Source organism: Carcharodon carcharias, chromosome 4 (genome assembly GCF_017639515.1).
Source record: "Carcharodon carcharias isolate sCarCar2 chromosome 4, sCarCar2.pri, whole genome shotgun sequence".
Classification (NCBI taxonomy): domain Eukaryota; kingdom Metazoa; phylum Chordata; class Chondrichthyes; order Lamniformes; family Lamnidae; genus Carcharodon; species Carcharodon carcharias.
Genome location: NC_054470.1, coordinates 21,862,880 through 22,439,595, shown reverse-complemented (window position 1 = coordinate 22,439,595; position 576,716 = coordinate 21,862,880). Strand labels below are relative to the sequence as shown.

At 43.6% G+C, this 576,716-nt stretch overlaps 2 protein-coding genes across 2 annotated transcripts in view; one reads left to right on the top strand and one right to left on the bottom strand.

The window, feature by feature from the left end:
• The window catches only part of LOC121276720 (transient receptor potential cation channel subfamily M member 6-like), a 195,206-nt gene extending 5,276 nt beyond the window's left edge, over positions 1-189,930 (top strand). Inside the window, exons 3-38 of the mRNA XM_041185268.1 lie at positions 11,633-11,712; positions 14,968-15,006; positions 18,566-18,746; positions 27,236-27,449; positions 37,380-37,504; positions 44,604-44,775; positions 45,349-45,523; positions 51,722-51,845; positions 56,715-56,787; positions 56,875-56,975; positions 62,376-62,510; positions 65,588-65,641; positions 75,619-75,759; positions 77,518-77,667; positions 81,066-81,346; positions 87,484-87,712; positions 94,013-94,168; positions 95,055-95,189; positions 96,065-96,193; positions 108,853-109,104; positions 111,690-111,864; positions 116,841-116,955; positions 119,102-119,301; positions 120,953-121,085; positions 126,120-127,021; positions 135,961-136,073; positions 142,198-142,330; positions 153,095-153,121; positions 169,976-170,026; positions 172,494-172,559; positions 173,576-173,862; positions 177,924-178,006; positions 180,995-181,200; positions 185,982-186,033; positions 188,142-188,248; positions 189,848-189,930. Of these exons, the coding sequence (XP_041041202.1) occupies positions 11,633-11,712; positions 14,968-15,006; positions 18,566-18,746; positions 27,236-27,449; positions 37,380-37,504; positions 44,604-44,775; positions 45,349-45,523; positions 51,722-51,845; positions 56,715-56,787; positions 56,875-56,975; positions 62,376-62,510; positions 65,588-65,641; positions 75,619-75,759; positions 77,518-77,667; positions 81,066-81,346; positions 87,484-87,712; positions 94,013-94,168; positions 95,055-95,189; positions 96,065-96,193; positions 108,853-109,104; positions 111,690-111,864; positions 116,841-116,955; positions 119,102-119,301; positions 120,953-121,085; positions 126,120-127,021; positions 135,961-136,073; positions 142,198-142,330; positions 153,095-153,121; positions 169,976-170,026; positions 172,494-172,559; positions 173,576-173,862; positions 177,924-178,006; positions 180,995-181,200; positions 185,982-186,033; positions 188,142-188,248; positions 189,848-189,930 (5,679 nt within the window). The remainder of the gene's footprint in view (positions 1-11,632; positions 11,713-14,967; positions 15,007-18,565; positions 18,747-27,235; positions 27,450-37,379; positions 37,505-44,603; positions 44,776-45,348; positions 45,524-51,721; positions 51,846-56,714; positions 56,788-56,874; positions 56,976-62,375; positions 62,511-65,587; positions 65,642-75,618; positions 75,760-77,517; positions 77,668-81,065; positions 81,347-87,483; positions 87,713-94,012; positions 94,169-95,054; positions 95,190-96,064; positions 96,194-108,852; positions 109,105-111,689; positions 111,865-116,840; positions 116,956-119,101; positions 119,302-120,952; positions 121,086-126,119; positions 127,022-135,960; positions 136,074-142,197; positions 142,331-153,094; positions 153,122-169,975; positions 170,027-172,493; positions 172,560-173,575; positions 173,863-177,923; positions 178,007-180,994; positions 181,201-185,981; positions 186,034-188,141; positions 188,249-189,847) is intronic.
• A 29,390-nt stretch (positions 189,931-219,320) lies between these two features.
• On the bottom strand, positions 219,321-467,795 carry rorb (RAR-related orphan receptor B). Its single transcript, XM_041186847.1, has 10 exons — positions 467,562-467,795; positions 321,212-321,297; positions 300,515-300,656; positions 297,998-298,414; positions 245,825-245,946; positions 244,202-244,334; positions 233,483-233,590; positions 222,474-222,584; positions 222,193-222,305; positions 219,321-220,909 (listed from the first exon to the last, which is right to left on the bottom strand). The coding sequence occupies exons 1-10, from the start codon at positions 467,566-467,568 to the stop codon at positions 220,754-220,756; spliced, it is 1,395 nt and encodes a 464-aa protein (XP_041042781.1). The 5' UTR covers positions 467,569-467,795; the 3' UTR covers positions 219,321-220,753.
• Between the last annotated feature and the right edge of the window lie 108,921 nt (positions 467,796-576,716).

Here is a 576,716-nt window from a genome sequence, read left to right as displayed (position 1 = left end):
AGCTTGGACACATAATTCATGTGACATTTCAGTGCAGAGGGAGTGCTGCATTGTTGAAAGGCACTGTCTTTTGGATGAAATGTTAAACCAGGGCTGTTTATGCATTATTCCAAGAGGAGCAGGGTGCTCCCCGAGTGCTCTGGTCAAGATCTTTCTTCAAGTTAATCTATAAAGAAACCGGATTATCTGATCATTCAACTCATTTGCTGTTTGTGGGACCTTGTTATGAAACCATTAGCTGCTGTAACAACTTACAGAGCATCATTTCAAAAATCATTGGTTAAGTAGCACTCCTGTGAATGGGTTAAAGTGCTAAATAATGTAAGTTCTTCCTTCTTTCCTTAACTTTTTCTTTCTGTGTTTGTATTCCAAAGGCTTGTTCCTTATTGTGACACTCCCCTTTCTCACCCTTAAGCTCATAACAAAAACAGCTATTTGTGAATTATTTCTCCTTCAATTCCTGCTAAAAGAATGCAATGTTTATCAATTAGAAATTGTTATCAATAATGAAGGATGAGATTAAGAAAAAAATTGTTTGCTCATAGTGGCACATAGAGCAGAAATAGGAAGTTAGCATAGTTTGAGGCATGGTGCAGGAGGGAGGGCTTCAGATTCTTGGAGCATTGAGACTAGTTCTGGGACAGGAGGCACCTATACAAAAGGGATGGATTATGCCTCAACAGGACTGGCATAAGTATCCTCGCAAGAAGGTTCACTAATATGGTTGATGAGTGTTTAAGCTAAATTGGCAGGGGGATGTGTACCCAGTAAAAAAGAGAAATAAGGTGCATAAAGGAGTGAGATGTTGGATAGTGCTGGAGAAGGACATAGTACCATATTGGTTCAGAGCAGACTAAGATGGACTATGAGGAATGCAAAGAAAGGTTAGAATGCATATATGTAAACACACGAAGTGTGGTGAATAAGGCTGGGGAGCTACAAGAACAAATAGGTGGGTAGCAATATGATGTAGTGATAATACAGAAATGTGGCTTAAAAATGGTGCAGACTGGACGCTTAATATTCAAGGATACAGTGTTCAGAGAAGATAGGCGTAATGATTGTAAGTTAAGCCATTTCTTACTGTTAATGAGAATCATGTGACAATATAGACCAATCAGCCCTAAGCACAGGGAACTGTCGGGGTGGAGCTTTATGGACTTGGTCTTGGAACAAGCATGTAGCCTCATCTGAAGTCTGTTGATAAAGTTCACTGTTTCTTACAAGGAACCTGTCCTGTACCCTCCAAGTTTATTACAACTGGCGATGAGGATAAATAGCATCGATGCAGCACCTCACCTCACGACTGTATTCCGATTTTTAAGGGAAGAAAAGTATACTCACCAACAATGCCTCACTTTAGTAGAATTGACTCGTACAACTCATCCGTCGAGGACTGGAGTCAATACATCGAGTGATTCGGATTCTACTTTGTAGCTAACGAAATAACAGCAGAGGAGAAACAGAAGGCAATTCCCCTAAGTGTCTGTGGGAGCAAAACATATAACCTGATCCATAGCTTGATGGCTCTGACCGCACCAAATTCCAGATCCTTCACTGAGCTAGTAGACATCGTGAAAGGACATTTTCAGCCTAAACCCTCAGTTATTATGCAAAGATTCAAGTTTAACTCTCACGTAAGGGCCCCCTGTGAGTCAATTGCAACATACATCATGAAGTTAAAGCAGTTAACAGAGCACTGTGGCTTTGGTGACTCTTTAAACAACATGTTTCGAGATTGTTTAGTTTGTGGCACAAACAACAATGCCATTCAGCGCCGTTTGCTTGCAGAAGTTGAGATAGACCTGAAGTGCGTCATGGAGATACCGCTAGCAATGGAGAGCGCTGAGAGGGACCTGCAGGCTCTGCAGAGTGTGCAACATGGCGCCGTTCTGTGGCTATGGTGGGAACCCACCACTGGGTGTGGCGCGAAGACCAGGAAGGCTACAGTGAAGCAGGACAAGGTCCCTACCGCTAGAGAAACAAAAGGCAATGCTGGAAGCAGCTCACCAGTAACCTAGAAGTTAAAGTGTTACAGTTGTGGGGAAATCATGCACCCAGATTTAAAGATTTAAAGAGGCAGAAGGCCACTACTGCCAATAAAAAGGGCACATTGTTAAACAGTGCAGAACTCGATCAAGGCAGCCATTCAGACAGCAGGTCAAGTTAAATGAAGTGTACTGTACAGAAGAGCCAGAAGTTACTGAGGCTGATGTTTATTTCCTACACAATCTGAAGGCCAGGTAAACTGAACCAATCATTGTTACACTTCAAATAAATGATAAGCCTCTGCTCATGGAAGGGGACATAGGAGCATCAACCACAGTGGTGGGAGAACACATCTTTAAATATCTCAGAGAAGGTACCCAGTCATTGAGTTTGGAGAAAACTGCTGCTCAGTTAAAGACACATACAGGAGAAGCAATACAGGTGAAAGGCATCACCCCTGTACCTGTATCATACAGACACAGATGGCTCAGCTGCCAATAATTGTTGTAACTGGAGAAGGACCTAGCCTTCTGGGCTGTGATTGGTTGAAGGAAATCAAGCTAAATTGGTCAGAAATTTTTCAGGTTAGGACTGGAGGGATCCCAGAGTTCCTGAAAAAGCATGACCGAGTATTCCAGGATGAGTTGGGGAAAATCAAAGGTCTGCAAGCTAAAATATAGGTGGACCCTGAAGCAACACCCCAGTTTTTTAAGCCAAGAGCTGTGTCTTATGCTATGAGAGAAAAGGTTGATGCGGAATTATGCAATTGGAGAAATTAGTAATAATACAGCCAGTCCAGTTTTCAGAATGGGCAGCACCCATAGTTCCTGTGCTAAAGTCAGACCAAACCATTTGTATCTGCAGGGATTACAAATTAACAGCAACAAGGCTGCAAAATTAGACAAACACCCAATCCCAAAAATTGAAGATCTGTATGCTAAACTTGCAGGAGGAAAATCTTATAATAAACTGAACATGAGCCATGCATATCAGCAGCTCAAGCTGGACAACACATCAAGAAGTTATGTCACTATAAACACGCACAGGGGCCTATACCAGTAACATGCCTACCCTTCAGTGTGACCTCTGCCTGAGCAATTTTCCGGAGAACTATGGAAAGCTTATTATAAGGACTTCCCTGAGTTATTGTGTACCTGGACAACATCCGAATCACAGGATCCACAGAAGCAGGGCATGTGGCAAACCCGGAAGAGGTTCTGAAGAGATTTTTAGAAGCTGGCATTTGTTTAACAAAACAAAAGTACACCTTTCAAGCAAAGGAAGTTGCATATCTGGGTCATCGAGTGGATGCCCAAGGGTTGTAACCATTAGAGGAGAAAGTCAGGGCAGTCAAGGAAGCATCATTTCCTAGTAACGTCACGGAGCTCAAGTCTTTTTTGGGCATGGTAAACTATCATGGTCGATTTTTGCCTAATCTATCTACAGTGTTAGTTACTTTGCATTTATTATTGAAGAAGAACCACAGATGGTCCTGGAAGGCTCAGCAAGAGGAAACTTTCAAGAAGCTTTCACACTCATCATGTCTGCTAGTGCAATATGATCTGTCTAAGGAATTGTTACTCGCTTGTGACGCATCTCCCTATGGAGTGTTATTGTCATCAAAGATGGAGGATGGATCTGAAAGACGGATAGGATATGAATCCAGAACCCTTTCTGTAGCCAAAAAATGTTACTCACAAATTGATAAGAGGGCTTATCTATTGTACTTGGAGTAAAGAGGTTCCAGTAATAGTTACACGGTCGACACTTCACCATGGTGTCAGATCATGAACCACTGTTAGGATTGTTTACTGAAGATAAGGCATTCCCACCGATAGCCTCTGCTAGAATTCAAAGATGGGCTTTAATTTTGTCAGCATTCAAGTACACTTTTATGCACAGTCTGTGTGTGCACGCAACAAATGCAGACAGGCTCAGGCATTTCCCTTTGCCTGAAAGTATTACACATGTTCCAGTACCTCAAGAAATAGTACTTGCATTGAATTTCTCAACAGTCTGCTCAAGACAGATAAAATTGTATGAATCGGGATCCAATTTTAGCAAGAGTCCTTGAACAAGTGTTGCAAGGATAGTCAAATGCACAAGTTCCTGAAGAATTAAAACCGTTCCTTGTTATGCAGATCCAAACTGAGTTGTCAAGATGGTATCTTGTTATGGGGAGCATGAGTCTTTGTTACTGTGCAAGGAAGAGAACCATTATTAGAAGAACTTCATAGTGCGCATCCTGGTGTTTCGAAAATGAAGATGCTCATACGAAATTATATCTGGTGACCAAGTATAGACAATGATATAGAAAAAATAGTGAAACACTGTCTTCAGTGTCAGCAACAGCAGAAGTTGACCATTTCAGCTCCACTGTGTCTGTGGGAGTGGCCTGGTGACCCTGGTTTAGACTACATATAGACGATATAGGTCCATTTCTAGGTACCATGTTTCTTGCGATTATCGACGCACATTCCAAATGGATGGATGTGTTTGAAGTGAGAGCACCTACTTCGTCTACAACCATTGAAAAACTGCTCCAGCGTTTCAGTGTTCATGGTTTACCTGAGGTTACTCAATGGTACTGCTTTCACTAGCACCGGATTCCAATCTAAATGGGATGAACCTAAATGGGATTAAACACACCAGAATAGTACTGTATAATCCCTCATTTAGTGCCTTGGCAGAAAGAGCAGTACAAACCTTTAAAATGGGCGTGAAGAAACTATCAGAGGCAACATTAGAAACACAAATTTCATGATGCCTGTTCAGCTATCACACAACTCCTCATGCGACCACTGGTTTAACACCTTCAGAATTGTTAATGAAGCGCCGACTTCATACAAGATTGAATCTAGTATTCCCCAATTTAGAGGGGAAGGTGGAGAGAAACCAGGGGAGTCGGAAAGTAAATCATGACGTTCACAATAAAGGTTGAGCATTTACTGTGAGAGAGACAATTTTTCTACGAAATTTTGCAACTGGACTGAGATGGGTCCCTGGTACAATCGTCTCTGGAACAGGACCTTTATCTTATCAAGTAGAAGTGGAGAACAGGATTGCTAGAGAACAAATGGATCATCTCAGAAGTCGAGAAACCCTCCAACAACTAGTTAATCCACTGGAATCTAAGTCAAAACTTCGACACCTAAGGTGCCAGATCGATAAAGTACAGACATACCTGATGTCACTGTTGGAGTAAATAATTCTGAACTGCTAGTGTCTAGGGATATCTCCGAAGCTCCAGATCCTGTTCAAATTTATCCAATGGAAGAACCTTCAGTTGTAGAGTTGCGGCATTCTACCTGAATCCAAAAACCTCCTCAAAGACTAAATTTATAATGGCATGAGCTGTATATAATTGCATATAATATGGATTAAGATGTTTTGTAAATAAGAGGGTAAAAGAAAAGTAAAGAGGGAGGAATGTAAGTTAAATTGTAAGTTAAACCATTTCTTACTATTATGGGGATCATATGACTATGTAGACCAATCAGCCTTAAATGCGTGCGGAACCTGAGGGGCAGAGATTTTTAGCCTTGGGGGAGAATCTTCTCCCCGCTGGATGGGCCAGTCAGGAGTGGGTGCGGGTGGGTGTGAAGCCGATCGCCACCCACGATCAGCTGTGCGCCACCATTTTACGTGGGCGGGCCAATTAACGCACGCGAAAAAGCACAGAAATCTCCCTGAGGCAAGGAACTGCCTTGGAAAAAATAAAAAGATGAAATTATTCAGGCATGTCCCCTCCTGTGACAGTGTCACATGAGCTGGGACATGTTTATGAATTTTCGGGAAAATTTATATTTAACTAATGAAACCTTCATGAAACCTCATCCCGCTCCTGGATGAAGTTTCATGAAAAATGCGAAGGCCGCCTGGGCTCTTCACCTGCCCCCCAACCTTAAGGTTGGAGGGGCAGCTTTCTGAATAGGCTTAATTAGTTCATTATTGGCCTTAACAGGCCTTTGACAGTTCGGCAGGTGTGCAGCCGACTCTGCTCCCCGCCAGCCGAATGGAAGATCAGAATGACGCATGGTGTGAAGTCACCACACGTCATTTTATGTGTCGGCGTGCGGGGCTCACCCACTCATGCCGAACAGAAGATTCTGCCCTTGGTCTTGAAATAAACATGTAGCCTCCTCTGAAGTCTGTTACTTAAGTTCACTGTTCCTTACAAGAAACCCATCCTGCACTCTCCAAGTTTATTACAATAGGGCAGGTAGAAAGGGAGGTGTGGTGGCAGTACTGATTAGGGAAGGTATTATATTGTTGGAAAGAGAGGATGTCCTTGAGCGGGCATGGGCAGAATCCATTTGGTTAGCGCTGAGGAGAAAAAGGGTATGATTGAGTTACGTGGGGTATTTTAGCAACTTCTAAATAGTGAGAGAGAAATAGAGGAGCAAATCTGCAGGGAAATTGCAAATATGTGCAAAAACAATTAAGTGGTCATATTGGGCAATTTAATTAGAAAGCGACTAACAAAATGTGGCATGGGCTTATTAGGGACAAAGGGCGGAATTTTACGCCGGCAGGATTTTACGGTCCTACCGCAGTCAGTGGACTTTTGAACAACTTGCCTCATTTTCAGCCCTGTCTCTGCTGCGACGGGGCGATAAAATTCCACCCAAAGAGGGCGATATATACTTAGAGGTGTTGGACAAAGCCAGAATGCCTAATGAGTGCTTTGCATCGGTGTTTACTTAGGAAGATTCTGTTGACAAGATATCAGTAAGACAGAGATGGTAGAGCTAAGTAATGAGTGGGATGCACTGGAAAGGCTGCCTATGCTTGGAGTGGATAAGTCACCTGGTCCAGATGGCTTGCATGCAGGTTACTAAGGGAAGCAGGGGTGAAGGTAGTGGAAAGGCTTGCCTTAATCTGCCAATTTTCCCTAGATACAGGGGAGGTGTTAGAGTAGTGGAGAATGTGGCAAATGGGACACCCTTGTTCAGGCAAGTATATAAGGACATTCCTAGTTATTTCAGGCCATTCAGTTTAACATCAGTTGATAGGTAAGGTTTTAGAAACAATAATAATGGAAAACATTAACAGACACTTGAGAAGTTTGAGTTAATTAAGGAGATCCATCATAGGAACATAGGAACAATGGAGCAGAACTAGGCCATTCAGCCCATTGAGTCTGCTCCACCATTCAATACGATCATGGCTGATCATCCACTTTAATTTCTTTTACCCACACTATCCCCATATCCCTTTATGCCGTGGGTATTTATAAATCTGTCAATCTCTGCTTTAAACCTACTCACAGCTCTCGGGGGTAGAGAACCCTCCGAGTAAAAAAACGCCTCCTAAGTGGCTTCCTCCTTATTTTGAAATTGTGTCCCCTGGTTCTAGACTCCCCAACCAGGAGAAACATCTTGCCTGCGTCGACCCTGTCTATCCCTTTAGGTATTTTGTAGATTTCAATGAGATCACCTCTCATTCTTCAAAACCCTGGAGAATACAGGCCTAGTTTCCCCAATCTCTCTTCACAGGACAGTCCCACCGTCCCGGGAACAAGTCTGGTGAACCTTCATTGCATTCCCTCTTGGGCAATGATACCCTTCCTGATGTAAGGGGACCAAAACTGCACAAAGTACTACAGGTGCAGTCTAACCAACATTCTATGGACAGACACATAGCTTTCTAGAGCATAAATTTGTGAAAGGCAGATCATGCTTGACTAATTTAATTTTTTGATGAAGTAACAGAGAAGGCTGTTGAAGGGGAAATAATAGATATTACCTATATGGATTTTAAGAAAGTGTTTGACAAAGTGCCACATCAAAGGTTGGTTAACAAAATTGAGGCTCATGGCATAGGAGCATCAGTGTCAGCTTGAATAAAAAATTGGCTTCAGGACAGACAGCAGTGAGTTGTGGTAGATGGTTATTTTTCTTACTGGAGGATGGTGGACAGTGGTGTTCTCCAAGGGTCAGTGCTGGGATGACTGGTCTTTTTTGGAAATCACTTGGATTTAGAATATAGAGTAAAATTGAAAAAAATTGCTGATGGTAGCAAACTTGGTGGTGTGACAAACAGTGAGGATAATACCAATCAACTGCGACAGAACATAGATAGGCGAGCAGAATGGACAGTAAAGAGCCATAAATTGAGGTATTGATTACAAAAGTAGGAAAGTTATGCTCTACCTTAATAAAGCTCTGGTTAGGCCACAATTAAAGCATTGTGTTCAGTTGTACAGGGATGAGGGATTTTAGCTACAAGGTTAGGTTGGAGAAGCTCGGATTGTTCTCCTTGAAGCAAAGGAGATTAAGGGGAGATGATAGAGGTAAACAAGATTATAAAATAGGTTTAGATAAGATATTAGAGAAAAGTTGTTCTCATTAGTTGATCGTACAAGGACTAGGGGGCACAGCTTTAAAGGTTTAGACAAGAGATGAAGTGGAGATGATCAATGATTTCAAAAGGAAATTGGATGGGCACTTGTGACAAATACATTTCTGAAAAATGCAGCCTTATAACCATAGAAGGCACCCAACAAACACTTGTAGAATCACAACAATAGCCAGAAGAAATCAACCAGCAACTAATCTCCAGGCAGTTGATGATCCCTTTGAGTAAAGCTGTTGGTGGAGCTAATGTTGTCCTCCCAGCTGCTTAAAACCTATTCAGCTGTTCAAGGTTAAGAGAGGGCATTTGATGAAGTGTTCAGTTCCAAAATTAAACTTCTGGGGCTAAGTCGGTGTTGCACACTGATTGACACCATGATCTGCCTACTCTGCATATTTCTGACAGAGGTTTATTACACATATGCTAATGCCCTCACCAATTTAGCATTCAACACGATGCGCCCTACAATTATGCATGTATGCCACAAACACCATTTTGAGACTCTAAGGGCACTCTTGGCACGTAAAAAGCCCGATTTCTTGTCCAAAATTTAAAACGTCTATTTGACAACTGCATAGAGCAAAAACATAAGGAGTGACATGCAAGATTGAGGGTGTCTTTCCATTTCTGCATCAAGGCTTTTAGAAACGTAGAAACTAGGAGCAGGAATAGGCCATTCAGCCCTTTGAGCCTGCTCCGCCATTCATTATGATCATGGCTGATCATTCAACTCAAGAGCCTGCTCCCGCTTTCTCTCCATACCCTTTGATCCCTTTTGCCCTAAGAGCTATATCTAACTCCTTCTTGAAAACATATAATGTTTTGGTCTCAACTACTTTCTGTGGTAACGAATTCCACAGGCTCACCACTCTCTGGGTGAAGAAATTTCTCCTCACCCCAGTCCTAAATGGTCTACCCCATATCCTCAGACTGTGACCCCTGGTTCTGGGCTCCCCCACCATCGGGAACATCCTTCCTGCATCTACCCTGTCTAGTCCTGTTAGAATTTTATCGGTTTCTGTGAGATCCCCCCATATTCTTCTGAACTCCAGCGAATATAATCCTAATCAACTCAATCTCTCCCCATATGTCAGTCCCGCCATCCCAGGAATCAGTCAGGTAAACCTTCGCTGCACTCCCTTTATAGCAAGTACATCCTTCCTCAGATAAGGAGACCAAAACTGCACACAATATTCCAGGTGTGGTCTCACCAAGGCCCTGTACAATTGCAGCAAGACATCCCTGTTCCTGTACTCGAATCCTCTGGCTATGAAGGCCAAAATACCATTTGCCTTCGTAATCGCCTGCTGCACCTGCATGCTTACCTTCAGTGACTGGTGTACAAGGACACCCAGGTCTCGTTGCACATTTTGATATCATAATAGCATAAAAAAGCAAAGAGTTTGTAAAAAAAAAATGAATGGCAGTGAATCATCAACTCATTTTACACCCTACTTAAATTTCCATTAAAGTCAATGGAACAGGGATCAGGTGAATTGTAAAACAGGCTTCCAACTCATTATCACTCTTTTTATGTTACTGCCAAAGATTAATTTTGCTCCTTCAGATTTGGAGGGGGGGAGACCAGATGGACCAAAGAGCACAAGTTATTAAGTAGAAATGGCAGCAATGCAGATAGGAAAGCCAGCTTAGGACTACCCCCAGAAGCTGAGATCCAGAAGCAATGCCATCCAGAACCTGCATACAAAATCCAACACAGTTTATTCCTGGAATCAATTGAGAGCGAGAGCCCTCTACCAAGTAGGATGATTACAATACAGAATACTACTAACTACAATTGTATAGTATTATTTAATTTATTTTATTAAAACTGTAGTCTACTGTGTTGTGTATGGCCCTTTTTGAACCATGTACAGCAAAGACACCCCGCTGCTCCCCCCCACCCTCCAGAGATCCAAAGTGTATCTTTAGGTTCTCTCAGGAATGTTCTAACAGATGCTACAGAGACCTTGAGCTACAATAGTCATGAGTCTACCAAATCTGGATTCACAATTTTCCAACACAGATCACACTGTAATGTTGAGGAAACACCCAGCAACAGGAGCATTGCAGGAGTGGGCACAGCTGCAGAAAGCGTTTCTCGCAGTGATGCAACATCTGCACTTCCAACCACTTTATTCGTTAGCCACTATAGCTGCTAGTGTAGCATCTTGGGCATAAACCTAGCATTTGCAGAATGGCTGCCCATTCGAGAAACTATAAAATCTTTGTAATAAGACCATGGAGATGACAAGTTGAAAGTTTTTCCCATGTTACAAGTGGATCTGACTTTGCATACCTGTGTCATTCCTCCTTATTCTCTAACTCTTTGAGAACAAAAGGAATGCTCATAAAATGCCTACCCTATCATTATATGGTGCTTAATGAGAAAGTTAAACTCTCCACAATGCCAAGAAAGTGAGAAAAGAAAGAAATAATACCAATTAAAGTCTTCAAAAAAGGCAGTAAATTGAAAAACAAACCAACAACACTTGAACTTACATAGCACCTTTAATATAGTGAAACATCCCAATCCCCCTCACAGAAACATTATGAAACAAAATGTAACACCAAGCCAAATAAGGAGATATTAGGGCATATGACCAAAGGGCATAGAGGTGGGCTTTAAGGAATGTCTTACAGGAGGAAAGACAGATGGAGAGGTTGAGGGAGGGAATTCCTGAGCTTAGGGCTTTGACAGCTAAAGGTACAACTGCCAATGGTGCAATTAAAATTGTGTCTCATGAGGCTAGAACTGGAGGGTTGCAGATACCTCAGGAGGGTTGTATGCTGTCGGAGATTACAAATAGGGAGGGCATCATCATGGAGGCATTTTTAGAATGAGGACGAGAATTTAAAAATTGAGGCTTTGCTTAACTGGGAGCCAGTGTAGGTCAGGGAGCACATGGGTGATTGGGACTTAGTGTGAATTAGGACATGAGCAGCATAATTTTGACCTCAAGTTTATGTAGGGTAGAAAGTGGGAGGCCAGCCAGGAGCAGGTTGAAATTGTCAAGTCTAGAGGTAACAAAGGCATGGATGGAGGCTTCAGCAGTGGATAAACTGAGGCATGGGCAGAGTTAGGTAACAGAGGTGAAAATATGTAGTCTAAGTGATGGCGCAGATATGAGGTTAGAAGTTCATCTGGATATCAAGTATGACACCAAAATTGTGAATAGCCTATGCAAACCACTGTATCCAATTAAATATAACAAAACAACCCAAAAAACCTATCCAAATCCATTGGAATGCACAATAATTAATTTGCACATTTTCTCATTTCTAGACCCAGCAATCCTGGATTGAAGGAGTTTTCTATAAGCGAGAATGTGGAAAGATTATAACCAGTTCAAAAGATTCACACAGGTTAGTAGAGACAACTTTTATCACATTCATAAAGTTTGCAGGGAATCCCCTGAAATCTAGTTAGGCAATAATCATACAGCATCAAACACAACCCATTATTGCAGTTGATTGATAAATAATTATAATTCATATTTTTAATTACTTTGATAAGTAAACTTTTACAGCTATTGGACTTGATGACAGGTGAAGGTATATTTTCTGGAGTCAGCTAAAACCCGGTGGTGAATGCAGAAGAAAGTGTAATGCCCATCAATTTGAAGAAAGGCTGACCTCTTGGAGTATCCTTTAATTGTCCCTAATTAAATTTTCAAGCAAACTATAAGTCTATATTGGGCCTAGGATATGGAGAGATATCCAAAAGGAAGAGGATGTGGAAAACTGTAGGAGTCATGCTGCTTTAAAAATTTAAATAGCTGTGATTACAAGGTAGGCCGTGGGACAGTGGTAGAACTCTTGTCCCTCAGCCCAGAGGGTTATGGGTTTAATTCCCACTTCGGAAACTTCAGCACATAATCCAAGCTGATGTTCCAGTGTGAGAGTGCTGCACTGTTGCAGATGCTGTCTATTAATTGAGACTCTAAACTGAGGCAATGGAAAAGATTTCTCAGCATTATTTTGTAAAAGAACAGAAGTTCCCTTGGTGTCCTGGACAATATTTAGCCCTCAATCATCATCACCAAAACGAGTCATCTGGTCCTAATCTCATTCTAGTTTGAGAACCTTGCTGAGTGTAAATTTGTTGTTACATTTCTTAGACTACAACAGTGAATATGCTTCAAAATGTTGGCGTAGCTGCTTTATGGAACAAAATTGTCTATGTTGCGACATAAGACCAAGATGGCTCAGAGACTTCCAAAAGACTTTGTTGCCAAAGTTACCAGTTTTCAGTGATTCATCATCAGCGGCCAAAAACAAGAGTATCTATTATGTCATATAGGCAACATGGATGAAATGCATGTGAATTTTAATATGCACAACAAACAAATTGTGCAGTGGAAAGGTTCAAAAACAGTCCTAGTGAAAACCACAAGAGACGAGAAGACAAGATTAATGGTGGTACTAGCCTGCATACTGACGGAATGAAGTGAAAGTCAATGGTAATTTTCAAATGTAAAACTATGTTGAAAATTAAGTTCTTGGCAAGAGTTTATGTCCATGTCTATGACAACAGTTAGATAGATGAGGACGGAATAAATTTATGGATTGATGATGTATAGAATAGGGGTCCCAGTGGCCTTTGTAAAGAAAACAGCTTGTTAATGAAGGTCATATTCAGATCCCATATAACTGATGAGATCAAGTGGCGCCTGTGAAGGGAAAAACACCCACATTGCAGTTATACTCGGCTCTGACATCCATAGCTCAATGTTTGGATTTGTGCCTCAATAGCCATTCAAGGATCACGTTTGCACCAAATGGAGTAGGTAGATGGTTCAGGGAGAAAAAACTTTCACAAAGAGTGAAACTATGCAAGCTGGCTCGCTTGATGTTTTGTCTTGTTTCACCATCAAATCGTGGGATGCTATCAGTACACAAACTGTCATCAGATCATTCAAAACCTGCAAAATATCCAATCCAATGAATGCGGAGGAAGATGATTTGTTGTAGAGATATGATTCTGAAAGTGAAAATACGACATCTGATCCTGAGTGGGGTCCTTATGATGATGTCATGGCCTAAGCGACTCAGAATGAATCTGGTGAACTCTTTTGCACTGGATGTCAAAGACAATGAATTTGATGGGGTTTAAAACACTTTCATTATGGTTAAAGGTACCTTTGTACAATTAATTTATTCATTAAACCATGACATTAATTTAATATGAATTACTGATGTTCTGCTTTTTCTTCACTTTTTAACATGGCAAACACCCACACCTACACAAAGTGGTTCACATTTTGTACTTACCAAATAAATCAACCCCCATTTTTGGAGGCTTCAAAGGTCGACTTATATGCCAACATCTACTGTATATAAGTGCAAGTTCTTTCTTTTCTACATGAGGACACAATTTGTTTCAGTCTTTTTTAAAGGTCCAATTCTTTCCTATGCATTTTTCAACCTTTCTGAAGGCTGAAATGGCAAAAGAAGTGGCTGGTAAAAGCCTGGGAGAAGGAAAAATAAATGTGAAGGCAGGAAGTGGTGCATGTTGGCAATTGTCAGAGCAACAAGTCATCCAAGTTCTCAATCAATTGACAGTGAAGTGGAAATGCTGCCAAGAGAGGTGGGTGTGAAGAGGGCTATTCTGCTTGATATTCCAAGGTACATTGTTACATTGCTGTGCTTGGCAAATGGTGGCATAACATGATGAGAGAGGAGGTGACCTTGACTGCCTCGTTATCATGGCACGGGCTGGCTGCAAGTGCCCTGGCAACTGCTGGCACAGATCTCACATGGCTCTGTACAAAGCTGCAGCCTATGGAACCTGGTTTTCACAATCATTGCCAGGTAGATGTGTGGCCTGCAGATACAGGAGAAGTGATTTTCCTGGGTTCTTAAAGACCACAGAAAATCATAACATCTTTCATTTAAATGAAATCATGGCTCCTTTCCATTAGACCACCTTTGGCCAGTTTAAAATGTCTGCTGGAAAATATTTCAGATGCTAAAGTGATGCAGGTTTGGGCAAATAAATCTGAACCAGATTTCCCTAACCCCTGGCCCCTTGTACCTGTTCTACTCCTGTGCCTTAGGAACTGAAAATAAATTCCACTAACATATTTAGCACACAGTTCAGTCTCCTGTGGGCCCCAAGTTTGTATTCAGTCCAGCCTGGTAGGATGAAATACTTTTTCTTCTGCTAATAGTAATGGGTTATCCACCATCCAGTTCAAATTGGCACTGGATCCACAGCACAAAAGAACTTCCACTCCATAGTACAATAGCAATCAGAGAGCCTACAAGGATGGTTAGTGTGGAAAATGGAAATGTAGTAGTGAGGGAACGATTGCTATTCTGAGGTTGGTGTGAAATTCTGTTTGGCTTTGTTTGGAACTGTTTGTCTCTATTTGGCTCTGCCAGAGATGTTTGGCTCTGCCATAGATGCACTGTGCAAAACAGTATTTTACCTAATTTAGGTGGTTCTGAGAGCGTTATTGGGAAGGTGTTTTATTCTGGAACGTTGAACACAGATTCACCAATGGAAGAAGCAGAAAGCCAATTTACAACTACCACTGATTTTTAATAGTTTGTGGATAGATTGGGCAGTGCACAAAAATGTTAAACATTAACTAATCAAATTCTTATTTATGACAGGTGCCTTCCAGGATGTCAGATTTGCCAGAACCTGGTGAGGTAAGGCAACTTTATAATTTTATTATTTATTAAAAAAAAATGAAGTCTGAAAGACAGATGAAGAGCTCAGAAATCTGCTAACGTCTTGCTTTCCTATAAGCCTGGGAGAGTGGAAATGCTGTTCTGCTGCTGGTATTGTTCCTTATTCTGATAGAACATCCAGGGTAAGGATGAGGTTACCTACCTCAAATAGTCTTAGTTGCTCCCCATCCCATTATGGCCATACCTTAGATGCCTGCTTGGGGGGTAGTAGGAGCGTAAGTTGTTGCAAACTGCTGGGTGTGGGGGACGGGCAAAGTGGACACCATGGCTTCAAATAACTCTTTATAAGTTGGTTAAAATTTCCAGGAAGCAATTTTCTGAAGTTATCCAGGTCATTACTTTGTTCCAGAGATTCTGATAAGAAATCCCAATTCTTCTACAATGACCTGCATTCTGGCTTCTTGCTAATGTTCAAATTGGTGGATGGAAAGGAGGCAAAATCCAATGGAGGAAGCCCTTCCACTGGATTCAACTCCTTGTGATATCAGGGATCTTCGATCGGGCAGTGTTATGATCCTGTTAAAGACCATTAAAGAAGAAATCCAAATACCTAGCAATTAACTGACAGAACTACGCCACAAGCTTTAACAAGAACAAACTTTAGTGTATATATAAGAAGAAATTAAACAAAGTAAGCACCACTAACTTAACACTATAGCTTATAAAGACTAACGCTTTAACTACAGTTCTACTTTTAACTGTCCCCTCTACCACACCGCAAGAGTCCCTTTATACATAAAGCAAACCTTGAAAATTCATTCACTCCTTCTCTGGGACCAAAGAAAAATTCATATCACAGCTCTGTGAAATTTATTTTACTTCTCCTTAGTATCCCAGCTATTCTCCAAGGTATAAGGTTTCATATGCATCCTTCCAATAACTTTTGGCTAAGTAACCCTTCAATTTTTTTTATTGACCTCATGAATCTGTAAAATGGATGATAGCAAATCGGTAAGTTGTTTTATATCTTTCCCGATTTTTATATCCACTGACTTCTGGCCATGCCTCAACTTCCTCCTGACCTTGGGTCTTCTTGGCTTGTTTAATCCCTTTATTGCACCTCAGGAACAAAAAAAATTCAAGGCCAAACTGTTTTATTTATGTTACTTGATTTTATAGTTAAACTGTTTAATGAGGCAAGCTTATTGTTTTATGCTACAGTATAACCTGTATTAGATAATATTATGATATTCAGCATGCACTCTACTCACAGAAAGCAGTTTGATTAAATAGGAAGGGTGGGTTCCCTTAATTTTAAACTCAGCAACTTGGGGGAGTGGTGTCTTCAACATCTTCTGATTTTCATTGTCACCAGGGCAGTTCCAGTGTATAAACATAGAACATAATTGAAGCAAAGTCTTATAATTATCGAATTATTGTAGCTGTGATGTGACACATCACAAATATCATCATGGAGTGCTGAGATGTGGATTCAGGCTTGCATTTTCTATACAGGCCTAAGTTACTGATGTTAACTAGGTGGGCGTGCTTAGAAGCAAAGACCAGGTCCTTTCCAAAGAATCAGAAGGAAAATTGGGGGCAGCCTTGGGTAATGGTGGGTATCTAAAGTTCTGGGCAGATGTGGCGGAATTGTATGAAAGGTACAGCTGAACTGGTGTTTGCGCTTATTTCCCACTGCCCCCATGAACTCTGGCAAAGTTCAGTGTTGGAGGGCACTACGGGGCGTAATTGTCACTGTGATTACAGCCTGTGAAATTATAAGGCCTGAGATTTTTGATGGGGATCGTCTTTAGTAGCTGTAGGTAGCGATTTCCACATCTCTCCTGACAGAGTACTGAATGAAGAGGTGAGCCTGTATTCTGCTGTAGTCACTTTGATGCAGGGGGAGAATGCAGGTGGACAGGAATGCACAAATACACTCACAAAAGGACACCTGTTTGAAGAGAAGGTAATGAAAGAATATGTTCTTTTCAGAGTACTCCTTCATCTCTCTGCTCAATCAAAATCCCATTTATTGGCTGATTTTATTCTTTTCTCTAAAGAGAAATGAATAAAGTTCAGATATCCAGGTTTTACTGCAAAATTTAGTCTATCCCAAACACACAAATTGCCCTGCTGAACACAATAAATTTTAATATAACATAAAAACATAAACTGCTGGAAAAACTCAGCAGATCTGGCAGCATCTTTGGAGAGAGAGAAACAGAGTTAACGTTTCGAGTCCATATGACTCTTCTTCAGAGCTTTCAGCTCTGTTTCTCTCTCCACAGATGCTGCCAGACCTGCTGAGTTTTTCCAGCATTTTATGTTTTTATTTCAGATTTCCAGCATCTGCAGTATTTTGCTTTCATGATACATTTTAAATTGGACTGATTCACCACTTGAATTTTTTCACCTATTCCGTACTTAAAAAGGATAAGGTACTTTGGCTAAGTATCTGAAGGTACTCTGTTGTAGTATAGGCGTCTGGCACATATAGGGTTAACATGGGACTGAGTACAATACCACCCACACAGTGATGTAAGAGTTCACATGACCTGTACCTAGGAGTAAGTCTAGTGTTGGAGACAGCTGTGTGCTAAGCATGGAGACAGCTCCTAGCTTGAACCCTGTACATAGTTCTTTTGGTTAATAAACACATACAGTTAACTTACTTAATACTATGACAACTTGATTAAGACCAACCAGACAGTATCCTACACTCTACAACAACTGTAACCTTTCCTGCCTGAAAATTTATTGCTTGGAAGCACAGGTTGTCCGGAAATGTTTTGAGCATGTCCAAGCAACATTTTACTACAGTACTCTGAGAGCAGAAACACAGAAGGTACAATATTTGGATAAGTAAAACAATCATGTTCCTACTTTTTTATCACTGGTTCATATTTCAGGTAAATATATGTAACTAGGTTTGTTACGTTTGACATGTATTTATGCATTCTAACGTTATTCTATAATCGAGAAATTTGAGTACTGCTGAAAAAAGACATTTTATCGAAGCTTTTTGTTTTGCACTCATCAGGACAATGTCCCCTGACATTAGTATTTTTGCAAAAACAGAAGTACCTGGAAAAACTCAGCAGGTCTGGCAGCATCGGCGGAGAAGAAAAGAGTTGACGTTTCGAGTCTTCGTGACCCTTCAACAGAACTGAACTTCAACCAGTTCTGTTGAAGGGTCACGAGGACTCGAAATGTCAACTCTTTTCTTCTCTGCTGATGCTGCCAGACCTGCTGAGTTTTTCCAGGTAATTCTGTTTTTGTTTTGGATTTCCAGCATCCGCAGTTTTTTATTTTTATCTTAGTATTTTTGCGATTGTCCTGATGAGTGTAAGACGAAAAGCTTCGACAAAATGTCTTTTTTCAGCCGAACTCCAGAAAATTCCAAAATCCAGAAATGACTTGGTCCCAAGCATTCTGGACTGGAGAGGTTACAGTGTATTTTATGCAATAGCTACTATGAGCAGACTTAGGGAACATCTAGTGTCTCTGAAGTTGCAACATTCGAAATAAAACTACAGTTTTAACATTGATTTTAATCCTTGTACTTTGAACACAGATGTTGCTGTGGTCGGCTGGTTGGAGATCACCCTGGCTTAGATAGCAAGTTACCAGTCTATTTATCAGCTCATGACGATGGGCAGGAGGAGTGGTGTGTTCACAAACACACCATAGCAAGTCCAACTGATGCCTTTGGTACCGTAGACTTCCAAGATGGTGCTTATTCCTACCGTGCTAAGGTTGGTTGTATTTCACAGGTAGTAGATACAGGGGACAGGGAATCAGTCAAGCTGCTAACGTCTCTCCTTCACATTTAATGTTCCCAGGCAATTGTCTATAACTATGACAATCAGTTGTCCTGATTTAAATTAACCCTACATGGAACAGGCAGGGAGGCAGTTAAAATTAGGGCAGTCAGTTACCCCCTCCAACCCTGCTGCCTCCCCACCATATCCCCATGTTAACCTACTCTTTTGTTCAGGCAAGTGAGACACCCACAGGAGGGATGCAGGGTGCTTTTTTACATATGCAAATCTTGGGTCAGGTCCTAACTGCAATTTTAGCTGGAGGCTTAATCTGGCAAGCAATGACAGCTTCCCCATTGATCCAAACCTGTCAGGAGCTGGACTTTGGGTTAGGAGAGGCCAATGCAGTCAAGGTTTAAAGTTTAATTTCATATTTTCTTGTGGGCCAGAAGGAGCAGGAATGCTCCTCCAGTCCTCATGAAAAGTACTTTTTTAGTGCTGTGCTTTTATTACAGATGTTTTTCAATATTGCTGAACCTTTTATTAATGGTGTGATAAGTTTAATAATTTAGTTCTTCCAGTGCAGAGTTTTGTGTGACAGAAGCATATATTGGGATTCTGGTGCAGAGGTTAATGTAAGGATCTCCAATTTCCATCCATATGTAAAATATGCAATATAATGGCATCACATATTACCCTGCATCCTTCTTCAACACACACAGCTAGTCTTAGTGGATGATACTGGTACTGAAAGCAGCACCCATGTGAGGGACAGTGTACAGGCAAGGAAGAGTAAGTGGGAGGTAGAAGGGAGGAGCAGGAACCTCTGCCAGTTGGGAAGAGAAAAGGTTCCTGTGGATGTTGTGGCTCCCTAAATTCCTGTGAAATTTGCTACTGGAAAGGCTTTTTTTCAATTGCAATAAAAACAAAAAATGCTAGAAATACTCAGCAGGTCAGGCAGCATCTGTGGAGAGAAACAGAGTTAACATTTCAGGTAATCAGAACTTAACTGCTTTTATCTTTTTCAAATGTCCTTTTTTGTTGGCTCTATTGAAGTATTGTAAATCTTTCAATACTGGGTGACTTATAGGGAAATATTAGTGGCAGTTGGCTCAGCAAGGCCTACAAGGACAGAAAAGAAACAGTGGCCAGAATTTTCCTGAGTCACTTAGGACAAGTTCAGAGATGGGGTAGGTATCAAATGGGAGCAGATGGCATTTGGCTCCAAGTCCGACATCGTTATGTCGCTTCCGGATTTTACCAATGACATAAACAATGAAGGGTGGCCTTCTCACATTGATCTGACAGGACACCGATTAACATAGTTGAAAGGCCAATTCACTGCAAATTTAGCATTCTACTGATGCTGCACAGCATCATGAGGCTTCAACGAGGCAGCAAAGAAGCCATAGTGCTGGCATTCTCAGGAAGCTACCAAGAGAGCCAGTGCATGGTGGCTGAAAGGATAGCTCACAGAGGGCACTGCCGGATGCTGGCATAAGGGGTGAGAAGATGCCAGCACTGAGGGAGTGGGCTGCCAGGGCCACATGGGGCAGTGGCACTTGCTCAAAGGAAACAACTCAGGGAAAGTTTGTGGGGGAGGAGCGATTGTTACCTGGATAGAAGGCCTAGAAATAATAGAAAAGCTACCTGCAATGGGCCTCATTCATCCAGAACTCAGGGCCCATAGCAGGTAGCTTTTCTATTATTAGGAGGACTGGTCGTTCAGAAGGAGGGTGGTGCAGATACTGGCAAGGCCACCTCAGTACCAGCAAGAGGGCCACCCTGATGTGGCATACCACAGAGTGACATGCCATCAGCCACCTGCTCGCAGAAGAGCCTATCCTGAGGAGACAGTGTACCCTCAGAAGTTGAACTATTTCAAGATACCCAAGCGGCAAGCTCAGTGAAGATTGCAGCTGACCAGGGAGGCTGTCACTGATCTCTATGCTTTGCTGCAGAACAAACTGATTCCCATGGTGGACACCCAGTGCCAGTGGTGCTACAGATCACTGTGGCTGTGAACTTCTATACCTCTTCCTCCTTCCAGGGATCCACTGGGAAATGTGTGGGATCTCCCACGTAACTGCCCATTGGTGTATCATGGAGGTGACCAATGTAATGTTCAAGAGGGCTAGCTACTACATGTGCCACAGGATTGATCCGGACAATCAGTCAGAGAAGCCCATTGGGTTTGGGGCCATTGCTGGATTTCCCCAGGTGCAGGGTGTCATCGGCTGCACACATGAGGCCATCAAGGCTCTCATGAAACAGCCAATGATCTCCATAAACAGGAAGGACTTCCATTCTATCAATGTCCAACTGGTATGTGACAACCAAAAAGGGATCCTTCAGGTGAGCGCCAAACTCCCAGGAATCATCCACAATACCTAAATACTTTGACAGACCCAAGTGCCACAGCTTTTCTGCCTATTTCACCTCCTCCCACATGCCTGCAGGGACAAGGGCTACTCAATAAAGACATGGCCGCTCATGTCTGCGAGGAACTCACGCACAGATGTGGAGGAAAGATACAATGCCTGTCATGAGTCAGCCCAAAGAACCAAAGCAAGCCTTTGACCTTTTGACGATGTGATTCAGGTTCTTCAACCGACCTGGTGGAGCCTTCAGTATGCCCCAGCAAAGGTCTCTTCTACTGTGGTGGTCTCCTCTACACTGCACAACCTGGCACTGCAGAGTAGGGAGCCGTTGAATAATAAGGACACCGCTGACGGTGAGGCTGTGGGGGAGCCAGTTGATCAGGTGATGAATGATGAGGGACCCTTTCATACACAGTCATGGCACAAGGGAGGGTCAGGATGCCTTAACACCTAGTTCGCCATGTTTGCTGTGACCCTTTGGCCTTTTCAGAAAGATTCCGGTAAAGCCTTCCCTTTAATGAGACCTGCTGTTGCCTCCTTCACTGCACTCCATCGCCTGGCAGGGCACAATGGCAAGGCCAAGGAGCTGAATGGATGCGTCTTAATCCATCACCTCAAGCCCATTAAGGAAGCAAAGGTGTAGATGATATGTCACATGGCATCAATAATTAGAATGAGAAGCAGCAACAGCAAATTAAAGATTTATTGAGCTATGCAACAGAAATGAGACTTTACATCTACATAATCTGAATACATGTGAATGATGATGGAGGCAGTCTGCTGACTTTGCTGTCTGTGTGGCTTAGGATGATCTTGGCGCACATTCTTTGACTACCTGAAGCCTGGAGGGCGCTGGCATGCTGAGGGTCTCCTTGCACAGGCGTAGGACCCTCCTCTGTTGTTATGGCTCCTGGAGGCTCTGGGGTCACTGGGAGAGTGGTTGAGGAGCGACTGGGCACAGCAGGTTCACTAATGCCCTTTGGAGAAGGAGATCTGCCCTCCTTACCTGGTCTGTTCTATATGTGACTCCAGATCCGCTGCAATGTGGTTGACTCTTAATTGCCCTCTGAAATGGCCTAGCAAGCCACTCAGTTGTATCAAAACCGCTAAAAACAAGTCAGTAAGGAATGACCACCCAGCACTGACCTAAGCATCGAAAAAGACAATGGCACACCCAGCCCCATTAACCTTGCAAAGTCCTTCTTACTGGGGGAGAGCTGTCCCACAGACTTTTCCTTTTATCCTTTCATGAAATGTGGGCATCGCTGGCTAGGCCACCATTTATTGCCCATCCCTAATTGCCCTTGAGAAGGTGGCAATGACCTGCTTTCTTGAACTGTTGCAGGTGACCTAGTGTAGGTACACCTGCAGTGCTGTTCCATTATTGTTCCAAAATTGTGAGCTAGTGACAGTGAAGGAATGGCAATATAGTTCCAAATCCGGATGATGTGTGACTTGGAGAGCAGCTAGCAGGTGGTAGTGTTCCCATGCATCTACTGCCCTTATCCTTCTCATTGGTAGACGCCACGCGTTTGGAAGGTCTGTTGAAGGAACCTTGTTAAGTTACTACAGTACATCTTGTAGATGATACACACTGTGCCACTGTGCATCGGTGGTGGAGGGAACGAATGTTTAAGATGGTGGATGGGGTGACAAACATGTGGGCTGTTTTGTTCTGGATGGTGTCAAGCGTCTTGAGTGTTGTTGGAGCTGCACTCATCCGGGCAAGTGGAGTATTACATCACACTCCTGACTTCTGCCTTGTACATGGTGGACAGGCTTTGGGGGTGTCAGGAGTTGAGTTACACATCACAGAATTGCTAGCTTCTGACCTACTCTTGTAGCCACAGTATCTATATGGCTAGTTCAGTTTCTGGTCAATGGTAGCCCCCAGGATGTTGATAGTGAGGGACTCAGCAATGGTTTTGCTATTGAATGTCAAGGGGGGATGTTTGGATTCTCTCTTGTTGGGGATGGTCAATGCCTGGCACTTGTGTGGCACGAATGTTACTTGCCACTTATCAGCTGAAGTCCAAACATTGTTGCATATGGACACAGACCTGCTTGAATATGTAATGAGTCATGAATGATACTGAACATCCCCACTTCTGACCTTATGATGAAGCAGCTGAAGATGTTTGGCCTCGGATACTATTCTGAGGAACTCCTGCAGTGATGTCCTGGCACTGAGGTGATTGACCTCCAATATTCACAATGATCTTCCTTTGTGCAACATATGAATCCCCCCAGAATCCCATTACCTGGAATTTTCCAACCCCATTGGCGTTGGGTGCCCATGGCGGGTGGAGGGGACAATATGGTGGGGAGGCCAAAAATTGGTTTCATGTTTGCAATTGTCTGCTCCACCTGTCAATGGTGGGCCATGATTCCCGCAACAAGACATTGGGAATGTCATTTTAATACATGTGCATATAATTATAATCTCTGTCCGCCGGAATCATCCCCTGCGCTGGATCATCTGGGCATGTCCCCGTGATTGCACGCCAATTTGTTTCACAACTGACCATAAGCGACAGGCACCTGGCTAGCTGCACTTTGCTCAGGACATTGAGGTTTGTTGCCTACCTGGCTTTGGGCAGCACTCACTGTCATCAGTGCCAGGCTTCACAGGCAGCTCATGGGTAGGTCTTTACCTACCAGACCGGCCATAAGACGGGGGTGGCTTTTCAACCGCTGCAGGGCTAGGGCTTGTTTGGGGAAGGGGAGAAGAGACCTCAGGCAAGGGAAGAGGCTGCAGGGTGAGGGGTGTACTGGGGAAGGGGGTTATCCCAGTGTGTGTGTGGGGGCACCTGTTTATCTGTGCAAGTGGCCTCAAGACGGTGAGCGCTGAGGAGGCAGATGGAGATGTGAGGGTGTGTGAGAGAGAGTGAATGGTGATGGCCCTTGAGCTGGCAGTGAGTGAGATATCAGTGAATGTGTGATGGGCTTGTGAGTGTGAGTTTAGAGTGATGGGGTGGTTGCCTTTCCCATCTGCACTGGATGGCCGACCTCTTCTGTGCAGCGTTGGCATTGGCCACCACTGCCACTGCTTCCCCAGCCAAAGTGGTGAGATTGCTGGACCTCCTGCAGCCAGAACGGGGCTGGAGGACATCATGGTGGGCCTCCAAAAGGCATTCCAGTGATAGGTTACAACTCTTCTTGTCTTTTGGGGCCATGTTTTCACTGGCTGCAAGCACTGAGAACTGTGTGGGCAGCTACAGTTTAGATATAGCACCCAGAGTGAGGAAACAGTGTGGTAATGGCATGGCGGCTGCTTCAGAGGTCGCCCGCAAGTAAGATGGTGTGTTTCCTGTGGCTGCATAGTTAATGAGATGGGAAGTGGATTGGTACAGTGTGAAAAGCCGCCATTGTGGACGGCGGGTAAAATGTCCTTTCTCCCGCCCTCTACTGCACTTAGTGCAAATCTGGTATGATTTTCTTGGGCTCCTTGATGCCACACTCAGTGAAATGCTGCGTTGCTGTCAAGGGCAGTCACTCTAACCTCGCCCCTTGAGTTCAGCTCTTTTGTCCATATTTGCACCAAGGCTGTAATGATGTCAGGAGCTGAGTGGCCCTGGCAGAACCTAAAGCAATGAGCAGGTTATTGCTGTATAATTGCTGCTTGACAGCACTGTCAGCAACACCTTCCATCACTTTGCTTTTGATGGAGAGCTGACTGATTGTGCGATAACTGGTTGGGTTGGATTTGTCCTGCTCTTTCTGGACACAATTCTAGTGTTCTAGTTGCACTGAAACAGCTTGGCTAGGGGCACGGCTAGCTCTGGAGCACAAGTCTTCAGTACTTTTGTCAGAATGTTATCAGAGCGCATAGCTTTTGCAGTATCCACTGCCTTCAGTCATTTCTTGATACCATGTGGAGTGAATCAGATTGGCTGAAAACTGGCATCTATGTTGCTAGGGACCTCAGAAGGACACTGAGATTGATCACTCACTTGGCGCTTCTGGCTAAAGATTGTTGTAAATGCTTCAGCCTTAATTTTTGCACTAACGAGCTGGGCTCCCTCATCTTTGAGGATGGGGCTATATGTGGAGCCGTCTTATCTGGTTAGTTGTTTAATTCACCACCGTTCGTGACTGGATGTGGCAGGACTGCAGAGCTTAGATCTGATCCGTTGGTTGTGGGATCGCTTAGTTCTGCCTATCTATCTCATGCTGCCTCTGCTGTTTGGCATGTAAGTAGTCCGGTGTTCTAACTTCAGCAGGTTGACACCTCATTTTTAGGTATGCCTGGTGCTGCTCCTGCTATGTTCTCCTGCAATCTTCGTTGAACCAGGGTTGAACCCCCTGGCTTGACGCTAAGGGTAGAGTGGGGGATATGCCAGGCCATTATGTTACTGATTGTGTTTAAATACAATTCTGCTGCTGCTGATGTCCACAGTGCCTCATGGACGCCCAGCCTTTTCTCTGCAAACAAAAGGAATATGTTCAAGCCTTGCATCTTTTTTGAATTACCTGGGAGCTTGGTGAGCCTACAGTTCCCCGTTACTTTCTCCATAGCAATGCCTGGCTAATCAGGGTCAATTTTTTTTTTCAAACAACATCTTTTCTCCTGTAGTTTAATTAGTGATCATTTGAAATTTGGCATTCTTGCATTTGTCCTGATGAGGGCAAGATTAAAAGCTTTGGCAAGTTGTCTCTTTTCAGCAATATTCAAACACTGTACGATCAAGTGACTATTCATCAAATTCTGTAAACTGAGAGATTAGTTTGTATTATAATGATTTGATGTGTAAAGTCCTTGAATGATACCAGTATGACAAGGTTTTCAATTGTAAGTTACATCTGGAAGGTATGCAGTGCATGTACACTTATTTATAAGATGCCACGGAAAGAGCTGTGGAGTTGTTGGAACAACAACATAGAGGAACAGGAAAATCTAGAACGGATGGATGGACCAGGCATTGTGACATAAATATTTGAGCCACTTACTTGTTATATGCTACTTAATTTCATTTTCCATCAATTTCCAAATGTTGAGGCTGAAGACTGATTTCTGATGCCTGGGGCATTACTGTCTTTGGAGAGTATCCCCTGAAATAACAAAGATAGGAAATCTTTCTTACATCCACCTCCTGCAGCAGCAGTTCCAACTTGTCAGCCAGCAAACACGGATTGGGTGCTCCAGTACTCTTACTTAACGAAAAGATTTGCTTTTCCTATTTCTGTTGGGTTTTACTATTTCTTTCCCTTTTGCAACCTTTAGAAAAGCTGCCAGCAATCCAGAACTCTTTAAGGAAAGCATAGTATTTTTTGTCCCCAAATATGCGGCCTTTAAGCAGCACCTTTAAGTGGGGGCTTGCTGTAAAATTTTCCAAGTAGTTTCTGCCAAAAATGCAATGGGACATATCGTACCCTTGGCTTTATTAATAGGGGCATAGAGTACACGAGCAAGGAGGTTATGCTGACTTTATATAAGACCTCAGCTGGAGTATTATGTACAGTTTTGGGTGCCACATTATAGGAAGGATGTGAACACATTGGAGAGGGTGCAAAAGAGGTTTACAAGAATGGTTTCAGGGATGAGAAACTTCAGTTAAGAAGATAGATTGGAGAGGTTGGGACTGTTCTGCTTGGAGAGAAGAAGGCCAAGAGGAGATTTGATAGAGAAGTTCAAAATCATGAGGGGTCTGGACAGAATAGATAAGGAGAAGCTGTACCCGCTCGTAAAAGGATCAAGAATGAGAGGGCACAGATTTAAAGTGATGTGCAAAAGGAACAAATGCGATGTGAGAAAAAACTTTTTCACACAACGTGTGGTTCGGATCTGGAATGCACTGCTGGAAGGGTGATGGAGGTAGATTCAGTCGAGGCAATCAAGAGGGCATTGGATGATTATTTGAATAGAAACAATGTGCAGGGATACAGGGAAAAGGCAGGGTAATGGCACCAGGTCATAAAGCTCATTTGGAAGGTCAGTACAGACATGACGGGCCGAATGGCCTCCTTCTGTGCGTTAAAATTCTGTGATTCTTTGATTATAATCAGCCCTATAATGTAAAGATGTTAGGTAATAATTGGTAACATTTTCCAAACAACAAATTCACAGTGCTTTATTTTGTATTCACTGTGAATTCTCTTCAGTATATTAGAGTCTCATATGACACTGAACTGCACCAGTTGCTTCATTTGATGTTGAAGGAATGGCTGATGGAACTCCCAAAGCTACTCATATCTGTCCATGGAGGTAGCCAGAACTTTGAACTTCCTCCAAAAGTTAAACAAATCTTTGGGAAAGGACTTATCAAAGCAGCTGAGACTACCGGGGCCTGGATAGTGACTGAGGGCATCAACACAGGTAAGTTGAATTTTATTTGTTACAGTTGATGTTCAGATGTTGGAAAGCCAGAACAACTTAATTATTTTACAAATGTGTATTTCTGTAAATACTGTGTTGGTGTGTATTAAGGTAACTATTTTTAATATATCCATGTTACCCCAAAACTTTGCAAGATAATTATTTTGACTCATTTCCACAGTCATAGTGACAGAGGAAGCCTTGGCCAGTTGCATGATTGCATAGAGGTAAATGACTGTGGAAGACATGGACTTATTCAACATGCAGTAGAAGAGGAGTGGTGGCGAGGCAGAACTCTGATAAAAATGGTCCTATATTGACTGAAATAACAGGATGGATTAGGTGGCCAGAGGGGCCTTCTCTCCTGTTTCTAGTCTCAGGCTCTTACAATGGGTGTCCTCTACCCTTTAGTTTGACCCTCTAATATAGACTTCGGCCCTTTTTTGTTTCCCATTTTGGGCCGGAATGTTGGGCATCACTTGGACAGAACATTCTTGTTCATGGGGTGTGGGCATCGCTGGCAAGGCCAGCATTCATTGCCCATCCCTAATTGCCCTTGAGAAGGTGGTGTGAAGCTGCCGTCTTGATCTGCCGCAGTCTATGTGATGTAGGTACAACCATAGTGCTGTTATGCAGAGAGTTCCTGGATTTTGACCCAGTGACTGTGAAGGAACGGTGATATAGTTGCAAGTCAGGATGGTGTGTGGCATGGCAGGGAATTTATAGGTGGTGGTGTTCCCATGTGTCTTCTGCCCTCATTCTTGTGCCAGCTACTGGGGACCTCTGACATCCAGAAACAATGACATCATCAAGCAGCCTCAGCAGCCAATCAGGTTAAATAATTCTCCCAGACAGCAAACCAGGATGTAAAAAGCACTAATCATCAATCACTTTTTCATCATTTTACAGAGAATGAAATAAAGATTGGGACATACACATAGGATTAAAGTAGAAAATGGAATATCTTAAACAAACTTTTTTCAATTTTAATATTCTTTGGAATGTTTATCAAGGCTACTGACCAGGTGCTGGAAAGTGGGATTAAAAATCAGCAGCTAGTTTCCTTTTTTTTTGGCCGGTGCAGACACAATGAGCTGAATGGCCTCTTTCTGCGCCATAACTTTTCTATGGTTCTAAATGCAGAGAGTAACCCTCCAGATTTCTAAAGTCAGTTTTTCAGGGTCAGAGAGGTGGTTTAGTAATAATTTTGGTTTAGCACAATATTAAAACCTCAGTTACACCTCTCAACAAAGCTTAACATTTCCAATGGATTTTACGGTGAGAATAGTGTGCATAGAAGTTAAAGTTTCTACTCTGATCTACATTGCATTTGTGCTTGGGGATCTTCACTATGGCAGCCCAGGTATCTGCCTGAATCAGGCAGGAACTTAACTGATGTATTCAAATTAGAGTCCCATGATAGGAGTTGCACCCCAACTCCATTTGCTGTGGCAAAAGTAACAGATAGTGCTGGACCTGCCCAGTATTATTGATTGTACAGTCACGAAACAACAGTTGGAAGTGCTATTTAAAGGGACACTCACCTGCAAGCGCTCAGATCATTGGGTGAAATTTAATGAGTGTGACGAGGGTCTCGCCCACTGGTTGGAGAACTGTGTCACTTCTCTCTGGGAGGCTTGATCCAGTTACTTGGTAACCAGGCACTTACCTGCATAGCCTTTGGCCTCCCATCCAATTAAGGCCCTAGTAAGAAGGAATTCCGACACCCGAGAGCTGTCGGCCAATTAGAGAAAGCAAGGGTGAAGAGTGGCTTTCAGCGCTCCCCCTCCCCTTCCCTTCCCTTCCCTTTGCTGGATCCCTCAATCGGGCACAGAGTGCTTTTCAATTAGGGATGTCCCGCTTACCCAACCCCCTTAGACACCTGGTAGGCCGCTGGAAAACTGACAGGGTTTGCTTGGTGCCCTCTCTGGAAGGCTCATGCCATGCCCGTCAGTGATTGAATACCAATGGTTACTTAGGGGCCTCGATTGGCCTCTGGGTGATAAGGTTGCCCTGCACCCTTCCTACCCTGGGCTTGCTCAGGTGGAGTTGGGAAGGCAGCCACCTTTGCGCCACACCACCCGCCCACCTCCACCTCCAAACTTGCTTTGGCTGTGTCGTTAATTTTCCACCAATTGATAGTGTGTGCAATTTTCCTGATTGGACTTCTTCACAAGTTTTTCCACTGAAATTCACTTATTACAAGTATCCTTTGACTTCAAAACCTTCAAGAGGCTTAGTGTCAAGATGTCTGTCATCCTGGCTACTCCACTTTACTGATTGAAAGGAGAACAGCAGCATCTGAGTGGGGCAATAAATTGGGGTTCTGAGGAAACCCACATGGGGAGGGTTGCTTTACAGTGATCTTACTCACAGGGTCCGTGGACCCGGAGTAACTTACTTCCGCAAGGGGTGGTGAATCAGGAGGCTGCACTTCTCCAGAAAAACTGTCACAGGGTTATAGGGCGGGATCTTCCCTGCCCTATAGAGGTGAGTTTGGAGGCTGGACCGAGAGCCTCCCATCTCAAAGGGGTCTTGCCAGAGTCAGGGTCAATGTGGTATTGGCAAGTAGCCAAACAGACGGATTGGGGGGTAAGTTGCCGATGCCCCCGGGGTCTTCCCAATGTTGGGACAGCCCGGGCCCACTGCCCCCTTGTTGGAGTTTACCGAGAATGGCCTTCGGGCCTCCAGTCGCTCGGCCTATGAATGAGCCTCTGAAGCACAAAGGCTGTAGCCCTGGCCACAGCCCTTCGTGTGTTTTCCGTTCTTGTGAATATTATTCAGGTTTCCGAAGGTGCCTTCCTTTGGAAGTATCCTCATAATGACCTACCTGCCTCTGCTGCATCCATCTGGGGCTGCCGTCCATCCCAGTGCGATGGGACCTCCCATTGCATCTCCCGCCTTGGAAATGTGCCTGGCCAAATTCCAGAAGATTCCATCAGTCAGCACAACTCGGACATCTGCAGGGCCGGGGCGCAGACATGATTCAAAGGGCACAATTTCCCATCCATATTGTGCATTCTGAGAGTGGGAAGCAGTAAGTTGCAAGGAAGGGATGTTGATCAACTGCAAGAAATTGACTCCAATCTGAAATGTGACTATGGTTAGCAGAGGTGAAAATGCTTAGCAGTTGCTATAGGTAAATGTAGAACACAGTTAGAGCCTGTTGTGAGGGCAGCAGCAACAGGCATGTGTGAGACTGACTTGATAAGGTGAGATGGTACAGTTCCCCTTTAAATTGGTGAAGAAGCAAGAAAACCAAGAGAGAATTATTTGGAGCCCTGGGGGAAAGTGCAGTGCCTGGGATTAATGCAGAGAAATAGAGAATAGGGGCTTGGATTTTTAACCCCCAGGCAGGTAGGGGGAGTTGGGAAAATTCCCAGCTTGGCCTGCCTGCCTCTGGAGAAAGTGCCCACAAAAGCAGGCTCTTAGTTGCTAGGGGAGTGGACGCAGGCTGGAGTTGGGCTCAGTGACCCAGGAAGAAGTCTGGAGGCAGCCACAAGGACTGTAGGGTTTGGAGGTGGACTGTTTAAAAGGCCCATCTTGGGACTTTGTCCCAATTAAAATAAAAGCACAAAGGCCCTCCATCCCTCACCCCTCACACTGGCTTCATCCTCCAAACACTCCTGATGCCTCACCCATGCCTTCTCATGTTCCCCAGTCACCCCCCAATTGGCTCTTCACGTGCCCAGACTAAGTTCTGCCCTTTCACCCACCCCCCATGTCTCCTCATGCCTCTCTGCCAAACTCTGTCCTTACCCCCATCCACTATGGACCCTCATTCCTCCTGTGCCAAGCTATGCACCTCCATGCCCATTGAGCCACTGTACACTTTCTAGAGCTAATGAACTTATGGCAGCATTTATATGAAAAAAAGCTTTGATAAAACATAATTCACTGATAACTTTCTCCTATATTTGAAAAAAAGTCTGCGTTACAAGCTAAAAAAAAAGTGTCAAACATCCAGGCCCTTTAAAGTCTCAAAAACCACAAACCCTTGAAAACACTTAATATGTGTAAACAAACATTGTGAAATTGACAGCAGAGTTCAGAGAGCCTGAGCTGTCATTCAATGTTTCCTCTGGGGAGCAGCCTTTCTAGTCTTCTAATAGTCCTCTTGGCTCTCCTCATTAAGGACCCGCCCACCATTTTTAAAAGGCCCCCAAGTCAACCCAACTCAATGAAGATCCAGACCAGTGTCATTCCCACACTTCCAACACCAAATTCATATCCAGGATAATGCTGTGGTCAATGACATTGCTTAAGGCTTTCTGCTATTCCAGGCTAACAAAACCAAGTGAATAAATCTCAATCAGAAGATCTTCTGATATTAACAACTTGAGATATATGCAATTTAGTAAAGATTTTATCTGTGATCCCCAAGGCTCTCTGGTATGCAGCTGCATTGCCTATGGTCAAAAGCTTCAATAGTGTCAATGTGAAACAACTTTCAGAATCTTCTGTTATTAATGGTAAACAGATAAGATCATTAATCTTATGGCACTGAGCAGCATGCAGGGGATCATGGACCTAGCACTTAATGCCATGCCCACCTCCTGCCACTGTGCTTGGCTAGGACCTTTAGGTGGCCTTCTTTCAAAATTGGATCCCTCTCTCTCCCGCTCTCTCTCTGTCTCTCATTGTGACTTGTGCCAGCAGTACTTCTATTTTTGATTTAGAAAATCTTGGAATTATGCACCATAATTTACCATAATAAACTTGAACCATCAGTTTACAATGTCTCACCCCCTCCTTATCTCTGTACCCTAATCCAGCTCTACAACCGTCCATGATATGTGTGTCCCTCCAAATCTGTGTAACCCCTATATTTGTCGCACTGCCATTGATGCCCGGGCTTTCAGCTGTCTAGGTCCTAAATTAGAGAATCATGGAATGGCTTCTGCACAGAAGGAGGCAACTCGACCTGCAAGAGCAATTTAGGTGGTCCCACTCCCTGGCCCTTTCCCATAATCCTGCAATTTTTTAAACTTCAGGTGTTTATTCAATTGCCACAACTGAATCTGCTTTCACCACACTCTCAGGCAGTGGATTTCAGATTGTAACCATTCGCTGCATAATTTTTTTTTCTCATGTTACCTTAGGTTCTTTTGTCAATCATCTTAAACCTCTGCCCTCTGGTTCTTGACTGTTCCACCAAAAGAAACAATTTCTCCCTATTTGCCCTGTCTCGATTCCTCATGATTTTGAACATCTCTATCAAATCACGTCTCAGCCTTCTCTCCAAGGAAAACCCAGCTTCTCCAATCTATCCACTAACTGAAGTCCCTTATTCCTGGAATAATTTTCATAAACCTTTTCTGCACCCTCTCTAAAGCCTTCACATCTTTCCTGAATTGTGGTGCCCAGAATAAGACACAATAATCCAGTTGACGCTGAACCATTTTTTTTAATATAAAGGTTCACCATGACTTCCTTGCTTTTGTACTCTGTGCCTCTATTTATAAAGCCTAGTATCTTGTATGCCTTATCATCCACTTGCTCAGCCAGCCCTGCCACCTTCAATGATCCTCCCGGGTCTCTCTGTTCCCGCACCCCTATAGAATCTTATCTTTTATTTTATATTACCTCTCATTCTTTCTACAAAATGTATAATTTTATATTTCTCTGCATTAAATTTCATCTGCCACATGTCCACCCATTCCACCAGCATTTCTATGTCCTCTTGAAGTCAATCACTATCCTTCTCACAGTTTAGAATATTTCTAAGCTTTGTGTCTTCTGCAAATATCAAAATTATGTCCTCTCCACGCAAGCCCAAGTAATGAATCTAAAAGAAAAGTAGTGGTCCTAGTACTGACCCCTGGGGAACACCACTGTATGCCTTCCTCCAATCCAAAACACAACCAATCCCCCACAACCATTTACTACTAATCTCTGTTTCCTGTAACCCATCCAAATTGTATCCATGCTGCCATTGTCCCTCTTATTCCAATGCCCTCAACTTTGTTGACAAACCCATCATGTGGCACTTTATCCGTTGCCTTTTGAATGTCCATGCAGCCCACATCTACCGCATTACCCTCATCAATCCTCTCTTGTCCATTATCAAAAAACTCCAACCAAATTGGTTAAACACGATTTGCTGGCTGGTTTTCGTTATTTCTTCTACAGCTGTACAAGTGACTGTTAATTTGTTGTGGATTATCATTTCTAAAAGCTTTCTAACCTCCAAGGTTAAGCTGACTGGCAGTAGTTGCTGGCTTTATCCTTACACATTTATTTGAACAAGGTTGTAACACCAATTCTCCAGTTGTCTGGCACATCTGCTCTATCAAAGGAGGGTTGGAAAATTACGGCCAGTGCCTCCACAATATCCATCCCTACTTCTCTCAACATCCTTGGATACATCCCATCCGATCACAGTGACTTGTCAACTTTAAGTACAGTGCACCATTCTAATACCTCCTTTTTATAAAATAAATTTTTGGCCCATTAGCATCTCAATTACCTCCATCTTCCCTATATCTTTGGCAGTATTTCCTTCCTTGAAAAGACAGATGCAAAGTACTCATTTAGTATCTTAACCATGCTCTCCTCCTCCATACATCGATCACCTTTTTGGTCTCTAATCAGTTCCACCTCTCCTCATATTACCTTTTTATTATTTGCTATTTATTTGCCTGTAGATGAACTTTGAATTCCGCTTTACGTTTATTCCCAGCCTCTTCTCGTGCTCTCTCTTTGCCTCTCATTTCCTTTTTCACTGCCCTTCTGAACTTTACACAGCCAGCCTGGTTCTCACTTGTATTATTAATCCAACGTCTGTCATATGCAACCTTTTACTGCTTCCTTTTACTTCCTATCTTTTTCGTCATCCAGGGAGCTCTGGCTTTGATTGTCCTATCATCTCATCACTAAAGGCACCTCATTGTTCTGTTACAGTTTTGCCTGCCAATCTTTCAATCCAATTTACTTGTGACAGATCTGTTCTCAACCCACTGAAATTGGCCCTCCTCCAAGTATTTTTACCCTAGAATGCTCCTTGCCCTTTTCCATGGCTAAACTAAACCTTATTGATCACTGTTCCCTCAATGTTTCCCTACTGAGACTTGACCTATTTCATTCCACAGAACCAGATCCAGCAATGCCTCCTTCCTTGGTTAGTTGGAAATATACTGATCAAGAAAATTCTCCTTAACATGCTTTAGAAACTCTTTTCCCTCTCTGCCCCTTATACTGTTGCTATCCCAGTTTATATTAGAATAATTAAAGTCCCCATTATCACTTGTTTTTCCATAGCTCTGTAATTTCCCTGCAAATTTGCTACACTACATCTAGTTGGTACCTATAGAACACACCCAGTAGTACAATAGTACCTCTAATGCTTCTTAACTCTAACAGACAGATCATGTCCTTGACTGCTCCAGGACATCCTCGCTCTCCACCGCTGTAATATTCTCCTTATTCGGTACTGTCTTCCTTCTTTCCTTCCTTCCTTCCTTCTTTTCTTTCCTTTCCTTTCCTTTTCTTTCCTTCTCTATCTTCCCTGAACACCTTGTATCTAGCATTATTTAGTACCCAATTCTGCCCCTTTTGACCCAGGTCTCCATCATTGCCAAAATGTAATTTCCATGTGGCTATCTGTATCTGCTGCATAACCAATCTTATCTACCATTTACTGTACAGTTCCATCCATTCACCACAAACCTGAATTAGATCTTACTTTATTTATTTTTAGTCTGACCCCACTTAATATCTTACTATTTCTTACTCTAGTGCTTTCTCTCTCTCTCTCTCTCTCAATCCTTTGTGCACCTTGTTTATTCTTCCTAATGCAGTATCCCAGTTCCCATCTCATTGCCAAGTTAGTTTAAACCTCTGCTAACAGCAATGGGGAGTGCATAGGTCCCAGTTCTGTTGAGCTGCAACCTATACAGGTTCCTCCCCAACATCCCCCACCCCCAATTTCCTTTCCAGAACTGTTCCCAGCATCTCAGGAATCTTAAATCCTTCCCCCTCCATTATTTCCTTAGCCACACATTCATCTGCTCTATCATTGTATTTCCATAATCACAAGCATATGGCACTGGGAATGATCAGAAGATTATGACCTTTAAGGCCTTGATTGCTGGTCTTCCTTGCTCCCTAAAATGTGCCTTAAGGACCTCACCCCTCCGTCTTTGCTACCAGTATGGGCTGAATCTTCCCCCCCGTCAGGGGGGTTATGCGGGGGTGGGCGGGAGCAAGTGTAATCCTGATTGGTGCCCCCGATCAGGTCCGCAATGCCATTTTACGTGGGCGGGCCAATTAAGGCTCGCCCAGCGTGACGCTCACCTGTAAGCGCTGAGCACTCCTTCTGCGGGTGGTAGGGGGGGATTCCCTGAGCCAGGGCCTGGGCTCTTTTGCACACATGCACGCGAAAGAGCGCAGAAATCTCCCTGAGGCACAAAGGTGCCTCAGGCAGATCAGTTTAAGGCTTTAAAATTTAAATAAAGGAAAAAATAACTTTCAAAACATGTCCCCTCATATGCCAGTGTCACATGAGCTGGGACATGTCAATGAATTTTTAAAATAATTTTTATTGAATTTTAAAACACTTCATGAACCCTCATCCCGCCCGTGCTTGGGCTCTTTGCCTGCTTGCAAACCTTAAGGTTGGATGGGCAGCTCATTTTACTGTTTTAATTAGTTTTTAACAGGCCTTAATAGGCCTTTGACAGTTTGGCTGGGGCACAGCCGACTTGGCTGCATGCCTGCCGAACTAAAAATCTAAATGACGCGCGGTGACATCGGGACTCCTGCCCAACATCACTGCACATCATTTTACACATCGGCGAGAGGGCCCCGCCCCCGCTCACCAACCAGAAAATTCTTCCCTATGAATCACAATCTCTGGCTGTTCACCCTCTCCCCCCAGAATACACTGTAGCTGTTCAGTAACGTCCTTCTTGACCTTGGTTCAGGAGGCAACATACCATCCTGGATTCATGCCTGCCTGTCTCGCTAACTATAGAATCCCCTTTCACTATTATTTTCCCAATCTTCCTTTTGTACTCCTGCCCTCCCATACTGATGAATTGCCCATGGCGGTGCAGTAGACTTGGCTCTGAATGTATTCCCTAGATGAACCATCACTTGTACTGAATGATATTCGGAACTGAATACTGGTTGGAGAGTGAGATGCACTCGGGGATTCCTGAAGTGCCTGCCTGGTCCTCCTTGAATGTCTCGTGGCTACCCATTCATTCGTTACCTGCACACTCTTAAGCTGTGGAGTGACCACATCTAGAAACGTACTATCCACAGAGCTCTCAGCCTCGTGGAAAGACCATTGGTACTAACTGTTGCACAAGCACCACCAGCTGACAACACATATTGCACATATAGTTTGCCAAGACATGACAAGCTCCTGGAATTCCCACATGGAGCAGGATGCACATTCCACAGGACTTAACCTTTATTTATTAAGTAACTAACCTGAATGGAATTAAACAAAAAAACTTAACTAGTTCATTCATTTAATAAGTAATAGTAAGATACAGATTTTTAGCTCTGAGGTTGACACAACCATGCCTCCCTAGCATAAAGAACAAAAATAAAACTTTAATACTCACTAATCCATCATCTATCTGCTGTCTTGTTGTGTCTCTTTTGGATTTTTTTTTGTTAGTTTTAAAGCTCCCAGGTCTCAGGCTTGGCTTTATCTCCTGCCACTCCTCCTGCTTTCCTGCGGGACACCTTTGACCATGTTTTAGGTCATTTGTCCCAATGTCTCCTATGTGGCTGAGTGCCAACTTTTTGTAATGCTCCAATGCAGCACTGCTGGTAATTTGTTTAACATTAAAAGTTCTATATAAATGCAACTTGTTGTGTGGCCAAACATTTTCATTAGATTTAACAACAACTGTGTTCCTTTACTCTCTCTAGTTATGGGATAATTAACATCAAATGTTGTGTTTTTTAAATTAGGAACTTCCAGACATGTTGGGGATGCGGTAAGAGATCATACTTCCCCGTATTTACGAAAGATCTGCATAATAGGAATTACACCCTGGGGAGTCATAGAAAACCATCGAGATTTGATTGGACAAGATGTAAGTGACCTGTGTCTGATTGATCAACCCATTCTATCTGATAATCAAGTAGTGTTTGTTTTTTTTATTCATTCATGGGATGTGGGCATTGCTGGCAAGGCCAGCATTTATTGCCTATCCGTCATTGCCCTTGAGAAGGTGGTGGTGAGCCGCCACCTTGAGCAGTTGCAGTCTGTGTGGTGTAGGTACACCCATACTGCTGTTTGAAAGGGAGTTCCAAGATTTTGACCCAGTGACAGTGAAGGAAAGGCAATATAGTTCCAAGTCAGGATGGTGTGTGGCTTGGAGGGGAACTTGCAAGTGATGGTGATCCCATGCAACTGCTGCCCTAGTTTTCTCGGTATTAGGGGTCATGGGTTGGAAAGTGCTGCTGAAGGAAATTTGGTGAGTTGCTGAAGTGTATCTTGTAAGTGGTACACTCAGCTGCCACTGTGCATTGACAGTGGAGGGAGTGAATTTTTAAGATGGTAGATGGGCTGCTTTGTCCTGGATGGTGTTGAGCTTCTTGAGTGTTGTTGCAGCTGCACTCATCCAAACAATTGGAGACTATTCCATCACACTCCTGACTTGTGCCTTGTAGATGCTGGAGAGGCTTTGGGGAGTCAGGAGGTGAGTTACTCCCTGCAGAATTCCCAACCTATGACCTGTTCTTTACGTGACTCGTCCAGTTCAGTTTCTGGTCAATGGTAATTCACAAGATGTTGATAGTTGGGGAATTAAACGATAATAATGCCATTGAATGTCAAGGGGAGATGGTTGGATTCTCTCTTGTTAGAGATGGTCATTGTTACTTATTAGTCCAAGCCCGAAAATCTTTTGTGACATAATTCCATTTACCTGTAATTAATATATCTGATATGTTTGTACTGACTGCCTCCAAAAATATGGACCTAAAAATGCATATATATAAAAGTAGAACACTAGAGTGTGTGCTTTTTCAACTAATGCAACTGATACAGTAAATTTCACTGTAATCTAGGCAGTCTATAGAGGACCACCTGTCCAGTTTCCACTTTGGGTGCAATTGGTTATCTGGGTAGAAAGTCTGCCCGAAATTGCACTGGATTTCAGGAGTGTTTTTTTTTCTCAAGTTTCTCCCTAAATGTACTTGCATATCACCGATCTTAAAATCCATCATGAACTTGTGCAATCAGGCAGTGTTTTAGGAAGAAATTTTCAAATTAAAATTTTTGCTAAAAGAGACTTTTTGATATGATTAAAAACATTGGCCAGAATTCCGTTTTTGAAACTAAGTGTGCTGTCAGGGGGGTTCTGCGGCGCATTTCCTGCCGGTTGGAATGGCGGAAAATCGTGCCTGATTTAGTGCTTGGAAGCTCATTAATAATGCACAGGCACGTTTCTCTCTGAATCACCTGGCGGGTCAGGAGCTGATTCGTCTGCCCCAGTGTTACCTGGTGGTGTCAGAGGTCTGGACGCCATATTTAAACCCCAGCTGGCATAGACATCTCTCTCTCTCCAGTCCACCTGTTTCCAGGAGACATGTCGAGATGCCTGGCCACCACAAGAAGGCGGCAGCAAACCACAAGAAGAAGGTTGCACCCCGCTTCTGCTCTGACGCCTTCAAGGCATTGATACAAGGGGTGTATGAGCATAGGGATGTGCTTTATCCCAGGGATGACTGCATAAAGGGTGATGAGCATCAGCTGGGCACTCAGCATACTCTACGGGTGTCCAGCCACTCAGAATCCCCTCTGCTTGTGACCCCATCCACTCCAGCTGCTCAGACTGAGGAGGGTGCATATGCCCCTGAGTAGGAGACGCTTATCAGGCTGGAGCCCTCCAGGCCTCGGGCCACCAGAGGTCATCACAGACATCAGGGAGTAGCAGTCAGCAGACTGCCTCCACCTCTGCTGCATATGTTGGGGCTACACCCAGGCTTAGTGGTAGGGTTAGGAAAGTTAAGAAATATTGATATCACTTTTGGGTCACGGGTGTGCAGCCACTGTATAAATCTTGTATTTTGATTAATACATTTGATGTTTATGTGAATCGCTTGGTCAACAGAAGGCATTGTGATGATGTATATTTGAATCCTCTTATTTCGAGGTTTAGCCATCCTCAATGATAGTCTCCCTTTGTGGAATTCACAATCATACCTCACTGAAGGTAGTGTCTGCACCCTAGTGTGATGTCATGGAGATGTGCTAAAATCTTTACTGAAAGTGTGTGATAAAAGTACTTGGGACCCTTTGTCTTCACAAAATACTATTGTGTGAGGGCAGCTCAGTAGCCTTGAGGCATTGGCGGCAGCTGTCTCTCCTCAGTGGTAGTGCCAAAGGAGGATGATATCCCCAACCATGTCCTCATCTCACTGGCGGCTGTAGTTTCCCGTTGATGTGGCGATGGCTGCATCAAGTTCTTTGATGTAGTGTTCTCACTTTCACTGTGTCAACTTTCACTGTGTCAACAACAAAGTGTCAACTTTGCAGAGTGAGCGCATACAGTGTGCACCACTGACCATCTTAGAGATCATGGTCTGCTGAATCAGGAGGCTCAAATGTGCAAGTCTGAATGCTGAACTTGCTCTCAATATGACTGGTTGGACATCCCTTTTAAAGCAGTGGAATGGCCTTTAGGGCCAGGAGAAATGTATCCCATAGCCTTCACTTTACTCCCCCTGGAATCTGGTGGTAATTAAAATGGCACAGGCACATCTTCCATGTTCTGCTTCCTCATGGCATCATCCTGTGGAAGCTGACCCTCATCACCCTCTTGAGGTTCCTGGGCTTTCTACTCTTCATCCTCTGAGGAGCACTCCTCGATTTCACCCTCTGGCAAGGAGTCACCACTTTGCAGTGCCAGGTTGTGAAGGGCGCAACACACAGCGATGATACAGGAAACCCTATCTGGGGTGTACTGCAGTGTGTCACCTGAGTGGTCCAACAATCGGAAGCACATCTTAAGAATGCCAATGATCTGCTCGCTTAGGGACCGTGTGGAGCTATGAGCTGCGTTGTACCTCTTCTCCGAAGGCTGACGTACGGGTGTCATGAGCCATCGTTTGAATGGGTATCACTTATTCCCAAGCAGCCAACCCTGAAGATGTTCAGTCCCTTCAAATATGTGAGGCACCTGGGAGTGACTCAGAATGTATGAGTCATGGCAACTCCCTGGGTACCTGCCACAAATCTGTATGATGTGCTTCTGATAATTGCACACCAGTTGAACATTGATAGAATGATGGCCTTTATAGTTGTTAAACATTAGGGGTTGTTGCCCTGGAGCCCTTAAGGCCACATTCGTATAGTTTATTGCACCCTGTACTCTTGGGAAGCCTGAGATAGCTGCAAAGCCATTGAATCTCACAGCCTGCTATCTTCATTGACAGCAAACCTCACATAGTGATGTGCCTTCCTGTAGGGGGCATCTGTGACCTCCTTGATGCATCTCTGTGTTATGGACTGCAAGATGCCTCACAGATCCCTTGTGGATCTCTGGAAGAACCTGCAGGCAATGAAATTGAATATGGCGGCCACCTTCAAACCTGCTGGCAGGGGATGGCCTCCCATTCCAGGGGCCGTTAGGTCTTCATGAAGCATGTGGCAGATGTGATCTACCAGAGCTCAGGACAAATGCAGACGTGCGCGGCATTGTCTCTCCTCTGTAAGTAGGTGAGTCTTCTTCGATAGACCCTAGGTATAGCGGGTCTTGTCCGTGGTCTGGATCTATCCCCCTGAACCTCATTTTCTTACTGTCGCTCCCCTGCACCCTGGACCTCAGGTGGGGCCTCCTTTTGAAGCTGTTCTCGGCATTGCCTCTCCCTTCTTCTCCTCCGCCATTGAATTAGAACCCTCAAGAAGGCATAATTGAGTCTTAGATCCATATTGTTTTTTATCCTTCTCTCTGAAATGACAGATTGAATAGATTAATGAATAATGGGTGAACATAGTGAAGTTCACAATCTGAACAAATAACAATTGCAATGGTCTGTAGTGGCTTCTGCGCTACTAGCCCTATCGCTGATGTAGCCTTGTAACTGAGGTGCTAACAGACACATCAAGGTGACCAAGATGCCATCCCTGAGACTGAACATCTGAATCTCACAGTGCTTGTAGAAGGTTTGAATGACTTGAGTGACCTAACCTAGCCCAGTGCTCCAATCTCAGATCTGGCATACTAATTAGCAAGAAGTTGCCCATGATTAATGACTGGATGCCCTTTAGCCCATTAGGAATGCCAATTCTGGAAAGCACAAGACAGTCCTTCATTGGTGGGATGCCAATTTATGCTACACTCGTGCCTCCTTAATGGTTGCCTACATTCCCAAATTTCACATTCCTGGGTGTTAATGAAGAAATGCAGCTACTGATGTTAAGCCAGTGACTCCTACATTTCCCTGTTACACTGCTGAAAAAGGCATGGGTTCCAATGGCTCATTTCTCAAGGAGGTTTTCCTCCTTGCTCTCAGCTCAGAGTCCCGTTTAATCTTGTGGTATCAGCATGTTACAGGGCACCCCCAGAAAGGGCCTCTTTGTCCATCAGTATGCTCCTCCCACACTGCCTCAGACCTCTCCAATTCAGATTTTCTTCTACTTCGATTCCAAACTGTGCCTTTGCTTTGACAGTGCGAAATGGTGGTTCTGAGCTATTACTTCGAGACCAACTTTGACACTCCCTCTCTTACTGTCCATGCCCCAGAAGTTCACCTGGAACCTCACGATGTGCAGGTAGAGCTCTGTCCTGTTATTCTCCAGCCTTCCCCAGTAATACTGGATCTTATTGTTGTTGTGGTCAACATTCCAATTCTCCCCCCGAGCCCATCACTGTTGATGTGCCCATGTCCCATGTGCATCTCATTGCTCCCCACCTAGAGGTTGTGTGCTCGGTCAGATACAGAGGAGACCACACTCCATGAAAGCTTCACATTCCCACCTCCACCCCCTGTAATGTTTTCCCTAAATACAGGTTGCGGATGCCTCCCATAACCATTACCATCCCATCTGCAGCCCAATACAGAAACAGACAAGTCCATGGACACTGACTGAAAATGCCCTGCACACCAAGCTATGCATTATTCCAATTGAGCACAAGGATCTTGCTCCTCCCTGGAGTGGGAGTGCAACGTGCATGCCATGAATAGCCCTGTAGCATGGCCTGCCGCACCCCATGACTGTCTGAACTTTCTGACTCTTGTCTGTGAGATCCACAGAGCCCCACAACTGTTTTTACTCTCTCACTCCGACCTGCTGGCCCCAGACCAAGGACTTTGACTTTGAATGAGTACCCCATTTCCCTCATGCCTGCAGACCACAGTGTCTCCCTTCCCAACCCCCATCCCCTTATGAGTATCCATGTGGACCATCCCTCTTGTGCTGCACTAACAACCCACCTTTCTTATCCCAGAGTCCACGCGCGTCCCCTCTCTTTCATACATATGCTATCCCATTCAACCCCTTTTTTTTTCAGTGTTTCAGTTTCCCATGTTGGGTTGCAGCTTCCCACTCAGTTTCCCCTCTGTCTGCCATCGTTCCCCCTCCTTCTCTGTCCCCTTGCAAGCCTTCCCCTGTGTGCCGTCCCTTCCCCCAATCCCTACCAAAGCTTTCCTGCCCCTTTGTCTCCCCCCACCCCCATGAGCTTGTTATCCTTCCCTCCACCTCCCCGGTCGAAATGCTCACCTCTGAATGTTCAGCCTTGTCTGAGTACTGCTGCGCAGTGGCCTTCTTCTGATTACAAAGGTAGCCACCTGGAGCAGACTCCCAGCAGTGTGGCGTCCCACTGGCATCGCAATGAGACCAGTGCAGCGCTGTGGCAGGTAAGCTATGTATGTTGTGCTCACCTCAAAGTCACGAGCAAAGTGAGGTCCGACCAGTGCATGCCACCCTTTTAGAAACGAGACTCAGCTGCAAAATGTGTATCACAAAAATAAGAATTTTTAATTAGAGGAAGAGAAATTTGTTTGCGTAGCGTTGCTTCTAGCGGCATTATGCAGACTTACCTCAATTCTCTGGATCAGGCATTACGCGGTGCACTGCAACATGCTTGGCTCACCTGACATTCTTCAATGATGTCAAATGAAGAAATGCAGCACGAGCAACACAGGTAGTGACTCGTATGAGGCAGACTGTTCCAGTGAATCAAGGTAAATGCAGCACTACACAATTGAATTTTTTTCTCCCAGGGTGTCTAGTCCACCATTTTAATTGTTTTTACATATGATTTAAAAAGGCAGAACCATTTGCTAATTACTGTGTGTAGTAGTCAGTTTCTTAATAAGTCAAAAAAAATCAAAAAATCTTTTCAAAAGGTGCCTATTATGTAATTAACTTAATTTTAAGAGCCTTCTTGAAGGCCTGCAAACTGATGCAATTAGTGGAAACTCGCCATGATGATTAGTTTGAGGGATTGTGGCCAGTATTATAGGCAGGCCTGCTCCTAGCACAATGTTCTTTAAAGTAGTACAAAGATTGCAGAAACCTGATTTACACTGGATGTAATTTGCATTTAAAATTCCACAATTTTGCGCTGGCTTGGCTGATTGTAGGCAAGCTGCGCTAAAAATAACAATGCCATCTCGCAGAAACCCCAGCCTGTACCTGCAGTATATATCTGCAGTTTCTGTGAAATGTTTTGCACCCAGCTAGTATAGGTATTGTGGAACCATCTGCGCTATGTAGACTCACTCTATTACAAGTTCACACTGACAGCAGTGAAATGATTATTGTGCAAGGGTTGATTTCTAAACCTGAACATTAGTCTTATAAGTGCCCCAGCATCTACCACACTGTATTTTAAGCTTTTGGTTTTGTGAACTGGCAGCTTCACAGACAGCTCTACACTAATTTTGAAAGCTCCCCATGAACATTGGGATGCTAGTGAGAGAAGTTCTCTGCATCTATTTAAACTACTTGCAGCATAGCATTGTTTAATGGTGCGTTCTCTAATTTAATGTTTTGTCAACTAACAGTCAGGTTATCTCTTTATGACAACTTCATAGATATATCAATATAATTCAGCAGCATTGATATGTGTTTAAAAATATTATCTCCGTTTTACAGGTATTTTGGACTGTTTATAGGCTGTAAAATACTGACGTTTTTATAATGTTTTTAAGCAGCTTATGTATATTGTATTTCCTTAGGTAGTATGTCCCTATCAGACACTTGGCAATCCCTTGAGCAAGCTGACCAGTTTAAATAGCAAGCATTCGCACTTCATTCTAGTAGATGATGGGACTGTTGGCAAATATGGGAATGAAATGAAGCTGAGAAGGAAGCTGGAAAAATACATTGCACTTCAGAAAATCCATACTCGTAAGTACAGGCAGACAACCACTGTGCTAGTGTTTTTGGTGAAGGTGATCCCCCGCTTCTCCAGCTGCATGAATAGCACTTGCAGCTAAGGACCTATTTCTTGACCTTTGACCCTGAGGAACATCCAATTTCTGGGTGTAAAGGCAAGACAAGCCCGTTTTGCCAGGCCCCTGCTTACGTTGCCCCAAGATTTTGCAGGCTTTCCTGAGGCAGTGTGGGGGCAGTAGAGAATGGGTGGGTTGTGGCAAACATTCCTGGCCTCACAACTTCATTTTCCCACGGCAACGATCACTGAGGCTACTGCTGCAAGGATTTGCCGTGAAACATGGCAGTAACATAAATGAGTTGAGATGGAGTGTGGCTAGCCTCCTGCACCATTTACATTGTAGAGTTCATTAAGCATTTGCTGCAAGGGTGTCTTATGACACTATGGGCTGCCTCCAGACCTACTCTGACAAGAGTGTCTGCCGAGGTTCCAAAGGTATACAATATTTAAGTCAATGTTTTCTTTCAATGCTAATAGCCTTGTAAGATGTCTTAATGCTATTAAGGTTTTCCTTTTTCCCAATATAGGGATGGGCCAAGGTGTACCTGTAGTGGGATTGGTGATTGAAGGTGGACCCAATGTTATCCTGACGGTATGGGAATATGTAAGGGATGTTCCCCCTGTGCCTGTCGTTGTGTGTGAGGGAACAGGCAGGGCTGCTGATCTCCTGTCTTTTACTCATAAACACACTGCAGATGGTGGGTATGTTCCTTGTTCATATGTTCTTTTATATATTTACATACAGTAAGCTGCAGGATATATGGGGTTTGTATTACAACAACATTGTTGTTTATGCTCTTAATGATTAATATTAGGGCCACTGATTTGCAGTGATTGAATAGGTTAAATCCATTTTTATTAAAATGGTATTCTGAAAATGGTATTCAATAAAATGGTATTGAATTCCATGTGACAGTTCGTTACACCATGAAAATAGTAAGTGGCCTTTATTTTCTATGTAGATATGCTATTTAACATATATGCATTTAATTTTTTGTAATGTTAGTTTTAAAGTTGAGAATGCACAGAAAATTTCCATGCAAGATGTATTAGTTATATATCTGGGATGGGATTTTTGCTTATCTTCCTGTTGCGGTGCTTGAATTATGTGAGTGTTTGTGTTTGTGTGCCTGTGTGTGTAGGGGTGGGGGTGTGAAATGGGGCCAGAAGACACCTTAAGGAAAGGCAAATATCTAGTACAACCTTGGTAATTAGGATGACAGCATGGCTGAAGAAACATGTGTAAAACTTCAGGGTTCTGGACCTGTACCTCCACATTAATAGAAATATCAAACAGGAAGGATTGGCTGTATGGGGTCGGGGTCAAGGATTGATATCCACTTCGAGAAAAGGTTGGCTGTGACAATGATGTGATACCTCCTTGAACCCCAGGACTCCTTTGCAGTGCAGAGTAGGTCTGGAGGCAGCCCATAGTGTCATAAGACACCCTTGCAGCAAATGCTTAATGAACTCTACAATGTAAATGGTGCAGGAGGCTAGCCACACTCCATCTCAACTCATTTATGTTACTGCCATGTTTCACGGCAAATCCTTGCAGCAGTAGCCTCAGTTCAGCCAAGGTAAGTTGCTGCTGCCTCAATCCTTCATTACAGACTCTTTCTATGTGTTGCACTCCTTCATTTAGTACCCTCATGATGTCGCAGGAATCAACGATGAAGATTGAATCTGACAGTGGGGATTGAGATGCCACACTGATCAGCACCTGGCTCTTGGGTCTTTGGATTCAGATCTCTGAAATTTTTCTCTGAAATGAACATGACAATCATTTAGAAGCACTGAGGACCTTCTTGGAGGATTTAGACTTCAACATGAAAGTAAATAATTAAAGTAGGGTGCAACACATAAAGGTTCTTGGAGAGCAACCAAGTACAAAAATCAATCCACTAATTTAGGTTATAAATAGTTAATATGGGTTTTCCTTTTCGAAAATAAATATTACATATGGAGGCTGAGGAGGGTTTGGCAACCAGAGAGAGCCAACAGCTTTTGAAAATAATATTTAAACTTAAAAAATTAAGATGATTAATTTACCTGAGCTAATTAAAAAATGTGAAATGTGTCAAAGAAAGATATAGCAGGGCAAGTTGTCTCTGCATTGCCATGTGACCAGTAATCCAAAAGCAAAATACTGTGAATGTTGGAAACATTCTGCAGGTCTGGCAGCATCTCTACGAACAGAGAAACAGAGCATTTCCAGCATTTTCTGTTTTCATGCCTAGTGACCAGAGCTTGGAACTACGGTATCATGGACTGTCATATTAAGGGGAAAATCCCATTAAAATCTTGTGCAGGTTTCAGCAGATAAGCAATTGACATTGAAAACTTCAAGGGTCCAATTGATATAAGGCTTTTCAATGGGAATATGACAGGGTATAGTGATTTTAATAATGTATAGATGTGGAAAATTATAGAATCCTACAGCACAGAATGAGGCCATTTGACCCATCTTTCCTTTGGAGGTTCTTTGAAAGGACAGTCCAGTTAGTACCACTAACTCTGTTCTTTCCCCATAATTATATTTTCCTTTTCAGGGATATGTAATTAAGACTCACTGGGGATAGTGCACTGCAATATCAAGCCCCACTGCACCCCAGGCAGCAACAACTGTAGAAAAGTTTGATCAACCCACCTAACTGTTTAATTTAGATTAACAGAATATGAGCATCAGGTTTGTAAACTTAATAAGTAAATAACTGCTTCAGGGACCAATTCATATGCACTCAAAATGGCTTTCTTCACCACATCATAATCCCTAGAAATCCCCTCTGACAGTGAAGCATAAATTTCCTGTGGTCAGTTTGCTATGCATGGGCAATGTCCAGTTCATCTGTTTAGCTATCTTCTCAAATGAAATAGAGAATGCTTCAACATCCCTTTCCTCAAATTTTGGAAGAGCTTGCACAAAGATAAACATCTTCCCACTGGGCTCCGATCTGGAAATAAGCCCTGCCACATTTTAAAAAATTCATTCACGGGATCTGAGCTTCGCTGGCTGGGACAGCATTTATTGCCTATCCCTAATTGCCCTTGAGAAGGTGGTGGTGAGCTGCCTTCTTGAACTGCTGCAGCCTATGTGGTGTAGGTACACCCACAGTGCTGTTGGGAAGGTGTTCCAGAATTTTGACCCAGAGACAGTGAAGGAGCGGAGATATATTTTCAAGTCAGGATGGTGAGTGACTTGGAGGGGAACTTCCATCTGTCTGCTGCCCTTGTCCTTTTGGATGGTAGTGGTTGTAAGTTTGAAAGGTGCTGTCTAAGAAGGCTTGGTGAAATTCCTGTAGCGCATCTTGTAGTTGGTACACACTGCTGCTACTGTACATCAATGGTGGAGGGGGTCATCTACTGTTGTCTCTTTTTTAACTGCCAGCATTTTAAGCTGGAACTCTCTGTCTTTCTCTTTTTCTTTTTCCGTTCTTTCCTGGTCAAGTTTATGTTTCTCCATTTCTAATCTCACCATTTCCAACTCCCTTTCTCTCTCTTTCCTTTTCTTTTTCTTTATCTTCCCTTTCTGCCTGTTCCCTTTGGAATGCCCTTTCTCTTCCTTTTTCTTTTTCATCTGCTTCAAGTTCCATTTTTTTTATTTGCTACTGAATTTGAGCCCATTCCAATGAACCACCCCTTGGAGAACTTGATCTCTCAAGTATTCCTTCTAATTTCAAATGCTGTGCATCTCTTTGAATATCTCTGTCTTCCCAGCTTTGGCAGGCAACCCTACTCTTAATTTGCTTGCCAATTCGACTAACCTGGCTTTTGGGATACCTTGTAAAATCGCCAGGGATATCTCTTCCACTTGCAGGAAAGCTTTAGCAGTTTCCAGTGCCATCTTATTATTGACAATACAAACCTGGTGCTTCCTTTTAGCTTTTATCACTTACTAAATCTACACCCAAATCGTTGTTGTCTTTTGTTCCAAAATATCCCAGACCTGAGCCCCCAGACTTTGTCACAGCTCACTAGGGATAGGGCGCTGCAATATCAAGCCCCAATGCCCCCCGAGCCGTGAAAAAATTTGATCCACGCAACTAACTGTTTAATTTAGGTTAACAGAATATGAGCACCAGGTTTGTAAACTTAATAAGTAAATAACTGTTTATTGAACAAATTGTGTTTAATCAGTGGCAAAAGAAAGAAATATGAACTGCTAATTTCTAACTCTATAAACTAAACTTTACCTCTTCTCAAATCCCCATACACACACATACGAGTTACATAAGACACACAACAACATGGGGCAGGTTTTTACACTCGGCATGCGGTCACGCGTCTGAGTGTAAAATGACGCGTGATGATGTCGACCGTGCATCCTGATGTCATCGCACACTCGCGTGATATTTCATTCAGCAGGCACATGCCGGAGTCAGCTGCACACCTGCCGATAATTAACAGGCCCGTAAGGCCATTAACAAGCTAATTAAATTCAAATTTACTCTGTTTGGCAGGCAGGTGAAAAGGCCAAGTGGCCTTTACATTGTTTAGGAAACCTCATCCACGAGCATGAAGCGGTTTCCTAAAGCGAATAAACAATAAATAAAAACTTTATGAGGGAGCATGTTTTATTAAGTTTTTACTGTCTTTATTAATTTTTTAAAAAAGCGTTTCAGTTTCCCCGAGGCAGCTCCGTGACTCAGGGAGATTGAAGTGCTCTTTCGCGCACATGAGTGAACTGTGTACTAGGCCCGTGTCTCCCTCCTCCCTCCAGCGCTCAGCACTGTCACTTGCGATCCACGCAGGGTGGGCCTTAATTGGCCCGCATGCGTGAAATCAAAGAGCGGAGCCGATTGTGGGCACCAACTGCCCCCACCCGCCCTTGCCAAGCACCTCTGCCAAGGGCAAAATCCTGCCCATGGATTTAAAAGGTGGGATAAAACAGTTCAATAGCACCAATTCTGGAGTACAGGATTTGATGGGTTGATTTTGATCGATGTCTTCCAAACTCCTTTCAGTTCTTTGTTGATGGCATGAAGTGGTCTTCCAGCACTTTCAGTCTTTATTTCATTGGTTGAGCACTTGTCTTTCAATGTCTCTAACAGTGATTTTCCCCTTTGCATCTTGACAGGGACTTTCAGAGAGAGAGCAGGTTATAGAGATATGAGGAGAAAAAGCCAGCTAGCTATTATTGTAGAATTACATACACAGCAGAGAAAGGTTTTAGGTCTTTTTCCTTTCAGGCTAGGAGCTATTCTGCTGCATTGCTCTCACACAAACCCTGGTCACCTGGCCGGGAGCCAATTAAAATGTTGTTGCTAGGCAGTCCCCCATTAGACCAGACTCCTCCTCGGCACCATCCTGTCTTTCATGGCACACTCTGTTCCAGGGCAGCAACATTGTATATATCGCTCACACTGTTCCAGTAGACATGTCCTTAAAACTGCAGCCATTGTAATTTTAATCCACAATCCAACAGAAATTTTAAAAAAATGTTCTTTACTGTATCAAATTCCCTTTTGAAAGATACTATTGCCTCTGTTTAGGTGTCAGCTGTGACTCAGTTGGTAGCACTCTCACGTCTGACTCAAAAAGTTCAGGGTTCAAGTCCCACTCTCGAACACAAAATCTAGGCTGCCACCGAGGGCGAGTGGATTGTCATAGGCGCAATCTGTTGGATGAGACATTAAATGAAGGCTCTGTCTGCCTTCTAATATATATGCAAAAAGGCAGTAATTTGAAGAAGAGTAGGGGAGTTATTCCTGCTGTCCTGACCAATTTTCAGCCCACAATATTTATCCCTCAAGCAACGTTACAATGTGCTTCCTACCCTACATTACAACAGTAACCCGACGTCAAAAAGTACTTTGTTGGCTATAAAGTGCTTTTCGACATCCTGAGGTCATGAAAGGCATTGCTGTTGTATATAAATGCAAGATTTTCTTCTTTTAACTATCACCCTTTCAGGCAGTGCATTCCAGATCACAGCGTCTCTCCTTTTTAAAGATAATGGAGGAACTTGCAGCACAGGAATTATTTTCATTGGAACTTGGAAGGAGAAGAGGAGGTTAAATAAAATTTTTGAAAATTATGAATGTTTTTGTTGGAATGAATAGGCAAAGTCATTTCTCCTGATTGTGGAGTAAGTGATGAGGTATCATTAATTTAAAATTATGACTTCAGAGAGCGCGAAGAAAGGTTAGAAGTAATTTCTTTATGCAGCCTGTTGTTGGATGAGGGAATGGGTTGCCACAGGGCTTAGTTGAGGATGAGATTCCTACATTACTAAAAGGCAAAAATTGCATAAATATTTGAGTGTAGAACGATACAGGTCCTTGGACAGTGGGCAGGGAAATGGGATTAGTTTAGGATTGCTCTAGCAAACAGTCAGCAAAGAAATGATGAGCTGAATGGTCTCTTTCTGTGCTCAAGCTTCTTTGGTTGGTTGGTTAGCCAGCTCTGTGCTTTCTGTGTCTGTGTTTGATGTCCTCCGGTTTTATTTGCCTGGCTATCTGGAGATTAAACAATCTTTGCCTGTTTGTCTCTGGACCAAAGGTGATGTAGCGTTTTACGCACTGTACCCAATTGTTTATTATTTTTAATCATTGTAGTTTTTTGTGCACTCCCAGTGGGGAACTTTGGTGGCCGGTCATGCATATCTGGATATAGTGGGCCTACTGCCTTCAATTCTCCATTCACTATAGGCCACACACGGGAGCAGCATACCCCCAATTTCCAGATATGTGTGGCTGGCAGGTGCTAATATCCCTGGGAGCACATGATGACAGGCAACCCTTGTATGTAGATCATAATGTTTTAAGAGTTCAGCCCTGCTTGCATTTAATTAGATTTCTTCTGTAGATAGTTTTAAAGTTTTTTTCCTAAAGTTCAGACCTAATATTCAGTGATCACACAAACAATTAACAGTGACATTCATGGCTTTATTTATCACAGCAAATTGTATCCTGGCTTGGAAGGTGAACTAATATTAATGATTCAGAAGACCTTTAATTTTGGCCAGAAGCAATCGGATCATTTGTTTAAAATTCTTATGGAATGCATGGAGCACAGAGAATCTGTGAGTATGTTCAAGCCAGCAGTGAAAATATGGAAAGTTTTTGCCAAGGCTCGATGAAGGTTAGTAATGCAGACACCTCAATAAGTGGCAGCTTATTTACTTGGTACTTGCAGTAGATCAATTTTGTTAAGCTGAGCCTTCAGTTCATAATTTTTTGAGCATATACATAGAAATTTTGTAATCATTGAGATAAGGTCAATAACAGTGAATGGAATATTTTTCCACCTTGGCATCAATAATCCATTTATTTTGCTGAATCACTTCAGGAAGGAGAGACTGATGTCTCAGGCTGGGGCTGTGGAACCCGTTCTGTTCCACAGGGTGAATTCCACAACGCTGGGGGTAGGGAGTAAATATCATTTCACATATGCAAACTTGTTGATGCATAGATATTTGAAATAATAACCTATAACTGAAGGAACTTCTCTAATGGCTCTAGGAAATTTGTAAAGCTCTATGGTTGACAGAGGTGCACCAATGGCCTGTGCAGTTAGAATGAGTATTTAACTTGCCTGCATCAGGATAAGATGCCTGCCTGTTGTTGGAAGCATTGTCCATATCTACTCCTGGGACAAGTGTATAATCCACCTACTCTTACAAAAGAGTGTTCTCTGACTTGCCCCATGAGCAAGTATGGCTTTACATTTTTTTAACAGTCCTCCAAGTACTGAAATAAAATTGAAATAAAACCATCAGAGGAGTTAGCTAAGTAAATGGTGGGAGACGGTGCCGGTGTGGTAATGTCACTGGAGTAGTAATTGAGAGACCCTGGCTAATGCTCTGGGGACACGAGCTCAAATCCCACTATTTAAAATTTAAATTAAATAGATAAATCTGGAATTTAAAAAGTGAGTCTAATGATGACCATGAAACCATTGTCGATTGTTGTAAAAGCCCACCCAGTTCACTGATGCTCTTTAGGGAAGGAAATCTGCCCTCCTTACCTGGTCTGGCCTACATGTGACTCGACCCACAACAATATAGTTGACTCTTAAATGTCCTCTGAAATGGCCTAGCAAACCACTTAGTCATATCAAGCTGCTACAAAGCCTACAAATAGGAATGAAACTGGACGGATAATCTGGCATCAACCTGGGCACCAGAAATGACACACAGCCCTGTTGACCCTGCAAAATCCTCTTTACTAACATCTGGGGGCTTATGCCAAAATTGAGAGAGCTGCCCCACAGACTAGTCAAGCAATAGCTTGAAATAGTCATACTCATGGAATCATACCTTACAGGCAATGTCTCAGACATCACCATCACCACCCCTGAGGTGGCAGCACAGTGGTGTACAGTCGGGAGGGAGTTGCCCAGGGAATACTCAACTCCTACTCTGGACCCCATGAAGTCTCATGGCATCAGGAAAAACATGGGCAAGGAAACCTCCTGCTGATTACCATGCACCACCTCAGCCGATGAATCAATACTCTTCCATGTTGAAGACAACTTGGAGGAAGCACTGAGGGTGGCAAGGACACAGAATGTACTCTGGGTGGGGGACTTCAATGTCCATCACCAAGAGTGGCTCGGTAGCACCATTGCTGGCTGAGTGCTAAAGGACATAGCTGCTAGACTGGGTCTGTGGTAGGTGGTGAGGAAGCCAACAAGAGGGAGAAACATACTTGATCTTGTCCTCACCAATCTACCTGTCACAGATGCATCTATCCATGACAGTATTGGTAGGAGTGACAACTGCGCATTCCTTGTGGAGACAAAGCCTGGTCTTCACGTTGAGGATACTCTCCACGGTGGCTCTACAACCATACTAAATGGGATATATTTCAAACAGACCTAACAATGCAAAACTGGGCATCCACGAGGCACTGTCAGCCATCAGCAGCAGCAGAATTGTATTGAACCACAATCTGTAACTTCATGGCTTGGCATATGCTTCACTATACTATTATCATCAAGCAGGGTCATCAACTCTGGTTCAATGAAGAGTGCAGGAGGGCATGCCAGGAGCAGCACCAGGCATACCTAAAATGAGATGTCATACGAAGATACAAACATACGAATTAGGAGCAGGAATAGGCCACTCGGCCCTTTGAGCCTGCTCTGCCATTCGATAAGATCATCGCTGAATCTGATTATAACCTCAATTCTACATTCCCACCTACCCCCAATAACCTTTTACCCTCTTGCCTATCAAGGATCTATCTACCTCTGTCTTAAAAATATTCAAAGATTTCGCTTCGACTGCCTTTTGAGGAAGAGGGTTCCAAAGACTTACGACCCTCTGAAAGAATAAAATTTCTCCGCACCTTTGTCTTAAATGGGTGACCCCTTATTTTTAAACAATGTCCTCTGATTCTAGATTCTTCCACAAGAGGAAACACCCTCTCCACATCCACCTTGTCAAGACCCCTCAGGATCTTATATGTTTCAATCAAGTTGCCTCTTACTCTTCTAAACTCCAGTGGATACAAGCTTAGCCTGTCCAGCCTTTTCTCATAAAATAACCTGCCTATTCCAGGTATTAATCTAGTCAACCTTCTCACTAGTGTCCTGTGTAACTGAAGCATAACCTCCCTACTTTTGTATTCAATTCCCCTCACAATAAACAATAGCATTCTATTAGCTTTCCTGAATTCTTGCTGTGCCTGCATACTAACCTTTTGCAATTCATGCACTAGGACACCTAGATCCCTCTACATCCCCTAGCTTTGCAATCTCTCACCATTTAGATAATATGCTTTTTTATTTTTCCTGCCAAAATGGACAATTTCACATTTTCCCACATTATACTCCATTTGCCAGATCTTTGCTGACTCACTTAACTGATCTACATCCCTTTGTAGCCTACTTATGTCCTCTTCACATCTACCTATATTTGTGTCATCAGCAAATTTAACAACCAAATGTTTGGTCCCTTCATCCAAGTATTTTACATAAATTGTAAAAAGTTGAGGCTCCAGCACTAATCCCTGTGGCACACCACTTTTTGCATCTTGCAAACCAAAAAAGAACCCATTTATGCCTAACTTGTTTACTGTTAGCTTGCCAATCTTCTATCCATGCCAATGTGTTACCTCCTACGCAATGAGCTCTTATTTTTTGTAATAACTTTGATGTGGCACTTTATCAAATGCCTTCTGGAAATCTAAATACAGTACATCCACCTGTTCCCCTTTATCCACAGCGTATGTTACTTCAAAGAATTCCGATAAATTGGTTAAACATGATTTCTCTTTCACAAAACCATGTTAATTTTGCCTGATTATCCTGAGTTTTTTCAAGTGCCCTGCTATTAAGTATTTAATAATAACTTCTAGCATTTTCCCTTTAAGGTAACTGGCCTGTAGTTTCCTGCTTTCTGTTTCTCTCCCTTTTTAAATAAAAGAGTTACATTCGCTATTTTCCAATCTAATAGAACCTTCCCCAAATCTAGGGAATTTTGGAAAATTAAAACCAATTCAACAACTATTTCACTAACCATTTCTTTTAAGACCCTTGGATGAAGTCCACAGCACCAACAAATAGCCATTGGGTGGTACAGAACTTGAGTATTGCTGAAAAAAGAGACATGTCTAATCTTTCCATCTTGAACTCATCAGGATATTTCACAAGAATACCAATATAAGTGGAAAACACCAATTTATACTGTATGTGAAGAGACTGCTGATTGGTTGGCAAGTAGAATCTGATTGGTAGAGACGTTGCCATAGAGAATGCGCCAGTGATGGTGACTGATAGTTAACTGCCAAGCATAGTACCGTGCAGATCTACAAGCATTTTACTTAACGACTGTAAAATTGTCTGTGGTTCCCAATCACGTGGAGTTGGCTAGCCCCTGACTTTTAAGCCAGGAGGCAAAGCCAGCAACCCTGCAAAAAATGTTGGCCTTAATTGCACTCCTGAAAGATCTGGCTCAAAATTTGACTATGCCCCCTAGATCTGGACTCCTCATCCAGTGGAAGTAATTTCTCCCAATCCCCCCTATCTGTTCCCCTTAATGTCTTGAAAATTTTGATCAAATCATTGTGTAACCATCTAATTCCAGGGAATACAATCATAGTTTGTTCAATCTCGCTTCACAGCTTAACCTTGGGAGATCAGGTATTGTTCTAGCAAATTTACTCTACACTCCCTCTAACTCCAATATATCCTTCCTAGAACTGCCCTCAGCACTTCAGGTATATTCTAACAAGGGCTGTGTATAACTGAAGAATGACTTCTATCCTTTAGATATAAAGGTTAGCATTCCATTACCCTTTTTAGGTTACTTTTTGTATCTGTTCATGACATTTTAATGATCTGTGTACCTGGACTGGATTTAGAACTAAGCCATTCAGAAGTGACATCTGGAAGCACATTTTTCCACAAAGTATCATGGAAATGTAGAATTCGCCCCTCCAAAATGCAGTGAATTCTTGGTCAATTTAAATTTTCCATGCCAAGATTATTAAGTAAGGTGTCAAGCACCATGTTTCAAAGAAGGGTAAATGGAGTTGAAGTACAAATCAGCCATGGTCTTATTGAATGGCAGAACAGGCCTGGGAGGCTCAGTAATCTAATTTCTATGAGTCAGTCAAGCTGGTTTCTGTACAGCTCACGACTGTGGCTGACTGCTTAGCTGTGATATATCTTTTGTCAAATAATCTGCCAACACTGTCTATGAAACCTCAGACGTGCAGAATGACCACCCAGTTGGTGAAATCATATCCCAAGATGCAGCCCATGTCTTTAAGGGAGAAAGGCAGAAGATTGGTAATAAATGGAGGGAGAAGAAATAGGGGGAATTTAAAATAGCCACAAAATGAGAAAGAAAATAAAGCTGTGGTTCAGAAAAAAACTTGCATGTTAAGCTTGTGCAAGAATGTATGTGGAAGGATGATGGTTCCATATTCTCTTGTGAACGCAGATTACAATTTTTGATGCAGACTCTGAAGAACAGCAGGACATTGACTTGGCAATATTAACGGCTCTCCTCAAAGGTAGACAGCTCCATATTAAGTAATTATACCTTCCTTTACAAGAATCTTACTTCATTTCAGAATATTTAAATTTTTTTCTTTCTAAAGGTACAAACACTTCTGCATCAGATCAGCTAAGTTTGGCACTGGCATGGGACAGAGTGGATATTGCTAAGAAAAACATTTTGGTTTATGGACAACACTGGAAGGTATTCACTATTTTAATAATATACAGTATTAAGAGGGGGTGTTTAGCTCAGTTGGCCATTTGGCTAGCATGTGCTCTAGAGTAAAGCCAACAGCACAGGGTTTGACTCACTAGTCCAGCTGCGGTAGACTTGGTGCCTGCCTCCTTGCCCTTCCTTGTAGTAAAATCACAGCATAAGTTGATTGGCAACCCTCAAATAATTGAGGATGCTATCTGAAGAAGAAGATTCAGTATTAAAATCTGAAAGACACTTTTGACAATCCTTATTTTAAAAACAATGCACTCTGAAATTTGGCTCCTTGTTGTAATGCCAGGAGGCACTGGCAGATTCCCCAGGGAAAAGGCAGAGACTCAGTTGGATAAGTAGCTGACGGGGAAATATTTACTGGGTTATGGGTCAAAGAGCTGGCGAGTGGGACTAATTGGATAGCTCTTTCAAACTGGCAGAGGCACAGCCATGATGAGTGGAATGGCCTCACTCTGTGCTGTAGGATTCTATGATTATCCAAATCTATACATTATTAAAATCCCCAAGCCCTGTAATATTTCCATGATTCTATGATAATCTGGGCACTGAGTAACTGTTGCATTGTTTGGAGGTGCCATCGTTCTTGCTTGCCTCTTCAGGTGGGCATTTAAGGTTCCAAGCACTTTGCAAAGAAAATGAGTTGTCCCGGAAACCATCTTCCTGTGCCACTGTCACCAAAAACAGATTAATTGGTCATTCAACTTAAAATGGGACTGCAGTGTATGTAAAATATTGCTGCGTTCTCCTAGCTAACAACAGTAACCACAATTCAACAATAATTCATTATCAATGAAGCGCTTTGCGACATCCTAAGAGATTTGACATAAAATTAATAAGTAGGCGATGTCAGAAAGCAAGGATTACATTTAATACAGAATTATGTTGAAATACATATCACGAAACTTCATGATAGAGCACTTAGAAGAAAAGCCTGAGCATAAAATGAGTGTAACATTCTATTTAAAGTAGCACACCTGCAAATTCTAAAGTAACAAATTTTGTGTAAAATGCCTTCAATGGTAAGAAAATGTCTTGATACTGCTGAGTACAGCCTGTACTATGCTAATTGCCCAGCTCCTAATCTCTGTGGAAGTCTATAACGTACAGGCAAAAATCATACCATGGATCAGTGGTTTTTGTTTAGTTGTTTCCAAGGTCATACTCACACAATGAATACCTTCTGGGTGAAATCTGAACAGCTAGTCTGTACAATAGATAGTACCTGTTTTTTTTCCCAAAAGAAAATCTTTTGCTGTGTTTATTGATTTCTGCACAGAAAGGAAAATTCAACTTCTACAACCTGTTACCTTTAGCTCTGATGTGACAAATCTCTCTGAGACAAACAGTCGCTGGCGATTTCAGCCAAGATCTGTGAAGTGCTTTTTTCTCTCCTCCCTCCCTTCCTGAGAGGGACCATTAACTACCTAACTGATTAATCCTTATTCCTCGACAACTTATGATGTGAAAATCAAAAGGACTTACAAAATTATGGGGATCCCTGAAATAACTGTGAGTTCAATTTTTCTCCCCACCATTTCCTGCTCCTCTAGAAGGGGTGAACTGGCTCCCCTATATTCAACCTCCTTGGCTGGGCACAACAAAGGTTTCAGTTCCTTTATCACGAGGATGTGCCTTTTCTGAATCCAAATATAGTTAATTATTTAAGCTATAAGCAATAAGGAGCCAATCGGATAAGGTTTTTCTTGAGTCAAAGAAAGAGCAAAATTATTAACCACTAAACCCGAGAAAAAAGTAATATAAAAGCGGCGTCAATTCGACCCTCAGGCAGCCTTCGGACCCCACGCACACATGCACCCACGCACCCACACGTACAGGAGAAAAGGGGAGTTAGAGTCCAATGAAGAGTATATGGTTAAGAGTCCTTTGATTGGCCTTGAGGCATAGATTTTAAACTCTGAATTAGGTTTAGGTTAGCTGGTTTCTTGGATGTGGTCATATGTATAAGATGTTGCAGTTATTATGAAATCTCAGTTCGCTGGTACCGTTGACATCTTGAACCAGGTAATACACTTGTTCCAAAAGAGAGAGAGAGAGACTTTTTCAGCCTGTCACTTCTGCTGAAAACTTTCTTGCAATCTCTCTGCAGTGGCTGCAGCCTGGCCTGTTATACTTCACCCAATGTGTACTTCCAAGGGGTTTTGGGTGGGTTTGTCCGTGGCAACCATTGTCCCAATATCCAGCACTTTGCATTTTAACGTCGCTTCTTTGGACATTGACTAGTTTTGATGAGTCTCTGAATTATAGGAAATGTTAATCTTTTCACGCTTCCCCAAGGGTCACTTGTTTGTTTTTCAACTTCACATTGGAAGATGGCCTTGCATTTTTAACTACTTCTTCTGTCTCATTTCAAATTGCAAAATTTCTAATCAGTTGAAAATTGAAAAGTTATATTTTCAAAATTAAAGGGGCATAACCTTGTGACATACTGAAAGTACTGAATCTGGCTGGATACTTTTCCACAAGTGCCAGAAATCCTTGTTCTTCATATTGAGCTCCATTTTCATCTGTTGGCTATTTGTAGCAAAAAAAAAGATAGAGGAGGGCATAAAGCATTATACTTATGTTTACCTTCTCACTAAAACTTGTGAGGAAAGAAGAATATTCCTTCTAGATAGTGGGTATTAAAAAAGCTATTTGACTATGGAAAGTATCACAGCCAAGCCTGATTCTATCATCACCTTCGGCTACAGAGTGGGCTTTTCAGCAGGAACCACTGAGTAATAAAAGGTGGAAAGTTAAAGCTGTAAATAAAAAGTATGGGTTAATATATAGTGGAGCAGAGTACATATCTGGCCAACCTAAATGCTACAGACCCTTACCCAAGTCTGGGGGAAAAGTCATTTACACGGTTTGGGGTGAGCTGTGCTGCCTGTAGGCTTGGCCAATGCTCGGATCAGAATGACCTATGACCCTCTAATAGGGTATCCCATTCCTGGTCTAAAAAAACATTTGATTTTTGCTCTTCAGCCCCTAAAAGAGTCAACGTGTTGTTCAACTAGCGTAACGAATTCTGATACTTACTCAAGTTTAAATCGAAGTCGCAGTTCAGGAACCAAAGTTCCCCGGGGGGCCTTGGGACTTCTGCGCATGAGTTGGCTAGGAAATGTCTGCACATGCGCAGTCCGTGGTTTTTTTATGATCTTCAGGCCTTCTACGCATCCGCTGGCTGGAAAAGAGCCGCACATACACAGTTCATTTCGTGCATGCACGAAAGAAAAAGAAATAAAGAAGTGAAGCAGTGCAAAAGGCAGCTTAGGTGACCTGAACCAGAGCACCATTCCAGAGAAGGTTCCCAGGGAGCAGGGGACGGGGACTGGGAGAAGATCACCAACAAGAAGGTGGTCCAAACCAGGGAGTGGGACAGAAAGAGGTCCCAGAAGAAAGTCCCATGCAGGGACAGAGACAGGGATCAGAGATAGATCCCACTGAGTCAAGACAAATGACAGGAGCAGAGAAAAAGTCTCCAAGTTAAAGAAAGAGCGTCAGGGAACAGACTTGAAGCAAAAACAGAAACAGAAATACCTGGAAAAACTCAGCAGGTCTGGCAGCATCGGCGGAGAAGAGCACAGTTGACGTTTCGAGTCCTCATGACCCTGAAGCAATGTGTGTTTGAGAGAAACCCTGAAGATCCGAAGTTTGGTGACTCCGTGCTGAGGGCCATAGGGGCAAACGTACCTTTTGAAGCAGTGGTGTTCTGCTTGGCATGGCCATACATCTGAAATTGTGCTTGGAAGGTGAAGCTTGAGTATACTCGCAGATCCAGAGGAAAGGAATCTCAGAAGGTGAGAGTGAGACCCTCGAGATGGATCCTTGTTGAAGCTGCCAGAGTAGGAGCGACATTTGAAGAGAATTCCAAGGTGAGATCTTCAAATGTGGAGATTGGAAACCCTTGTGAGAAAGACAGAGTTTCAGTGAGACCAGTTGACTCATAGTGTGACAAGCATCAGGGTGGGTTGTTGAGAAATCCATAGAATCTGCTTTGGTCACATCTGTAATTTACTTTGGAGTGTTGTGCATCTGACCACAGTTCACCAGTTCATACATCCTGCATTCTTACTCTGAATGTTAGAGAATAAGATAGATATGGTAAATTGTTTTATCTTTCAATTTGTATGTGTCTGTAACAATATAGCTAGGTTTAAGGAATAGTGAATTGTTTCCTTGTGTTTGTATTGCGATCTTTCCAACCTTTTGCCTGGTGTAACATAGTTCATTTTTCTTGTTTAATAAATGTTTTATTCTTTGTGTTAAAAGTTCATCAACAGACTCCTGTGAATTTGTTCAGTAACCCTCCTCCATGGTTTCAAAAGAAAAATTAGGATCTATCAAGCCAGGTTCCCCTCTGGAATCTGATTTTTCCAGCAGTAACATCAACTGGGATCATAATACTAACATGTGTGATGTCTGCTGCCTTAATGATATCCATGCCAGAACTCTAGCTGGCAATAGCTACATTGAAACCTTAAAAGTGTGCAATTGGTGCCAATCCTGAGAAAGCCAAGGAATTTCCTCAGACATGATCCAAATTCCAATACCGGAATTTCCTCTGCAGTTTTACATGAAATGAAATCCTGGCAGAAGAATTCCAGTCCCCAATTAGCAGTGTGACAGAAAAGACCCAAGAAGACAAATTCAGAATTATTTTTCTGAGTTTAGAGGAGCAGGCGTGCTGCTCTACGTTCCACAAGAATACTGTGGGCCTTGTTCAGTCCTGCCACTCCTCTCCACCTCCTCAGTTCTGTCTGGTTGCTGGCTTGCTCGCCTTACTGGCCAGCTCAGAGTTGGTGAGCTGCTGGTGCTATTAGGTCTGTTGACGGCATGGCAATGAGGTCTGGCCCCCAAAATGGCTTAGGCTTCTCATTGGCAGGAATGGGCTGTTGTCCACCTTTTCCTATGTCAGGAGTGAAATTTGCTTCCCTGTGATAACTCGGTTTAAGCATTAATAAAGTACTACAGAGGAGAATAGCTTTTCAATTAAAACCACTAACAGTTGTAACCTGATAGAGAGCAAAAGGAAACCTATGAATATTGGAAACTTGAAACTTGAACAAAAAATTCTGAAAGGCTCAGCAGATTGATCAAGTTAACACTTCAGGTGTGACTTAATTTTCCCTTCCACATCCTTATTGACCTGTTATTCCCTTTAGAACTTTCACTTTTCCTGCTTACACAATTGACAAGCATTTAAAGCACATTGGATTTTATGTATTTGTGCTTGAGCTATATAGTAGCTTTGCTTTGGTATAGCTAGTCGATGGTTTTAATTGAAACACATTAAGGTGCAATTCATGGATTTGGCATTGCATTGAGAGACTCAACTCTTACAACATGTTTTATTTGATTGTGCTGTAGGTGGGATCCTTGGAGCAGGCCATGCTTGATGCTTTGGTAATGGATCGGGTGGATTTTGTGAAACTGCTCATTGAGAACGGTGTGAGCATGCATCGCTTTCTCACCATCTCCAGGCTTGAGGAACTCTACAACACGGTCTGCACACCATTTATATACTTTGGATCCATACATACATGTTACCAAATAGATATAAGCACAGCATAGCTACAACAACATGTTGATAGGGATACCAGAGACTGCTGTACATGCCTGGCTGACTCAGTCAGAAACCTTTGGACTTGACTTGCTCAAGGCAATTCCCAAGTCTTGAAATAAGTATTTTAAAAACTACTCAATTCAGTATTCTAAAACTCTCAACTCCCTCTAGCTAAAGATATTGGGACTGGTAAATCTGTAAAAAAAAACAATTTCTCACTCCTCCTTCACCTCTGATTTTTTTTCTCTCTCAATTTCTTCTCTATCCATGTATTTCTCACTTTTCCCTCACACTCCTGTCTCTCCTCCAAGTTTGCTTCTCCCCTCCCTCACTTTTGTCTCCCTCATCCCTCTCATTTCTCTTCCCTATCACTTTTCACTTTCCATTTTTCTTCTCTTAACTTTTCCTAGTTTTTGCCTCTTCAACCTCCTTTTCATTATACTCCCTACAGTGGGATAGATGAACAGAAATTTACTCCAATTAAACATTCGGAAGGCCCTGCTACAAATTCTGTTCCCTAGCTACCAAGTCCATCTCTCTGTGAGAAATGGATGTTTTTTTAAATATTTTTGGAGAACATTGTGTTATTCTGTAAAGAGGATGTGTATGTGTATGTGTATGATGTAATTAAGTTGGGCAGAGATTAATAGGAGACAGGTTGTTTGGTGGGTGTAAAACACAAGAAGGTTAGAGGTGTTAGGTTTGAGGTACAAGTGAATAGGTTAAATCTAACAGTTGCTTTTTTAGATAAGTGGAGAGTTTGCTTGAATATCAAAGGGGAGTCAGAGGTACCAACAGACATGCTTGCATCTTGCTGGAGTTTCATAGGTAAATAGAAGTGGGGATATTATATTTTATTGACCCGAAAGCAAAGACAATATTAAAACATGAAAGATCTTTGGAAGGATTTGAGTTTTGCAGAGGTATGAAAACAACGGAATGAAAAGGAAAAGGGTATTTCAGGGCTGTTGAGTTGGAGGTGTGAGATATAGCAGCTGGAGCTATGGCTGACAGAGGATGCAGTTTGAATCAATCATCCATTCAAGCACTTTTATTCTGAAGTTTGAATTTTCACATCAGAGTGGAAGAGAGTTACAGGTCATGTTGTGTGCCTTTATTGAAGCTACAACAGTATGCCTTGGATAATATTACTGGATTTTAAAAATTTAAACATCTATAAGGGAGTGTTGCCTGGAAGGTATTTACTTGTGGGTCTGACTACGTAGAGAGTCTTTTTGGGGAAATGTTTTGTAAGACCAAGTTTAACTGTGCGTCTTTAATCTTATGTGCTTAAGTTTTCTTTTATTCTTGTTAGTAAAACTTTTACCTTTAATTTTTAAAATCCCAATAGTATTACTGGGCTTCTTATTGCTGAGATCAGTACGCACCCTTCTCATTTTCAGAATTCAAAAAGAAGGGTATGGCCCATAAGCCAAGTTTCCCTCTGGGATTTGGTTTGCGCAACAATTAACACCGGCTGTGGTCATAACACCCTCTTCCTGACAATTGTCTGAGGCTGAACCAGACTGTCCGTAATCTTAGTGTTATATTTGACCCTCAGGTAATCTTCTGATCACATATCCTTCCCATCACTAAGACTACCTAATTCCCCTTTAGCCACATTTCTTGCCTCAGTTCATCTGATGCTGAAGCACTCATCCATGTCTTTATTACCTCTAGACTTGACATTCCAGTGCACTCCCAGTCAGCCTCCCACACTTATCCCTCCACCAACTTGAGATCATCCAAAATTCTGCTGGTCCTAACTCAAAGCAAGTTCACCCGTCACTCCTGTGCTTTCTGGTTAAGCAAGGCCTGGATTTTAAAATTCCCATCTTTCTAAGCTTCACTTCTCCTCATCTCTGTAACTCACCCCCCCTCCCCCACAGCCTCACAATCTTCTGAGACATCTATGCTCATCTAATTCTCATGAGCATCCCATTTTGATCAGTCCAACATTGGTAGTCATGTCTTCAAATTCCAGGTTCTAAGCTTGGGAATTGTCTTCCTAAGCTTTCTGCCTCTCCATCTTCCTTTTCTTGATTCGTTAAACTTATCTCTTTTGACCAAGCCTTTGGTGTTTTGACTTAATATCTTCTTATGTGGCTTAGTGTCAAATTTTGCTTTATGTAACACTTCTGCCATGTACCTTGGGAAGTTTCACTATATCAAAGGCACTACCTAAAAACAGGTTGTTGTGTTTGTTAACAAAATAAGACCAGTTTTTGGCTCTATCTCTGCAAGGTTTTCAAGAATGGGAGACATTTGCTGAATCAGCTGCCCTGTCCCCAATTTTTAAAATTCATTCTCGGATGTGTGGCAATTCTGTTAATGCCACATTTATTTCCAGTCCACAGCTTCTCTGATAATATAATGGTGGATCTTCTTCTAAACTGCTGTGGTGGTCATGTGGATACTGCCCAAATAATGGTGTTAGGCAAGGAATTCTGTGAATTTAACCCAGTGACAATGAAGGAATGGCAATATGGGCTAAAATTCATCTTGGGCAGTAGTCAATATAAAATAAATTTGGTGGAGTGTAAAATTACCTGCCAATTCACTATTGTGCATTTTGTAGACCACTCAAGAGAATTTTCAACCCCTCTGTGCCCAAGTTGGGATGTGTTATGACTTGGATGTTCCCATTATCTTACTGCTCTTGCCCTTGGTGATAAAGATCACAGAGCTGGGAGGAGTGATCTTAAAAAGTTTGCTGAGTTGCTAAAGTGTATCTTGTAGACAGTATGTATGAACACCATATTGTGACATAGAGACCAGTGGCAGCAGTGCTGATCAGGTGAACTGGTCAGTTCTGATTAGTGTCTAGCTGTTGTTGGGGGCTGTGCCCATCCGAGTGAATGTTCGTATTCCATCATACTCCCCTAAGTTGAACCTTGTAGATGCTGGAGAAACTTTCATCCTGAGACTGCACTGAGGTGATAGTTAATCTTTAATATTATTTTTTATCTGCACATTAATTGAAAATGTATTGACTTATGCATGATTTACTCTACAGAAACAAGGTCCAACTAACCTCCTGTTGCACCACCTGGTTCGAGACATGAAGCAGGTAAAGTGACAATGCAGTACAAGTAGTGTGTGTAAACTGCTGCCAAACTGATTCTCAATTCTATTGAGATCTACAATTCGAGTTTGGATGGCATGCTTATATGTCCTTAAGGTGTGTGATCATATAAACCCTCTCAGCAATTCCTATCCTTAGTAGTCAGCATTTTCCTCCAGGAATTGCCTTCCTTCCTCCTTTACTGTGAGACAACTAGCTGCATAGGAGCATAGCAACAAGTGTGGGCTACTCAGCTCCTTGGGCCTGTTCCGCTATTCAATTAGATTATGGCTGATCTGTACCTTAACTCCATCTACCTGCCTTGGTTTTGTAACCATTAAAACCCTTCTCCAATAAAAAAAATTCATCAATCGTAGTTTTGGAATTTTCAATTCAGCTAGCCTCAACAACTTTTCGGGGAATGAGTTTCAGATTTTCATTGTCCTTTGCTTGAAGACGTTATTTTCAGACGTCGTCCCTGAATGACCCAGCTCTAATTTAAGATTCTTCTTCTGGACTTCCCACCAGAGGAAATAGTTTCTCTTCACCTACCATATCAAATCCTTTAATCATCTTAAGTATCTAAGTTAGGTAACTTGGTCAGTGAGTTGTGTATGCAGCTGGTTTTAGGCTTCCCACATTGTGCTATATGAGTTTTTGAGGGCTGTTACTTCTAGTTTCTTTCACCTTGATTTTCCTAATTCCTCTGCACATGTGATCATTTGGATGTGTGCAAAATGCAATTAATTTATATTCATCTGGAAACCTCTGCCTTTGGACTGAATAACTGAGACATGTCTATTTTCCATGAAAAGATGGTAAACATATGCACTTTTTTTGGATTAATTGTAAATTCTGGATAGAAGGCTTGGGCTCGTCACAAAGTTGTGTCAAGTTACTTTAATGAAAGTTTTACAAAGTGAAGACAGATCTTTGAGCTGCATTCCATATCAAAGGGAAGATCCTAAAGCAATACGAGGGGAATAAAGATTTGAAAGACAGCATTAATTAGCTTATCTGGCTGGCACCAACAGTGTTATTCCTGCTTAAGAACATAAAGACATGTGAAATAGAAGCAGGCATGGGCAATTTAGCTCCTTCAAACCTGCTGTGCCATTTAGTAAGATCATGGCCGATCTCCAGCTCAGCTAGACATTCCTGCATTATCACCATATCCTTTTATTCCCTTAGTATCCAAAAATTTATAGGTCTCTGACTTGAAAATATTCAACGACTGACTATCAGCTCCCTGGGTTAGAGAATTCCAAAGATACACAGCCCTTTTGAGTGAAGAAATGTCAGTTCTTCTCAGTGTTAAATGACCAATCTCTTATTCTAAGATTGGAATCCCTCGTTCTGGACTCTACATCCAGGGGAAACGATTTCTCAGCATCTACCCTGCCAAGCCCTTTAAGAACATTATGAGTTTCAATGAGATCACCTTTTATTCTTCTTGGGAATATAGGCCTTTTCTGCACAATCTTTCCTCAGGACAATCCCCTCGTCCCAGGAATCAGTTTATTGAACCTTCATTGCACTCTGTCCAAGGGACTTAAAGATCTAATATTCTTCCTAAAGGAGACCAAAACTGTAAACAGTGCTCCAGATTTGGTCTCAAAATGACCCTATCCAGTTACAGTAAGACACTTTACGCTTGTACCCCAACCGTCTTACAATAAAGGCTAACATATCATTTGCCTTCCTAATTGTTTGCTGTACCCGCATGTTAATTTTCTGTGATTCTTTGATTCAGGACACTCTGACCCTTCTGAATACCAACATTTTCCAGTCTCTCAGCATTGTAAAATACTTTGCTTCTTTATTTTTCCTACTGAAGTGGAAAACATCACATTTCTCCACGTTACAATCCATCTCCTCCTTTTTGCCTACTCACTTAATCAGCCTAAACTATTTTGCAGTCTCTGTGCAGCCTCTTCAACAGCTTAATTTCCCACCTAACTTTGTATTGTCAGCAGACTTGGATACATTACACTCGGTCCCATTATTTAAGTCATTGATATAGATTGTAAACAGCTGAGGCCCAATCACTGATCCATGCTGTACCCCACTAATTGGGCAGAATTTTACGGCCCCATTTCCATAGGGATGGGGTCATAAAATGTGGCGAGCCATTATAAACCCCATTGAATTCAGCGGGAATGTAAAATCCCGCTGTTGTAAAATTCTGCCCATTATCTCCTGTGAGCCCAAAAATCCCCTGTCTTTTTCTACTCTGTTTTCTGTCCATTAATCAATCCTCAACCCATAGATTTATGTCTCCAGCTAGTTTACTGTCATATCCTATTCTCTCTCTCTATCAATTTTTGGTGATCTTTGCTAAATTTTAAACTGCCCCTAATCCCCAGGTTTACTGCTCTTTCGGACTACATTATAAGCCTCCTCCTTTAATCTAAAGCTATATTTAACATTTTTTGGCCACAGTGTGCAGGTAGAGCGTCTCAAACCCAGCTATCCAAAGGCCTGAATCTTTCCTGCGTCAAGTGGGCTTGGCTGGAGCGGGCAGGGACAGTTAGGAACTCGACTGCTGCCTGCGGCCGGGTCCACACCGACATTTCATGCGGGCAGGCCAATTAAGGGCCGCCCAGCATAATGCATGTCTCTGGCATCAGCGTGAAGGGATGGGCAGGGCCAGGGGCTCAGTGTCCACCGGGTCCAATGGCGACCTGGTGGCCGATTCAAAAACAGCGCAGTCAGGCATCCGTGCGAAGGCTGCCACTGACTTTGCCGTACCGTAACGATGCAGAACGTCATTGCAGAACAGGGCAGGCAGGTCAGTGGGGCAGTCAGCCCCGAGGTTTTCTGATAACTGTCTCGCTGCCCTCCTGGAGGAGGTGGCAGCACGCCGGGATATACTTGACCCGAAGGACGGGAGGAGGAGGCCCCCACACCTCACCAAAAGTGCCTGGGAAGAGGTGGCATCCAGGGTGAGCTCCTGTGATGTGGTGAGGCACACATGGGTGCAGTGCCGCAAGCGCTTCAATGACCTCCTGCGATTGGGAAGGGTGAGTATCGTGTTGGCATGGGTGACTTAGCACAGCAGGGAGGAGCGGTCCACCCCTTCCCCCCCAACCCCCCTGCCCCCCGCCATGGATCTCAGAGGCCTTAGAGTGTGAGTAGCAAATGTCAATGAGGCAGCATCTGGGCAAGGGGGTGAGCCCTGGCTGCTTGGAATGAGTGTCTTGTGGCTCTATGGTCACGAATCGGCTGAGCCCTGCGAGATATCCCTCATGTGGGGGTGGCCAGGCTGCAAGGGTAATGCAGGTACAGGGTGGACTAATCAAAGCTCCTCTCTCCTTTCAGGAGAAGACAACCCACAATAATGTAGAGAGGTTGTGGACTGGCAGAGAGCAGCCCCACCTTCTAATCTTGAGTAAATATGAGCAGGAGGCACTGGAGCTGGAGAGGCGCCATGTGCCTAGGTCAACTGGCCGCGGTGAGGTTGGGGTGCCACAGGGAGGTAAGAGTGCAGCGTTCGAACGTCAGAATGTCTGTAATAGCAAAAATTCCACTGTTGATAATGGAAAGACGAGGGCACCATGTTCCGGGTGTCAGGCTTGTACAGTAACAGTGTAACGACTTCAACTAATGACATATCCTTGTTCTTCATTTCAGACTCACCAGAAGACTGTTGGGGTCAGGAGCCTGAAGGACTGCCACTCACCCCAGAGGACACAGAGAATATAAACACACCAGTGTCACACCCTCTTAGCCAGGCAGGCACCAGAGCAGATACCAGCACCTCGGTGGGATTTAGATCATCGGCTAGTATCACGGTGCACAGCGGTGAGGCTACTTCACACTCACTTGAGGTGCAGGCAGAGGCAGAAGGTGCCCAGGGCGCCGGCAGTTGGAGGAATGCTGGAGACCAGGAACATGCTCAGCCGGTGGCTGATGATGTGCCTCTGGAGTCCCTGAAGCAGCAGATGCTGAATGTCCAGCAGGATGTACTGGAGGATCTGGCAGAGATACATGAGGGAATGCATGCCGTGGTCTCCGTTTTGGAGGAGTCCTTGCGGAGCATGAACAATGTAATCTCCCTCATGGCCAAGCGCACTGCCTCCTCCATGGAGAGAGTGGTGACTCTCATGGAGATGCTCCTCTAGGGACTCAATCAGGGCCTCCTGGGGATGTGCTCGGACCTGCAAGCCCCCACACCGGCATTGACCTCAGCTGGTCAGTGTCAGTGTGGGAGATGGATTGGGCACCTAGAATCCCAGCTAGGTGCCCATCCATCAGTGGTGAGCAGGGAGGTCCAAAGCGACCTGACATTGGCGCATGACCTGCCTGTCGTCTCTGTGGGCTCCTCTCAGGGCGCTCTGGGTGAGGGCAGCAGCTCCTTCGCCCCTCTGCCAGTGACCGTGGCATCCGATGAGGCTGCAGAGACTGGGGAGATGCCAGCCGTGCCATTGACCGCTCCTTCCCAGGCAGGGCCAGCCCAGGCTCCACGGGCCAGAGGATGCCCACCAAGGTCATCAAGGCCAACAGGACAGCAGAGTGAGCAGGCTGTCTCCAATGCTGGTGCCAGCAAAGGGAGAGCGCCTAGACGTAGCACGCGCTAGCGTAAACGTAGAGCACCTTAGGCACAACATGGGCTTATCACTGTTTTTTTTGGCCCCACTTTTAAGTTTTTCATAAGTAGGTGTGAAGGAGAACACCTTTACATATAATTTGATTTATGTATGCCAGGCACCACACCATTAAATGTGTTTTATGTTCAACAAGCCTCTGGGTGCTTCATTAGTTCTGCAGGTGCAGGGTAACCCGTGATGTTATGATTGACTTGTTTGTCATTGAACTTTATTGAAATGGCACATAGTGCATGTTGCTCACCAAGCAAATGTTCCTGTCAGGTATTGAGTATGGAGCCTGCAGCCCTGGCTTGTGGTGGTGGTTCATCTTTGGTAAGCTAGCTGAAGGAGAGTTGGATCAAAGCCACCTGGGTGTCCCTGCCTCCCTGGAGGTTTCCCGAGTCAGCGTCTATCCCCTTAGTGTTCTCCTGAGTGTGCTCACCTTCGGACTCACTACTGGACTCATTTGCTGCCAGAGCAGCTGCGTCAATATCTTCTTCCTTCACTGCATCCCCCCTTCCCAGTGCCAGATTGTGGAGAGTGCAGCCACACAACCACTATCAGTGACACACGATCTGGGGGGTATTGCAGTGCGCACCCTGAATGGTCCAGGCATTGGAAGCGTATCTTGAGAAGACTGATGTCTCCCTACCACTGCCCTTGTGGAGGCATAGGTCCTATTGTACCACTGCTCGGCCTCTGCTTTTGGATGGTGGAGAGGCTTTTGAGCCACCTTTTCAGTTGATAGCCCCTTGTTACCCAGCAGCCAACCATCCAGCCGAGCCGGAGCACTGAAGAGCCCCGGCACCTGGGAGTGTCTGAGGATGTAGGCGTCTTGGGAGCTGCCTGGGTACCTTGCACAGACTTGTAGAATCAGCATCCTGTGATCACACACTATCTGCACGTTCATGGAGTGGAAGCCCTTCCTGTTGACGAAGGCACCGGGCTCACCTGCTGGAGCCTTGATGGCCACATGTGTACAGTCTATAGCACCCTGGACACGGGGGAAGCCAACAATCGCTGCAAAGCCTCTGGCTCGCTCTGCCTGGCTGGCCTTGTCCATGCAGTAGTGAATAAAATTCAATGCATGCCTGAACAAAGCATCTGTAACCTGCTTGACACAAGTGCGGACAGCTGATTGGGAGACTCCTCAAAGGTCACCGACCCCTGGAAGAGCCGGAGGCATAGAAGTTGAAGGCCATTGTGACCTTCAGCACCACTGGCATGGGGTGACCACGCACACAGTTGGAGCTGATCTCAGGGACAAGCATCTGACAGATGGAGGTCATGGTCTCCCTTGAGAGGCGGAGCCTCCTTCAGCACTGCGCCTCAGACACATTGAGGTAGCTGCTTCGTTGCCTGTAAACTCTGGCAGCAGGATAGTGGTGTCTTCTGCGGCCCCTTCCACCTTGGACATCCTGTTGGCCTTGTGCCTTTTGTGCCTGCGCCCGTCTTCCCACAGGTTGCTCCCTTGGAGGCTGAATATGGACTCCTGGCCTCCTCCCCCTTCTGGTCCTGTCTTCCTCTTCAGAGGAGGTGCCTTCAGCGGAGACCACAACCCCCATTCCCAGGGTAAGGGAAGACTGCCCAAGTGTTATGACTCCTCCTGAGTCCTGAACTGAAGCCTGTTATTTCTGTCAAAGCAGCTCTGAAGTGAAATGAAGTTCACACAAGCAAGTAGCAGTCAACTATAATCTAACATACTCACATTAGTGAGCCCATTAACCCCTCTTACCCCGCCCGTGGATGAGGTTTTTGAAAATGTGGCCTATCCGCCTGACCTTTGCACCCATGTGACACCCTGAAAATTGCAAAATCAAAGTCAATTGGTGCCTCAAAGGCCTTATGTGGCCCGTTAATTAATGGCGGGGGGCCTCTGTCCTCATAGCGTGCCCGCCTACCGGAATATCGCGATGGTGCGCAGTGATGTCAGGACGCGCGCCCGACATCATCTTGCGTCATTTTACGTTCCGGCGTGTCGGGCTCGCCCCCGCATGCCGAATGTAAAATTCTGGCCAAAAACCAGAGATGTCTGCAAACCAGACATTTTCAAAAGCTGCCATGCATGAATTTTAATACTTATTAAATGAGTAAAATTATTTACTGGTTTGTTTGGCTAGGTGCTGCTTCAGCGCAGTGGCATGCTGGACTGGTTATTGGATTCATGCACCAGTCTTTTCTTGCACTCTGAGTGGACCCCACCTACCTGACTCAGCCTGGTGTGGCCGACTCGAACTGTCCTGACCTTCCCAACACAAAAACCGGCAAGACCTGAAATGCAGCGTGGTCTCGGTCCCGAGGTTGCCAGTTTTGAGACACTACCTGTACTACTTTTCCAGTGGAGTTTTTATTCCCTATGGAAATGTATACGATTTGCAAATCATCTACTAATTCTTCGAAATGTTTCCCACTACCTATCTATTGTCACACCTTTGAATTCAGTTTCTCCATCTACTTTAGCCAACTTGCCTTCATAATAGCTTAATTTGCTTTGTTTAGGTTTAAGACCCAAATTTCAAACTTAACTAAATCACTCTCGCACCCAAGATAAAATACTAGATTTTTATGATCACTCTTCCCTGGATGCTCCTTTACTGAAAGGTTAGTCATAACCCTGCCTCATTGCACAATACCAGATCCAAAATAGGCTGCTCCCTAGTTGGTTACTATACCTTGGGAAGAATTTTCCAGTCAGTGAGCGGGGGTGGGGCTCACTCGCCAAAGTGTAAAACAACGTGTGGTGATGTCGGGCGGGTGTCCTGACGTCACCGTGCGTCATTTAGATTTTCAGTTCAGCGGGCATGCAGCCGAGTCAGCTGCACGCCCGCCAAACTGTCAAAGGCCTATTACGGTCTGTTAAAAACTAATTAAAATAGTTAAATGAGCTGCCCGTCCAACCTTAAGGTTGGCAGGCAGGTGAAGAGCGGTGCAGATCCGATTGGGGGCGCTGATCGGGTTCGCGCCTGCTCCCACCTGTCCCCGCACAACCCCCTCCCCCGATGGGGGGAAACTTCTGCCCCTACAAAAACTATTTTGAATGCATTTGATGAATTTGTCCTCCACACTATTACAGCAGATTTGATTTTCACAGTCTCTATGAAGATTAAAATATCCCATGATTACCCTTGTTACATGCATCTCTAATTTCCAGAGTTATACTCTGCCCTACTCCACAATTACTATCAGAGGGCCTATAAAATTAACACAACAATGTGTCCTGTTCCTGGTTTCTTTGCTCCACCCTAAATGATTCTACCTCTTGAGTTCCTGAGCTCAAATTCCTTCCTCTCTACTGTCTTGATCCCATCCTCTATTATCAGGCAACCCCTCCTCCTTTTCAAATTTTTCTATCACTCCTAAAAGCCAAACAGTTTAGAGAATCATATTGTGGGGAATGTTAATCTTCATACATAATGAACCAATCAATTGGCAAAGGTGAGGCTTGATTTTCAATCTGTGGAAATTATTTCCACATTCCAACCCCGTGCGGCATCTGCTTTGCTGATGCATGCTATTTTAAAATGAAATCCTCTAAGTGGACCAGAGGAGGTAAACTCAGCACCCAGTTAGTGGTACTGGGTGACTGACTCAGGAGCGCAATGCTCAAAGGCAGATGGCAACCATAACTGGGCTTGCCATTGCCTTGCAGAATAGGAAAGTTAGGGCATCAGAAGGCCGGCAGCCTTACGATGCTGACAGGTGGCCAAACAACCAATGAAAAAGTATTAGACCCACTCAGTCTGAATAAGCCTTTTTTTCAACAATTTTATTTCAGCAGAAACATCTGTTAATGGCTTCCTGCATTGTTCCTGACAGCTGTACACTAACATACAACAGACTTTTCACTTTTCCTGATCAGTGATTTGAAAATTGCCTCCTGGCTTTTCTCAGCCCATTAACAAGCTCGACAAGGAGCTTAGCCTACCAATAATTGGAGGTGAATGGGTTCCCAGCTCTCCGCCCCCTGCTCTCGCTTTGAAAATAGCAGCGTGTTCTAGAGGCGTCGAGAGACTGATGTGCCATCCAGGAGCACTGTTTTCACAGTGCTCTCACATCTGACCTCAGCCTTGTGGGTGTTTGAAAATCACACCTGTGGCCTGGAAGATGAGTTTGTAGAATGCTTCATTGACAGTTTCCTGGAACAATACATTGCGGAACCAATGAGGGATAAAGCTATTTTAGATCTAGTATTGTGCAATGAGGCAAATTGAATTTGTAATCACATAGCTAAGGGTCCACTTGAAAAAAGTGTGATCATAATACAGTGGGATTCCATATTAAGTTTGAAAGTGACCAGTCCCAAACAAGAATCTTAATATTAAACAGAGCCAATTATGTAGGAATAAGTGGAGAACTGGCAAAGATTGTTTGGGTAAATAGATTAAAAGGTATAGTGATAAATGTGCAATGGAAAACATTTAAGAAAAATATTCAAAATGTTCAACAAATATACATTCCGTTAAAAAGCAAAAATTCAGTAAGAAAGATCCGTTCTTGACTTATTAGGGAAGTTAAAGTTAGTATAAGATTAAAAGAAGAGGTTTACAATGTTACAAAGAATGCTAGTAAGCCTGAGGATTGGGAATGTTGTAGAGAACACAAAAAGATGACCAAAAAGTTGATGAAAAGGGAAAAGGTGGAATGTGGGAGTAAATTAGCCAGAATATAAAAAAAAACAGCTTTTAAAATATATATAAAAACTAACAGTAAACAAGGTAAATACTGGTCCCTTTGAGGCAGAGATGGGAGAAATTATCATGGGGAACGATTAAATGGCAGATATTTTGTGTCTTCACAATAGAAGACACAAATTACATGCCAGAAATATAGGGTAATGAAGGGGCTAATAAGAATGAGGAACTTAAGATAACAAATATTAGCAGAGAAAAAGAATTGGAGAAATATAAGTCAATGGAATCAACAAATCCCCATGATCTGCTGCACTGATTCAGTGTTAGGTCTTGGCTATTGGCAGGGAGCATGGGAACTTCCAATTTAAGGAGTCTCCACCCATAGCCCTGGTTTGGTTCAACGGAATGGGCTTTTTAGGGGTAGGTGAAAGCTTTGTCCCCACAAGGCTGTACAGGAGACTTTGCTCTGCTGCCTGGGCTTGATGTATGTGACTGTGATAGAGTTTGTGGCTGTGATAGAGTTTGTGGCTGTGATAGAGTTTATGGCTGTTTCAGCCGATCTCACTTGAATTCTATTGGAATCTGCAGATACGGTTCTGCATTTTGTGCCCTGATATGCCACCTCCGCTTCAGTAATTAACAGTAGAAATTAAACTGAAATGAATCACGTCAATAGTGAATGACAGAATTAAAGAGAATTTTACAGCAGAAATGAAACGATACATATTTTACTGAGAATTCTGATACAAGCTTCTGTTTCTAGAGTAACCTTCCTCCTGGTTACAAGGTTACTTTGATTGACATTGGATTGGTGATGGAATACCTGGTAGGAGGTGCATACAGAAGTATCTATACTCGGAAATCCTTCAGACTCCTGTATAACAGTCTCTATAGGCAGCACAAGGTAAGGAGCAGGATAACTACTCTCAAGTCTTATGGGGGTGGTTCTGTTGCTATATTGGTGGTGTCACATTGGATCATGCATTGCTGTTAAGTTAACATTATCTTAAACAGTTCCTTTCGATAACTGGATCTCTCAGCTCTGCAATAGAAGAAAGCAGAAAAAGCTAACCTTATTAAGATTATTTCTGAAGTCATGATTTATTGACATTTGAACTGACCTCTGCATAGGGGTCTTTCCTGTATGGGCTGCAGCTGCACACCCTTCACTTCCTTGCCCTCGTCAACTGTCCAGACATGCCGTGGCATTCTGTCCTGTGATCCGAATGTGGTGGGGGTCCTCAGTCGAGGGCTAACTACTTGGGAGTCCTCCCCTTTTCCATCAAGGATCTGGAATGGAGGCTGTTGCACGCAGCAGTCCCATACAATCATAGGTTAAGATAGTTCACGGTCTCCCAAGCCACCTGTATTTTCCATGCGTTCCATGTGTGCATAGTTTGTCAGAGGTTGCAGCCCCTTTTCTGTAGTTGAAGGGGCTGTTCCTCAGCTTTTGGTTGTCCTTCATCCCCAGGCTCCTGATCTTTGGCCACCCGGTATGGAAGGGGGCAGGCAGGGAGGAGGACCTCCTTGTTAGCCTGCTCCTGGGTCTAGCCAAGGTGGCCATCAACAGGCCCAGGCAGTGGGCAGCTGAGGTAGTCATCCGGCCCAATTGTTTTCCCCTTTTCTGCAATTACGTTCACGCCCAGGTGTCCCTTGAGTGGGAGCAAGTGGTGTCCAATGGTATCTTGGGACCTTCCGCTACTGGAGGACACTGCAGGGGCTGGAGTGCATCGTTAGTCCCCAAAGTGATGTTTTTATTTAATCAGATAAGTTTCCTTTAACACTTTGCTTTTTGTTACAGTGTCCTTTAAGGGGCTGTTTCTCTGTTAATTAATTAATTTCATTTGATTTACTGTTGATAGAGACACTGAGGGGTGCAAGGGGAGAGGAAGACTGCACAGGAGTCAGACTTTTTGTGGGAGGGTCTGATGTTAAAAGGAAGCTGCTGATGGGGAAGGCAACCCCCACACTTCATGCCTGAGGCCTGAATACGGTTCATTTTCAGGCTTCCTCCGCCGCTGAACCTCTCCTGCCAGTCGGAGGCTGGGTGGGAAATGCCTCTTAAGTGGTCAATAATCGACCACTTAAGGACCTCAATTGATGCAAGGTCAGGCAGCGTTTGAGGCCTCGCCCATCCAAGCATAAAATTGCGGAGAGATCAGCCAGGTGGGAACCGGGTGGGAAAACCATCTGAAAAACTGTATGGTCACCACCCCCCGCCCCCCCAACCCCACACCACCACCACCCACCCACCCCCCACCTACAAAACCGCCAGCGTGGGGAGGTAAAATTCTACCCCTTATATTAGAACTTGTAAAGTTCCCATCTAGTGATTAACTGCACATATCATCTTGTGCCATGTCAGGATATTACTCCACTATTCATTAATACGTTTCCTCTATGTTAGTTAGAAATTACTTCTGTGAAATACAGAGAGATATCCACATGCATACACATACTCACACACAGTCCATATGTACACAATACTGTACACAGATCAGTGTTAGCAAATTACACGTGGAGATAGGAATTAATAGTTTCCTTTTATAATTGGAACTAAAAATATGATAGATAACACAAATTGATTTTCAAGAATATTACCAATATACTTGTAGATATATTACTTAAACATGTGGCTAAGAAAGAAATGTCTCTTCAACAGCGAGTTAGACGTCATGGGGTCACAAGTTTCACTCAAAGCTGGAGCAACAATTCCTTACACCAGAACAGAGAACCAGCTCCCAGGGTGGGAAGTGATGAGCAGAGACTACATTCCCAGTTCGTTAGAACAGCTCAGCCATACAAACGCAAGGTACAGCAATCTTCTTCTAAGTTTATTAATTATTAACATTAACTTTAAATTTACTTTGCAGTATGACATGAAGCATGATGGTGATAAAGATATGAATAAACGGAAATTTTTCCCAATCTTTTAATAAACAGTTTGGTTTGTCAAATTCGGATTATTCAGGACATATGGTCAGTTTGTTGCCTTACAATTGCCAAACTTATATGAAGCATAGCGTGGATAACTGAGAACAATGTTAGATCTGCCAATATGCCAAAATAAAATTCCTGCTCATAACGGCTTCATTAATAATTGGAAAAGGATTTTTAAATGAAATCAAAATTGTGTTTTAGTTGGGAGCATTGTTCTTTGTAAAATTTAAAATATAAATTGTGGATTTGATCATTACCAATTTGAACCATTGCAGTAAGTTTGGTACAAATACCACTTTACCTCATTTTTTTTTCCTAAGTGCAATTTCAACCCATGTTTCTCAATACATCACAAAGCAAATATATTACTGAATTCTGCAACTAGGTGTTTCTAATATTTTTATTAAATAAAATAAACAAGTTAGAGACACAAAGAAATAGAATGTCACATATGCATCGACTTTTTCTCCATTTTGATTTCTTGAACGCATGTAAATTTGTGCCTTGGATTCATGTAATTTAGACTTGGACGTTCTGTGTGGAACTTTAATTGGATAATTGTATATCTGAGTGCTTGGGAAACACTGGGAAAATGTAACTGAACAGCATTGAAGGAAGTTCCTAAATTCAAACCAGGCAAAAGTTAAGGGATTGTGAAGATCAGAACTTGAAGCATTCTTATTTGGAACTTCTATATATTTTATGCTTATCTATGCTCATGTACAATTTTTGGCTCTTCCCCTTATGGAAATGGACATTTGTGAAAAAAATCCTCTTTTTTTCAATCATATACCTTGGTGGTTTTGGTAGGGCATGCATGTGAGTATTTTAGAAACCTAGTCTCTAAGTTTCCTATTACTGATCTGGTGCGGAATGTTGGATGTGTCTAATTTCCTTGAACATTCAGAGGGTGGGACACACAAAGCACAATTTAATGAATGTGTACTTCTAGTGGGTAACTTTGCCATAATTTACTGATAGCTACTCTTGAGTGATGAGGCTCCACACCAGAAATTAGCATTTCTAATACTGGCACCACAGAGTTCCATTTATCAATCTACTTTATGTTAAACTTGCAGATAGTACACACCCAATTTTAAATGGTCTCGAACTTCCACAGGCCAGTGGAAGACTTCTGGCATAAATCAATTGGGGGTGCACTCTGGTCGTGAGGAAATTGGTTGGGATCTAATTATAGGTACCCATGGAAGTTTCATTTTGGGGCAGGTTAAGGCTGAAGCTCTGACTGCCCCAAGCCTGAAGGCCCCTGGCATCAGAGTAGGAAGGGCTGAGGGAGACAAATTCCCATCCCCATATTTCCACAGCATGGCCTCTCTAAGGTCCATTGACTTAGATGCCTGGATCAACTTATTTTATTTGAGTGGTGGAAGTGGAACCCCTGCAGGGTGAGGTGAGGTGAGGGGGTGGGGGGGTGGGGGGGTGGTAGGGTGGGGGGTGGTGTCCAAACCTGGGTCCTGGTCATAGGCTTCCATACTGGAAAGCTGGCAAATTTTAGAAAGGCCAATTGAGCAGCTTATGAGCAGCTGGCCAATGTTGCAATCATAGACATGAGGTGACCTCCTTAAACCCAAGTTGTCCAGTAGATTAGAAATGGAGGTAACCAACTGCCAGAGCAGACCCAAGGACTTTCATTCTCAATGTGTCTGTAGCACATGGAAATCTGTCCCACATTTTGATTGGCTAAAATTTCCCAGGAACCAATCAAAAACACTGTCCTACTAAATCTTTTGGTTCGCTGTCTATCACAATGGCCTCTGCCTGAACAGCCATATAAATGCAGTGGCTACAAGAGCAGGTCAGAGACTGGGAATTCTGCAGCGAGTAACCGCACCTTCTCACTCCCAAAGCCTGTCCACCATCTACAAGGCACAAGCCAGGAGTGTGATGGAATACTCCCCAATTACCTGGATGAGTGCAGTTACAATAACACTCAAAAAGCTCGACATCATCCAGGGCAAATCAGCCCATTGGGTTGGCACTCCATACACCACCTTAAAAATTCACTCCCTCCACTCCCTCCACACACAGTAGCAGCAGCATGTACCATCTACAAGTTGCACTGCAGCAACTAACGAAAGCTCCTTTGACAGCACCTTCCAAACCCACGGCCTCTTCCTAGAAGGCAGCAGAGAGCAGCAGAAGGACAAGAACACCACCACCTGGAAGTTTCCCACCAAGCCACACATCATCCCAACTTGGAACTAGATCACCGTTCCTTCACTGTCGCTGGGTCAAAATCCTGGAACTCCCTCCCTAACAGCACCATGTGTGTACCTACACCGCATGGACTGCAGCGGCTCAAGAAGGCAGCTCACCGCCACCTTCTCAAGGGCAACTAGGGGTGGGCAATAAATGCTGGCCCAGTCAGCGATGCCCACATCCTGTGAAAGAATAAAAAAATCATGAAGATAGCCCCATGAGATCCAGCCTCTTTGATAACTAAATTAATCTGACATATAAACTCTAGAAGAAAGTTTTAATAATTTAAAAATCTCACCTGAGTATTATTATGGTCTTTAGCTCTCTCACTGAAGTTTAGACAGGATTAAAGAATTCCATCTAGCCACTGACAAGGCTATAGCTTGGCTCTGTGACTATGTAAATAAATTGCAGTTAATGCTGGATATATGATATATGCTACCCATTGGTCCAAATCTTCCTGTCTCTGGATCGCCAGAGATGGGACATGCATTTGGGGATGCACATTACGACCTTGCAGAAGTCCTGACACAAGGACATACGTGACGTTTAAACTTTCAATTGACTGATTTCCCTGCTGTCTAGGAACCTCTGCGAATGTCTTCAACCCTGAACCCAGGGTGGAGACTTGGGTCAGATACATGGGACTTATCCTGCATACTTACCTTGGAAATGTTAGACTGTTTAAACTCCACAACCCAACCCTCCAATCTACCCCCCCAACTGACCTGATCTCCGACTCTCTGACCACCTGACTGTCCCCCGACCTTACCTGACTACCTCTGACTACCTGACAACTCTCTTCACCCACTTACCCACTCACTCACTCATGCATTCATGAGCCACAGTCATTCATTAAAAGACTTGAACCTTTAAAAATGTACCTGAAAACAGCAGCTAGTACTGTAAAAAGGGGGTGTGTCCATCCCTTCCCTCCTGACTTTGCTCCACTTGCTGGACATAGATGGCAGGTGTCTGGTAAAATCCAGCCCTTGGTATGCAATGAATTTGCTAATTTTTATTCACTTAAAATGGTAATATTTTTCACAGGAGAAATCGGTTTCACTCTGTAAGTCAAAAAGGAAGCAGAAGGAAGATTTAAATTGTACAGAAGAGCATGATTCTGCAAGTTTTATCTATCCCTACAATGACCTGTTGGTGTGGGCTGTGTTGATGAAACGGCAGAGAATGGCCATGTTCTTCTGGCAGCATGGAGAAGAAGCCATGGCTAAAGCAGTGGTGGCCTGCAAACTATACAGGGCAATGGCTCATGAGGCTAAGCAGAGCAACATGATGGATGACACCTCGGAAGAGCTAAAACAGTACTCCAAGTAGGATTACTCACTACTCACTTTCTACTATTCTCTTCAAGATATTAATATATTGAAATGGCTAACAATGAAGTTGAAAGCAATCTAGAAGCAAGTTATGTTACCCTGTGTGTTCAATGAGAAATGTCTATCATAAGATCGAAAGACCATAAGAAATAGGAACAGGAGTTGGTCATTCGGCCCATCGAGCCTGCTCCACCATTCAATAAGATCATGGCAGACCTGATTGTGGCCTTAGCTCCACTTTGCTGCCTGCCCCCCCCCAATAACCCTTGACTCCCTTGTAATCTGTCTAACTAACCGACTAACTAAAAATCTGTCTAACTCAGCCTTGGATATATTCAATGACCACTGCTGTCTATGGAAGAGAACTTCAAAGACTAATGACCCTATCAGAGAAGAAATTCTTCCTCATCTCTGTCCTAAATGGGAGACCTCCTATTTTAAAATTATGCCCCCAGTTCTAAATTCCCCCAGGAGAGGAAACATCCTGTCAGTATCTAGCCTGTCAAGGCCCCTCAGAATCTTATGTTTCAATAAGGTCACCTCTCATACTTCTAAATTCCAATGAGTATCAGCCCAACCTGTTCAACATTTCCTCACAAGACAACCACTTCATCCCAGGAATCAACATAGTGAACTTTCTCTGAACTGTTTCCAATGCAAGTATATCAAAGTATATGCAAGTATAGATAAGGAGACCAAAGTTGTACTCAGTACTTTATGTGCAGTCTCATCAATGCTTTGTTCAGCTGTAGCAAGACTTCCCTATTTTCATAAAAGTAAAATACTGCGAGTGCTGGAAACCTGAAATAAAAATAGAAAATGCTGGAAAAACTCAGCAGGATCTCTGGAGAGAGAAACAGAGTTAACATCTCAAGTCTGTATGACATCTTTAGAGCTAAAAGGAGATAGAAATGTGATGGATTTTATACTGTTTAAGTGGGGCTGGATCAGGTGGAGCAAAATAGAAGGTCAGGGATAGGTGGGGGCTCCGGAGGGATTTGACAAAGATATCATGGACACAAGACAAAGGGAATGTTAATGGTAGTGTTAAAGACTAAAGAAGGTGCTGATAATGACATAAAGGTAAGATAGCAAAATGTGTTAATAGCAGAACAAGGTTCAGTGCTCTGTGAAAGCAAAATGCCAATGGACTGGACAATTTTGCCCTTAGATTCCATTGTCCTGAGCACCTCTTTGAACTCAACTTTTCCCCTGTTGGGGGAAGGGGGTGTTGGGGAAAAAATAGATAAAAGTGGGGTGAAGATGGAGGAGAGAGTTCATGGTCTGAAGTTGTTGAACTCAATGTTAAGTCCAGAAGGCTGCAGAGTGTCTACTCGGAAGATGAGGTGCTGTTCCGCCAGTTTGTATTGGGCTTCACTGGAACATTGCAGCAGGCCAAGGACAGACACGTGGGCATGAGAGCAAGATGGTGAAATGAAATGGCAAATGACATGAAGATTTGGGTCATGCTTACGGACTGAGCTGGGGTGTTCTACAAAGCATTCATCCAGTCTGCATTTAGTTTCCCTGTTTTTATTCCCCACTTTTATATTCCATTCCCCTTGCAATAAAGGCCAACATTCCATTGCCTTGCTAATCACTTGCTGTACCTGCATACTAACATTTTGTGATTCATGTACAAGGCCATCCAAATCCCTCTGTACTACAGCATTCCTTAGTCTCTCTCTATTTCAATAATATTCTGTTTTTCTTTTCTTCCCACCAAAGTGGACAACCTTATATTTTCCCCCTCAATACTCTATGGTCCAAATTTCTGTCCACTCACTTAACCCCTGCATCCCTTTGCAGACTCTTTGGGTGGAATGTAATACTTGCGGCACTGGGCCATTATTTGCTCCCGATCCGATTTATTGTAGAATTAATTTCACTGAACCATTTTAATATGTCACTTTAAATGTATTCCAGCTGTGCAAATAACTTACTAGATAAAAGAAATGAAGTCTGAATGTAGTGTACAGTCGTTAATGCACATTGGCTTTTCTTTATGAAAAAGGCAACATGATTAAATGATACACTTGTTTTACCAGCTCAAAAGAGACTATTTCTCAAATACACTAGCATGTATTTACTTTTGCATTTTGATCTAAAACTAGTGAACATGGCACAATCAAGCCTTCATATTAGCTACTGGACAAAGTTTTAAGTTATCAGAGAAAATCAGGCACTCAATTGGTTGGCAATAGTGTCCTTGTCATGTTCAGGACAGTTTTCCCACCTCCAAGAACTGCTGACTAATCAAAAGCTGGGAGTTCTCCGGTGCTGGCAGCACCTCTGGGAGTGATGGTCACTACTGGGATTGCAGGAGGCCCAGGCTATAGGATTGTTGTTGGAGCCTGGAGTATAGGTAAGTGAGGTGGGTTTATCAGGGTCAGTTGTGGAGGCCTCAGTGAGGTGGGGAGGGGGTTTTAAGGGCAAGTGGGGTTTCACACAAGGGCAGCTCATTCCCCCAGCAGATCTCTCCATTGGACATAGGGTTCCCAAGTAAAAGAGTCATTGACATACCCTCCAGCGCTTACTTGGCAGGTTGCTCATGGCCCCTGCCTGCCGCTGGTTAAATACCAGCAGTAGCAGCTTGAGGCCCTTAAGTGGCCCTTAAGGGTTTCAGTTGGTTTCTGGGCAGGAAGCTCATCCTCCAGCCTTCCGCCTGTACTTAATGGATGGAGTTGGGAAGGTGACCCCACAGCTTCCTGAAACGCCTGTTTCCCAGACTCCCAGCCCACCTCAGGGAGGGAGAAATAAATTCCATCCTTTGCATCCTCCTCACAACTTGCTTTCCCAACTATCTTTGGTATATAAATATAAATTAATATATATTTGATTATAGTACAGTCGATCCCTTCATCCAAGACATTAATAGGGGTCATAAACACTGATTCCTGGGGCACTCCATGCCCGAGGTGCAGAGCTACATACTCCCATTTGAAATGATTTTTTTTACCCCATTGAATGTTCAAAATTAAGCAGCTGTCAAATTAAGAAGATAAGGGCATAAGTAATAGAAGCTGGAGCACATCAGTTGGCCCTTTGAGCCTTCCCCGCTATTCAACAAAATCATGGCTGATCTCCTACCTGAACTTCATCTTCCTGCACTTTCCCCATAATCTCTTAATTGTCTTAGAACCCAAAAATCTATTGACTTCTGTTTTAAATATACTCAATGTTGAGCATCCACAATTCTCTGGGTTAGAGAATTCCAAAGGTATACAACCCCTATGAGTGAAGAAGTGGCTCCTTTCCTCATTCCTGAATGGTCAAGGCCTTATTCTAAGTTTGTGACCCCGTGTTCTAGGTCCCCCAGCCAGTGGAAACTTTTTCTCAGCATCTAACCTGTCAAGCTCTCAAGAATTTTATATTTTACAACGAGGTCACCTCTCATTCTTCTAAACTTCATGCCTATAGGCCTTGTCTACTCAGTCACTCCTCAAAGGACAATCACTTCATCGCATGAATTGGTCAACTGAACCTTTGTTGTGCTCCCTGTATTGCAAGTACAAGACAAGTCCTTAGACAAGGAGACCAAAACTGCACTCAGTTCTCCAGGTGTGACCTTACCAATACCCTGTATAATTATAGTAAGACTTCTTTTCTTTATTCTCCAATCCCTTTGTAACAAAAGGTAACATACAATTTGCCTTCCCAATTGCTTGCTGAGCCTGAATATTAACTTCCATGTAATTCATGTATATGGACACCTAAGTTCCTCTGAATGCAAACATTTCCCACTCTCTCACTGTTTAAAAAATATTTTGCTTTCTGTTTCAGCTTTTTTCAAAATCTTCCTACCAAAGTGGCTATTATAACATTTCACCACATTGTATTCCATTTTCCATGTCGTTGCCCATTCACCCAAACTGAAGGGATTGTTGCTGCATCCTGACAGGGAGGCCAGAGGAGTTTTCTGTCCTGCCAACAGAAATCCTTCTAAAGTTATGGGGGCTATGATTGCAGTCCCTCTTGGGCTTTAACATGACAAAAGGCCAAGGTGTGTTTAGGAAGTACAGTCTAGCTGTAAGATATGTTAACCATGCTGGGTCCCCCTATTGAACGTTCAGAAAACAGTGGATTTGGCATTCAGCTGTCTGCTGAAATCATTGAACTGAAGAGGCAGCATGAGTTTGCGTGCTGCCTGCATCAACAGAACCAGATGTAGACGAAAACATAAAAACAAAAAAACTGCGGATGCTGGAAATCCAAAACAAAAACAGAATTACCTGGAAAAACTCAGCAGGTCTGGCAGCATCGGCGGAGAAGAAAAGAGTTGACGTTTCGAGTCCTCATGACCCTTCGACAGAACTAGAGTTCTGTCGAAGGGTCATGAGGACTCGAAACGTCAACTCTTTTCTTCTCCGCCGATGCTGCCAGACCTGCTGAGTTTTTCCAGGTAATTCTGTTTTTGTTTCAGATGTAGACGAATCCTGAATTGCAAGCCTGTGTCTGAAAACAAGGGCAATTGAATATTCCCCCCAAAATGTTTTTGCGTTTCAACAATTTTAGACTTGAAAATCCATTTTTGGAAATTTAGCTCCTCGCTCCTCATAGCCTTTCTCTCAATTCAGCTAGAGTTCGTGCAGAGCAAAGTTCATGGAGTTATGGAGGGTGGAAGGGGTGACAAGGAGTAGGCCTTTGACACATTAGGCCATCACTGCAGCACTGAAGAAGCTGGAAAAGCTGGCCTCATTGGGGGGATGCTGGATCTTCCCCTGGAAAGAGGAGGAGGATGTCTCTGTGCCAAGTCGCTGGTTGGAATATTGAAATAATAAAATTACTGCTTTTTCTTTAGCAGTACAGGCCTCAAACCCAGTCTGAATCTCAAGGATGGGCCTAATTCCATTGAGTTCCAGGACTATCTTCAGCGATGCTATGTGGGGTCCCAAAAGCAAATTGGGGTGTGCGAATTCTCAACTTGTGTTTACCTTATATCAGTGGCCTTGTAGAAGCCCTCAGAGGATCCAACCCCACTTGGCCAATTGCTAACTCCACCACATGCTTGGGAGCCAGTAGTGTTTCTAGTTCATGGCCATTGCAGCAGATTTCCAGCAAAGTTACCGTGGGGAGTCACCAGAATAGTCACTGAATTTTGGTTCCCATCTAATTAGTCCTTTTCATTCCTGACTTTCCTCACCTGTGTAGCAATAGCTACAGCCTGATATTTTCCTAAACAATGTTCACCAAGGGAACTAAGGAAAATATTTATATTAATGCTCCATTAACTTTGCAACGCTGCTGCTCAGGCTTCAGCATCAGGATTAGTTTATAGTGTTTTTGAAATAAACAAAGAAAGAGCTTACTTTTTCTCATGCCTTTCATGACCTCAGGACATCTCCACATTATTTAGAGCAAAGAAAATACTTTTTGAAGTCTCTGTTGGAATGTAGGGAACACTGCAGCCCAATTGTGCACAGCAAGGTCTGACAAATAGCACTGAGGTAAAGAACTAGATAAGCTGTTTGAGTCAGGTTGGTTGAACTCTAATTTTCTTTCAATTGTGCTGTGAGACATCTGTGCATCCGAGAGGATAGACGGGAGCTCAGCTGAACCCAAAGGTTGCACTTCTAATAGTGCACCACTCCCTCAGGTAGATTTTTGTTAACCAAGAGTATTAAGGTATATATAGTTAGGTTGCAAATCAGCCATGATTTCATTGACTGGTGCAACAAGCTTGAGAGGCTAAATGGCGTACTCCTGTTCCTATGATCCTATCTTGGTTCTTTGATCTGAACTTTATGTATGGGAAACTCTGATTTCAAAGGCAGAAATAATATCCCTTAAGATTTTTTTGAATCACATTATGTGTAGGAATTCTGCCTTTCCTCACCCACCACCCTGCACCCTCCCACTCCGCCACCATGTATTTGTTGAACATCTTTTGGTAAGTAGTTACGAAGATACATATTGTGAGGCCATAGATATTAAACAACAGTGTCAAGAACAGTCTACTGGCAGGCTCTTATTTTGTTACTTGAGATAACTCACCAGCACAAATTATATTCACAGCTATTTTTAATAGCTCTAAGAAGGCTTTGTGCTGCTTCTTATTCAGGTAAAGGTTTTATAGTTACAACAAAATTATTCATATCCTTCTCTCATGCACGATTGTCTTTGCATCCCAGGGAATTTGGACAACTTGCTGTGGATCTTTTAGACCATGCATTCAAACAGAATGAGAGAATGGCCATGAAACTGCTGACATATGAGCTGAAGAATTGGAGCAACTCCACATGTTTGAAACTGGCAGTGTCATCTGGTCTTCGGTCCTTTGTTTCCCACACGTGCACTCAGATGCTCCTAACTGACATCTGGATGGGACGTCTGAACATGAGGAAGAACTCATGGTTTAAGGTAAAGGGAGACCAGTGAGAACAAGGGAAAGCTATTCATCTCAGATTGTTCTTTCATTCCTAACCTGTTTCAGAACAAAATCTTGTAGGGCCCCTTGTCACCTAGATTGCCAACGTTCACCTTGATGTTAGAATCTGCTGATTCTAATACAGCCTCAAATAGTCTCCTTTAGATTAGGCAGATCCCCTATGTTGGTTTGGCATTGTTATCTTTTAAGTGTGTTTAAGTTACTCTCTTTATAATATGTTGCAGTATTTTGCCTGTTGTAAGTATTAAGCTGTCAGAGTGTTGTTTCCAGGATAATGTATCCAACCTTATTCTGAAAAAAAAACATTTGTTAATTTTCTAACCTTTTGCTTCATCCATGTATTTAATGAACTGTGAAAAATGTCGTCAACATCCTCCTATACAGTATTTAGATTCTTATTTTCTTAAGTACCTTTTGATGTGTTCTATAAGGTTCATTTGGTTTATAAATATGTAAGGGTGACAATTTTTCATGAACATTTTGTGATAAGTTTTTAGTCCTTTGTGAATCTCAGTTTCTTAACTCTGGCTTCAACTAACAAAGGTTCCAGACTCCCAATCCCTATGCTGAAAACTGCAGCAAACAGAGTTCTGCCTTATTATTTCCTTTACTGTGTTGCTTCATTGCTTAGGTGCCTATTTGTTCTTTTAAACATTGGTGAATCATATAATAGTGAACATTGGCCTATGGTGAATCATATAATAGTGTCCTTGGGAGAATCAGCAGCTGAAGTGGAAGAAAGGTTAACAAAAATGCCTGGGGTGTATAATAAATTCCTTAGGCAGCCAGTGAGCTGACTGGAAATAGTACGAGACACCTCCTACTTTCAGGTACTCTCTGAAGGATAGACAAACAACCCTTTGCCATTTTGTATAGCTCAGACTACAAATCAGATTAATTGGAGATAAAATCAAAAGAGAAGAAAATGAAATAAAACGGGCAAATGAACTGATTCGCTTAGCAAATTTACCTCAAAATAATAAAGTAGCTTGAATTTGTCATAGATCTTGGAAGTAACACTGTTAGTATCCATGTTGCAAACTTTAAATATCAAATTATGTATTGACAGAGTGCTCCATTGGCTAGTTCTTCTACCAGCGAGGCTGCAACTCAGTTAAAATAATGAACCCGAAGCAGAATGACAGTTCTTCGTTGCTTTGAGGTCTGAGCTGGAATAAAGCAAGATCAAAAGAGATTGCTCTTCCACCAACAAAAATGTCAATTAAAATATATCAAAATCACAAAAATTGCCAGATGAGTTTTGCTCCTGTAATATTTACTCCCAGATCAGCAGCTCTTTTTAAAAGGGTGGCTGCATTTCTTCACTTCTGATGGACTGGCCAGCAACCACAAGGGCAGACATTGTTGGTACTTTTCACAGAAACCGTCTCATCAGGACACATTTTGTCAGAATTGGTGAAAGGTCATCGGCCTGAAACGTTAACTCTTTCTCCCTCTCTACAAACGCTGCCAGGCCTGCTGAGTATTTCCAGAATTTTTTGCTTTTATTTCAGGTTTCCAGCATCTGCAGTATTTTCCCTTGCCATGAGATCAGCTGGATTTAATCCTTCACTTAAAGGCAACTTCGGCAACATTTTTCTCTTTTTAATTTTTTTTCCTCCTGCCACAATGATTTTCAGAAGCTTTTGTGGTAATTGTTCTTTTAAACCATGAGCACCATTAGTGCTACTAATTCTACCTTTGTAAAAAACTCCTATATCTCAGCTCTATGCAGGACAGATGGGAGGACCAACTCAGTGGTGCCAAGCAGCACTGGTGCTCTGTTCCCACTTGCTGGTACATTCACATTTGTATCCACAGAGATGCTCTGGTAGACAAGTGGTGGATACCGAGGCTTCAGTTAGCAAGGGAGGCTGTGATAGCAAACCCAAAGGTATGTTACTACCTAAATAATGCTGGATGGTATTTGGAAGCATATATTGCTTTCAGTGACACTACATAAAAGATAGCGTGCCACTGTGATCAACAGCCAGTATAACCTGGCTAGCCACACTTGACAATATGCCATCAAACAGAACTGGCAGTGACAACAGGAGCTGTCTTCACGAAATCCAAGCCAGCAGAGCACCAGATGCAGAGCTGTACCTTCTGCTGCAAGGACACCTTGCAACCTAAGGTTGTCAAAACCAGTGATACTAGCAGTCAGTACCTGGCCCCCACCTCCTCCAGTCATGCAGCAGTACTGGCTGATGGAGATAGTGCCATTGAATGCCAAAACAGTGTCACTTTCCTCGCAACCATTTCATACAGCACTAAATCATCTATGGTAGTCATCAAACAGTGGTCTGAGTTCTGGGCTACTGTGTCACTAGCCTCAAGACTTGTGCTTGCACATTGGGTTTCTTTTCACTTCATTTTCACAGTTCAAGAAAGCAGATGACCACCACCTTCACAAGGGCAATTAGTGATGGGCAATAAATGCTGGCCTAGCCAGTGACACTCACATCCTGTAAATGAATTAAAAAAATTTAGCCTATCACTTCTAGCACTCCTCCTATTAAACTTTGGAAGATGCTGCAAATATGTTAAACTTCCCTTTGAGCTTTCCTAAATTTGAACATAAGAACATAAGCAATAGAGCTGGAGTAGGCCACTTGGCCCTTCGAGCCTACTTCGGCATTCAGAGAGTTCAGGGCTGATCTTCTGTCTGAACGCTACCTTCCTGCACTATCCCCATGTCCCTTAATTCCCTTAGTACCCAAAAATCTGTCTTAAATATACTCAACGATTAAGCATCTAAAACACAGTGGAGAATTGCAAGGATTCATATCCCTTTGAGTGAAGAAATTTCTCCTGATCCGAGTCCTAAATGACTGGTCCCTTATTCTGATTCTGTGACTCTATTCTAGATTCCCTAGCCAGGGGAAACATTTGCACCAATTTTTAACCTCTTTATTCTGACAGCAGTCTTTAATTGTCTGCATCCATTTAAACTTTACTTCTACCACAATTTTTTGCTTCCACAACCTACAAATTTGGGGCTATCTGGAGCTAGCAGTAGGGAGGTTTTCTGGAAAATCTTTTGTTAAGTAATTGCAGTGGAATGTGGTCGGGAATTTCCTCAGATTGGCTTCAGTAATTTCATCAGAGATGCAGTGGAAATCCTACTTAAATTAAGTTTCCGCCACACTTCTGGCACAGTCACAGATCAGAAACAGCTCCAAGTAATACCTAGCTTTGTGTTTTTTGATGATGTTCTGTGTAAGCAGAGCTAATTCAGGATTGTCAGAGTGGGTGCTAAGGAGTCCAGTTTGGGAATGGAGGTGTCTGTAAGGAATAAGCAAAATGAGAGCTGTGATTTAAAACAAGAGGATACTTCCAGGGAAATCAGTCAAAGCAGCCATTATGAAGAGAGTGCTGTAAACCTTGTGAGGTAGTCACCAGGTTTAGGGACAGGAGGGAAGTTACCAGTGGAAAGTCAATTAGGGAGTGGTTGTAAAGGGAAACTGTCTCCTCATCTGTCCTAATGCTGAGTGGAGCCTCAGTCCTACCTAACTATGAAGGTAAGGGAGAACTAATTATTTGGTGACAATTTACCTTCTATTAAAATATCAGTATTCCCTATTTCTCTGTTACAAGTATTCTCTTCTTGGTGTCCCAGAGGTTATTTTGTGTACCTGTGAATTAATCTTTATGCTTGTTGACACACAATGGTATTTGAAGACCATTAAAGATATCAGTGCTGTCTAGATATTTCCATAACTGTATTTCTATGATTTTAATTCATAAAAAAGCAAATTTAAAAATCTATGAAGCTTACGTATAATATTCTGGTCAATAGGTTTAACTATATTTATGAACTATTTACAAATGTGGTATCTTTAAAATAAGTGGACCATGGGATTGTTGTAGTGCAAGCAGATTCAGTATAACTTTCAAAAGGTAATTGGATAACTACTTGAAGTGGAAATATTTGTTGGTTTATAGGAAAAGAGCAGGGGAGTGGGGTTAATTAGATAATTCTTCCAAAGAGCTGGTACAGGCACAATGGGCTGTACAGTATCATTCTATGATTCTATGAATTACTAACATTCAACACATTTTCAATGCTGAAATGATAAATTCCTGTATTTAAAGAATTTGTTACAAAAGCCAAATACTGCAGATGTTGGAAATCTGAAATAAAAGCAGAAACTGCTGGAAATACCCCAGTCAGTCAGGCAGCATCTGCAGAAGGAGAAACAGAGTTAACAAGTGAAATTCTCCCTTCTGGCACTAAATCCCGCTGTGGAGGCCAACTGGAAATTCCGCAAAACCTTGTGTCCCCGGCATCATTAATTATGCAGTTGTGGGTTTCCCGACATTTAGCGTGGCAGGGCGGGCTGAATGGTGTGTGCCCCACCGACATATCCAGGCGCCATATTTAAATATTCCCCGGTCATAACAACTTATGTAAATATAATCACTTTCACTTCAATAATGTCTACTGTCCTGTTTCAGCCTGGTCCTTAAAGCTTACCGAATGCACCCCCCCCACCTTTTCTCTCTTCAAACACCCAAATTAATCTGCAGGGGGTCAAGTGAATGTGGCAGGGCCTTTGCGAGCAATGTGCAGCACTCTCCCGTGCCTTCATCCATCAAATTCTCATATCCCGGGTCCTTAGCGCTGCCAAAACTGCCTGCTGGAGTTTCTTTTCAGTTTTCCAGCTGAGATGATCTGCATCTCTGCCTACCCACTGACCCAACTGCCGTGCAGCATCTTGGGGTCTCCAGCATGAGGCTGTGCTTAGCTTCGACCAGACCAGCAATGGTGGTTATGACATTTTTCATGAGCTCTGGCACCGACTCCCCTTCCCAGTCACCCACGCCCTTTCCCCCATTACCATAGGAACCCCCGCCAAACCCCCAGCATTACATTCAACCTCTCCAACATTAGCCCCCAACCTGCTCCTTTTCCCTTTGACAAGTCACCGTACACATTTCCTCCCTCCCGAAAACCCCACCCCCATAACCATTGAACTGCTCACCCACCGAGTCCATGCGTATCTACGTGTCCTCACCAATGAGCCACAACCTCACTTCACACAACACCATCGCACCTCACCCTCTCACCCTACCGGCTTTCTCTGCCCCCTGTAACCCTCACGTCTACCCAGAATTCGCTCCCCTGGAGTCAACAGTTGACTCCTGCAACCCCCTCCCTGTAAACCCCTTCACACCTGGACACCCATTCTCCCCCCACCACACCCTTCACACCTGGACATAACCCCCACCTCTCCCCCTCCGTTCCCTCTGCTGCCTTGGTACACCTCTGTAATACCCTCTCCAGCATCGCCAACCACCAATTCCACCTTCTTGGATGGACTTCCTCATCACCTCTTCAGTCCTCTCCTAACCTTCTTTAACCACCACCCCATCAGACCCTCGCTGCCGAACAGAATACCCTGCTGCCTTCCACCTGCAGCCCAAGGATCCAAACCCATGGCAAAGCCCCTGGAATAAGGTCTGAACCCATGGCGAATTCCCTGGGAGTAGGTTCAAAGGTTGCGTGATGTCCCTGGGAGAAGGACCAAAGGTTGAGCGATGTTGCTGCCTGGAGAATTTCCACCTTCAGGAAACTGCTTGGTGGAGGACCCACTTGGGTGAAGCGCCACCCACCCTGTTACTGCATGTGATGCTCTAGGGTTCCAGGGTCTGGTAGCTGGAGGCCCCCATCTTCTTCTTGGAGGTCTGCGAGCTGCCCCAGGCCTTCATAAGTTATATCCTGACTTCTACGTGCCATGTTGATCTGAACGTGTTCTAGGCGATTGTCTTTTCCCACTGGAGCCAGGGAGAATTGGGCTTGGGGGGAAGATTCCAGTCAGGCCTTCATCTGTATCCAATCAGCAGGATGCAAATCAGTTTCATGCCAACCTCTGGTGAGAATCACAACCCGCCAGTATTGGAAGATCCTGCTGTCATTTCACGTGGTGTGAAACTGATTTTTGGACCTCCCGCCAAATTCTCCCACCCCCTCACCCGCCATTGATCCCGCCAACAGGGGCATGGGAGAATTCCACCCAATGTTTAAGATGAATGACCTTAATTCAGCATTTTCTGTTTTTATTACACTGATTTTGTTCCTGCACATGTAATGTTGATTATGTGGCTGCTTTCAGAGGTTCAGAGTATTATGGATCGCACAGTTAAAAAAGCAAACATTGCTCTGTGTTTAATTGATCTGAAAAATCAGTAACTACCAGTTTTATGGGTACACAGTGCAGGTGTTATGTTCCAGTTGTCTATTTCTAATGTGATTTTTTTGTCATTAGGTCATTTTGAGCATTCTTTTGCCTCCCAGCATTCTGATGCTGGAGTTTAAGAGCAAGGCTGAAATGTCCCACATCCCTCAGTCTCAGGAGTCCCATCAGTTCGCTCGACAGTACAGTATACAAAACTCCAGTGTTGCCAAGGATGATCAATCTTCTGTAAGTATGATGAGTTGCCTTAAAGCACCTGGGCATGGAATTTCTGCTAGTTTGTGTTGGCTTTTGCCCAAAATCTGCAAAACCAGCACAAAATATCAGGAACTTTAAGCACAAATTGATTTGCACAATTCTTCGCACTACTGTAAAAACAAAAAAGTGTTAGAAGCCATCTCTACAAAACTGACATGCCCCATATTTAACAAATCACTGTTGTGAGTTTCTCCTAATTGTGCCTGTTTGCAGGCCTTCAAACAAGATCTTAAAGTTAAACTTTTTTCAATGCAAGGGCATTAAGAGGCATCTTATAAAAGCTTCTAAATATATATAGTTTTTAATTTACACAGAAAGTGACTACTGTGCACCAATGCAGCTAATAGGTAGTAGTGTGTAGTTTTTTAAAGCTGTTTTCAGTTAGCTAAAATTAGGCTATTCAAAGGTAACAGACTAGACACTTAGATTAAAAATGCTTTTTTTTGATAAACCCATTTTCAGTTGTATCAATAAAACTGTCAGATTACCACTCTTAAATATATATATAAAGGAATACTTTAATGCAAGTTTAAAAAAAAATTATGTTGTAAAATGCTGCCCATTACACTGGTTCATTGAAGATCACAGAATCACAATTTATTACGGTGTTGTAGGAGGCTATTCGGCCCATCATGTCTGCACCACCTCTCTGAGCATTTTAACTTAGTGCCAATCTCCTGCCTCTTCCCTGTAAATCACAGGTTGGCTCCAAATAAATTTTATGCCATTTGGAAGATCAGCTATTACCTCCATTTATTTTCACTTTGGACTGTACTGCATACTCCTATTTTTTTATTATCTAGTCAATAGTCTACAACAGTCTTTTCAGCAGTGCTTTCTATTTCTCTAACAATAGATGGAGTTTGACACAGAACAGGGCCCAGAAAAACCAGCCGACAAGATCGTTGACACAAGACAGAAAGGACTGCCTTGGACGAGAAAGGCTTATGAATTTTACAGTGCCCCGATTGTCAAGTTCTGGTTCCATACGGTTTGTCTTACCTCACAGATACTTACCAATTAGAAGATTCTGCTATGCTAATTGAAATGACATGCTGAACTTTCATCAATGATGGGATGAATATCTATAGTGCTGTTGCCTGCTAATTGATTTCAGCGGCCAATTGTCTTCCTGAGTGATCCTGAGAAGAGTTACAAGTTACAAGTTGCATTGTTGCAAGTTACAGAAGCGTACAGTTGTACAGCACAGAAACATCTCGAGGAAAGACTCTCCTATTTTTGAACAACTAAATGCAGAATTTTCTGAATGTGCAATTTTTAGTTTAACAGATGAAATGTTCGCCTTTGGATTTCTGCACTTTAATAAATCCATTATTTCTTCCACAACATTTTGATCTCTAGTTTACCTGATATCGTACTGTGTATAAGCAAGGACTGTACACCAGGAGCAAAGTCCACCTAGAAATTCACAGGATTAGCATTTGTGGAACAAAGATAGATTAATGTGTCCCATGGGACAACTGAACAGAGAGTTCTTCGTCCTCTTGTAACATCAGTGTAGATGGTGGTCAAAACTTTGGTTTGCAACATGTGAACTTTGTACCTTTAGGAAAATGTTGTACTCATGGTGACCAGTAACCCCAGGATACCTTTGAAAGGGTCCTCACAAGAAAATATTTTTTGGCAGAAACTTTCATTAGCTCAGAAACACACAAGATAGAGAAATGAATTGTGGCAAAATGCACCAGCCAATCTCTTTTATCTGAAGTTGGAGTGATAAGAACAACTTGTGACTTTCCCTCTGCCCCAAAACAAGTAAAAGTCTTGGCAAAAAATCTTCTTCTGATAAGATGTTCTTAAAATTCCAGTGCAACACTTCATTTTCCTTCATTTTATCCTTCACAGATAGCATATTTGGGATTCCTGATGCTATTTACCTACATGGTATTGGTGAAAATGGAACCCCTGCCTAGTATACAAGAATGGATTGTCATCATCTACGTTTTCACTACAGCTGTGGAGAAAGCCAGAGAGGTGAACAAGGACCAGAGTATTTTCTTCAAGAAATTTTCTTCTATGAAAAAATCAAGTAACATATTATAAAGCATTAACAGAATCATACTTGTGTTTAAAATATAGTAGTGTAAAACAATTAGAATTGTGAAACCTATCCCAAAGGTCCAGTGAGTAAAGGCATTACCTCCTAGAGAAGAAGATTCTGGATTTGATTTCTAGTCAGACCCGAGTTAGTTAATCTCAACTGAGACATAATTTGGGACACAACGTTTAGCCTCTGCACCCTGGGCTAGAGAGGAAAGAAAATAGCCAAGGTTCTCAATCTTCAGCTTTGCTGGTAAAGCTCCTAGATCAGAATCGCTGCTACCTAACAATTTCTGCTAGAAAGTACAGGTGGATGTTGGGTGATGATAAAATTAGACCATCATAGTCTCCATGATTGAAGAGCCATCTGGATGTGGAAATGCATTTGTAACTCTTGCACAGTCAGACTCATATTAATAATTGACTGTCTTTGTTTCAGACTTTTTTGGGATGGAATCGTCCCAGATTTGCACTAATTACAGTAGTAGGCAGGTAAAACGACGGTCAAAATGGCGTCTTCTCACCGTATCATCCCAATCTCACCGCACTAATTATGCTTTCCTGGGAGACACGCCATTTCGATGGCGGGAAGGCTCTCATTCGACGACCACGCCATCATCTCGCCACTTCATCACGCCGGGTGCCGTATTTAAAGCGCAGCTGCGTGCACACCTCTCAGTGCTTGCAGCCCATGACTGCTGCAGGGAAGACGTGGTCCCGAAAAGCAAAAACACTGCGGCCCCCCAGGTTCAGCGACATGTTCTTTGAACGCCTTTTGGATGCCATGGAGACCCGTTCATGTCCTCTACCCCCACTCTGGCCAGAGGATGGGCAACATCATCAGTCCGGCTTGGGAGGTGATGGCAGTGGTGGTCAGTGCCAACGCCCAGGCAAAAGAGGACAGCACCCAGTGCTGCAAGAGGATGAATGATCTCCTCCATTCTGCCAGGGTAAGTCACTCTTCTCATCACCTTCAACTTACACACTCACAAACCCATCACACATCCACAGGACCTCCATTCACTGCCAGTCCAAAGGACATCACCATTCACTCTCTCATGCACACCCTTGTTGTCCTCATCCCGTCAATGGGACCACTCACCACCCACAGATGCCAGGCATAGTTATCATCTGGCCTGGCAAGCATCCTGCTTACACTCTCTCCATCTCTATTCGTGCAGCACAAGCTGGCACACAACAAGAGGGAGAGGTCGCAGACTGGTGGAGGAATGCCTGACATCAAGGTCCTCGCGGACTTTCAAAATGGAGGCATCCAGCTGGCTGGCAAGGATCTGAACTGGTCCTGCACTGACAGTGAGGTCGGCGGTACTCTACCAAGTGAGAATTCAGCAGTGCAACATCTGTCAGACAGCCATGCTGTGAGTGATGTGTCCTCTTTCACAGGCCAGAGCCATGCACTAATTATCTCTCCTTGCTTTCACAGACACATCTGGGAAATGGCTGATGGAGTCCACAATCCAGGGCCCCCAATCATGCCCCAAAGAAACCTCTGAAGAGGAATCTGGAGGCACCCTCTTGAAGTCCCATCACAGCGCTCACCCACACCCTCCACCAATGCAGGGACCCACACCTCAGTGGGACCTAGCATTAGAGTAGCCTCGGGAACACAATCTGGTGAGCACATTGCACATTCTGATCCACAGCAGGTGGAGTCAGGGACCTCCAAGTTGCCTGGCACTCGGAGGACTGCTGGAGGCCAGAAATTTGCTGAGTATGAGTCAGATGACGAGCCTCTGGATTCGGTCATGTCACAGTTGTTGGAACTGCAAAGGCAAGCTCGGGAACATCAGGAAGGGATGTCCGCTGCACTCCTCAGTTTGCAAGGCATGATGGAGGAGTCCGTCCACTTTCAGGCTGAGGTGATAGCGCTGGCTTACTAATGCACCGAGTCAACACTGGTAGGATGGCAGCTGTCATGGAGACCTTGGTCCAGGATGTTGCTCCTGTACTGTTGCACGGGCTCAACTCCATCGCCAATGCTAGTTGGCCTCCAACAGTTTGTACGCGAGAGGGGTGCGGGGCAGTTCGATCTCACTCTGGCTTCCTGTTCTCCTCAAGGTGTCAGCCAGAGGCCATTGGGCACCCATAGGGAGGAGGATCAGCAGGTGCACACCCCCGGGCCATCCACCCAGGTGACTCTGGGAGTGTCCAGCCTGTGCCAATTACTTCTTCTTTTGACCCCAGCAGTTCCAGCTCCGCAGGCCGAGCAGGTGCTACTGTCACACAGCAGGACCCCAAAAGCAGGCCAGGGCTCTCCAGGTCCTGGCCCTCCAGAGGACAGCCGCCAAGGTCATCACAGACAGGGCACTGCAGTCAGCAGGCTGCCTCCACCGTGGATGCCTGGGGAGTACCAAGACGTAGTGGCAGGGTTAGGAAGGTTAAGAAGATGTAACTCTTTCGAGTACAAACCCGTTTCCGTCTGTTTCAGATGAAGTTACATTGTTTCATAGTTTGCCATTGTGAGATTTGAACTCTTGATCTTGGGGTTACAAGCCCAGTACCATAACCACTTGGCTATTTAGTCCACTGCCTGGGCATGGGTGTTAATCACTTGTACATACTGTTCACTATTGTAAATAAAATCCCAAGAATGTCACCCTGCCTATGGCTTCTTGTTCTGATGAGTGGTGTTCATGTCACTCAGATGTGAAACATTTCTGCACAAGATAAGGACAGATGTCAGTCCAGCCTTCAGACAAAACTCCCTGGACACATTACTGCTGTCTGCACCTCGGTGGTGCTTGTCATTGCTGCCAGAATGTCATGGACAGGCGCCACAGAGTTCCGCCAGTCTCTGTGTGCTCTTAGCACCTTTAAGGAGGGGCTGGCCCCCATCTCTTCAGCATCTGTGACCAGTGAAGCTGTGCTCCTGAAGGGCTCAGGTGCTGAAGCCGGACAAAGTATCAGGTGCCTTTAAAGTTTCACAGCTGCGTCTCTATGATATGACCCTGATCACAGAGCGCAAACAATCTAACCTCGGCCCGACAGGAGTCAGACATTCTCAGAGGCTATGTGCAGGTTCATGGAGTATCCTCGCTGCATGTCGTCATCATCCTCCACAAATCTAGTAGCTATGAGGGCCTCCCAAGTGTGCCTGCCTCGTTCAGCTAGTGCGAGAGCCTCATCCCCCTCATTGTTGCCTTCAAGGACATCCACCCATATCCCCATCAGCATCCTCCTTATTCGAGGAGACCTCCAGCTCCTCCATCTCCTCCTCAGCCAAATCCTCTTCCCGCTGCAGTGCCAGGTTGTGAAGGATGCAGCAGACGACGACCATGCATGACACCCTCTGCGGACTGTATTGCAGGGCTCCACCAGACTGGTCCAGGCACCGGAACTCCATCTTCAGCATCCCAATGGTTTGCTCCACCGAGTTGTGATTTGCAGCATGAGCCTCATTATACCTTCGCTCTGCTGCAGTCTGAGGCCACCCACAGGTACCATCAGCAACGTCCTCTGTGGGTAGCACTTGCCCCGAGGAGCCATCCCTACAGCTGCTGTGGAACCTTGAAGACGTCAGTGATCTGAGACTTACCGAGAATGTAGAGGTCATGGACTCACCATGGTAACCATGTGCAGACCTTCAGAATGTGTTTGTGGTGGTCGCACAACAGCTGAACATTCAGCAAATGGAATCCCTTTTGGCTAACATAGTTGACTACTTGTTGTGACAGATATCTGAGTGCCACGTGAGTTTAGTCGATGGCACCCTGCACCTGTGGGAAACCCAAGATCTGGGCAAATCCAATCACTCTTGCATTCTGGATTTCCTGGCGAAATGCACAAAGGTGTGTGCCCTCGTGAATATGGCATCCGTGACCTCATGGATGCATTTTTGGGTGGTGGATTGTGAAATCCCACAGAGGTCACCTGTGGGGCCCTGAAAGGACCCACTGGTGTAGAAATTGAGCGCCGTGGTCACTTTCACGGCCACTGGCAGTGGATGCCCTCCATGTCTCCATGGCACCGAATCCTGGAGCAGCTGGCAGATGTGACCGACCAGTTCCCTAGACATGTCCAGTCTTCGGCAACCCTGATTCTCGGTTATCTGAAGGGACAAAAGGCGGCATCTAGCTAGGCACCAGCCTGCGACGGCTCACTGTGGCTCTTCAGCAGCGTGTGTGGGAACCCCAGCCGTCCCTTCTTCCTGAGGGTGCTGGTCCTCCCTCTGCACAGCCAGGCACCTCCGTCACTCTCTTCTCCATTGACTTCCTTCTCTGTGCACCATGAGGCATACAGCTAGTTCACCAGGCTCCATGATCCTGATAAAAGCAAAAAAACTGCGGATGCTGGAAATCCAAAACAAAATCAGAATTACCTGGAAAAGACCTGCTGAGTTTTTCCAGGTAATTCTGTTTTTGTCCATGATCCTGATGTTCTCCTCCTGCAGTGTGAAAGAGAGAGATGCATGGGTTCACTTGGGTGTACTAAGAACCTCTCTTGGTTAAGTCTGAAGTCCCTTAATGCATTCCGGAGACCTGCTGAGTTTTTCCAGGTAATTCTGTTTTTGTCCATGATCCTGATGTTCTCCTCCTGCAGGGTGAAAGAGAGAGATGCATGGGTTCACTTGGGTGTACTAAGAACCTCTCTTGGTTAAGTCTGAAGTCCCTTAATGCATCCCGGAGAGTGCTGGGCAACAATTGGATGGCCAGAGTTTAGTGCGCTGCATGGCTGTTCATACCCCACCCTCCTCCACCTGACCAATTAGCTGCAGCTTTGCCCATTGGACTGCACGCTGTGCTCTCAGCTCAGGCACAGGCATTTTCCTAACACACACTGCAAGGCTGTGCTGTTAGCTTGAACCATGAGGGAGACTAGTCCAAACCGGGATGATAACATTGCAAGGGGCTGTGTGCACCTTCCACCAGTGACTGCTCCATGGCCAGATTTAGCAAGGAGATTGTACAACTTGCCCAGTCGTCCAATTGTTCTGCAGTCCACTAAACTGCTAATTAGTTTGCAGTCTGTGCCCGAGGGGTGAAAAGCTCTGGAGCGCTTGGTGGCACTTTCATGCCTCTGCTTTGTTGAGTGGACAGATAAGCTAGAAGCCCAACTGCATGCATGTCAATGTGGCTGCGTCTGAACTTTCTCAGCTGCAGAGGAATGGTCACTTTATACAAGGTTTCCCTATTGTGTGGCTGCTTCCTTCCCCTCCCACCCCACACGTGCTTGTGCACTATCATCAACTGCAGGGTAGCCCTTGTCCCCGCCCTTTCAATTCGCCTCAACCTTGAAGTCGAACAGGTGACCCTTGCAAGCGCTGCAGATCGTTACTGTGTATTCACCTCTGAGTTCCCCTCAAAGCGCAGCTCGCCAAGTGCACACCTTATATATGCTGTTGTGAAACACGCCGGCCTGGTGATTCCGGTAGGCTGGCCTTATGATGATATGCAGATCTATTACAATGAGGTTCCCGGCGTCCGATGGCGGGAAATGCAGCCCACCATTGACGGGCTGAGCGGATGATTGCAAATTGGTTTCACTGTGTTGTGAAACCAAGTTTTGGCCTACTTACCATATTGTCTGCTCACGCTACCGAGCATGCCCGACACCAGCGGGCAGAGAAAATTCTGCCTTTGGCCTTTTATTAAGCATGCAGTAAGCAGCAAATATATTTTCACTTCAACGCATTCAAAAAAAGAATAACATAGTGGTTGAGTACAGTTTCTGAGTTCGTACTAATCACCGTCATGACAAATGTATTTTACCACAAGACAAATGGAAATATATCTCTCTCCCAGTTATTGCAGCAGAGAATGAATGACTGCAGAAAGATTGACTTAGTTCTGTGTTTCAGAGCAGCCAACTTAATCTTATAATTTTAAGGTGACACTATTTTCAGATATATTTAAGTATGTTTTAAATTTCTGTTCCACTGAGTGGAAAAGGTTACATTTTCTTTGTTTCTGTTAATCTTTTTAAATAGAATCCAAGAAAAACACAACACAGAAGGTGGCCATTTGGGCTATCATGCCTGTACAAGCTCTCTGAAAGAGAATACCAATTCATTTCACTCCACTGGTTTTTCCCCAGATCGCTGCAATATCTTTTCCTTTTCAATATATCCAGTTTTCTTTGAAAGTTACCACTGAATCTGCTTCCATTATTCTTTCTGGTAATGCATTCCAGAAGATAACAATGTACTGAGTAAACAAAATTCTATTCATCTTTCCTCTTGCCTTTTTTGACAATTATCTTAAATCCATGTCCTCTGGTTACCAACCTTCCTGCCAGTGAAAAGGATTCCTCCCCATATCAAAACTCATCATAATTTTGAACAACTCTATTATATCTTCCCTTAAACTTTTTCGTTCTAAGGAGAGCAATCCCACGTTCTCCAGTCTCCACACAACTGAATTCCTTCATCCCTGAAGCCATTTTGGTAAATCTAGGCCTTGACAAACTTCTAAAATGTGGTTTCCAGAATTGGACACATTAGCTGAAATTTTATGTCCCCTTCCCCAACCCCCACAGTGAGCTGGCTAATGGGGAAAAATCGGGTGGGATGGTAGGGGGGCGCAGTGTTGGTCACCTACACACCTTTGCTGGTATTTTAGCAGCAGTGGGATAGGTGGTGGGTGGCTCACCCACCCTTGGGTCAGTTGTGGTTCCTACTGCTGGGTAGTTGACCAGTGGTGGGGAGGGTGAGCATGGGGAGGCTGACAGGTATACCCAGGTTTACAGGCAGGCTCAAAGTTGGTGGGGCGGGGGGGGGGGGGGGGGGGGGGGGGGGGGGGGGGTGGGTGGGGGGGGGGTGGGCGGGGTGGGAGGGGGGTGGGGTGCTTAGGTGTCCTCCTGTTCAAGCTACCTATGCCCCATGAAGAGGCCCTCCCAGTGGCAAGGGCTGCCTCTGCTTCAAGAACTCCTGCTGGCTTCTTGATCACTTCAACCCCACGTTACCAGGACCTGCCTGACTGGCTCCAGCAAGCTCACCCCAGTTACCTTAATTCTTGAGTCTCCAGTTATGCTCCTGATCTGGGACTTTCTGCAGATTCAGCAGTGGCCATTGATCCCAAAGATTGTTGGGACTGAAGAGCTGCCAGCCCTCAACTCTTGGAGGTGTGACATCCTACCTTGGGTGGGTGGGTGAGATGGTAGCCACAACTTCAGACAACTAATTGCCTGAGCAACAGAAAAATTCAGTCATGGTTTCCAGGGCCAACAGAGGCAGCAGATAACATGCAAACACCACCATCTGGAAGTTCCCCTCCAAGTCACTCACCATCCTGACTTGGAAATATATCACCATTCCTTCACTGTCATTGGGTCAAAATCCTGGAACTCCCTTCCTAACAGCACTGTGGGTGTACCTACACCGCAAGGACTGCTGTGGTTCAAGAAGGCAGCTCACCACCACCTTGTCAAGGGCAACTAGGGATGGGCAATAAATGCTGGCCCAGCCAGTGAAGCCCACATCCCGTGATGAAAAAAGATGCTGGACCCTAACTTTCCAGCTGCTAGTGGGGTCATCTCTCCACATTAAATCCTGGCCAATGCTTGAGCTGAAGTCCAAACAGATTTGAAAAGATTTGGCATAACTTTCTTGCTTTTGCCTCTATAAAACTCTATAATACTTTTTTTTAACAGTTTGAACAACTTGTCTTACCACTTGCAATGATTGTGTATGTCAACTCCCAGGTCTCTCTCTTGTAACTACTTATAAAATTCTACCGTTTAGCTTATATTGCCTCATTTTTCATTCCAAAGTGTATCAATTCACACTTCACTGCACTCAATTTCAACTGCCAGTTTCTGCCTATGTGCTCATCTGCTACCATTATCCTCACTGTTGGCTACATTTCTATACTTTGTGTCATCCACAAATTTTGACATTATGCCCTCTGTACCCAAGTCATTACAAAACACAGTGTTCCTAATACCGAACATTGGGGAACATTGCTGTTCACTTGCCCCCCATTCTGAAAAACATGTGTTCACTGCTTGTCTCTACTTCCTGTCAGCCAATTTTTAACACCATGGGCTTCAGTTTTGCTAAGACATGTTCCCACTGACTTTTTCTGCAGGGATTGTGCTCTGGAAGGACATTTCTTCTCTTGTGCCTTTCTAAGGTTCTGGAATTTATACTTCAAGGCACATAGGAATATTTAACTTTGCTAACAAACACAGGACTATTTGACTTTGCTAATAAATACAATGAGCAGAAGAATGCCCTGAGGTCAGTGCACTGGTGCCGGCAGTTGAGTAAGTCTTAAAGTCTGACACGTTTTGTTGAATCATACCTCGTGTTTTTTATGGCCAGCCACACACGGACATCATCATGTAGATGCTATTAGGTGCATGTGACAACCAAATGCTATAAAATTTTACACACACATGCTATTTATCACCTTTATCTTGTGTGGTGCTGTTAAATTAAGTGTTGTTCATGATGTTTCCAGGGCACATTCGTGACCCATTAATGCACTGCACTACATTTGCTCACTGAACCTGAAAATGTTCTCCCAAGGCTTGTGACACTGAAATCTCCTTGGTGTATTTGAAATTGGGGTAGCAATAAGCCTCTGTTGCACTAATGGCCCAATTATACTGAATTTTTTGTTTTCATGATGCAGTTTTCGCATTGCATTGACTCAGAAGGTGCTGTACAACCCTGACCTCCATATTGCTTGACATTTCAGTTCTTCATCCCACTCCCATTCTGACCTCTATGACTTTGCTTCTGACTGTTCCAGTGAAGTTCAATGTAAGTTCAAATAACAGCTTCTTACCTTTCTACTTGGCACTTTGCAACCCTCTGATCCTAACAATGACTTGAACAACTTCAGACCTGAAGTAAAACTCCTATTTTCTCTCTGGCTGTCATTGCCAGTGTGCAATGCTGGTCATTTTGGGGATGTGGGAGAGGGAAGACATTGAAACTTGGGATAGATTTTCCCTCTCGAAACACAGTTAGTGGCATGGTCTGATCCCTTGACCTACTTCTTCTTCCACTAGAGTGGAGCCTGTATCCCTTTCTACCCCTATAGCTATTCACATGCTCTCTGTGTCTTCTGTGACTACTGGTTTTCCAGTGATGCTGCCTGACAGGCTGAGTGTTTCCAGCTTTTTCTGTTTTTCTGTTCAGATTTACAGCAACTGTTGCATTTTGCTTGTTGTGTAACAAGGGAGTTTATTAGCAACAAGAAATATGAGACAGCCTCAGGAAACTAAGAAATAAGCATTCAGCTGAAAATGAATATCTAAGATTAGTAGAACTGCAACAGCTTCAAAGAAAACTTTTAAACTTTACCCGTGCACTTTCTAGAGCTAACTAAAAGCTGAGTATCCTTTTAGATACATAAACATAAACATAAGAACTGTAACCAGCATTAGGATACCAGTGAGTAGACTTCAGTCTGATCAGACTCCAAATTCGGGCTGGATTTTAAAGGCCCCCCCCAAGCGTGTTTTTGGCAGTGGGTCACATAAACTATGACGGCCAGCCCTTCCCTGCCCCATTACCCTGACTTAGCAGCATCTAGGATCCACTGGGGCCTTCATCCTGGGACTGCTGGCAATCCTGGCAGTGCCCACTATTGAGCTCTGGTGCTGCCAGGATTGCAAGAGCTGCCGCCAATCGGATTGTCCGGCCACCCGCAGCATGTTATTGCAGCATTTCTGCGGCCTTTTTTCTCATCTGTTGGTTTCTAACCAACATTTGAGTTGGTTGGGAGGGGTGGGGAGTGGGGGCGAGCAGTACGCCATCCCGTAAAACCCAACGCACATTTCACCATTCCTACCAAACATCCCCCCTAAAGTTGTTATAAAGCACAGATTTATCCATAACTGCCAAGTGTGTTTATCAATCAGAATCATTGGGGCTAGTTTTTACTGGGATGGCTGAAGCCCTGCCATTGAGGCTGAAAGTGGGCAAGCCTGCTTAGGCGTGCAGCATGACCTAGAGAGGTACCTTCCCAGCGGTGGCCAATTAAGTGGCCAAGAACTGTCAGCCCAATCGGAGGCCCTAGCAGTTCAACAGCACACTAGTGATTGCTGAGGGTAATTGCAGGATGGTTCAAAGCGGCGTAACGCCCTGGTGGGGAATGCCAGGCCAGGTAGGCAGTTCCTGGTGATTGGGGATGTGATCTCCATGGAAAGGCAGATCCACTGCCACGGGGCGGCCATGCCAACCAGAGGCTCCTTCACTGAGTCCATGTGTGCCCAAAAAGGAAGACCCCCATCACTAGAACATGCTGGGAGGATCGCTAGGTTTCACTACATGGTCTCCCCACATGACAGCAGGTAAAATGCCCGGGGAGGTGGGAAGTGGCACTCAAATGGCTCAATTTGGCTCCAGTCAGGTGGCTCACCTGCCAGTTTTCCAGATGCTGGCAAAATGGCATGGTAGCTGGAAGACAGGTCATGCCCCTCTATACCTTCCCATGTCTTCCAGCCTCCCACCTGTCACCAAAGGCCTGTTAAATTTCAGGTCACAGTCTCTGTGGTGCAATTTCCAGCCTTTTCTCAAGATTTCTCAGCGGCTTTTCATTAATTTGTTTTACTCCTTGTAACTAATGAGAATGTGAGTAAACTTTAACGGTGAACAAATGATCTCTTCAAGCAATTCATCAGTACAACTTAATAGGCATTGAGGACCAATAAATCCTTTAGAAAAAGAAAACTTCTCTTGTGATAATTCTATCCTTGAACACCACCATTGTTCAGACAAAGATTTTCAAGTGTTCAGACCTAATGCTGTCTATGAAGTGATCTTCAGTTATTAATGTATTCTCATCCTAAGTAAAGCCTTGTTAGCCTGGAGAACTGCTTTAAGATAACTTTTTTCCTTTCCTATGTACTGTAAATTGGAACATATTTTAAGACTTTTTGATACATAGCACTGACCTAAGGCCGGTTCTTTGTAATAATTGTGTAATTCCAAATAAACGCATGAACAGCTTGAAAAAAATATCTTCAGGAATATAAGCACAGGAGTGCTCCACTTAGGCCTGGATTTTCACAGAGTTGGAGTTGTTCTGGAGCCATTTAAAATTGATGGGCAGGAGCCAATTCTGGGATTCCCGCCATCACTTCTGGTGCCCCCCATTTGTTGTTGGCACGGAATAAGGGTAATGAGTCTGCACAACAAAAACAGAATTACCTGGAAAAACTCAGCAGGTCTGGCAGCATCGGCGGAGAAGAAAAGAGTTGACGTTTCGAGTCCTCATGACCCTTCGACAGAACTAGGACTCGAAACGTCAACTCTTTTCTTCTCCGCCGATGCTGCCAGACCTGCTGAGTTTTTCCAGGTAATTCTGTTTTTGTTTTGGATTTCCAGCATCCGCAGTTTTTTTGTTTTTATCTAATGAGTCTGCACTCCTGACCTGGCTGGCTCCATTTCATGGGTAGGCATCTCCTAGCTCCTGCAATTTTCATGGAGTTGGGCCAGGTTCTCCATGAATCATTGTTCAGGGTCCCTCAAAGGAGTGGTGAACCATAGTCTGGATTTGGAACCTTTTAAAAGTTCAAAAGATCTTACCCATGTCCCTTCCCTGCCCCCAAACCTCCCCATTCCAATTCAGTGCCAGCTCATGCCTTCCACTCACCCCTGTGCCCCCTTATGCACCCAATACCACTCATGTTCCCCTACCCACCCCCCTGGATCCATCATACCCTCCATGCCAACTCATGGCCCTTCCATGCCCATTCACCCAGTATGCACTATGTACAGAACCAATGAGCCATATCGTAACAAAGACATGTGTGAAGCTGCTTAGAAAAAAACACCCATTCAAAAATCATATTTTGGGAAAAAAAATAACATTTCTGTAACCCTATAAAAGTGTCAATCAGCCAGTCCCATAAAGTATCAATAACCGGGGCTTCAAACACTGCATACCTCTTAACTTTATGCAAATAAACATTGAGACATTGACAAAAGAGGTCACCGAAATATGAACTTACTATAACAACTTAAAGATGTCAATCAAGGAAAGTCAGCAGTTCTCTTCAGTTGTCCAAACAGAATCTCCTGCTGAGATAATCCTTTTATGTGCCTGGGCTCTCAGCTAAGCATACTTAATGAGGGCACATGTAAGAATTCTTTTAGTAGAACTGGATGGCCTCATTATGCCTCACTGGTTCACATGGAGCTCGACCGGATGGTGAAGTTCTTTCCTATCCCAGTACTGGTGCCAGTGTCCTGTGAAAGGAAACCCCTACTTTCCCCAACTGTTCACCTTCCTAATCTGCTTCTCCCTACACCAATTTGTAAGCAGCTGAAGTAAGAATCTAGAGTTTAGAACCCTTGATGTCCTAATATTTAATTGAACTTCTAGTTCCTGGTACTCTCTAAACAGGACCTCTTGGCTACTCTTTCCAATGTTGGTGGCCTCAACATGGACTACAACAACTGGTCTGCCCCCCTCACTCGCCAATATACTTCCAAGCCACTTTGAGATGTCTCTCAGGTGGCGCAATCTAGGCAATGTATTATTTGGAACCCCAGGTCCTACTAACAAGGGATGCTTTCTGCCATTCTAATTATTGAATCCATTGAATTATTGAACTTTTCTCAAAGACAATGTGGAACTTGGCCTGATTTCAACTTCATTTTAAACTTTGTTGTACAGATCTTCATATCAGAGCCTGGAAAATTCAACCGGAAGATTAAAGTTTGGGTCCAAGAATACTGGAACTTGAATGATTCGGTGGCTATCATTCTATTTGCGGTAGGGTTTGGTTTACGTTGGACTGACCAGCCATTACAGACAGCTGGAAAAATTATATACTCCCTGGACTTTATATTTTGGTTTGTGAGGCTTCTGGATTTCTTCGCAGTGAATCAACATGCAGGGCCATACTTGACAATGATTGGGAGAATGGCAAGTATTTAAAAATACTTCAGTGTACCTTTTCTCCTCAAAATAAGCTGTTTTCACTCTTAAGTAGATGTTATTATTTTATGGATAACTATATTGACATATATTTCTCACAACCAATTTTCTCAATTATATTAACGCTCGCATGTATAAGTTTATGATTTTTTTCATGTTGGTGGATGGTGTCAGGCAGAAATCTGAACAAATCACAATTTGATTAGATTGAAAGGGATGGATTTTATAAAATGAGTGGCAGGGAAAAATTGGCTGCTATTTTTATACCTCTCCTAATGCTGATTTCTGTTCACTTCAATAGAAATAAAAATTCAGAAAGATGCAAGATGAGCTGCTGCTTCACTAGCACACATTGTACAAAATCAAAATCTACTCCTTGGGAGGCAAGACCAAGTGAAACCTTCAGTTGAAGGGAACCCTGCACACCAGGGTGTGCAAAAGAAAAATAAAGATTTGCATTTATATTACACCTTTCATGACCTCAGGATGTCCCAGAACATTTTATAGAAAATAAAGCACTTTTGAAGTGTGGTTACTGGTGTAATGTGTGAGACAGAGATTTGTTATGATGCAGCAGATTATGTGTGCCAGGTGAATCAAATCCACGAGGGAAACTTGATCAAGCAGTCACAATGATTTTACAATTTGTATTTTATTTTGAGATGCTTGCCCTGAATTCAGTAGTAATAAGTCCACCAAGACTCTAGAGATTTTTTTTTTACAAAGCTAAATTAAACATTTATTAACAAAAGAAAAGATTTCAAGCACTTACATAGGTCTACAATTTACAACTATAATAGCTCCTGAAACCCCTAATTAATTTGCCTTCCAGTTACACCCCCATTAAGGCAATGGTAAAAAGTATTTAAACAGACCTAGGCAAGTCAAACACAATATGCTGGACAGTAGAATTCAAAGTGGCTTTTCCCAGCTTTGGTTTCTGTAGACAGCAGCTTAATGTACAACTACTGGAAGCTTCTCACATTTTTGATAAATCTTACAATGCCTTTCTCTTTGACACATAGCCTCTTCCACTCTATACAGTTTTTTCCCTTTTAATCCAAGTTCCATTGTTCCCATATGTTTTTGGAACTTTACCTTTCTCATAATATAAATCTAATCATGGTGTTAATATTGTCAGTGACCTTTGGGAAAAATAAACACACTGCTTGGCCTAGCTTCTCTAGCTAGGAGTAACATCCTACCATCTCTTTGAAATTCAAACTACCCTGGTTTACTTAAAAATGCAAATTCTCCTCACCACATTCTAAGACTTCAGCCATGTTTATGTATTTATCATTTCAAACCTAGCTTCTTTTGATAATCAAAGCCTCCAGACTAGTTGTCTCCAATTCAATTAAATCCTACACACACACACACACACACACACACACAAACTATCCAAACCCTTATCCAAACTATCCAAACCCTTATAGCTTAGTTTGAGGAACTGGGAGAGGTAAAATGAGGCATCGCAGTGCAACCAGTGACAGGCAGGTGTTATTTACCAAGTGATCGTTACATAGATGGTTGCCATTATCATTGTGGCATAGGAATTTATAACAAAAAGCTGCCACAAAAGTGACAAAAATGTAACAATAGTCATCTAGGTTTTTTAGTCAGGCAACATATGCAAAGATAACTATAAATTATAGACTAGGAAGGGAAGATTGGATGGCACAGGGCATTAGCAAACCATCCTGTTACCTCTGGGACCTCATTTCACATCGGATATAGAAGGATGTAATGAAAGGCTCCTTTCTCTGACAATTATAAGATCAGATGTAAAATGAGCTTGGCCTGTCCCAAGTTTTTGCTATCTATAAAGTTTTAAAAAATGTGGTGCAATAGAATGCATGCTCCTAAAATTCTTGGTGTGGCATACTGTTAGAGCAACGGAAACTTTCTAATGTATCTATCCCATGTCGTACTTCACCTTGAAAACTGTTATAATGGGGAAATTTGATCTATACAAATACACACTATCATGCTTAAAACTAAAAGAAATGTCAATAATAAAAATGCATAAATAATAATTAAAAGTGAAAGTTTATTTTTAGTTATGGGATACAAATTTCATTATCACCCTGTGGCTCCTGAATATTATGTAGACACCTTTGTGAAGCTCGATTTCTGGCACAAAGTCTCATTCGCAGCAAGCAGAGATTAGAAAATCAGGGCTAGTGTACTTGCCCTTAGTGAGGTGACACACAGGGAGTGGAGACCCATAAGAATACCTTGACATCTATAATCAAGAAGTTCCTATGCAAAATTTTGCAGAGGATTTTGGGGAAATTATGATATTGAAACACCATTGATCCTAAATTGGAAACTAGCTCCTGAAAAAATAACTAGCTCCCTCTCAAACTGTGCAAATTTTTCTTTAAAAGGAAATAATAATGCTTGCATTTATCATGCAAAATAGTAGAGGCTTAGAGATGAATTGCATCTCTTGTTAGATTTGCGCATGTACTAACCTGAAAACCTCTCTAGACATGAAGACATGATATGCAAATTGTTCTATACATACTATAATTCTTGTAGCAAAATAAATCTATTTCCTTCTGTTTTAGACAACAAACATGTTCTATATAGTGATTCTGATGGCAATTGTTCTCTTGAGTTTCGGGGTGTCAAGAAAGGCTATACTTTCTCCAGCAGAAGAACCATCTTGGCGACTTGCTCGAGATATAGTGTTCCAGCCTTACTGGATGATATTTGGTGAAGTCTATGCTTCTGAAATTGATCGTATGTATTCAGATATTTACATCTACTAATGCAATATATGATGTCCATAAATACATTAGTTGGACTGGATTAGGATAATCTTTTGACACAAGATATACAAAGTCATGAATAACCCATTACTGCATTTTAATTGGAAAAAAAAGTTTGTAATTCTCCATTGTCTGCCATGTGATTGAGGCTGTGGTTTTACTTGTCAACAAAACTTGCAGCATGCACTCGCTGACATCACTGTTCAGAATGAAGGCAGCTGTGAATATCGCAAATGTCTCCTCTTATTGAGAAATCTTAATGAAGGATCAAGATACAGTATAGAAGAAAGGGAGTAGTAGAAGAGACTTGCACAAATAATTGAAATATATCTAAGGGTGAGGGGGGATCTAATTGAAACTTAGAGAATACTGAAAGGCCTGGATAGAGTGGATGTGGGGAAGATGTTTCCATTAGTAGGAGAGACTAGGACTGAGGGCACAGCCTTAGAGTAAAGGGAAGACCTTTTAGAACAGAGATGAGGAGAAACTTCTTCAGCCAGAGAGTGGTGAATCTATGGAATTCATTGCCATAGAAGGCTGTGGTGGCCAGGTCATTGAGTGTATTTAAGGCCGAGACAGATTGGTTCTTGATTGGTAAGGGGATCAAAGGTTACGGAAAGAAGGTGGGAGAATGGGGTTGAGAAACTTATCAGCCATGATTGAATGGCGGAGCAGACTCGATGGGCTGAATGGCCTAATTTCTGCTCCTATGTCTTATGATCTTATTGTCTATATATATATGAGATCCAAAAGTTAGGCAGAGGATGACTTCCAAAAGGTGCAGATGATACATAAACAGCATTTTAATTTTATTATTGAGCAAATTTTTGTATTTTTAATTGAACATTTTCACAGAATCTATTTAAAATGATCAATAATAAGATGAAAAGACAAGTTAGAAGAACATTCTTTATACTAAGGCTTGTTGTGACACATGGAATGTTTTGCCACAAGGAATGGTGTTGAGAAAGAGACCATTGCATCTTTTAAAGGAAATTGATTAAATATTTGAAGCAGAGGAAGATACACTGTTATGGGAAGGGAGCAGAAATGTAGAGTCAGTTTTGCTTTGCTTTATAAAAGGGCCAACATATAACAATGGGCTAAATCGTCTTCTTCTGAGCTGTAAACTGTTATGGCTTTTAGAGTTCCATGTTGGCATGATTAGAGACACAGGGATAGATTTTAATTCAGGCCTTAGTGACCTATTTAAGTTAATACACTGGTGTTTGTTGTGTTTTTATAATGACATAAAAGCACCAATCACTCAGAAGGGATTAGGTAAATGCATTGTGGACTCATTTATCTAAACTAGGCACATAAGAACATGTATACATGGATAGAAAGCTTGAAGACATCAGCAGCAGGGCTGCCTCTGCTGTGTTCTACTCACAGTTTGGGGTAAATCTAAGGCTGGATCACATGACACACTTCCCTTCCAGTGATGGCACGCTGCTATCCCTTAAAGGCATATGACAACATCTCCCTTTCTTTTTAAAGATACTTTTCCCCCCTTCCAAAGAAGTATGACTCTTTACAATAGGTGTTCATGTTTAGTTACCATAATGTAAGGATATGGGACTGGTGAATCTATGCATCTCTAAAGTGTAGAGGTAATCTGCCGGTACACCCAGATTTTGTAATGGTAACCTTGTTTGGAGGTTTCTTTAATTGCTCACAATGATCTGTGGGATTGTCATTCGTGGTGTTGTTCCTTTGGAATTTGTCCTCAATGCAATAGGATTGCACATTGGTTGAGGAGCTGGAATGGATCTGATTTATCCACAGTTACACCTCACTGTTGCACCTTTGTGTGTAATGACTTCACAGGACCTTGTTCCAAGCAAATTGTTGTCACCTCGGCTGGTTTCCATGTATCTTCTGTGGGATCCTGGATGCAAACTTGTAGTCCCAATTGAAAACTTGGAAATTCTGTACCTGCATTTTTGTTGTGCACGTTGGTCATATTCTCTTGCTGCTTTTAAAGTTACTATCACGTTTTTGAGAGACTAGAATGGGTAAGATAGGTAAATTGATACACACCGGTCTGCCAAACACGAGCTCTGCTGGTGATGGAATAGTTGTACTTAAAGGCATCGCTCTCAGGTGTAACATTGCAATGTGTAATCTTGTATGCTCTGTCTACATTTGAGAATTAGGGATTTCACTGTAAAAATCATTTGTTCAGCTAGGCTGTTAGATCTAGGGTAATGAGGAGAAGGGGTAATATGTTCAATATCATGTGAGATTGAAAGAGATTCTGGCGAACAGCCCGATAGGCAGTAATTGAAAACAGCGTTGTCTGAATGGGGTATGAAATGTAGTAAATTCTTGGGACTTCTCTGTGTGATGTACTGACCAGTAACCATGCTTGGCATCAAGCTTCAAGCAGAATTTTGTTCACTGTTCTTCGTCTCATCAAGCAAATCGTCATCATTTTCTGGTTTGTCAGCCACCTCGTGTATATGTTTCTGACGGGGTACCGGATGGTCATTTTTTTGTTTAAAGACTCATTTCGTCTGTTTGGATCAGTGCATGGCTCTTTATAGCTACATCAGTCCTTGCTCTAGTGCACTGCCTCTGCCAATGGCTCTTTCTGCTGCATGCCTTGCAGCCTTGGTGCATGCAGAAGGCCACACCTGCCACATGTCTTGCTTGTTTTGCATGTTCTTATGAGTCCACCAAGAATTTGGGTTATGCTCAGGACCTGTAAGCTTTGTTGACCTGTGAGGTTTGCTTCTCCCTTATGTCCATCCTTGAGTTCTTCAATGCTATACATTTTAGGCTCGTCTGGCAGATCTTTCTGGATGCTTCCATGGGAGTGGAACCCAACAATTCTGTCTGCTAGCTCTGCGTTTGAAAAATCGCAGTATGCTGACTTTTCACTGCATCTACTGACAAAGGGGTCCATGGATTCTGCAGGCTGTTGTCGAAGTGACATGAACTCTAGTCGATGAATACAGAAGTTTACTTTGATTCTGAACCAGTCTTTCAATGTAGCCCATATTTTTGGGGGATCCTTTAGCTCTGCTGCTGTTAATCCATTCGTGTTCAACCTGTGCAGACCGTTCATTCCCAAGTGCTAGGCAATGTTTTATGGCTTGCCTGTATGGTTCAGACACACCTGAACCAAGAAACTATAGCTCTCTACACAGGGGTTGGGGTGGGGGATGGTGGGGCTGTCCACCAGCTGTAAAATTAGTGGCAACTCTCCACGGTCATTTCCAGGAGGCCCGGTGAGATTTAATCCCTGTGAGAGGAATTCCCCCGCCCACCGGAAATTCTGGTGTTGGGTGGATGTCCCACCTCTGAAAGCTGCCAGCCAATCAGAGATTGGAGCTCTCCAGTACTGACAGCGCCACCTGGGGCAGTAACCACTGCTGGTGCTGCCTACATCATGGATTGTCACTGGATCCATGGTAAAAAGGTAAGTGCAGTGAGTTCACTGGAGCTAGACAGAGAGGCCCTGGCAAAGGGAGGGAGTTGATTTAAAGGACAGAGGGGCTTCTTACTCTGGTCCCTCCATTCCCACTGGTGGGTGCCACTGTCAGGCATAGTACCCAGTAAGGAGGGACCACAACCCCCAACAGGCCTCAGACCTATCCATCAGAGTTTTCCTGGTGGTATGCCCCTGGTCCCAACCCCCACCCCTTAAGTGACCTTTGAGTAGCAAATTAAGTTCCTCCATTGACGACTGGGAGGGAGGGCTGTCCGCAAGCCTCCCTCTGGACTAAATCAATGGAAGGTGGGAAGGCAAGGGATCTCCACCCTGCAACTTCCCACCCGATCTTCGTTGAAATAACTTTGCTGGAAGTGTGAGGTAAATTCCTTTCATGTACATGATTAGGATTTCTGCCACATATCCAGTGACATTACAACAATGCAGCAGAGGCAGCTCTGAGAAAATTCCCGGTTAGTGTTTGTATTTGGTTGAAAGTTCATGCCTTTAACGCTATCAGAACTCAGAGAAAGATATTTGTGGACTTCACTCCATATGTAAATAGTAATAGGAACAAAAGAACAGGGCCAGGTGTAGGCCATTTAGCTCTTAAGCCTACTTCACTGTTCACTCATCTGCATCTAAACTCTGTTTATCTGTCTTGGCTCTGTATGCTACCCTTATCTCGCAAAAATGTAGAATGTAAACTTACTGAGATGTTTCCAGGTCCTAAAGGAATTAAGTGTTTCATGTGAACATTAACAAAATCATCCTGGATTCAGCAATGGAAGTACCTAAAAGGACAACATCTGTGTGTGAGTTTGTCACAACAGGTTGTGTACAGACACTTGAGGCAAAACAAGAAAACCCTTTAGAATATATGCAAGATACCATTAGAAACATCAACAAACTCAGAGGGTAGAATGTAATCCCCTTAAAATAATCCTCAATTTAATTGTTCCAATATCCGAAGGTGATATTGCACCAAATGCCAACTGGGACCCTGGAAATCAAAAAAGAGGTTGATAACTGCCATAGGATAATAATGGGAACAAAAATTAATTGAAAGTAATAGAATGTTAGATAAAATATTTCCTTGGATTGAGCCCTCAGATTACAATGGCTTCAGAAAAAGTTGTCCTTAAACATCTCTGCTTCCAAAATAAATACATCTGGTTCTGCATTGTATAAGGCATTAAATATGTCATATGAGATTGTGCTTTACTGGGACATGGAAATGTAGTAATAAGACACGTGGCAGAATTTATCAAAGGTCCTGGTTAAATGCAGACAGCTTGCACTGCAGTGCAACTAGAATCTGTGGCAAGAGTTGAATGATATCTTTCCTATCTGAAGGCTGAAATCTGCCTGTTTTCCCTGTTACATGTTACAGGCGTATGGGGTCAGTTCTGATTGCCCAATCAACATTGAAGACTTTATATTATATCAACAAAGAAGTGTACAGCATTTATTAATTATTTTAATCTGCTGTTCTCTTATAATTGCAGCTTGTGAAGAAGGTGCAGATTGCCCTCCTGGTTCATTTCTTAATCCATTTCTCCAGGCGGTTTATCTGTTTGCGCAATATATTATACTGGTCAACCTACTCATCGCTTTCTTCAAGTAAGAACTACTTATAAAAGGAGTATGAATTATCTCTCCTTTCTGTTGCAAAGTTTATCAAGTTGTAGAAATGCATCTTACATAGAAAAAATTTTGAATCTTTGAGACAATCATGGGTTTGAAAGGTAATATTCAGAGTCATTACCTAATAGCTATTACTAAGGCTGAGAGTTCACTGAAATTTGGTTCCTCTATGCTCTTGCATTCAGGAAGCACTCCAGTTCATAATTAAGTTAATGGGGCTGAAAATCTATGATAACTGCATTCTGGCATGACTGCACACTTGGAACCTCTGCCATTCTAGTGTCAAACTTTGCGGGTCAGAAGGAGGCCCTTTAACTAAAAATGCATTAAGGCTGGTGATCTACTCCCAGAATCGGGATATCACAACGCATATTATTGACTCTGTGGGGAGGTGCCTGTTCCCCGTCAGGAAGTGGGAGACATGTGCCTCTCTCAACTACTTTATAAGATGACCAATACCACCTAAAACAGATTGGTTAGTCAACAGGTTGTTTTTGGATGTTAATGTGCTTCAATTAGTTGCCATATTTGTCTACATAAATACAGTGGCAACACTTCAAAAGTAATTCATTGGTTGTAAAGCACATTCTGATGCCCCATGGACAAAACAATTATATAAATACTAATATTTTCTTTATTAAATAATTGTAAGATTTTCTAGAGCAGTAGGTATTAATCTGTTTGATTCCACATTGTTACATACCCTACCCACGTTGAAAGAATAAAATCTCTTTTGGTCATATTGATGGCATCCATCTGTCTCAGGAGATGATATACTGCACCCAGGGTGTATGACACTTCTGTAATGATGTTCGTCTATGGTGGCTGTAGAGGCTGATTTGTGAGTGGCAATCCCTTCCACAGCTGGCACAGATAAAAAGCGTTGGTCTGAGTTTGGCTGATGTTTTTTCCTTCTGGAGGACTCTCTTTTCCGCCATCTGGTCATTTCTTTTGTCCTCTGCTTTTTCCATGCCCTTCCTGTCAGGCTTGTCTTCAGACACTCCGATCAGCAGCAAGGACTTCCCATGCTTCAACTCTGATTCTGGTCAACCTGAAATCTCACTTGTAGATATCCTTGTATCGCAGACACTTTGGTCTCGGGCTGATAGCAAGCTCGCCATAGAGCATGTCTTTGGGGATGTGGCTGCCATCCATTTGGCTCACATGACCCAGCCAATGGAGTCGCTACTGGCTCAAGAGGGCAAACATGCTGGGGATTCCTGCATGCTGGTGTACTTCCATATTCGGCACCCTGTCTTGCTAGGAAGTGCCCAATATTCATCTGAGGCAACAGAGCTGGAAGCTATCAATGATGAGCAACCCATCAGTTGAGATAGGGCACAACTTTGTAAACAGGGATGTGAATGCCAACTTGGGTGTAGCCCTTGGACTCTGGAAAGGTCAATAGCCCTGCAGAGTTATTGCTACTGTTGGTCAGTCAAGGAAGTTATGAAGTTATTGCTTTAGCTGAATATTGCATCTATGATTGTCTTACTGTATCTGTAAACAGCAACAAATAAAAGCAGGAAATACTAAAAAAAAACACTGAGTAGGTCATTCAGCATCTGTGGAGAGAGAAACAGAGTACTGTTTCAGGTTGATGATCCTTCATCGGTATTGTTTGTAGATAGCAATAACTCACAAATCCAGTGCATACAAATTGATAGTCATGATGCCATGAAAGTTAAATATTATGCAGAGGTCTTGAGAAGGTGGCTCTCCTGTTGATCCTTGGTCAGCTTTACTTTACTACCAGCTATCTGTGGCTGGTATAGTAGGCCTTGTGTAGTGGTGCTTCAGGAAGTAACTTTGTATATCACTTGAAATCATGAGCTCTTTAAATCCTGTTTTGCCAAGTTCAGTGTTAGTGGAGCATTGACTACAGCCCTGATAATAGGGAAAAAAAAACTTGACAAGTGAATGATGCATCTGATTTGATAGAGAAAAAAGCTTCAACAGGAATACAATTTTGAAGTGAGAAGCTATTCTAACAAGAGAAATTCATTTGGACTTTATTGTAATTAAATCTGAGCTTAGGCTCAGTGTGTACATTCATATTGAGTGTAATATTAAGTTTTACTCTTCACTGCTTTAACAGTTCTGATTATGTTTTTCCCTATAGTAATGTGTATTATGAGATGAAATCCATCTCCAACAGACTTTGGAAATACAATCGCTACCGTTACATTATGACCTATCATGAAAAGCCATGGCTGCCGCCACCAATTATTATCTTCAGCCACGTAGCTCTGCTCATGAGTCGAATTTACCAACGTCGAGCAAAAACTGAGGTGGATCAAGAAGATGAGGATGTTGGGTTAAGTAAGTAACACCATATTAAGATCATGAATGATGTGAATTTTGTTGGTAGAAACATTGTAAACAATGACCTGGTTCTTCATAATGTAGCAATAAATTTGTTCCACACGGGGTCGTTTCTGCTCTTACAGTGTTTTATAAAGTGGACAGTAACAATATTTTTTATTTTGATGCACACAATTCCGTTTTTTTCCACTGGAGCATCAGTGCAAATTAAAGCTTCTATTCACATATTAGTAGCCGGAGGCTTCCTCATCTTTCACTTGCAGTGCAGTGTGAACAATTGTAGGGATCATTATGGAGTTCAAAGCTCCCAGTGTTCTGGTTTGAAGCTAACGCTGTGATTTGTAAATGAGCTTAACCAGTACGAAGGATCAGTGGTGTGAATTAGCATGATGACACAGCATATTGGAGCCCTCACAAGCTGCAACATGGAATTTTGGGTCATTGGCATCTCTGCCTGTGATCCTTCAAATGCTGGAAAGCAAAATTGTGTGTGTTGCATAACAGGCTGTTAATTTACAGCCAGCAGTTTTCATCCAGTGTCTAAAGTGAAAATTATCCCTACAATCTCAACTCCATAGCCTCCATTCCTTGGGGTCTGATTTTAGTTGTTTAGGCCCTTGTGATTTGAGGGCCCAGACCATGATCCCAGTCTGGACACCTAGGTGGTCTCTGTATCTGCTCATGGGACGAGATTTATGCCCTGTCTGTCCAAGTGTCACCCATAAATTGGATTTCTTTGACATGGGAACTCATGGCATATCTTCATAAGCAATGGCATGTGGTTCTCTCCCGCAAAGCTGGATTCTTCAAAGCAAGGTCAGAACTCAGTGTATTCTAGACCCAGTCTAGTTTCCAGCCATTCCAGCAGATCCCAATTGAAGTTACATCAGGACTACACTGCAGATTTTTACAGCTAGTTACTTTAACCAATTCAATTCAATTCAATTGACATATAAGATGTTAAAAATGCTGCTAATCAGTGATGTTAGTTTGGTGCCCTCTATTGGACACTGAAGGGAACTCTCAGTTGTGATGTGTTTATGAAGAAATCTGTCCTGGAGACAATTGGAAACTACTTTGGGCACTGGGACAAAATAAGTATACATATAAAGCAACACATTGAATATTTAATTCAAGGAGGCAGGAGACTGGATGCTCTTGATGAGGCAGATCTTTTCACTGAAGTCTTTTAAAACCATCAATATATGAATAGCCTGTCATGAAAGTAAGAGATGGCACTTCCTGTGTAAACCAATAGCCTATGTTATGTGGGTGATGAGGTCAACATTAAAGCTACTGTCATAAGCATTTTGGGCATGAGTAGATCCAGTGACTCCAATGGAAAGGAACATTATGCAGGCAGTGTAACCCCAGTCAATTTGTCCACCCCCAAACTGAAAACTCGAGGAGAAACTATTTGCTGGCCACAGGATGGGGAGGTGGCAGGTATTGTCACTGTAGCTGCTCGTGGAGCAGCATGGTTAGAGACCCGGGAGCAGGCGACCTGACTGCAATTTAACAGCAATTCCACAAAATGCCTGGCATTGGCAGAATGCGAGAGAAAGGAAATAATAAATATGTTTTAAAAAACGAATTATCTGCTTGATGCTGAATATTTAACCAGTTTAGAAAACTTCATTTTGAATAGAATTGTATCTGAGTAAGGAGGAGTTGAAAAAGCTTCATGACTTTGAAGAGCTATGTGTGGAGAAATACTTTCATGAGAAGAATGAAAATCACCATTCAAGTGACAATGAAAGAATTAGAGTAACAACTGAAAGGTAAATCTGCAGCAGTTTCCCGATTAAAGTATTATTATTATTAAGTTTTATGCTTGTTAAGATTTGGAATGCCAGTGTCAGCAGGAAGTCCTCCAAGGGCACAGTAGATCTCAGAGTAACGCTCACTCAAATTCTGCTCCAAAAATAGGCCTTGACTTTGACCTCAGAATAGCACCCTCTACAGCACCATTACAATACTTCCATGCTTTATACCAAGCATTCTTAGTGTCCTTGAATGACACTGAAATAGGGGAATTTTGTGCTTTGAGCCTGTGTCTGCTATGAACTTGATTGAGACTCTGTAAACACATTCATTGATGTCTTTATTGATAACATGGGGATGTTTTTATCCATCAGTCTGCATTAGATTAAACCCATGGCTTAGAGGGCAGTATGCTAACCCATTGTAACACCATCGCCAACAGCTTTGATTTCTATAATGTCTTTAATGTAGTAAAATATCCCTAGATGCACATGCTAGTTGCTATGTAACAGGTTTAAGTTAACTTGTGGACAAGACTTCTGTATAGTGTGAGACAAAGAATAAATTTCTATCTAGCGGCTGAGGTTTACTTGTTTTGAAGCTAAAACTTTAAGCAGTTAAAAACCTTTTGTTGATTTTTATTTATTGCAAGTTTTGCGAATGCAGAGCAATCAGCTATACAGCCACTCACTGACTCTAAATGTCAACCACTCTGTCAGATGAGTTTAAAGACTATCCTCTATGTCATTCCTCATGGTATTCTTAAAAGCAGATTGTATGTGTGCCTATTTCATACTCTTATTTTAAATTAAACTCTATTTCAAATTATAGCAGAAAGCATTTTCGCTGAAAAGCTGAGAGCATAAAACTTGTAGGAAACTAAGTTGTCACAATGGATAGAGAAATTATGGTTTTAGCATTAATTATGTTGTCCTGTCTTGGCTCTTGGGTGAATTATTGAATAATTGCACTGCCTGGTATAAAACTAAACCAAAAGAGCGAGGCAGGCATTCAGGATCAAATGCTGCAAAATTCTTCCGGGTTGCAGTTAGGCCTCATTTACAGCCTGGATCTCACGTAGACCCCATGTCTGCTAGTGGGCCAGCAAATATATATGTTCTGATCAGGTGTACCATATGCCAGGTCCCTCTGAAGGAATTCCCGGAGCAGGGAGTTACTGCCTTTACCGTGCCCCACTGATGGCAATGATCTCGTAAGGGGCTGGTGAAGTTTTGGCCATCACAAAACTCTTACAGAATCACTGCTAGGTCAGGATCTGGTATACCTAATTTCCAACTGTACTCATGTACTCATGTTCACATCACAATGGGAATATGCTGAAATGGCTGAGGACTTTTATAACCTACAACTTTATTGCTTACTCTCAACCAGCCCTCAGTGTGTATAATGCAATAACAGCATACTTTTCGTTGAGTGCCTTTCAAGTGAGAAAGCAATCTCAAGATGCTTTACAGGAAGAACAAACAGGAAATAGGTGAGGTTTTCTTTATTCATTCACGGGATGTGGGTTTCGTTGGCTGGGCCAGCATTTATTGCCCATCCCTAATTGCCATTGAGAAGGTAGTGGTGAGCTGCCTTCTTGAACCGCTGCAGTCCATGTGGTGTAGGTACACCGACAGTGAAGGGAGTTGCAGGGTCTTGACCCAGTGACAGTGAAGGAACGGTGATATATTTCCAAGTCAGGATGGTGAGTGACTTGGAGGGGAACTTACAGGTGTTGCCGTTCCCATCTATCTACTGTCCTTGTCCTTCTAGATAGTAGTGGTTGTGGGTTTGGAAGATATTGTCTAAGGAGCCTTGGTGAATTCCTGCAGTGCATCTTGCAGATGGTACACACTGCTGCTACTGTGCGTCGGTTGTGGAGGGAGTAAATGTTTGTGGATTTGGTGCCAATCGAGTGTGCTGCTTTGTCCTGGATGGTGTCAAGCTTCTTGAGTGTTGTGGGAGTTGCACTCATCCAAGCAAGTAGGGAGTATTCCACCACACTCCTGACTTGTGCCTTGTAGATGGTGGACAGGTTTTGGGGAGTCAGGAGGTGAGTTACTCGTTGCATGATTTCTAGCCTCTGACCTGCTCTTGTAGCCACAGTATTTATATGGCTAGTCCAGTTCAGGTTCTGGTCAATGGTAACCCCCAGGATGTTGATAGTGAGGGATCCAGTGATGGTAATGCCATTGAACATCAAGGGGCGATGGTTGGATTCTCTCTTTTTTTGGAGATAATCATTGCCTGGCACTTGTATGGCGTGAATGTAACTTGCCACTTGTCAGCCCAAATTGAGTATTGTCCAGGTTGTGCTGCATTTGGACATGGACTGCTTCAGTATCTGAGGAGTCGCGAATGGCACTGAACATTGTACAATGATCAGCGAACATACCCACTTCTGACCTTATGATGGAAGGAAGGTAATTGGTGAAGCAGCTGAAGATGATTGGGCTGAGGACACTACACTGATGTCCTGGAGCTGAGATGACTGATCTCCAACAACTACAACCATTTTCCTTTTGTGTTAGATATGCCTTCAATCAGTGGAGAGTTTTCTCCCTGATTCCCATTGACTCCAGTTTTGCTTGGGCTCCTTAATGCCACACTTCGGTCAAATGCGGCCTTGATGTCAAGGGCAGTCACTCTCACGTCACCTGAGGAGTTCAGCTCTTTTGTCCATATTTGAACCAAGGCTGTAATGAGGTCAGGAGCTGAGAGGCCCTGGCAGAACCCAAACTGAACATCAGTGAACAGGTTATTGCTAAGCAAGTGCTGCTTGCTAGCACTATTGATGACTCCTTCTATTACTTTTCTGATGACCGAGAGTAGACTGATGGGGCGGTAATTGGCCGGGTTGGATTTGTCCTGCTTTTTGTGTACAGGACATACCTGGGCATTTGCCACATAGCCAGGTAGATGCCAGTGTTGTAGCTGTACTGGAACAGCTTGGCAAATTCTGGAGCACAAGGCTTCAGTTCTACTGCTGGAATGCTGTCAGGGCCCATAGCCTTTGCAGTAGCCAGTGCCTTCAGTCATTTCTTGATATCATGTGGAGTGAATCGAATTAGCTGAAGACTGACATCTGTGATGCTGGGAACATCTGGAGGAGGCCAAGATGGATCATCCACTTGGCACTTCTGGCTGAAGATTGGAGCAAATTCTTCAGCCTTATCTTTTGCACTGATGTACTGCGGTCCCCCATCATTGAGGGTGGGGATATTTGTGGAGCCTCCTCCTCCAGTGAGTTGTTTAATTGTCCACCACCATTCACAACAGGATGTGGCAGGACTGCAGAGCTTGGATCTGATCCGTTGGTTGTGGATCGCTTAGCCCTGTCTATCACTTGCTGCTTAGGTTGTTTGGCACGCCAGTAGTCCTGTGTTAGAGCTTTACCAGGTTGACATCTCATTTTTGGTATGCCAGGTGCTGCTCCTGGCATGCCCACTTGCACTCTTGATCTAACCAGGATTGATCCCCTGGCTTGATGGTAATGGTAGTGTAAGGATATGCCTGGGCCATGTGCTTCCAGATTGTGTTTGAGTAAAATTCTGCTGCTGCTGTTGGCCCAAAGCGCCTTATGGATGCCTAGTCTTCAGTTGCTAGATCCACTTGAAATCTATCTCATTTAGCATGGTGGTAGTGCCACACAACACACTGGAGGGTATCCTCAATGTGAAGGTGGGACATGGTCCCCACAATAACTGTACGGTGGTCAGTCCTACCGATGCTGTTTTGGGACAGGTGTATCTGCAGCAGGCAGGTTGGTGAGGATGAGGTCAAGTATGTGTTTCCCTCTTGTTGGTTCTCTCACCACCAGACCCAATCTAGCAGCTATGTCAGTTAGGACTTGGCCAGCTCGGTCACTAGAGGTGCTACCGCGCCACTCTTGGCGATGGACATTGAAGCCCCCCAACCAGAGTACATTCTGTGCCCTTGCCAACCTCAGAGCTTCCTCCAAATGGTGTTCAACACGGGGGAGCACTGATTCATCAGCTGAGGGAGGGCGGTATGTGGTAATCAGCAGGAGGTTTCCTTGCCCATGTTTGACCTGATGCCATGAGACCTCCTGGGTCCAGCGTCGATGTTGAGGACTCCCAGGGCAACCCCGTCATGACTGTATACTGCTGTTCCACCACCTCTCCTGGGCCTGTCCTGCCGGTGGGGCAAGACATATGCAGGGATGGTGATGGTGGTGTCTGGGACACTATCTGTAAGGTATGATTCCATGAGCATGACTATGTCAGGCTGTTGCTTGACTAGTCTGTGAGACAGCTCTCCCAATTTTGGCACTAGCCACCAGATGTTAATAAGGAGGACTTTGCAGGGTTGACAGGACTGCGATTGCTGTTGTCGTTTCCGGTGCTTAGGTTGATGCCAGGTGGTCGGTCAGGTTTCATGCCTTTTTAGCGACTTTCTAGCAGTTTGATACAACTGAGTGGCTTGCTAGGCCACTTCAGAGGGCATTTAAGAGTCAACCATATTGCTGTGGGTCAACTGTAGGCCAGACCAGGCCAGGTCAGGACGACAGATTTCCTTCTCTAAAGGGCATTAGTGGACCTGATGGGTTTTTACAACAATCGACAATGGTTTCATGGTCATCATTAGACTTTTAACTTCAGATTTTTATTGAATTCAAATTCCACTACCTGCCGTGACGGGATTTGAACCCATCCCCAGAGCATTACCCTGGGTCCCTGGATTACTAGTCCACTACTCCATCACCTGCATATATAGATATTAGAAAATTGTTTGGAACAAAACAAATTGAGATACCATTTGACTGAATTGGTGCTGTCATATCATAAACAGTCAAATCTGTTTTTCCCTCTGCTTGGGTTGCAACTGGAAAACTGTCATTGGACTAATTATCACAATAAAGAGGATCGGCAGATTCATATCTAAACAATAAAAACTTGCCTTTATATGGTGCCGTTAATGTAGTAAAACATTCCAAGGTGCTTCAGCTGGAGATTCCTAGTTGGCTGTTTCAGAAAATGTGGTAAATTGAAGGAATCAAAATAGCTAAAATGTGTCTTATTTTCTAGGGTTGAAGAAATGGCAATGCATTTGAAAGAAGTAAATGAGAAAGTGCATTATGTCAAGGAATCTTTGCACAGTTTGGACAGCCAGCTTGGACATCTGCAGGACCTCTCAGCCCTGACTGTGGACACCCTCAAAGTGATCTCTGCTGTGGATAGTTTAAAAGTGGACAATGCATTCTTAGGGACAAACACAGAAAACAATGACTTTCGGAAGCTGCCCCATAGCTGGAGCAATGTAATTCACCTGAATCCCTTAGACCATTTTTCTGCTGAAGCAAAGCAAAATTATTATAGCACCCCACCTTCATTACTTCGAAACTTAACAAACAGCCAGAAGCCCTCAATATGCTATCACGATGCAAACATTGTGGCGGAGTCACCTAAATCAGTAAAGCAGAATGAAAACAACCAGGAGTTATATGCTGATCGAACACATCTGAAGCAAAAATGGTTGGAAGGTGACACTGTCATGTCGAAAGTGTTACTTGAGCCCACATCCCCTCATAAATATGAACAGTTATCCCTAGTCCCCTTACCTCTCGGAGGTCCTAAGTGTACAGAACTCCGATTTAATTTGTCACTTCCAAGCACCTTGACATTGACCAGCTTAAACTCAATAGTTCAGAAGCGAGAGAAAAGCCCATGCAGCACACCAGTACAACTCAGCTTTCAAAGGATGCTCTCTGAGCAGAACAAGGCAGAAGACCATGGTAAACAATGGGATGTTATTCATATGTCACCTGTAACGACTGATGGGAGAGTAGATCAACTTTCATTGAACCTACTAGCTTCTCCCATGGTTATTGATGCTTCTCTATTGCCCGGCAATCATAGTGAAGAGATTGAAGGTGGTTACGTCAACTGGGCATTCAATGAAGATGATGAGCCGGGAATCTTCAATGGAAGTTTGGAAAATCAAAATAAAAAATGTGTGCATTCTTTATTTAATACTGACTATAACTATAGGGATGGTAGATCATGCCACACTCAGGTCAAAAAGTCTCATTCCTTCCCATGCAATTCAGACAGATCTGGACTTACCAGCTTGGAGTCTTTCTCCAAGAACAAATATAACAGCATTTCCTACTGGATAAATCCACTGAGAAGGAACAGCTGGTCTTCTCGAAGAAACAGCTTCAGGTTCAGGATTCAGAAGGATGAAAATCTGTGGAGCAGAAGCAAATTGAAAGGTTATTTTTATTATATTTTGTAATAATAGGCAAATGTCCATGACCTCAAGAAGCCACAAGCTAAAATTAAAGAGTGATTTCTTAATAATTTGAGTCCTAAAAATGTCAATGCATATTGCAAACAATGCTTTAACAGAACATTTTAATGGGAGGCGGAGGTGTGTGGCCTTATGGTGAGAACTGGCCCATTTAATCCCCAATAGTCTGGATTTTTACTACCAAAGAAGGTAGCTCAGGTTGGGATATTTTCCGATTCACCGGACCCACCTTGGTAGAAAGACCCCAATTTTCACTCTGGGGAGGGGATGCGAGATAGAGCCAGACCCTCCGACCATGGAAGCAGATCAGAGGCGTCCTCAGGGGTGGCTGAATCCTGAAGCAGGCTAGTTAAAAGATCCATCTCAGTTCTCTGGGCCTTTATCCCAGTTTTTAACATTACGCTTTAGGTCCTCTAGTCCTCACCCCTCGCCCCCCCATTAACCCCCATCCACTCTCCATGTCACCTCACCAAATCATGCCCCCTATCTACCCCATGGCCCCTGATTGCCCACATGCCAACTCATGCCAACTCATGCTACATGCCAACTCACCAACTACCCATGGTCATTATACTCTTATGCCAACACACCCTGTATCCACTATGAGCAGACCTCAGGAGCCATATTGAGATGAAATCAAACAAAGATCTAAAAATGTAATACAGCCTTCACTATATTGAATAAAACTCCCATTCATGAAAGTCCATTAAAACCTTTTAAATCTCAAGTGCTTAATATCTTATAAAGACAAACAAACTTCTATTCATAAACCCAAATCAAAGATAGCTAACCCTTTAATAGCCTTTCTGGGCTATTAATCAAACTGTGAACTCGGAACCCCTGTGAGGTAATTATAGCCTTTGAACCATAGAAACTATAGAATTATAGAAATGTTACAGCACAGAAGGAAGCCATTCAATCCATCATGTATGTGCTGGCTGAAAAAACTAAGTTGCCCATTCTAATTCCACCTTCTAGCACCCAGTCCATAGCCTTGCAGGTTACAGTGCTTCAGGTGCAGATCCAGGCACTTTTTAAATGAGCTCAGGGTCTCTGCCTCAACCATCAGTCCAGGCAGTGCATTTCAGACATCTATCACCCTGTCAAAAAGTTTTCCTAATATCCCCTCTAATCCTTCTACCAATCACCTTAAATCTGTGCCCACTGGTAATTGACCTCTCCACTAGGGGAATGAAATATTTCCTCTCTACTGTGTCTAGGCCCCTCACAATGTTGTGCACCTCAATCAAGTCACCTCTCAGCATCCTTTGTTCTAAGGAAAACAACCAAACCTACCCAATCTTTTCTGATAGCTACAATTTTCAAGCCCTGGCAACATTTTTGTAACTCTCCTCTTGTACTCTCTGCAGAGCAATTATGTCCTTCCTGTAATCTGGTGACCAGAACTGCACACAGAATTTCAGCTGTAGCCTAACTGGCATTTTATACAGTTCTAGCATTGCATCCCTGCTTTTGTATCCTATACCTCATCTAATAAAGGAAAGCATTCCATATACCTTTTTTGCCACCTCATCTACCTGTCTCGCTACCTTCCAGGACCTGTAGGCATGCACTCCCAGGTCTCTCACTTCCTCTACCCCTCTCAATATCCTCCTGTTTACTGTGTATTCCCTTGCTTTGTTTTCCCTCCCAAAACGTATTACTTCACACTTCTCCGGATTGAATTCCAGTTGCTACTTTTCTACCCACTCAACCAAACCGTTGATATAATTCTGGAGTCGACCGCTATCCTCTTCGCTATCAACTACACGGCTGATTTTTGTGTCATCTGAAAATTTCCAAATCATCCCTCCCACGTTTAAGTCCAAATCATTGATTATATGATTATATACCACAAACAGCAAGGGGCCCAACACTGAGTCCTGTGGAACACCACTGGAAGCCACTCTCCACTCACAAAAACATCCATTGAAACCCTTAGTTTCCTGACTCTGAGCCAATTTTGGATCCAATTCCCCACATTCCTCTGTATCCCATGGACTTTTACTTTTCCGACCAGTCTGCCACATGGGATCTTGTCAAATGCCTTACTAAAATCCATGTAGACCCACCCCCCCCCTTATACACTGCACTACCCTCATCAATTCCCTCTTTGCTACTTCCTCAAAAAAATGACTTAAGCTAGTAAGACACAACTTTCCCTTAACAAAACCATGCTCACTATCCCTGATTAATCCATTTCTTTCTAAGTGATAGTTTATTCCATCTATCAGAATTGATTCCAATGATTTGTCCACCACCAAAGTCAGACTGACTGCCACATCATTTTCTGGCCTATCCCGCACGCCCTTTTTATACAATGGTACAACATTCGCAGACCTGCAATCCTCTGGTAGCTCATCTGTACCTAGTGAGGATTGAAAAATGATCCTCAGAGCATCCAATATTTCCTCCCTGGCTTCTTTTAACAACCTGGGATACAGTCCATCTGGCCTCAGTGATTTACCCACCTTCAAGGATGACAGTCCCTCCTGTACTTCCTCTCTCATTATGCTTACTGTATCTAACATTTCACACTCCTCCTCATTAACTAGAATGATTGCATCATCCCTCTCCTTTGAGAAGACAGAGACAAAGTGCTTATTTAAGAAGCCTGCCCACATCTTCTGCATCAATGCATAAGTTACCTTGTATGTCCGTGATAGGCCCTACCATTTTCTTAGTTTTGTCCTTGCTGTTAATGTACTGATAAAACATCTTTGGGTTTTCCTTGATTTTATCTGCCAATATTTTTTCATATCCTCTCTTTGCTTTCCTAATTTTCTTTTTTACTTCGGCCCTGTATTTTCTATACTCCTCTAGGCTTTCTAACATATTAATTTTTTTGCGATTGTCATAAGCTTTCTTTTTCTGCTTTATCTTATCCTGTTTACTGCTAGATAACCAGAGGATTCTAGATTTGGCATTACCACCCTTTCTCTTTGTGGGGATATGTCTACAATGCGCTGGTAGAATCTCACTTTTGAATGCCTCCCACTGATTTGTCACTGATTTCCCTTCAAGTAGCTGTAACCAGTCCACTTTTGCCAGGTCACTTCTCAGCTTCATAAAATTTGTCTTTCCACAATGTAGAACCCTTAGTCCTGTTCTATACTTATCCTTTTCCATAATTATGCTAAACCTAGCTGTATTATCGTAATTATCTCCAAAATGGCTATCCACTGCTACTTCATCCATTTGCCCAGCTTCATACCCTAAGACTAAATCTAGAATTGTACCCCCTCTCATTGAGCTTGTTACTTGCTAGCTAAAACAGTTCTTTTAAATGCAGTTCAAGAATTTTGTGCTTTCTGTGCCCTCCACACTGTTCATATGCCATTTGATATTAGGGTTGTTAAAATCCCCAACTATTATTGTCCTATTGTTTTAACACTCAGAAATTTGTCTACATATTTGCTCTTCTATCTCCCTCTCACTATTTGGGGGTCTATAGTACCCTTCTAGTAGTGTGGCTGCCCCTTTTTTATTTCTGAGCTTAACCCATATGGCCTCATTTGATGATTCATTTGTTATATCATCCCTCCTCACAGCTGTAATTGCTTCTTTAACCAATAATGCTATACCTCCACCTTTGTAGCCCCCTCTCTATCCTGTCTGAAAACTGTATATCCAGGGATGCTGAGCTGCCATTTTTGCCCCTCTTTAAGCCATGTTTCTGTTATAGCAATGATATCATGCTGCCATATGTCTATCTGTGCCCTCAGCCCATTGGCTTTGGAAATCAGCCAAGCATTCATAAAGAGCCCTAAGGGAAATGTCAACAAACAGCTGTTGATGCTGCTAGAACAGTTTTTCTTTAACTTTGACACTGGAAGCTTGTTCCTTATTCATTTATAAAGGGCTGGGACTTAAATAGCTTCACATAATGACAGTTATACAGACCATATGCACCCTTTCAAGGCCCTTTACATCTACTCTTTTTTTTATTCATTCAGCGGACATGGGCTTCGCTGGCTGGGCCAGCCCTTGCAACAGGCCCTTATTCCCAGAATTTGATTTAGTGAGGTGCCACATCAAAGATTATTGCTGAAAATAAAAGCTCATGGTTGTAGGGGGTAACACATTAGCATGGGTAGAAAATTGGTTGGCTGGTAGAAAACAGAGAGTATGCATAAATGGGTCTCTTTCTGATTGGCAAGATGTGATGAGTGGAATCCCATAGGGGTCTGTGCTGGGGCCTCAACTTTTAACAATTTACATCAATGACTTAGATGAGGGGAGTGATGGCATGGTAGCTAAATTTGCAGATGACACAAAGATAGGTGGGAAAGTATGTTGTGAAGAGGGCATAAGGAGGTTGCTGGCAGATATAGGTAGGTTGAATGAGTGGGCAAAGATCTGGCAAATGGAGTATAATGTGGGAAAATATGAAACTGTTCACTTTGGTAGGCAGAATAAAAAAGCAGAGTATTACTTAAATGGAGAACCGCTTCATAATTCTGAGGTGCAAAGGGATCTAGGTGTTCTAGCACAAGTCACAAAAAGTTAGTATGTAGCAACAGCAATTATTTAAGAAGGCTAATGGAATTGTTTCCTTTTTAATGAGAGCAATTGAACATAATAGTAAGGATGTTATGCTTCAGTTATACAGGGCATTGCTGAGACCACATCTCTAATACAGTGCGCCGTTTTGGTCTCCTTATTTAAGAAAGATATAAAAGTGTTGAAGTCATGTAGTAACTTACTCTCCTATTGGCTATCAGGGTCATGTGATTGTTCTTGGAGGCTCTGAGCAATGAGCCCTAAGCACAGGTAATCCGAGGGGAGGGGGCTTTCCTTTCGTGGACGTAGCCTCTAAAAAAGCTCTCTGTAATATAGTTAACTATTTCTTGTTGAAACCTGTCTGGTACGTCAAGCCATTACAAGGTTGTTCAGAGGAGGTTTACTAGATTCATACCTGGAATGACCGGATTACTTTATGAGGAAATGTAGGGCAGACTGGGCTTGTTTCCACTGGAGTTTAGAAGAGTGAGGGGTGACTTGATTGAAATACATAAAATCCTGAACCATCTCGACAAGGTGGATATGGAAAGGATGTTTCCTCTTGTTGGTAAGTCCAGAACTAGGGGCACTGCTTTAAAATTAGGGTTTGCCCTTTTAGAGCAGAGACGAGGAGAATTTTTTTCTTTCTGAGGGTTGTGCAACTTTGTAGCTCCCTGCCTCAGAAGGTGGTGGAGGCGGGGTCATTGAATATTTTTATGATGGAGTTAGATAGTCTCTTAAGAACATTACATAAGAACATAAGACCTAGGAGCAGGAGTAGGCAATTCAGCCGCTCGAGTCTGCCCCGCCATTCAATACAATCACGGCTGATCTCATTTCAGCCTCAACTCCAATTTCCCACCCTCTCCCCATAACCTTTCAACCCATTACTAATTAAAATCTGTTTATCTCCTTCTTAAATTTATTCAGTGTCCCAGCATCCACTGCACTCTGAGGTCGTGAATTCCACAGATTCATGGCCCTTTGAGAAAAATAATTCCTCCTCATCTCTGATTTAAATTTACCACCCCTTAGCCTAAAACTATGGCCTCTCATTCCAGAATGCCCCACAAGAAGAAACATCTGCTCCACGTCTACTTTGTCTATCCCCTTTAGCATATTACATACCTCAATTAGATATTCTCTCATCCTTCTAAACTCTAGCGAGTATAGGCCTAAACTGCTCAATTTCACCTCGTAAGACAAGCCCCGCATCTCTGGAATCAATGTAGTGAACCTCCTCAGAACTGCCTCCAGTGCAACTACATCCTTCCTCAAGTAAGGAGACAAAAACTGTGCACAGTACTCCAGGTGCAGTCTTACCAATGCCTTGTACAGTTGTAACAACACTTCTCTATTTTTATACTCTATTCCTTTATCAATGGATGCCAAAATTCCATGTGCCTTCCTTATTACCTGCTGTACCTGCATACTAGCTTCCAGCGATTCATGCATGAGGACACCCAGATCCCTCTGCACTGAAGCATTCTGAAGTTTCTCTCCATTTAAATAATAAGCTGCCTTTTTATTCTTCCGACCAAAATGGATAACCTCACACTTATCCAGGTTAAACTCCATCTGCCAAATTTTGACCCATTCACCTAACCTGTCCACATCCATTTGTAAATTTCTTATTTCTTCATTGCAACTTACTTTCCTACCTATTTTGGTGTCATCTGCAAATGGAGCTACAGTACCTTCTATCCCTGAATCCAAGTCATTAATATAGATTGTAAACAGTTGGGGCCCAAGGACCGAACCCTGTGGCACCCCACTAGTTACAGCTTGCCATCCAGAAAAAGACCCATTTATCCCAAATCTCTGCTTTCTGTTGACAAGGGAATCAAAGGTTATTGGAGTTAGATGGAGATGTGGAATTCGAAACACACGCAGATCAGCCATGATCTTATTGAATGGCAGGGCAGGCTCAAGGGGCTGAATGGCCCACTCCTGCTCCTATTTCTTACGTTCTAATGTTTTATGTAACAGTCAAAAAGGGGTCTGTTTGAACTCGGCACTGAATTCAAATGGCACTACTGAGTTTGTGTGAAATACACCCCACTCCCTTTTCCCTTCCAGCAAAAATGGGATCTGTCTGAAAAAGGAGTGGGACTTCCACATCTGGGTCCTGGCCACCATTTTGGAAGCTTCACAGAGTCCCCATGATTCTTCAAAAATCTGGCTCTAAGCTTGACTAAGGCAAGGAACATGAATAAGAGATTCTATTTTTTGACTTTATATCTTAGATTTTTTAAGGGCTATGGGAGCACAATGGTGAGGATATTGGAATAAAAACAGAAAGTGCTGGAAAAACTCAGCAGGTCTGGCAGTACCTGTGGAGAGAGGAACAGAGTTAACATTTCAAGTCCAATATGACTCTTCCTCAGTTAGTATATTAGGTTTGTAATCCAAAAACCTGGGCTAATAATCTTTGAGTATGAATTTAACTCTCACCATGGCATTTGGTGAATTTGAATTCAGTTTAAAAAAATAGCGAAATAAAAAGCCTGACACCAAAAGCTACAGAGCTATTTGATTATTGCAAAAACTTAGCATTCACTAGTGTCCTATAGGGAAATAAACCTGTACCCTTACCAGGTCTGGCCTTAAATCTCAAGGTGAATGTTAGCCACCCTCTGAAGTGGTGTAACAAGTCACTTAATTGTTAACAATGGGCAATAAAAGATTGACCTTACTAATAACAATCCGTGAATGATTTTTTTAAAAAAGGGCTAGAAATTTGGTTCTGTAACACCTGGGTTTTTGGATTCAGTTTTGTATCCAACATAGTGTTCATATTTCAATATATGTTCAATATGTGTGCAGACCCACCAGAACCCTCGATGATCAAGGCTAAAGAAAAGGCATCCTATACCTACACCAAAAGCAGGCATTAGGCCATTAATATTTGTAGTTAAGGGGCCTAATGCCTGCTTCTGCTCCCTCTTGCATCTTTAATTTACGTGGGAAGCAAAAAGCACCACTGCAGATTGCCTCTGGGAAAATCAACACTAAACAGCATGGAATTAAAAAAGATAAGCACTTACAATAATTACTGCTTGTCCTGGCCCTGAGATCTCTGATCTCACTCCTCACTCCGACCTCCCTGGCCCCGATTTCCTCCTCTCCACCCAACATCCCAGCAACACTTCTGAGCCTTTGCTCCAGTTAACCGTGATCTTCTTCCCAAACCCCCCAAGCCCTCCCATTGTACTCTGAGTCCCAATTGTTCCTTCTCTGTGATGCGTGGCCATTCAACCAGAATCCACTATGGACAGAACTCCTGAGCCCTATGACATAGGGAAGTCTTTCATATGCTCATAAAACCATCAGAATAAACAGCCATTCAAAAACATCTTCAAAAACATAATCCTTTTGGGAGCTCATAAAACTGGATTCCCTTGAAAGCTGTGTCAGCAACCCCTGCTGAGCTGAGCTGAATCCATTAATAGGATTTGAGGCTCAGCCAAAACAACATTCATAGTGAGATTCTATTGCACAACCGTCAACAACATCTCCAAAACTGAATACATTAAAGTCTTTGAAGTAATAGAACAGATGGCCACCTGATCGTCTGTCGCTCTTCTCCATTACTAATCTACACCTTATAATATGATGATCACTCTTACCCAAGCGTTATCCACAGATATTTGGTCCTCTTGGCTCAATTCATTCCCTCTTTCCACAAATAGCAATTTTAAATTTGAGATTGCTGGTTTTTTGTTAAGTACATGTATTCAGGGATATATATGGCTAAGGTAGGTGGATGGAGTTAGGTCACAGCTCAGCTATGATCTCATTGAATGGTGGAACAATCTCAAGGGGCTAAATGGCCTACTCCTGTTCCTATGTTTGTAGTATACTATATGCATTGCATCATAAAACTGACAAATGACCTTCATGCTTAAATGAACCTTTCTACATCATTTGTGGCATCCATATTTCCCTCAAAGAAATTGGAGTCTTAAACATGTTCACCTGGCCCTATTTTTTGTTGTTCAGACCTTTCCTTTATGCACTACTTTGAATTTGATATTTTGTGATATAGTTTAGTCAACTCATAAGTTCTCATTTTTTCCTAGCCTTTAATGTAGGTATTTTCCCCCTCTTTAGCCTTTAAAAAGCCTTCACAGCTTTGCCACTCAATGAGGTCAAAAACAAAGTCACGAAATAGTAAGATAAAATCCTTCAGAGGACAAAAGAAACCTCCAAAGCTTCAAGTACCGGTAAGTGCGATAAAAATGTATACTTTACTGAGAACTAAAAAGATACTGCAGTATATTTTAAACAGAACTGTTTATTTTTTTAAGATGTATACAGGAGGCCTTACGGGTAGCACTCATACAGGTATTATGGGAGGAACCATCTGTACCCACTGGCATCAGGCATGTTCAGTGGCATGAGTGGACAATAAGGTGAAAAGGCCAAAAAAACAGTTTGTGATCGTCTGGTCTGCCCACTGATGGCAGATCGCGGTTCCCACCATTGGAGGTCAGGGACCTCATTGTAATACTCTGCACATCATTATAAGCCCAGGCTGGTGGAATCGTTCCCTAGCCCTCACCCTGCCCCCACTGGATTGTCTGCAATCATGTTTCACAACAGCATGTAAAAGATGTGCAGTTGGCGGGCTGCACTTTGAGGGGAACTCGGAGGTAAGTGCACAATACGTTGCAGAGTGCTCGCCTGGGTTGCTTGTTGGACTTCAAGGTTGAGGCGCATTGGAGGTGGGGATGCAAGGGCTGCCTTCTGGTTGAGGTGCATTGTGGGGAGTGGTGGGGGGGTGGGGGGAGGGTGGGGGGAGCGCGGGGGGGTGGTGGATGGTGGGGTGCTAGGGCTGCCCTGCAGTTGAGGTGCATTGGGGTGGGGGTGCAAGAGCTGCCCTGCGGTTGAGGCGACCTGGGGAAAGGGCAAGGGCTGCCCCGCGGTTGAAGGTAGTGCACAAGCACATGTGGGGTGGGGGGTGGTGTTGGGCAAAGCATCCACACATCAGAGTAACCTTGTACAAAGTGACCATTCCTCTGTAGCTGAGACAGTTCAGGCACAGCCACATTGACATGATTGGAATCGGGTCGCTAGCTTCTCTGCTCACTCATCAAAGTGCCACCAAGTGCTCCAGAATTTTTCACTGGGCACAGACTGCAAACTAATGAACATTTTAGTGGCCTGCAGAACAGTTGAATGACTGGGCATGTTGTACAAACATCTTGCTAAAGCTGGCCATGGAGCAGTCACTGGTGGAGGCGCTCATAGCCCCTTGTAATGTCATCATCCCGGTTTGGACCAGTCTCCCCCATGCTAATGGTGCAGCCTTGCAATGCAGGTTAGGAGAATGCCTGTGCCTGAGCTGAGAGCATAGCATGCAATCCAGTGGATGAAGCTGCTGCTAATCGGTCAAGTGGAGTGGGGCGGAGGTGGTTGGGGTTTCAGGCAGCCACGCAGTGCACTAATCTCTGGCCATCTCTGGGTTGCATTAAGGGCCCCTCAGAATTTACTAAGACAGGTTCTAAGTACACCCAAGCTAACCCACGTGTCTCTCTCTTTCATCCTGCAGGAGGAGTAAATCAGGATCATAGAGCCTGGCGACCAAGCTGTATCCTTAGTGGCATACAGAGAGTGAAGATGACTGAGAAGCAAGTGACTGAGGCACCTGGCTGCGCAGAGGGAGGAGCAGCAACCTCTGGAAGAAGAGGGTGGCTGGGGCTCCCTCAAACGCCGCTGAAGAGCCACAGCGAGCCATTGTTGGTTGGTGCCTAGCTAGACACAGGGTCTATAGACATGGCCTTACATTCCTGCAGATGAATGAGAACCAGTGTTGTCGAAGACTGCACATGTCTAGGGAACTGGTCGGTCACGTCTGCCACCTGCTGCAGGGCTTGGCGCCATGTGGACATGGAGGGCATCCACTGCCAGTGACCATGAAAGTGACCTCGGTGCACAATTTCTACACCATTGGCTCCTTTCAGGGTTCCACAGGTGATCTCTGTAGGATATCACAAGCCTCCATCCACAAATGCACCCATGAGGTCACAGATGCCATCTTTGTGAGGGCACACAGCTTTGTGCATTTCACCCAGGACCAGGAGAGCCAGGATGCAAAAGTGATTGGATTTGCCCAGATCTCGGGTTTCCCACAGATGCAGGGTGCCATCGACTGCACTCACATGGCACTCAGATCTCCATAACAACACACGGTCAACTACATCAACTGCAAGGAATTCCATTCGCTGAATGTACAGCTGGTGTGCGACCACCACAAACACATCCTGCAGGTCTGCGCATGGTTTCCAGGGAGTGTGCATGACTCCTACATTTTCAGTTGGTCACAGATCCATGAGGTCTCCCAGAGTCCACAGAGGATTCGGGGATGGCTCCTCGGGGACAAGGGCTACCCACAGAGGCTGTGGCTGATGAGACCTGTGCGGTGGCCTCAGACTGCAGCAGAAAGAAGGTATAATGAGGCTAATATTGCAACTCACAACTTGATGGAGCAGATCATCGGGATGCTGAAACTGAGGTTCCGGTGCCTGGACCAGTCTGGTGGAGCCCTGCAATACAGTCCACAGAGCGTGTCACACGTCATCATCATCTGCTGTGCCATTTACAACTTGGCACTGCAACGGGGAGAGGAGTTGGCTGAGGAGGAGATGGAGGTCTCTTTCGATGAGGAGAATGCTGATGGGGATGAGGTTGAGGAGATCCTCGAAGGCGACAATGATGGGATGAGGCCCTCACACTGTCCAGACGAGGCAGGAATGCTCGGGAGGTTCTCACAGATGCTAGATTTGTGGAGGATGATGACGACATGCAGTGAGGAGGCACCATATTGCATCTATGAATATTTGACTCCAGTCTAGCTTATGGCATCGCACATACCCTCTGTGAGAATGCACCTGTTGTGGAGACGCAGTGGAGATGCTAATAGTCGCTCGATTGTAGGAGGATGATAATGACATGCAGTGAGGATACTCAATAGATCTTCGCATAGCCTCTGAGAGTGTTTGACTCCTGTCTGGCTGAGGGCAGCTCACTTGTGCTCTGTGATCAGGGTAATATCATGGATACACAGCCACAATAATTTAAAAGCACCTGATCCTTTGTCCGCCTTCAGGAGCACAGCGTCACTGGTCATAGATGCTGAAAAGATGAGGCTAGACCCACCTTAAAAGCGCTAAGAGCACACAGAGAAAATGACGCAACTCTGTGACACCTGCCCACAACATTCTGGCAGCAATGACAAGCGCTGTCGAGGTGCAGGCTTCATTAATATGTCCAGAGGTGTGAAGTCAGACCATCACTTTGGTCTGAAGGCTGCACAAAGCACAGGAAAGAGGTCCTGGACTTTAACACCGGCCTTTATCTTGTGCAGAAAGGTTTCACATCCGAGTGACACGAACACAGCTCATCAGAACAAGCAGCCATAGGCAGGGAGACATTCTTGGGAGTTTATTGACAATAGTGAACAGTATATACAAGTGATTAACACCCGTGCCCATGGTGTGCAATGAAATCTTCTTAACCTTCCTACCTCTGTGCTGCATCTTGGTGCTCCTTGGCCATCCACAGCAGAAGTGGAGGCAGCCTGCTCACTACTATACCCTCTCTGTGGTGACCTTGGTGGGTGTCCTCTGGAGGGCCCCGGCCTGCTTTCAGCATCCTGCTCTGTGGCAGTGGCACCCTCCTCGGCCTGTGGAGCTGGAGCTGCGGAGGTCACAGGAAGCGGGGTTTCGAATGGGTCGGGCACTTCTGGAGTCACCTGGGCAGATGGCCCCGGGGTGGGCACCTGCTGATCCCCCTCCCTATGGGTGCTCGACAGCCCCTGGCTGACTTCTTGAGGAGAAAGGTATCTGGAGTGAGATTGGGCTGCCCTGCACCCCCCACACGTACACACAGCTGGAGGCCAACTATGGAATCAGCAATGGAGTTGAGCCTGCACAGCAGTGCAGGAATGATGTCCTGGACCAAGGTCTCCATAGTGACCACTATCCTACCAGTGTTAATCTCGGTGCATTGACACGCCAGTGCTATCTCCTCAGCCTGAAGGTGAACGACTCCTCCATCATGCCTTGCGATCCCAGGAGTACAGCAGACACCCCTTCCTGATGTTCCCGAGCTTGTCTTTGCAGCTCCAGCAACTGAGACATGACCAAGTCCAGAGGCTCATCATCTGACTCATACTCAGCAGATTTCTGGCCTGCAGCAGTCCTCTGAATGCCGGGGACCTGGGAAGTCCCTGCCTCCGCCTGCTGTAGATCAGAATGTGAGATGTGCTCACCAGATTGTGATCCCAAGGCTATTTTAAAGCTAGGTCTCACTAAGGTGTGTGTCTCTGCGCTGGTGGAGGGTGTGGGTGAGCGCTGTAACCGCACTTCAGAGAGGGTGCCTCCAGATTCCTCTTCAGAGGTTTCTTTGGGGCTTGATTGGGGGCGCTGGGTCAAGGACTCTGTCAGCCATTTCCCAGATATGCCTGCGAAAGCAAGGGGAGTTAATTAGTGCATGGTAGTGGCCTATGAAACAGGACACATCACTGACAGCATGGTTGTCTGATGGATGTTGCACTATTGGATCCGTGCTTGGTTGAGCACTGCCAACTTCACTGTCAGTACAGGAACAGTCCAGGCTCTCACCAGCCAGCTGGATGGCTCTGTTTTCAAAGTCCGTGAAAACTTTGATTTCAGGCATTCCTCCACCGATCTGTGGCCTCTCCCTCATGTTGTGTGCCAGTTTGTCCTTCATGAATAGAGATGGAGAGAGTATAAGCAGAATGCCTGCCAGGCCAGATGATAAGTATGGGTGGTGAGTGGTCCCATGGACAGGATGAGGACAATGAAGGTGTGTGTGAGAGAGTGAATGGTGATGTTCCTCGAAGTGGCAGTGAGTGAGATCCCTGTGGATGTGTGATGGGTTTGTGAGTGTGTGAGTTCCAGAGCGATGAGAAGAGTGACTCACCCTGGCAGAATGGAGGAGATCATTCATCCTCATGCGGCACTGGGTGGTTGTCCTCTTCTGAAGGGCATTGGCACTGACCACTGCTTCACAAGCCGGATTAGTGAGGTTGCTGCCCATCCTGCGGCCAGAGCAAGGGTAGAGGACATTACAGTGGGCCTCCACTGCATCCAAAATGTGCTCGAGGGACGCATCATTGAACCTGGGGGCTGCAGTCTTCTTGCCTTTCAGGACCATGTCTTCTTTGCGGCAGTCACAGGATGGAAGCACTGAGAGGTGTGCACGTGGCTGGACTTGAAATATGGTGCCCAGCGTGTTGAAGTGGCGAGGTGATTGCATGGCAGGTGAATGAGAGCCCACCCACCTGTCATGAAAAAGGTGTGTTTCCCTGGAATGCATAGTTAATGCAGCAGGTTTGGGATGTTACGGTGTGAAAAGCCGCCATTGTGGTCGACTGACAAAATGTTTTTCCTGCCCGCTACCGCACTTAGTGCAAATTTGAGGCGTTTCCACCCTATGTATAGCAGCTGTTCATCACTGTAATGAGCTCAACTACACGACATACATGATAATGTCCTTTCTATTGGTCACCCACAAAACGCGCTATCGTCCCTCACTGAAAGATTTGGTTTGTTAAGCTGCTCCCAAGTCCTGCCAAGCTACTGTAACCAGATGTAAGGTGATGCATGAGAATGGTCTGTTCCATTCATTTTTAGCCACTCCAAAGGAAGACATGTGGCCTCTGATAAATGCCTCGTTACTGTAGAATTATTATTAGCAGTCTCACTCAGAAAGGTCACAGTGCTAAATTTTTTTCCCACTGCAGAATTTGTTATCATTGCACCTTGGCACTGATGTTGAATTTCTACCCCAATGTGTTTTGGCTTGTGTCATAAACCTGCAAGCAAACAAATAAGGATTTTCATGACAATTGTGCCCCTTTAAATCTTTGAATTATTCCTTAAAAACTATTAAGGCAGATGCATTTCATTTATTTTTTTTTCTATTTTTTTTAACACCAGCACAAAAGATTTCTTCATCAGCGTAAAGAAGCAATGGAATGGATCATCTCATCTGAGTCATATCATTTCATCATCACCTTTCCTAAAAATCAGACTCCAGGCAGAAATATGAGCTAACCCCAATCTGATTGGGTAGATTGAGATTTCCTGATATTCCTTGGAAAGTGTTGGGATTCTCAGTTCTTCAAGATCTCTGAAGCAGGACGGTCAGAGTTCTTGTGAGATTGACTCTCACTGCGATGGAGCTACTTCAGTGCTCCAGTTGGATGGACTGGGTAAAGCTTACATTGTGCTGAACATGCAGCCGGGGGCTGGACACTTCCCTCCTTATATAAACTTTCTGTATTTCACCCAATAAAATGCACAATCTGGTTTGTTGCAGATAATTACAGTAGATGGGTGCTCTCCGAAGAGTTTGGACTCAGCTCAAGAAAGCAATGCTGGAAGTGAGAAGAATGTGGATGAGAAGGAATGTAACAAAAACTGGCTAACCATCTCCACTTTCAACCAAATCAGTACGTTATCTTATAGATCACTTCCATGTTAAAGTGTAAGATTAAGAAAAGATGAAACCTTATGTTATCTGGTGAATAGGAGCGATATTTTTCCACGATTTGTTTTATAATGAACTTGATAAGGACCTGTTGCCTGGATGTGCTTTCTTTAAATTTTATTTATTACTGTGTGTTTGCATTGCAACTGAGGTCAGTAGCCACTGTTCAAATTTCTGCTATCTTTGCATTGCTAATCCCATGCTTGTCCTGAGTAGGAGCAAACGATGCAAGCATCTATCAGCAAAGACAAAACAGAACACTACTTTTTTCTCTGGAAAAGAGAAGACTGAGAATTGATCTGATAAAGGTCTTTAAAATTATGGAGTGCTTCCACAGGGTAGACATAAGTGTTTCCACTTCTTTGGGAGTCCAACTCCAAGGGTTATAAGATAGTCATTAATAGAGGGCAACAGATACAAGGGAACACCACTACCTGGAAGTTCCTCTATATGCCACACAACTTCCTGACTTGGAAATATATCGCCGTTCCTTCATGTCGCTGGGTCAAAATCCTGAAACTCCCTCCCTAACACCACATGGACTGTAGCGGTTGAAGAAGGCAGCTTACCACCACCTTCTCAAGAACAATTAGGGGTGGGCAATAAATGTGGGGGGGGGTGCGGTTGTTGGGACAAGCAGCCAGTAATAGGTGGCGATAACCAAAAGCTGTCACAGACAAAAGAACAAAGAGGTGTTGAAGGTGGTGATATTATCTAAAGGAATGTGCTAATTAAGAGTAGAAGACAGGACAGATAAGGTACAGATAGCTCTAGTGGGGGTGGGGGAATACTAAAAGGTAGAAATAAACAATGGGTGGAAATACATATAAAAATAATGGAAATAGGTGGGAAAAGAAAAATCTATATAAATTATTGGAAAAAACAAAAAGGAGGGGGAAGAAACGGGAAGGGGGTGGGGATGGAGGAGAGAGTTCGCGATCTAAAATTGTTGAAATCAATATTCAGTCCGGAAGGCTGTGAAGTGTCTCGTCGGAAGATGAGCTGCTGTTCCTCCAGTTTGCGTTGAGCTTCACTGGAAAAATGCAGCAAGCCAAGAGAGCTGGGTGGAGTGTTAAAATGGCAAGCGACAGGGAGGTCTGGGTAATGCTTGAGGACAGACCGAAGGTATTCTGCAAAGCGGTCATCCAGTCTGCGTTTGGTCTCTCCAATGTAGAGGAAACCGCATTGGGAGCAACAAATGCATTAGACTAAGTTGAGGGAAGTACAAGTGAAAAGCTGCTTCACTTGAAAGGACTGTTTGGGCCCTTTGACGGTGATGAGAGAGGAAGTGAAGGGGCAGGTGTTGCATCTTCTGCGGTTGCATGGGAAGGTGCCGTGGGAGGGGGTTGAGGAGTAGGGGGTGATGGAGGAGTGGACCAGGCTGTCACGGAGTGAACGATCCCTATGGATTGCTGCCAGGGGGGTGAAGGGAAGATGTGTTTGGTGGTGGCATTATGCTGGAGTTGGCAGAAATGGCGGAGGATGATCCTTTGAATGCGGAGGCTGGTGGGGTGATAAGTGAGGACAAGGGGGACCCTATCATGTTTCTGGGAGGGAGGAGAAGGCTTGAGGGCAGATGCGCGAGAGATGGGTCAGACATGGTTGAGGGCCCTGTCAACGACCGTGGGTGGAAAACCTCGATTAAGGAAGAAAGAGGACATGTCAGAGGAACTGTTTTTGAAAGTGGCATCATTAGAACAGATGCGACAGAGGTTAAGGAATTGAGAGAATGGGATGGAGTCAATGCATTGTAGGGGAAGCTCGATAAGTATATGAGGTAGAAAGGAGCTAAAGGATAGGTTGATAGGGTGAGATGCAGGAAGGTGGGAGAAGGCTCATGAATAGCATAAACACTGGTATAAACCTATTGAGCCAAATGTCTTTATCCATGCTCTGGAATTCTATGTAATGCTATTCATCAGGATCCATCGTGGATAAAGGAAACAAGCAATTACACTTAGAAAACAGTGGTCCATAGCATCAGCCGTCTAGCATTGTACCGTATAGTTTCATTCTGACCATCAGAGGATTTGATTGATTCTTACTGATCTGATATAGTCAGCTTAACCAAGCATGACATTCTGGCCACCTTCAGTCTGGAGCAGGTCCATGTGCCTCCCTGACCTTAATTTCGATCTTCAGTGTTCAGTTTGCAATAACTTTGTCTTTAGAATGATCAATGTGATTAAAGTGAGCCCAGTAGCAACAATTAACAATGGTTTCAATCTTCTGAAAGCCAGTTCTTGCAGTTACTTCTGTGCTGCAGAGAAAGGCCTGAATTTTTGCACCTGAATGGGAAGTGCAGAGTCGGGAAAGTTCCCTGCATTGCGAACCCAACTCTGGAAGAACAGCCCTGGAAGTTCCGATTTTCAATCTGGGGTGAGGGGTGAGGGAGAGGGGAAGCGGGATGTAATGGGAATCACAGCCACTGAACACAGAAACAGTTCAGAGGCAGCACAGGCGCTACCTGTTATGGAGGCAGGCTGGCCTAAAGGCACTTTGTCCTAGCTGCAAAAAAACCCCAATAAAACAAAAAAACAACCCTCAAGCCCTCACCCCCACCACACACTCCCCATGCCCCCCTCCATGCCAACCAATACCCCTCCACATCCCACCAATGGCCCCTCATTTCCTCCATGCCAAGCCATGCCCCTCCACAACCACCCCCTCTCCTCACCATGGCCCTTTATATCTCCAATCCCCATCCAACCACCTTCCTTGCTTCCTTCCTTGCTTCTGATCAGAGGGTGCTTTTCAATGGTGTACCACATTCAACCCTCAGTGTCACCTCCTTCATTTAATGGTTTGCTGAGATAAACTGCAGCTGTTTGCAACTATTCAACTTCAAGATAACAGGGCTATCTGTTTCAGTGACTTAGAACATGCAATTCACATCTTTTCCTTTTTGGGTCCCTCTGATTTGAATTGTTCCCAGCTGTCGAATCTCAGTTCCCATATATGCCATTAGTATGACATTGCTCAGTTTCAGGGTGCTTTTCTTTGGCTACCCATTTTCTTTCAAATTTTCAGGAAAGATCTTCTGATAAAGCCTGAGCGGGATGATGTTATTCTGTTCACCAATGTCAGGCTTCAGATTTATGGTTGGGGGCTCACTTCTCTCTTCTCCCTAATCGGAATGGTTGCGTGAACTCCTTTTCTTGCATTTGTATGGTCTCTATGACTATTGTTTCCTCAAACTCAGTTTCATCCTACAGACAATGGATACTTTGGTTACTTTTACATCTCGTTCGCCCTGTTGGTCTGTCTCTGATAATTTGTTTATCATCTTCTTTCCTTGTTCCGCATACCTTTGATTCATATGCAGGGTATATCCTTGTTTGAATGAAATCATGAGGTTTTTCACAGCTCTTGCACATCTTTCCCTCTGTCTGGTGTACATTCTTTTGTTGCTGTTTCACTGCATTAAACCTGCGGCCTTTCTCTTAACTTAACTGAAAGCGAGCCGTCTAGGTGGTCAGCATCTTCATCTGTCTACTCGTAGCTTCATGTGGTCTGGTAGTGTTTTCATAGAATCTGTGGGCAAAGCTTGTATTTTTTTGAGACACTCTAATTGAAAAGAGAAACTGAGAAAGAAAAGTGACCTGCCAGTTAGCAAGGAAACTAAGACTGAAACTGAGAATTGGAAACCGAAATTTCAAGTTGAAACTATATAAAATATATGTAAATGGTAGCGTAGTGGTATTGTCACTGGACCAGTAATCCAGAGACCCAGGGTGATGCTCTGGGGACCCAGGTTCGAATCCCACAAGAGCAGATGGTGGAATTTGAGTTTGATAAACACGCCATTGTCAATTGTTGTAAAAACCTATCTGGTTCACAAATGTCATTTTGGGAAGGAAATCTGCCGGCCTACCTGTGAATCCAATGTGACTGACTCTTAAATACCCTCTGAAATGGCCTAGCAAATCACTCAGTTGTATCAAACTGCTACAAAGTCCATAAGGAATGAAACTGGACGGATCACCTGGCATCGACCTAGGCACCGGAAATGCCAAACTCAGCCCCGTCGACCCTGCAAAGTCCTCTTTGCTAACATCTGGGGGCTAGTGCCAAAATTAGGAGAGCTGTCTCACAGAATAGTCAAGCAACAACCTGACATCGTCATATTCATGCAATCATACCTTACATACCTTAATGCCCCAGACACCACCATCACCATCCCTGGATATGCCCTGTCCCACCGGCAGGACAGACCCAGCAGAGGTGGTGGCACAGTGGTATACAGTCGGGAGGGAGTTGCCCTGGGAGTCCTAACATTGTCTCTGGACCCCATGATGTCTCATGGCATCAGTTCAAACATGGGTAAGGAAACCTTCTGCTGATTACCACATACCGCCCCCCTCAGCCGATGAATCAGTACTCCTCCATGTTGAACATCACTTGAAGGAAACACTGAGGGTGGCAAGGGCACAGAATGTTCTCTGGGTGGGGGACTTCAATGTCCATCGCCAAGAGTGGCTCAGTAGAATCACTAATGACCAAGCTGGCCAAATCCTAAATGACATAGCTGCTAGACTGGGTCTGCAGCAGGTGGTGAGGGAACCAACAAGAGGAAGAAACATATTTGACCTCATCCTCACTGACCTGCCTGCCACAGATTCATCTGTCCATGACAGTATCAGTAGGTGTGACCACCGCACCGTCCTTGTGGAGACGAATTCTGGCCTTTACATTGAGGATAACCTACATCGTGTTGTGTGGTAGTACCACAGTGCTAAATGGGATAGATTTCAAACAGATCTAGCAACTCAAGATTGGGCAATCATGAGGCACTGTGGGCCATCAGCAGCAGCAGCAGCATTGTACTCAACCACAATCTGTAACATCATGGCCTGGCATATCCCACACTCTACCATTACCATCAAGCCGGAGGATCAGCCCTGGATCAATGAAGAGTGCAGGAGGGCATGCCAGGAGTAGCAGCAGGCATTCCTAAACATGAGGTGTCAACCTGGTGAAGCTATAACAAAGGATGACTTGCATGCCAAATAGCATAAGCAGCAAGCAGCTGACAAAGCTAAACAATTCTACAACCAACGGATCAGATCTAAGCTCTGCAGTCCTGCCAAATTCAGTCGAGAATGGTGGTGGACAAATATACAACTCACTGATCGTGGAGGCTCCACAAATATCCAAATCCTCAATGATGGGGGAGTGCACATCAGTGCAAAAGATAAGGCTGAAGAATTTGCTACAGTCTTCAGCCAGAAGTGCCGAGTGGATTATCGATCTCAGCCTCCTCCAAAGGTCCCCAGCATCACGGATGCCAGTCTTCAGCCAATTTGATTCACTCCATGTGATATCAAGAAACAGCTGAAAGCATTGGATGCTGCAAAGGCTATGGGCCCTGACAATATTCCCGCAATAGTACTGAAGCCAAGCTGTTCTGGTACAGCTACAACAGTAGTATCCACCCGGCAATATGGAAAATTACCCAGGTATGTCCTGTACACAAAAAACAGAACAAATCCAATCCGGTCAATTACCACCCATCAGTCTACTCTCCATCATCAGTAAAGTGACGGAAGGAGTCATCAATAGTGCTAGCAAGCGGCACCTGCTTAGCAGTAATCTGCTCACTGAGCGCTCAGTTTGGCTTCCGCCAGGGCCACTCAGTCTCTGACCTCATTATAGCCATGGTTCAAACATGGACAAAAAAGTTGAACTCCAGAGGTGAGGTGAGAGTGACTGCCTTTGACATCAAGGCAGCATGTGATCAAATGTGGCATCAAGGAGCCCTAGCAAAACTGGAGTCAATGGGAATCGGGGGAAAACTCTCCGCTAGTTGGAGTCATACCTAGCACAAAGGAAGATGGTTGTGATTGTTGGAGGTCAAGTATCTCAGCTCCAGGACATCACTGCAAGAGTTCCTCAGGGCAGTGTCCTAGGCCCAACCGTCTTCAGCTGCTTCATCAATGACCTTCCCTCCATCATAAGGTCAGAAAGGGGGATATTCGCTGATGATCGCACAATGTTCAGCACCATTCACGACTCCTCAGATACTGAAGTAGTCCATGTCCAAATGCAGCAAGACCTGGACAATATCCAGGTTTGGGCTAACAAATGGCGAGTAACATTCACACGACCATCTCTAACAAGAGAGAAACTAACCATTACTCCTTGGAGTTCAATGGCATCACCATCACTGAACACCCCACTATCAACATCCTGGGGGTTACCATTGACCAGAAACTGATCTGGATAGCCATATAAATACTGAGGCTACAAGAGCAAGCTGGGAACCCTGTGGTGATTAACTCACCTCCTGACTCCCCAAAGCCTGTCCACCATCTGCAAGGCACAAATCAGGAGTGTGATGGAATACTCCCCACTTGCCTGGATGAGTGCAGCTCCTACAACACCCAAGAAGCTTGACACCATCCAGGACAAAGCAGTCCGCATCCACAAACATTCACTCCCTCCAGCACCGACGCATAGTGACAGCAGTGTATACTATCTACAAGATGCACTGCAGGATCTTACCAAGGCTCCCACGACAGCACGTTCCAGGCCCCTGACCGCTACCATGTTGAAAGGCAAGGGCAGCAGACATATAGGAACACCACCACCTGGAATTACTCCTCCAAGCCACTTACCATCCTGACTTGGAAATATATCACCTTTCCTTCACTGTTGCTGAGTCAAAATCCTGGAACGCACTCCCTAACAGCACTGTGGATATACCTACCCTACAGGGACTGCAATGGTTCAAGATGGTAGCTCATCACCACTGTCTCAAGAGCAATTAGGAATAGGCAATAAATGTTGGCCTGGACAGTGATACCCACATCCCATGAATGAATGAAAAACAGGAGACAGAGCCATTAGAGCTCATTAGTAAATGATGAGTCCAGTGGTACAGTATAGGCAGGCTGAAGAAGATGGGCTAGATCCAGAAGCTGAGAATATGCAATGATATCATTGCTGCAGCTGTTTCTATTACTTGAGGATAACATTGGTGGTTCTGCACCATCCAGACTTTCATAAGGAGAGTTGAGGAAGTTCTGCAGATGTGTGCCATTTTTTGTGATGATCTTGGCCTGTAGAACTCGGGTTGATTATGTGCTGCAGTCAGCTGAGGATCATGTTAAATCCTAGAACAAGAGGAATTGAAATTCTGTAATTGACCACAATTTTCCTGTTAACTCATGTTTAACTTATGTTGATTCTGAGTTTTAGAGTATGGTTGGTTAGCTAAGACAGTGTTGGGTTCCTACGACATGAAAAGAAACCTAATATTGTATGTTCAAAACTTTATTCTTAGTGTTTTTTTTTTCAAAAAATTAACTTTTTTGATGAACAATTAAGAAGGCTGCTACATAATCACAGGCTTGGCCCTTTGTCTGGGAGCTATCTCCAGGAGGTTCAAAGACGAAGGAGTTCTTTTGTCTGTTTCTGAATTGTCACACCTCATTATGCCTCGAAAGCTACTAATAGATTCATATTACACCTGGGACTGTTTAGACCAATTTCAAAGGGAACTACAGGGATGTCATTTGCATTTGATAAGCCCACCTTGCTATTAGAGTCGGTGGGTCTGCCAAGACAATGACTTCCTAAATGCCAGACCCTCAACATTGATGGTACCTCTTTCAACAACTAATGACTGGGACATTATCGGTCCTGAAATCAAAGCCAATCCTAAATGCTGGATAAACATCCCTTTTGAAGTCCTGGCGGAGAAGGAAGGTCACATGACCCAAGCCTCTGGCATTTTGGACAGTTTAATGTTACATCTTTGGGCTCCACAGCCAGGCTGCTGTCTTAACATCAACTGGACAGAACTCCAGCAGCCAGGCTAGGTAAGCAGTTTCAACTCCACAAAGCCTGCTTGATTTTAAAAGTCTCTGATCAATGCCTGCCAAGTGATCTAAGCACAGAAAAACCATTGTGTAGCAACTTTGTTCTTTTAAAGACTTTTGTATCATTTAACCAACCAGAATCTCATTGGAACTGAACCCCACCATGAAGGAAACAGCCTCTGGACACTGACTTTGGACTCCAATACTCATGTGACATTAATATTCATTTTTTTCTGTGGTTCTTGTACTGTAAAACTCCTTTTCTCTATCCCATCCCCCTCCACCTATACTGTGTGTGTGTATGCGGAGTGGGAAGTGGTGAACATGCCCTTTCCCTGGCTTTGAATGTGTAAAATAAACTAACCCTGTGAGTTAATCCTAACTCAAGTTTGCTGTGGATTGTTAATAAAATTGGATCACAAAAGCCAAGGGTTTGGAAAAACAGGCCATCACCTATTCTTTTAAAAACTGATTCAAAACACCTTCCATAATGGACAGGTGGTAAGGGGAAATCAGCACAGTTTGACAGTCTCTCTCTTTTCCTAACAATAGTATTTAGTGTTTGCATTGCTTGACTCTTACAGAGTAAAGATTCTTCTGTTTTAAGCCATGGAATCTTGTGGCTTCATTCCTTTAGTAAATAACAGGGATTTTGGAGTTCTTTTTTAAAAAAATGTCACTGGTCTCCTCTGAGATTGGAACAGTATTTATAGCCTGCAATAGTGTGAGTTTATCATTTCTACTCAATTCTTTATGCACTTCAGGGTGCGCAGAGTCCAAAATGAGCTGTTCTATCGTCCTTTCATCTGTGTCCTTAAATGTACATTTTCTGTCCGCATTTTTAAATTTTTTAATGAAATTGTCAAGAGGTTCACCTGATTCCTGCCTCAGGCCTTGAAATTCATATCGATAGACCCAATGATTTGACTTTGGCTGAAGTCTGGGTTTCAGCTGTCAGCTTCTCCCAGCTCCCAGCTATTAAACAAATTTAGCCATTTCTCTCCTGCCACAAAAATATGTAGCTGACCATTTCCTCTTCACTAACACCTTTTAAAAAGCCACTGAATGTCAGTCTGCACTTTTGTTTAAATTTCTCAAATGTCTCTATGATATCATCAGTCTCCCAATTCATCATGGACTGCTGCTGTGTCTTTATTGCTGTGGTGGTCATTTCACTCAATCTCTCTCTCTCTCTCTCTCTCTCTCTCTGATTTTGATTTTTCAATCTAATTCAACATTAAATTAATTTAAAATGTTTGGTTTTTTTTACTCACAGGTAACCGGCTGCCACCATGTTATGTCTTCTGGTTCCCATAAATTAGAAATAATCTCTATGGTAATGCTGGAGTTTCATTGACTAGTTCTTTCTATTCTCCATGTGACTGCTAGACAGGATAGACTGGTACATTGATACTCAGCACATAGCTACAGTTCATCAATAAATGTAGTACCCTGGGATATATATTCACGTAACAATTAGTTCCTAGCTCTTTACAAATAATATAACAATATAACAGTTTGTATTTGATTCCAACTCCAGGATACATTAACTGTAACATAATTGTGCTGTGAACTCCTTTTCACTAATATTGCAGGCTACAAATTAATTTGCCTTCATATTTGGGCATGGGGGTCTGTGATTTGTGACCTGCCTCGCACATTGAAAACAAAGTGGACAGGACATAAAGTCTGTGCACCAATTTCATTTCCATGATTGCGACATGACCACAAGTGACTTCTACCTTGCCCAGGACTCTGTTGTGCTGCCAGAGTTTTCTGAGCACAACAGGGACCAATTAAAATAATGAAGAGATCACGTAGACCAGGAAGCTTCTTCACCTATTTATGGGCACAGTCTCTATAATGGGAAATGTGGCGCTTTGCACTCCAGATTGCTGGATAATCACTTTGGAGCACTGAGAGAAAAATAGGCTGGCGCACCGGGTGAAAGATTTTTTATATTATTTTATTTGTTCATGGGATGTGGGTGTCATTGGCAAGGCCAACAGCATTTGTTGTCCATCCCTAATAGCCCTTGAAAAGGCAGTGGTGAGCCACCTTCTTGAAGCCAGTCCATGTGGTGTTAAGAAGTGAGTTCCATGATTTTGGCCCAGCAATGATGAAGGAACCAGCGATACATTTCCAAGTCAGTGTGGTGTGTGGCTTGGAGAGGAGCTTGCAGGTGGTGGTGTTCCTGTGCATCTGCTGCCCTTTTCCTTCTAGGTGGTAGAGATCGCTGATTTGGAAGGTGCTGTCGAAGGAGCCTTGGTGCGTTGCTGTATTGCATCTTGCAGATGGTATACACTGCTGCTACTGACCATTGGTGGTGGAGGGAGTGAATGTTTAAGGTGGAGGGTGGGCTGCTGTTCAAGTGGGCTGCTTTGTCCTGGATGGTGTCAAGCTTCGTGAGAGCTGCATTCTTCCAGGCAAGTGGAGAATATTTCATCACACTACCGACTTGCGCCTTGTGGACAGACTTTGGGAAACAGGAGGTGAGTGACTCACTGCAGAATTCCCAGCCTCTGAGGTGCTCTGGGAGCCACAGTATATTTATGGCTGGTCCAGTTAAGCAGGGTCAGTGGTGACCTGAAGGATGTTGATGATGGGGAATTGGGCTTCTCACTTTAGTGACTCTGCCCTGAATGCACTAGTCAGAGAGGTTGGGACCAGTAACGATCTATTCAGTGTAAGTTTTGCTTTCAGAGGCCAATTGTTTGCTCTGCAGTTTTGCTGGTGGCTTTTGTTGAAGGCCTCTGACCTCATGTAACGGCATGGGGGAGGGGAGTCATGAGCCATGTGCTTGTTGCCGAGCAACCGTCCTGTGTTATATTTGGAGACCTGAAGGTGATCGGTATTACTGACTTTCACAGGATGAAAACAGTGTGTAATGCCTGGATAGAGAGCATTCACCGAGATGAATTTCTTAGTGTGTTTGCACGCCAGCTGCCCTTGAAAGAGTGATAGCTCTTGGGGTTGCAGTATCTTTCCCCATTGGTATGCGTGACCTGGAGAGTCACATGCCTGATGCACGGTCACAATCAGGAAGCCCATTCTGGTGAACCCATGTGCCTTTTCTTTCCTATGGGAGAAGAAGTTGAAGCCCCCTCTTCCGTGCAATGCCTCTGTCTCCTCCCTGATGCTTCTATGCTTGGCAAACTGTAACATGTTGCTGGTGTTGCCTGGACCCATCTGGTAGGATCTGTTGCGTAGAATGTAAAGATGACAGTGATTGTCACCAACACAGGGAGGGACACTCTCACCCTGGGTCAAGTCCATGTTTTCATGAAGGAGGTGGTACAACTCCATCACTCCCTCCTGAATGAAGCATAGTCTCTTCAGGCACTGTTCCTGGCTCATTGTTACCCAGGGCATGTGCTCCCAGAAGGCCCTTTGTGGGTAGTGCCTTCTATGGAAAGCTCTCCTTCTCCTTTCTCTGCAAGGCGTTTCCTTGTAGCTGCTTCCTGCTCTGCATGTCCTACTCATGTTGCAGTGCAAGTGTCACTACAACTACTGCCCCTATATATATGCAAGGAAATATTATTTCCTGCCTTCCCATGGTCAGCAAAATTGTCCAAAATCCTCCAGCAACTCACCACAGTCTTCCACCAACTTTGAGCAAAAGTAAGTCAAAAGCACCTCAGATCCAACTTGTGGAGTGGCCTTTAAATATCCCCAGAACAGCTTCTATCTGCTTCATAATGATTATTGCTTCAGGAGTGATTATGGAAGATGCTCCCTGCACATTGTTGCTCAATTTTGATATCCTTAGTGTTGCATCAGCCCGTTCACGTCAATGATATCATGATAACACACTTTCAATAACAGGGGATGTACCAGCAAGTGCCACTCTGTTCATGCAACAAAACATCAAGTAGGCCTTCTTAGCACTGCTGGTAGTGCTGCACAAATGACTTTCACAGCCCATAACTGTAGTATAATATACAATTAAGTGTTTAGAAAGTGGGGACAGGAGAATCATTAAACATTAACTTGAAGTGGAGTTGCAAAGTGATATCCAATTGACTTGAGAATTTCTCCAATTAACACTACACTGGATGTACCTTTCATGTGGTGGCAGACTGAAATGGTGAGGAAATATTGCCTCCAAGGAATTCCACTCCACTTCTCTCCGGAGCCAGGTAAGCTTCTGGATTTATGCTGCCAATGCACAAAGCTGGGCTTTGCCACCAATACTATCCTTGCAATGTAATTACAGTGTCATCCATCCATTAGAATTCAGGTATGTAACAGAGGTTGAATATCAGTATATACACAATTATTCAGCTCATCTGAGCTTACTCAATGCACAACGTTCATATATAAGAGTAGATATTTTTTTTCTCCAAGTATCTTTTCATGGATTATATTTTCCTCCAGTTTCCTTCCCCATTTTACATGGGGGACTTGGATTTTTTTTTTGTTTTGAGTGGACTTTGGGAAGTTGACTTATATACAGGTCATCTTATATGTAAGTATATATGGTAAATGTATAACATGTGGTATATTGGATGCTTATTTGTTAAAGGCATGTTTATGGGAGCTCTTTCTTAGTGAGTTTCATGTCTAGACTGAGTTGGAAAAGTGTGGAGGAGGGGAATGAAATATTGGTAGGGGAAACTATCCCATCTGCAATCTCCAATTCATATGGATTATTAACCTTAGTTATGGCCAAGACCACATTTTTCTAACTTCTTTCTTGATCCTTGTACTATGTAAATAAAATTTTAATGGTGATAGATAAGATTTTTTTTTTCCTGCTCAGGCATTAGTATCTCAATTGTACTTCACCAAGCTTTGATCCAGGATAAAATGTAGCTCGCAATGTGTGGAGATCTACAACACCAAAATCCTTGTCTCTGTGCTTTGCTTTAGCAGGTTATGAAGCAATCGGTTGTTCAAACCAAAATGTTCATGATCAGGATGCCAACACCATATCAAAGCCATGCAGTGATACTTTACGGACACCATTTGAGGTGATGTATTGTTGTATATGGATGATTTAAATTAGTTGGTTAGACAGCTAGTGTGTGGATCCAATTAATGCCAACAGCATGGTGTTCAATCCTGTTTTGGCTGAGGCAGTCTGGGGCCTATCTCTTCACCCTGCCATAGTAACAAATGATTTGGTGAATAATTTCCAAGGACCCTGCCTTCAGGTAGAGAACAGAAGAAGATCATTGTCCATATTTGACTGAATATCAAACCACATGATTTAATGTGGACAGAATAGGTTTGCAGCTTTAGAATTTATTTTATTTGCATTAAAAAGCAGTAAACAAGAATCATCTTAGAAGTGTATACTTCAAATAATATGCAAGTGTTATGTACAGCAGGTAAAAACACTGGAGAAAATAAAGTGTTGGGTTTTGTTTACTTCTTAACCTGAATAATAGCACAGAAGTGAAAAAAAAAGGTTCATTTTACAGCACGGGGCTGGAAATGGCCTGGATTTTGTGATTTGTAGCAAAGGAAAAGCGCTTGCCATTCATCCCACCGACAGTTGGCCACAAGGTTTTCTCATGCATTTGAGTGAATACTCACTCTAGTCCTGTGTATGATCCAGTGCTGTGCCCTCTACAGGGTTTCCACGGTATTTGTGAGCTGGACAAGAAATGGGGAGTGTCTTCAACTACTAGAAGAATCCTCACTAAGCTAGGTAGAGGCAAACAAGGATGTCTAAAGCAGAAAATATAAATGAGATTTCAAGCATGTTCAAAAAGTGAAATAGAAGTTGCAAAAGACAGAAGGTGTTTCAAGAGAGAGAGATAAAAGCTACAGCCAGATAAAGTAAGATTTAAAAAAAAATCTACACCTATTAACTCCTGAAGTAATGAGACTCCACTTGGAGTTGTGGGAGTGTGCTAATTTCCTCTCCCAGTTCACTCTTTCCCCCAGTCCCCAATTTCCCACATAACAGCTATGAGTATTTTAAAAAATGAATCTTTTCACCTTTGGGTATACAAGCTCCATTTTTGCCCTGGACGGACCTATTCCCGGTGGGGCCTACTTCAGCCTATCAGAGTCTTTATGGATGTCACCCTTAGCGTATTGGCCTCCAAACCTGCTCTGAGTTCCCGTGAAGCTGAAGACCCAGGAACTTATGCCTCCTGCACATCAGTGGCCATGCTGGAGGAGGGTGGAGGCTTTGTCCTTCAAAAAGCCACTGGAAACTCCTGTGCATGTCCACAATGAAGTGTATTTGGATCCAAGCAGAATTTACGACTATTTCACAGGAGTTATGGCAGAATTCTGCAGGGATAACCAAGGAATTTGAATCCCCTCATTTTCAGTTGTGAACAAAAGGTCAGTGCAAGTAGATTCTGCATCTAAACAGTTAAATATCATTTGGGAAACAAGACCATGTGTGAGTTATCAGGTAGTAAGGCAACTAACAGCAATTATCTGCCATATTTGGAAGCATATACAAAAAGAAAGTTCCACATATTCTGGTGACAGCTTCTTGTTCATGAGGAAAATCTTTCTGACTTTATTAGGAGTTTTGGCCTGAATCTATTGGGCAGAATTTTGCCGTCAGCAAGCAGGAGGCGGGGCCCACTCGCCGACACGTGAAATGACGCGGGATGAGGTCGGGCAGAAGCTCCGATGTCATCCTGCCCCATTTAAATTTTCAGGAAGGTGGGCCCGGAGCAAAATCGGCTGCGGCCCCGCCAACTTGTCAATGGCCAATTGAGGCTATTGGCAGGATCATTTAAGCAATTAAAGGACCTGCCCGTCCAAACTCAAGGTTGATGGGCAGGCCAGGAGCCCCGGCGGCAACTAGAAAAAACATGAAACCTCATGCAGGGTTTTCAAAATTATAATAAAGCTATTATGTAAATTATGAACATGTATCATCTCATGTGACATTGTCACATGAGGGGGAGATGTTAGGGAATTTTTTTTCTATTTCTAACATTTTTCAAAGTGTCAGTGACCTCCCTGAGGCTGCACTTAGCCTCAGGGAGATGTGCGCTCTTTCGTGCGCATGTGTGAAAGAGCGCACTCTTGCTTTTGCGGAATCCTACCCCCCCCCCTCCCTGCCCACACAGGAAACGCATAGCACTTCCCGCCGGGTGTCGATTGGGCGAGCCATAATTGGCTTGCCCAAGTAAAATTGCGGCAGGGCCCGCTTCTCCGGCGGGGATCAGCTCCCCGGAGATTGGGTCGGGTCCACCCGCCCGACAGGCAGAAAATTCTGCCCATTAGGTAGTTTGTGAGACAAGACAAAAGTTTCCCACATAAAACTATTGCTGCTGAAAATCTGAAATAAAAATTGAAAATAATGGAAATGTTCAGCAGTTCAGGCAGCATCTGCGGAGAAAAAAAAGACAGAGTTAACGTTTCAGGTCGATGACTTTTCATCAGAAGCCAGTTTGGTGTCCTGATAAAAGATCACAGACCTGAAATATTAACTCTATTTCTCTCTCCACAGGAGATGCTTGACCTTCTGAGTACCTACAGCATTTTCTGATTTAATACACAACATTTCTGAATCTTGCTATTTTATTTTACTGTGCTGACGGATTTCTGGGATGGCTGCCTCCCTTAGTTAGTACTCGGTGCTGTATAAACTGATTTATCCACTATAAGTTCTGAGCAGTAAAGGTTAACAGACTTTAAAAAAGACTTTATGATGTATAAAACAAAATTAATAGAATATTTCTCAATTTTCAGGATCTGACTAAAGGTTCACTTTTGTCAAGTAGAAGTAACCTAAGTAGGAAATCTTCGTAAGTATTTCAATAGTTTTCTTAATTGTCAGCCCACTTTTTATAGATAAGGCAAGAATTACTTTGTCTTTTGATGTGGTAATATGATACCGTTATCCCTCTGGAGAATTCTGAATTTCCACCTACCAGACTACACTAACCAGCACTGCACATCAACAGTCACTGCTCTCTAATACTTTACTCACAACAAGACTGGTCTTCAAGACAGATTCATTGTATGAACTGATTTGAAATGTTTTCATGTGTTTAGGTACCATATCAATAGTCCATTAAAAAAAATACAAAATGGAGAAATGGCAGCAAATTGCCAAACATAACTTAAAAGCTACATTTTTAATGTAAACATCAGTCTTTTCTTTTCCATACCATAGTCAGTGGTAGGATCATAAATGTAGATATCTGCTGCCACTAATGCCAGTTTAAGGGACTTGTGGGTACATGCTATTCTGGTTTTCTCTGTTGCTGTTGTAGTTGAATGTCTCCCATCTATAGCTTCCTGGCTTGTTAGCATAAGGATCTGGATTATAAGTGGCAATACTGTTAGTTACAAACCAATTTAAATAGAGATGGTAAGCATTTAAAATAAAATATTTGGTGTTTGATTGGGTAACTGAAGATCTAGTTAAAAAGTACTAGTTATGTGTTATGATATTTTTCCCCCTTATTTCTGGAGACATTGACTCATGCTGAAGTATTGCTCCACACATGCTAGGCAGTATTCTGGTATATCAATTGAGCACCTGTTCTTTATATATAAGCCAAGACAGTGAAGGCAGAATTTTACCAGGGCCAGTAAAATATATATGGGACCTTATTCTGCTGCTGGGGAACTATTCCAGTGCCGACTGTGAGATAGATTGGCCACCCACCTCCTTGGAGCGGGCCAATTTGCACCATTAAAGGCGTCCTTAAGAACCATTTTACAAGGCTGCTGGCATTTTGCCAATGGTGAGGCATGCCCCAGGAGGCCATCAGCTTGATAGAGGAGGCCTCCATGTGGAGTTTGGGGAGTGAGGGGGGCACCAGAGCTCCACAGCCCAGAGAGGGAACTATTGGGGAAGGAAAGGGAGCCCCAGCGGCCCTAACTATTCCTCCCAGGGGAGGTTTGCTCTGACCCTCGACCTCTGAATTTTTAATTTTTAAGTGGCCTACCTGGAGGCACACTGAGGTCTGCCTCAGCAGCGTCAAACTCTCATAGTAGCACTCCTGTGGCATCAGGGAGCCCTACCAAATCTGATGTCAATGGGAACCAGAGGAAAAACTCTCTACTGGTTGGAGTCATACCTAGCACAAGATGGTTGTGGTTGTTGGAGGTCAATCATCTCAGCTCCAGGACATCACTGCAGGAGTTCCTCAGGGTAGTGTCCTTGGCCCAACCACCTTCAGCTGCTTCATCAATGACCTTCCTTCCATCATAAGGTCAGAAATGGAGATGATGCACAATGTTCAGCACCATTCATGACCCCTCAGAGACTGAAGCAGTCCATGCCCATTTGCTACAGGACCTGGGCAATGTTCTGTCTTGGGCTGATAAGGAGAACGTAACATTCAGACCACACAAGCGTCAGGCAATGACCATCTCCAACAAGGGAGAATCTAATCATCTCCCCTTGACATTCAATGGCATTACCATTTCCAAATCCCCAGCTATCAACATCCTGGGAGTTACCATTGACCAGAAACTGAACTGGGCCAGTCATATAAATACCATGGCTACACGAGCATGTCAGAGGCTGGGAATTCTGCAGAGGGTAACTCACCTCCTGGCTCCCCAAAGCCTAGCCACCATCTACAGGGCACAAGGCAGTAGTGTGATGGAATACTCTCCATTTGCCTGGATGAGTGCAGATCTAACAACACTCAAGAAGTTTGACACCATTCAGGCCAAAGCAGCCTGCTTGATTGGCACTCCATCCACCACCTTAAATATTCACTCCCTTCAACACCAACACACAGGGGCAGCAGTGTGCACCATTTATAAGATGCACTGCAGCAACTCACCAAGGCTCCTTCGACAACACCTTCCAAGCCCACGACCTCTACCACCTAGAAGGAAAAGGGCAGCAGATTCATGGGAACACCACCACCTGCAAGATCCCCTCCAAGCCATGCACTTCCCTGACTTGGAACTATATTGTTCCTTCATCATCCCTGGGGCAAAATCCTGGAACTCACTTCCTAACTGCACTGTGGGTGTACCTACATCAGATGGACTGCAGTGGTTCAAGAAGGTGGCTCACCATCACCTTCTCAAGGACAATTAGGGATTGGCATTAAATGCTGGCCTAGCCAGTGATGCCCACATCCTGTGAATGAATGAATAAAAAAAAGTGCTGATTGAATGGCAATTTCATGCTGGGGCTGTGTCCCTAGTTGTTAGGTTGAAGCTAGATTTCACAACATCATCACCTAGCCATATTACCAAAGGACCAAAGTCATCTCCCTTCATTGGAGAGAAAGAGAATCTTGGCTACTTGTAGCTTGAGGGGTGCCACTGAAAGGCAAAGAGGCAGCACCTCTGTGAAATACCACAGCTGGAATGGGGATTGAACCTACACAATTAGCATCATTCTGCATCACACTCTAGCCATCTAAGCTAACCAACCTCCCAGAGTTTACATAAGGTCCTTACAACCAGAGGGAACTTCCACCTTAAAAGTCTGATCGGCATTTAAAAGCCATGTCCAGAGGCATGTGTCAGCTTAAATGTTGCTTCTAATCTCTATAGTTGTGGCTCACTCTGTCAGCTGTGGCTCAGTTAGTAGTATGCTCGCCTCTGAATCACAAGGTTTGGTTTCAAACCGCACTCCATGGCTTGAACACAAAATTCATGGCTGACACTCATGTGCAGTAGTGAGGGAGGTGCTGTCTTTTGGATAGGCATGTTAAACTGAGGTCCACTTTGGGTGATATAAAAGATCCTATGGCACTATATCGAAGAAGAGCAGGGGAGTTATTCCTGGTGTCCTGGGTAATATTTATCCCTCCATAAATATGACAAAAAACAGATTATCTGGCCATTCTCACATTGGTGTTTGTTGAAGTTTGCTCTATGTAAATTAGCCACGGTGTTTCCTATGTTACAACAGTGACTACACTTTAAAAAGTACTTCATTGATGTAAAGCATTTTGAGATGGCTGGTGTTTGTGAAAAGCACTTTATAGATGCACGTCTTTCTTTATACGGTGGTAATATTTTTTAAAAGAGGTGAATAGTGGCAATGAAGAGAAGTAGGATTTAAAGGAGTGGCATGCCTTACCAGTGACTGATGAAATCAGAATCTTATTGTGGTGTTGGGTGTCTTGCCTGCCTGCTGGAGAGCTGGTGAGAGACCCACGGTGCCTCTTTTCAGGAAGATCTGCTGAACCACATGCCAATCAGGCAGTGGCAAGGTCACCACTTGGAATCAAGACCATGGGGACGGAAGTCCCACCTAACAAGAGCTGCCAGCCATTTAGAGATCAGCAGCTCTTGCGCTCAGCAAAAGGGGGCCATGGTAACTGCTAGAAGGACATCCCCTCCCAAGTTCCAGGATCCAGGTTATAGGTAAGTATTGGTGGGTGGAGGGGTTTTCGTGGTGTGGGGATCATGGGGAGAGAGCACAGGAGAATTGGAAGCAAGGACAGGGGGGCTGGCTGTTAGTGCCCTCCCCCCCGCCCCCTTCTTGATGTCAATCCCATGATCAGGCACTGATTACCTTTGATTGAGGGACCCTCCGGCACTAAACCAACCCCACCCCGATTGAAGGGCCTCAATTGGCAGCAGGGTGGGAAGGTCGACCATGGACCTTCCCACCCAGAACCTAATTCTGTTGGAGGTAGAAAGGCGACAGGGTTCTTGTATGCCACCATCCTGCCTGATTAAATGTCCTTCCTACCTTCAAGCTCAACACCAGAGAAAGCAAAAGATTCTGCCCTCTCCCTACCCCTCAGGGCTGTAAATCAGTAAGTGTTGAATGTTTGGAATAGTAAACAGGTAAAGACATTGGAGTTATTCAAAAAGTGTACTATGTGTTTCAATGGAGAGTTATTATGGTGAAGGGATAGAATGTTGGAATTTAAGTTCAGGTCATGGTTGAACTAAACACCAAAGTAAATGTCCCATTTAATTCAGTCTGAGTGAGCAGCCAGGCACAGGGAGGAGTCAAGAAATTTGATTGGAAGCCAAATAAGTTGGTTGCAGTTGGAATAATACACATAATAATCCACAACTTGATGTTAGATGAACAATCTGGCAACACATATAGCCATGGCATTGAGGCTGGCGACAGAAAAATGGAGCTGGTTATTATCAGCCATGATCTTATTAAGTGGTGGATTAGGCTCGAGAGGCCATATAGCCTACCTACATCAGCTCCTATTTCTTATGTTCTTATCAGTATTTATGAGTATCAATTCTATGTCTACGGGCGATAACGTTGAGGGTAATTTATAAACAAAGAATAGGATGATCCACGGGGCACTCCTGAGGTTACAGTGGGGTAAGTAGGAGTGGAACCAAGCGATGCCGCTCCTGGAGGACAGATAGTGTGGTGGTTGGTTATTTTGAATGATGCAGAGAGGGCAAAGATGACAAAGCTGTATGGTATCAATCATTGTTGACTTTCACGAGGGCAATCTTGGTCAGAATAGTCATGGGTGGCATTTGTGAGGATTATAATGATGACAGTGGTGTGAAGTGGAGTGAAGGGAAACTATAATATCTGCAAGCATTCCATCAGGAAAATAAGCCACCAAGAGGCACCTGCTGTACAATTCCCAAGTATTGCAGGTGCACACTATTACAGCAGCAGTTTCCTTTGGTGTAAGTCACTGGCATCTGCTGTGTTCCCTGTTTACACAAAACATTTGATTTGTAGCACTGTTTAAACTGATACAATGTTTTATCGGATCTTTAATCTCAGTGCTGTGCACTCACCAATTCACAGAGGTGACTACAACTAAAGCAATTTTATACTGAAATGTTTGCCACAACAGATTGCAGGACAGATCTATTTAGGGCAGACCTATTCTTGATGTGATCATTCAGATAGTCAACTACAAATAAAGTTTAATCACAAGCTGAATTGCAGAGTGAGCAGGATCCATCACAAGCTCAGTTATATTGGAGCAGACGGACCATCAATTGTTTTAGTTGATTTTGGCAACGAATGGTCTATAAATGTATTTTCTGATAAAAGCTGATGCTATGCAGGCATAGTCTGGAAGTCTAAGGAGGTGGTTCACCTGTCATTATAATGTTTTCACATTTTTGCTTTGGTTATTACTGTTAATAATGAGGTGAGATTAAATCAGAATCAATCATAAAACACAGGAAAAGGTATACAAAAAGCAGGACAAATCCAACCGGGTCAATTACCGCCCCATCAGTCTACTTTCCATCATCAGTAAAGCAACAGAAGGGGTCATCAACAGTGCTCTCAAGCGGCATTTGCTTAGCAATAACCTGCTCACTGATGTGCCGTTTGGGTTCCGCCAGAATCACATCCTCTGACCTCATTACAGCTTTGGTTCAAACTTGGACAAAAGAGCTGAACTCCAGTGGTGGGGTGAGGGTGACTGCCCTTGACAGCAAGGCAGCATTTGACAGAGTGTGGAATCAAGGAGCCCTAGCAAAACTGGAATCAATGGGAATCAGAGGTAAAAATTCTCGACTGATTGGAGTCATACCTAGCACAAAGGAAGATGGTTGTGATTATTGGAGTTCAATCATCTCAGCTCTAGGACATCACTGCAGGAGTTTCTCAGGATAGTGTCCTTGGCCTAATCATCTTCAGCTGCTTCATCAATGACCTTCCTTCCATCAAAAGATCAGAAGTGGGTATGTTCGCTGATGATTACACAATGTTCAGCACCTTTCGTGACTCCTCAGATACTGAAGCAGTCCATGTCCAAATGCAACAAGACCTGGATAATATCCAGGATTGGGCTGACAAATGGCAAATACAACTCATGCCACACAAGTTCCAGGCAATGGCCACCTCCAACAAGAGAGAATCTAACCATCGCCCCTAGACATTCAATGGCATTACCATTGCCAAATCCTCCACTATCAACATTCTGGGGGTTACCATTGACCAGAAACTGAACTGGACTAGCCAAATAGATACTATGGCTACAAGAGCAGGTCAGAGGCTAGGAATCCTGTGGTGATTAACTCACCCCTTGACTCCCCAAAGCCTGTCCACCATCTACAAGGCACATGTCAGGAGTGTGATGGAATACTCTCCACCTGCCTGGATGAGTACAGCTGCAACAACACTCAAGAAGCTTGACACCATCTAGGACAAAGCAGTCCACTTGATTGGCACCACATCCACAAACATTCACTCCCTCCACTACCAACAAGCATTAGCAGCAGTGTGTACCACCTACAAGATGCACTGCAGAAACTCATCAAGGCTCCTTAGACAGCACCCTCCAAACCCATGACCACTAGCACCAAGAAGGATAAGGGCAGCAGATACATGGGAACACCACCACCTGATGTTCCCCTCCAAGCCATTCACATTCCTGACTTAGAAATATATCACCATTCCTTCACTGTTGCTGGGTCAAAATCCTGGAACTCCCTTCCTAACAGCACTATGGGTGTGTCTACAACATAGGGACTGCAGTGGTTCAAGAAGGCAGCTCACCACCACCTTCTCAAGGGCAATTAGGGATGGGCAATAAATGCTGGCCTAGCCAGTGATGCCCACATGCTGTAAATTAGTTTTAAAAAATTGACGTATCGCACCTGTGTTGGCTTTCTGAAAGAGTTATCCAGTGAGTCCCACTCTGCTATTCTTTCCCCATCGCCCTGCAAGATGTTCTTTTTAGTTAAGGATCAAGTTCCCTTTTGAATATCACCACATTCGCAATCCTTTCTGGTAATGCCTTTTTCTGGCAGTGCCCTTCCTCAATTTTCAGCCTGACTCAGTGTCTCAGGACATGACTGTGCTGCATTCAGTGTTATTATGGCCTGAAAATTCCTTGGGCTGCCACCCCGTTAGTTTTCCAGAGCTGTAGTGGAAACTGTCTTTTATGTGGCTTCTACCATATCACACACACAGGGCGGAATCTAGTGGAGGTAACGGGGTCTCAGCTACCAGCCTCCAGTCAACAAAAGCCCCTGTGTCACCACTTTTTGAGAAGACTCGCTGCATCTTGTGCCAATCAGGCACTTGAAAAGACGGAAGTGGGCCTTTCCATAGAATCAAGAACCCTGGGGGTGGAAGGCACACCTGCTGAGAGCAGGTAGCCAATCAGAGGAGAGGACATATAGTGGCTGCCACCAGTACTACACTCACTCAAGGCCTCAAGTTGAGGACCAGGGCACAGGTGGGTGATGGTGGGAGGGAGTTGGTGTTGAGGGGTTTTGGCAGCTAGGGCAAGGTGACTTTCAACGGGGTCCCTGCTTCCTGATGCTGGGTCTCGTAATCAGGCTCTGAGTGCCTTTGAATAAGGTCCCTATCCCATGCCCACCCCACCACCTGCAATGGTGCTAGAGGCAAGGTACTAGCATGGATAGAAGAATAGCTGTCTGGCAGGAGGCAGAGAGTGGGGATAAGGGGGGTCCTTCTCAGGATGGCGGCCAGTGACTAGTGGAGTTCCGCAGGGGTCTGTGTTGGGACCGCAACTTTTCACTTTATACATTAATGATCTAGATGAAGGAACTGAGGGCATCCAGGCTAAGTTTGCAGATGATACAAAGATAGGTGAAGGGACAGGTAATATTGAGGAGGCGGGGAGGCTGCATAAGGATTTGGACAGATTAGGAGAATGGGCAAAGAAGTGGCAGATGGAATATAATGTGGGGAAGTGTGAGATCATGCACTTTGGTAGGAAGAATAGAGGCATGGACTATTTTCTAAATGGGGAGAGAATTCAGAAATCTGGAGTGCAAAGGGACTTGGGAGTGCTAGTCCAGGATTCTCTTAAGGTTAACTTGCAAGTTGAGCCGGTGGTTAGGAAGCCAAATGCAATGTTGACATTTATTTCGAGACGACTAGAATATAAAAGCAGGGATGTGCTTCTGAGGCTTTATAAGGATCTGGTCAGACCACATTTAGAATATTGTGAGCAATTTTTGGCCCTGTATCTCAGGAAGGATGTGCTGGCCCTGGAGAGCATCCAGAGGAGGTTCACGAGAATGATCCCAGGAATGAAAGGCTTAACATATGAGGAACATTTGAGGACTCTGTGTCTAAACTCGATGGAGTTTAGAAGGATGAGGGGGCTTCTGATTGAAACTTCCAGAATACTGAAAGGCCTGGATAGAGTGGACATGGGGAAGATGTTTCCATTAGTAGGAGAGACTAGGACCCGAGGGCACAGCCTCAGAGTAAAGGGAAGACCTTTTAGAACAGAGATGAGAAGAAACTTCTTTAGCCAGAGATTGTTGAATCTATGGAATTCATTGCCACAGAAGGCTGTAGAGGCCAGGTCATTGAGTGTATTTAAGACCGAGATAGATAGGTTCTTGATTGGTAAGGGGATCAAAGGTTACGGAGAGAAGGCGGGAGAATGGGGTTGAGAAACTTATCAGCCATGATTGAATGGCGGAGCAGACTCGATGGGCTGAATGGCCTAATTTCTGCTCCTATGTTTTATGGCCTTATGGGAGTTGATAAGAAAACACATCAGGTTATTACAACTTAAGGGTCTCAATTGAAGGTGGGGCAGCAAGGCTGTGCCTGGTATTACGGACAGGGGAGGGAGGCAAAACTGAACTTCTTTATTTTCTCGCCATCTGCCCAGAGCAGAGGTGTTTTAATTTTTGAAATAGGGTGTGGCCTGTTTCCCAAAACCCTCTGTTTGTGAGGTCAATTTTTAAAGTGACTTGCAACAAACTCTCTTTAGGGTTAAACTAGTTCTGTTGAAGGGTCATGAGGACTTGAACCGTCAACTTTGTTCTTCTCTGCCGATGCTGCCAGACCTGCTGAGTTTTTCCGGGTAATTCTGTTTTTGTCTCTTTAGGGTTAAACCAGAGGTATAGTTTTTTCACACATTCAAACCTGGGGAATAGTCACAACTTCATAGAGACACACACAAGCAAACAATAAGAGGATAGGAAAGAGGAGTTTTCACAACTATGAATAGCTTAAAGAAAAAGCACCCCAGATGTGGATATCAGTTCACATGATTACCAAAGTCCAGAAGGTCAGAGTCCAGTGAGGAGTTACAGTTCAGCTAGATGAAGCAGAATTTCTTTAAGTTGATGGTGACAGAGCGATATGCGGTTGATATACAGAGAAGTGGTCTGCTTGGCAGGGGTTGGCAGGAAACTTCCAAGGAGGCTCAGGCTTGATGCAGTCTGTTGGTCAGCCTGGAGTCCTGCTTTGATGTCCTCACAATGAGAGGTGTGAGATTCCACAAGGATGAGAGTCCAGCTTTTATCCTGTAACTGCTGTTGGAAATTTCCAGAAACTGTAGCCAACTAGTGAATCATGTGACCTGTAGCAGCCATCTTTTGGTCCAACAAGGTCCACCTTTTTAAATAAGCAAAAGAGAAAGGTTTGATTTAACAGTTTATGATCGCTTTCATGTCTTAGGGACATTACACTGGGCTTTCCCACCCCAGAGTTAATTGGTTTAGGGGCAGGGTCTCCACCCCTACCCTCCTGTCTAAATGCTCCCCCACTACCAAACTTGTCAAAGAGGGGAGAGGGTACAAGATTCTTCCCAGAGTGAGAACAGCTTGATGTAATCTCATGGCTTGTGATACTTTTAGTATCTCATGGTCTGATGTTACTTGCAATGTTTCAGGGTGTCTCTTTGTAATGGTACTTGCAATCTCAGAATGTGGCAGTAGTCTTGAGGTGTTACAGCATGGTGTTACTGTCAGTATATCAGGGTATGAAATGAGACAATACTCAGTAATTAGCCAAAGTTCACAAAGGGCCATCTCCATTAGAGTGGGACAGTTGGTTATATATGGCTTGAGGGGCAGCACTCTGCAAGCATTGGGCAAGGCAAGGGTGCAGGTCTGCATGATCTACCACAGCCAGTTTGGGGATTGTTTGGTGCCATTCTGCATCACATTCTAGCCACCTAGCTAACGGAGGTATCAGACCCCTATATACTCAAAGGCATTCTGAAAGCACTTATCTTATAGACCATAAAGAGCTCTAAAAGGTTTTCCAAATATGAGGATCATAATAGACATGTAAGTTGTTGATGTACTTTCAGCATTTCAGTGTGTGACTATGTGCTATTCCTTCCACTCTTTACAGGTCAAATTCATGTGTTATTGATGGTAAGTTGGCCAAGGCCTTTTGAATGTTTAAAGGTATATATACTTAAAGTGAATCTCACTTATGTAATTTTTATACTAATGATTGAGGATAGTGATTTGTTGTTGAATATTTTACTCAACATTACAGGTAGTTGTGTGTCAAACTGGAAAATCATTTCTTCTGAAAACAAGACCCAAGTAAGATTGTGTGACAGACTGGCCTGTAACTTTCATGCTCCTCAGTGTTGGATTTGGGGGGGTACCCCAAAGATGCACTGGGGAATCCCTCTGGCAAGTTCCCAGATAAGGGTTTGCACAGCAATTACCCAGAAGCGCACACATCCTCTGGACAATTGTGCTGCACTGGGAACCATCTGAAAATGCGATTGCAAACTTCGGATAGTTCCGTCCAGGTTATACCAATTGTTACTCAGAAAAAGTTAGAAGAATTAAAACCTCTTCTAACTTCTGAGTAACTATTGTAAAGACCCAGTCTGATCTCACAGGACTCCCCCACAATCCCGGCTCCCACCACCCCTACCTCCTCATCCTCTACTCCCCACCGAACTCCAACAATCCCACCCCAACCTCCAATAACCCCCAGCCTCCTGAACACTGACATCCCCCATCCCCCCGAACTCCGACACCCTCTCTCCCCCCAAACTCCAACGCCCTCACCTGAACACCCAGTCCCCATCTCACCTGACCACTGACATAACTCCGGACCACTGACCCACTGTCCTAGACTGCCCTCGGACACGGACACGGACACACCCACCCCCAGACACCCCAACCCCCCCAAATCCTATCCAGTTACCTTAGACACTTACCTTCTCCCTGGCCTGCCAATTTCCTGGGCCCTTTAAACTTACCTGCTTTACGGCAGCAAGTGCTGGAAAAAAGGGGGCGTGGCCTCATTGAATTCGCTGGAGCTAGACTTCGCTGGGGCCTGTGAGGAGTCTTTCAATGCAGGCCCCCAGCAGCTCCGGCGAATGAAAGTGGCAACATAATTCTCAAGACCAGGTAAGTAAGTATTTGTATATTCTAATTGCTGCAGGCCAGCACTTTCTGACGCTGGTCGGAGGTTCCGGCCCACTGTCTCTAACGTGTCTGACTACATTACAGCTCCTTCATCTGCAAACCAGTTCAGCAATCAGGCAAAATAGTCAGTTCCCCTCCCCTGGATTGAGTAGGATAACTATTTGAACACAGGACATGTTGCCCTCTCCCTAACTTTAGCCCAAGCTGCTCATGTGCCAACTCATCTAATTTTCCCAAGAAGCAATATGATTTTAAAATGTTTGTCATTTCTGGTCAAAATCACCCTTATCACTGAATTACCTCATCAGGCGCATCACTAAAGAGGAGGTGGAATTCCTCCTTCAGACCTCCAGAGGAAGCCTCGGGGCTCCCTCTCCATGGGCTCCCCATTATAGCCAAACCTTCCCCTGCACCAGTCATTGCTAGAACCAAACCTTCCCCTGCACCAGTCACTGCTAGAACCAACCCCCCACCCAACCACCACTCCCTACCCCACCCCACCACCCCCCTTTTCAGTTAACTGCTGGGAATTGTTCCCATAGCTTGCACGCACCATACCCATCCACCACTTTAAAATTGGGTCTGATGTGTCAATTGCAAAGAAGATCTTGATATATGCTGTTCCACTAGGAGGTGCTACAGTAATGTTAACAACTGGAATCCATTAAAGGGTGAAGAGACGAATAACATTTATTTAGCAAAACAAATAAATTTAAGATTTTTTTAAAAAACCAAAGAATAATGTTTCTATCTTGACGTTTACCTCTTGATAATCAGGATGTATTGTTTTTCAGGGTTTGCTACCTCATTTAAAACTTCTCAGGACCTGAGCTACCATTACTCTGGTAAGGAAAGAGTGAATTAATCAAATCTCTAGTTATCTATTCTGAGTTCACCAAATGAAGTTTTAACTGTTCACTGGTCGCAAAATTTGTGAGATAAGACTGCATGAAATTACACAGTATCTAATATTTCTTTTTTTATTAATAACCATATACTGCATTATGTATGTGTGTGTGCTGTTATGTAACTGGTTACTATGAGACTGGTGTTTTCACTTGCAAATCACAATCCAGGTAATGCCAAAAGCACTGTATGGGTGAGAATTTAATTTATTCGAATTTCATTCATTTGAGGCTAAGTTGAAATCCATCTTATGTCTGCAAATGATATTAAGTGCAGATTCTTCAAAAAAAAAACACTGTTAATGGCATTAAGATTACATCCTGATTATCTATCTATAATGTGTTAAATACTTATATCTGCACATACCTTCTAACTGCACAGCTTAACTTCCTGGTGTCATGTTTTTATCATATTTTGTGTCAATGTTTTCCCATTATAAATTCCTGTGTCCACATATAAAACTGTTTAATTGTTTTTCTCTATGGCAGTAATAAGTGATCATGTGATCTGGCCACCAGCTTCTTACATATTGCTTTCTAAATCTTTTGCTAATACTGCCATTTTTTCTGTCAGTTTAAAAAAAAAATCCAGCCCAATGTATAGTATAAATGAAATATATTCAGACATTGCCGGCAGGATTTTTGCCTCAATATGGGGCAGAGATCGAGGTGAGCAGGCACGTAATTTTGTGCTGCCAAGCCAGTTTACCAGCACCCATTCTGCCTTGAGTCATTTTCGGGTAGGCCAGATTGGGGCCAGAGCCCACAGGAGCCAGGGTAGCTTTGTTAAACTAATTAACATGCCAATTAAGGCCTTCCCTAGCATCGGCAGCATGGCAGCTACCTGGAAGCAGCCTCCCAGCAGCAGACTGGGGGAGAAATATTCCAGGAGCAATTAAACACAGCTCCATTTTAGCATCTAAACATAACAGCCACATTGAGGCTACCTTTAAATAATGCTACCGGAGGGCAATAGTTTAAAAGGAACAGGTTTTCCAACTCAGAAGTGCTGTCTGATTAAAATTTTAAGGATGTGTCAGTGGAAATATGCAGTTGACGGCTTAGCGTTTGTATCAAAGCAGTAAGACATAGGGCTGCATTTTACCCATGTCGGGCAACTGGGTGGGAGTGGGTGGGTGTGGAGCCAATCACTGCCCGCGATCGGCTGCATTCTGCCATTTTACGTGGGTGGGCCAATTAAGGCCCGGCCAACTTAACATGCTGCCCATAGCACTCAGTGCTACCTGTGCAGATGGGTGGAGGAGAGGGAGTCGGGGCCTGCGTTCTTTTGCGCATGTGTATGAAAGAATGCAGCAATCTCCCTGAGGCACAGAGAGAGGGAGATTAAGTTGATAAAAAAAATTGTTTTAAATAAAGTGAAAAATTATTTACACATGTCCCCTCATGTGACAGTGTCACATGAGCTAGGACATTTTTGTGAGTGTGGCCAAAATTATTGGGGAGAATTTTCTCCTTGTCGGGCAGGCTGGTTGGGAGCGGGCATGGGCGGGCACGGAGCTGATTGCCGCCCGCGATCGGCTCCGTGCCACCATTTTACATGGGCAGGTCAATTAAGGCCTGCCCAGCGTGATGCATGGCCGATAGCGCTCAGCGCCACCTGTATGGGTGCGGGGAAGAGGGAAAGTCGGAGCCTGCGCTCTGTCGCATGTGAAAGAGCTCAGAAACCTCCCTGAGGCATGGAGCTGCCTCAAGGAGATTAAGTTCATATTGAAATATTTAAATAAAGCAAGGTAAAAATTATTTAGACATGTCTCCTCATGTGATAGTGTCACATGAGCTGGGACATGTTTATGAAATGTGAATAAATGATTTATAGGTTTTATTAAACCTTCAGGAAACCTCATCCCGCCCGTGGATGAGGTTTCCTGAAAAATGCAAAGGCCGCTTGGGCTCTTCACCTGCCCGCCAACCTTAAGGTTGGACGGGCAGCGTTGTTAATAAGCTTGATTATTTTTCTAATGGCCTGAATAGGCCGTTGGCAGTTCGGCAGGTGCACAGCCACCGCTGGCGCGCATCCCCCAAACAAAATATCTAAATGACGCACGATGACATCAGGACGCACGCCCAACATCATCTCGCATCATTTTGCGCGTCGGCATGTTGGGCCTGCCCCCCGCACACTGACGGCAATATGCTGGCCTTAGATTTGCCCCTGATTTTTGCGTGACCAATTCCTTGATCTCACCGAGGAGATTAGCTGCAAAATAATTCCTAATAGGGAGGGAAATAAGGTGGCATCATAGAGATGCTGAGGCACCTCTCCTCTCTTTTAGTTAAGGAAATTATATCAGCAGGAAAAATAAATACATTTGAAGAACTGAAAATAAAACTTTTTATATAGATTATTAACACTGTTTAAAATGTTGTTGTTTCTTTTTTCTTGCAGCTGTTGAAAGAAATAATTTAATGAGGCTTTCCCAGACAATACCTTTCACCCCTGTTGATCTCTTTGGTAATATTCATGCTTTCCTAACAGTTTTGATTGAAAATTTTTGTCGTACCTATGGGACAGGGATGGGGAGAACAAGAAGATAGGCAGCAAAGTTGAGGAGTATGTTCTGCCAAACGAAAGCACGGATCTGGTGCTTTCTTACAGCTGTTTCCAAACTGGATAGTGACTGATTAAGACTGTATAAAGTTCAACTTATTGTATATTGATTTTTGAGACCAAAGTGCAGTGCTTCTGCTGAGTTAAGATTGAGAGGAATCCAGATGTGAAAGTTCTACTCCTGAGTCATTTATAATGCTCAAAACTTTCAAAAGGGAATTGGAGGTAAAGTTGAAAAGAGAACATTTACAATGCTATGGACTAAAACAAGAGAACAGGCAATAATTGGACAACTCTTTCAATCTCTGGCAGAAATACATTGGGCCAAACAGAGTTTTTCTGTGTTGTGTGATTCAAGATATCCCATTGCCCAAAAAATGCATACATGGTCAGAAGTACCAAGCTATAATCATCTCAGTCCCATTATCTATCCTCTTATTTTTCTGACTGTAATGTTATGATTTTCCACCCATTCTGACCTATTCTAACAATGATTTCATTTCTTTCTAAAAACAAAGTTTGAAACTTTCTTTTCTGGTTTGTTTTCTCCTTTCTTCTGGTCCCCCCTTCCATTGTGCAGGGTGAGAGAAATTCTTGAAAAAACTGCTTTCTTATTGACTAGAAATTGGACTTGAAGGCTAGTGTTTCAGCCAGTCGACAGCACACACCATGTGCACTGAGGTTAATCTTCCAATGTGTTTTTATGCACCAGTATCAGAAAAGGGCTTACAGAAGGGAAAATGCATTGCTGCCCGGGAGTGCCTGGATGAGCAACTGGATTCATGCTGCTTGAAAGTTTACACTATTTTTGAACATTATTCTTTTGTAAAAGTTATCAGTGCAGATGCTCATGCAACTTTCAACCATTTGTAGTCATTAACATACTGAAGATACTACTGTCATTTTGTATTTGCGTGCAGCTGGTGAGGAAGTAACCATCTACAAACTGGAGGAAAGTTCACCGGTGAACCTGGACAAGAGCATGTCCTCCTGGTCCCAGCATGGTTTGGCTGCCATGATTCATGTCCTTTCCAAGGAAGAAATGGATGGGGGACTTCGTAGAGCTATGAAGGTGTATTGCACTTGGTCTGAAGAGGACGTGCTGAAAACTGGGCAGACTTACATCATAAAGTCCTTCCTGCCAGAGGTAGTCAAAACCTGGCAGAAAATCTTTAGTGAAGGAACAGTGCTCCATCTCTGTCTGAGGGTAAGTGATTCATGGAGAATGGGAGGAATTTTCACACTATTGAGCTCTTGTCAATACCTGGAGGAGCTAAACATTCCCAGTGCTTCTGTTACAGTCCTACTCTAAGTCTAGATAGGCTGGGTCCCAGCCTATCCTCAGAGTTTCCATAGGGCATGTATGGAATAGAGTTGTATAGCTGACCCTTAGAAGTCCAACCGTGTAAGGGGAGTGCAGCCCAGGGCAGGCACTCCCCACGTTCTTGGCCAGGGAAGTGCTGATGAAAGGATTGGCAGCTGGTATGCCCAGAAGAACAAAGCCTACTAGCCTCAGGAATGGTCCTTGGGGCCTGACCCTGGAAAGGATCTCTGAAGATTCAGGTAAATAGGTCATTTTTCAGCTCCACAATAAAGGGGGCAATGCCGAGGGCACAAATTCCCTACAATTCCATCCCCAGGAGCCTCCCTTAACTCCCAAACTCTCGTTGTGGGCCTGAGTTCCTGGGCAGCCTCATCAGGGAACTTATGCCAGGATGTGCCAACCCTGTCCCACAATGATTTTTGGCTCCCTGACATTTTTATTTTTACAGGCCGTTGTTCTGCTGACATTTACCTAGTTTGAACCTAATCTTGTCCCCGACAAATATTCTAAAGTATTTGTATGCTAAATACCCAGCAGTAATCCCTAAACTATAGACAAGCGATTCCTTCAAAATCATATGTATTCATATTAGAATAGCCGTGTTACATTTTTAAGTTTACTTAACCTTCATAACCCATATACGTTTTTAGATTCTGCAATTTCAGTTGCTGTGATAAGTGAGCCCTTGCTTTTTACAAGATGGAAATTCACGCTAGACTCAAGATGTCAGTAATTCTGAAAGTGCATGTGCCTAGAATAATGAACAGTAACTCCTTCTTTAAATTTGCTTGATTTGTTGGCAATACCCAGTATCTGCAAAGGACCCACTTTGCCTTCGAAAAGTAATCGAACGTCACAAAACCAGATCTCATTTTTTTAGGTTAAATTATGAGGTGAATTTATTGAACAATTACTGACAAGTGAATAAATGATAGTAATCTTGTTGTTGTATTTTCCCTTTCGTTGGGGAGGATGGTTTGTGCCAGTCTCAGCCAGGGCATGGGAGGAAATCCGAGTTGAACATTGAGGCAGTGGTGGTTTCACTGCCAGATTTTGCCTCATTCTCCAGGTTTGCTGATATAAAATCAAGTGGGAAAGTAAGCTTTGAGACACAAAGAGGCTGCGGAAGGATAAAGGGCAGAATTTAATGTTGGTGGCAGGAGTCTCGCCTACTGGCTGGAGAAATGGCGGGATTCCTGTGTCAACTTTGTTGGGGAAGGCCGGGCAGAATTATGTGCCCATCAGGCACTTAACTGGCCAGCATTGGGCCTTCCTTGGAATTTAGGACCCCAGGGCAGGGAATCCTACCTGCCGAGACCTGCCGGCCAATCAGAGGCCAGCAGCTCTCCAATGCCTGTCAGCACCACTGGGAGTGGTGGCTGCTGCTGGTAATGTCCCCACCAGAGACCAAGGAAAGACAAGGGACGCAGGGCACACACAAGTGAGGGTAGAATGGATGTTGTAGGGAGGGGGTGGGTAGGGGAGTGGAGGGAGATCAGAAGAAAGGGCAGTGGGTCGCAGTGGACATCCCCTTCCCAATGCCGTTTTCCTTGATCAGGCATGGAGTGGCTTTGGATAAGAGACCCCCCCTTCCATCTCGGAAGCCCACTAGCACACCCAATAGGGTTTTCTTTTCAGGTTCCCTGAATGGTGACTCTCCCACCTGTTTATGTTTGAATACCAACGGCGCTGTGATGAAGCCCTTAAGTGGGCATTAACTGCCCTCTGTAAAACTTAGGTTAAGTTTGGGAGTCATGAATTACCCAAAATGGGGGTCAAAGTCATAGGTGTTTTATTAAGTATTAAGTAGTTTATTAAGAAGAAGCAGGTTTAATATAAAGCATTAGCTAAATAGAGGGGAAAAGCATATGACCTGTGACAGGTGAGAGCAGTTTACTGATCCTCTGGAATGGGCAGGCGGATGTAACCATTTTCTGCAGATGAAGGTGGCTGTCTTTTGTCTGTCTTTTGCAGCTGTCTCCTTCTCTATTTCTTCTTTGTTTTTTTCCAGCTGAATGAGTTGTTTGAAAGCCCTTTCCTGGTCTTCTTCCGCCTGGGGAAAGCTGCCCCTTTTCCCTTTGAGCAGCCATTAATATGCTTTATTTCTAGGGGCCAGTTGTTTATCCCAAGTCATTTTGTTCGAGTAGTTCTGGCCAATGACCAAAGGACAGTAGCTCAAGGTGTCACCTCTCTCTGTCCATCACTTTGGCTGAGGTCATCTTTTAGCTTATCTCAGGCTGGGTATCCTTTGTTAACTCCTGTCTGACACTTGTATAGATAGGAGGTACACAAGGCACCACAGACTCCCTGAGAGCAGCTTTCTCCTTGGCTACTATCTTTGTTTTACCTCAGTCCCTCACTGCTAGGGACTCTTTATGGGCAGAATTTTCTGCCTGTCGGGTGGGCGGGGAGCCAATCCCCGCCGGAGAAGTGGGACCCGCCGCCATTTTAAGCGGGCGGGCCAATTAAGGCCCGCCCAGCATGACGTGCGGCGGGAAGCGCTATGCGCTCCCTATGCGAGCGGGGTGGAGGTGGGGGGGGGGATTCCCCAAAAGCGAGAGTGCGCACTTTCGCACATGTGCACAGAAGAACGCACATCTCCCTGAGGCTAAGTGCATCCTCAGAGAGATCGCTTACACTTTTAAAAAGGTTAAAAATAGAAAAAAAAAATTCCCTAACATGTCCCCCTCATGGGACAATGTGACATGTTCATAAATTACAGTAAAACTTTATTAAATTGTTTAGAACTCTGCATGAAACCTCATCCCGCCGGGGCTCCTGGCCTGCCCACCAACCTTAAGGTTGGACGGGCAGGTCCTTCAATTGTTTAAATGATCCTGACAATGGTCTCAATTGGCCATTGACAGGTCGGCGGGGGTCCGCAGCTGATTTTGCTGTGCCCCCGCCTTCCTGAAAATTTAAATGGAGCAGGATGACATCGGGTGTTCCGCCCGACATCATTTTACGTGTCGGCGAGCGTGCCCCGCTCCCTGCTCACCAACGGCAAAATTCTGCCCTATGTGTTTTTCCAGAGAGAGAAGAGAAACAGCCTTCTACCAGATGGTGCCATACTATAATATTCTGAACAGTATCATTTCTTATACCACTTGAGGGCCTCAATTAGTGTCCTGAGGTTTGGAGGCCAGGTGGGAAAGTACAAAGTGGGGCGAAGGGGGTGGGGGGTGGGGGGGGTGCATGATTATAGGGAAGGGTGCCCTGATTCCCAATGCACACAGGGCACAGCCCCAAAACAGGTAAACCCCTTCCTTCTCATCCTTTTCACTAAAGCTGGTGAAGAAACAGCCTGCACACTCCAGTCTGTCTTTCGCCAGCCAGCATATTATGACAGTGGAGGCAGATTGAGGGTCTCAAGTGGGCAATAATTAGTCACTTAAGGGCCCTCAACTGCCCTAAGGGTGGACAGGCTAGAGGGAGCCTTACTTACCACCCCCCATACTGTGGGGACCAAGTTGGGAGTGGGTGGGAAGGTGATGTGCTAGCCACCTGATATGATTTATGTGCCTCCCGTCAAAAGCATGCCCGGCAGGAGGCTGTAAATTCATTACCATAACGGTGTTGATTTAAAAGGTCAGTCACATTCTTATTGAATGCAGGAGCAGGCCTGTGTTGCCATGTGACCTACTCTTGCTTCTATTACTTAATGTTCTTATGTTATCTTGAAGAAGAAACCCAAATTCAAATCCAAGTTTACTGGGAAAATTTTCCTCTATACCCTATGTACAATACAGGGGTAATCACATTCTTTGTAGATATATTTACATTTTTGTTACACATAAAGAAATCTCTTGAACCTTTTCCTCAACAATTTCCTTTAACAGATTGATCAAAGTATGTCAAAGCAAAATATTTAAATACGTATCCATTGGGAGATTCATTTTGGTCCATTTTTGAGCAATTGTTTTTGTCTTGCTGCTTTCTTTCAGGAAATTCAACAGCAAAGGGCTGCACAGAAACTCATCTACACCTTCAATCAAATGAAACCACAAACCATCCCTTACACTCCAAGGTAAGAAGCTGGATTTAAAAGAAATTTTTTAAAAACCTGATCACGCTGTACAACTATCTGTGTGGTATCAAAGTTATCACAATCGTTCGGCAGATTCACCAGCATCCACCTCTCAGGAGACATCGAGCATCTGGCCAGTTCAGTCCAAAATAGCAGGTAGAGTCTCAGGTATGTCAAAAGACCCTGATCTGCATTTTAAATTTAGCTCAGAGCTGTGGCTCAGCGGTATCAGGTCAGTCCCATTTATACGCATAATCCAGGCTGACACCCTAGTTTGGCACTAAGGAAATGCTGTTTTTCAGATGTGAAAGAGGCCACAGTATTATTCAAAGGAGAGCAGGGGAGCTTTCCCCAGCGTCCTGGCTAACCCCTCAAACATTTGTTCCTTGCTGTTTATGAGAGGTTGCTCTATGCAAGTTGGCTGCTGTGTTTCCTACTTTATAACAGCGACTACACATCAGGAGTGCTTAATTGTCTGTAAAGTGATTTGGAACATCATGAAAGGTGCTATATAAATGCATGTCTTTATTTTAAATGGGCCTACTGTCTGATTTGGGGCTGCTCTCACCACAGCAACAGTGGGCCCAGGTTGTTCGGTCATTTTTAGGGTGGCTCCATCCTGTGGTTTCTACTGAGTAGGAAGCCTGAAAATAGAACTCCACCTATTTCCAGAAACAAGGGCTCGTTTAGTGTTCTGCTGGTGCTCTTGGACTCCCCCTAAACTCCAAAATACAAATAGAGCTAAATTTCCACGCAGCAGGAGCTGCAACATATCAACAACAAAACTACTGCTATTTGGTGAGGCTCCACGTTCAGGAAATTCCTCTTGTAGCAAGGAGAATACTCTGGCCCACTTACAACACAACAATAAAATTACTGTTACAAAATGGGGATTGTAGCAAATGGGAAAAATGACTTAAAGAATATGCCGTTAAATAACATTCCTGTAGAATGTTAACTGGTGGATAATTTCAAATAAAGGTTTTAATTCCCCAATTTTAGATTTAAACGGGAATTGCAAAATGTCATTTCTGTTTTGACAAACTAGTCTGTGGTGAAGAGGCAAAGATTATGTGAAAGACGCTATTTTTCATACATTATTGTGCTAGACGTTAAAATACTGTGCTATACTTTTCAGTTAAAAAGGGCACCTTTGACTTCACAACATCAAAAACGAGGGAATTTATTGATACATTGTCAGATAGAAATTTTTTGGTAAATGTGTAGCACCATTATTGCATGCAGCCGTGCTCAGGAACAGGAAGTGTCACATCTTCCTTTGACCTGGAAGTATTTGTGTGTTCGACAGCTCAATTAGTTAAAAATGGCAAAGCAATTAAAAAAAACTCAGCAACAACATTTATATAACACCTTAACATAGTAAAATGTCCTAAGGTGCTTCACAGGAGCATTATCAACCAAAATTTGACATGAGCCACATGAGAAGATATTAGAGCAGGCTTTGTCAAAGAGGCATGAGGAATGTAATAAAGGAGGGAAGAAAGGTAGAGAGCTGGAGAAGTTTAAGAAGGAGATTCCAGAGCAGAGGGCCTGGGCAGCTGAAGGCACAGTCGCCAATGGTTTAGTGATTAAAAGCGGGGAAGCTCATGAGGTCAGATTGCAGGTGCTCAGATATGCTGGAAGCTTGTAGGCTGAAAAGGTTGCAGACTTGTTTGTAGATGCTTACTGACTGACCTTCCTGAAACAAAGAGTTGGAAAATGTTGAAACATTTCTTTAAACCTTGATGGTGAAATTCAGGGCCATCATAGTTACTATCCTAAGATGGCTTCCAGATATGTAAATTTCCAGCATTGATCATTTGACCAAGAAAAGAGGGGGGAATTTTAACTTCCTTGACCATCACGAGCAGAGAGCCTGTTAAATTGCAGGAAACTCAGAAGTTGAAGTGCCCTGCACGCTGTGGAGTTTTAATTTCTTCTCCACAGTGATCCCAGAGTCGGCAGGGCCAACCCCAGGGCTCCAATGGGTGGGAAGGAGTATATTTCTGGATGTGCAGAGGGGTTCCAGGGTGGGTCTGCTCAAAGAGGTGCAGATGGTGGTGGAGATTGGAGGCCCAAGGAATTGGAGGCTGGTGGGAGGTGTAGGTTGAAGGCCTCAAGGGAAATTGGAGGCCTGTGGTGGGAGGAGTCAGAGGACTGAGTGGAGGATGGTTTGAGGCCATGGTGGGATAGGTCAGAGGCTTGGTGGGAGAAGTTGGAGGTTTTGTGGGGGAAGATTGGAGGTCTTGCAGTAGTGGGGAGGGGTTGATGGTTAGGTGACTGGTGGAGAAATCAGGGGTCTGGGGGATTGGGAAGGTTGGATGCTGCTGATAGGGGTGGAGGGATCGAAGCCATTGATCGTGGTGGTGGGAGGGGGGGTGGTGGGGGGGAAAATAAGAAGGGCTATGTGTGGGAAAGGTGCCTGATCATGGGGGGTTTGCCCAGGCAGGCACACAAGTTTGATCTGGTAAGTGGAAAGGCACTTATCTGCTGATCTAGCAGCCCCTGGTCATATTTTAGCTTCTGAGGCTCTTTGTCAAATGGTGAATAAAAATGAGACTCCCAGCCTCTTGCACAATATTTAAATTGCCAACCTGAGTTGGATGCCTGCCCCCCTGTGTCGCCTCCATCAAAACCAGACATGGGTACGATGGAGACAGGTTTGAGGCAGGACTCAGACTATTAACACTTGAACACTGGGTCTGTCTTTTGGGATTAAAATTTGCTCCATGGAATGGGAATCCTGGCTTCTTTACCACCTCAGTAACCAAGTAAAGCTGAGGCCAAATGTTGGGCCATTATTGACACCCTATCTGAGATCAGCTATTGTAGCAAAAATGGGTATTGAACCTTGGGCCTTCCAGGTCTGTATGGCTCAATAGGACACTGGGCAGAGTCTTTACCAATTTTCGGGAGACCTTTAAAGGATTACTTGAGAAAAGGTACAGGTTTTACTTTAATAGAAATGTCACTTCTTTCTTTTACAAGGTTTCTGGAAGTTTTTCTGGTGTATTGCCATTCTGCTAATCAGTGGTTGACAATGGAGAAGTACATGAATGGCCAGTTCAGAAAGTACAACAACAATAATGGTGATGAGTTAATTCCGACAAATCTGCTGGAAGAGACCATGTTAGCTTTTTCTCACTGGTCGTATGAGTACACACGAGGAGAACTACTTGTGCTGGATTTGCAAGGTTAGTGCATGGAGCTTAACCAAAATTAGAATGGTTTGTGTCTTTCTATATTTTTGTTGGGACCCTTTCTCCTAAGTCTTTATATAACCTGCTGGAGTAAGTGAGGAGCACTAGGCCACTTACCCACTCTCGAGCAGACCAATCACAATTTTAGCCTACTCAATTGAGCAGGCAATGTGAAAACTGGCCTATAGTTGATGGGGCCTAATTTTAGACATGCGTTTTGGGCTCTAATAACATTATTGTTACCCAACTGCAATTTTAGCTCAACGGTCTGAGTGAGAAGCTGCAATGAGTTTCAGTTGTGCAGTGGATCAGGACCAGAAGATGCCCCCAAATATAAGTTCCTTTTTTACTTTCTTTATGGGGCCAGAAGGAGCAGCTGCTGCAACAAGGGCCGGGATTTTCCGGCCCTGACGTTCCAGGACCCACCGCGGAGGATGTGTCGGGACCCACTGCAGAGGATGTGGTGGGACCCACCGCGGAGGATGTAGCGGGACCCACCACAGGGGACGTGGCGGGATCCACCGTGGGGGACGTGGCGGGACCCACCACAGAGGATGTAGCGGGACCCACCGCGGGGGATGTAGCAGGACCCACCGCGGGGGATGTGGTGGGACCCACCGCAGAGGATGTGGTGGGACCCACCGCAGAGGAAGTGGCGGGACCCACCGCGGGGGATGTAGCTGGACCCACCGCGGGGGATGTGGCGGGACCCACCGCGGGGGATGTAGCGGGACCCACCGCGGGGGATGTGGTGGGACCCACCGCGGGGGATGTGGCGGGACCCACCGCGGGGGATGTAGCGGGACCCACCGCGGGGGATGTGGTGGGACCCACCGCAGAGGATGTGGTGGGACCCACCGCGGGGGATGTGTCGGGACCCACCGCAGAGGATGTGGTGGGACCCACCGCGGGGGATGTGGTGGGACCCACTGCGGGGGATGTAGCGGGACCCACCGCGGGGGATGTGTCGGGACCCACCTCGGGGGATGTGGTGGGACCCACTGCGGGGGATGTAGTGGGACCCACCACGGGGGATGTGATGGGACCCACCGCGGGGGATGTGGTGGGCCAGCCAAAAGCCCATTGACTTTCAGCAGGACCGGAAGATCCCGATGGCAGGTGAGGGCGGAAAGTCCCAGCCAAAGAGTGTTTTCTGTTAATTCTACAGTGTTCAGCTTCATCCACGACTCTTTCAATAATGAAACAGCTCATTTTAACCTACAGAAGAACCTGAAGCAGCATGCATTTTTGTCCTGAAAATGCCATCTAACTGATAGGCAATGATCGTCTCCAACATAAAGATGGCCAGATATCTTGCTTCGATCTACAGTTGCACTACCTACCACACTGCTGAGGTTGGCCAGAAATGGGCTGGATTTGGTAGTGAGGGAATGGAGTTTATGGAAGAAAGCTGAAGGCAGTGGAGGGAATTGCAGTTTATCCAGGCCAGGATGTTGTACAGCAGTGTGACAACACAGAAATAGCCAGGGTGGAGGGTGGGGGTTTGTCAAGAGTGGTAGTGGAGAAATAGTTGATCCTGGAAGTGCTGGTTGGATCAACCTACTTCCAATTGAAAAACTTACTCCAACAGTCTCCAGCCCGACCCATGCACATGCCTGAACACCAACCTCACCAACGCTTTAGATAGGAGCAAAACTAATGTTATAAAAAGACATTTTTTGCAAGGTGGAGCTGGGTGTCATCAGCTTGCATGTGTAACCTAATGCTATGTCTTTGGTTGATGTTTCTGAAGGGAAGCATGTAGATGTAGGAACAGGAGCAGGCCTTCAGGACTCCAGAGGTAATGGTGAGGGGCTGGAGAAAGAAGACATTGCTGGAGATTGTCTGGCTATGAGTGGGCAGGTAAGAGTGGAAACCTACAAGAGATGAGGAAGGGAGGAGAGACATTGGAAGAGGATAGGGTGATCAACTGTGTCAAAGATGTAGAGACGTCAAGAATAATGAGAAGGGATGCACTAGATATGTTCAGCTTTGACACTTAGGCCTGAATTTTCAGCTTGGTGGGCGGGTGCAATCGGCAGGCCCGGGATTGGCTGGGAGACGAATGGCCGACTGTGATCAGCCCCCGACTGCGGTTTCACGCTGGCTGGCCAATTAACCGTTCAGCGCTGCCAGGGTGGGGGCGGGAGGAGGGTGGGCAATGACATCGACGCAGGCGTGGGTGAGCGCTGAGAGAAAGCTCCTTGAAGCAGAGAGCTGCCTCAGGGAGCTGCAGACCCGAAAACCATGAAATAAAGTGTTGAAAATCAGAAAAAAATGTCCAAGCATCACAACCAAGCACCTGAACATATGGATGATAAAAATGCTGTCCGTAGATTTTTGTTGTTATTGATGGAAAATGCAAAGTCCACCTGACCAAATCGCCCATCTGCCAGTTGGAAGGGCCATGAAAATTTGGAGACAATTGCACCGTCAATGGGCTTAATTGCCCTCTTAATTGTCGGCAGGCACGCTTCCGACTTTTGCACCCGTCCGCCGAGCGAAATATCACGCGAGTGTGGGATGACATCGGGACGCTCGCCCGACATCTTCTAGTGTGACTCTATGCCCGAGATTAGGTTGGGCACGCGCCCAACCACGGGCGTAAAATTCTGCCCCTGATGCCTATGATGCATCTGGATCAATGTTTGACATAAAAAGGTTCTGAAAACCAGGATACGTTTGCTGCAGATGAATAACTTTGCCTTCGGCAATGTAAGAGTTAACATTAGTACACTTCATATCAATCATGTTGGTCCTTCCACTGAACCTTAGCCAGTGTCACCAGGATTCTGAGCCTATCTCACTAAATGTGATTCAGTGTCATGATGTCAAATCACTTTGTACAGCAGTTGTCAACTCGCTCATTTCAGTCTGAATCCACTCTATATATATATATCTGGGATGTAAAAGATGGAAATGGAAATTTCTGTCTTTATTGTTTTTGAAAATAACCTGAGTTCAGAATGCTACAAAATGACAGGGGAGGATTTTATGCATGTCGGGCAGGCTGGTCGGGAGCGGGCGCGGAGCCGATTGCAGCCCACGATCAGCTGCGCACCGCCATTTTAAGCGGGCGGGCCAATTAAGGCCCACCCAGCGTGACACACGGCCGTAGTGCTACCTGTTCGGGTGGGGAAAGGAGGGAGAGTCGGGGCTTGTGCATGAGGTTTCCTGAAAAACGCGAGGCTGCCTGGACTCTTCACCTGCCTGCCAACCTTAACATTGGACGGGCAGCGCTGATAGCTACTTTAATTGGTTTCTTAATGGCCTCAATAAGTTGCTGACAGTTCGGAGGGCGCGCAGACAACTCTGGCGCAGGCCCGCCGAATGTAATATTTAAATGATGGGCGCTGATGTCAGGACGCACGCCTGGCGTTACCACGCGTCATCTTACGCTTTGCCGTGCTGGGCCCACTCCCACATGCCGGAGTCAAAACTTTGGCCATAAAGCAACACTTTGGGGTCAGTTTAAACCATTCCCTTCTGGTGGGTAATGATTAGCCACAGATTGGCTCCCCTTTTTACAGGAATTTCCTTTTCATTGTTGTGAAGGATCTTGTGATTAATTCATGAAGTGTTGAATCTGTTTGCTTCCTTCTGCCAAGGATGGACTGACCTGTTGCACTCTGCTGTAAGTACCCCGGAGTAGCAAACTGTTCTTTGTACACCCACTTCATGCTGCAGCTTGGGCCCTAAACCTTTGGAAAGACTGAAATATGGGGCAGGATTTTTCCGTCAGCAAGTGGGGGGACAGGGCCTGCTCGCCAACGTGTAAAATGACAGGCCTCATTTAAATTTACAGGGAGGTGGGGGCTGCAGCAAAATCAGCTGTGTGCCCGCCGACCTGTCAATGGCCAACTCAGGCCATTGACAGAGTCATTGAACTAATTAGTGGACCTGCCCATCCAACCTTAAGGTTAGCGGGCAGGCCAGGAACCCTGGCAGGCTTCAGAAAAGTATAAAACCTCATCCACGGGCAGGATGAGGTTTCATGTAGGTTTTAAAAAATTTAATTAAAGTTTTAAAAACAATTATGGACGTGTCCCAACTCATAAGACAGTGTCAGGATTTTTTTTTCTATTTTTAAGATTATTTTTACTGTCGAGCCGACCTCCCTGAGGCAGCACTTAGCCTCAAGGAGATGAGTGCGCTCTTTCGTGCGCATGTGTGAAACAGCACACTCTTGGGTAATCCCCCCTGGCACAGGGAGCACCCAGGCTTCTGTGCAGACGTCACGCTGGGCGGGCATTAATTGGCCCGCGCATGTAAAATGGCAGCGCACCCCTGATTGGGGGCACCAATCGGAGGCGCGCCTCTTGCACTCTTGCACACCCATGCTTCAGCTTCCCCCCCCCGAAGGGGGGGAAAATCCTGCCCATGTAGTTGGAATTTTTACCCCATATCTGGCCATTTCCCTTTAACTTGTCACAACCTTTTTAAAATTGAAAGCAGCGATTTTACTTCATCCTTCCCCAGCAATTTCCCAGTATCAGTCCTAATTTCACTGTGATCCTGGTGTCATTATTATAAATAGTTGACACTGGAAGTGCTGGTTGGATTAACCACTTAACCAATGAAAACCCACTGCCTGATCCATGCACAGACCTGAAAATCAACCCCACAAATGCTTTGTATGGTAGTAAAAGATTAAGAAGTAACTGTGAGGGTGTCTTTTCTCCCCAGTTGTATATTAACAGGGATATCTACACTAAGTTTTATTTATTTTAAACAGGCATACATGTTCAACAAATGTCTTTTATTTTCTTCTGAAGGTGTTGGAGAAAATCTTACTGATCCATCTGTTATTAAAGCTGAAGAGAAAACGTAAGTTACATTTGTGGGCATTACAAATAACTTTTCATTCAGCACAATCTTCACATTTTACCTTGGAGAATTTTTACATTCTCAGTGAAAGGCCTATGAATGAAAATGGTTGAATTTCTCAAAGCATTAATATGGGGTAACCTATTTTAAATCACATGGGACAGGTGGAACAAGAAAATGGAATGGCAGGTCAAGTGTCTACACCTTTACAAGTCAATGGACATGTTGAGAAATATACAACTGAAATGGGCATGGATGAAGCTGCTGCTTTTGGGGGCTTGAGCAGCTTATCCCTGCCCCTCCCCTCCCCCTCCCAATCACTAAAGAAAGTGGGTAAAACCAGATAGTTACCAAAGCATCCAGTGTGACTCCCACTGATACTTAGCAGCAGTCAACTTATAAATTCCTGCCACTGAGGAAGTTAGAATGCTAGGTTGCAGAGCCCAGTGCAAATCCTGAACTATCACCAATGGGATTCAGAGGGGGCAAAATAATTAATTATGTGAAGTTTGGTTGTACAGGTACTTTATTCCATCTGCCTCCAGAGAATTTTCTTCCGGTGATGCAAGATGAGATGTAATTACATCAAAGAATTGGTATTCTTGATGGTTGAATTATTGTGAGTCCAATTGCATAGGTGCAGAGAAGACAGTGGGAACTCCAACCAACTATTTCCATTACAATCACTGACTTTTGTGACTGAAAAAGATGCCAAAGGACTTAATTTTGGAAATTTGAAAACCCAATTAGAGCATCAGCTACTGTAATCACAGATATTTAACATTTAACCAGGTGTTGGCACATTTAACATTGAAAACTCCATATGGAATGTTGAGAGGCACAAGGACACATCATGTTTAAGCATATAATTAAATAATATAGCACCTTTAGCTATAAAATACCTGAAGGCACTTCACAGGAGCATTTTAAGCAAAATTTAACACAGAGGCACATGAGACATTAGACAGATGACCAAAAATTTGGTCAAAGACATAAGTTTTAAGAAGCAACTTAAAGGAAGAAAGAGATAGAGAGAGTTGAAGAGGTTTAGGAAGGGAGTTAAAGTTATGGCAACTGACTCAGAGAACCCTTGAAGAACATAGGGAAGAATTTTCCCCCCATTGTGGGGGAGAGTGCAGGAGTGGGTGTGGGCAGGCACGCCTCCATTCGGCGCCCTGGATTGGGGGCGCACCGCCCTTTTATGTGGCCCGCCCAGTGTGACGTCCGCCAGGAAGTGCTGTGTGCATCTTGTGTGGGTAGGTGGGGGGGAAGGGGGGAATCCCTCAGCCAAGATTGCGCTCTTTCACGCATGTGCACAAAAGAGTGCACTCATCTTCCTGAGGCTAAGTGCTGCCTCAGGGAGATCGGCTCCAAATGTAAAAATGGTAAAGGTACAAAAACAAAATTTCCCTGATATGTCTCCTCATGTGATACAGCCACATGAGTTGGGACATGTCCATCACTTTAAATCAAACATTTATTACATTTTTTAACACCCTCATGAAACCTCATTCCGCCAAGGCTCCTGGCCTGCTCACCAACCCTAAGATTGGATGGGCAGGTCTATTAATGAGGTTAATGACTTTGTCAATGGCCTCAATAGGCCGTTGACAGGTCGGTGGGTGCACAGCTGATTCGACTGTGTCCCCGCCGACCTGAAAATTGACATCGGGAGTGCCGCGCTACGTCATCCCATGTCCCATGTCATTTAACGTGTCGGCGAGCAGGCCCTGCCCACACCCCCCCCAACCCCACCCCCCACCCTGCTAGCTGACCTAAAGATCCTGTTCATAAAGTCAAAATATCCCTATACAATTAAAGTACCTCCAGAGAAGACCACTTACACTATTTGACTGAGGGTTTTGCTGATCTACTGAAGTTATCATGAGAGACTGGGAGAAATACCTTAGAATTTCAGGGTCTTTGCTTTTAGTTTCTGGAGAGTTGGAAGAAGGTTTGACAGACATGTCTTGTCCAGCAGACTGTTGATGCATCACCAAATATAGCTCAAATCACGTTTAGTAACTATTAAATGAATCTGATAATTTTCCATTCATCTAGTTTTCTTCACCTAATTTCTCACCCAGTTTAATTTGTGTGATGTTTAGTTCACAGGACATGGTATTTGGTCCAGCTAACCTTGGAGAAGAAGCAATCAGAAACTTCACAGTGAAACATCACTGTAATACCTGCTGCAGAAAACTAAAACTACCAGGTGAGATTATAATAGGGCATCACAAATAAGCAACAGCAACTTATATAATAAAACATCCCAAGGCAATTCACAGAAGCATTATTAAGCAAAACTTGACATGGAGCCACAGGAGATAACACAAAAAGTATACAAAAACTTTATTTTAATTTTAATTTAAAAAAAAAATTCTGCAACATCATTTTTTTCTGAGGGAATAAGTTCCATACTTATAAAATTAATCTTTCAGGGCCAGAGATGTTGTTCAACAGTAATTAGAACTCACTGTGTTGATCAAAACTCAGTTACTCCTGATTGAACAAGACTAAAACTTTTCATCAGTCATTAGTGTGATAATAATGCGTAATCAGCCTACATTCACACCAGAAGTAATTTCTTTGCAGATTCCATTGGCAAAGACTATAACAGTGCAGCCTATGGAGGGGCAGGGTCCCACTTACTTCTCAATTTCTATGGCCAGAGTCTTCAGGTCAGCAAGCGGAGGCTGACGTGTAAAATGACGCCCGGGGACATCGGGTGTGCGTCCCGACGTTACCACACATCATTTAGAGCTTGAGTTCGGTGGGTGCGCACTGGAGTCGGCTGCATACCCACCGAACTGTCAAAGGCCTATTAAGACCTTAAGTTAAAATAATTAACTGAGCTGCCCATCCAACCTCACCATTATTAATATTGCAAAACCTGGGCTATTATTTATAATCTTATCTGTGGTAGCTTTCCTATTTTCCCCATGTATTTATTTGTACTTGTAGCTAAATCCCAATATAGATCTAGATTCACCTCTTTCTATCCTAAGGGGGTTGGGTCTGGACTTCTATCTGGCATGGCCGTGATTCATTTGTCTGGGTCCAGAGTCATTATGTATTCCAGTAGGATCTTCGTTAGCAAATAGAAGCTTGCCATTGCATGGCTAGGGACCTTTATCCTTGCTGCAGCAGCACCAGGAGAGGTGGGAGAACATTTAAAGGGTCAACCCCAAAGACTACATCTAATTTTTTACTGAAGCCCTCAGTGAGAACTAACGAGGAGGTGGAAGGGAGAGGAGGCCATTCTTCAAGGGAGCTTGGAGCCATCACAGTCCGGTGCCAGGGAAAATGTCAGGCTTTACCTGATGCTCTTGGGGAGTGGCAGCAAGGTGAGTAGCTGGGAATTTGGGTTCCACCTGCTCATCAAAATTTGCAACTGGCAGTGGAGAAGAGGCAGCAGTGGTTCCGATGGAAGTGGGGGAGGGAGATTGAGATTGGACTGGAGAGGCAGCAGTAGGTCACAATCACTTTCCCTGCTGTTTGCCTTCCTGATATGGGTGGGGTGGAACAGAGGAAGTATATGCAGTTCACAATGTCACCTTCCAATGGATGAGGTATTGCTCTGGTCCCTTTGTACTGATATTGTGACTCCATTCACATTTCCAAGGATTGTATTTCTAGGGAAATTTTTCAAAAGAAGAATAAGTAAGAATGTGCTGCTGATATACCTAGAAACACCACTCGAGGAAAAAATTCAGGAATGCCATTGCTAAGCCACTGCACATAGCGAGCTGAGTCATTCTTCCTCCATTAGACATTTTCAACTCTTTGTATAATCTTTTCTGTTTAATTGCAGATCTAAGAAGAAACTTTTATAACCCAGGCAAAGTAAACCCTCCCCTTGAAGATGATGCTTCAGTAGTTAACACAAGATTGTGACTATTGGCTTCTAATTTTTTCACAAGGAAGAAGGCTAGAATCTATTGTTTGGAAACAGAGTATCTCTACATCACATGGAATGTTTAACTTTTTTTTAAATAATGCAGAAATGCTGACAATTATTAAATATCTGTTCAGTAATTGTGAAGCTGCCATTGTTAACGCTATGCCGATAATGTTTATGCTTAAATTTAGGTTTGTTTCATATTAAAATACACCTACAAGCATTGCCATTCAAAGAAGTCTGCCAGGGTGGTTCACTAGTGTCAGCATCTATTTCATCAATAGTTTGAACAATCAAGTGTTCAGAATAATTTTGAGTGAAGTTGTAAACCTCAGTGACAGTCCCAGCAGAGAATTGGCAGGACTCTTTGGGTGTTCTAATGCACGAATCACAAAAGGTTACAATGCAGGTACAGTAGGCACTTAGAAAACCTAATAGAATGTTATCATTTATTGTGAGGGGAATTGATTACAAAAGTAGGAAGCTTATGCTTCAGTTGTACAGGGCACTGGTGAGACCACATCTGGAGTATTGTGTACAGTACTGGTCTCCTTATTTAAAGAAAGATGCAAATGCGTTAGAAACAGTTCAGAGAAGGTTTACTGGACTAATACCAGGAATGGGCGGGTTGTCTTATGAGGAAAGGCCGGACAGGTTAGGCTTGCATCGACTGGAATTTAGAAGAGTAAGAGGCGACTTAATTGAAACATTTAAGATCTTGAGGGGTCTTGACAGGGTGGATGTGGAGAAGATGTTTCTCCTTGTAGGAGAATCTAGAACTAGGGGCCCACTGTTTAAAATAAGGGATCGCTCATTTAAAACAGAGATGAGGAGAATTTTTTTTCTCTCAGAGCGTTGTGAGCCTTTGGAACTCTCTTCCTCAGAAAGCAGTGGAAGCAGTCTTTGAATATTTTTGAGGCAGAGCTAGATAGATTCTTGATTAGCAAGGGGGCGAAAGGTTATTGGGGGTAGGCAGGAATGTGGAGTTGAGGTTACATTCAGATCAACCATGATCTTATTGAATGGTGGAGCAGGCTTGAGGGGCCTAGGGGCCTACTGCTGCTTCTAATTCGTATGCTCGTATGTATGTTCGTAAGTTAACATCATTTAATGTTTTCTCATAACTTCCCATCAAAGCACTCAAAAGACAAGTGGAAATTTCTTAAAGATTCATTGCTAGGTAAAATGAGAATTTGGTAGTTTATTCAGTTTATAACATGATTCTGTAAGTTAAATATTGGATATTTTGATCATCACTTATGGGTATATGTTGCTTCTTATATTTTCAATTCTCTTTCTGATTCTGAGTACAATGAAACTTTGGCCATTACAGTCAACTTTTGGCACGTGGTCATGTGACCTCAGCTATGTGTTAACAATTTGCTGATAACCTGTTCAACACTTCCAATTGTGAAGCAAATTGCTTTCCCCTTTCCACAGTACAATGCCCAGAAAATTTACCTCCTGTGATAAAGAGTTCTAATGCAACCATTTTATTTCCTTCATTATCAGACATAATTTAATAAAGGTTCATATTTCAGAAGAAATTCAGTGAGGGGTGCTACTGGTCCCTCACTGTCACTCTGGCAGGAGGCTGGTAACCACCTGTGTAAACAGCTTATTGTGTTTTCCTATATGTGCTGAATACTTGTTCTCCAGAGATATCTGCGCCCACAGTCAAGCTGTTCCAGTACAACTACAACACTGGCATCTACCCCACAAAGTGGAACATTGCCCAGGTCCGTCCTATATTCAAAAAGTAGGACAAATCCAATCCAATCTACTCTCATCAGCAAAGTGATGGAAGATGTTGTCAACAGTGCTACCAAGTGGCCCTTACTTATATGTAACCTGCTCACTGATGTTCAGTTTGGGTTCCGCCAGGGCTGTTTGCTTCCTTGATCTAAAGGAACAGCCTTCATTACAGCCTTGATCAAAAATGGACAAAAGAGTTTAATTCCAGATGTGAGGTGGGAGTAACTGCCCTTGACATCAAGGCATCATTTGACTGAACATGGCATCAAGGAACCCTAGAAAAATTGAACTCAATGGGAATCAGGGATAAAACTTTCCACTGGTCAGAGTCATATCCAAGACAAAGGAAGATGGTTGTGATTACCGAAGGTTAATCTCAGTCCCAGGGTACCCCTGCAGGAGTTCCTCATGGCAGCATTCGAAGCCCAACTACCTTCAGGCTCTTCATCAATGATGTACCCTCCATCGTAAGGTCTGAAATGGATACACTGTAGCAACTCTCCAAGGCTCCTTCAACAGCACCTTCACAAGAACAAAGCTAGGAGCATGAGTAGGCCATCTAGCCCATTGAGTCTGCTCTGCCATTTGATATGATCATAGTTGATCTGACTGTGGCCTCAATTCCGGTTTCCTGTCTGCCTCCCATAATCCTTGACTCCCTTGTCAATCAAAAATCTAACTCAGCCTTGAATATATTCAATGATCCAACCTCCACTGCTCTCTGGGGAAGAGAATTCTATGCACTGAGGGAAAAGAAATTCCCCTTGGGCAGGTTCTTCCCCCCCCATTGGGGGCTTGTGCAGGACCGGGCGGGTTCCTGATTGGGGGTGCGCCGCCATTTTACGTGGGCGAGCCAATTAAGGCCCGCCCAGCATGACATCTGCCCGGAAACGCTGTGTGCTCCCTGTGTGGGCGGGGAGGGATTCCCTGAGTCGGGAGTGCGTTCTTTTCCGCATGCGCACAAAAGAGCGCACAGGTCTCCCTGAGGCAAAGTGCTGCCTCAGGGAGATTGCTTTAACTTTTAAAAGGATGAAAAAAATGTTATTGACATGTCCCCTCATGTGACACTGTCATATGAACCGGGACATGTCAATTACTTTTATTAAAAATGTAACACAAATTGTAAAACCCTTATGAAACCTCATCCCGCCCCGGTGGATGAGGTTTCATGTTTTTTCTGAAGGCCGCCTGGGCTCTTCGCCCGCCGCCAACCTTAAGGTTGGACGGGCAGGTCCATTAATCATTTTAATTACTTTTTTTTAATGGCCTTAATAGGCTGTTGACAGGTTGGCAGGCCTTCGGCCGACTTGGCTGCGCGCCTGCCAAGTTGAAAATCTAAATGAAGCGCAGTGACATCAGGACACTCGCCCGACGTCGCTCCGCATAATTTTACGCATCAGCAACCAGGCCCCTCCCTCGCTCGCCAACCCGAAATGCTGCCCCTCATCTTATTAAATGGAAGACCTCTAATTTTTAAACTGTGTCCCCTGTACTAGACTTGCCAAATGGGGAAACATCCTCTCAGCTTCCACCCTGTCAAGTCCCCTCAGGATCTTATATGTTTTAATAAGATCACCTTTTTTCTCTAAATTTCTCTAAAAATAAGATCACCTAAATTCTTCTGAACTCCAATGATTATAGGCCCAAGCTCATCGACCTTTCCTAATAAGACAATCCATTCATCCCAGGAATCAGTCAGGTGAACCTTCTCTGAACTGCTTCTAATGTAATTATAGCCTTTAAGTAAGGAGACCAAATCTGTATGCAGTCCTCCAGATATGTTCTCACGAAAGCCCTGTACAGCTGTAGCAACACTTCCCTATTTTTATACTCTATTCTCCTTACAGTAAATGGCGACATTCCATTTGCCTTCCTAATCACTCTACATATTCTTTTTTTGCTCTTAATGTACATCCAAATTCCTCTCTACTGCATGGTTCTGCAGTCTCTCATGATTTAAATGATATAATTATTTTCTATTCTTCCTGCCAAAATTGGCAAGTTCACGTTTTCCCACATTGTACTCCATCCACCAAACTTTTGCCCATTCACTTAACAAATCTATTCCTTTGTAGGCTCTTTGTCCTCTTCACAACTTACTTTCCTACCTACCTTTGTGCCATTAGCAAATTTAGTAACTATGCATTTGGTGCCTTCATCTAAGTCATTGGTGTAGATTATAAATAGTTGAGGCCCCTGCACTGATCCCTGTGGCATTCCACTAGTTACAGCTTGCCAACCCAAAAATGATCCACTTATCCCTATTTTCTGCTTCATGTTAGCTAACTAATCCTCTATCCATGCTAATATATATTACCCCTACACAATGAGCTCTTATCTTGTGTACTAACCTTTGATATGACACCTTACTGAATGCCTTTTGGAAATCCAAGTATATTACATCCACAGGTTCCCTTTTATCCAAAACAAAAACAGAATTACCTGGAAAAACTCAGCAGGTCTGGCAGCATCGGCGGAGAAGAAAAGAGTTGACGTTTCGAGTCCTCATGACCCTTCGACAGAACTTGCGTTCGAGTCCAAGAAAGAGTTGAAATATAAGCTGGTTTAAGGTGTGTGTGTGGGGGGGCGGAGAGATAGAGAGACAAAGAGGTGGAGGGGGGGTGGGGGGGTATGGTTGTAGGGACAAACAAGCAGTGATAGAAGCAGATCATCAAAAGATGTCAACGACAATAGTACAATAGAACACATAGGTGTTAAAATTAAAGTTGGTGATTCTATGTGTTCTATTGTACTATTGTCGTTGACATCTTTTGATGATCTGCTTCTATCACTGCTTGTTTGTCCCTACAACCACACCCCCCCACCACCCCCTCCACCTCTTTGTCTCTCTATCTCTCCGCCCCCCACGCACACACCTTAAACCAGCTTATATTTCAACTCTTTCTTGGACTCGAACGCAAGTTCTGTCGAAGGGTCATGAGGACTCGAAACGTCAACTCTTTTCTTCTCCGCCGATGCTGCCAGACCTGCTGAGTTTTTCCAGGTAATTCTGTTTTTGTTTTGGATTTCCAGCATCCGCAGTTTTTTTGTTTTTATATTTTTTTTCCCTTTTATCCATCTCGCTTGTTACTTAGAGAACTCTAATAAATAATCAAACATAATTTCCATTTCACAAAACCATGTTGACTCTGCCTGATTGCAATATAATTTTTCAGATGTCCTGCCATTACCACCTTAGTAATGGATTCTAGCATTTTCCCTATGACAGATGTCAGGCTAACTAGCTTATAGTTTGCTTCTTTCTGCCTCTCTCCTTTCTGAAATAGAGGTGTGACGTGCGATTTTCCAATCTGCTAGGATCTTTCCAGAATCTAGAAAGTTTTTGATGCATTGGTAATTTTCAGTATCTCTGCACTCCTTTTTATTATGACCCTAGGATGCAAGTTATCAGATCCATGGGACTTATCAGCCATTAATTCTAATACTTTTCCCAGAAACTTTTCCCTAGTGATTGTGATTATTCTAAATTCCTTTCTTCCCTTTACCTCTTGATTATTAAATATTTTGGGGATGTTTTTTGTGTCTTCTACAGTGAAGACAGATATAAAATACCTGTTCAATGCTTCCGTCATTTCCATGTTTCCCATTATTAGTTCCCCAGTTTCACCTCTAAAAGACCGACACTAACTTTAGTTACACTTTTCATTTTTAAATACTTGAATGAACTCTTACTATCTGTTTTCATATTTCTAGCCTGCTGTCTCTCATACACTAATTTCTCCTTTTTTTTAATTCATTCTTTGCTGGTTTCTAAAATTTGTCCAATCTTCTGACCTACCTCTAATCTTCAAAACATACCTTCTTAATTAGCCATTCACCTTCTCATCAAGTCTTTCTTTCTCAATATAATATATCTTTGCTGAGAGTTATGAGACATCTCTTTAAATGCAAACCTCCTTAAATCCATTGTGTCTCTTCTGTCTTTCCTTTTAACCAATTTATCCAGTTCATTTTAGGCAACCCTGCTCTCATACCCTTGTAATTGCCTTTATTTAAGTTTAAGGCACTAGTCTTAGACCCAGACTTCTCACCCTCAATCTGAATGTGAAATTCTATCATATTGTGATCACTGTTGCCTAAAGGCTCCTTTACCATGAGGTCATTAATTAATTCTGCCTCTTTGCACATTATCAGGCCTAAAATAGCCTGCTCCCTTGGTGGCCTCTATGATCTGGTGTGTCTTGGCTGTACAGATTGCACCCTAACTTCAATAACCTCTACAGAGTTTTAAATTGAATTCTTTCAATATTATTCATTCAAATATGGAAGTTAGAATATCATAAAGAACATTCATCTAACTGGGCAATGATCATAATCATGCTTCCTGTAATATATATATGAAGGGCCTTATTGTGCAAATGAATACACCCGCAGGCTCACGTCTCTGGAGAGATGACTATTGCCTAAAATAATTTGGAAACCAAACATAAAAAGTCCAAGTGGAATACTGATGTATTAATAATTGGCTAAATGAAAACAAAACCTCTGTTACAACACCAGGAAGACAAATGGCAGATTTAAAACAGAAATGTATTGGATTGTACAGTTTAGGAATAATTGGAAAATCTTGGGCTTGATATTCCTTTCCGTTGTGGTGAAAGTCTGAATATTTTACAGAAAAATGTGCCAAGGATAGTATTTATAAAATGAACCAAGATTTTATATATATAAAAACAGCCCATAGAAAACCAGAAAGAAAGCCTTGTGAAGGTTGGAAGTTGTCAACAAACAGCTGAAATTAATATCATATCAAAATTAATATCCCTGGAGTGCACATCCTATTCTATTTGGGAACTCCAGGACATTTTCGCTATCCTGGGAAACCAGATATGCAGAAAGTGTTGCCAGCTGCAGCAGCTTGAAATCTGGGTTTTGGCACTTGACCAGCAGCTGGCATCACTGCGGCACACCCGCAGAGGTTGAGAGCTTTGTGGATAGCCTGTTTATAGATGTGGTCACCCCACAGCTTAAGAGTATGCAGGGAGAGAGGGAATTGGTGACCACCAGGCAGTCAAGAGGAACCAGGCAGGTCGTGAAGAAATCCCCGAGTGCATCTCACTATCTGAATGATATCAGCAAAAGGATGGAAAGTGTCATTGACAGTGCTATCAAGCGGTGCTTACTCAGCAATAACCTGCTCACTGATGCCACAGCCACTTAGTTCCTGACCTCACTACAGCCTTGGTCCAAACATGGACAAAAGAGCTGAACTCGGGGAGGAGGTGAGAGTGACTGCTCCTGACATAAAGGCATCATTTGACTGTATGTGGCACCAGGGTACCCTAGCAAAACTGGAGTCAATAGGAATCAGGGGGAAAATGCTCCGCTAGTTGGAGTCATAGCTAGCACAAAAGAAGTTGTGGTTGTTGGAGGTCAATCATCTTAGTCCCGGGACATCATTGTAGGAGTTCCTCAGGGTAGTGTCCTAGGCCCAGCCATCTTCAGCTGCTTCATCAATGACCTTCCCTCCATCATAAGATCAGAAGTAGGGATGATCGCTGATGATTGCACAATATTCAGCACCACTTGCAACTCCTCAGAAACTGAAGCAGTCCATATCCAAATGCAGCAAGACCTAGACAATATTCAGGCTTGGGCTGATAAGTGGCAAATAACATTTGTGCCACCCAATTGCCAGGCAATAGCCATCCACAGCAAGAGAGAATCTAACCTTTGCACCTTGACATTTAATGGCATTACAATCACTGATTCCCCCCACTATCAGCTTCCTGGGGTTACCATTGACCAGAAGCTAAACTGGACAAGTCATATAAATACTATGGCTACAAGAGAAGGTCAGAGGCTAGGAATTCTGTGAAGAGTAACTCACCTCCTGACTCCCCAAAACCTGTCCACCATCTGCAAGGCACAAGTCAGGAGTATGATGGAATATGATCCACTTGCCTGGATAAATGCAGCTCCAACAACACTGAAGAATCTTGACACCATTCAGGGCAAAAGCAGCCTGCTTGCTTGGAACCCCATCCACCACAATGAACATCCACTCCCTCCACCACCAACGCACTGTGGCAGCAGTGTGTACTATCTACAAATGGACTGCAGCAACTCACCAAATGTCCTTCAACAGCACCTTCCAAACTCGTGACCTCTACCACCTAGAAGGACAAGGGCAGCAGATGCATGGGAACACCTGCAAGTTCCCCTCCAAGTCACATATCATCCTGTCTTGGAACTATATTGCCGTTCCTGCACTGTCGCTGGGTCAAAATCATGGAGCTCCCTCCCTAACAGCACTGTAGGTGTTCCTGACAGCAGCATTTCAAGAAGGCAGCTCACTTCTCAAGGTCAATTGGCAATAAATAAAGTGATTGGCAATAAATGCTGGCCTAGCCAATGATATCACAGAATCACACAGTGCAGAAGAGGCCTTTCGGCCCATTGAAGACCGATACGTGAGAAACACCTGACCTATCTACCTAATCCCATTTACTAGCACTTGGCCCATAGCCTTGAATGTTATGATGTGCCAAGTGCTCATCCAGGTACTTTTTAAATGATGTGAGGCAACCCGCCTCCACCACCCTCCCAGGCAGTGCATTCCAGACCGTCACCACCCTCTGGGTAAAAAAGTTTTTCCTCACATCCCCCTAAACCTCCTGCCCCTCACTTTGAACTTATGTCCCCTTGTGACTGACCCTTCAACTAAGGGGAACAGCTACTCCCTATCCACCCTGTCCATGCCCCTCATAATCTTGTACACCTCGATCAGGTGGTCCCTCAGTCTTCCCTGCTCCAATGAAAACAACCCAAGTCTATCCAATCTTTTCATAAATTAAAAGTTTCATCCCAGGCAACATCCTGGTGAATCTCCTCTGCACTTCCTCCAGTGCAATCACATCCTTCCTATAATGTGGCGACCAGAACTGCACAACAGTACTCCAGCTGTGGCCTCACCAAGTTTCTATACAACTCCAACATGACCTCCCTACTTTTGTAATCTATGCCTCGATTGATAAAGGCAAGTATCCCATAGGCTTTTTTCGCCACCCCACTAACATGCCTTCAGAGATCTATGGACGCACATACCAAGGTCTCTTTGTTCCTCAGAACGTCCTAGTGTCATGCCGTTCATTGAATACTTCCTTGTCAAATTACTCCTTCCAAAGTGTATCACCTCACACTTTTCAGGGTTAAATTCCATCTGCCACTTATCTGCCCATTTGACCATCCCGTCTATATCTTCCTGTAGCCCAAGACATTCAACCTCACTACTAATCACCCAGCCAATCTTTGTGTCATCTGCAAACTTACTAATCCTATCCCCCACATAGTCATCTATGTCGTTTATATAAATGACAAATAATTGGGGACCGAGAACAGATCCCTGTGGTTTGCCTCTGGACACTGGCTTCCAGTCACTAAAGCATCCTACTGTCATCACCCTCTCTCTGTCTCCTACAACTAAGCCAATTTTGAATCCACCTTATCAAATTACCCTGTATCCCATGTGCATATGCCTTCTTTATAAGTCTCCCATGTGGGACTTTGTCAAAGGCTTTGCTGAAATCCATATAAACTACTTGAATTGCACTACCCTCATCTACACGCCTGTAATTGTGCCATAAGGTTTAGGTTAGCCATTAAAAAGGACAAGGAGCAATCGAGAGAAAGCATAACTAACTGGGGAAAAGCCAACTTCAATGGGGTAATAATGGATCTGACCTAGATAAATTGGAATCCAAGATAAGCAGGCAAAACTGTAAATATCAATGGGCTGCCTTTAAAGAAGAGATAGCTCAAGCACAGTCAAGGTATATTTCCACAAAGGGGAAAGGTAGAACAGACAAATCCAGAGTTCCCTGGATGACAAAAGAGATAGAGATTAAGCCGAAGCAGTAAAAGTGTGCTTATGGCAGATGTCAGATGGATAACATAATTGAGAACCAGGTTGAATATAGAAGGTTCAGAGAGAAATTGAACAAGCATATAAGGGAAGCAAAGTGGGGGTTAGAGAAGAGATCAGCAGCTAACGTAAAGGGGGATCCCAAGGTCTTAGGCATATAAATCATAAAAGGGTGGTAAAAGGTATAGGGTCAATTAGGAACCAAAAAGAAGATTTAGGCAAGGTGAAGGGCTGAGGAATTAAATGAATACTTTGTATCTGACTTTTCCAGGGAAGATGATGCTGCCCAGGTCGTGGTGAAAGAGGAGGTAATTCAGACAGTTGAAAGGTTTAAAATTGACAAGGTGGAGGTATTGGATAGACTGTTTCTACTTAAAGTTGATGAGGCATCAGGACCAGTTAAGATGCAGCCAAGGATTCTGAAGGAAGTAATTGGTAATTGCGGAGGCACTGGCCATAACTTTCCAATCTTTCTTAGACTCAGGGGTGATGCAGAGGACTGGAGAATTGAAAATGTTGCACCCTTGTTCAAAAAAGGGTGTAAAGTTAGGTCCAGCAACTATGGGCCAATCAGTTTAACTTCAATGGTGGGGAAGCTTTAGAAATGATAATTTGGGGCAAAATGAATAGTTACTTGGGTAAATGTGGATTAATTAAGGAAAGCCGATGTTAATTTGTTAAAGGCAAATCATCTTTACCTTTTTTTAATGAAGTAACAGAAAGATTTTATGGGGTAATACTGTTGGTGTGGTGAATATGGACTTCCAAAAGGCATTTGATAAAGTGTCATATAACAGACTTGTAAGCAAAGTTAGAGCTCATGGGTTAAAAGGGACAGTAGCAACATGGATATGAAATTAGCTGAGTGACAGGAAACAAAGAGTAGTGGTGAACGGTTGTTTATCAGGCTGGAGGAAGGTTTATAGTGGAGTTCCCCACAAATCAGTGTTAGGAACCTACTGTTCCTTACATGTATTATTGACTAAACCTTGGTATACAGGGCACAACTTCAAATTTTGTGGATGATACGAAACTTGGAATTATTGTGAACAATGAGGAGGATAGAGTAGGACTTCACTAGGAAATAGGCAAGCTGGTGGCAAAATTTCATACAGAGAACTGTGAAATGATTCATTTTGGTAAGCAGAACATAGAGAGTCAATGTAAAATAAAGGATACAATCTTAGAGGGGTGCAGGAGCCAAGGGACCATGGTGTATATGTGCATAAATCAATGAAGGAGGCAGAACAGGTTGAGAGCATGGCAAATAAAGCATATGTGATCGTGGACTTTGTCAATAGTGACATAGAGTCAAAGTGTTACTGGTGAGGCCAGCATTTGCTGTTCATCCCTAATTGCTCTTGAGGAGGTAGTGATGAGCTGCCTCCTTAAACTGCTGTGGTCCCCGCGGTGTAGGTACACCCACAGTGCTGTTAGGGAGGGAGTTCCAGGATTTTGACCCAGCGACAGTGAAGGAACGGCGATGCATTTCCAAGTCAGGATGGTGTGTGGCTTGGAGGGGAACTTCCAGGTGGTGATGTTACCATGCCCTTGTCCTTCTAGATGGTAGCAGTCATAGGTTTGGAAGGTGCTGTCTAAGGAGACTTGGTGAATTCTTGCAGTGCATCTTGTAAATGGTACACACTGCTGCTACTGTGCATCCATGCTGGAGGTAGTGAATGTTTGTGGATGGGGTGCCAATCAAGTGGGCTGCTTTGTTCCAGATGGTGTCAAGCTTCTTGAGAATTGTGGGAGCTGCACTCATCCAGACAAGCGGAGAGTATTGCATCACACCCCTGACTTGTGCCTTGTAGAGTAAACGGGCTTTGAGGAGTCAGGAGGTGACTTACTCATTGCATGATTCCTAGCCTCTGACCAGCTCTTGTAGCCACAGTATTTATATGGCTAGTCCAGTTCGGTTTCTGGTCAATGGTGATAGTTGATAATGGGGGAATTCAACCTTAGCAATGCCATTGAATGTCAAGGGAAAATGATTAGATTCTCTTGCTGGAGATGGTCATTGCCTGGCACTTGTGTGGTGCAAATGTTACTTGCCACTTATCAGCCCAAGCCTGGATGTTGTCCAGGTCTTGCCGCGTTTGGACATGGACAGCTACAGTACCTGAGGATTCGTGAATGGTGCTGAATATCCCTACCTCTGACCTTGTGATGGAAGAAAGGTCATTGATGAAGCAGCTGAAGATGGTTGGGCCTAGGACACTAGCCTGAGGAACTCCTGCAGTGATGTCCTGGAACTAAGATGATTGACATCCAACAATCATAACCATCTTCCTTTGTGCTAGATATGACTCCAAACCATCGGAGTGTTTTCCCTCGATTCCCTTTGATACCAGTTTAGCTAGGGCTTCCTGATGCCACACTCGGTCAAATGCGGCCTTGATGTGACTCAAGATCCATAGCAATACGATTGACTTAACTGCCTCTGAAATGGCCTTGTATGTCATTCGGTTCAAGGGTATTTAGGGATGGCCAATGGATGCTGGTCTTACCTATGATGCCCACATTCCATGAAAGAATAAGTAGAGGGCAGAATTTTTTGCTGAGTGGGCGGGCGCACACCCAACCCGCTCGAGCATAAAAAGATGGGTGATGACGTCGGGTGAGCATCCCGATGTCATTGTGCATTCGCACGATATTTCACTTAACGGGCCAGGAGCACGCAGGAGTTGGAGCCATGCCCGCCATTAATTAGTAGGCCAGTTAAGGCTCGTAACAACCCAACTGATGGCGATTTAATGGTGCCCATCAATTGTTCGCTTATCGCATGGGCAAAACGGGCAGGCCACATTTTGCAAAACCTCATCCAAGGGCATGATAAGAAGGGTCAGCAGCCACCTCCTCCAGGAGGGCAGCGACGCGCTCATCCAAAAAGCAGGGGGCCGAGGGCCCACCTGACTTACCTGACATTTGCTGCTGCACTTGAGTCCATCTTTACAACAGCAGACAGACGTCCTTCCTTGGCAGCCTTTCTGGGGCTGCATGGGCTGTTTTTAAACTGGCCAGTAGGCCGCCATTGGTTCCAGTGTGCCACAGGAACTCGCCCCCCCTTCAGCCTTTCCCAGTCAGTGACGAGCCCCGTTTCATACTGGGCGGGCTTTAATTGACCCCCTCTGAGCCTGCCTGACGAGGGAAAGTTCTACCCATTAAGAAAAAGGGTTTGTGGCTGTGGATGTTGGCAGCATTGGGGTAGTGGGTGTTGGTGGAGAATGCAAATAACAGAAGGTAAGGGGAGCTTACCAACAAAGCTACCTTGGCTGAATCTTAAAGGATGGGATGGAATTGATGGGAGGGATGGGAGTGGCAAGGGAGGCGATTGCATAATATGGGAGGATCGGGTCCTGACCGTGATTTCCCCCTGGCGGGCCAATTAAAGCCCACCCAGTGTGAAATACGGCTTGTCACTGACTGGGAAGGGTTGAAGGAGGCGGGGGAATGGGGATGACATGGGAGGCATGGCATGGGAAGGGTGGATGAGATGATGGAACTGGTTAAGTGTGGCAAATTGGTGGGGATGATTATTTGTTACAACTTATTATTCAAAAGCTATTCTTTGTTCCAGAAATGAAGATTCATTAGATTTGAATGAAAATGTTTGAGAATAGCTGTGAGGTGAATTAAAGCATACATCAACATTGATTCTATAGATGAAGAAAATGATAACAGTCTCCAGGGTTTCTATATAGTCTTACTCCAATGTGGACTCAAGGAAGGAGCAGTTATAATGTTGCTATGAAAGTTGAATCCTAAGCAAGGACTTTGTTGTGAAACAAGATTGGTAGTTAGGTGGCTGTTTTCTTTGATGATAGATGCTGAAAATATAACAGGCAGATTTCAATGAAATAGAGTGTTGAATATTGCTGAAAAGAGAGACATGTTGCTGAAACATTTTACCTTGTAAGATCCTGAGGGGTCTTGAAGGGTGGATGTAGAGGGGATGTTTCCTCTTGTGGAAGAATCTAGAGCTAGGGGTCACTGTTTAAAAATAAGGGGTCGCTCATTTAAAACAGAGATGAGGCAATTTTTTTTTCCACTTAGAGGGTCATGAGCCTTTGGAACTCTCTTCCTTAAAAGGTGGTGGAAGCAGAGTCTTTGAATATTTTTAAGGCAGAGGCAGATAGATTCTTGGTAAAGGGCATGATAGGTTATCGGCAGTAGGTGGGATGCAGATTTCAGGTTACTATCAAATCAGCCATAATCTTATTAAAGACGGAGCAGGCTCGAGGGGCTGAATGGCCTACTCCTGCTCCTTGTTCATATGTTTATAAAAGCAAGGAAGTTATGTTAAACCTTCTGAAGGGCAATTAGGGATGGGCAATAAACGCTGGCCTAGCCAGCAATCCCCACATCCTATAAATGAACAAAAGTGATCCTGTATAAAACACTGGTTCGGCCTCAACTGGACTGTTCCTTCCAGTTCTGGTCACCACACTTTAGGAAGAATGTGAAGGCATTAGAAAGGCTGCAGAAAAGATGCACCAGGGATGAGTAACTTCAGTTTGGAAGATAGATTGGAGAAGTTTGGGACCATTTTCCTAGAGAAGGTTAAGAGGAGATTTTATGGAGGTATTCAAAATCATGAGAGGTCTGGACAGAGTAGATAGGGAGAACCTGTGCCCATTGGTGGAGAATAAAGAACCAGATGACACAGATTTAAGGTAATTGGCAAGAGAAAGAGTGGCAATATTGGAGGAGAAACCTTTTCACGCAATGATGATTAAGATGTGGAACGCATGACAATATGGTGGAGGTTGGAGCTAAGAGTGCTAACCAGCTCAATTTCTCACCCATGGAACCAAGGCGCATGGAGTTAGGATACAGGTCAGCCATGATCTCATTAAATGGTGGAACAGCATCGAGGGGCTGAATAGTCTACTCCCATTCCTATGTTCTTGTATAACAGCCAGTCTAGACTGAATAAGGGAAATTGTGATGGTGGATGATAAGCTGGAGTTTTGCTCAATTACCTCACAGACATTTTGCAGATATGGTCTTCAAGCTATTAGGTGTCATGGAACCCATTACATATCAATTATAGCCCTCTGTGGAAAGTGTGACCTTTCTGTACAAAATCATCTTTCAATTTCCTCTTCTATTCTTACAACTCCCATTTAAAAAGACACACAAACAGTTTTAGAATGATTTATTATACATTTTATTGTTTTTACTCTCCATTCTTCATTAAAGGAACATAAACATAGATTGTCATTTACAGTAAACATTCAGAAATATTTAATGTGCATTAAAAAGACTTCTACTATTGTTAAACTATTCTCCTTACAGAATTCAAATGTCAATGTTCTCAAATACAAGGTAACTTAAAACTTTTAAGTATTCGCAGGTTACTGAACAGAACAAACAGAAGAATTTTGTTATATACAAGGAAACAGAAGACTGAACTCTTACAGTGCCTTCCCCCAATGCATTAAGAATTCTCTGAAGCCTCTGTAACAAAGGCTTAGAATACAAACTCTTCGATTCCTCCCAATTCATTCTCAATAACCTTTAAGGGCTATGGCAAGGATAAGTTAAACGAACTCTCCTGATTTGGAGACAGTCTTTTTTTAAATGGGTATTAAAATGTCACTATCCTTTTCTCTTTATTCTTTATTGGGAAAACTAGGCGAAGTTCAAAGGCCCATAGTGCAATGTCACTAGCATAGCTGAAAAGAGTAGGAAAATATAACATTACTTTTGTTAAACTAGCAAATATTTCAGATTGTCTCAATTTCCTTTAACAGATCCCACAATATGATTCAGTTTTAATATTAAAGTAGTTCAGCTACCATAAGAAACCCCAAGTATCAATTGATTGCAATATTGTAAATAATTTTAGAAGATTGACAATTTAGCTATTTCCAAAATGGAATATAAATTCTGGTTAACTTTAATAATAGTTTGTGTTCCTACCTATCCTGTAACAGTTTATGTAGAATTTTACTATTACAATCAGTGTCCAGTTTATTTAAACACTACATTTATTAATAATTACAAATATTCATGTTTAGATGGTTATTTTTCTGTTAACAGTTACAATAATGAAAACAGGAAATAAAATGTTAATAGTTGAGTGAACCTTCAGGAAAATAGAAAATCTGCAGTCTGGTTTTAATCATGGAGTGGTATTAATGTGCTACCATAGTCCTTTAGAAATTAATAAGTATTATGGGCCACAGCAAATAGTAGTCATGGAAATCAGAGGAGATTCTAAAACATATGAAGGGAGAATTTTAATTAAACAAAATTTGAAGTTTCTGCAATGATATGATTTTATTTGTTTGGTCCAAATGGAACCATCTCATAGCTGTACTGAGCATGCTCATTTAGCACAGTGCATCAATGAAATGTGTTTTCTCAAGTGCATCAATGAACCGGACAGATAAATGAATTGCTGTGATTCACGGTCACTTTTTTGGACATGCACAGTATAAACGCAATGAAAGTTTCACTTTAGATGAAGATACAGCACCCTGAGACTGCCTGTCCCTTTTGGGTTTAACATTTGTGCCTAAAAGATTCCATGCCACTCAGACATCTTTATTAGTGTGAGTTATGGCACTCGAGATAGAAGAAAGCTCTCAAGGTTATAGGAGACATGCTGCCAATTCCAGAATCTTAATGTTTAATCATAAAAGTAACTAAAGGCTCAGCAATGGGGTGAATGTTGTGAAGAGTTTTAAATATATACAGACTGAACCTCAAAGGACTGAGAAACAACTGCCAGCTTACTCATAATTTTTAGTGATTTCCCAAATCCTTTGCATATTTATTAATAACATTCATTTTCAAACTCTTTGGGAGCTATAAGTTAAGATGGACAGTCCTGTCAGTGGATTTGTTTGTCATTTATTGAAATAAATCCTAATAGTAGAAAAGCCCACAAGATTCTAATTACAATCAGTTCTCCGATACATAAAAAGTTGATCACACTCAGTTGAGGCAATTGCATCAATATACCTTGCTCTGTCTCTTAATTATTCAGAAAATGTGTTTTTTCTTTATAAGAAAATTACAAAGCAGAATGCCAATCTGAACTACTGGCCTATAGTATATACAGAATCTATTAACAGAATGGATAAAGAACAGCAGCAGCAACTTGATGCCACGGTTTTTATCAAATACAAGTTGAACAAATATACAGAAAACAAGGGCCAGAGTTTTAGTATATTGTAAAGGCGCCAGCATGCAAAGCAAACCTTGTGTTTTCTGCAGTTACATAGCAGATATTTTCACAAAACAAATGCCTTGGATTATTGCTACTGTATCTAATGTATGTTTGGAATTCTAAACCTCATTAGAAGCCTTTTTGTCCGTGACACACAAAACAATGGAACATACAACAAACATGATTCGCTAAATTTCAGTTTGCGCATAAGAAATCCTTCTTTGCAGTCACAAGAAGATTTGGAATTAAATTATTTCAGCTGTATCAGCCAAAATCAAAAGGCTGCTTAAAATAAGAATGGGTTTAATCCAGATTCTGATAAAGGCATGAACAAAATATAGCGAGTTAATAGATTTATTCCACCCTTTCAATTTATTTTTTTTTGTGACATATGTGTTACACCGTGTGAAAAGATTGAGATTGCAATGTGGTTGTGGAGTTTCCCTTTCATAACTAAAATCATCAAATATTGGTCCTGCCTGCTTGAGTGGATGGACAAATCTAAACAGCTTGCACGGAGGACCAGAGTTGCATGACACTTACTATCAGGCTAAATAGTTGTGAATATAAACATTTCCATTTACAGAGTACAAACACGATCAGAGTATAAATATTGCCAATTATCTCCTTTGTGCTACACATCAAGCAATATGAGCATTAGGATTCAGTTGTTTCTGAATTTCTCAATTTGGATTCATTTGGATATTTTAGAGGTCTCTTCAGCAGATCTATTCAGATATTCCAATTACACCGCAAGAGCTCTGACAAAAGGCCATCGACCTGAAAGTTGACTCTGTACCTCTCTTCACAGGTTTTACCTGACCTGAGTATTTCCAGCACTTTTGTTTAAATTATTTTAAGTTGGTAAGTTGGTAAAAAATCAATTTGGTGGCACAGGAATTTTCTCTCAATAATTCTAAATCAATTCCTGCAAGAGACTGATAGGATTCTGAATTGAAAAATGGGACTTTGGAATATGAACACTGACTTCATCAGGCTGAAAACTAATTAATAGATAACTCTTGATTGCTAAACATGTCACCATGAACCTTCTATACCTTGTGACTGAGGATTAGTATTAAGTATGTAATATCTCAGGTGCTCTCTGAGCTTGCTAGCATTGGAACCAGTGTATGAGAATTCACCGGGACGAAAGGTCAGGAAAATCAACCCTAATAACTCTTCTGTAACTTTCCATTATTTAAGGTCTTTAAAATAAAGGTAGATTCAGCAAATTGTGGAATTACACCAGGGACCGTAAGGATCTAAAAGGGAAGATAAATTGATAATGCTGAGGAAAAGTTCCTCTTGAATCATTAATCTATCTTTCAGGTTGCCTGTTTTGTTTTCTCTTTCTGTTTTGGGCTTCAAATAATCATTGACACTTTATATCTAAAGTTACATTCATTTGTTTTGAAGGATTTCCATTGCGCAAAACAATACAATGTATCTTAAAATGCAGCCAATATTCCTAACGTCTCACAGACCTGAAAGCCTTGTCCGGGGTATTTTTTTTTCACCTCAGTTGTGCATTCCAAACCTTTCCTCTGACGTTCTACTGACCAAGATCCCTGAGTGGCAAACAGTGCAATAACCGCATCCAGCAGTGATTGTCATTAACAGGATGATTAACGTTAAGTCCAAAAAAGATGCATTCTTTTATTTATACACTTAGCATCAAGCCACAAAATAATTTTAACCATAACACCTTCAAAAGATTTTGTACACTTACAATGATGGTTTGATTGTGTTGTTTATGCTATTTACTGACATTTGCTTAGATGAGATACTTCTGTGAGCAGTGTTTTGTTCACTTTCCTAAGGAGTCAGTGATATGAGTGTGATGGAGGAGTTGCATTGTCACCTCCTGTGTTGCTCTCAGTGACACTTGGACACTTGTATAGCCATGCATGCATGCCTTCTCAGTGCTAATTGAACCTCTGATCTTAGAAGAGAACCAACAGCAGGCGGCTCAGCACTAAATTGAAAGATTTCAAAATCGAGTTTCCTAGATGGGTTCAAAATTTGGCTTGCACTGCACTGCAGTACAGACACTGTGATGCCTAGGCTGTGTCAACCTCTATCCTACCTTAATGCAGTACCCAAGTGAATTTGACTTCTAGGTTATACTGCCAGTTTTACAACTTAATTTACTCTATCGATGCAAAACTGGCCAATAATTCATCACACTTTTCAAGCACCGCTTAAGTCTGCGTTTTTACAGTTGATCTAAGTGGACACGTTACTTAGGGGACAACAAGGATTTGCTTTTTGCTTCAAGCATTCAGTAATTTTTGTTTCCTTATTTTAAAAATTGCAAAGATTCGGGTGATGCATAAGAATACTGCAAGAAACAAACAGCATTCTGTGCTGGTTCACCCCCACAAATAAATTCATGTAACTTTAAAGGAATTAGGGGGGGGGGGGGGCAACTTTCAAAATTATAATGTGTATGGCATTGCTGTTTCACCTTTGATGCCAAGGAGGGATTCATTTTACAAGACCTTCAATAGTAAACAAGGTCTTAAGCTCTGTGCAGTCCATAAGTTCATGCCTGTTCCTTTAAATCATGAATTCCAGTTCCATGTCTTCTCTATAACAAAACACTACAGCTTTAGGACATTTTATTATTCTCAGTAAGAATTGACTGGTTTGAGCCATTGGGGCACACTGGGTAAACTAAACATTAAAGGTTGCTGCTTCTTGGATCAGTACCTTAAAACATAAAATGGTGGCAAATAAAGCTCCTCAATTCTAGAGTAAAATTTCTACCAGGCTAAAATGTCCAAATTCTAGGTTGAACAAGACTTTTTATGTGCAAATCCTATGACATGCATGCTGCTGTTTCCAGATTGCCATATATATGTAGGGTGGACTTTAATGCCCTCCCCTGCAGGAGGTTTGGTGGCTTGTTGGGGTGGGGGTGGGGGAGGTGGTGGGGGGAGCATTTCATCAGGTGGGAGGGTGGTGGCTAGGGACTCTGTAGCCTTCCTGCCTCCACCCCGATTAAGTCCATGACAGGAAGATAATTAATGCCCATTTAAGAGCCTCATCACATCACTGCTGGTATTAAACCAGCAGTGGGCAGGGGCTTGACATGTTGGGGGTTGTTTGCGGGATCAGGGCTGGGGGTCGGATGATGTGGAGGGGGGGAGGGTTCCCTCATTCAAAGGCACTCAGTGTCTGATCGATGGACTCAGCATTGGGAAGGGGGTGCCAACTGAGAACCACCCACCTGCCCTCACTGTCAACCACTGTGAACCCCCTCCTTCCATCACTCACCTGGCAGCAGTCACTGCCTCATCGGTGGCACTGCCTCACCGGTGGTACTGCTGTTCAATAGAACCGCCAGCCTCTGATTGGCTGACAGCTTTGGGTGGGCGGGAATTCCACTCCCAGGGCTCCTAGGTCCCAGAGAAGGCTCGCTGATGGCCAGTCCAGTGTCTGAGTGACCTTAACATGGTGGGCCTTCCCTAAAAGAGGTGACACTGGGCTCTTCCCAGCTCCAGCCAACAGGTGAGACCACCGTCACCTCCATTAAATACCACCCATAATCTATATGGAATTCTGCACGCAATGGGCAGGTAGTCCTATTCGTAGATCTACCAATGACAGGCAATATTTCAGATTGTTCACCACTACCCAGTGTCGTCTAATGGCCCACTTCATTAGCAAAACTGACATCACTAAATCACAAAACAAATGACTGAGGGCCTGGGTGATAAAAAGTGCATCTATTTTTCAAGTGCTAATGATTGTGTGTGCTAAACATAAGGGTACTCTTAAATATGTTGGTTTAAAACTATGCCTAGCTTAAACATTAACCACTCATAGTTGCTGGATGGGGGAAAAAGCCAATATTTGTTTCTGTTTAAGTCAAAGCTGTAGCAAAGTTATTAATTTTCTTCTAGTTCACTTATATAATTATAATAATATATAATAAATAAAGATTATTAATATTCTTGCACTACATGATCTCCCAATGGTCTGATAGTAATTTTTTGTCAAATAAAAACTATATTTTGCAGTAAATGTGTACTATGTATGTAGATTAAGAACTGAAGGTACCTGAAGTTTATTAATGTGGTGTTAATGCTTGAGGCTCGGTTGAATAATAGTGGTAAAAAGGAATTAAATATTTCTTCTCTCTTTACCTAATGACAGCATCCAGCACTTCATAAAGTTTTTCCATCCAAAAGCAGGCAGGGTGATGTTTGTATCACGTGAATCCATCTAAGTCCTGGGTCCCGATACAACTGATGTCACCAGATTACTGAAGTGACTTTGGGCAATCGTGTAAAATAGGCAATATTGATTCAGCTGCTTATTATACATTTCTTCTCATTTCCACTTGCTCTACTTCAATGAAAACGAAAGGTGGGATAGTTGTATAACAGTGGTTGAATCAATATTGCCCATTTTACACTAAAGCCCGCCCAATGTCACAATTACGCTCATTGCTTTTGTGCATCTGCTAAAAGGCTGAGACAGTCACCATTGGGGAATATTTCCTTTGTACCCTATGTCTAATGAAATTGTAAACCAGTTCTTTAGAAATGGTTTCATGATTTTATTATACATAGCACACCAAAATAGAACTCGCCCCCACCTTTCCCACCAAGGTGGGGTGTACATCTCAAAAGCCAATGTATACAAGTAACCAGAAAATTGTCAACATCAATTTGGAAAGCTTAACTTTATAATATGCCTTGCTGAATGTGAGACTAGTCTATTTGAGTCCTCCATGCTCCCACACAATTTTAAAATAACAAGTATTGGCATAAACTATTTCAAGAATAAAGTGGTTGATGCTCCAAGATAAGTGCGTTAAGGATATACCTTGAGGGTTGCAAATCAAAGTGAATAAAAACACCCCCCCGCCCCCCACATCTGTTTGCCATTTCTATCTCCCTTTATCCGTATCAAAAGGAATGGTGGTGATTTTTTGACGAAGTACTCACAATTGAAACAATCCAGTTTTAGAGCACTGTAACTTATTCTATGCATGATCCTTACAGTCACCAGTGTGAAGAGACTTCCATCCCATTAGCTTGAAGTGAAGGGAGCCACCCAGCCCCGGAAGTTCACAACTTGTACAAAACCAATTGGATCTATATTCCTAAAAATGGCTGTAAATCTCTATAAAATTCAATATAAGGAGATGTTTTGAAAAGAGAGAACTTCAAAATGTACAAAACAATAACCTATAAAATGTCGCCATGCTTCCATATAGTTATATGCAAACCACTGGAGGCAAGAGAGAATCACATTGCATGCACCCACCCCCGATAAATATATTTACAATTTTACCCCACAATATCACAACTATACAATTAAGTGCTAAAAGCTTTTGCAAGGGGAACGAAGAAAACTACCTCACTTTTATGTTAAATGATCTTGAAAACAAAATATATTTTCCCTTTAACATAGTCAGCAATTTACAAATTTCCTACTGTTTCAGTAAGAAGAAAGTTAAACTATTTTTACAAAAATATTTTCCTCCCAAAAGATGCCAAGTGTTACCGTGTCAAATATATCAAAATGTATCCGATGCGTTTCAAAAAATTGTAAAAATTTCAGCACAGGTTGTGTCAGATTTATGTACAAAACATGTTTGAATGCTCGTTTTTGTTATGACTTTGCATCGCTGCCATCATTGGTGTATTTTGGTCCTGCGGGAAAGGAAGTTAAAACAATCAGTTTACTGCTGGTTAATTTTGTTGATAGAGATCTGCCACCCTCTAGTGGCCAAAATGGCAAGATTAAAAAAACTTGTAAACTAAATGGTTACACTTTGAGTTCGGGGGAGGTTTAGTTAGAAGATTTACATGCTCTAGAGCTTACTGATCATCAAAAATGGTCACTGTGGTAGATTCTGACTTTATGCTTTAGTGATAAATGGGCTGTAGTGAATCAGCATTTCATTTTACACCTCCAGTTTTAATTCCACTGACATTGTTGGAAATAAAAATCGGCCTGCCGACTCGCTATCAGCTGTTTAAAACGATTGCTCAAAGTCAGAATCCATAATCACTGTTTCTACTGCAATCTCTTCCTGTGGGAAACTGACTGAAACACCTTGTCAGCAGCGTATAGCTGTTTGTACAAATATTTCAGAGTGCAATTTTCTGAATTCATGCTTTCTGAAGGGGGCCCTTGGCTGGAACCTTCTGTACTTTGAAAGTTTACGAGCCGGGAGCCTCCACTGTCTCACCGGCGTGGGTGCTGCTGAAGCCCAAACAGCAGGAGTGGCAGGAACTCAATGGAGGCATTAAGTTCACCAGGGGAGCAGCTGTCACCGTATCAGTCCCAGCACTGTCGGAGACATCAGTCTCTATGAGATCCTGGCGCAATGGCAAGTCTCCGACCCAGGAGGACAGTATCCTTGTCATTTTTAGCAAGTGCACGTGTCAAATCCTGCAAATCGATTGCACCTCCGACATCCCACTGTCCAGCTCCCTCCTCCGAGTTGCCAGGGTTGACACAGCAGGGTGGGGTGGAGTTGGGGGTGGGGGGAGGCTTGTGTGATGCTTGACAGATTGCACAACTGTTGTAAAATTAGCACTAACTAGCTCATTAGATGCCTTAATCTGTTTCCTGCCACTGCCGGGTGGGTTGCCGACACTGCTGCGAACCCGCCTCTGGAAAAGGTGTAAGGGAGCGGGGATACGTCAGGGAGCTGGCCCAATGTATTTTTTTCCCGAGCTGATTTTCTCAGCACACTCCCTAAAAACCCCCATTCCAGGTTCAAAGCTGCCTTTAAGGGCCAGGGAAAATTCTGCCCAAGTTTTCAATGCTTCAGATCAGTTTCTTGTTGACAACTTTGGCCGGGATCTTCCGGCCCCGTTGAGGGTGGGACCCGCTGTGGACGAGGTGGTGTCCCAGCCAGAAACCCATCGACTTGCGGCAGGATAGGAAGATCCCAGCAGCCGAGGAGGTGGGGGGGGGGGGCGGGGGTGGAAAATCCCTCCCTTTGTTTTGTCTGCTCCGTCCGTTCTCAGACATTCCTGAATAGTAACCTGCATTTGTGCCCCCCAGAGAAAAAAAAGACTTGCACTTATGTCACACTTTTCACGAATACTGGAATTCTCAAAATGCTTTACAGTCAATAAATTACTTTTGAGGCGTGGTCAGTGTTGTAAATGTATGAAAAGTGACAGCCAACTTGTGTCCAACAAGCTCCCACAATCAGCAACGTGATAATAACGAGATAATCTGCTTTTGCAATGTTGATTGAGGGACAAATATTGGCCAGGACACTAGGGATAATGCCCCTGTTCTTCTTTGAAATAGCGCTATAGGATCTTTTACATCTACCCAAACAGACGGATGGGGTCTTAGTTTAAACGTCTCATCCAAAAGATGTGACCTTTAATGGTGCAGCACTTCCCCCAGTGCTAGAGCGTCTTGAATTTTGTGCTCTAGCCTTGGAGTGGGACTTGAAACCAGAGCATTTTGACTCAGAGGTACCTATAGTTCATAGATGGACTCTTATCATTTTTAGATGTATAAATTTGGGTTTTTGTTTTGCTGCCAGAATGTCTAGCCTGTTTTTTACCCCGGCTGCATGCTACAATCAAATAATGCTTTTGTAGGTTTCTTCACAATGAAACAAGCTGTGATCAGTATTTACAATAAAGGATCTGAATAAAAAGAAATGCATTTGTTAGCAAAGACATTATCCCACTGGTTGTAATTTCTGTTACTCATTTTAAATATTTTTTGTAGTAAAGAAACATTTAAAAATAATGAAGTTTCATGTTAACATGGGATTTTGAAGTCGTAATGTGAAGATTTTGCATTGAGCTGCTCTGACCATCAAACTTGGTTCTGTGACAACACAACTGTTCCATTGAGGGATGAATTTATTTGGTCGCTAGGTGTAGTAACAAAGTAAATACATTAAGAATATATTTATCATGTTACTATCAGAACAATTCTTCCCTCCTCCCCCAATGCTATACAAAAAAAAATTACCGTAGCCAAGCTGCTCTGAAATGTTAGGAAATCAAACTTAGATAGAAATAAGGGCAGCATTTTGCTCAGTACATTGAACTCAGTCGAAATTGTATTTAAAATGCTCCTCATTGTTTTTCTTTTTTTATTCATTGAATGTGGGCATCGCTGGCTAGGCCGGCATCTATTGCTCATCCTTAATTGCCCTTGCTCAGGGGGCATTAAAGAGTCAACCATGTTATTGTGAGTCACGTGTAGGACCAGGTAAGTTCAGCAGATTTCCTTCCCTAAAGGGCATTAGGGAACCAGATGGGTTTTTGCAACAATCAACAATGGCTTTATGGTCATCATTAGACTTATATAATTTTTATTGAATTCAAATTCCACCATCTGCCATGGTGGGATTTGAACCCAGATCCCCAAGCATTTCCTTGGGTCTCTAGATTACTAGTGCAGTGACAATACCACTATATTATTGCCTTCCCATTTAAGTTGTTGTAGCCACAGAACCGATGGATTAGTGTTCAGTGGGGGAGGGTAGAGTAGTCAGAGGGTGGTCAGGAGAATGGTGGGAGGTTGGGGGCTAGTTGGGGGGTCTGAAGGGTTGGGAGAGAGATTATGGATGGTGGGGGGAGTTGTGATGATAGTCTAATAAGGATGGGGTGTCGGGAAGGTATGGTGGGTAGTTATGGGGGGCCCAGTGAGGGGGTGGGGGTGGGGGGGAGGGGGTGGGGGCAGCGGTTGGTGGTCAGGGCCACAGTCACCCAGGAGTTAAAAGTGGTTTTAATCCTTCTAACTTTTCCAGGGTAACTGGCTTAGACAGTGAGAACCATTCAAAAGTCTCCAATTTAAATCAGAATTTCAGATGGTTCCTGGTGTAGGGTAATTGCCCATTGGAAGTTTAAACTTCCCAAGCAATTCCTTGCTTGGGGACTTCCAGGGTGTACCCCAGCGCATCTTCTGGGGTATCTCTGGGGTATGACTACCCAGAGAATGGAAGTACTGGGCCACTGTGAAAGGAAGTCTGGAATATTTGAAATCACTGGTTGTAATTTTTCCATATTCCAACTTGTACAAATTAAGATTTTAAAACACAGCCCTCAGAGCAAAGCTGCTATCCCTACACTTGCAGGAGTCAAATTCTAATAATATGCTTTTGAAATAGTCTGCAGCACTAACTTGGAACTGCAGAAGCTCTGTGGAATTTTAGGTAGAATGCCAAAAGCAGCAAAGCGTGGAAACAGAAACTGATAGATGGACTTCAGAAAAAAATGGACTGGTATAGAGGTTTGTTGCAAAACAGTGGAGAGCAGATTTTCCTGTTCTCGATTGTATTGTATTGAATTACTCAGGTGCAATGGATGGAGGGATGTTTGCATGACTGAAAGGGAACCCAGCCTATTTTCTATCCATTTAAATGAATAGACAGAAAGTTGGGCAATTTCCTTCTGGACATTTTATTTTTAATACGTCCAGATGCTGAAACGGGAAAGCCTGTCCCATTATGTTTTATATTTTCAAAAAAACTTTTTGTCTCTCACAGATTTGATTGCCTTTATGTTGGTCTTACTTTTGGTGTGCAGAGTCAGCAATGAGAACTTCCAAAGCTGGTAGAGGTTAGAATGAGGGAAAATCTACAATATGCCAGAACAGTGTGCTTAAATCCAACCTCTTTACCAGCATGATACCTAAATTTTCCAAACTAGCTTTCCTCATGGCTTGCATGAGTGAGATTGTCAAATCACTGCTAATTTATGGACAATTGTGCGCCATTGAACATTGGTTAAACTCATTTTATGTAGGGCTCTTAGTCTTCTCCGATCTTTAGTCTCTTCCAAGAGATTACAGGTGAGCAGGAGAACATCCACTGAAATTCACTCCCCTATTCCTATTAATCTAGAGACTTTCATTGCTGTGCTGGTTGTCACATGGGGCAGAATTTTTCGCTCGGTGTAGGGGTGTGTGCCTGACTCGCTCGAGCGTGAAATAGTCAGGCAAGTGTCCCATGATATCTCAGTAGGTAGGCGCGTTTAGCTCAGAAGGGCATCCCACCAATAATTAAGAGGGTAATTAAGCCAATTAACGGCGCAATTAACGGAGATTTTTTGTTGCCCGTACAACATTACAGTTGGCGGGCAGGCAAATGGACCAGGTGGCCTTTGCATTTTTCAGGAAACCTCATCCAAGAGCGGGGTAAGATTTCTGCTATTAAATAAAAAAAAATGTATGGATGGAATTTTCATCCTGCATATGTTCAGGTGATTGAATCTGATGTGCGGGCATTTTTTTCTGGATTTAAAAGTTTTTTTTATTGCATTTAAATTCTTCAGCTCCCTGAGGTAGCTCTCTGCCTTGAGGGAACTTTCATTCTGCGCCCCTGTGCCCGTGCTGACTTCAACGTTTGCCCTCCTCCTGTTCCCACCCTGGCAGCGCTGAGGTTCTCAGCGTGTGCTTCACACTGGCTGGCTGCTTAATTGGCCAGTCAGCGTGAAATCGCGGTCGGGGGCTGATCATGGTCAGGGGTCCGGTCTGATCACGGCTGCCCATCAAACTAAAAATCCTAGAACATACATCATCAGAGCCTTACAAAATGGCGCACAGAATTCTAATTTTGAAATCAGACTGATTTCCTGTAATAATAAAATGAACAGGGAAAGGTTAATCTGAATACAGAATAGACAAAATAGAGATGGTAGTAAAGTGGGACAGCAGAAAGCAAATATCCAGCTCTAAGGAGATAGTTACACTGCAAGCAAAAGACTCTTGTAATAACTAAAACAGAATAAAATGGCTCAGAAAGGTGCCTTGAAACTTAGGTAAAACTGCAAGCTCATAGTATATGATTCTCAATCCCATACAGGCTGTGTACCAATAAACATCTAATTAACTCTTAGCTCATATTATACAGGGGACATGTCAAATGAGTTGCACTTAGAGAATTCAGGACTGTAAAACAATTTGCTAGCTTCCTTTCATCCCAGGATAGAGCAACAAATAAATAGAAACAGCTATGTTGAGAACACAAGGAACTTTTGCAAATATGAGAGTGGGTTTTCTTGTCATATTGAGAGGGCAAGATATCAAGAACAAATCATCTTCAAATGCCATGGTACAACACTGGATTTGTGTGTCTTTCTGTATCTGTGAATGGCATTTCTCCAGCAAAGGAACAGCCATTTCAAGCTGGCAATTGCCCTTCACCCACTTAAATGTTGACACAAAACTGATGATCATGAAGGTCAATTGAGCTGATGAAGTGTTTCCCTACAATCCTATTCGTAAATTAACTCAGCAGCTTTTTTTGAAAAACTATGGCTCCTAATTACAATGGGGCGATTATTTTGAGTCCAGATGCTTTATTCCTTCAATCTTCTGCCCATCTCTCCTGAAGGTGCTGATTTGTGCTGGGGCTGCTCTCCAGCCTAAGTGGCTATTCTTTATGTCACTGCCTACACAGTGAGTATTAGTAGGTTATTAGCGCATGGAAGGTATCGCAATCAAGCCTGACCCATTCCTCACTCAACAACTTCACATGTGCTTTTCAACTGGGATCACAGGATAGGCAACAGAAATGTGAGTCCTTCAATGTGGGAAGATTTTTTATAACCTGTTTAGCCCAAGAATGCTGGAGCAAATGCAACAACCCCACTGCTGCTCTGACTGAGATCAACTAATTCAGCACAGATTCCAGGGATTGAATCTAAGATATTCACAGTCTGTAAGGCTCAATAAGGCTCAGTATGCACTTCATACTGCATTTACACACTGAACCACCAGGGTCACTTGAGTTAAATTTTATTGACTAAACTGTAATCACTTTCTCTGTCTTGTTTTTAGTTTAGCCATACGTCTGATTATTAGTGTTTATAAATGAAAGCAATTTTATTTCAAGCTGCCATGCAGCTGCGCTGGAAGATGTCATCCAGACAGCTACCGTCCCCTGTGCTTGTACTTATTCAAAAAAAGGTGCAATATCTAGGCATATTGCTTTTGCCTACAGAGGACAGGTCCCTATATTTGAATATATGTAGCTTCCGGCAAGCATCAGTGAGCTACATTGCAAGCCTGACTGATTATCTTAAATTGGTGTTATTGTAATTCTTAGCACTCTGCAGGTAAAAGGCATATGTCCAGACATTACATCTTTTTTGAATAAACAAAAACAAAGGCACAACGGGTCCCTGGTCCATTTGCCGTAGCAATGTCTTGACCAATCAGCACCCCTTTTCTCATATAGTATAAATTGTTGTTGCCTTTGAAGTTTGGCATTCCTGCATCTGTCCTGCTGAGTGCAAGACAAAAAGCTTCAACAGTATGTCTCTCTTTTTCAGCAACACTCAAGTTCTGTACTACCAAGTGACAATCAATTATCCTTCAAAATATTTTCCTATATTTTGTAGATCTCACAAACATAAAGGACTGCAGATAACACATTATGTTATGCATAAGTCTTCTTAGAGATAAGTTACGGAGTCTAACATTTAAACTTACAGCCATAAAATGTAGCAGTACCACCTGGCTGCTTTTGATCCTGCTTGATAAGATGACGTTAGTGTTTAAGATGACTAGATTTTCAATAAATTTCCATCATTGGTACAGCAAATATCAGAATTAAAATCACACTCACTTTTACTTATGAATTTGGTGAAGGACAAGGAGTAGTCAAAGAAAATACTTTATCCAATAATGCATGTGACCAATTTTACAGGAGAAATTGCATAGGCCTGTTTTCTGGTGACTGCATTACATTTAGAAAGAAAAAGAGCCACTGTTTGCTGAGCAATAAGAACATCCTCAATGCAGGAATCGCAATAATAAAAGTCAATTTCCAACTGAAACATTGTTGCAAGATAGGACAATTTCTTTTTCTAAAATAATAACCATTTGGTGGTTGAAATTGGAATTGGATTAAGAGCAATGGCAGACCTATAAAACAAGCTGAAATAAATTGATATATTTAGAAGAGAATATTAAAAATGTAGGGTTCAGCCTAAATAAGCCAATAAATCAGCGTTTCTTGATATTTTAAGATAGTACAATGTTGAGGACAAAAGTAGGGCCTTATATTCAAAACAGCGAGCAAGAGGGAGCTGTAATACCAATGTATGAATGGAGTGATAATGTTAACTGCATCTACTGACTGACAACTCTGTCATGGAATGATAAAAATATGGGCTAAAAGCCTGTCCTTGTAGACCAACTTCACTTTAATACCAGCTTCTGTCTGAAATACACTGAGACACAAACTGCTACTTAAAAAAATCATTAAAGCTTCCAACACAAGGTTTGGGAACAGGAATTACTTGGTAGTCACCACTGCAGCTAAAAGGCCAAATACTATCTTTTTTGTTTTGTGTTTTTGTCATTCTGTGCAACTTTATACATAAAAATATAGATTAATGTGGAAAACTAGTGATTTTTTAAATCTAGAATTTACATTTACAACCAACAAATCCCTAAACCCTCTTTAAATATAATATACCAGAATCCACACTCAATTTCTCAGCAATCCAGGCAAGGCTTTTGTTTATATCTTTCCTCCCACATCTTTTCCCAATATATATTTTCATCCATATATATATTGGAAACGTCAAATCCTCAAAAACATCAAAAATAAAATTACATGACCCGACAAAAGAAATGGAAAAAATACACACAGAAACAGGTAAGCCTAGTAGGCCAAATTCTCTTAAATTATATCCAAGCCATGAAGAGAAGGAATAATACTGTGAAATCACGGTTCTAATTATAAAACAGCATTAACCAGCATCTGATTGTTAAAACTTACCCCCAAAACAGATAAAATTAGAATGACTTAACTTTGTACATTTTCTGACCGGCTCCACAAAGCTCCGGGTCAGGTGCAGTATTTACATTCTTTAATCGGTAGCGGTGAAAAAGAATCTATTTAAGTGCAGGACATTCCTAGTGTTGCAGTAGTGATTTTTTTTTCATTTAGAAGTCTCGAATTTACAACTCTTTTGTCTTTGTCTGAAGAGAGCTTCGTTGCAAGCACGGTGGCATGTGCCAGCCACCACCGTCACTTGGGAATAGCTGAAGAGTCTGGGTTAAAGAGCTCCTTGTAGAGAGGAGGAAACAGGCTGTTGGCCGTCTCTGGGTGCAGCAGCTTGAATGCTTGGAGCTTGTCAGTGTGCAGGTTGCAAAGTGCAGTTAAAGTTGGTAACCTGGAGATCAACTGAAAGAAGAAACAAAAAAAAACATCCTTAAACTCCATCACAATTACCCCATTTGATGGTGACAGCATAAATCTTGACAGTAAATCTGGGCTTGCCATTTTTAAAAAAAAATTGAGGCCCTTATCAGGAAGGAGAGGGCCTATAATGCAGGATGCTTCTTCTTTTTCATCTCCAGGTAGTATCCTCGATTACTAGAGGGTCGCTAAATCATGGCTTTATATCATTATTTTACTATGGGGCAGGGCAAGGAGGCAGGCCCCAAGTCTACCTCAGCCCAAATGGGGACGAAATGTTAGTGTTACTCTGGGCCACACATTAGCCATCTAGCCAACTGAGCTTATCGACCCCTTGCAGGATGCGACCAAGGGTGAAAAAAGCAGGAGAGAAGTCAATAAATTTAGCAATGGATAGATTCAAAATGCAATGTTCTGCTGGATGTCAACAAGCGCAACCATGATGCACATTTATGTTTTAAGCTAAACTACATACAGTCAGGCATTGCCTTGCGTACATTGGAATCTTTTCTTTTGCACCACAGTTTGAGAAAGTAACAAATAGATTTACTTCAAGTATTTGGCATGCTTCCAATTGCAACATTGCCAGGTATGTGATGATATTATTTAGTGGGTTAATCATTCATTGATATTTCCTCCTTGTTCTCTGTTTGCAATTATCCATCACCTCTGTTTGATCTCCCTTAATTTAAGATCATGAAGTCTCTATCTGGGGAACTGTGGTTGAGAGTGTGTACCCCACCGTCCCATGATAAAACATGCACAGAATCCTAACAGTGATTTTTAAAGCCTGTTCAAAATTGTAGTAACCAGTGACACTTCGATACTGCATTTATGTACATAAATAGCCATAGCACATTGTTAATAGTGACAAAGCCATAGTTCAATAATCTGTGTGAACTCCTTGGGGCTGAAATAATCCTGTTCATAATTTTATCCCAAGGTTCGGCATGAATACAAAATGAGAATTCCTGTTGTACACTTATGCAAAATTAATTGGTGAAATTATTGATGGACAAATTTCATCCACACTACTTCTCAATATACTGCAGCAATGCACTCAGATAGGTTCATCTTCCTGGGATGTCATGAAACTCAACAAATTTTCAATAATGAAGAAAAATGTATTTTGCATTCCTTCAGTCTTATTGAACAACGTCAAACAGTTTCATTTAGGCCAAATGTCTTCCATCTACCAACATATCGCATTATTTCACCTCTATAACTTTCATGCTCCCATTTGACCAATTAGTCAGCTCAAGGAATACCTTTGCTAATGTGTCGTCATCCAGGTGATTTTTATGAATCACATGCTGTAGTGCAAAATAAACCTTCTCCTGTAGCTTTTGAACCTTTCTTGGTTCCATCAACCATGGTCGATCTGAAGGAAGTAGAGAGAATATAGACATATAATTATAAAACTAATTTTCTTCCTTCTTCAGAAGGCAAATTCTTTTGAATAGTCAGTTAACTGGGCCACTGCATCATAAATTGTCTTCTAATTTCAAAAACAATGATTTGAATAGAACCTGCACATAAAGGCACTAACCTGGTGATATCAGAACAGCAGCTGAAAACAAAGCTATTTCTTCCTCGGTCAGCTGAAGGGAGCACAAACTCTTAGCAAAGTCAAATACAGCACTGACTAGGTCATCACATCCTGCATGGAAAATAAATATCAACTCTAAGATCAACAGCCTAATAATTAGTGAACATCACCATGTTAACTCAAAATATATGCGACTGACATTTATTTCAATTCTATCTATATCCACTTAGAGAAATCAATAATTTCTGTATAAAATATAACAGCATGGGAAACTAATACTTGAGAAAATAATGAGGGCAGTTTTTGTGCATCAAAGTGGTCGAGGCTTGCGCCACCTGCCCACAGCTACTGGTTAATTTAAGTGGAATTGGGGAGTAGCTAGCATTCGTTACACTTCCTATTGGGATTTCTTATTAGGAGGACAAGGATTCCAGTAGGTCAACTGCTACTTAAAGGAAGCCATCAGACCCTAAGAGAAGTGGTGCATTTTTGATCGGGGATAACAGATAGATTGGAGCAGGAGGCAGAATGACTTCAAGCAGGGGCCCAGTTTCTCAGGTGCAGCAGTGAAGATGATCACAGGCTGTCAGCAGTAGGAAGGAGATTCTCTTCCTCGTTCATTTAATCACTCTTTAATTTAATCAAGATTTCCATCCTATCACATTCTTCAAATGATTCAGCAGAAATGGGCAGCGGTGACAGAGCATGTAAATTCAAGAAGAATTGTCCCCAGGACCTAGCTGCAATGCAGGAAAAAGTAATGAATGATCTCACTGAGTGTCAAGGTAAGGTTCCTTCTTACATCTCTCTTACATAACTCTAGTTTTGCCCCAGCACTATCAATCCTTCCCTTGCCTGCTTGTAATGTCTCTCCTTAAGACAACATGGAACACTTCTTTCTATTTATGCTCACATCCAAAAAACTGCTACTGCCCTCACAATTTCCCAATCTTGGTAAAATTTACTGTTTCTTCCTGTCAACATGTACACTATGTTAAGATGCTGCACACAGTTTGAAAGCACCTACAACAATAGGATACACACTAATCTACTTCCACTATTCTGCAGGAGAAACTGGCACAAAACAGAAAGGAGGGGGTGAGAGCAGCAGGAGGGCTGATGCAAGGGGGCCACCGTCAACATCATTGGCAGGGAGGGGGAACACAGCATTGGAGATGCCCAAGCCAAAGGCTGGGCACAACTGGATGCTTGGGCATCTTTTTTTATTTTTCTTTGTCTACTAGACTCCCTCACTGACGTATTCACATGAGTGGTGGATTGTGCTGCCACTTGTATGTTGCTGTTTATTTTTGCCTCTCCATGCTGAACCTTCATTCTCCTTTTTTGATTGGTCCATCAGATGACTTGGGTCTTGTTGCTGCATAGAACATGGGGAAAAACCCTCCCAAAGGTGCACCATCAAGCAGCCTCTCCTTAAGAACCAGCATAGAAAGTGGCACTCTGGTGTAGATGGTGAATTATAGGGGTCTACATTGAGTAATTCACTCAGTGCGAGTCAGCAAAATTAGACACTGGTGGAAAGGACTCAACATGGTTCCAAGGTTGGGGGATTTTAGTTACAAGTTTAGGTTGGAAAAGCTGGGGTTGTTCTCCTTGGAGCAAAGGAGATTGAGGGGAGGTTGGATAAAGGTGTACAAGATTTAGATAAGGTAGACAAGAAGAAAACTATTCCCATTCGCTGGTGGTACAAGGACCAGGGGGACACAGATTTAAGGTCTTGGGTAAGTGATGCAGAGAGAATATAAGGAAGAACCTTTTTACACAGCGAGTAGTAATGACCTGGATCTCACTACCCATGAGGATGATGGAAGCGGAAACAATCAATGAATTCAAAAGGAAATTGCAAGGGCACTTGGAGAAAATAAACCTGCAGGGCTATGGGGAGTGGGATTGACTGGATTGCTCCATTGGTGGGGGGGGGGGGGGGTGCTGACATAGACTTGATGGGCTGAATGGCCTTCTTCTGTGCCATAAATGATCTAAAGATTCTAAAGTTCGCTGAAGCACAAGCTTACATTTAAGCTCAAGTGAAGAGGGGAGAGGTGTACAATTTACAACAATGATAACAAACATTTATGCAGTGTTGTTAATGTAAGAAAACATTTCAGCCTGTTTCAAAGAGGTGTAATCAGGCAACAATGGTCACAGATGTTGGGTTTAAGGAGGTGGTCTAATCAATGTCTTTACAAATTCAACTACCTTAAAATTACAATATACAATATCCAAACCCTTACTGGCCTTTCTTATGATCTTTTCCACCAATAATTCCACCTTTTGAGATTTATGGAAGTGAACTTCTATGGGAGTTCCCTTCATAACCTTGATGGAAGAGCCACGGAGACCCCAACAATCTTTGTGGAAATTCATCTCCCACCTCCCATGTAAGTATACCCTTAACACTCTTCTTCATGTGGTTAAGAATCCTACCATTTACTTTCACTATTTTTCCCCCCAAAATGTACTATGTAGAAAAGTGATTTAGGTGCAGATCCTGGAAGCACATCACTTCCAACACCCAGTCAGGCTGAGAAACATTTCATTTGCCCCTACGCTCTTAACTGATTCATTGACACTATTTTATCCATGTATTTTTTGAAGATAGGTTTGAAATACCATGGCATTGTTCTTTGGAAGAGAGAAGATTTAGAGAGCTATAAGACCATAAGAACTGAGTGTGCTCCACCATTCAATGAGATCATGGTTGATCTGATAATCCTCAACTCCACTTTCCTGCCTTTTCCCCATAATCTTGGATTCACTCACTGATTAAAAATCTGTCTATCTCAGCCTTGAATATACTTAATGACACAGCCTCTACAGCCCTCTATGGTAAAGAATTCCACAGATTAACAACACTCAGAGAAGAAATTCCTCCTAATCTCTGTTTTAAATAGGTGACCCTTTACTCTGAGATTATGCCCTCTGGTTCTAGACTCTCCCACAAGGGAAAACAACCTCTCAGTATCTACAATGACAAGCCCTCTAAGAAGCTTACATGTTTCAATAAGGTCACCTCTCATTCTTCTAAACTCCAATGAGTACAGGGCCAACCTACTCAACCTCTCCTCATAAGAAAATCCCTCCATACCTGGGGTCAATCTAGTGAACCTTCTCTGGACTGCCTCCAGTGCCAGTACCTCTTTCCTTAGATAAAGGGACCAAAACTGTTCACAGTATTCTAGGTATGGTTTAACTAATGCCTTGTATAGTTTTAGCAAGACTTCCCTATTTTTATACTCCATTCTTTTTGAAATAAAGGCTAATATTCCGTTTGCATTCCCTATTAGTTGTTGAACTTGTATGCTAGCTTTTTGGGATTCATGCACGAGGACTCCCAAATTCCTCTGTGTTGCAGCTTTCTGCAGTCTTTCTCCATTTAAATAATATTCAGCTCTTCAATTCTTCCTGCTCACATTTTCCCACATTATATTCCATCTGCCAAGTTTTTGCCCACTCACTTAACCTGTCTATGTTCTCTGTAGACTCCTTGGCCAGGATTTTCCCCTTGGCGATTTGGGGGCGGGGCCCGCTTGCCGAGGGGAAAATCAGCTGTCCGCCCGCCGACCTGTTAATGGCCAATTAAGGCCATTGACAGGCTAAGTAACCTTATTAAACACCCTGCCCGGCCAACCTTAAGGCTGGCGGGCAGGCCAGGAGCCCCAGTGGGCTGCAGATTATTAATGAAACTTCATCCAGTGGCGGAATGAAGTTTCATGTCCGTTTTTTAAAAAATTTAATAAAAATTTAAAAAGTTAAAAAATTAAAAATTTAATAAATTTTATGTGTTTATTATTAACATGTCCCATCTCATGTGACATTGTCACATGAGGGGGACATGTTAATAATTTTAATATTTATCTATTTTTAGAGTTTACTTACCTCTCATGAATCTCCCTGAGACAGGACTTTGCCCCAGGGAGCAGAACGCTTTTTCGCCTGCATGCGTGAAAGAGCGCACTTTGACAGATGGGGATTCCCTCCACTCCGCGCCCCTCCCCTAGCCCGTACAGGAAGCGCATAGCGCATAGCCTTAATTGGCCTGCCCACTCAAAATGGTGCCGGGCCCCACTTCGGCCGCGGGGTTCGGCTGCCCACTCGCCGCTGAACCGGTGGGGCCCGCTCGCCCATCGAGGTAAGAATTCTGCCCTTTGTGTCATCCTCACCACTTGCCTTCCCACCTATTTTTGTGTCATCTGCAAACTTGGCGATAGTACATTCATTTTCTAAAGGGTAAAGATTCTTTCTAATGTTTGACAAACTCAATCTGTTCCCTTTAATATCATATGCCTCAAATTTCTGAAACATCTCTTATTTGGCATCTTTTAAAAAACTTTTTTGAAAATCTATACATATACTATTCAATGCATTCTCTTCATCTATACACTGATTTCCCCCAAAATAATTGATTGAGTTAGTCAAACCCACCCACCATACAATCATACAAACATTTGTAATAGGAGCATAGGTAATAGGAGCAGAAGGAAACTGTTCAGCCCCTTCAGCCTTCTCCACCATTCAATAAGATCATGGCTGATCTGTTTGTGTTTCAAATTCCACATTCCCATCTACCCCCGATAACCTTTGATTCCCTTGCCTAACAAAAGTCTATCTACCTCTGCCTTAAAAATATTTAATGACCCCACCTTCACCACCTTCCGAGGCAGAGGGCTCCAAAGTTGGACAACCCTCAGAGAAAAAAATTCTCCTTATCTCTGTTCTAAAAGGGTGACCCTAATTTTAAAACAGTGCCCCCTAGTTTTGGACTTGCCCACAAGAGGAAACATCCTTTCCACGTCCACCTTGTCAAGGCTGTTCAGGATCTTGTGCGCTTCAATCAAGTCACCTCTCACTTTTCTAAACTCCAGTGCAAACAAGCCCAGTCTGTCCAACCTTTCCTCATAAGACAAACCACTCATTTCAGGTATCAATCTAGTAAACCTCCTCTGAACCATCTCGAATGCATTTACATGCTTACTTAAATAAGGAGACCAACACTGCACACAATATTCAAGATGTGGTCTCACCAATGCCCTGTGTAACTGAAGCATAACATCCTTACTTTTATTAAAAACTTTTATGTTCAATTCCTCTCATAATAAAGGATTGCATTCCATTAGTCTTCTTAATTACTTGTTGTACCTGCACACTAACTACTTCAGACACATGCACTACAACACCTAGATCCTTCTGCACCTCAGAATTCAGCAGTCATTCTCCATTTAAGTAATACACTGCCTTTTTATTCTTCCTGCCAAAATGAATGTCACATTTTCCCATGTTATTAACCATATGCCAGATTTTTGCCCACTTAACTTATCTATCCCTACCTGCAACTTCCTTATGTCCTCTTCGCAGCTTACTTTCCTAACTATCTTTCTGTCATCTGCAAATTTAGCTACTATGCCTTTGTTTCCCTCATCTAAGTCACTGATATAAATTGTAAAAGTTGAGGCCCCTGTACAGACCCCTGTGGGACTCCACTCGTCACAACCTGCCAATCAGAATAAAACCCGTTCATGCATGCTTTGTTTTCTGTCAACCAACCATCTTGGAGCCATGCTAATACATGTTACCCCTTACACCATGAGCTTTTATTTCCCACCATAACCTTCGATGTGGCACGTTATCAAATGCCTTCTGCAAATCCAAGCACAGTACACTCCCATATATCTACAGCGCATGTTACTCTTTCAAAGAAATCCAAAATAAATTGGTTAAACATGATTTCCCTTTCACAAAACCAAGCCTACTCTTTCTGATTACCTTGGGGAGAATTTTCCCCATGTTGAGCGGTCTGAGCAGGAGTGGGCATGGGTGGGTGTGGAACCGATCGCTGCCCCCAATCGGGTCCGCATCGCCATTTTATGCAGGTGGGCCAGTTAAGGCCCACCCAGCGTACTTGTCGACTCCCGAGGATAGTGGGAGTGGGTGGGCGATGATGGGCATGCGCAGACCGCTGGGTCCAATGGCAACCCGGCGGCCTGTTTAAATGAAGGCCTGGCAGCCTTTGCAAGGCTGCTCACAATGGCCAGCAGAAGAGCACAGAAGAGGGCTACTGTGCAGCATGCAAGTCCGGAGGGTAGGCCAGTGGGGCAGGCCAAGTCGGAGGATACGGCAGTGAGGCAGTGTGCCCCTCATTTCTTGGATGAGTGTCCAGCTGCCTCCTGGAGGAGGTGGCTGCGCGGCGGGAGGTCCTGCTTCCGAGGGATGGGAGGCGGAGACCTTCCCACCTGACCAAACTTGTGTGCGAAGAGGTGGATTGGGGGGAGATGGCCAAGAGTGTGAGCTCCCATGATGTGGTGCGATGCACATGGATCCAGTGCCGTAAAGCATTCAACGAGCTCCTGCGCTCGGGAAGGGTGAGTACCATGTTGGCTGAGGTCTCTTAATGCAGCCATAATCACCCTTCACCACCACCTCCCGCCCAGCAACTCTGAGTACAATAACAGCATTGAATCCTTCATGGCATGTAACCCTCGCTGGGTGTGCCAGCAGATATTGCCCATGTCTAGTTCACCCTGAGAGGATTGAGCTGAGATGAGTTCTGCACCCGCAGTGTGCATGACACTGACACCCAGAGCATAGACTGGGGGTGAAACTCAAGGGTCTGTACCTAGGCAGAGTGCTGGAATGGGGAAGCATGTCAAAGTCAAAGTGCTAGCATGCTGGGAGGGGAGCTTCCAGGTGGGGGGGCACCAATCCATCTGCTGGCCTTTGCGTTCCATGTACTTGTTCCTCCTTGCTTAGCAAAGTTACACCAAAGTTTCACCAGCGCAATGAGCCTCATGGCCGAGTGCTATGCTTCCTCCATGGAGAGAATGGCGACTCTTGTGGAGAGGCTTCTCCAGGAGAACAATCAGGGCTTCCTGGGGATGTGCTCGGACCTGCAAGCCCTTGTGGTGCCACATGTGAAGGAGGCAGCATTTGGGCAAGGGGTAGGGTCAGCCCTGGCTTCTTTGTGTGAGTGTGTGGCAGCTGCGGGGTAACTGGAGTCCTGCAATGTCCCACTCAGGTTGGGGTTGCAGGGATGCGATGGGAATCCAGGTACAGACTGGACTAATCAATGCTCCTCTCTCCTTTTCCAGGAGAAGACTGCACACAATTCCACAGAACAGATGCAGACTGGTGGGAGGCCAGGCCCAGTTGGCCACCTTGACTCCGTTCGAACAGCAGGCCATGGATCTGGAGAGGAGCCATGTGCCCAGGTCCACCGGTGGCGGTGAGGCTGGGGTGCCAAGGGGAGGTATGTTTGCCGAGCACTGAGGTCACCATGTGTGTCCCAGCAGCCATGGCACTGCTGAATGCTCAGTGATTGAAGTTTGCAACATGGGTTGACCATTGATTATGGAAGGATGAGCACATAATGATCCGTGGTCCGGCATGCAAATTGACATTGTCTCCACTTTAACTAATCAAATGTCCTTGTTGTTCCTTTCAGCATCACCGGAGTAGAGCTGGGAGGAGGAGGCAGAGGGCCCCTGACGGCCCAGAGGAAATCCACTCACCATCTCTGCCAGGCAGGCACCAGCACCGATACTCGCACCTTGGTGGGAATTAGATCTTCGGCAGTGTCCCAGGGCACGGCGGTGAGGGCACTTCACACTTGATTGAGATGCAGGCAAAGACAGAGAGTGCCCAGGGCACCGGCAATCGGAGGACTGCTGGTGACCAGGTACATGCTTGGTCGGTGGCTGATGATGTGCCTCTGGAGTCGTCTGCAACACAGCAATTCCTGGAAGTGCAGCAGGGTGTGCGGGAGGATTTGGCAGGATACACGAGGCTATACGTGGCATGGTGCCCGTGCTTGAGGTGTCCATGCGGAGCATCACTGGTGCAATGAGCCTCATGGCTGAGCGCCATGCTTCCTCCATGGAGAGAATGGTGACGCTCGTGGAAAAGCTCCTCCAGGAGAACAATCAGGACTTCCAGGGGTTTCGCTCGGACCTGCAAGCCCTCACAGTGGCATTGACCTCAGCTGGTCAGTGCCAGTGTGGGAGATGATTTGGGCACCAAGTATCCCAGCTAGGTGCCCATCCATCCACGGTGAGCGGGAATGTCCGAAGTGACCTCACGTCGACGCTGCAGCTACCTGTGCGCTCTTCTCAGGGTGCTCCGGATGAGGGCAGCAGCTCCTCTGCCAGTGACCATGGCATCTGATGAGGCTGCAATGACTGGGCAGAAGCCAGATATGGAACTGGCCACAGAGTGAGCAGGCTGTCTCATATCCCAGTGCCAGCAAGGAACAGCACCTAGAGTTAGCATCCGAAAGCGTAAATTTAAGGTACCTTAGGCACAAGGTGGGTTTCTCACTGGTGCTTTTATGTTGGCCCAGCGCAGCTCATTGAAGACCTGGTATGATGTGCAACACCTTTTTCTTTTGGTTTATGAAGTTACATTTGTTATCTCAATAAATTTTGATATGTTGCCATGCCTCAGGGTGATTCCTTACTTCTGCAAATGGACGGGAACCCACAATGTTATGGGTGAGTTGTTTGCCATTGAGCTTTATTGACAAGGGCCTTAGTTAATGTTACTATCCAGGCAGATTTAGCACTCAGGTATCGAGTGTGGAGCCTGCAGCCCTGGCGTGTGTTGGAGGTCCAGCTGTGGTGGGATAGCGGAGGGTTCTTTAGATTAAAGCCTCCTGGGTGTCCCTGCCTCCCTGGAATATGCCCGGCTCAGCATCTACCCCCTCAGCATTCCCCTGTGCATGCTCTTCCTTGGACTCACTGCTGGACTCATCGTGTGCATCTGGAGCAGCTGCGTCTACGTCTTCCTCGTCCACAGCATCACCCCTTTCCACTGCCAGATTGTGGAGAGCGCAGCATGCAACCACTATCAGTGACACACGATCTGGAGGGTACTGAATGGTCCAGACATCGGAAGCGCATCTTGAGTAGACCGATTGTTCTCTCTACCACAGCCCTTGTGGAGGGATGGGTCCTATTGTACCGCTGCTCAGCTTCTGTTCTTGGATGGCGGAGAGGCGTCATGAGCCACCTTTTGAGGGGATAGCCCTTGTCGCCCAGCAGCCATCCATCCAGCTGGGCTGGAGCACTGAAGAGCCCCGGCACCTGGGAGTGTCTGAATTTGTAAGTATCGTGGGAGCTGCCTGGGTACCTTGCACAGATTTGCAGAATCTGCAGCTTGTGATCACACACTATCTGCACGTTCATGGAGTGGAAGCCCTTCCTGTTGATGAAGGCACCGGGCTCACCCACTGGAGCCTTGATGGCCACATGTGTACAGTCGATTGTACCCTGGACATGGGGGAAGCCAGCAATCGCTGCAAAGCCTTTGGCTCTCTCTGTCTGGCTGGCCTCGTCTCAGCGGTAGTGGATGAAAGCCAATGCACGCCTGAACAGAACATCTGTCACCTGCTTGACACAAGTGTGGACAGCTGATTGGAAGACTCTGCAAAGTTCACTCACGGACTCCTGGAAAGAGCCAGGGGCATAGATATTGAGGGTAGATGTGACCTTTAGAGCCACTGGCATAGGGTGTGCACCCACACAGTTAGCACAGATCATAGGGCCTATCATCAGAAAGATGGAGGTGACTGTCTCCCTTGAGAGACGGAGCCTCCTTTGGCACTGCACCTCAGACATATTGAGGTAGCTGCTTCACCGCCTGTATACCCTGGCAGCAGGATAGTGGCGTCTTCTACAGCCCCTTCCACCTTGGACTTCCTCTTCGCCCTGCGCCCCTTGTGCCTGCGCCTCTCTGCCCAAAGGTGGCTCCCCTGGTGGCTGAATGTGGGCTCCTGGCCTCCTCTCCCTTCTGGCCCTCCCTTCCTCCTCAGAGGAGGTGCCTCCAGTGGAGAGCACAACTCCCATTCCCAGGCTAAGGGAAGGCTTCCTGAAAGCTGCAGGCCCCAAAAATGATCTTTACTGTGGAGTCGTGATCTGAAGGCTATTACTCCTGTCGAAGCAGCTGGCATGAGTTTTGAAGTGTTCCTGCTCACCCAGGCAAGTAGCAGTAACTTTCATGATTAAATATCCGACAGATAACACTGGCGACCCCACTCACCCCTCTTATCCCGCCCATGGATGAGGTTTATACAAATGTGTCCTACCTGCCTGTTGCGCCCATGTGACATCCTGAAGATCGCATGGGCCTCGACAAAATTGCAGACAATTGCTGCCTCAAGGGCCTTAACCACATGAATAATTAATGGCGGGTGTGCATCCGAGAATGTCGTGCACCCGTCCACCTAAATATCGTGATGGTGCGCAGTCACGTCAGCACACTCGCCCGACATCACTGTGTGTCATTTTACACCTCAGAGTGCGGGGTCCACTCACCGCGTGCCAACAGGAAAATTCTGACCCTCGAGTTTTTTTAAAAAGTGCCCAGAACTTCCTCAATGATCGATGCTGACTACCCTCTGTTGGCCCATTCTCAGTCTTCACTAATTTCATCTCATTTTATGGACTCTTGGCAGGATGGAGGTTAACTTTATGATCCTGTGCTACTAGGAAGAGCCTTGCCTGTCAGCAGCATTAACTGGAAATTCTTGCGTGCACTGGCCACGTTTTTCTGACTGGTCAAGGAATAGTAAGTGATGTGTACCTAAACCTTGGGAGCAAGCTGCCCTTTGCCAGCAACATGGACTCATCAAATTAACCCGTTGAAATTACTCCCTGGAGATAACCAGAGCTAAGGTGAGAGTAATTGGCTTATGATCACTAAGTTTACCCCTTGCTCTGATTTTGAACTGCAATGAAATATTTGTTACAGTTTAGTCCTTTGGCACAGTTCCTGTTACCAAATATTAGTAAGAATATTACAATTAGTTCCTCTGTTATCAGTTCTCCACCTTCTTCTAAGTTGCATTCCTGCTGGGCCTGTTTTACTTCCATTCCCATTAACTTTTTAACACAGCCCTTTTGAATCTTTAGCTCACATTGTTTGAAGTTATGGTGCGTCAGTAAAACCCACATATCGGAATGGTTCAAAACATAATTAGTACAAAAGCCTTTGCTTACCGAGAGCTTTGAATGTTTGCATGCCTCCATATTTTCCTTCAAAAAGCACTGTGTTGTTCAGTGGGTTAAAGGCACGGCACATTCTGACCAACACCACCTCCAAACAACCTAAAATAGAGACAGACCAGTTTGCCAAATTATGCAGTGATCTGACAGCACTGATGACCTGAAAGCAAAACAGTTATTAAGGAAATGCATAATCTAAATTATTGAGGACTATAACTCAGGTTTAAAGCTGCTACATCTCCAGCAATTTAATGTTAGATTAATTACCTGAATTGAAAACTAATCTGCTCAAGTTCTGTACTGTGAAAAACATTTCAATTGGAACTGCCATATTGCGATATTATAAAATTATTTAGAAAAGAAGTATTGCATAAATTAGCAATGAACATTTAAACAAGGACTGCTGATCAAAGCTGAGAAGGGATATACAACAGTAAGGTGATCATCACTATCTTGTGAGCAGGTTTCACAGTTGAGTCACATGTAGAAGCATACAAATCTTTTAAGATTTGTCAAACTCCTACTCACCCTTGATGAATTTTATGCACGGTTTGTATAATGAGGCAAATAGTGTGTTGGTAATTTCATAAGACATGGGCCACAAGTGGAGGGTTGTTATAATTGAATATTATGGAAATATGATATGAAGGTTTTGTCATTTTACTTAACATTGTATTAATGGGACATTTAATGTCTAGCCTGAGGACTAAACTTTAAATGTTTTTCATTCACTTGCGCATCTATATCATTTTAATACATTTGTTTAATATTCTAGTTTCCAGAAAGTTGGTGAATTGAATCTTTTATTTTCTTCCAATTTACTCTTTCTTTATCTCTTACTGTGACCCTATACTACTTAATCCAATTCTTCAAATGCGAAAATGTGAAACGGATGAAGGTATCAAAGTTGAGATAGATCATTCCTCACCCAGCATACACACTTTACAACAGGTAATGCCATTAGACACAGATTAGGAGCAGGAAGATTTGCCCTTTCTGCAGACCAGGTTCTGTAGTTCATTAGTTCATAGTTTATTGCAGCACAAAAGGAGGCCATTTGACTAATCATGCCTGTGCCAGCTCTTTGGAAGAGCAATCCAACACTCCCCTGCTCTTTTCACATAGCCCTACGACGTTCAATTCTCTTTTAAAAAGTTACTATTGAATATACTTCTACCAATTTTTAAGGCAGTGCATTCCAGATCATAACTGAAAATAACTGTAGTACTTCTACTGTTGATGCTTCAGAGAGCAGCTAATTCAACGCAAACTGGGAAAATAAACCTGGAATCTTCCAGGACGATACAACTCAGGGTCATGATAGTTGACACATTTATTCAGTAAACAATCAGAAAATCCTGACTGAATCTTTTCTGGCGCAATTTAGAATCACATACAACCAAATGCACTGCCTGAAAGGGATGGTGGAAGCAGATTCAATAGTAAATTTCAAAGAGAATTGTACATTTACTTGAAAAGGAAAAGACTAAGATTGAAAGGAGGTCAGGACTGGGAACTGAGTATATCAGGTTAGAAGGTCTACAGGAAAGAAAGGGAATGTGGGTCGACAGGGAGAAGCAGCATTAGTCAGTAAGGATGAAATTACTTCAAGATAAAAGAGGATATAATGAGAGGATAGCAGGCAGCGGAGACTATGGTTGGAACTAACAAACAGAAAAAGATTTAAGACTGTAGTGGGAGTTTAGTTATAGGCCCCCTGATGGCAGCTCTGAAGGACAGAATATATTATTGCACAGATTAGACAAATGTGTAGTAATGTGGTTTTAATGGGAGATTTCCAACAAATCACGATAAGCAGCTCATCTCAGAAAGGTAGTAAATTTCCTGAGTGTGTACGGGATAATTTTCTGCAACAACGGATTGAATTTTCCTGGCCCTGTGTTGGTGGGCTTGAAGGCTGGGCATCCTGGAAAATAGGGCCTAAAGCATTGGTACAGCGCAACAATGCATTCCCGTGTGCTGGGAAATAGATCGGCTAACTGCTCCACTGAGGTGGGCAACTGAATTGCATTGTTAAAGCCCCAGTGAGGGTGGATTTTTGTGGCCTCTCTGTCATTTTGTTGGCAATGGAGCAGCCCTTCCCACTGGGTGCGAAGGCTGCCAGCTCAGTTGAGGTGGCCTCCCAGTAGCAGGTCAGGGTGGGTGCCGACAAAGCCAGAGGCTCCATGCCTCATTGATGGGGCGGCGAGCAGCTACCAGCAGCATAGGCCACACCTGCAGCCGAAACGATTCCACCAGAGGCATTTCCCCTCCGCTCCAACGGGCCTATCAAATTCGTCCTTTTACATCTTTATTTGATTTTACCCCAATGCCTCCATTTTGAGGTTGCCTCACAGTCTTTGACTTGCCTCAGTGATGCCCATTGCGCCCAGTGGGGCTGCTGAAGCTCCAGAGCTGCAGGCTCTCTGACTGGCCCTGCGGCATTGAAAGCCGGCCTGCTGTCCTTAATAGGATGGTGAGCACGGTGACGGCCAGTTAGGAGGCTGCCTCCGGGAAGATTGCTGAACTGATCTCAATGCTGGCAAGTGAAATCTCGGGACCCACATCTGGCCCCTATGTTGGGCTCCTGAAGCCCGTGGTAAAATTCCACCCAATATATCCTAGAATCAACAAAGGGACAGGCCATACTCGGTTTAATGATGAATAATGGGGAGGTCATATGGTGCAGTTAGAAGCGTCCTTGCCTCTGAGCTAGAAGCTCCGTGTTTGAGCCCCACTCCAGGACCTGATGGCCACAGAAGGTACTTTCAGGGTGTAGCCAAACAGGTTGACTATCAACCTGTAAATCCTTCCAATGAGCCTATGGCAGGTGGCAAGGGTGGGGGAGTCACCTAGTCAGCCATGCTTGATGTGGAGTTTGCCCCTCAAGCTAAACCTCTGGAGATAGGCTAGCAACCTCTTCCAAGGAAATACTAGCCATGGGAACAGATGTAAGTGTGTGCTGCATCTGTCTCATGCATCTGTGCGTGCGGGAAGAGAACAAGGAAGAAGAACAATGAATAATGAGTCAGATTTAGTTAACAGCCTAACGTTGCGCGAACATTTACCTAATAACAATCAAAATACGATTGAGTTCAAGGTTGTGTTTGAAAAGGAGAAATGTGGACCAGTTATCAAGGGCAGAATTTACTGCTCTCCACTGTGGTGAGTTTGGTGCCACAGGTTCTTTAAACAGGAAGGAGAGTGATGCATGGGGATCCTGCCAGCTTCTCGCCTCCACCCTGATTAAATCTGTGATGGGAAGGCCTGTGAACGGCCATTGCGCTCCTCCACCAATTGAGCCCCTTAAGTGGGCAGTTAATGCCAATTTAAGGGTCTCATCTCACTGTCGCTGTTATGAACCAAGCAGTGGATGGGGTGGCCTGCCATTGGGTTAGCATGACAAGCAAGCCTGTGCAGGGTTGCATGCAGGCCCCAGGGACGGGTCCATTGGTCAAAGGCACATCACCTGATCAAGGAATCCAGATTAGGCAGGGGGGTCTGCTAAGAGCCACCCCCTGCCCTTGCTGCTGCCCCCTCCCCCACCTTGCCACAACCCTCACGTGTCATCACTTACGTGTGGCCTGGAATTCAGTGACAATACTAGACCTCAGGTGTGTGTAGTGCCCACAGCAGCTTCCATCTCCCTGGTGGTGCTGCCATTTAATAGAGCTTCTGGCCTCTGATTGGCTGGCAGCTCTCGGTGGGTGGGACTTCTTCCCTTGTAGTCATTGATACTGTGGCTCTTCTCTAAAAGAACTTGCCGTGCCCCTAGCCAAGCTGTTCCAGTACAACTTCAACACTGGCATCTACCCGGCTATGTGGAAAATTGCCCAGTATGTCCTGTACACAAAAAGGAGGACAAATCCAACCCGGCCAATTACCGCCCCATCAGTCTACTCAACATCATCAATAAAGCGATGGAATGGGTCATCAATAGTGCTCTCAAGCAGCACTTGCTTAGCAATAACCTGCTCACTGACACTCAGTTGGGCTTTGCCAGGGCCACTCAACTCCTGACCTCATTACAGTCTTGGTTCAAACGTGGACAAAGGAGCTGAACTTTGCCAATGGCAATGGTAATGCCATTGAGCATCAAGGGGCAATGGTTGGATTTTCTCTTGTTGGAGATGGTCATTGCCTGACACTTATGTGACACGAATGTTACTTGCCACTTGTCAGCCCAAGCCTGGATATTGTCCAGGTCGTGCTGCATTTGGACATGTACTGTGGATGGAGTGCCAATCAGGCAGGCTGAGATAAGAATAACTGCCCTTGACATCAAGGCTGCATTTGACAGAGTGTGGCATCAAGGAGCCCTCACAAAATTGAAGTCAATGGGAATCAGGCGGAAAATTCTCCGCTGTTTGGAGTCATACCTAGTACAAAGGAAAATGGTTGTGATTCTTGGAGGTTAGTTACCTTAGCTCCAGGGCATCACTGCAGGAGTTCCTCAGGGTAGTGTCCTCAGCCCAACCATCTTCAGCTGCTTCATCAACGACCTTCCTTCCATCATAAAATCAGAAGTGGGGATGTTCCTGATGATTGCGCAATGTTCAGAACCATCCTTGATTCCTCAGATACTGAAACAGTACATGTCCAAATGCAGCAAGACCTGGACAATATCCAGGCTTGGGCTGACAAGTGGCAAGTAACATTCGTGTCACATAAGTGTCAGGCAATGACCATCTCCAACAAGAGAAAATCCAACCATTGCCCCTTGATGCTCAATGGCATTACCATTGCCAAATCCTCCACTATCAACATCCTGGGGGTTACCATTGACCAGAAACTGAACTGGACTAGACATATAAATACTGTGGCTATAAGAGCAGGTCAGAGGCTAGGCATCGTGTGATGAGTAACTCACCTCCTGACTCCCCAAAGCCTGTCCACCATCTACAAGGCACAAGTCAGGAGTGTGATGTAATACTCCTCACTTGCCTGGATGAATGCAGCTCCCACATCACTCAAGAAGCTTGACACCGTCCAGGACAAAGCAGCCTGCCTGATTGGCACTCCATCCACAAACAATTCATTCCCTCCACCACCAACGCACAGTAGCTGCAGTGTGTACCATCTACAAGTTGTACTGCAGGAATTCACCAAGACTCCTTCGACAGCACCTTCCAAACCCATAACCACTACCATCTAGAAGGACAAGGGCAGCAGATAAATGGGAACACCACCTGGAAGTTCCCCTCCAAGTCACTCACCATCCTGACTTGGAAATATATTGCCGTTCCTTCAATGTCACTGGGTCAAATTCCTGGAACTCCCTCTGTAACAGCACTGTGGGTGTACCTGCACCACATGGACTGCAGCGGTTCAAGAAGGCACCTCACCACCACCTTCTCAAGGGCAATTAGGGATGGGCAATAAATGCTGGCCCAGCCAGTGATATTCACATCCAATGAATGAATAAAAGAAAACAGGAAAATAAGGAAATTGCGGACATGTTAAGTAATTACTTTGCCTCAGTCTTTAAAGTAGACGATGAGGATAGCATTAGTTTCCCAAGGGAACTAATGTTGCAGCAGGGATGGTGACTCACCAAAATTAGCATAAGTAAAGTAATGAAGAAAATAATGACAATCAGAATAACAAATTCCCAAGACAAGATGGTTTCCATCCCAGTGTTTTACAGGAAGTAGGTAAGAACATTGCAGATGGCAACATTCTCTTGATTCAGGAACCATTGCTTTGGACTGGAAAATTGCCCCATGCTATTTAAGGAAGGGGACAGAGGGAAACCAGGGAATTATAGACTGGTTAGCCCTTCATCTGTCGTTGGAAAGTCTATAGTTAAGGGTGGAGCGACTGAACACCTTGAAAATTTTCAGCTGATCAGAGAGCCATGGTGGTTTTGTAAAAGATGCTGCCCGAGGAACCCGAATGAATTTTTTTGAAGAGGCAAACTGAAATAGCGGACATGCAAATATCTATGGATATTACTTATATGGACTTCCAGAAGGCATTTGATAAAATTTCCCATAACAGACTGCTAGCTGAAGTGGAAGTTCATGGAATAGAGGGAAATTATTGACCTGGTTAGGAGGTTGGCTGAGCGGCAGGAGACAGAGAATAGGGACAATGAGCAAGTAGCCTAACTGGTAGGATTTAACTAGCAACATCCCACAGGCATCTATATTAGGGATAGGATAGAAGGGGATAAGATTTATCAAAATAGAAAGCCATACATCTAGGTTTGCCGATGATGTAAAGATACATGGCATTGTAGGCAATGTAGATGGAAGTATAAAATTACAAATCACAATATTAATAGATCAAGTGAATGTGCAAAACTGTAGCAAATGGACCCTCATCCACTTAGGATAGGATAGGAAAAAGGATAAACAGAGTACTGCTATGGTCCCAGCTGATGTGACCACTGGACAAGCCTGATCCCAGGGTGGAACCCAGCTTGATAGCTTTTATTTGTTTGTTTAGATACGTGGAGAGTGGCTACTGAACAGAGTCACAGAAGTCAGCTGATGAACTTTTAAGAAAAGAATAAAACATTTATTAAACAAGAAAAGATTAACTATATTATAATACTCCTTCACTCACAACTATACCTTTACAGACATACACAGATTAAAGGGATAACACAAGTTACAAAAGCTCTCTTATACTCTAATACCCACAGTAAGTACACAGTCCATGTGAACCACTAGGTGACCTGTGGTCAGATACTCCACATTCTGAAACCAAGTGACAGATGCCACCCCAAACAGATGCTATGGATCTCTCCTCAACCCTCTCCAGATGCTTGTCACACCGTGAGCCAACCAGTCTCACTAAATTCTGTCTTTCACATGAGAGTTTCCAATCTCCACTCTCCAAGAGCTCGCTTTGGAATCTTCTCCAAAACCGAAGCTTTCTCTAAGACATCTTCCACAAGGGTCCACCTCCAGGGTTGTGAACTCTCCTTCAGGTGTTCCTCACCCCTGGATCACCAAATCCATTTGAAATTCCTTCCACGCCTTCTCGCTCACCGACTTAGCCATCAACAGTACACCACTGTTTCACATGCCCATAGCAAAGAGTTACAGACCTCCAGCCATCTCTTTGGCCTTCTGACTTCTCACAAGCCATTTCTGTTTTAAATTTGCTTCCTGCAGCTTTTCTATTTAAGCTTGAAGCTTGGAGTCTTCCTCTGCTCCTCATTCTTAACTTCACTTAACAGGACCTTTCCCAGCTTCCTGTCCTTCCTTCGACTAGAAGGCCTTCTTGGGACTTTCTCCTGTTCCACTCCATTGAATTTGGGGTCTTTATTCTTTAGTCTCTTTGGGGAAACCTGCTTCTGCTGGCAACTGCTTCCAACTGAACTCAAAGTGCTTCTTCTAGTTTTTTTCTCCATGCGTGTGTATCTGTGTGTGTAGGGGTGGGTCCTAACTCTCTGGTCCCCTGTTGCCAGGCAACAGCACAGCTTTTTCTACTCTTGTTTGCTTAACTCCTTTTTAGGAGGCGTAAAACTCATTAGAAATGCAGGCACCTTTGAAAGTAAAACTAAAATTCAACTTGACCTTTTCTTAACACAAATACAAAAATACAAATGAAATTAAACTTTAAAGCTAAAACTCATTCCTGGCACCCACAACTACAAATGTAACTTACTTAAGCTATCTCTATTTCCTAACAGTACTTTCTAAATGTTGTAGAAGTATTGGGATTCTAAACAGACTTGGGGATCCAGATACATAGTTCATTCAAAATGTCATGAACAGACACAGAAAATTATCAAGGAGGCTAATGGAATGCTGGTATTTCCACCTTGCTGTGTCAGCTGAAGCTCAGCTGGTAGCATTCTCGCTTTGGATTCAGAAGGCTGTGAGTTCAAGTCCCACTCCCAGACTCAAGTACAGAAATCTAGACTGATACACTGGTGCAGTACTGAGGGAGTATTGCATTATCGGAGGTACTGACTTTTGGATGCAAAGTTGAATCAGGACCTGGTCTGTCCTGTCAGATGAATGTAAAAGACCCCATGGCACTATTTAAAAGAAGATTAAGGGAGCCGTTTCTAGGGCCCTGACCAATATTTATCCCTCAATCAACAACACAGACAGATTACCTGATCATTATCATGTTTAGACCATAAGATATAGGAGCAGAAATTAGGCCATTTGGCCCATCGAGTCTGCTCCACCATTAAATCAAGGCTGATAAGTTTCTCAACCCATTCTCTTGCCTTCTCCCCATAATCTTTGATCCCCTTACCAATCAAGAACCTATCTATCTCGGTTTTAAATACACTCAATGACCTGGCCTCCACAGCCTTCTGTGGCAATGAATTCCATAGATTTACCGCTCTCTGGCTAAAGGAGTTTCTCCTCATCTCTGTTCTAAAAGGTCTTCCCTTTACTCTGAGGCTGTGCCTGCGGGTCCTAGTCTCTCCTACTAATGGAAACATCTTCCCCATGTCCACTCTATCCAGGCCTTTCAGTATTCTGTAAGTTTCAATCAGATCTCCCCTCATCCTTCTAAACGTTCCTCATATGTTAAGCTTTCATTCCTGGGATCATTCTCGTGAATCTCCTCTGGACCCTCTCTAGGGCCAGCACATCCTTCCTGAGATACAGGGCCCAAAATTGCTCACAATATTCTAAATGTGGTCTGACCAGAGCCTTATAAAGCCTCAGCAGCACATCCCTGCTTTTATATTCTAGTCCTCTTGAAATAAATGCCAACATTGCATTTACCTTCTTAACTACCGACTCAACCTGCAAGTTAACCTTAAGAGAATCCTGGACTAGGACTCCCAAGTCCCTTTGCACTCCAGATTTCTGAATTCTCTCCCCATTTAGAAAATAGTCTATGCCTCTATTCTTCCTACCAAAGTGCATGACCTCACACTTCCCCAGATTGTATTCCATCTGCCACTTCTTTGCCTATTCTCCTAACCTGTCCAAATCCTTCTGCAGCCTCCCTGCCTCCTCAATACTACCTGTCCCTCCACCTATCTTTGTATCATCTGCCAACTTAGCCAGGATTCCCTCAGTTCCTTCATCTAGATCATTAATGTATAAAGTGAAAAGTTGTGGTCCCAACACTGACCCCTGCGGAACTCCACTTGTCACCAGCCGCCATCCTGAGAAGGAACCCCTTATCCCCACTCTCTGCCTCCTGTCAGACAGCCAATCTTCTATCCATGCTAGTACCTTGCCTCTAACACCATGGGCTCTTATCTTACTGAGCAGCCTCCTGTCCGGCCTTCTGGAAGTCCAAGTAGATAACATCCATTGGCTCTCCTTTGTCTAACCTACTCGTTACCTCCTCAAAGAATTCTAACAGATTTGTCAGGCATGACCTCCCCTTGATGAAACCATGCTGACTTTGCCCGATTTTACCATGCACTTCCAAGTATTCTGAAATCTCACCCTTAATAATGGACTCTAAAATCTTACCAATGACCGAGGTCAGGCTAATTGGCCTGTAATTTCCCGTCTTTTGCCTCACTCCCTTCTTAAACAGGGCGGTTACATTAGCAATTTTCCAGTCCTCTGGGACCCTCCCTGACTCCAGTGATTCCTGAAAGATCACCACTAATGCCTCCACTATCTCTTCAGCTATCTCCTTCAGCACTCTGGGGTGTAATCCATCTGGTCCAGGTGATTTATCCACCTTCAGACCTTTCAATTTTCCTAGCACCTTCTCCTTGGTAATGGCCACCATACTCACCTGTTGTGGGGGCTCGCTGTGCACATATTGGCTGCCATGTTTCCTACATTATAACAGTGACCACACTTCAAAAGTGCTTTATTGCCTGTGAAGCATTTTATAATATCCTGAGGTCTATAAAAAGGCACTATATAAAGGCAAGTCTTTCACTTTCTTCCTTATCTAAATTACTAGAATACAAGTAGTTACGAGTCATGTTGCATCTATATTATGCCCCGGTTCAACTACACCAATCGTACTGTGAGCAACTCTGGGCACCACACCTTAGGAAGGGTATAGTCAGTGTAGATTTACTAGATTGATACCTGAACTTTAAGGGTTAAATTATGAGGGCAGATTACAAAACTAGGGCTGGAATTTAGAAGATTAAGGGGCGGTTTAGTCAAAGGTTTCAAGGTATTATAGCAAATTGATCGGGCAGATAAAGATAAATTATTTCTGCTGGCTGAGGAATCTGGAACTAGGGGATATAGCATAAAAATTACAGTCAAATAAAGGTATTAAGGGATATGGGGCAAAGGCGGGTATGTGGCGTCTGCTTACAGATCAGTCAAGATTGGTTTGAATGGCAAACAGGGTTGAGGGTCTAAATGGCCTCCTCCTGTTCCTATGTTCTTTTAGGGTGAAAGAGTCATTAGTTGTTGCTCAATACCCAAATAGCTTGCTCCAAAATCTTCACTGCCCTGTAACAACGTAGATCACTGGAGAAAATTCATACTAAAATAGCCAAAGATCATTACCAGCATGAATCTGTTCAGTTCAGTCTTGCACTTCTGGCAAAACTTTTATTAAGTTAAAAAAAAATAATTTGACAGTGCAAGACATGGTCATAGTCGAAATAATAGCATTGTGTCATTGACTCCATAATTGTGCTTGGCTGTGAATGTAAACATAGAAAATGGCCTTGCAGCAACTACTACCACGATGGCATTGCCCCTTAAATGTCGGCTGAATTGATAGTTGTGCCATAACCCAACAATTAAATGACAGCCATCTTACTCATTACTGAAGTATATTTGTAACCCATACCTGATTTGAGAAGGAGAATTTGATCATTCTGACACAAGTCCATGAACCCTGTAATGCGTTTGGCAAACTCGACTACATACTGAATTGCGTGCGTGACCTGAATTGCACACTGCTGCCATATGACTTCCCTCACCTTTTAAAAGAAAAAAAATACAGTAATGGGAAGGAAAGAGAAACAAACTGCACAGAATATTTTGGGTGTGTTAGAAACAAATGTCAGAAAGAAGAGCAAAAGCACTTTGAGAAGGATACCAAGGAGAAAGACATGGTATTGTTCCTGAAGTTAACACTGAGCTTTCCTGGAACCATTTAGGAGGCCAATTATAGAAGTGCTGGAATGGGTGGAGGACTTGAAGTGCCTTCATCTTTCTCCTAGGTATTCTGGACTGCTCTGATTTTAATATGGTCTTTAGCAACTCTGGGCTATAGCTGTCTCCTTTGTTCTCTCCATTTCACTTGTCTAGTTTCCATTTCATCAATTTGAAGTTATATTTATCTTTCTTCTATTTAAAAAAAATACTTTTACCAAAGCCTGATCAAAATTAAACTCTTCTTTTGTGTAGATTTTTTAGCCCAACAATTGCTTCTTTATGACATTAGCTACATAAGTAACCCTATACTTTTAAATCATTCTTCCCCCTCGTTTTCTTCACTTTCAATTCTTATAAAGGATCTATACCTGAAATGTTAATACTGTTTTGTCTTCACGAACAAAGCATCTGTGTAGTTCTAGGATTTTTTCCAATTTGAACATTTTTAATGTATTTTTGCAATGAATGATATATAAAGTGTGATAATTTCTGTCCAGTCATTTTAATTTTAGTTAAAACTATACTGGGCTCTTAACAGTCAATCATGGATTACCTACTCATTGCTTCCCAATTTATCTTTTCTTCTCTCTGTTGTCTTTTCCACAGTGATGCAATCCTACACCAAAAGTCATGGCCCTTTGCTTCAGTTTCTCAACAAAAATGATTTTAAATAAATCTGGCACAATGTTGGCACAAATCACCAGTATAACCCTAAATCTTGGAACTGTATCTGCATGATTTTTTAATAGGTAAGGACAGCAGTAGTGATTCTATGATCTAGCACTCCCAGCACGAGTGTCACTCACATGAAACATTTCTCAGGAAATTTCAGGCACCCAGAAATTTTCCATCCATAGACAAAAAAATCATGGTCTGCGCACTAAAAGGTTCCCACCCCTGTGAGCACCAGTCTCTTCTCATGAATGAAAAGAGGGAAACCCAGCAATTAATGTTGACAAGAAAGATTACAAATTACATCTTGGCCATGAAGCTTTCTTCAGAAAACAGAAACAAAAGGACAGGCTGTACATAGTCTGTGGGAGGAAAGAACTTGAAAACCAAATGTATTTTTCTAATTCCACATGTGCTTACGCTCTTAAAAATCACCTTCCTTTTCTCCTTCTCTACTGATCCAAGTCTCAGCACAAGAAAGCCTGTAGCTACTACCTTTTCCTTTCAGCACATTTTACCAGCTCTGTTATCATTTGCTGCCCTCATGCTAATACAATCCCTTGTGTTCTCCCCTCCATATCTTTTTATTATTTTTTTTATTTGAACAGCAATGTAAATATCCTCTGGAGACCATGGTTACCTTGTTTTGGTAAACTTTTATTTCTTCATATGTGTGCGTCTGCCATGCCAACTGCTGAAGTTCCTCCACTGTATACTGACATGTCTCCAAGTGGGACTTTATAATATTCTGTGCGATACGATCTGAGGATTACAATATATAAAATTAAGAAATAAATTAATTGATAGACTTATACATTTAAATTCTCCTATTATGATGGCTTGAAGATGTGTACTCTAGACACAGTAAAAGTTCCATCTGGCAATTCACAATATTTGCTTTTTAATACTTTGAAGACTAAGGATGACTGCATTGAAAAAGCTATGAAGTATAACATGACCAGATTCTGCAATGCTGCTATAATTAGGTCTAGGAGATCCTCCATTGAAAAACATAGGGAATTTACAAACAGAAATAGGCTATCAGGCCAATGAACTTTGTGCTTTTCAACTGATTTTGACCCCATCCACTTGCCTTCACAGAATGCTTCTTAACCTTTCCTCTCTCCAGTAGCATATCGATGAGACTATTTACACTATTAATTTCAATGGTTCATCCTCAATTTATTTCATAAGTTTTCTTTGCTTTCTGTAAAGGGGTTTTGCCTGAATTCTCTCCTTCCCTTTAAATACCTAATTAGTAAATTGTGCTCCCTCTGTTATTTGAACAATTTGCTTGGACTAGCATTTGGTAGCACTCCCTTTACTGACTCAGAGGATTGTGGGTTCAAGTCCCACTCCAGGGATTGAACACAAAAATCGAGGCTGACACCCCTGTGCTGTACTATGGGAGTGTTGCACTGTTGGAGGTGCTCTCTTTCAAATGAGAAAGTAAACTGAAGTCCCATCTGTTCTTTCAGGATGATGTTGCTGCTAAATGGGATGGATTCAGAACAGAACTAGTAGCTTAAAACTGGCCTTCCATGAGGCACTGTGCACCATCAGCAGCAGCAGAATAGTGTTCAATCTGTAACCTCATGGCCTGGCATATCTCTCACTCTATCATTAGCTTCAAGCCAAGCAATCAAACCTTTCAATGAAGAGTGCAGAAGGACATGCCAGGAGCAGCACCAGGGATACCTAAAAATGAAGTGTCAGTCTGGTGAAGCTACAACGCAGGACTACTTGCATGCCAAACAGAGCAGGCAACATGCGACGGAGCTTAGTGATCCCACAAACCACAGATCAGATCTATATACTGCAGTCCAGTTGTGAATGGTGGTGGACAATTAAACAACTAACAACTAAATATCCAAATCCTCAAAGATCTTCAGCCAAAAGCTGAAGTGGATGATTCAGCTCAGCCTCCTCCAGAGTTCTCCAGCATCACAGATGCCAGTCTTTAGCCAATTTGATTGACTTCACATGATATCAAGAAATGTCTGAAGGCACTGGATGCTGCAAAGGCTATGGGCCCTGACAACATCCTGACAGTAGTACTGAAGTCTTGTGCTCCAGAACTAGCTGCACCCCAAGCCAAGTTGTTCCAGTACAGCTAGAACACTGGCATCTACCCAGCTTTGTAGAATTTTTCCCAGGTGTGTCCTACCCACATAAAGCAGGACAAATCCAAGCCAACCAATTACTGCCCATCAGCTTCCTCTCGATCATCAGCAAAGTGATGGAAGGTGTCGCCAACAGTGCTATCAAGCGGCACTTACTCAGCAATAACCTGCTCACTGACGCTCAATTTGGGCTCCACCAGGATTACTCAGCTCATTACAGCTTCTGTTCAAACATGGACAAAAGAGCTGAACTCAAGAGGTGAGATGAGAGTGACTGTCGTTGACATCAACGCAGCATTTGGCCGAATGTGGCATCAAGGAGCCCTGGCAAAATTAAGGTCAATGGGAATAGGAGGAAAACTCTCCACTAGTTAGACTCATAGCCAAAACAAAGGAAGATGGTAATGGTTGTTGGAGGCCAATCATCCCAGGATGTCACTGCAGGAATTCCCCCTCTTGGGGGTCCCTAGCAACACTAGGCACCAAAGACTTGCAGGCAACGCTTGTGCTTGGCGTTGTCCTGGTGAAATGGAGGGAAATAAGTCATGGGTTGTACTTTCCTCATTAGCATGGCGATGGAACATGCCTGTCCATTCCTGAGTGGGAATTTTATATGCTCACTTCTAAATGCTACAAAAATTCTGATGGATAAGGGAAAGCGATAGGGACTTGGCCCCATTTCTGCTGCCTGCCAACCAAGATTATGGATTTTTGTACCACTTCAAAGTGGAATTTTGGGATCAACATAAAATAGTAAAGTTTGTGCTTCTGGCAATTTTCATATTACTCTAACAAGCCTGAGGTATAAGCCCCTGCTATGTTGATAGTGATTTATAAGGCAATGTCACACTATTCACTCCTACAGATGAACCTTTTTTTTAAGAGTAGCTAAGGCTATTTTCTTTCATTTGCAGTATTCCAGTCCAAAACTTATTTTCAACTGATCTGTTGATTGTTCCTCTTCTTGCTGGAGTCTGGCTACTGTAAATATATAATATAAAAACAGAAAATGCTGAAAATACTCAGCAGCTCTGGCAGCTTGAATAGAAACAGAGAGTGCAATATAATTCTTACCCCAGAGGCAGGGATGGGGTGGCGTATAACAGGGTGGGAAGATGTGGGGTGGAGTCCCCGTCACTTTACCGACTCATCCCAATTAAGTCTCAGGCGGGAAAAGTCTAGTATGATCTTCTCACCCAATTCATGTCATGACCTTTCATCAGAGCATAATCTGATTCATCACTTCATGAAAGGTCAGAACCTGAAATGTTAACTCTGTTTTTCTCACCATAGATGCTGCCAGGCCGGTTGAGTATTTCATGCATTTTCTGTTTTATTTCAGAGTTCCAGCATCTGTAGTATTTTGCTTTTGCAAATATATGATATTCTAGTTCATGCCCCCTATTTTAAGAATAAAGCACACTTTGACTCCGACATTGACAGGAGCTGGTTTTCTGAGCCGGGGGTGGGGGGATGGTGGTGTGGGCAGAGAATTGATTGGGAAACCTGGAATGCCTGGTTTTCCCACACACTGTGAGCACTCCGGAATAGGCCACACTTCCAAGGAAGGAGCCTGTAGCTGCTATTGGAAATGTGGGTGCAGGGATAGGGGTGTATAGGGTCTGATCCCTGACACTGGGGGAGGGAGCAGGTAGGGGCAGTAGAAAGAAGTCCGATCCCTGATCAGTAGAATGTCTTTGGATGGGGAGTAGGTCTGATGCAGGGTTGGGGGGTGGGGGAGGGGGAGGGCGGGGGGGATGTGGTGGGGGGGGGTGGGGGGAGTAAATTTCAGGGAAGCATGCAGTTTGGGGTCTGGGATGATCACTCCTTTTCCTCTTGCCTACAGGCACTGTTGTAAAGGCACATTTTTTCCATAAAGCCGTCTGTACCTCCCTTGAGCTGCTGCGTTTTCCAAGGCCTGGAAAACCTGGCCAGCCATATTTCAACCTATAAAGGAAGTTAAATGTGAGGCTCTTAGCCTCAGTATAATATTTAAATAGGATTAAATGGGTTGGCTATCCACTTCTTGTCCAATCATTGTTAAACGCTGAAGTGGACGGGTCAGAGGTGGATCGAGATCGGTTTGAGAACTTTAAAATTTTTACATTCCAACCCACCCATTTTTGATGGTTAAAATTCAACTTTTGTCTCAGTTAAAACTGGAGAAAATCTGATATGCAAGATATGGCTAGTCAGCCCATCCTAATTCAGCCCATCCTAATTCCCATCCTAATTCATCCTAATTAAAATTCAACTTTTGTCTCAGTTAAAACTGGAGAAAATCTGGTATGCAAGATATGGCTAGTCAGCCCATCCTAATTCACCTACACTGACAGCTCTTAACATCTCCCCATTGTTATATCCAATAGTTTATTTTAAATACTTGCAATGTTTTTGCTCCACTGCTTCATCTGTAAGCATATTTGACACATTGATAACTCTTTGTATGAAGAGTTTTCCAATATATATCCAGAAATTACCATTTGCTAGTTTTAACCTCTCTTCCATACTTACACATTTTAATTTAAAGCAGCATTTTATCTACCCTTAACTATCTTGTATACCTCGATAAAATTATTTTTCATAAATCTCCTTTCTAAGATGGAAAGTCTTAAGGCTATCCATTCTATCCTCACAACTCCGGATCCTGGGATTGAGGGTCAGTCTTGTGATGCTTCTCTAATTCCTCCATCAGTTGGGTACCTTTGTGTCTTGCTGACCAGAATTGGTGAGACTGATGTCATCAGGCACATATTCCATGTGCAAGAGTAGCACATCTTTCCACTATATTCCCCACCCCCACTAAGGCTATCTGTATCTTGCTTGTCCTGCTTTCTACCCTTAATTAGCACATTCCTTTAGATAATATCACCACCTTCAAAACCTCTTTGTCCTTTTGTCTGTGACATCTTTTGGTTATCTCCACCTATCACTGGCCCTCTATCCAGCTCTTCTTGTCCCAACACCACCCCCCACCTGCACCCCCCCCACCCCTTAAACCAGCTTATATTTCACCCCTTTTCTATTTTTCCTTAGTTCCGATGAAGAGTCATGCGGACTCGAAACGTTAACTGTGCTCCTCTCCGCAGATGCTGCCAGACCTGCTGAGTTTTTCCAGGATTTTTTGTTTTTGTATTTGTTTTCAGCTTGTTTAACTTGAACAAAACCCAGCTACTGGAGAAATCAGTGATCATCAGACACTTGAGATCAGAGTGAAACCAGCAGCTTGAGCCCAGCGGAAGTGCACTCTAGGCAGTTGGGTTATTCTCAGAGATTTGACTTTTCTAATTTCAATAAAGATTGTATTTTCAGGCTGTCAGATGAAATGTTAAATCAAACTCCCAGCTGCATGCACAAGTTGACATAAAAGAGTCCATATTAGGATTTGAAGAAGAACAGGGAGTTCTCCAAAGGTTGGATTCTTTTTCTTTGCACCTGAACTGGTAGGCCCAAAAAGTACCCACTATTGGATCTCTGGCTGCACTTAAATGGCACCAGAGAGCTGCAGGTACCTATAATGGACATCACCAGGCAGCTTCCAATATTGGGCCATATGTTGACAGTAGCCTCCAGATAAACCTGAAAGAGGGAATGATCAGAATTAAAGGGCCAATCTGGAGGAGGCAGGGGCACCGTGACCCGGGGAGGAGAGTGATCGGATTAAAGTGGAAGCAGCAATTGATGGGGTGGGGGCGGAGGAAGATGAAGGTGATGCTTGAGCTCGTGTTGATGGTGGGGACAAAGGTGAGAGCTGGCCAGCGGCAGACAGAGGCCTGAACATGGAGCTAGGAGAAGCATCAATGCAGCCCCAGCCTCCACATTCAGGTAAGTAGATTTTAAAAATGTACATTTTTCTGGCAGGTTCCAAGGGGAAGGTCACATGTAGTCCTGGTTTTCATGAATGCAGTTGGGCCACTATAAGTTATGTTCAAGGCAACACAATCTTGCACAGAGGGTCTCCATCAGGGGTGGTAGGCTCCTTATCTACAAATGGTAGAATCATCCCAGATTTACACTAATTGGGGTAGCTGGCAGGTAAAACAATGTTTTATGCACCGGCCGTGATGGTGGGTTTTCACACTGTATCATCCCAAATTCCCCACATTACTTATGCATTCCCGGGAAACATGCCGTTTCCACGGTAGGCAGGCTCTCATTCACCCACCATGCTGTCACCTCGCCCCTTCATCATGCCACATTTAAAGTACAGCCACGCTCGGTGCTTCCAGCCCAGGACTGCAGCAAAGAAGATAAGGCCCTGAAAGGCAAGAAGATTGCAGCCCTCAAGCGCCTTTTGGATGCCGTGGAGACCTGCTGTGATGTCCTCTACCCCAGCTCTGGCTGCAGGAGTGGCAGCTACAATACCACTCTGACTTGGTAGGCAATGGCAGTGGTGATCAGTGCCAATGCTGCATACAAGAGATTGGCCATCCAATGCAGATATAGGATGAATGATCTCATCTGTGCAGCCAGGGTAAGGCAACCATCTCATCACTCCAAACTCACACACTCAAACCCATCACATATTAACTGGCATCTCACTCACTGCCAGCTCAAGGGAAATCACCACTTTTCACACACATACCCTCACATGTCCATTTGGCCTCATCTCTTCTGTGGTTTGCCTCCTCAGTCCTCACCATCTTGAGTCCACTTGCACAGATCAACGTGTGCGCCCTAAGATACCCTATTTCCTGAGTACAACCCTCATTCTGCAGCCTCTTCTCTTGCCTGAAACCACTTCCCCCCCTTCCCCTGCAGCCATTAAAAAGCCTCCCACATATGGCTGATCTGGTAGGTAGAGACCTATCTGTGAACCCCCTCTAAAAGTGATGCGGTGCTGTCTATGAAGCCTGGCGCTGATGACTGCAAGTTCTGACTGAAGCAAGATAGGCAAACAAACCTTGAAGTCCTGAGCGAAGTGCAGCCCACCAAGTGCATGCCGCTTATGTGTTGTGAAACATGTTGGCATGTTTTCCTGCTAATATGGGTGGACAATCCAGCTGAGAGGGGGAGGGGGTGATGAGTCTGGCAGGCTGGCCTTATAATGATGTGCTGATGTGTTATAATGAGATTCCTGACATCCAATGGTGGGGAACACGACCCACCATTAGCGGGCGGAGAGGTTGATCGCAAACTGGTTTCACAACTTCGTGAAACTGATTTTTGGCTTTCTCGCCACATTGTCCACTGACAGCACCAACCATGCCCAACACTGGCAGGCACAGAAAATTCCTGCCAAATGCCTGTTTCGGATGTGAACCACTGAAAGCTTGTTTCCATACCTATCCTGACATGGCACTACTGCATTTTCAACTTGTGATAAATGTTTGTTTCCTGCTTAATGTATTGGAGGCTTAAATAGCCATTCAGTGCCCAAAAACAGGGGCGGCATCATTGAATTTCTAGACCTTGGTCCAACATATATTCTTCAACCATTAGCACCAAAAAGAGGTCAGCCAGTTAATGCATTAACCAATTATATGCGAATTGGCTGTTGGCTTTGGCTACATAATGACAGTGCCCACACTTTGGAAGTAGTTAATTCAATGGAACATGACATTGTCAGGCCATGAAAGGCACTATAGAAACAGAAACATATTCTTTATTCATCGCAGCTGCAGTGTTTCCAATTTCTGCAACAATTGGAAAATTTGCTTTATTTCTGAGTTAAAAAGAATTAAAGGCCATCAGGAATTTTCCCCAAAATCAAGTGATGTTTAAGTTACAAGGCTGAGGTTCATAATAATGATGATAATTAATAGATGACAGGGACAGCTGTTCCAGTACAGCTACAACATCTACCAGACAATGATGAAAATTGCCCAGGTGTGTCCTGTACACAAAAAGCAGGACAAATCCAACCTGGCCAATCTTTGCCCCATCAGTCTACTCTCCATCGTTAGTAAAGTGATGGAAGAAGTCATCAACAGTGCTATCAAGAAGCACTGACGCTCAGCTTGGTTTCCGCCAGGGCCACTCAGCTCCTGCCCTCATTACAACCTTGGTTCAAACATGGACAAAAGAGCTGAACCCACAGCACTCACTGACACCCTACACCAGTGCAGGGAGACACACCTTGGTGGGACCTAGTTCTAGAGTATCCTCAGGATCACAGTCTGGTGAGTGCATCATACTGTCTGATCCAAAACAGGTGGAGGCAGGGATTTTCTAGGTTCTAGGTGAGAGAGGAAGTACTGGAGGCACTACTGGTATCCTTGAAGGTGGATGGAAGCTAGAGAGTAAATAATGAATACTTTGAGGATCATTTCCCAATCTTCACTGAATACAGGTGAGGTCCCAGAGAACTGGAGGCCTGTGAGCATTGTATCATTATTTAAAAGGGGTGCGAGGGATAGGCCAGAAAATTATAGGCCGGTCAGTCTGACTTTGGTGGTGGGAAAATTATTGGAAACAATTCTGAGAGACAGGATAAACCGTCACTTAGAAAGGCATGGATTGATCAGGGATAGTCAGCGTGGGTTTGTTAGGGAAAGATTGTGTTTTACTAAATTAGTAGCATTTTTTTGAGGAAGTAACAAGGAGGATTGATAAGGGTAGTGTAGTGGATGTTGACTAAATGGATTTCAGTAAGGCATTTGACAAGGTCCCACATGGCAGGCTGGTCAGGAAATTGAGAGCTTATGGGATATAGGGGAAGGTGGCAGATCAGATCCAAAATTGGCTCAGTGACAGGAAACAAAGGGTAATGGTCGATGGATGTTTTTGCAAATGGAAAATGGTTTCCAGTGGTGTTCACAGGGCTCAGTGGTGGGGCCCTTGCTGTTTGTTGTATATATTAATTATTGAGATTTAAATGTGGGAGGCATGATTGACAAATTTGCAGATGACACAAAAATTGGCCATGTAATTGATAGTGAAGAGGATAGCTGTCGACTCCAGACTGATATCGATGGTTTAGTTGAGTGGACGGAGAAGTGGCAAATGGAATTCAATCTGGAAAAGTGTGAGGTAATGCGTTTGAAGAAGGCAAACAAAGCAAGGAATACCCAATAAACGGAAAGTTGTTGAGAGGAGTTGAGGAAGTGAGAGACCTTGGAGTGCATGTCCACGGGTCCTTGAAGGTGGCAGGAGGCAGTACAGGTGGACAAGGGGATCAAATAAGCATATGGAATGCTTTCCTTTATTGGACCAGGTATTGAATACAAAAGCAGGGATGTAATGATGGAACTGTGTAAAACGCTGGTTAGGCCACAGCTAGAATTTTGTGTACAGTCCTGGTCACCACATTACAGGAAGGACATAATTGCTCTGGAAAGGGTATAGAGAAGATTTACAAGAATGTTGTCAGAGCTTGAAAATTGCAGCAGTGAGGAGAGTTTGTATGGGCTGGGGTTGTTTTCCTTAGAACAGAGCAAGCTAAGGGGTGACCTAATTGAGGTATACAAAATTATGAGGGACCTAGAATAGGGTAGACAGAAAGGCTTGTTTTCCCCTAGCTGAGGGGTCAATTAAAAGGGGGCATAAATTTAAGGTGATTGGTAGAAGGATTAGAGGGGACATGAGGAAAAAGTTTTTCACGCAGAGGGTGGTGGGCATCTGGAATTCATGCGTAAGTTGGTGGTTGAGGCTGAAACGCTCAACTCATTTAAAAGGTACCTGGATCTGCTTCTGATGTGCTGTAACCTGCGAGGCTATGGACCAGGTGCTGGAAGATGAGGTTAAAATGAGCGGCATTTTTTTTTGGCCTTTGTCTGGCACAGACATGATGGGCTGAATGGCCTCTTTCTGCAAAGTAACTTTTCTGTGGTTCTATGGTTCTTTTTCTTTGATTCCGGCACTGGAAGGATTGCTGGACGCCAGAAATGTGCTGAATCCGAGTCGGATGATGACCCTCTGGACTTGGCCATACCTCAGTAGCTGGACCTGCAAAGGCAAGCTTGGGAATATCAGGAAGGGATGTCCACTGCACTCCTCAGATTGCAAGGCATGATGAAGGAGTCTGTCTGCCTTCACTCTGAGGTGATAGTGCCGGCATACCCATGCATCAAGGTCAACACTGGTAGGATGGCAGCCAACATTGAGACCATGGCCCAGGTCATCCATTCTGCACTGCTGCGCAGGCTGACCTCCATCACTGATGTCATAATTGGACTCCAGCTGTGTCAACGCAAGAGGGGTGCGGGGCAGCTTGATCTCACTCCAGGCTCCCTTCTCCCTAAGGAGTCAGCCAGAGGCCCTCAGATGCCAATAGGGAGGAGGATCAGCAGGTGCACACTACAGGCCCATCCACTCAGGTGACTGCCGGAATGTCTGACTCATCCAAATCCCCTCTTCCTGTGACCTCAGCAGCTCCAGCTCCATGGGCTGAGGAGGGTGCCACAGCAGGATTGTGATAGCAGGCCGGGTCCTCGAGAGAACGCCTGCCAAGGTCATCACAGACCGGGCATAGCAGTCAGCAGACTGCCTCCATCTCTACTGTGGATGTCAATGGAGCACCAAACCAGGTTTAGGAAGGTTAAGAAGATGGAGTTGCTCAGCCTGGGCACGGGTGTTAATCACTTGTACTTAATGTTCACTATTGTAAATAAACTCCTAAGAATGTCTCCTCACCATGGATCCTTGTCATGATGAGCAGTGTTCATGTCACTCAGATGTGAAACCTTGCTTCCTGAACAAGATAAAGGCAGGCGTCTCAGTCCAGGACCTCTTACCTGTGCAGTGTGTAACCTTTAGACCAAAGTGATGGTCCGGTTTCACACTCACTGGACACTTTAGTGATGCCTGCACCTTGATGGTACTTGTCATTGCTGCCAGAGTGTAGTGGGCAGGTGCCACAGAGTTCTGTTATTCTCTGCGTACTCTCAATGCCTTTGAGGTGGTGCTGGCCCCCATCTTTTCAGCATCTACAACCAGTGAAGCTGTGCTCCTGAAGGGGTCAGATACTGAAGGCTGACAAATGATCAGCTGCATTTAAAGTTTCACGGTTGCATCTCCATGGTATGATCCTGATCACAGAGTGCAAGCGAGCTGCCCTCAGACAGGCAGGAGTCAGACATTTACAGAGATTATGTGAAGATCTATGGAGTGTCCTCACTGCATATCATGATAATCCCCTGGAATTTAGCAACTATTAAGGCCTCCGCTGTGTCTCCATTAGCCTGAGTACTGAGGGTATGTGCACTGCCATTAGCCACATAGGAGTCTAGCATCCACAGATGCATGATGAGGCTGTCAGGACTGTCCTCACTGCATCTTGTCATCATCCTCCATGAATCTTGTGGCTATGAGGTCCTCCAGATCACACCTGCCTCAGCTGGCTAGTGTGATGCCCTCATCACCGGCATCTTCACCTTCGAGGACCTCATCATCGTCATCCCCTTCAACATCCTCCTCCTTGGAGGGGACGTGCAGCTCTTCCATCTCTTCCTCAGCCAGGTCCTCCCCCCATTGCAGCACCAGGTTGTATAGCACGCAGCAAGCTACGATGATGTGCGGCACCCTCGGTGGTCTGTATTGCAGTGCTCCACTGCACCTGTCGAGGCACCGGAACCTCATTTTCAAAATATCTATTGTTGGCTCCACCAAAGCCTGGGTTGCGGCATGAGCCTCATTACACTGTTGCTCTGAGACACCGCACAGGCATCATCAGCCTTGTCCTCTGAAGGTAGCCGTTGTCCCCAATGAGTCAACCCTGCAGCCTCCTTGGACCCTGGAAGTTGTCAGGGATCTGAGACCTGCTAAGGATGTAGGTGTCGTGGACACTCACTGGGAATTTTGCGCAGGCCTGCAGGGTGCATTTGCGGTGGTCACACACCAGCTGAACATTCAGCGAGTGGAAGCCCTTGCTTGTTGCCATGGAGATCTAAGCACCGCATGCGTGGTGTCGGCGGCACCCTGCACCTGTGGAAAACCTGAGATCTGTGCAAATCCCAGTGCTCTTGCTTCCTGGCTTTCCTGATCCCAGGCGAAATGCAGAAAGTTCTGTGCCTTTGCGAAGGTGGTGTCCGTGACCTCCATGGTACACTTGTGTGTGAGGGTTTGCGAGATCCCTCACACGTCTCCTGTGGAGCCCTGGAAGGAGCCACTGGTGTAAAAGAACTTACACGGCCATTGGCACTGGATGCCTTCCATGTCCGCGTGGCACCAAATCCTGCAACAGGTGGCATTTGTGACTGATCAGTTCCCAAGACATGCGCAGTCTTTGACGACACTGGTTCTCAGTCAACTGCAGGAATGACAAGCATCACCTATAGGCCCAGGGTCTAGTGAGGCACCTATGAGAAACAGTTCACTGTTGATCTTCAGCTGTGTACTCAGCAGGCCCTGCGCCCCTTCATCGTGAGGGAAGTGCTTCTTCCTTTGCTGTTCCCTGTAAGCCATGAGGTATACCGCTAAATCACCAGGCTCCATGATCCTGATGATCTCCTCCTGCAGGGATCAAAGAAAGAGATGCGTGGTTTAGCATTGGTGTCCTAAGAACTTCTCTTATTTAAATCTGCAGGCCCCTTCACGCATGCAGGTGAGTGTGGCCACAGCTTGGACGGCCAGTGTGTAGTGCGCTCATTGGCTGTACGAAGCCCCACCCACCTCCACCCCGCTCCACTTGACTGGCGGCAGCTTTGGCCATTGGACTGCAGGCTGTGCTCTCAGCTCAGGTGCAGGCATTCTCCTAACCCACACTGCAAGGCTGCACTGTTAGCTTGAACCATAATGGATACTGGTCTAAAACTTAACAAAGAGATTGAAAGGGCTGTGAGCACCTCCACCAGTGGGACCTTGCCTAGTCAGCCAATTGTTCTACAGCCTTCTAAAACGCACATTAATTTGCAGCCTGAGCCCCAGGGGTGAAAAGTTCTGGAGCATTTGGTGGTGCTTTCACGCTTTTGTGTTGCTCGTGTGGGCAGAAAAGCTTCAGAAGCCCAACTCCAAAATGTCAATGGAGCTGCAGGTGAACCGTCTCAAGCTGTGGAAAAATGCTCACTTTTGACAAGCTTTTCCAAGTTTGTGGCAGCTTCCCTCATCACCAGTCCCCATACCCCCCCCAGCATGTGCTTGGGTATTTCCTTCAGTCGGTGCTGCCTTGCGCCCACCTTGGCCTGACCCGCACTGGACCTCTTGCCTTGGCACCACACTGAAAGCCAGGTGGGTAAAAGCGAGTTGCCTGTGCCCCCTGTGCAAATGTTTCCTTGATATCCTATGGGTGATGCTTGCGAGTGCTGCGCAAGGTTGTGTGCACTCACCTCCAAGTTTCCTTTCAACTTCTGGTCACCAGGTGCATGCCTTTTAAAGGCAGTCATGAAACACGCCATTCTGAAGTCACAATGATGTGGGTGGTAAATGTGACGTGGGGAGATGATCCCAGCGAGCAGGGCTTAAAATGAGATGCTAAAATATTAAAGTTAGGTTCCCAACATGCGGCGGTGGGAAACTCAGCCTGCCGTCGACAGGCAGAGTGGATGATCGCAAACTGGTTTCACAACAGCGTGAAACCGATTTTTGGTCTTCTCGTCATATTGTTCCCCTCTCCCGTCATGACGTCTGACGCCAACAGGGCCAGAAAGTTTCGGTCATAGTGTCATTGAGTCATAATGGCACAGGAGGAGGCCAATTTGCCTATTCAGCCCATATCAGCTCTTTGTAGAGCAACCTCGTCAGTCCCATTCCCCACTCCAGCCCTGTGGCCCTGAATGTTTATTTCCCTCAAGTGCCTGCCCAGTTTCCTTTTGAAATGATTGATCCTCTCCATTTCCACCAGCCTCCTAGACAGTGAGTCCCAGGCCTCTACCACTTGCTGCATTAAAATGTTCTTTCTCACATCTCCCATGTACCTCTTGCTCAGAACTTTTGTCCCCAAGTCTTTGTATCATCAGATAATCAAACAGGTTTTCTTTGTCCACGTTATCTAAATTTGTCGTCATCTGGTACACTCTCTGTCAACCTCCTTTGGTCAAAGGAGAACAACCCCAGCTTCTCCACTCTAACTTTGTAGCCAAAATCCCTCATCCTTGGAACCATACTGGTGAATCTCCTCTGCACCCTCTCGAGGGCCCTCACATCCTTCCTAAAGTGTGGTGACTAGAACTGCACATAATTATTTAGTTGTGACCTAACCAGATATTTATAACAGTTCCTGCTTTTGTCTGCTTTATTTATGAAGCCCAAGATCTCATATGTTTGCCAATTACTTTCTCAATATGTCTTGCCATCTTCAAGGATCTATGCACATGAACTCCCAGGCCTGTTTGTTCCTGCATACTCTTTGGAACCATGCCATTAAATCTATATTACCTCTCCCTATCCCTTCTGCCAAAATGCAGCACCTCATACCTCTATGTATTTAAATTCCATCTGGCTACCTTGTCTGCCCATTCTGCTAGCCTATATCTTGTTGCAGTTGATTGGTATCATTCTTATCGTTTTCCATGCCTCCAACTTTGGTATCATTGGCAAATTTTGAAACTACTATTTTCCAAAGTCTAAATCAAAGAAGCAGCAGTCCTTGCACTGACCCTTGGGGAATGCCACTGTCCACCAGCCTCCAGGTCTGAAAAACAATCATTTTCTACAATTTACTGATTTCTGTCCTTAAGCTGATTTTTTTATCCAAGCCAACACTGACCCTCCTATTCTATAAGCCTCAATTTGGTGACCAGCATTTTACATGATACTTTGTCAAAGGCTTTCTTAAAATCCATATAGACAACTTCCATTGCATTCCCTTCATCAACCTTCTCATCAAAAAAATCAATTAGATTAGTCAAACACAATCTGCTATTTTCAGATCTTTGCTGGCTCCACTTAATTCACTCACACCTCTCCAATGCCTTTTCTTGATTATTCTTTCTAAAACCTTACCCACCACAGATGTTAAACTGATTGCCTTTAGTCACCAGGGCTGGGATTTTCTGTGCCTGCCAGTGCTGGACGTATTTGGAGATGTGGGTGGACAATATGGCACGATCTGTTTCACTATGGCGTGAAACCAGGGTGTGATCATCCACTCAGTCTGTCGATGGTGGGCCACATTTCCCACCATCGGACATCAGGAACCTCATTGCACCACCATACATTTGCATATCATTATAAGACCAGCCCGCCAGACACAACCCACCTGCTGGATGGTCCATGTTTTCCCACCGACACATTTCACAATAGCACATAAGCAACATGCACCTGGAGGGCTGCACTTCACTTCGGACTTCAAGGTTTGTTTGCCTACCTTGCTTTGGTCAGAACTTGCAGTCATCAGCGCCAGGTTTCACAGACAGCACAACATCACTTTTAGGGGGGCTCAAGAGCAGGTCTCTACCTACCAGATCAGCCTTATGCGGGTGGATTTTCAACGGTTGCAGTGCTAGGGCTTGTTTGGGGAAGGGGGAGAAGTGGTCTTAGGCAAGGGAAGAGGCTGCAGGACGAGAGCTATACTGCGGAAAGAGGGTATCCCAGGGTGTGTGTGGGCACATGTTATCTGTGCAAGTAGTCTCAGGATGGTGAGGGCTGAGGAGGCAGTCTCCAGGGCAGATGAGGCCAGATGGACAAGCAAGGGTGTGTGTGATAACGGGTGGTGATGTCCCTTGAGCTGGCAGTGAAGGTGTGATGGGTTTGAAAAATAGCATTCCATGAAATTGTTTAAATATTAGATACAAACATCACTGCTTACAGTATTTTATAGTTACATGGGGAAGTCAATGAACTGTAAAAGAATTTCAGCAGGAGCTGTTAACACAAAAGCAAAATATTGCAGATGCTAGAAATCTGAAATAAAAAACAGAAAATGCTGGAGATAGGAGGTAAGGCAGCATCTGTGGAAAGAGAAATAGAGTTAACATTTCAGGAATGATCTTTCATTGAAAATGGGAAAGGTTAGAAATTTAATAGCTTTGAAGGGGAAGGTGGTGGCATAGTGCTATCACTGGACTGGTAATCTAGAGACCCCAGGTTCAAATCCCACCACGGCAGATGGTGGAATTTGAATCCAATAAAATTTGAATCTAATAAAAATCTAGACTTAAAAGTCTAATGAAGAGCATCCTGAAGGAAATCTGCCACCTTTACCTGGTCTGGCCGACAGGTGACTCCAGATCTACAGTAATGTGGTTGACTCCTAAATGACCTAGCAAGCTGCTCAAGCCACTTGTATCAAACCATTACAAAGACAATAAAACGTAGGAATGAGACTGGATGGATCACCCAGCATTGACCTAGGCACCAGAAACAACAGCAGTATACCCAGCTCTGTTGATCCTGCAAACATCTGGTGGCTTCTGCCAAAATTGGGAGACCTGTCCCACAGATTAGTCAAACAGCAGCCTGACATATTCATAGTCACGGAATCATACCTTACAAGAGCAGGGGTAGTTAACACAAAAGCAAAATATTGTAGATGCTGGAAATCTGAAATAAAAAACAGAAAATGTAGGGACCACTATCACCATTCCTGGGTATGTCTTCTGTCCTCTGTCTCATTAGCAGGGCAGACCCAACAGAGGTGGTGGCACAGTCTGATGGTCTACAGTCTGGACGGAGTTGCCCTGGGAGTCCTCAACATCGATTCTGGACCCCATGAAGTTTTATGGCAGCTTATTACCACTTACCACACTCTCTCAGCTGATGAATCATACTAGCCCATGTTGAACACCACTTGAAGGAAGCACTGAGGGTGGCAAGGGTGCAGAATGTACTCTGGGTGGGGGACTTCAATGTCCATCACCAAGAGTAGCTTGGTAGCACCAGTATAGGGCATGCTGGCCAATCTTAAAGTATATAGCTGCTGACTGGGTCTGTGGCAGGTGGTGAGGGAACCAACAGGAAGAAAAACATACTTGACCTCATCCTCACCAACCTGACCATCACAGATGCATCTGTCCATGACAGTATCGGTAGAGTGACAACCACAAAGTCCTTGTGGAGACAAGGTCCCGTCTTCACATTGAAGATACCCTCTATCGTGTTGTGTGGCAGTACCACCATGCTAAATGGAATAGATTTTGAACAGATCTAGCAACTCAAGACTGCGCATCCATGAGGCGCTATGGGCCATCAGCATAGCAGAATTGTACTCGGATGCAATCTGTAACCTCATGGCCCGTCAAATCCCCCACTCTACCATTACTATCAAGCAGGGGATCAACCTGGTTCAATGAAGAGTGCAGGAGGGCACGCAAGGAACAGCACCAGGCATACCTAAAAATGAGGTGTCAACAACGTGGTGAAGCTACAACACAGGATTACTTGCGTGCCAAACAGCATAAGCAGCAAGTGATAGACAGGGCCAAGCGATTCCACAAGCAACATGTCAGTTTTAAGCTCTGCAGTCCTGCCACATCCAGTCGTGAATGATGGTGAACAATTAAACACCTCACTGCAGGGGTTGGCTCCATAAATATCCCCTTCCTCAATGATGGGGGAACACAGCACATCAGTGCAAAAGAAGCTTGGCACCATCCAGGACAAAGCAGCCCGCTTGATTGGCACCCCATTCACAAACATTCATTCCCTCCACCACCGACATAGTGGCAGCAGCGTGTACCATCTATAAGGTGCATTCCTGAAACCCACCAAGGCTTCTTAGACAGCACCTTCCAAACCCACGGCCACTACCATCAAGAAGGACAAAGGCGGCAGATACATGGGAACGCAACCATCTGGAAGTTCCCCTCCAAGCCACATACCACCCAGACTTGGAAATATGTTGCTGTTCCTTCACTGTCACTGGATCAAAATCCTGGAACTCCCTCCCTAACAGCACTGTGGGAGTACCTGCACCACATGGACTGCAGCGGTTCAAGAAGACAGTTCACCACCACCTTCTCAAGGGCAACTAGGGATGGGCAATAAGTGCTGGCCTAGCCAGTGACACCGACATCCCATAAATTAATTTAAAAAGTAGGCAAAATGGAGGAGTGTGGAAAATAAATAAAAGGGAAGGTCTCTGATTATGTGCAAGACAGGAGAGGTTAAATGATAAAAGAGCTGATGGTGCGAGGACAAAGGGAGGAGATAATGGGACAAGCAAAAAAAACAAAATATGTGCCTAGAGGAGGTGTGTATGGCACAACAGCTGTCATCCAAAAACAAAATAGAAAAATGAAAGACCGATACCTACAAAGAAAACAGGAACAAACGGGGCCAGAGCTTATGGTCTGAAATTGATTAACTCAATGTGAATCCAAAAGGCTGTAAGGTGCCTGACTGAAAGATAAGGTGTTGCTTTTTGAGCTTACATGGAGCTCCGTTGGAACACTGCAGAAGGCTGAGGACTGAGAGATCAGGGTGAGAGCAAGGTGGAAAGTTAAAATGACAGGTGACTGGAAGCTCAGAATCACACTAATGGATTGAGCGGGAGTTTATGGAATAAAGCAGAACACAGTTTCCCTTGCATCATCATTCCTTTTGTCATTTAATCACACTTGCCCTACATCTTATCACAGACCGTCCTTTTTGTTCTTTCTTTCCGGCCCCCTCCTCCTTTCTTGGGCTCTCTATTTGCTGTAAACTGAAATGTCTGACTTCTTTCTGTCTTGAAATGTCATCAATCTGAAATGTTAATTATTTTCCTCTCTCCACAGATGTTGCCTGAGCTGCTGGGTGCTTATAGGATATTTTTAGGTATATTTCAGATTTCCAGAATATGCAATATTTTGCTTTGTAAAAAATGTACACCAGGTTATGACATTCAACAATAATACATTGATACCTGTACTGGGACATTTTCAGTGTGACTTCTAGACAAACCCCAAATGGGCAGAAATAAAAAATGGTCAGGGGGGGAAACAAACTTCAAAGCCTAACCTTAGCCATGCACTGTCCCCACTTTTCCCACCCATTTTTCATCCATTTCTTGACAAAAACTCAAACTCACCCTTTCAGTGTGGAGGTCAATCAGCATATGTTGCATGTGTGTTTGTGACCAGAATCCAGATCTTTCTCTGCGCCAAATTTCTTGAATGAGGGAGGATTGGAAGGGCAGCCAGGTAAGCTGACACCTCTTGGGACCAGGAGGCAGTCTGGCATCAAGTGATTCCCTACAGCGTCACTGGAAACCTCATTTTTTTCCTCTCCCGTTATGCTTACAGGCCAAAAGGGCCAACTATGGCAGGCAGAGATCCAAGACTGAGGGGGGGGTGGTGTTGGGGGGGCAGGCAAGGCGGGTAGAGTGTTGGAAATTCATCCACTGACAGAGACAGAGCTGGAAGCACTGAAGTTGGCAGGGGAACAGGGCAGTGAGTCCATTTCTGACACTTGAGTTTGGAATAGTGGTGTGGAGGGTGAGGAGGAATTGCTCTTACCCATTTTCACTGCTTACCATGACAGCCTGCTGCACCTGTGGATAGTCGTGGACCTTTACATCATCACTCCAGCAATTGTGCTGCTGCTTCATTTGCAGGGGCAACTGTCACAGAGAATCTGAAGCAGCCCTCGTGTTCCACCTGACACCACCACGGAAGATGGCATTTTAAAAAATTCATTCATGGGATGTGGGCATCGCTGGCTGGGCCAGCATTTATTGCCCATCCCAAATCTCCCTTGAGAAGGTGGTGGTGAACTGCCTTCTTGAACTGCTGCAGTTCATGTGGTGTAGGTACACCCACAGTGCTGTTAGGAAGGGAGTTCCAGGATTTTGACCCAGTGACAGTGAAGGAACAGCGATATATTTCTAAGTCAGGATGGTGAGTGGCTTGGAGGGGAACTTCCAGGTGATGGTGTTCCCATCTATCTGCTGACCTAGTCCTTCTAGATGGTAGTGGTCATGGGTTTGGAAGGTACTATTGAAGGAGCCTTGGCGAATTCCTGCAGTGTATCTTGTAGATGGTACACATTGCTGCTACTGTGGGTCGGTGGTGGAGGGAGTGAATGTTTGTGGATGGGGTGCCAATCAAGTGGGCTGCTTTGTCCTGGATGGTGTCAAGCTTTTTGAGTGTTGTGGGAGTTGCACTCATCCAGGCAAGTGGAGGCTATTCCATCACACTCCTGACTTATGTCTTGTAGGTGGTAGACAGGCTTTGGGGAATCAGGAGGTGGGTTACTCTTTGCATGATTCCTAGCTTCTGGCCTGCTCTTGTAGCCACAGTATTTATATGGCTAGTCCAGTTCAGTTTCTGGTCAATGGTAACCCCCAGGATGTTGATAGTGGGGGATTCAGTGATGGTAATGCTATTGAACATCAAGTGGCTATGGTTGGATTCCCTCTTGATGGAGATGGTCATTGTCTGACACTTGTGCAACATGACCATTACTTGCCACTTGTCAGCCCAAGCTTGGATATTGTCCAGGTCTTGCTGCATGTGGACATGGACTGCTTCAGTATCTGAGGCCTCAAGAATGGTGCTGAACATTCTGCAATCATCAGCGAACTTCTGACCTTATGATGGGAGGTCATTGATGAAGCAGCTGAAGATGGTTGGACCGAGGATACTACCCTGAGGAACCCCTGTGGTGATGTCCTGGAGCTGAGATGACTGACTTCCAACAACCACAACCATCTTCCTTAGTGCTAGGTATGGCTCCAACCAGTGGAGAGTTTTCCCCCTGAATCTCATTGACTCCAGTTTTGCTAGGGCTCCTTGATGCCACACTCGGTCAAATGCACACTTGATGTCAAGGGCAGTCACTTTCACCTCACCTCAGAAGTTCAGCTCTTTTGTCCATGCTTGAACCAAGGCTGTAATGAGGTCAGGAGCTGAGTGACCCTGACAGAACCCAAACTGGGCGTCAGTGAGCAGGTTATTGCAAAGCAAGTGCCGCTTGATAGCAATGTTGATGACCTCTTCCATTACTTTACTGATGATGGAGAGTAGACTGATGGGACGGTAATTGGCCGGGTTGGATTTGTCCTGCTTTTTGTGTCCAGGACATACCTGGGCAATTTTCCACATAGCCCGATAGATGGCAGTATTGTAGCTGTACTGGAACAGCTTGGCTAGGGGCACGGCCAGTTCTGGAGCACAAGTCTTCAGTACTATTGCTGGAATATTGTCATGGCCCACAGCCTTTGCAGTATCCAGTGCCTTCAGCCGTTTCTTGATATCACATGGAGTGAATCGAATTGGCTGAAGACACACATCTGTGATGCTGGGGACCTCCGGAGGTGGCCGAGATGGATCATCCAATCGGCACTTCTGGCTGAAGATTGTAGCAAATGCTTCAGCCTTATCTTTTGCATAGACGTCCATGAGACCACAGCGCCAAACTAGTCCCCACAACAGCACCAGCACTGATACATTCACCTCGGTGAGGAGCTGAATGTGTGCAGGCCTGGAACCGCAATCTGGTGAACAGCGCACAGTCATACAGATACAGATGCAGGAGGCAGTGACAGGCAAGGCCACTGGGATTTGGTCGACTGATGGAGGACTGCCCCCTGCTGCACCCTCAGCTGTTGAAGGGCTTCTGATGAGGGCTAAACTCAACTAGTTGGAGTCACAGAGGAAGACAGGGCAGAATCTGGTGGAGCTGCCTGAGGCTTTGAGCAGACATGCCCATGTGATGGAGGAGTCCATCCACGGCATGGTCTCTGCCATGTCTCAGGTAGAAGAGTGCATTACTTCTTCCATGGAAAGGGTGCCAACCATTATGGAGAGGCAAGCCCAGGAGACCAGACTACTGGATATCCGGTGTCAGCACGACCCTGTGGACTATTGCTGGCGCCATGAGCTCAGTGCAGCACTGGGCCAGTGAGAGGTTGTTGTTGTCACTGGACACTCCACCAGATGCACCTCAGTCATCAGGAAGCAGAGCAATGCCATGTTGCATCTAGAGGCCAGCGGAGATGCAACCTAACACACAGGGAGTTCTTCTTGAGGCATTCCGAATACTGTCAGGAGCTTCCCAGCCTCTCTGTGAGTGAGCCAAACTTCTCCAGTGGCAGTGGCCACAGAGGAAAGAGCCTTATGTGCTCTGGCCCATTTAGTCATAGGGCTGCAAGAGGATGCCACCATGGTCATCAAAGACCATGGGGCAGAGTGAGAGCAACAGCCTGCTCCCACCATATCTGCAGATGTTGGGCATGTACCTCACTGTGGCATGTGGAAGCATTTTAATAAGTTCACCTTCACACAGGAAGTTAGCTCTGCTAATGTTATGTTAAGGAAGAAATGTTAGTGTCACATTAAAATGTTGTTGTGCTTTATTCAGTTTGTATTTTTTCCATAAGAGGGCCTGATGATGTTTCTCGTTCAGAGATGAATATTGTTTAATATCATATGTTTAAGAGTCATTGGCTACTTTTTCGCAAATTGAGACGTGGGCCACTGAATGATGACTAAGGAAAAGTATTGTGAGTTCTTAGAAACAACAACAAGTGCCACCCATGGAGGCACATTTTTGTAACTGAAAATACTGCAATGAAGAGATCAATTGATACCAGGGAGTGAGAAAATTCCAGTCATCTCATGACATCGAAATCCTGCAAAGTTATAATGGTTTTTAATCATTATTTGAATAGAGAGACAACATACATCCTTTAAATTCCTCCAGAGTATTTGGTATTCTTAGTAAAGTGCAGCATTCTTGGGAGTAGGTTTATCTTGTTGGTCCTTTATTTGTCAGTAGTGAGTGCCATAGCTGAGAATAATAGGCATTACCATCCCTGGGTGGAATTTCACAGCCCCTTTGCAGCGGGGGCAAGCCCATAAAATGTGGGGAGCTGTAAAAAAGTCTATTGACGTCAGTGGAACCATAAAATCTGGCCAGTGTAAAATTTCTCCCTCTGTTGCTGATGCATGTTGATGCCTAACCTGAAAGACTTTGGAAGAATCACTACAAGTTTACAAAGTGAATTGACAGTGATTATTGGGAAGCCTGGTTTTGTCTGTATATGATGAACCAATAATTTCTCAGAATGTACTGACAATCCCACAAAATGAACTGTAAAGTCCTGTCGTTTTAACCTGATGCAACCACAAGATTGCAATTCATGACATTTAACCAACATTAAATCCGAGTCAGTCATAGGATTATTAATAATACAACAAGGACTGAAAGAGCGAACAGCTCTTGCAGAAACCCTTTCACTACAGCACTTCCAGATATATCACAGCCTTCCAATGTTACAGTTGACTGATTTACTATCAACGTCTCTTTATATAGCTTGACATCCTTCACAAAACAGTTTTCTTATTATTCCCAGAGGCAGCACTGTGTAGGAGTTGCTGTACTATTTGTTGAACAGATCTCAGGTACCTGTGCAGAAACAGACTCAGTAAAAATAAGCAGCAAGTCACAATTTTGAATCAGTCTAGATTAGCATAAGGCAATCTTCACTACCGCACTATTCAGAAACATCGGGATCAGATGCACTATTATGAATCGCCAATGTTCATTTCTACTTCAGCTCAATTTCATTTGATGAAAGGCCTTTTTGGGCAAACATGGGGTCACTTTTAACTCTACCTATTTGGCAGAAATCAACTGGGTTACTTCCCCACTTGGCAAGTTGTGGCGTCCCATGCCTGGCCCCCTTCCCTCCCCTGAGACCCTTCCAAAATCCTTATTTGCAAGCTGTTATTAGGACCTGCTCTGCACCCTTATCCTGCCTGTTCTAGCATGAAGCGCATCGGTGACATATAGATCAGGTCTTGGAGTTAAAACAATCCAATTCTGTAATTTAGGCCAATGAGTGCATCTCATGGCTTCTCCACTGCCAACAACACTATCCCTCCTCCCCACCCTGCCACCACTGGCACTGCCAGTCTGAAACCCACTGGGGGTTAAATTTGACCCCATGGAGTAAGTTACAAGACTGCAAGGTTGCTTACTGGCATTGTGGGCTTGTGAAATGACTTTTATAACTGCTGCTGCTAGATTTCAATACCTAAAACAGTATTATTTAGCTCTGAAGTGTACACCAGAGAAAAGTCCAGCCAATGTTTGGAATGTAGACAAAGTAAAATAGGATGCTTTCTGAATATTCCAACCTTAATAATAAATGTTATTTTAAAAAAGGGGCATGAATGAAAGTAGTTTTTTGTTTAAATTGGTAGACTCTTTAGGCAGCAGATTGATGTATGAAGTAAATGATAGGGCAAGGGTTCAGTGCCCACAGTTCCAATAGTATATGGATGTTTGGCATAGCAAGGGTTAATGTGTACTAGAGAACTGCACCACCCACAGTGTGATGTTAAGGGTCACATGACAAGGGACAAGGTCAATCTAAGGGTATGCAAGAGACCTGTATAGATGTAAGCATGAAGTTAGCTCATAGTCTGAGCTATACCTTGTATATATGTAAATAGTTACCAATTAACACTAATGGTCAACCTTACAAGCCTCTGAACCTCTTTTTGAGACCTACTGAATAGACCAAAACCTTACAACAGCCACCTCCTGATATTAGTCCAGACAACTGAGGAAGAAAATAGTTAATATGAGAGAGAAGATTAAACCACACAGTTCATAGGCATCTTTTCTTACAGACTACTTTCAGCAGAGGAATGAATATCAGCATATTTGTTTGCCATTATTTAAGACAATAATTGTGAAAATGAGAGAAGGAAACAATAATTTTAAAATGGAGGTGGGAAATTAATTAAGTGGCCCAGTAGGTTAGTGCATTGACCTTTCACCGCTGGTTCCTGTGTTCATATTCAGGCTGTCTAATCAAATAAATATCTCATGGATCTACAGATTGTAAAGATCACATATGAAATGAGTTTCAACCCAGTTCCTTGTGGTTATAGGCCCACAGCTCTTGCAGAAGGAAGGATGCCGACCAACTGACCTACATATAATACACATTTAAGGATTGATTGGACTTGCTGCACAAAGAGAATTGTACCCCGAATTACTGGAATGCAGAAATTGCTCCATTTCTCAGAGCTCCTGTAAGAAATTGGGGTCTTATCTGCTTAACATAACACCTCTTAAAAAGTTTTCTAAAAAGGCAACAATTTTGAAACAGTTTGTGGAAACAGGCAAGAAAATTGTCATTCCTAAGTTAAGATAGTGTCTTCTGTATCCCTTATCTGTGAAATTGTTTAAAAAGGACTAGAATATGACCCCCAGCAGGATGCAAACTTAAAAGCTGACCTCAAGGCGAGTGGTAACCACCCTGATGTTTTGAGTACCTGCCCTGTATCCATTGGTCAGAATAGTTAGATAGATGATTTATACTGGGTAAGCTACCAGTTCCCAAAAAAGGGTATATAAATTGGTGTCATACTGGTGGCAGGGGATGGTGAAGTGGCTGAGGTGCTGGTGAAGTGGCAGCACTTGTTGGGCAGCTGTCTTCTTCAGATGGAAGATGGACCAGAGGAGGAGAGGGAGACTGAGAGATCAAGGGAAGAGTTTTCTAACACTTCAACTAGAGAGCGGGAAGCTATTATCACAAGCTGTTATGGGTGGTATACTTGTTTTCCTGTCTTATTAATTAATGTATCATATGTAAACTGCTGCTTCTTAATAAACTTAACAAACCATCTTAAAATGACTTGTGACTAGTCGACTGCCTATTTAGATACCTGTGGTCCCGAATCCAAAAATCTTACAATTGGTGTGAGAAGTGGGATCCGCAGTATTTGAGATTGGCTTGGAATTTGAAAAGCAATAGTTTTAGATTGTAGTTAAACGTGTGGAGTAGTTATTAAATGAAGCCAGGAGTCACAATGGCATATGCTAGGGAACGATGGATTGGGAGTTTGAATGTGAAAACAAGTAAGCCTGGAGTGAGGAAGATACTGGGATTCATTGGACTTTCTAAAAAGGCTCAGAAAGGAAAGGTGAAGTTTAAAAAGTTTCAGCATAAATTGTTCTATGGTACGTGTGTTTGCCTTACAGCTGAACAAAACATACAAGGAGTTAAGGGAACACGTCAGTAAGTTAAAAAAGAGATTGAGCCGTTTGATCAGTTCTGCTGCAAACAGGAAACATATGACAAAGTACGTTACATAAGGTGAAAAATTAGACCAAACACGGGAACCCACAAGGGTTGAAATGGCTCCAGAAAAGCCACGTGGATCTTTTTTTCAGAAATAAATAGGGACCTGGAAGGTTCCTGTAGTAATTATAGTTCTGATAAACATAGGACTGTAGCTTTATGAATAATCCTATGTCGTAAGACCAAATGAGCTGTGTAAACCAATTGTTTAGCAGCACAGGGAACCTCTAGGAGAGAGTTCTTTAGTTATAGAGTTTGATACACACATGTAGTTGCTGCTGCTATCTTGCAAATAAAGTTAAATTTATCCACCAAGAAAAGTTGCCTGGAAAATCAACTCTATAACAAACTGATGACAAGGATAAATCAGAACCTGTGCTGTACTTTGCCCAGCGATTGTGAGTATCTAAGATAATTAAAAAGAAAAGAAGATATACTCATCTGAGATGCCACAATTTAGCAGAATTGATCCCTTCGAACCAGCCACAGACAACTGGTCTCAATATATAGATTCTTCTTTCAAGCCAACAAAATCATGGGGAAGAAAAGAGGACAGGGATTCTCCTGAGTATTTGTGGAAGCAAGATCTTCAGTTTAGTTTGAAGCTTGACGGTCCCTAGTGCCGCAGATTCAAAGATTTTCAGTGAATTAATAGACCTCGTTAAAGGACATTTTCAACCCAAGCCCTCAGTCACAATGCAAAGGTTCAGATTCAATTCATGGAATAGAGCCCTGGGAGATACTTTGCTACATATGTGGCAAAATTAAAACAACTAATGGAATATTGTGATTTTGGTAAAACCCTGAATGACATGCTCAGGGATTGTTTGGTATGTAGCACACAGGAGGATACTATTCAGCGATGATTGCTGGCTGAAGTGGATCTTGATTTTAAGAAAGCATTAGAAATAGCCCTTGTGACTGAAAGCATCATAAGAGATTCACAAGCAATTCAAGGGTGCAAAAATGGTGCCGTTCTCCTAGTTGGGCAGGAACAGTGAACCAAAAGTGGTGTGAAAAACCGGGACTCCGCCGTGAAGTGGGAAACAGCCTCCGCTAACCAAAAATTTAGAGGAAACAACTTAGCAGCAAAGTCAAAAATGAATTTTTATCGACGTGGAAACAATCATACTCCTAACGATTGGCAATTGAAAAAAGTAGAGTGTTATTTTTATCACAAAAGTGGGCACATATTGAAACATTGCAAAGGGAGATTTAAACAGGCTTCCAGGCAACATTCGAAGTCCAATGCAGTCTATATGTAGGAGAGCCAGAAACAACCAATTCTGACATTTATTCATTATTCAACATGAAAGTTGGGAAGACAGAACCAATTATTGTCACAGTGCAAGTGAATAGTAAACCATTAAAAATGATGTAGACACGGGTGCTTCTACCACTGTAGTAGGAGAACACACTTTCAGATATTTAAATAAAGGTGATCAACAATTAAATTTGGAACAAACATCTGCCAAGTTGAAAACATACACAGGCGAAGAAATCCAGGTAAAAGATATTGCCAGAGTAACTGTTCATTATAGACACCAATCAGCACAGCTATGAGTGATGGTATTAGAAGAAAGAGGGCCAAGCCCTCTAAGTCGAAATTGGTTGAGGAAAATTACTTGGCCAGTGAGATTTCAAAAGGAAGCTGGAAGAGTTCCTGAGTTGAAAAAGAAACAAGGCAAGGGACTTCAGAAAGAGTCTGGAGAGTCCAAGGACTGCAACAGGATGAAAAAGGAATGTGTAGCCATTCACCAACCTGAAGGAATTAAGACTGTCTGAAACAATGACATGGAAGAACAGCAGGAGAAATTCAAGGAGACCCTGCTGAATGACAGAATTCAAGATGAAGCGAGTGAGCTTCGCAAAGAAAAGGAAAACCTGTTGAAAGACCTTCACACACTACAAGGATCCCCCCAGTCAAAGGTCGTGCTTCTGAAAAATTACGAAGAGAAACAGGAAGAGTTTAACATCTCTCTGAACAAACTGAAGAACCAGTTGTCAGAGAAGATACAGCAATGTTCAAGTTTCCAGGAGGAAACCAGCAGATACAAGAAGGAAACAGAAGAGCTGAAGAATCAGCTAACTGAAGCTAAAGAGACTTTGAAAGCAAAAGTCGTAGCACTTTCCAAGATGTGCGTAGATAATGAAGCCATGGGTAGCTCAACTACTGAACTGAGACAAGTTGAGATTGCGTCTGAGAGATGTCTGGCCGACAGTGAAGTCAAAATGAAGGCCAAGATTAAATTCTGTGGAAGAAAGAAGAAGACATGTAGAAAGAGAATGCAGAATCACTGATGAGGCACTATCTTCGAACAAGACAAGGCCTGATACTTCCCAATTTGGAGGGGAAGGTGGAGAAAAGTCAGGGAAACCAAAAAGTGACTCATGATTTGCATGGTCGTGAGCGACAATTTACTGTTCGAGCAGTATATGTAAGGAATTTTGGTGGAGGACCAAAGTGATTACCCGGTAAAGTAAATTCTGTGATTAGGCCATTGTCATACCATGCGGAAGTGGAGGGCCAGATCACACGTAAGCATGTGGATCATTTAAGAAAAAGGGCAATAGTCCAACAAAATGATGTTCAACCTGTAACAATTGCTGAGCCTGTGGTTCGCGTTGAAGTTGCTCAACCAAGGACAGGCATGTCTGATGTCTCTGTCAGAGTGGAAGACACTGACCTATCTGTGGCTAATGAGGTACCTGATGTTAATGTAGTTCCAGTAAATATGGTTCCTGCCAAAGAATCGGAAGTTGTGGAGCTATAACGTTCCATACGGATCAGGAAACCACCTGAAAGACTGAACTTGTAATTTCATAACCTGTGTTAATATTGTAATGTCATGAGATAAATATCATTGTAAATACAAAATGTACAGAAAAGTTAAAGGGGGAGGAATGTAGTAATTATAGTTCCGATAAATGTAGGACTGTAACTTTAAGAATAATCTTGAGTTGTAAGATCACATGATCTGTGTAAACTAATGGGTTAGCAGCACGGAGAACCTCCAGGGGAGAGTTCTTTAGTTATAGAGTTTGATGCACACATGTAGTTGCTGCTGCTGTCTTGTAAATAAAGTTCAATATTTCCACCAAGAAAAGTTGCCTGGAAAATCAAGTCTACAAAAATTCCAAAACAGCGCTAGAAAGCAATGATTTTAAACAAGTCCTCCTAGCTGCAGGCTCCTGAGAATCGAAACAAAAGATAGACCAGGACCCTGACAGGTCCTAGTTAGCATCAAACAGCTCCCTCCCAAAATCCCGTGTGTAATCACAGAGCGATCTGACTCCTGTACCGTCATCACTAACGATCCTTACCCTGACATTATGGGGGGGGGGGGGGGGGGCGCAATCTTCAGCTTGGCGAGCAGGGGTGGCGCCCACTCGCCGAGGCATAAAATGACACAGGATGACGTTGGGCATGTGTCCCGATGTCACTGTGCGTCATTAGATTTTCAGTTCGGCGAGCGCGCAGCCGACTGCCTATTAAGGCTATTTAACTAACAATTAAAATAATTAATGGAGCTACCCGTCCAATCTTAAGGTTGGCAGGGGGCAGGCGAAGAGCCCAGGCGGCCTTCACATTTTTCATGGAAGCTCATCCACAGGCAGGAGGAGGTTTCATGAATGATTTTAAATTTTCTCAAAAATTTTCATTGAAATTAATGCAATGTCCCAGTTCATGTGACAGTTTTCCATGAGGGGACATGTCATAAAAACTTTTTTAACACTTTATTGAACTGTTAAAACTTAAAACTAATCTCACAGATGTGCCTCAGGGAGATTTCTGCACCCTTTCCCACGCATGCGTGCCTGCCCCTGCACAACCACCCCCCACCCTCTGATGGGGGGAAAATTCTACCCCATAAGTTGGCAGCAATTTGCCCAGCTGAGAGTATACTGTACATTTGAGTCAAGTCATTGCTAACACAGGGTGTTGTTCCCAAACATCAAAGATTCAAAGAAATTTGTCTGGAGAGGAAGCTAAAAAATAATTTCAACTACTGTGGGTTTCTGTTTAAAAAGGAAATTCAGACTGTGCAAGAATACAACTGCGAAGGTCAGGTTGCTCCCAAAATATAAAGATAAGTATGGAGTTTGGCATCAATCCAATTTGAACTTTTCAAAATATGAGTTAACTGAATTGCTAAAAAGAATTTAATAGAGCAAGTTTGAAATCGATTTTTTTTTTGTGCTTGGGGAAGATTTTTTTTGTATTACGTAAAATGACGCCATTGCGCGCCAAGTTTTCTCCACACCCCCGCCCCCCCAACTCCCCACTGAACAAGCAGTGGAGTTAACTCTATCTGCTGACACATGCTTCTTTTTTCCATGTTCATCACACAGCCTTCAGATGACTAAACGTATGTTGGGCATTATTAGATTTTAAACTTCTAAATTTACAAATATGATTAGACATATTAACCCATTGGGCACTTGGCCAGAGCCAGAGTGGACTGTTTGTGTATTTTTTCAAACAGTTGATGATAGTTTCTATCTCTGAGTGAACGCAGCAGTTTTAAGGCACAGCAAAAAAGACTTTACCTTTCAGAGGCTTGGCCTTCATCATTCAGGCCCCTTGTTACTATTTGCTATCTTTCGAGACTAAAAGGAGAACCTTCGGCTCATGAAGCAGGGGCGGGGCCCACTCACCGAGGCATAAAATGACTTGGGGTGACATCGGGCGTGTGTCCCGATGTCACCGCACGTCATTTAGATTTTCAGTTTGGCAGGCATGCAGCCAACTCGGCTGCGCGCCCACCAAACTGTCAAAGGCCTATTAAGTCAATTTAACTAACAATTAAAATAATTAACGGAGGAAGACGAAGGTCAAGAGATCGAGGGAAGTTTCCTAACACTTCAGCTTAGAGAGTGGAATGCTGTTACCATATAGGTCATATACTTGTTTTCCTGTCTAATTAGTTAATGTAGCGTATCCAAACTGTTGTTTCTTAATAAACCATCTTAAAATTACCTATGACTAGTCGACTGCCTATTTAGGTATCTGTGGTCCCGAATCCAAAAATCTAACACTACTACCAATTCACAAAAGCATGAAAATAAATTGGGGGTTGGGCGGGGAATAATAATGAGCATTGAACTGTGTCAGTTACATATAATGTTCAATTGTTCTGTTTTTGATTATGGGAGTCTTGTTTCGTATTGATGCTCATTATGCTTTATTGGTTAAATTTGGATGTGGACTCAAAATAGTAAACAAAGCTGTAGACGTTGCTGGAAGCAAAGTGCTGTAAACATGCAGCAGTTTAAAGCGTTGTAAATAACATCTCTACTTGCATAGAAACAGGTGTCATCTCTGCATAGCTCTGATATAAAACGTACAACATTACGAGCACTTTATTTTGAACATTATAAGTGGATGTGATTTTCCTTATTTAAATTGGTCTACATCGGTAAAAATGTCCCCTGGGATTTTCCATACGGTTTCTCCAATCTTCTGCCACAATTTTAGCTGAAAATCTGGTCAAAACCCATCTGCCTGTAGTCTTTGATTATAATGAGCTTCCAAATCGCTAATTTGTCCATGCTAATCACATGGCACAAATCATATAACTATATTAGCCTGTGCTAACTACATAGCAACACCGTCAGATAGTTGGAAAATACTTCAGTCTTTTTTGCCTGTGATGACAGTTCCTCATCCATCCTGCTATTTTCTCTGTGAATATGCTTTAGAAGCAATTACGTATGGACTTCCCTCCACCCTCCCCACCCCCACCGCCCCCAGCAGAGATTAGAAAGCACATTTTGCTCAATCACAGGTGCACAGTCCTTGATTTCCTGCTCATTACAGGCAGCATACCTGGCATTTCCAAAATCCTTGCAAGCGCAGCTTCCCACTGGGAGTGCAGGAGCACAGAACGATTCTATCTTTCGGGTGATTAGCAACAACATAGGCCAGGAAATTCTTTGAAGCTGGTCCTACTCTGCACTGTAATTGCATCGTAAAATGTAGCAGAAACCCAATTCACATGCATAAACAGAAGGCGGAATCATCCCAGATTTGCACTAAGTGTGGTAGCTGTGTCGTCCCAAACTCACTGCATTAATTACGCATTCCCAGAAAACAAGCGGGATGGCTCTCATTCGCCCGCTATGCTATCACCTCACCGCTTCATCACACCGGGTGCTATATTTAAAGTCCAACTGTGCGCACACCTCTCAGTGTTTCCAGCCCACAACTGCTGCATGGAAGACATGGCCCCAAAAGGCAGTCCCAGGTTTAGAGACACATCACTCGAGTGCCTTTTGGACACAGTGAAAGCCTGTCGTGATGTCCTCCACCCCTGCTCTGGCCGCAGGAGGGGCAGCGGCATCACCAATCTAGCATGGGAGGCAGAGGCAATGGTGGTCAGCCCAATGCCCTGCGCAAGAGGACAGCCACCCAGTGCCACTACAGGATGAATGGTCTCATCCATTCCACCAGGATAACTCACTCTTCTCATCACTCTCAACTCACACACTTACAATCCCATCACACATCCACAGGGATCTCACACCTCAAGGGACAACACCACTAACTCTCACACACATCTCCATCAGGCTCATATCCTCTGGGGCTTGTGTCCTCACACTGTCCATGGCTCCGCTTACAGTTGACCCCCCCGGCATCATCTTTCACCCCGCCTCCGTGATTAGCCACAGCACTTGTCCTTTGGGGACGCATGTTCCCATCAGTTCTGAAGATCGCACCTCCATCCACATTCACCTCCCATACCTCTTCCTTTCCATCTACCTCTGAGTCCCCCACAAACTACCCTCAACGTTCCTTCTAACGCTACCATCGAACACCCATCCTCCCACCCTACTGCCTCAGTCATTCTCATCATTCCCTCATACCATGCCCACCCTCAGTTCGCTCCCCAGGAGGCAATCATGGGTGCATCAGACCCTTCCCTTGCACATTCACCTGGACAAACCCCTCCGGACCCCTTGCCCCTGGAGCCCTTCCCTGCCTGGAACCCCTTCCCCCATCCGGACCCCTTCTCCCGTTGGAAACCAACAGAACCTACAGAACCCTTCCCCCCTGGAACCTTTCCCTGCCGGAACACCTCCCCTCTCCGGACGCCTTCACCCCCAGAACCCCTTTACCGCTCTGGACCCCTTCATCCTCCCACTGCCCCCCCGCCCCCCCACTCCTCCTGCCAGACTCCCCCCCTACTTAGTCCCTCCCCCTTCATGGCTCCTTCAGACACCCTTACTTCTTCCGCCACCCTTAGTCCTTCCCATCTCCCGACTCCATCTTCCTCCTCCTGGACTTCCTCCCTTCTCCGCACTCCTTTCACACCCCTGATTGCCTCTCCTCTCTGCATTCCTTCCTCCCCCAGACTCCTTTCTCTGCACTGCTTCCTATACCCTTACTTCCTCCTCTCTCTGCACTCGTTTCAACCCCCTATAACCTATCTCCTCAGTTGCCATCTTCGCCCCCGTTACCCCTTCCTCCTCCTCCATACCCCCACTCCCCTCCCAACCTCCCCTCTCAACCTTCCCTCTGACACCTTCATTCCACCCCCAATCTCACCCCCCGACACCTTCATTCCCCACTCCCAACTTCACCCCCCCCGAGTACCTTCATTCCCTCCTCTCAACCTCACCCCCGACAACTTCTTCCCCTCCTCACTCACCCTCCCAACATCTTCATTCATGCCCTCCCAACCTCAACCCTGACCATTTCATTCCCCCCTCCCAACCCCAACCCCTGACACCTTCTTCTCCTCCCCACTCAACCTCACCCCCCACCCCCCCGACACCTTCATTTCCACTCCTCCTGACCTCACCCACTGCCCCGACACCGCTTCCTCTCCCAGTTGACCCTAGACCTTTCTCTTCCACTTCCTCAACCATCGTCCGTTGTGAGCATCAATGGTGACTTTCCAACTGCTTTGAGCTGCTTCGTAGTGGAGCCATGTCCATGAGAATCCATCCAACATGCCATGGATGTTCCTTCAGGGTGCTGTTGCTGTTGGGCTCCGACATCTTCTACTCCTCAGATGTTCACAATGTGAGCAAAGCCCTGTCAGTAAGGCCCGGCTTCTGCACGTCACACTTATCAAGATGTATTCTGTTCCCGCCGACCTGGGCGGACGATCCAGCGGCAAGGGGAGGAGGAGCCAGGCAAGAGTTAGTGGAATGAGTCCAGCGGGCTGGCCTTCTAATGATGTATTATAATGAGGTTACCAAAGTCCAATGGCGGGGAAGGTAGCCTGCCATTGACGGGCTGAGCAGATGATCGCGAACTGGTTTCATGATATAGTGAAACCGATTTTTGGCCTTCTCGCTATATTGTTCACCCACGCCACCGAACATGCCCGACGCTAGGGCGTTTGGAAAATTCCACCCAGAGTTTCCACTGCTTTGGTGCAGAAGTTACAGGAAGTGGAATGGAAGCTGCTCCAAGGAGTTTCCTGGGCATATTTAAAAATAAAATTAAATGACATGTCTTGCCAATAAACTTTGCATGTTTGATTCACTGTAACATCTTCTCCCCTCTGTCACTCATACAAAATCAACAGGCTTGACCTCGGTGCTTCAGGGTCTGACCCAATCCAGGTCAAATGTCTTTGGGATCCTGCTGAAGAATCCTTGTTCACGTGTAGTAGTTCATGTTGACTTGGCTCCTCCCTGCCTTTCAGTGCACCTTCCTGCCGCTCTTTATTTTCCTGTTCAGTCCCTCCAATGGCCTTTGCTTCGAACCAATTTTTAAAACTCTTTCATGGGATGTGGGCATCGCTGGCTAGGCCAGCATTTATTGCCCATCCCAAATTGCCCTTCAAAAGGTGGTGGTGAGCTGCCTTATTGATCCCTGCACTCCATGTGATGTAGGTACACCCACAGTGCAGTTAGGGAGGGAGTTCCAGGATTTTGACCCAGTGACAGTAAAGGAATGGCACTATATTTTCAACTCAGGATGGTGCGTGGCTTGGAGAGGAACTTCCAGGTGGTAGTGTTCCCATGTTTCTGTTCCCCTTGTCCTTCTACACAGTAGCACTCATGGGTTTGGAAGGTGCTGTCTAAGGAGCTTTAGTGAGTTCCTGTAGTGTATCTTGTAAATGGTACACACTGCTGCCACTGTGCATCAATGGTGGAGGGAGTGAATGTTTGTGGATGGGGTGCCAAGCAAGTGGGCTGCTTTGTCCTGGATGGTATTGAGCTCCTTGAGTGTTGTTAGAGCTGCACTCATCCAGGCAGGTGGAGAGTATTCCATCACACTCCTGACTGGTGCCTTGTAGATGGTGAGCAGGCTTTGGGGAGTCAGGATTCCTAGTCTCTGGCCTGCTCTTGTAGCCACGTTATTTATATGGCTACCCCAGTTCAGTTTCTAGTCAATGGTAACCCCCCAGGATGTTTATAGCTTGATAGCACTATTGATGAACCCTTCCATCACTTTACTGACGATCAAGAGTAGATTGATGGGGTAATAATTGACCAGACTTGATTTGTCCTGCTCTGTGGACAAAACGCTGCTGATATGGTTGGAAAAAGGTGAGTTTTAGACTGGAGAGGAGAGGCCAGCAAGAGCAGTATAAAAGGGTGCGAGAAGCAGAGGCCGAGACCGGAGAGGAGAGGCATACCCTCAGGATCTTCAGGCAGTGGAACTTGAAGTGACATCATGATTCAAAAAGTGACACGATGCAGAGGAGACAGCTGATTAGTAAACAGGGTCAGGTGAGTACTTCCACTTCTACTTCTACTTTTGCTGCTAATTAAACTGCTGTAGTCCATTAGCTTAAGCAAAAAGGACTTTGGACTGTAGTGGGAGTGTTTGGAGTGGAATAAGGTCCCTAGCATAGCTAGTATTCTTTAAAGGAAGTAATTAACGAGCTTAATGTAAAGAGAAGTCATGGCAGCAGAGCTTGCACTCAGGATATGCTCCTCCTGCACTATGTGGGAAGTCACAGACACTTCCAGTGTCCCTGGCAAACATGTGTGCAGGAAGTGAGTCCAGCTGCAGCTACTGCCTAATTGCAATTTGGAGCTGGAGCTGCAGGTGGATTCACTGTGGAGCATCCACAATGCTGAAATTGTTGTGGACAGCATGTTTAGTGAGGTGGTCACACTGCAGGTAAAGACTGAACAGGCAGAAAGGGGGTGGGTGACCAACAGGCAGAGGAGCAGAAGACATGTAGTGCAGGAGTCCCCTGTGTCAATCCCCCTCTCTAACAGATATACTGTTTTGGATATTATTAAGGGAGACAATTTCTCAAGTCCATTGCACCACGGGTGGCTCTGCTACACAAAAGGGGAGGAAGAAGAGTGGAAGGGCTATAGTAATAGGTGATTCAATAGTGAGGGGAACAGATAGGTGTTTTTGAGGCTGCAAAAGAGACTCCAGGATGGTTTGTTGGCTCCCTGCTGGGGTCAAGAGTGTATTGGAGAGGCTGCAGGGCATTCTGAAGGGGCGGGGGTGGGTGGTGGTGGCAAACAGCTAGTGGTCATGGTACATATTGGTACCATCGCCATAGGTAAAAAAAAAGGATGAGGTCCTACAACCTGAATATAGGGAGTTAGGGTATAAATTAAAATGTAGGACCTCAAATGTATTTTTCTCAGGATTACTACCTTTCAGATTCCTGTGACATTGGAACCGGTTCAGGGGAGGGTGGGACCAATACAAATAAGACGGGTTGCATCTGGGCAGGATCGGGACCAATGTCCTCAGTTTGAGGATGAGGGGCAGAGGGTGGGGGAGGTGTTTGCTAATACTGTCAGGGAGGGCTTAACCTAAAATGGCAGGGGGATGGGAATCTGAGCAGGGAGACAAAAGAAGGGAAACAAGGATAGAAACGAAAGACAGAAAAGTAAGAAGAAAAAGTGGAAAGCAGAAAAAACAAAACGAGAAATAAATGGGGTCATAGTGCAAAATAAAGCTAATATGACTAACAAGGTTAAAAAGACAAGTCTAAAGGCAATATATCTTAATGTGCGGAGCATTCGCAATAAGGTAGATAAATTAACAGCGCAAATAGATTTAAACGGTTGTGATATAGTTGCAATTATGGATACATGGCTACAGGGTGACCAAAGATGGGAACTGAACATCCTGGGGTATTCAATATTTAAGAAGGACAGACAAATAGGGAAAGGAGGTGGGGCCAAATAGGGAAAGGAGGTGGGGCAACACTGTTCGTAAAGGAGGAAATCAATGCAATAGTTAGGAAGGATATCGGCTTGGAAAATCATGATGTAGAATTTGTTTGGGTGGAAATAAGAAACACTAAGGGGCAGAAAACATTGGTGGAGGTTGTCTCTAGGTCCCCAAACAGTAATGGGGATGTAAGGGAAGGCATTAAACAGGAAATTAGAGGCACATGCAATAAGGGTACAACTGTGACCAGGGTGACTTTAATCTACATGTAGATTGGACAAACCAAACTAGCAATAATACTGTGGAGGAGGATTTCCTGGAATGTGTACCTCGTGGTTTTTTTAGACCAATACTTTGAGGAACCAACTAGAGAGCAGGCTGGATATTGTGCAATGAGAAAGGATTAATTAGCAATCTTGTTGTGTGGGGACTCTTGGGGAAGAGCGACCATAAAATGATAGAATTATTCATTAAGATGGAGAGTGAAGAGGTTGAATCCGAAACTAGGGTCCTGAATCTAAATGAAGGGAACTACGAGGGTATGAGGCGCAAGTTGGCAATGATGGATTGGTGAACCTTACTAAGAGGGTTGACAGTGGATAGGCAATGGCTAATATTTAAATCAATAACAAAAAGTGCTGGAAAAACTCAACAGGTCTGACAGCACCTGTGGAGAGAAAGACAGAGTTAACGTTGAGTCCGTATGACTCTTCTCCAGAACTTGAAACGTTAACTCTGTCTTTCTCTCCACAGATGCTGTCAGACCTGCTGAGTTTTTCCAGCACTTATTGTTTTTGTTTCAGATTTCCAGCATCTGCAGTATTTTGCCTTTATGCTAATATTTAAGGAACATATACATGAATTACAACAATTATTCATTCCTGCCTGGCACAAAAATATAACAGGAAAGGTGGCTCAACCATGGATTACAAAAGAAATTAGAGATATTAGATCCAAACAGGAGGCATATAAAATTGCCAGAAAAAGCAGCAAGCCTGGGGATTGGGAACAGTTTAGAATTCAGCAAAAGTGGACAAAAAGATTGATCAAGAAGGGGAAAATGGAATATGAGAACGAACACGCAGGGAACATAAAAACAGAATGTAGAAGTTTCTATAAATATGTGAAAAGAAAAAGATTAGTGAAGCCAAACATAAGTCCCTTACGGTCAGAAATGGGGGAAATTACAATATGGAACAAAGAAATGACAGAAGAATTGAACACATGTTTTGGTCCTATCTTCACAAAAGAGTACACAAATAATTTTCCAGAAATGTTAGGGAACCAAGGGTCTAGTGAGAGGGAGGAATTGAAGAAAATCAGTATTAGTCAAAAAAATGATGCTGAGAAATCAATGGGATTAAAGGCTGAAAAATCCCCAGGGTCTGATAATCTACATCCCAGATTACTAAAGGAAGTGGCCCTGGAAATATTGGAAGCATTGGTGGTCATCTTCCAAAATTCTACAGACTCTGCAGCAGTTCCTACAGATTGTAGGGTAGCAAATATACTTCCACTATTTAAAAAAGGAGGAAGAAGAAAAAAAGAGAATTACAGACCAGCTAGCCTAATATCAATAGTGGGGAAAATGCTAGAGTCTATTATAAAAGATGTGGTTACAGAACACTTGGAAAGCATTAGCAGGATTAGATAAAGTCAGCATGGGTTTATGAAAGGGAAATCATGCTAAACTAATCTACTAGAGTTTTTTGAGGATGTAACTAGTAGAATAGTTAAGGGAGAACCAGTGGATGTGGTGTATTTGGATTTCAAGAAGGCTTTTGACATGGTCCCACATAAGAGGCTTGTGGGAAAAATTAAAGCACATGGGATCAGTGGTAATATACAAGCATGGATTTGAGAATTGGTTGACAGACCGGAAACGGAGTGGAAATAAATGGATCTTTTTCCGGACAGCAGGCAGTGACTAGTGGTGCACCGCAGGGATCAGTGCTTGGGCCCCAGCTATTAATGATATATATAAATGACTTCTATGAGGAAACCAAATGCAATATTTCCATGTTTTCTGATGACACAAATCTGGGCAGGGTTGTGAGTGTAAGCAGGATGCAAAGAGGCTTCAGGGCGATTTAGACAAGTTTTGTGTGCGCGCAAACACATGGCAGATGTAGTATAACATGGATAAATGTGAAGTTTTACACTTCAGTGTGAAAAACAGAAAGGGAGAGTATTATTTAAATGGTGATATTTGGGAAATGTGGGTGTAGAAAGGGATCTGGATGTCCTTGTACACCAGTCAATGAAAGTAAATAGGCAGGTGCAACAAGCAATTTGGAAGGCAAATGGTATGTTGGCCTTCATTGCAAGAGGATCTGAGTTCAGTAGTAGGGATGTCTTACTGCAGTTATACAGGGCCTTAGTGAGACCACACCTGAAGTATTGTGTGCAGTTTTGGTCTCTCTGCCTAAGAAAAGAAATGCTTGCCATAGAGGAAATGCAGCGAAGGTTCACTAGGCTGGTAGCGGGGATGGCAGGACTGTCATAAGAGGAGAGATTGGTTTGACTGGGCCTGTATTCACTAAAGTTTAGAAGAACGAGAGGGGATCTGATTGAAACGTATAAAATTATAACAGGGTTAGACAGACTGGATGCAGTGAGGATGTTTCCCCTGGTTGGGGAGTCTAGAACCAGGGGCCACAGTCTCAGGATATGGGGCAGGCCATTTAGGACTGAGATGAGGAAAAATTTCTTCACTCAGAAGGTGCTCAACCTGTGGAAATCTCTACCACAGGAGGCTGTGGAGGCTTGGTCACTGAGTATATTCAAGAAAGAAACTGATAGTTTTTTGGATATTGGGGGCATCAAGGGGTATGGAGAGAAAGCGGGAATATGGCGTTGAGATAGTGGATCAGCTATGATCATATTGAATGGTGGAGGAGGCTCAAAGGGCCAAATGGCCTACTCCTGCTCCTAGTTTCTATGTTTCTGTTTCTATATGTAACACACCTGAGCAATTTTCCACATTGCTGGGTAGATGCAAGTGTTGTAGTTGTCCTGGAACAGCTTGGCTAGGGGTGCAGCAAGTTCTGGAGCACAAGTCTTCAGTACTATTGCCAGAATTTTATCAGGGCCTATAGCCTTTGCATTATCCAGGGCTTCAGCTGTTTCGTGATATCACATGAAGTGAATCGAATTGGCTGAAGATAGGCATCTGTGATGCTGGGGACCTCTGGAGGAGGCGAAGATAGATCATCCACTCGTCACTTCTTCCTGAAGATTATCTTTTGCGCTGATGTGCTGGGCTCCCCCGTCATGAAGGATGGGGATATTTGTGGAGCCTTCTCCTCCAGTGAGTTGTTTATTTGTCCACCACCACTCATGACTGAATGTAGCAGGACTGCAGAGTTTAGATCTGATCCATTGGTTGTGGAATCATTTAGCTCTGTCTATCACTTGCTGCTTATGCTGTTTGGCATGCAAGTAGCCCTGTGTTGCAGCTTCACACCTCATTTTTAGGTATGCCTAGTGCTGCTCCTGGCATGCTCTTCTGCACTCTCCTTGAATCAGGGTTCATCCCCTGACTTGGTGGTAATGGTAGAGTGGGGGATGTGCCAGGCCATGAGGTTACAGGTTGTAGTTGAGTACAATTCTGGTGCTGCTGGTGGCCCACAGCGCCTCATGATTGCCCAGTCTTGAGCTGTTAGATCTGTTTGAAATCTATCCCATTTAGCGCAGTGGTAGTGCCACACAACACAACAGAGAGTATCCTCAATGTGAAGGCGGGACTTCGTCTCGAAACAAACTGTGCGGTGGTCACTCCTATCGATACTGTCATGGACAGATGCATCTGTGGCAGGCAGGTTGGTGAGGATGAGTTCAAGTGCATTTTTCCCTTGTTGGTTCCCTCATCTCCTGCCCCAGACCCCAGTCTAGCAGCTATGTCCTTTAGGACTCAGCCAGTACTGGTACTACCGAGCCACTCTTGGTGATGGACATTAAAGTCCCCCACCCAGAGTAAATTCTGCATCCTTGCCACCCTCTGCTTCCTCCAAGTGGCATTCAACATGGATTAGTATGATTCATCAGCTGAGAGGGGACGGTATGTGTAATCAGCAGGAGGTTTCCTTGCTCATATTTGACCTGGTGCTATGAGACATCATGGGGTCCGGAGTTGATATTGAGGACTCCCATGGCAACTTCGTCCCAACTGTGTACCACTGTGCCACCACCTGTGCTGGGTCAGGGCATACCTAGGGTTGGTGATGGTGGTGCCTGGGACATTATCTGTAAGGTATGATTCCATGAGGATGATCTATTGTCAGGCTGTTGCTTGACTAATCTGTGAGACAGCTCTCCCAATTTTGGCACTAGCCCCCAGATGTTAGTAAGGGAGGACTTTGCAGGGTCAACAGGACTGAGTTTGTCATTGTCGCTTCCAGTGCCTAGGTCAATACCAGGTGGTCTGTGCAGTTTCATTCCTTTTAAACTTTGTTACCGGCTTTGATATGACTGAGTGGCTTCCTAGGTCATTTCGGAGGGCATTTAAGAATCAACCACATTGCTGTGTGTCTGGAGTCACATGTAGGCCAGACCAAGTAAGGACGGCCGATTTCTTTCCTGAAAGGGCATTAATGAACCAGATGAGTTTTTACAACAATTGGTGATAGCTGTCATGGTCACCATTACTGAAGCTTTGTATTCCAGATTTTTTTTTATTAATTTAATTGAAATTCTACCAGCTGCCATGCTGGGATTTGAACCCCTGTCCCCTGAGCAAAGGCATGGGCACTTACTAGTCCAGCAATATTATCATTACTCCACTGCCTCCCACTGCTCTCCTATTTGTTCCCTTCAAAAGATCTTCACAATGCTGCAGCCCTGGCCACATTGGTAAAAATCACTGGAGGGAAAGCCAGCAGATCGCAAAAATATTAGAATAATGAAGCAAGTATCAGGATAAAAAGTGAGAGATAAATGCAGAAAGAAAAGGAACAATAAGAGACACAGAGGAAGAAAGCAACAGAAAGAGAGGAGAGAGAGAGAGAGAGACCTAATGAGAGTACAATGAAGAGAAAATCACGGAGCGAAAGGGAAACAGAAACATCATGACCAATTAGCATTGAGAAGTATAGAGAAAGAACAGTAACTTGGACATAGGGAAAGTGTAATAGAGATTAATTTTGATGGAATTAATCAATCCTTTGGTTGGGGATCTTTGACAAGGGGGTCATCAATTTAAAGTTGCTAAGAAAGAGAATTTCGGAGAAATTTTGTTACATATGGGGTTCTTGGGGCTTGGAATGCTTTGATAATAGGAAGTCCATGAAGAAGACACCTTAAGATTTTTAAGAGAGAAATGAATATGATTTGAAGCAGAGAAAGAAAGATAACTATTGGGAGACAACAGGACAGCACAAATAGTTTTATATTGCCAAAAGGCAGCACAGATATGATGCAATGCCAATTTCTGTGGTTCCTTGATGCCTGCCAGAACCAACCAGGCCGGTTGGATGAGGTGGCTAAAGAGGTGGCTAAAGACAGATAGAAACAGATAAATTGGAAGGTAGCAGTGCAGAACTAATAAATCAGATGCTATAATAATGAACAAGTGTTCAGTCACAATTTGAATCAGGACAAAATCTGAATCAGAACAAATCTGTCTGAGATATGTCTGGTCACTTTAATTTTATGTTATTATTAGCAAGTTTTCATTTGGCTGCAGAACTAGTCTGGTATGCAAAAAGTCACTTTGAAGGTATCATTTCTGTGCAAATAAGTGTTGATTGCTGAACTCGTAGAAACCACTTAACATAGACTGCTTTGTTCTGATGTTTCTTGGTGACATGGGTAACTGGCTGATTTTCTTGCACCTCAAGGAAGTTCAGGAAGCTAAGTTAATGAACTGCTTTCCACTATGGAAGGTACCTTTTTTTCCTCTTATAATATTCCAGATTTTAAATTAAAGGATCATGTCTGATAGCTTGAGATGTGTATAAATATATACATATATATTTGGGCCACATTATTCATTAATCTTTCCCTTCTTCAGTTCTCTGCCAGAAGGTAGTCTTTGGTGATTATTCACAGGATCGCGGCAGAGCGCAGTGAATTTTTACTATGTATAGGATAGGGAGGCAGGCCCCAAGTCTACCTCAGTCAGAATGGGGATCAAACCCCTTGCAATTGTTGTTAATCTGATCCAGATGCCAGCAATGTGGCCTCCAAGTCAGTAGAGTAGCACCCATATTTTCGATGCTATCGGTGCTGATCCATAATGGCATCCACAAAACCATGCCTGTACTTCTGATGTTGGCAGCCTAGGATGCCATTTTAGCAAGGGCATTAGCATGAACACAGGGGGGATGTACGTGGAAGAATACAGAGTGGGCAGATTGTGACATCAGTCAGTATGCAATGTGGATTTGAAACCACTGGTGGCAGTTTGCTTCAGTTAATGCCCACTCTTAACCTGGCACAGCTAAAAATGCATTCAACAGCAGAAAAGACCACCCATCATTGCTATTTAAAGAGATCATCAACTATTTTCAGGCTAGTTGTTGAATGATTTCCACTGTTTGTTTCTGTGTTTGTAGAAATGCTTGGTGGTTTGGAGTGCTATTTAAAGTTGACAAGATCTATTGGGAGTGTGACCCATGTGCTGAAGCCCTTGCTTCTGATGTCAAAGATTCTGCTCAGACCACTTGCTTGAAGCCATGGCTGCAGTAGTTTGTATGCCCCTTGGTTTGCAGCAAGAGCAGAGAGGACAAAGAGGAGGACAATCTGCTCAAAGAGGGAGGAGGAGGTGGGGGAGGAAGGCTCTCATAAAGAGATCATATCCACCCAAGTTCTTCTGGAAGCAATTCTATTATCTCAATCTCAGCAAGAAACAGTGGTTGGAACTTAATGCCCTCCCCCGGCAAGTTTAGTGGCAGGGATCATTTAATCAGGCAGGAGGGTGATGGTTGGGGACCCTGCCACTCGATTAAGTCCACGGCGGAGGGGTGGGTGGGGGGCCCGCCATGTTGGGAACACAGCAAGCATACTTGCATGGGGTAGGCCCTCGTTCAAAGGCACTCAATGCCTGATTGAGTGACTTTGCATTGGGAAGGGGGTGGTCCCACTGAGAGCCACCCCCTGTGCTTGCTGCTGGCTCCTCTCACCTACTTCCCTGCAACCCCCTCCCACCATCACTTATCTCTGGCCTGGGATCCAGCAATGATCCTAGGCCTCAAATGGGCACTGTACTGGCAGAAACCACTGCCTCCCCAGTGGCACTGCCATTCAGAACTGGCTGGCAGTGTTTGGTGGGCAGGACTTTAGCCCCTGGAGCCCTTGATCCTGGGGAAAGCACTTCACCATCCAGTTAAGTGCCTAAGTGACAGTTAATATGGTGGGCCTTCCCTAAGAGGTGATGTGGGGCTCTTGCTGGCCCTCCATCTGGCTTGTGAGACCCCCATCACCTCATTAAATACCATCCATCATGTCAAACGTCTCTGCTTCACTAAGCATGTCTTCACTGAAACCAATTGCAACCTGAACTGCACCTCAGAGCAGGGCAAGGATGCCATTACCAGTGGCTGAGAACGCTTGTGCGTTGTACTCATTCCAGCTGGAACAGGTGGCATTTTCAACATTTCCCAGTTTTCTGTCCATTGTTGCCAAAGGGAGGCTTTGTTTGCAAAGACAATTGAATACTTTACATCATCTCGCAGGTGGAGCAAGTAGACAGTTTCGATGGGAATGTAAGCTTCCCAACGGTGTTGGGTGCCATTCACTATACACATGTCGCTTTTTAGTGTTGCCTGAAAACTCAGAGATGGTCTGGAACTGGAAGAGTTTTCGCTCACTCAGTGTCTTGCTGGTGTATGTCTATAATCAGCACAAAACACAGGTCAATGCTCGGTACCCTGGCAGCAGTCATGATGTGCTGATTCTGTGGCAGTCTGCTGAACCATTTGTATTTGAGCCACACAACAAATCAGAGGGCAACAAGGGCTATCAGCAGAAAATGAGTACATTCTTATCTGAAGTAGGAGGGAAGCTTTCTGAGAAGTGGCTGGCCCCAGCAAGCCAGGAGAAAGCAGAGACAATGTGCTCTGCATGACCAAGTGACTCAGTCTGCTTAGAAAGCAGATGATTGTCCTGAAGAAAGAATAGTTTTCTTTGCTGTTACATGTTACAAAGTGTTCTTGTACAGCCTATAACTCATTTACTGCTGCTCCACCCTAAGCAATTATACGCAGCCCACTAAACGCTCAAAGAATGACCATATTGTCACGTCACAACTACCGACACCAATTTAAAACTGAAAATGTTATCACATTGGATTGTTAAAAGGATCCTGCCACAGTAGATGCTTGTGAGATAAGCAAGTGCATGATGTATCGTTACTCACTATTGGACAAATTGAGCTGCGGATGGTTTGCTCTTTGTCATTGTGTGTGCTCCTGATACTCACAATATCGTGAGATGACCTATCTGCTTGCAGGACAAAATGACTAACAGAAAAAAAAACAAAGATGTACAATTACAACACAAAGTAGGGGAGTGAACTCATCTGACTACATTAGAACTTTGCCCAGAGTTGCTTCTAAATTTATGAAAGTAAGGAGCAGTACAGATAATGATGACCAATGATGGGAGCTGAGGAAGTGTGGAAGATAGCGCTGCTTATGTGCATACAGGCGGATTCCTTAAAATGACTTCCTAGACAGTGAACTAAGTGTATCTTAGATGAATGCCTGCTGCAGTCATTCTGACAGTACTAGCGTTTATACAGTAAGATCCTTAGTCAGTGTTTGTACTGTGCCTTGATTCCAAATTGCACTTTAACTCATCGTCAAGCTTTTCTGTATATTTATGCAAGACCCTGAGGGAAAGGATGGGCTGTATTGGAAAATATCCCAATCTATCCAGATGTCAAAGGCACTGCTTCAAAATGTCAACAGCATGCTCACTGATGCATGGAACTCATTGTACTTGCACTCTACTTTTGACCATGGCTATTGCAATGCCCGATAGACAATTTTGCTCTGTATAGGGTTACACTTTCAAATTCCCATTATCATCAATAACCCTAGAACAGATTATTGCAATGTCTTGAATGTTGCCTGGGAAGTGGACAATGATTTTTAAGACACTGCGATGGTGGCCACAGACCAAATCCCCATTGCTAGAGGAGAACTCTTTTCAATTGTTGTAAACTGTAGCCACATGGCATAGCATTTGTTATCTAGCATACCGAGAGTAATGTCCTAGGTCCAGCTATCTTCAGCTGCTTCATTAGTGACCTTCCCTCCATATTAAGGTTAGAAGTGGGGATGTTTGCTGATGATTGAACAATGCTCAGCACCATTCACAGCTCCTCAAATACTGAAGCAGTCTGTGTCCAGATGCAGCAGGTTCTGGACAACATTCCAGCTTGGGCTGATGAGTGGCACATTGCATTCGTGCCACACAAGTGCCAGTCAATGACCATCTCCAACAAGAGAGAATACAACCATTGCCCTTGACATTCAATGGCATTATCATTGCTGAATTGCCCACTATCAACGTCCTGATGGTTAACATTGACCAGAAACTAACTCGACCTGCCATATAAATACTGTGGCTACAACAGCAGGTCAGAGGTTGGGAATTTTGTGGCGATTAACTCACCTCCTGACTTCCCACAGCCTGTCTACTATCTACAAGCCACAAGTCAGGAGTGTGATGGAATACTCTGCAGTTGCCTGGATGAGTACAGTTCCAATGAGACTCAAGAAATTGGACATCATCCAGGACAAAGCACCTGCTTGACTGATACCCCATCAACCACATTAAACATTCATTCCCTGCACCACTGATGCACAGTGGCAGCAGTGCATACAATCTATAAGTTGCACTGCAGCAACACACCAAAGCTCCTTCGACAGCACCTTCAAACCCACAACCTCTACTACCGCAAAAGACAAGGGCAGTAGATGCATGGGAATACCACCACCTGCAAGTTTACCTCTTAGTCATTAACTATCCTGATCTGGAGCTATATCACCGTTCCTTCGCTGTCGCTGGGTGAAAATCCTGGAACTCCTTCCCTGGCAGCACAATGACAGTACCTACACCACGTGGACTGCAGCGGTTCAAGGTGGCTCACCAGCACCCCCTGAAGGGCAATTGGGATGGGCAAAAAATGCTGTCCTAGTCATCGATGCCCATATCCCATGAAAGTATACAAAAAACACACTGTAATTAAGGAGAGTCAGCAAGCTGGTAGAGTTGCTGCAGTGAGGAAGGAGGGAAATATGTTTTCCTGCTGAATTCTGTCAACTTGTTGATACATCCATGGTCAAAGAACTGGCTGATATTGCTGGCCTGGATGGAGCTGGGGGAACATTCATCATGACTGCCATTACCAATGCTATCACTGTACTTGAAATTCATTGTAGGTCTCCTTGAATCAAATGGCATAGCTCTGGAACTACCCCCCTGCTAAACCTGAACATCTGGCAGCTGTGTTTGTTGATCATTGCTGGGTGGCTGTGCCTGTGGGTGTAGGCAAGTGGCATATTGATGAAAGCACCACTGCTAACCTGGCATTCTCGACAGCCTCTCTCCACTCCTGCTCAGCTTCCTCCACAGAAATCAATTCCTATATCTGATTTACACTGCTTTCCTTCAGTTCCTCACTTAAGACAACATGGCCTGGTTCTAATGCCCACTTCATAAAAATGAGATTAGCACAAAACATTATGGTGCATGAAGATAAGAATGTTGTAGATTTCCTCCTTCAGTAGTAATAATGACTGGGAGTGGTTGCAAAGCAACCTCACCACCCACTGAAATTTATGTCAGGCCCTCAGCAATGCAAAACTCACATCCAATAAAGTTGCTGCTCCCTTGTTACACAATTTTGACTGGAGAAGTGCCTTGTGCCAACAGCAATTTCCAAGGTTACTGTCTTACCCCTTCTCTCTTTCTTTGACATCTGAAAGACTGAGTATTCACAATGTTCAAACAACCTGTCTACAATAAAGACAAAATAATTACTTATTTCTGGGACTGCTGCTTAATGGCAAGTCAATTATTCTGTTCAAAAGGCAAAAATGAACATTACCATGATTACAGTCTCCTCTGCAATAGGTTAATCATTTGATCCCACTGTGATGGTAAATTACTATTTTTCAATCATCCATTATTTATTCCATTATTAGTAAGGACTGTGTCAGGAATGGACATGGTTTAAAATAATGTAACAATGTAAAAAGAATGAAGCAGCTGCTCTATTATCTCTATTATCTAATTTACTAACCCACTGGCAGCTGCAAATTTCCTCCACTCCCACACAAAATGTTTTTCTATTTACTTCTCCTTCAGGTTTATTGCCTGCATCCTTAGTCGCAAGAAGTCTGATTCAGCATCATGGACCTCTCACACAGAAAACACCATAAGAAGTTAGGTGCCATAAAAAAAGCACCCATCACTTCTAGTTCACCTCATTATGTAGAGTTAGATACATTCAGATTACTTCTACTTCCCTTTGACTTTGTCATTGTGCACATATCTCTTTTTTCTCTAACTGAGTCAGCAATCTGTCCATTTTTCTTTTTAATATTTTTATTGAGTTGACAGTGGCTGTCCCAGTGGCAATATATTTGACAAGTGAAGTGTAAAGCTAAATTAGGTACTCCTTATGTTATACTGAGTTTAAGATTTACTTAGTTTTATAATATTGCTTCTGCTATTGTCTTCCATGTCAACATTAAATGTTTCTCCCTACTTAGCACACACACTTCCTTCCAGATTTTAGTGTGAATCATATTTGCGATTCTTTTTCCAATGAAAAGGCATTTAGGTCTCTTAGCTTCACTGTGTTTTCCCTTTTTCTAATGTTCTCTCCTTAATCCATCTTTCTCGAAGGCAGTAACTCATGGGTCTACAGGCACCAACGGATTCACCCAAATAAGGATTTGAACAGAGAATACTGGAAGCCTATTCAGCTGTTGAGACAATCGTAGCTAAGGATGACATCATTCTCACCTATGCCCCCACACAGGTACTGTCAGCATGTAAGTTACTAAATGCTAATTCACAGTGAAAACTGAAATGAGCGAATGCTGGACATGCCAAGGATCAAACCAGAATCTTCCTAATGTGTGTGGGCCACAATCCTACACACAGAGCATTTAGCAATTGGGCTAACAGGAATGTTTGGCTTAGCATCTCATAATTGATTTAAAAACCAAGTAGGTGATACTGGATCTACCAGTCCAGGATTTAAACTGAAGTCTCTATAATGACTTTTTTCTTGTTGCTCATTAAAGTCTCCTTCTTTTAGTTGTCGTCCATACTATGTACCAATTCTTGTACTAACACGGTGAGCATATAACACATTTTTGGACTGCTGGCTATGCCAAAGAGAGCTGTCCAAAGTGAACTTTAATTTTTGTGGCTAAAATCTTCCCTAGGCTTGGTGCTCCTCTCTCTCACCTCAACGGGTTAGGCATTTGCTACGTGGAAAAATCAAATACATAGAGGCAAGTAGCAAATCACTAGCTCTATATGCCTGTAGAAATGAGTGGCCTCTATCTGTCTGATTCTTATTACATTGTAAGACAATAGATATCACAATTGAACTGTGACAACTGGTTCCTTTGTTATAGATTATATTTTAATACATTGCTAAACTCAAGCAGAAACATTGCAATGGTTACTTAAAATATGAGAGGAGAAAGAAGACATGTTCATTTCTCTGGTCAACTGTGAATGAGTTTTTTCTTCTCTTGCTGTGGGGAAGTACCACCTCTAGGTTTGTCACTTCTTGGTTAATACATTCAAGATGGGCAATTACACAGACAAGGAAACATTCAGTAAGAAAGGGAAACGTGGATGTATATGTGTGCCACTGTAGCAAGTGTGTCAGAGGCAAAATAAGTGACACAAAATGGTCTGCATAATTTGACTTATTGATATGCAAATGAAATTAATTATAGAATATGTAGGAGATATGTGGACAGAAATACCAAATATTATTACAAGCTGGAATGTAATTGAAGGGCTCAGCTGGCATTATAAACCATAAAAGTAAAGTGCACTCTATTTATTAATGCCATCTGTGTTAAAGCTTTGAACAATCTCTATTATTTTATCTGATACTATATATATATACACACACACACAAAACATTTTTTAATCTTATAAATAATAAAATGCAGCATCATTGGCTCCCCTATGGCTGAGTTTAAAAGGCATCATGTGTGAATTCTGAGCCATACAGACTAGAGAGGTTCCAGGATCAACCTCTGGTCTCTACTGAAAGAGTTGATCTCAACAGGTGTGGTGGCACAGGAGTGACAATTTACCTCAGTGCCCTTGAACTAGTGAAGGAAAAATCACCAAGGATTCCCATTCTAATTCATTGCCTTTCAGATATTCTTAAGATTGTTTTTTTAATGCATTCTACAGCTTGGCACCATGGAGAGACTAGATTCCTGGGAGTGTTACAAGCTGTAGCTCAAGTCAGAAGGAACAAATAAGTTCACAAATTGAGAGAGGAAAAACTCAGCTAAGTATTCATTATGCATAACATCTGGAAAAACAAATGTCTGGCCATCTATTCAACCTGCTTCTGTTGATAAAGCTGCCAGATGGCCTCATTATGAATGCTTAGCTGAGCTGCAAGAATGGCTAATGGACTCGGCTCAGTACAGGTCTGTTTACTCAGTTGCAAAGGGGAGTGCTCACTTTTTATGATTGATATCTTTATTATCTTGTAATAACCTGTTCTTTCTTTAAAGAGGTTTTTCAACACCTGTGAGTTTATTTGGACAAGATTAAGACATGTGAGGTAGATTGAAGCTTTCATCAATGGGGCCTTCGCTGCCTGTGTTTGATTGACAACCTTGTGAGAAGGTAAGAGGGGAAATATATTTCAAAAAGAATGTTGAATGGCTGTTTTTTTTTCTTACAAGCATTTCAAAGACTTGTCAGTGTGATTATACAGTTCATTGGTTGTTAACCTAGTGCATACTGGATGAGTGGAAATGGAGCATGCATGCGTGACAGGGAGGAGGCATTGGAGATATGAAGGTGTCTGGCAGATCTGAGGGGGCATGGGGGTAGAGGGGGTGAGGGGTGAGGGTTAGAGGGTCCAACAACCATGAACAGAACTGGGCTGATGTCCCAGTAAACTGAGGTGGTCTTCCAACCTGTCAACCTTGTTAACTACCTGCATCCATTGCCACCTTGTTCCTGGCTCCAGAAGCAGTGGACCCAGCCCAAGCCTGCCTCTCTGAAACTAAAATAGGGTGGCTGGCTCCTCCAGGATAGGGGTGGGATTGCAGGGAAAAGACAATTCCTGACTACTGATACTCATTTCCTTGATGAGAAAAGTGGCCCCTTAATTTCAAAATATAAATGATTGAGCTAGTTTCTAGGGGAATAAATGGCTGGCTGAATACTTTAAAACTCTTTGAAGTAATAGAACAGATGACTCTGTTTCAATGCTTCAAAGGTTTAACAGATGGACGGACTGTCAAGCATAGAAAAGATTGATTCACAGGGAAATGCTGACACACTAAAATCTTAATCTTAATGATGTTGAATACGGAAATACATTTTATTCACTGGACAAAGTACTTTAATGCATCTGAACTTTCACAATGCTGGTCAATGTAGTGGTCACTTACCTTTTCTAGACAAAACCCTATCATTAAATACTGCATTAAAAACACATTTATGTTATCATACTCCTTTACATTATGACATGTGAAGTTGTCAACTTACCTGTCAAAAGGTTCCTGGCTCTAGACTATGCTTCCACCAGAGTTCATGATCCCTCTGAGGTGCCATGAATCACAACTCATACCAAAATGGGCCCAACTCGATGAAAATTGCTGGGACTCTAAAATGCCAACCCCTGCAATGGAGGAGGCAAAGATGGGATTGCTGCATGCGGGCACGCTACTGGTGGCTTTATCTCAGGACCATAAAAATCCAACACAATGGGAATGGGGCAGGAATTGTGGAATTGGTTTACGCCCACCATTTTTAAATCCCACTTGCTGCCGTTCCTACATGGACAGGGGCACAGAAATCTGGTCCTAAGACTTCTTAACCAACTGAACGAAAAAGAATAAGGTGATGTGGCAGCAGGATTCTTGTTAAGCTTTTTGTTGATGATGAAAAAAAAACACAAAATTTTAATCGCCATACCATAAATCCATGAAGAACTGGTTTCCCTCTGTTGCATTCAAATAATTACTGGGTGGTGCACATAGGTGAAAATTGGGTCCGAAGGATTGTGCGCCTGTAGTAGAAAGTACCTGATTTGCTACTCAACAGATTTCCCATCCACATGCTCATTATTGGGGAAATAAAGCTCCCTGCTTAGTTTTCCCCATGACATCCACCCAGGTGATTATTCGTTGCCAACAAACGAAAGACGAAAATCTATGCCTCGTTAATGCCCTAATCAGCATTTTAGGAATTTTGGGACAGTGCACTCAAAAACCAGACCATCTATTCCAAATCAAATCAGGTACTAACCCCAGTACCACCAGTTTTGAGACTATGAACCAAAAGCATCTGCCACATGTATTTTAGATGTAAATTTCTAAAGTAATTACCTCTATTGATCACTAAATGAATATCAAGCTTCAGAATATCTAACAAATTTCTACTGTATCACCATCATTGCCATACAACAGGTGCTAATAAAAAAAAACATACGTCAGAATGGATTGCACTGCCAACAATTGGGATTTTTTAGTAAATGGATATCTTATTTCTTTCCAGACCTACCTATTTCAGTCATTGTTACTCCAGGAGCCAGTTGACCATTTGTAAAAGAGCTATACGTAAACAAGTTTGGTACAGGTGTGAGTTCATAAATAGGCTCTTGTTTTATTTGCTTGATTCCAGCCATGTCTATCCCAGACTGATCTGGTGACGGTTGAGCAGAATCTACACTGTAATATCCATTAGCTCCCTCAGATTGTACTTTTGGCAGATCAATTACATGTCCATTGGAGTAAGTGCCACCAATTTCATTGTTCAGGTCTGTCAAGCCATTGCTGATGCTGTTTGTGTAGACGCGGGCAAGGGCCTCTGCCTCGCCACTTTGCTGCTGCCGTTGCTCTTGCAGCCTCTGTTGGTGCTTCTGGACCTCAGCATATAAACTGTCACGCTGCTTCTTGGACATTCTCCCAAATTTTACAGCTGCGAAGAGAGAAAAAAAAGGTTTTTCTTAAGTAAATTGTAATTGAAAGAATCGTCAATATTTCCAGCCAACATAACCTTAAGTACTTAGGATCACCGACTTTTAGCCCAAAGGGATGAGCAAGGTGGCCCAGTGAAGTGTTGCATTAATTATTTAAAATTTGCAGCACAAAAATAGACTATTCAGCCTAACTGGTTCATGCTGGTGTTTAAGCTCCTCCCACTCTACTTTATCTAATCCTATCAGCCTAACCTTCTATCCATTTCTCTCTCATGTACTTATCGAGCTTCGTCCAAAATGTACCAATGCCATTTGCCTCAGCTTCATGTGGTAGTAATTCCACATTCTAGCCACCAGAACTATGGGTCTTGAGCACTGCATGCTAATCCAAGCTTAATTTTAGGTGCATGGCGCCTCTATTGCTTAGACCGTGTTACGTTGGGAGTGAAACCAGGGACACCATTGTTGGGTGTCAGCCATTATAGAAGTTCACACTTTGAGCTACATCACTTTGGGCAGAAATATCCCTTTCGATAATTGGCCATTGGAGGATAGAGAGATCCAGGTACATAAACGTGGTGTGGCTTATTACGTGGAGGGGGCTTTCCAGGAGAAAAAACAGTTTAATTATAAAATTGGGCCTCTCCTTCGGTGTTCTGTTCTTGGGATGTGATCAATACTGGGGAGGTCACATTTATTGTCCATCTGAAGTTGTCCACAGGCCTCTTGGAAGTAAGTAATTGTTTGTGGCTTACGAGAGGACTTCAGAGAGCATTAACATTCAACCACAGTTTGTTTAGGCCAAACCAGGTAGGGAATGGAAGATCTTCTTAACTGAAGGACATTGGTAAACCAGTTAGATGTTTATCACAATCAAACAGTTTTTCTGGTCCCTCTTTATCCCTTAGGTGTTAGCCCACAAATTACCAAATTTATGAAATACAGTTTGCCATCATGGGATTTGAACTACTGAGCTGTGGGTCGAAAGCTCAATATCATACCCACTAAATCACTGGACCTGATGTTTCCAACAGTCACTAAGCATATGAAGCATCATAACAATGCTCACGTACAGTTGGTGCACAGTGTTCTAGTGCACTGGGTGCTTCCTAGTCTCATTGCCCTCCATAATCACTATATGTGATGAGGGCCTCAAATCTCTACACCCAACACCATAGGATCCTGGCACTTGAAACACTGTATCCACGTTCCTTTGCATTATTTGCTCTTCAGATTGCATTTAGGGCAACATCTGTCTCCTAGCGCAGATCAATTTTTTTTCATTTTCAGCTCAGACTGATAATTTTATTCAAATATAGAAGCCCTGTTATGCTCAAGTAAACTCATCACTTGTATCTGCATTCAAAAGTCATCCTGAAGAATTAACTTATTTGTAGATGTCAGAAAGTTAGAATAATCAATAACCATGTACTGTGGCAAATTCAGATACTAAAATTAAATATTTTGGGTAAGGATTCTCACTGGTTTGGTTCTTCCTTTCTTGTTCTATTTGCAATATGTCAGTGCTTTATTATATCAGCTCCTCATTATTTTTCCTGATAACATGAATGTATGTGGAGGAAATTGATCAAAATCATGTTCATTAACACTTGCTCTGAATTCCTGCAAAAACAAAAAATGCTACAAAATGTCTTACATGGAAAATATTTCTTTATTTACAGCTCATATGGTGAAATGTATAGTACTTAATGCTCAACAAAGCACTGGAGCCACATTTTCATTCCCTATTTTGACCCTGTAATCATCAGTGGATACCCACAGGTTGGATGACACAAAAGTACAACTCAAAACAGTCCAGCCTTCCCTCTCTAAATTGCACTAACAATGCAGTTTGAATATTAGCCACAGAAAACCATTTTCTTTTTAGTCCAGCACAACTATTCCATTCAATACATTATAATTTCAATCCTCTCCCAGATAGACTGAGACCAGTGCCACCTTGTGTATTTAGAAACATGGAAAATTTATGGCACAGGAGGTCGTCATATATTCCAGCAAGGTTGTGACAGTGGAGAGAGGAAATTTGATGTTCTCTAACTAGGTTGAAATAGGATCTTAAATTTTTTTCCTATTCTTACCATCACGAGACATTCCAAGGGCAAGACACTTCTGCAGACGACAATGCTGACAACGATTCCGGTTAGTTCGGTCGATTAAACAGTTTCTTTGTCGAGGACAGGAGTAAGAGGCATTGTTCTGCTGACTCCTCCTAAAGAATCCCTAAAATAATAAGAGTTGCGGGTTATATTGTTTTTTTATGTCAATGTGACTTTTCTTCCTCTAGTATCAGTTTTAATGCATGAATGATTTGTTGAAGCAATCATGTAAACCTGCTTTGGGGTTGAATTCTCTTTGAGTTAAAGTAAATGCTTTAACTAGTAGATATTCATTATAGCAAGTACCTAGAAGTAAGTTTTTATTCCATTGTTACTGATTTATATAAATATTGGGGTGAGATTTTGAGGCTTGCTGCTAGTGGAAACAGGATGGCAGTGATCTGAAGATGGTTGGGTATGAGTGGCTGAAGCTATATTTACCTTTGGTAGAAGGAGTGCCTCCTTGATTCTGGCAGTTCTAATATACAAACCGGTATCCTATGATGTATACAAGACACCAACTACCTTTCTCGGACTCAACCGGAAGTGAGAGCAGCATGCACATTCAAGAGTTCCGGCTTCAAAGAAGAACCCAGAAGGTAAGTTTTGATTTATTTTTGTGTGGCCAGGAAGAACAGGCATGCCTCTCTAGATTGTATAAAAACGTGGGATATTTCAACACTGGTTTCGTCCACACAGCCCCCACCCACCTCCTCAAGATCAGGCTTTTCCCTTCACCCTTGCCTTATTCTGGGACAGAGAACCAGGTGGGTAATCAAATACCTCAGTGGCCTGCAGGTGGCCATTTTCCCTGGGGGTCTTGTCTATTGCTTGCAGCTTACCAGCAATACATTAACGAAACAGACCTTCTAATGGACCTGAACTTCTGTTGGAGATATCAGGCGACTGGCTAGAACAATTTGCTGACCTGTTGCCCAAACATCACCCAGGGGAAAATCAGCGGAGTAACATTTATGTATACAACATTCCCATTTATTTAATCCTGTGAGGGAGCTCTATACACCATAGATTGCAGCAAAAAAAAAGTCAACTTGGCATATAAGACGACCCATTTTTCAGCACCAAAAATCATACATCTGCATATATTTGCCATATTAAGTCGACAACCCCCCTTACTTGTATTAGTAGTTGTTGTAAGATATTATGTGCAGGCCTCACGAAGAGGTTCCAAGTTTTGTATAGTTTAACATTTAAGTGTTTATTAACTACTCATAACTATGTACATGTATACAGTATAAGGTTTAAACTAGGAGCTGTCTCCTTGCTTGCCTCTGCACACGTCCCTGTCCAGACCAAGACTTGGGTCATGTGTTTCTTTACATCACAGTTTGGATGGTACTGTACCCAGTCCCATGTTAACCCTTTCTATGCCAGACCCTTAAACTACACCACCCCCCCTCCAAGTTTTTATCCAACGTATTTACGATGCAATCGTGTTTACCCAACATATTTACATTACTTCTGCTACCCCTTCTCCCCCAACTAAGTCTCTGTGTTTGCGGTTCAAACAGTCTGGAGGTTTTAATATTCTTCCAGATCTGATTTTATAACAGTTGGTGGAGCGGTAGACTATTGCAGTGGGAAAACCTTGATGAATAGGAGGTTGTTTTGGATGTGGTCATTCTGCCACTTGGTTGGTCTTTAATTCTGTAGTTGCATTCTCTGGAGTTGAACTGCTGCTTGTCAACTTCCCATCCAGTATGACCAATGGCCATTATTTTATTCAGTTCCTTCCAGGGAGAACAAACTCTAAGCTCGTCTGTAGTGCACATTCTGGGTTTCTTCCTGTGTGTGGTTCACTGTGATGCATGTGGGTATTTACGTTTCAAAAATGGAACATGCATTCCCACTTGTTTTACCATTTTACCCAAATAATTTATTACTGTCTTATTTTTCAATTGTTTTTCAAGCTTACAAATCTTTCCATTCAGCTCAGCAAATAGTCTGGTAAGTTCAGCTGTCTTTGTTTGAGAGTTAGCTGTGGAACTCTTATGTAATTTCAACAACATCACCTGGGCATTCCACTCTTTTTGGAATCTTTCTTCCATGGTCCCTGGATTCTTTCAATTCACTCATTAGATCCTCAATCTGTTTTTTAGAATTTTCCTTTTCTGCTTTCAAAATCTGGATTTACCCTTCCATACTGCACATCCCATCTTTCATGTTCTTCAGATTGGATCAAAGCTCAATAATTTCATCAGTTTTGGTTGTTGATTCTGCATTGAAGCAAATGTTCAGACGCATCAGCAATTTTTTTCTCCCGCTCCAGGTATTTTCCACTACTGCTTACTAAGACTACGATGTTTGAAGTTCACCAAGTTTTAATTGAAGATCCATCTTTGCTGAATTTGTTTTGATAAGATTATCATTTAGGTATTTCAAGTCCTCTTTCAAGTGTACTACTTTCTGTGAGCGACATTCTAGTGTTCTCATTTTTCCTCATCAAACTCATCTTTCGTACACGAAAGCAAGTTCTCTACACTAATCAGTTTTTTTCTTAGCAGAGCATAAGCCCTTTGCACTATCCTTCAAGCTCTCACTTCTGCCAATTGTTTCTGAGACCCTTCACACTCTTTTGAGAGAACCTCTACTTTCTCTTGCCATTATAAATTCTTGATTTTCATTTCAGCCATTTCATTTTTCAAAGACTCAATGGTTCTCAGTATGTTTGAGATATCCGGTGTTTTTCCTTCTCGTTCTTTATCTGCTTACCGTTCAGAACACACTATTACTTTGCCTTCAATCATGGTCAGGTAGTTCCGTACTGCCCCTTGCTGTTGCAGTCCAGATAGCGTGTCAGAATGTTCAATACAATTTGTTTTCAAGACTTCTGGAATGTTCTCGGCCTCGCTGGTATCATTGTGTGGTTTGCTTGGGATTTGTCTTTTTGCTTTCATAGAATTACTGAGGGTTTCTATCCCTTTTTTAAGACTTGTGCAGAGCACAATTTGAAGGTTAAAGTATTTGTCAAAGGCCCTTAATATTTCAAAGCTAGTTGAGGATTCATCAATGCACTTCATTAAGATTACTTCATCAGCAAGTTCACCAAACAAGTAACAAAACATTTCTCCATTAATTTAAAACTTTTCTCCAGGATACCCAATTTCGTATTAGGTTTGGCCTTTGCATTAGCCCAAAATGGTCTGGTAAGGTAGATTTTTGATCCATAGTCATTTAAAATTAAAGGCGTGTACAGCAAGGAAATCCACTGCCACCTGCTTCTTCACAATAAGGTTTCCTGTGCTTGTCAGCTTTGGTGGGCTCCCATAGTAATGGTGGTCCTGATTCTTTTGTTTAAACTTTTCAGCAGTGGATCGACTGTTCTGGGTCTTCCCCATAGTATTCAAGTATTCTTGGGTGATGAAACAGTCGATTTCCAGAGTCATTCAGACTCAAAACGTTAACTGTATCCCTCTCCACAGATGCTGTCAGACCTGCTGAGTTTTTCCAGGTATTTTTGTTTTTGTTTTTGTTCTAGATTTCCAGCTTTTGCTAGGTCTTTTAATTTCCAATCATTTGTTATTTACTTTTTTCCTCAATCAGAGTCAGTTCGGCCGCATCACTTCTGGTGCTTGTCAGGTCAGAAGGCTGGTTTTTCAATTTTCCAGGTTTCAAATTTCTTCTCCAGCTTGTGGGAGGTGCCAGGTTGCTCCAATAGCTGCCATCATATTGTAAGATGTATGTAGTTCGCTAAGTGTCGCAAAGAGGTTCTGAGTCTTGTATAGTTTAAGTGTTTATTTATTATTCATAACTTTGTACATATATACAATATAAGGTCTAAGCTAGGAGCTGTCTCCTTGCTTGCCTCTACACATGTCTCTGTCCAGTCCGAGAATGCCCTCTAGACTCGGATCATGTGTTCCTTTATACCACAGTATGGGTGGTACTGCACCCAGTCCCATGTTAACTCTTTCTACTCCAGACACTTCTACTACAGTAATCAGCCTCAATCTTTTACCCCAGAAATGCATGTTTTACTTACCTTCTACTGTAAGTCGATGCATGAGGATCAAGTAGGCTATTTGGGCTGTGTTGTGAATAAAATGCATGGGAATTTAAGAGCACACCCACACAGAGCAGACCATGCATAGTATGGTGAGTGACGGACAGAAATGGGTCCTCCAGCAAAATGGATGAAGTTGCTTTCAAGCTAGAAATTGTAAAATTTATGAACTCAAAAAACAATTGTAGCGAGGGATTTATGTGTTAGTCGAAAAACTGGTGCCAGAATGGAATGGAGGAGGAATCTGCCCTGAGGAAGAACCCCAAGGCCAAATGCTCCACGAGACAGGGACCAGCCATTGCCTGATCATGAGAAGCATGTATTGAAAATCATCAAAATGGTTACATTGTCACCGGAAATGCAATGCATCTATATGCATTTAAGTGGGCCAGCAAAGATTTCGGATCAACAGCTACCTTGTGTAGGCACTTTATGGAATGAACAGTCTAGTGTTGTGGCAAAAGGTCAAGATTCTTCAGCAGCTACCAAAAGCCCTCATTGGCAAAATTACTGCTATAGATAATTTTTGGGGGACATGTTCAGATCCCATATAACTAATGAGACCACCGGAGCCTGTGAAGGAATAACACCACATTGCAGTTATACCAAGGGGGCCTCAACAAGCCATTCAAGGATCATGTTCATGTTGAGTGGAATAGGTGGGTGGTTGAAAGAGAAAAAGAGTGGAAATTTGCTTGCTGCCCTGTTTGATTTTTTGTGGCATTTCATTAGCAAATCATGGGATACTATTAGTGCATGAAGTGTCATCGGATCATTCAAAAAATATAGACCATTGAATTCAATGGATGCAGAGGAAGATGATTTGTTCTGGAGGGATGATTCTGAAAGTGAAAGCACCACATTTCAAAGTGGCGATCTGCCTTACCCACACCATTAGTTCACATTTTATACTCAGCATATAAGTTGACCTTATTTTTGGAAGGATTTTTGGAGACTTCAAAAGGTTGACTTAAGCACCAGCATCTACAGTAATTACTACCAAAAATAATCAATAAGACTCATGAATATGCACTCATCTCCACATTTCCACTATTCAGTCCTATCTACTACCCTCCACAGGTGACATTTATTCTCCCAATGCAGCAGTACAAGAACTATTTGATTTGTTGATGCTCTTTTAGCATCTCCACCTGCAGCTACATCTAACTGAGAATTCTATTCTCAGCCAGATCTTAAACAGTGATTAACTACTTCATTTACACAAAGCATCTACATGTGTTATGGCTGCTATTTAGGAACAATTTCACAATCTTCGGAAGCAGGCAAAAGATAGCAATGTCCATATACGTGAACTCCAAACCTGAGGGTGGTAGAACTACACTGAGAAGGAAAGTTATGTCCCAGCAAAACCAACGCCAGGATGCAATAAGACATGAAAATGACAGGCTGATAAAGATCATAAGGTCCATTAAGTCTTTTGCATACAGTTGTGATGCATGAAGTATGATATTCTTGGTTCAAACAGGCATCTTTATTGAGGTTCTAACTGCCTATTTTTTGGTCTCTATTGCCAGGATACTTCAATCTGTTCAACTACTCCCTCACATTTATCTTTGACACTCTTATTCTCAGCAAAACATTTCTTCTCTCTCCTTTTCAATCCCACTGATATGGCTCCAATTCTTCCTCAAGTCCTAAAGGCACAGACATGAATGTATCTGGTGAATAATTGGTTTAGCCATCCACTGCAAAGGACATTATTGCCCTTCATTCCCCTCTGCCAAAATCAATCACTATTCCAGGATCATCACGTCACAGAATCATACAGCATTGGACGAGGCCATTTGGCCCCTTCAGCCAGCATCAGGTCTTTGAAAGAGTTGTCCAATTTAATCCCACGTCACAGCTTTTTCTCCATAACCCTGAAAATTAATCCTCTGTGAGTACATGCCCAATTGCCTTTATAAAATTCCTATGGAATCTAATTCCACCATCGTTTCAGGTAGTATGTTCCTTGTTTTAACAACCCTCTGCATGAAAAATAACTCTCCTCATTTCCCTTCTAGTTCCTTTGCCAATTATTTGAAATGTATGACATCCAATTACCAGCTTCTAAGAGGTAACAGTTTCTCTCTACTTGTTCTACCAAAGTCCCATCCATGAGTGCAAGGGTGAGAGTTTTTTTGCCCCTCCATCTGTTGATTATCCTTTTCTTTCTCGCCAGGCCATCCCTCTTCCCCAGGTTCTCTCCCCCCACCAATCCCTAATCCTTTATCTGTCTCTAATTTCTGTCCATCCCCCCCAGCCCTCCTCTCTAAGAATGTTTTGTCTATAAGAACTATCTTTTGCTTTCTTGGCCTCATTCCCATTAAAAGGTTTTTTTCATCCAACATCCCTTTCTTACCTCATTCCTTGACATTGTAAACAGTACCCATTCGCAGGCACTTTTGTTACGATCCCCGTGGAGACCTGTAACTTTTAAAAAGAGATTCAAACTTCCAGTTACTAGCTGAAAGAATGATACAACAAGATTTCACATTTTAAAACTTTTACTGTAATAAATTACTAAAAGCACCATGTACTGAACACTATTTTCTTTTTGCAGGCAACTTATAGTTTAAACTACAGAGAGGGATATTCCTCTTTTATAATTTACATACATTGCACTCTCCATGGAATTATAGTTCTTATAGCAATCAGTTCATGGTTGCTCCCAGCTTCTTATGGGTTCCTGTAATCCATTTTGCTGAGTACTAACTTCGAGTGATCATCTCCTGGCATTTTTGTCAGTTTTTGGAAAGTTTCTTAAATGCAGCACCACCAATGATTCTTCTTTGCCCTGGCCATGCCAGAACAAATCTCCCAGAATCCGTTGCAGGATGCATCCCTTTGACTAGAGCCCGTCTACCTCCTGCATCCAGCTGTGGTAGCTCGCAAAGTCAAATAGCCTTTTCTCCCTGTCAATCACAAAGAACCCCCTGTCTGTCTATGATATTCGTTGATTTATAGGGAAGCCCGTAACTTGACATCAAAAATGGCTTTCTCTGCACACTTCACCATGGAAACATGAAACACATTAGCATTTCTATCTCAATACAAGGCTAAATAGCAATCCTTGGCCCCAACTCCCTTTCATCTTAGAAGTAAAGAGATAGCTGACAGCACAACAATTGTTCATTTTTTTAATTTAAGGCGAGACTTGCCTCTTGTAATGCTTTCAGAACTTCCCAAGCTCTGTGATCATGCTCCCATCTTGTGGCTCTATGGATGAGGACATCATCCATATGACAAATTGCTTCCTTTTTTCCTTCCAGAATGTTTGACATGGTACACTGGAATATCTCTGGAGCTGATGATATATCGAAGGGAAGGCGGATAAGACAGAATCTTCTAAAAGACGTAATAAATGCTGTTTTCAGCTTGGACTCCTGGTTGAGGGGTAATTGCCATAACCTGCTATTAGTGTCAAGTTTAGTGAAGAGCACGTTGTTGGCAAGTTTTACCAAGCTGACATCCATCGAGAACATAGGATTTGTTTCTCCCTGGACTGCTTTGTTTAAATGTGTGAGGTCTACACAAAGTTGGAGTTGGCCATTAAGCTTAGGAACGGTTATGAGCCTTAAACCCCACCTCGTTGGCTCTGTGATGGGTGATATGACACCTCTGTGTAACATTCTGTTGAGTTCCACTTTAATTTTTGTCACCAATGGGTATGGTACCATCCTGGGAGTGTATGGTCACACAGGCTTTGCATCTTGAAGCAACGTAACATGGTATTCATTCTTCAGCTTACCAAGCCCCTGAAAGAGCTGTGGAAATTCTTGATGGAATTCTGTCCTGTTGTCTTGTTGTAGGACTTTGTCTTCCTTTTTCAGAAGACCCTGAGCATTTTTGCTCAGTATAGATGTGCTTTGATTTCACAAGATATAGAGGGTCTCTGTGACTTGTGGCGAAGGATGGTGGTCATCTGACCTATTACTTGAAGATTTGTATTGCCTGGGTTTGCAATTTGATGCTTGATGGCTGGATGTCTACTGCTTTAAGCCATTCTAAATGATCAGCCAGTATTTTAATGCCAGCTCCAGTATCAAGTTTGAAAGTCAGTTTTAAAACCTTTAACTTCTAAAGCAACAGATGAAAAATGTTCTTCTTGATCCTTTACTTCTCTTAGGAAATCTGTATTTTCACTTCTTTCCATATTCCTAATTTCCTGAGTTTTCTGTTTTATGGACATTCTCTTGCTTTCTTCCTTTAATGAAATTTTTAGACTTACAGAACTGCTTGAAGTGTCCTGTCTTTCCAAATTGGAAACACTGTGCACCCCCAGTTGGGCAATCTTGCCTTCTGTGCTTATTTTTAGTGTTGCAGCAATGGCATTTTAAGATGGCTGCTGTAGGCTTTCCTGCCCTTTTGCCCATTTTGACGGGCTTTTGAGTGGATGCAGCTGCCGCCCAACTAACCAACTTGTCCAAAGCCTTGGTATTTCTATGGATTATGGTTTGATTTTTCTCCATAAGATTGGCCTGCCTAGTGTATTGAATCACTTGATCAAGTGTCAGGTCATCTTTTGTCTGTAAAAAATCTGACAGCTGTTTGTCGGGGATTCCGACAACAATGCCGTCGTGAATAAGTTAATCTTTCAATGCACCATACCTGCAACAACGGGCTAGCTTATACAAGTCTGTAAGGAACAATTCAACGGATTCCCTGGCCTTTGGGATCTCTGATTGAATTGTGTTTGCTTGAATAAGAGGTTCTGTTTTGGACTGAAGTATGTATTGAATACTTTTAGGACAGTTTCAAAGGCTGCAGAGGTCTCTTCTACCCCATCTCAAAGGAACATCATCGGCAATAAGTCCCCCTGCATAGAGGAATGAACTAACCTGGTGCTTCTGCTCTTTCGCATGCAAACCCAACACTGCTTGATACCTCAGGAATTTTTTTTTCCACAATTCCCAATGCTAGTCTCTAAGGGCCTTTGAGGTTTGCAAATAGCCGTGGAAGGTGCAGTGACTACTCAACTGGTGCTGAGATTGCTACAGATTCTCGGTGTGCCTCTCACAAAGATAAGTCTTCTGATTCCTGCTTTGAAGAAACCTTCTTCCAATTTCTCCCCATCTGTGTTCTGCTTGTCTCTTTGGGTAATTTATAGTCTAATCTGTATTAGGAAGGTTTCCCTATACTCATGAGTGACTGGGGTCTGATTCAGGTAGGTTTCTTCCAAAACTACTTTATACATAATAAGCTTTTAGGCAAATACATCTCTCTTGTGTATACAGACTATTCAATCTTTCTTAGACTTCTGCAAATGACAACTGATGTGTATCATGATGTAACGGTGAAATCGTTATCTCATTACCATAACTATTAACCCTTTATTCTACAGAATGTTTGCTTGGCGATAGCTTTTGTTTTTGTATTGGTGCCAAGCGATGACGTGATGGCAACAAAAAGGGGAAGGTAAGGTGCGTGACTGTTGGTGAATGGGAATTGGGGTTTTGGTTACTGGTATCACACTCAAGCTAGTTTTTCATAACAGCGAGACTGTTAGGATTCCATGTCCCTTTCTTTTCCTCTCCTCATTCTCCTGCTCCTCAGCTGCTCGCCATATACCTGGTGTCAAGTGCAGTCCCCTCATGATGGCAAGGTTCTGCAGCATGCAGCAGACCATCATGAATCTTGACACTCGCTCTGTTGAGTATAGCAGGGCAGTTCCAGGGCAGCAGTACCACTGAGCTGAATGTTTTTTCTGGGTTCCCGATCTTGTCACTGGGGGGAATTGCAGGTGAGGAATCCACTTTATTTTGATCAGAAGGCGATTTTTAAGGAGGCAACCAATTAAGTGGCCGTCCCCGGAGCCTCATCCACCTAAAGACTGAGAGTGGGCTCCTGAGGCTGGAGGGGCAATAGGAGGCCCTCCAGCACTGAAAGATTGGAAGTCCCACCATTATTGGTAGGCACAGCCGACGTAGGTAGGAGAAAGAGGGTGCTTCAAGCATCTTCAAAATGTTAAAATAAAAAATAGCCACAGCTGCCAGAATATCATTGTGGAGTCTGCAGATGCCCTACGGTTACTGCAACTCTGGCGGCGCTTAACTGCCCCCATGGCAGAGTGGGGGAGTGGTGGGGTGGGATGGACTCCCAATCCCACCCCACCCCACCCCTCCCCCGGTCTGCCACCGGGAGGCCGCTTCCACTCATTGGCTGGGTTACGGCCTCAACTGAGGATCCATATGCTGACTGGAAAATTCCAGTCAGCATCAGAAGAGAAGTCTTTTTATTAATTCATTCATGGCATATGGGCGTCACCGCCTAGACCAGCATTTATTGCCCATCCCTAATTGCGCTTGACAAGGGTTGAGCTGCCTTCTTGAACCGCTGAAGTCCATGCGGTGTAGGTACACACATAGTGCAGTTAGGGAGGGAGTTCCAAGATTTTGACCAGCGAAGGAATGGTGATATATTTCCAAGTCAGGATGGTGAGTGGCTTTGAGGGAAACTTCCAGGTACTGGTGTTCTCATGTACCTGCTGCCCTTGTCTCTCTAGATCCGGGATGGGAAATCCCGCGCCCAGTAGCCAGGTCCAGCCCATTGCACTTTTTCCAAACGGCCCCCGGTGAGATTTCAAACATGTGCACATGATGCAAAGATCTCCGCCATTTTAGGCCTCGCACTTCCCAGCCTATCTCCCGAGAGCAGTCAAAATCCAGCCCAGTCACTTTGAATCTTAGAAACCAAGGAGCTAGAGCTCCAGCCTTTGAGCGGGTTGAAGGTAACAGTGTCAAGCCCCAGTCAGTGAGTACTTTCTCCATTCTGCACATGCCATTTGCTCCATTTTAGAAGTGGCTCCTGTTTGCCAGATGCAATGAAGCTCAGCCTTGAGGGGAGTGAGTTCACTTTCTGGCTGCGCTTCTCTCGAACAGCACAATCAGGACATTAGGATATTTCTGCATAATTGTGGAAGGCAGGCAATGAGCTGTATTCCCCCTTTGACGGTGCAAAAGTCAGCAGAATCAAGATTAGTGCTCCTCTGGGAGCCTGAGAGTAATCTGCCAGGAATACTGAACAATCCTCATACAGGTGGAACTTCTCAAATGCTTCTTTCCAGCTATTTTGTCCTGACATTTGTTCCTAAATAATACATGTGCTTGGAGTTTAGTTGCACATGGTGTTCTCTCAGTAATTTTTTAAAAATAAAACATGTCTACTGCAAACGAAAGAAGAAAAGTGTATGCAGAATGTCATGTCTTCAATGAAAAATGGACAAACGATTATTTTTTTTGTTAAGGTGAAAGGCAAACCCATGTGTCTAATTTGTGGAGAAGCAATTCCTGTCATGAAAAAGTCAACATAGAAAGACGCTACAGCATGAAGCACATCAAATACAAAGAATGTCAAGGATAAATGCGAGCGGACAAAATTAAAACACTTAATAAGAATGTGAGCATGCAGCAAGCAATTTTCACCAGACCAAGAAAGGTGGTCGACAGTATTGTGCAAGCCAGTTATGTGGTGAGTGAACTTATCATAAAAATGCATAGGCCTCATTCGGAAGGAGAGATTGTAAAGGAGTGCATCGTTGTGACCGCACCTTTACTGGCACCAGAGAAAATCAAATTATTTGAGAGTGTGAGCTTATCTTACAGGACCGTGTCAGATCGAATTAATGAAATGGCTCAAGACATTGAAAAATCTCTGAAAGATTCTGTGGCTGATTTTGACTTTTACTCTCTGGCTATTGATGAGACAACAGACATAACAAATACATGCCAACTAGCAACGTAACGTCGACAGTAGTATTGAGCATCAACTTAATTAAAAGTAGAGTGTTAAACACCCACCAGTTTAAGTAGTTATTGAAAGAACTTGAATCAGAGCACGGCGAATTAGTTTACTATTGTGAAGTGCGATGGCTCAGCCAGGGGAGAATGCTGATGCAGTTTTACGAACTGAGGAATGAAGTGAAACTTTCCATGGAGGCAAAGGGAAAACCTTTGGCCGAGCTGAATGACAAGTGGCTGTGTGATTTGGTTCTCATGGTTGATATTACGTAGCATCTGTCTGAGCTCAATGTCAAATTGCAAGGGCCTAACCGGCTTCTTACTTCCCTTCTTTAAAATGTGAAATCATTTGAAGCCAAATTAAAGCTATGGCAACTCAACTGGAAAAGGGCAACACAGTGTATTTTCCTACCCTTCAGTAACAATAGCCTGTAAAAACAGTGGAATATACCAAGGAGTGTGTAAACTTACTTCAGAAATTTTGAAGCGATTTCAAGACCTAAAGTGAAGGAACTGGAATTAAACATTTTGGCCACACCGCTCAATATTGAAGCAGTCGATGTGCCTGAAGACCTTCAACATGAAGTTATAGAACTGCAAAGCAACATTGAACTTAAGGCTGATTATAATAACCTGTTCTCTGCTGGAATTCTACAGACTCCGTATAGGCACCAATCAATTTCCACACTTGAGGAGACACGTGCTGAAAATTGCATCACTGTTTGGAACTATATATGCGAGTGGCCCTTGGTAAGAAAAAGGGTTCCCCACCCCTGTTCTAGGTGGTAGTGGTCGTAGGTTTGGAAGGTGCTGGCTAAGGAGCCTTGGTGAGTTCCTGCAGTGCATCAGGCCCTTAAAAAGGCTTAAATGGCAGTGTGAAATTGCCATCCCACTTGCTTCCAATACTGCCTTTGCAAATGAATGAACATTTGGCCCATTGTAGCATGCCAATGGTCTGTTCCATCACAATTCAAGTGGCAGTATGACTTTCACTGTATGCCTGTTCCACGAGTGGGTGAGGGTTGCACACCAGAGTCATCAGCCAAGTTGCTAGCGGAAAGCCGTTGTCATCCAGTAGCCAACCTTTTACTCCAGCTCTAGTTGAGCTATCATGGTAAACCCGTGGACTGCAACAGAATGAAGGCATCATGACTGCTGCCAGGAAAAATGGGTATTGACCTGCAAGATTCATTGCCTTTGGTTGCATGTCAGGTGAATTTTGAGAGACTAGAATCACTTTTGTGCTTCCCAAAAGAGATATGTATGCACTCAATGGCATCTTGTACCATGGTGAAGCCTGCAATCGTAGCAAGTCATGTGTTCGCTCTGCATGCTGGTTTCTGGCAAGAAAGAATGAAATATAGTTAGCTGTCTTTGTATAGAGAACCTCAGTGACCCTTTTTTATGTAACAATTCGTGGCAAACTGTGAGATGTTGCAAATAACTCCAACCCAGCCTTGAAAGAGCCAGGCGCATAGAAGTTCATCACAGCTGTCACTTTCATAGCCACCGGTAATTTGATTCTAGTCCTGCTCTGAAATTGTAGGTGTGGCTGCAACATGTGACAAAGCTTAATTAGGACAGCCCTATTGAAGTGCACACATATCACACAATGATCCTTACTGAGGTTCATGCAGAGGAATAGCTCCCTGAATATACTGGACAGATATGATCTCATCCTGAAAGCCCTCTTCTACCCTCTTACAGCAGTTTTTCCAGCTCTGCATGACCTCTGCTCATTGTCCCAGTCATACTGTATTCCAAGGGGAATTCCTACCATAGCACCCATGTCTTGGGAGCAACTAGTTAATGCAGAAGCCTTGAAGTCAGCGGAAATTCCTTCAACCTTGCCTCGCTAGACTTTGTAACTTAAAAAAACACTGTGGAAAGCATCAAAAACTCAGAATTGAAGCAACAGATAGAAGACAACAACCGGCAACTAACGTGCACGTAGCTGATGATCTCTTTAATTGTGCTGGATGGGGAGTCCTTCCTGCTGCTTAACACATGCTTATCAATGTAAGGTCATGAGACAGTATCAGCTGCAGTGATGACCTCCAAATTGTCAGCTGAATGTGCAATAATGCCCTCAAAAATATGTGTCTGGCACACTTCACAACAGAAGTGTCCATGTACATAACGGGTGACATTTTGATCTCTTAACAGTACCCATAGCACCCAAACCACGGACGTTACAGAGTTCAATTCTGTGCCCAGTGTTCCTTTGACTGACCTCTTGTGCACCCTCCCTTTGCCTAACCATTGGCAACTCTTACTTTAGCTGCCACGCATCATACTCCGAGGCCAGGATTTTTTCCTATGGTGGGCGATTGATTACCACCCGTAATTGGCTCCGTGCCACCATTTTACGTGGACGGGTCAATTAAAGCCCGCCCAGCCTAATATGCAGCAGGTAGCGCTCAGCACTACCAGCGTGGGTGGTGGGGGGGGGGGGGAGGAGAGTCGGGGTCCAGCGCTCTTTCGTGTACGCGCGTGAAAGAGCTCTTCAGTCTCCCTGTGGCACGGAGCTGCCTCAGGGAGACTGAATGGATATTGAAATAATAAAAGAATTGATTTTAAAGTTTATTTAAACGTGTCCCCTCATGTGACTGTGCCACATAGTGGGGACATGTTTTTATATTCATGAAAAGTAATAAATTGATTTAATAAAAGTTTCAAGAAACCTCATCCCGCTTGGGCTTTCCGCCTGCCCGCCAACCTTAGGGTTGGATGGGCAGCGTACTCAAGCGTACAAATTGATTACTTAATGGCCTTGATAGGCAGTTTACATTTCAGCAGGCACGCAGCCAACTCTGGCACGCGCCCGCCAAATGGAAGATAGTGATGATGCACGATGAGGTCGGGACGCACAGCCGATGTCATCGCGCGTCATTTTACCCATCGGCATATCGGGCCTGCCCCCGCATGCTGACCGGAAGATTCTGCTCTAAAAGTCCCACCTTAAATCTCTCCAGCTCCTTTAAAACTATCCTTAAAACACAAATATTTAAGCAAGCTTTTTATATCTCCTTTTAATATATCCTTTGATGGGTTGTCTGATTATAAGGCACTGATATTTTTCTACTTTGAAATGATATAAATGCAAGCTGTTGTTACTGAATTAAACCCCTGTTCTGTTGCAGTACCAGCAAGGGTATGATTAATTTATTATCGTGGTAATTTTAAAAAACAGTAGAAATATTCTCCTATAGCAACCCACTTGCAACGAGGTTGTGATTGGTATTAATCCTTTCAAACCAGCTGCTCCAGGTTTGATTTGAGCTCTCTGTTGCATTAGTTGATCTAAGTCCAATGGCAATCGGGTTGCCATAATTGGCATTAGCACTGCTGGGCTAGGGAGGGGAAATAATCAGCCAGGATTCCCATTCTTGATCACTATTTTTTTGTTTGTTTGTGGTATGTGGGCTATTGCTATTCTGTGACTGTCACTGGAAAATATGTGTATTTGAGAATGCCAGATGAGAATAAAGTCAAGAATGTTGGAACACAATCCATGATCAAATACTGCTATCCACTGAATTTCATTGTCTAAGCTTACACAATAGTCCCACTTTTAACTTAACCCACCCAATGAGAAGAAAACAGGTTCCGGCTGGATGCCCATCTTATATCTCACCTGATAATAGTCTCCACTGGCGGTAATAGAGCACAAATTTAGATGAGATGTAAAACAGGTGTTTGATCTGGACCTGGCCCTATTCTGCCAAGCAGTTTAGGCTAAAATCAAGGTTACAGAAGCTGAATAAGCATTACTGCCTAAAGATCAGCTCTGGCACTGAGTTACATACTTACAAGAGAAAAAGAGTAAATGGAATGTAAAAGAAAACTGTTCTGATTGAAATAATGATCCTCTCATCACTGATCTCTGAAAATGTCACCTTCTTTGATCAGGTAAAGTGCTCAATCTATGCTGTTTTACCTCTTTCTAATGATCTGTAAGAATCACAACTGTTATTTTCTCAGTGAGGGTAATTAGACTGGTAGTAACTAAAGCTTTATATATTAAAGCAGTAGCTTCAATTATTAGGGCACTTGCCAGACTGCATTGCATAGGTGTGAACAGAACTAAACTAGTCTTAGTTTGTTGGCATCAAGCATAAGGTATAAAGAATAGAATAATACCATCTTCCGTAACCGATGATCTGACTGCATAATACATGAACTATGGAGTTACAACTGTTTTATGTCTGGTCAGGGCACAGGTTGTAAGAAAAAACAGTATCAAGCATTTCGAGACTAAAGCATAAATCTGGCTTTGAAATGGACATCTGACTGCCAGTATACATTAGCTATTCCATTTAAACATGAATACACTGAGAAATGTCAGCACTTTCACTGGGATTAAAGAGAGTTTTTCTCTAAATCCAGTGTTGACATTGGTAATATTACTACAGGTGTCAAAATGAGTCTGGGGCACAGGAAAGTGATTTGAGATGAAAAGGGCCAAGCTGCTTGTGAAAGGTGCTGGAAGACAATTAAAATGTAATTAAAGCTCTAAGCATATCAAATAGGGAGTAGGTTAAACTTCAACCCAACATGTTTAATAGAACAGTGTTAAGTTTACCGGAAAACATGTTCCCTTTTATTAATGCTGCAATATTTATACTCCTTCATATTTTACAGACTTATATTAAAGCCTACTTCAAAATAAAAACAGTGTATACCATCTGTGCTTCTGGAATGATTCCATAATATTTCTTCTGAGAGCTTCTTGCAGCTGTGATCATTTGATAACTAATGATTCTGCTTTCATTTTGTAACCTTTCTATAAAGATGCCATTGGTTGGTAGATTGTTAGAGAGTTGGACAGAAGAAAACTGATCTGAAATTGAGGAGCAAATCACTGTAGCTAGGATTTGGACTATGTTTTCCAATAGACATTTCTGACCAGTCCCAGCTTTGGCTGTCTGACACCATTTTAGACACATGCGCGAATTTTAGTAATAAGCCCCTCGCACACATTCCCACAATACAGCCAAAAGTAATCCACCCGTATACATTCATTTAACAAACGCCTACCATCATTGAATGACCAAGGAAGCTAAGCAGTCAAACAATCAAAAACAACCCTGGCACACAATGCTTTTTATCCTCAATAAACATATGAAAAGCATGTATATAGTGTGTGAACACAAATACGAAGAACACATCCAAGAATAGTGCTCCCTACTCATTGATTTTTATTAATCAATAATGCATTTAGCTACATCTAAATTCCCAATTAACCACATGTAGCTTGTGGCTTAAGAAGGGCCGAGTGCCAAGCTACATCCAGCAACAACTTATATTTATATAACACCTTTATTTTATAAGGCACCGTTGGATGTTTCCTTATATTAAAGTATGACACTGAGCCACATTAGGAGATATTCTGTCAGGTGACTAAAAGCTTGGTGAGAGGATGGTTTGAAGGAATGTCTTAAAGCAGCAAAGCAAGGTAGAGAGGCTCTGAGGTGTAGCTAGAGAACTCCAGAGCTTGCGGGCAAGGCACCTGAAGGCACAACAACCAATGGTGGAGCAATTATAATTGGGAATGCACAAGTGGCCAGAATTAGGGGTATGTCAGAGGGTGGTAGAGCTGGAAGAGATTACTGAGATAGGGAGAGGCAAGGCCATGGAGGAATTTGAAAGCACAGGTGAGAATTTTAAAGTCAGGATGTGGTTTGACCAGGAGCCAATGTAGATCATGAGTGATAAGGGACAGGACTTGCTGTGAATTAAGACATGGGCAGTGGGGTTTTGGATGACCTCTGCTGAAGGGTCATGAGGACTCGAAACGTCAACTCTTTTCTTCTTCGCCGATGCTGCCAGACCTGCTGAGTTTTTCCAGGTAATTCTGTTTTTGTTTTGGATTTCCAGCATCCGCAGTTTTTTGTTTTTAATTCTTAATGGTTACATGCATATGATGTCAGAAGCTAATCTCGGGATCAAAATTGCAAACAGACTCATTTAACCTCAGACTGTTGCCAGAGAGGGTGATGGAGTCAATGGCTAGGGAACAGATTTTGGAGTGGAGACCAAAAACAATAATATAATATTTAATTGGAGGAAATTTCTACTCATCCAGTACTGGATGTGGATTAGATAAGCAGTCTGATAATTTAGCAACAGTGAAGGAGTTGAGAAAGATGTGGTGATGAGGTTGAGGTGTGGTAGAGCTGGGGGTTGTTAGCGTACATGTAAACCAATACTGTGCCATTGGATGATGTCACTGAGGGGCAGCATGTGGATGAGAAATAGGAGGTGGCCATGGATAGACCCTAGGTGACACCAGAGGTAGTCGTGCAGGAACAGGAAGAGAAGCTATTGCAACTGATACTCTGGATAGGATTACACAGGTAAGAATGGAACTGGGTGAGAGCAATACCATCCAGGTGGATGATAGTGGAGAGGCTTTGGAGGAGGATGGTGTGGTCAACCATGTTAAAGGTTGCAGACAATTCACAAGGACAAGGAGGGAAAGTTCACCTTTGTCATAGTTCCATAGGATGTCATTTATGACTTTGGTGACAGCCGTTTTGGTACAACGGTGGGGCAGAACCCTAATTGTAGGTATTCAAACATAGCATTCCTGGAAAGATGGGAATGGATTTAGGACATAACAAAAACTTGAAAGGAAAGGGAAGAGGTTAGAGGTGGGATGGTAATTTGCTAGAATGGTAGGGTCAAAGGTTTTTTTTTGATGAGGGGGTGATGATGACAGGTTCAAAAGGAGAGAGGGACAACACCTGAAGAGACAAAACCGTTTATGATATCAATTAACATGGGAACAAGGAGGGGAATCGTGTGGATCAGTAGTTTAATGGGAATAGGATAGAGAGAACAGGAGGTGGGTGTCATGGATAAGGTGAGCTCAGATAGGGCATGAGGGGAGATGAAAGAGAATCTAGAGAAATATGCAAATTCAGTCTGGGGCAGAGAGGTGGGGGGGTGGGGTTGGCGTGGGGGGTGGGGCATTAAAGGAAGTTTAGCCATGTGAGCTAGTGGAAGGGAGGGATGTGGCAAAGGCAGCTGATTGGATGGTCTCGGTCTTAGTGACAAAGAAGTCCATGACCTCCTCACACTTGTTGTTGGAGGGGACAGGGGTTTAAGAAAACAGTTTGCAGTAGAGAAAATAAACCAGGGATTATCACTACATTCCAGGATTATCCTGGAATCCTTAGTAGTTTTAGTAAATGAGAGCAGGACCCGATAGTGTTTCAAGTGATCCAGACAGGTCTGACAGTGGATGGCAAAACCAGTTTTCCGCCATATCCATTCAAGTCTCTGTCTCTTGGATTTAAGGATTCCAAAGCTCAACCAACTAAGTTTGACAATTATTTGAATGTGGCCCAATTTGGACATGCTCATTGGTCTGTGCCATACTGGTGTCCCTGTGTAGCGGGGCAAAAGACTGAATAAGTTAATTCACTTAGTATTTATAATAAATATATACCTTTAACATTTGGTCTTGTGAGTTAACCAACTTTTTGATGGTGATATGCCCAGTTAGTCTGCATGAATGGTTACCATTAACTGCTGTATGTAAATTGTACAAAGTACTCCATCCAAATGAAGGAAAACCCAATACAAATGTTAAAAACAAAAGATAAAAACAAAACACTGAGGACACGAATTCAGAGCTGCTTTGAAGAAGAGTCATCAGACTCGAAACATTAACTCTGTTTCTTCTGTCCACACATGCTGTTAGATCTGCTGGGGTTTTCCAGCATTTTCAGTTTTTGTTCCATTACAAATGTTAATCAATTACATCTGTTACTGCACGTACAATGGAACTTTTTAGCATTCAGTCCACCTTACACAGGGGTAATTCCAAAACTGTGCGCTGCCAGCAGGGAACCTCACATGCAGGCAGCCTGGGTTGAAAAATCGAGCCTGCAATGTTGTACTCCTCTCTCTGTCAGACCGGAGTTCCCTGTGGGTACAGTCCCCCATTGGGAGAACAGATCACAGACTTACTCCCATTGTGTCAATGCAGTTCCAGGATTTTGAGATAATATTTTTACCCCCTTTGTTTCCTTTTCTATTCTGCCACTGTTTCTAAGTTCCTAGAAAAATTACCCTAGTTTGTTCTCAAAATGTTCAACTGACTTAGAATACTTGAAGGAATGTGACATTTTCCAAACCCATTGTAATGAGCATCCAACAGACATTTACCCTTAAAGCACAGAATACCTTTTTAGAGCTTTTACTACGATCTACATCTGAGAAAGAATATTTTCTATTTCTTTGTTGCACAAAATGTTCTTAAATGTGGTTCAGAGATCACTACAGGTTGATGCAAGATGCTAACCCATTTGCAGCTGTTAAGTCCCAATTTTTACACCCTCTTTATATTACATAACTTCTGAGTAAAAGAATAGCTTCTGAGTTTGTGATGGCATAACATCTTCTCTGCTTACATTTTGAGTCAAATTCCTTAGCAGTAACATCAACCAATAAACAATTTTGAATTGCACTTCTGCCCAAGCATCTTTCCCAATGACTGGCAAAGTCTGTACAGGTGAGGAGGTGGAAAGCCGTATCAGTGTTCTGTACAGACAGATTGAAAACTCTGCCTGTACACCACAAAAAGACATCATCTACCACCACTGGCAAGAATGCTCACGGTTGCTTCTAAGGTGGTTCTTCACATCTCCAGATGCAGCAACACTACCTCATTTACTTTCTAGAACTGCTCTCCAAGTGAAAGCTATTATCACCATGAACACTGCAACGTTAAGGAGCCAGAATGTCATTTTTTGCTGCATTAGTTTAGACATTTATATTCAGGCATGTCAAAATGCCTGACTCTAAGCAGTAAAACAGCCCATTACTATCGTTAAAATGTTACTGAAAAGTGAGTTGTCATCAAGCCAGTTTACTATTAATATTTTTAAAAATCTCTCTTACCTTACAGCCTTCACAAGTGATGACTCCATAGTGAATCCCAGAGGACTTATCACCACAGATTTTGCAAGGTATGACTTCAATTTGAGCTATAAAAAAAGTATAAATTTGTATTAGCATCGCTGCAAAACTCATTGGTAGATTGAGTGGAAAAGACAGTCAGAAGATCTGTGTGCAATTGGATGTATTGGGCTGGATTTTAACTTTTCTGGCCATGTGGAGCAGGGTGAGCAGTCAGTGGAGCGTGGGGAACATGGACATTGTGGTTCCCCTGCACACTGTAGTGTTCTAACTCCACATTGTATATACAATGTCATTGACAGGTTCTCTGCTTGGAAGCTGGATTGAAAGGCTTGGTTTCCAGTCAGATGTGGAGCAGTCCAGCGGAGGTTGCAAGACCAAGTATGTGTGCCTCAGGGTTTGATCCTGGGGGAGGTGATTGATCACAGGGTACAGGGGAGTCCGATCTCAGGGTCTGGTGGGTGCCAGATGCCAGTGGGGTTGGAAATCTCGGGGGAAGTCAGAAGCCTGGGGGAGGTTGAACATCTGAGGTGGTTGAAAGCCTCAGTCAGGGGTGAAATCAGGGGCCCTCATGAGGCAAGTTGGAGGAGTATAAGATTTTGATAAAATTACTAATTTTTAAGGCTTGTTGTTGGTCTGACATAACATCTATGTATTTTATTTTTAACACTCTTTAAATGATTCTGTTTGAATTTCTGCTAGTTTGGGAACAGGGAGGCTGTTGCTTGTGCGAAACTACACTTAATGGTTTCATGACTTTAAATTGCCTGAGAGTCTGGATTCAGCAGCTCTACGCTTGAAGAAATGGCTGAAAAGTAGCCTGAACTTATGGTGACACCTTATCTTTAAAGTAAAAGGGTCAGGGTGGTTGTTTTGTGGGGTAGGGCGAAATCTAATTGTAGGCGGTTATCCAGGCAGATATGCTGGATATAGCAGGTAGGTAATCGCTGGATCTGACAGTCTGTGATCAAGTTTAACTGTCGGGATGGGAGGAGGGGGTGTTGGGGGGGGTCAAGGCGGGGTGGTGGTGGGTGGTCTTCTTTTAGGAAACCCAGCTGTCCATGATTAAATTCAAAAATGGTGAATACAAATGAGGCTCATGGCCTCATTAAAACAATTAAAGTGCCAACCCACCCTTTTGGAGGGAATTGGTTGCCTGAGTCTCTATCCCACATTTTACCATAAGGTTTAAAATAAACAATTTGAAAAATATAAAACTGGATTGAAAATTTCTAGCAGAGTTCAATTTATTTTTTTCTGAATCTGGTCATGTAATAGCAACTGATTGAAGTTCCTTTTAGACACAAATTCCTGTGATTATGAAAGTAAATTTGCTACCATCATGGCTACAATGCACATGGTGCGGGCAGGGAGTGAATCAAAAATGAGAAGTAACAGTTTAGAGCAGAAAGTGATTTTCCAGAAGTAACTTAAAGCTAAAGGACATAGCAGAGGCTGTGAGCTGACAGGGAGATCCTGGTTGTATTTTCTATGTTACGGACAGGAGAGAGATATGGGATCATTTCTCCTTTTCCCACCTCTCAACTGACTGCAATAAGATACATTTTAGAGAGGAAATGTTTAAACCCCTTGATTAGTGTGACTTTTAACAACAATCATGAAATAGGCTTTGTTATAAGATTAAATAAAAAAAAGGATTAAATTATTTCTCACAACAGCCGGAAAAGTTTGCAACAAATACCCGCTCCTCACTTACACAAGCACACATTCAAGAAAAGATGATTTCCAAAGGATGCATCATACACAGATTACCTAAAGTTTTGAAAGTCAATGTTATTCTGTGTATCCAAGAAGGTCACTAAAAGCGTTGCAAGCCTGGAAATTCTCTTTCAGTTCACTGAAGAAAATAAAGGCCAGGGAGTTTCCGGTAATGAACCCACAATGGTACTCAGGCAATAGCAAGTTTCTGATTCTTCAGTCAAAGTTGTGGTTGAGCTTCTGCAGTGAAGTATAACCTTGCAGGTAAAATGAATTAGCCTCGCTTATCTGCCTACAGTGGATTCTTCAGTCAGGGTCTTCTCTTGTTCTGGGCGAATAGCTTCCCTCAGACTATCCCTCTTTGGGCTGTTCTTAGAATAAATAAGACAATTTCTGTCTCAAGCCAGTTTCTGTCATGTGACAACAGTTTTAATGCTTCCCATTGTTCACACAATGGGCTGATGTCAAATATAATTGTCACACAATGAGGAACGAATGACACAATTTACACCTGCTTGTGATAAAGTGGCTCCTTCACACCCCTCTTTGTTAGATTTCAAGTTGCAGACACCAACCATTGTATTTGACTTTCTGTAGACAGCACTATGTGCACATTCCACAGTGATCTTGCCTCCTGATGCCTCTTCAATGGAAGGTCCTCCACAAGGATAGTTACATCTTAAGGACTTGCTACAGGAATGTTCAGACACGAGTTAATCCTTGTCTATATTGAAACTACAAAAGTCACCTGACCCTCTGGAGTCCATTTGTCAAGGTCAGTTATTTCAGGCTGTATTATTCAAGGCTGCCTTTGAAAAGTAGTGTCCATCTTTCTAATAAATTTTACATGCATCTGATGCAATCATCACATCTGCCATGTGAAAGGATAGATCACTTGTATTAGTCCTGTTCTTAGAAGGTTTCAGATTTTTTCTTTAATACTTTGCATTTTGAAAAATATCCATCTATCCTTGCAAATCTTCACATTATTATCCCACTGCGCCTATCAATTTTTAATGTAACAAGTCTTGTCACAAATAAATCCACTGTTTTTTTAAGTTATATGGCATACTCGCCCATATAGCCAACGCACCCCAAATGATACAAATTACTTATACAGTAAAACATATTTTAAATGAAACAGCTACTTATTTTCTCCAATTCCCCTCAGTGGCCTGTCTGTATTTGGGGTATTTGATACTATCTCCTCTCCCAACAGTTTAACAGCCAGCTTCATAAACAGACACTTTTCCCATAGTAGTTTAGTTCTGAAAGTATACCTTTGTAGGATTATGTACCTGACGAGATAATAATCGTCATATTTTTGGTAGTGTGCTCACTGGATTTAACTTAGCTTTCACTTTACTTTCAATTATCGTGAAAACATCAACGCTACTATTAACCATAGTTACAAGGAGCAGTATGAAATGTGATGGATGTAATACAAAAGGTACAACATAATTTAAACAAAAAAAGTATCCATAATAGGTTAATTAATTTCAACAAAATGCCTTCCAATTTAGTTCAAGTGCTGTGAATACTCTTTGCCTCTTCTCCAGTTTGAATCTGAAAAGTTGCTGAAAATTTGATAATCTGTTCTGGTTAACCATTTTGTGATCAACCTGCTTTTAAACCCATAAGCCTTAAAAACAACATGCCTTGAAACTCTTAGACGTTTATTTTCCCCAAGCAAATCAAAGAACAACAACTGCATTTATATAGTGCCCCTCTAATATGGAAAAATGTCCCAGGGTGGTCACAGAGAAAAATCAGACAAAAATTGACAGTGACACATAGAATGAGTTATTAGGAGGGATGACCAAAAGATTGGTGAAAGAGCTGTGCTTTAAAGTGCATCTTAAAGGAACATCTGGATTAGGGGCATAAGTAGGCCATTTGGTCTCTCAAGCCTGCTCAACCATTTGATAAGCTCATGGCTGATCAGATTGTGCCCTCTGCTTTCTTATCTACCCACTATACCCTTTGACTTCCTTGTCAGTTAACAATCTAGCCAACTCAGCCTTAAAACATATTCAATGACCTGCCTCCACTGTTCTTTGGGGAAGGAAATTCCACAAACTAACGACCCTCTAAGAGAAAACATTCTCCTTATTTCAGTCTTAAATGGGAGACATACCCCTTTTCTTAAATTGTGTGCCATAGTTCTAGTCTGTCCCAGAAGGGGAAGAAGGAGAGGTGATCAGGCTTTCTAGCCACAGACTAATGGTCAGGAGCTGGAAACCAAGCCGATTCCCCCACTCCCCTCCCAAAGCTCAGGGCACTGAGTCAAGTAACTCAGCATATAGCTGGGGTTGAATCTGGGACCTGCTTACACTCTATGGCTCAGAACCATGCCAAATTCTACTACTGGAGACTTCAACAATATTATTTCTATTTGCTTATTTACACATCTTATAGTCAACTCTTCATAAGATCAACTCTTCATAAAATCGCATCATTGACAGGATAAGGTGAAATTGTGACCATCGTAAACGTGGGTGGCCTGATTGGGTTTCTCTCGACATTAACCTATTCACTACAGATAATTAGGACCACTTATTGCTTGCAATTATAAATATGTTGGTCTATAAAGAAGATGGTGTTTAGTGTTCTAATCGCCTGTTACATTCTAAGAACTGCTGTAATATTCAAACATCCTCAGCAGTCTTTCCAAGAGGGCACACATGGTTAAGGAGCTGTTTCATAACATTAAAGAATTGGATTTCAAAACCCTGAATCATTATCAATTGCAAGCATTTATTTATACCTGTATATTTGATGTTGGAAGCAAAAATCTATAATTCACAGAAACACTGGCTTCATCAGGAAAGTTTTTGTAAGCATTTTCTTGCTTCAAATGGGGAGAGAAAAATTGTATCAATTGCAACAAATTATGTGGAGAGACGTGTTTCAATGTTAGTTATACTTTCACATCCAGTGCTGGTGAAAAGTTTGTCAAATACTTATTCTTGCAGACATCTCTCTTTGAAGATATGAGCTAATAGAGGACTTAATAGAAATAATGTGATCCTATCAATTTTTTTTACTGTATTAAAAAAGACTGCTTTTTCAATACTATTACCAATCTATGTATGATACAAACTTAACTAAGAACTGGCCAAAGATTAAAGGAAACTCGATCTCGTTCTGCTGATAGTGCATACTTTTCTTAAATAGATTAAAATCTAATCCTAAATACCATTATGCAATATGGGGCCACGTCAAAACACAGCTTAATATGGAACATTTGTCATGAAATTTCTAGCTGCTATCATTCAATGTTTAAGTAAGGCATTGTGCATTGACTCCTTATATCTACTTTTATTGAAATAAGTTAGAACTGGGTCATGAGAAATATTGCAGTGAGGACACTGGAGCTTTATGAACACAATCATTTTTCATCTATTGGGTCTATATTCACCATCAGCAATGAATGGGAAACAAATAGAACAAAAATAATTGGTGACATGGTGCAATCTGTGCTGAATTCTATTCGGAAAACAACAATCTTTTCAGTTGTACCTTCTACATACTTATTAGAATGTATTAACATTGCACCAAAGATTTACATAGAATTCATGCTAAGTCCTTTACTTACTTATAACTTCAGTTTTCATTTTCTGCTGTGCTTGACACATGCTATCAGTAAGAACAATGGCACAAAATATTGATGCTGTCTCCTTAACAGACAAAAATGATCCTCTTGACAACCAGCGCAATACTGTAATAGCATTAAAAAGGAAGAATTATTAAAGAGATGGACTGTACCATTCCAACATTAATAAGATAGGGGTGTCTAGAGAACTTTGACATAATTGTTGCTTTAATTTCCTTTCCTGTGCACTGAGCTGTGACTAGCAGGAAAAGTAGCTTTTGACGAAAAACTCCAGTAATCTTCAGTTACATTTTTTTCCCCACATAGACATTTCAGTGCTGGTACATTTGTCTGATGAATGCAATGGGTTGCACTGATATCCCTATGAAGTCTTGATACAATGGCTATGCAGTAGAGAGCAAGCCTCTTCAACTGACCCCATGAAGCCAAAACATTGTAGGCTTTTTTTTTACAACACCTGGGCAATTAGGGTACAGGTGCAAATGTTGTGTCAATATTTAAAGAGGCACTGGGTTCAATCGTGCAGGGGAAAAATAGCAAGTGTGTTAACAACAGATGACGTTATTAACGTGCAATTCGGCCAGCAAGCTAAGGGAAATGAGAGTTTGTCAGGTGTTACAATTCTCCAGAACTTGCTGGTCAAATTACATCACTCTGTATCTCACCCTATGCCTCCCCATTAAGAATTTGCTGGATTTGTGCATTAATTACTCATTATGCTCAACACATATTGTAAATAAAGATTATCACATGTTGAAAAGATAATGAGTAGCAATTAATCGCTCTGACCTAAACAATGAATTTTTGAAACTAAGGCCAGGATTTTCCATTCGTTGGGCAGGCTTGGCGGGAGCGGTCACAGAATCAACTGCAATCGGCTCCGCACCGCGATTTCAAGAGGTCAGGCCAATTAAGGCCCACCCAGCGTAGGACGTGAGCGGTAGCGCTGAGAGCTCTACCTGTGTGGGCAGGGGGGGGTGAGGAGGGACAGTGGGGCCCAGCGCTCTTTTGCGCATGTGGGCAAAAGAGTGCTTCAATCTACCTAAGGCACAGAGCTGCCTCAGGGAGATTGAAGCACTTTTGAAAAATAAATAAAAGCAATAAAAATTTAATGAAACATGTCCCCTCATGTGACCGTGTCATGAGATGGGACATGTTTTTATTTTTCAAAAGACGTTATTTAATTTGTAAAAGATTTAGGAAACCTCATCCCGCTCATGGATGAGGTTTCCTAAAAAACGTAAAGGCCGCTTGGCCTTTTTGCCTGCCCGCCAGCCGTAAGGTTGGACGACAGTGTAAAGTTCAGGTTAATTATCTGGTTAATGGCCTTAATAGGTCTATCAGTTATCGGCGGGTGCGCAGCTGACTCCGATGCACGCCCTCCGAATGAAATATCACGCGACTTTGCGATGATGTTGGGACGCACGCCCATCGTCACTGCGCGTCCTTTGGCGTTCCGGCGCGTTGGGCGCACGCCAAATGGAAATTTCTGCCCTATGGGTGGAATTTTCTGTGCCTGTTTGCTTCGGGCCTCATGGTGGGTGTGAGCGGACAATATGGTGGGAAGGCTAAAAATCAGCTTCAAGACGCCGTGAAACCAGCTTGCGATCGTCCGCTCTGTCAGTCAATGGTGGGCCACCTTTCCCACTGCCGGATGTCGGGAACTTCATTTCAATACATCTGCATATCATGATAAGCCCTGCTCTCCGGAATCAGCCCCCCATGCTGGATCATCCAGGCACGTCAGGGTGATTGCACGCTGCCATATTTCACAACTGAACATAAACGACGTGCACCTGGTGAGCTGCACTTCACTCGGGACTTTGAGGCTTGTTTGCCTATCTTGCTTTGGACAGCACTCGTGGTCATCAGTGCCAGGCTTTGCAGACAGCCACTGCATCACTTTTAGGGGGGCTCACGGGCAGATTTCTACCTACCAGACCAGTCATAAGGCTGGGGGTCACTATTCAACAGTTGCAGGTCTAGGCCTTGCTTGGGGAAGGGGGATAAGTGGCCTCAGGCAAGGGAAGAGGCTGAAGGACTTGGGCATTACCAGAAAAGTAGGGTAACCCAGGGTGTGCATGGGGACACATGTTGATTTGTACAAGTGGCCTCAAGAGGGTGAGGGCTGAAAAAGCAGTCTCCAGAGGAGATATGGCCAGATGGAGATGTGTGAGAGTGAGCGGTGATGTCCCTTGAGCTGGCAGTGAGTGAGATGCCAGTGAATGTGAGATGAGCTTGTGAGTAGGTGAGTTGAGGCTGATGAGGTGATTGCTTTGCCCTGGCGGCACAGCTGAGATCATTCATCCTCTTTCCGCCCTGGATGGCGAACTTCCTCTGTGAAGCATTGGCAAAGACCACCACTGCCACCGCCTCCCAAGCCAGTGCGGTGACACTGATGGTGCCTCCTGTGGCCAGAGTGGGGGTAGAGGACATCGCAGTGGCTCCTATGGTGTCCAGGAGGCATCCCAGGGATGCACCACTGAATTGGGGCTCTGCAGTCTTCTTGCCTTTCGGGGCCATGTCTTCCGTGCAGCAGAAGAACTGAGAGGTGTACATGTGGTTGCATTTCAAATATGGCGCCCAGCGTGGGGAAGCGGCAAGGTGACGTCATGGCAGACAAATCAGAGGCCGCCCACCAGCGAAATGGCGTGTTTCCCGGGAATGCATGATTAAGGAGGCGGGTTAGGATGACATGGCGTGAAAACCTGCTATTGTGGCCAGTGGGTAAAACATCCTTTTTCCTGCCGTCTACCACACTTGTGCAAATCTAGGAAAATTCCACCCTCTGGCGTTTCGTTCCTTCAGATGGTAAATTGTTCAGTGATACTTTAAAAAGGTTAATTTTTAATTCTTTTTCCCTTAATCTCTTTGTTCTCTTTTTAAACCCAATCTTTCCAACCCATTCTGTATTTCTTTGTACCTGACTTGACTCTGATCCATCCTCCTTCTCCGTCATTCCTCAATTTATTTCTCAATCCTTAATTGCCAATAGTTAAAAATATAAGATACTGGCTGGAATTTTCCAGGCTGGTTGGTGTTGGACGTCATGGGGGGAGGGGGTGACGGGGTGGGGCTGGGGGGGGTGGGTGGGGGTACATGACAATATGGCGATAAGGCCAAAAACCTGCGATTGTCTGCTCCATCCGTCAATGCCAGGCCACATTTCCCATCGCCACACGTCAGGAACTTAATTTCAATACTTTAGCAGCTCATTATAAGCCCTGCTCACCGGAATCATCCTCCCACACTGGATCATCCGGGCACATCAGCGTGATTGCACGCCAACGTGTTTCACAACTGTACATAAGTGACGTGCACCTGGCAAGCTGCACTTCGCTTGGGACTTGAGGTTTGTTTGCCTACCTTGCTTCAGGCAGCACTCACTGTCATCAGCGCCAGGCTTCGCAGGCAACACCACATCACTTTTAGGGGGCCTCACAGGGAAGTCTCTGCCTACCAGACCAGCTGTAAGGCGGGGGTGGATTTTCAATGGCTGCAGGGATAGGGCTTGCTTGGGGAAGGGGGAGAAGTGGCCTCAGGAAAGGGAAGAGGCTACAGGGCAAGGGCTGTACAGTGGAAGGAAGGTATCCTAGTGTGTGTGTGGGGGCACATGCTGATTTGTGCAAGTTCCCTCAAAATGGCAAGGGCTGAGGATGCAGTCTCCAGAGGAGATGAGTCCAGATGGAGATATGAGGGTTTGTGTGAGAGAGAGTGATGTCCCTTGAGCTAGCAGTGAGTGAGATGCCTGTTTAACGTGTGTGAGTTTAATATGGTGGATAAGATGGTTGCCTTACCCTGGCGGCATGGATGAGATCATTCATCCGTTTCCAGCACTGGATGGCTGACCTCTTGTGTGCAGCATTGGCACTGACCACCTCTGCCAATGCCTCCCAAGCCAGAGTGGTGAGACTGATAGGTCTCCTGTGGCCAGAGTAGGGTAGAGGGCTTCACGGTGGCCCTCCATGCTGTCCAGAAAGCATCCCAGGGATGTGGCACTGAATCAGGGGGCTACATCTTCTTGGCTTTTGGGCAGTCCTGGGCTGTAAGCATTGAGGAGTATGTGCGCTGCTGAAGTTTAAATATGGCACCTACACGAGAAAGTGGTGAGGTACAACGTGGCGGGAAAATCAGAGGCTGCCTGTCAGTGAGACGTCATGTTTCCTGTGGCTGCATAATTAATGAGGCGGAAATGGGATGATACGGTGTGAAAACCCACCATTGCGGCCGGCGGGTAAAACTACTTTTTTCCCACCCACTACCACACTTTGTGCAAAGCTGGGATGATTCCACTCATTGGTTCTACTGTTGACAGAAGTACCAGATGCCCCATTTCCTTTGCCATGTTCTTAATCAGACGCGATCCTAGTAAGTTATGGCACAAAAACTTTGAGCTGTAGGGCCCAGATGAAAGTTTAGTCAATGGGGTATGTTACGAGATGCTCCACTCTAGAAATATCTGGCTCAAATGGTATTTTATTTTTATTCGTTCATGGGATGTGGGTATCACTGGCTAGGCCAGCATTTATTGCCCATCCCTAATTGCCCTTGAGAAGGTGGTGGTGTGCTGCTGCCTTGAACCGCTGCACTCCATGTGTTGTGGGTACACCCACAGTGCTGTTAGGGAGGGAGGTCCAGGATTTTGATCCAGCGACGGTGAAGGAACTGCAGTATAGTTCCAAATGAGGATGGTGCGTTACGTGGAGGTGGTGATGTACCCATGTGTCTGCTGCTCTGGTCCTTCAAGATGGTAGAGGTCATGGGGTTGGAAGGTACTGTAAAAGGATCCTTGGTGAGTTTCTGCAGTGCACCTTGTACATGGTACACACTGCTGCCACTGTGCATTGGTGGTGGAATGTGTGAATGTTTGTGGATGGGGTGCCAATCAAGCAGTTTGCTTTGTCCTGGATGGTGTCGAGCTTCATCTGTTGGAGCTGCACTCATCCAGGTAACTCGAGAGAATTCCAATGCACTCTTGGCTTCTGCCTTGTAGATAGTGGATAGGCTTTGGTGAGTTACTCTCTGCAAAATTCCCAGCCTCTGACTTGCTCTTGTAGACACAGTATTTATTTGGCTGGTCCACTTCCATTTCTGGTCAATGGTAACCCCCCAGGATGTTGATAGTGGGGGATTCAGCGATGAATGTGGAGGGGAGATGGTTAGATTTTCTCTTCTTGGAGATGATCATTGCTTGGCACTTGTGTGGCACCAATGTTATTTGCCACTTACCAGCTCAAGCCTGAATATTGTCCAGGTCTTGCTGCATATGTGGATACAGATTGCTTCAGAATCCTGGCTTAAAAGTGACATACGTGAGACTGCCTCAGTTTTACCACAGAATTACACAATAATGCAGTTATCACAATAATTGTTAAAACAATTAAACAAACAAAATTGAAGATCTTGAACTGAATAAGTAAAAAATAAGGCTGTTGATGCTGGGGCAATTGAAGCTTTCAAGATTGAGATCGATAGATTTTTGTTCGATAATGTTAGAAAGGGACATTGAGCTATGATCAGGAAATGAAATTGACATACATATCAGCCTTTATCTAATTGGATAGCAGAGCAGACTTGAGGGGCTGAATGACCAACTCTGTTTCTATACTAAAATTGCACTGCAATGGTTCATGCTTGGGCAGCTGGTGCAATGCTGTTATTCCAAGTAGCTGCAGGCTGGAAGAAACTGCTCATGTGAAACTTTGTTGGAAGTGTGTTGGAACCCTCAGCGAGGTATATAAAAGGGCACTTCCAATGAAGGTACAGTGGCGGAACGATAGCGGAATGGTAACAACTCCAAGCAAATTCTCCCCATTCTGTGATGGTTCTGAAGCTAAATTTTTGATGGAAGCTCTTAGAAAAGCTGATTCCACAAGGAATTATTGAAAATTATGATGATTTGCTTTTAATTAGCAGCTGAATATCAAATCCATCTGTTTGACTATTATTTTGAGTGATATAAAATTGTTAATGGCTACACACAAATTGATGAGACATAGGGATAACTGGAATGGCTAATTAGGGAATTGTGGAATCATGATTCTGTCAGAAAGTGTTTGACAGCAGATTGCATACATCTCGATTTGAGTGCACCAGTAACAGGCTGCATTCTAGGCATGTACAGAAGTACCAGCAAATGGAATCTTTTCATTATGGCTGCCGGTGATGTGATCTTGCAAAATTATTTAGAATCTGCAATTTTTGTTTAAGTTAAATAAATTACATATCATTACATTTAGCATCATATTGCAGAATGCCACCCCTTCGATTATCTGCCCATCATGATGCAAAAGATCATTAGTTATGACTCCAACAACTGTTTGTCTGCATTTAAACCCATGTGCCTATATAACCTTTGAACATGAGCCTGCAGTGTCTACTAGGTCATGGCTCTGGTCCTCAGGCCCTCATTATAACTTACACAAATAATCTGAATTGGGACTTGGCCAGTGGCATGTGGGAAGGGCCAAAAGGCACAAGGAAATTTAGCGGTGTTGTGTATTGATTTTGGTATGGAAAACTGGCACAAATAGTCACCACCTGATTTTGCTGCCAAAATGTTATTTGCTCTGGTCATCGACAAATAATACCAAAAACAGCATGGAATGTCTAGGCCCATATGTCTTTTTAATTTTGATTTTATAAGGCCTGCAAGAGCAGGAAACAAGGTTGGCACGGTGACTTAATTAGGCAGGAGCCAAAATTTTGCTTTCCCAATGGAGGGTTCAAATTCAGAGATTAACTCAGTGGTATGTTTGGGGCGGGTCAGGCCTCTCACTGTCCCATGGTGGTTGGGGGGGGAGGGGGGGGGGTGGGGAGGGGTGGAGGGGGCTGATGGGTGTGGAGTGAGGTTGGAGGCACGGAGGAGTGGAAGAAGGATCCAAGGGAGAACAGAGACTGGGGTCAGGGGCACAGAGGAGTGAAGTGGGAAGGGCCTGGCATCCTAGGTATGGGGGAAGGGGCTGGTGGGAAATGTCAGTCAAGGTAAGAAAATGAGGGGCCTATAGAGCGGAGTTAGTGCTGTCCACCTGTGGGTCCAGCTCAGGGTGCTGGCTGGTCGAGTGCTTACAGGGTTTTGAGTTCACCTATGACATTTCAGTTATCCCTGCTGAGAGTGATCTCAGACAATGTCCTTTATAAGGCAGAGGAGAGAGGGCCAGCTGAGCCTGCGAATCCAGCCATGTCCCACAGAGTGGTGAGTACAACACTGGACACTAACATGAACATTTAATAAAGAGTGAACTGAGAAACACAACATTGTTTCTTCCACAACAAAGAAATGTTCCCAATGTTCCTGACACCATCAATGCATGAGGAATGCCAGTAAGTTTAGCTCACTGATTAAGGATGATGCACACTAGTGAAACCAATGTAATGTGAAATATTTACAAGTGAAATTTAAATTTGAAAAGTACCCATGCCACTTTTGCATTCTCAATAAGTCTTATGTTAATGGCAATAGAGTTGGGCAGAAAAGTTGTGGCCACAATGAAGAACCTCCTTGTTTTCCCAGGAGTTGTACCTGCTGCATTGTTAGCTGATGGCAGCTTTCACCACCGAAAACTTTTCCTCACCATGTGATCGTGCCATGTGAGAAACTCCCATGCATGTCACCAACACTTAAGTGGGAACCAGCAAAAGCAAAAGAGTGGGAGTGAGGCTCTTCCAGTTCTGCCGTCAGGAATGGCATTCCACGGTTAAAATTCCGCCCCAGGAGATTTTTTAAATACCCACATCTTTCATTCACATGCTTGTACAGTCCTTCAAGTCTAAATCTGGTGGCACTGATACCTCCATTGAAAAATAGACACCCATATCGGCACACCTTGGTTTCAAGTTCATGTTTCAGTGTACAATGTTATATATAAAAGAATACAATGAATATTTTTTGCTTTGGTTTCAACAGCTGTGACAATTTCACCATGTTACATCTATCCAAAAGAACTGGCAAACATTGTATTTGACAAAAACATTATTTTTGTGTTCTCTCGCTTTTAACAGCTGTCCGTTCCCTTACGTCCATTGTTGAACCAGCCCACTTCCAGTTTACAGCTGAGAAGAAGGCCACATTTCTCCAAGTTTTTTATCCTGATTACATCTACCTTCCACAGACCTGAATTTCCTGGGACTTTTTGCATATAAGTGGGATTTCCACCTCTGAGGAAGCTATGGCAGCGCATTTACAGAACATGTGAGGAAATTCAGGGGCTATTTTTTTAATTGCAGTTTCAGATCCAGAATTTATTCACATTGCATCAAGATACATTGGACTAGATCAACTTGTGTACCACATAATCTTGCCAGTCTTTCATTAACTTTAGTGTTGTGTTACATGACTAAGTACAATGTTCAGTTCAGGACTCAACTTTTCAGCTTCTTCACTTGCAATCATGTGCTGCCAGATTGACCTTTCATCAGAACTGAACCATCGACCTGAAGTGTTATCTTTGTATCTCTCTCCACAGATGCTGCTTGGTCTGCTACTTACTTCCAGTATTTTTTGTTATTTAATATTTTCATCATCAGTATTGGTAGCAGTTACACAAAGTGAATGCATAACCAGTAACATTAACAACGTAAATATTTAGCCCATTAGACAGTGAGAAATTTCATTTGGGAGATATCAAGCACAGGAATTGGATTTCTATGGGGGTTCTCCTGAAAATCCACTGTTAAGTCAGGAGGTAGATCTGCAGAAACCTTGAGGTATTTTAAAGATAGGCAGACCAAACATAAAAGTAAAATTTCGCTGGTGTACATACCATCCCCTCCTCTGCTCAGAATTATAGTGGTTAAATCGAAAGAATCTAACTATCCTTCACACATTGGTAATCATGACACACACACACATACACACACGTTGCCTTCCAAACTGACTCCTGGACAGTACCTCAAAGAAGTTCAGTTATCCAAACTAAGGCAAGTTTTCAGTCATAGCTTTGCTTATGTTACACAAACATTTCAATGTTACTCAGTGATACATACATACAGATGGATAAGACAGCTTAGTAATAAGTCTTCCCAGTCTTCAATACACAGACAAATACTGTAGGTGACATCAGACAAGATTTGCCAATGCACACTATAAAAATAACCATGCTGGATGCAGGACATGGTCCATCAAGTTGCCCGATAGCTCAGTTTAGCTTTTCAAGATCCAAGGATTCCCACTATGAACCAATACTTCGATCAAAGACAAAGGAACTCAGAGGGGCATAATTTTTTTCAGCTATAAAATGCTATTCAACTGATTTTGATTTTACGTTCAGACTTATGGACCAGAAATTTCGCCCCGTCGTCGGCGGGGTGGGGGGGGAGAGGTTGTGCGGGGACGGGTGTGAGCCCGATCAGCGCCGCGCCATCATTTTACGTGGGCAGGCCAATTAAGGCCCGACCAGTGTGACGCTCGCCCGGAAGCGCCGAGCACTCCTTGTGCGGGCAGGGGGGGGGTTAGGATTCCCTGTGAGGTTCCCTGCATTCTTTCACGCATGCGTGCGAAAGACCGCAGAGATCTCCCCGAGGCACAGAGGTGCCTCAGGGAGATTTGTTTCAGTGCTAAGGCTTTTAACACTTTTAAAACATGTCCCCTCATGTGACACTATCACATGAGCTGGGACATGTCAAAGAATAAAAGTATAAATTTTTATTAGATTTTAAAACACTTTATGGAACCTCATCCCGCCTGTGGGTGAGGTTTCATGAAATACACGAAGGCCGCCTGGGCTCTTCGACTGCCCACCAACCTTAATGTTGGACGGGCAGCTCATTAAACTGAATTAATTAGGTTTTAAATGGCCTTAATAGGCCTTTGACAATTCAGCGGGCGCGCTGACAAGGCTGATCTGAAAACCCAAATGACACGCGGTGACAACAGCACGCCCACCCGATGTCACCGTGCGTCATTTTACGCGTCGGTGAGCAGGCCCCGCCCCCGCTCGCTGACAGGAAAATTCTTCCCATGATTTTCAAGAATACAGAAGTGAAGAATTATGCCCAACATATTTTAGTGCTCATATTATACAATGGATTCCCTTCACAGCTTCCAAGTTGTTGGCGATTCCAAGTTTGTCACTTTATTTCCAGTCATGCGTTATTCTGAAAGTTTAATGTGTAGAGGATAGATTATGAAGCCCCATGGGATATAACTTCTATCCTACACCAAAATGTTATGTTTTGGGGTTACTACACCAGATATCCTCTCAGGTTTCTCATCATTGGTCACTCATCTAAGTGGATCCCTGGTCCCCCAAAATCCAGAATGCTTTTTTCACTGCCCAATATTCTGGAGATAACAGGAGGAGATTGCTCAAACAAGCGGGTTTTAAGGTGTGGGGTGGGGCAAGGAGAAGGAGAGAGGTGTAGAAAGGGAATTTCAGAGCATGGGGGCCTAGCTAGAGGCATGGCTGCCAGTGGTATGGCGAAGGTGGTTGGGGGTGGGGTAGGGGGCATACAAGAGTACAATCAGTACCATAAGCATTTTGTCTGCATAATACTGTATGCTTGTTTAGTTCAGACTGTGGTACAGCAACATCTGCTATCTTTCTTCAAGTTTATATTGCTGAACCAGCTCCCTTATAACAACAGAATATCAGCAGATATTGCTCGCCAATATCCAAGCCTAAGCACTAGTGTGAAAAGACCTATAATAATATAGACTAGTATGACTGTAGAGAGCAAATTCAGTGTAGAGTTTGAACACAGCCCCCTCAAAAAAAAAATCAGATGATTTGCACTGAAGGTTGAAAAAAAGCAGCAGAAATAAAGGATCAAGTATAAAAGAACAGAAAACTGTAAAGTTATTCAAAAAGCTGAAGCAGAAACAGGGAACCTGGACTGAAGTTGGCAGAAGTGAAAATGAATATAAACAAAAAGGTGGAACAAGATGACATTTCAGGAAAATGGTTAATTCAATTCTAACACTGCCCTGTGTTGGTGTCATTGCATTGTCTGAGTAACAGGGATAAACGTGGACTTGTTGCCAAAAGAAAATGGAATAACATGATTGAAAGGATAATTGACAAACTTACATTAAGTGACAATCAAACACAAGGATGCAAAGAAACAGCCCTGGAGCCTATTGTGTTTTGAAGTTGCTTTTACTGTTTGATTTACATTTCCCTAGTTCTTTTTGAGCATGTTCAGGAAATTTTAAGCAGGAGCTAGGATGGATGGCACTGGAAGTGGCCTTCTTTTATCATTCTGCCAAACAGATGGGATGCTGTTCACACATCAAATGTTTTTTTATTTCTTTCTTTTGTTGACTTCAGCCAACCACTCATGAAGCAGGAAGCCAAAGCACTTTGAACAATTTTAACAGTGTTGTTTTTCTGGATACATCTGCTGGACTGCACAGGAAAACAGAACATAATTGTGGAGAAACTGAGAACCAATTTTGGTCAAGTGCGGGAATTTTGGGTGACAATGTATTTAAGGAGGCAAGTAGCGGATGTTTTGACTGCTGGTTTGGGTGTGTTTACTATAATTGATGATTTGCTATATATTAACATTAATACAATTTTTTCAACTGTGTTCTTGTTTCTGTAGAATTTGGTGTACCTCACATACATAACACTCACTATTCACGAAATCTGTTTGAAATTTTTCCATACGATGCCTTCTCTTTTATTTTCTGTGTTACCTCACTATGTTCCATTTCTGTGATCATGTATTATGCAGCCTCATAGAGGCACAATGCTCAGACATTCAGACAGTACTTCAAAGCAGTCCAGTGGGAGCAGATCTTACACTTGAATTGTTTTTAAAGAAGAATTTTATTTTTAAGACCTCTAGGGAAGTCACTCACTCATCCACTGCTAAATTTCCGCAGAATCAAATGCATATCCCCTTCTCCACCCTCTGCATGCTCTGCAAATTATTAATAATCTAGTGTGTAGCAAAGTTTGGAATGGGAAATGCCAATGAAGCCAAAATTCTGTAGTGGCCATCATGTGTGTGTGCAGACCTTCCACCCACACTTGCCTGCATCTCTTGCTGGTGAGGGGAGTTCAAATGTGTTGGATAAGCATGAACCCGAGTTAGGTGTGGGGGAAGGAATTTGTTAAGATAATTTGCTACTGTGTAAATGGGTCTGTGGTGCAGACTGAGCAAGTTCAAAAACATTAAGAACAAACTCTATTTTAAACATGTCAATTTGGGAGCCTTTAGATATGATATACTTGGATTTCTGAAAGGCTTTTGATAAGGTGCCACACAAAAGGTTATTATGCAAGATAAAGGCTCTTGAAGTTGGGTGTAATCTATTAGCATGGATGAAGGATGAGTTGACAGACAGGAAGCAGAGAGAGAGAGAGTGGGGATAGATTTTCAATTGGAAATCTGTACATGGTGGAGTGCCGCAAGTATCAGTGCTGTGGCTTCCACTATTTTCAATCTATATTCATGATTTAGATGAACAGATTGAATGACTGACTGTGGCTGACAATACAAAGTAGGGGGAATGTAAGCTGTGAGGAGGACACAGAGAAATTGCAAAGAGAGGTTAAGTGAGTGGGTTGTTGCCCAATCATTATACACCATTATGTATACTGTGCAGAAGCATAAGGTTTTTCACTTTGATACCAAAAATAGAAAAGGAGGTTTTTTTTTAAAAAAGGCATGAAACGTTTAAATGCTGATGTTCAGAGACACTTGGATGAACTTGTACAAGGTATGCCAAAAGTTATCATACAGGTATAGCGAGCAATTAAGGAGGGAAATGGCATGTTGGCTTTTCTTGCAAGGAGATAGGAGCACAAAGAGAATTGCATTGCCACAATTGTATAGCATTTTATTAGATCACATCTGGAGTACTGTGCCCATCTTTGATCTCCTGATCTAAGGAAGGATTTTTACAAAAAAATTCATAGGTCGTGGGCATCACTGGCTAAGCCAGCATTTATTACCCATCCCTAATTGCCTTTGAGAAGGTGATGGTAAGCCACATTCTTGAACCGCTACAGTCCATGTGATGTCGGTCCACCTACAGTGATGTCAGGATGATTTTGATCCAGCAACAGTCATGGAACAGCAATATAGTTTCAAGTCAGGATGGTGTGTGGCTTTGAGGGGAACTCGCAGGTGATGGTGTTCCCATGCATCTGCTGCCCTTGTCTTTCTAGATGGTAGAGGTCACAGGTTTGGAAAGTGCTGTTAAAAGAGCCATGGTGAGTTGCTGCAGTGCCTCTTCTCTATGGTACACATTGCTGCCACTGTGCTTTGGTGATGGAGGTGTGCCAATCAAGCAGACTGTTTGGTCTTGGATGGCGTTGAGCTTTTTGTGCTGCACTCATCCAGGAAAGTGGAAGGTATTCCACCACATTCCTGACGTGCCATATAGACAGTGGACCGGCTTTGGGAAGCCAGGAGGTGAATTATTCACTACAGGTTTCCTAGCTCTAACCTGCTCTTGTAGCCAAAATATTTATATGGCTTGGAAGCTGATAGTGGGAGATTCAGCTATGAAAATGTCTATTAAATGTCAAGGGGAGATGGTTAGATTCTGTCTTGTTGGAGGTAGTCATTGCCTGACACGTGTGTGGTGTGAACGTTACTTGCCACTTATCAGCCCAAGTCAGAATGTTGTCCAGGACCTTCCACATTATGGGTACAGGCCCTTTCAGTAGCTGAGTCATGAATGGTGTTGAACATGTTGCGATCATCAGCGAACATACACATTTCTGACCTTATGATGGAGGGAAGGTCATTAATGAAGCAGCTGAGGTTGGTTTGGCCTTGGACACTACCCTAAGGAACTCTTGCAGTGATGTCCTGGGACTGAGATGATTGACCTCCAACAACCACAACCACCTTCCTTTGTGCTCAGCACGACTCCAACCAGTGGAGAGCTTTCCCTCCCAATTCCCATTGACTCCGGTTTTGCTAGGGCTCCTTGATGCTACACTTGGTTGAATGCTACCTTGAAGTCAAGGGCAGTCACTTTCACCTCATTTCTTGAGCTCAGCTGTTTTGTCCATGTTTGGACCAAGGCCGTAACGAGATCAGGAGCTGAGTAGCCCTGGCAAAACCCAAACTGAACATCAGTGAGCAGGTTATTGTTGACTAAGTGCCACTTGATAGTGCTGTCAAAGACACCTTCCATCACTTTGCTGTAGAGCAAGGGTAGACTGATGGGGCAGGAATTGGCCAGGTTGGACTTGTCCTGTTTTTTGTGGACAGGACATATCTGAGCAATTTTCCATTTTGTTGGGTAGATGCCAGTATTGTAGCTGTATTGAAACAGCTTGGCTAGGGGCACAGTTAATTTTGGAGCACATGTCTTCAGTACTACTGCTGGGAATTTATCAGGGCCTATAGCCTTTGCAATGTCTTCAGCTCTTTCTTGATGTCATGTGCAATGAATTGAATTGGCTGGAGACTCGCATTTGTGATGCAAGGAACCTCAGGACGAGGCTGAGATGGATCAGCTGTATGGCACTTCTGGCTGAAGATGCTTACATATGCTTCTTGTCTTTTGCCCTGATGTGCTGGACTCCCTCATCCTTGAGGATGGGGATATTTGTGGACACTCCTCTGGTTAGTTGTTTAATTGTCCACCACCAATCACAACTGGATGTGGCAGGACTGCAGAGCTTGGATCTGATCTGCTGGTTGTGGGGTCACTTAGCTGTGTCTATCGCATGCTGCTTCTGTGTTCAGCATGCAAGTAATCCTGTGTTGTAGTTTCACCAGATTAACACCTCATTTTTAGCTGTGCCTGGTGCTGCTCCTGACATGTCTTCCTGCACTCTTTATTGAACCACAATTGATCTGCCAGCTTAATGGTGATGATAGAATGAGGGATATGCTGGGCCACAAGGTTATAGATTGTGGTTGAATACAGATCTACTGCACTTAATGGCCCACAGTTCCTCATGGATGCCCGGTTTGGAGTTCCTAGAACTGTTCTAGATCCATTCTAAATCTATCCTATTTAGCATGGTGGTAATGTCACACAACATGGAGGATATCCTCAATGTGAAGCTGGGACTTTGACTCCATATGGACCATGCAATATACTTACCTTTGAGCCAGTATAGCAAGGATTCACTAGATTGGTTCCTAGGGTCAGAGTCTTGGGCTATCATGACAGGCCAAATAAATTGGGCTAAAACTTTAAAAAAAATTCTAAACTCTTGTAAAATTAGAGCAATCTCATTGGAGCATACAAGGTCCCATAGGGGCTTGATAGGGTAGACATTGAGAAATTGTTCCCCCTGGCTGGGAAATCTAGAACACAGGGGCACAGCCTCAGGATAAAGGATGATCACTTACGACTGGGACAAGGGGAAATTTCTTCACTCTGGCGCTTTGAATCTTTGGAATTTCTCATCCCAGAGAGTTGTGGCTACGCCATCATTGAGTATATTCGAGGCTGGGATAGCTAGATTTTTGATCTTTCAGCAAATCAATAAATATGCGGAGTATGTGGGAAAGTGGAGTTGAGGTTAAGATCAGCCATGATTGTAGTGAATGGTAGAGCAGGCTCACAGGTCCATTTGCTCTACTCCTGCTCCTATTTCTTATGATTTTAATTATAACTGCAGAGCAATCTAATGCACTTCACTGATTTAGCACAGAAAACCAGCGAACTAGTCAACCTCAATGATTGTAGACTATAACTTTCTATTATTAATTTTATAAAATATTACATTCAAACCCTCCACCCTCTATAATTACATTATCCCCAATCATCTTTATCTTGCTTCACAAATATATTTCCACCTTTCCCATTATTCCTTGTTCAAAATGCTCCAATATGGCTTCTATTCTGTCCACAGCATTGCGAATGTACTATTGATCAGTCACAAATCACTGACTCTGGCTCACTGTTTCACCGTATCCTCCTTGAACTTTGCTTCCTTTGATATCATTGATCATTCAGCCCCTCCTCTACAGAGCTCGGAGATCTACTCAAATGTTGTATTCAAGACGTTACACTGCCTCCAGTGGGCACCCAGCTTATGCCCTTATTGTTGTCTCCTATATATCCTGAATCGGCATCTTCAGTTCCCCTCTTGTTAATCATTTATATTTGATTTCTTAACAATATCATCTGAAAGCTATGCCAACAACACCCAACTTTACCTCATCATTTCCCCCATCGATCCCAAGCCCATTATTACACTCTCCTAATGCTGTTCTAGCTTTAAGATTTGAATGACAAAACCTTTCTTCTAGCCTAATGTGGGCAAAACTTTAAGCCCTTTCGACCTACCTCTGGTATTGACTCAATTAATAAACCTTAGGTTTAGTTCAATGTTATGAAACATTGGTGTACTATTCATTCTTGATTTAAGTTTCCTGAACATGCTGAATCACAGTGGCAGGACCCACCTGCCTGGATTTTTAATTTGGATTTATACCTTGTCCTTCTCAGGACACCGACTGTCATGGACACCAAATGTGAACATAAGTTGCATGAAGCTAATACAGATATAGAGCAGCTAGCCATTTCATTCAGATAACACTTCCAAGAAGTGCACTGTTAGAGAAAGTACTAAGGTACGCAATGGCGGTGAAAATTGAGGTATATTGATTGACTTATGATCTGTGATGATGTAAAAAATGCTACTGACACTATTCTTCACCTTTCAATTCCTTGACCTTCCTGAGGGTTGTGGGAGAGGGAAGCAAAGGTCCAAGTTGATGTTGCAATGTTGTAAGGAAGGACTCTCAATCACAGTTATTGGAATATCTCCATCAATCTGCAGATGATGTTTAAAAGATTTCATGGAACCTTGTCCCTTAACACAGCATTTCACATATTTCTTTGGCCAGGCATAGAATAACCCTGCAGACGTTCTTCATTTTCCTGCTCATCAGTATCTGACCACGACCTCCTCCCTTTCTTACCGTAGTTCCTGCTCTTCCAGCAGCTGATCCCTTTCCAGCGCATAGATGGGAGTGCCACAGTAGACAATGGCTATTTTAAGTACTGGTGCTGGCACATATTGGGTAGAATCAGTGAATGTTCACATTGTTTTGAACCACATGGGCTTCAAGGGATCACTCCTTAGCATTACTGCAAAGAATCTGATCAAAAATATTAGCCAGGTTTTAGAGAGTAATCCTTTACCTTCCAGAAGCCATACTGTGACCTGTTTTTAAACCAGTAAAATACGCAGGTCTAGATAATTGTTTCATTAAAAATGCTTTTTGAAAACTGCCAAAGAACTTCCCATTGACATACACTTCTCTGCCCGTGGTTGTAACCAACTACATGTTTAGAGAATGACATCCCATTTTCTTAATATAATCTGCTGTATCTTTTACTGGCTCTCTAATAACAACACAAGTGCAATCCAGAATCCTTGATACCCATGGGAAGCCTACCATTCTGAAAAAGTGTCCTCTCAAGTTGAAGGAACAGCCCATGGGTAATTAAATAAACTGGTCAGCTCTCATGAATTGATCACTATCCTGATGCAGAGATGCACTGCTGATTGTGAAACATTGCAGAGATCTCCATGGAAGGATCTCAAGCATAACCTGTTAATGTAAAGGATGTGAGTTTGAAGATAGAAAACATGGAGCATATCTTTTAGAAATCCGAATATCCTCAAGAAATGCTCCTCAGATAGTTATAGGCAAGACTCATGGGCCAGGATTTTCCCCTCAGTCTCGTGAAATGTGAGTCAGGCCCTTTGTGGCTTCCAAAATGTATGCCCGACTCATGACTGGCTTTGCCCAGAAGTTTCTTTCCTTTCAATGAAGTGGCAGGTTCCTTGTACAATTTGAAAGCTGCAATTCAGTGCAGTAAGAGTGTAGGTGCAGAGGTCGGCTGGTTAGAAGGCACGCCTCGGTTAACAAGGACAGCAGTCTAACTCCCAACACTGTTCCAATGCTTCCTAAGCCTCAATTCCCAATCCTCCGTTGACCCCCCAAACCCCCTTATTCTCTCCATGCCCCTTCATATCCACATGCTACCCTAGTCCCTTTCCATGCCCTCCATAGCCGCTTACCCAGTATCCATAATGTACAGCCCTCTGGAACCATGCAATAGGAAGGCCACAGATGGAAAAAAAATAAACCTGTAACAATCTAATAATATTCTAATTTAAACATCTGTCATTTATACTACAAAAAAAAACTCGTCCTGTAGGAAAAAAGTTTAACCCCTTAAGTGACCATTAATTTGTGCAAGCAACCAACCATATGTTTAGGAACCACAAAGGCAGATTATGTTATTCAGCTTCTTAAAATTGTCACTCACTCCCCTGACCAGCTGTGTCAGCAGAACTAAGAACACCATCAGATTCTGGAACTTAGCCAAGCATTCATAATGGTCACAGCCATTGAAATATTAGCTTTGAGCTCCATAACCCCCGAACCTGTAAGAATAAATTGGGTTTTTCCAAGAAGAGCATCTTTTCAAAGAAGATTGCTTGTGGACTGAAACAGGTGGTTAGATTTTTAAAAAAATGTTCAACAGAAGGGCTTTTTTTTTAAAAAAAAGTAAGATGTTTGGACATATAAACCTAAGATCAAAAGATGACAGGAGGATTTCCCAGCAATTTTTCTACACTGTTAATACATTATAGCACTTTCTCCATTGGGAAAATGTACAGTAATGCATGTCAACATTTACACAATGCTACTCTATGCAATGGTCAACTTACCTTTGCAGGGCAAAATCCTATGATCAATCACTGCATTAAAAACACAATTATGTTACAGTACAGTATCTCCTAGTGATATCTGATGGCATCAAAATATTTAACACTTACCTGACAATGTTCCTGACTCCTTAGCAGGCTTCTACCAGTGGTCATGACTCTCCAAGGAGAGTTTTTCTTTTAAACTTACAAAACCTGCACCAGCATATGAAAATAGTATGAAGAAAACATTCAATTTTCCTACAGTTCTCACAGTGGCGATCCTGACTTCAGGAGAGGTGTGTGTGCTTTTTGCACCCAAGGCCTTCCTGACCCATGAAAAGACCAGACGTAAATAGTGTGGGGTTGAGAGGTCAGAAGAAATTTGTTTTTGCATCCAAAAAAAAAATCACAATTTCACATTTCCCAACCCAATTCCCACATCCACAGTGAAATAAAAATCTTGACCATGGTCTCTGTACAGTCTGGGTGGATGTACTCCATACCCTCATCAATGCCCTCCAATGCAGTCAGAGTCTTCTTGGGTTCTTTTAATTCTTCAAGGGAAGCCAAGTATAGCCAAATGCTGAGAGTTAACCCTTGATGGCTCCTCGAGTTGGAGTCCCATTTAAGATGACTGTAAAGCTTTCTCCCCTGCAATCTCAGCTTCAGATCTTACTGATAAAATCCCCTTGAGTTCAAATGACCAAGTGACAATATTTTCTGAAACTAGCTATGAACTATCTAAGCTACAAAATGTGACATTTTGATACAAGACAAATTTGAGTTTACCATTTCCAGCAGATTCCCCTGGACTTTTAAGACCTGAGAGTTAGACCCATTATTCTTTGCTGTATGGAAAGGTGGGATGATGAAAAATCCTATTGATTAGGTCATACTGCCATCCTGCCCACATTTGTCCTTCCTTTCCAGAGGGGCCCAGCAACACTTTGCTAGATCTCCCAGTCTCTGGATAGTCTAGAGACTGGACATGCAACCAAAGATTCACATTGGGCCCTGTGGAGGTCCCGATGTGCTGACCTCAGTGGGAATTGCCAGAAAAGTTTAAACAGCCAATGGACAATTCGTCAGCTTCCCAGAACCCTTTGCAAATTTCTCTGGCTCTGAGGTACAGTTGGGCGGTTACTTACCTGCATAGTTACCCATGATATGGCAGCCAGATTAATACCTAGTGTAACATTTGAGTAATTACACAACTGACAGGACACCCTCCCCACACCAGACTGCCTCCCAACCAACCACTACACCCCTGACCCGACCTGACTATCCCTCCAACCTGACCCAACTACTCCCTGACCAACCCCTGACCTGATTACCCCCCAAGTCAACCCAACTACCCCTGCCCTGAACTGACTACCCTTACCCACTTACCCATCTCACCCCATCTACCCACTCAAACTATTCATTAACACTCATACTGGACCTTTAAATGTACCATACAGTAAGGACTGCCATAAAAAGGGGGCGTGTCCTGTCTTCCCCCAATTCTACTTCGCTCCAACAGAGTTCCTTGATGAATGCTGCACATTTCTGTGAAAGCCAGGATCGGAAGAGCCCAGTAGAAATGCACAGCTGCATCAAGTTGGGGGAATTTTCAAGCGCAGTGGCAATCCAACGATGATTGCCACTGCTTGGAAGATCTGGATCAATACCTCCAACTGGGGGGGGTGGGGGAGGGGGGGGTGCGGGGAGCAAGTTGTGCTGAAGCATTTTATGGATGGATGCTTGACAGATTGCAGCATTGAGTCAATTTGAACCTACAGTCATCACATCTGTGCTGGCTTTTAGGCAGATGTCAGGGGTGGAGTATGGAATATTTAGGCCACTGAAGTTAGACATTTATTGAAAGACCCTAAGACTAACACGGTTTCTGTCAAGCAAGTGTACAGCAGTTTGTATTGGGGTAACAGCGAACATTTTACAATGATACATTGGCCAGCAATTTTGATGCTCAATTTGAAAGTAAGTTAAAATGTCTTTGTCAAGGTGAGGGTTTAAGAGTGGGGGTGGGGGTGAGGAGCTTTTGCTGTTCAGTTGCTATTCATTACCTCTTCTCCTTAATTTTGAAAACCTAGTGACAGTGTTCTAAAGATGCTAGTCCACAGCTCCACAAGATATTGTCTTACCACATAATGCAAAACAGCTGCTTAGCTGTACACGTGTTCCTGAAGCCTTTCAAATCACTCTTATCTTCACTCCAGTCTCTAATTAAGAAATATACCACACAATGGGAAAGTAATTCATCATTGAAGGAAATCTCATCAAAGATCAGTCAGTAATTGCAGGATGATGGGTTGTTTTTTTCAGGGAATGGAACAATATAGTCTTCACTTACAACAGCAGTGCAGACCACCTAATTATTATTTTCTGTGAATAAGAAAGGGAATTTTCCATCAGAATCCTTCAATGATTTGTATGTTTTCCAGGTGAATCATTGTGGTAGTGAGGAGAAGAGTTGAATGTGGGGCTAGAGATAAACACGTGCTGTCAATGAATATATGGGATAAAAGTGATAACTAACTATTGTTAAGGCTAAAGATAAGTGTTTCAATGTTCAGATCCACCCATACTGACATTAATACTCACGCATCATAGCAGCATCCCCCTTGCCACCACCCATGCCCTGCCACCCAGGACCCATCCTCTTCTTTCCCTAATGGCATCAAAGTCCAGTTGCCATGATACGAGAATTATGGGCATATAATAGCATTTGCACTTTTTAAAAAGATGATCTATATATGCTAGCATTACAGAAAATGCAGAACAGTATCTGTAAGCTTTTGTATTAACAGTCAACAACTGAAGTCTTTGCGAGGAGATGGAGACAGAGCGAAGAGAGACAGAGGAAGAGGAAGAAAGAAAGTTGGAGTGAGATAGAGAAACACTTCCACATAACTGGAGATAGTGAAAAAAAGCATAAATAGAGAAAAGGACAAGGGGAGAGGCAGAGAAGCAGTAAGGAGCTTGTGACTGTGGTTAACAATACAACAAAGAAAAGATCTTCAGAACAGAACTTCACTTTACAAATACTGAATTGGATGCATTAGTGTATTATTCCACTCTAATCTCTAAGGAAAATATCACACAATGGAAAAAAGATTCACTATTGAAAGAAATCTCAAAGGCTTCATATGGTAAACGCACCAGTCCTGCACTCTTAGAAAGTCTTGCTGACATGAGGCACAGAGTGGACTAAGGCTGCTATTATTGTGCCAATTCTAACATGTGGCCCCTTTAAGCTTGGTTTCCTGCTGGGAGCACGTTATCACTTAAATTAGATTAATATTTCAGAGACTTCATCTATGATACAGATATTGATCAGAAATGTTGAGCTGTATGATTTACAAATAAAGTTTTAAATCCTTATTTCTCCTCAGTTCTTTAGTTTGCCTTCCTATTCCTCAATATGCCTGGACTGAAGTGGTTGGCAGATAATTTATATCCAGTCCTCTAGCAAAATTATTTTGTAATCACCTAGTAGAAGGAAGTGCAACCATCCTTAGGATTCCATGTCTATCCCTATAGGATAGAACTTCCATTCCACTTCCAGAGACAGCCATTTTCTGGCCCTTGTGGCTCAAATGTTATTTGCCGCTTATTCGCCCAAGCCTGAATGTTGTCCAGGTCTTGCTGAATGAGGGCACGGACTGCTTCATTATCTGAGGAGATGCAAATGGTACTGAGCAGTGTGTGATCAACAAACTTCCTAGTTTTCACCTTACAATGGAGGGAAGGTCATTAATGAAACAGTTAAAGATAGTTAGGTCTAGGGCACCAAGCTGAGAAATTCCAGCAGCAATGTCCTGGGACTGAGATGATGGACCTCCAACAACAAAAAACATTTTTCTCAGTGCTAGATGTGACTCCTACCAGTGGAAAGATTTTTTTGTGATTTCTATTGATTTCAGGTTTTACTAGGGCTCCTTGGTGATAATATTAAGGCAGCTTTTAATTGTGTAAGGACACTTCCTTGACTTCATCTCTGGAACTCAACTCTTTAGTGAATGTTTGGGCCAAGGCTACAATGAGGTCACAAGCTGTAGTCCTGCCAGAGCCCAAGTCAAGCAATGGCATGTGAGTTATTGGTGAGTAAATGCCACTCAATAGCAATGTCAATGACACCATCCATTACTTTGCTGATGATTTACAGTAGACTGATGGGTGATAGTTGATTGGACTGTATTTGTCCTGCTTTTGCAGACAGGAGATACCCGGGCAATTTTCCACTTTGTTGGGTAAATGCAAGAGTTGTGGGTGTACCGGGACATCTTGGCTAGAGATACAGCTGGTCCCAGAGCACAGGCCTTCAGCACTACAGCTGGGATGCAAGATGGAGGCCCAGATGGATCACTTAGCACTTCTGGCTGAAGATGGTTGCAAATGTTTCAGCCTTGTCTTTTGCATTCCTGTGCTGGGCTTTGCCATGATCGAGGATGAGAATGTTCATGGGGTATTTTCTTGCCATTATTTGATTAGCTTTCCATCTCCATTCATGACTGAATGGGACAGGACTCTTGAACTTTGATCTGATCCATTGGTTTTAGCATGCACCACCAGATTGGCACCTCATTTTAAGGTGAGCCTGGTCCTGCTCCTGACATGGTCTCCTGAACTCCTCATTGAGCCATGGTTGGTCTCCTGGCTTGATGGTAATGTTAGCATCAGGGATATACCAGGCACTGAGGTTACAGATTGTGCTGTTGCTGATAGCCTAAAGCACCTCATGGATACCTTTGACTTGCTAGATATTTCAGTTGTGCCAGATGACACGATGGAGATAGCCTCAGCCTGATGACAGGACTTGGGGCCAGATTTTTATGAAGGAGATGTGAAGCGCAAGTCACTATAGTTTCCGAGTCTGTAAACCTATCTCTGTTAAAGAGGCCTGTGCCTGCCTTATTTTCATTCCAGGTAGGTGGGGATGGAATGGAGTTGGGCCAGCAGCCTCTGAAGACAGGACTAAGGTAGCAATGGAGGTGGACAGATGGCAAGGCCGGCAGGCTAGAAGGCCCACTTCTGCTTTCTAGATCAGCCCAGCTGTAATCATGACTGTTAGGCTGTCAAGCTCTCACACCCCTATCCACCCCCCATGCTGCCCCATATCTCCCATGCCCCCACCTTGCATCCTCTATTGCCATTCTCCCAGTATCCACCATGTATAGAACCAATGAGCCATTGGCAAGTCCATCAAGTCTTTGAAATGCTCCTGAAACTGACACAATAAGCAAGGAGCCTTTAGAAATTTACTGTGAAAAAATTGATTGTTCAGCTTACAACTTCAAAAAAAAGTATCAGAGCCATTCATAGTATCAATGATAAAAGTTGTTATCCATGTTACGCCTCTCAACCTTTTGTAAATAAACACACAGGCATTGCAAAATCTCTTCAGGGAAAGATCAGGATATTACAAGGTAATAAACGTGTCAGTCAAGCAAAGCTATCACTTTCCTGCAAGCTATATAAACACTGCATGCTGAGAGTTAATGGCATTAATCATTTTGAAGCTCAGCCAAGCATTCATAATGAGGTCATCTGAAAAAAGATATCTGGCCATCTGTTCTAACTACTTCTGTGGAAGAAGTTGACAGATAGACAAACATTCATAATGGGTCCAAGTTTCATGAATCACTGATGCATTTGACATTCAACGGGAATGTTTACACAACTGAAGGAGGCTTTGTTTGATTGACATATTTATTACCTTTTGAGTAATGCCCACATTTTTTCTTCCTTTCCAGAGGGGCCCAGCAACGCTTTGCTAGATCTCCCAGTCTATGGATAATCTAGAGACGGGACATGCAACCAAAGATTCACATTGGGCCCTGTGGAGATCCCGATGTGCTGACCTCAGTGGGAAATTGCCAGAAAAGTTTAAACAGCCAATGGACAATTCATCAGCTTCCCAGCACCCTTCGCAAATTTCTCTGGCTCTGAGGTACAGTTGGGCGGTTACTTACCTGTATAGTTACCCAGGATATGGCAGCCAGATTAAAACCTAGTGTAACATTTGAATAATTACACAACTGACAGGACACCCTCCCCACACCAGACTGCCTCCCAACCAGCTGATCATTCCTTGAAGAGTTTTTTCAATGGCTGTATATTTATATAAGATTTAAGAGGTGTGAACTGGAGAATAGCTTTTTGTCATTGACATTATGAATGGCTGTGATTGATTGATTGCCCCTCCTACATTCTCATAAAGCTCTGTGTTTCAAAGGGAATGTTAAATGGTTATGTGTTTTTTTTTTGCCCCCAACTGAAGACTGTGGCTCCTCTGTGGATTATGTCTTCTCTGACAAGCCTTGAATCACATCTATTAACGAAATGGGCCAGCCCCATCAAAATTGTAAGGGGGCTTGAAATGCCCACCCCTGCAATGGAGCCAGCAAGGGTGGGAGTTCTGCATGCAAACTGGCTACTTCCACCCTAATCCCATACCAGAGATGTGAATGGCGGCTGGAACCTTGGAACTGAGTCACACCTGCTATTTTTAAAAGCCTCCTAACTCAACCTATGAACTTTGTGGTGGTACAAACATACAAATTAGGAGCAGCAGCAGGTCACTCAGCTCCTCTAGCCTACTCAGCTATTCAATAAGGTCATAGCTGACCTACCCCGATACTCTTTCACCCCCTTGTTTATCAAGAATCTATCTACCCCTGCCTTAAAAATATTCAAAGACTCTGCTTCTACTGCCTTTTGAGGAAGAGCGTTCCAAAGACCCACAACGCTCAAATTCTCCTCATCTCTGTATTTAATGGGCAAGCCCATACTTTTAAACAATGGCCCCTAGCTCTAGATTCTCCCACAAGATGAGACATCCTCTCCGCATCCGCCTTGTCAAGACCCCTCAGGATCTTAAAGGTTTCAATCAAGTCGCCTCTTACTCTTCTAAACTCCAGTGGATACAACCCTAGCCCGTCCAACCCTTCCTCATAAGGCATGCTACCCATTCCAGGAATGAATCTCTGAACTGCTTCTAACGCATTTATATCCTTCCTTAAATAAGGAGATCAATACTATACACAGATGTGGTTTCACTAGTGTTCTGTACAATTGAAGCATAACCTCCCTAATTTAATATTCAATTCCCCTCACAATAAACGATAACATTCTATTAGCTTTCCTAATTACTTGTTGCACTTGCATACCAGCCTTTTGTGATTTATGAATGAGGACACCCAGATCCCTCTGAACTTGAGAGCTCTGCAATATCTCACCATTAAGATAAAAAGCTGAATAAAAATAAAATTCCTGCAAAAATGGGCAATTTCACATTTTTCCATATTATACTCCATTTGTCAGGTCTTTTTCCACTCACATAACCTATCTATGTTCCTTTGTAGCCTCCTCTTCATACCTTACTTTCCTACATATCTTTGAGTCTCCAGAAAATTTAGAAACTCTACCTTCGGTCCTGTTATCCAAGTCATTTCTATAAATTGTAAAATGTTGAGGCCCCAGCACTGATCCCTGTCGCACAACACTATTACATTCTGCCAACTAGAAAAAAGACCCATTTATGCCTACTTGGTTTCCTGTTAGCTAGATAATCTTCTATCCATGCCAATGTTTTACCCCCTACACCATGAGCTTCTATTTTCTGCAATAAACTTTGATGTGGCACCTTATCAAATGCCTTCTTGAAATCTAAGTACAGTACATCCACTGGTTCTCCTTTATCCACAACACATGTGACTCCATCAAAAAGCTCCAGTAAATTGGTTGAACATGATTTCTCTTTCACTAAACCACGCTGACTCTGCCTGATTGCCTTGAATTGCTATAACATTGTTAACAATAGCTTCTAACATTTTCCTGTGACAGATGTTAAGCTAACTGGCCTACAATTTATTGCTTTCTGTCTCCCTCCCTTTTTGAATAAAGGAGTTACATTTGCTATTTTCCATCTAATGGAACCTTCCCTGAATGTAGGGAATCCTTGATAATTAAAACCAAAGCATTAACTATCTGACCAGCCACTTTTGTTAGGACCGTAGGATGACATCTACCAGGACCCAGGGATTTGTCAGCCCACAGCTCCGACACTTTGCTAAGTACCACTTCACTGGTGATTGCAGTTTTTCTGAGTTCCTCCCTTCCTTCCAATTCCTGATTTAAAGCTATTTCTGGGATGTTACTTGCACCCTCTGTAGTGGAGGCCAATGAAAAATACCTGTTCAATTCAGCTGCCATTACCTTGTATTCCATTATTAATTCCCCAGACTCACTTTCTATAGAACCAATGCTCACTTTATTTATTTATTTAAATATCTGTAGAAATTCTCACTTTTTTATATTTCTAGCTATCTTTCTCTGTTTAATTTTTCCCTCATTATTGTTTTAATCTTTCTTTGCTGTTCTTTATATTCTGTCCAGTCTTCTGACCTGCCACCCATCATAGCATCAAACTTAAACAAGCATTTAGTTGTGCAATCTTTAACATTTTGTTAACCACAGATAGTAGATCCGCCCTTGGAATTTTTCTTTGTTGGAATATATCTCTTCTGAGTACTCTGAAATATCCCTTTAAAATGTCTGTCACTGCATCTCTACTGACCTGTCCCTTAACCTCATTTGCCAGTTCACTTTAGCTAGCTCTGCTTTCATGCCCTCATAATTGCCCCTACTTAAGTTTAAAACACTAGTCTTGGACTGACTCTTCTCTTCCTCATAAGGAATATAAAATTCAAACCTATTATGATCACTGCTACCTAGGGGTGCCTTCACTATGAGATCATGTGGTCACTCTTACCAATACAATTATGGATAGGTGTGATAGGTAGTTTGTGGAGGATGAGCTCAAGTTGGTTTTTCCCCTCTTTCTTAGTTCTTTCACCACATGATGTAAGACCAATCCTGAAGCTATGTCCTTCAGGTCATTTCAGATGTTACTGAGCAACTCTTAATGATGGACTTTGTAGTTCCCCACCCTAGGTTCATTTTGTGCCTTTACTATTCTCTGGTCTTCTTTCAAGTTGTGTTTAATTTGAACCTCCTGGACTGTTAAAGCAAAATTCTATATCAAATAATGCCTTGGGATTTTTTTTAGAAAGTACAGCAAAGATTTTCTGGTATCCTGATCAACAATTATTCCTCAAACAGCATCCCAAGGCTATGGGCCAAGTGCTGGAAAATGGGATCAAGGTAGATAGGTGCTTGATGGCCAGCAAGACACGATGGGCTGAAGGGACAGTTTCTGTGTTGCATAACTATGACAAAACAGCTTAACTCATCATTAATCTCGTTGTTGTCTTTCGAAACCTTGTCATCTATGAATTGTTGTGTTTGCTTATATAACAAGTATCTTCAATTCAACAAGATAATTAAGTAGCTGTGTTTTACTTTGCAATGTCCTAATTTCATGAAAAAAATGTTATATTAAATGTAAAACCCTTCCTCTTTGAAGTAATAACAATTGCAAAATTATCTGTTTATACAAATCAAGTACATTATTAAATATATCCAAGAGAGGTAATGGCCTCTTTCAAACCCAACCTCAGTTTTCATTAGATTCAAACATTATTTCCCAAATAAATGATAGAGAAGTTTAAACTCACTTGGATGATTACACCCAATGCCACATTGGAGAATATTCAAAATGAAGGCTGTAGCATATATTGCTGAAAGCTGCATTGCTACACCACAATTTGCACACACTGTGAAGCTGGTCAGGAGAAATAGGAAAATTCAGTCCAAGCATGATCTTGACACAGAGGACAGTGAAAATTAAAATCAAAGAAACCCAACTGAACACAGTTTGCCCTGACTTTAAACACTATAACCCCTATGCTGACAAAAGTATACTAATGAGATTTGACTTAATAGAATGAATGAATTTCAGAAAGACGTGGAGTCTTGGTTCACATTACCAGAGAAACAAAGTACCCGTGGATTTGATCCATTTTCTTGAAACATTGTGTTAACAATTTCATGATCTATTTAACAACTATAATTTTTTAATTGGAGCTTAAAATGGAGAAACATTTCATTAATCCCAATTTCTCTGCTGTCTAAATAATCACCTACTAAAACATACAAAATGCTTAAGCTTGCTCATGTGCCTCTATCCATTTGAATCACTGTCTTTAAACACAAAAGTGGCTTAACTCTTTTGAGGCCACTTGGCTTTCTTTTTGCAAATGGTTTCTCTATGCTCCATTTAGGATTTTATTATACATTAAAAACTTCAAATTGTACTTTTGCGTGTGGTCAGGATGTACGACTGCTGCCCAGCCCTCCATTATAATTCACCCGATTTGGAAGAGTGCCCATTATATGATCCCTTTATTGTCCAGATTTCCTCCCATTTGTGGGGCGGGGGGAGCGAGTGCAGGAACGGGCGCGCCTCCAATCGGCGCCGCCATTTTGCGTGGCCAATTAAGGCCTGTCCAGTGTGACGTTCGCCAGAAAGCGCAATGCGCTCCCTGTGTGGGCGAGGGGGGGGAGGGGTGTGGGATTCCCTCAGCCGAGAGTGCGCTCTTTCCCGCATGAACGGGAAAGAGCCTCAGGGAGATGAGTGTGCTAAGTGCTGCCTCAGGAAGATCAGCGCCAAATTTAAAAATGGTGAAGGAGTAAAAATAATATTTCCCTGACGTCCCTCATGTGACACTGCCACATGAGTTGGGACATGTCCAACACTTTAAAGCATACATTTACTAATATTTTAAAAAACCTCATGAAACCTCATCCCACCCGTGGATGAGCTTTCATGCTTTTTCTGAAGCCCACCAGGGCTCCCAGCCTGCCCGCCAACCTTAAGGTTGGATGGGCAGGTCCATTAAGTACCTCAATTATTTATTAAATGTCCTCAATTGGCTGTTGACAGGTTGGTGGACGCACTGCTGATTCGGCTGCACCCCCGCTGACCTGAACATTGAAATGACGCGGGGTGACGTCGGGAGTTCCGCCCAATGTCATCCCCCGTTGGCGAGCTGGCCCCGCCTCCCCCCCCCCCCCCCACCCCACCCCCACCACTCGCCGACCTAAAGATCCTGGCCCATGAGTTTAACTACTTCTCCTCATTGTCCCTCCCTCAAGTATGATAGGACAGCATTTGATGAGAAACATATTCCACTTATTAACATTGTTATGATTATAGTGCCGCCTTTTACATTGTTTGGAAGACGGTTTCTAGTTTTTGACCATTTTGTTTATAAAAGGCTGCTCTAATTCAGTTTCTTTCAGGACTTAAAAACTTCTTCAAATATATTTTAATAATTTCACTTAAATCTCAGCTGACTGCTATTACCTTACTACAGGCAATCATTAATTCCTTCAGGCTCTTGAGTATTCCAATCTCACAAGGAAAATCACAGATTATTCGACCTAGATTCAATATATCTTCCTTCCTTGGGATTGTTCTTTGACTAACCCTTTGCATTCATCCAGTAATCGGAAGTGTATTTGGAAACATTTTGATATTCAGTCAGTAATTATGGGTGGAATCTTGCGCCCACCCCCATGGCGAGTTTAGTGACAGGGGCATTTAATCAGGCGGCACAGTGATAGGTGGAGTCTTCACCACCTTCCTGCCTCTGCCCCAATTAAATCCTCGGCTGGAAGGTCTGTGGACAGACTTTCTGCCCCGTCACCAATTGAGATCCTTAAATGGACAAATAATACCCACTTAAGCACCTCAGCCCTACATGCCACTGGTATTAACCCAACAGCAGCAGGGGGCTTGTCACGCAGGGAGCACAGCAGGAAAAATTACGCATTGTTGCTTCCAGGCTTTTGGGGGTGGGGGTGTGGGTGTGTGGTGGATCCCTTGTTCAAGGGCACTCAGTGTCTGATGACCCACCATCGGAAAGGGAGGGATGCGGCATTGGAAAGGGAGAAGGGGTTACCCACCTCCTGCCCTCGGTGCTGACCACCCTCCCCCACCTTCCACTGCGACCTCCAACCCATAACCAACTTTCTGCCATCACTCATTTCTGGCCTGAGCAATGGTCCTAGGCCTCGAGTGGGTACCGTACTGGGCACCAGCTAACCCCTCCCCACTAGCGCTGCTGCTCCTCTCAGTGGCTGGCAGCCATCGATGAGTGGTATTTTCATCCCCAGGGTTCTTGATCCCAGGGCAAGGCCCATTGCTGGCCTGTCAAGTGTCTAAGTGGAACAAGATATAGCATCCTTCCCTAGAAGAGGTAATGAGGGGCCCTCGCTGGCTCTCCAGCTAGCGGCTGAGACCCCCAACACCTCCACAAGATTCTGCCCTAAATTGTTCCAGTTCAACTGAAAGCTAAAAACAGATAGTAGGGGAATGAGCTTTGAGAGGCTGAACGGCCTTAGCTTGTCCTTGACTTTTATATTCTAACTACAAGTAGCTACCGAGGACAGGTTTCAATCTTTCCTATTAACCCAGGTATTTTATTTCCGCTGCTTCTAACAGCCTGCAGGGAAAACTTTAAATTTCCCTTATAGTTAGCGACTTAGTAGAGATTACTTGTATTTGGGAGATGATCCACTGGGATGAGAAAAAAATAAGATTCTATGAAGTACTGTAGCTTAAAGGACTATGAATGATTGAGTTTTTCATCCCAATTTCTCCAATACATGTTTCAAAAATATAACCCATGCAATGAAACCTTTTACAATTCTAATGAAAAACACAGAGACCAACTCTCCCTGCAAACATCAGCAAGTTAAAATAGTTTGTTCTGTTGACACTTCCTACCAGAGGTGATGTTGGGTGCACAGCACATCCATCTGGATATGGCTAGAATATTGTCATGAACTGCAATTGACTGAAATACACTATACACCTTATTCTCATCATTTTTGTCTTTGCAAACCTGGGCAGTATGAAACTTGTGTCACTGATGTACAGCATTATTTTAACATGCAGCAGGGGATGGAAGGGAGTATGTTTATCTTGGGGCGATCTATCACATTATTCTGTTCCAATTTTTTAATAACATAAGGGCCAATTTTCCAAGCCCAAGTACCCCGACACTGAATAGGAAAAGTACAGCTGAAGTTAACACCTGTCCAAGCCCACGAATGCCAGTATTTTCTGTCCTGGCCCATTTACATAGTTGAGAAATAGTCTCACAATATGCTTGCTTCTTGGCAAGATCCAGCATCAGGAGAACATTTAAATGCAGCTGCAGTCCTCTCAAACATCCAGCTACCTGTTAGATCTCTAAGATCCTGCCTTCAATTTCTGATATGGATCAAATGTCAGCAGGCCCCAACTACCTTTAAACTCCTGTGATGGCTGCGGAGAGAGGGGTCAAGATGACAATTAAAATGTCAACTTATTTACCTGCCTTACTTTACCAAGTGTGCGGCCTCAGAGTGAGAGAATTTAGTGAGCTGGGGGGGTTCAGTGAGGTGGTGAGGGAGGTGCTCCTTTGCTTTTCTAATTTTTTCACCCTGTAGGAACTGGTTCTTGCTCGACTACAGGGAAAGAAGCTAGCTGTTTGGTTCAGGGAGCACTGGTTACAGTATTGGGGAGGTGGTATCTGTACTGTTGGGACAATCTACACTTGAAACACGCTAGGGCTGGTGCCCTCGTGAGCTGCAAAACTAAGGCAGTAGAGAGAGTTTTAAACTGAATAATGGTGGCAAGGTATCAAATTTGGAAAGATGTGATAAGAGTAGAGACAAGGTAAGATAGAAAGGTATTAATGTGGGAAATGATAAACAATCTGTGACGGGAAGGGACAGACAGCACAATTCTAAGAGTAAATCAGCAAATAAGGCTAGATGCTACAAGAATAATATGAAGACAAAGCTAAAGGCTCTGTATCTAAACACCTGTAGTATTTGAAACAAAACAGATGAACTGATAGCACAAAAAGAAATAAGTAAGTATGATCTGACAGCCATTACAGAGACATGGCTACAGAATGATAGATTAGGACCTGAATATTGAAGGGTCCATGATATTTAGGAAGGATAGGAAGTTAGGAAAAGACTCTGTTAATTAACGATGTTATTATCACATTAGAGAGGGATGACCTAAGTTCAGAAAACCAGGATGTAGAAGTGGTTTGCATTGAGATGAGAAATGATAAGGAAAGAAGCCACTTGGTGGAGTGGTATACAGGCTCCCTAATTGTAACCACACAGAAAATGAAGAGAGAGATAATGGGAGCTTGTCAGAAAGGTACAGTAATAATCATGGGGGATTTTAATCTACATACAGACTGGAAAAATCAGATGGGCAAAGGTAGCGTGGATGAGGAGTTCATAGAATGTTTTCGGGATAGTTTCTAAGAACAGCACAATCTGGAGCCAACCAGAGAGCAGGCTGTACTAGACCTGGTACTGTACAACAAGATAGGATTATTTGAAAACCTCAGTGAAAGCACCCCTAAGTAGCAGCAATTATAATATGATTGATTTTTGCATTCATTTTGAGGGAGAGATGAGTGCGTCCAAGACTAGTATTTTAAACGTAAATATGGGCAGTTATGAGGGCGTGAAAGCGGAGCTGGCTAAAGTGAACCAGCAAATGAGATTAGGGGATGTGTCAATAAATGGGCAATAAATACTGGCTTAGCCAGCAATGCCTACATCCCGTAAATGGATTTTAAAAAAGGAGGTTTAGTGGCAGACATTTAAACGGATATTTCGGAATGCACAGAATATACATTCCAATGAGAGAGAAAGATTCCAAGGAGAGGACCCACCATCCATGGTTAACTACAAAAGTTACTATGTCGTTGATGCCACTGGATCCTCACGCTCCCTAACTTAGAGAAAAAGCATAAAATTGTGCAAGGATGGGTGGCAGGTCAGAAGATTGGAAAGAATATAAAGAACAGCAAAGAATGACAAAAAGATCAATAAGGAGAGAAAAATTAGAGTGTGAGAGAAAGCTAGCTAGTAATATAAAGACAGTAAGAGTTTCAATAAATTTTTAAATAAGAAGAATGTTAACAAAGTGAGTGTTGGCCTATAGAAAGTGCGTCTGGGGAACTGATAACGGTAGGGAGCTGGCTGATGAATTAAACAGATATTTTTTATCTGTCTTCATTATAGAGGACACAAGTAACATCCCAGAAATAGCTGTAAATCAGGAAATGGAAGGGAGGGAGGAACTCGGGAAAATTATAATCACCAGGGAAGTGGTACTGAGAAAATTGTTGGGGCTGCGGGCTGACAAATCCCCAGGTCCGGATGGACTTCACCCTAAGGTCTTGAAAGAAGTGGCTAGTGAGATAATTGATGCACTGGTTTTAATTTTCCAAACTTTCCTACATTCAGGGAAGATTCCATTAGATTGGAAATAGTAAATGTAATTCCTTTATTCAAAAAGGGAGGGAGATAGAAAGCAGGAAACTACAGGCCAGTTAGCTTAACATCTGTCATAGGGAAAATGTTAAGAGTTTTTATTAAAGATGTTACGGCAGGACAGTTAGAAAAATTCAAACCAATCAGGCATAGTCAACATAGTTTTCTGAAAGGGAAATCATGTTTAACCAATTTATTGGCATTCTTTGAAGGAGTCACATGTGCTGTGGATAAAGGGGAACCGGTGAATGTACTGTACTTGGATTTCCAGAAGGCATTTGATAAGGTGAGCAATCATAGGTTATTGCAGAAAGTAAAAGCTCATGTTGCTGGGGATGGGGGTGGGGGGGGGCGGGGGGGTAACATATTGGCATGGATAAAAGATTGGCTGGCTAACAGGAAGCAGAGAGTAGGCATAAATGGGTCTTTTTCTGGTTGGCACGATGTAACAAGTGGTGTGTGATAGGGACCAGTGCTGGGACCTCAATATTTTTACAATTTATAATGTCTCACTGGGGTTAGTGCACTATAATATCAAGCTCCACTGTTCCCTGAGCCGCAACAAAGGTGATCAAACCACCAGACTGCCCTAATTCTACCTAACTTTAATTTATGTTAACAGAATAGGAGCACCTAATGAGTAAATAACTGTTTATTGAACAAACTGTCTTAACTAGCAGCAAAATAAAGAAATAGAAACTATTAACTTCTAATACAATGGGCAGGATCTCCCCCCCCCACATCGGGGTGAAGTTGAATGGTGGGCGGGCACAGGCGCCCCCGATCCATTTCACGTGGGCGGACCAATTAAGGCCTGCCCAGTGCAACATCTGCACGGAGGTGCTATGCACTCCCTGTGCCGGCTGGAGGGGGGATTCCCTAAATCGAGAGTGCAGTCTTTTGTGCGCATGCGCATGAAAGAGCACATTCATCTCCCTGAGGCTAAGTGCTGCCTCAGGGAGATTGGCTGTTCTGTGACAAAAATTAAAAATAGGAAAAAAAAAAAAATTCTTGCCATGTCCCCTCATGTGACATTGCCACATGAGTTGGAACATGTCCATAATTTTTACAAAAACTTTAACAACATTTTTTAAAACCTACATGAAACCTCATCCCGCCCGTGGATGAGGTTTCATGCTTTTTCTAATTCCCTGGCCTGCCCGCCAGCCTTAAGGTTGGACGGGCAGGTCTACTAATTAACTAAACGACTCTGTCAATGGCCTCAATTGGCCATTGACAGGTCGGCGGGCGCACGGCTGATTTTGCTGCGCCCCTGCCTTCCTGAAAATTTAAATGGGGCACGGTGACGTCGGGAGTTCTGCCGGCCATCACCGCGCATCATTTTACACGTCGGTGAGTGGGCCCCACCTCCCACTCGCCGACGGGAAAATCCTGCCCAATAACTTAAACTCTACTCCACACACACACACACACACACACACACACACACACACACACACACACACACACACACACACACACACACACACAATTTTGACGTTGGCGTGCAGGGGCAGACCCAACAAGCTGATGCGTAAAATGACACAGTGACATCGGGCGTGTGTCCCAATGACATCACGCGTCATTTAAATCTTTTGTTCGGTGGGCGTGGCAGCCTTCACATTTTTCAGGAAACCTCATCCACCGGCAGGATGAGGTTTCCTGAAGGTTTAATAATATCAATAAATAAATTCTGATAAATTGACAAATGTGTCCCAGCTCATGTCACACTGTCACATGAGAGAACACGTGTAAGTAATTTTTATCTTCCTTTATTCAAATATTTCAATATGAACTTAATCTCCCCGAGGCAGCTCCGTGCCTCAGAGAGATTCCTGCGCTCTCGCGCATGTGTGAAAGAGCGCAAGCCCCGACTCTCCCTCCTCCTTCTCCCGCCTGCACAGGCAGTGCCACTACCGGCCATGCGTCACACTGGGCGGGCCTTAATTGGCCCGCCCACATAAAATGGCGGCGTGCAGCCGATCGTGGATGGCGATCGGCTCTGTGCCCGACCATGTCCGCTCCTGACCAGCCCACCTGACAGGCAGAAAATTCTGCCCCATGGATTTTAGGGGTGGGATAAAATAGTTCAATAGCACCAATCTGGAGTACAGGATTTGATGGGTTGATTTTGATCGACATATTGCAAATTCCTTTTGGTTCTTGCTGATAACACGAGGTGGTCTTTCAGCACTTCTGGTATTTAGTTCACTGGTTGAGAACTTGCTTTTCAATGCCTCTAACAGTGGTTTTCCACTTTAAAGGGGTTTCCTCAGAGGGAGAGCAGGTTATAGAGATATGAGGAAAAGCAATTTAAGATGTTTTGTCTTTGCAAGCCAGGAGCCTTTTGTTGCCCTGGTCTTCACACAAAACCTTGGTCACCTGGTCAAGAGCCAATTAAAATGCTGTTGTCAGGCAGCTCCCTTGGTCCAAGATTCCTTTCCGGCACCATCCTGTCTTTCATGGCACACTATTCCAAGACTGCAACACTGTATATATCTCTCATCCTGTTCCACTGGACATGTCCTTTAACTGCAGCCATTGTAATTTTAATTCACAGTCCAACAGAACTAAAAGGATATGTTCCTTACAATATAAGTGACTTGGATGAAGGGGCTGAAGGTATGGTTGCTAAATTTGCTGACGACACAAAGATAGGTAGGGAAGTAAATTGTGAAGAGGACATAAGGAGGCTACAAAGGGACATAGAGAGGTTAAATGAATGCACAAAGATCTGGCAAATGGAGGATAATTTGGGCGTATGTGAAAGTATCCTTGGCAGGAAGAATAAAAAAAATTATCTAAATGGTGAGATTGCAGAGCTCTGAGATTCAGAGGCATCTGGATATTCTAGTGCATGAATCACAAAACACTAGTGTGCAGGTACAGCAAGTAATTAGGAAAGCTAATAGAATGTTATCATTTATTGTGAGGGGAATTGAATACAAAAGTAGAGGGGTTATACTTCAGTTGTACAGGGCACTGGTGAGACCACATCTGGGAGTATTGTGCACAGTACTGGTTTCCTTATTTAAGGAAAGATCTTGAATGTGTTAGAAGCTGTTCAGAGAAGGTTTACTAGACTAATACCAGGAATGGGCAGGATGTCTTATGGAGGAAAGGTTGGACAGGTTAGGCTTGTATCCACTGGAGTTCAAAAGAGAAAGAGGCGACTTGATTGAAACCTTTCAAATCCTGAGGGGTCTTAACCGGGTGGATGTACAGAGGATGTTTCCTCTTGTGGGAGAATCTAGAACTAGGGGGTCACTGTTTAAAAATAAGGGGTCGCTCATTTAAGACAGAAAATGAGGAGAAATTTTTTCCTCAGAGGGTTGTGAGCCTTTTGAACTCTTCTTCAAAAAGTGGCGGAAGCAGAGTCTTTGAATATTCTTAAGGCAGAGGTAGATGGAGTCTTGATTAACAAGTGGGTGAAAGGTTATTGGGGGGGTGGGCAGGAGTGGGGGGTTGAGGTCACAATCAGATCAGCCATGATCTTATTGAGTGGTGGAGAGGGCTCAAGGGGCTGAGTGCCCAGCTCCTGCTCCTAATTCGTATGTATGTTTGAGTGACTATAGCCTATACTAAAGATAATCTCAGGCTCTCCAGCCAGTGAAGAGCTGGAGGCAATCCATAGCACCAGAGAAAATCATGATTGAGCTGTGAAGGGTGTTGGCTCAGACCCACTTTAATAACTGTGTCCAGTTCCATTTGCCAGGAAACATAGGATCAGAAAACTGTTATAACATGGAAGGACCCCGTTGGTCCATTGTGTCCATACCAGCTCTCTGCAAGAGCAACTCAGCTGACAAATGGAACCTTAGATTCCTCGGAATCTGTTTCTTAATGGCTCCCGACTTCTGGCTGCCCTGTGGCTTCGCTCCTGGCTTTGCTTCTGAACTCACATTGAAGTCCTGGGCTCCATCTAGTGCCAGATGTTGGTCAGTGCAGGTAGCTCTGGGATATCAGCTGCTACCTGACATGACCAACCTCCACGTGAACCTCCTGCCACTAGATGAAGCCAAGTCAATCTAAAAGTATTGTACTGAGGTGAGTACTGTAATTTTAAACAATTTAATTATAATATTTTGTATCTTCTATATTTAGTGATGCAAGTTATTTCAGGTAGGAATGCACAGTGCTATACCGATATGGTACAATATTTCAACTTGTACCTCCCTACTATATATTCAATTCCCCTTGCAATAAACAATAACATTCTATCAGCTTTCCTAATTACCTGCTGTACCTGCACACTAGCCTTTTGTGATTCATGCATTAGGACACCCAGATCCCTCTGAATCTCAGCTTGGCAATTTCACACCGTTTAGATAATATGCTTTTTTAATCTTCCTGCCAAAATGAACAATTTCACATTTGCCCACATTATACTCCATTTGCCAGACCTTTTCCCAATCATTTAAGGAGGCTACACAGTGACATAGATTATGTCCTGTTCACAACTTACTTTCCTACCTATCTTTTTGTCATCAGCAAATTTAGCAACCATACCTTGGCTCCCTTCATCCAAGTCTTTATATAAATTGTAAAAAGTGGAGACCCCAGCACAGATCTCTGTTGCACACCATTCATTACATCCTGCCAACCAGAAAAAGACCCATTTATGCCTACCCTGTTTCTTGTTAGCTAGCCAATCTTCTATCCAGGCTAATATGTTACCCCCTACACCATGAGCTTATATTTTCTGCAATAAATTATCAAATGCCTTCTGGAAATCTAAGTATGTCTGTGTTTTCCACAGCACATGTTATTTCTTCAAAGAACTCAAAAAAATTGGTTTAATATCATTTTCCTTTCACATAACCATGCTGACTCTGCCTGATTGCCTTGCATTTTTCTAAGTGCCCTGCCACAACATCTTTAATAATAGCTTCTAACATTTTCCCAATGACAGATGCAAAGCTAACAGATCTGTAGTTTCCTGTCTCCCTCCCTTTTTAAATAGAGGGGCTACTTTTGCTATTTTCCAATCGAATGGAAACTTCCCTGAAAGTAGGGAATTTTGGAAAATTAAAACCAATGCATCAGCTACCTCACTAGCCACTCCTTCTAAGACCCTAGGATGAAGTCCATCAAGATCCAGGGATTTGTCAGCCACAGCTCCAACAATTTGCTCAATGCCATTTCCCTGGTGACTGTAATTTTCCTAAGTTCCTCCCTCCAATCCATTTCCTCATTTACTGCTATTTCTGTGATGTTACTTGTATCCTGCATAGTGAAGACTGATGCAAGATACCTGTTCAATTCATCTGCTTATTTTCCATTAATTCCCCAGACTCACTTTCTATAGGACCAACACTCACTTTGTTAATTGTTTTCTTGTTTAAAAATTTATTGGGCAAAATTTTACAGCAGCAGGATTTTACCTTCCCGCCGAAGCCAATGCAATTGTCCACAGATAATGATCTCTATGGAGTACATCTGTACTATGGATTTACACATAAAACAACACCATGGATGTACAGAATTCACGAAAGCTGAATGTTCAAACTTTTTGCCTTAAATGCTTTGGGCTCTAATGTGCAAAGGGGCTATCTCCTCTTGGACAAGCTTGTGGCTCAGATGGAGAGAGCCATTAGTTGGGATTTCACCATTCTCATAGATGCAAATCAGGCCTGCTGTATACAGATCAGTTGACATGCTGAGACAATGTCCAATAGCAAGAGCATGGTTGAAATGGGCAAAGGTGATTGGACTATCACCTCAGCTATCACTTGCTCTAATTAATGTACATATACTAGAAAGAAAGGGTGGGGGCAGCGGCAGTGAGGTCACTTGCTATTACTAGTTCGGCAATCTCACGTGCTCCTGCCACTACAGCAGAGCAGAGTAGTAGCATTTGGTGAAAATGTATGCTAGTCACACAGTGTCATCAAGCAGATGTAAGCACACTAGACAGCCATACATATTCACTATAGGGAAGTACAATTGCCCTTTATTTGTATGATGTTCAGAGACTATTCTTTGAATAATGCTTCATTTAGCCAGAACAAAATCTTCGATAGTTGAGTGGGAACTAAACAGTGTAGGTTAAGTACTGGTGTTAGGAAGGTTGTTAAGATTCATAAAACCATAGAAGTTTACAGCATTGAAGGAAGCTATTTGCTAGACCAATGCAAAACTAACACCACTGCCCTATTATTCACATAGCCCCATGTTTTCCTCAGAAGAAATAGGCTGGAACATTTGGCCCCATAAACCCTTTAGTGCCACAAGTGTCATTTTGGATGAAAAACAGGTGTGTGTTGCTGCACACACTTCTGGTATAGGCTGTGGTGGCCCTCATTTTGGTAAGGACATTAGGAGTGTGCAGCAGAAAGATGCAGAGTAGGCAGATTGTCATAAAAATAAAAACAAAAAACTGCGGATGCTGGAAATCCAAAACAAAAACAGAATTACCTGGAAAAACTCAGCAGGTCTGGCAGCATCGGCGGAGAAGAAAAGAGTTGACGTTTCGAGTCCTCATGACCCTTCAACAGAATTTGCTTGTCCCTACAACCACACCACCCCCCTCCACTTCTCCCCCCCCCACACCACCACCACCACCACCTTAAAACAGCTTATATTTCACCCCTCTCCTTGGATTCACCTAGTTCTGTTGAAGGGTCATGAGGACTCGAAACGTCAACTCTTTTCTTCTCCGCCGATGCTGCCAGACCGGCTGAGTTTTTCCAGGTAATTCTGTTTTTGTTGCTGTAGGCAGATTGTCATGTTAGCCAGGATGTCATGTCAATTTGACTCCAGTGGTTCCATTTTCACTGACATCACACCAGCTAATGCCCCGTCAACCTCCCACAACTAAACATGCATTCAACAGCATGAAGGTTGCCCTATGAGTGCTGTTTAATAGAATCATCAATTACTTCCAGGTTTGTTGCTACTAAATTTGGTGAGGTTCTGGAGTTAGCTACTGCAATAAAGCTGGTGAACTCTCCAGGAACTGGTGCTATAGTTGGAGAAGGCTTTGGTCCTCGGTTCAAATTTTCTGTTCAGACCTCTTGCTCCCAGTCATGGTTCTGTAATAACCATTCCCCTTGACTTGCAGGGTGATGGAGAGAATGAGCAGAAGTGACACAGAGGACAAGCTGCTCAGGAGGGAGGAGAAGGAATGGGGAAAAGGGCTTGAGCAGAGTACTATATCCACCCAGGCTCTGCAGTCAACAATTCCCTTACCTCTCAGCAAGAACCAGCATGTGCATCAGCTCCATTTTACAAAAGAGGTGTTTAGTGAAATCTATCAGCTGCTGCAGGCAGAGCTGCAGCCTTGGAGCTAGTGCTTGTGGTCGTAAAAGGTGATCGTAGTCATGAGCTTCTTCACATCAGGATTCTTCCAGGCTGGAGCAGGTGACATTTCTAACATCCACTTCTGTGGAGGAGACGACTAATGCACTGTATGCCAGGAGAGGGGAATACATTGCATTCTCTCATTCCAGAGAGGTAGAATATCCATCTCGCTTCGCCAGGATAGCGGGCTTCTGGTGTGCAGGGTACCATTGACTGTATGTTTCTTTGGGGGTGTTGCATTTAAATGCAGAGTTATACCACAAACACAAAGAGTTCTATTCCCTCAATGTGCAGTTGGTTTGTGACCATGCTCAGCACATGCACAGGTGACAGCCTGCAATCCTGGCAGCAATCATGATGCCATCATTTTGTGCCAACTGTCATGAAAGTATAATAATTTTCATAATATTTTTCTGGTTTATTGTGAAGTGGCTTTATGAGGGTAAATATAGTTGTGTGTGTGTGTGATATAGTTACATTTGTAGTCAAATAGGCTGCAAATTTAAATTATCAAAAGCAGCCAGGTGCTTGACATGCTAATGAGTAAACATAGATGCTGGCTTAGCATGTAAGGTATGAAGGGAATTTGCATTTTTAATAAATGAAGGGATATTTGGATTTCAAAGGGATCTTAGCCTGTTTACAACTAGCCAGATAAGCAAGGCCAAGGAATGTGTTTATTTTTCCCCAAAGGTTACTAGCAATATAGGCACCATGAATGTTCTTATGTTACAAGGACTATATAGTTTTAAAGACATATGGAACAATAGAACTTATATATATTTCTCTCCTTTTAATATTTAAGGGAGAATCAAAGGTTATGTGCGAGAAGGCCATGTAATATCTAACAGGAGTATGTGAAATAGCCTGCATGAAGCCTCCAGAATGTGTGCATATGTCTGCTGTCTAACTAAACTGAAGCTGGAGTAAAGTCATATGGAATTCTACTGTCCAGGGTAGTGTGTTAACCTGCTGAGTTTGTTTTAAATCTAAAATCTATTCTTGGACTGTTGCCTTAAAGGGAGTGTAACTGGGGTCAGGTTAATTAGGAATTTTATGAGTTATTATAGTAGTAATTGTAATCTTATACATGTGCTTGCAATCTTTTATTTTATTCATATATATTTTAATATAATTTTTAAAATTTCTAAAGGTCTTGGTGGACTTATTATTTTTGAATTCAGTGCACACATCTTGTAATAAATACAAATTGCAAAACTGTTGTGATAGTGTGACCAAGTTTCCCTCGTGGATTTAGTCCACCTGGCGCACATCATCTACCATGTCATAACACAGTCCACTGTAACATCAGTACTTGTGCCACCATGACAAACCAGGAGGTGGTTACTGAAACCCCACCTGATTTATGACTACAGTGTGAAACCCACACTCAGGTAGGCAGTGTGCATATAATGAGAGCTATGCTGCCGTATAATTGTCAGAGAAGACCATTGGGATGCTTAGCCAACTCTTCAGCTGCCTGAATTGCTCTACAGGAGTCCTGCCAGTACTTGCCAGAATGGTGTCAAGAGTTGTAATGATCTGCCATATCCTGCACAACCTCACCATCATGAGGCCACAGCCTTTGCAACCAGGTACACAACAAGCAACTAGGGAGCAGGGGGAACAGGTAACCAATGCATCCCTTTCCATCCACAATTGGCTCATCTGACTGTGGCACTAGTGAAAACAACCCTACTTCCCCATTCACCAATAGTCCCACACCTCCCCTTCTCTCTGTTACTGACCATCACAGTGTCCTCTTGACCACAATGTTGAAATAAAAACTGCCACAAAACAAACATTTCAAACCAGACTTTTCAAGCAAACCATCCAATATTCCATACAAGAGTCGACTAATCACCCTTATCCATTCCCTTAGCACCTGTCTTGTGTGGCTTTGCTTGTACTAGTGTTCCAACACAGAGCTGCCCCAGAGGTTACAGTGTGGCCGGTGAAAAGCTGCTGACATTCAGAAAGGGAAACTGCAGATGGCCTTGCAAGGTGACCTTGAGCAGCTCTGGCCCTAGAAAGCCCAGCTTTAGATTCAGCAAATCAACATGTGGCAGCAACAGTCTGGCTGACATGCAACAGCAAGGACACAGGCATAGTGGTGGTGGTGAGAGCATGGATGCTGTCATTCCAAGGCTGGACAGCAGGTTCGTGTTCCTTTGAGTCCTGGTATCTTCAGCTATGATGGCAGCAGCATAACCCGGCATGGCATCAAGCCGTAGTTGCATGGCAAAAAGTTGAGCTTGCATGGCCTCAGTCTGAGCTTCCACTACTGCACTCAGATAGACTGGCTTCTGCTTGTGCTGCAATAGAAGCTGAGACATTAGCCGTCAGATGCTGGATCATGGTCCCTTCCGTCTGCAACTGTTCTCATGGAGTCGGCCACCACTTACACACTGGAAAGAATGGACTCCAAGCTCTGCGCAAAGTTGGTGCTGGACTCCTCCACACCCTGGACAGAGACTGCAGGCTTTTTGGAAAATCTGCTAATGCACCAACCTTTACTGTGTGCATGCTTATCAGCCTTTTCATGCCCACCATTTCCTCAATGCCTCCACCTGCGGCAGAACTCGTCTGTGACGTCACCCTCTGGCGAGTTGTACCTGCACTGCCCTTTCCTCCCCTGCCCTAACTATAGGCTATGCTATGACCAGTGACTCACCAAATGCTAATTCTGCTCTCTAGCGTATACCTGACCAGGTGCTTGGCCAGGGCAGTTCTTGGGAAAGGAGAATGGTATGAGGTTGGGGGAAGGAAAACAGGAGGTATATGCTTACACAATACACAGTGGAAATCAAGTGGGGTGTGATAAGGAGGATTAGATAGAAGCATATTTTCATCATCAAATAATGGGAGAGGGGAGGGTGGTAAATCAGGTTCTTTGGTCACAGAACATCAAAGTAAATTAAGTGCCGGCAGATGAGACATTCCAGTTAGCATTCCTGTTAATTACATTCAAACTCAGCCAACCACAGACCTTATCAAGTTTGGGCTCAATCTGCAAGCAAGTACTCAGCACCCACCCCCACCACCGCCGCCCCGCCCCCCCCCCAAAAAAAAAAAGGTTGGTTAATTCCAGTGAATGGTGCTGATGTGAATTCCCATTAAAAATGAGGTTTTAAGAGGAGCTGTCCATGCACCAGCTTCACTGGTTCTCCTCTTCCTTCTACTTTGCCACTCGGAGCCTGGCCAGCTGATGGATTCAATGTGCCGCACCTCCACCAGAGAGAGAGTCAGCAGTCTCAGCCATTCAGAACCATTATGTGCCAAACTGTTCACTGATTCTACCCTTTCAAAATTCAATCCAAAACTCTGCCCATGTAGACCACTCTTGTTTCTGACTGCACTCTGTTTTCTTTTCTTATGTGATTTTGCAAAATGACAAGAACTTTATTTCTCTTTCCACTTCCAACTCAATTCCATCAATTCTTATGTGTGTGTTGCTAATTGTATAAATTGTTCAGATTCAATTCCACCAGGGAAAGTATTGCTCATCGCTTCTTTTTGGTGGATCCTTTGAAACCTCCTCACAGACCCTTGGTTGCTGCCATCCCACAGATGAAGATAGATTTTTCACTAGAATTCAGCAATCCCTGCTGAGGCATGAGCACTGAAGCGTGTACATCAGATTGTAGATTACCTTTAAAGGTAATTCTGTACTTCTGCTTGCTAGCTAAGCAACTACATTTCTTTGCACGAGTTTGTATTCTGTAAGTGGAAAACTGTCAGTATTGGGAACCCTGGTGTCAACTTATTTGTAGGAAAATAAAGAGATCAGCTGAAGGATCTAACGGGAATGAAACATGCTCTATATCTTGTAATAATTACAAAAGCAGGGCGACTCAGCTTATGGCAGCCCAGAGGATGCAATATAATCAGACACATCTTCTTACAAATCATAGTCAATACAACAGGGCCTGTAAATGTGTTGTACATACAATAAGTAGAAATCCTTGGTTAACACCTCCTGTACGTTAAACATTTAGTTAAAGAGCTATCCCTTTACCTAGTCCCATTATCATAACATTGATTAAGGCAAATTCTCTCCTATTTTGGGTATAGGCTACCAGAATTATACAATACCGTGCTGCATTAGTCCACGGGCTCTTCGTTATGTTAAGGAATTGGAGAACTACACTCTTAACAGGGCACAAGTGCTTTCTAATAATACTATCAATCAACCCTCCATAAAGTGATTCACTCCTTCAGAGCGCTTGATTTCCCTAGACTTCCTGGTACTGTTGTCACCTTGCCGATCTTCAAAATCAATTCCTTTTTCTTTGCTGCTGACTATTTCTGCCGCTGAAAATGAGAGAGTTTCAAACTACAATTATGTGTAGTTACCGTTCTGTTTATTTAAAATAAATGTGCTTCTAATCTTGCTTTCAACCATCTGCACTGACAAATGGGGCTTCTGATTATTCATGACTGTGTTAACACTTTACAATACACTATACGAGCTATAAATATTCTTTTGTACCAATCAGGAAATTTCCATCTTTGTCCTCATCACACATTAACGAGCACTTAAGTAGTACATTAATTCAATGTAGCTAGGTTCACAGTCAGTGAGAAGCTTTTGGACCAAACATCAGTAATGAATTGGGATGAGGGGTAGGGGATCTCAGATCTCAAAAATTAATTTACAGTAATGACAGTATTTACATGGTACCCACATCTATAATTGAAATAATGAATTGGCAAGATAACGACTAACTTATTAGAAAAAAAAATTAGCATTTAAACCTTTATAAAAATTCCAAAAGGAAATATGACCCATATAAATGGATTCAGAGTGCCCTATTTACTACTTTCATATTTTTAGTGCAAGGTACTACATTGGGGATTTATAAAGTGAACCAAGACCTGCTCTAGAAACCTCCGTCTACAGGACCGGCAGCAACCAACACCACAAAATATACATCAATCATCGTGGTGAAAAGAATGTCATCTGAGACTCTCGTTCTTATTCAAGGAAACTGAATATACATCAGAATGGAACTATTTTCAAAATGGATATCTTGGAATTCATAATATAAAATGCCCCCATTTATTTATAGAAAGCTGAATCTTAATGGTTATATCTTGCGTTAGCAGAGCCGTTTAGATGCAAAATTATATTATACAGGGAGCAAGAATAAATAGTTAAATCAGTTTATGATTATCAATTTGTAACATGGCAGACTGCCATTGTCTCCCTTCCTTTCACTGTCTCCAACCTTCTCTGTGGACACAAAACAAAGAAAAAATATTCACGATCTCCACCAACTAATGTGGCAAGTGTGAGGAGCCTGTGTAAAGAATGTCTTTGCTTTTAGGCAGCCAGTTTAGTGCTGTTCAAGGAAGAACGTGTTAACTATCGAGTTCTGATTCTTTATCAGTCCCGGGAAGTTGAGAGTGCACTTAGTCTCCCATGTCAAAAAGTCTCTCAAAGCATTTACAAGCACTCAGATGTTGCATTAATTATTGAGTTTCTGTGATATGTTGAAAAAAAACCCAGAAATACAATGTCATCATTGTCCTGGGTAAAACAGCCCATGAAACTGTGCACTTTGCCTGCACTGAGTCAAATTTCTTCCCCTTCTATTGACAAGTGTTAAATAACTAGTCTGTTAAAAGTTCAATAGCTTCTCACTGTATCCCTATCAGCTATCAGAACTGTAGAACAACAGGACTATAGTGCAGGGTAGAATGGAATGGGAAGCACCCAGCCCTGGAACACATCCGCGATATGAGTGAATTATAAAATAAAGAGCTTCTCATACAATTTGATTTTATCTTCCATACAATGAGATGTCATATTTTAGTGCAACCAGATATGTTTAAATGTTATTAATATAAGGTACAGCTCATTGTTACTGAAAAATGTTCAGGGTAGATACTTTCCTGCTATCAATTGCACTGAATCTGTGTGACCCTCTTCAAGGAAAGACTGGGGTCATTTTAAAGGATCTACTAAAACATTGAAGATCATCCAGACACCATAGCCATGAACCTCTTTTATAGTAATTATATGGATAGAAGAAAGTCTGATAGCACTCTACACAAACAGTTGGCATTAGTCTGTTTGATAATACATTTCAAACAAGAAGCGGCATATTTTTACGTTGTTCATTTTCCACAGGATTTCAAAATGGTTTGCGATTGTGGTAGACTTGAGTTTCTGCACTAGTAACATTTTTTCATTAGCAAGCTGCTGCCAGAATAACTGACTGCTGAATGGGTTGAGTAACCACCACCATTACATTAAACAGAAGGAGGCCCAACACTACTTTGCAGGCAATTAGGACTGGACAATAAATGTCAGCTTTACCAGGGACACCATAGCCCAAGGATGAATAATAAAAGAAACTCTTCTAATGGTAAATGTCAACAGGACCTGATGCAGAAAAGTGCCTTTGGGTCGATGTTGTAATATTCTGGTTGCAATATGGTGTTTGCACCAAATTCCTTTTCTGCACAATTTCAATGTCAGGTGCCTTCCTCAATATGTTGAATATCAGCATTTATTAAAGTATATATTCCTGTACTCTGCCAGAGAAAACGTCGGATTTCCAATAGCAATAATCTCATATGCCTTTATTTTCACTTCCCACAATAGGCATTTTTATTCTTTTGATCAGGCTATACAGTATCATATAAAGCACTTTGCCAACAAACAAAAAGTGAAAAGCATAAAGTTAACTTTATAAACATGTAAATTCATGTCATTTCACATAGCTGATGGAGTTAGATGTGCCATAACAATGCTTCTCTACTGTTAACAAATCAATCTGGGTGGGGCTTGGTGGGTGTTAATCAATGAAATAATTACACAATTCAATGTGTGAGGAGCAGCATCACACAATGGAGCAAAGCAGGCCCAGACTCTATGCAAGGACCCCACCGGAGAGTGCCCTCCCCATAGAACATACTGGCAATACAGACCACTTGACAGCCTGAGAAACTATGCATAAGAGTGCACTTTACCTCAAAGACAATTGACCAATTCTATCTTCTACTGCATTGAGGAACTACAGCCACATTCATCCAACCATCCTGCTTTCTGAGGCTTGGAAATTAAAAAATGTATCCGATTATAAAGGCACATTTCAGGCAGCCATGGTAGACTCTCATTATAGACAGACTGCCGTGGAGATGTGCTTTCCTCAGCTCACTGCTGTCCTTTACAGTGGAGCTAGAAAATTCATGGGTAGAATCTTACTTATGTCAGGCAGGCTGGGCAGGAGTGGGCAGTGGCGGGCGCGGAGTTGATGGCTGTCCACGATTGGCTGCGCCCCGCCTTTTACGTGGGCGGGCTATTTAAGGGCCACCCAGCGTAATGCGTGACCGGTAGCGCTCAGCGCCACTTGTGCGGGCGGTGGGGAGGAGGGAGAGTCGGGGCCTGCACTCTTTCGTGCGTGCACAGCAATCTAAGACATGGAGTTGCCTCAAGGAGATTAAGTAGATAGTAAAAGTTTTTAAATAATAAAGTAAAATATTATTTAAACATGTCCCCTCATGTGACAGTGTCACATGAGCTGGGACATGTTTGTGGAGTCAAGAAAAAATGTATTTACTTATTTTATACAAGGTTCAGGAAATCTCATCCTGCCCGTGGATGAGGTTTCCTGAAAAAACGCAAAGGCCGCTTGGGCTCTTCGCCTGCCTGCCAACCTTAAGGTTGGAGGGGCAACGTTGTTAACAACTTTAATTGCTTTTTTAATGGCCTTAGTAGGCCGTTGGCAGTTTGGTGGGGGGCACAGCCACCTCCAGCGCGCGCCCGATGTCATCACGCATCATTTTACGCGTTGGTGTGTTGGGCCCCCCCCTACATGAAGTTGGAGCTTCTCCTCCCTCTGGATCTCTTTTACTTCCCAGTCATGTGATCTGACATCGTTATTACATCAGCATCATGTATGCTTCTGATGTTAACCATTTACTCTACAGTCGATGGTACCCACGTTGTTTTGCAATCTCCTGCAGAACCTTCTTTCAACTACCTCAACAGGAAAAAGTTCCAGTCCCTCAATGTACAAACTCTGTAACAATAAGGTGAGAATCTTCCAAGGCAACATCAGAGACACTGAAAATTGTCACATTTTCATCCTTCAAAATTTGGCCTTCCCTGACCTCTTCAGGGAGGAAAAACGTATCAATTGATGGTTTCCGGATGACAAACCCACCCCCTGCCCCCATTTCATGGATAAAGATCCCAGTCAAATTGGCCCGAACAACAGCAGAGGGGCACTTGAAGCAACGGCCTCTATGTGGATGGTCATTGAGTGCACATCTTGTATTTCCTGGAGAATGCTTCAACTATATTAATGAAGTGAATTCCAGAGGTTCTAAACTCTGGAATTCCCTCCCTTACCCCCACCGCACACCCCTGCCACTCCCAGCAATCGCTGTGAAGCCTCTGGCTCGCTCTGCCTGTCTGGCCTTGTCTGTACGGTAATGAATGAAAGTCAATGCACGGCTGAACAGAGCTTCTATCACCAGCTTGATGCAACTGTGGACAGCTGATTGGGAGACTCCACTCAGATTCCCCATTGACCCCTGGAAAGAGCTGGAGGCATAGAAGTTAAGAGCCAGTGTGACCTTCAGCGCCACTGGCATGGGGTATTCACCCACACGGTCGGAGCTGATCTCAGGCCCGATCCTCTGACGGATGGAGGTCTCCCTTGAGAGATGGAGCCTCATCAGACACATTGAGGTAGTTACATTGCCGCCTGTAAAACCTGGCAGTGGGATAAAGCCACCTTCTGCGGCCCCTTCCACCTTGGACTTCCTGTGGATCCTGCCTCCCTTGTGCCTGCGCCTTTCCTCCCACAGGTCACTCCCCTGAAGCTGCACTGGGACGCTTGGCCTCCTCTCCCTTCTGCCCCTCTCTTCCTCATCAGAGGAGGTGCTTCCAGCGGAAACCACAATCCCCATTACCCAGGGTTATGGAAGGCTGTCTGATATCTGGGAAGGCCCATGCGGTCTGAATCCTCCAGGGCCCTGGAAGACAACAATGAGTGCTCAAATGAAGCCTAGAAATGCTGAGAATGCAGCTCTGAGGCGAGATGAAGCTGTCCTGTTCACAGAAGCAACCAGCAGCAAGTTAGATCCAAAACTCCTCACTACTTGCATTGTCAAGGCCACTGACCCTTCTTATCCTGCCCGTGGATGAGCTTTTGCTAATTGTGACCTGCCCACCTGCCTGTTTTGCCCATGCAATGGTCGAAAAATCACACGGGCTTCATGAAGTCAGAGAAAATTGGTGTCTCAAGGGCCTTAACTGGCCTCTTAAGTAATGGCTGATGTCATTGTGTGTTATTTCATGCTCGAGTGGGTCGGGCGCACACGCGCCCACTGAGAGAAAAATTCTGCCCTTGGGGTTGCTAACTATATCAAATGGCTACTTAACTACAAACTGTTGTTATCATCACTGTGCTTTTCACAACTTTGCAACTCAAGGAGACTGTGTTGACATTGCTGACAAAGAGGCCCTGGCTTCATTAGAGATCTAGAACGAAACAGAAAAGAGCACCATGGTAAATCAAATGAGATGACCCAAGGAAATCCCTGTGTAATTATCTCTCCAGACCATTAGTGGGTACAAATCTTTACTCTTTGGCAAAATAGTGATGCAACACAAGTGAGAGAATTCATTGGCAGCGATTCAACTACTGTACAAAAATGCCTGAAAACTCAATTAGCTCCAAAATACTCTCAAAAGGAGGACCAATCAACTGCAGGAGGGTTGAAGTTTAACATGGAGCTCAGGTCCACCTGGTTTCTGCTCTGTGCATTATTCAGCCCAGATCTTTATTGGGGGAATGTGCGAAAACCTTTCTCCCAACCTTCCTCGGTCTGCTAACAAATGTGTCTGGAAAAATCTTCCCATTAGGATTGAGTGGGGCATAAACACTGCCACTATGCTATCACTAGGTATACCAACTCCATTGTTAGCTGAAAGCTGATACTCATGTATTGCATCTTACAAAAGCCCCAAAAGAATCACTGGCATCAAACGACTGGCATTTTTTTCCCTCTTTGGGAAATCAAAGACATTTTTAAAAGGTTGCAATTTGGATATTCCCTCTTAGTGGCTTCTGGCTCTACCATGGGAGCAATTTTTAAAAAAAATTCATTCAAGAGACTTGGACATTACTGGCCACCATATTGCCCATCCCTAATTATCCTCGGGAAGGTGAACCACCTTCTCAAGCAACTGAGTAATCTGCCCAGCAATTTCATAGCGAAAAGTCAACCATACGTGGGTCTGGAGTCACATATAGGCCGTCCTGCAGCGGTTCAAGAAGGCGGCTCACCATCACCTTCTCAAGGGCAGTTAGGGATGGGCAATAAATGCTGGTCTAGTTAGCGGTGCCCATATCCCATAAATGAATGAAAAAAAATCCCAGGTAAGGATAGCATGGCATGTTCCGATTTCCCTTAGGGCAATTATGGCATCTGCACAAGCTGCCCCCTTTTTATGTGATTAATCACACGTTTTAGGATGGATTTCTATGGAATTGGCTGTTGATGACTAGGAGTCCCACTTTGTCACAATTTGTTAGAATTTTAGAGTCATGAATTTTGGCTGAATTTACACAGCTAAATGTGTGGTCTCCCTTCATTCATCACAATAGGGAGCGGAGTTTTTTCTGATAATTGACACTTAGTTGTATTGGTGAAAAAGTTGTAAGGTAAACTCTTGTACACAAAATACCTTGAAACTCAAAATAGCTTTATTTATATTTTAAAAATTGGTTTGCTTACCTGAGCAGTAATTGGTAAAAGGATGAAAATTGTACATATACCTATTGTGCCTGGCTTCTACTCTCTGTTTCAAGCTTCTCTTTGAACTGTCCATAATGAATGAATAGAATATTCTTGTTTGCAAACAACTTAATTTGCTAGGTTTTAGTACAGGTCTCCAGTTTACCCTAGATAGGGCACATATCTGTATATTTACATAATTATCATGCTCAAAACTTGTCTGCAATTTCTCTCCAACTGCCACACTTGATGGTACAGGTTGGCTGACGTGAACCCAGGTTTTGATATGTAGATGGAGCTTAGTTGTAAACACATGGCCCCGTGACGCTTATGATGAGAATCTATTCCACAGTTACACATTACCCAACTGAGCATGCTGGCTTGGTTTGTGATTAAAGCGGATGTATGAGCCCCTGCAGTAAGGGTAGTACATTAATGTGCAGACATGCTGTGCAATTTGGTGGTAGTACGCGGGTCCCTCAGTGTGATTCCCTGTTCAGTGATTGCTGCCCATAAACCAATTCGAGTGAATAAATAGCAGAATGAGGCAGGGTTGGGGGTGGGTGTGTGTGTGTGTGTGGGGGTGGTCCGAGGGGAAAAGAGGTCTCAATAGGTCACCCACTCCCCTATGAATGAATGGCCTAAAGACTGTAACCAGGTTAGAATGGAAAAGAAGAAGCTATCCCAGGAGAACTAAAATGTTTTCTAGCAGATCAGATACCCCATTAAAGAAATCAACATAAAATAATTGGAATGCATAACTATAATTGTTAAATGCATACAGAGCATCGTATTCCATCCAACATTGAGACATATTCTTACCATTGACAAGTGCTCTGTACGTCTGTTGACTACTGTAAGTGGTATAAACGACAAAAAAATGCTAATGCACCTTATGTTTACAACATCATTTTATGATGAGTAGGTACTCTTAATGCACATTTAATCCGAACTTTTCCCTGAATCACTCGGCAATATGTTTTAATGGTGAAAATTGTACACTGAAAATCAGGCAGTATTGATCACTTTTGGAACTGGCTGTGTGTGGCATCTAAGGATTATATCCAAATGCAGCTTTGAGCCAATGGCTCTACCCTACTGTGGCTCACTGCAAGAGGGAGATGACTGAATGCAGTGTTTGAATAGGCCACTGTACAATGCTATGCATTGTAAATTGGATTGGAAGAGGATTACCAAACACCTGTAGGAAGGCTTTCTTGGCTTTGACTGGCAGTGTCAGAAGTAGTTTCAATTATCTGGAGATAACCTTGCCAACAATTGCCAAATGATGACCAAATGCAGCCTATTATTGATGCTGGGGCAGGCAAGGCCTCAAATGGGAAACCACTCAATTTTTAGGCTGACAGGAGAATTGAAGTTGTCTCGGGGCTGTACGAAAATCAACAGAGTTACATCTCGAATGGGAAGGGGGAACCTCGATCAGAAGCCCCCTTCTGAAGTCAGATGCCACCCCCCCCCACCACCACCACCCCTTAAGGTCCAGTGGCCTCTGGACCTCCTTACCCCACTGGCCTCTATCCCAAGACCCTGATCTCCTCCTTCACACCCCCACAGGCTTCCCTATCCTCCCCGTCCTGAAACTCTTTGAACTTACCTGGGCCTCCAGTGCCTGGATGCTGCAGGGACTGGAGCGCTGCCGACCAACCTGATTGGCCAGCAGCTCTAAAGCGGGACCTTCTCCTGAGTGAGGGGTGTAAATCTTGCCTGCAGCCACATGACACACCTTCGAGCGTGGAATGGCTGTGGGCACTCGGGGAGGTGTCCCCCACCGACTCTTTGTATGGCGAGAAGCGAGACCCCTCCGTCCAAAAAATTCAGGCCACGAAATCTTCCTCATGATGATTGATTTCCTAGCTTTAACTCACCATTTCTTCATTATGTGTTACCAAGGTTTAGGGTCTTAGAATCACAGAATGGTTACAGCACAGAAGGGGCCATTCAGCCCATCGTGACTCTGCAAGAGCAACTCTGATAGTACTATTCCCCTGCACTTTCCCCATCAGTCCAGCAACGATTTTCTCTTTAGGTGCTTATTGAATTTGCTTTTGAGATTCACAATTTAATCTGTCTCGACACACTCTCAGGCAATGCATTCCAGATCCTAACCACTCAGTGTAAAAATAATTCCTCAAGTCACCATTGCTTCTGTTGCCAATCATGTTAAATCAGTGTCCTCTGGTTTGTGACCCTCCTACAAATAGTAACAGTTTTTCCCTATTTCTTCTACTTAGGCCCCGAATTATTTTGAACACTTCTATCATAGCTCTTCTTAACCTCATCTTGTCTAAGCAGAACAATACCAGCTTCTTCAATCCATGCACCTAACTGATGTCGCTCATCCCTGGAACTATGCATGTAAACCTTTCCAAAGGGTTCGCATCCTTCTTCAAAAACGTGGTGCCCAGATTTGGACAATACTCCAGTTGAGGCTGAACCAATGTCTTATGGTTCATCATAACTTCCTTGCTTTTGTACTTGATGACTCAGTCCAGGATTGTATATGCCTTTTTAACCACTTTCTCAATCTGCCACGCACCTTCAACAACTAGTGCATGATCACCCCAGTTCTGTGTTCCTGTAGCCCGTTTACAGCTGTACCCTTGGTTTATATTGCCTCTCTTTGCCCTTCTTATCAAAATGTATCACTTCACACTTCCCTACATTAAATTTAAACTGCCCGTTCCACCGGCCTATCGATGTCCTCCTGAAGTCTATCACTCTCCTCCTCACCATTCACAATGCTTAAAGCTCTGCAATTTTGCAATTGTGCCTTGTGCATCTAAAACTTGGTTATTAATATTTATCAGCAGTCCTCATACTGGCCCTTGGGAAACTCCACTGATTCCTTCCCCCAGTCCGAAAAACAATCAATCATCCATTTCGCTACTACTCTCATTTCCAGTCACTCAGCTAACTTTGTATCCATGCTAGGATATCCTTTTTACTCCACTGACTTCAACCCTCCTGCTCTTCTTCAAAATAATCCCATGGGATCACCCTAGCAGACACATAGGGCCTTGGTTTAATGTCTCAGCCAAAAGACAGCACCTTCGACAGTGCAGTGCTTCCTCAGTAGTGTGGAATGTCAGCCTAGATTTTTATGCTGAAGCCCTGGAATGGGACGTGAATCCAGAGCCTTGTGATTCTGAGACATGTGCGCTACCAATTGAGCCATAGCTGACACTAGAAGTGAATGCAATGAATGGATGATTCCTTGGAATTGTGGTTACAAATTAAGAACAAATGTTTTGACATTCCCCCACTAGATTTAAATGCAGGAAGAGCACAGGTATAGTGAGCTTATTGAAGAAAATAAAGGAAAATGAAAGGAATTTTTGATATCCTGAATCAAAGATCCGTAGTGTAGATTTCTCAGTGGGTTCCCTCAATATAATCCACCAAATCACTTACAGGGAGTTGTGTAACCTAGTCATATGGAAAGTTTTACTGTAGATAATCCTGAGCAGAAGGGGAGTTGACAATATGCTGATGCCTGTGCTTGTACTGTGGATTCCTAGAAGTTGCAGTTCATGCTAGCAGCGGAACATGTGCAAAGCTGATCGCCACAGTTGAAAAGTCTGGAAGGCTATATAACACCTTTACATATACATTTGACAGAAAAACCTCACAATGGTAGTTTGTGTTTGCTCGGGTGCAGTAGTGTTCCTACAAGGTCTGACAGGATCCTAAAATTTTAAAAGCCATTTATTCAAAAAGCTGGGGGTTTACTTTCATCTGAAAGGCTCGTCTCGCTGCACACACATAAACCAGAAATAGAACATGCAGTATAAAATGCACAGTTTTGCTGTGAAAGATGCCATCTCAACTTAAACACCATGGGCGGAATTTTGCCCTTGGCAGGTGGGCTCGGTGGGGGCAGTCGGAAAGCCGAGCACCACCCGTAATCGGGACCGCACCGCGATTTCACGCCGGTGGGCCAATTAAGGCCCGCCCAGTGTGAAACGCAAGCGGCAGTGCTGCCTATGCAGGAGGGGGAGGAGGGCAAGTGGGCCAAGCGCAGACTTCGCATGCATGCACGCGAGTGAGTGCTTGAAAGTCTCCCTGAGGCACGAAGCTGCCTTCAGGGAGAAGAAGTGCTTTTAAAAAAAGCAAATAAAAATGTAATAAAACACGTCCCCCTCCTGTGGCTCTGTCACACGAGCAGGGACATGTTATCAATTAAATTTTAATAAACTTTTATTTTATTTTTATTTGCTTTTGGAAACCTCATCCCACCCATGGAGGAGGTTTCCAAAAAAAAAATGCAACGTCCACTTGGCCTTTTTCCCCTGCCTGCCAATTGTTAGGTTGGGCGTGCAGCAGAAAAGTTAAGTTAATCGATTATTTAATGTCCTTAACAAGCCTTTTAATTAATTGTCAGTGGGTGTGCTGCCAACTCCAGCACACTCGGCCGACGTCAACACGTGTCATTTCCTGCTCGAGCGGGACAGGTGCGCGCCCACCCGGCGAGCAAAAATTTCTTCCCCATATATAAAAAAGGTTGCGGGATCTACAAAATCACTTGTGTCTAAACTCTCCAGAAATTCTGGCTACAAAAAAATACAACACACATCAAAACCAAATCAACATCTGCTCCTAAATTTGTTTATTTTTTTCTTTATAATTGAGCCTATACACAGGCTAAGCCCCATCAAATGAAAGTGAAGTGAGCGTTGTGAACTGCATATGGCACAACATTGTCTCATGATGTGACTACGGGAGGACACTCGTGAAGCATGAAATAAATTGGAACTCTGGAGAACAGAATGCAAGGCAGTGGGAAAGATCCAGAGGCATTAAGCTGTAAAGTGTAAAAATTTTTTTGCAGTGACGATTTTTAAATTGTTTTAAACTTAGATGAAGAGAGCACCTTCAAATAAAAATTGTTCATACTGGGAGCTATCTCTCAAGAGATGTTACATTGCACTGAGGAGAAGTAACACTGAGCAGCACTATCCCGACTACTGGTTTGGGAAAAAGCAAGAATAGGTCAATGTTGTTTTCATTGCCATGACTTTGGTTTGGTCTTCACAAAGGAGGACACTAATAACACACCAGAAATGTTGGGGAACACAGGGTTTAGTGAGAGAGAGGAACTGAAAGAAATCTGTATTGGTAGGGAAATGGTGTTGGGGAAGTTGATGGGATTGAAGGCCGATAAATCCCCAGGGCCTGATAATCTACATCCCAGAGTACTTAAGGAAGTGGCCCTAGAAATAGTGGATGCATTGGTGGTCATCTTCCGAGATTCTACGGACTCTGGAACAGTTCCTACAGATTGGAGGGTAGCTAATATAACCCCACTATTTAAAAAGGGAGGTAGAGAGAAAACATGGAATTATAGACAAGTCAGCCTGACATCAGTAGGGGGGAAAATTCTAAAGTCCATTATAAAAGACTTAATAGCTGAGCCCATAGAAAACAGTGGCAGAATTGGATGCAGTCAGCATGGATTTATGAAAGGGAAATCATGCTTGACAAATCTACTGGAATTTTTCGAGGATGTAATTAGTAGAGTTGATGAGGGGGAGCCAGTGGATGTGGTTTATTTGGACTTTCAGAAGGTTTTCAACAAAGTCCCACATAAGAGATTAGCGTGTAAAATTAAAGTGCATGGGATCGGGGGGGTAGTGCATTGAGATGGATAGAAAACTGGTTGGCAGACAGGAACCAAAGAGTAGGAATAAACAGGTCTTTTTTCCAAATGGCAGGCAGTGACTAGTGGGGTACCACAGGGATCAGTGTTGGGACCCCAGTTATTCACAATATATATTAATGATTTAGATGAGGGAACTAAATGTAATATCTCCAAATTTGCAGATGACACAAAGCTGGGTGAGAAAGTGAGCTGTGAGGAGGAAGCAGAGATGCTTGTGTGTGATTTGGACAAGCTGAGTGAGTGGGCAAATGCATGGCAGATGCAGTATAATGTGGATAAATGAGAGGTTATTCACTTTGGTAGCAAAAACAGGAAGGCAGATTATTATCTCAATGGCTATAAATTGAGAGAGGGGGATGTGCAACGAGACCTGGGTGTCCTCGTACACCAGTTGCTGAAGATAAGCATGCAGGTGCAGCAGGCGGTAAAGAAGGCAAATGGTATGTTGGCCTTCATAGCGAGAGGATTGGAGTACAGGAACAGGGATGTCTTGCTGCAATTGTACAGGGCCTTGGTGAGACCACACCTGGAATATTGTGTGCAGTTTTGGTCTCCTTATCTGAGGAAGAATGTACTTGCTATAGAGAGGGAGTGCAGCGAAGGTTTACCAGACTGATTCCTGGGATGGCCGGACTAACATATGAGGAGAGATTGAGTTCGTTAGGATTATACTCATTGGACTTCAGAAGAATGAGGGGGGGATCTCATAGAAATCTATAAAATTCTAAAAAAACTAGACAGGGCAGATACAGGAAGGATGTTCCTGATGGTGGGGGAGTCCAGAAGCAGGGGTCACAGTCTGGAGGATAGAGGTAGACCATTTAGGACTGAGATGAGGAGAAATTTCTTCACCCAGAGAGTGGTGAGCCTGTGGAATTCGTTACCACAGAAAGTAGTTGAGGCCAAAACATTGTATATTTAAGAAGGAGTTAGGTATAGCTCTAGGGACGAAAGGGATCAAAGGTTATGGGGAGAAAGCGGGAGCAGGCTATTGAGTTGGATGATCAGCCATGATCATAATGAATGGTGGAGCAGGCTCAAAGGGCTGAGTGGCCTACTCCTGCTCCTAGTTTCTATGTTTCTGTGTTATGGTGACAGGGTGACAGGATTCTAATGTGAATTGTATCACAGCATTTTTCAGAAAAGAAAAGCATCAAACAATTAATAATAAAGACTGTTTACATTTAACAGATAATTATACTCTTTCTGCATCATTACAAATAACATTGCACTAAATCTTAACAAAGGCAGAAGGGACCGATAGAATATAAGATTTATCTCTTCCTGTCTAGTCTGGATTTAAACCTGATTATGGAGGTGAAAGCAGCACTCTAACATATTTTGCCACCCAGTCTTAGATTGACATGAACTTTGGAAATCACACAAGACAGATTTTTATACCCAAGGTTATATGTTACATATATAGTTTTCCACACTCATCAAGTATAGCATAAAACATTTAAGCCTCTCCTTATCAGTAGGCACGATACAAACGTTAGCGCATAGTTCTTATCTTCTTTGTTCAAATATCTAATTTAAGTATTGTAAATATTTTAAATTTAATAGTTACTTTAAAAATAACTATGGTAAGGTACTTGACATGTCAACTGTGCCAATTATATAGTGTCACTACAACCAACCCTTATCTAATTAGGAACTGCCTATGGTCAAGAGATTGTATTTCTTTTAATATGCCAGTACTGAATGCTGCTGTATAAATTGTTAAAGGTGAATGACCCAAATCAAAAGGAAATGCATCACGGCCACATTTGTGTATGGTGACATTCAGATGGAAATGGTCCATGCCTATTCTGGTTATTTCTTATCTAAAACACGAGCGCTTAAAATAAGAGTAGTTGTTTTTAAAACTATTTTCAGCTGCAAATGATCTTTACAATAATTATTGCAGCCACATGAAATGGAATAGCTGTTTAGCTACCTCTATAATCGGGTATCTATCAAAATATGTCAAAGATTGGAAATAATTGATTGTCCCTCTTGTCATTTACATCTTTAACCCATTTGTGATTCCAACATTTCAGAGGTGTGAAGTTAATTTGGAATTCATCAAATTTACCAGATGAATAGAATAGAGAAGGGGTTAAGAGTGGTCTGAATGAAGAAGGGATGGGAGGTGAAAAACGGTCTGAATGGTGATGGTCCATAGATCGGGAAATATCATTTTTGTGCACTGACAGTTTGAAGCCCTTCCTGTATTTCATATGTGCTGTTGAGAGCCACAAGGTGGCAGTATCATCTCCTGCTTTCCGTAAAAAAATATTCCTCCCATGTGAAAGAATCCTTTCTTTTTATTTGGTGTTTACAGGAACAAATATCAGTGAAACTGTAGAGGCAAGTAGGCTTATGAATTTATTTGGAAATGCAATATGTAATGTAAAAGTCTTCACATTTAAAAAAATTTGTTTAGACTTACAATAGATCTTGGTGTAGCTTGTGAAAAGGATGACAGACTCCAGCAGAAACCTCTCATGACGTTCATACTTCATAAGCATAGTTTGATATTGATTACTTCATTGCAATTGTTACCAACATTTCTTTACTAAGCCACTGAAGCCATTCACTGGATGTTTGTTCTCATTTAACCTCGAAAAGGACAGACCGACAAATGCATTTAGCTGAAATGCATTTGATGTGTAACAGCTAAATAAGGCACAAAAGCAGCTTTAGAGGAACACATTTAAACATCACAAATGTATAGTTGGTTAAATATTCACAACTAAATTATAATATGCAATTCAATGCATATATCGCACCTCTGAAGGATTTTACAATTTCCAAATCTTGGTGTGCAATTCACAATGATACAAAGAATAGTACAGATATTTCATGATGTGCTTTTTAAAATTTGTATATGCAGTATTGTATTCAAAAATATACTACCACTAGTCAATTTCTCCCTATTCTCTTTAATCTGTCTGAGAACAGCTTGGTCAGTGTCGTCACAAAATCCTCGGTGACCATGGTACGTTATCCCTCCTCAAGTTCTCTGACAGGGTTGACCATATCATTCCTCATCAATGCCTCTCTGTAGTGAACAATGTCCATGACATTGCTCCCACAAGGCCCAATCCGAACCTGGCCCATTGTGGGGGCTGGATTTTACAGCTTCCCAACAGACACATTTTTGGCAGAGGTCACAAAATATGTCGGCTGGCTAGCTCACCACCTACCCACCTACCTCCAACCCGGCCCCCATAATATGGGGGTGGGTAAGGTATCCACTAGACCACCTGCCCTTAGGTCTATTGAGGGTCTTAAGTTGCCAATTATTGTCCACTTAAGGCCTTCAATCTGTCTCCTCTGCCATAATGCACTGGGCAGTGGCAGACAGATGAAAGTGAGAAGGCAGTTTTTAAAAACAACACAACCATAGTTAAAAGCGGGAAGGGAGGGAGGGGTACATCCTTCTGTGGGTGCCTGTGCGCATTAGGGTAACTCCCCCACAAAGATGTCCCCCCCCACCGCCACCCCCCCCCCCCCCCCGCCAAACTCCCACTGAGGGACGGAAGTCTGACCCGCACCTCATTAAAGGTTACCTGGAGCGTGTTATGGCTGCAGGACAGCCTTATAAAAAAAAAATAAAAAAAAAACCCACTAGAGCTATACCTTGAGTGCCCTACCATCCATTCTTAATTAGCACATTCGTTTAGATAATATCACCAACTTTAACTTTAACACCTATGTGTTCTATTGTACTATTGTCGTTGACATCTTTTGATGATCTGCTTCTATCACTGCTTGTTTGTCCCTACAACCACACCAACCCCCTCCACCTCTCTGTCTCTCTATCTCTCCGCCCCCCACACACACACCTTAAACCAGCTTATATTTCAGCTCTTTCCTGGACTCGAACTCAAGTTCTGTCGAAGGGTCATGAGGACTCGAAACGTCAACTCTTTTCTTCTCCGCCGATGCTGCCAGACCTGCTGAGTTTTTCCAGGTAATTCTGTTTTTGTTTTTGTTTAATGTCGGTCCGTTTGGGACTGACTTTACTTCCACTGGGCGGGGGGGTGGGGGGGGGGGGGTAATATTTCCTCTAACGACTACCCTTGCTACTCACATGGTCACCTCTGGTGTGTCCCAATGTTCCATCTCAGCCCTCATCTATACCATTTACCACATGACAGGCACTGCACAGTGAAATACTTTTGAATGTTGGAGAGATGTGATGAAGTTGTGTATAACTGCAAGTTCTTTCTCCTACATTTTGCTCTTCAGTGATAATACCCATTAGTGTGGACAAAGCCCAGTTTTGACACCTATTCATGATGCTGTCTGACTACCTGTGTGATATCAAGTTGTGGGTGCAGCAGACAGGCTGCTGTGTTTGCCTACAGAACAAAAGTGGCTGCACTTCAAAAATAAATCACTGGTTGTGAAATGCTTTTGGGTGGATCTGGCAGTGGGATTTGATGGCCCTTTATAGAAGTTTCTCATTCTCATTCATAAAACTGGAGACCAAGCTTGCCACACCCCCTTTCTCCTCTAGAAAGAAGACACGCAGACCTTCATGCCAAGGGGATATGACATCACGTCTGAGCCAACTGACAATGCTACAGGAGAAGTCACACAGGTTTCTTTATTCACTTTTTTTCCTTCAGACTTACCTTACTCAACACATGACCAATCTGCAGCTGCTTTCAGCCGGCACTTTTTCCTTTACTTGTCCTTCAATCTAAAGGCTCACCCACGTCCCCCTCTTTCATTTCAGGAGCTATCGGTGCCCCATGTCCCTTTTGGAAGTGGAGGCGACTAATCTTTCTGAAGAGGCACAGTTGTTTGATCTCATCCTCAAGCTCCAGATCAGATTCCGGCACCACCCATGTGTTAGAGGGTAGGCTAAAGGAGGGTCTTTGCACAGTGAATCACTGAGCAGAAGTGTGTAGGAGCTAGGGCAGGGGGAGGGGTGGTGGGCAGGTAGGACACCTCAGGTGCCAGATCACATACAAGTTCTGCTGCAAAGGACACAGGTACTTATTTGAGGACCCAGCTTGCCGAGAAAGACTGATGGGCATACACCAGGAAGTGTGATGTTCACTTGGCAGCCTGCTAGTGAACTTAGGTGCGGTAGTTCAGACTATGGATGAATCCAGTTCCCCCAGCCCACTGCATGAATCACCGATTCTTAAAATGCCAAGTAAATAAAATATGCAAACTCTTTAGTCATTGATGCACTATTTAATAATTTGAGAAATAAAAAATGTAATAAACAACCAAAGATGCTGCAGGTCTGTTAGAATATGAAGAAGATAAAGGAAGATTAATGAGGTGTGATAATCCGCAGAAGTGGATTGCACACTCTTAATAGAGCCTGCACTGAAAATCAATGGAATGAAAATCAGGCAGGTTGTGTAATGTGATCCACTCCACCTGATTAACACCTAAGCAATGAAAGTGAAAATCTACCTGAATGTTTTAGGGACAGACCCTGCATCATCTCTGCTGGGGAGTTTACATCCAAATCAGTAACCTCTTTCTAGGTGATTACAGACCTGCTATGCGCCTGCGATGCTTACAGTATTTTTTTCATCCTATTCCCAAAAACTGTACTTTGCAGATGATGGAGTGTTAGGAGATATACTTGTTCACACTGTACTAATCTGATGGTCAATCAAAGGCAAGATTGGAAAGGTTGATCTGAGCTGGACTGCTGTGTGAAAACATTGTCAGGAGCTCTGTAGTAAACAAGTCTTAAGCATTACTCTCAGGGCTAAAAGTGCACAAGTAAAGGGGAGTAGCCAACTGGAGCTGAGTCATGCTTAAAGTAAACTACGGCCATTCCATTTAATACACTTGCATCTTCTGTTTTTTTTAAAAACAGAGCTATTACAAATTAAATCTGTAGTTTTTAACGACAATGTGAGCATATTAATAAAACAGGCTGGCATCTGGATTAGTCTAATATATGTACATTTGAAATACTGATTCAATTAAAACCAAGGTGCAATTTGCCAAAAAGAAAAGCATTACCAAAGCTCTTAAGTGATAGAGACTTAAAAAGAAAATCAAGTGGGATGAAACAATTCTTAGCTGAATTTATTAACCAGTATGCACTATGTTGAAAAAAAAACTGTCAACCGCTTAAAAACAAATGCATTAATAAATGATTTTTGCATAAACTTACTGTATAAGTGAAACATTTCAATTAAAAGCTTCTTAAACTAAGGGCAGGATGCATTTTTGAACAGTTCGGATGAATCGCAGATTTCAGCTTGATTCAGCACTCTCATCTGTGTGAGGTCTGAACCCCACTCCAGGGCTGGAATTTTACAGCAGGGGGATTTTACGTTCCCGCTGAAGTCAATGGAGTTTAGAGTGGCTCGCCGCATTTTACGACCATAAAATTCTGGCCCAGAATTTAAGAACATAATAATCTGAAGTGGCTCTCCAATGTGGAACCAAAGGAGATGAGCTCCCAGCCAGATTTCTGTGTCATCAGTAAGACCGCCAATTCCCACCTCGGTAACATTATTTGACTCACCTCTGAATTTTGTCTTTTCCAACCCACCTCTGGATAGCCTCCCATCTGCCATACCCCATAAACCTGAGGTCATCCAAAACTCTGCTGCCCGTGTCCTAATTCACTCTAAGTTTTGTTCATCCATCATCCCTGCGCTTGCTGACAATGACTTGTATTTATAATTGTACCTTAATGAAACGTTCCTAGGCACTTCACAGAGGCAGTATGTACAGCAAAATTATTTTTGCAAATTCTCATTTTGTTTTTAAATCCACACACTTTATCTATACCATTTTCTCTAGCCCTACCCCCCTCCGAGATCAATACACTCTTCCAATTCTGGTTTAATGCTCCACTACTGGCAGCTATGTCTTCAGCTGCTTGGACCCTAAGCTCATGAATTATTTCCTTAAATGTCTCAATCTCTCTACTCCTTTACAACACTCTACCACTTTGAGCAAGTTTTCACTCTACAGCATGCATTTTTTTGGCCTTAATAGGTTTGACTTCCAGTCAGTTGGGGAATATCCTGGAGCAGGTCACAGGGCCAAAAATGGCTGATCCCAGACTCTGGGAGTGGCCGATCCAGGGGAGGGTTTGATGTTGGACCCCGGTAGTCTTTGTATAGGAAAGCTGTTGGAGGAGCTGGGGGGCAATACTTCAGCTCCTCTAAGCCCACAAGCAGCACTATAAAAGGTACTTACTGTTCCTCTGAAGCTTTCCTTCCTTTAGATGCTTGATTTCCCAAGGTCGAGGAAACATAACTACCTACTGTAAAACCAACAAATAAATCTGGAATAAAATGCTAGTCTCAGTATCAGTGATCATGAAGCTACCAAACTGTTTTAAAAACTCTATCTGGTTACTAATGTCCTTTAGGCAAGGCATGTGACTACAGAACCACAGCAATATGGTTGACTATTAACTGACCTCTGAAATGGCCTAGCAAGCCAGACAGATGTATCATATCACTACAGAAGAGTTAACTAAGAATAAAACTGGTCAGAGCACCTGGCACAGACCTAGGCACCGGAAGCTACAAATGCAGACCATCAACCCGGCAAAGTCTTCCTCACTAAACTCTAGGGACTTGTGTCAAAATTGGGAGAGTTGTCCCTGTTCATCAAGCAACAGCCTGACATAGTCAAACTCACCGATTCATACCTTATAGCTAATGTCTCAAGACTCCTACATCGCCATCCTTGAGTATAGCCTACCCCGCAGGCAGAATAGATCCACCAGAAGCAGTAGCACAGTGTTATACAGTTGAGAAGGAGCAGCCCTGGAATTGCTCAACATTGACTCCTGAACCCATGAAGCATCAGGTCAAACATGAACACGGTAACTTTCTGTTGATTATCATCTACCATCCTCTCGCAACTAATGAATCAGTGACCCTCCATGTTGAACACCACTTGGAAGAGACACTGAGGGCAGCAAGGACACAGAATGTACTGTGTGGGGACCAATGCCCATCTCTAAGAGTGCTTTAATAGCACCACTACTGATCAAGCTATGAAGTACATGTCTGACAGTGTGAGCCTGCCATTGGTGGTGGGAGAACCAACATGAAGGGAAAAAACCTACCTGCCCCTCAAACTGATTAATCTACATGTTACCAGTGCATCTGTCCATGACACCATTGTCCATGACCTTGGAGAGATGTAGTCACGTCTTCACTCTGAGGATACTTATGTTGTGTGGCACTACCACTGTGCTAGATGGGATAGATTCAGAATAGATTTAGCAGCTCAAAACTGTGCATTCATGAGATTCTGTGGGCCATCAGCAGCAACAGAATTGTATTCAACTACAATCTGTAACCTCATGGCATGGCATATCCCCGACTCTACCATTACCATCAAGCCAGGGGATCAACCCTGGTCCAAAGAACAGTGGAGGAGAGCATGCCAGGAGCAGCACCAGAACTAACTAAAAATTAACTGCCAACCAAATGAAGCTACAACACAGGGCTACGTGTATGCAAAAAAGTTGAAGCAACATGTGACAGACAACAAACACAATCCCATAACCTATGGATCAGATCAAAATTCTGCAGTCCTACCATGTCCAGGTACGATGGTGGTGGACAATCAAATAACCAACCAGAAGAGGTGACTCCAATAATATCCGCACACTGAAAGATGGGTCAACAAAGCACAATGTAAAAGACAAGGCTGAAGCATTTGCAGCTGCCTTCAGCCAGAAATACCGAATGAATAATCCATCTCGGCCTCCTCCTGAGGTCTCCAGCATCACAGTGATCAGTCTTCAGCCACCTCAATTCACTCCTTGTGATATGAAGAAAAGGCTAATGGCACAGGATACAGGAAAGGCCCTGTCTATAGTACTAATGACTTGTGCTCCAGAACTAGCCACACCTTTAGCCAAGCTGCTCCAGTACAGCTACAACACTGACATTTACAGGCAATATAGAAAACCACTCAGGTATGTCCTGTCCCCAAAAAGCAGGTCAAGTCCAACCTAGCCATTTACTGCCCCATCAACCCACTCCCAATCATAAGCAAAGTAATAGAAGGTGTTGTTGACTATCAAGCAGCAGTTACATAGCAATAACCTGCTCACTGATGCCCAGTTTGGGTTCTGCCTGGGCCACCTGGCTCCTGACTTTATTACAGCCTTGATCCAAACACAGACAGGCAAAAAAGCTAAACTCCAAGAAATGAGGCAAGAGTGATTCTCTTGCCATCAAGGCAGCATTTGACCAAGTGTGGCGGCAAGGAACCGTGGCAAAATTAGTCAATGGGAACTGAAGGAAAATTCTCCACTGGCTAGGGTCATACCTAGCACAAAAGGGAAGATGGTTGTGGTTATTGGAGGCCCAGGACATCACAGCAGGGGTTCCTCAGGGTAGTGTCCTAGGTCCAACCATCTTCACCAATCATCAATGATTTTCCTTCAATCATAAGGTCAGAAGTTGGGATCATCGCTGGTGATTGCCCAGTGCTCTGTAGCATTTGCAACTCAGATACTGGAACAATTTGTGTCTGCATGTAGCAAGATCTGGACAACATTCAGGCTCGGTCTGATAAGTGGCATATAACATTCATGCCGTACAAGGTCCAGGCAATGACCATCTCCAAAAGAAAGAATCTAGCCATCTCCTTCACATTCAATGGCATTACCATTGCTGAATCCCACACCACCAACGTCCTTGGAGTTACCATTGATCAGAAACCTAACTGGACCAGCCAAATAAATTCTGTGGCAAGTAACCTGACTCCCCAAAGACCAGCCTCATTAACATATTTCAAATACAAAACTGCTTCCTGGGACTGGGCTGGCTGCCCACTCCTTGTCCTGCCTCCATCAAACCCAGAAGATGACAGGTTGGAGCCGGCTTCCTGATCACTCAAAATTTTTCCCTTATTTAATACCCATACACGCCCAGTCACACATACTTACCCACATGTTACATATTTTAATTCCCTCCATTGGATCCTGGGATTTATTTCAAACCAGATTCAGATAATAAAGGAATAGTAGGAATACTTCCTCAACTTTGGCACTCCATTCAGTGAATAGGGATGACCGGGTGGGCATTTTGGGATCTGGGAAACTTGCAACCGACCACTTTTCTGCCCAGTTATGTCAACGGTTCAAATATTCAGAGCCTGCTTGACTGTAAATTTCTGTGATCTAGCTGTGCAAACAGAATCATGGCATTACCTTCTGATCTAATCCAATGTAACATCCAATGTTAGGTTTAATGGAGGTTTTCAGTGCAGTTCTGGGAGCTTGGAATTGATAGCAGACATTGAATACCTCTGTCTAAATTTGTATCTCTGCACTTCTGGTATTTCTAAGGCACAGCGGGCAAGGGAATTAAAATTTAAAAAGACTACATTGCCTTGTGCAATTGATAGCAGAGTGCACAGGACAAAGTGGGAGATTTCAAAATATGTACAAGAAAAGTAAATACTTTTCTCACTTGAAATTGCATCACTAGCTATGCCACAGGGCAAGAGGTGTCATAGCCACTTTCTTCTCTCCCACCAACTGCAACAAGTGACCCGGAGGCACTGGAATGACTGCTGGAAGCCGGACACATATCCGCATAGGGAAGCCGGCAGGTTTCCCTGATTCAATAAACCCAGACTCAGAGTCGCTACTTCCAATGACTTGATGCTAAAAAGAGCTGGAAAAGCTTGTCCCATAAAAGCATGTTCTTTCTCTCCTTGTAGTTGCGCGTGCTTTTCTATTCTAACAACTTACTTTACAATGTTAAAAGGCGCTATGGAAATGCATCTCAAGGTGCAACACAGCAGCATAAATCAGACAAAAATGGACACAAGGAGATATTAGGGCATAACCAAAAACTGGCTCAAAGAAGTAGGTTAAGAGAAGTGTCTTAAGAAGGAAAGGTAGCAAGATGGAAACATTTTAGGAAGGGAAGGGAACTCTAGCACTTAATGTCCAGACAGCTGAAAGCATGACTGCCATTGGTGGAGTGAAGGGAGTCAGGGATGCTCCAGAGGCTAGAATTGGAGGAATGCAGAGTCTTCAGAAGGTTGCAGGTTGACAAGTTTACAGAAAGAGGGAGGGGGTAGAAGGTGGAAGAGTTTGAACATAAGGATGCTAATTTGAGGCATTAGTGGACCTGGAGCCAATATAGGACAGCACAAAGATGTATTTCATTATATATTTATATAGATTAAACTCAAAGTATATTCAGTAATTGTTACCAGTCATGGTTCTGGAACAGCTTGTGACCTTAACCATCTTAGAATATTGCAGAATACTTCATATAAAATTATTTGTTTATTGATGTGATCTAATAATATTCTGGAGGTTAGTTTCAAACCCTACAGCACTGAATGTTCTATTTTGCTGCGATTTGTGTAATAAGGTTCAGCCTCTCTCACTGAGTTTCAATGCAAGCCTAATGGGAAATTAAAGATTAATTTGCTGTGCACTAAATTAGATCTAGAAAACAGACATTGCTGGCTCTGGCTGGTTTGGCTAGACCACAGGAGAATTGAAACTTTGCTTTTTGCGGGCTTTTAGAAAAATGTCCTAGTTAAAAAAAAAGGAATATTTAACTTTATGACTAGTAAAATTAGAATTTGTATATTTTTAGTAACATGCATTGATGAGTGTTAAAGACAAAACATTAAGAATCCATTAGTTTATTGAATACTGTGCAGAATATGGTGGAAGGCAGGAGATGAAGTAGAGGTCAATAGAAAGTGGAGTTGGGAGGGCCAATAATGGGCAATAACCACAAACACCCATTAATGTCGCCACTGAAGCTGATCTTATCCCCAATGTTTCTGGAATTACTCAGACCGTGGAAAAACCATGACAAGGGAGATAGCTGCTCCTGTCTCAGCAATATACCGTAATGTTTTATCCATTTGTACAGTTGGAATGTTGAAAACAGGAGCTGTTGTTATGCACCAGCATCCATTATTCTAATGCAAGTAGACAGGCCCTCAGCATCAAGCCATGAAGGGCTTGATGCCTTGAGGCACCAACCCCACCAACCACTCTTGAGGGCTTTTAGGGGACAGCTGTGGACAGGCATAATTATAAAAGGTAACAGAATTTCTTTAGGCAGCTCACCATCTCCATGTCTCAATACCAGGCTTTCAAACCCACTGCAATAAATCTCTGGCACCCATACTGGCTTCACTCCCATTTGAAAATGACCCTCGGACAGGGGTTAAAAGCAGTAGCCAAACACCTAGGCCTAAGTGTCTGTGAGCAAATGTTAGAAGTGTTGGATTATTTGTATTAGTTCTGCATAAAAGGTACATTGAGAATTTGCGAGGGAATTGTGGTCTGTGGAGGAGGGGAAACCTGGGCGAGCCGGGGTATTTTTGTTAGGCTCAGAGTAACTGCTCTGGTCCACACAATCAAATAAAAAGTTTTAAAAACTTCCCTTTTAGATCTAGCTGGGAAACCACTGCTCCCTCATTCAGGCTTCATATTGGTAAATGGGCTGTATTGTAGGGCAGAATCTTGTTGCCTCAACAGGGCCGGCAGCTGCAACACTGGCAACAGCCCCACGTTACCTCTTTGAGAAGGCCCAGTGTATATTGTTCCAGGCCAGCGGTAGACATTTCTCTGGGATTAAGGACCCCGGGGACAGAAGTCCTGCCCACAGAAAGTTGCTTGCCAATTAGAGGCTGGTAACTCTACTGACTGGCAACACCACCAGGGAAGCTGTGGCTGGTGTCAGCACAATATCCACCCTAGGATCATCGCTAGATCCGCGGCTAGAGGAGAATGATGGAAGGAGGGGTTTGTGGGAGAGGATGGCAGGGCAGGGGGTGGGTGGCTTTCAGCAAACTAACCCCCCCCCCCACCCCTTTCCTGATGCTTGGACCCTCGATCAGGCACTGAATACTTTTGAATGAGGTATTCCACCACCCCCTCCCCCCCCCACCCCCCCAACCAGGTGCCCATAACACTGCACAGGTTTGCTTGTTGTTTGCATGGCGAATCCCCTCCCGTTGCTGGGTTAATATCAGGATGAAGCCCTTCTGTGAACATTCATTTCCCACTCAAGGGCCTCAATTAGAGGCAGGATGGGAAGGCCATCACTTGTCATTGAAATGATGAATGGTTTTGTAAGATTGACAGCTTTATGAGAGAATAAGTGGTGCAATGTATTAAAAAGGAAATGTTAAACAGTTGTTTATTTTGGTTCTTGCCTCAAGAACTTGGGTCCCCCCACCATGGGTCACGACTACTGGGTGTCACGAACTACATCTACTAATAAACAGGCCCAGTTTCATCAAAATATTGGGGGAGGGGAAGGGGGTGTGGTTAGAATGTTCACTTCCACAATGGAACTGGCAAGAGCACGAGTGTTGCATGTATGCACCCTAATCCCACACTGGCAAAAATTGCTGGAAAAGGGAATGGGGCAGAAATCCTGGAACCAGCTCCTGCCCACTGTTTTTGAAGGCCTCCAGCCTACATCCTCCTGCCCGACATGAAAATAGAGTTGGCGGGATCCTCCCGACTCCTGATTCCTGTCTCCTTGATGGAAATCCAGCCTCTAATTTTTCCCTGATACTGATTAAAAAGATCTATTACTGTGCTATCCTCCCAAGATATTCTTGATCAATCCAGAAAACTAACCATTTAATGTAATTCAGCCCAACACCTAATTTTAGCACCAGGAAGAAACAGTATTTTTTTTTGTATAGCAGTGAAAGGCCTTTCTTTTCAAAGTCTATTTTTTGGTTTCTTAGCCAGTAGCATTTCAAAGTACTCGTAAACTGTCAATTGTTAGACCACACAAAGTGGTTGAAGCAACACTGCCAAAAACAAATCTGAGCTCTCTAAAGCACTTCAGTCCTAAGGGTACAAGACTCTGCGATTTAAATATCGGGGAGTTGTGGGGGGAGGGGTGGGGGAGAAACATGCAGTGTATATAATAGGTGCAGAGCAACGGCAAAGCTAACAACATATTCACACTAGAAATTCCACGAAGTTGTTCTCTAAGCTGTTTGACAGGTGTATGTAAATATACATTTTAGTGCTTATAAGACCAAGTGTCCTCATTTTCATGACCACAAGTTAGCACTCTCACTAGCTCATTAAGCTTTCTGTATGCGGACTGAGTTATTATGTTGTAATCTGCATTATATTATGGGACTCTATTGTAAATGTGTGTGCACTAAATACACATTTTATGAAATGACAGGACAATTTTGACCATTGCTAGAAGGCAATGCTTTTTATTAAAGAAATGCTAACATACACTTTTTAAAAAATATCAGGATTTTAACCCTGCCAGCCCAGCAAGAATGGGGCAGGTGGGTGGATATTTCAAATAGCAGTTGGGCACTTCTTGTTGAGACATGTGTCTGCCACCATTTTAAATGCCAGGTTTTCAGTAGCATTGGGGTTGCCTATTCCAGGCAGGTGGGAACTTCATTAGTATTTAAAAGTTGGGATCACATGAGGTTTGGATCCTGATGCAATTTTAACTCCTAATGGCAATAGTGAAATTCCGTGCTGGGTCCGTCAATGAAAGCAGGCAGGTTTGTGCCCACAAAGACTCAGCTATGTTTTAATACATTTTCCACTAGAGTGCACCTCCAGGCCCCACAAGAAAACTTTGGGCCTCATCTCCTCCGAGCACCCATTTCATTCCCCCAGCTGAGTTTGCCTCCGGGTCCCCTATCCATTCAATACAAACCTTTCCCTCGGGTCCCAGGCCATGGTCTCCTGCCATGCAAGATTCAGCTTGCACCTATTTCCACCAGGTTCAGGCAGGAGTCGGCACTGGAACATACAAATGAAAGCCAAGGGTTGAATTTACCAGGCCTCTTGCAGTGAGGGATGGAAGAGGATATAGGAGGGGTTGAGGTTATATGTCTTGTTGCTCACCTTGACACCTGCACAGATGGAGTTAAAATCCAGACTTATTGTCTGAATAATCGAATGTATCAAAATTTTAAAATATTTTATACTTCCACAAAATTCAGCAGGACACGTAGAAGCTTCATCTCTTTTTATATAAAAAAAACAGTTGGCAACTAGGACTGCGAAATTGCTTTTTTATTGCACAACGTCAAAACCTCGGGCCACGGTGGATGCTGTACAAAGGTCCCCTGCATGCCCCTGGAATGCGAAACAGGAGATTTTCCCAGTCATATGCTATGCAAACTAACGTCTGCCAAAAAAATGACTGGAACTGACACAGGCCAGAGTAAACAATCCAGCATATCCGATTTCAGGGTTATGTAAGAATCAGAGACTAGCTGCACTGCACCCTTCAGCTCGTAAAGACAACAGGGCCTCTCAATTGTGTATTATTGAACAGCAGCTTTATTAACACTTTAAATTCTGTCTTGGGTCACAAAACCTGAATTCACACAGTTGCGAGTTGAGAATGAATAAAAACTCATCTTGTTCACTAATGTTCTTCAGAGAAGAAAACCGGTTAGCCTTACCTGGTCTGGTATGTATGTGACTTCAGACCCTCAGTAATTTGTTTGATTCTTAACTGCCCTCTGAAATGGCCCAGGACATCACTCATTTCTACTAAACCACTACAAAAACATCTAATAAGGATAAAATTAGACAGGCCACCTGAAATCGAATTAGGCACCAGAAATGACAAGGGCACACCCAGCTCCGTCAATCCTGCAAAATGCTCCTTACTAACATCTGAGGACTCGTGCCAACATTGGGAGAGCTGTCCCACAGGCTAGTCAAGCAACAGCCTGACAGTCATACTCACAGGAGCCTAGCTTTCAGCCATTGTCCCAGAAACCCCCAACAACATTCCTGGGTTTGTACTGTTCCACCAGCAGGACAGACACAGAGGTGACAGCACAGTGGTGTACAGTCAGGTGTGATATTGGCCGGGATTTTCTGGCCCACCTGCAGCAGGTTCCCCCGTGACAGATGCAGCAAGCTGTTCAAACTTCCATTCACTTCATCAAGACTGGAAGATCCTGCTGGTGGGAGGGGCCAGAAAACCTTGTCCATTGTCTTTGATCCCATGAGGATTCAAGGAATCAGGCCAAACATGGGCAAGGAAATGACTTGCTAATTACCATCTACATCCCTCCCTCAGTTAATGAATCAGCATTCCTCAATGCTGAAAACAACTTGTAAGAAGCACTGAGGATAGCAAAGGCACAAAATGTATTCTGCTTGGGAGACTTCAGTGCCCTTCACCAAGAGTGGCTCAGTAGCACCACTACTGACCAAAGAGGCCGAATCCTGAAGTACATATCCACCAGACTGACTGATCCTGTGGCAGGTGAGGAGAAAACCTGCTTAACTTCATCCTCACCAATCTATCTGCCACAGCTGCATCTGCCTAAGACAGTCCTGATAGGAATGGCTGTTGTACAGTCCTTGCGGAAGCAAACTTCATCTTCACACTGAGGACATCCTCCATTGTGTTATGTGACATTACCATACTAAATAAAATAGATCCAGAACATATCAGCAGCTCAAACTTGGGTATCCATGTAGTCCTGAGGACCATCAGCAGCAGAATTGCATTCAACCACAATCTGTAAACTCATAGCCTGGCATATTCCTCACTTTGCCATTACCATCAAGCCAAGGGACCAACCTTAGTACAACAGGGAATGTAGGAGACCATGCCAAGAGCAGCACCAATTATACCTAAAAATGAGGTGTCAACCTGGTGAAACTACAACACAGGGATTACATCCATGCTAAACAGCAGAAGTAACATGTTATAGACGGAAGAGATGTCATAACAATGGATCAGATCAAAACTCTGGAGTGGTGGACAATTAACAATGAATGGGAGAAGGCAGTTCCATAAACATCCCCATCCTGAATGATGGCAGGGACCAGCACATCAGTGCAAAAGACAAGGCCAAAGCACTTGCAACTATCTTCAGCTAAAAGTGCCAAGGCTTAATCCATCTTGGCCTCCTCCAGAGGTTCCTTGCAAGACAGATGCTAATCTTTAGCCAATTCAATTCAATCCATGAGATTTAAGAAATGTCTAAAGGCACTGGAGACAATGAAGTCTATGGGGCCTGACAACATTCTGGCAGTGGTACAGAAGACTTATGCTCCCGTACTTGCCTCACCCCTAGCCAAGCTGCTCCAGGATAGTCACAAATACTGGCATTTACCCAACAATGTGGAAAATTTCCCAGGTATGTCCTGTCCACAAAAAGCAAGACAAATGCAATCTGAATAATTACCACCCCATCAGTCTATTCTCAATGTCAGCCAAGTGACGGAAGGTGTCATCAACACTGCTGACAAGCGAAACTTGCTCACCAATAACCTGCTCACTGATGCTCAGTTTGGGTTCCACCTGGCCACTCAGCTTCAGATCTCATTTCAGCCTTGGGCAAAGCATGGACAAAAGAGATTATTTCAAGAATTGAGGTGATTGAGACTGCTACTGACATCAAGGCAGCATTTGACCATGTATGGCATCATATAGGTCAATGGGAACCAAGGGTTAAGTCTCCACTGGCTAAAGTCACACCTAGCACAAAAGGAAGATGGTAGTGGTTGTTGGAGGCCAATCATCTCAACCTCAAGACAGAGATGGATGAATTCCTCAAAGTAGTGTCCTGGGTCCAACTATCTTCGGCTTCTTCAATGATTTTTCCTCTCTAATAGAAGGTCAGAAGTGGGGATGTTTGCTGATGAATACAAAACCTTCAAGTCTATCAACAACACTTTAGAAGCGATCATGTCCGCATGCAGCAAATGACGGACAATATTCAGGTTTGGGCTGTTAAGTGGCAAGTAGCATTCATGCAACACAAGTGCCAGGTAATGACCACCTCCAACAAGAGTGAATCTAACCATCTCCTCTTAATATTCAACAGCATTCCTGCCAGAGATTCCCACTAGCAACATTCTGGAGTCACCATTGACCAGAAACTTAATTGGACCAGCCACATTAATACTTTATCACATGAGCAGGTCAGAGACTGAGAATTCTATAGCAAGTAACTCACCCAAATCGTTTCCACAATCTACAAGACATGTTAGATATACAATGGAATATTCTCTATTTGCGTGGATAAATGCAGTTCCAACAATACTCGAAGCCCAACACCATCCAGGGCAAAGTAGTTTGCTGGAATGGCACTCCATCTACCACTCCCTCCACCAGTGCACAGTGGCAGCAGTGTATACCATGTACAAGATGCACTGCAGCAATTCGCCAAGGCTTCTTTGACAGCATCTTCCAAACCCAAATCCTCTACCAGCTAGAAGAATAAGGCAGCTGGCTCGTGGGAACACTATTAATTGCAATTTCCCCTCTGTGCCAAACTCCATACTGACTTGGAACTATAATCACCATTCCTTTATTGTTGCTGGGTCAAAATCCTGGGACTCCCTTACTAACAGCACAATATCTACACCACAATAACTGTAGCAATTCAAGAAAGCAGCTCACCACCAATTTCTCAAGGGCAATTAGGGATGGGCAACAAATACTGGCATTGCCATTGATGCTCACATCCCATAATTAAAAATAAAACAATAACAGGTTTCAGCTTCAAGATGTCTGTCTTGTGACTATTGGTCCACAATGTAGAATTGTGTAAATTTTCTGCTCAGGTTCATCAAAACATGTTGTTTCTCGAGGTTCTAACAACATCATCAAAACAAAATACATGGAAATGAGGAACTGAATGGTCAAGGAACATAGAGATAATTTCAACATTTGCTTATAATGTGCAATGGGTGATATCGGATCAGTTACCTGTTATAAATTGGTTCCAAGTTTGCTTTCCATTGAAATCAGTAGAAATGAAAATTGGGCAAGACGTATGATGGGTGACCAGTCTGTTATTGTCCATTGTATACTACTGGCTAAAGTTAAAATTACTCGCATATCTTGTATAAGTTACATGAGTAAGATTCCACAATCTTTCTGGTACTTTATTGGCAACTGTACTGAACAAATTGCAGATTCTTAGCAGATTCATACCAATTATTTTCTGGCAGACAAGTTTCTTGAATAAGGAGGAAGGGATTGGATTTATGCTGCACGATATTACATATCACAGAACTATCTCAAAAGCAATATGCATACAGCAAACTGTAACTTAATATCTGTTATAAAATTAGCAAATGTTACATACCATTGTAGGGAGATGCAGAGTGCAGGCCAGACATTCCCCCACAGGGAGGGAGGGGAAGCTAATGTGTTATTTCTGGGCAACTCTTGTGTATTTTAATGATTGGAGACACCACAACATTGGTATAGCCCTAGAAGTAGGTGTACTACCCTTTATAGTCTAGGATTGTGCACACCAATGTGTAGACTTTCAGGGAAGTGGAGAGAAATGTAAAGATATACAAAGTGCAGCTTTGATATCATTTCAGCATTTGTGTTATACATATATAACACACACAGACAAACAGACACACATCATTTATTTGGGTGGATTTAATGTTTTGTGTTAGACATTATGCCAATAACAGTTATCAGCACCAACTTATACTGGCAGTGAAGGAGAACAGTTCTAACTTTCAGAATCCAGTACATGGGCAGAATTTTTCACTGAGTTGGTGGACGTGTGCTCGACACGCTCAAGTGTAAAATAGCACGTGAATATGTCGGTTAAGTGTCACAACGTCATCGCGCATGCATACGATATTTAGGTCAGCGGGTGAGTGCGGGAGTCAGAGCTGCGCCTGCCATCAATTACAAGGCCAGTTAAGGGAAGGCCATTAAAAAGGCAATTAAGCTGGATATTACGTTGCCCGTGCGATTTCGCACAGGTCACATGGACAAAACAGGCAGGCGGGCAGCCGATAATTTGCTAAACCTCATCCAAGGACGGGATAAAAAGGGTCAGCAGCATTGCCATTGTGAGTAGTGAAAAGTTTTGAGATAGTTTGCTGCTGGTTGTTTATTGGAACTGGGCAGCTTTATCTCTGCTTGGGGCTTCATTGTTAGCAGTTCCAGGCTTCCTTTCAGGAGTCATTGCTGTCTCCAAGGCCCCCAGAGGATTCAGACCATGTGGACCCTTCCAGGTATCAGATAGCCTTCCATTACCCTGGTAATGGAGATTATGGTCTCTGCTAGCAGTAGCTCCTCCTCTGAGAAAGAGAAAGGCAAAAGGGAGAGGAGGCCAGGTGTCCCAATGTAGCTTCCAAGGGAAGGACCTGTGGGAGAAGAGGTGCAGGCACAAGGGGCAGAAAGTAAGCAGCAAGTTCAAGACAGAAGGGGCTGCAGAAGATGCCATTATCCTGCTGCCAGGTTTTACAGGCAGCAATGCAGCAACCTCAATATGTCTGCGGTGCAATACCAAAGGAGGCTCCGCCTCTCAAGGGAGACCGTGACCTCCATTTACCAGATGATTTGGAGCTGATCTTAGGCCCACTGTGTTGGTGGATACCCCTTGCCAGTGATTCTTAAGGTCTCAGTGGCCCTAAACTTCTATGCCTCCGGCTCTTACCAGGGGTCAGTGGAGGATCTGTGTGGAGTCTCCCAATCAGCTGTCCACAGTTGCATTAAGCTCTGTTCAGGTGGGTACTGACCTTTATTCTTTACCATATGGACGAGGCCAGCCAAGCTGAGTGAGCCAGATGCTTTGCACATCCAGGATGCCATCGACTGCACCCATGTGGCCATCAAGACGCCAGCAGGTCAGCCGGGTGCCTTCGTCAACAGGAAGGGAGGTGCAAATAGTGTGTGACCACAGGATGCAGATTCTGCAAGTCTGTGCAAGGTACCCAGGCAGCTCCCATGACGCTTACATCCTGAGACACTCCCAGGTGCTGAGGCACTTCAGTGCTCCAGCCCGACTGGATGGGTGGTTGCTGAGGGACATAGGCTATCCTTTGAAGAGGTGGCCTCTCTGCCACCCAAGAACTGAGGCGGCGCAGCGTTACAATAGGAGTCATGCCTCCACAAGGGCGGTGGGAGAGGGGACCATAGATCTCCTCAAGAGGCACTTCAGATGCCTGAACAATTGAAGGGGTGCACTAAAATACCCCCAGAGCGAGTGTCACTGATAGTGGTTGCATGCTGCGCTCTCCACAATCTGGCACTGGGAAGGAAGGACCCACTGGAGGAAGAGGATCTTGACGCAGCTCCTCAGGCCACAGGTGATGAATCCAGTAGTGAGTCAGAAGAGGAGCACAGTGAAGGGAACGCTGAGGGCATGGAGGCAGACTTGGGTAACCTCCAGGGAGAAAGGGACACCATGGACACCTTGATCCAACAATCCTTCAGCTAGGCTGCAAAGATCAGCTTCCACCTCATGCCAGAGCTGCTGCCTCCATCCCAGATGTCTGAAATGACCCTTTCATTTGCATCCAAAGTCCACTCAATGCCTGTGCAATAAAGTATCCAACTACTCAGTCCAGCATTACATACTGGCATACCCTGCACCAGAAAGAAAAATGGTGAAGCATTCTCAAACCATCAGAACCAAAGCAAATTTAAATGTTATTGTCACATTGAACGCATAATGTAATTATCATTACTTGTGTTGACGTCCACACCAGCAGGCGTATTAACCAATCATAAATGAACAGAAAATCACCTTTGAACTGTCCCTATTGTGCTCATGGTGTCTTTAACTTATATTTGTGAGTGCTATGTCTTAGTGCTCCCCACTCCCTGGCACCGGCATTGGAGACAGCCTGCTGACTCTGCTGTCTTGTTGGCCTTGATGACCTTGGCGGTCATCCTCTGGCCGGTGAAGCCTGTGCTGCCCTGCCTGAGGGAGCAGCCAGTGCCACATCTGGCATCTCCTCAGTCATCGCAGCCTCATCAGATGCGATGGTCACTGGCAGAGGGGCTGCTTCCATCATCCAGAGCACCCTGAAAGGAGCCTGCAGAGATGACAAGCAACTCGTGCCATTGTGACCTCGCTGCTCACCATTGACGGTCAGGCACTTTGCTGGGATACTGGGTGCCTCATCCATCTCCCACACTGGTACTGACCACCTGAGCTCATTGCCTGTATGAGGGTTTGCAGGTCCGAGTGCAAGCCCAGGAACCCCTGATTCTGTTCCTGGAGCTGCATCTCCATGTGAGTCGCCAGTCTTTCAATGGTGGAGGCAGTGCGCTCGGCCACGAGGGTCAACGCAGTCCTCATGCTCCACGTGGACTCCTCCACAAGGAGGCCTGGGCACGCAGACCCTCATGGATCTCCATCAGATCCTCCCACACATCCCGCTGGACATCCAGCATCTGCCACCTAATGGACGGCTCCAGAGGCTCTTCATCTGCCTTCGACTGAGCATCGTTCTGGTCTCCAACAGCCCTCCGACAGTCGGCGCCCTGGGCACTCACTGCCTCCACCTGCACATCAAGCGAGTGCAAATGCCCTCACCAATGTGCACCGGCTTTCTTGCCACTGATCTAATGCCCACCGAGATACTGGTATCTGCACTGGTGCCTGGTTCAGAAAGCAGGTGTGACACAGGTACAAATGAAACCTGGCAGTCCTCCGGCATCATGGTGGCCCCTCGGGATCCAGAAAGCGTGTGCGTGCTGGTGAATCTAAGAACAAGGACATGTCACGTCATTAGTCAAAGTTATCACTCTGTCACTGTGCACGCCAGGCACCATGGTGAGACAATGGACATCTGCATCATGGTGCCATAGTTATTCAATGGTCAATGGGGACTCCAGGTTTGAGGCTCCCATCATTGAAGAGACTATACTAGATTGGTGCACAGTCCAAAACTCTCAGCTCTGTGAACTGCACTCTTATTTTTGTCTGGCACCCTCTTCTGGGTTCTCCAGATCAAGGGCATCCTGCTCAAACCTGGTCAGCGACAGTTGGTTGGGTGGGCCCCACCTGTACATGAACTCTGCTTGGTTATGGCTCTTCTCTCCTGAAAGGACAGAGGAGTATTGATTAGTCCACTCTCTATCTGCCTCGCCATTGCAGCCTGGCCAACCCCAGCTGAGGAACACCTCACAGGGCACATCTGGGTTGTGGCCCTTGAGCTGCAAGGCAACCAGTCCAAGCAGCCGGGGCTCACCCCCTTGGCCAGCTCCGGCGTCATTGACAGTTGGCACTCAGACCTGAGGTCCACGGTGGGAGGGCCACACCCTAATACTTCTGCACACTGACCCATGCCAACATGGTAGTCACCCTTCTCCAGCGCAGCAGCTCACTGAACCTCTTCCAGCAACACACCCTTGTGCGCCGCACCACATCATGGCTGCTAACCGGTGCTGCAACCTCCTCACATGCCCTCTTTGTGAAGTGCAGTGGCCTCCAACTCCCATCTCGGGGGATAAGGGTGTCCCTCCTAGCAGCCACCTCCTCCCGGCACTCATCCAAAAAGCGCAGTACACGCTCGACCTGCCCTCCCGCCTGCCACGTCCAGCTGTACTTGACTCCACAAACTTAAATATTGAAAACGTGGAGGAGGAGATGTTCTTCCATGGCAGCATGCGCCATTTTTAAACCACCTGACGGGTCAACCGTTGGGCCCGGTGGCCAACAGGCACCCACCCTGCCCGCTCCTTCCTGACCATTGGGGAAATGCGTTTCATGCTGGGTGGGCCTCAATCGGCCCGCCAGCATAAAATCGCACTCGTGGGCCGATCGCGGGCAGTGGCCCATTTCCTGGCCAATCCCAAGCCCGCCAACTGTGCCTGCCCGCCGACCTGAAGGTTCTGTCCTTTGAACTTTTTCTATGAGAGATTATTTTGCCATAGGATGGAAATATCTCCACAAATTAATAATCTAAGGAGGTCATATGATCCATCTGGAAAACAAGCTTGCTTCTTGTTTCACTACCTAAAGATACAGCATTTCATTGCCCAGTTTCTAACTGGTTCTGTCCAGTAGTAACTTTAATCCCTCCAAGAAGAGAGGAAAACTGGTTTGCTGATGTTTGATGACATTTTAAGTTTCATCACTGGGTCATTTTAAACACTTGAAACTTTTAACCTGCCGAGAATACTCATTGTTTTAATGCATAATACCCATTGTTAATTTCATAAAACGGTAGAGCGTTTTCTTGGTATCCCACAACTCTGGTTCTGTTTCCACTTTTAGTTGGTATTGAGTAGCAATCATTTCTGGCTAGTCATTTTTACAGATCTTGTATAATATACAATATGCCTGTGTATTCTGGTTTGGCTGGATTCACTTCAGTTTGTACACATTACATATTTAAATAAAGAGGAAAATGTAAGCCAACTATTCACTAACTCTGTAGATCCCAAATCCAAATAACTACAATGAAAAACAAAATGTATTTCGCATAAGTGCCAAAGTGGTGAACCCTTTGTTAGAAGCTGTTGTTGTGTTAAAACAGCCTCTCCTGCAACTGCAAACAAGCATCTGTCAGTTGCCCCATGTATGAGGTAAGATTATTTTCTGTTTTGATAATAAAAGATATGCTGTGAACAGCATAGAGAGGAGGGCAGTATTGAGAAATGGAACATGTTGTCTCTTTGTACCCAGAATCTGCATTAAGTACTTGCGGATAAGGAATAGAATATGTTTGTTTCAGGACGCACCTATGTTACCAATAAAATGAGGCAGAATCTTACTAACAAGGTGCAACACCACCACTGAGCTAGGATGACATTTCTATTTATTACATAATAAGCTAAAGTAATGACACCAAAACACCACTGACCTGAATGTAACTTACAACCCCTAATTTCCTGTATAGCAATGGTGTAAGGTTTTCTTTGCTAGTGCAAATTTCCTCGATTTCTTACCTGTTTTTGTTCCTCAATTACTTCCCTGACTAATGTCACAAAGCTTTGAATTGAACTGCTCTTGTGCAAAGGACATAAGTTCTCTGCATTGACTCCTGTTCTGAACAGTCATAAATTTATGCCACAAATTTAAGGCACAGCAAAACCCGAAGTTGCTATTTCCAGTGTTTCACAGAGATTTTTCTGTATTTCTACTTAATGTGACCACCATTGTATTTTCTATTTCTTCCAATTTTTTTATGGCATCAAAATCTATTAAGTTAAAAAGAGAAAAACTTCTTGAACATGTAGTGTTGAATGTACATAGATAATTTGGTAGCTTCAAATTTTAATTTTCATAACATCAATAAGATAATGCATGAAAGTTGTTTATGTTCAGTGTTTTCCTTTGGCCCAGTTATTTGCTCTGGCTTCCAGTTGTTTTTGTTTTACACCCTGACACATGCTAATAAGAATCTCAAACCTTTGGCGTAAGTTGCTGATGCCAGATTGGTGTAGATTTTAGCACAATATTGGCTTTAGTCAGATCGAGCAAATTTCAAACCCTAAATCACTGCACACAGTACCCATTTAGCTTAGTTTCTTCTTCCTCTGCCTTTGCACCAAGCTTTACCTATGTAATCCCTATTCCATCAGGAATGTTTAACAAATTTCCGACTGTTTCAATGACTGGGGACACCATGTTAGAGGGGGTTGGGTGGGGTGGGGAGTTGATGTTGTGGATGACTCACCCCTATGGAAGCAAAGTCAGCATAGAGCCAACTCGTTCCACACCACCCAGCCCCCACCCACCCCGCAGCCATAATGTGTTGCAGGCGGGCTAAATTGGCGCAGTATGTGACTTCTGCCCCTCATTGGAGAGGAAATCCTACCCTTGGGAGCTGCCAGCCAATCGGATTAGCTGGCAGCTCCAACAGTACTGACAGCATTAAGAGCACATTAGTGGGCACTGCCAGGGCTGCTAGCAGGTTCAAGAAGATGGCCCATGAATCCAGGAGTGATGCAAGTTCCAGGTATTAGGTGGAGAGGGTTTGGGCAGTTTAGGGAGGGAGGCCTGTCTCCTGATGTGCAAAGGGCACCTCCCCAAAGATAGTACCCCACTTCCTTACTGCCTTTTTAAAAACTTTTTTTTAAAAAAAAGCCTGCCGACTCCCAGCTGACTGACCACACCAACAGTATTATAACTCTTTTAGAGTTAAAACAATTAAACCAATTAACAAAATAGGGCTAAATCAAGCACAGCCCCTAATTCAGGTCAGCTGTAAAACTAAGGACAAAGTTTAAAGGACACTTACAAATTTTAAACCAAAATGTGATCAAGGAGGTCAATAAAACACCCCAGTCCCCGCTGTACCAACAGTATTATAGCGTGGTTGGCATATTATCTGGGCCAATTGGCTTGTTCACAACCTCAATTGACCCTTAGATGTTTAAATATAGCAGGCAGGCTGCCAATTTCAGTGTCCACCCACCCCACATATTACGGGGGTGAGCAGGGTGTTGGGCTGGGCAACCCCCCCCCCCCCCCCTTCTGAGAACACACCTGGCAGTGGCATGTAAAATCCAGCCCTAGGAGTATGTTTTCTCTAAGTTCAGATTTGGTTCTTGCAGCATGTCTTTATACTTGATCTATTTAAGATTCTGTACCACCTCTGTTGCCGTTTTTGAGCTCTTCTGTGCTTATGTCTTGTCATATCTAGAATTGGAAACAATACTACAAACGTAGCTTCATCAAGCCTTTATGATGGCAGTATTACCCACTTTGATTTAAATGCTAGGGATCTATTACAAATTGTTTGCTTTGGCAATTGCTGCCAAGTAGCATAACACTTCCAATAATTGGCCCAATAGTAAATTCAAACTTTTTTTTATTGCCCTCTATTTAATGATATATTAGGAATGAAATTATATTTATTTTAATAATATATACATTCTTAAATATTTCAGCATTAATAGCTATTTGCTATTCTTCTGTGCAGTCATGTCTGTCAAGATATCAAGTTCACAGGAGCCCAGTTTTTCCTTCCAATTTTATGTCATTTGCAAACTTATGGACCTGGTACTTGCAATACACCAAAGTCATTAATATTATGAACAGCATGGGCTTTTGCTTGACAAAGTCACCTAGCTAGAGCTACCAGTCTGGATTTTCCACAGCATTCCACCAATTGGGGATAGTAAAAGAGGCATAAGTCCATTGCATTATTTTTGCAGCTGTCCGCTTCCGGCCGCTGTGGCTGGCGGTCAGCAGAAACGTGCAAAAGCCATAACCACGTGCTGATGTCCCAAGTCCCTTTCCCCATCATTTCCATCTCATTTGTGCTGTAGTAATCACATGTTTCGTGGTAAAGGGTCCAAGTTTGGTAAGCACCACATTCCAGACAGGAGTAACTTAAACGCAGTCAGTGTTTTTCGGGCTCGATTTAACCGTCAGAGGCGAGCTCCCGACGGCAGTGACTTCCAGCCACTGCTCCCTTTCCGGAGCAACGAAGTGTCGCCCGGCGAGCATGCCGGCCAATTATTGCGGGGGAGGCGCTGATCCGGCCGAGTTGCGTCCCGAGGACAGCTCGGTTCTGTCATGGCCAGAAAGGAGGGCCCTGGATTTAAAGGGCCGGCAACAAAGAGGAGTCCAGTGGGTAGATCTGACTAGTAGAAAACTTTTTTTTTTAAATGAGCTGAGGGTGTGACTAAGAACTCAGGGATTGATATCAGGCTTTCCTGCTTTCAAAAATCTGTGGCAGTTAAACTCTGCCAATAGGTTAGCAGTGCAGGGGAAAAAGGTACAGCTCTACAGGGCACTCCACCCCATCAGGTCATTTGACGCCAGGGCACCTAGAAATAATGGAGGGGGCAGAAGTCAGATGGCTCCATGGTTCAATGATGAATCCCTATGGTGCCCTCCTCCAGGCTGTCACCAAGCGATGTGCTGTTCTAATGCCGCAAGATAGAAAAGGAGATCCCCTCAACAGACCAAGGAAGCCTGAATGGAGGTGGTGCAGGAGGTCATCAGCTGCAGGGTCATTGGGTGGAGGTAACATTGTGCGCACACACACATTTTAGAAGACTATGTGGTTGAAAGGCACGGTGACTGGGAAATGGATCACTGTGAATCTGGCACATTGCATAGTCAAGGAGCCTCCACACCCAACGTGATGGATTTGGGAACTGGGAGTCAGTGTTGGGAAAAGAAGATTGCCGAGGATGGAATCTTGCCAGCTACTGTAGGAAGGCAGCTCAGTTTGTGGTGTCAAATCTGGAGGGCTTAGCACTATCTGAAATAATCCTCATTTTTCCATCGTCTTCCCAGGAGAAGGGGGCCCATAATGCCAGAGTGTTGTGGTGAGGGTTTGCGCAGCTTGGCATTTCTTTCACTGATGGGATGAGGACATACTACAGCTGCGCAGTAACCAGGGTTGCAGATCAGTTCATGGTGGAGAGGCTGGAGTTCATGCTGGGGATTTGGGACAGGGTGGGGCTGGTGATAGAATGAGTAAGTGTGCTACAGATAATAGCATGCCAGTAATCAAGGTCTAACAGTGACACTGGGAGTTATGGAGGTTGTGGAGAGCGCAAAACACCACTACAATGAGAGGGAACCTTGCTGCTGCATACTGCAGTGTGCCACCAACTCTTTCAAGGCAATGGAATATAATTTTGAGCAGACCCATGATAAGCTCAAAAGTGGCCCTGGTGATTACATCACTCTTATTACATCTGTGCTCTGTCTCTGTTTGTAGGTTCCTCACAGGGATCATATAAGCTCTCTCCTGAATGGATAGCTCTTATCGCCCAGAATCCAGCCACCTGGGGTGAAGAGCCTTGGCACCCACGAGTGTCTCAGGATGCAAGAGTCATGACTACTCTCAGGGTACTGCATACAGACCTGCAGAATCCTTTGCCGGTGGTCACACACTAGCTGAACATTTAAAGGAATGGGAACATCTTGCAGTTCATGAATGTCTCTGGGTGGCCCATGGATGTCTTAATGGCCACATGCATGCAGTCTCTGGCCCTGTGGGAAAATGGCTAGGGCACCAAAGCCTCTGGTTCAATCGGCCTAACTAACCTTATCTGTAGCAAAGTTGATGCATTAGTTACCACCGTGATGCAGTGGTTTTACGCTCTGTAAGAAACCACACAGAGCCCCACCAGTTGTTTGGAAGGAGCTCATGGAGTAAAAATTCAGGGCTACAGTCATCTTCAGGGCGACTAGTGTCAGGTGGCCTCCAATGCAATTGGAGCTAATCTCCCCTGCCAACAATTGCATAGAGATGTCACTGACAAGATAAATGCAGTCTTCCAAGTCACTGATGCACCGACAGCTGCAGGTAGTTGAGCGTCTGCCTGTACACTCATCCTGTGGGGTAAGTCGTCTCCATCCTTGCCCTTGGGCTGCCTTCAACTCCAACTTCCTTATCCGCCGGTTTGCAGGTTGTAGCTGGCCCTGGCCAGCTGCCCTCCTCTGCCTCCTTTGATTTTCTCCTCATGGGAGAGGCATCCTCCAGGGTGGACAATTCCCCGAGGGCCTTCACCTTAAACTGATCAGTTTAAACCTAGCCTTACAAAGGCTCACCCCTGGCTAAGAGGTTAAGGATCCTTCCCTTCCAATAGTGACCCTTGCTATAGGATGTGATATGAAAAGTTTCTTAAATAGCAAAGCTCCACTATCCCAAACTATTGCTGCAGTGTCAACCACGGTCTCCAACTTCTCTCCATTTATGAAACATTGAAATTTCAGGCCTTGCAAGGAACTCAAATTAGAAATGGCCACAAAATTGTGTGTGAATTGGCTTTTAAATTGCCTCAACAAGGTTATAATTGATCAATTCAAAATGTGGACAGGCTCCCGACTTCGGGGTCACTTGCCTTCCATAAAATGGCCAAAACAGTGTGGTGGCATGAGATTCTGATTGGACGCTGCATTCTACAGATAGGCAGGGGTGGGCACACACCCGATCTGACATGCTAAATTCAGCCCCATACATTTTGTTTTTTTGCTGTTGTTACCTACTCTGTCTTTATGCCAATGGCTGAAAGGCTACCATTTGCCTATCCCCTTTTTAAAAAAAGCACAACTGTTGCTATATTGGAATTCTGTCTGCAGCTGCTTCTTGGAAGAAGCAAGAATGTAATGGATGATGTACCAGGGTATACAGAAAGAGACACTTCTGCCTACAGAAAGTGTCTGCAGAGGCTTTATTTTCCAAAAGAAGTGTTGCAAGCAGATTTGAAGACCATCTACACATGCACACACACAAACACTGGCACAGCTCTGCCAATGGCAATTAGCACCACAACTACCCTTAATTTATTTTGCCAAGGAGTCATTCTGGAATGTCACTGGAGACATTATAATAAAGCAAACAGCTGTGCACAGATGTAGCAAGCAGGTCATGGATGCATTACTCTTCAGAGCTAGAAAATTCATTAGGTTCCCCATGGAAAATTTGCAGCAACATAACAGGGCACTGCCACTGTACTGAGCAACATGATTCCACAAGGTGCAAAGATTCAAAGATTGCAACCACGTGGTCAACCATGTGCCTCCTTGATCAACACCCATATATATGATATGCGAACATGAAAGAACATCAGTCATGCAGTATGCAGCTTGTTTGAGATCAGTAGAATTTCATCATTCAAGAGAATATTTGCTTCCCTAGGAATTGCCGTAATGCCTTTTTGTTAAGAAACTTAATTGTGTCAATACACTTTCACCCAGAATGGGTAGATGCTTGGAGATCAAAAATGACATTTGAGTACTTTCCAAATGTCCCAGTTACACAATGTACAAGGAAGTCCAGTCTGTAAAATTGTCATAGAACATGTTATAGGTACATCGAATGGGGCATCAGATACCTGGATCAATCTGAGGGAATTAGGTAATGGAGTGTAGAAAAATTCAAGGAGCATGGTGGAGTTTTGGTTGCATGCTGCTTATGGAGGCTGCAGAGGATAAATGCTCTAATGGAAAACAAGGGTTTTAGTAGGAGGTCAGCAGGTGAAGATAATACAAAGGATATACCACTGCTGATTGTAAGAGGCATTTATGCCATTTGTTATGGGAGACCTACACTTGGCTACCACATCTGCCAAGTGTATCAATAGCCTAATCTACATCTTCATCTTTCTCACCACAAGAATGACATGATCTACAGAACCTTCCCTATGTGCATTAATCCACAAAGCTGCAATTTATGCTCTCTCCTCAAAGCCATTATCAAAACTTGCTGAGAACAATGTTTGCAAGCATAGCAATTAAAGCACTAACTTAATTTTATTCATAATCCATACTATATGAATCTGCCTACTCTCAGTCTTGTGCTTCTCCATGCTGCCAATGTGTGGTTTATGAACTCTTTTCCTAATCTAGTATTTCTTCCAAGACAGTTCATTGAGCGACAGAAGTGGATGAGCTTGTTGCATACCTATATAAGAGTTTCTTAGGATCAGACACAGATCTGCTGCAGGCTGCTTCTCCTGTGCTGCCACACGGGCAACTTGGCTTTGCATCCCTTTGGTCACATATACAGAATTGGAGCAGAGTGGGGAGAATACCTGAATACACCAAGTTATAATCATATCTGGGGTCTCCATTCATGTAATGCTATTAATATTTGAACTATTGGCCAGTGATCTGCTGGAAACTATACCTTATGATAACAATGAGATCCTTTACACCACTGAAGTACTTATCTGAAACTGTGCTCTTATTGCCCGGACTCTACATTAGACAATTCTGTCCGATCTGCTAACTCAGGCCTCTATGGCAAACATTGGGAGAAGTGCGGAATATCCTCAGGAATGTATCACAAAAGTCTCTGCTGCAAATCTGACTGGGAGTTGTCACACATATGGTGCACAAGCAGGTAGTAGACTCCTGCTATCAGTAGCAAATTATCCTAAATGTTCTAGTGCCTCCAGATGCACTTTATGTTCTGCAAGTATCCTGGCTTTAAAAACAGGATCCATAAGATCCAGATCCTTAGATTTTTCAGTTGAAGGACATTTTTTCTAACCCTTCAGTCAGCCATGTCTGCCTCCTCACGCTAACAGTCACTCTTAACTCTCTGCTCAAATATGTGCATCACCCAGTGCACTCCACTGAATGACTCCCTAATTTTCCTTGGATGAATATGTTGGGGTTTGTGAGGCAGAGTGAGTGCTGGTTGCATGCTAAAGCCCTGATTGTTTATCTTCCTTTGCTTCTTCTTTGACCACATCTAGAAGATAGAAGAAATAGAGAAGTTAAAATTGGTTGCTGGGGAGCAGGGTCCATGTGTGAAAGAGTGACATGAGGGTTATAAATCTAGTTTGCTGTCTTTAAATAGCGCAGGGTGTAGTAGGGTGCAAAAGGAGGAGAAATTAGAATCCTGATTTTAACTTTAGATGAAAATAGAGTATGGGGACTGAAGTGGGTGGTGGAGTGTAAAGCCCAGGAGCTTTTAACTCATAGGCCTCATAGCATATCCTGACACAGCCCCCAACTCAAAGCCAACAAGAATGAACATATGAATTAGGAACAGGAGTAGGCTACTTGGCCCCTCAAGCCTTCTCCGCCATTCAATAAGATCATGGCTGATCTGATTTTAACCTCATATTCCTGTCTACCCTCAGTAAACTTTCAGCCCCTTGCTTATCAAGAATCTATCTACTTCTGCCTTAAAGATATTCAAGGACTCTGCCTCAACCACCTTTTGAGGAAGAGAATTCCAAAGTCTCACAACCCTTAGAGAAAAGTATTTCCCTCATCTGTCCTAAATGGGTGACCTCTTACTTTGGAACAGTGACCCAAGTTCTAGATCCTCCCATGGGAGGAAACATCCTTTCCACATTCACCCTGTCGAGTTCCCTCAATCATCTATGTTTCAAATCAAGTCGCCTCTTACTCTTCTAAACTCCAGCGGATACAAGTATAACCTGTCCAGCCTTTCCTCATAAGATAACCCTCCTATTTCAGGTATTAATCTAGTAAACCCTCTCTGGACTGCTTCAAATGCATTTAGATCTCTCCTTAAATAAGGAGACCAATACTGTACACAGTGCTCCAGATGTGGTCGTCCCAATGCCCTGTATATCTGAAGCACAACCTCCCTACTCTTGTATTCAATTCCCCTTGCCATAAATTATAACATTGTATTAGCTTTGCTAATCACTTGATGTACCTGCATACTAACTTTTTGTGATTCATGCATTAGGACATCCGGATCCCTCTGGATCTCAGAGCTCTGTAATCTCTCAACATTTAAATATGCCTTTTTTATTCGTCCTGCCAAAATGGACAAGCTCACATTTTCTTACATTATACACCATTTGACAGATCTTTGCCCACTAACCTAACCTATCTGTATCCTTTTATAGCCTCCTTACGTCCTCTTCACAACTTACTTTCCTACCTACCTTTGTGTCATCAGCAAATTTAGCAACCGTACCATCGGTCCCTTCACCTAAATTATTTATATAAATTGTAAAGAGTTGAGGCCCCAGCACTGATCCCACTTGTCACATCCTGCTAACCAGAAAATAGCAATTTATGCCTAATGTTTCCTGTTATATCTATGCCAATATATGTTACCCCTACAACATGAGCTTCCATTTTCTGCAATAATCTTTGATGAGGCACCTTATCAAATGCCTTCTGAAAATCTAAGCACAGTACATCCACCCTTTGTCCACAGCACCTGTTACTTCTTCGAGGAACTCCAATGAATTGACTAAACATGATTTCCCTTTCACAAAGCCATGTTGGCTCTGCCCGATTACCTTGAATTTATCTAAGTGCCCTGTTATAATGTCTTTAATGATAGCTTCTAACAATTTCCCAATGATAGATGTTAAGGTGGGACAGCCCATCTGTGATAGGTTGCAAGACATGAGAAATTCAATAACAAAAGGGATGATGTTGAAAAGCAGAAGGATATGTATATGGAACAAGTAAAGAAACAGAAGATGGGAAAGCCCATCTCCCATGTTTTTTGAATAAAGGAGTTACTTTTGCTATTTTAAATTCTAATGGAACCTTCCCTGAATCTAGTAAATTTTGGAAAATTAAACTCAAAGCATCAACTATCTCACCAGCCACTTCTTTTAAGACCAGAGGATGCAATCCATCAGGACCCAGGAACTTAGAAAATTGTTGGAACTGCGGGTTGACACTCACTTTGTTAACTTCAAAAAAATCTATAGAACCTTTTACCATTTGTCTTTATATTTCTAGCTAGTTTTCTCTCGTACACTAAATTTTCCCTCCTTATTAATCTTTTAGTCATTCTTTGCTTTTTTATATTCTGTCCAATTTTCTAACCTGCCACTCATCTTTGCATAATTATATGCTTTTTCTTTAAGTTTGATACTATCCTTAACTCTTTTAAGTGAACTACGGATGGTGGATCCTCCCCTTGAAATGTTTCTTTGTTGGAATGTATCTATTGTGCGTACTCTAAAATAACTCCTTAAATGTCTGCCACTGGATCTCTATTAGCCTATCCCTTAACCTAAAATTGCCAGTTCACTTTAGCTAGCTGTGCTTTCATGCCCTCATAATTGCTCTTATTCAAGTTTCAAATACTAGTGTCAGACCCAGTCTTACCTCACTCAAATTGAATCTAAAGTTCAATCATATTATGATCACCATTACCTAGGGGTGCCTTCACTAGGAGGTCATTAATTAATCCTATCTTATTGCACAACTCCAGGTCCAGTGTAACATGCTCCCTGGTTGGCTCCAGAATGTGCTAATCTAAGAAATTATCCCGAAAACATTCTATGAATTCATGCTACCATTGCCCATCTGCTTGTTCCAGTCTATAAGTAGATTAAAGTCTGTATGATAATCACCATACCTTTCTAACAAGCTCCCACTATTTCTTCTTTGATACCTCATCCTACTGTGTGATTACTGTTAGGGGGCATGTACACCGCTCCCACAAGTAACCTCTTGCCTTTATCATTCCTCATCTCTTCCCAAACTGCTAATATATCCTGGTTTCCTCCACTTAGGCTATCCCTTTCTATTGTGTTAATGTTGTCTTCAATTAACAGGGCTACCCCTCCACCTTTTCCTAACTTCCTATCCTTCGTAGAAGTAACATACCCTTCAATGTTCAGGTCCCAATCTATGTTATCCTGTAGCCACGTCTTTGTAATGGCTATTTTTAAAACATATATCTTATTCTCCCTCTCTTGTAGTAGATGGCAATTTGTTCTGTAGCTACTGACTCTAGGGTCAGAATATTGCTGTCAGTGTGTGGGGGCAGGCTCGACATGCCAATGCGCAAAATGACGCGCGATGACATCGGCCATGCATCCCGACATCATTGCGTGTCATTTAGACGTTTCGATCGGCGGGCATACACTGGAGGCGGCTGTGTGCCCGCTGAACTGTCAAAGGCCTATTAAGACCATTAGGAAACTAATTGAGCTAATTAACAGCGCTGCCTGTCCAACCTTAAGGTTGGCGGGCAGGCAAAGAACCCTAGTGGCCTTCGCATTTTTCAGGAAACCTCATCCACGGGTGGGATGAGGTTTTCTGAAAGTTTAATGAAATAATTAAATAAAATTTGTGAGATGCACAAACGTGTCCCAGTTCCTGTGACAGTTTAAACAATTTTTCAAAACATTTATTAAACATTTGTTCTATCAACTTAATCTCCGAGGCAGCAGGAGATTCCTGCGCTCTTTCATGATACTCGAAAGGGCGCAGGCCCCAACTCTCCTTCCTCTGCCTATCCGCACAGGTAGAGCTGAGCACTACCAGCATTGTCACACCAATTAAGGCCCACCCACCTTAATTGGTGGCACGCAACCAATCACAGGTGGTGATTGGCTCCGTGCCCACTCCTGTCCAGGCAAGTTTCTGGCCTAGTTATAAATCGTACTTCTTTATCTCTATTTGCACTATTAGTTCATTTGTTTTGTTTTGAATGCTATGTGCATTCAGATACAGGGCCTTAAGTTTTGTCCTTTTATTATTTTTGTAACTTCTGGCATCATCAGTTGGTTTACTCTTAGGATGAGATTTTCCACACTCACCCGCCGCTGGTCTCGCCACAAGTCAGTGGAATTCTAGCTGGGGCGTCGACCACGACAGGGCCAGAAAATCCCGGCCTTAGACTTGTACTCTGTGTCCTTTCCCGTCATGGTCTGTTTATCATTTCCCAAATTAATACCTTCCACTTTTACTTTGTCACGACTCTTTAATTTACCCACATCTTCCCACATTTGATCTCTTGCCCCCCCCGAATGACATCACCTTGTAACATGCAACCTTTAATGGAAGAGATTGATGATGATGGGTGCAAGCACCAAGAAATTAGATTCCATGTGAGATTTTTAGTGGGTGAACGAATGCGAAGATGTAGGATTTTTTTCAATTGAAGGTTAAAGATGTAAAAAAAAGTGGCCTAGGTGTTGATCATAAACGATTTAAGCATTTTAACAGAGCGCAAGGGAGTGTTGAAGTGCTGTTTAGAATACTATCTTCAAAGGTCTGACTGGCTTATCTTGCCTTGCTTGACCCTGTAAAGACATTAATCTTGTTCCGGCACTGAGTTGCAATGCATGGGGTGGCTGAGTTGGCACTGACTACATTGCTTGCCACTGCTCCTTGAGCCATTATTGCTCCATACAAAACAATGCCTCCTTCCTTTGCCTGACTTCATGCCAAAAAAATTCTAAGCCTTCATCTGTGAGACTTGGCTTGGGGCCCTTCTCCAAACCTTGCAGACCTCACAGATATTCTTCAAGTGAGCAAACGTTATTCTGCATCAGAAATGATTTTCTGTGCTTATGGCTCATTTAAGCAGCTTCGTATTTTCGAATCCTGCAAAAACATCTGAGCTCTCTCACCCGCAAAGTGCAAACTCCCAATGGCTGTAGTTCTTAAAGCTGGAAGCTCACAGATATTACATTAATTAGGCTGACCCCAGAGACTACAGCATGCATATCAGCCTACTTATTGTGGGCGGGTGCAAATTGAGACATTTATTTTCAGTACAAAAAAAAACTAGGCTTCCATTTACCCATGTACTCAGTTAATAATCTACGGCCATAACCTCAGTGGATCGTCACTCAGTCCCTATTTACTGACACTGAAATGCAGCCACACCTTTCTTGTCCAACCTTTCGACTCGGGCTGGGTGACAATGGTGCAATGTAGCAGGTTCCTGAAGCCTCCAGTCGAATCCAATAGAGTCAGGTGAAAGGAAGACATGTTCCCTTTTAAATGGCACTAAATGTACCTGCTGTACAGCAGCTAAAGGTCCCAGTCACTTTGTGAAACCAGGGAGAAGCTTTGTGTATAAGGTAAGTGGGCAGGATGTTGGAAAAATAAGAATTTTGGGTTGTGTATTGACATTCACTACAGATTGGATTGAGACTGGCCAAACTCATTTTGGTTCGGAGTATTGAAGTACATGGAAAAGAAAGGTTCGACTTAAATGAATCCAGGATCCGGAATTCAAATGCATTATTCTATTTCACTTTGCTAAAAAGCTGTCAATATTTCCCAGCCATTTTTATTTGATGTTTATGTCTGATACCAAGAGCCGGATTTTCGCTACTGAGATGGGTAGCTTACTCAGGAAATTTTCCAACTCAGCAGAGGTTTGAGGGCCCCCTTTAGGCCCAATTTTCACTCCACGATGGCAGGGAAGGAATGGAGTCAGGCCATACTGACCCCAGAAGCAGGTCTTTGATGGCCATGAAGGCTGGCGAGTGCTAAGGCAAGCTGGTTAGAAGGCTCACCTCCGTTTCCTGGGACTTCATCCCAGATGTTTCAGAAGCTGTTAGGCTCTACAGCCCTCACCCCTCAAACCCCCTTCATTCATCCTTCATGGCCCCTCTATGCCCCTCTATATCCACTCACCCCATATCTACCACTGGAAGACCTCTGGAGTTATGGGGATAGGAAAAAAAAACTTATAACAATCTAATAGAGTTCTCACTCATATAATCTTGATAGCGAAAAAAACTCCCATTCATGAAGCCCATTCATATCTTTTATATCTCAAGTGTTTAATCTCTTAAAAAAGCAAACAGACTTCTATTCCGACCCCACATCAAATACATCTAATCCTTTAATAGCCTCTGTCAATCTGTCCATCAAACTGTGAACTCAGAACGTTAAGATAATTGTAGCTTTTGAAACTCAGTCAAGCATTCACAATGACATAATAATTGCCCTTGAAAAACAAAGGATTATGTTGAAATTTCATGACCAGATGGTAATTTTTTTCTAACCTACACCAGATGGGCTGTCAATCAAAGCAGATTTTATTTTAAACTCACTGACAGCTGCAGCCTGTTTTTTTTTTAAGTTCAAAGGGCAGGAGATTTAAAAACTTCAGCTCATGACACTTAAAGCAGATGTTATCCAAATTTCAAGAGCATTTATGGCTACTCCATCAATTTTTGACTCCTGCACTACAATTAAGGCCCATGGATTAGCAAAAATGGGTTCTGTTTATCTAGTATAAAGTTCAAATTGCCCTTCTGAGTTCAGATTTCCCTCCTGTATGTTTCATACCCCGCCCCCTTCACCTTGCCAGCAAAAATTGGCAAAAACCAGAAATGACAGCTTGACTTCTAGTCCCGCCCGTTCATTTTAAAGGTCCGTGAAGTCTTCCCAACTCAGCGAAAATCCGGCCTGGAGATTTAATGTCAGTCGTATGACTTATTTTAGTTTGCGTCAATCATAGCTCATTTAACAGTACTCCAGCCTTTGTGTCAGAAGGCTGTTGGTTCAAGTCCCACTCTAGAGCTCAAGCACAAAAATCTAGGTTGGCCCTCCAGTGCGGTACTGAAGGAGCCCTGCCCATCAGAAGTACTGTTTATCAGATGATGCATTAAATCTGGTCATTTTCACATTGTTGTTTGGGAGCTTGTTGTGTGCTTATTGGCGGTCATGTATCCTATATTGCAGCAGTGACAACACTTCAAACATATTTCATTGGCTGTAAAAAGCCTTGGGATGAACCAATGTCATAAAAGCACTATATAAATGAAAGTCTTTTTCCTCAATATTTTCCTTTGGGAATATAGTGTCATTAAATTATGAGTTGTGGATTTCATGCATTCTCTAGCTTTGAAAACATAAATGGTTCATTTTTTTTTAAAAATGCACTAACATCCTACTTAATTCCTTATTTTTTTTTACACATTTAAAACTCTCATTCTCTATTTTCTCTGTTTATCTTCAAATGGCTAGAACAAATTCATAGATTAATCTCTCGTTACACTTCTCATGTGAAGGTCCAGGATTCCAGCCTACTAAAGAAGCAGCATTTCATTGAAAACCCTAGGTGTGCTACGTTTTGAATCAATCCAACATCATACAATTCCATAATGACATAATATTTTTGTTCTGGTAAGCAGCCATGTCCTGTGAACTCCTTTTATAAACACAGATTTTCTCTCTTTTTCTGCTTCAGGGAAGCAAAGGGTCACTTCCCTGACAGTTCTGCTACAGCAGAAAAAAAGTAGCACAATTAACAGCACATGGTATTTTGTTCCAAGTTACTGTATGTGCAGAGAATACAAATCTTTGCTTTAATGTGATTTTTTGACCTCCTGGGGGTTTGTTTGCAGTCAAATACATCCTGAGCTGAAAATTCTAAAAAAAAACCTCAAATCCCAAGAATACAATCAAATTGAAACAAATAATTCATTCATAGATAAGCAGCAAATTTTCAGAGAAACTTAAAATTTGACAGATATTTCTACTTTTGCAGGTCTATCATATGCCACACAGGATAACAGTTTAGTCGCACAGAGTAAAGCATCTCAAAGTCTATTATAGTGAACTTCTAGAAGTCATCTACAGCAGTTCTAGTGCTCAATGTAATTATTTATGTCAAGCTGCTGAAAAAGTCTGTGGTACTGACAGTGGCATCTGCTGCTTCCTCATGGACCTGTTAATGTTAGCTAGTTACTGGTTTTGTATGCAGAAAGCAGACATTCGTATTACACAGATATTAGATTTACAAATAAATATCAACTCTATGCAACTTCCAAACCCATTTTTTGAAGATATGGCAGGTGAAATTCTACATCAGAATATTTTTATTGGAAGCAGAGGTTGCATGTTTCTAAAATCAGTTTCTGATAACATCAGCCTGAATCCTATCTTGCCAAGTTGTGCTCGTTCAATATCCCTGTCCTCCCCAACCTACATTAACTGCTCGCTTTCCAAAGCCCCAAATTTAAAATGTGCATCCTTGGCTTTGAATCCACAACATTGTCTCTCCCAAACACTGTAACCCCCCTCCAGCTATACAACTCACCCTCAAATATAATTCATCCCAAATCCTTTCATTCTTCTCATGCCAACGTCTTGAGTATCACCTCTCACTCCACATCACTATTGGATACTGTGCCCTCAGCCCTAAGTTCCACTCTGTGGCATATCCTGCCTAAAGTCTTCTGCCTCTGTACCACTTTCCTCCCTTCAGACTGTCCTTAAAATCCAACTCTCCCTATTAGGCTCACATTCAATTTTTCCCTCGAGCCTCTATGAAGCAATGAGATTTTTTCCCCCCTAATATTAAAGGGGCCATAAAAATGCATGTTCTTATTTAAAGGAGGCTACAGGCTTGCTAGCCACATGCTCAGCTAAGAGATGAATTCTGCATCAAGTCCAGCAGCAACACTGCAATACTCAGGTGGGTGATTTTATGGGACCTGCAAAAGTGGGAAGTGCGCGAACTGGGTGACTTTAATTAGGCAGGAGCTGAAATTTCACTTTCCCGACAAGAGGAATTTTACCCTGTACGTTCGAGGGATTGTGCCCACCTCCCAGTTTGCTTCTGGGCGGGGTTCTGGGTGAGATTCTAGCCATAGTGCCTGAAGAAATGGGATCTACTCAATTGAATTTTGGGCCTAGTCATGTAAAATAAAGCAATATAGTGGGTCAATACTCGCATTTACGCATGCCCTGAAGTTTTTACTTCAAGCAACTGTTGGTCATCTGTCCTCTAAAATAGAGATCATCAGTTTAGGTGTAGAAATCACTGCAACAGATGTTTTCAGTCCGCCCAATTTCTCTTTCACCATGAAAATGGTTTCTGTGACTATCAGCTTGAAGTTTGGCCCTAGTGACACTAGACTCTAGCGATCAGGCTTTTAGTTTTAGCCTCAAGCCTCTGGACCGGATTTTAACTTACCTGAACTGCTGGGAGTGGGTATGCTTAGTAAAGATGCAACTAGATATTGTTAACAAAAAAAACAAAAATACCTGGAAAAACTCAGCAGGTCTGGCAGCATTGGTGGAGAAGAGCACAGTTGATGTTTCAAGTCCGCATGACTCTTCAACAGATCTAATTAAAAATAGAGAAGGGGTGAAATATAAGCTGCTTTAAGGTGGCGGGGGGTGGGGGGGTGGTGTTGGGACAAGAAGAGCTAGGTAGAGGGCCAGTGATAGGTGGTTATCTCCACCAAAATGTGTCACAGACAAAAGGACAAAGAGGTGTTGAAGGTGGTGATATTATCTAAAGGAATGTGCTAATTAAGGGTAGAAAGCAGGACAAGCAAGGTACAGATAGCCCTAGTGGGGGTGGGGTGGGGTGAAGGAATTGAAAATGGTGGAAAGATGGAGATAAAACAATGGATGGAAATACATTTAAAAATAATGGAAATAGGTGGGAAAAGAAAAATCTATATAAATTATTGGAAAAAACAAAAAGGAGGGGGAAAATCGGAAAGGGGGTGGGGATAGAGGATAGAGTTCATGATCTAAAGTTATTGAACTCAATATTCAGTCCGGAAGGCTGGAAAGTGCCTAGTCGGAAGATGAGGTGCTGTTCCTCCAGTTTGCGTTGAGCTTCACTGGAACAATGCAGCAAGCCAAGGACGGACATGTGGGCATGAGAGCAGGGTGGAGTGTTAAAATGGCAAGCGACAGGAAGGTCTGGTTAATGCTTGCGGACAGACCGAAGGTGTTCTGCAAAGCGGTCACCCAGTCTGCGTTTGGTCTCTCCAAAGTAGAGGAAACCGCATTGGGAGCAATGAATGCAGTAGACTAAGTTGAGGGAAGTGCAAGTGAAATGCTGCTTCACTTGAAATGAGTGTTTGGGCCCTTGGATGGTGAGGAGGGGGGAAGTGAAGGGGCAGGTGTTGCATCTTCTGGGAAGGTGCCGTGGGAGGGGAATGAACTCTCTCCTCTATCTCCACCCCCTTTCCGATTTTCCCCCTCCTTTTTGTTTTTTCCAATAATTGATATAGATTATTCTTTTCCCACCTATTTCCATTATTTTTAAATGTATTTCCATCCATTGTTTTATCTCTACCTTTTAGGCTTTTTTGATTCCTTCCCCCCACTCCACCCCCACTAGGGCTATCTGTACCTTGCTTGTCCTGCTTTCTACCCTTAATTAGCACATTCCTTAGATAATATCACCACCTTCAATACCTCTTTGTCCTTTTGTCTATGATATCTTTTCGTTATCTCCACCTATCACTGGCCCTCTACCTAGCTCTTCTTGTCCCAACCCCCTTCTTAAACCAGTTTATATTTCATCCCTTCTCTATTTTTAATTAGTTCTGTTGAAGAGTCATGTGGACTCGAAACGTCAACAGTGCTCTTCTCCACCGATGCTGCCAGACCTGCTGAGTTTTTCCAGGTATTTTTGTTTTTATTTTTGTTTTGGATTTCCAGCATCCGCAGTTCTTTGCTTTTACAACTAGAAATTGTTGTTCCCCTGCATGCTGTGAAATTTTAACTCCACTGTGCATGTGTGATATCAATGAAAAGTTTCCCGTCTGAAAGCCAGGCTGATTGACAGACTTGGCTTTGAGTTAGGCAGAGAGAATTTCAGTGAAGGTTGCAGAGCAAGGTACATCTGTGCCCCAGGGGTCAAGGGTGGTATGATAGTTAGGGGCATGGTCACATCCAGGGTCCAGTGTGGGGAGGGGGGGGGTATATTGGGGGGCTCAAAGGGGAATTCAGACGTGAGACTGGAGGCTTTAGGTGGAAATTGGAAAGATAACGGGAATTTTCCTGGCAGGTATGCTGGATTCAGCAGGTAAGTGAATTCCATGTTTTTTTGCTTCAGTTTAGCCAGGAGCCCCTGCCAACCAACATTAAAATTTCAAATGGAGAAGAATAAGGCTTTCAGCCTCACTACAGGAGCCAACTTGTCTCCTCAGAGTGGGTTGGTCGCCAGTGCAATGTCCGGCCACCATTAAAAGCAAAAGTGGGCATAAGTCAAGATTCAGATTTTTAACACTTCAACCTCCCACACAACTCAAAATTCCTCCACCAACCCATTCTGGAGGTGGAAACTCCCTTACGTGTCTGTATCAGCTCAATCACCTTTCAAAACACCTGGGTCACCTGGTTCTAGCTCTTCCATGTTCTATATGTGTTTCTGTCCAGGGTCTAATTTAGCTGTGGAGATGTAGGTGCCTTTATTTTTAGATTGAGGATGGTTGTGCAGGATTTTTAGACTGTGGTTTGTGATTCAGCTGGACTCTGGAAATTGAATAATCTAGTCTGTTTGTCGGAGATAACAAAAGGTTAGCTAATATTTACTTACTGAACAAGTGTGAGGGTCCAAAGTGTTGATTGTATATACCTACTGAGAGGTAGAGAATATTATGCCTCAAGTGGGTCAGCATTCAAATGATAGATTTTGGCTACTGAGGAAAAGTATTAAATAACAAAAAAAAGTAGTTACTTACGAAGCAAGATGCACCCATTTTAGCTCACTCCAAACAAACAATTTCAGAGCAGCTTCTTTGGGTAGTGATCCACCACTTGTAGCCCCGTATGCCAGATGATTAAAAAAGCTAGATTTTGTTTTGTCTCTTGGCCCCTTGCTGCTTTTCACCCCAGGTACATGTGTCATGGACCTCACAGGTAATCTTCCCAAGCTTACTTTCTTGTTCTGCATATGCAGTACTGCCAAATGTTGCAACCCTTCAGACCAGAACCTTTCGCAAAGTTCAACACATGACTGAGCAAGTGAAACAATGATGTCTGCTTGAATTTCCCATCCTGGCTGCATGTTTCACATAGCACATGTGCAGTGGTGAAAACTTCTTTAGTTTCTTTATAAGGGGTGTATTTCCTGCTTCTTGAGATCCTAAGCTGTGATATTAACTGCTTTCCTGTGTCCTGTTCATTCTAAATGAGCAACGTGAGGTTTCTGAAAGAAATTTCAGCGTTTGATCATCAATTCGATTTTACATCAGGCTGGTATATTGGAGAGTTCTATTTCTGGCAAATTTGAACCCTTCTGTTGTCCAGGGAGCTCAAGAAACTTCTTGAAAATTCAATTTGATATTTTTGGGGTAAATTCCCTTTTAGCTTTGCTTCACACATAAATAGGGTTTCTGCTAATGTTATGATGGTGGAATTAATGAAATTCTGAACCCTTTGACTCATACTGTATTTGCTACTTATTATAAACAGCAATGAAGGGAGTGATGAGACTGCCATAAAGGAAGAATTTTAATATAAAATCATTACTAAGCCTCTCTTGGTCACTTTTGTTATATTACCTGAAAATGGTTGAAATAGGTTTATTGAACACGCCACACAGAAATCAGGGAACAAGTCACCTGCATGCTCTCGAGAGGGATATCTAAAAAAGGAAATTCTAAAACAATAGCTAGTTTTTCTCTTGATGTCATGTAAGTTTAAGATCCACTTCAGAATTTTAAGTCATATGTAAATTGACACTCCAATGTAGCAATGACAGAATCTCTGTCAGTGCAACATTCTATCTGTGAGATGAGTCGATAAGCTCGGGTCTCTCTTTCCTGACTTGGTAGTTCAGGTATATGTTAAAGATCCAGGCTTGAACTTTTTTCTGAATTACCATTCCTTTTGGCATGCAAACAAAGTGAAAATAGTTAGGAAAGGCCTTAAATCCAGTACAAAATACTGCACCTATATTCTGCTCACCCAAAAATGTCATTTCCCTTGAAGCTCTGCTAGAAATCTGCTCTACCATATTTAAGATATAGTCAAAGGGTGTAGCTATTCCCTCCACATGATTCCACTGCACATTATTAGCACCATATCAGTGACAATAAACAGCTGCAAGGGAGGTGGCTACCACACTGAGGAGGCCATTTTGTGTGCTGTTACTGAAGGTTCCAATTCATTGTTGATATGGTAATAGCTTTGTCACCAGCAATTGAAATTGTGAAAGTTGCTGCAGTCCTGGAGGACCATAGGATCTCATTAGAGAGAGATGACTGGTGGTGAGTTTAACCTGGGGGTCACCACACCTCAGGCAAAGGGAGAAGTTGAGAAAGCAGGACCTTCATTGATGACCTCAGCTGGTATGGGAATTGAACCAGTGATGTTGTCCCCTCTCTGCATCACAAACAAGCCATCCAGTCAGCTGAGCTAACTGACCCCCCCACCCCCCAACCTGTTCATGGACTTTTGGGTTCTGCCAAGGCCACTCAGCTCCCACCCTCATTACAGCCTTGGTCCAAACATGGACAAAAGAGCTGAACTCCAGAGGTGAAGTGAGAGTGACCGCCCTTGATGTCCAGGCAGCACTTGACCGGGTGTGGCATCAAGGAGCCCTAGCAAAACTGGAGTCATTTGGAATTGGGTGATAGCTCTCCACTGGTTAGAGTCATACCTAGCATAAAGGAAGATGGTTGTGGTTGTTGGAGATCAATCACCTCAGTCCCAGGACATCGTTGCAGGAGCTCCTTGGGGGTAGTGTCCTAGACCCAATCATCATCAGCTACTTCATCAATGACCTTCCGTCCAGCATAAGGTCAGAAGTGGTGATGTTTGCACCATGTTCAGTACCACTTATGACTCCTCAGATACTGAACAGTCAGCATCCATATACAATAAGACGCTGACAATTTTTAGGCTTGGGCTGACAAGTTACATTTGCGCCACACAAGTGCCGGGCAATGACCATTTCCAACTGGAGAGAATCTAACCATCACCCCTTGACATTCAATGGCATTACTATCACTGAATCTCCCACTAACAACATCTTGGGGGTTACCATTGACCAAAAACTGAATTGAACCAGCCATAAATACTGTGGCTACAAGAGCAGGTCAGAGGCTGGAAATTCTGTGTCGAGTAACTCACGTCCTGACTCCCCAAATTCTGTCCACCATCTACAAAGGCACACGTCAAGAGTAAGATTTATTTTCCCCTTACTCTTTTCATGCGATGAGAGTGTCACTGACAAGACCAGCATTTGTTGTCCATTCCCAATTGCCCTTGAATTGGAGTGGCTTACTAGGCCATTTCAGAGGGCAGTTAAGAGTCAACCAAATTGCTGTGGAGTCACATGTAGGTCAGACTGGACACGGACAGCAGCTTTCCTTCCCGAAAGGACATCTGTGAAACATGAGGGCTTTTACAATAATCGATTTAATTTATTTTCAAGGTCAGCACTACTGAGACTTCCAGAGTTTATTAATTGAATTTAAATTCCACCAGCTGCCATGGTAGGATTTGAACCCATGACCCCAGAAAAGTAGCAAAAAAAATAAAAACTGATAGCAAAAGCTTCTACAAGTATGTAAAAGTATAGCTAAAGTGAATATCCAAAACAAAAACAAAAATACCTGGAAAAACTCAGCAGGTCTGGCAGCATCTGCAGAGAGGAACACAAATATTTCACCTCTCTTCTATTTTTACTTAGTTCTGTTGAAGGGTCATTCGGACTCGAAATGTTAACTGTATTCCTCTCCGCAGATGCTGCCAGACCTGCTGAGTTTTTCCAGGTATTTTTGATTTTGTTTTAGCTAAAGTGAATGTTGGTTCCTTGGAGAATGAGACTGGGGAGTTAATAGTGGGGAACGCAGAAATGGCAGAGACGCTTAATCAATATTTTGCCTCAGTTTTCATGGTGGAGGACACTAGTACCACCCCAATAGTAACAGGTAGTGCAGAGGGTATAGAGAAGAAGGAGGAACTTAGAACAATCACCATCACTAGAGAAAAAGTACTGAGCAAACTATTGGGACTAAAGGGTGACAAGTCCCCAGGACTTGATGGCCTACATCCCAGGGTCTTAAAGGAAGTAGCAGCGGAGGTAGTAGTTACATTAGTAATAATATTCCAAAATTCCCTGGATTCTGGAAAGGTTCCAGTAGATTGGAAAAATGCTTATTCAGAAAGGTGGGGGGTGGGGGGGGGGGGGTGGTGGTGGAAGGGGTGGTGGTGTGGGGGAAGCAGAAAGTAGGAAACTATAGACCAGTTAGTTTAAAATCTGTCGTTGGGAAATTGTTGGAATACATTATTAAGGAAGTAGTAATGGGGCATTTGTAAAGTCAAAATGCAATCCATCAGAGTCAGCATGGTTTTATGAAGAGTAAATCGTGTTTGACTAATTTCCTAGAGTTCTTTGAAGATGTGACAAGCAAAGCCGATAATGGGGATCCTGTAGATGTAGTATATCTGGACTTCCAGAAGGCCTTTGATAAGGTGCCGCACAAAAGATTAATACACAAGATAAGATCACACGGAGTTAGGGGTAACATTAGCTTGGATAGAGGATTGGCTAACCAACAGAAAGCAGAGAGTCAGGATAAATGGGTCTTTTTCTGGATGGCAAGCTGTAAGTAGTAGGGTGCCACAGGGTTCAGTCCTTGGGCCCCAACTGTTTACAATCTATATTAATGACTTGTTTTCAGATATAGAAGGTACTATAGCTAAATTTGCAGACGACACCAAAATAGGTGGGAAACTAAGTTTCAATGAAGAAATAAGAAACTTACAAATGGATATGTACAGGTTAGGCGAATGGGCCAAAATTTGGCAGATGGAGTTTAACGTGGATAAGTGTGAGGTTATCCATTTTGGTCGGAAGAATAAAATGGTGACTTATTTAAATGGAGAGAAACTTCAGAATGCTTCAGTGCAGAGGGATCTGGGTGCCCTCGTGCATGAATTGCTGAAAGCTAGTATGCAGGTATAGCAGGTAATAAGGAAGGCAAATGGAATTTTGGCATTCTTTGCTAAAGGAATAAAGTGTTGTTGCAACTGTACAAGGCATTGGTAAGACTGCACCTGGAGTACTGTGCACAGTTTTGGTCCCCTTACTTGAGGAAGGATGTATTTACATTGGAGGTGTTACAGAGGAGGTTCACTAGGTTGATTCCAGAGATGCAGGCCTTGTCTTATGAGGAGATTGAGCAGTTTAGGCCTACACTCACTAGAGTTTAGAAGGATGAGAGGAGATCTAATTGAGGTATAAGATGCTAAAGGGGATAGACAAAGTCGACGTGGAGTGGATGTTTCCCCTTGTGGGGCATTCTGGAACAAGAGGCCATAGTTTTAGGCTAAGGGGTGGTAGATTTAAATCAGAGATGAGGAGGAATTACTTTTCTTAAAGGGTCGTGAATCTGTGGAATTCACTACCTCAGTGCAGTGGATGCCAGGACGCTGAATAAATTTAAGGAGGAGATAGACAGATTTTTAATTAGTAATGGGTTGCAAGGTTATGGGGAGAGGGCAGGAAATTGGAGTTGAGGCCAAAATGAGATCAGCCATGATCATATTGAATGGCGGGGCAGACTCGAGGGGCTGTATTGCCTACTCCTGCTCCTAGTTCTTATGTTCTTATTAGCCTGGGCCTCTGGATTACTTGTCCAGCGACTTCAACCATACCATCTCCAGAGATGAGCAATGAGGTAAATGCCTTTAAAAGTGTATTGAATAACCTAAATAAGAAGGAGTATTTAAAAAAAACACCTGGTCTGGATGGATTGCATCCACATATTTTAAACAAATCTAGGGGAGATAGCAGAATCATTACTACACACACACACTTAATAATTGATTAGAAAAAGGTGTACTGTCAGTTAGTTATCTTGAAGAGGGACAGAATATGTCCAGGAAATGATACCACCAATGTTAAGCTGACTGGTCTAAGAAAATTAATGAACCTCTACTAAAGGAGAGAATAGAAGATCATCACCATATTTCTCATTTTTAGATAGTCAGTATGGATTTCAAAAGGTAAAAATCTTGCTTGACCAATTTTATTGAATTTTCTTTTGAGGTGGTAGGAGAGACAGTAGACAATGGTAATGCAGTGGATGCAATTTATTTAGATTTTCAAAAGGTCTTCAGTAAGGTGCCACATAATAGACTAATGAATACTGTCAGAGAATGTGGAATCAGGTGAAAAATGGTTGGGTGAATTGCGAGCTAGCTTCAAGACAGAGGGCAGAGAGTGGCAGAAGGTGAGAAGTGGTGTTTCACAAGGATCAGTGCTTAGATCACTGGTTGTTCATAATGTACGTTAATGATCTGGACTTTGGAATCAACAGCAAAATTTCTAAATTTGCTGATGACACCACATGAAGTGGGAGGGGAGAGGATAATCAATATTATTGCTTGATTATAGAAAGGATGTTGATGCACTGGAGAGGGTGCAAAGAAGGTTTCCAAGAATTATGCCAGAAATGTGTGGGTATACAAAATCAGGAAAGGATTGACAGGCTGGGAATCTTTTCTCCGAAGAAAAAAAAATGGCCGAGTGGTGGCCTAATAAATGTATTTAAAATTACGGACGGTGTTGTCCGAGTGGACAGAATGCGAAAGCCTAATAGGGAATTCAGAAGAAATTTCTTTACTCAGAGTGGTGAGAATGTGGAACTCACTGCCACAGGGATTGGTTGAAGTGAATAGTATTGATGCATTTAAGGGGAACCTAGACAAGCATGAGGGAGAAGGGAATAGATTGTTACGATGAAAGATTCAAAATAGGAAGGAACTCTAGTACAGCATAAACACTGGCATGGGCTGGTTGGCCACTTTGTGCCATATATCTTATATAATCCGGTATAAGTGCTGCTTTATATGTCAAACATGGATTTCTTAATAGGAATGCATTTATTTTAGAGTTATGAATAGAAGAATGAAGATATAGATGGAGTTCTTAGAGTCAAATATCACCAAAGGTATCTTTTCCTTATATCTAACTACTCCTGACTGGGTATACTGATCAATGTAGTATGCTCAGAAAGGGGAACCGGTGAACAAGCAGCCATTAGCCAGGGCAAAGATAGTACAAACAACAGCCCAGTGCTTGCAGATTATAAAAAGGTTGACTCACTAAATAAAAAAGGTATTTCATGCCTACCTGTTATCTCTGCCCTGCAACACTCTACCCCCTTCCCAACAGCCTCAGAAATTTTTTCACTTCAAGACTTCTGCCAAGATCCTACATAAGGCAGAAGTATACTGTTTCTTTGCAGTGATCAACTTCCAAAAGGTTAAAATAGACAAAATAAGTTCAGGAATCCACATGACTGAGCTGTCACAACAACCATCAGAAATTACCAGTAAAATCATTTTTTTCTTTCTACAACTATTTCTTTAATAAAGACTCCCTTTGGTGCTAACTTAGAATGCCTAGTCTATTATCCCTTCAAAGCACTCCTATGAATAACTGGGATGATTCTCCTTGCGCCTTAAGAGTTTGGAAGTAGCTTTTGCCTAAAGGCAGCTGATGGCCCAGTGGGACCACTTCTGACAGCCTGGTGCTCACCATAGCAACGAGTGTTATACTTTGTAACTCCTATAAACGAAGGCATTGGAGAGAGTGAAGCTGCTGAAGAAGCAGATTCATTGTCACTCCATGAAGATATCTGAGCTCACTCCTTGCAGCCAAATAGTCCCAAATGAGCTCTTGAAAGTCCTGTGCTACTATGGTGTCCAGGCTGATCCACAAAGCCTTTATTGAAGCAGTCATAGCAGCCATTCCAGAAGCAACCAATATCCTTAGAAGCTTATCCTGGAGTCTTGATGGCACAAAGTTTCTCAGGATGTTCTCCAAGTCATGAGAAACCCCTGCAATGTATTGAAGATGTGGATAGTGGACTATTTTCTCTTATTCATCATTTCAACCATATGAATAGAAACATTCTACACTGCCTACTCACCAAATTAATATTTCCAAATCAGTGAAGATAGAACATCCAAAATCTGGGACTCTAAGTCCCTCAGCCAAGTGTGGTAGCATCTCCTCCCTACTTCCATAAAATAATTACTCCTCTTCTACTCCAAGGCCCTCATTCTTACTAGTGCTCAATGATTTACAAATCTTGCTAACTGGCTAACTAATTCTCAGGGATGGATGTCTATGGTGCTGGTGGTTGTGCAGACAAGATGCCAAGTCAAACATTGGTGAGGATCTGGCAGTAGCTGTTAAACTGGAAGTGTTTAGGCAGTCAAAGTGGCTGGCCTCTTGTTCCAGGTCAGAGGAGTTAGTTTACCTGTGCCCTTGAAGAAATAGGTCAGCACATGTAAAGACACTGTTTTACTTTGAAAAAACACAAAGCTTAAACTAAATATGATGAATTATTGTCAACTTTCTCCCTTCAGTTTGCCTTCAACTTGTCACTTAGAGCCAACTGTATATCTGTTTATTATATCTAATGTCTCCTTGTTGTCAGATTCAGGGTTTTGTGTGACTTCAGTCTTCACTTCTCCTGACTGTCCTTCATATGAAGCTAGTTATACACCATAGCTTCCTTTAGAGCGACAGAAAACAGGCTTCTAAGTGTGATTGAGATTTGTTGCATGAGGTTAGGCATGTCACAATGATGAGAAGTAAAACTGCCTTGTGAAGTCTTGAAAGCTATTCAGAAGTCCTGTGGCAGACACAAAGAGCCCAATTTAAACACTGTGCAAGCAGATGGCTTTTAAAATGGGTTAAAATTGGGTCCAGAGAGTTTGACAGCATCGTTTTAAGTAAAAAAAAAGCTTTCGTGTTGAGATGTTGCATTTTTCACAAGTTTTCTGGATATCCTGGTACTGAGAGACCAAAAGTCCGATAAGGAAGATAATGAGTGAGCTGCAGGAACGTTAGACGATGTGAACTAGCATATAGTCTTCAGTTATCATGGCCACTTTGAGGCATTAAACTTCATTGGGTATTGTGTGGATGTCCTTGGAGTGGTGAGGTCACACACTATCAAATATGGCCTGCTGCTCATCATGCCTATTAGACATTTACCTCCTGGCCCTCATTTCTTGCAACCACAACTCCATGGGCCAGGATTTCCCTGTCAGCGAGTGGGAAGTGGGGCTCCCTCGCCGACGCGTAAAATGTTGTGAGCAGAACTCCCGATATCACCCTGCCCCATTTCAATTTTCAGGTAGGCGGGAGCTCATCAGAATCAGCTGTGCGCCCGCCGACCTGTCAATGGCCAAATGAGGCCATTGACAAATTCATTAAAGTAATTAATGGACCTGCTCATCCAACCTTAAGGTTGGCGGGTGGGCCAGGAGCCTTGGCGAGCATTAGAAAAAGCATGAAACCTCATCCATGGGCGGGATGAGGTCTCATGTAGGTTTTAAAAAATGTAACTAAAGCGTATTTAAAAGTGATAGACATGTCCCAACTCATGTGACAGGTGTCACGAGGGGACATGTCAGGGAAATTGTTTTTCCTAATTTTCAGATTTTTTATTGTGGAGCCGATCTCCCTGAGGCAGCACTTAGCCTCAGGGAGATGAGTGTGCTCTTTTGCACGCGCTCTCGGCTCAGGGAATCCCCCTTCCACCCGCATAGCACTTCCTTGAGGACATCACACTGGGCGGGCCTTAATTAGCCCACCCACGTAAAATGGCGGCGTGCCCCCATTTGGGGGCGCTGATCGGAGAAGCATTTCCGCACGTCCGCTCCTAAACTTTCCCCTCCAGAAAATTCTGCCCATGGACACATTGCAAAATGTGGAGGCCCTTCCAGCCATTAACAGCACTGAAGCACTTGGTTAATCCACCATTTCACCAAGAGTTTTACAATATACTTTAAAATTGTATTTCCCTCCCTCTCATCGATTTACCAACAACAAATGGTGGTTCTCTGGTCTGCAAACTGCCCTACATGGTAAATGTATTTGTGTCATAATATTATGGAGGTTTAGGCACTTGGGCCACTCCAAAGTGTCACAGGGAAGAGCATCTACATCCCAATGTCACTATTTGAAGAAAAGCAGCAAGTTCTCATGCATTCTGGCTAGCATTTTACCCACAAACATCAGACCCAATGACAAATTAACTGGCCATTCATTTCACTGTTGTGGGATTTTGCTGTGTTCTAAATGGCTGCCATATCTGCCTACATATATTCCATTATATGCAAAGTGCTTTAGAATATTTCTGAGGTGTAAGATACTATATGGGAGTAAACAATTTATAATTTGAACAGAAGGTCAGTAAATTTCAACCATATTACAATGGGAATTACTGTTTCATTCAAATGTTACAAAAGGCAATGGTTATGTTAATGGGCTTCAGATTGATGAAATATTCAAGATTATTTTAGTTTAAAGGGTCTTATGACCTTCCAAAATCATATTTAATAATTATTAAAAATAATGTATCTTTATCCCCTCTATTTTGTATTTTCCTACTGTGCTGGCAGCGATGCTGGTCTCATATTCATCAGTCTTTCTTAGAAAGCACCTAACCTCTGTTTCGATCTCCTAACAGCCCAAATCTTTAAATAGAGAATTGCCAATGTGAACTCTTCTCCTTGCACACAGTGGTATAAATTCTAATTTAGTAGAATTAGTTAAGTGTTGTAATATGCCTTTAAGATACAACAGCATGGCATCACTAAAAAGGGAAGTGTGTCATGTGATCTAGTTTTACTTCCATGCTTGCTTTTGAGCAGGGCACAGCACAGACAGCTCTGCTGCTTATGTCTTCAAGCTTTAAATCCATGAATATCTGTTTTCATGTGCCTAGTCTTAATAAATGAGCCCACAATGTGTTTACCCAATCCCTAATGACTGATTGGCGCCTTTATATCATTATAAAACAATAACCTTTTGACCATTTCTTTCTACAAGATACAGTTGTTAAGAAGGACAGCTGTTTGAAGGTTTGGATGCTCAGACATTGTATAGAATTTTCTGAATTAGGAACAACATTGGAGAAGCATTTTTATCAAAAGGCTGCCAGTTTTACCGAATCGTACAGTCTTGTGCACAGATACGTCCAACCATGCAAAAAATAGGTTGAGTTTGTACCTGTGCAGGTACCACCTCACTATGTTTAATATGGAGATTGACTTCTCTCAATTTTCAAAAAGTAGCTTCACTGTAAAATAACTCCTATAGAGAAAGCTCCCAGTTTCAGCTATGCAGTCAGATGGAAAAACTCAAGTGGTAAATTACTGCAGGCACCTCCTCGTTGCCTATTATAGATCTACATTAGAAGTCCAGGAGCAGACAGTCTGATTATTGTCTGGGCTGGGAGCACAATGTTCACAGAAGGTGGCCGTCTGGGTGTGGGTGATTCCTATAATTACATCAGTACATTTTTCACATGGCTTTAAGTGAACATAGGTGAGAAGCAATACATTTAATTTATCAAAGTAAATGATAAATAACTGCACTAATTTAATTCAAATGCTAAACTTGAATCACCCAGTAGAAGTCCACAGTTATAAACTGCACCCATTAGTGCATTAAGCTGCATGGGAATACGCTTTTCCCAATGAAAATTGCTATAGCTCATTTTTATAAAAGTACCAAAATTTAAAAATTGCATACACAGAGATCCTGATCTCAGCTAGTCCCCCTCCAATTGTGATGGGGGTGGGTGTGGGGGTGTGGGGGTGGGGGGGGCGGGTGGCGCCGTTGGTGATGATGAGGGACAAGATTAGCAGAGGGAGGTAAGTTGTTTCCCTAGAGGTGAGAAGAAGTAAAAGGTCATTTCCTTCATTAGAAAATGATGTGTGGACTGCAAAGATGTACAGAAAATAAGTCAAACATATAAAGTAAGGAAAAATATTTTACAACAACTTCATGGCAGGATCTGCCATGGGAGTTTTGGCAGCCCAGCCAAATATTCATGGACTTTGGTGGGACTGGACTCCCAGTGGCGGGTGGGGCCAGAAAATCCCGGCAAACGACTGGATATAAATATTTATCTGAAGAGGTCTCTTTAGGATTGACTTCAGATCATCTTAGACGGCGGTCTCCAATATATATTAAAGTATACATTTGCAGTTAGCATTGACAGTAAGCAGCCATTCCACACAGCTTTTAAACCCGAATCTATAGCATGGCCTGAATTTTTCGCTCTTCGGACACGTGCAATCGATGGGCCTGGGACCGGATGGGAAACAGGTTCCCTGACCACGACTGCCCCCCAAGACCGGTGATTTCATGCTGGCAATTAACGTCCAGACAGTGTGAAATGCGTGCTGAGAAAGGCTCAGCACTGCCAGTGGGGGGGCAGGAAGAGGGCAGGCACCGACGTCACCACGGTGGGTGAGCGCTTCCTGTGAGCTCCCTGAAGGCAGACAATTGTCTCAGGGATCTGCAGGCCGACATAGAGTAAACAAACAACAAAAATGCAGCACAATCAAACACCTGAAAGCATACCTCAAAAAAAAACCAGCCCCCCCGATATCCCTTTTTATTTTATTTCCCCACAGATTTCATCCCCCCCTGGATTGAGGTTTGAGCAAAAAGGCAAAGGCTGCCAGGCCCGTCCACCAACCGTAAAAGTGGACGGGCCACAAAGAATTGCATTCAAGTGCCTCCTTAATGGGCTTAATTGTTAGTGGGCGCACATGGCAGTCGGAAGCACTGGGGTAGCACGCTGCACTCCAATTTCATGGCCAAGGTATCAGATCAGCCACCATTACATGCTCCACCTGGTTTCCCTTTCAATGAAGGGAAAAACTGGGAGGCATCTAATCTGATACCGATAATTTTGCGCTTTGCCAAAATTAAAGTTGGTAATTGGTAACGTTCTTGCCTCCAAGGCCCTACAGTTGAGTACAAAATCAAGGCTAGCAATACAATGCAGTAGTGAGGAAGTAATACATGGGCCAGAATTTTTAGCTCAGCGGGTGGGCGCATGTCTGAACTGACCGAGCATGAATTGACACTCAATGTCGGCCGAGCGTGCCAACGTCAACGGGTAGTCGCGCAATAGTTCAGTTGGCAGGTGCGTGCTGGATAAAGGGCCTATTAAGGCCATTAAGTTAAATTGCCTTGAATTTTTCACTGCCCCTTCAACCTAATGATTGACTGGCAGGCGAAAAGGCCAAGCGGCCTTTGCATATTTTTGGAAACCTCATCCACGAGCGGGATGAGGTTTCCAAAAGCAAATACCAGTGAAATAAAAGCATGTCCCTGCTCATGTGACAGAGTCACATGAGGGGACACGTTTTATGAAATTTTTCTGATGTTTAATAATGTTTTCAAAATTTTTTTCATCTCCCCGAGGCAGCTCCATTATTCAGCACTCTTTCACATGCATGCACCAAGAGCACTAGGCCAGCTCACACTCGTCCCCCTGTCCACTCAGGCAGCGGTCAGCGCTGCCGCTCGCCTATCACACTGGGCAGGCCTTAATTGGCCCACCGGCATAAAACCGCAATATGCTCTGGATCAGGGGCAGCAGTTGGCTTCCCAACTGCCCCTGCTTGCCCACTCCCCACCTCCCCCGATCCTGCATGCCAAGGGCAAAATTGTGCCCATGGGATCAAATGTTGCAGTCAGCAACAAATCAAGGGCACCTGCTGCTCATGAATTAAACCTTGGCAACAGATAGTGGTCTCTCTGGTGAGAATTTCACCTTTAAATCATTGTGCAATAATACTACAACTAAGTGTAGCAATTTTTAAAAAAAAAAACTGGGCATTTACAGCATGGAGCTGGAGTGAAGTGATGCCAGACTGTTCAAGCAGCCAATCACATTAAAGAATTTTCACAGACCCGCAAAACAGGAAAAACACAGTAATATAGAGTCACTTTTATTTTGTTTTATGTAAAAACATTTTTAAAGATGGGGCATACACGGGGCAAAGGTAAAAATTAAAATATTCTTAATAAATAAGTTTAAAAAAATAGCTTAAATATGCCATGTCACTAAGAATATAAAATTATTTCTTCAGTGTCAATTATTTTTTTATTTGTTCGTGGGATGTGGGCATTGCTGGCTAGGTCAGCATTTTTTGCCCATCCTCACTTGCCCTTGTGTAGAGGGCATTTAAGGTCCAGCCACATTGCTGTTGGTCTGGAGTCACATGTAGGCCAGACCAGATAAGGATGGCAGATTTCCTTCCCTAAAAGGACAGTAGTAAACCAGATGGATTTTTAACAAACAACAATGGTTTCATGGTCATTATTAGACTTTTAATTCCACCATCTGCTGTGGTGGGATTTGAACGCAGGTCCCCAGACCATTACCCTGGTGTTGCTGGATTACCAGTCCAGTGACAATACCACTACACCACCACCTCCCCCAATGTTGTTCAGTACCACTAAAAATAGTTAAATCCATTCAATTTAACAAGGTTCAAAATTATGTTTTATTTTAAAAAAAACAGCAACATGGGAGTGAAACAGAACACCTAGAAACAGGAATGGGCCATTTAGCCTCTTCACCATTCAATGAGCTCATGGCTGATCTATAACCTAACTCCATAGACTCACCTTTGTCTCATATTCCTCAATAACTTTCACCAACAAAAAAAATTATTAACTGTGTTTTAAAAAAACAATTAATCTGACTTCAATGGCCATTTGCAGAAGAGAGTGCCAAACTTCTACCACCCTTTGTGCAAAGAAATATTTCCTAATTTCACTTCTATACGTCTGGATCGAATTTTAAACCATGCCCCATAGTCCTAGACTCCCCAACTGCATGAAACAGTTTCTTCCAATCTGATCTCTGGTCCCCTTAATATCCCAAAACTTTGATCAAATCACCCCTTAACTTCTAAATTTCAGCGATTCAACCCTTGTTTGTTTAATCTCTGTTCGTAGCCCTTGGAAAGGAGGTCTAAATTTTAGTCGAGCGATGCTGCATTCCCGCCAAGGCCAATATATCCTTCCTAAGTTAAGGTGCCCAGAATAGCCCACAGCACTCCAGGTGTGGCCTAATCAGTCAGTGTTTTTTATGACTCCTATCCCCTTGTATTCCATTCCTCTAAATATTGAGACCAGCATTCCAATAAACGTTTGATTATTTTCTCCACCTGTTCATGATGTTAGAATGGTATGTGTACCTGGACCACCCAAGTCTCTTTGGACCCCCACCGTTTCTAGCTTTGCACTTACACTTTGCAAGTACTCTGCTCTGACCGTCACACCATCCGAAGCTTTTGCCAAAATTCAAATTATCTACCCTAAGGAAGTTGGCAACTATTAATTATTGGCCAAGATTGACACGAGGCAAATGCCAACATCCGACCTTTGCGGGTTCTAAAAGACATGTATCCACAGACATAGAAGGCCATGGCGAGCCCTGATACTGCGCAACTTTCTGCATTCAACGGTTCACTAATTCCATGTGCTGGATCCATAGTCCCGGAGTGCAAGTACAATCTATCCTCAGGGGTGTCACAGATATTCTACATCAGGAAGATGAAATGCCCAGCAACCATAGGGTTACCAGCATGCTGTGACCTCACACTAGTGACAATCCATGGAAGCTGTCAGACCTCATACAGCAGATCAACCTCAGAGTGCTCCTATCACCTCAGTTCACACCCTAAAATCAAAAATATTCAGACAAAATTGGCACTGCAATATTACGCTGCAGGAGAATGCAAGTCTGTCAATTGATTCTAGTACATTTTGTGCAATGCAAATGCCAGCAGCTACAAGAAACAGCAACAGATTCTACACTACAGAAACACTAAAGAATAGCCTGATTCAATTCAGCATGTCCACAGGCACGAGACCACTTTGGCTTTACCAGGATAAGCTAAACATCACCTGGGGAGGTCATTTTTAAAAGGCAGGCAGGTCATCATATCAGAATCTTTGTGACCTGATATTCATCAGCAATTTCATCACTCACATGAGCATAGATCAGATGAGAAGACTCAGAAGAGAGACAAAACGCCTTAGGCCAGATATGAACAATTACATTGAACTCTTCATCAAGAAGTGTGTGTGGCATGTCAAGAGCATATGCCAAATCAGCACAAAGGCCCATCGATTCCACATGAAGTTCTGACCTATCCTTGGTCCAAAATTCATTCCACTCTCTTTCATGTCCATGGCATTAACTTCATTGTCATCACTGACTACTAACCAAGTACCCCATTATTCAACAGTTACACAATACATCAAGCACAATTGTCGTGCACACTCCACGTGCCACTTACAGTTTCTGGTGTGCCTACAGAGCATTATAGATAAACAAACTAACAGTCTATGAATTTATTGGTAAGTCATTTCAGGATGCGAGTGAAGTGGAATATCAATCACACTACTTCTCCTCATTACCCTAGATCTAAAAATAGCCTAGCTGAAAGAACGATTCACAAGGTGAATTATTCTCAACATAGACAGACCAAGCAAGATCTAAACATTGCAATGTTACATCTGAAACTGACACCTTTAAGTGCAACTATTTCATCACCAGCAGAGCTCATGTTTGGCAGGTCAGTACGTACCAGTTTCTCTTACCCATTCTGCTTTTTCAGAAACTAGAGCAACTTCTAAAACTGTAAAAGATGACAAGAAATGCACATGACAAAAATATGGGTACAGAATTGCCAAGTTTATAGTTGGGACAACAGGTTCGCATCCAGGATCCCACAGAAGATACTTGGCAACCAGCCAAAGTGACAGGATTTGTTCAGGGCCAAGGGCCTATGAAGTCAATACACACAAAGGCTCAATGGAGAGGCACAACAGGGAACAAATTAGATCCATTCCAACTCCTCAACCACCACAGAGTCCTATTGCATCTAAGACAAGATCCCAAATATAACCAGGAACAACATTAAAGAGTGACAATCCCACAGATCACTCAGCAATTAAAGAAACCTCCAGACAAAAGCAAAATACTATGGATGTTGGAAATCGGAAACAAAAAACAGAAAATGCTGGAAAAACTCAGGTCTAACAGCTTCTTGGAGAGAGAAAAAAAAAAAGTTACCGCTTTGAGTCCATATTACTCATCAGAAGAGTCTCTGAAGAATCATATGGACTCGAAACATTAACTGTTTTTTTCCTCTCCAAGATGCTGTTAGACCTGCTGAATTTTTTGGAGCATTTTCTGTTTTTGTTTCAACCCCCAGACAAGGTTACCATTACAAGATCTGGGTGTACCAGCAGATTACCTTTACACTTTAGAGACTCAGATTCACCAGTTCTTTAAAAAGAAAGAGGGGGATGTTGTAATATGCCTTTAAGGGATATCAGCATGACATCTCTAGAAGGGAAGTATGTCACATGATCAAGTTTCAGTTTCAGTTTGGCATGAGCAGAACTTGCAGCACATACAGCTCTGCTGCCTACGTCTTCAAACTTTATAGCCATGTAAATCCACTCTCACATGTCTAGTCTGAATACATGAACCCACAATATGTTTGTCCAATCCCTTAGTGATTGGTGCCTTTATATCACCATCTGACAGTCCAAGCTGGATAAACTCATTTCCCTACATTCAAATCCATTTGCCACAGCTTTTCGATTCTCACCAAGTGGATTACCTTACGTAACTTGCAGAATTAAGGGGTAAATTTTATACTTCTCAGGAGGGGTGGAAGAGACCAACCCGAAAGTGCATGGATTAATGACTCCTGCTCCCGACTTTTAAAGAGGCCGGATGAAGCACCTTGCAGCCAATTAACATCCACCAGTGAGAAGCCAGTCACCCTGTCTGAGCTCTGGTGCCCAGAGTCAAGGCGAGAGGGGGACATGGAGCCTGGGGTCACAGCCAAGTCCTGGCTCCTCTCAGAAGAGCAGGGAAGGCCAAATGGACTTAATGGAGGTGGATGGGAAGCTGCTGACACCATCAGCAGGCACTCCTGATGAAGATAGCCTCTCCTCCACCCCTCTGCCATTGGCACAAATGCCTCAGTGGCGCAACAATAAATGAGCCTTCATTGCCTTAGGTGACCAGAGGATGCCCACCAAGGTCATCCCAGGCAAAGCGGCATCAGTGTCAGCAGCCTGTCTCCAGCTCAGCTGTCAGCAAGGGAGAAGCACAACATCATAGTGTGGTATTTTCTTAAATATTTTCTGGTTGCTAAGTCACACATGAGTTCACAAGGGTGTAATGCCTAGTTTTGTTAGATTGGAAATTCGATTCATTTTGTCAATGAATAACCATTCCTTGCACTTGTGGATCGAGGTGTATCAGTGTTTCTGGTTTGTGATGTGCTGGTTTTGATTTGGATTGACTGCATGCTCTTCTGAAGTTTGTGCCAGTGTGGGCCCCTCAGATCAGCCTCATTTGGTACCTCTACATTGGCATATGCACAGACAGCCTTGGTGTTGATGAGTGGGAAATACCAAGAGAAGGTGAAAGCAAGATGATCTCAGATTGCTTGATAAATCTTCACTTTATTAGCAAATCTCCCATCTCCTTGGTATTCAAAGAATCCTGTGCACCAGCTTGCGCAGCTGGCTGGCATGGTTCATCCTCTTCGTAATCAGACTCATCCTTCGAGGATGGGGCTCACTCCAGTAGATACTCCCCCACTAGGGCTTACTCTCTGGAGCACCACGTTGTGCAGCCACAGCATACCATGACCATAAGTGAGACTTGAGCAAAGAGTGAAGAGTGGCACCTGACTGGTCCAAACAACATCGAAGTCTCACTTTGATGGTGCACTCGATAATGACCCTAGTGGAAGCATGGCTCTCATATCTCCTCACCAGCTCAGTGCGCAGATTTTGGACTGGGGTCATCAACCATCTCTCAACGGGGTATCCTTTGTCACCCAGAGGTCAATCATGAGGATTCTGGTCCAGAGAATACCCCTGGCACCTGGGAATGTCCAAGTATGTAGGCATGACTGCTGCCAGGATAGCGTGCGCAGACCTGCATTATCCTTTGCCTATGGTCACATACAAGCTGCACATTGATGGAATGGTAGCGTTTTTTTTTAAAAGAATGTCCCTGGCTGTTCTAAAGGCACTTTAATTGCTACATGTGTGCAATCTATTACCCTTTGCGCTTTTTGAAATCCTGCAATGTTAACAAAGCCTCTGGCTCTATCCTCCTGACTGGCATTGTCATCACTAAATGATAAGAAATTAACTCAGGGGATTGCATGAGCAAAGCATCTATAAAAATCTTTGTGCAGAAAGTGCAGATTAGCTTGGACATCCCACAAAAGATGTCTTGATGATGCCTGGAAGGACCCTGAAGCATATCACCCAGTAATGTGACAGTCTCTCCCTGGAGAGAGTCAGCTCAGGAACTGGCACATTCACATTTGGAGGCATGTCATCCTTTGCCGGTATAGTCTATTGGCAGGATAGCGTCCTCAAGTTCATGGTCTACAGGGCTGCAGTGCTACCTGCCCTCCTGGATGCAGAGACAGTGGACAATATATAGCAGACACCTTAGATCACTGGAGAAATATCATTAATGATGTCTCTGCAAATTCAATGGGAGCTCCAATATCTGAGTCCTCTCAGGCCAACATCCCCAGTCCTGAGGCACTGGTGACGGTTAAATCAGCTACATTGCCTGTATGCCTGACACAAGACCCCTAAAATAAGCTCGCTACTCGAGCTCCGTCACAGCAAGCAGTTACCAGGAGGGCAGAGGAAACGTTTCAGGGATGTCTTCAAAGCCTTCCTGAAAAATACAACATCCCCACCGATTTGTGGGAATCTCTTGCTCGAAGCCACCCAAACTGGAGAAGCATCTGTGAAGGTGCCAACCATTTTGAACATCTTTGGCAGGCCCAAGTGGAGGCCAAGTGCGAACAGCGGAAGGAGCGTACTAAAATCCGAGCATCTCATCCACCCGCCTCTACCTGCCCACCTGTGGCAGAGTATGCAGATCCAGCATTGAGCTTCAGTCACCTCAGAATCCACAAATCTGGAGTAGAAGAAAGTTATTCCTGATCCTGAGGGACGGCCTAAGAAAAAGGAGTCTTCACCTACCTCTGCCTGCCCGCTGGTGTTGTCTCCCTTCCAGAGGCCCTCTCAGCAAGGTTCCACAACTTCATGGACCACAGGGCACAACCTGTCCTTGTCCAGCTTCTCTCCTCCTCCTTACTGGAATGTACAATGCCCATTGGGATACCGATCACAAGGTTCGATACTGGGGTGCAGGAACACCTATCCTAGGTGCCCTTTACTGACAAATATCTCCCAGTGAAAGCTCAAAATGATTATTAAAGCAAACTAGCAAACTCTCCCACCTTCCCCAGCTAAAGTCAGCCATAGTCCCACTTGCAATCTTTTTATCCACCTTTGCAACGACTCCACATACCTGCCGTGACACCCAGCGAATGTTTTCACGTGCACCCAATGAAATATGATGTGGGCAACATAAAATACCAGTCTAGTGGCTTGTTAACAAGCTTAATTGTCCTTCAGTTAGTTTTAAAAAAAAGTGGAGGTGGGCTGCCAATGCAGCTCCTGCCCAACTTGCATATTATCGGAGACCGACATGATGGTGTGTCAGGTTAGCAACCCAATGTCATCACGCCTGAGTTTACACATGCACAGAATGACAGCGGTCATGATTTCTCACTGTAAAATTCATCCCCATATCTCTGCAACATGTCCTACAGCCCCAGGCAGGATTTCTCTCCATGCAGCCTCCCATAGTTTTAACCTTCCTGAAGGCGTTTGCTGCCTGGCTGAGTGTGCAAGTCTATTCCCAATAGTCAGGCTGCCTTTCCTGTGTCTGCGCTTCTTCTCTTAAGTGCCTGACTGCAACTGTCCCTGCTGACTGCCAATGAACTGGATTGTCATAACAGCAATGAGTGTGAATAGTTAGTGGAATGACAAATCATCTTTCTTTGTCTCTAAGATTTCAGGTTTCAACTGCTTCATTCTGGGAGCTAATACACACCTGCCAGCTCTGTTGTCCAGCAAGTTTAACACCTTTAAAGAATACTTCCATTTAAAAACACATTGCATGATAACTCATATCGATCCTCTGAGTGCAAAGAAATTATACATATTTTCTGCCACCTTTTCACATGCTGATTAGGTCTCAACTATAGCATTGTGCTCATTTTTAGACATCACAATTCACATCAGACCTTAAGAGGAGGTACAGAAGAGATTTAATAGAATGGTACCAGGGATGAGGGACTTCAGTTAGGTGGACAAACTGAAGAAACTGGGGTTGTTCTCCTTAGAGCAGAGCAGGAAAAGAGGAGATTTGATTCAATTGTTCAAAATCATGGACAGTTTTGATGAGTTTATATGGAGAAATCATTTCTAGTGGTAAAGTGTCAGTTTTTATTTTATTTGTATGGCTGGGGAAGCAGTTATATTTTGATGTTGCATTTAACAATCCATTCAACAGCTACAGCTGACTGTGAATGGTCATGGTGCCACCAAGGCAGAAGCTTAGCATATGGGCCAATGTATTTTGGTGTCAGTAGCCAAAGGACACAAATTTAAAGGTGATTTGCAAAACGAAGCAGGAGTTGAGTCGAGGAAAATTTGTTAAACACAGCAAGTTGTTGTAACCTAGAATGTGCTGCCTGAAAGTATGATGGAAACTGATTCATCAGTAAAAAAGGGAAATGGATCGATACTTTAAAAATGCAAAAAAAATTAGAATGCTATGCAGGGAAAAAAAAGGGGGGGGCATGGGAATAATTGGATAGCTCCACCAAAGAGAGTTGGTGCATGTACAAAGGCTAAGTGACCTCTTTTTGTGCTATAACATTCTATGATCATATGGATCACAAGTTCATTCCTCCACACCAGAAACAGTCTTACAACAATTCATACTTTCCTGTAGTGTACAATGACAATAGGTCATGCTTCATGGAGTCAGTTAAATAAACTGCTTGCAGTTCACATATCCATGCAGATCTGAGCATTTTTGGGCAGTCAGTCAGTCACAAACAAACTGGCACTATCATGCAAAGGGGTAGTTCAGAAACCTTTATTTTGAATTGAATTGATAAGCTACAAAAGCACAACTAGAAAACACCAAATGGCAGCATTTGGATGAGAAATGGAATGCAAAAAAAAAATGCAAGACATTACTGGATCTCGATTTCCTTTCTGTCAAGCCATACTGTTACACCCATCCCCTTTCTTATGTTCTTTTCGGAAAAGTAACAGTATTTGACAGAGTAACTGCTGTTTCAGATCTAGTTACTTTAAAATTAAATGTGGCTTTATTCCTGGATAGATATATCATTAAAAAGAGTGCATTTTGTTGCTGCCAAAGTTTTTACATATTTTGCAAATAAGAGTTGAGAAAAATGGCTGCTTTATTTTTGTGGTTTGCTTAATGGAAATGGAGTCACTGCCACTGCTCACTGTGTCACTACAGATACTGATAATTGGAATGATGGAAAGAAGATTAGTGATGAGTTAGTCCTGTGCGTAATCTTGTACTGCTGGACCAGATTTGTCCTGTAGGGAATAGGTTATCTCATTTTAGTTTTCATTTTCATTAAGTTGAGTTGCCAAGAACAGGAGGTGAGATAATGGCTAGATTCTGTTTCCCACCAGCAAGAAAAAATCAGCACAGTTCTAGATCAGGAAGCAAAATAGAGAGAAGAACAGATAAGAAGAAATAAACACATGCACAGAGTCAGGTAATCATGAAATGTGACCCGAGAAAGTGCAGTTGGAGTGTTATTGAGGTTTCATGAATTGTTAAATTAAATTGTTCTAGGGTAGAAAATCCAGCTTGTACATGAGTCTAGCTAGAAATTCACAATTTAATATATATTTTTTTATTCTTGGCTCCCTCCCATGCAGTGACCCATTTGAGGCACATGCTGAACTGGAATTTTAAAACACTGCCGTAACTATTTACAAGACTGTAACACCCTTTTAAAGGTCATACAGATAAAATGAACAGAATGGAAGGGGTTTGATGCTGTGCACTATCACTGTTTTGTGAAGGATTCCAAACATCTTCCCACCGGTCATATTTATGGATTCTGCCTTTGGAGTTGTTGCTGCATGTTGTTCAATAAAGAAATGTTGTACTCAGTCCAGAAGTATCATTCCCAGAAAGGAAGAACTTCCATTTGTACAATTACTTCCATGCCTTTGGGATGCCTCGATGCTTTAGAAGGGTCATTACTGTTGTCAGGTAGGCAAATATGGAAGCAACTGTCACACAGCAAGGTTCCACAAACAGTAATATGATAAATGATCACTTAATCCATGTTGGTGGTGACAGTTGAGGAATAAATATTGGCCTGGACATGAGGTAATCTTTGCTCCTCTTCAAATAGTTCCAGGGGATCATACATATCCACCTGAACAGACAGATGAGGCCTCAGATTAAACTCACAGCTGAAAGACAGCATCTCTGGCATTGCAGCACCTCCCCAGTAGTAAACTGATTTAAATGTTGACGCCATTTTCTACTGTTTCCCTGGTGCTTTCACTGAGGTTATGGCAGATTAGTGGGTGAGTCTCTGTCATAATTTACTGTCAATGTGTTAAGTCCTGGGGCAGATGGGGCCAGGGGAATAACTTTTACTCTGGGTGTATGAAGAAAACTAATGGTTCCAGCTCAGTCTCCTGTTATACAGCCAATCTGATTTTCTTTTCCAGAGGTTGGGCAGGAAGTATAATGGGAGGCAAAAACAGAATTACCTGGAAAAACTCAGCAGGTCTGGCAGCATCGGCGGAGAAGAAAAGAGTTGACGTTTCGAGTCCTCATGACCCTTCGACAGAACTTGAGTTCGAGTCCAAGAAAGAGTTGAAATATAAGCTGGTTTAAGGTGTGTGTGTGGGGGGCGGAGAGATAGAGAGAGAGAGAGAGGTAGGGGTGTGGTTGTAGGGACAAACAAGCAGTGATAGAAGCAGATCATCAAAAGATGTCAACGACAATAGTACAATAGAACACATAGGTGTTAAAGTTAAAGTTGGTGATATTATCTAAACGAATGTGCTAATGATAGAAGCAGATCATCAAAAGATGTCAACGACAATAGTACAATAGAACACATAGGTGTTAAAGTTGGTGATATTATCTAAACGAATGTGCTAATTAATTAGCACATTCGTTTAGATAATATCACCAACTTTAACTTTAACACCTATGTGTTCTATTGTAGTATTGTCGTTGACATCTTTTGATGATCTGCTTCTATCACTGCTTGTTTGTCCCGACAACCACACCCCCACCTCTTTCTCTCTCTATCTCTCCGCCCCCCACGCACACACCTTAAACCAGCTTATATTTCAACTCTTTCTTGGACTCAAACTCAAGTTCTGTCGAAGGGTCATGAGGACTCGAAACGTTAACTCTTTTCTTCTCCGCCGATGCTGCCAGACCTGCTGAGTTTTTCCAGGTAATTCTGTTTTTGTTTTGGATTTCCAGCATCCGCAGTTTTTTTGTTTTTATCTCTGAGTATAATGGGAGGCCAGTCACAACTCAGTTTTCCTCCACATCCAAAATGAAAATTAACAGTGGAATAAGGCTTGCCCCACAATCTCTGGCTCAAAAAGGAATTATAACTGAGCCACACGACACCAAAGAACCATACTTGAGGAAAGATGCCAAAAATCAATGCTGCCCAGTTTTATTTTAGTATCTGTTTTACCTGTACTGGTTCAAAATAAGCCTTCAGAACTTGTGATGCTTTCAAAGCTTTCATGCAATCTTGCAGTCCTTTGAATGCTTAGCTTACCTGGCCTACAACTACAAGGCACACAGAGGAGGCAACTCACCCATGAAATGGATTACCATTATCGTACCATTCTACCATATCTTGCCCTCAGTTACTCATGTATAGGCACAGAGATACAACAAAAAATTACACTCAGTATTTTGCACTCCTGCTCTGGTTAAAGGTGCTTCTTGAAGCCAGATCTCTAGCATGCTCTTCATTCATATAGTCTTGGAAGAGTGTTCAACCAGCAAGGCTGGTGTACCTGAGCAAGCCGGCATTTCTCAACAGCCTAAATCAGTCTTAATGTTTGCAATCAATGGCACAGCTACGCACACTCGAGAAGATACAGTTAGTGAGCTAGAGGAAATAACAATATTGTTGAAGAGGAGAAATATTGGTACTAGAGAAATATCAAGAACCTGCTGCCTATAAATGCTACAGGGATGCCAATGACTCCATGTACTTCTGAAAAATGGGTAATCGGTCATGCTACTGTTGCTATGCAGCAGGAAAGGAATACAAAGTGCTGGCCCTGTTGCACCATGCATTGATCTTCAGTCAGTTACATTTGTGAGCAGCAAATTAGCTTGTATTGGAAATGTTGCATGGGAAGAGGCAGAGGCGCTATAATTAAAGGTTAGAGGAGATCTTGACTTCTGCTGTGGAGGAGGTTGGGTACAGGTCTCCTTGCAGAAAATTGCATAACCTGAACTTGTAGAGACATGTCTCCTCTGTAATTCCAGACCTGTATGTGTGGTAGATGGCATAATGGATCTGTTTCCTTAACGTGCATATTTTGTTCATTTTCTCCTGGTGTGATATCAATCCCTGCCCCTTGCAATGAAATGTATGCATCCTTAAGTGTTATCTTTGCAAGAAGTGGTAACCTTGCTGGGCATTATGACCATTTTAAAATTGGTGAACAAAGATGAGAATGGTTTGGAAACCAGGTAAAATTGGCTGAAGCTCTTTTCAGCATAAACTCAGAGCATGGCACCAATGACTATTACTTAGCCTGGAAACCCTGGAAATAAGAACATGAGAAATAGAAGCAACAGAAGACCATTCAACCCTCTGAGCCTGCTCCACCATTCAATGAGATCTTGGCTGATCATCAACTTCAACACAACTTTCCTGCAATATCCCGTGATCGTATTTAATATGTAGAAACCTATCGACCTCAGTATTGAACATACTTAATGCCTGAGTCTCCACTGCCCTCTGGGGCAGTGAATTCCAAAAATTCACCAGCCCAAGTGAAGAAATTCTTCGCCATTACAGTCCTAAATGGCATGTCCCTTATTCTGAGACTGTGTCCCCTGGTTCTAGACCACACCCCCCACCAAGGGAAGCATCCTTCCTGCATCTACTCTGCCGAGTTCTGTAAGAATTTTGTTTGTTTGAAGGAGATCATCTTTCCTTCTTCCAAACTCCAGAGAATAAAGGCCCAGTCTATTTAATCTTTCCTCATAGCTCAATCCCTCCATCCAGGAATTAATTTAGTGAACCTTCATTGCACTTCCTTTATGGCACAAATATCTTTCCTTAGGTAAGGAGACCAAAACTGCACACAATACTCCAGGTGTGGTCTCCCCAAGGCTCTATACAATTGCAGTAAGACATCTTTACTCCTATACTCAAATCCACTTGTAATAAAGAGATCAACATACCATTTATCTTAATTGCTTGCTGTATCTGCATGTTACCGTAAAAAAGATTGGAAAGCTAAGGTTCATTCTGATTGGTCCAGACATGTGTTGCTTTAAGGAAATGTTATGTTTGATAGTAATTCTACTTGCAGCATGAGCTCCATTGCGACTGTGTACTAGGTGACATGACTCAGGGCTGCTAACAGTAGCCTGATGACATCCTTCCATTGTTACTTTTTTCCCCCCAAATAAGGATGGCACAAGAAAATTGCCTTAAAATGAAGGCAAGAGCATTGGGTGGGGGGGGGGGGGATACGCTGCGGTGAAGAAGAAGGAATTGCCCTGCATGGTTCCATAATAGTAGTTGCATGTCATGTATAGAAAAATCCCTTTTGGATCAAGAATTTAGCATCACGCACAGTGACTTGAATGGCAACATGGGCAAAGATGATTATCCTAGGGATCCTGGAAAGGCTGGCAGTTCAGTAGGCTGCATGTTCTCTCATATTGCTGCTGTTAGTCTTTGGGTCAGTGAAAAAGTCAGCAGGTCTGCTGAATAATGCATCTGGAAACTCCTTGATGTATCTGTCAGCCTGGGAGCAGCAAGATGCATAAAAACTGCAAGCCATGCTGACTTTGATGGCCTCTGGCAGTGCTACATGGATGTTGTAAAGTACAGAAATCTTCTTGAAATAGATGGCACAGCTTCGGCAGTGCCTGCTTTGTTTCTAGCCTCCTCAGGTGCATTTTTACTAACATTAGCTGGTAGTTGTGCTTGGCATTGGAGACCATGTACAGTGAAATTATGAGACTTCATACATTAAAATGTGCCATCCAACATTTTGGATGTTTCAATATGGCTTTTATTAAACCTTTTCTGCAAAGTGCAGCACTAAATGGAGCACTGAATGCAGTTTTTATAAAGTGGCCAAAAATCAAGAGTCAGAGTTTGTAGGTTCAAACCCTACTCAGGGCACAAACACATAACTTAGGTGAACACTACAATGCAGTACTGCATTGTTAGAGGTGTTATTGTCCTAATGAGATGTTACTATTTGAAGGAGAAGAGAGAAGTTAAGTTCTCTTTGAGTTCTGGCCAACAGTTATCTCGCAAGCAACTCTTTCAAAAATAGATTACTGTAGCTGGGTCATTTACCTCATTTGCTGCTTGTGAGACCTTGTCATGCTTGCATTACACTTTGAAGCTACTTCATTGCTTGCAAAGCACTCAGGGTCATGTGAGCTTGAAAAGCTATATGGAAATATGTTTTACTTTACCCATTACCATGAAGCTTCGTTTCATTTAATTTCTCCTGATCCACACCATCACAGATCTTCCCTGAATCCTTCCTGCCATCCCTAATACCACCTTTAACTCGCTCAAAACCCATTATGTTTTCATCTTTCCTCGGTTCTGATGGAGAGTCTTCATCTACCCAAAATGTTAAATCTGTTTCACTTCATAGATGCTAACTGACCTGCTGAGTATTCCCAGCATTTTTTGCTTTTAATTATAATATATAAATATTTGTTTTATATTACATAAATATTTGACCTTCCTCTGATAAGCCTCTTCCTTTGTCTCCTCCCACACCAGTACTACTACTATGGTGCAGTGAGTACCCCTTAAATATACAAGTTGGCCCCTTAATTGATGTTCCACATGACTGAATGCATTAGCAGTCTATTTTCACCTTCCAGTAATTTTGTTAGGTCAGGAAACATATGGCAAGTGTGTGTTGTAGTCAACTCCTGACGTTGCTGTCCCTTATATGGGGTGGTGCTAGCAGTTTCCGGGCTATAATATAGGGATTAGGAAGAGGAGTGTAAAAAAAAGTTAATAAAAGGGAGACCTACAAAGTGCATTTAGTTTGTATCCTTTCTAAGTCTGTTAAAATAAACCTTCTATCCTTTACCTTGATAAACACTGAGGAAACCAAAAGTTGTTAATTTGTGACAGACTCACTGCTAAATGGAGAAAGAGGATGTTAATCTTTAAACAGTGTCTAATCAAGAAGTTTGAAAGATCAGCAGCATTTATTTTTCATGATAAATTAAACTTGCGTGTGAGCACTTGTTGCTCAGAGAGGCCCCGAAAAATTTGAGAATGGATAAATATACTCAATTTTAATTTGAAAACCTTTGATCCCCTTATAGGCATTTGACTGATTGAAAGGCTGGAGTAATAGTCACAAAATTGAAATGAAACAACAAAAAAAAAAATCTTTTAGAGGTAATACACATTTTCAATTTGAACCTGTCAAAAACTCATTGAAAGTTAGAAATCAAACTCATGAAACACCGAAAGTTAATGCCACCTGAAGAAAGGAAAGCTTTGCTTTCTGTATCAAAACTGATCTCGTCAAGGAAAAATACTACTTGAACAGTTTAAAAATATATTTTAAATAATCTGCAATGCTTTTGTTTTGTACGAACTGCAGAACTTCCTAACTTACATAATTACTCAGTGGAAAATAAAATACACCTCACCTGATTGAAAAAATATAAGCAATACATTGTCATGTCAATGGTTCATGCAAGGAGTCTGTTTGGAATTCAGAAGATTTTTGTTTACATTTGAGCAAACATAGCCATACATCATCAGAAATCTCATGGACAGCAATAAAATGAGTGATCAACTGTGCTTTTTTTGAATGATATTGGTTGAGGGAGCAATATTTAACCAGCACATCTTTGCATGCTGCCAAGGGAGTATGTTTAGCAATTTCTGCAAAGGCAGCACCTCTGATATATTCAGCAATGGGTACGTATACTTAAGTCCTGTGTGGGGACTTGTACCCATGACCTTTGGGTCTGAAAGCGAAGTTCCACCAAATGAGCCAGGCTGACAACATCAGGGTATGACTTGGCATTGGAAAATTTCAGGACGTATTGTTTATTAATTTTTACAGCTATACATTATTATTGTATGTTAATTTGGCTCAGTCAGTAAAGGTGTGACAACATTTTAGAAAAAGGACTGCACGTGCCCAAATTGTGTTGCTCCATGTCAGCTGCGCCTATTCAAAATTATCCCCATGGAGCGTAAATGCAAATTAAATTATTACCTCAATATTTAGATTCGTACTGAGAATAAAATGCCATCAGCGAGTGGACTTTTGACATAATTACTGGATTATAGAGCTGATATAATGCAGTTTTATTTTGCAGTATTCCTAGGTTTATTTATATCTAACATGTGGTGACGAGCAATGTAGTTGTAGAAGCAAATACTCGGTTCACTGTCAAAACATGCAGCCCCTCATTAGGATTAATAAACTTCACGTCTGAAACAAGCCAGGGGAGATCCAGGCAAATAAATTCCAGTGTGATGCAAACCAACAGGAAAGAAATAGACATATTGTAACATTTCTTAATTCTAGAAATTCGTGGAACATTGTCATTTCTCTTCTCATCAGTTGCAATGGGAGCAAGCCTGTCTCAAGATCCTCTCAAGGGGTACATTTGAAATGCAATCTCCTATCCTCTTTACCCCTTGAGTGCATATCCCCAACCCCTTGATCAGAGAGCATCTCCCCAGTTTTACACAGATGTAGATGTACAAAGATTCTATTAGGGGCATTTTGATGATACTAGAGACCCTTCCTGGGACTACCTAAACAATTAGAGTTTGGAATTTCTACAATGTGTTGTTATAGGCTAAAATTAATTTGAAATGGTATCATGGGATGTGGGAATCTGTATGCTACAACTGAATATTGCATATGTTGAAGCCAATCTTATGAAAAGGTAAATTTGACTGACTTTAACAGAACCTCAGCTGAAACCGTTATCAGAGCAGTAGACCATATTACATGTACAGTTAGACAGTTCTGTTTCTGAAAGAGCTGCATTTACAGCAATAGTCAACTTAATAAGAGGGAAGTTTTGTTACTGAATGGCTATTTATTCATCCACAAATCCAGTGAATTTTACATTATTAGCTGTGTGGGCAGAATTTCATGGAGAGGGAAACGTGAAGAGGTAAGTATACTTTATGCACAATGGTCATTACGACACAGTAATTGTGATCTACCTACCAATATGGTGCACAGACACCAGTGTTATATAAAACCCTCAGCTCTAATAAATTGGGTATTACCTAGGATTGCCAACTTAGCCTATTGCTGGAGGTGTCATCACATGACCTCCAACCGCTAGTCACCCGATCAGTCAGTCAGCCTTTTGTCATTTTTTTTTATATCTAACTAATAAAACAATATTGTTCAAAGAAAATGAAATGATTAAAAAAGATACACAATTCTGTCATGTGCATCCATGATTTTTCTCCCGAGTTGCCGGGAACAGCATTCAGATTAATCGTTAATTCCCGAACACTCAAGGTCAATCCTGGAGAACTGGCAACCCTACTACTTGATTGTGTTACATTTGTTTCACCAAATCAGTTCATCCATCCTTAGTTTCCACATCACCCAAACATTTCACATCTAGAGTAAGTAACTAGTAATTAAGTTGATACATCAGGTTCTCAGTTGAGGAGCCCAGGTATAAATCCAATTCTTCCACTGGAAGTTAAAGTGAGGGCAGCATGACATCAATGAGGCTTTTACTGGATATGAGTCAGCAGTAAAAAACTGTACTTCTGCTCTGCATAATAAACATTGGTTTGCAATTTTCATCCAACCACACACAGCTGATGAAATGGAAATGTCATAAGCCTGAATTTCATGCTGCCTGCCAGTGGGTTTTTAGGCGGGGGTGGGGGGGGGGGGGGGTGTTGGTGGAAGGATGTGAAATTCGAGGAACAGGATTCCCTCTGGGTTCCCACTCACCCCTGGCCTCAATGATTTTATGTTGGGGCGGTGAAGGCCTTGGATGGGATGCCTACCCTTGCCCCAATTGAGGCCCTTAAAAATAACGGAAGTAGGTGGGAAAAGAAATATCTTAAGTGTATTTCCATCCATTGTTTTATCTCTACCTTTTAGCCTATGTCGATCCCTTCCCCCCACCCCACCCCCACTAGGGCTATCTGTACCTTGTTTGTCCTGTTTTCTACCCTTAATTATCACATTCCTTTAGATAATATCACCACCTTCAACACCTCTTTGTTCTTTTGTCTGTGACATCTTTTGGTAATCTCCACCTATCACTGGCCCTCTATCCAGCTCTATCCCCACCACCCCCCCCCCACCAGCCCCCCACTTAAACCAGATTATATTTCACCTCTCTTCTATTTTTACTTAGTTCTGTTGAAGGGCCATTTGGACTCAAAACGTTAACTGTGCTCCTATCCACAGATGCTGCCAGACCTGCTGAGTTTTTACAGGTATTTTTGTTTTTCTTTTGGACTTCCAGCATCTGCAGTTTTTTGCTTTTACCTTAAAATTCCCACCCAGCCTCAATTTTTAGGTTGGCCAGAGGATTTACTGTGTGTTGGTTTGAGGGGACTACAAGGGGGGGCAGGGTAGGCCCAAAATGAACTGGCTTAGATCTTAGGTGGGAGTCACCCCCTTTGGACCTTCAACTTCACCACCCCCCACTCCGCCTCCCCCCCCACCCCCCCCCTCCCCTTCCCCAGGCCTTCCCTAACCTGGGACCCCTTAAAAAAAAACTTAGCTTGCCCAGGACTTAGATTCAGGCATCTTGCTGAAGTTCCTCTTCAGTCCACTGCAGCTCTTGCTGCTGCAGGGATTGGAGAGCTGCTGGCCAATCAGATTGGCCTGCAGCTCTAAGGCAGGACTTCCTACCGAGTGTGGGACAGGAGTCCTGCCTGCAGCCAGATGATGCTCATTCAAGCGTGGAATGGCTGCAGGACACTGTGGAGTCAACAGGGTGGGGGGTGGGGAGGAAGGGAAACCCCACCAATTGAAAAATTCAGGCCATACCGGTACTGTTCCAACATGAAGGTTCAGACGTATGGGGCTGAATTTTCACTGAATCAGGATGATTCGGGAGCCATTTAAAAAAAAATGGCAGGCAGTTCCCAATTCTGGGATTCCTGACCCCGTTCCCAGGCTGTTTGATTTCTGGAGTGCCTTTAGAGGGTGCAGTCTGGTTCCTGTTATAAGCCTGCATTCAGCACACCCACCCTGGCTGGCTCCACTGTGGAGAGAGGCATTTCCTACTCCTCCACGATTTTCACAGAGTCAGGCCAAGTTTTTAAAGTGTCGTGGTTCAAGGCCTCTAAAGAGGAGTCGTGATTGCTAGTCTGCATGAAGGAACCTTTAAAGAAGGGCAATTCCAAAGGACTTCCTCATGCCCCAATGCTAAACTATGGCTCTATCATACCCATTGACATACTATATACTGTATAGAACCAATGAACCCTATAGCAGCAGTAGGATGTGTAAAACTAAAAGCAATTCATTCATTCCTTTCCTCTCTGATTAAAAATGGCCATTTCACTACAAAGCAATTAAAGGGTCTAAATGGTGATTGATACTTAGAAGTGCCAGTAACAGAAACCATAAACCCATGAACCCACTTAACATGTTGACCTCAGATCAGAGAGCTAGAGCCCACAATCAAGCAATGTTTCTTTGGGGTGCAGCTGTTTCAACAAGAGTAATGGATGTCTGGGCTCTCAGGCAAGCCAGTATATGCTTGGCTCAAAGCCCATACATCCATTACTCTTCTTGATACAGCTGCACCCCAGAGAAATTATTGCTTGATTGACAGCTCTGGCTCTCTGATATTTGTGGTCAATTTCACAATGCTTATTTACACAAGGCTAAGTGGTTAAGGGTTTGTAGTTTCTGTTATTGATACTTTAAAGTGCCTAGATGATTGGGACCTTCACTGCCTTGTTGTGAAATGACTTTAAAAACTGTAAAGAAATGAATTAATGACTTAAAGCTGCTTTGAAAAAAAAAAACACATCCTACTGTCATATAAGGTTCATTTGTTCTATGCATTGTATAGTGGTCAATAGGCATGAAAGTGCCATAGCTTGGCATAGGAGGTATGAGGGGCCAGAGGGTGGGTAAAGTTCTATTGTTTAGTATAGGGATATTTGGGACCATAGGGGATAGATAGAGGGGCACAGCATGGCATTGGGGCATGAGGGTTGTGTGGGAGTGAGGGAATGTGAGCCTGTGTTTGCGTTTATTTTAATTGGGGTGAAGTCCCACAGCACCAAGACGGGCTTATAAAACAGCTCGCCGCCACACCAGCCAGCCCTGTGGCTGCCTCTGAACTTCTTCCCGAGGTCAGCTAGCCCAACTCTAGCCGAACCTGACCCCCCTCCCTGGCAATGAAGATTCTGCATTTGTCGGCACTTTCTCCTGAGGTGGATGTGCTGAGCTGGGAGTTATCCTGACTTCCACTACCTGCCTCGAGGATAAAAATTCAGGCCATGGGTAGGGTTAGTGAGGGGAGATTTATATTAATTTCAATGGGAAATCTGGAAAAGTTACATTTCACAGGTAGCATGATCATTTTATAGTTGAGTTAACATTTACAGAAACATACGGAAAACCTGTTATATTTGGGACCAACATATTTTAATGAAATATTTCACAACCTCAAATGTTTAGTTAAAGAGTGGCAGAGGTGGCATTAAAAAGGAGAGTCAGGATGTAGGACACTTTTTTTAAAAAAACATGCTCATCACTGTATATTGTGTGCTTCATCAGAAAGATTTGAGGCAAATGTCTTTTTGCAAAGTGCAAGAGCAAGATCAGCCAACTCAGGAGGAGGAGTATGGTTCTCAGAGCGGACTATTTATCAACTATGTACGAGTCAGGCAATGCTGTATGTCAGTGAAAGGACATGTAGAAGGTGAAGATAGCTTAAAAAGAAAAAGATTGTTTTATATTATTATACATGAAAGCACAAGAAAGTCTCTTTTTGGTGTGGGTATTATTGTAAACATTTTTCAAAATGATCCAAAGAAGAGTCATATTGGACTTGAAACGTTAACTCAGTCTCTCTCTCTCCACAGATGCTGCCAGACCTGCTGAGTTTTTTCAGCGCTTTGTTTTTATTTTTAAACTGATGCCTTGTTAAGCACCAACAAAATAACAGTTGTCACTCACCATCATTTTACCTGTACACTGAATGCAATAAAAGTAACATAGTAAATGTTTTACAATTTCTGTTAACTAGGGTAACAAAGAATTATAAATATATGCTCTAGAGACTATAATGAATATTTATAAAGACAATTAAGTTCCAAGACAATCAATACTTAAATGAATTGCCTGCGGTCATGTTGAAACTCACTGTTGTGCAGACATCATCACTTCAGCAGATAAACAGGGAATATCCCCAGAGCAGACAGGGCTGTAAAAGATTATCTCACAGGCTGACCAGTGAACAAATAATTTATGAAGTCATGGCCATAAAGGAGTGTCAATTCCAGACTACCAAATATTAATGTTTTTTCTATTCCAGGAAGGTAGCATATTGGCCATTTGATAAAGTCAGCAGCATGACAATTGCTAAACCTTTCTAAAAAGCTGGAAGGTTGAGAGATCAAGTAAAAATGTGCATTTACCTCGTAGGCAAATTATTAATTATTGCTGGAATTTTTGATTTCCTCTCTAAATGGGATATTGAAAATTAAGAATTCTCTTTCTAGTGGTGATACAAATCACTCTTTTGTCAACTTGTTGTATTTCTTTTTCTATAATCTCTGGGTAATGCTGTAAATGAGTGTCCTGGCAGATGACCTGGTTCCAGGTCTTTTCCCAATGCTGCTTTAAATGCTATAATCCTGTCAGATCACAAATGCTGTGATCCTTATTTTCCTTTCCTTGTGAGGAAGTGTTGGCCCTGCCTAGTGCTAGCACCAACAGCAACCCACCCGAGATTGAAAACTCAAGGTACAGTTGATCACCAGTGCAAATTCACATTGCTCCACTCTGTGGCGCTACACATTGAAGCACCAACATGCTGCACCACTGAACTTTGTAACTTTTCAGTTGTAGCAATCCAAAATTTAGTTCAAGAAATGACTCATTTGTTTGGTATTTGGGCGTTTGTAATAGATGCTACAAAATGTAAGTATAGTAGGCTCCTATAGAAAACTGGTTAAAACTAATTGAAAATGCAAGAGGCAAGGAAGATTTTGCAGTCCACTAAATGTTCACTTTTAGTTGTTACTGTGTCAGTGAATACCTATTTTGCAAATCGCTTGACAAACATACAGAATGGATTGCACATTTATTAACTGTCTCCAGGAGCAAACATTCCCTAACAATGATTTAGATTTCATAAAATATTCTGTGAAAACACTAGAAATGTGTCTGTTATAGATAGGTTTTGCAAATAGGAAAGCTAGGCTGAAATGTTCGAAGCCTGTAACACAACTGAGAGGCACTTCACATTTGCTGCTTATTTTGTCATTTAACCAGAGTTTTTGTCATAGTATTTTCATGCAGTATATACATTGAATATATTCTGTCATCTAATTTAAAACAATTTTGTTTACTTCCAAATGGCTCCTGATCAGAACAAGTATCAGCCCTAGGTCATTAACTGTTCCTTTTCCTGGTTGATTAGATTCAAAAGTGCATGTTCATTATGTTTCAGAGACCAACTGTTTTGTTTATTATCATTTGATGAGAGGTGATAACAATTCTTTGAGGACGATGGAAGTTCTATTGCATAACAAAGAGGTAGTACAGTGATCGTGACACTCATGAGAGATTTCTTTTAATACTTTACTGATAAACAGTTATATTAAATTTATTAGAATGTTCATGTTCCATTTTACTCAGACACGCTGATTTTTGCCTACATCATTTAGTGGAACCTGTGTTGTAGGTAAATTAGGCATTAATGCACAAGATGGTGTGCACATTCAGGATTTATTTGACATGTGCAATTACATGTATCTTCCAAATCAAGAACTGAGATTCTAATAGCAATGCAGCCATAATCAGCCCGATTGAAACCATTTCATAATTTGTGAAAGCATTTAAAATGAAAGCCAGATTAATGCAAAGTTTTATTCCTATAAGAAAAATCTTAAACTTGAATTGAATAAGGTATAGTCAAACTGCATAAAAAATCTACAATGAAACTTCATGGATCCACCAAGTGATTAAGATGCCCATAAAACAAGCCTACATTAATCTGGATTTAACAAGTGCAGATGCTATTTAATTATGGAGAGGGCAAGGGAGTGAGAAATAAGGTATACATTATGTTAGGTTTTACATGGAAAGATACAACAGTGACAACACCTCAAAGTACTTCATTGTTTGTAAAGTGATTTGGGGCATCCAATAGTTATGGCAGGAGCTATATAAATGCAAGTCTATTTTTAAAATATACATTCCCAATATGTTTTTAAATCAATGGCTGTTATTCAAGAGGTAATAATCAGTCAATTCAGACTTTCCTTATGAGTAATTCATAAAAAGGTCACAGACTTCTCTAGGGTGGGGCGAATCATGAAACATCTATAATATATTTATTGATCTTCACATAATAGGACATGTTTCAGAGAACCTAAGATGCAAAAGGTGGATACTGAATACAAAACAAAAAGGAATACTTTACGAGGAGGCGGGACAAGTACAAAAAGGTGATGCTAGATGACCTCTAAAACCAGGGAGGGATTTAACAAGGTGAAGTGATTTGAAGAGAAAATTCCAGAGGATGCTGAATAATTGTTACCAATTGTGGAGCAGGAGGAGTGTAGGGAATGAGCAATAATCTACAGAGGAGTTGAGTTTGTACACGTGGAATGGACAACCAGCGTGGAGCAAGACCATGAGAGAGAGACTCCAAAACAAAGAAAAAAAGGGTAAAACTGCAGAAACTAGGGGTTGGGCAATGATGTCCATTATTTCACTTCATGAAGCTGATGTTCCATTTAGATGTCAAATCCACTTTATTCATCCACTATTTTATGTTCCTGCCCAGCATCCAAAATTACTGCATTGTCGTGAAAAGGAAAAATAAACGTAGCCTTGTGATGGTTACCTTAACTGCTGTGAAGCATCGTTATTCACATAATCTAGTGATAGTCATAGAAGTTTGAAAAATATTCAATTTCTTATAATTTTGCAGAATGATGCCATAACAGAGCCCATTCAGTATCATACTGTTTTCTGTCAGCCATGGCTAACCTGGGTTTAATAAGCAAACACTGCTGGTCTTGAAGCAATTTACTCAATCATTAGAACCCTGGATATATTAACATGTGAATAACCCTGACAATGAACTATTTCTTCAGCCTTTTCACACCTGTTTTATGATATCTTGCCCTCCCTCTGACTGTTTTATCTCCTGATAGCACATTTTTGGTCTAAATGTCCTTTCCATTACAATTTGAATTTGTTTTATTTAACAAGCACGCTTGAAAGTAGTGTGGTTAATACCATTCATTAAACTGGCAAAATGGTCTAATAATGAAAGGACTCCACTTTGTTAATGATTACTTTCTCACAGCAATTATCAGATGTTACTCCTGCATTATCTCCCACGACTCCATGAGTGTAGGAAGAAATGACAGTAGATTACCTATAATACCTTCTATTGAGTCCTCTAGTGCAAGTCTATTAGTGAACTCATAACCTTTTTTCTGCTGCCTTATCATTGGGGTTATTGGCTTCTCAAATTTGCCCCTTTTTTCAGGTCATTCTCTTCCGACTTTCCATTAGAGATGCGAATACCCTTTTCCTCATTTTCTATTGACTGGGAATATGGCCCTTTTTCTTTTCATTACTGAAACTGTCCTCTCTCACTCCTCTGTTATTGGGTTCAGAACCTTCTTTCAGCAGATTATAATTGGGATCTGATTTTTCTCTTTTATTGTGGAGGACATTGGCCTTTACTTTCACTTCTTATTGTAGGCTATCACATCTTTTAAAATCAGTTCGATCATTGCTTCCTTCACCACTTTGAATTTTTTTTTTGAAAACCACTTTCACATGGTGATGTTATCACTTTTGCCACTACACCCTACCACCATTATAATAGTCTTTGACACCCATGCATGTTATAATGGGGAAACATTATGTCATTGGAATGTCACTTTCACAAAATGAAATATGAAAAATTGTTGAGAGTTATGACCTGACTGCCTTTTAACTGTTAGTGCTACAAAAAAGGAGCCAAAAGCCATTTAATGAAGCTGGGGTGTAATTGAAGAGATCATTATTTCACATTTTGCTGTCATCTTGATTTTGCTGGTCATATCACTGACACCACCCACCACCCCTGCACCGCCCCCCACCCCCCACCCCCACACCCACACACCTTGCACATGCAACCCCCAAACACACTCATTATATGCTTGTTCATTTCATTTCTTTACTGCCTCTGGTGCAAGTTGATATATAGCACATCTGGCTTCGACGCCACATTTTCTGCTAATTATCCGAGCTGTTCAGCAAAAAAAAACTGCTGCCAAATGCTTTTAAAAGAATCAACTTGGAGGTTTGCTTGCTCCTTTACTTTAGCGGGGACATAATCTTTTGTGATCAAATGGCACAATCAGTTCATAAATATCTTATTGCCACAACACAGGGAACAGTATAATTGTGTACTAAAATACTGCACACAAATTGTTGGCCAAATTCACTTTGGAGTCACAACTACCATTTTAAAGTTGAATGCCATTTTTTGTGTTTTGTTGCACTTTTCTATTGTGTTTTCCATAAGCAAGGCAATTTTAATTTGCAAGTATTAGTTTTTTGCTTTCATTTACAAATGAACTAAAATGGAAGGACACTTCTCATAGTCCAAATCAAACATATAACTAAAAGATGCACACATTGATTGACTGGTTTTTTGTTATTTGCCGAATTTGCTGTTAAAACATTGACAAAAAAGTTAACTAATTAATCAGCAATATTTTTCCCTATTGTAAAAAGTTTTTAAATATCACCAATATCACTTTAGGTACCATTCAAAGGTGTCCATTTTCTTGACTTGTACTCGATTTTAAATATAGAAAAACTAACGAGAAGATTAATTCTAATCGCCTGCATATACATACTATGTTGGTAACAGGAAAGATAAGCAGTGTGAAAACCTCAAAAACGAACAGATAAGCGAACACCTGAAAAATTAACACATTAGCAAAAAAAACCACAAACTTTCAAATTTTAGAAACACATATCTGAAGGCGTGATGTATCGGCATTGCGTCTGTTTTAATAATACAGTAAATCAACACAACTTGAAAAGGAACAAGCTTCATACGGAAAAAAGCGAAGCGCAGCAGATAGAGCTGCGAGACAGATAGGTTTATCTCGCCACACAGACCAGACCCAAGTTGCTGCTTGTAGTTATTAAGAAAAAAAACGATTGCAAATTACAAAATAACTAGTCTTCTTGCAATGTAGCCTTGATCCAAATGCAGTTGGCGTGGATCAGATTATGACTACATGTCCCCTACCCATTCCGAGCCTCGTAACTTAACACAAATGTACTCCGATGCAGTTTATGACAATCGTCAACACTGGAGATACTTGTATCTGTCGCACTAAGGACACAGCATCATATGACGAGAAATGCAAACTAATCTTAGTGCTGTTGGCTTCTCTTTCTGTAACCACGATACCCTTGTTCAAATAACACACTTTGCTAATAGTATTTTAAATACTGCTAATATACTGTTGGCGACAAAGCTCTGATCCGATCCACATGACAGGACATACACGACTAGAGCAGGGGCTGAGCCGACTGAGATGCGTCTGTGTGTATATAATGTGTGAAGAGGTTGGATTGCTATTTTTTGTTTGTTTTGGGGACACCGGCTTACAGCAGCATCTTGGCGGATAGAAGTAGGTCAGTGGAACACATGACACCGACTGATTGTGTCCACAGCCCCTACCAGCACCTTTAACACACTATCGAGGGCCCAACAACATCTTCTGTACTTGACCCTCCATTGAAACACAAGGTGCTACAATTCAGTGTGGAGGCAGCGGATTGGGTATTTATATAAAAGTTCGCCGACTGCGTTACCAAAAAAGAAATAATGGCACACCGACACATGCCAACAAACCAAAACACCCATCGCGATATGTTTACCATCTGCTACTTTGATGCATCCACCCTATACTATTCAGTTGTGTTTACAATTGGATCCAAGCTGCCAAATGTATCGGCTGACATAATTTCATTATAAAAGTGAATTTTCTCTCATCTGGCAGCAATTGAAACAGACCTCAAAGCTGAGATTGCATAAAGTTCATTGCTCAGAGAGAGAGGGAGAGGGAGAATACAGAAAATGCTGCTCTAACAGGCTAGAGTGAAAGGCGCTGGAAGGATGTCTGGAAGCCCTGCACTAGGTTCGTTCAAAAGTAACCTACTGTAGTAAACAAAACTGATGTGACAGCTTGTCCAGCTCCCGCCTGCTGGACTCGGCAGATCTCAGATAGAATTGAGCACATTATCAGCGAGCATTAAAGTTTATGTTTACAGAAAAACACGTATCGAGAGCGCAGCCGCTCAGATCATGGCACCGAAAAGCCAAGAAATAAAAGTTTGAAGTAACCGTCCATGCAAGAGACATTTTTAAATGTAGATTCACACGCACCCCCAACCCCACAATCCCTCTTCCCTAAAGTCGCTGCATATTGCGTGGTCGCCCTCCTCCATCCCCCATATCTCTCAGCTGTCACAAACATTTGTCCAGCAGCTTCCAGGCGATCTCTTACCTCGCATGGTGGCGACTTCAAATGCAAAACGATCATGAATATATATCAAAACCCAATCCTCCGCGAGAAAAGAAGCGACGGCTAGAAGGCGACAAGCAGACTGTCAGTAGGTTGCTCTCCCACCATTGCTGATTCTTCCCTTCAGTCTGTTATTACTGTTCCGTTAGCGCTCTGAGTCTGAATGGAGCATGTGGCCTTTCACATGACATCTGCGCCGTTCATCCGTATGTGAATTTCACTGGCACCAGGAGAGAGTGAGGCTTCTTATAGCAGCCAGGACTATTCTGTCACTTCCAGCTCCTCCTACTGACCATCGTCCGCCAATCATTGCCAAGAGCACACAGGGAAAATCGACAGTAAATAAATAACATTGAATATAAAAGACCCCTCTTGCAACAGAATTATTTTCATCAAGGTAACCTTAAACAACAATAACAATTTAGCAAATTATTTCGTCAAGCCCACGCTTGGATATTCAGTTTATTATAACTATTATTTATTTTGAACACATTTTAAAGGCGTTTTATTCCAACTAATAAAGACATTGTTCAGTCCTTTCACTAGTTGTGTAATATAAATGATCAAAAACTTCCAATCTAGGCTATAAGAGTCCAAAAAAGGACGTTATCTTTTCAAACTATTAGTTTACTTAATCTTTCGATTTGCAAAACTGAGAAATAATTAAATGGGTTTGCAGTTGTTAGCGTGTGACGTGCAACTGCCTTGGGACTTGATTTAAATAGTTGGAATGGCAGGTGTTTGAGTGCACCTGTGTCCTCACAACATATGAAGTGCACTAAGTAGGAACTAAACTTAATTCTTCATATTGGTGGATAAACTAGAGACAACATTAAACAACTAGAAGACTACGAAGAGAAAATATGGTAATTAAATTATATTTAAATAATAGAACTTTGAATACAGGCATGGATCCAAATTTGCATGTAACCAGACGAGGCAATATAACTACATTAGAAAGAAACTGCAAATGTCGAAATGAAAATATTATAAAAACTATGACTGTTAGATGGATCATCGATAGAAATTATATCTCCTTATAACATGGTTATATTTTCGCATGTACATTGGGAACACGGCATTTTTATTTCATTACAGATAAGGTTATATCCCCAACCTTAATGTTTACCATTCATTGAAAATGTTCGATTTGCACATACAAATAAGTCTTATTCACTGATTAGAAAAGAAATCACTGGCATTTATATAGTGCCTTTCACAATCCCAGGATGTTCCAAAGTGCTTTGCAGCCAACAAAGTACTTTTGGAGTGTAGTCACTGTTGTAATGTAGAAAACGTGCCACTAGTTTTCTAGGTTCCGCAAGCAGTAATGTGAGAGTGACCAGACAATCTGCATAACTGGTGTTGGGTGTGGGATAACTATTGGCCAGAGCCCTGGGGATAACTCCCCAGACTCTTCTCCAAAATAGTACTATAGGATCTTTTACATTCACCTGAGAGGGCAGGTGGGCCTTGATTTAACATGTCATCCACTTAAATAGCAATATTCAAGCTTCTTCACACATATGGTCACACAAAGACTTACAAAAAAGTTCAGTGGTGCTGCATTGAAATGCATACACATAGAACAATGAATAAGTGATATAAATTTTAGTTTTCAAAAATGTAGAATGTATAAAAACTTGTGACTGCATTTGGATTTTCAAGGTATCTACACGTCTCACATAAAATGTTTTTTCTGTTTTTTTTAGCATTTATCGTAGAGAAGTAGAGTGTTAAAGTAATGTACTTTTATTATGATTCAAATTACCAGTCAAAAACAAGATCCATTATGGGACAGATTGTTCATCCCTTCTATCTGATTGATGAAAAGCAATCATTAATGCTGAGTGAAACTTGCACTTGTAACATTCGGAATATCTAATCAACTGTCACAATTCTTCAATTGTGATGTAACCACCGTCACTAGTATAGAAAATTGTGTTTATTTAATTTTATTGCTTACAGAACATGATTTTAAATTGCAGAGTCTAGAAGGAGTGAATATAATGTATCTTTAATCTGGAATTTAAAGACTGGGCCAGAGTTCCCTCCACATTGTGCCATTTTTTCCAGCACAATTCGCCCAAAATCAGCCAAAGTACAAACAACTGCAGAATTTTAAGTACAAATTACTTTCAAATTTAAACTGAGTTTCTTTGACCTTTTATCTCAGTTTAAAATAGGTGAGCTAGAAGCCAGAACTGCCCACACACTGGCCACACTGCCATATCGAATGAATTATCAATTTGAGTTTCTGCTAATTACGCCTGTTTTCAGGCCTTCAAGGAGGCTCTTAAAATTAAGCTTTTACTTTAGGTGGAAGGGCACTAATAGACTCCTTTAAATCCCTTTTAAATATTAACTTTTTTTTAAATTACTAAGAAACCGATTACTATACACAATGTAACTAGTAAATGGCATTGTATGGTTTTTAAAGTCATTGTCAGTTAATTAAAATTGAGTCACTCACAGACACTTAAAAAAACTATTTTTTGTGATAGATCCATTTTCAGCTGGAGTAATAAAACTGCATAAGGATACCAGGCTTAAACACATCAGCAATATTTTTAATATAAATCTAAATAAAAAATGTCCATCTAAAACACTGCTAAATTCCGCTGGTTCATGACAGAATTTCCATTCGGTGATATACAAATTTTTGAGTTTGAGAGGGAACTTGAAAACAAAACTTCTGAAAACTAGCACAATTTTGAACCCAATTTGCATTCAGATTGCCAATTGTGCCTAAATTGTAAACTTTTGGCCTTCGATCTTTTGCATACTTCCATGCAACTTCACAAGTCACATCTTAAATGCCTTTTAACCATTCACATGCAATGCAAAGATTTAGGAGGAATTGTGCTGTGAGTAACTGCCCAACAGTTACATTTTTTGGATATCTTTTACCTTTCTTTTCATCTCTTGATGTTTTGTGTTTTTTTTCAGGTGAGGCCTAGTTCCCTAAATCCTAAACTGTTTTCTTTTGCCCAAGTATCTGGATAAAGCCATAGTGTACTCAGGAAATGAACAGAGAACCCGCCTCAGATTATTTCAGCTATTGCTTCCACCCCATACATTTATTTACAAATTATCTTTGTCTTTGGAAGCTACAGAACAAATAACAATAGACTTTGACAGCTAAAAAATTTGGTAAGCAGTAAATAATAATGCGAAACAGTAAAAGATGTGTGATAAATACAGCAGGAGTGCAACATATATTTTAAAATAGCTATTACCATTATCCAGTTTCTCTTATAATAAATAAAATGCAATGGCTGCATTAAACTAGAATATAACTAATTTGCAATGTGGTGGTTCCTTTTTTATTCCCTGTATCTACAGAAGCTGCAAAATCTCTTTTCCAAAGTTCCAGACTGACTCACTGAGCAGTTCAGCAGTGGAGGCTGGGGGGGGGTGGGGGAGAGAATTTGGCGGGAGGTCCAAAAATTGGTTTCACATTGGCGTGAAATGATGATGGGATCTTCTGCTCCTTCCCGCCATGGCAGGTTTCATTTCCCGCCAGAGGCTGGCATGAAACCAATATGCATCCCACTAATCAGATTCAGATGAAAACCTGACCAGAATCACCTCCCTCCACCCCCCACACCTGGTTGAATGCCACACCAGTGGGAAAATACGCTGGTCCAGAATACCCCTGGACCACTGTGGTGTGCAAAAGTCGGGACTTACCTTAAGAAGGCCTTGGACAACTCTTAGAGATCAAGAGAAAATGGTGGTCTCCAGTGACCACAAGCAGGAGCATTATTTGCATCAATCAGAGTATCTTCTCTGTGAAGCAGCATCCAGAAGGTGGGAGATCTTGGTGCAGCAACTTCGCCAGGGGTCCAGACTTTTATCCAGGGACTTCGTCAAAGGTTCTGACCCTTATCCAGGGACTTTGCCAAAGGGTCTGACCCTTATCCAGGGACTTCGCCAAAGGGTTGCAAGTGGAAAGCAGTAGAAGGTACTATAGGGCGGTGATGGACTGTTGGGGGTGGGGGGGTATTGCAAGAAGGGTGAGAGAGACATGACAAGGTGCGCAGGATTAATGCCTAGACTGGGGCTTGGGAAGTTGGGGGTGCTGGGGAAAGAGGGTATCAGAGGGGTCCTTCAAGCATCAGATGTAATGAAGTGGGGGGGATGGGAAGGGCCTTCGTATGTGTGGACAAGGGTTAGGGGTCTTCAGCAGGTATTAAGGTGCATGAAGGGGTCTTGAGTTCTGAGGGACCATGCGGACTGTTGAAGTGTGAAATGATTCTCAGGGAGGGGTCAGTAGGGTTGATGCTAGATTCCTGGGGCACAAACTGGGTCTAGCCATGGTAGGAGTGAAAGGTGATAGCAACAGGGTCCAAAGGGAGCTGGTAGGGTAGGTGGGTGAGATTGCAACATGCTGCATGAAGGGGCGCTGAGGGTGGTTGGTGGGGATGTGGATATACACACGGATTCAGGGGGTGGGCAGCATGAAGGAGGGCAAGCCTATGGTAATGGGTGTAGGATTCTTGGAGAGGACGGGACTTCGACATTGATCTGTACTTTATTGAAGATGATGGGAGACGGTTGAAGGGTAACAGTGGGGCGGTCAAAAGTAATGCTGGAGTTGTTAATAGTTATGAGGGATAGGGCGTGGATGACTGGGGGAGGGGAGAAGGCCTCGGAGCGCAGAAAAATACGTGACTATCATCATTGCAAGGCTTCAAGCAACAATGCAGAGCCTTATGGTGGCGATCTCGAGATGCTGCACAGCGGTTGGCTCATCAGAGGTGGGCTGAGATGCAGGTCATCTCAACTGGACAACTGAAAGAGAAACTCAACATGTAGTATTTGCTGTGCTAGGGCCCTGGGACATATAAAGGCTCAGCGTGCGTGAGAGACTGCTTGTCGGTGGCTTGCAAGGGCCCTGGGATATACCTTTGCCTCTCCGCAGATACCTCAATCCAGGGGATGGGGTGTCTGCAGGAAGGAAGTGGGGTGGGGTGGAGGGAACACCAAGTTAATACTGCAGTTAAAAGAAGACAGTAGACATAATTAAGTATTGCTGAAAAAAAGAGACTTTTTTGTCAAAGCTTTTCATCTTGCACTTATCAGAACAATTTGCAAGAAAATACCAATGTCAGGGGAGACAACACATTTATGCTGCATGAGAAGAGAGTGTTGATTTGTTGACAAGTGGATTCTGATTGGTAGAGCCATTACCATAGAGAATGCACCAGTGGGTGCAGACTAACAGTTAATTGCCAAGAATTATTTGAAATTTAAACCAGGCAGCTTGACTATGATTGGTCAAGACATTGCCCTGGGGAATGAACCAGCAAATAGCTGTCACTTATTTTGTTTAGCTGAAACAGGTGCAATGTGTGTATGTTTTCTTTCTTTCTGCAATGAACAGGGCCCTGTGTGTTAATATATGTAGCTTCCAGTACAGGCAAATGCACCACACTGCGAGCCTGATTGACAATCTTAAATTGGTTGTCAGCGTAATTCTTAGCACACTGAGGATTATTTAGCAAATGTTGTCTAATCATGGAATCACATCTAATGTTGGATACTGTGTTTTGAGTTTTGCAAGAACAGGCGGGTTGGTTACGGTCTATACTTTACCTGCTGCGAACAGCAGAAGGGGCATGCTGTTTGATACAAGTGATAAGATTGTCAGTCTTGGAATTAAACTTGTTTGAGGCACAGGCTAACTTTGGACTCATTCTTTCTCAACACATAATTATTGGAATTAACAACCTTGACATTGCCACTGAGGCCTATGTCCTTGACATTCATTCATTGTGATAACTGTGAGCAGTTGAAGCTTACTTACTCTGGTGGAGTGGATGAGGTCATTTGTTCCCTTTCGGCATTGGATGGCTGACTTTGCTGGATACCTTGGGCACTGACAGCGGTGGCGACCTTCTGCCATGCGGGGTTGGTCTTCCTGCTCAGCCTCCTCCTCCCATCAGCTGGGTACAGGATGTCATTTCTGGCTTTTACCTGGTCAAGGAGGATCACTGTACTTATGTACCCTTCATGCCATCTCTATGGGCTTTTTCAATTAGTAGCTGTCTGGGTACCTTTTAAGTATGGTGCCCAGATATGATGGTGAGGCATGCGCCATTCAGCCCACCCAGCCAGACAATTTGTTGGAAAACCCCTGACTGGATCATTAATGAGGCTGGGGTTGCAAGATATTGCAAGAATTCCCATCGGCCTCCATGGCGGGAAGCACTCCCCATCTCCACCCCCATCATGGGACTTATCCCACATGGGAAGATTCTTCCTACTGTTTTGGAAGAGACGGGCTAATAAAAACCTTCAAACAATGACCAAGGTCTAATGAATTTAAATAATTGTTCAACACAAATAGTCTAAACCAAATCACACACAGGGCTAGAAATTGTTTTTGATCTATTTTCAGAAGCAGAAGATTGGTGTGTTCCCTTCATTCATCAGAAGGCCAAAACTTGAGGCCCGTCTGAAACTGGGCCTCAGGCCTCATTTTCTTAATTGTGGTGAGCTGTGCTTGTCTGTGATGATGTCCAAAAGCAGTTTTCCTGTTTGTGACTGTCCAATTTGAGCTGGTTATCTTGCTGAACAGCCTCAGTTAAGTCCTGGGAGGGAGGAGGAGAATGAGACGAAGGTTAACATGGACCAGAAGCTATCTACAGTATTACTATGGAGCCAGGGGAGAATCTTGTGCTACCTTTGCTTCCATTTGAAGATAAGTTTAAAGAAAAAAACTTCCCTGTTTGGTTTACCTTTGTAAACTTAGGTTCATCCAAAACTCTGCTGTTTTTGTCCTAACTCACACCAACTACCATTCGCGCCCTGCTCACTTACCTACATTGCTTAACCAGGAGCCAATCTTGGTTTTAAAATTCTCCTGCTTGTTTTCAAAGGCCTCCATGACTTTGTCCTTGCCTATTTCTGTCATCTTCTTTGGCCCTACAACCCTCTGAGATGACAATGCTCCTCCAGTTCTGGCCTCTTGAATATCCCTGATTTTAGTTGCTTTGCAATTGCTGCTCATGCCTTCAGTTGCCAATGCCCTAAGCTTGGACAACCCCCCACCAAACCTCTCTGACTTTACATCTAATTTCCCCTTTAAGACTGTCTTTGAAATCTATTTCTTTGACTAAGCTTTGGGTCATCTGGCCTGATATCTCCTCATGTGGCTTGGTGTTAAATTTTGATATCACTACTTTGAAGCACTTTTTGATGTTTGATTAATTTAAAGGTGCTATATAAATACAAGTTTTGGTATGGGAGCTTGGTCTATTTAGTGGTAATCAACTCCTAAAAAGTATCCTGAAAAAGGCATTGGGCACCTTTTTAAAGTATACAAGGGCCTAATGCCTGTTTTATATGACTGCCACAGAAGCCTGAAGGTCACCTGATCCACTAGAAGGTTGGATGCATTTCAGGTGCTCTTTGCCACGGGAGACAGCATCATGAAAACGATGCTTTTTGCCTCCATTCGGCACTTGACAAACAAATAAAGCAGGATGCAATTTTTTACTTTCTTGCCTCGTTTCTTTGGTTCCTCCATTGGTCCCACACCAATAACCTCAGCAGATTCACCAACAAATTTAAGGAAAATTAACTGGAGTGTTCTTCTATGAATTAAGCTCATTTTACTGCAGATGCCAGAAATCTAAAATTAAAAACAGAAAGTGCTGGAAATACTCAACAGGTTGAGTAGCATCTGGGAATGAAACAGAGTGAAGAAGAGTCATATTTGACCTGGAACTTTGTTTTTCTCTCCACAGATGCTGTCAGATCTGCTGAGTATTTCCAGCACTTTTTGTTTTAATGTAAACTGATTTTAACCATAGTTGGCCATGATGCATTAAAGAAAATTTATCAAAGACACAAAATCTTAGACAAAAATACTTCATTTTTATCATAGCAGAAGTTCACTACTTATTCATGTTTTGCATCTTAACAAAAATTCTGTCCCTAGTGGCCAGAATAGAAACAAAGATTTTGTGATGACTTGCACTTAAATTTGTTAACTCAAGCTAAGTTCCACAGTCTTACACTTTCCACGAAAGAGGGGTAAGTTGTAGGAGGATGTGTACATAGCATGTAGAGATAAAGGCTCGGAGTGGGGGGAATCTAGAGTAAGGTGTTAACTCTAACACTAACTAACAATAGCTACTGAGCATGTGCGTAAGGAGCTATGTAATAATGATATCACACAGGAGGGAATGAAGAGAATCAGAGACGAGTAGTGGCTCTGTCCTAGCGCTTTTTAATCCTGTACATAGTTAAAATGTCAATAAATGTTACTTTGATAAAGGTCTTTGCCTCCCATCAGATCTCTTGCTAAGAATACGACACCTAACATCTTCCAAGATGACCCAAAAATAGATGGTGCCAGCACTGACCAGCCCCACAGAAATTGTGCAAAATGGCGGGAAACAGCCTGAGGAGAAACCCAGCAGCAGCAGAAAGTTGTGGACCAAGAACAAGAAGATAAAAATTTTGTCGTAGAATTTGAGATCTTTACGATTTTAAGCACTTAATATTTGCTAGCAACGGCACGGAAGTTGCAAGAATTTTGGGAGGCTCAAATGTGAGATGAGGAACGTGTGCAGATTTGCCCATACTGCCTTGATGGATAGCCAGAGTATGTCCCCAGTAACCTCATCCTGAGGAAGTACTTTGAACAACATCACCACATCAACACCATTGATGACCTCCTGGTCTATGATGAGTGGTTGGTGGTTCCATAAGCTCTCAGCCTGGTGGTCCTCCAGAAGATTCACCAAGGACATCTTAGTATTTCCAAGTGTTGGGCCAAGGAACAACAATCAGTATGGTGTCTAGGTATCTCACACTCCCTCAAAAACATGGTCTCCAACTGTGTGATCTGTGCCATTCACAGACAGGAGCAGAAAGAGCAACTTCTGCCCTCCTCTTCCATCCAGGCCATGAGAACTCCTTGGCATGGGGCTATCTGAATTCAAAGGGAAAGTAGTTCACATCGTTGTGGATTATTTTTCCTGCTGGATTGAGGTGCAAAAGCTACATGAGCTCATACCTGAAGCCATTATAGGCTCTCTGAAGGGGATATTTTCTACACATGGGATTCTGGACATTGTTGTCTCTGACAATGGGCCACAATTCACTAACGAGTGTTTCCAATCCTTTGCAGCATCATATAGATTTGTCCACATGACAATTCTGCTGAGGTGCCCTCAAGCCAATGAAGAGTCTGAGAGAGTGGTAGATGCCATTAAAGGCCTCCTCAGATAAAACAAAGATTTTGTGTTAGCCCTGCTCAGCTACTGCTCTACACTGTTGCGGAACAGCTTCACCCCATGCAAACTTTTGAAAGGCTGCAGGCTAAGAACCCAACTCCCTTCCCTTCCTCACACATTGATGCCAAGTGTTACAGTAGAGAACCATGATCATGCTTGACAGAAGGAAGAAGGTTATAGAGCAGCCCAAACCAATATTTTCAACCAACGACACAGGGCTCATGACCTGCCCACACTTGAAAGGGAAGAGATGTCGTGGATTAGGGACCAACAATGAGAAGGTACGTAATGGAGATCATATCTTGTCCAGACAGAAACCAGTATCATCCAAAGAAAAAGGAGTGCTGTGATTTTCATGAACAAGGAGACATTAGCTGGATGGGCTGCATACTCTGATCCTCAAGATGAAACTGCAACTACAGAACCAATAACAATCGAAACAAGAAATGACAACCTTCAGAGAATGAGTTTGGAGTAAACGGATCCTCAAAAAACTCAAAAAGAACTCCTTACACATTTGGGGAGATTGGTGAAACCATAACAAGGACCATCCCTGTAAAATCAGAGACTTTGGAGGAACATGTAGGAAGATGTTACATAGCATATAGAGACACAGACTTCGGCGGGGGAGATGTAAAGTAAAGGGTTAACTCTAACTCTACCTAAAAATAGCTGCTGGGCATGTGCATAAGGAGCTATGTAATAATGATGTCACCAAAAGGAAATGAGGAGAATCTGAGAGACGTGCAGTGGCTCTATCCTAGTGTGTTGTAATCCTGTACATAGTTAAGTATGTAAGTACAGGTTACTTTGTAAAGGGATCTTTGCCTCCAGCCAGATCTCTTGCTAAGAATAAGACACCCAACATCTTCCAAGATGGCCCAACAACAATAACAAACAAATCACTTGTCCCCAACTGTAATTAGAGTATGGAATGGAACATGAAAGTGTAGAAACTGAATAGAAAAAATACAATTAAATCGTGGGACAGCAAGGAAATGGAAATAAACACATAGAATTATTGTAATATGCCTTTTGGGGATAGCAGCATGCCATCTGGAAAGGAAATGTGTCATGTGATCCAGTCTCAGTTTTACTTTGGCTTGTGAGCAGAACATGGAAAACACAGCCCTGCCGCTCTCTATACATGCACATATGTTCTCATGTGCCTAATCTCAATAAATGTACCCACAACATGTGTACTCCATCCCCTATGAGTGATTGGTGCCTTTATATCATTCTATAAAACATAACAAGGATAAAACAAAAACGTAGGCCATCTTGATGGAAAAATATCACAAAGATATCAAATGGGCTGTAGGGAATTTTCAAGGAAGAGCAGAGGAGGTCTCTCCAGTGCTCTGGCCACTATTTATCACTAAAATCTAAGAACAGATAGCCTGGCCCTTATTGCATTGCTTTTTATGGGACCTAGCCGTGTGAAAATGAACTGCCATATTTCCTACATTACAAAGTACAAAGATCAAAGAATAAAGAAAAGTACAGCACAGGAACAGGCCCTTTGGCCATCCAAGCCTGCACCGATCATATTGCCTGTCAAACTAAAATATTTTGCACTTCCAGAGTCTGCATCCTTCTATTCCCATCCTATTCATGTATTTGTCAAGCTGCCTCTTAAACACCACCATTGTACCTGCTTCCACCACCTCCTCTGGCAGCAAATTCCAGACACTCATTACCCTCTGTGTAAAAAAACTTGCCCCGCACATCTCCTCTAAAGTTTTCACCTCTCACCTTAAATCTACGTCCCCTAGTAATTGACTCTTCCACCCTGGGAAAAAAGCTTCTGACTACCTACTCTGTCCATGCCAACCATAATTTTGTAAACTTCTATCAAGTCGCCCCTCAATCTCCTTCGCTGTAGTGAGAACAATCCAAGTTTCTCCAACCTCTCCTCATAGCTAATAAGCTCCAGACCTGGCAGCATCCTGGTAAACCTCCTCTGCACCCTCTCCCATGCCTCCATATCTTCCATATTCCAAGTGTGGCCTAACCAAGGTTCTATACCACTGCAGCATGACTTCCCAGCTTTTATACTCAATACCCCTGCTGATGAAGGCAAGCATGCCATATGCCTTCCTGACTACCTTATCCACCTGCATTGCCACTTTCAGTGACCTGTGGACCTGTACACCCAGATCCCTCTGCCTGTCGATGCACTTAAGGGTTCTGCCATTTACAGTATAATTCCTACCTGTATTAGACCTTCCAAAATGCATTACCTCGCATTTGTCTGGATTAAACTCCATCTGCCATTTCTCCGCCCAAGTCTCTAAACAATTTATATCCCGTTGTATCCTTTGACAATCCTCTTCACTATCTGCAACTCTTCCAACCTTAGTGTCATCTGAAAACTTACTAATTAGCCCAGTTACATTTTCCTCCAAATCATTTACAAATACTACAAACAGCAAAGGTCCCAGCACTGATCCCTGCGAAACACCACTAGTCACAGCTGTCGATTCAGAAAAGCACCCTTCCACTGCTACCTTCTGTCTTCTATGACCAAGCCAATTCTGTATCCATCTTGCCAGCTCACCTCTGATCCCGTGCGACTTTACCTTCTGTACCAGTCTGCCATGAGGAACCTTATCAAAGGCCTTAATGAAATCCAAGTAGATAACATCCAGTGCACTTCCATCGTCGATCATCTTTGTCACTTCCTTGAAAAACTCGATCAAGTTAGTGAGACACGACCTCCCCTTTACAAAACCATGCTGCCTCTCACTAATGCGCCCATCTGCTTCCAAATGGTAGTAAATCCTGTCACGATTACAATAGTGTCTACACTTCAAAAGTGCTTAATTAATTGTAAAGCACTTTGGAACATCTTGAGGGTGTGAAAGGTATTATACAATTCAAGTAATTCTTTCTTTCACCTGTTACAGCCATCACCAAACCCATTACGTATGTTTTTTGTGATATTACAGATTTTCACACGAGAATATAGAACTGAAGAATAGTATAGCACATACTCATACAATGCTCTGAATGATTATGTACATAAGTTACTAGCAGAACTGCTGAAATATAGTAAAACTGTTACCACTTAACGTGTTATTATCTGGCACAATTGTCACTAACATTTTCACAAAAAGCAAGCATTCAAAGTCAGTACTCAACAAAATCAGTATTACATGTGACGTGTATTGGATGCACGTTGTGATGCATCAAAATGACTTTTTCTGAAATGAACTCAGGAACTGGCTGTTGCTGGCATAATTAGCCATAAACCAGTTACTGAAGTAATAAAAAGTGGCTTGGCACTGCCTTAGTAAACAACAAACTGGTAGCGTTCTGCAGCACCAACAGATGTTTAAGTGACTGATGGAATCTAATGTTCATTTTCGATTAAAATAGATATATGAAAGTGTTAAGTTCTAGGTCTTAAATAAGTATATTCTTAACTTCAAGGGAGTGAGGCAAAAGACGGGAAATTACCAACCGATCAGCCTGACCTCGGTCATTGGTAAGATTTTAGAGTCCATTATTAAGGATGAGATTTCAGAATACTTGGAAGTGCATGGTAAAATAGAGCAAAGTCAGCATGGTTTCATCAAGGGGAGGTCATGCCTGAAAAATCTGTTAGAATTCTTTGAGGAGATACGAGTAGGTTAGACAAAGGAGAGCCAATGGATGTTATCTACTTGGACTTCCAGAAGGCCTTTGACAAGGTGCTGCACAGGAGGCTGTTCAGTAAGATAAGAGCCCATGGTGTTAGAGGCAAGGTATTAGCATGGACAGAAGATTGGCTGTCTGGCAGGAGGCAGAAAGTGGGGATAAGAGGGTCCTTCTCAGGATGGCGGCTGGTGACTGGTGGAGTTCTGCAGCGGTCAGTGTTGGGACCACAACTTTTCACTTCATACATTAATGATCTAGATGAAAGAACTGAGGGCATCCTGGCTAAGTTTGCAGATGATACAAAGATAGGCAGAGGGACAGGTAGTATTGAGGAAGTGGGGAGGGTGCAGAAGGATTTGGACAGGTTAGGAGAATGGGCAAAGAAGTGGCAGATGGAATACAACATGGGAAAGTGTGAGGTCATGCACTTTGGTAGGAAGACTAGAGGCATAGACTATTTTCTAAATGGGGAGAGGATTCAGAAATCTGGAGTGCAAAGGGACTTGGGAGTCCTAGTCCAGGATTCTCTTAAGGTTAACTTGCAGGTTGACACAGTAGTTAGGAAGGCAAATGCAATGTTGGCATTTATTTCGAGAGGACTAGAATATAAAAGCAGAGGCTTTATAAGGCTCTGGTCAGACCACATTTAGAATATTGTGAGCAATTTTGGACCCCGTATCTGAGGAAGGATGTGCTGGCCCTGGAGAGGGTCCAGAGGAGGTTCACGAGAATGATCCCAGGAATGAAAGGCTTAACATATGAGGAACGTTTGAGGACTCTGGTTCTATACTCGATGGAGTTTAGAAGGATGAGGGGGGAATCTGATTGAAAGTTACAGAATACTGAAAGGCCTGGATAGAGTGGACATGGGGAAGATGTTTCCATTAGTAGGAGAGACTAAGACCCGAGGGCACAGCCTTAGAGTAAAGGGAAGACCTTTTAGAAGAGAGATGAGGAGAAACCTCTTTAGCCAGAGAGTGGTGAATCTATGGAATTCATTGCCACAGAAGGCTGTGGAGGCCAGGTCATTGAGTGTATTTAAAACCGAGATAGATAGGTTCTTGATTGGTAAGGGGATCAAAGGTTATGGGGAGAAGGCAGGAGAATGGGGTTGAGAAACTTATCAGCCATGATTGAATTGCGGAGCAGACTCGATGGGCCGATTGGCCTAATTTCTCCTCCTATGTCTTATGATCTTATGATCTTCAGTGAAAGTTCAAGTAAAATATTGAGGTATGCTAGAAGCTGCAAAACTTATTTTGTTCTCTTTCATGTTCTGTTCGAAATGGTTCCAAATGACTGCATAAGATTTTTGGAAAAAAGGCAAAAAAAATGCATGATAATTCCTCTTACACTACATGTTCCATTCAAGTACAGAAATGCTTGAAAGCTTTTTTTTTTAATACTGACAGTGCAAAATGGATAATTTTGAGATATCATGAAAGGGACCCTGGTTTTTAACTCATCCACAATCTCAAAGGCACAACTGAACCCACGTTTACTCCTGTATTATAGGACAACAACTTGCACTGTCAACAGATCCCTCTTGAGGCATGTGAAATGATTTTCTTCTCAAACTTTTACAAAAATATACTAAAGTGTTTTGAAATTGAATGGACAAAAGAATTAAATCCAATTGAATGAATCTGGTCAGACATAACAAACATTGTATATAACTATAACACGGGACTGGTTGTATTGGAATGTGGTACCAATTTGTTAATACTATGAATATGCTTATCAAAACATTGTATATGTTAATTCTATACTTCTCTACTTAAGAGTGAATTAAATACATATAGATTCTGTATTAATTTAGACTCACAAATGGAATTGGCTACTTTCTTTTCAATATTACAATATTCATTCTTATTTCATATTTTGTTTTCATATACATTGGTATTCATACTCACTTTTATCCTGTAATATTTACTATTAACCATCTCCTGTTGATTTATAATCAAAAAAGCCACAGAATATGTTGAAAACATATTTTGAAAAGATAAAAATACTATGCCAGTCTACTTCAGGAAATTTGCTCGATATACCCAAAATTTCACCTCATCATCAGCTGCCTTATTTTTTAAACTAACTGTAATGTAGTGGGTCAAGCTTGCAGGACCCAGGTTCAAATCCAGTCTAGGCAGATGTAATGTAGTATTCTTCTTGCTGTCAGCTACAAAATTCCTAATGAAATGAGTTTGACCGAGTTCTGAGCAGGCATAAGTCTGCAAGTCATAACTTGACAGTAAATTGTCAATCTCACTAAGAAAGGCAATAAACATAGTTGGTATGGGAAATGGAAATGTCATACTGATGCAGCATGGAGTGCTCTTCTGATGTTGAATTTAAGGTGGGGCAGTTTTGAGGGAGTTTTAACCTATATCGGAACGTGGTATCAGGGATGGCTCAGTGGCAGCCAGCATGCATTTGAGTTACAAATTGCAGTTTCAAGTCTCACTTTACAACGTGAGCCTGACCTTCCAGTGCACTATTGAAGGTGCAGCCTTTCAGATGTAATGTTAAACTAAGGTCCTGTCTGCTCTCCCAGGTGGGCATAAAAGATCCTGTGGCATGTGAAAGGTGACTTGAACATTTCTGGCAGACAATTGGCTTAGTTATTCATTGCTGGAGCACTCAAAGTATTATTGAGTCTTGCTCTCCTCATCCAAAACTGATCACTATTCCAGGATCATCCTGGAACTAAAGATAACCCCTTGATTTCTTCTCTACTCCAAACCATCTGCTTAAACCTCTCCCCTCTGTCCCTTCTACCTTCACATCCAACAACAAATGCGAGGAGTTTGTGGATTACTTTGTCACTAAGATTGAAACCATCTGTTCAGAGGCATCTGCAGCTTCTGTAACCGCCAAGCTAAGCTTCTCCTTAGGTTGCTTACAGCCCTAGTCCTGAACTCACAGCTTTCTTCAGTTTCTCTCATGTCCTCATACCTTCTCTGAGCTCATCCTGTCCACGAGGCCCACTTCCTGCTGCCTTGATCCTATTCCCGCCAAACTGTTGATCACACAACTTCTCTTCCTGGCCCCCCAATATTGATATTGATATCGTTAACAATTCCCTTCTCTCAGATACTCTTCTTCTCCTCTTCAAATCTGCTGTCACCACCTCCCACTCATTAAAAAACCCAGAGCAAAAACAAAAATAAAAATACCTGGAAAAAACTCAGCAGGTCTGACAGCATTTGCGGAGAGGAACACAGTTAACGTTTTGAGTCCGTATGACTCTTCAACAGAACAGCCTGGCTGAGGGATCTAGAACACGGGTACAGAATCTCAGGATAAGGGGCCGATCACTTAGAACTGAGATGAGGAGAAATTTCTTCACTCTAATGGTTGTGAATCTTTGGAATTCTCTACCCTAAAGGGTTGCGGTTGTTCCATCATTGAGTACACTTAGGGCAGGATTTTTCACTCGACCTGCTCGAGCGTAAAATGACACGTGATATTTTCAACTGAATGAAATTTTTCACTGCCCGCCCAACCTTGCAGTTGGCGGGCAGGCAAAAAGGCCAAGCAGCCTTTGGACTTTTGAGGAAACCTCATCCATGGGCGGGATGAGGCTTCCAACAGCAATAAAAATTAAATAAAAATTTTTAAATTTCATTCATGTCCTTGCTCATGTGACAGAGTCACAAGAATAAAAAAAATTACCACCGTTAAAAACTTGTCCCCTCATGAGACTTCAGGGGCCAAGTTTTTAACAGTGGTAACTTATTATATTTTTGAGTTTTTAAATTGTCAGCCCCCTGAGGTAGCTCTGTGCCTCAGGGAGTGTTCATTGCGCTCACCCACGTGCATGCACAAACTCCGCGCTCGCCCTACTCCCGCCCCCACCCTGGCAGTGCTGAGCATGGCGGTACGCGTTTCATGCCGGCTGGCCTATTAACGATGTTGGGGCCTGCGCCCGCTCCCAGGCTTACCCGCCGCACCCACCCAACAAGGTAAAAATCCGGCTCTTAAGGCTGAGACAGACAGAATTTTGGGCTTTCAGGGAATCAAAGGATATGCTCAGTGGACAGGAAAGTGGAGTTAAGGCTGGTGATGATCAGCCATCATTGCATTGAATGGCGGAGGAGGCTCAGGAGCCATACAGCCTATTTCTGCTCCTATTTCTTTTGATCTTATGTTCTTGACCACTGTATCCTTTAAAAGAAATACCAGCCCCTCAATACAATCCTCTCCAAAGTCTTTGAAAGTGTTGTCAATTCTGAAATTCATGGACATCTTTCCCTATGTTTGAATCTGTCCATTCATGTGTTTGCCATGGCACTGAAATGGTCCTTATGAATGTCACAAATGATAACATATGTCTCCCTGACCATGGTAACCTATTCCTCCTTACCCTGCATGATCTGTCTGCAACCTTTGATATGGGTGACCGCACCATTCTCCTCCAGCACCTCTCCTGTCATGGGACTGGCCTTGCCTGGTTGCATTTCTAAAATGCAGTTGTAGCCAAAGAATCACTTGCAATGCTGCATTTTATTAAAATTTATTTTTTCATGGGTAGTGAGCATCACTGGCAAGGCCAGCATTTATTGCCTCACCCTAATTGCCCTTGAGAAGGTGAGCTGCCTTCTTGAACCTCTGCAGTCCATGTGGTGTAGTTACACTCACAGTGCCGTTAGGGAGGGAGTCCCAGGATTTTGACTGAGTGACAATGAAGGAACATCGATATATTTCCAAATCAGGATCGTGTGTGGCTTAGAATTGAAATTGCAAGTGATGGTGTTCTCCTGCACCTGTTGCCCCTGTCCGTCTAGATGGTAGTGGTTGTGGGTTTGGAGGGTGCTGTCGAAATAGTCTTGGTGAGTTCCTGCAGTGCATCTTGTAGATGGTACACACTGCTACTGTGCATCGGTGGTGGAGGGAGTGAATGTTTAACATGCTAGGTGAGATGCCAATCAAGCAAGTTGCTTTGTCCTGGATGGTGTTGAGCATCTTGAGTGTTCTTGGAGCTGCACTCATTCAGGTAAGTGAAGAGTATTACATCACACTCCTGACTTGTGCCTTCTGGTGGACAAGCTTTGGGGAATCAGGAGCTGAGTTACTTGCTGCAGAATTCCCAGCCTCTAAGCTGCACTTGTAATCACAGTATTTATATAGCTGGCCCAGTTCCCCCAGGAGTTGATAGTGGGGGATTCAATGAAGGTAATAGCATTGAATGTCAAGAGGCAATGGTTAGATTTCCTTTTGTTGGAGATAGTCATTGCCCAGCACTTGTGTGGCATGAATGTCTTGCCACTTGTCAGCCCTGGGCTGAGTGTTGTCCAGGTCTTGCTGCACATGAACACAGACTTCTTCAGTACCCAAGGAGTCGTGAATGGTGCTGAACATGGTATAATCATCAGTGAACATTTCACTTTTGATCTTGTAGGAACATAGGAATAAAGGAGTAGGCCTTTTGGCTCTTAGAGCCTGCTCTGTCATTCAATAAGATTATGGCTGATCTGGTTGTGGTCTGAACTCCACCTTCCTCTCTGCCCTCCATAACCCTTGACTTCCTTGTCTATCAAAAATCTCTCTAACACAGCCTTGAAAAAATTCAATGACCCAGCTTATTCTGCTTTCTGGGGAAGAAAATTCCACAGACTAATGACCCTCTGAAAGAAAAAAATTCTCCTCCTCTCCATCTTAAAAGGGAGACCTCTTATTCTTAAACTGTGTCCCCCAGTTCTAGCCTACTCCACAAGAAGAAACATCCTCTCGGTATCCACCTTATCAAATCCCCTCAGGATCTTACGGGGAGAATTTTCTCCCTGTTGGGCGGGCTGGTTGGGAGTGGCATGGGTGGATGCGGAGCTGATCGCTGCCCGCAATTGGCTGCCCGCCGCCATTTTACATGGGTGGGCCAATTAAGGCCCGTCCAGTGTGATGTGTGCCCGGTAGCACTCAGCGCTCAGCACTACCTGTGTGGGTGGGGTGGGGGGTTAGCGGAGGGAGACTCGGGGCCTGCGCTCTTTCACGCACGTGCGCAAAAGAGCGCAGAAACCTCCCTGACGCACGGAGCTGTTTGAAAAAAATAAAAAAAAAACAAAATTATTCCGACATGTCTCCTCATGTGACAATGTCACATGAGCTGAGACTTCTTTATGAATTTTCATAAAATTTTTTATTTAATTAATAAAACCTTCATGAGGCCTCATCCCACCCGTGGATAAGGTTTCATGAAAAATGTGAAGGGCCGCCTGGGCTCTTCGCCTGACTGCCAAACTTAAGATTGGACGGGCAGCTTTCTCAATTGGGTTAACTATTTTATTCATGGTCTTCACAGGCCTTTGACTGTTCGGTGCCCGCCGAGCGGAAGATCAGAATGATGCGCGATGATGTTAGGACGCAAGCCCGAGGTCACTGTGCATCATTTTACGCATCGTCATGGGGGGCTTGGCCCCACACTCTGAACAGAAGATTCTGCCAAATATGTTTCAATAAGGTCACTTCTCCTTCTTCTAGGCTCCAATTCGTCTACACCCAACCTGTTCAACCTTTTCTTCATAAGGTACGCCCTTCAGCTCAGGAATGAATCGAGTGAGCCTTCTCTGCACTGCTTCTAATGCAATTATATAACGTTTCAAATAAGGAAACCAAAAATGTACAATGTAATCCAGATGTGGTGTCATCAAGGCCTTATACAGATGCAATAAAGCTTCCCTACTTTTATATTCCATTCACCTTGCAATAAATGCCAACATTTTTGCCTTCCTGATCACTTGCTGTACCTATGTACTAACATTTTGTGACTCAGTACGAAAACACTCGGATCACACTGTACCACTGTGTTTTGAAATCTTTCTCCATTTAAACGATGAAGCAAAGGTCATTGATGAAGCAGCAATGTCCTGGAATTGAGATAATTGGTCTCTAGCAACCACAACCATCTTCCTTTGAACTATGGATGACTCTAGCCAGTGGAGAGTTTCCATCCTGATTCCCATTGTCTTTAGTTTTGTGAGGAGTTTTTGATGCTACACTTAGTCAAACGTTGCCTTGATGTCAAGAGCAGTCACTCTCACCTTTCCTTTTGAGTTCAGCACTTTTGGCCCATGTTTGGGCAAAGGCTGCAGTGAGGCAGGAGCCAAGTGGACCTAGTCAAACACAAACTGAACGCCAGTAAGCAGGCTATTGTTATGTAAGTGCCACTTGATAGCACTGTCGATGACACCTTCCCTCACTGTGCTGGGTTTGCCTTGCTTTTAGTTGACAGAATGTACGTGAACAATTTTCCACATTGTCAGAATGTGAGTGTTGTAGCTGTACTGGAACAGCTTGGCTAGGGGTGTGGCAAGTTCTGGAGCATAAGTCTCCAGTACTACTGTCGAAATATTGTCAGGGCCCGTAGCCTTTGCAGAATCCAGTGCCTTTAGTCATATTGTGATATCACATGAAGTGAATTGAATTGGCTGAAGACCAACATCTGTGTTACTGGGAACCTAACGAGGAGGCTGAGATGGATCACCCTCTTGGCACATCTGGTTGAGGATTGTTGCAAATGCTTCAGCCTTGTGTTTTGCACTGATGTGTTGGGCTCCCCCAACATTGAGGTTGGGGGTATTTGTGGAGCCATTTGTGGAGTGAGTTATTTACTTGTCCACCACCATTCACAACTAGATGTGACAGGACTGCAGAGCTTGGATTTGATCTGTTGGTTATGGGATCGCTCAGCTCTGTCTATCGCATGCTGCTTCTGCTGTTTGGCAAGCAGTCCTGAGCTGTAGCTTCGCCAGGTTGACAACCTCATTTTCAGTAATGCCTTGTGCTGTTCCTTGCATGCTCTCCTACACTCTTCATTGAACCAGGGTTGATCACTTGGCTTGATAATAAAGGCAAATTGAGGGATATGTTGGGGCATGAGGTTACAGATTGTGGTTGAATATGTCTGCTGCTGCTAATGTCCCACAGCGCCTCATGGAGTTGAGTTGCTGGATTTGTTCTAGCACAGTGGTAGTGCCACACAACACGATGGATGGTATCCTCAATGTGAAGATGGCACTTTGTCTCCACTTGGACTGTGCCGTGGTCATTTCTGCCAATACTGTCATGGACAAATGCATCTGCAACAGGTAGATTGATGAAGACAATGTCAGGTAGGTTTTTGCATCTCGTTGGCTCCCTACCACCTGCCACAGGCCCAGTCTAGCAGCTATGTCCTTTAGGACTCAGATAGCTTGGTCAGTAGTGGTCCTACCAAGCCACTCTTGATGATGAACATTGAAATTCCCCATCCAGAGTACATTCTGTGCCCTTGCCACCCTCAGTACTTCTTCCAATTGGTTTTCAACATTGAGGAGTACAGATTTATCAACTGAGGAGTGGGGGGGTGGGGGTGGTGGATGGGGTTGGTAGGTAGTAATCAGCAGGAGGTTTCCTTGTCCATGTTTAATCTGGTGCCATGAGACTTCATAGGTTCCAGAGTCAATATTGAGGACTCCCAGGGCAACTTCCTCCCAACTATATACTACTGTGCCACCATCTCTGGTGGGTCTGTCCTGCTAGTGGTACAGGAAATAACCAGATTGATGATGTCTGGGACATTGTCGATGAATAGGACCTTTTCAGGCTATTCCTTGACTAGTCTGTGGGACAGCTCTTCCAATTTTGGCACAAGCCCCCGTATGTCAGTAAGGAGGACTTTGCAGGGACAATAGGTCTTATGTGTGCCATTGTCGTTTCCAGTGCCTAGGTTAATGCCAAATGGTCCATCTGGTCTCACTCCTATTTGACCTTTCTGTTGTGGTTTTGGGACAACTAATTGGCTTGATTGGCCATTTCAGGGGGCAGATAAGAGGGAACCACATTGTTGAGGGTCTGGAGTAAGGATGGCAGATTTCCCTAAAAAAAGTGAACAAGATGGGTTTTCACAACAATCAGCAATAGTTTAATGGTTACCATTACCAGGATGAGCTTAAATTCTAGATGTTTATTAATTAATTGAATTTAAATTCCAGCAGCTGCCACGACGGCATTTGAGCTCACGTCCCCAGAGCACAAGCCTGGGCCTCTGGATTACCAATCCAGTGACATTACAACTATGCCTCATCCTTACCTTACCTTAGTAGGCCCTAGGTTAGGCCCTGGCTCTGGAATTCCTTCTCTAAACCTCTCCACTTCTCTCTCTCTCTCTTCTTCTTCTTTAAGATGCTCCTTAACCGCTACCTTGGTCACTTATGTGGCTCGGCGTCACATTATGTTTGATAATACTACTGTGAAGTGCCTTGTGATGTTTTACTACATTAAAGTTAAGTTGCTATTATATAGGTTTTTCTTTCTTTGGTACGTACCTGATTTGGAAAGGATTAATAATGCTGCAAAAAGTGAAAAAAAAAGTCCTGTTCTTAAAATATTGTCACCTATCATCCAGTGACTACAGCTATGTATCCATTATAAATTAAATTTAATGTGTGCCCGTTTCGTAGAAAATCTTCGCTTGTGAAGTTGGCGTCTATTAAAACCCATTATAATAGCTGCAGTTTTTGTCTCTGTGTTTAACTGACTGCCACTGCTCTTCAAGAGATGCCTACCTTGAAGAAGTTCTGTTCGTCTCTGCGACAAGATTTCCGTATCTCTCTTTTGCTTTGCTCACCTTCATTGCTTTCCATTTCTCTCCTAGTTCTGTTGAAGGGTCATGAGGACTCGAAACGTCAACTCTTTTCTTCTCCGCCGATGCTGCCAGACCTGCTGAGTTTTTGCAGGTAATTCTGTTTTTATAATAGCTGCAGTACCTGTTCTGCCTATAGGTGGCAATGTACTAGGAGTCATGCCTTACTGGCCATAGATTTTCAGCCTAATTACAACACAGGAGGCTCTATTTTGTCCTCAGATTACATGGTAAAATACTTTAACTGCTTTATTTTAGTTTTTTTTATTAACCCATTTTACATAACCTTGATATTTGTTTCAAATATTTAATTACTTTTTTTTTTCTCTTTTGATCCTGTTTTTGCTCATCTCACTGCCTTCCACCCTGCCTCTTTTAAATATATATGTTTCAACCAATATTTCTGGTGGTGTCCTGTACCCTGCCCCAGTGGAGAAATAGGAGATATGAGCAAGAGGGATAAGTAGAAAAGAAGGAGAAGAGTGAGAACGATGGCAAGGTTAACCTTTGCAGATGCATTTTGTAAATTTAGTGGTAACAGTTTGCCCCGTTAAGTCTTCATTGAAAATAGGCAGGACTTCAGGAAATGACTTCTGATCTCCAGATAAATTCAAAATTTAAAGCCCAGAGTTTAAAACGTTTGCACATAGTCACTTAGTGCCACAAACTATTTCAATGGATTTGTGGTGGAAGATTGATTACCTCTAGCATCATTTTGACTACCTATTTATTGGAAGTGGTTGGTAAGGAGCATTAATGGAAATAAGAAAGTTTCTTGGCCTTTGCTTTAATTCCTTGTCAGCTTGGTGTTATTTTCTATATATGTTTAGTGCCATTGTTAATTCTGTTCTGGGCTGTGAAACGGCATGTTGCGTGAAAACATCATCACTTGTAATCTCGTAAAGTGCCATCATTTATCAACATCATAACAGGTCTTTGGACAAGGTGTTGCCTTGTTACAATGTTTTGTCATTTTCTTAGACTATTTCCTGATTAAGTTGGTATAATGTTCACTAGCAATTTGAATGTGTTCTCTAAATTAGCTAAATCATGACTTCATTTAGTGTGTGCTATGAATTATGGGCATATAGCTTAAAATTCAGTTTTCCTCGTTCATTACAAAGATGTGATTTGATCATAAAATCACTGACAAAATTAATAAATCTATGAATGTTATCGCCCGAAATTGTAATGCTTTAGCTGAAAATACATTTTGACTGTTAAAACAATTAAATTATTTCATAAAGTAGTTTACTAAAATTTTCATATATTGAAAATCAATATTACGGTATTAAATACTGTTGATAAACTTTTCTGTATGTAGATTAGGCATTCCTCAGAAATGTTATACTGAGGAAAAAGCTATTTTGCGTATGTTGACATTCATAAACTATTTTGTTTTATAAATGTGAACTGATCATTGAAAAAACATTAACAAATGTCATGTCTCTGCTTGAAGCGATTACTAGTGACCTCGTTTGCCAACAAGGTTGCAAAAGTTACTTTGAAACACTGAGATAACATAACTAGCCTAAATAGCTCTTCAAAAAGGAATAGTGGGAGATAAGAGGGAAATAGTGAAATTACTGAGCATTTGATTTTTAGCTTTGAGTGACTGTCCCCAGCCACTTTCATCAGTTTTAGGAGAGTTTCTTAGTGAAAGTGAAAGTCCCAGAGGACCATAGGCTGCTCTCTCATTAGAGAGAGATGGCTGGTGGTGAGTTTAACCAGTGTTTCTTAAATCTACTACCAGTAATGAAGCCGGTCTCAATGATTTTTCTTCCCCCATACCGTGCCAGAGCAAATCTTCCAGAATCCTTACTTGGTTACAGGATGCATCTCTTTGAATGGAGATTGTCTCCCTCCTGCATCCACCTGTAGTAGCTTGCAAAGCCAAGTGGCCTCTGTCTGCTGACAACACAGAACTGCTGCATGTCGGAGATATCCATTGATTTGTAGGAAGCCTGTATCCTGATCTCAAAAATGGCTCCCTCTGCCCACTTCTCATGGCAACGTGAAACACGTTGCATCCAGGCAGAACTGATGATCAGCTATTCTCAACTCCAACTGTTTGCAACCTGATACCTACAACACCATTCTGAAACTTTGGGAGACTCAGAGTCTACTCGTGGGGCAGAACTTTGCCCTCATCGGGCGGGCCCGGGAGTGGTCACGAAGCCGACCGCCGCCCACGACTGGGCCCCAACATGGACTTCACGCTGGTTGGCCAATTAATGGCCAGCCAGTGTGAGACACGTGCCACAGTGCTGCCCGAGTGGGAGCGGGAGGAGCGCGAGCACAGAAGTGTGCGCATGCATGGGGGTGCATGCAGTAAGAAGCTCCCCGAGGCACAGAGCTGCCTCAGGGAGTTGAAGATTTCTAGCGATAAAAACAAAGACATTAAAAATAATGAAAACATGCCCCCTCATGTGACTCTGTCAGGTGAGCAGGGACATGTTAAATATGATTGTTGAAAGTTTTAAATTTTTAAAAATTCACTGGTTGAAACCTCATCCGGCCCATGGATGAGGTTTCGCCAAAAGTGCAGAGGCCGCTTGGCTTTTTTCACCTGCCCAACAACCAAATGGTTGGACAGGCAACGAACAATTTGAGCCAGTTGGGTTCTTAAGGGCCTTAATTGGCCGTTTAATTAATGGAGCATTGCCCTGACTCTCGTGCATGTCGCCAGCGAAGTATCGCGTGAGTGCACAATGACACTGAGTTATTCACCCGATGTCATCGCGCACCATTTTACGCCCGTCGAGGTCAGGCCCGTGTCCGCCCAGCGAGAGTAAAATTCTGCCCATGAAGAACTCGGGCTGCTGCCATTGTCTCCAAGCGCCTTCTTCTCACTAAAACAATCCAAGCCTTCCTTTGATCTCTAACAAGCAAACCACCTGGCTTACTGTCCGGCAGATGTCAGAACAGGTCATATGACTCCCTTAATTTATCCTAAATTTAAAGATACAGCCCCAAAATATAATTATCTTATAGACCCTCATAATTGTAACACTGTACTATCTTCAGATGCATAAATGGTGAAAGCACCACATTTTACGACAATTTGTGAATGTTAAAAATACTATTTCAATTTATTTACAATTAACTGCTGAACAGATATTGAGCAAACAGCATATTTAGTGCACTTAAAAGCGTATAGAATCACAAATGTTTAGTTTCTCTGTTTTGGATTTAAGACAATAAACAGTTAAAATATAGCATAACAAACACATACTTCTTTTCACAGACTTTTTAGCATATGTGATCCTTTCACAAATTAAACATTTACAAAGCTCTTGAAACTGGGTATATTGAGTAATATAGATAATCATATTTTATACACTTAGTAAGGTTGTCAATCAATAATGACCACCACCACAACAACAGCAACACAAGTCTTCATAAAATTAAATAGTAACACTGTGAAAATGACTTTCTGGAATGAAAAGGAATAAAATTATTTGCATTTATAGTGCATGTTTCCCAACCGCAGGATGTTCCAAAGTGCTTCATATCCAGTGAAGTGTAGTCACTGTTGTAATGTAGGACATGCAGCCTCAGTGTGACTAATGACAGATAATCATTGTCACTTGGTTGTGGGATGGTCAGGACACCAGAGAGAGCTCCCCTGCTTTTCTTAGGAAAGTGCCATGGGATATTTAACATTCACCTAAGAATGCAGGCAGGGCCCTAGTTTAAAATTTTACCTGAAAAATGACACCTCTTGTCAGTGCAGCACTCCCTCAGCCCTGGAGTGTCAGACTAGATTTTGTGCTCTCAAGTCACTGAAATGGGGCTTGAATCAACAACCTTCCTTCTCAGAATCACAATTGGCAGCTGGTAAAATACGGACGGAAACATATCAGCTCACTGATTTCAAAAACATTGGACAGCTATTATTGTCGCAAAACATCCACAAAGATGCATATATGTCTGACTTATCCATTAACAAGCTCTATAAACAGTTCCTGATTCTGCCGTGAAAAGCAGGGTAATATACTGAGTAGTGGTGAAGTATTTTCTCACTGCGAGACAGGGAAAATCAGCTAATTAGTCACTTCAAGACTCTTATACATTTAATAGTATCCAGTTACAGTATAAATGCTGGAAGAAACCTGGAAAAAATTGAAGGTTTTATGGAGAAACATAAAGCGTGAGAAAAGCATCCATAAATGAAGTGAAAATAAGATGGACTTCAGAAATGAATATTGTAGCATTAGTGACCACAGATCAAAATGTTCTTCGTCTTCTCCGAGGAGATTGAGAAGATACACAGTACAGGTTGATAGCTGCAATTAGGGAAAAGCACTTGAGAAAAAAGACTAATTGCCACTCACTTTTCACTTCAGCACAGGCCCTGCATTCACAGGGAACTGGTTGTTTGTAACCTTTGTTCTTTTCCACTTGATGTAGTAATTTCTAGCCTCTGAAAGAAAAGGAAAGATTAATATATCTGGTGTGACTTTTCCACAGACCTGAATAAAGTTCAGACCTAAAATATTAACCTTTTTTTCCATTTCAGGTGTTGCCTGTGCTGCTGTGCATCTCTTGCACTTTCTGCTATTATACAAGAGTTCCATTAGTCACCATTTTTGTCTCCAGTTTCCAATGTGTACCAGTTAATATCTAACATCTCACAGGCAAAATTGAAACACATAAGAAACCAATATTATTTTTCTAGATGTTAGTCCGAAGACCATATTACATGGCTGAAATCAATACCATTTACTATTGTTTTGATAATGCTAATCATTGTTAGAATGTCTTTGACAGGAAGCATGGATATTTTCCTGTCACAATGTTGGAACGAAAGCTTTTCACTAACCTAAATTCGGCAGTACAAACCCCATTGGATCTTGTGGAGCCTGCCCTTATTTCATATTTAAGGTGAATTCCATCTGCTCCAAATGAGGTGGTCATCTGTAAGGAACAAAAGGGTATATTTGCATCCATAGTGCTCCCGGTGTGCAGTTTCCTGGATTAGACAGCCAATGGCCCAGTACAATGCAATACTTACAACACCATGCAACTTTCTGAACAATGTTTTCAAACAACATCTCAGCCACTTACATCCTGGAGGATTCTGTTTATTAAGTAGTAAAGTGTGAACCAGGATAGACAGTAAAGTGGAGCAAATAGTGACAGCAGAGCATGTGTAAGAACCTGCTGACTAAGTGACCACATGGTTTCCATCAAGGACCTATCTTAGAAATATTCAGCAGGGCAGTCATGGTTGCAAGTTGCGTCATGTTCCTTAAACTAATCATTGGGGAATGGGGTGAAATTGTCAGTGATGGTGCCCAATATATTGGCTCAAAACATATGTGGTGAGCAAATTGGAAACAGGCAAAGATTGAAAAGTGAGCATATTATTGAGTTTGACTGCCATGTGCAGTGCTGCCCCTATGCTGAGGGGTTAGCATCAGGTCTCCTTGCAGAAGGCTTCCTGCTCAGCTATATTCGAACATACATGCGAATTAGGAGCGAGAGTAGGCCATTCAGCCCCTTGAACCTGTTCCTTCATTCAATAAGATCATGGCTTATCTGATTGTGGCATTAACTCCACATTCCGCCTACCCCCAATAACCTTTGACTACCTTGTTAGTCAAAAATCTATCTACCTCTGCTTCAAAAGTATTCATTGACTCTGTCTCCACCGCTGTCTGGGGAAGAAAGTTCCAATGATTCAGGACTCTGAGAGAGAAAAAAAATCTTCTTACCTCCATCTTAATTGGGAGACACCTTATTTTTAAACTGTGTCAGCTAGTTCTAGTCTCTTCCACAAGGGGAAACATTCTTTCAGCATCCGCACTGTCAAATCCCCTCAGGATCTTATATGTTTCAATTAAGATCACCTCTCATCCTTTAAATTCCAGTAGATATGGGCCTAGCCTGTCCCACCTTTCCCCATAAGATAACCCTCCCATCCCAGCTCAGTCGGGTGAACCTTCTCTGAACTGCTTCTAATGCAATTATATCCTTTCTTAAATAAGGAGACAAAACCTGTACACAGTACTCTAGATGTGGTTTCACCAATGCCCTGTACAACAGAAGCAAAACACCCCTGCTTTTATATTCCATTCCCTTTGTAATAAACAATAAAGTTCCATTTGCCTTCCTAATCAGTTGCTGTACCTGCATCCTAACTTTTTGTGATTCATGTACCAAGATACCCAGATCCCTCTTAACCTCACAGTTCTCCATTTAAATATTATGCTGCTTTCCTATTCTTCCTGCCAATGTGAACAAGTTCATATTTTCTCACATTATACTCCATCTGCCAAATTTTTGCCCATTCACTTAACCTTTGTGTCCCTTTGCACGCACCTTATGTCCTTCTCACAACTTACTTTCCTAACTATCTTTGTGTCATCAGCAAATTTAGCAACCATAACATAACCAAAAAGGTCTGTTCCTTTAAGAACTCCATGGGTGAATGTTTGGAGTCCTGATGTATAACATCAACATCCCAATATCAACAAAGAAGTTGGATTTATATGCTTCCTCAGGATATCCTAAAGTGCTTAAAATTTTACATCATGTTTAAATTCAACATGGCTTTATGGGATAGATTCAATGAAGCGGTTGTGTTTTTCCTGTCTGTATTTTTCATATGTTTGTTTATAATTATTTAGTGATTTGAAGACAGTTTGAGAGAAGCTTGATTCATTTCTAATTGCCTTTAATAGCTGATCTACGTATATGATCTATTATTGTAGCCTGGATGTGAAACATTATAGGAAAATAACTAATTCACGCTGATGGACAATCTGAAATACCTTGGTGGTATTGAGTGATAAATTAACATATGTTATTATTGTATATTAATTAACATGTAAGGCAGGATGGTTTCTGCAGCCTAGACTATGGGATAGGCAGAATTGAGTAGTAGCAGGTACAGTTGAGTAATGGATATGTGAGGATGAATTAATATTGGAGTTTTGCGCAGTTTGCAAATCAGAATGACAGAACATTCCGACAGAAGATGAAGATGATGAGGAAGAGTACATGAGCTGGTAGATTGTGCTTGGTCTGTGGAAAGAATGGCTTGAGTGAATTGTTCCAATCCTTTCTTTCATGCTTATGTTGCGGAGACAGTTCAACCAGCCATTAGATCTAGAGCTCAAGGGTATATGGAACCCAGCGACCATTGATTCTTGGAATGTTTTATTAAAATGCCGTAAGTAACTTCTGATCGATAAGGAGCAATCTTTATCCACATGAGTGGGTGTGTGGGGCAGGCAGTTTGAAACCTCTGCCTCACAAAACAGAGAACCAGCAGAGCATAAAAGTTTACAGATGTAGCACTGGGATTGATAATAATCCCCTAACAGATTTGCAAAATTCAAGGGTGGACAACTGCTGTGAGTGATTCTATCTCTTGCAGTAGAAGTGGTTTCCGATTGAAGTCCAGGGTAAATTGGCATGGAGAACAGCATGATTCGCAAAGTTATTATACTGTGCCTTATAGAACTGCATTGGTGTGTTGTTCTTAATGGAAGCAATAATAATACTGAACAAAAAAGGCTAAAAGCAGCAAGACAAAGCAAAGTGAATTGGGTATTAGGGGGAATCAAGGGAAGTCCTAATACTGCAGATAAGGATCTGTAAGAATGTAGATTTCAGTTCAGTTTGTTGTAAATCAAGGAAGTAGTAGTCTATTACTAACTTACAGAATCTCTACAGGTAGGTATTGAACACATATTGTATAGTTCTTGGTTCAAACGCAGAGGAATTTGCAAAGGGAACACACATGATCAGCAAAGTCAAAAGGTCTTAAACTCCTTCAGTCTTCTGCTGGAATTATATAACTAATAGTTTTAGTTTCCCGAAGTTTCAGGTCCAACAAGATCCACCCAGCCCAGAACAATAGCCTTTTTACTGTATTCCCTCTAACTACACTGGTTACTTAATGTAACTGTGACATCTTTCACTAAATAGTAAAACAAATATATACATTATTTTGGAATAAAATGTGTCATACTTGTGCAACGGTAAATGACAACTCAGAGAAGAAAATTCAGAGGAGTGTAAGATGGGTAGCTAACTCACTATCACCATTTTGCATGATCTTGCCCAAGATGAGTTTCAAACCCATTGTGTATAATAAGCATCTCCATAAAAATTATATTCCAAAATGCAGAAAATAATAATAAACAAATACTTAGAGAAAGATTTCACAATATCCAAACATAACAATAGAAGAAATAATCAGTCCTGCTCCTGCACTTAACACACTTTTTTTTATTTGTTCAAGGGATGAAGGTATTGTTGGCAAAACCAGCATTTATTTCCCATCCCTTGTTGCCCTTGAGAAGGTGGTGGTGGTGAGCTGCCTTCTTGAACTACTGCAGCCCATGCAGTGTAGATATGTAGTGCTGTTAGGTAAGGAGTTCTAGGATTTTGACCCAGCAGCCATGGAATGGCAAAATATTTCCTGGTCAGGATGGAGCGTGACTTGGAAGGGAACTTGCTGGTGGAGGTGTTCCCATGCATCTGCTGTCCTTGTTCTTCTTCAACATCCCGGAGGTTATCATTGACCAGAAACTGAACTGGACTAGCCATATAAATACTGTGGCTACAAGAGCAGGTCAGAAGCTAGGAATCCTGCAGAGAGTAACTCACCTCCTGACTCCCCAAAGCCTGTCTACCACCAATAAGACACAAGTCAGGAATTTGATGGAATACTCTCCACTTGTCTGGATGAGTGCAGTTCATTATGGAGGTTTGGAAGGTGCTGTCGAAGGAGTCTTGGCAATTTGCTGCTATGCATCTTGTTTATGGAACACATTGCAGCCACTATGGGCTTGTGGTGGAGGAGTGAATGTTATGGCAATGGATGGGGTGCCATTCCATTGGGCTGCTTTGTTCTGGGTGGTATTGAGCCTCTTCAATGTTGTTAGGATTATACTAATCCAGCCAAGTGGAACATATTCCATCACACTCCTGATTTGTGCCTTCTAGATGTTGGACAGGTTTTGGAGAGTCAGGAGGTGATTTACTCCACAGAATTCCAAGCTTTTGTCCTGTTCTTGTAGCCACGGTACTTATAAGGCTGGTTCAGTTAAGTTTCTGGTCAATGGTAGGCCCTAGGATGTTGATGGTGTGGGATTCAGCAATGTCAAAAGGAGATGGTTTGATTCTATCTTGTTGGAGATGACCACTGTCTGGCATTTATGTGGCACGAATGTTACTTTCCACTTAATCAACCCAACGCTGAACCTTGTCCAGGTGTCACTGCAAGTGGGCATTGACTGCTTCTGTATCAGAGGAGTTGTGAATTGTACTATCCACTGTGCAGTCTGACCTAATGATGGAGGGAAGTTCATTGATGAAGCAACTGAAGATTGTTGGGCCTAGGACACTACCCCGAGGGACTCCTGTAGCGATGTCCCTGGGCTGGGATGATTGGCCGCCAAAATCCAAAACCATCATTCTTTGTGCTAGGTATGACTCCAACCAGTGGAGAATTTTCTCCCTGATCCCTACTGACTTCAATTTATTAGATCTCCTTGATGTTACACCTCGTCTTGACGCCAAGGGAAGTTAATCTCACCTCACTTCTTGAATTCAGCTCTTTTGTCCATGTTTGGACCCTGTAATGAGTTCAGGAGCTGAGTAGCTCTGGCAGAACTGAAACTGAGCATCAATAAGCAAGTTATTGCTGTCTAAGTGTCACTTGATAGTACTGTTGACAACTTCTTCCATCACTTTGCTGATGATCGAGAGTAGACTGATGGAGCAGTAATTGGCTGGGTTGGATTTGTTTTGCTTTTTATGAATTCCTCTCTGGAATTCAGCTCTTTGCAACTTTGGTCCAGACATGCACTAATGAGGCCTTGAGCTGAATGGTCCTGCCTCAACCCAACCCGAGCAATGTGAGCAGCTTATTAGTGAGCAAGCACTACCTGATAGCATCTTCCATCACTTTGCTGCTGGATGATAGTAGACTGATGGGTGGTAATTGGTTGGCTAGGATTTGACACAGCTTTTGCTGTGTCTAGACTGCTCAGCCATTTCTTGATCTCATGGGATGAATCAAATTGGCTAAAGACTGGCTTCTGTGATGCTGGGGACCTCAAGAGGAGGTCAAGATGGATCATTCACTTTGTGCTTCTGGCTGAAGATGGTAGCAAATGTTTTAGCCTTGTCATTTGCACTCATACCGGACTCACCCACTATTGAGGGTGGGGATGCTCATGAAGTCTCCTCCTCTTACATGTTTAATTATAGTTGTCTGCCACCATTCATAGCTGAATGTGGCAGGACTGTGAAGCTTAGATCTGATCTGTTGGTTGTGGGCTGTTTAGTCTGCATGTAGTCCTGTTGTAGCTTCACCTGGTTGGTACCTCATTTTTAGGTATAGCTGCTGCTGCTCCTGATGTGCTCTTCTCTACTCCTCATTGGGCCAGCATTGACCCCCTGCTTTGATGGTTATGGTAGAGTGATGGATATGCTGTGCCATGAAGTTTCAGATTGTGGTTGAATCCAATTCTGTTGTTGCGGATGGGCCATAGTACCTCTTGAATGCCCAATTTTGAGCTGATATGTCTGTTCTGAATCTATATAATTTTGCCATACAACACAATGGAGGATTTCCGCAATGGTTTCCAATGGAAATGGGACTTTTTTCTGTAAGAACCACCAACACAGTCATGTACAGATGCATCTACGAGAGATAAGTTGGTAAAGACAAGGCTAAGTACGTTTTTCTCACCACATGTTGGTTCTCTCACCACCTGCAGATCCAGTCTGGTAGATATGTCCTTCAGGACTCAGCCAACTATGTCACTAGTGGTGCTACCAAGCCACTCTTGATGGAGATTGAAATCCGCCATCTACAGAACATGCTGTGCCCTTGCCATTGTCAGTGCTTCTTCTGAGCTGTTTTCAACGTGGAGGAGTACTAATTCTTCAGCTGAGGGAGGGTGATGGGTGGTAATCAGCAGGAGCTTTCCGTGTCCACGTTTGACCAGATGCTTTGAGACTTCATAGGGTCTGAAGTCAATGTTGAGGACTCCCAGGGCCACTCACGGGCATACCCAGAAATGGTGATGGAGGAATCTGGGATGTTGGTTAAAAGGTATGATTCTATGATTATGATTATGCCAGGCTATTGTTTGACTTGTCTGTGGGACAGCTCTCCCAATTTTGGCACAGTCCCCAAATTTATTGAAGAGGCAGGGTGTCCCTTTGTTGTGTGGTGCCTCAGCTGACTGATGGAGTTGGGGGTGGGGGGTGGATGGCGGTGCAGTTGGAGGGGGGGAGGGATCAGTCTAGTTTTACTGCCATAACTTTGTGCATTTTTTATATACAACTGAGTGGCTTGCTAGGCCACTTCAGAGGGCAGTTAAGAGTCAAGCACATTGCGCTGGGTCTGGAGTCGCATGTTGGCCAGACCAAGTAAGATCAGCAAATTCCCTAAAGGGCTTTTCTGAACCAGAGAAGTTTTTACAACAATGTGATAATGTCACAATCAACATTACTGACCCTAGATTTTTACTCCAGATTCATTTAATTAACTGAATCTTTGTTTCCCAGCTGCTATGTTGGGATTTGAATGCATGCCTCTGGATTGTTCGGCCAGCCCTCTGGGCTACTAATTCATTAGTATAAGCACCATGGGTGGAATTGTCTGTCCCACCAGCTGAAGGGTTTGTGGTGGGTAGACACCATGGCACCAGTGAAAAAATTGGCTTCTTGATGGTGGGAAATGACAGCAGGGACTTGACTGTCATGGGGGGAGAATGGCAGGTTGCCATTCTTGCCAAAGGCTGTCAGGAAGCCGTGAGGGGGTGGGGACAACAGGGGACAGTGAGGCGAGTAGTGTTCAGAGGGTAGGATTGATGGAGTCAATCGTGGAATCCTAGTGGGGAAAATTGAGAGGGAGGGAGCAGTAACTGTTAAAGGATTCAGTGGGATGCAGTAGGGTAGGAGAGTGTGGGTCCGTCAGTGGCAGGTGATGGGCCAATTTGGGTTGCTGAAGGGGACTCGGATCCTAGTGACTGGGGCGGGCTCATCGGAGAGGGCATGTGAATGGTGGCAGTGATGGGCTGCAAGGTTACTTGGGGAGTGGTACAAGGGTGATGCTTAGGGGGGTAAAGGTTACACCAGGGAGGATCAGTGGTGATGGGGGCGGGGGAGGATGTGGGTTACAGATAGATTGGAGAAAGTGTAAGAGACTGTTTGAAAGCAAACATGAACCAACCTGCTGTTGAGGCACAGTCCATTCCCTCAATGTACATATAAACATACGAATTAGGAGCAGGAGTGGGCCAGCTCATAAGATGCTGGTTGGCAGGAGAGCCATTGGGTGGGCGGAGCTGCAGATCAGCTCAACTGGACAACTGAAGAGGAACCCTAATATACTCTTAACTAAGTAGTGGAGAGCAAGGAAACAGCGTGCATGGGCATCATTCAGGGGGTCATAGACCCAGCCTGGGTTGGCCCCTTGAATTGGGGGAGAGGGGGCAGGGGCACACAGGCATTAACATGAACAGAAGCAATAAAAGCCCAGCAGACCTCCATAAAATGCAACTGTGCATATATTTAAAAGGGTGCAACAACAGTTTGCAATGATTGTACACCTGTGCGACCAGAGTGAACTCAGAACTTTTTAACTTTACATGCTTTACCACTGCTTCAACGTGCTTCCCCAACATCCACAACAGTGGGAGGAGGCAGCCCACTGACCACCATGTCCTGTTGTCTTTGATAACTTGATGGCCGTCCTCTAGAAGTCTGAGGCCTGGAGGCCTCCACCCTTCTTTGGGTCTCCTGCTGTAGACAGGTGCACCCTCGGCAGTTCCAGAGATTGAAACTAATGGGGTCACAGACAGATGGGACTCAAAACACCAGGACACCTTTGGAGAGTCCTGAGTGAAAGCTCCAGAAGTGTCCGTCTGATGCTCCTCCTCCCTTTGGATGCCCGAGGACCCCTCCCTAACTCCTGGAGGAGGAGGGGCACCTGGAAGGAGGTTGAGGTGCCCCATCGCCCTCTCTTGTAGCCACTGAAAAGCTCACCCATTGCTCCAGCGATGGAGTGCAGGTCTGTGCATGTCTCTGGCAGAAACTGGGCATTCTGCTGGACCAGGTTCTCCATGGCATCTGCCAGCCTCCCAACGGAGACTTCAATGTGAACACATGTTGGTACCCCAACATCAGAGAGCAGGAGGACAGACTCCTCCGCCTCCTGTATCACTCTGTTGAGGGTCTCTGACACCTCTGCCTGATGTTCCCCCACCTCTCGCTGCATCTCCAGCATCTTGTCCAGGACCATTCCCAGAGGCTCATCATCAGACTATGACTTAGATTCGGCTTCTTCCCAAGCAATTCTTTGAGTGCTGGTGACCTTGGCTGTTCCTACCCTCCTCCTGCTGCGGACACATGTTAATGCGGTGACCACCAGAGTCTAAACCCAAGCCTAACCTAGATTTTTGACGCACCAAGGTGTGTGTGCAGGTGATGCTGTAATGGCTCTACAGGTGAGAATTCATCGACATCCTGCTCAGTCCTCTGTGGGCTTAGGCTGGCACTGGGCTCAGGATCAGGGTCTGGCCTCACCCTCTTCCTGCTGGCAACTGCAATGGGAAGAGAATGAGTGTCTGCATAGGCTGCCTCCTACATTTCACCGAGTATCATGCTTCCTCGCTGGTTGGCTCGAGGAGGCTGGCCTCTCCGCTGCCTGAGGAACGGTCACGGCCTGCTTTTCATACTGCCTGAGAGGGCAGAGATTGGGCATGCCCCCTCCCGGCTTCTCCTCTTGCACCTGTTGGGCACTGTCTTCTCCTGCGTAAGATTGTTTGTGAGCAGTTGTGGTGCAGGGGACATTCGTATGCTGCTAATCTCTGCCACCAACCAACTGGCAACTGTGTACCGTATGAAAGATGCATTGCAGCTAGTCCCCTTAGGTACTTCAGCAGCACCCTCCAAACCCACAAGCTTCAGCAACTAGAAGGAAAAGGTCAACCAGAGACATGGCAGCAGCAGCGTCAGCAGCTACCCTCTATGCCATCCAGGACGCCACAAACACCCAATATTTGTGGCTCCAGTGTGCTTGGGTCAGCGACCTGCTGTTGCCTCTCTACCTGCAGACCACATGGGCTGCAGTGAGGCTTGAGGCAGCGTCCCTGCAGCTTGCAAAGGGCTTTTATGTATGGCAGCACAAATGGTGGCCTTGCCATTGAGGAGCATGTCCCAGTTCCCATTCAGCGAGGTGAGTATGGGGAATAGAGGGTTCACTTACCTTGGTCGCGCAGATGAGGTCATTCATTCTTTGCCTGCACTGCAGGACAACACTCCTATGTGCTGAATTGGCACTCACCACCCTGGCGACCTCCTCCCATGCAGGTTTGTTGAGACCGGTGGGTCCCCTCTTCCCATCCCTCGGAAAAAGGACATCCCTCTTGTCCTCCACTGTTTGAAGAAGTGTGTCCAATGAGGCATCGCTGAACCTTGGGGCTGGTGCTTGCTGACTCCTGCTTGCCATACCCAGCTCCAAAGTCCAGTGCATGATGAATGAGTAGCTGTCTGGGCACCTTTTAAATATGGTGCCAGGACATGATGGCAAGATAGTTGACTTCCTTCCCACCCCACAATGCGATCCCCAGGGAAACCCCTTGCTGCATAATTATTCAGGCCAGCATTGTGCAATTCAGCAGGTTTTTTCGCTAGGCTCTGTGGCGGAAGTCCCTCTGATTTCCTGCCCCCACCACGGGACTTAGGCCTGGAGCGGTAAATCGCAGCTTATGTATCATACCCGAGTATGTTCGATTCATGGCTAAACTTGGAGATTGCTTTTAGCAGTCATCTCCTAGTACTTATGAACTTGCTTTGCATCCCTTCTTCAATCTTCCTCCTGATCTTTCAAACGACTCAAAGGCCCTTATTTTAACTCACTCAGAATGCCTTCACTTAAAGAGAGTTAAAGTCAGGCAAGGGCGAGGAAAAGCACCTCTCGCAATTCCCACATCCCAAGTTTTGGTTGCAGCAATGATAAATTTTATTGAAAATGCTGAAAGTGAAAGACTTCTTGAATCAACGGAACATCAAGAAAGCTTGGCCGAGTTTGCTGTCACAATCTCACAGATAAATACCACTTTAAAGTACTGCTTTTAAAAAAGAAAGAAAAGTCTTGTTTTTATAATGTGCCTTTCACAACCCAAAGAATGTCTGAAAGCGCTTTACAGCCAGTAAATTAATTGTGATGCACAGGCAATGTTAAAGACAGTTTTAGAGCCCAGAATCTGCTAGGCGCTGTCTGTTCCATTCAAGTGATCTGAGTAATTCTCTATGACAGCATTTGAGTGTTCTGCCTATGCAAATTTAAATTGATTTTCATTTTTATATATTGAGTGGGGACTCTTGCTCATGTGTAAGATTGCCATAGACCAACCTGAAAGGCTGGTTAAAAGATGATGTGCAGTGCAGAGTGGACTTAAAAGTGGTGAAAGCAATGATCATTTGGTTTCCTAGTAGCTTGCAAACCAGTGGTATTCACAGAATGGAAAATGATTCCTCATATCTTCACCTGCTTCCTGAACCAGACTTCTGAAATGTCCCCTTTCCTTGACTGGGGCATATTCTTATCTGTAATTAGATCCATTTCTTACAATTATTTTCTCACCTTTCACAGTGAATGGACCCCTCTCAATCTCCTTTTTCAGCCCAGTATCCTTTGCAGTCCCGAAATTATTTACTCTTCCTGCCATCCAGAATGTAATACAGAAGTAGATAAATCGTCTCACCTCCTCTACTTTCTGGGAGGACCGTCGCTCCTGAGATGTTTTCATTCACTCTTCCATCTTTCACACTTCTGATTGCTCTTTTGAAGATATTTTCCTATGTAATCATAGTGGATGCACAACTAATCCATTTAGACCCTTTCTTTCCACATCACAGTCTGGGATTTTAAATTCTCTTTCCATATGAAACAGAAATTTACAAGTGCTTCCTTGAATCTCATACCCTCATTCATAATATCATTTTCTCTATATCAGGCAGATGAAATGCAGATTTGGTCATCAACCTGATGAAAAATTTCTTTCTGTGTCCCGGCTATTCAACTGCTCCTCCTATTCTCACTTTGATCCATTTCTGCACTGATCTAACAAGAACAGTACCTCATCTCCCTGTGGGAGCTCTGGAGCCCTCTGGTCTGAGGATTGGCTGTGGCAACTCAGCTGCAAACTCTTGTTTTTGTCTGTTTCTCCTAATTCCCCTTTTTTATAAGATTTTCTTGCAGTTTGAAGCTGTTTTACTTGTCTTTTTCCCTTTAATTGCTTTTTACACCAAGATTAAACTTTATACATAAGCACCTTTTTGTACATTATTTACACATATTATACACATTATTTAAAAGAAAATCTTTTTTTGCAGGGGCTTAAATCCTTTAGCATGACAGTTAGCATTTCTGTATGCTCAGTTTTTGCCTATTGTTCTCTCCTTGTTTTGATCTGTTGCTCTAAGACTGTCTTCCTCCATTTCAGTTCTGATGAAGGATCTCAACACAAACTTGTCTTTTCTCTTTTCAGATGTAGACAAATTGGCTGTGTATTTCCAGCATTTTCTGCTTTATTTCAGAGTTCCAGCGTTCCAAATTACTCCTATAAATCTTGTGACGAAGTTGAATTTTTTTCATTATGTCAAACTTTACCAGTTCCAAACTTTTTCCTTTCAAGGAAGGCTGTTGCTACTAGCTCCAGATTCTCCATGAATGCCATGAACATTTCAGAAAATACTTGCTTTTTAACAGATAAGGCATGCGACTTAATGAACACTTTCTGATGATGTCCAGTGGGCGATTTTCTTGAATAAGAGAATGCAGTCACAATTCCCATGCAGAACATTCGAGAATGCTTTGAAGTCAATATTGATTAGTGAGTTGGATCTAGAGCTATTGTTTAATGAGGGTCCTTTCCTCTGTTTGAGGGGACAAATGTGATTATGTACCCAAGGCTTTCTGGCATGAATGTCTCAGAGCAGCTTCTTAAAGGAGGCAATTTGGCTTTATATGCTTGCACAAGCCACTGCACCTACTACAAGCCTTTGAAAGTAGGGGCTTTCTGCAGAGGAAAGAATTGATTGCTCTTTGCACTTCCATGTTTTCAGGTTCATCATGAGTCCTATCTTTGGGTTGCAGAGACCTTAAATTATGCTGAGGGATTTGGAAATAATTTCCAGCTGAGTTTTTCCCTGTGAATTCCCAAGGATTTAAGTTGTTATAAAATCATTGAAGCTATTGATTCAAGGTAAATCATAGTTATTTTATCATTGGGGAAACAGATGCTCAGGATCGTGGAACATTACTTGGGTTCTTCTTGCTTAAAGCTATTTATCTTTGAAAATAGGAGTAAATTTATGCTTTGACTCACAATGGATTACCTAGCATCTTTTCAATTTTAGATAGAAACTGAGGAAACTGAAATAATAATGATCCAATGGGCATTTAATATTGACTTTCACACTCCTTGGATCTTCTTTATTTATGGCCAAAGAGTCATGAATGCCTGGTCCTGATATCTGTCTATGTAGTCCCCCTGCTTTGATTGGCAGTGAGGTTATATCATTCAGTTTCTGCACTAAGTAGAAAAAATACACAATAAAATAGAAAATGCTGAAATACTCAGCATGTCAGGAAGCCTCTGTGGAGAGAAAAAAATAATTTTAAGGCCACTGACCTTCCATTAGAACTAGAAAAAGCTAGAAATGTAACAGGCTTTAAGCAAGTGAAAAGAGGGAGGGTGGGAAAAGAATATAAGGGGAGGTCTGTGATAGGGTGGAATGCAGGAGAGACTCAATTTAAAAAATGGATGGTAGTAAAAGGTCAAAAGAACTGGTAATGGGCAAGCTAGGATATAAAAGATGTGACCAGAGGAGGTGTGAATGGCAGAATCATGAAAATCTGACATACGAAAACAAAAATGGAGGGAAAATTAGAATAAAATCAAAACCAGCAGAGAAAAAGGAAACAAAGATTACGGTCTAAAATAGTTGAACTCAAATTTAAGTCTGGATGGCTTAAACTGCCTAATCAAAAGATAAGATGCGTTCCTTGTGTTTGTGTTCAGCTTCAGAGATTATTGTGGAAAATAAAAGCTCATGGTGTAGGGGGTAACATATTAGCCTGGATAGAGGATTGGTTGGCTGGCAGAAAACAGAGACTATGCATAAATGGGCCTTTGCCTGATTGGCAGAATGTGACTAGTGGGGTCCCGCGGGGGTCTATGCTGGGGCCTCAACTTTTTACAATTTACATCAATGACTTAGATGAGAGGAGTGAAGGCATGGTAGCTAAATTTGCAGATGACACAAAGATCGGAGGAAAGTACGTTGTGAAGAAGACATAAAGAGTTTGCAGATGGAGGTAGATAAGTTGAGTGAGTGGGCAAAAAATCTGGAGTATAATGTGAGGAAATGTGAAGTTGTTCACTTTGACAGGAAGAATAAGTATCACTTAAACCGGGAATGACTGCAGAATTCTGAGGTGCAGAGAAATCTAGGTGTTCTCAGGCATGTGTCACAGAAAGTTAGTGTGCTGGTATGGCATGTAATCAAGAAGGTTAATGGAATGCTATCCTTCATTACGAGAGGAATTGAACATAAAAGTAAGGATCAAAAACCAAAATGCTGGAAAAATTCAGCAAGTCTAACAGCATCTGTGGAGAGAAAAAAATCAGTTAATGTTTCAAGTCCTTATCACTCTTATTCAGAGTTAAAGAGAAGTAGAAATGTAATTGCATTTATACTGTTTAACGGGGGTGGGGGGGCGGTGGTGTGGAGCAGGTGATTGCATGGGAAGGTGCCGTGGGAGGGAGATAGGTTTTGGGGGTGATGGAGGAGTGGACCAGGCTGTCCCAGAGGGAACGATCCTTGTGGAATGCCAACGGGGGATGGTGAAGGGAAGATGTGTTTGGTGGTAGCATCATGCTGGAGTTGGCGGAAATGGCGGAGGATGAACCTTTGAATGCGGAGGCTGGTGGGGTGAAAAGTGAGGACAAGGGGGACTCTATCGTGGTTTTGGGGGGGAGAGGAAGATCTGAGGGCAGAGGCACAGGAGATGGGTCGGACCACGGTTGAGGGCCCTGTCAACCACTGTGGATGGGAAACCTCAGTTCAAAAAGAAGGAAGACATGTCAGAAGCACCGTTTTGGAAGGTGGCATCATCGGAACAGATGCAAAGGAGGTGAAGGAACTGAGAGAATGGGATGGAGTCCTTACAGGAAGCAGGGTGTGAGAAGACAAGAGCATGAAGCAGTACCGAAACAGTCATCAATACACCAAGAAAAGAGTTGTAGGAGGGGGCCTGAGTAGGACTGGAACAAGGGATGTTCCACATACCCCATAAAGAGTCAGGCATAACTGGCACTCATGTGGGTACCCATAGCCACACCTTTTATTTAGAGGAAGTGAGACGAGTTTAAGGAGAAATTGTTCAGTGAGAAAACAAGTTCAGCCAGACAGAGGAGAGTGATAGTGGATAGGGATTGTTCGGGCCTCTGTTCAAGGAAGAAGCAGAGCCCTTAGACTATCCTGGTGGGAGATGGATGTGTAGAGGGATTGGGCGTCCATGGTGAAGAAGAGGCAGTTCGGGCCAAGGAACTAGAAATTCCTTGATGTGATGTAGGGCATCAGAGAAATTGCGGATGTGGGTGGGAAGAGACTAGGCAAGGGGAGAGTGAACTGAGTCAAAATAGGAAGAAATAAGTTCCGTGGGGCAGGAGCAGGCTGACCTGTTCGGTCTACTGGGACAGTCCTGTTTGTGGATTTTGGGGAGGAGGTGGAAGCGGGCTGTGCAGGTCTGGGAGCCTACGAGGTTGGAAGCTGTGGAGGGAAGATGAGGTCAGTGACAGTCCTGGAAACAATGGCTTGATGTTCGGTGGTGGGGTCATGGTCCAGGTAGAAGTAGGAGGAATCTCTGCGAGGTAGAGGTCAGTGCGCCAGACAACAGCAGCACCACCCTTGTCAGCAGATTTGATAACAAAGTCAGGGTTGGGTCTGAGAGAATGGAGTTCGGCAAGTTCAGAAGGAGACAGGTTAGAGTGGGCGAGAGGAGCAGAGAAATTGAGATGGCTGATGTCACGCCGACAGTTCTCAATGAAAAGTTCAAGAGCAGGTAAGAGGCCAGAGGGAGGGGTCCAGGTGGAGGGTGAATACTGGAGGCGGGTGAAAGGATCTGTTGAACTGGGGGACTGCTACCCAAAGAAGTGAGCATGGAGATGAAGGCGGCAGAAGAAGAGTTCAGCATCATGCCTAGCCTGAAATTCATTGAGGTGGGTCGTAAGTGTACGAAACTAAGTCCTTTGCTGAGTACTGAACGTTCAGCATCAGAGAGGGGAAGGTCAGGGGTTACACGGCAAGGGCTGGGATTAGAAGATGGGAAAGGGTGGAGGAACCTAGATGGTCATTGATATCAAGTAAGGATGTTATGCTTCAGTTATACAGGACGTTGGTGAGACTGTGTCTCAAATACTGTGTGCAGTTTTGGTCTCCTTATTTAAGGAAGGATGTAAATGCATTGGAGGTGGTTCAGAGGAGGTTTACTAGATTGATACCTGGAATGAACAGGTTGTCTTATGAGGAAAGGTTTGACAGGTTGGGCTGGAGTTTAGAAGAGTGATCGGTGACTGAATTGAAGTATTTAAGATCCTGAATGGCGTTGACAAGGTGAACATTGAAAAGTTGTTTCCTGTTGTGGATGAGTCCAGAACTAGGGGTCATTGTTTTAAAATTAGGAGTAGTCCTTATAGGACTATATATCCTCCTTATAGGAGAATTTTTTTTCTCTCAGAGGGTTGTGTGACTTTGGAATTCTGCCTCAAAAGGTAGTGGAAGTAGGGTCACTGAATGTTTTTAAGGCAGAGGTACATAGATTCTTGTTAGGCAAAGGATATTGGGGATAGATGGGAATGTAAAACTCAAAACACAAATCGATCAGCCATGATCTTATTGAATGGTGGAGCAGGCTTGAAGGGCCGAATAGCCTACTTCTGCTCCTATTTCGTATCTTCGTATGTTCATTGGAACACTGCAGGAGGCCAAGGACAGAGAAACAGAGAAATCAGAGTGGGAGCAAGGGGAAAAATTAAAATTACCGGTGACAGGAAGCTCAGGGTCATGCTGGTCATGACCGGTCACCCAACCTGTGTTTGTTTTCCTCAGTGTAGAGCAGACTGCATTGTTCCCAGTGAATATGATAGACTAAATTGAAAGAAGAGCACATATATCATTGTTTTAACTGGAAAGAATGTCTGGGGCTGTGGACAATGAGAAGGGAGGAAGTAAAAGGGGTGGAACAGCAATGCTTGCATGGAAAAGTGCCCTGGAAAGGGGAGAGCAGGTATTGGGGGTAATTGATGTGTAGATCAGGGTGTTGCAGAGAGAATGATCCCTTTGGAATGCTGAAAGGCGAGGGGAGAGGACGATGTGATTGGGGGTGGTGTCACATTAAAGATGGCTCAAATGGTAGAGGACGATCCATTGAATATGGGGGGTTGGAGGATGAGGTCAAGGGGAACTCTATCATGGTTCTGGAAGGGGTGAGAGCAGATGTGCGGGAAATGGGATGGACACAGTTGAGGGCCCTGTCAACCGGTCTGGCAGGGCATCCTCCGGGGCAGACAGGAAAGTGAAGTTGAGGCCACAATCAATTCAGCCATGATCTTATTCAAAGATGAAGCAGGCTCGAGGGGCTGAATGGCCTACTCCTGCTCCTAATTCTTGTGCTCTTGTAAAGATATATCAGAAGGATTTCTAAGGAAAATGGCATCATCAAAACACATGCGACAGAGACAGTAAAACTGGGAGAATGTAATAGTATCTTTACAGGAATCAGAGCTTGAGGAAGTCTACTCATGATAGCTGTAGTGAATGTTCATTGAAAGTTTGTACCCAGAAATGGAGACAGGAAAGTTGAGGAAGGGATGGGCAGAGCTGGAGATAGACCATGTGAAGGTGAGAGAAGGGCCGAAATTGAAAGCAAAGTTGATAAATTTTACCAGTTCAGAGTGAAAGCAAGAAATGGCACCAATGCCATCATCAATGTACTAGAAAATGTGTTGAGGGAGGGTGCCTGAGTTGGACTGGCACAAAGAATGTTACAAATATCCCACAAAAAGGTAGACAAAAACTAGGACTCATGCTGGTAGCACCTTTTATTTGGAGGAAGTGAGTGAAGTTTAAGAAGTTATTCAATGTGGGAACAAATCAGCCAGGTGGAGGAGGGTGATGGTGGATGAAAACTGGTTGGGCCACCGTTCAAGGAAGAAACAGAGAGCCTTCAGCCAATCCTAGTGGTGGATGGAGATATCGATTGATTGGTGAAGAGGAAATGATTAGGAAACTGTTCATGTGATGAATGGCATTGGAAGAGTCATGGTTGTAGGTGAGAAGAGACTGGACAAAAGGAGAAAAAAATAGAATCTAGATAGGAAAAAAGTCAGTTCATTGGAGCAGGAGCAATCTGAAACCATAAATCTACCAAGTCAGCCCTGTTTGTGATCTTGGGAAGGAGGTAGAAGGGGGCTGTTCGGGATAGGGTGAACTGAAGTTGGAGGCCACTAGTTGTTGACTCTATATTGCTTCCATTTTAATAAAAGCACTTGGTGACTTGAATGATCTTTAAAGAAGTGTGTTACTACAATCCATTCCACTTGATATTAAGAAACATGGATTCAGAATTTAAATCCTTCTCTCTGAAATATTGTGCAATAGTAAAATGTTGAAGTATAAACAAACATAATCATTTTATACTACTTAATGCTGAAGTTTTATTCGCTTTTGCTTTGTCTCAGTCCTGCAAATGGCATCTTGCTTTTTGTAATAATAAATGTGTGCATGGAAGTTACAGATAATTAGACTGGTTTTCCTCCTGCAGAACGGAAGGTTTTAACCGTCCTTAAAATATATAGTGCGTTGGTTGTTTTAAATGGATTCAGCTTTCTGTGAACCCAGTCTCTGAATATTTTTATACTAAAGTCTCCCGACTTCCAGTGTTATCAAACGCAGCTTTCCAACTATTTTGTTTTATTTTTCACCCCGGACTGGACAAGACATGTCTGCTGGTGAATGTTCAGCATTCTTTATCTTGACAGCTTCAGCTTAGTCCAGTTTAGCTCGGTTCAGTCCTACCCTGTCTCATCTCATTTAACATTCCACCTTTGACATTGTTAATTGCATGGCATCTGGGAAGATTTAGGGAGAAGGGAATGTGTGAAAGAATTTAGCACATGTTGCACCCAAATTTTGGGCGTGAAGTGAGTGCTTGGGGGAAGAATTTTGGGTGTCGGTATCCTGTACTCAGTCTCCCCAATATTTGTGCTGGTTGCCAAAATAAAAGCTGGCGCCTGCCAGGTTCCAAGGCCACATTCTTTACACCCTTAAATATGTTCATCAAGGACCTAATGCATGTTTTAGGATCCCACGTAAATTGGGCATGGTGCGTGTCTATTACAACCTAACCTGTGGTCCTTTCAGGAATGTAAAGATAATTTGTTTCTCTTTACTTATCTTAATGTGGAGCCAGGTGAGGCAGGAAGGCCCTTTTAATCCCTCTTTTCAAGGCCCCAAAATCTCCTTCCAGGTGAAACAGTGACTTACTTACACATTTTCAATTATACTGTATTCTCTGCTTAAGGTGTGGTTTTCTCTACATTGGTGAGAACAATGCAAATTGGGTGACCACTTCTGGAACATCTCCATTCAACCCGCAAGTGTGACCCTAAGCTTCTGATCACCAGTCATTTTAATGCTCCACCTTGCTCTAACACTGACCTCTCTGTCCTCGGCTGCCTGCAGTGTTCCAATGAAGTTCAAAGTGAGCTTGAAGAACAGCACCTTATCTATCATCTGGGCACATTACAACCTTCTGGACTCAACACTGAGTTCAGCAATTTTAAATCATAACCTCTAGCCCCATTTTGCTTCCTTTGTCTTTACAGATTTTTGCTTTCCTCTCTTATTTCCTGCTTTTTCCCTTTTATTTTTCCAGCTGTACCTGTCCCATTACTACTCCTTTTGGCCTTGTGCCATGAAGCTTTTTGCCATTTAATCCCTGCTGCCTTCCACTCTATCACAGACCTTCCATTGTGTTTCTTTTACCACCCTCCCACTTTTGCTTGCTTAAAGCCTATTGCATCTCTGACTTTTCTCAGTTCTGATGAAAGTCATCAACTTGCAACACTAACATTCCATTTTTCTCCACGGATGCTGCTTGACCTGCTGAGTATTTCCAGCATTTTCTGTTTTTATTTAAGGAATGCCCAACATGGCTCCACAACAGTAGGTGCTACTGACCCAGGCTCTTCTCCCTTGCCTTCACCGCCCTTTCCTGGAATTGACCTGTGCGACAGCTTGTGTTTGAACCAGCCGATTTTGAGAAGCCCCAGATGTGGGAAAAACCACATTGGGATGCTCGGCTGGCATCTGTAGTTACTACTTTTTTTTATGGATATGAGGCTTGAAACCCAATTTGGAGGGAGCCTTGGGCTGAAGTTTTCAGGTGTGCATTGCCCACTTCTGACCCAAAACTTTGTTTCTTTTTTGCTAAATTTTAATAAAGGTTAAGTGGAGCTGGATACGGAAAGAAATAAAGAAATGGCACATGTGTAGCATCTTTCATATTCTCAAGACATCCCAAAGTGCTTCACATCTGTAAAAAAAAAACTTCTGAGGTATAGCCAGAGTTTGTCAACCGTGTCCAACAAATAGCTGTTGAGATAAATTACCAGTTTATCTGGTTTGGTTGTTTTGGCCTGTACACTGGGAGAACTGCTTGCTCTTGTAAAAAAAACAGTGTGATCTTTTGAACCTTGAGGAGGGAGTAGGTAATGGGGACAATGTTGCACCTTCTGCGATTGATTAGGAAGTTGCTGTGGGAAGGGATGAAGAGCTAGGGGTGTTGGAGGAATGGACCAGGGTGTCATGGAGGGAATGGACCATACGGAATGCTGACAGGGCATGAGGGGAAGAAGTGTGTGGTGGTAGCATCATGCTGGAGTTGACGGAAATGGCAGAGGATGAACCTTTGAATGTGGAAGCTGGTGCGGTGAAAAGTGAGAACAAGGCGGATCCTATCATGGTTCTGGGAGGGATGGGAAGGGTTGAGGGAAGACGTTCAGGAGACGGGTTGGACACGGTCGAGGGCCCTGTCAACCATAGTCAGTTAAGGAAAAAAGGAAGACATGTCAGAAGTGCCATTTTGCAAGATTGCATCATCAAAACAGATGCGATGGAGGTGGAGGAACTGGGAGAATGGGATGGAGTCCTTACAGGAAGCAGATGTGAGGAGCTGTAGTCGAGGTAGCTGTGGTAGTTGGGCTTGTTATGAAATTGGTAGGCAGTCTGTTACCAGGAATGGAGACAGCGAGGTCAAGGAAGGGAAAGCAAGTGTTGGAGGTGGAGCATGTGAAGGTGATAGAGGGGTGGAAATTGGAAGCAAAATCGATAAATTTTTCCAGGTCCAGACGAGAGCAGGAAGCGGCACCAAGACAGTAATTGATATACCATGAAAAGAGTTGTGGGAGGGGGCTGGAGTAGGACTGGAACAAGTGTTCCACATACCCCATAAAGAGACAGGCATAACTGGGGCTCATGCAGGCACTCATAGCCACACCTTTAATTTGGAGGAAGTGAGACAAGTTAAAGGAGAAATTGTTCAGTGAGAGAACAAGTTCAGCCAGACGGAGGAGAGTGGTGGTGCATAGGGATTGTTCTGGCCTCTGTTCAAGGAAGAAGCGGAAAGCTCTCAGACCGTCCTGATTGGGGATGGGGGTGTAGAGAGACTGGATGTCCATGGTGAAGACAACACCTACCCCTTTACCTCTTCTCTCCTCACCATCCAAGGCCCCAAACACTGCTTTCAATTTGGTCCACTGTATTCACTGCTCCCAACGCAGTTTCCTCTACACTGGGGACTCTAAACGCAGGCTGGGTGACTGCTTTGTGGAACACCTTCGCTCAGTCCAAATGCAAGACCCAGACCTTCCTGTCACTTGCCATTTCAGCACACCGTCTTACTCTCATGCCCACATGTCCGTCCTTGGCTTGCTGCAATGTCCCAGTGAAGCCCAACGCAAACTGGAGGAACAGCACCTCATCTTCTGATCAGGCACTTTACAGCTTTCCGGATTTAACACTGAGTTCAACAACTTCAGACCATTAACTCTCTCTTGAATCTTTGCCCCTTTTAAATCCAATATTTTTATTTATTTATTTGTTTGTTTGTTTTTATTTTTAAAAACTTTTTTTAAACCCTTTTTCCTCAATTACCCAGCACCCCCCACCCGCGCCCCCCCCCCCCCCCCCCCCCCCCACGCCACCCAAACACACACAGCTGTCAGATCTGCTGAGTTTTTCCAGCTATTTTTGTTTTTGACGCACTGTCACTTGTTTTTATGTTGTGTTTTCAAAGACCGCTGACCCTTGTTCCGGTATTAACACGTTCTGCTATCTTGTCTTTATGCCACTATCAGCACCTTTTTTAGTCTTTAACACTATCTTTAATACACCCTTTGTCTTGTGTCCAAGACATCTTTGTCAAATCTCTCTCAAGTTCCCACCTATCCCTAAACTTCTATTTTACTCCACCCTCTCTTGAATAGTATGAAATCCATCACATTCCTACTTCTCTTTAGCTCTGAAGAAGAGTCATACAGACTCAAAACGTTAACCCTGTTTCTCTGTCCACCAATGCTGCCAGACCTGGAAGGTATAGGGGTCTGAGAGTCGTTCAAAGGTGATGATGTGAGCACAAGGGCGATGGAAGGAAGGTCAAAGGTGACTGAAGGAGGATGGAAAGTGATGGATGGTGGCTCCAGAGTAATTGTGGAAGTATTGAGGAACTTTGCTGCAACAGCAGGAAGAGGTGTCCGGAGACCAGATCAAAGAAGGAAGAGGGCACCGTAGGGTGAGTGGAGACCAGGTTGTGATCATTGCAAAGCAGTGGTATCCCCAGGAATGAGGGCCATGTAGACTCTGCTGACTTCTGTCCACAGTACAGCATGCAAACAGGATTCATCCAGTGCACCCTGTGCTTTTAGAGGCTCGGGTGGATGAGGAGACGAGCTGGGGGAGGATGGCCAGAAGACTAACAATGGATGGCACAAGAGGGTGACACAGCTCAGCATGCAGGCAACCAGGGGCCAGTGCGTTGGCAAGTGGTGGCGTTTAATCAAATATACCAAAATTACAAACTCACCTGCAAATGTCAGAGAAGCAATGTCAGAGACAGCTGACACTGTCAGGGTAGACAGTCACTGACTTATGTCACCTCCTGTAGGAAGACCTATGCCCTGTGGAATGGGAGGCAACCTGATGACAGTAGCCTTAAAAGTCACTGGCAGCACTGGATGTCACACACTGTTCCATTCCAGGTTCCCATGGGGGACATGTGTAGCATCTCACAGGCAGCCACTCAAAAATGCAATAGGGAGGTCACCAATGCCCTATTCAAAAGGGCCAATGAACTTGTGAGATTCATCACAGACTCTGAGAGCCAGGCAGCCAAAGCTGTGGACTTCGGGTACAGTATGGCCTTCCCCCAATACAAGGGGTTATAGACTGCACAAATGTGGTGCTCCTGGGAACAGCCAGCAGCATTCATAAACTGAAAAGGGTTTCATTCCATTAACATGCAACTGGTTTGTGATCACAAAACATGAATCCCGCAGGTGTGTGCTCACTTCCCAGGGAGCTCTCATGATTTGTATATCCTCAGTCACTTTCAGGCACCACAACATTTTGCTCCCCCCATGCAACTGCAGGGGTGGCTCCTGGGTGACAGGGGCTATCCTCTGAAGATGTGGTCATGACACCTGTGCAGACCACGCAAAGAAGAGGAGAGATACAATGTCTCTCATGGCTTGACAAGTGCAACTATAGAATAAACCTTTGGATTGCTGAAGATGAGGTTCCACTGCCTGAACCACTCCATAGAACCATAGAAAAGCTATGGTACAGAAAGAGGAGGCCATTCTGCCCATTGTGTCTGTGTCAGCCAAAAAATAAAAAGGTATCTAGCTGCCCATTCTAATCCCGCCTTCCAGTATCTGGTCCATAGCTTGAAGGTTACTGCACTTCAGATGCTGATCCAGCTATCTTTTAAAAGAGTTGAGGGTTTCTGCCTTCACTACCAAACCAGGCAGCAAATTCCAGACAACCACCACCCTCTGGGTGAAGAAGTTTTTCCTTATGTCCCCTCTAATCCTTCCACCAGTCACCTTAAATATGTGTCCTCCCTGTAATTGACCTCTCTGCTAGGGAAAACTGGTCTTTCCTGTATACTCTATCTAGGCCTGTCAATCACGTATACCTCAATAATGTCACTCCTCAGCCTTCTCTGTTCCAAGGAAAACAACCCTGGCCTATCCAATCTTCCTTCAAAGCTGCAGTTTTCAAGCCTTGGCAACATTCTGGTAAACCTCCTCTGCACTCTCTCCAGTGCAATTATGTCCTTCCTGTAGTGTGGCAACCAGAACTGTACACAGATTTCCAGCTTTGGCCTAACCAGTGTTTTATACCGTTCCATCATTAAATCCCTGCTTTTTGTATTCTGTACCTCGTCCAATAAAGGAAAGCATTCCATATGCTTTCTTTACCACCTTATCCACCTGTCCTGCTACCTTCAGGGACCTGTGGCTAGGCACCTCAAGATCTCTCACTTCCTCTACCCCTCTCAATATCCTCCCATTTGTCTGATTGTAATTTCGCCCACTGAAACAAACTTTTGATATCATTCTGGAGTCAACAGCTATGCTTTTCACAACCAACTAAACAGCCAATTTTTGTTGCATCTGCAAATTTCCTATTCATGGGACGTGGGCGTCATTAGGCCTGCATTTATTGCCCATGTTCAGAGGACATTGCTGTGGTCTGGAGTAAGGCAGCAGATTTCCTTCCTTAAAGGGCATTAGTGAACCAGATGGGTTTTTCTGACAATTGACAATGGTTTCATGGTCATCAGCATATACTTTTAATTCCATTTTTTTTTTATTGAATTCAAATTCTGCCATCTACTGTGGTGAGATTTGTACCCAGGTCCTCAGAGCATTATCCTGGGTCTCTGGATTACTAGTCCAATGACAATACCATTAGGCCACTGCCTCCCCCATGTTGAAACACATGCCACAGAGACTTTCTAGGATCATTGCGGTTTGTTGCACTTTACACAACCTTTCAAAACAGACGGGTGAGGAATTGTCAGCCAGGGAGATGGAGGAGCTGGACTCATTCTGTAAAGACATTTTTTTCCAATATTACTGTGGGATACGGTGGAACAGGCTTGTGGGAGCTGTTGTGCATATTGTGTGTGTGATGCTAATTTAATTAAACTGAAGACGGTCAGACTGCAAGGTTTAAATGATCAAGTGGATTAAATGTAAAAGCAAGCATTTTGAAGTGGAGATGGACAAGATAAAATGGGATACTGGTAAATACAACATGAACAGGAATTTATATTGGGGGATGAGTGAGGAGTTGAATTTTTAGCTATTGGATATCAAAGAGACAGAAAAAGTTTTACAACTGGCAAATATCATAAATAAATAATGCAAAGTTATTAAGTTTATTTTTCCCGAAAGTGGCAGTCATAATGCCAATATGAAAGATTTTTAGATTCTGGGAAAGATAACTTTCAAAATAAGGTTAGGAACAATGGGTTTAAAGATAAAAGGAAGAAAATATATTTTAAGGAAAGATTGAAAGCTGTATAAGGTGTGAGGCCATGTGAGATCTTGAAGGGTGTGTTGTGCGAAGACAGACCTGTGAAAAGCAGCTTCTAGCTACTGTAGAGAAGTGCCTGGTTGTTCCAGAAAGCAAGATTTTGTCACAAGCCTTGGATTTCCATTGTCGACTGAGTGGGAGAGAAAAGCTTGTGAAATACCTCCCTTATAGCAACAATGGATGCCTTGCAGTAATATTACTGGATGTTTTATAGATTAAGAATCTATAGGAACTGTTGACTGAAAAAAGTATATTTATTTGTGAGTCTAGCTAGGTAGAAATCTTTTGGGAAAAGTTATAAGTCAAACTTTAACTGTATAACAGTAAACTTGTGTGTTTAAGTTATCTTTTCTTTGTTAATAAATGTTTTAATTTAATATTTAAAATCTCCAAAAGTGGTAGCAGAATCTTTACTTCTGACTTCAGTACACATATATCTCTTGTAATAAATACAAATTACAAAATTGTTGTGATAGCCTGACCAAATTTCCGTATGGGATTTGGTCAGCCCGGCAAATACCACCTGCCATATCATAACGATTTTCAGATTATGGTGAAAGGGAAGGACCAGATGATCATGAGGAATGGTATGGTGCAGAAAACCATTTTCAGGCAGAGTGAAGCCCTTGCAAGACTTGTTAATTTCCTTCTCAGGTCACTATGGATGTACAAACAACTTGGGCAGCTTACCTCCTGACCAGCCTACAGCCATGCATCGCCTGGAACCTAGAAGGTCAACAGTGAAAAGCCTTTGACAAGAACATCCATATATACTACTGACTTGGAAAAAGGTCACATATGCTTCATTGCTACGTGCTCCTGATCCTTGAACTGCCTTTCTAACAGCTCTGCGCACACACTTTCACCAGAAGGAATGCATCGGATATTGGATGCAGCCTCTGTTGAGACAACATCTTCTCGGGGCGGGGGCGGCAGGAGGAGGGGGGTTGGTGGTGGTGGTGGTGGTGTGGTTGCGGGGAGCCTTATGCCATCTTGCCGGTGGGGTACTAATCCCATGAAATAGTAAAGTTTGAGAAGCACACGAACCTCTATCTCTCAGTGACTGCAGACAAACCGCGACATCCTAGCCATCCCAAAGAATACAATGTCAATAACCCCACTTCAGCCATCAAAGATTGTCAACCATGTGGCAGGCCCTCACAAGCCATTGGCTGGCTGGACATATCCCAAAATCATGACCAATCAACACACATAAATAAAGTTATCAAAACTATGGATTTACAAATAACATTTAAATGCCATTGAATGGTTTGATACCTGTGCCACCTTTGTGCCATCACAACATTCTATGCATTCCCCACCATGCTGGGGTCACACAAAGGCATCAGCATCTGAAGGCCTCAGCCTTCTGCTGAGTGATATTCCCTGTTATCTGAGGTGAACTTGGCAGCTTTCCTCTAGTGATCTGAGGCCTAGAGGGCTCTTGTCTGTTGGGGCCCTCCTGCAAAGGTGCCGCTGAACCCTCCTCAGTATCTGCTGGAGGTACTGGGGTCACTGGCAGAGGGGATGAGGAATAGCAGCTCACCCTTGGAGTGCCGCGAGAGGATGCCCCTGAGGTGGCTGGCTGGTGCTCTTCCTCCCTGTCAGCAATAGTATCTCCCTGGGTCCTGGAGGAGAAGAGGCACCTGAAGGGAAGTCCAAATGCCTTTTCCCCCTCTTGCTTAGCCACCGTTGAATGGAGCCCATGACTAGCATGATGGAATGCAGGTCGGAATGCATATCAGGAGCCACTGAGTATTCTGCTGGACCTGGCTGTCCATGGCAGTCGCTACTCTCATCATGAAGGAAACCATGTGCTCACGTACCTGAGACATGGCAAATTTCATGACGTGGATGGTCTCCTCCGCCTTCTGCCCAAGGCTGCACATAGCCTCTGGCATCTTCATCAGATGTTCTGCTGCCTGTCTCTGCATCTCCATCAGGTTTCTTATGGCCTGAGGCCTGTCATTAGCATAGGCCTGGTGTTCAACAGTCCTCCATCAGAGACTTTAACTGTCACATCTTCCATTAGCTTCAGGAATGTGTCCGTAATGTGATCACCAGATTGTGACCGTGAGCCTAATTCCTAATGCATTCCCATTGAGGTGACTGTTTTGGTGCTGGTGGAGGGTGCAGGGAAATGATGTGATGGTGCAACCTTTGAGTGTTGGCTTGCCGCTGACTGAGGAGGCCAAGCCTCTGAAATGCAAGGACCTGCAGTGGAGAATACAGAATTAGGTAACTATTAAGCAGAATCCCTATTCCCAGCACTGTATTAAGCATGTCTCCAGTGTGCCCAGTACTCAACACCAGGTTGGAGGCATCCTCGCTGTACCCTCTTGCCACTCCTGCCTTACCATCTGCGATTGTGCAACTGCCCTGCTCCCCAGCTTGTTCCACTGCCTCCTCTTCTAAAGGGGTCAATATCCTGATGTCTCCTCCATCCATCCTCACCCGTTCTCCTGAATTAAGTGTTATTTTGTCCTGCAGACAGATAGAAGGATTAACTGTCTTCTCACTGGCCAACTTACCCCTTTATGTTCATGCAGCCCTATGACAGCTAATGGCCCTTCCCTCATAAGAAGTCCACACAAGCACTCTCCCGCAACTTGAACAACTTTTGCATGAACTGGCTCCCACTCATTCAGACCTCATGTTACGTCTGATACCAAGGCTTTTGGAACACAAATTCTTGCCTGGCATACCTCTCCACTTGCACATATACATTGTTTGATGACTTCACGAGAGCCACTTTGTAGAAATGTTGGCGGAGCTTAGGAGGTCGTTGCCCTTTTTGGCACTGCACCCAGTTCTCTTTTGGACTCCACAGCTACCAGCCTCCATTGCAATCTCCATCCAGGCTGCCTTGTCAGATGAGTGGGTCTCCAGGTGCTGTCACTTGGGAAAAACAGCTCCCACCTTTCCTGCATGGCCTGGAGAACTTTCAGGGAGGCATTGCTGAATTGTGGGACCACATGTTGATTGCTCTGAGACATCTCTCAGTACTTTTAGGGCATGGCAGCAGTTTCCAAGGTTCAAAGTTGCAAACTCTTCAAAAGTGTCACTGCTGGCTTGCAGAGAGTAGATGCCTGTCCGAGTGCTACTTCTAAATGGTGCACGGACTTCCAACCCCTTGATCTGATGGCAGGGTTGTCAATTTCCTGACCATCTCTGATGCACAGTTGGCTGGACCCTGAGCCTCTGCATATCTAATTGGCTGCCCACTGCATAACTGTACATGGCTAACCTTTCCCTAAGCAAGCAGAAGTCCCACACGCTTCTGGATCCACCGTCACGACTCTCGCTGCTGGAACAGAATTCTGCCCTTATTTATGTCGAAGTTTCTCAGGAATTTGAATGGACAACTAATATTAGTGGAAGCAAATTCCATAAAAGATTTGAAAATGAAAAATTATCTGGGGAAAGGGCTGGAAAATGACACGAAATAGATGGCTGTTTCATTCAGTGGCACATGAACAATAGGTTAATTAATTCTGTGTACCGTAATAGTCTATGGCTTTTCCTATTTATGTATATAGATCTTCAGCTTGATTTATAGTCCCTGCTTGGGTGTAGGAACAGAGACTGGCATGTACGGAATTCCCTAGCATGTGTCAGTTCGTCAGCTCCATCCCATACCCGGGCCATTTTCCCCAAGGTGGGATGGGTAAAACACTCTCACCATGTACAATCGTAGCGACAATTTCTCTGCACAGCTCCCAAGTTGCCAAGTGGGCTGACTTTTGCTGAATGTGTTGAATATATGCACTCTGACCAGCTCTCTAACTTGCAGCTCTGGTAATGACTTGGCTGCTTTATCAAAATGAAATTTGGCTTTCTTTTCTTTCACTTTGATCTTGTTGTTACTACCTCCGGCTTAAAATGATTGGAAGGGTAGTCAGGGTGCGGTGTGACATTTGCCACTGGACTGGAATACTTTTCATGCCTTCAGTGTGTTTCTCCCCTTTTAAGATTGCCTTGTACACATCTGTACTGGACTTAGTCAAAATTTTGATGATCACTTTGGCAATTTCCACTGCTGCCTCAGCCCTTCTATTTGACTGGGGATAGGGTTGGGATGATGGGAACACCATCACCTGGAAGTTCCTCTCCAAGCCACTTACCATCTGACTTGGAAATGTATCACCGTTCCTCCGCTATTGCTGGGTCAAAATCCTGGAACTCCCTCCCTAACAACACTGTAACTCTTTAGAGTCAAGCCAAATAAACTAAATTAACAAATCAGGGAACAAATTAAGAAGTAGCCCCTTAAAGGGAAACTGCAAAAACAAAAGACAAAATTTAAAGGAAACTTACAAACATTAAACCAAAATGTAATCAAAGGGGTCAATAAAACACCTCAGTTCCTGCGGTGCCCATCGAGCACGGAAGGCCTTGACAGTGCCAGTGGACACCGCACGCTCCCTCTCCAGGGACACCCGGCCACAAATGCAGCCGCGGAAGAGGGGCAGACAGTCGGGCCAGACGACCCCCTTGATCGCCTGCTGCCTGGGCCTGTTAATGGCCAACTTGGCCAGGCTCAGGAGCAGGTTCACAAGGAGGCCCTCCTCCCTCCACACCACCACCACCCCCCCACCCCCCTGCACCAGGTGCCCATAGATCAGGAGTGTGGGACTGAAGTGCAAACAAAATAACAATAAAAGGTTCTTCAAATAACTAAAAAGGGGGTGCAGCCTATAACAACTAGCATATGCATGTCCCACGGACTCCACAAGGCTGCAAAAGACACAGGCATCTTGGGAGTCCATGAACCAACACAACCTATGATTGTATGGGGCAGATGCGTGCAACGCCCTCCACCCCAGGTCCCTGATGGAAAGTGGGAGGACTCCCATGTAGAGTGCCCCCCCACTGGGGACCCCCGCTGCCGGACAGCAACAAGGAAGGCACGCCGGGGCTTTCCCGGGCAGCAAGCGAGGGCAAGGAAGTGAAGGGTGTGCAGCCCATACAGGAAACCCCTCCACACCATGCTAAAGGGCATCTAACAGCACTGTAGGTGTACCTACACCACATGGACTGCAGCGGCTCAAGAAGGCAGCTCACCACCAACTTCTCAAGGACAATTAGAGATGGACAGTAATTGCTGGCCTAGCCAGCGACACCCACATCCCATGAATGAATTAAAAAAAATGTTTTGCTGCATTTCCCAATCATTCATGAAGTCTCTGAATTTTTTACTCATGAGTTGAAGGCTATTGTTGCACATCATAATGAAATGCCATGACAATTGAAATGTGCTTTCAGGCATTCTACGATTTCACTGGTAGTCTTTGGTGTCAGCTGATCTAACTCGGAGTAGCCTGAATATTAGTCGACTATGATGAGATAATCCGGTCCTGTAAGAGTGAAGAAGTCTACTCCAAGCTTCATCCATGGTCAGCCTGGGATGTCATGAGTGGCTCTTTAGCTTGCTTAGCATGATGTTCATTACAAGCACTGCACTGACTGATGTGGTCCTTAATCTCGCTGCTCACGTTTGGCCAGGAGAGCAGTTCTCTTGCCTTCCTCAGACTGGACACGATTCCTTGATGACTTGCATGGATGCTCTTTTTCTCATCTCCTTAGAGAAAATGACCATGGTCCCTTGGTATAAGATGCCATCTTGTGCGATCTTCACTTTTCTAAGGCCAGTACTCTCTTATAGCAACAGGTGTGTCCTTGATGGTTTCAGACCATCCTTTCATTGCTACTTCCTATAGCACTTGAAGAGTTGTATCTCATTGTGTAGTTTGCTTGATCTAAGCAAGACGCTTGTTTGTCAGACTCAATGTCTCTGCTGGGTTGATGACTTCCAGAGCAGTTGTTCCCTCCTGTTGAATCTGGAAGATTTCACTCTCTGTGCTAGCATCATCAACTTCCTTCAAAGGGAGTACAGCTCTCGACAGCATCTTGGCGATGTACATCTGCCTCCCTTGCTTGTAGTTCACTTCCAAATATCTCTGCAAACGAAGTTACATGGTTTGGAGCAGAAGCAGTTTGAGGCTGATACTTCAAAGTGGCTTGTGGTCAGACTTTACCATCATTTTCTCTCTCCCAGAAAGGTACTGATTAAAATGCTCACAAGCAAATACAATAGCCAGACCCTATTTCTCGATTTGTGCTTAGCATCATTCAGTTTGTGTTAACATCCTGGATGCAAAAGCAACTGGTTGCCCTGCTGCATGAGGGTTGCTCCAAGTCCTGTTTTGCTGGCATCACACTGCAGGGTGATGTTGTCGTTGACATCACAGTACCTCAGCACTGGTTGTTTGAAGCGAGTGAAAGCTGCTTCCTGTTCTGTGCTCCAATACCATTGAACATCCTTTGCAATGAGCATGTGTAGAGGTTCACAACCTGCCGACAAATTGGGCAAGAACTTGGCTAGATAGTTCACAACTCCAAAAAATCGGTAAAATGCCTTCTGGTTGTTTTGTTGCTGCATGTCTGCTACAGCTCACACCTTACAAGGATCAGGGCAAAGTCCTTTTACTGTCAGTACATGACCTATGAGCCTGACTTGAGTCATCTTCAGTTGCAGTTTTTCCTTGTTCAGCTTTCGGTTCATCCGATAAGCTCGCTCTAGCAGCTTGACTAGATTCTGATCATCGTCTGCGATGGCGTCTTTCATTGTATCCCCACATCCATAGGCCAACAGTTATGATCACTTCCACTCTTGGTAGGTCATAGACTGCCTTGTGCTGTCTGCATTGCACTCTTCTGCAGCAATAAAAATGCCAAATAGTGTGCACAACCATCTGTACATCCTAAATGGCAGCCAGAAAGTAGTCAGGAAACAGATGCTTTCATTCAATTTCACTTTCCAGTGTCCATTCAACTCAGGACTGGGCATCCATGAGGCGCTGTGGGCCATCAGCAGCAGCAGATTTGTAATTGGCCACAATCTGTAACCTCATGGCCCGGCAAATCCCCCACTCTATTACCATCAAACCAGGGGATCAACCCTGGTTCAATCAAGAATGCAGGAGGGAATGTCAGGAGCAGCACCAGGTGTGCCTGAAAATGAGGTGTCAACCTGGTGAAGCTATAACACAGGACTACTTGCATGCCAAACATCATAGGCAGCAAGTGATAGACAGAGCCAAGCGATTCTACAACCAATGGATCAGTTCTAAGCTCTACAGTCCTGCCACATCTAGTTGTGAATAGTGGTGGATAACTGAACACCTCAATGGAGGGGAGACTCCACAAATATCCCCTCCTCAATGATGAAGGAGCCCAGCATGTCAGAGTAAAATATAAGACAGAAGCATTCGCAACAATCTTCAGCCAAAAGTGCTGAGTGGATGATCCATCCCAGTCCCCTCCGGAGGTTCCCAGCAGCACAGATGCTAGTCTTCAGACAATTCGATTCACTCCACTTGATATCAAGAAATGGCTGAAGGCACTGGATAGTGCAAAGACTGTGGGCCCTGACAATATTCCAGCAATAGTACTGAAGACATGTGCTCCAGAACTTGTTGCACCCCTAGCCAAGCTGTTCCAGTACAGCTACAACACTGGCATCTACCCGGCTATGTGGAAAATGTCCCATACGCAAAAAGCAGGACAAATCCAACCCGGCCAATTACCACCCCATCAGTCTACTCTCCACCATAAGTAAAGTAATGGAAGAGGTTATCAACAGTGCTATCAAGCGGCACTTGCTTAGCAATAACCTGCTCACTAATGCCCAGTTTGGGATCTGCCAGGGCCACTCAGCTTCTGACCTCATTACAGCCCTAGTTCAAACATGGAGAAAAGAGTTGAACTTCAGAGGTGAGGTGAGAGTAACTGCCTTTGACATCAAGGAGTCCGAGCAAAACTGGAGTTAATGGGAATCGGGGGAAAACTCTCCATCGGTTGGAGTCATCCCTAGCACAGAGGAAGATGGTTGTAGTTGCTGGAGGTCAGACATCTCAGATCCAGGACATCACTGTATGAGTTCCTCAGGGTAGTGTCCTCGGCCCAATCACCATCAGCTGCTTTATAATGACCTTCCTTCCATCATAAAGTCAGAGTGGGGATGTTCGCTGATGATTGCACAATATTCAGCACAACATACAGCCAAATAAAGACATAAATCTTGCTAGTAATTGTAGTCTAGCAGAACAGAATCTACAATATCACCCCAAATTGGACTGCCAGAAACTCCAATTAACTGGGAAATATCAAGAACTACAGATTCTATTTGAAGCATATCAGATGAGGAAGTCAAAATTAGACAGTCTAATTTTGTCTTTAAAAAATTAAGACTATCACTAGCAACTAACCTCAACATCTGATGCATTTATTTTCTATCTGATTGCACATTTTCATTGTATAATTTTGGTGATTCTAGGTGTTTCCTAGGTTGTAATTTATACTTAAATTTGTATTTATAATGAAATTTGTTCAGGTTTCTTATTCAACAATGTGGCATCTCATAATTGTGCCATTAAGACTGGAAGAGTTGATAATTTTCTTTCAAATCTCCCTTTGTCTTCAGAGGAGCAGGCACTGGAATATTCAAAGCCATAATGACTCACCCAGCTGTCAATGTTGTGTACAAGGTTGCAAACTGAAGTTTTGATTATTCCCCACTGTTTTTACATCTGTTTGGTCTCTTACATCTATCAAAATCCACTCAATCCCAGCTGCACACTTCTGACACCATATTCCATATGGTGTGTAAAACTGGCTACTGTCCTAAAACCTTTATTTACATATGATGATATCAGAAGTCATATGAGCATGGCACTGGATACGAAAGGTATTCATTCAAACAGCTGGGGAGCCAATGCTTCAGGCTAGCTTGGAGACCCCCTCTGCCAGCCTGCAGGCTGACGCACATCGGTGGCCAGGATGCACAGGCCATTTATTCATTTTAAATTTTAAAAAGCCTGGGAAAGGGAGCCTCCATTTCAGGGCACCCTCTCTCTCACTTACCAGCCATCATAGCCTGCTACTGCTAAGCTGGATGGTCTCGTACGGGGCCTCCAGCTTTGAGAGCCCATCCCTAGTTGAGCGGTGTGCCCACCTTCTGACCGTTAATTGTACAATTCAGAAAAAAATCACAATAAGTGGCTGCTGCACAGTATGGCTTCTGATCCACAATGAACCTAACAGTGAGGTTCAGAGGCCTGCAGGACAATCCAGTCCTTGTTTCTGTCTCTTGCTGTGTTCCCTCGAACTGTGATTCCATTTTGGAATTCTTCCAATTTATTCCTGTGGCAGCTTTTCAGCGGAATATATCAGGTAGCCTCTGCCACCATTGGCTGTATCTAGTGATACTGAAGAAAATAATCCCGATGTCTCCAGTATAGGTAGGGGTCCATTTCCAAGGCTACGAGCAAGCCTCTTGTACCTCACCAAGATGAATTCTTGTGTAAGTAGTGCATGTTGGCAGGTTACTTTATCATGGTGAGTAATTGCACTTGCACCTTATCCCATGTTGGCTAACTTCCATGACAGTGACCGACATCAAGGGAGGTCAACATGTTTTATTCTTGCAGTAAAGAAAGTGATAATTTTTTAACTGCTCAGTCCTTGCAAACTACTGTCTAATTGCCAAACCTTGTTTTTCCCCCAAAATCGCTAAATATGTTGTCAGCTCCCAAATCTGTGCCCATCTTTCCTGGAACTCCTTATTTGAATCCTTCCGATCAGGTTTCTTTTGCTTCTGAAACAATACTTACTAAAGTTACAAATTACATTCTATGTGACTATGACAAAGGTAAACTATCCCTTTTCTCATCCTTCTCAATTTGTGTGCAGCCTTTGACACAGTTGACCACACCATCCTCCTCCAAAGGCTCCAGCTGGGTGGAACTGCATCTGTCTGGCTCCAATCTTATCTGTCCAATCAAAGTAGATCTGCTCCAGTATTGATACCTTTGGTGTCCCACAAGGGTTCATGCTTGTAAGGAAGTCCCTAAACTTGCGACTTTGGGAGGATGGAATATTCGGGCATGTAGAGGGAAGAGTCACAAAATCACTATTGTCCTTATGGGAGAAAAGGTGTCACAGTGCCCAGGAGTGAGGACGAACGGGTGGTGGAATCCCTAATCTGGCAGTGCTAACTCTGGTAGAGGAAGATGGCATGTGAGCGTGGAGTGAGGTCCTCTGGTCATGGAGAGGCAGGGGTTTCAGAGGAAGGTAAGAGTCCAATGGATAAGAAACAGATTTGGGGGAGAGGATGTGAGATGTAGGGTAGTAGATGTAAGACTGACAGGTGAAATCCGCTAATCCATTATACTAGTCCATTCAGAAGTCATTGCTTACCCAGACCTTGAATCTGATTTGTAAGTGGAGATGGAGACTTAAGTATGTTTTCCCTCCCTCAGATGGAACATCCTCCAGACAGCAGAATGAGCCAGAAGACCCTCCCTTGACATCATAGGATAATGTCCAGCCAGATACACCCGTGTCACATCCTTCTTTCTGCGCCATGCACCACCTCAGATACAGGGACATCGGTGGGGCTGAACATTCCGGAGCAGATGGTAGTGCACACTCACCTGAGGAGCTGGCGGAGGCAGAGAGTCCCCAGGGCGCCGGCAATCAGAGGATTGCTGGAGAACAAGACAATACAGAACCCAAGGCAGATGATGAGCCTCTGGATTATCTCTCAGGTGACAAATGCTGGATGTCCAGCGGGATGTATGTGGAGATCTGGCGGAGATCCCTGAGGGTCTGCGTGCTCTGGTGTCTGTATAGGAGGAGCCTACGTGGAACATGAGCACCGCGTTGACCCACAGTCTGTGCGCTTTAAATCCTCCTTAGAGACAGTGGTGGCTCTCATGGAGCAGCAGCTCTAGGAACTCACTGAGGGGTTTCTGGAGTTGTGTTCAGACATGCGAGCCCACACACTGACAGTGACCTCAGCAGGTCACTGCCAATGTGAGAGATGGATGAGGCACTTAGTGACTCTGCTAGCTGCTTATCCATCTATGGTGACCAGGGAGGTTCAAGCAAACCTCATGTTGGCAGTGACCTGCAGCTCCATGCATCTGAGGGCTCTTCTCAGGGCATTCATGATGGCAGCAGCTCCTCCACTCCTCTGCCAGTGACCGTTACATCTAAGGACATTGCGACGACTAAGGCATGCCCAGCCATCGCACTGGACTCTCCCTCCCCAGTCGGGGCCCACACAGGCCTCGGCGACCAGAGGACAGCCGCAAAAGTCATCAAGGCCAATGGAGCATCAGAGTCAGCAGCCTGCCTTGATCCAATGCAGCTGCCAGCGAGGGGGATACACCAAGGCATAGTACTCCTAAGTAGAAATTTAAATCACTATAGTCACAGAAGGGCTTTCATGAGTGAATCATTTCTCATTGTCACTTGTGTAATGTTGTATGTAGCTGCCACGCATCACTATTTAAATGTGACATCATGTCAAATGGCCTTATTGCGCTTTATGTGATAGCCAGGGAGGAGGTGTGGAACTCATGTGTAACACATTGAGTGGGTGAAAAGTGTATTTTAGTGGGAGGGAGAGGAGAGGATGGTGCCAGGAGGGCCCCATCAGCCTCGAGCAGTGAGGTGTCAGTCTGTTTGCAAAGATTTGGAGTCCTACTGGAAATTCCTCTGAATCAAGGCCTCCCTGGTTTCTCTGACTCCCATAAGCACCCTCATTATTGGATTGTCTTCATGACCCTGCAGCTGAGCAGGCTTCTCCTCAGAGTCAGCGATAGATTCATCCTCAGCGGCTTCTGGAAGAACATCGCTGTCTTAACCCTCCATCTGCTGCCTGCCTTGAGAGAGTCAGATAATGAAGGGCACAGCACACAACTACTCTAAGGGAAACACCTTCCACAGGATATTGCAGAGAGTCTCCTGAGCAATCCAGACAGTGAAACCTCATTTTGAGGAAGCCTATTGTCCTGTCAATGATGGCCTTTGTGGAGGCATGACCCTGATTGTGATCTCCTCCGCAGGCACCTGTGGGTGTCTGAGTGGTGTCATCAGCCACTTTTTGAGTGGATAACCTTTGTCGCCCAACAGCCATCCATTCAAACGTGCTGGGGCTATGAACAGCCTTGACACCTGGGAGTGACGTAAGATGTACGCATCATGGCAGCTTCCAGGATATTTGGCACAAAGCTTCAGGGTCTTGTGTTGGTGATCACAGACTCCCTGAACTATTGTGAGGCGGTGCACTGAGTCAGGACTGCCGCACGCCCATGCGAGCCATGTAAAATTCTGGCCTTGGTGTCAAATTTAGCTATATAACCCTCCTGTAAAAGGCATTATATAAATATAAGTTGTTATTGCCAAAACCTTCTCATAGAGAAGAATTTGGACGCTCCCCTGCCTACAGGTTTGCAGTCGGGGGGGGGCGGGGGGGGCATAAAATTCCTCGGATCGCCTACTCAACGGCCTCCTGCCTGCCCGATCTCGCTGCGGTTTTATGGTAGGACGGGCGAGGCCAAGGCTGGCCCTTTTTTTTCATTCATGGGATGTGGGTATCGCTGGCTGGGCCAGCATTTGCTGCCCATCCCTATTTGCCCTTGAGAAGGTGGTGGCGAGCTGCCTTCTTGAGCCACTGCAGTCCATGTGGTGTAGATACACCCACAGTGCTGTTAGGGAGGGAGTTCTAGTATTTTGACCCAGCAACAGTGAAGGAACGGCGATATATTTCCAAGTCAGGATGGTAAGTGGCTTAGAGGGGAACTTCCAGATGGCGGTGTTCCCAAATGTCTGCTGCCCTTGCCCTTCTAGATGGTAGCGGTTCTGGGTTTGGAAGGTGCTCTCGAAGGAAAATTAGTGAGTTCCTGCAGTGCAGCTTGTAGAAGGTACACACAGCTGCCACTGTGCATCGGTGGCAGAGGGAGTGAATGTTTGTGAATGGGGTGCCAATTAAGCGGACTGCTTTGTCCTGGATGGTGTCAAGCTTCTTGAGTGTTGTTGGAGCTGCACTCATCCAGGCAAGTGGAGAGTATTCCATCACACTCCTGACTTGTAGATGGTGGACAGGCTTTGAAGAGCTAGGAAGTAAGTTACTCACCCCAGAATTCCCAGCTTCCGACCTGCTCTTGTAGCCACAGTACTTATATGGCTCGTCAAGTTCAGTTTCTGGTCAATGGTAACCCCCAAGAGGTTGATAGTGGGGGAATTCAGTGATGGTAATGCCATTGACTGTCAATGGGCAATGGTTAGATTCTTGCTTGTTGGAGATGGTCATTGCCTGGCACTTGTGTGGTGTAAAGTGTTACTTGCCACTTGCCAGCCCAAGCCTGGGCATTGTCCCAGGCTTCCTGCATTTGGACATGGACTGCTTCAGTATCTGAGGAGTCACGAATGGTGCTGAACGTTATGAACATCTCCACTTCAGAACTGAAGACGGAAGGAAGGTCCAGTTGAGCCCTTAAGTGGCCAATTAATGACTGCTTAAGGGCTGTTTCCCACCCAGCCTCAATTTTGAGGCACAGTGGGAAGCCCAGAAAGCGACCCTGCTTAGGCCCCGGGTGGGAATGGGGGTAGGGTGCCTCAATTAATGGGCTTCTTTCAACACATGTCGCCCCCTCCCCCCATGGTCTGCCCTCCCCAGTGGGTGCTCCCTCCCCTCCTGGCCGCTCCACCAATACCCCCAAACCCCCTCTGCTCACCCCTCCTGGGCCTCACCATCCCCCACCCTGAGACACCCACACCTACCTAGTCCTGGACTCTGGGAATCAGACTCCAGGTTAGCTTGTAGTCCCAGTCCTGTCAATACAGCTCCTGATGCTGCTCGGTCATGTTGGCTGGCAATTCTCCAAGGAGGGTCTTCCTCCCAAACAAGGGGGTGGAATTCCCATTTCCAGTCATGTCGTGCTCCTTGAAGCGTTAAATGGCTGTGAGGCAGCCAGTATGGGTGGAGATGCGTTCTCCATTGGCTCTTGGGGTGGCAAGCTGGCAAACCTTGCCATCTGAAAAATCCTGGCCATATGAACAATGAAGGTGAAATAAATGACCAGAAGTCAATCAGAAATATAGCAAATTAGAAAACAATGTGAGATAGCTTCATCAGAACTTGATCTAAGAAATTGTAGGTAAACTGGTAGTGTAGTGGTAATGTTAGTGGACTAATAACCCAGAGAATGTGAGTTTACATTCCACCATAGCAATTCGAAAATTAAAATCAATTCAATAAATCCAGAAATAAAAAAGCTAGTTGAAGCTATTTGTTGTTGTAAAAACTCAGCTGATTCTTAATGCCCTTCAGGGAAGAAAACTGTCCTCCAGACCCATATATAAACCATCCAGTTTTGTCAGACTTACTCAGGGGCAAAAAAATACCAGTGGTGTCCATATTCTGAGAATGAAGATTCAAACCTTGAGTAATATTTACTGGTAAATGATAAAAACAAATTTTGAATATTAAGAAAGTTGAGTTTACTTGAAAATTTTACCTAATTGTGTCAATTTGGGGTAGATTTTCAACTTACCACCGTAAACCTGGCATTGTGGATCAGTTGCACACTTTAGAAACTATCTGATTTTCATTTCTATTCTTACTGTTGCCTCTTTTTTTTGGTTTTTCCTCTCACATGAGTCCTTTGAAGGTCTTGTTATTGTACTCTTCACTCGGTTTACTTGAGCCTTTGTTTTGGTACTTTGGTTTACATTGTTTTATCCTGTCTCTTTTTTTAGTTGCCTTCAACATGAATATTAGCATTGATGTTGAGGAGTGAATATTAAAATATCAAAGGCAGAATTTGCAGGTTTGCAGGCGGGGGTGGCGGGGTGGGGGTGTGTGTTGGGGGGGGGTGGTGTTGTGGGGGTTGATATCAAATCTCCCGGGTGGCCTTTGTGCTGTCCTCCTGTCCGTCCCCACCCTGTCTGCAATTTTATAGGGGGTGGGCGAGGTATGGGGCAGCCTGCCCACTCTCACCCCAGCTGAGTCCATTAGGGCTGCTTCCCACATGGTTGCAATTTTGAGGCTAGCTGGAGAAGGTCAGGGAAAGAGGGAAGTCTTGCAGGCTATGCTGCTCAGGCCTCGACCGGGAAAGGAAGTGATAGATGACTCTCCCAGGTGCTCTTTCTTCCCTGGCCTCTCCATCAGGATCCCCACCCCCTCTCCCCAACCCAACCCCACCCATGTTTCCCGCTCCCCCCCCACCCCTCCCCTTACGCTTAACTCCATCCTGGCTCCTGGCATTGAGATTGGTGGCAGGACAGGTTGAGGGGAGATGTTTAATAAAACGTACAACATCCTGGGCTATATAAATTGAGGTATAGAGTACTAAAACAAGGAAATTAAACCTGTATGAAATACTGGTTAGGCTTCAACTGGAGTATTGAGTCCAGTTATGGGCACTGCATTTTAGGAAGGATGTGAAGGCATGAGAGAAGGTGTAGAAAAGATTCACAAGAATGGTTCCAGGGATGAGGAACTTAGGTTATGCAGATTGGCTGCAAGCTTTCCGAGGTGGGGCTTTCTCCCAAATGAGGGGCAGGAGTCCTGCCAAATGGCTGCGGGGCAGCTGTGATCAATGGGGACATGCTCCCCGCCGACTCTTTGGATGGCAGATTGGGGAACACTGCCACCCATTAAATGCTACACCACAACTTCAAATTGTCAGAACAGCCATGGCTCTGTAAACCCAGAAAGTTCTTTCATTGCTTTCTGTTTTGTTTATTTGAAGTGTACAGAAATTTAAATATGAATTCTGGGCTTGGATTCTCCTCTTTGCAGGTTTTGTGGAGCAGCCACTAACGGTTTCCTTACCCTGGTTAGGATGCTCCGGCCTGGTACAAATGGATGGAGTATGCATGCCACACAATTTGTGCCTAAAACTTGGAGATGGGATACTACAAATGACATGGAACTCTGATTTTTATAAGTAAGTGGTATGCTACCCAAAACTGTTGGGTGTGGTGCTCACTGATCTACAGGTTCACATGAAAATTGCATCAGGTATGCCTCAAGGCTCTGGTTGAGGAACTCCCCAATACCAACTGCTAGCTGCCTATTTTTCAGGTAAGAAATAAGTGGCAACCATTCTGTTCTTCATAGTATTATAAAAGTTTGGACGTATATGAGGAAGTCCAAGCAAATTAAAGCCTCTTAAAATAATGAAGAGAGGGATTCAGACAAATACATTAAGCACTTATATGTTAACATTACATGACATAATTTCAGGACACAATGAGATCCAATTTCTACTTCACAGTTTCTTTACTGTATTTCTATCTAAAGGTTGATTCACTCTGTTTGCCCAGTCTGGAAAAGATGTTGGTATTGAAGTTGGCTTGCCGCTGATATATTTACCTTATTTCCCTGAAACAAGAATTAATCCTGGCTTCTCTGCCCACAAACTCAAAGGGAATACAGTCATATGTGCAACTGCTAGATACAAAGTGCTCAGGTACGTTGATAGCAATCCTAAATATTTATTTTTATTTCTTATATGTTTCTTTCTTCTTCTTTATGATTGTCTCATGGCATCACAGTGCCAGACAATTAACTGTGATGATATCATTTTCCTTAGCAACCACAAATGCCTCATTGATTAGGTAGCACTGCATCATCTTTCACCTAGATTTCAAGACACAATCAGGAAATTCAACACAGAGGAAGGCTTCATGAAGACCTTAAATTAAATGGTAAGTTAATCATATATTGTTTGTAAATCAGTCAAAACACAAAAAGAAATTGGCCATTCATTCATGGTTGATATACCAGCAAATCACTGTGCTATTTTGAAGATGGCGGGTGGTCATGTAAAATGAAGCAGGTGGCCAGCCCATTGCCTTCCCGCCCACTCCCATATTATGGTGGGCGGGTAGGATGTCAGCCAACCTGCCTGTGCCTAGGCCAATTGAGGCCCTTAGGCCAATTAAAGGCCATTTAAGGGCCTCTTTCTGCCTTCGCCACCATAATGCAGTGGGTGGGCCAAGGCGGAAGGAAAGTCACCAGCCCATTACTTTACCAACAGGAAGGAAGGGGGAGTGGTACCTCCTTTGTGGGTCTACTGTGTCCATCAGGGGCACTCCCTACCAAGATGGTACCAACCCCACTTTGTGCCTCCCCCTGCCTTCTAAAACCCTACCCCCACCACCTTCCCCTTCCTCGCTAGTAACTCTGATCCCTCCCTGACCAAAAATCCTGGACATACATTGAAGCCTGACATCCATGATCTTCTTCTTGGGACTCCCTTGTAGTCCCAGTCTGAATAATACATTTCCCTCACCCCCATGAAACTGACTCCTTAGAAACATAACATCCTGCACCCATTAAGCCATGTTAGAATCATAAGATTGGCTAAAAATCAAAGCGCTGGAAGTTTATTGATAAAAGGAAATAACATGGAGACTAAGATTTTAAAGCCAGCCTACAAGCCCGGGGTATGTGGATAATCTTTAGACAGAGCAGACCTGATTCATAATGTATAATATGGGCCTGAAGTTTATGCTCCAGGAGAGGACACCCAGCTGACCCAAACTCGTGTGAACAAACATCGGGTGTGCATCCTGATGTCATCGCGCCATTGTATCATATTACGATAGCCGGGCGCTCGAGGGAGTTGGAAGCATGCCCGCCGAAAATTAAAAGGGCAATTAAGCGCATTAAAAAGGCGAGTGTATGGAATTTTATGTGGCCTGTGCAATTTAGCGGTTGGTTCACGGGACATACCACCAAGCAGCCATCCCGTTTTTAATTGAAACTCAATCCAGGGCTGGATAAAAGCCGACCAGAGCTGTGGCAATGTGAGTAGGTAGGAGTTTAGGTGAGAGTCGGCTGTAGGTGGTTTCCTGACAATTCATTGCGTTTCCTGAGTTCTCTGGGCTCTTTGGCTTACAAGCTTTTTTAAAGGCTTTTGGCCGAGTGCGCCCTTTAGTGCATTGTCCTGTGCTATCTGTATTCCAGAAAATGAGGATTGTCTATTCTGCTGGAGGGATCTCCTCTGAAGAGAAGCAGAGCGCCAGAAGGGAGGGGAACCCTGGTGTCCATTGGCAGCGTCCCAGAATGCATCCTGTGGCCAGAGGGAGTGCAGGGCCAGTGGGAAGTGCAAGGCGGAGGGGTCCACAGAAAACTCTATTACTCTTTAGCCAAGGTTTACAGCCAGCGCTCCAGCTACCTCAACATGTCTGAGGTCCAGTGCTGAAGGGGGCTCTGCCTCTCTAGGGAGACTAAGACCTCAATATGCCACATGACTGACCCAGAGATTGCCTCAAACTGTGTAGGTGGCCACTCGGTGCCAGTGGCTCTTAAGCTGACCATGGCCCTGAACCTTTTTGTCTCCGTTTCTTTCCAAAGGTCAGTGAGAGATCTATGTGATGTTTTCCAAATTGCTGCCCACAGGTGTGTCAAGCTGGTCACTGACGCTCTGTTCAGATGGGTCAGTGACTTCATTCATTTCCGGGCCAATGAAGCCAGCCAGGCTAGCGAGCCAGAGGCTTCGCTGCACTTGCTGGGTTTCCCCACATGCAGGGTGCCATAGATTGCATGCACATGGCCATAATGTGGCAGCGGGTGAGCCGGGTGCCTTTGGCAACGGAAAGGACTGCCACTCCACGGATGCCCCAGCTTGTTTGCGCCCCCAGCAGGTCTGCGATCGGTACCCTGGCAGCTGTTATGATGCCTACATCCTGCGACACTTCCAGGTGCCAAGGCTTTTTGTCCCTCCAGCTGGGTTGGACGGTTGGCTCCTGGGCGACAAAGGCTATCCCCTGAAAAGGTGGCTCATGATGCCACTCCAATACCCAAGGACAGAAGCGGAGGATAGGTACCATCGAAGGGCGGTAATTGAGAGGACCATTTGCCTGCTCAAGGTGAGGTCCGCTGCCTGGACCGAATGTGGGGAGAACTGAAATATCCTCCAGAGCACGAATCACTTATTGCCATTGTGTGCTGCACTCTGCACAATCTGGCTCTGTCAAATGAGGACCATAGGAGGATGAAGGCTGAGAGGCACTTCCCAGTCCGCAGAGGACAATTCAGCTGATGGGTTTAATGAGGAGCTGAAGGAGGCCCAAGGTAAGGACCTGGCTGCAGAAGTGCCTTGTGGGAGGCAGGGAGACCAGGGAGGCCTTGATTCTCTGTTCTTTCAGCTAGGCATCCAAAGCTTGGCATGAAAGTGTGGGTATAGGTGACACCTTCTTACTAATTGTTCCTGATGAAGCCATCTGTGACGCTTATGTCAAGTAATGACCTCTGAAATAAAGTTTGCAGCCCTTCCTCTCTGTCAAAACCACTCCCTTGCCCAACACCTATGAAAAACATGAAACACATTCAGGCCATTGCACATAAATGGTGGCCATGTTTACACAATTTGAACGTAGAACACAAATCAACTGAAGTTACACCACACATGACAATCCCTCTTGTACTTTCAGTGCCTTAAACTTCTGCTTGCGAGTGCTGCATCTTGGTGCTCCCAGAACACCTCTCCCTCCCACCCCCATCTCACTGGCAGCAGCATTAGAGGCAGCCTGCTGTTTATGATGTCCTGTCGGCCCTGATGATCTTGGCTGATGTCCTCTGGATGGCGGAGCCTATGCAGGCACCACCTGGGAAGGAGCGTCCAGCACCATGACTGGGCATTCCTTAGTCTTTGCAGCCTCATCAGATGTCACGGGCACTGGCAGAGGGGCAGAAGAGCTGCTGCCTTTGTCCGGAGTGCCCTGAGAGGAGCTTGCAGCTGCGACATGCAGCTCGTCCGCCAGCAAGAGGTTGGTTTGAACGTCCTTGCTCATCATTGATGGATGGAAACCTAGCAAAGAGACTAGGTGCCTTATCTATTTCGCACACTGGCAGTGACCTGCTGAGATCACTGCCGGTGTGTTGGCTTGCAGTTCCGAGCGCAGCCCCAGAGATCCCTGATTCTGTACCTGGAGCTGCCTCTCCATGAGAGTCACCACTCTCTCAATGGAGGAGGCTGTGCGCTCAGAGACCTGGGTCAATGCAGTGCCCACACTCCCCATGGACACCTCCAAGACATGGCATGCAGACCCTGAGAAATCTCCGCCAGATCTTCCCGCGCATCCTGTTGCCAGCATCTACCACCTGATGGCGCACTCCAGAAGCTCATCATTTGCCTCAGACTCAGCGTGGTCCTGGTCTTCAGCAGCCCTTGAACTGCCAGCGCCCTGGGCACACTCTGCCTCCACCAGCAATTCATGCGAGTGTGATAGACCCTTGCCACTGTGCACTAACATATGATCTGACGCGCTATTAACCACTGACATTCCTATATCTACGCTGGTGCTTGGTACAGAGAGATGATATGAGATGGATGCATCTGTCCATGGCTCCTCCTCGGGTGTGAAGGGAGCTTCCTCAGGGTCTCTAAGGCATCGTGAGGACGGTGCATCTGAGGGAGGAAGAGAATAAGTCAGTTGATTGCATTGTAATAAAGTGACTGCGTATGTATGATGGCTGGTTCTCGGAATGGACAACTGCCGCACTGAGGCACTGTGATTGGATGAGCAATGGGGACTCTTGATGGAACTTCACATTGGAGGTGCCGCAATGCTACATTTCTTACACACTTCCCCAATCTCTCACCTTTCCACTGGACTCTTGGCTTCCTCCCAGACCCTGCCACTCTGTGCCCTCTGGACCTTGCTCCATGCTTGCATTCCATGTCTAGGACATCCATCTCAAATTTAGAAAGTATCAGCAGGTTGAGCACCCCATCACCCATTTGTGAGCACATCAGCACATTATGGCTCCTCTTCTCCTGGACGGACAAAAGTGCATTCATTAGTGCACCCTGTACCTGCCACACCATACCAGCCTGGCTCCCCCCACCCAAAGGAGACCCGGGTTGAGATGCCCATGAGATTAGCGCACCTCACCATTCAATACACCCAAGCCATATCCCAGTCTTGGCAAACACAGGGATATGTGCCATTTGGCACTCTGCGTCTCACACCCCTGAACGCAATGAAGAATGGCCAGCCTCCAAGACATCTATACACAATTCCATGCCAAGTTGGTACTTACCCTTGCAGAGCATAGAAGATCATTTAACCTTTACTTGCTCACTTGGGCAGTCACCTCCATCCAGGCCCCCTTCATCTGGTGGGGTGGTCTCTTGCCATGCTGTGACATGAGGATGTCACGCCAGGCACTCACTGTCCCCACTAAGGTGCACAGGCACTCCTCAGAGAACTGGGAGACAGAGTGCCCACCGGCATTGTCTTCCCATCTGGTGTGCCCAGCGGTTGCTGGTGTCATAACAATTGCCAAGCAGAAAATCTTATACTGTCTCGAGCACAGCTCCCTGAGGCTCCTCCCCAACTCCTGGCAGCCTTCAGGGAGATGCCTGTGCTCTTTTAAAAACCCCCTCCGTGTCACTATTGGACCTGGCGCCCGCTACGCTCCCGCCCCCACCAGCAGTGCTGAGCCAATGTCCGGGTGCATTTCACACTGGCCAGCCCTTAAATAGCCAACCAGCATGAAATCACGGGTGGGAGTGGATAACCCATCCATTTCCAGGCCCGCTGATCACACACGTATGACGTGCGTAAAATTCAGACCATGCAGTTTGCAGCCTTATGTTGTCTTATCTTTAGAACTCTGTGAAGGGACGTCTTGTGGTGCAATAGTAGCATCCCGAGCTCTGGGCCAGAACCTCTGGGTTCAAGTCCCAGTCTGGGAGCGGAATTATCCCAGATTTGCACTAAGTGCAGTAGCGGGCGTGAAAAAAGTCATTTTGCCTGCTGGCCACAACGGTGGGTTTTTATGCCGTATCATCCCCTTCCAGGTGCATCCTGCATCATAACCAATGCATTCACGGGGAACACACTGACTAACTGTTGGGGCAGCCTCTGATTTGCCCACCCTGCTGTCACCTCAGGCCTTCTGTAATCCAGCCACTAGATTTAAAGGGCGCTCCTGCACAGAGCTAGCTCCTTCTCAGCGATTGAAAACTGCTGGAAAATCATGACTGCCAAATGGAGGAAAAATGCTGCACCCAAATTTAGCAACGCCTCCCTCAGGTGCCTACTGGGTGCAGTGGAGGCCTGCTGTGACCTTCTCTACCCCCACTCTGGGCGAAGACCAGCAAGCGAGGTGACAAATCCAGCATGAGAGGCAGTGGCAGTAATGGTCAGCGCCAACACCCTGCAAAAGAGGACAGCCACCCAGTGCCGAAAGAGGATGAATGATCTCTTTTCCAAAAGGCTGAGTCACTCTTCTCATCGCTCTCAGCTCACTTACTCACAAACCCAACACACATCCACAAGGATCTTACTCACTACCAGTTCAAGGGACATCACCAGTCACTCTCTCACAAACACCTTCACCTGCCCTACGGATCGTGTCCTCAACCCATCATTGGCATCACTCACCACCCACATGTCATCTCATCTGGCCTGGCAGGTGAGCTGCTTACACTCTCTCCATTTGTATTCATGCAGGACAAGCTGGCACACAACAAAAGGGAAAGGTCGCAGACTGGTGGAGAAATGACTGACATCAAGGTCCTCACAGACTTTGAAAATAGAGTCATCCAGCTGGCTAGTGACGATTTGGCCCGTTCCTGTGCTGACGGTGAAGTCAGCAGTGCTCAACCAATTGAGGATCCAGCAGTGCAACATCCATCAGACAACCATGCAGTTCCCCTGTTCTGCAGTCCCCTGACATGCATGAGTTATCTCTCATTGCTTTCGCAGGCACATCTGGGAAGCAGTAGAGGGAGTCCATCTGCCAGGTCCTTGACTCAAGCCCCAAAGACACCTTGGATGAAGAATCTGATGACACCCTAATTGAAGAGCTGTCACAACGCTCACCCACACCCTCCACCAGCACAGGGACATACACCTCGGTGGGGCCTAGTTCCAGAGTAGCGCTAGGGTCACAATATGGTGAGCACATCACACAGTCTGATCCACAGCAGGCGGGGCAGGGATTTCTCAGGTTTCCGGCACTTGGAGGACAACTGGAGACCAGAAATCTGCTGAGTCTGAGTCAGATAAGGAGCCTCTGACTCGATCATAGCTCAGTTGCTGAAGCTGCAAAGACAAACTAGGGAACATCAGGAAGGGATGTCTGCTGCTCTCCTCAGAGTGGAAGGCACAATGGAGGCGTCCGTCCGCCTTCAGTCTGAGGTGATAGCACCATCATGCCAATGCACCAAGGTCAACACTGATAGGATGGCGGCCACCATGACGACTTTAGCCCAGGACATTTGTCCTACACTTCAGCAGAAGCTGTACTCCATCACTGAAGCACTTGCAAGCATCCAGCAATGTTAATGTGACTGGGGTTGGGGCATCTTGAGCTTACCCCAGCTGTTCCTTGCTCTCAGCCTGGAGTCCTCGGGCACCCATAGGGAGGAGGATCAGCAGATGCACACCCCTGGGCCATCTACCCAGGTGACTCCAGGAGTGTCCGGCCTATCCAAATCCTGTGACCCAAGCAGCTCCAGCTCCACAGGCCAAGGAGGGTGCACTTGCCCCACAGCAGGACACCTAAAGCAGGCTGGGGCCCTCCAGGCCTCAGCCCTCCAGAGGATGCCCGCTAAGCTCATCACAGACAACAGGGTGTAGTAGTCAGCAGTCCGCCTCCGCTGTGGATGTTGGGCGAGCACCAAGGCATAGTGGCAGGGTTAGAAAGGTCAAGAAGATTTAGTTGCTCAACATGAGCACGGGTGTTAATCATTTGCACTTAATGTTCACAATTGTAAATACACTCCCAAGAATGTCTCCTTGTCTATGGCTCCTTGTCATGTCGAGCAGTTTTCGTGTCAATCAGATGTGAAACCTTGCTTCCAGTACAAGATAGATGCAGGTGTCTCAGTCCAGGACCTCTTCCCTGTACAGAGTGTAACCTTCAGACCAAAGTGATTGTCTGGCTTCACACCCACTGGACACATTAGTGATGCCTGCACCTCAATGGTGCTTGTCATTGCTTCCAGAATGTAATGGGCAGGCAGCACAGAGTTCCGTCATTCTCTTTGTGAGCTCTCAGTATCTTTGAGGTGGGGCTGGCCCCCATCTCTTCAGCATCTGTGACCAGTGAAGCTGTGCCCCTGAAGTGGTCAGGTGCTGAAGGCTGACAAAGGATCCGGTGCATTTTAAGTTTCACGGCTGCATCTGTATGATATGATCCTGATCACAGAGTGCAAGCAAGCTGCCCTCAGACAGACAGGAGTCAGACATTCACAGAGGCAATGCGAAGATCTATGGAGTATCCTCACTACATGTCGTCATCATCATCCTGGAATCTAGCAAGTGATAGGGCCTCCGCTGCATCTCCATGACATGAGTCTGAGCACTGAGGGTATGTGTGCAGCCATCATCCACACAGAAGTCAAACATTCACAGATGCAAGGTGAGGATGTCAGTTCAGTTGTAGGCATTCTCCTAACCCACACTGCAAGGCTGCGCTGTTAGCTTGAACTATAATGGATACTGGTCCAAATCTTAATAAAGATATTGCAAGAGGCTATGAGCACCTCCACCAGTGACTGCGCCATGGTCACCTTTCGCAAGTGGATTCTACAACTTGCCCAGTTGTTCAATTGTTCTGCTTCCCCCTAAAATGCACATTAATTTGCAGTCTGCACCCAAGGGATGAAAAGCTCTGGAGCATTTGATGGCACTTTCAAGTTTTTGCGTGGCTTGAGTGGGCAGAAAATCTTCAGAGGCCCAACTCCAAGCTTGTCAATGGAGCTGCTGCTGAATGGGCTCATCTGTGGTAGAATGCTCGCTTTTGACCAGCTTTTCCAAGTGTGTGGGCGCTTCTCTCACCTTCCCCGCCATTCCGGGCATGTGCTTGAGTACTTCCTTTAGCCTGTGCTGCTTTGACCCACACTGGAGCCCTTGCCCCGACACTGCATTGAAAGCCAGCTGGGAAAAAGCGACATGCCTGTGCGCCCCTGGAATGTGCGGCGCCTCTTCCTTGATGTCCTGTGGGTGATGCTCACAGACGCTGTGCAACGTTGTGTGCACTCACTTCCGGGTTCCCCTTGAAGTTCAGGTCGCTAGGTACACGCCTTTTAAAGGCAGTCGTGAACATGCTGTTCTGAAGCCATGCCAACATGGTTGGTAAATTTGACATGGAGGATGATTCTGGTGAGCAGGGCTTATAATGAGATGATAAAGTATTGAAATTAGTCTCCCAAAGTGCAGCAGTGGAGAACGTGGCCTGCCATTGACGGGTAGAGTACAAACTGGTTTCACAATGGCGTGAAACTGGTTTTTGGCCTTCTTGCCATATTGTGCCCCATCTGCCCGCCATGACGCCCGCCGCCTTCAGGTCCGGACAATTCCATCCAGGGACTTATTCTCATGGAAGGCGCATTCATATTCTGGTCAAACATGTTGATTACCAACCTGTACGTCCTTCTAATAGAATTATGTCAGGTGGTAAAGAGTGAGAAAGTCAACTGGTCAGCCAGAATCATCTGGTAACTACAGTGCATTCATGTTAAAAGACTTCACATGCAGGTTCTTGCCACAGATTCTATTCTGTTGCAAGTGCTCTCCTTGCTTTGAGAGAGAGAGCCTCGGGGGCTTTGTCAGAACACAGCAAGTGCCTACTTTCCTGAAGTACAAAAATTGGGTGTAAAGTGAGTTGATGGAATACTGCTGCTGTATTCCAAATGCTGGATGATGTGAGGAGGAATGACTGAGACATTATGTTTTATTGTGCCCAATAGAAAACTGTGTATCAGTTCATGAATTCATAGTAACTGATATTTCAGTTGGGCTTTGTCATGGACCAAATGCAATGTTCTCCTACTGCCTGTGATCAGTATGCTTAACATGGAATAAGTGTTCCTTTTCTTACCGTTTTGAGTGTGTATCCTGATTAATTCAGTAGCAATATTTTGTGAGTTTAAAATAAAGAAGATTATTTATTTCCACACACTTACCCTGAATTAAACAGAACATCAGACAGGCATATTTGTTCTTTCTCTCTCTCACATGCACACACACACAAACACACACACATGGGTTAGATACAGATAAAGGTCATGCACCTTTACTAATTACTGTTAGCTTAGTGACTGGTTTATGATCTCAGGTCTCCCATGTAGCAGGCCTGGTTTATTGATTGGAGTTGATGTTAAAGTGGGGGTCTTGTAAAGCAAAAGATCAGAACAGGTTGTGAGGTTTCTTGTAGTCGAATCGCTAAGAGGTTGGTTCTCAGGTGGACTTCAACTGGAACAAGTTATGTACTTTGGTAGCCTGATGCTTGCAGCTTGTTTCCCATGTGCTTCACAGATTGGCTGAACTAATGGTTTCAATGGTTCTGCCTGCAAATAGCTCTTTGCTGATTTTTAAAAGCAGAAAACAACACGGCTCCCTTACCATGTGACATAATACAAGTTCAAGTCATTTGCCAAAAAAGGTGCTGGCATTCATGTTGACTCTACACCCTATGTTGTGGGTTAACACCTCCAAGTTCCACCCAGTTCAGTTTGGATAGGAAAAGCCATCATGATACAATGAGACAGCGATAGGGGCCAATCATTTCCAACTGTTTTGTATGGAACAGGGAGGGAGGAGTCTAGAAAATTCCATAGTCTTTTTGTGTTGGCTCATGCTTAAACAAAGAGATGTGTAAATACCTGGATAGCTTTGAATGTCCATATTTAATTAAGCATTTGCTTGTGACTTGGTATGGTCTGTAGCTCAAATGCCACAGGTCACTTGATTTACAGCAGGCATTTTGATAGCTTGTTTGTGTCCAGTTTTTAAATATATTGACTGAAAGTTCATAATATGATGTCTCTGTACTAGGCAAGACAGGCAGTGATTGTCCAGTTTTGAAATTTTGTCACATTAACTTACATGATGACAGCAGAGTACAGTAATTAAAGAATTGAAGGCATTTCATTGAGTTTACGAAAAAAGTGAGAATACTGGGCCTGTCACTGTTGTGAAACACTGCGCTGCTGGAAGCCTTAGCTGCCAATAGAGTGTGGCCCAGATTATTGATAGCTTCACCAATATCACAGAATAAAAATAGTATTCATCCTGACTGGATTTTGTATTATGCAAACAAACATCCAGCTATTAGCAAACCCTCAAATCTAAGTAAAGTAGTGAGCATAAATCCACAGCTGAGGTACCGTGGAACCCTGATAATGCATAATCAGGAAAGATTGGCAGAAATATAAAGTTAAGTTTAATAACTGAAGTTGGCAAAGGTGTGGAATGAAGGAAAAGGTGTGGAATGAAGGAAAAGGTGTGGAATGAAGGCAAGACTCAAAGATATTCAGTGTGGAAATCTGTGATATTAGATGCTCAAAATAGCTCTACCAGGAAGACAGCTTGGTAATAATAAGAGTTGTTTGAAAAGGGTGAGTTTTAAGTGGGAAAGAATAACATTTGGGTGAAATGGTTGCAATAGAGATGAGCACTTAAGTATTTAAGCAGATACGAAAAAGCTTCTAGGGAGAACTAATTACAAAATAAATGAATAAAAGTGTAGAGCTAAATAGTGACAAGATAAGGGCAAAGAATTTTGATTTCCATGTTATTGGGCAGGAAGGTGGTTGTTTATATTGCTGTTTATAATACTTTAAAAGCTAATGTATGAACAGTTTTTAGTCCCTTGGGGGAGAATTTTCCCCACGTCAGACGTCGGGGTGGGGGTGGGGGTGGGGGGGTTGGGGGGGGGGGGTGGTGGTGGGGGGAAGGGGGGGCGGGGGGAGGCTGTGTGGGAGTGGGCGCGGGCAGTCGTGAACCCAATCACTGCCAGCGATCGGGACCGTGCCACCATTTAACGCGGATGAGCCAATTAAGGCCCACCCAGCGTGTTTACCGGCTCCCGGGGACAGTGGGAGTAGGCGGGCGGAAGCCGATCGGCAATCGCTGCCGGGTCCAATGGCGACCCAGTGGCCTATTTAAAGGCCAAAGTGCAGCCAAGAGGTCTGGGCCAAGGCATATCCAGGCTGACTGTGCAGGAGGGTAGGGCGGGTGGTCAATGTGTGTCCCGGTTTTCAGACGAGTGCCTTCCTTGAGGAGGTGGCAGCACAGCAGGAGGTGCTCGTCCCCCAGGAAGGGAGGAGGAGGCCACCCCACTTGACCAAGCGTGCGTGGGAGGAGGTAGCGGGGGTTGTGAGCTCCCACGATGTGGTGCGATGCTCATGGGCCCAGTGCTGCAAGTGGTTCAATCACTTGCTGCGCACGGGAAGGGTGGGTAGCCTGTTGGCATCGTTCACTTCACCCATCATGTAAGCTTCTCCCCCCTACCCCCCGCCCGCTGGCGCTCCACCGGTGTCTGAATGGCCTGAATGCAATGAGTCATTGATGCCATGTATCCTTAGCTGGGCAGCCCAGCAGATATTCCCTATGCGTTGGTCAGCCTGAGAGGCTGGTGAGGAGATGGGTTCTACACCCGCAGCATGTGGTGGACTGAGACCCACATGACTGTAGTGGGGGCAGCCTGGAGGATCTGCGCCCAGGTGCAGTGCTCGAACTCCAGGGCATGTCAAAGTCAGGGTGACAACATGGTGGGAGGGGATCTTCAAGGTGGAGTGGAACAGATAGACCTGCTGCCCTCTGCGATCCACATCATTGTGCCTCCTTGCTAAGGCAGGTTAAACTGCGTGCTCCCAAGTGTGATAAAGGCAGCATGTGACCAGAGGGTGGGGGGGGGCGGGGGGAGGTGGGAAGGCATATTTGTGTGAGTGTTCGGCAGCAGCGGGATAAAGATGCATTGGACTTCTGCAATGGCCAACTAGGCTTGGGGTGGGCTGGCTGCGAGGAGATTCACGGTACAAGCATCACTTATCAATGCTCTTTTCTCATTTCCAGGAGAAGAATTCTCATAACATTGCTGAGCAGGTGAGGACTGGCGGTGGGCCAGCCCAGACAGTGCTGTTTAGCCACTTCAAGCAGAAGGCCCTCGATCTGGAGAGGCACCATGCACCCAGGTCCACTGGAGTCGGCGAGGCTGGGGTTCCACGGGCAGATATGTGTGGCCAGCACTCACGTCACCAGTAGTCTCCCAACAGCCATGGCAGTGCTGATTGTTGAGTGAGTGATGTAACCAACATGGTTTGCCCAGCGTGTGTGGAATGATGAGCGCATGGTGAGCCAGGGGACAGGCATGTACATTGACATTGCCCGCACGCTAACTGATCGAATTTCCTTACTCTTCCTTTCAGCATCAGCAGCGCACGGGACCCGGAGGAGCAGCAGGGGCATGAAGTGTCAACATCACCAGCATCACACCTTCTCTGCCAGGCAGACACCAGGGTAGATATTGGCACCTCGGTGGGCATCAAATCTTCGGCTAGTGTCCCGGGGCACAGCGAAGAGGGCACTTCACAGTCGCTGGAGGAGCTGGCGGAGACGGAGAGTGCCCATGGTGCCAGTAGTTGGAGGACTGCAAGGGCCCAGGCATATGCTCAGTCCATGGCAGATGATAAGCCTCTGGAGTCATCTGCAATGCAGCCAACTCATACGATGCAGCCAGGTGTGCGGGATCATTTGGTGGAGATACATGAGGCTCTGCTTGGCTTGGTGTCAGTGGTGGGGGAGTCTATGCAGACTGTAGCCAATGCATTGAACCTCAAGCATGAGCGCCAAGCTTCCTCCATGGAGACAGTGGCAACTCTCATGGAGAGGCAGCTCCAGGGACAGGATTAGGCGTTCCTGGGGTTGCGCTTGGACCTGTAATCCCTCACAATGGCATTGACCTCAGGTGGTCAGTGCCCATTTGGGCGGTGGTTTGGGCACCAGGTCTCCCACCTCGGTGCCCACCCATCTACGGTGAGCAGGGAGGGCTGAACGGATCTCACATCAGCGGAGCAGCTACCTATCATCTCTGTGGGCTGCTCTCAGGGCACTCCAGATGAGGGCGGCAGCTCCTCCACCCCTCTCCCAGTGACCGCAGCACCCAATATGGCTGCGATGACTGGGGAGATGCCAGCTGTGGACCTGGCAGCTCCCTCCCAGGCGGGGTATGCACAGGCTCCACAGGCCAGAAGACATCCACCAAGGTCATCAAGGCCAACAGGACAGCCGAGAGAGCAGGCTGTCTCAGATGCCAGTGCCAGCGAAGGGGCACCACAAAGACATAGCACCCACAAACATAAAATTAAGGCACCTTAGGCATCCCCCGGGCTCATCCCTGGTGGTTTTTTGTTGGCCCCCCTATGAGTTCTTTCTGATTGTGTTTGCAGTGCGATATCATTTTATTTGCGTTATGTTAAGAGACTTTTGTGAAAGCATTAAATTAAGATTGTCTTAAACAGGAGGGGGTGCCTCTTTTCCTGGGCAGGTGGATGGATTCCTGAGATGTTATGAGTGATTTATGTGTCATTGACGTTTATTGACTGGGTCCATCGTCAATGCTCCTATCCTGACAGATTTGGCACTAATGTCTCCAGTATGGAGGCTGCAGCCCAGGCTTGTGTTGGAGGTCCATATGTGCTGTGCTAGCTGAAGGTTCCTTGGATTAGAGTGTCCCTGCCTCCCTGGAGAATCCTCGGGTCAGCGTCTGCCCCCTCAGCATTTCCCTGTGCGTGCTCATCCTCGGATTCACTGCTGGTCTCAGTGTTCAACCGCAGCCACTGTGTCTACATCTTCTTCGTCCGCAGCATCCCCCCTTTGCAGCGCATGATTGTGGAGAGCGCAGCATGCAACCACTATCAGGGACACTTGATCTGGGGGTACTGTAGTGCGCCCCTGGAACAATCTAGGCATTGAAAGCGCATTTAGAGAAGACCGATGTTTCTCTCCACTACAGCCCTTGTGGAGGCGTGGCACCTATTGTACTGCTGCTTGGCTTCTGTTTTTGGATGGCGGAGAGGTGTCATGAGCCACCTTCTGAGGGGATAGCCCTTGTCACCCAGCAGCCACCCATCCAGCTGGGCTGGAGCACTGAAGAACCCTGGAACCTGCGAGTGTCTAGCGATGTAGGTGTCATGGGAGCTGCCTGGGTACCTTGCACAGACTTGCAGAATCTGCATCCTGTGACCACACACTATCTGCACGTTCATGGAGTGGAAGCCCTTCCTGTTGACGAAGGCACCGGGCTCACCTGCTGGCACCTTGATGGCTACATGTGTACAGTCTATTGCACCCTGGACGCAGGGGAAGCCAGCAATGGCTGCAAAGCCTTTGGCTCTCGGTGTCTGGCTTGCCTCGTCCCAGCGGTAGTGGATGAAGGTCATTGCACGTCTGAACAGAGCATTAGCGAGATGTTTGACATAAGTGTGGACAGCTGATTGGGAGACACCACAAAGATCTCCCACTGACCCCTGGAAGGAGCCGTAGAAGCATAGAAGTTGAGGTCAGCTGTGACCATTAGAGCCACTGGCATGGGGTATCCACCCATACAGTTAGCTGAGATCTCAGGCCCAATCATCTGACAGATAGTGTTGACTGTCTCCCTTGACAGACGGAGCCTCCTTCGGCACTGCATCTCAGACATATTGAGGTAGCTGCTTCGCTGCCTGTATATCCTGGCAGCAGGATAGTGGTGTCTTCTGCGGCTTCTTCCGCCTTGGACTACTTTTGGCCCTGCGCCCCTTGTGTCTGCGCCTGTCCTCCCAAAGGTGGCTCCCCTGCAGGCTGAATGTGCACTCCTGGCCTCCTCCCCTTTCTAGCCCTCACTTCCTCCTCAGAGGTGGTGCCTCCAGTGGAGAGATTGCCTCCTATTCCCAGGCTCAGGGAGGCTTCCTGAAACCTATAGACCCCATAACAAATCCTCACTGAAAATTGCTGACCTGAAGGTTATGAGTCCAGTCCAAGCAGCTGGTATGTGTTTTGAACTTTTCCAGTTCATTCAGGTAAGTTTCACTAACTTTGGAATACTAACTTTTAAAGCGGTAGAATCACGAGCCCCACTGAGCCCTCTTCTCCTGCCCGTGGATGAGCTTCATATAAATTTCTGATACCCGCCTGCCCGTGCGATGAGCCAAAGATTGCACGGGTGGCGCAAAATCCCTGTCAGTTCGAGCCACAAGGTCCTTAAGAAGCCCGTTAATTAATGGCAGGCGTGCAATGGACATCATCACATGCCTGCCCACCAAAATATTGCGATGGTGCGCGGTGATGTCAGGACGCGCGCCCAACATCACCACGCGCCAATTTACACGTCGGCGTGCGGGTTCCACCCCTGCAAGCCAATGGAAGAATTCTGCCCTTTAGATTCTAAAGCTTAGAAGTCAAAAGGATAATAACAGAGGTATTCAAAATCACGGGAGATCTGGATAGAGTGGGTAGGGAAAAACTGGAGGAGAATGAGAGAAAATTGGCAAAAAATGCAATAGAGACACGAGGAGAAACTTTTTCACACAGCAAGTGGTTAAATTCTGGAATGTGCTACATGAGAATGTGGTGGAGGCAGGTTCAATCAAGGCATTCAAGAGGGAATCAGATTATTATCTGAAAGGAATAATGTGCAGATTTGACAGGGGGAAGATGGGTGAATGGCACTAGGTGCATTGTTTGCTCGGAGAGCCGGCACAGACATAATGGGCCAAATAGCTTCCTTTTGTGCTGTAACAATTCTGTGATTCTATGAAGTAGATGCTGCATTGCAAGGCCTAAGTTTAACAGGTAGACTGCCCTAATATGACATGCCATTGAAGATCCTCGCCACTGCTAAAGTCCTTGCTGTTCTTGACCACTTCCTTAACCTCGCTTGAATATTAGCCAAGGTAACTTCGGGAGTAAAATCACAATTACTTTGTGGAGAGCATTCTGAAGCCAAATTTTCTTGTGTTAACCAATCAACAAGAAGGGGGAAATAGAAAAAGGACCATCGTTTCTGCATTACCATTATGTAAACATTCCTGAGCAAAGCCTACCTTTTGTCATTTTGGTGAGAAACAACCAGATCTGGAATTAAAAAACACCAAAGATGTTGAACTCCCAAAACATGGAAAGACATTCTCTGAAAGATTCTTTCCACTAGTCAGAGTATCTGTTTCCCCAAATATGAGCTACAAAGCTAAAAATCTGATTGGAGTGACGCCAAGGTAGGATTGGGCCAGCTAAAATGGATATGTGAATACCAGGTGCTTCCTTTTCTATTCAGCTAGTCTGTCACCAAATGATTGTCTGCAAGAACCTAAATGTGAGACTCACAAGAAAGGAAATAAATAGTTGAAGAACTCAGACATAGTTCAGAGTTCCAGATAGTTTCTGCATATCTTTTTCATTCTGACTGAGTTTTCCTGATAGTTGATTCCTTAACAGGCCATCCTGTCCTTTGTTTGATGTACCCATCTCCAGTAACACGTAGAAAAGAACGTGAAGATTGGTTATTCGGAAATTATTTTCACTTTGCAATGTCTTTTTCACCTCCTGTAACAAGGGAATTTTGTAGGCAAAAGCAAAAGAGAAAACATTTCCAATGAAGTTAATGAATCCCTAGCATTGTCCCAGAAACCCTCAGCTATTCAAATTATATGCCCGAAGGTGATATAGAGGTGAATTGCATCTCTGAATCATCATTGATCTATTTGTTAATTGAGATAGCTTTATGTCACATAAGTATAGAAAGAACTCTTGAAACTATTCATACCCTAAAAAAGCATTTGACTGATTTCTCTCAGCAACAACAACTTGCATTTATTTGGCACCTTTAATGCAGTGAAACATCCTTAGGTGCTTCATAAGGACGTTATCAAACAAAATTTGAAATAGAGCCAGATAAGGAGATATCAGAGCAGATCAAACAAAGAAGTGAAAGAGTTAGCATTTAAGGAGCATCTCAAACGAAGAGAAAGAGAGTTGGGTTTTCAATTGCTCGAGGAGGCGAGGCCAGCTGCGGGCATGCTTTGAAAATAGTGCTCCTGGATGATGTGTCAGCCTTGAGTTACCTCTGTGACCTGCTGAAATTTTTAAAGGGAAGCTGGGAGTGGGGGGAGCCAGCGACCTCTGATTACCTTGCTCTGAAGCTTATTGAAGAGTTTTTTAAGAAGGCTGGAGAGGGACAGAATCGAATTTTTGAATTTAATAATAGGTAGACTGAATGGCATGAGACACGTTAATGCACAGCTGTCAAGGGCACGGCAGGGAGCCATTATTGATTGTGGCTGCTGATGGAAAATCTTGTGAAAATTAAGGATAGTTAAACTGAGGTGCTCATGCAGTGGCAGAAAGTTGCCATCACTTGATTAGAATGGCTGATGAGTGAGTGTTTTGGGTTCTTGTGTGGCCTGTGAGCTGCTGGCCCGCTGATCCTGCCTGTTCCGTTTTTCCAGGCAATGGTATGCATAGACCTTTGCTGCCTGCCTTGAAAATTTCCCTCCAGAACTGGTATCTACTTCCAGGCTGTACCTGGGTGCCAAACTCGACTCCAGTCCAATTAGGACCTTTACCTTTAAAAATTGCATCACGTTGCTGATGCTGAAGTGGTGCGGGGTCGGGACCCAGCAATGATTTGGCAGTCAGGTTCCTGGTCGTGGATTGAAAATCCAACCCAAAGAGTCAGGGAGTTTTAGGGAGAAAATTTCAGTGTTTAGGGCCTAAGCAGCAGAAAATACGGTTGCCACCAGTGAAGCAATTAAAATAGAGGATGCTGAAGAGGTCATTATTGGAGGAGTGCACATATCACAAAGAGCTGTTGGTTTGGAGGAGGTGACAGAAATGGAAACGGTGAGGCCACTTGCAAACAAGGATGTGCATTTTAACATTGAGCTGTTGGCCAGTGTAGGTCAGCGCTCTTGGGGTGACAGGGGAAGGGGACAATTGTGAGTTAGAATATGGACGGCAGAGTTTTGAATGAGGTCAAATTTATGGAAGGTGTGAGACTGATCTGGAGAGTGTTAGAATAGTCAAATCTAGAGGCAATAACAGTGTGAATGAGGTTGCCACAGCTTATGAGCTGAGGCAGGAGCAAAATCAGGAGCTGTTAGAGTAATAGAATAGGCAATCTTTGTGATAGGGCAAGTATATGGTTATAAGCTCATCTGTGGTTCAAATACATAATTTGTACAAGATGATACATAAGCTGTGGATTCAAATTTAGAGATTTATGAAACTGCCGTCAGACAACAATGGACACAAACCTAAGCTGCATAGCAAAAGCATTGTTGGCTGGATAAATATAGCAGAGCTGTAGGAATGTGTGCTACAAAAGTCATTCAAAATCAACAATATGTAATTCTATTGCAAAATTAGAAACTTTTAGAAATATTAGAAGGAAGAAGAGGATCAATACAGGCGTAGTAATAAGACAACAGCAGCTCAACACCTGAAGTCAAGCAAATGAAACGAGCTCAACTAACAAGACTACCAGCCAATATAAGAAGAAATTGTTATATCTTTCACTTCCTCCCTCAATTACTCAACTGAGCCCTTGCACCTCTCTCACCAAACTTGCCCTTAAACATGCATCAGAAATGGCAAAATGTGGGGTAATGAACAGTGAACCCTTTCTTGAAATGTTGAATTCTTCTGGATGTTTGTTTGCTTGGAATTTTGGAGTGCAGTTTTGATTTTTCTCTTTTACATTTTCTTTTCAAGCTTTGTATAATCTCAACCTGAACTTCTCTCTTCATATGAAATAGAATTCAGTTTGGCTGCAATGTAATACAAGCGTGAAACTAATATAACCGGATAGATGTATAACATAACAAAACACAGCTTGAAATCAACATTCCCATGACTGATTTGTTTATGAATTTCAACTTTCACAGATTATTTGAAATAAAAATGTTGATGAGTTTGATTTGGGAAGGGGCTCGGGTGGCACAGCTGAACAGATCAGCTATTCCCATAAGAACTTAGAAGTTGTAAATTAATAAATGACTCAAACTTCCATTGAATGATGACGAATGGCAACCATATGCCATGTCAGATAGAGTTAGATGATATTGCTGCAGACCAATGAAAATATCTCATGAAGAGATATATGATAACTACCTGAGATTAATTTCTTTCCAGTTATTCCTTCCTCTGAATGGAAGCATCATGACCCTGATTCCATCATAGTGCTAAATGTAGCACAAGGGGTATTAACGAATAACGGAGGAAAATATGGAGGAAACTATGAACAGCAGGAGTCAATTTTCAATTTCTAACAATAGGTTTTTACCAGTAGTGTCAATTTGCTTCAGAACTTTTACATCCCGCGAGTGGGCACGCATCTGACCTGATCTGCTGTAAAATCGTGCGAGATGATGTTGGGTGAGTGCCCCGACCTCATCATGCACTTGCGCGATATTTCGCTCGGCGAGTGTGCACAAAAGTTGGAAAATCACCTGCTGACAATTAAGCGGGTAGTTAAGCCCATTAGCACGCAATTGTCTGCGATTTTTCATGGCCCATCCAACCTTACAGTTGGCAGATGGGCGAATCATTTTTCATGAAACCTCATCCAAGGGCGGGATGAAATAAAAAGGAATATCTGAGAGCAGCATTTTAATGGACTTTGCTTTCAGGTGCTTGATTGTGATGCATACGCATTTTTTTTTTTTTGCAGCTTTTTAGAGTTTTATTTCATTATTTGCAGGCCCGCAGCTCCCTGAGGCAGCTGTCTGCCTTCAGGGAGCTCTCTCAAAGCACTCACCCAGGCCTGTGGTAATGTCGTCACCCACCCTCTTTCCGCCACCCAACCCCGGCTGTGCTGAGCTTTTCAGCCTGCGTTTGATGCTGGCTGGCCATTAATTGGCCAGCCAGCATGAAATTGTAAAACAAAAACAGAATTACCTGGAAAAACTCAGCAGGTCTGGCAGCATCGGCGGAGAAGAAAAGAGTTGACGTTTCGAGTCCTCATGACCCTTCGACAGAACTTGCGTTCGAGTCCAAGAAAGAGTTGAAATATAAGCTGGTACACACCTTAAACCAGCTTATATTTCAACTCTTTCTTGGACTCGAATGCAAGTTCTGTCGAAGGGTCATGAGGACTCGAAACGTCAACTCTTTTCTTCTCCGCCGATGCTGCCAGACCTGCTGAGTTTTTCCAGGTAATTCTGTTTTTGTTTTGGATTTCCAGCATCCGCAGTTTTTTTGTTTTTAGCATGAAATTGTGGTTGGGGGCTGATCACGGTCAGGGGTGCGTTTCCCAGCTGCTCCTGAGCCCGCCAATCGCGCGCACCAGATGACTCAGTAATTCAGGCCAGTGTTAAACCATTTCAATGAAGTTAGAGCTCTCAGGACAAAGTCCTTCTTCAGAAACATTACCAGCAGCAACAACATATTTAACCTCAGTGTAACTCAGTCACTAATAAGTAAATGCTCCAGAACAGTTCACTGGTCCTCTGGTAAGTCCTTATAGGGACCATCTATTGGGCCAATGAATAAGTCTCTTAACTTTGTTTGCGATTCTAAGTACCAGGAGAGAATTGTCACTAATGCACTCAGCAATGCCAAGTTCACAATTAAGTAGAAGGTGGAGGCTGTTTTGAGACACAGGTAAAACAGGTAAAATATACCTTCAATAAACAGTGTAAAATAATGTCCTCAATATTAACCTCCCCTAGGCAAATGGGAGAGTGCCTGGAGGGACAGGGATTAAAGGCATAAATACAGGGAATGGATCCTCAACACATTTGTGGTGGATGATATTGGAGTGCTGGTGGAATACTTAGTTACCATATTTAAATCAAGTTCTCATGGCGCAATTGGGTGTCTGATTTAAAATTTGAAAACTGCTGGATCAACAAACCAAGTGCCTTTCTCAACATTCCTTATAGCCCAGGAGGAGTCAACCTGACATCTCTTAAGAGAGAAAATTCTTAACTCTTAAAGAGAGGAAATTTCCCAATTGCTGACCTCTCTTATCTCATCCCGATTGCCAACCTCTGTTCTTCTTTCATAATATATTCTTTTTCCCTCCTCCTGATCACCTCTCTCAATTGCCAGAGACTGGCCATGACCTCCTGCTACTGGATTAGTCTCCTGGATGCTGGTGTCATTATTCACCAACAGGAAACATATTGAAAAAAACAATAAAGAGATCCTGCTATTGACTTTGACAGGACCTCTGTATCCTCAGCTTTGCCAGGTTCTTTGCCATCTTTGGCCACCCCAGCACCCTCCCTGCTACCTGTAGATATCAGTGCCAGTGTACCCTAGACAGCAAGGTTATCTCTATAGGCCAAAGCACTTGAGATAAACATCCCCGTCTTTATCATGGTATGGCCCATAGAGAGAACACTGCTAGACACTAGCCCACTAAGACTTCATTAAAATGGTAGCCTCTATAATGAGATAAGGAAGCTAACAAAATTGAAAACAAAATTAATTGAGGGATTGTGCTATCTTCATCCATATCAAATACCATATAACTTTCCAAAAGCAAAATACTGTGGATGCAGGAAAAGTAAATAAAAACAAAAGAATAATGGAAATACTAACAAGTCAGGCAGAATCTGTGGAGAGAAACAGAGTTAACATTTCAGGTCGGTAACTTTTCATCAACTATATAACTTTATCCATTTATACATATATAATACATATATATATATATATATATATATACTACTAGAGACCTATATTGTGTGTCTATGTATTTATATATATATATATGCCTTATAAGGAAATTCAGTTTAGTAATTTGTGATAAAGAAGGATATATAACCCAGAAAGTTGTAATACTTGAAAGGTCTTGTTTCACTGAATCAAGTTTATTTGGAAGTGCTTCACCTTATCACAGAATCACAGTGCAGAAGAGGCCCTTCGGCCCATCGAGTCTGCACCGCCACGTGAGAAACACCTGACCTACCTCCCTAATCCCATTTACCAGCACTTGGCACATAGCCTTGAATGTTATGACGTGCCAAGTGCTCATCCAGGTACTTTTGAAAGGATGTGAGGCACCTCGCCTCCACCACCCTCCCAGGCAGTGCATCCCAGACCGTCACCACCCTCTGGGTAAAAAAGCTTTTCCTCACATCCCCCCTAAACCTCCTGCCCCTCACCTTGAACTTATGCCCCCTTGTGACTGACCCTTCAACTAAGGGGAACAGCTGCTCCCTATCCACCTTGTCCATGCCCCACATAATCTTGTACACCTCGATCAGGTCGCCTCTCAGTCTTCTCTGCTCCAACAAAAACAACCCAAGTCTATCCAACCTCTCTTCATAACTTAAATGTTTCATCCCAGGCAACATCCTGGTGAATCTCCTCTGCACCGTCTCCAGTGCAATCACATCCTTCTTATAATGTGGCGACCAGAACTGTACACAGTACTCCAGCTGTGGCCTCACCAAGGTTCTATACATGACCTCCCTATTTTTGTAATCACTTGGCACGTCATAACATTCAAGGCTATGGGCCAAGTGCTGGTAAATGGGATTAGATAGGTAGGTCAGGTGTTTCTCACGTGTCGGTGCAGACTCAGTGGGCTGAAGGACCTATTCTGCACTGTGATTCTGTGATAAGGTGAAGTTCTTGCCTCAGTTGATAAAGGCAAGTGTCCTATATGCCTTTTTCATCACCCCACTAATATGCCCCTCTCTCTTCAGAGATCTATGGACACACACACCAAGATCCCTTTGTTCCTCAGAACTTCCTAGTGTCATGCCATTCATTGAATACTTGCTTGTCAAATTACTCCTTCCAAAGTGTATCACCTCACACTTTTCAGGGTTAAATTCCATCTGCCACTTATCTGCCCATTTGACCATCCCATCTATATCTCCCTGTAGCCCAAGACACTCAACCTCACTGTTAACCACCCAGCCAATCTTTGTGTCATTCGCAAACTTACTAATCCTCCCCCCCCACCTAGTCATCTATGCCATATATATAAATGACGAATAATAGGGGATCGAGCACAGATCCCTATGGTACGCCATTGGACACTGGCTTCCAGTCATTAAAGCATCTTTCTATCATCACCCTCTGTCTCCTACAACTAAACCAATTTTGAATCCACCTTATCAAATTACCCTGTATCCCATGTGCATTTGCCTTCTTTATAAGTCTCCCAAATGGGACCTTGTCAAAGGCTTTGCTGAAATCCATAAAAACTACATCAACTGCACTACCCTCATCTACACACCTGGTCACCTCCTCAAAAAATTCAATCAAATTTGTTAGGCATGACCTCCCTCTGACAAAGCCATGCTGACTATCCCTGATCAAACCTTGCCTCTCCAAGTGGAGATAGATACTCTCCTTCAGAACTTTCTCCAATAGTTTCCCTATCACTGACGTGAGACTCACTGGCCTGTAGTTCCCTGCCTTAACTCTATAACCCTTCTTAAATAGTGGAACCACATTAGCTGTTCTCCAGTCCTCTGGCACCTCCCCTGTGGCCAGAGAGGAATTAAAAATTCGGGTCAGAGCCCCTGCGATCTCCTCCCTTGCCTCCCTCAGCAGTCTGAGACACAAATCATCTGGATCTGGAGGTTTGTCCACTTTTAAACCTGCCAAAACCTCCAATACCTTGTCACTCCCTATATCAATTTGCTTAAGAACCTCGCAGTGTCTCTCCTTGAGTTCGATACCTTCATCCTCGTTCTCTTGGGTGAAGACGGATGTGAAGTATTCATTCAACACTCTAGCAATGTCCTCTGGCTCCATCCATAGATTGCCCCCTTGGTCCCTTATGGGCCCTACTCTTTCCCTGGTTATCCTCTTCCTATTGATATACTTATAGAATACCTTGGGATTTTCCCTACTTTTACCAGCCAGAGCTTTCTCAAATCCCTTCTTTGCTCTCCTAATTGCTTTATTAACCTCTACCCTGCACTTTCTGTACTCCACTAATGCCTCTGCTGATTTGCTTCCCTTGTACCTGCTAAACACCTCTCTTTTCCTTCTCATCAAAACCTGAATATCTCTGATCATCCATGGTTCTCTGGGCTTATGTGGACGTTTAAACTTTGAGTAAGTGCAACTTTATTTGTGAGTCTACTGTCTTACTGTCATTAAATGAACTCATATAAATTTATATAACTAACGAACAAGATTCTTCATCATCCCTCTCAGTAACTTACAAGCTCAGGCCCCAAAGATCCCATTGAACATGAATGGGTTGTATAGCACAATCACAGCAAGCAAGGAATTGGTAATACCAATAATATCAACTCTATTAACATGGCAAGTGTGATTGCCACAATTCAGCTTCTACAGCGTGAAGAAGAGACTCTGGAATATGATAAACACTTCCATACCTTGGCAGCCATCTGTTTCAAAAAACCACCAGTAACGGGGAGATCCAATACCAGATCAGCCTTCTACAAACTACAGCAGCAAGTGTTTGATAACAAAGACCTCAGCACGTTAACAGAAGTCCTAGTGTACAGAGCAATTATTGTCATCGCATTCCTGTACTGCAGTGAGATCTGGACTGTGTTTCAGTGATACATAAGAGCACTAGACAAATTCCATCAGTAATGCCTCCACTGCATCCTCAATAGGAGGACCATCAAACAAATGGCAGTGTCCTTCTTGAAGCCAGCTCCATAAGCATTAATGCAAAACTGCAAAGTCAACTTCAATGGACTGGACACCTGTATCTGGATAGCTAAAAAGCATCTGTCCCGCCCGGTCCTGTTTTCTCAACTCTTAAATGACCAACATTCCGGGGAGGACAAAGAAAACGCTTCAAAGACACTCTGAAGTCCTCCTTGAAGTGCAGCACCTTTGACATCAAAGGCAGGGAGGAGCTTGCTCCTAATCATTCAGCATTGTGACAACTTGTCCAACCAGCTGCATCACGCTTTAAGTCACAAGGTATTAATGTTGAGGCAGTGCGGCCATGGAGAGGGAAGAAAAGGAAGCAAATCCTGCACTCCGGATCCCACTACCCCATGGGACATCCTGTGCCCAAAGATCTGCAGGTTGAGAATAAACCTGTTCAGTCACATGAAGACCCATGGCAAAAACTCAAGATCCTGAGTAGACATCATCCTCGCATCAAGGGATAGCCACTGCCAACAATTCAGTAATTTTATTTTTTCACTTCTCTTTTCTATTTTTTCGTTTGCTTTATTCATCTTAAATATTTTGCATTTTTACTTTTAATCTCACTGCTTTTTCATTTTACTCCTGTTTCTTTCTTGTATGCATTGAGACTTAATGTTATAGCTTGTGCTCTGTCATATTTTGAAATGCGGTCATCTTTTTGATTGGAATAATGTTAAAGAAAGATATGTCGGTCTGTATAGTTGCCTAATTAAACAATCATTACTGTTTCTTTTAAATAAACAAGCCATATTATTGTTTTCCAAAGAAGCAAGACATAAAACCAAATAATTCTCTCACAGTATCCAATATTTTAGATTAACATGATAAATTCATTATTAGTGCAATGGAATTTTGATATAACCCTCCTAATAATGTGATATATTTTTAACCCTACACACTTATTGCTTCTGATGTTAATGATTTGTTCCTACTAACTTTGCCAACAGAACTCATGATGTAGATGGCAAGTTTTCTCTTTATCTTCTCCTTTCTGCATGTTCTTCTTCACTGTTTAAGTGTCACTAAACCCGTTATTGAATGTACAGTGATCACAAAAACAGCAACTTTTCAGTGCACTGTTAATCTAATGAGCATTAATTGGATGGAGGCAAGACTTCTGCCCCTTATTTGGAAGGAATGTACCTTGATTTGTTAATTTAGCTTATTTGCTTTTGTAACAAAATAAAGAGTTACTTGGAGGAAGTCCCGCCTCGGAGAGCTGCCGGCCAATGTGATTGGCCAGCAGCTCTCTCGTCCCTGCAATGCCAGAAGCTGCAGCGGACAGGACCCTTACTGCATGCAGTTCCCTGAGCAAGTCCTGGAGTTCCAGGACCAGATGTGGCTTTGGGGGTCTAATGATGGGGAGGGTAGGTGAGGTCTAGCGGGGCTGGACAGAGGGGGACTGGGGTGTCAGTTGTGAGGCTGGCGGGAGAGGGAGGACCTGCAGTGATGGGCCTTGGGGTGAGGGGATGCCCGCCTGATATTAAAAGGGAGCTGCTGATGGAGGCACCTCCCCCCCCGCCCCCGCCAGCTTCCTGCCTGAGGCCAGAATCAGTTTATTTTCGGGCTTCCCTGCTCCCTGGAACTCCTCCCGCCAGCCTGAAAATTGGGGCTGGATGGGAAACGACCCTTAAGTGTTCAATAATTGGTCATATAAGGGCCTCAAATGGAGCAGGGGTGGGCGGGCGACCCTAGGCCTTGCCTGCCCCAGTGTAAAATTGTGGAGGCTGGGGCAGACAGGAGCCCAGCGTGAAGCTGATTCAAGAAATTTTATGCTCCCCGCAACCCCCCCACCTCCAAACTGCACAGTGAGGGAATGTAAAACTCTGCCAAATGTGTAAGAATTTCTGTGAATGTAATCTGTAACATTGTTATGTATCTTGTGTTGCACCATTACCTGAGAAAACATTTGGACCGATGTACAATTTTAAAGATAATCAAAATTTGATAATAAAATACATCAATGTAATCCATTCCTCAGAAAAGCAAAAACAAATTTCAGAAAATGATAAAAGAAAACAATTTTGTTTGGTACTCCAGGTCAAATAACGACATGAGTGAAAGTTGGTAAAATAATAAATATGTTTCACAGAACCAGCAGAGCTGATACTGCTGCTGCAAATAGCTTAACGCTATTAGGTAGTTGCCAAAGAAACAAAATATGTCTATGGCACAGAGAATGGCCAGAATTTTTCACTGAGCAGGCGTAAAATGACGCGCGATGACATTGGGCGAGCGTCCCATTCATTACCATCTCACGAATGCTCTTTAAATATGCTACTTGCCAGAATTACGTGGCGTTTTCCAAACTTGCATCATGCCAGTGGGAATTCACACCGGTCTGTTTCACGTTTGAAAAAGGCTGGCAGACCTCACTTTGCTCATGACTTTGAAGCGAGTGCAACAATCATAGCCCACCTACCACAATGCTACATGGGTCTTGTTACAAAGCCATTGGAACACCGCAGAGTTGGGGGTGTAGGGTTGGTCTGCTTCTGGTGGATGCCCCCATAGTCCTGGAGGAAGCCACTGTGCAGTGGCACTCAGGCAGGGCTGAACACTCAAATAGAGACCAGCATTGCAACTGGAGGGAGGAGGGGTCAGTGTTTGGGGGGAGATACATAGAGGGGGGGAGGCAAAGGGGCAGGAAAGCATTGCAAAGGGGTAGGGGATATTGACAAACAGACAGGGGCAATGGGAAAGGAAGGCACTGCAAGTGGGTAGGGGGGTTGATGGACACATGGGATGGGGGGGCAAAGGGGCAGGAAGGCATTGTAAGGGGGGAGGGGGGAGCAATGGCAGGCAGAGGGGAGGCCAGGGATGTGAAGCTGGAGCAAAACAAGAGAAACTAATTGCAGACACACAAGGGAGTGGATAGGATAGTACGTATATGAATGGGAGGTGATGCACACAGACTCTGGAAAAGAAGTGGGGGAGGGTGATGGGTTGCACAGACACTCGGGTGGTGTGGGTGATAGTGGAAAGGGAGATAGTGTAGTGATCACTCATGAGGGCACTGGGGAACTCATTGAGAGTCAACGTGCTCGGTCTGGGGCCAATAGTTATGAGTGAGAGAATGGAGGCACTCCTGGGGCTCACAGTCAGGAGCAAGGGATTAAAGACATTCCTTGGACTCTGTGATCTTCACAGTGAGGGTACAGACAGTCCTGGGGTGCAGCGGGCCATGTTACATGGCCATGCATCCCACTCCAGGGAGGGGCAAGGGTTGTATGCTCAATTGGGATAATGCACAGCTTGGTGCCCATTAACTTATCTGGATCTGTACTGGTCTGCAGATGGGATGGCCATGGTTATAGGAGGCATCTGCAGCCTGTAGTTAGGGAAAATATAGGAAAGTTGTGGGTACAGAAAGCTCCCTTGGTGGTGAAGTGGGAGTGTCTTCTCTGTAGGTGACCAAGCACACACCCTCTAGATGAGGAGGGATGAGGTCCACATGGGGCATGAGCTTGTCAACAGTGATAGGTTTAGGGGGAAGGGTTGGAATATTGACCACAACAACAATGGGATCCAGTATTACTGGGGGAGGCTGGAGAATAACAGGAGGGAACTCTACCTGCACATTGTGAGGTTTCAGGTAAATCTGGGGGACCTGAACAGTTACATGGGGAATGTCAAAGCTGGTTTTGAAATAATAGTGAAAAACCGCCACCTTGCACAGGCAAAGTAATGGCACAGTTTAAAATTGAAACTAGAAACAAATCTGCACGGGAGGAATCAGAGCCAGTGTGGGAGGAGTGCACTGCTGGACTAAGGGGCCCATTCAGGGGGCGCCCTCAAACTTCTTAGAGGCACAAGATCGAAATTGAGCCAGAGCTGAGAAAAAGGAGGAAGACCTCCTTGAGAAGGATGCCATTGAAACCCATTCCTTTTCCCACACAGTAACAGGGAAATGCAGGGTCACATGTTAGTCACTCCATTTCCACCTTAACACACAGGAATGTGAAATTTGGGAATGCAGGCAATCGTTAAGGAGGCTCACCTGCTGCACATATGGCATCCCATCAATGAAAGGCTTTCATGTGATTTCCACAATTAGCATGCATAACAGGCCAAAGGGCATCCAGTCATTAATCAAGAGCAAGTTCTTGTTAATCAATATGTCAGGTCTAAGATTGGAGCAATGAGTTAAAGCAGCTCATGCATTTCATTCTCAAACCTCTGTGGGATTGAGATGTAAAGTTTCAGGGTGGCATCTTGGTCACCTCGATGTATCTGTGCCTCAGATACAAGGCTGCATCAACAACAAGGTTAGTAGGACAGCAGATGCACGAAACCATCAGAGCGGCTTTTAGTTCAAGATTGTGAGCTTCACTGTTTTTACCCATTATTCACTAATATCTTAAATCTATCAGTCCACAGAAAGAAGGACAAAACAGTAATGGAGCCTGGGTTCAATGCTGCCTTCTTGAGTCTTCTCAGCAGATGGAGGAGAAGAAGGAATAGGCGCTGCCAGGTGTAACTTCAGGATGAGGCCCCACCTGAGGCCCAGGGTGCAGGGGGGCCACAACATGAGGATTAGGAGGATAGACCCAGACCAAGCAGGTGACTAGCTTGACCAAGAGTCTACTGAAGAAGACTCTCCTATCTGCAGATGAGTGAGAGACAATGCCGCGCATGTCTGTGCTTGTCCAGAGCTCTGGTGGATCACATCTGCCACATTCTTCAGGAGGGACTAACACCCCATGGAGTGGGAGGACATCTGCTGCCAATGACCTTGAAGGTCACCGCCGTGCTCAGTTTTTGCCCCTGCGGATTGTTCCAGTAATCCATAGGAGATCTGTGCGGCAGGTCCGTCACATAGATGCATCGAGTAGGTCATAGGTGCCCCCTACAGCAAAGCACGTTGCTATGTATGGTTTACACTTGTTGAAGATAGCCAGGCTGCTAGATTCAATGGGTTATCTATATCAGGCTTCCCTAGAGTGAAGGATGCAATTGACTGCGCCCATGTGACTTCGAGGGCTCTATACCAGCAGCCCCTAATGTTTATCAACCAGAAAGGGTTCCACTCCTTCAATATTCAACTGGTCTGTGATCATTGGAAGCACATAATACACATTTGTGCCAGGTACCCTGGGAGTTGTCATGACTCAGACATCCTGAGTCGCTCCCAGGTTCCTCACATATTCATAGGGCCTGAGTGTCTACAGGGATGGCTGCTTGGGGATAAGGGGTACTCGCTTAAACAATGGTTCATTACACCCATGCGTCATCCTCAGAGTGCCACGGAGGAGAGGTACAATGCAGTTCATGGCTCCACACAGTCCATAATTGAGCAGACCATTGGCATTCTGAAGGTGCACTTTTCTTGTTTAGACCGCTCAGGTGGGACTCTGCAGTACACTCCAGATAGGGTCTCACACATCATTGTGTGTTGTACCCTTCACAACCTGGTGCTTCAAAGGGGTGATCCCTTGCCAGAGGGAGAAATGCCAAAGTTGAGAACTCCTCGGAGGATGAAGAGCAAGACATCCAGGAACATGCAGAGGGAGATGAAAGTCAGTTTCCATGGGACGATGCCATGAGGAAGCACAACATGGAAGACGTGCCATGCCCTTTAATTGCCAACAGATTCCAGGAGAAGTAGAGTGAAGGCAATGGGAGATGGCCACGTTCCTCCTGGCCCTGAATGCCTATCCACTGCTTTGAAAGGGATGTCCAACCAGTCACATTGAGAGCAAGTTCAGCATTCAGACTTGCATCTTCCAGCTTCATGATTCACCAGGCCATGATATCTAAGAAGGTCAGCACCCTGTATGCGCTTGCTCTGGGAAGTGAAAGTCAACATAACAGCGAGAACACTGCATCAACTAACTTAATGGAGTCGTCACCTCATTAATGGGAAACTACAGCCACTAGTGAGGTGAGGACATGGTTGGCAATATCATCCTCCTGTCTAGGTCTTGTCCTTTGGCACTACCACTGAGGAGAGACAATGGCCGCCAATGCCCTCACACAATGGTGTGTCAGGAGGAAGAAGGATCACAAGCGCATTAAGCACACACTTCCAATAAAGATTTTAACACACCTCCCTGACATCACACAAGGGTCCAGAAACAATCTTCAGTGAGGCTGACGTCATATGAAGGTGAATCTCACAGAGGGAGACTATCATTAAGTGGGTGGATGGCTAACCCTTGCAATAAAAGGAGTGTCATGAAGCTGTTAATGTATATAATATTATTGGAAAATATTTTTCTTTTAAATAGAGGTTTAGTCTGTGGGTGTGTCTTAATTGGATTAAAGTTAGCTAGTTTGGGTGCTTTGATGTGCACTAGTTTTGATATGTAAAATAGATAGCATGCACTTGCATTTTTTGAATAGGACTTTCAAGAAGTGGGGTGAAAAATGACACCCATCTAGCAGCTACCAAGCAATATGTTTATATTACTAATAAAATTGGTACTATGAACTTCACCTTTTAACATTGAAACCTCTTTCAAAGAGGCTGGTTATACAATGAGAATTTACATTCAATCAGAGGTAGGTATAACTTTGGTTTTTGGGTATGCAGAGCAGAGGAGCAGAGGTAATGTGAGATCAAAAGTCAGTTGTAAGCCTCCAACTGGCTGTACAGGAACCAAAGTGAAAAGAACCTCATTTTGAATTCATAGGGAAGAATTTTCAGGTCGGTGAGCGGGGGCGGGGCCTATTTGCCAATGCGTAAAATGACGCTCAGTGACGTTGGTCGGGTGTCCCGACTTCACCGCACGTCATTTAGATTTTCAGTTCGGCGGGTGCGCAGCTGAACTATCAAAGGCCTATTAAGGCCTGTTAAAAACTAATTGAATTAATAAAATTAGCTGCCCGTCCAACCTTAAGGTTGGCGGGCATTTTTCATGAAACCTCATCCATGGGCGAAATGAGGTTTCATGAAGTGTTTAAAAATTCAATAAAATTTTGTTTAAGAATGCATTGACATGTCCCAGCTCATGTGGTACTGTCACATGAGGGTATATGTTTTAAAAGTTTTGATTTCTTTATTTAAATGTTTAAACCATAAACCAATCTCCCTGAGGCACTTCCGTATATGCGTGCGAAAGAGCACAGGCCACGACTCAGGGAATCCCAACCCCACCCGCACAGGGAGCACTCAGCGCTTCTGGGCATGCATCATGATGGAAAGGCCCACCCATGTAAAGTGGCAGCACGGACCCGATCGGGGGCTTCAATCGGGTTTGCACCCGCTCCCACCCACCCCCGCACAACCCCTCCGATGGGGGGAAAGTTCTGCCCACAAGGTGAAAATACTTTGCCTGATGTTTGGTTAAGTGTATGGGTTACTGTTGCCTTAATAGAGATTAGTTTGGGAATTTGTTAAAAGTTATGATGGTAGTAATTTGATGCCATGTGTACATATATTTTAACCTGTGTAAATTAATAAAATGTTTCATTTAGTTTAATGTAAATTCCCAAGAACTGGTGGTCTGATTCCCAAATTTAGAGTAGCATCTCAAACATAACACTTAAAATTATAGGTTATGACCGTTGTTTAAAGTTTTCCTCTGGGATTTTTAAGTAACTCAGCTGTACCAACTGCATTAGTCATAACAAGGAGACATATATAAATAATCACAATGCCTTCAGTTGACCAAGCCATTCACATTAACATCTAATATATTAACAAAAGTACAATATTTATAAAGTGGTTACACACTCATGACCAAGAAGTGAGTTCAATATTTCCTAATTTTCTTAACCCTACCACTGCGCCTGGGTGCAGTCCTGACATCTGTAGCCGAGGTGGAGGAAGCCTACTGACTGCTACTTCCTAATGTTTGAGATGACCTTGGCGGACATCCTCTGGTGGCCTGAGGCCTGGAGGGCTCTGGCCTCAGGGGCATATGCATCCTCCCCGGCCTGAGCAGCTGGAGTGGCGGGATCACAGGCAGAGGGGATTCAGAGCGGCTGGACACACTTGGAGTGTCCTGAAAGGAGGCTGTGTCTGGCTGAGGCTGATCCTCCCTGTGGCTGCCTGAGGGCCCATCCCTGGCTCCTTGAGAAGAAGTGGCACCTGGACGGAGGTCCAGGTGCTCTGCCCACTGCGCCCCCCACCTCACCCTTCACCTAGCCGCTGATGGTGTCCACCAGTGTGTGTGGCCAAGGAGGTAAAACCTGCTGGACCAAGGTCTCCTTGGTGGTTGCCAACCTTCCCATGGTGTCCTCGAGGCACTCGCATGTCACAGCCATGACATTAGATAGAATGTGGATGGATTCCTCTGTCCTTTACTCTAGTCTACTGAGTGACTGTCTAATCTCTGCCTGATGTTCCACAGTCTGTCAATGAATCTCCAGTATTAGCTTAGCAGCCACTCACAGAGGTTCATCATCTGACTCGAACTCAATGGGTGGCGAATTTCCAGTGGTCTTCTGGGTTCCAGAGACCTGGGCTGTCACTGCCTCCGACTGCTGTGGAGACATGTCAGTGAGCAGTTCTCAAGAATGTGACCCTGAGCCTAAACTAGAACTATGACCCACCAAGGTGTGTGTCTCTGCGTTGATGGAGGGTGCTTCCTCCTCTGTGGTGGTCTGGGGGCTCGGACTTATGTTGGCCGTCTACCTGTACCTAGATCTGCTGGTGCCTATAAGAGACAGAAGACAGATTTCGTTCATGAGTAGGCATAACACAAGCTTGCATGTCACTTCACGGCGAATGTCAGGATGTGATGAACTCATGGAGGCCTCATCTGTAATAGATTGCCGGGATAAGCTGATCTCCACTTCCCCATGGGAGCAATGCCTGTCGTCTACAACCAGCTTGGTGGCATCCTCCTCAAAGAGAGTGACGTCGATGACGTTGGCTGTCTCTCCTCTGGTCTGGGATCTTTGCCTTCTGCTGTGGGCTAGCATGGACTGCATGAAGACAAAAGGAAGGAATGTGATGAGAAGGGGTGGAGCTGAGGTTGGGAAATATGCCTGCCTCCTGTGAGCCCTCCCCAGAAGGGACTGAGGATGGAGTGTGTGCAGCATGATAGACGAGATGGTGGTGATGTGAAATTATCTGCGAAACAGTCGATGCTGACTTTTATCCCCCGCTAATGTTGTCTGAGATCCCTGAAGAGTGTAGCCCTTTGAGTACATGATACCATGGTGAGAGTTTGATATTGGAGGGAATTGAAGGTTGACTTACCCTGACGGAGCAGATGAGATGATTCATCCCCTTCCTGTACTGGATAGCGTTCTGGGTGCAGTGTCCAGCCGCACTGACTTGCTCTGCTGTGGTCTCCCGGGGTGCAGAGGTGAGGTTTCTTCAAGCCATCCCTGGGGTAAAGGACATCCCTAGGCTGGCATGTTCCCCTTAAGGAGGCCTGCAGGGGGTCGTGGCAGAAGCGGAGTGCAGCTGCCTTCCTTTTTGTTTGGTGGCCAACTCTAAAGATGCCCTGGAGACATCTGGGCTGGAGACAGTGAAATGTGTGTGTTCAGGTGGTGTTTAAATATGGCAACCCCATTAGGTAACAGCGGAGTGAACCAATCAGTTCCCAACCGCCATTCAGAGAGTTACTCAGCTGTGCATAATTAATGCGCTTCTGAGCATGGAATCAGGCACAATTTCCTGCCATTCCGACCAATGGGAAACATGCTGGGAACCCACCTGACACTGCACATAGTGCAAAAAATTGAAAATTCCACCCTATAAATGGGAGGATACTGAGAGGTTTAGAGAAAGTGAGGGACCTTGGAGTGAATATCCACAGATCCCTGAAGGTAGCAGGACAGGTCGATAATGTGGTTAAGAAGGCATGTAGAATCCTTTCCTTTATTAGCCAAGGCATAGAATATAAATGCAGGGAGGTTATGCTGGAACTATATAAATCAAAAGTTAGGCAACAACTTGAATACTGAGTGCAGTTCCGGTCAGTTCATTACAATGGGATGTAATTGTACTCGAGAGGGTGCAGAGATCTACGGGGAAGTTGGCAGGCAGCTATCAGGAAAGATTGGATAGACTGGGACTTTTCTCCTCGGAACAGAGGAGGCTGAGGGGAGATTTGATTGTGATGTGCAAAATTGTGAGGGGCCTGGATAGAATGGATGGGAAGAGCCTATTTGCTGTAGCAGAGAGGTCAGTGACTAGGGGGCAGAGATTTAAAGTGATTGGTAGAAGGATTAAAGGGGAGATGAGGAAAGATTTTTTTCACCCAGAGGGTTGTGGGGGTCAGGAACTCACTGCCTGAAAGGGAAATGGAGACAGAAACCCTCAACTCATTTAAAAGGTGTCTGGATATGCACTTGAAGTGCCACAACCTATGGAACAAATGCTGGAAAGTGGGTGAGGCTGGTTGGTTCATTTTGAGCCGGTGCAGATGGGCCAAGAGGCCTATGCCGCAAACTTGCTGCAAACTTCTATAATTTGGCCCTTGTCATCTCATTTTACCTGCTAGATTTCCTGAGGCATGGAAACCCAGCTGGCAAGGGTTAAAAATAGAAACCAAGTTAAATTGGAGGCATGCGGCCTCTTTAAATGGATCCAACAACCAACCCACCTCCTGAGGGTGTGTTTTGGCATCTGCCCCTTGAATCACCTCTGCTAAAACAGGAAATTGCTGGATTTGAGGATGTTTTTGTTTTTGTTTCAGATTTTAGACATTTTAGTTTTCCTCATGACGACCTAAATCCACTGATTTTGTGGATAAAATTACCCTCAATTGTACCTGTGCTACAAAGATGGGGAAAAAATGTTCTCTGGAGGTGGTAGGTCAAGATTAAATTGTGATCATTTCTAAACAATGAATATTTTAGTGGTTGCCTGGTACCTTTTTGGAACCAGAAAGTATTTATGAAGAACATTCCCTCAGGAGATTCCATGGATGGGATAGGATACTGAGTAAGAGATGAAAAGTAACTTTCTGAATTCATATTCTTAACATGGACCTTCAGGGAACATGTTGGGATTTCACGTGCCTACCATGTGATTTTCTATTCATTCATTTTAAAGAACAGAAAATCACAAGGAACATGTATCAAACTAGTGATAGAACTAGTTCTGTGATTCCTTGCGCCAATTGGGAAATCATGGTTTAAGGGTCACATGTCAGGGAATTGGCACCACAATGTTATAACCCAGTCTCTTCAAGCATGTCTTCCTGGCTGAGTACCTAGAGTTATGGACTATTTATTCCTTGTTTCTTTTTTCTTTGCAGATGAGGCTGAAGCTCTGGAAGTGACGCAACCAACATTCATTCCAGGTACCCAAATGGATGACAACAAGCAGGCTACAGATGAGGCAGAGGCACAGAAAAGACTGCTGGATTACTCCAGCACACAGAACACGGCATCTGCTGAGCAAGATCTTTCAAAAGTAGATCTTTCAAAAAGGGAAACCTCTTCACTAAAAACTGGTAGCAAGCAATGCTCATATCCACCAATCCAAAATATGCCAATGGAATTTAAAAGAAAGACTCCACTTCCATCTGAAAGAGTGATACTACTTCCATTTGAAAGAGCGATACAACTTCCATCTGAAAGAGCGATACAACTTCCATTTGAAAGAGAGGTACAACTTCCATTTGAAAGACCAAAGCCACTTCCACCTGAAAGAGCAATACCACATTCATCTGAAAAAGCAATATCACTTCCATTTGAAAGAGTGAATGCACATTCAGCTGAAATAGTAACATCAAGTTCAACAGAAAGAGGGTGTCCACGTTCAGCAGAAAGAGTGACTCCACGTTCAACAGAAAGAGTGACTCCACGTTCAACAGAAAGAGTGACTCCACATTCAACAGAAAGAGTGACTCCACGTTCAACAGAAAGAGTGACTCCACATTCAACAGAAAGAGTGACTCCACATTCAACAAAAAGAGTGACTCCACATTCAACAGAAAGGGTGACTCCACATTCAACTGAAAGTTTGAGTTCATGTTCACCTGAAAGAGCAGTACCACTTCCAGTTGAAAAAGTGACTCCACATTCAACAGAAAGAGTGACTCCACATTCAACAAAAAGAGTGACTCCACATTCAACAGAAAGAGTGACTCCACGTTCAACAGAAAGGGTGACTCCACATTCAACTGAAAGTTTGAGTTCAACTGAAAGAGCAGTACCACTTCCATTTGAAAAAGTGACTCCACATTCAACTGAAAGAGTGACTCCACATTCAACTTCACATTCATCTGAAAGAGCAATGCCACATGCATATGAAAGAGTGGCTCCATGTGCAACTGAAAGACCGAAACCATTTTCATCTGAAAGACTGACGCCACTTCCATCTGAACTAGAGGCAGCATTTCCATCTGAAAGATTAACACCACTTCCATCTGAAAGTATGGCACCACTTTCAGGAAGAGCGTTACCACTTCCATTTGAAAGGGAGATTCCAACCTCAAATGGAAGGGAGACTTCAATCTCACCTGACCTGGAGACGGCATTTTTCTCTATACGTGAGTCACCATTGCAACATGAATGCAGGTCACATTTGCAACTTGAAAGAGAAACCCAGACAACTCCATCTCATCTGAAAACTGAATGGAAAATCTTGTTCCAAAGAGTATGCTATGGTATTATATACAGACCATTCACCATGCAAGTTGGGACAAGCGCTTCGCAAGGCACAATGCAGGTTGACACTACAGAAATTCAGGATGTTACCAGGGTTTATTTAACGTCCATATGGAGCATTTTTCTCTTGTCTTGCAATATGATGAGCACCATCATGCAGGCAACAAAGAAAAATATTAAAGCAGGCTTCCGGATTTTAACTATCGGACTAGCCTTTAAGCTCTGGGAAATTTTCAAGCAATGGGCATCGTGTTCTAGCCATGTCATGGAAGATTCTGAACTGATGTCTTGTCGATTGCCTGAACGAAATGCTGAGACCATTACAGGTCCAAGAAATTCTTGCATTTGGACTGAAAGGAACCGCTAATTGTTAGTGCCAATAGGGGTCAATGAAGAGAAAAAAAACAAAAAAAACTCAGCTGCATGTTGCCCAAAAAAAAAGTAAAATGTGAAAAATTACATTTTTTGCAGTATATTTGTTAATTAAGACAACTTTTCTCCAGTGCAACATTTACCTAATTTCTAATCTGAATTGAAATTTACTATTGATTTCACACTGTGAGGTGGTCCATGGTGCTCTGTGCTCTAACAGTCTTTGAAGATTATTTTCTTTCTTAATACCTATCATGTTGGGACTCATCAAGTTATAATGGTGTATTTCACCATTCTAATAATTCATCTATCCCACAACATTGATTACCAATGTTTACTTTGCAGTTAGTCTGAGCACCAGGCCTATTTTTTTTATTCTTTAGTGCAATGTGAGCATCACTGGCAAGGCCAGCATGTGTTGCCCATCCCTAATTGCCCTTGAAAAGGCAGTAGTGAACTGCCTTCCTGAACTGCTGCAATCTATCAGCTTACTTACATACAGGAGCAGCAGAAACATTGCAAAGCTGCAGAAGAGCACTTCAGGCTGCTACTACCCCAGGATCCCTTTGTCTTAGCCTGGACGTAGACTATTGTACCAGAAGTTGCATCAGGAAGCCCATTTGTCACCCGCATATGGGTTAATGAAGGACACCTTGAAATGGACCTGGCCATCAGCCACCATTATTGCAGCGGTGCAGTCTGCACATTCTGCTGATTGGGTGTCTGATTGTTAAACACACCCTATTAGATAGTTGGTTGGCGAGATGAGGAGGTGACAGTTGAATTATCTGTCACTAATTGTATGTCTACCTTCCTCCTAATAATAGAAAGGGATATGCTGGAAGGACATCAGAAATTTGGCAGCCCTTAAGTTGGTCTTATTAAATTAAGAATTGTTTCTTTCTACACAATCAGAAAAGGTGTTAGTTTATCCAAATATTACCAGCAAGTCTAATCAAAGTATCAGGAGGCTGTAGATAAATGGAGTTTAGAAACAAATTAAAATTGAAGAGACCAATAGATAGAATAAAAATAAGTGACAATGTGAGAAAATGACAACCTGTATTTGTATATAAGGAAAGAAATTAGGATAGCAAGAAGGAAAGCAAAGAAGGAATATGAGGAGAGAGTTTCAAAATATATTAAGAAGGACAATAATACTTTTCACAAGTATAGCAGTGAACTGAGAATTATGAAATTTGGGGCTGAATTTTCCTGCCTCTGGGAGAAGTAGATTAAAGCCACAACTTTCCTCGGGAAATCCTTCTAATTGGATTGCATGGAGGTGGGAGCCATAAATTGTGGCTACCATTTAAATCTGAAGAGAGCAAGCATGAGACTTTCTGGGTTGAGTCAGCTGAAGCATGCAAAGATGCATTGGGAAGCTGGAGGCCTGGCACCCAAGGCCGTGCACCCACCTCTGGCTGTAAGAGGTGCTTGAGGCCGTGAGGGAGAGGAGAGAGGCCATCTTCCCAGAGGGTGGCAGGAGAAGGCCACCAACCAAAACTAAGAAGGACTGGGTTGAGGTAGTTGCCACCATTAGTAGCAAAAATGACATTAGAAAAATGTGGATCCAGTGCAGCAAAAGTTTCAGTGACCTCATGTGCTCTGGTAAGGTGAATGCAACCCTCAACCCTCAGGACAGGTCTCGGAGCTTATGCCCTCCAGCAGACACAGTACCTGAGAACCCTATGCTCACATGCTGCTCCTGAACATGGGAAGAATGTGCACCCAAAGCACTTAATAAACCTTCTAAATGGCTCAGAGCGATAACACTGTTGAGGACCTGTCACCACTGGTACATTTAGTTTCTAATGGACAGGGACAATTGCCATTGATCAGAGAGGGCACTAGTGCTTAATCTTGTTCTCTTTTCTCCGTGGAAGAGAAACAGGCACATAATACCTGGGAAAGATACACAATGGGCATTAGTTTTTCATGCTACCAAAGGACAACACCAATGTAGGAGATAATCAGCATTCCAGACAAAGAGGAGGTTGGGCCTGGTGAGATGCTGATAATAGAGAATGAAAGGCTCAATAGGTGGGTGGAGGGGTGGGGGGAGGGTGTGCAGTGAATGTCATCCAGTCCAGTAGCATGCTGACTACTGAGCTGCATTGGGAAGTTTCAGCATTGCACTGGCTTATGTTCTCCTAGGTTGGTCCTCATGATGTCTTCTTGTGTCTCCACAGATGCAGGTGTCCACCAAACAACATCCTCTCTCTCTCTCTCTCTCTCTCTGCAGCCCAAGAAGAACTTCATGAAAACAGGGAAGCTCATCACACCTGACAAGCAAATGTCCATCAGTGAAGACAATCTCAGCTTGGTAGGCCTTGAACACATTTGTACAGTGAGGTACAAGTGTGCAGAAGGAGGCGCCAGAGGCAGAGGGAGCTATGGGAAGTTCCCCTTGGAGGAGGGTTAACAGGCACAGCCCTGCTCAGTTGGGTGCTGATGCAGGGCCTAATGATTCACAAGAAAGAGGAGTCTACCTGGACCAGCAGCAGATATGCTCTCACATATCAGAGCTTCCTGAGGTAGTGCAGGGTCATGGACTGAGAATGAAGGACTCTGTCCAGCTCATGTGCACCACAATGTCTCAGGGCTATGAGCGAATCAGCTCTTCCAACCTCATGGAGAATCATATGCAGCACCACTCTGAGTGGATGTGGGAACAGTGCATTGCCATGCACAGGATGCATAAGACACTGTGTAGAGTAGTCAGTGGTGTTGGGGGCACAAAGATATCTGCATACCAGTTGCACCATA

Excerpts from the sequence above, each read along its gene's own strand:
- rorb (XM_041186847.1), bottom strand. Across the intron at positions 300,657-321,211 it reads TCACTTGTGAAGGCTGTAAG|GGATTCTTTAGGAGGAGTCA; the intron begins GTAAGAGAGATT and ends TTATTATTTTAG. Across the intron at positions 222,585-233,482 it reads GCAAACATTCAAAGCTCTCG|GATGTGATGACCTAGTCAGT; the intron begins GTAAGCAAAGGC and ends TTTTCCATGCAG.